General features: G+C 47.8%; 12 protein-coding genes and 4 long non-coding RNA genes across 41 annotated transcripts; 8 read left to right on the top strand and 8 right to left on the bottom strand.

The window, feature by feature from the left end:
* Positions 1-5,061: 5,061 nt before the first annotated feature.
* LOC308180851 lies at positions 5,062-16,355 on the top strand. Its single transcript, XR_013941212.1, has 4 exons — positions 5,062-5,632; positions 7,374-8,318; positions 9,013-12,831; positions 14,389-16,355. It is a non-coding gene; the product is annotated as an uncharacterized lncRNA (long non-coding RNA).
* A 3,144-nt stretch (positions 16,356-19,499) lies between these two features.
* Positions 19,500-288,317, top strand: CUX1 (cut like homeobox 1). Of its 13 annotated transcripts, none has more exons than XM_080563171.1 (25): positions 19,525-19,679; positions 67,918-68,028; positions 125,952-125,999; positions 139,750-139,828; positions 153,092-153,229; positions 156,576-156,699; positions 158,671-158,747; positions 159,569-159,635; positions 191,459-191,507; positions 202,462-202,566; positions 205,671-205,859; positions 211,026-211,084; positions 215,823-215,871; positions 216,904-217,000; positions 218,395-218,760; positions 219,728-219,793; positions 221,174-221,275; positions 223,299-224,125; positions 225,547-225,712; positions 226,350-226,406; positions 243,221-243,523; positions 245,013-245,075; positions 247,946-248,134; positions 252,961-253,225; positions 258,124-269,834. In XM_080563171.1, exons 1-25 carry the CDS (start codon positions 19,617-19,619, stop codon positions 258,839-258,841), a joined length of 4,377 nt encoding a protein of 1,458 aa, XP_080419297.1. In that variant the 5' UTR covers positions 19,525-19,616; the 3' UTR covers positions 258,842-269,834. The 13 variants fall into 13 exon arrangements, with proteins under 13 accessions (XP_080419291.1, XP_080419297.1, XP_080419288.1 ...); XM_080563162.1 differs by having other exon boundaries at positions 218,089-218,760; XM_080563173.1 differs by lacking the exon at positions 245,013-245,075.
* Positions 269,243-277,989, bottom strand: LOC308180852. The gene is made up of 2 exons (XR_013941213.1): positions 274,835-277,989; positions 269,243-274,663 (listed from the first exon to the last, which is right to left on the bottom strand). It is a non-coding gene; the product is annotated as an uncharacterized lncRNA (long non-coding RNA).
* An 8,954-nt stretch (positions 288,318-297,271) lies between the features above and the next one.
* Positions 297,272-319,997, top strand: SH2B2 (SH2B adaptor protein 2). 2 transcript variants are annotated; one of them, XM_080563136.1, is made up of 10 exons: positions 297,272-297,380; positions 298,029-298,154; positions 306,198-307,085; positions 310,116-310,217; positions 313,804-313,895; positions 316,077-316,171; positions 316,353-316,526; positions 316,646-316,839; positions 316,959-317,130; positions 317,541-319,997. In XM_080563136.1, exons 3-10 carry the CDS (start codon positions 306,225-306,227, stop codon positions 317,852-317,854), a joined length of 2,004 nt encoding a protein of 667 aa, XP_080419262.1. In that variant the 5' UTR covers positions 297,272-297,380; positions 298,029-298,154; positions 306,198-306,224; the 3' UTR covers positions 317,855-319,997. The 2 variants fall into 2 exon arrangements, with proteins under 2 accessions (XP_080419262.1, XP_080419263.1); XM_080563137.1 differs by having other exon boundaries at positions 297,309-297,397.
* Positions 319,998-323,201: 3,204 nt separating this feature from the next.
* On the top strand, positions 323,202-331,604 carry PRKRIP1 (PRKR interacting protein 1). Its single transcript, XM_080563159.1, has 6 exons — positions 323,202-323,587; positions 324,201-324,279; positions 325,719-325,819; positions 326,593-326,678; positions 328,498-328,565; positions 330,872-331,604. Exons 1-6 carry the CDS (start codon positions 323,468-323,470, stop codon positions 330,985-330,987), a joined length of 570 nt encoding a protein of 189 aa, XP_080419285.1. The 5' UTR covers positions 323,202-323,467; the 3' UTR covers positions 330,988-331,604.
* A 150-nt stretch (positions 331,605-331,754) lies between these two features.
* Positions 331,755-345,356, top strand: ORAI2 (ORAI calcium release-activated calcium modulator 2). 6 transcript variants are annotated; one of them, XM_080563146.1, is made up of 5 exons: positions 331,755-333,524; positions 334,891-335,044; positions 336,329-336,366; positions 337,235-337,475; positions 342,918-345,356. In XM_080563146.1, exons 4-5 carry the CDS (start codon positions 337,245-337,247, stop codon positions 343,461-343,463), a joined length of 777 nt encoding a protein of 258 aa, XP_080419272.1. In that variant the 5' UTR covers positions 331,755-333,524; positions 334,891-335,044; positions 336,329-336,366; positions 337,235-337,244; the 3' UTR covers positions 343,464-345,356. The 6 variants fall into 6 exon arrangements, with proteins under 6 accessions (XP_080419272.1, XP_080419269.1, XP_080419273.1 ...); XM_080563147.1 differs by lacking the exon at positions 331,755-333,524 and adding an exon at positions 334,101-334,165; XM_080563143.1 differs by lacking the exons at positions 331,755-333,524; positions 336,329-336,366 and adding an exon at positions 334,008-334,165.
* ALKBH4 (alkB homolog 4, lysine demethylase) lies at positions 343,700-352,205 on the bottom strand. 2 transcript variants are annotated; one of them, XM_080563151.1, is made up of 3 exons: positions 352,073-352,205; positions 351,211-351,408; positions 343,700-350,751 (listed from the first exon to the last, which is right to left on the bottom strand). In XM_080563151.1, exons 1-3 carry the CDS (start codon positions 352,202-352,204, stop codon positions 350,110-350,112), a joined length of 972 nt encoding a protein of 323 aa, XP_080419277.1. In that variant the 5' UTR covers position 352,205; the 3' UTR covers positions 343,700-350,109. The 2 variants fall into 2 exon arrangements, with proteins under 2 accessions (XP_080419277.1, XP_080419278.1); XM_080563152.1 differs by lacking the exon at positions 352,073-352,205 and adding an exon at positions 351,476-351,806.
* Positions 352,176-368,853, top strand: LRWD1 (leucine rich repeats and WD repeat domain containing 1). Of its 2 annotated transcripts, none has more exons than XM_080563127.1 (16): positions 352,176-352,309; positions 354,320-354,461; positions 356,633-356,867; positions 357,883-358,002; positions 359,448-359,600; positions 360,822-360,962; positions 361,590-361,931; positions 362,572-362,698; positions 362,945-363,054; positions 363,519-363,726; positions 365,325-365,397; positions 365,485-365,625; positions 366,028-366,125; positions 366,685-366,846; positions 367,458-367,582; positions 368,474-368,853. In XM_080563127.1, the coding sequence occupies exons 2-16, from the start codon at positions 354,382-354,384 to the stop codon at positions 368,612-368,614; spliced, it is 2,256 nt and encodes a 751-aa protein (XP_080419253.1). In that variant the 5' UTR covers positions 352,176-352,309; positions 354,320-354,381; the 3' UTR covers positions 368,615-368,853. The 2 variants fall into 2 exon arrangements, with proteins under 2 accessions (XP_080419253.1, XP_080419254.1); XM_080563128.1 differs by having other exon boundaries at positions 352,181-352,309; positions 354,324-354,461.
* A 127-nt stretch (positions 368,854-368,980) lies between these two features.
* On the bottom strand, positions 368,981-371,354 carry POLR2J (RNA polymerase II subunit J). The gene is made up of 4 exons (XM_080563161.1): positions 371,197-371,354; positions 371,008-371,097; positions 370,497-370,671; positions 368,981-369,256 (listed from the first exon to the last, which is right to left on the bottom strand). Exons 1-4 carry the CDS (start codon positions 371,247-371,249, stop codon positions 369,221-369,223), a joined length of 354 nt encoding a protein of 117 aa, XP_080419287.1. The 5' UTR covers positions 371,250-371,354; the 3' UTR covers positions 368,981-369,220.
* Positions 371,355-373,279: 1,925 nt separating this feature from the next.
* LOC308180831 (ras GTPase-activating protein 4-like) lies at positions 373,280-382,786 on the bottom strand. 2 transcript variants are annotated; one of them, XM_080563075.1, is made up of 20 exons: positions 382,633-382,786; positions 378,538-378,594; positions 378,171-378,284; positions 377,745-377,806; positions 377,523-377,652; positions 377,224-377,305; positions 376,961-377,092; positions 376,780-376,871; positions 376,577-376,700; positions 376,330-376,483; positions 375,927-375,991; positions 375,631-375,743; positions 375,366-375,552; positions 374,793-374,930; positions 374,401-374,712; positions 374,185-374,322; positions 373,973-374,108; positions 373,763-373,883; positions 373,604-373,668; positions 373,280-373,463 (listed from the first exon to the last, which is right to left on the bottom strand). In XM_080563075.1, the coding sequence occupies exons 1-20, from the start codon at positions 382,695-382,697 to the stop codon at positions 373,342-373,344; spliced, it is 2,409 nt and encodes an 802-aa protein (XP_080419201.1). In that variant the 5' UTR covers positions 382,698-382,786; the 3' UTR covers positions 373,280-373,341. The 2 variants fall into 2 exon arrangements, with proteins under 2 accessions (XP_080419201.1, XP_080419202.1); XM_080563076.1 differs by having other exon boundaries at positions 374,793-374,858.
* Positions 382,787-383,975: 1,189 nt separating this feature from the next.
* LOC308180837 (uroplakin-3b-like protein 1) lies at positions 383,976-386,900 on the bottom strand. Its single transcript, XM_080563142.1, has 7 exons — positions 386,825-386,900; positions 385,573-386,235; positions 384,933-385,085; positions 384,627-384,858; positions 384,465-384,541; positions 384,253-384,382; positions 383,976-384,175 (listed from the first exon to the last, which is right to left on the bottom strand). Exons 1-7 carry the CDS (start codon positions 386,883-386,885, stop codon positions 384,073-384,075), a joined length of 1,419 nt encoding a protein of 472 aa, XP_080419268.1. The 5' UTR covers positions 386,886-386,900; the 3' UTR covers positions 383,976-384,072.
* LOC308180846 (uroplakin-3b-like) lies at positions 386,767-389,809 on the bottom strand. Its single transcript, XM_080563160.1, has 2 exons — positions 387,300-389,809; positions 386,767-387,225 (listed from the first exon to the last, which is right to left on the bottom strand). The coding sequence occupies exons 1-2, from the start codon at positions 387,463-387,465 to the stop codon at positions 387,002-387,004; spliced, it is 390 nt and encodes a 129-aa protein (XP_080419286.1). The 5' UTR covers positions 387,466-389,809; the 3' UTR covers positions 386,767-387,001.
* A 440-nt stretch (positions 389,810-390,249) lies between these two features.
* On the bottom strand, positions 390,250-423,978 carry DTX2 (deltex E3 ubiquitin ligase 2). 4 transcript variants are annotated; one of them, XM_080563138.1, is made up of 11 exons: positions 423,845-423,978; positions 418,711-419,083; positions 414,194-414,779; positions 407,014-407,072; positions 399,663-399,794; positions 393,711-393,797; positions 392,626-392,696; positions 391,802-391,960; positions 391,549-391,710; positions 391,144-391,233; positions 390,250-390,613 (listed from the first exon to the last, which is right to left on the bottom strand). In XM_080563138.1, the coding sequence occupies exons 2-11, from the start codon at positions 419,012-419,014 to the stop codon at positions 390,389-390,391; spliced, it is 1,875 nt and encodes a 624-aa protein (XP_080419264.1). In that variant the 5' UTR covers positions 419,015-419,083; positions 423,845-423,978; the 3' UTR covers positions 390,250-390,388. The 4 variants fall into 4 exon arrangements, with proteins under 4 accessions (XP_080419264.1, XP_080419265.1, XP_080419266.1 ...); XM_080563139.1 differs by lacking the exon at positions 393,711-393,797; XM_080563140.1 differs by lacking the exon at positions 399,663-399,794.
* LOC308180848 lies at positions 407,015-410,322 on the top strand. 2 transcript variants are annotated; one of them, XR_013941209.1, is made up of 2 exons: positions 407,015-407,983; positions 408,445-410,322. It is a non-coding gene; the product is annotated as an uncharacterized lncRNA (long non-coding RNA). The 2 variants fall into 2 exon arrangements; XR_013941210.1 differs by having other exon boundaries at positions 408,442-410,322.
* LOC308180849 lies at positions 415,465-418,704 on the bottom strand. Its single transcript, XR_013941211.1, has 2 exons — positions 417,071-418,704; positions 415,465-416,951 (listed from the first exon to the last, which is right to left on the bottom strand). It is a non-coding gene; the product is annotated as an uncharacterized lncRNA (long non-coding RNA).
* Positions 419,197-440,299, top strand: SSC4D (scavenger receptor cysteine rich family member with 4 domains; the record flags this gene model as incomplete). The annotated part of the gene is made up of 12 exons (XM_080563330.1): positions 419,197-419,427; positions 430,446-430,548; positions 432,823-432,855; positions 433,352-433,879; positions 434,086-434,157; positions 434,517-434,868; positions 435,430-435,467; positions 435,709-435,789; positions 436,061-436,138; positions 437,793-438,125; positions 438,651-438,728; positions 438,877-440,299. The coding sequence occupies 12 exons, from the start codon at positions 419,197-419,199 to the stop codon at positions 439,191-439,193; spliced, it is 2,244 nt and encodes a 747-aa protein (XP_080419456.1). The 3' UTR covers positions 439,194-440,299.
* Positions 440,300-448,923: the final 8,624 nt, after the last annotated feature.

The raw sequence follows: 448,923 nt of genomic DNA, 5'->3' as shown, positions 1-448,923 counted from the left end.
ACTTTGGACCTAAGCTAGATACAACTAACATCAGTGGGAGTCTCTCCTTTAGGTTTAAGGGGCTTTGGACTGGATCCTGGATACCTAAAGAGCTGTAGACAAGTCTGTATTGTAGTCAGCCTTCTTCTGTAGATGGTAATGTACATTGCTCATGGTTATTATGAAAATGATTCCAATTAGAGATACCAGATGCCGTGATATGAGGTAAGCTAAAGAAGCTGTCTTTAGCTAAGGAAACACATCCAGACCTATCATTAGCAAAAAAAATGGCTGAAGCTGTTGGTACTTAAGACTGCACATAAATATTAGTCACTAAAAACTGTGCAATATGTTTTCCCTAACATTTTATGACTAAAACCAGCAAGAATCAGAAGATGTAAAAATGGTATTTTCAATATTGTTCTTCCTTCAGCCGAACTGCACATGTTTCATGGCATTTACCTTTTATAGACACATATTAGTTTATTAAGCTACCCATTTAACTAGAAAATCAACAGTAAAAAGGTATGTACTCAGTGCAATGCCACTGAGTTAGCACTGTTCTTGGAACTTTGAAGGTCACTTCCCTGTGGAAATGGACTATAGACATATGCAGGTAGATTACATTTTTATTATCTTTCAGTGACTCCACAGTCATTGTACTCACTGACAAGTGGAAGTCTGGCTAAGGAAGCATTGCGAAGAGGAAGGGTGAAAAGGAAGGGTAAATTTAACCCCAAATAATCAAGGTCCTGTGTATTTCTTTTTCTTCTTATGCCATATCTGCAGGAACAAATGTTTTTTCAGGTTCAAATAGGGCTTGGGTGACATGTATATAGCCTCATCTTCCTGGGTGGCATATCACAAATGTGTTGACACCAATCCTGATAACCACATTTTGTTTTAGTGTTAAGCGTAATGATAATGATGTAACCTTAGATAGCGCTGTATTGTAATTACACAGTTGTGCCAGTTATTACATAGTTGTAACACAGATCAGCTTCTTGATCAGATATGCCCAGGAGCTTCTTTTGCTTTACTCTTAATGTAGGAACAGAAAACTAGATCCCTAATTAACTTTGATTGAACCTTGATTAGATAAGGGAGTGGGGCCAGTAGGCACCAAGCGGGCGGGGAAGTCAGCCCATATGTAGATATGTTAAATGTGTAGGCACCATCCTGACTAGTCATAGGAAAGAGAAAGGAAACTCCCTTTTCAGGAATTGATACCTCCCGACAAGCACAAAGGAATTGGCCCAGACTAGCCCTCAGAAATTCAAGAAACTTCTTACCTTCCCCATCCAGCATTGCCCCCACCCTATTAAGATGAGATTCTCAAGCAATTCACCTTGGGAACAGATAGATTTCTATCAGTCTCTCCTGCCATCACAGAAGGGAATTTCAGAGAGAATTTAGTACAAAACACAATTATTCTTCCTAAGTACTCATTTCTTACTCCTTTTTTTCTGCTAAAAGTGCTGAATTGTTAGTGCTCTACAAACAAAGTCCCTTTGGCCTCTCTGAACAATCTCATTGAATACATGATTTAATAATCGAGTGAATGAAGCCAGACTTGGTTAACTGTCTGGTGGACAGCTGAAACCTAAAAAGCAACAGATGTATCTGAGGAGAACACAGTAATAATTTTGTGTATGAGACAGGAGATGTGCAGATGCCATTTCACTTTTCCAGAGCTGCACTGGCTCGGCAGTAGCCATTTTTTGGATCCAAATGTTGGTATATTTGGTAATGATACTGCCATAAAATGAAACTTCAGTGTAGCAGGATATAGATTATCCCCTTTTCAAGAGTAGAACTGCATGTTAAAACTCCGTATTTTTGCTGACTCTATTCATTTTTCTAGGGATCACTAATATGTAAACTCAACAGGAGCTCTAGGATGCTTAGTGTCCCGTAAAATCTAACTACTACTAATCTAATCTACTTTGAACAAATAAATCAGTACAACTTGAGACACCCTTGATAACCTTTCTTAATCAATCGAGGGTGATTTTTTCCCATGCGTTAAGCTGCCATATTGATTCCTAACCTGTTTTACAGAGTTCTTCTTGCTTAAACTCATTACAGAGTGTGAAGGCTTTTAGGATCCGTGGCCAGAGTATATTAGAAATGTGCAAGGATTAGCTAAGAGTGCTCTCAGATGACATAGCATTTTGTACCACCCTCAACATGGAAGGGAACATAAAACAGTATTTTGCAGAAGCATTAATATCTGAGCCCTACTTAAGCACAGTATATAATTACTGTTAAGTGAATATCATACTGACTTCTGGGGCAATACTAAGCACTGTACTCTTTTGAAAGATTTTAAGTTATCTTTGGCCCAAATTAGCCGTATTGAACTTAGAGAGGAAAAAAAAAAACATCTCAGAGAAAAGGTACTTTAGTAACTGTCCTATAAATTGACAGTACACCATCCTCTGTAGATGTCGCTCAGACTTTTCCAAGGCACTGAAATATTTTGTTCCATTTAGTATCCAACTTTCAGGCATTCAGACTTTAATACTATCCAGACAAGACTTTTTTCCTATAGGGGCTGTGGACATACCCCTCAATGACAAGTATTTACGTACAAAGTATCAGATTTCAAATTTCTTTGATATACGAATTGTGTGTTTGGTGGAGAAAAGCATGACATGGGTGGCTGGGCACTGGAACAGGCACTTCAGGGGGCTGGTCATGGCAGCAAGTCTGTCGGAGTTCAAGAAGTGTTCGGACAATGTTCTCAGACATAGGGTTTGATTTTCAGGTGGTCCTGTGTAGAGCCACAAGTTGGACTCAAAAGTCTTTGTGGGTCCCTTCCAACTCAGGATATTCCATGACTCAATGATTTTATGATTCTGTATTCTATGGCAATGGTTTTCTTCCAAAGTGGGGAAAATGTGCTGATTTCACTTTTGCAGAAATTAGAAATGGCAAGAGTATTCTATTTTACATACATAAGTGTATAAGTAGGAACACACAGATATGGATAGAAAGTGAATATGGACGGCTTGCCTGCAAGAGAGAGCTTTGCAGAAGTGAATATGTGAGCTATACGGAACCTGCCTGCAGGCAGAGCTGTGGACAGTCCTATCAATTTGTTATCATCTAGGTGAGGGAGTCTCAACATTTCCTAAACTCTGGCACCTTTGTTACCTCCTAGCATGCCTTTTCCCTTCCAGCACCTTCTTGATGTACAAGACAGATCATCCAAACCTGAAACTTTATCTCAAGCTTCATTCAAACTTTGAAAGGAACTGAATCAGCAGCTTCGCTGACTGAGCAAAGTACCAAGCACATGCTTAGCTGTGAGCTGGTGAGCAGCCTTCCTGAAGCTGGTAGAAGACCTGTATGTTTAAATTCAGTATATGCTTCCATGTTTTGCTGGATCAGAGGCAGTATCATTAGAATTGGGCCATCTTTGTGATTTTCTTGGTTTCAGAGCAAGGGAGATAATAGTGACGTAGCAGGAAAGGCATCCTGTAGACCACTTAGGACTTTGTAACAGCCACAGAGACTCCAGTGCAAATAAACTATCTGATGATACTGATTTGGTTTCTGCTGAGTAGGACCTTAAGAGTGTGAGGCTGAGATAACCAGCTCAGACCCAACGGAGAGCTTGGCTCTACATTTGTCCCTCTCCAGTCATACTCATTTTGCACAGAAAAAAAACAGCTTAGCAGTTTTGCCTGCTTTACAGCCAGCAACATAGTGACAGAAAGCTGTAATAAATGGGGGAGAGAACGTGGCTGATCTGTGCTTCCAGCATTTGAACCTCTGAAAAAAAATTATGTTTCATTTAGAGCTCTAAGGAAGGGCTGTGGGTGTAAGTACAATGCTGGCTTTTTCTCTTTGCTGTGGCCCGGAACTCTTTTGCCAGGGTTGGCTTCTCTTTCTCCCTTAACAAATCATCACAATTTCGGCAAGCACTTCATTGACTGCCAATGCTGCGCTACCAATAATCTACCAGAATTGAGAAATTGTTCTTTCATTCTGCACAGCTAAATTATCTCCTGCGTGCCTGGATTTGTTCAGTTCTGAATTACGTACCAGAGGCTCAATCCTACCCTGATACTGGGCACTGTCTCTAGGCTTTTAAGAGCATGAGCACTCCCAAGGATTTCAAAGTGAAGATAGTGGTTGGATATTTTGGTTCAACTGGGGACACTCTGCTGTGCATCTTGGAAAGGAATTAGGGACTTGCATGAACGCTGTAAATTAGAAAGCATAAGCACTTTTTCACAGTTTATCATATTTTTAAGGCTTGCGTGCAGTTTTATGATTCCTGATATGTCGGTACCAAAGAGCACCTTCTGCAGGATGCTGCACCAACACAGATTATAAACGGTCCCTTTTTAAGCAGTTGGTAAAGTTAACATAAAACAAGATGTGACAGATGCAGAAAGATGGGTGCAAGAGCACAGAATAAAAATGAGATGGCAGCTGGCCTATGCAGGACTGCAGTGGTGCCTTCTTCTAGGAATCCTTTTGGGGGTGAATTGTATGTACAGTGAGGAGATGTTGCATAAAGCTGAAGTGAAATTTCTCGTATTAGCCTTAGATCTTAAACTCAAAGTTGTATTAACCTGGGAAATAATATGAATGCCATTAAAAAGCCTATTCTTGTAACATTTCTGACCCATTTCAGACTCCTTCTGGTAATCTGGGAAGGGACCTTTGTTCCCATGGCAGCCCATAATTTCCTGACTGAAACAGCTCAGCTGAGCTCTGAATGACACAGTCAGACATTTGGATGCTTATCTTGCTTCCAAGTGTTCTGAGGTTCCTCATTTCTCACTTATTGCACAATGCCCCGATCTCACTGGGAAGGTGAGAACTGGATCAGAAAGAAATATAATTGCTTTTTTTTTATTAGCTTATGATACAGTCCCGCCCTTCTGTGTTGCCAGCTTACCCAGTTATTCACAAATGATGATATACATACAGTGAATTATATAATTATCAGCCTATAATTACAGGTATATAGATATATACATCCCCCTGGAGGAGAGCTGGGCTTGGCACATACCTGCGTGCACCTCTGGGTCTTTAGGGAATTCATGCCCATTTTAAGTAGAAGATTATTTATTTATCAAATGCTTGAGACATTTTATGAAAAATGAACCCAAAAGAATCCTTTGATTCTTTTTAATAATGTTCATAAAGTATGTAACTGAACAAATCCAGGCATGTAGGAGCAAACTCACTTGTGCAGAGTGAAAGCAGAGAAGTTTCTCAATAGTAGTAAATTATTGGTAGCACAGCATTGGCAGTCAATGAAGAGCTTGCAGGAGCCATGCTTATTTGTTGAGGGAAGAGAAGATGCCAGTCTTGGCACAGTGATCAGAAGCCAACATTGAGAAAGAGGAGTCAGTGCAGTATTTCTATAGACACCTTTTTGAAAGCATTAGACAAGAATTAGTTTATCTTATGATGATGCTTTAATTCTGTAACCATAGATAAACCCTATTGCCTTCCCACTACGTTTCAATGCCTCATTTTGTCATTGGGGCAGATAGTGATTCTCAGCTGATATAAATCAGCAAAGCTCCACTGATTTTTAACAAAGCTGTGCCAGCTTCTGCTAGCTGAGGGTCTGCCTAGATATTTCTCTGCTTGTAAAGCAAAGAATCCAGCAGGCAAAGCTGATGTAAGTTGGATATTTTTCTTGGCTTGTTTTCCTTTGTTCTGTCTTTCAAATGCTGCTCTCATTCATAACTGCTTGGGTGCTTTCAAGCCTGTGTATGAGAGTTATGGAGCTTAATCTGGCTCCTACAATGGTGCAAATCTAGGGTAGCTCTATTTAAATCAAAAGCATTACTCAGAGGTATTGCACTGCTGTAAAAGCAGCATACTTGTGCATAGCAACTGATCTGTAAATCTCATAATGTGCCCAGTATCTTTCCAAGAGTTTATTTGCAAACAAACAAACAAAAAGAATCATTGTGGGTGAACAGACCTGATTCCAGCCCATGAAAAATGGACTGAGCCTCTGCCAGAAATAAACCATAGACACTTGCTAATTACAATTTGTGGCCAGCTTACAAAGTTCAGTAAAGGAGAAAACTACCCCATTCAGGTCCTCTTTCCCAGTTTGATGACATCATTCACATCATTATGTTGTGATATGCCAGATGGGAAAATTTGAGGTGGGGATGAAGTGAAAATCCCGGTTACACCTTTTCTCCAGGCTATCTGCCTCTCCATCATTTTACAACATCACAAGGAGACTCAGACAGTTTGACTCTGCCATTCCCAGCTGGTTTGGACCAAAGAGATAAATGCTGAAACATTAGGAATCAATACGTGCTTCCACTGATGTGACAGGTTATGCTGCACATAGCTAACCTTAATTTAATTGGTTTATTTAAGCTCACTCGTATAGTTAAATAGAAAGTGAAGGTAATGGTATAAACTCTGTAATTTCTATTCCTTGGGAGGAAAAAAAAAAAACAACCACCAACAGCCCTGCATCAAATGCTTATTGAAACTGAAACATATGTATTAACATATGGCAGAATTTCACTTACTGTATGTTTTAGTGCAGAGCTGATGAGGAAAGCATCTGTGCCGAGAGCATCTGAATGGAGGCTCCGATAATGAGCAGAGCTCAAAAAATACACTCTGAAAGGTTGGGATGTGTCAAAGTGCCCTGCAGTTGATTTGTGTCAGAGCCAAAAGAATGTACTTAAGCTTCCATGCAGGTACATTGCTGTACTTTGCTTTTGCACTGAGACCGGTTTGAACCTTCGTGTGCTACTTTGGGCACCTGCTTTGGAAGTCCTGGCCAAATTTTAAACCCCTGAGAAAATGGTTTCCCACCAGAAATGCTGACACAAAATCTACTTGGCGCTTAGGCAAGTGCAGTTACAGTATTGCCATTTAACAAAGGAATGATTATTAGAGAAGATCTTAAAATCAAGCCCAAATCTGGATCTAGATTTGAGGTTCCCTTAAGGACAGCAGCTGTGTAGAGCTGAGGTTTTGGGTTTGCACTTTCTGCAGATGTGCAGCCTAGTATAGTTGTACACATAATCTCTGTCCTCAAACAAGAGACACCAAGAAACACCAAGAGCAAGCTTTCTCTGTGGAGATTCTCATCCCAGCCATGCAAACTTGTAAGGCTTATAAAAAGGAAGGTATTCGGGCTCTGAGAGGAACCTCTGATTACCGTGAATATTAACCATTTCTCCTGCCCGCAGTGATGCGGCGTTTCAGTAAGCTCTGTAAAGACTCTCAGAGGCTCGTGCTGCCAAGTACTAATATTACTAATGGGCACTACAAAGCCACATTGTTCTGCACCTATTTACTGGAAGCAAGATATGAGGATACCAGGTGTAATTACTTTACTGCCTTAAGGATAGAAGTCTTTCTTTCTGATTTGACCACAGTTGAACATCTGCATCGCTCAACCACAGTTTACCTCGCTCCTGGGAGATGCTTTCAAAGCACCCAGCTCCTGCCTAGTGACCCAGAAGAAAATTCACCACCTACTCACAAAGCCTCATTTTGAAGTACTGTGCCTCTTGTAAAAGCAAGGAATCTTAACCTTCTTTGGAGCATGGGCCACGTGTTGAATGTGTGAACTGCTTGTGCACCATTGTACAAATCGTGGCTTTTCATATGAAACCGTACTCCCGAGGTATTTCCTACTCCATAAAGAAGTGATTATTGAGACTAAGGAAAAGTATTTAACACATATACATTGCTTCTTATGGAAGTTTGCATGGAAATAAAATAGGTTGGGACTGCTCAAACTGTTTGTTTCCCAGAAGCACCAAAGAGAGTAAAATTGTGTTTATTGAGAAGGTCCAAATCTTTGTGTTTCCCTTATTCCCCTAGGTTCCCCTTGTGTTTCCCTTGTTCCCTTATTCCCCTATGTTTCGCTTATTAGCTGTATTGAGGAGACTTTTGGAGGTCTTGGCATAGTCCTTGTGCCACAGGCTGCACCCACAGAATGGAGTGTGTCCTGCCACGAAAAGATTTCAGTGTGTGGTCTTAGAACACGAATATTTTCCGTATATTTATTGAACTCCACCCAGGTACAAGCTTCTCCTTCACAGGAAGGACAGGTTGTATAATTAGGGGCAAAACAAACTAAATACAAAGGGATGTCTCAGTTCTGCAGGGTAAATGCTGACGTGCAAATGCCCTGGCTGGAAGTACAAGCATGCCGAGCTCCCCTTCGGTTGTCGAAGATGCCATTACTCCTACTCCTCCGCTCAGTCTCTGCGCTGGAGGTTACCTCCCACAGCAGCATTATAGGCAGGAGATGCCTGCCTGCATCTCCACTGCTTTGAGACAAAATCAAGGCAGGTAATTTCAGCTCTTTGAAGGTAGGTTTGTGCTAAGGACCTGGATTTTATGTTGAAGTGGCTGACGCTAATATTATTTGGGGGATAAGGGGTAGCCTTTGGCAGCAGACAGCTGACAGTTCTATCATCTTCAGCCAGCGTAGGAAGATTTTCCAGAGCTTGTCTGTTAGCACCTTGAATAAGTCCCCAACTTAAATCCACCTTGATTGAGAAAAGGGCAAAAGAGATTATGTATGCACACAGGCATATAAAAACATATTTAATTGTCTGTTCAGGTATCCAAATAACACTGTGAACAGAGGCTCGGTGTTTTGCTCTAAGTGAGGCAGGAGCACTTGGCACAGGCCTGGATGCTGAACTTGGATCTCCTGGGTCCCAGCCCACCGTTTCAATCACAAGACTATTAGTCTTTCCGAGTATGGATTTGTCTATCCCCTATGTCTTTTCCATCATCTCTAAACTTGAGTGACTCCTATGACTAATGTGATTGTAAGTCATAAAACATTAAGTTATGACACAATCAAATCAAAGCCAAGAAATTCATAGTTAGGGTGTAGGCTACATTCTTAACTCAAAACCAGAAAAGCAGCATTACAGGGTAAACAAAAGGATGAAGTGTCAGCCCTCATTTTTCATTTTTGGGCTCTTATCAGTTTGTATCAATTTAAGCCTTTTTTAAATATGTAATTTCTTTGACTTATTTTTTTCCCTCTAGGAACTGAAAATTATTCTGCTTTGAGGTCTGGAACCTGCCATACAATAAACACTACTTAATTGGGACATGCTTAATAGGGATGGCCACTTTAATGGGACATCTCCTAGGGAACCTATTTATGCTAATGAGACTGAATGACAATGACTGTTTCTTAAGTGGGGCAACAAAAGGAAAAAAACCTCCACTTAACAGGGATGCGCTCAGCTGTTACTAGTTTAAGTGTTTAATCAGGTGTTAAATAGGTCTAAAATTCGGAGCTTCCATCTTTTAATTCAAAAATGGGAAATTACAATTTACCTCATGATGAAATGTGGTGTTGGTATTTATACAGTGGCATTTAGTACAAGGGAAGGGCTGTTTTCAAGGAAGCCAGACACAGAGGTTCTCTTCTCCAAGCATGGAACTACCTGTAGATTAGATTTGTTCAGAATCATTGCAAGAGCTAGAAATAAAACCCATCCACCCTAATTCTCAGTCCTATATTTTATCCTCTCCCCTCAACTCTTCCCACTTCGCTATTAGGACAGTAACAAAGAAGCAATAAAATACAAATAGGAAAGCTTTTTAAATCCAAGCGATCCTTTCTCAGAGTCTCTAAAACCCCTAAGAAAAGATGCCTGAAGACTTCCAGGAGCTGCCAGAAGCTGTTAAGCCATTTAGAAGGTTATTCTCCTCCAGAAGATCTTTTGTGTTCTGTGGTTTCCTCTGAAAATATGTATGCTTGTCTGAGGGATGAACAGGAGACCACGTTAAGAAGTTGTGTTAAACACAAAAATCCCGTCTTAGATGACAGCTATATAAATGTGGGGACTCTCCCAGGCAAACCAAGACATCTGATTATGCCATTGTATACTGTTTGGCAAAGGAGAGAGTGAAGGAAAGTGATAGACATGAGGGGCAGATGGAGTTTGCCTAATGTGTCTGTTCTTTTCTTCGCTGCCTTTTCAATTTAAGAATGTAGCAAAATAGCAGCTGCTCATAATTTCATGAATCAAGAAGTATGTAAATTTCAGCTACAAAATTTGTTGCATAGTTAAGACACACAAAGAAGGAAAAAAAGAAAAAAAGATCTTGCTTGCATCTACAACTTTCTTAATCTTGCATGCAAATTTAGCTTTTCAGGCCTGGTTCTCCTCTTGTTTCGGTGCAAATCAAGAGCAGTTCAGTCAATTTTGTCATTGTGGTGTAGGGCAAATGCTGTGGGGTTATCCTGCGTTAAGGGTTCAGCTCATCTCTACTCATTGCCTCAATGCTTCAATGGAAGGTGAGCCTAGCGTGAAAGGGTCCTTTCATACCCCCTGAGCCACAGAGGGGCTTTATGCCCTACCTCTACTCCTAGGCTGCAGCTGGAGGTGAGGAGGAAAGGCTCCGTGATGGGAACTTCATGAACAGGAAAGCCGTAGTGGTGAACAGCTACCTGAGGATGGTGACAACCGCTTCACATTGAAATGGAAATCGCACTCCTCGCATTTCAATCCCTAGCCATCTCTGAATTAAAAGATGGAAAAGTGACTTGAAATGTATCATCCAAATGCATGAAACACTGCTCAGAAAGAGCTGGGGATCTGGGCCTCCATACACTATACAGCTGGTTCTAGTTTTCAGACAAGATTTACTAAACACATGTAAACCGTGCATATCTGTTTGAATACTTTTTGTGCAAATAACTTCCTCTGTGGTCAAGCTGTTCCTTTCAGATCCAGGCTACAGATTTGTGCTTTATGCTCACCACTTTTTTACCCTTGGATTTCCACCAGTATCAGTTCACACTCAGAGTATGAAACTGTGAAGAAGGGAGCTGAGTTTGGCAGCAAGAGTCGGGAGAATTTACAATGCAAAACACTGAGCAAACTCATGATAAAGGGCAGAAATCATCCCTGGCGTAGCTCCATCCAAGTCAGTGGGCCAGATCCTGAGCAGCTATAAACAGACACAATACTACATATTTCACAGGAGCTGCCACCGCTTGTATCATTTGGCCCAACAGCCTCCTACACAAAGGCAACGTTTTACTGATTCTGGTGGGATTTCTCCTGATTTATACCCCAGAGTGAGCAAGCAGAGCATTGGTCTGTCTTCACCAATTAAAACTGCCCCACAATTATATCTGCTGAGTGTCATGAGTTCAAACTTTAAACACAAAGCAACAGCTGAAGCTGAATATAAAGGAGCAGGAGGGCAGAGTTTTATGATCAATGTTTTATTCGAATCATATAAAAAAGAAAAGCATTTCACATATTTCACGGAGGCATTTTATGTGCATATTTAATATGAATCCTTTTCTTGTTAAACTCTTACATGATCTATGTACTTCAGTATATAAAACACGGTATAGGACAACTATGAACAAGTTTATTAAAACAGCTTAGGTTCCTGTTGACATCACCAACCACACAAGTGCTTGCTCAGGGTTGGTGTGATCTTATCAGTCTCTCCTTATATTTCAGGTTACCTACTTGTTCGTTTTCCCAATATATCTTTCATTGTTACAAGAATTCAACTCATGGGCAGATCTCTAAGATAAATCTGCTTGTCTGTTTTGGGAATATGGCTCTAGTTCTAATTTTGCAGACTTCGTTCAGGCAATACTCCCTTTGACTTCAGGGATTTTTGCCTGAGTAATCCTTTCAGAATTGGACTCTCCATGATTTTCATTTACTTAACAACTTGGCATTACATCTGTAAAATATTAGCCCAGTAATGTGAAATATCAAATTAGATTTATGCATTAATCTAATCTATATATGAAGCCTGATAGTCAGTTCTCTTACACTGCATTATTGCAATTCCAGGCATTCTGTGTCACTTCAGATTTATACTGATGATGTAAGAGAAATAAAAAGTGGGATTTATAGATCAAATTTGGTAACCCACGTATCATGGAATCACAGAATATCCTGAGTTGGAAGGGATCCACAAAGATCATCGAGTCCCACTCCTGGCTCCCCACAGGACTACCTAAAAATTAAACCATATGTCTGAGAAAGTCCAAAATTTAAAATAAATTCCCATTTTCAGGGAATCCAGGTAAACGTTTCTCTATCAATCACAAGTGAAGGAGTGCACACAAAAAATTAGAAGAAATCAACAAAGCAGTAAGTTATTTAAAAGGAATAAAAGGTCAAAATAAATATCTGAACTGCAATGCACTCCCTAAAAATCCTTGGAAAAGACAAATAAGCAATTATTTCTTTTCTGTGTGACAGTAGCAGTCTGAAAAGTAAAAAAATTACTTTTTCATACATGTTCATAAACTGCATTTATAAACACTTCACATAATGAAATTATATTTGTTTCCTTCAGGTTGGCTGCCCTTGAACATTCTTCTCCTTGCAGTTTTTAATTTTTTTAATATAATTCTTCCGTGAAGACAGGTCTTATGCATATGGCCCTGGATCAGCAGCCAACCCCACACAGCAGGGCATTTAAGAACATGTTAAACTCCAGTTTTGTATGTGCTTTGGTACTATTAAAAACTGGGTACTTGGAGACGACCCACCAATATGGTATTCTTACATCTTAAACCCATTTACCTCTTCTCTTTGTGAATGCTTTCAATTTGTTTTACTCTTTTTGGGCCAAATCCAGATTGTTATTTACAGAAGGAACGCAACAGGATTAATAGGCTATGGTCTGCACTAGTCTACACCCATGGAAATTCATTGTGATCCCATCAATTCCCATATAATTTCTTTGGATTTGTATCAGGTTAAAGCCCCAATCCAGGATAATGCCAAGCAGATGGAAACAAGGGCCAGGGTAGAAATGTGGAGAATCACGACCTGAGTAAGACTGGATCTGTTTATTCCAATGGAGAAGGTAATCTTTAAATATATTAAAAAAAAAAAAAGTGAGAGAATTTTAAGGATTTTTTTCCTATTTGGTAATTTATCACCACCCAAACACCAAATAGGAAGTGAAGCAATGCCAAGGGAAAAAAAAAATCAATTTATTTCCTACACATTACTAAAGAAACCCTAGACTGAAATGCAATCCTGAGCACTTTGGTTCACTTTCAAGTGTGCTGTTTACCCTTATGGATATTCACCTAAACGTGGCCTTCGTACAGTGTACCTGCACAGAGACTCGTGCTGAGCTGGGAATCGTGTTGTGCTTTCCATTCGTTTGGCTCTTTGAGACCTGGCTGAGTGCCGCACAAAAATAGGGCAGCCCACAGGTTATCCACGCTAAAATGCTTCCTGTGGAACGCTGCGTCAATTTGTGCCAGCGTATGGCAGCTGCAGTGAACTTGTGGCTTCCTCGAAGGGTGTCTATTTTCTCCCTTTCTGCATTAATCCAGAATTACTGTTTCTCCTACCCTAGCATTCAGATCCAACAACCCCAAACACAGTTGTGTTTGCAGAAAATCACAGTTGTGCCAAGCAAGTCACAGTTGTGTTTCTAAGAAAAGACGTGCTTCCCAAAATGAAATATCACACGCGTTTTTTGAAGAAAAACCACCTCGAACATCCTCAACATCCCGCGTTACGATAAAGGCAGCTCCCCAGCAGGCGCCGCAGCCCTTGCAGTGTGCAAGGATGTGTTTTACACCGGCGCAGGAGGCGGACAAGTCTGTCTGTGTCGGTATCTCCCCATCTCCGCACACACCTGTCTCTCCGTCCCCGTACACCCGTCTGCCTCTCGTCTCCCGTCCCTGCGTGTTGCAACAGGGCCCAGGCACGGATGCCTCTCCCCTTGGCACCCGCGCACTGGAGCCAGCCGCGCCGACATGGGGCTGAGCTGGCACCTGCAGGGGACCCGGCACGAGGGGTGTGACCACCTGGGACACCCCCGGTGGCGTGGGGACAGCCCAGGACGCGGGGATCACGGAGCCCGGCTGGTGAAGGGGAGCAGAGCGATCTTCCCGTCTTCCCTCCCCAGCGAGGGGGAGCTGCCACACCAAGCCTGGGTGACTGGAAAGTGAAAGAAGAAGCTTTTCTCTCTTTTCCTTTCCAAGATAGCATCAGCTTTACACTCACCTGCTTTACGGGCCTTATCTGGAAGGGAATGAAAGGGAAGCCGGTAGGTGAGGGAGCACCCTCCGAGCTGGCTGACGTGCACGCTTCCCTCCATCTCCTTCCTGCAATCCTGGACCTGTGAGGTGCAAGCACCTCACAGTCACCACAAGATTTTTATCTCCTGGTGACCACAAGCATTTTACAGAAACTGAGTGACGATTCGGTGAATTGTTTCATGTCACGAAGAGACCTGTGACAGCAGCTGAACACAGCTCCCAGCCCCAGTACAGCCACTAAGGCTGCTCTCCTGCCACGGGGGAGCGGCACAAAGCAGGCGGAATACAATCAGCCCAGCTGAGGTTCAGAAAACAGAAAGGAATTTAAACTGATCATGCTGTTTTTGGCTTTTTATTCTTAGGTAATATGTGAAATATTATGACCTGAAGGTTCTGCAGAAACTGGAAGAAACGTCCGGTGGGGGCAGAGGATTCCTGACCGAGCAGGAGGGACCTGGAAGGGCAAGAGCCCAAAGTGAGGAAGGGGCTGTACAGAGTGGGTGAGGAAATTCATGATAGGGATAGCAAGACTTAAATACTGCTGAAAAAAGATGTTCAAAAACTAACAGAAACCAGTAAGAGGTAAAGAATAAGTGAAAGGTTCCAAGTGAGAAAAAAAGGTGGGAATTTTCCCTAGGACCATAACCTACGAAGTTATCTCCCAACCCTTGAAGGACAGAGGCGATAAATGCCCAGGTGAACAGAGCAGCCTAAGGCAGAGGATGGTGCCAGAGGGAGCACGAGCCCTGCCCAGCCACAACGGGCACCTGTGGGCTCACCGCGCCTCCCATCCAGCACAACGCTGCCTCTGGTATCAGCCTGCGCACAGGATGAGGCAGTCAGGCGAGGGCAATGCTGACAAATTGATGCTGGTATGAGCCATTCACTTACGTAGGTTCAGTATGAAACTGTTATTCCCTGCCAGCTTCAGGGAGGGGATAACCTGATGGGTCCTCTTCTTCTCTAATTCTCTTGATTGCCTACGGGTGATGTTATTGGTTACGTTGGCCAAAACATGAATATGCATCTGGATAGAATATACCATGAGAAAAGCAGTTATTTAACAGAACTGGTGCAAACATAGCCAGCCTGGAAAGACTGACTCAACTCACTAGGCAGACTGATGTATTTGTTCTTTTGGGGTCTTCAATAACTCCTTCTGTGCGTGGCAGAGAATACCACTACAATGCCACCACACGCTTTTGTTGGTGTGGGTTAATCCACAAATCCTCAAAGAAGATCTGTTGTGGGTTATGCTGGATACTTATGAATGTCTTCAGAGCTAAAGAGCAAGTAACCACGCTGCCCAAATTTACTTTGCTTTCAATTGTGGCTGTTTTCCCTGCCCTCTGTAAGAATTGCTTTCTTCTCTTCCATCTACCAGTGGGCATCTGTGACTAGGTACTACTCATAGGATGTCATGCTTAGATCATGTTTGCCACAGCGTACGTGATTTGTGCCGACATTTCCAGGAAGTACCAAAGAAGGTGGGAACCACCATGCCACTTCAGAACATGGGTCTGACCAGCTCAGTCTCCTGTCTCTGCCGCTGACTGCAGGTGGACACTGAGGTAAGGGCAGGCAGGTGGCTGTGGGGCTTCTCCCCAGCTCCCAGCCGCTTGGCAGCCCGGGGAGTTCCCCACGCCGATAAACATCACTGTGTCCACACTGTTGTGTTCACATTGCTTGTCAATTTTTCTGCAATTTATGTGCTGCAAACCCCCTGGCTACTACGACAGATATAAATCAGTGTGGAACCAGAGTTACTAACAATGATTGGGGAAAAAAATCTGTGGTGTTAAAGACCTATGAGTTTTGATCTTAATGTGGGCTAAATCTCCCAGCATCATAAATTACCTGTCTGCTTGTCTGTCTCTATTCCTTGTCATGCCTTGGACTGAAGGATTTTGGTATGAGGTCCTCCTTTTCACAGGGAACAGACACGTAGAGTCAGGCAGCTGGGGACAAGAAGCAGCTGAAGAAAATGCAAAGATGAGAGCCAGGAAACTGAAGAGGGAATGGGCTGGAGAAGGAGCGGGAAGGGGTACAGAAAAGGCTCTAGAGGAACTCTGTGATAGGAACTGACATTTGGGAGTTAGTTAAAGTGAAAAAGATGCAAAGAACACAACAGAATCAATGGAGAAGAGACTCACAGTTACAGCCCTGCTGAGCAGTTCGCAGTTCTCAGAGTCCTGGGCAAGGAAATAAGTTAGATTCACTAAGGCAAACAGAAGCCCAAGTCCAGTGATCAGGACTGGACTCATGGTCCAAAATGTCTTAATGAATGCAGACTGCTGCCCAGAGGAGCGGCTGTGACAATGAATTGTTTCTGACAAGTTTGGGGTCCTTGGAATAAAGGTCCCATTTCCTCAATATTCTGGACAACGACACGTGAAGCATAACGAGACCGATTGCCATTGATGGCCCAATGAAAGTGGTAGAGCAACTGTGTTAATTAAACATCTGTATTAGTGACATTTTCTGACATGGTGACATTAATGGGAAACGAATTTTAATTAAGTATTTGTCTGATTCCTAAAATGGTGCCTGTGTGTCTATACCTGGAAGAAAATAAAAAAGAAATCTGTACAACATTCTTTCAAACACTTTGGACGTAGCAAGCATGACTGAAGCACTGTTAGTAATTGCCATCATTTTAGATTTAAACTTCAAATACACTGTACTTACTTTTTCAGTACTCTATTAGTGCATGTTGAAAGAAGTTAGCATTTACACAGATCAAATCTAACCTTAAGAAAGCCTTCCTCAGATGAACACACGGGACTGATTTCTGAAAAACGTAATAATCCAAGAAAACTTTATTCTAACCGGCCTCTTGCCAGGGTGCACCAAATTTTCCAGGATCCTTCTTCCGTCTGACACAGGTACGATTCGGCAGAAACACGAAGCAAATTACCTCTTGCTCCGAGGAGCTCTGTACCCTGCAGGATCTTTGCAGAATCCAGCCCGAAGAAATACAGCACTTTCAGAACACGGAGCTGTCAAGCAAGATTTCCTCGGGCTTGTTGCCACACAAAATGGCAAATAAGGGACCTGATCCTGCACTGAAGGCAACGGGAAGTATAGGTGCTCAGCATTTGTCTGCTGGCAGAGCTAAGGTTTCTTAGTACTTCCTAAAATCAGCCGTGCTGTTTATTCCTATTGAAAATTATACAGCTAAAAAGCTTTGGTATCTAGCCACAGAGCTTTTATTTCAAATTGGCAATAATGTGACAAGATGTAACTCCTGCAAAAAGACTACAATAATGTTAAAAATATCATAAAATATTATTTATATCAGGATACATTTGCTACCCCATATGACAATCATTCATATTTCTTGACAGATATAAACCTCTGCTTAACACATTAGTATCATAAATATTACCAGATATAACACTGTAATTTAATACCTACCAAATGTATTTTAAAATATTACTCAATTTAAAACTTTGGATTTTAACCAGATGTGTTTCCAGAAAATGATTCAGGTCAGATGCTTTTTTCTTTTTCTGTGCGTGTGCGTTCAAAGTGGAACATTACTATGTGATTTATTGTACTATGACTGTATGCCCCAAACCTAAAACAGCACCACGATACTTCATCCTTGAGGCTTACACACCTGCAGTCCAAACTAACAAGAGAAAACATCTACATGGCACGGCAGGAGTCTTTGAAATGTCTCTTTGCAGTTGCCTGGACACAGAACAGACTGGTAGAGCAGGGAGGCAGCGGAGAAAGGGTGAAGACAGGAACTCCAGCCTCTTTCATCTAGAAAGGGGGGACCATGGAGAGATTAGAGGAGAGGATTTTGATTAGATCACTGGAATGTGAAATGATGCTTCCCAGGATTAAAATCCTATTTTAGAGCTACCAAACCGGTTACGTTGTTAGTCAGAATCTGGAGGCTCGCAGGGCTCCATCCCTGCAGACGCCCGCCGCGCCCGACACCCTCTCTCTGCCTGCAGCAGGGGGGCCCCGGCCGAGCCCCCCGGCCTCCCCCCGGCCTCCCATTCGGCAGCCCCCACTGCCAGCCCTGGACACGCTTTCTGGAGGGCGAGGGGCTTCATTCCCCTACCAGCCCCGTGACGGCCGCACGTGCTGCGAGCCCGCAGCGTGCCCGGCCCAGCTGGGCAGGCAGAGGCCCGGCGTTCTCGTACCCTAGTGCCATTAGTTTTATTCCCGGTACGGCCAACCAAAAATGCGAAGGTCTACAGTTGTCGGGTTGATCCTTAGGTGGGACTCGTTAACATAAAACCCGCCGTCGCAATTAGGAGCTTTGTGAGCAGCAGCCTCAGCAAAAAGTGGAAATGGAGGCTGAAGCGATGGTGCTCCTCCAAAGGAGGACGGCGGCAGATTGGGAAATAGTCTGCAGCAGCCGCTCCGCCGCTGTCGGTGCCGTAACTTCTCCAAAGACAGACAGAGCCATTTTCAAGTAGTCAGCCCGCCGACTTGAGCGAGCACTAAATTCACTTGATGATCAAATACTGTTTGACGAAAAATCCACCGTCGCTTACTTTCCCGGAGGAAGATCTATTTATTTGCCTTTCGCCGAGGCAGTGCGAGGCAGCGGCGGCGGCAGCGCTTGGGGAGCGCGATGCAGCGGGCTCAGTCCCGCGGGGCCACCCGCAAGGCACCGGGCACGCTGCGGGGCCACAGCGGGTGCGCGGGCTGCCCACCCAGAGCTTGTGGGGCCGAGCTGCGCCCCAAACCCACCCTACTCATCGGGGTGGGCGCAAGGGGGGGGGGAATAAACCGCGTTTATGGACACGTTATTGTTTAGAACAAAATAAGTTATTTCATCCTTGTGATCTCCGTTTCTATGGCTATGCCGCACGAAGCTATGAGCTGATTTTCCAACCCCGGTGTTAGCCGCCCCCTCCGAGCCGGCGGCCAGCTGCAGTGGCCCCATGGGCGCCTGCCCGCGCCTCCATGAACCCCGCTAACGACGGTGCGGCCGGTGGGGACGTGGGGGTCCCCCTGCTCCCCCCGCCGCCACCAACACACCGGGGATGGGGGCCAAGCTTGGAGGGGGAGGGCTGTGGGCAATGCCCCCCTCCCCAAATCCCCCCCAAATCCTAAATCCCAAATCCTAAATCCTAATTCTCCCCCAAATCCCAAATCACCCCCAAATCCCAACTCCCCCCGCAAAACCAAATACCTCCCCCCAAACCCAAATACCCCCCCCAAATCCCAAATACCCCCCCAGCCGTGCCCAAACCCCCCCCAAGCACGGGGATGGGGGGGGTGACACACACACACACACAGACACACACACACACAGACACACACACTGGGGGGGGGGCTCTCTATGATCGCACCGCCCCCCCCCCCTCCTCTTCCCCCCCCCCCCCCCCCCAGCGCACGGGGCTGACTCCGCGTTCCGGCCGCCGGCGGGCTCCAGGCCGGGATTTGGGCGCTCCCCGCCCGCCTCCCGCCCCCTGCCCCCCCCGCCCCTCCTCCTCCTCCCCCCTCCCTCCCTCTCTCCCTCCCTCCCTCCCTCCCTCCCTCCCCCTCCCTCCCGGCTCCCGAACTCCAGCCCCTCTCTCTCCCTCGATCAGCCGCTCACTCTGTCTCAATATGTCTCAAGATGGCGGCCAATGTGGGATCGATGTTTCAATATTGGAAGCGCTTTGATTTACAGCAGCTGCAGGTCAGGCTCCCCCGCTCGCCGCACCGGCCGGGCCGCGCCGCCGGACCCCCCCCGCCCCCCTTCCCTTCCCCTTCTCCGCCTTCCCTCGGGCCCGGCCTCCCCCCCTCCTTCCTCCTCCTCCTCCTCCTCCTCCTCTTCCTCCTCCTCCCGCAGCCGCCCGCAGGATCCCCCCGCTCCGCCCGGCCGCGCCGCTCCGCTCGCCCCCCCCCCCCCCCCGCCCCCGATCGGCGGCCCCATCGGAAATCGATCCCCTTTGTTCAATTCATCGATCAGCCCAAGATGGCGCCGGAGCCGGCGCTACCGGGGCCGCCGCCGCCGCTCCAGCCCGCTTCGTCCCGGGCTGCCCTCTGCCCGCTTCCCGTGCGCGTCCCCCCCCCGCCGGTACCCCGGGGCCGCCGCTCTGCGGGGCTCCGCTCGGCCCTTCCCCGCCCCGGCTCCCCGCCGCCTCCCTCAGCCCCGGGGGGCGGCCGGGGGAAAGTTTCCCGAGTGCCGGGACTTTGTGTGGGGTGTGCGGGCGGGGGGGGCGCGGGGAGCCGGCCGGGCTCGGCGGTGCAGGCGCGGAGCGGCGGGGGCTGGGGGCGCTGTGGTGCCGGCCCAGGGGTGCCGGTGCCCCCCCCGGTGCTAAACCCTCCAGTGCTTCCCCCCTCGGTCCTCACCCCCGCGGTGTAACCCTTCGCCCGGTACTGCCCCCCCCCTCCCCGGTGTCACTCCCTGAGTGCTTCATCCCTCCCCGGTGCTCCCCCCTCGGTGCTTGTCACCCCCCCGGTTTCACCCCCCTCGCGGTGCTCCCTCCCTGTAGTCACCACCCCCCGGTCCGCACCCCCCCGGTGTAACCCCCCCGGTGCTCTCCCCCCTCAGCCGCCGCCGGGCAGGGGGCTCCGGCCGGCCCCGGGGGGGCAGTGGGGAGCTGAGGGAAGGGAAAGAAGAGAGGGACGGGGGGATCCGGGCTGTTTTTTGGGGGTCACAGGGCTGGGGCAGCGCGCCCCGAGGGGCTGGGGGCGGCCCGGTGAGGCGGGGGGGGGGGGTGGGCAGCGTGACGGGAGGCGGGGGCCGCGCTCTGACGGGAGAGCGGGGGGCGCCCGGCCGGGGGGGGCTCAGGCGGCCGCTTCCGTGCCCCTGTGAGGGGACGAGGCCGGGCGGTGCGGTTTGGGAGCCCCCCCCCGGGCCCGGCCCGAGTGGCATCACGGTGCCTCGGGGCCGGGGGGCAGCGGGGCCGGGCCCCCCCGAGCCTCCCCGGGCAGCGCGGAGCCGCCTGGGGTCGGTGCCGGCCCCGGTCCCTGCCGGCTCTCAGGTGCATCGGGAGGTGGGGTGAGGCGCTGCCTTTCCCTCTCCGTCTGCCCTTTTTTTTTTTTTTTTTAGCTGCTTTCGTGTTTTATTGTTTCTTTTAAAGGCTTTGGATTAAGGTAGACTTGGCTGAACTTTCCTCACTTGAAAGGATTCTTAATAGCGACCCAGAATACCTACAGGAATACAGAAAATGAGGTCCAGATGTAGAATTGTATAAAATAAAATGGATTAAATTAAGATGTATTTAAACAAGGTCTGACATCTTTAATTGTGGACTTTTGCCTCTGTGTATGCGTGGTTGTACTTGCTTAGCATAGAAAAATAAACACTCGGAACGTCACTGCTGCGGCGTTACATTTAACGGCGGGGAACTCTGAATATTTCCTATAAAATAAAGCCCTCAGAAATGCTTATTGATTAAAATATATTACGCTAAAGTATCTATCATGTAAATTAAATTCTAAAATGTAATGAACGCGGCCAAATGGCATTTTGATAGATTGTTCCATTCTGTTTTTAGTTTGAAAAAAAAAACCCCTCACTTTTATTATAATTTAATTTCTGTGCATACTGTAAAACCTGTTGTGGAGTATCGCTCCACAAACCTTAATCTTATTTTTACAGGCTCGATGTGACAGGCTGACTCGAGCAGCTTGTAGGCTCTCCTTTGAAGCACGCCTGTAGTGCCAGCTCTGAGCTGTCTGAGCAGTGTTCGTTACCTGGTCCCGAGGACTCGTGATTATTTGTACGGGTTGCGGATTGGGGCTGCTCACCTCGTGGCGGATTCACCAGGCCGTCCGTACCCAACAAACTTTGTGCTCAGCCTGCCCGCGGAGAGTCCTGGAGTGACCAGAGAGGGAGAGAGGACCTTTCATCCCTAGGCAGAGTAGTTAATTTGTTTCAAATTCGCTTTTTATTTTTTTTTACCCACCCATCTGCATGAAGAGGTAGTGTAATATTTACTCCCACTTGCAGATGAAGCAATATGCTATTAAATCTATCGTTACCGAGTGTGAAGCTCAGTCTTACAGAGCTGTTTGTTCCCCCCATTCATTTATAGTCATGTCTTTTGAGTGTGGAATTACAGACAGTAAAAATTTCCCTTTTCCGTACTTTCTTTACTCTATTCCAGGGCAGAAACGCGAAGGACTTGTGCTTAGCGTAGTTCCTGCCAAGTCCAGCTCTCCCAGCTGTGGGCTCGGTGGCTTCAAAGCCGTCGTTTTGCTGCGCAAGAAAGTTGTGAGGAGCTGAGGATGAGGCTGTGCCCGTGTTCCTGGCAGCGGCGCGACGTGCGTGCTGCCTGCTCACAACTTCCTCTTCTGCCTTCTGTTAGAGGGCATTTAACTGTTGATGAGCTTCGACCTGCCTTGTAATATTAAGCAGCAGGTTTCTCGGGATTGTGTCAATATTAATTAAAAACGGAGCCAAGACCACTGTAGGGTCTGACTCTTTTAATTATTTATTTCCGTTCACTAAATAACCTCTTGTTTGTAGGAGGAGAGATTTCAGGAGTTGGAGGCAGGGTTAAATAATTCAGAACTCGGATTAAAGAACAAAAAGGTCTGTTCACAAACGGAATATGACGCGCAGAAATGGCGGTTTCCTAAAAGTACCAAACACGGCTCTTCACTTGAGACTGTACCTCAAACGCATGCATGCAGACTTTTATTTTACAGCGAAGGTTAGTTGCATTTCCTAAAGAAGTGATGAAATTGGCATGGCATCATTTCTGCGTGAGTCTGCTGCCGAAGGTGGATCCGTGTTTGATAACTCATGGCGAAGGAGTTGTAGAGAAGACAGACCCTCGCAGACGGTGAATGCTGTGGCCGTAAATGCGAGTTAAAGCACTGGGGCAGTGCTGGTGCCCTCGAGATAGAAGCACGTCTCCTCTTGGGAGATGTCGTGCTATCCCAGTCGGCTGGACCTGCGGCAGAGTGAAGCTTGTTACCTGCTGCTGGCCAGGTCCTCGCTCACGGCTCTCGTTTTTGGTGTCTCTTGCCATCACCTCCCCCGTAAAAACACCCCTCTGCCGGCGAGCAGGAAAACGAGCCTGTGGGTGCTGCATGCCGTCCTGTTCCAGGTTCTGGTCGGTGTTTCTGAGCGTGCGTGTGTGCCTCTGTGTGCCCATATCGGCAGACGCAGGCGGCCCAGCCGTACCTCTCCGACCAGCGGTACTGCTCGAGTAAGCCTAGCTTGCCTCTCAGATCTAAGCTGTGTCTGCAGGATGAATGGAAAAAGTTAGTACTGCTCGAAAACCGAACGCGCTGCGTGTTGAAGCGTTCTGCAAATAAGTACGAGTCTCAAAATCTCAAAGCTTTTTAGGGCACGCATGCATGCTAGTGAAAAGTACAGCTTCTTCAGTTTCTTGCTGCTTTTGAGCAGAACGGCAGAACTTGTTACCATCAGGCTACAGAACTAAAATCTAACCCCAAGTCTTGCTTGTGTTTTTTTTTCCTTTGGTAAATCTCATCCCAGTATTGCATCATATATGATTAATATGAGGATAGAGTATTAGTTTTATGTCTGCTGTGACTAATTGTTTAAGGTAACCCATTGATCTTACTATACAATTACAAAATTTGTAACAAAATCTGGAAAAACTAAGTAGTAATGAGTAGCGTTTAAATACTGAAGCTATTGAATTATTTAATTAGAAACAGGTGGAGTTCTTGGCATCTTTTCCTTGGGCCTGATTGTACTGGAGCACGAGCCGATTTGCTGTAAGTGAAGAGTTGCCATGCTTCATCAGAAGTGGAATTAGCATCTTAGCATTAATTTTGTTTACCCATACAGAGCTCTGCAGAATTTGTATCTGTCCTAAAAGTAGTCAATTCTCGGTTATTTGTGACGGTAGCTAAACATGCAGTAAGAGGAGTCTTTAGCTGCTGAAAGTGCATTCCTGTTCCCCCACCCGATCAGATACGGGTGCTGAAAGCAACTTGGCAGTTCTGCGAGAAGGTGCAAGAGAGAGAACCCAGAGGGCTGCGGATACCTGAAAGACAGGACGCCGCTGCCAGTCGACTCTGCCAGCCCTTGTTTGCCTGAAATAGGCAAATTTGGCTTTTTGTGGCGGTCAGAGCAGCATCCCTGGGCACCCAGCATGCATGACGTACTAAGGGCCCACGCTGTACTTCTGGCTTGACAGTTTGGCCTCCCTAGGATTCTTGAATCTGTTCCTCAGAAGGAAATTTCTGAAAGCTTTGCTAGCCCTCTTTCTTGCTCCTCAGATGAAATAATGCCCATCTGAAGCATGGCAGAATCAGGGCAGTTTCAGTCAGACTGCTGGTATGCCAATTTTGTAGTTAATTGGATAATGTATCGAGAAATGCAGTAGTGGGGATTTGGAATATGGCAATGGTTAGGATGTTTTGGAAAGAGAGATTGTTCTGCTTGGCTCTGTGTGACAATACCAAACAAGTAATGGGCGAAACGTTTGTTAAAGAAAAAAATACGTGCAGTCTAAAATTCCAGTGAACAATTATTCTTTATTTGCGAGCTGATTTGTAATGCATGGATGTAGAGAAATGCACAGCCCCAAGTTTCAGTTTGATCACACTGAGGCTGCGAATGAAGGCGGTTTATCTATGGGAAGAGGAGATCCATACGTGCGTGTCTGCTGTTATTTCAGACACCCAGCAGGCAGGGCTCGTTGGCTTGGGGTGTGAGCGGGGTGGTGTGTTCCTGTCTTGGATATCCAGGTTTCTCTTGCCTGTGTTCTTTGCATTTTGCAGTTTGCTTATCTTTTTGCTTGGCTGTTTCCTGTGTACTTCATGGGCAAGGTGGTGAAAATGTGATGTTTTCTGGAGCCAGAATGTGGTGATGATATTCCTACACTGCATGCCTGAAGGAGTGGGGACGAAGATGTGAAGCTGAGCAGGAGAAAGCTGAAAGGGGGTCGTTAGCAGAAGCCAAGAAGTCTGGGGGCAGACATTTGTACAAGAGTCCCCATGCACAGGCTTTCGGTGTAGGGTTGAATTTACCAGGAAAGATGAGAAAAATTAGGCCTCGTGATCAGGATAGCTGTGGTCCTTAAAGTGCTAAAGATGAGTCTTACTCAGGTTGTGGGATGTATGTTTGCAACTTGTTTTTGTTTCCTCTGCTCTGACAAGGCAAATACATCTGTCACTTCTGCTTTTCTTGTTAATTATACTGAAAAAATAGAGCATGTTGCAGTGCTCGGGTTATGAAATAGGTGGAAATCCAAACAGAAAACTGAACGTTAGCAGAGTTAAGTTCTTAAAAAAATGAAATGCGGAGCCTACAGATGTTGGGTGTAGGTTGCTGGATGTAACAGTGGTCTCCCCTGTTGTCAAATAACACTTGGGTTTCTTGGAAAGCAGTAGGCAGCAAAGAATTTGTGCTAGACCCACAGCTCTTGCCTGGTGGCGCTTACGTTGCAGCTCTCGCAAGAGCTCTGCAGCAGTTCAGGCTGCGTTTCTGTGGCTTAGCAGCGTTGGCTGTTTGAGCATGAGTAACTGCGCTGCTGGGTGGGAAGCGTCGAGGCCGGGGGGTGACCCGGTGGCTCCGTGCGGGAGAGCCGCAGCAGACGGAGTCTGAGGCCGGAGTCTTTCAGACGGATGCTGTCTGATGGCTGCTCGCCTTGCTGGCGGCTCGCTCGCTTCCCTGCCTTGCAGTAATTTAGTGCCTTTGTCTGCAGTTGGGGTAATAAGGAAGTCTCTTGCCAGGGCCTGAGGTGTGCTTCTATGGTCGGGTGGAGGGCGCAGAGCTGGGGTGATCAGCTCTGTGGATCATAGGGGGGCTACTCTGGGGAGGTGGAGGTAGAGGCAGCCCTGCCTGGGGAAGCTGGAAGCAGATGCACAGAGATCTAGGAGCTGCCTTCCTTCGAGGCTTTACGTTCCCACGTGTCTGTGCCCTGGCCGTGAGCTTTTTAAGGCCTGTGCGGATGTAAGCTGGGACTGTCTCCAGTGTGTGAGCTTGTGCCTCAGTGCTGAGCGGGCCCTGTTGTACCTTCGGTTTGTGAAATGCGCCTTAAGGAATCTGCAAGCACCTGGAAGTGCTGCTGCGAGGTTTCTGTGAAGAACATGAAAGTTTAGGCAAAAGCATTGATAAACGAGATCTTACGTTTGGAGATCTTGTGTCTGGCTACTGGTCAGCTGAGCCTGGAGCCACACGAGCATGCGGGTGAGACCAGACCGTGGTCTGATTCCTGCTAAAATTGTAAAGCAGTGCTTGAACTATGGAGATGGGGGGGTCCTGCGCTGTGGATCACGGCAGAATTCCTTCCGTGTGTTTTTTTTATGTGTACAGGGAATCCAGATCCCCTCTGCTGCTTTTTGGTTAGTGGTGGCTTCGGTCTGTGGCTCTCCTGTGACGAGCTGAGGTCTGTGACACTGCAGGGACACAGAAACAGAAACGAGTGGGGTGGGGGAAAGGACGCTGCTCACAGAGGGAAGTGGTGAAGGGAGGAAGGAGTTAAGGAGCAAGCCTAAGCCTAGGGCTTGGAAAAGAAACTTTCCTTACAGCACAGCTGGGAGGAGAGGGAGCGTGTTTCAGAACGTGCACAGGTCTGGGGTGGTGCGGCTGGGGAGCACGGAGGGTCTCCCAGCAAGTGCCTGGCTGCCGTGTTGCAGCCAAACCCGGCTCACCTGCGCTCGCCCGTGTTACAAAAGGATAGCCTGGGGTTTACCACCGTGCCGTGCTTGTGGGAACACCCTGGGAAGATCTGCGCCGGAGATACCAGGGCGGTGGTACAGCGCCGGAGCACGCCGACAGATTTTAGTGCTGTCCTGTAACAAATAGGGCTTATGTTCCTGGTAGAGCTAAGCAGTTCCTTAACCACTGAATGGTATTTTTCAGGTATTGTGAGTAACAAAAGTGTTGTCATTGTTCTTACTTCACAAAATTTGAAAGGTGATTTAATAGCTGTTGACTTGCGAGTCTTCGTTTCTAGAAAACAAACAAACAAACCTCCAGATGTATCTCAGGCACAAGAAGATGATTTGTTTTGCATGAGAATGTCCTGGCTTATTTCTCTAGAAACTGAACTGCAGAGCTGAAGTGTAGCGCTGCGGGTGGTGATGTGCAGTGGAAGTTTGGTTACGTCGTGCTCCTGGGTGCTGGAGGCTGCGGGGTGCTGTCGGTCTCTTATTTTAGGGAAAACAAAGGGCTTCCCTTACCAGAGTGGTAACCTTAAGCTGGTGTGTGTCAGTTCATCAGAAGTCTATACACTGTGAGTATGTCGGGGAGCAATGCCCGGGGGCTGATACTGGCTCGTAGTAGGTGAGTGGCCGATAGCAGGTGGCGGTGGTCTGCTGTAAGCTGGGGGTCCCAGCCCTGCTGGTGGCTCGTGGTGCCTGTGCTGTGCTCTGCGATGCGGTTCTCCACCTGGAGAACATGAAGCGTGCAGAGATGGAGGGCTGTCAGCCAGCGCGTGTGGTTCTTCATGGCTTCTGCCAAATTCTGTGCTCAGCATAAAGAAGAGTCACTGGTGCATCTTTCTGCACCTCTGTTTGATTTCTGTTTAAAGAGATGAAACAGAGGACGTACTGCTGTTGGTTTGTGGAGGTTTTTCAGGCTTGTTGCTGGAAGCAATGTCTATAGGAACGAGTGTGGAAGAGGAACTGAGTTGTCAGACGTCCTAAAAGGTCGTTGTTGGTGATTGGTACCAAACCTCTGGGAAAAAACCTTTCCTGCAAAGGGTTATGGAGGTGCAACTCGGAGTTACTCGTACGTACATGCATTCTACCTCACAACACACCAGCAGGTGCTTTGGGTTAGTGTTTGAAGGCAAGACACGCAACTTAGCAACTTTCCCTTCAGATTCTCTGCTCGTTAAAGGCTGCTTAAAATTTACATTATAGGCACCCAGTGGTAGAGATGTCAAATTTAATGCTCAGCAGCCCATGGTTGCATCACTTAGAAGTGAGGTCCTGAGCTTCAGCTGGAGGCAGCGCCGCTCTCGGGTGACCCCAGACCCCTGCCAGCGGGGTCGGGGGGGCGATGCAGTGGTGGGGGCTATTGAAGCCCTTCTGCTAAGGGCTAGGGGTTGTGATTTAATGTCTACGTGTGCCATCAGAAGTACTGATCACCAACTCAGCCCGCATGCCTTCACTTCCCGAGGAGCTGCTGGGCTGGAGGGGCGCGGTGCTGGGTTGCCGAGCCCCTGAGCACCGCTCTGGGTCGCACTCGAACTTTGCAAAGGTGAATAAGCTTTACCCCTATTTAGCACATCACCAAGGCCCTGACCCAGTAAGCATTATCGCATGTGCTTAATTTTTAACACATGCGTAGTCGGAGTCTTCTGAGGTCGTCTGGGAAGGAGTGGCCTTTGCTGCCACGGCCGGTGGCTGAGTTGTGAGCGGAGGAACCTCTCCAGCCTCTCCCCACGGTCTGCTGCAGTGTCCGGGGTCTTCTCTGTCTCTTCCTTTATCTCAGGTTTCTAATCAGCTTGAATCTGTTTCTTGTTTGGTTCGTTGATGTCAAATATAAATGTCGTCGGAATAGCTCAATAAAATTTATACTTGTGCTTTGTCTGTAATTATTTTTCATTTTATTTTTATTGGGCATTTACAGGTTTTATTGCATATGCATGTCAAAGTAAATTTATGTCATGTTATCACTTAAAGATGTTTGCTTCATTTTCAGACGTAAATAAAATGTACCCTTTGTCTGTGATCTGAAATATGATAATGTTAATTTTGTCAGCAAAATACATATCTATTTTTATGTTGCAACTTTTGTGTGCGCGTGTTAATATTGATAGTACTCAAATAACTTGGGTTTGGTATGTCTGGTATGAGCATAGTTGCTTTTCTAATACTAATTGTGGAGATGGGATAATATTAAACATTTAGTAACAAGGAGCCAGTAGTCTTGCAATTGATTTTCTAGGGGGAGACCTCTGTACAGAGCTGCTTGCACAATTGTAACCTTAGTTTCTTTTATGTGAGCACGAGAAGTGTTTGGTGTATTAAAAAAGAAGAAAGGGGTGGGGGGACCTGAGCACAGTGATTTGTCCCTCCCTTCCCTTCTGCCAGCTCTATCCTCTTCCAGGAGCTCTCGTTTTCTTTTGCTTATAGGTTTCTGCACGTTTCCTTTGGCCTGGAGTCTGGCTATCGAAATTCTTAGGATGCTGGAAAAGGGCAGCTTGCTAATATTGTGTCTTCAGCTCATCTGTCCATTGCTGGGCACAACACCCTGCTCGTTTTCTCGAGCAAACGTTCTTCAGGCTCGCAATTACCATGTGAACTCACAATTTCCATCATTTTTTTGTTATCAGAAGTGAGTCGATGCTTGCTGCTTTGCTGGGGTGACCCTGGGAGGCTTCCACACAATGAGAGGGGCAGGAGGGCTTGGTAAGGCAGATGATCGGAGAGCAGGATCACCCCGAGGATTTGGGCACTTGGTAATGAAGGAAGCTTTCCCCTGCGAGCCTGGATCCTGTGGGACTGCGGGTACTGCGCTTCTTAGAGCCTGCAGGTCTGGGCATCGTTCCCCTGGCTACTTCAGACCAGGGTTGAATCAAATGAAATCGTTTTACAACGCCACGCTCCCAATTCTGTGCATAAAACACATTTCCCTATTTTCTGTGCTTATGAGGAGGAGCTGTTTCAGGCTTTTCGTGTATGTTTGGGCAGAGCTTTGGTCAATCTCCTGCTTGGGAAGTTGTGTTGTAAAGCTGTGTTCTTCATGTAACTTCTGATACTCGTTTCTATCAGCCCTTGTAAGTCCTTTGTTGTGCTCCGTGCCATCAACTCTTGCAACTAGAACTGTTTTTTTGTTTTTTTCTTGGGTTGTTATGGTAAGCATAGCACAAACGATTAAAACTGCATAGACACTGTGCTGTGACCAGCTCATTTTAGATAATAAATTAAAATCCATTAGTATCTGAGATGTCCTGGCATATCCCGAGTACAGTTAGTTCTTTAATGTGCCACGTCTTACACCAAGCTAAGTAAAACTTGATTAATGTCACTATCTGGGATTTTCTGTCCTGTAAATAGGACTTGAAGTCTAAAATTGGAACTGTGAAAACCTACTTTAAATAGGATTAGAAGAAGAACTTAGTAGCTCAGGTTGTTTTCACAATCTTAGAAAGTGGTCGCCAAGGCCCCCGAGCTGCTGCACGTGCTGTCTCTGACATTCCCCTGAGTGCAGGGACTGAAAGGCTCCTCCGGTCCCTGCCTGGTGCTGGTGCTGTGCTCAGCGCAGCCTTCCCCTGGGGTGGGTTCACAGCTTCTGGTGCCTGCAGCACCCTGCCCAGAGCTAGGTGCTGGTGGGCGGCGTCGCCTTCTGCAGGCACCTGAGCAAATGTGGAAGCTCCTGGCACCAGGGAGTGAGGGCTGCACGCCTTGCTGCTCATTTTCCAGGTGAACTTGGGTTTGGTACAGGCAGATTACGTGGAAACTGGCAAGTTCGCAGGTGTGCCTGGTTTAAAAAAAGAAAAAAAAACTTTTTTAAGGCATTCACTGCTCTTTATCTTATTTGCTTCTAGATGTGTCACGGCAAAATGAAGTCATATATTGTAGTGCTTTTACGCCCTCTTCATTTGCTATAATAATTTTACCAACAAATTGTGAAGTTAATTTCAGCAGTAAGAAGTTTTCATTCTCTAGCGAGTTTTTAGATGGCTGACGGCTGGCAGCAGCCCCTTTGTACGGTTTCTTGATTGTCAGCTCTTCATTAGAAATTTACTTTCTAAATGCTGACTTAAGGCCTGACACTTTGTTTGTTTAACTGTCAGTTACACTACTTTGGAGACCTAATAAAAGCCTCTCAGATCTTTCTGTTGAATTAGGCCATCCTTTACCACCCTGGCGACTGAAGTAAAACAAGCGTAACGTTATCTTTCTGTATCTACCCGGTTTTTGCTGGATCCCATCTTCGGGTGCCCTCTGATACTTTATCCTCAACGCGACAGTAGTTCAGTTCTCCAGTAAAAGGTCACTGTGATGTTTTAATTGGATTTTTCAGCTGCGAGCAATATAAAAACACAGGTTTATTAATAGAGCGGCTTTGATCTCGAAAGATTCCCAAACATTTGCCGTGTTGCGCACGCAGGAATGGTTCGTGCTTTAGTTTCACTGCTCGGTCGGGGTGATCGGTTCCGCCGGGGAAGCTGGACGTCGCATCCCAGCTGGAGGGGCGAGGAGCACGTCCCTGTGAAACCGGGGAAAATCTTCGAAGGCAGAACTTCGTTTCCTGAACTGGAATTTCCCCAGGATACAGCATTGAACCGCTCTTCCATTGGAGGTGCCAAAAGATCTTTCCCAAATTGTTTTGGTTTTGTTTTCCATCTGAAATCTTTGAAAAAGGTCACGGGCAGTAGACAATTAGAGAAACGCTTAAGTGACCTTGTTAGCATATTTTTGTGGAATTATTGTGCTTTACAGTTATTGCTGCCTTACACAGATGGTTATTGCTGGTTTCCATCTGTTCGTTAAGCAAAAGTAAAGACAGAAAGCGGCATCTTTAACTGGGTTTTTAACCAGAACCTTTAGGTTTTACTTCTTCGACCTGTTGGGTACACAGCGCCGTGGTTTCAAGGAAAAGAGATCAAAGCGGGAGCACGTCTGCGCAACGTGGGTCACGATAGCAGCTTCCTGTGTTTCGGCACCCTTGTCTCGTGCGGCCCGCAGGTACGCAGCATGGCGTCGCCATGGCACGGGGCCAGGCCGAGGGCCAGGCCCTGGCCAGGCCTTACACTGGGCAGGGGGCTTCACGGCCACAGGACCCTTCTGTCACGTTGCTGCTTGCTTGTGGATAGCCTTGGTGTTCTCCCTGTAACTGACCCCAGTGGATTTTTCCCTGGTTTTGCTCAAATCTGCTCCCTCCAACTACTGCGATGGTTAAATCCTGTTGAAGTCTTGCTGGTGTTGGAGCTCCCTGCTGGCTCTGGTGCAGTAGGGCTGGCATCGGTTTTAGCATTTGTGGAGGTCTTCTGTCCCTGAGTTTCTGCAGAACTGTGGGAGAAGGAGCCCCAGAAATACAGAGAGGGATTTGGGTTTTCACCTGGTGAAGAAGATCAAAACAAAACGAAAAACTTAAAAGTCCCATTGTCCTGCTGCTGGCACTCGGGGTTTTCCTTCACCTGCCTGCTCCCTTTGGACTGGTGGATGATTTGGTCTCGCGAGGCTGTTCTCAGTCAGCAGAAATTTCAGGTGGGACAGAAAAGTCGGTCTGTCCCTGGTGGGAGAGCTGCTTCCAGCGGTGCTGAGCAGGGTACAGAACACTTACTGTACGTCTCATGTTCCTTTGCCAGTTGCTAGAGCAAATGTCCTCAGCAGTTTGTGCTATAAGATGTTAAGTAATTAGATCATTCAGATTCTAGTTAAACATAATTAGAGCCCTGTGTAAACTGAGTGAAGCTGACAGGTTTTATAGGTTGGTCATAGCAAAAATATCAGATGATATAGTTCAGCATTAATACAAAAAGATTTAAGCCTCCCTGCCCTCAAATAAAGAGGTGTTTAGTCTCCAGATTTAGTCCTTAATTAGAACTACAGTTTATGGAACTTACTAAAAATGTTTTCAGGATCTTGGAAGTCTCACTCAGAAGTACTCCTGAGCAGTGTTTGCCAGTTACGGTTTCCGTCCATGCTCCCGAATTTGAAACTGAAAACCTATGAAGCACTTGGTGGTGGGTGAAGTGAACAGGAAGGTAACAGAATTTCACCCCAGCTCTTCTTCTTCCTGTCACCTAACCCAGAGGGACAGTCGGCCGCGGTGGTGCGTGTGGATTTGTGAGGAGGCGTTGAGCGAGGAGTCCATCTGTCCCCTGCCTCGCTCATGCCCGGCTTGCCTTCTTGGGTCGTGAGCACTGCGACACGGTGCACGCACCCAGTATGGGGCCTCAGTGGACTTCACTCTCCACCAGCTGTCCCACTGCCACCTGGAGCTGTGGCCATCGTGTCCCTTTGGTGGCCGTTCAGCAGCAGAACTGGGGAGAATCCCTGTGTAATGTGACCACGAGTGCAGGTACCGGGCTGTAAGGGCAGCAAATGCAAGGCTGCGAGCACGGGGCGTGCGCGTTAGCTCTGCGCTCGTGGGTGATCTCAGGCATTTGATTATTGTTATTTTTTTACACCACTTTGAAGCTAATTCCTGGTTATTTCTCTCCCTCATTTTACAGATATGACACATTATTTTGTTGTTTGTTTGCTGGCAGGCGAAACATATTTTCTGAAGGAAAGTGTTAACAGATAGGCTGATAAAATGTCTGTCTTTTAAAAACTGTCTGAAGACAAATTGAGTTTTTGTCTGCATGTGGTGTTCACACTGTTGTTGTGCTAGCTACCGAACAAATTAACAAGATGATTCTTGTCTTTTATGGGATGTAAACTTTCTTTTTAGACGTTGCAGGACTCCCGTATTGTGAACTAGACCCAGGGTGATTGTTCTGCTGAATGCACTGGAAGCCGATTGCTGGTCATTTTGCCACAGCAAATAAAGAAAAATTAGGTACAGAATGTTTACAGAAAAGTGAAAATATGTTGGAAAAGATCAGATTCAAATACTTAAGGCAATTTTGCAGTTAGGCTTAGTTAAAAAAAGGAAAATCAGAAGGAGAAAACAGCAGTTATTTCTTGGTCACCCTAAATGATGAAGTTGTCGTGCTTGGTACAGAAAACAGCTCCTTTGCATGCCCTGCAGAGTTGTTTCATGCAGTAACTTCCCGTGTCCCCTCCAGCCTCTCCCCACCATGCTCAGTTATGTCACTTCTGTGATGCTCCGAGCCTTGCTGTCCTGGCTGGAATCTCGAGACTGTTTCCAAGCTTGTATTTCTCACTTGGCAGCACATGATGCGGCTGGTGGGCAATCTGCCGTATCCCTTTTTTGTCAAACATCAGAGTTGGTGTCTGACACTGAATCCGGGAATAAGAACAGGGAGAGTGAAATGTAGAGTGGAACCGACGATATCTGCTGGGTGTTTTTGTGGGTTTTCTGCTGCTATTGCTTGTGACTGATATTCAATTGTGGTGGTGATAGAATGACAAAGATTTTGGGTTTTTTTTCCCTTTCTAATTTAAGTGATTAGCATGACCTGGTAAGTGGAAGTTTTTCACCTACCTTTCATGTCAGGTACCATGCACTTAGGAGTGAAAAAGCTCAGTTTGAGGAAAATCCCCTGAAGTTATATGGAAGCAAAACAATTTTAAAAAGCTGTCTGTGTGTGTGTGTGTATGTGTATGCATGCATGTATGTGTGTTTGTGTAAACACGCAAGCTCACACAGGCACAATCTCTTTCCTGGATCAGCTCCCACCATGCAAAATACAACCTGAAAGTGCTATAATTGATTATGTGCAATAGGAGACAAACAACCGAGATTTTGGGAGAGGGCAGGGTGTGGTCCAGATCTGGCAAAACATTTAAGAACAGAACATTATTTTTTCAAAGGTAGGGAAACTTTAAAACATCGGTCCAAGAGTTAAGACTGGTTGGGAGAAGGAAAAGAGTACAGTAAACTGAGACGTGTTCTTTGTAGGGGGAGGTGTTGGGGGAGGAATTGGGAAGAAAGAACACGCAAGTTTAGGTTAGTACATGTTCATGTTCTTCTGGTTTTTTAACTTCATTTGTTTCCCTGGCAGATGTCCCATGGCTTTGAGGCCTTTGTCTGTGTGAGAGAGAACATGAAGGAGGGCTTGGCAGAATGCTTTTGGGTTGTGTGGAATAGCTGGTAGTCATATTTATAGTGAGTGTTGTCTCTTGGCATGTGCAATTTTGATAACTGGCAATTGTTCTATAAAGTTACGTGTTACATTGGCAAGTAAGCTTTCCCTGAATTTCCTCCACTAGTTCTGTGTTGGAGATGGATTTCACGTACAAGTTCATCTAAGTCCTGCGTGGGACTTGTCAAAGCACAGTGCAAAGTACTCTACTCGAGGGCTGTGAGCCTGCCCCTTCCAATCTTTCCTCTGTAAGCCATCTTCATATAATCTATTACACTTGACCCTGCTTAAATTGAAAATAATCAGTATTTGTAGTAGTTTAAAACAGATCTAGCAGTCCTTAGGTGATAAGATTTTCCTGAGCTTTGTAGCATGTATGTGTGTGCTGCGTCCTCCTTTGAAAGCTCTTCGTGCACTTGTAATGCTGCTTGTACCTTACTGCTTAACGCGGCGTTCTTCGGACTCGCTAAAATTCGTAGTGGAGTTGGTCCTGTAGGTGCTGCTGTCTGCAGGAGAAGGATACAGGAACAGTATTGGGCTGCCTTGAGGGTTTCAGTCTTCTGGTAGCCTTTTACTTTTTCCATATCCATGATTCTAAATGGATTTATAACAATATAGCTTTATGCCTTTAAAACACCTGCTATAATTGCTTAGAAATATACTCCATGTCAGCCTTTATTGCTTACTGTGATTATGTTTCTGGTAACCATCCTTTTTGGCAGACTCATAAAATAACTTTCTCATAATAGGATTCCTTACAGACTTAAACAATATGCATAGCTTAAAGTGCAAATATGTTTTATAGGGGAAGGGAGATTATTCTGCTGTTCTTCGATACCTTTAATTTGAGACAACAGGAGGTGCTCTGTTAAGTATATGCATAAGTTTAAAAATGCCTTAACTTCTACCCATTTCATCGAGGGGAAGTACGTGGGGGCCTTTTCTTTGCATGGTAGGTTTAGAGTTGAGGAGAACGTGCAGACAAGTTCTTGAACTTCTAGACGTGATTTTTTATCAATTAGCATGGTTTATATATAAGCTGTACAAAAGGGTGAAAAAATGTTGCTTAACATTGCTGATTTAACACCTCGGTGCTGTGTGAATACTGAAAAAAAATCCGGCACCAGAGGTTTGTACCTTCAGTTTAGGAATGACCTCATGCACTCTACTAAAGTAGAGGGTCCTGTGAAGCTTTATGTAGGGTGTGATGGACGAGCTCTTCGTATGTTTGGTCATAGTTATACGTTGTATTTGAGTATTTTACATCCCAGAAACATATCAAGGAGTATCAGACCATGTATTCTCACAGCGAAGGTGCGGAAGATTGCAGACAGCCAAGACTGTTGGACGCCAAGTTGTGCTACCTAGATGGTAGGTGCGTAGCACATCTTGGCAGCGACATCAGCCGGCCACGGGAGGTTGGGAAGTTCCGGCTCAACCCTGCAAATCAAATTAGGATGTTGGTTCCTGTAAACTGTTTCTAGAGATTGCAGGATTGAGGAGGTGTTATTTATCGTCACTTTTAGCTAAAGAGTTCCACCCATGCAAAATTCTTTGCGCTAAGAGAATGAGACTTTTTGGTAGGCGGGTTGTTCTCAAAATCTTGAGTAGAGGAAAAGGTGGTGAATAGTTATTTTGGGGCCCTTTTAAAATATGAAAATAAAATTACTGGGGTTAGTCAATGTTCTTTACATCAGCACCTTTATCCTCAAGGATATTTTGGTATTTTTGCCTTTGAAATTTAGGCTAGACTTCAAAGGGCAGGTGGAATTTCCCGGGAGAAGCAGGGCGCTGTAGGGTGGCAGAGGCAGGGGCTGGAGAAGACGAAGCAAACGCGCGTGGGCCGCTCCTGCTGCGGGCCTGTGAAGGGTCTCCGCAGAGGAAGCCGAGAGGCCTCAGACCAGTCATTGTGCCTCAGTGGCACAAAGTGCTGCAGAGGGTTCGTTTTGTGCCGCAGCTCCCTGTGTCACCCATCTGCTGAGGGGTTTGATGTGCTGGAACGCGGCTGTGTGCTTCTGAACCGGCTGACGTGATGCACCATGGTTGGTGGTGCCATGTGCAGGTGCTTCTGCTGCTCAAAACCTGCTCGAGTGGTTTTAGCCATTTCCTTGTGGGACAGGGATAGTGAGAAGTTTAATCATTTTTTTTATTATTTCTTTAAGCATCGAGGATATCAAGCAAGCATAAAATTAAATCCTGTGGGATGGCAAATACTGTTTTTAAAACTAGTTGGCTTGTTGTAGCTGTGATAATCTGTGTTGATCAACCCTTTTGGTGTTTGCTACAAAATTTATTCTAAAAGGCATGGTGGCTCATTCTCGCTGGTGGCAGTCCAAATCGTCTCGGCTGCCAAACTTGGCACTCGTGCCAGTGGTTTGCTATTGCTGATCTAAGAATATAATACAGATGGTTTGATACGCAGTGCAGATATATACAGATGGTTTGAAACTTTTGCATTTCTTTTTCATTCCATTGTTTCTTCTCGGTATATCAAGTATCTCTGGATATATAATTGCTATTCTTAAAACATTCTGAGCCCTATTGGGTTTAACTTCTGCCTGTTGTTGCCATAAGAATTTGTCAGCAAAAGGCATCTGTTTCATACTAGTTCAAATGTTCTGCGTGTTGGTACAGGTATGCTTATTTAAAAAGCACGAGAACATTTCTGTCAAGCTGTTTGACCACCACACCTGTATATATCCTTCAGTTACACAGGATGAAGAAAGCAGATTCCATAAAATAAGCTTGTAGATCTAAAAATCCAAAGGCTGTGGTCCCTGGCTTTGCTTCAGATTATTGCAGAAGCTGGTAATGACATCTTTGCAGTCGAAACAGTGAAGCTTTAGCCTGGTGTAATAGTTCGAGCAGACATCAGTGAGGTCTGGCTAAGGGCTGGATCATTTGTTTTCAGTGCTCATTACAGCCTGTTGATCTCTTGCCAGCAGAAATTTCTAGGTTGTGAATTTGTTTCTGTTGTATACAGGCATATGACATCAGTAGCCTGCTAGCAGGACAGGGCGTAAATAGTATCATGACAGCGTAACTTCAGTACTCTCTGCATTTCTCCATGCGTACAATATATTGATGTTACAGTAGCTGATGTTGACATAGTTCATTGCCTGGGCAAATGGTAAAAGTAGCCTCTGCTTTGATTTGCTTCTGGTCTGATCGTATATGAGAGGTCCTCATTCTGCTCTTCAGGGATATCGACAGCTCTGTCCAGTGCATGGAGTTTCAGAGGTGCTTATACAGACGTGCTTTCGAGCAGTGATTTACTTAGCTTCCTTCGTAAGGTTGTTAAAGTGCTTAACAATGCAATTAATGTAATTTAAGAACAGTTAAAGGCACTAGTGGTTCTTTTCAACTTAATTTTAAATGCTGAGACAGATTAAGCAGTTTGAACAATGACAAGATTATGTTCCATAGCCATCGAGCGTATAAATAAAATATGCCCTAGCACTCGGTATTTTGAATCCAAAACTTATGGACCACTGCAATGACTGATTATGGATATATTGCGTTGTTCGGGGATCATCAGACATCTGACAAGTTAAGCATGATTAGTGCAAATCAGTATTTGGATGTCAAACCTGTAATGATTATTTCATTGCTGTGGGAAGTACTGCTGGTTACTTCAATACGGTATGTGTCTTGAATTCATTTCAGTTCCACTGTAGATACTGGCATAATGATAATTCCTGGGATGAGACATAAAATAGATCTATGTGTCTCTGAATGCTTTCTGTTCTATTTGCATGGAGGCATTAGCATTTTATCCAAATATTCTCTTAGTTTTTGTGCGTGTAAATGATTTATGGCCTTTTTTCTCCCCATAAGTTTCATTAATGCTTTAAGTTAACACTTCATCCTTTTAATACAATTCGTATTTGTAATACAAAGCAGCTCAGACTGCATTCAAAAGGAAGGAAAGTTCCATAGCATACCCTTACGGCAGTGCTGCCAGACAGATCCATCACAACCAGCCCTCCCTGGCCAATTTGATGGTTGGTTTAGGGTAGGGTATCTCCACCTTTTAATGGGAACAGAGATGTTGACTGTAAGCGTACCAAGAGTTGTGGTAGTTCCTTGGTGGTGAAATAAAAGCCATAAGGGTAGGTGGGAGGTTGTGGAAAAGTGCTTTACAGTGAAAGCAGTCAGACATTCGTGCCTTGGGAATAAACTCAGTGGAGGTATGCGCAGCATGAAGGGAAAAATGAATCTAAGATTGAGCGTGGACTTCATTAAAGCCTCATTTGTACCTTGAAAACAAAGTCACCTAAATCATACCTGGATGTAGGTACTGACTTCAAGTCCAGTCCACTTCAAAACTGGTGTTGCTCCAGAGGTGGTGTGACACTGAAAGCAGGCACATCTTTGGACAGATTGGTTGGGAGCAACATGCGTTGTGAAACCAGCCTCACTGTCTGGGCATTGAAGTGCTTAAGTTGGGTTTGAAAAGATGGCTCGTCTTTGGAAAAAAACGGGTGCTCGTGCTGTTTATTTGAACAGTCCTTTTCTATCGGCTTCAATAACTTCAGTTCTAATTCAGCCTTATTTAAGAAAAAGTAGTTCTTCAAATTTAGCTTCTATCCTTCCTTAGCAAGGATAGAGCTTAACTGGGGTGTTTCCCAGAGAGCTGGTTTAGGAGTGACTGACGGGTAATGATGAGTGACAGAATTAGCATAAATTCAGATTAATGGAGATACGGTCGGCTAGTGCCAACTGCCTACATGGGTATAAAGCTCTGCTCTCGGTAGCGATGACAGAGGCTGATTTTATCCCTCTGCCCCACCGCCTTCCCACCCAGACTGCTGAGCATCCGGCTGGATGTTAAATACTTGAAAATCAACCTCCTGTGCAGGCTGGAGCGGGCTCTGGGGACGGGGATTTAACAGGGAGGGCTTGTTTGGGCTGATTTCTGCCCATGGATGTCTGGGGGCACGCCGCTGCCTGGCATGTTGGAGATGTCCGGGACCCCCGGAGGAGCTGCAGAGCCGTGTCACCGTGGGGGGCAGCGGGGGCCGCTCTCCTTGGCACCCTGAGCGATTCTCCAACAAGCGCTGCTGCCAGTGGCGCCCGGCCAGCTTGTCATGTCGGTGTCGAAAACTCTCCTACGCTCCTCCAAACGTTTTGAACCTGTCTGGATCTGCCTGGTAAACCTCGGTGTCTCCGCAAGCTTCACGTGCAGAGCAGGACCTCTCTGACCAGCGGTGACACTTGGTGGCTTGCCGATGGCCGGGCCAGGCCGTCCCCACGCAGCGTGTTGGCGGCGCGCACGGCCTGGCGTGTGGCGGAGGAGCGAGGAGCTCTACGCGTGGCTGCGCTGCGTGGCCCAGGTGACAGCTGCTGTCTTCGGGGACGGGCTTTAAATTAAAAGAGGGGAGGTTTAGATTAGAGGTTAGGAGGAAATTCTTCACTCAGGGCGGTGAGGCACTGGCAAAGGCTGCCCTGAGAAGCTGTGGGTGCCCCAGCCCTGGAGGTGCTCAAGGCCAGGCTGAGGCCTTAGCCAACCTGACCTGGTGGGTGGCGTCCCTGCCTTGTGGCAGGGGGTTGGAGCTGGGTGATCTTTAAGGTCCCTTCCAACCCGAGCCGTTCTGTGATTCATTGCTATGGCAGGGTGCCAGCATCAGGCCAAGCTGGGCTCAGGGCTTTATCCCAGAGCTGGGCAGGGCAGCGGGTCTCTCTGTGCCTGTCCTGGCCCTGGAGCACTCCCTGGTGCTGCAGCCCTGGCCTGGGAGAAGCGGTGGCACGGCCAGGGAGCGGGTATGGCGGTGGCATGGGGCTCAAGGAAGGGGCTCCCCAGGGGCTGGGCCTTGGCACAGCTGCAACGAGAGGTGACCTGAGGGAGCACCGGCACCTTCTGACTTCTTGGCCCCTTCACGGCACAGTCTGCCAAGTCTTGTTTGTTGTCCGTGGTTTTAAAAATAAAGTAACAAAGAGACGAAATGCAGCACTTGGGCTGTGTGATGCATCGCCAGCAGGGCAGAGATGTCTTCACAGAAATCATCGCTCCGTGTTTTGCTGCCTTGCTGCTTTCGGCATCCACAGTGTTGGACCCTACCTGCTGATGCTCCATGTGTGGCGAAATAGGGTGAAAGCTGGCCAGCCCTCTGCTCGTGCCCGTTGTGGGTCGGCTGGGTCTGGGCAGCGTTTGGTAGCAGGCTCCAAATGCACGCCTGCTAAATGCACGCCCTGGCAGGCAGCGCTGCCTCTTTTCCCCACACGTGCTTAATCAACTGGATAATAGAGTGGCTGCTCAAAGGGGGCTACTAAAAAGCACCTGCAAAATCAGTAGTCACTGCTGAAATCCTAGTCCCTGTATGCTGATTAGGCTCTTGTTTTTAAAAAACTCCTAGTGAATATGCTTAAATTCTGAAATGAAGATATTTTCCCCAATTATTTTCTTTTAAAACACACATTTTAAATCGTTTGTTCTTACACTGAAGAATATGTAATGCTGCTTCCCTCTAGTTACTGGTGTAAATGCAACCCTGGAACATTGTCAGCATTTTCTGATATTATTCAGACAACATTTCCTTTTCCTTTTTTTTTTTGGCTTTGCTGATGAATTCTGTGACTGCTTGTAAGAATGAAAGACTTGGTAGTATTCCTATTACAAAGTATTTTTTTAATTGCTCAGAAATATTATCCTGCTTGCTTAGTGCAACTGTACTGGGTTCTGAAGGTGGATTTTTCATGAAATTTCAGGGGTATCGCTTTGTTTGACTTGCCTATTGCCCCCTCCCCTCGTTACACGTTGGTTTGGGGAGTTTTCTTGCAGTCTGTTACTGCTTTGCTTGTTCGAGTGAGATAAAACTTGTTGAACTACTAAAGTGGACAGAGTTTAAAATTACAGACACATTACTTTCCTTTGCAGCCATAATATGTTTGTTTTGGCAGTCTGTCTCTTCACTGTAACATGGAACAGTTCCTTTTTTGCGATTATTCACCGTTTTCAGTCGCCGTTTTCAGTCGCACCGCACGAAGTATTATTCATGGTCCTGGAAAAAGTTACTTTTCCACAGAACAAAAGCATAGGAAGTATTCTGAGCTACCTCGTTTTCATAACTGATGGGTATTAACAATAGGCGGGCACATTTTGCAGTAACAATATGCTTCAAACGAAGTCATGGCACAGGGCGTTTGAGGCTCTTGAGCCCCAAGAGCCTTCCCCAGGTTGTGAGGAGGTTTGGGTGGTTGCGCAGGACCTGCAGGAGTGATGCTTTGGGGATCCACCACTGTGTTCACCTGGGCTAGTGCTAAGCTTCTCCCACATGGTGGAGCTTTTACCCTCGACTTGACCACAAAAAGACATTTATAAAGTGCAGAGAGCCAGCTTAGGGAAGGAGGACTCTGCTTACCTCCTCTTTGATCCATGAAATTTTTGTATCTCGTCTAATGATGTGTTTGAACTGCACAGGAGTGGACACAATTGCTGTATTAATGTCTGCAAATCGATTAGCGTTAAGTAGAAGATAGGCTTCCTTGATACCTTTACAATCATGTGGCGGTTCCTAAATGGTATATAGCTGTAATGTGCATTGCTACTTCTGCTGAAAAATGAGTGTCTGTTTTTTGGCTAGAACAGGCTAATGGGATTTGCATCACGTTCAACAGGTATCTGGCCTCTTCTCCCACCCAATTTTCCCATTTCCAGCTGCCTTATTTTGAAGCATCTTGCTGTCCTGTTTCTCCGTAATACAGGAATAGTGCTAATTATTAAGATTAATGATCCTTAATAATCTGGAAGTTGGTGTGATTTGAACCATAGGTACAGAAGAAAGTGTGCTAGTGAGAAAAACTGCCTATTTTGCAGAAATGAGCCATTTCTTTCTCCTTGTTTGTAGCATTGTGATGCCATGTGTGGCCTTTTGAAGGTTGAAGTGAAGTGTGATTCACTTTACTCCAGCACATATCTGTTTTCTAATAATACTTAGAACAAGAGCCGACCTTTCTTTCTTTTTTTTTTTTTCCCCAGGGAAAAGGAAAAGAGTAACTTCAGTGTATTTTTTTTTTCTTTTGAGTAAGGAAAATACCACTTCCTCCAGTGGAAATGAGTAATGGTGATGGGGGTCAGTTTAGATTTTTACATTAGCCACTTGTTTACATAAAAATAAACGGTTCTTCCAAAAATGGGTACTCTTCCTGGGAACCGTGCGTTAATTTAAAGCTCACCCTGCTCAGACCGCAGTAGCGTGTTCACCTATCATTTGCACGGGTGGAAATAGGAACCATTTTTCCTGCTGTCCCTCTATCTGCTAGGAAATTGTTTTTACTGCTGAGATCCCTTAATGCCCGTGTGCTGCCCTCTTTGCACGTTGTGCTGCCTGCCCAGCTCCATACGTCTTTGGTCTTGCTCTCTGCTGTCTCTGAAGCAAATCCCTGAAACACTTTTTTCCAGTCTTCCTCTGCCTTTCTCTTTTTAATTTATACAACTAAATCGTAGAGCTGATCTGCTGCCTATCGGCCCAGCTGTTGGTGAAATCTCCTGTTCTGCTGGGAGACAACTGCTAACCCTTGTGCCTGTTCTCACTGCTCCTCTGGCTGCATGCTTAGGTTTTCCTTGCATATAAAAGATTTAGGTAGTTTTATCAAGTGACGAGTGAGTTAAGTTTTGTGTTTTGCAATGCAGGAATAGATGTCTTCAAATGAAAACATCTCGCAGCGAACAAAACGATGCTTCCGATCGATGGATTGGGAGCTGTCAATGTGCTGTGGCAGTGGGAGGCTTGGTTTTGTTAGTTGCTGTTTTCTAGGTGAGAGTAAGTAATGGCTTCTTCCCATAATCTCAGTAATCTTTTAATTTTGGTGATTCAGTCTTTAATATAAGTACAGTAACATGACAGGCTTCATGCTCTTAATTTTTAGGGGTTTTAGTCATCTTTTGAATTAATCCAGGTTTCAGTGGAAGCATCTGTTATTAAAGAAAATACAGAGTCAGGTATTTAATTACTTTATTTTCCTTTTCTGACAGATTTTAAGAACAGCTGCGGATTCTAATGAAGTCAGTGAGACTGAGTCCCTAAAACTGCCTAAATTTTTACAGGCATGTGGGAGGAGGGGAAGGACTGGGGTGGAGGGCAGGGTACTGTGAAGACGCCTGGCATGTATTTTGAGAAGACTTACTGTATTTTTAGCTAACGGGTATGCTTAGAGTGTCATTCATTTCAGAGAGTAAGATGTGTTCGAGGTTGTTTGAATTCCTGGTCCTTCTGTAAACTGCACCAGAGTTTTCTTGTGGGGATGATTTAGAGCTGGATGATTCTCAGCTGTGAAAGGAATACTTAACGTTGATTATCTCTGCCTCACTGTGTTCTTTTAGGTTTTAAGAGGCTGTGCTTCACATCTCAAAATTAGAGGACTCCTTTCAAACTGCTAAATTATACCTACCAGAGGGCTGCAAAGCTAGGTGTGCGTGCCTGTCTGAACTGTAGCTGCTCCCAGCTGCACTGCAAATAAATTATATATGTTAGCAAATTATTTTGAAAGCAGTAGTTTCCAAATTGGGATGGTGCTTCTGTGCCTGTTGATATGTTTTTTACTGTAGCTGGTTAACAGGTGAATTTTCAGATAAGTATAACACAAATAATTCTCCTCTCTGTCCTCTACAAAGAGGAAGGAAGGAAAAAAAAAAGCAACAAATCGATTTCAGTATTTTCTCAGAAGCTTGCTCTTACAAATTTCTCTTTTTCGATGAAACTGTACTTTAAAATCAGCCGAATTTATTGAGGACTACAAGGATATCTAATTCCGCTTTGTAATCAAACATAATGACTAATTATTCACACTAACGAATCTGTCCAGACTTTTCAAAACAGTGGCTTTTTATAAAGTATGTAACAGATGGCTGCTCATAATTTTGAGTCACTTACATATATATTTTTTTATCAACATGGAATTATCAGATGGTTTTGTGTGTTTATGCAGGGGAGTGTACATGCTGGTGGCTTTTAAGGCTCCATCAGTGAGGTTTTTACTTTATGTTCAGCTCTGTACCAACCTAAGAGACAAACAGAAAACCTTTGTTTCACATAACAAACGCAGACATTACCGGGTTTAAGAGCTTTGCCTTCTAGTCAGTTTTTTTGTTCTTTGTGGTCTTGTAATTACGTTTTCTTAAATGCAGTTCTCTTCACTGTTGTGGTGTAGAAGACTTTTAAGGAAGGGAACTGTGCATGTGCAATAGTTCATGTATGGTCGGAGTGTGTAAGCTAAGAAGAGAAAAATGTCTCTTATCTTTTTCCGTTATCTCTGCTTACCTCACTTTTTTTTTTTTGGTTGGTTTCCACCTTAACACATTGCTGCAAAATGAATCTAATGAAAAACGTAGCAATAACGCTTGGGGCTTCGTGGTGATCTGTTTCACTTGCAAGTGAAAATATTTAGCCGTACTCTGAGGTCCTGTTTGGCTCCGAATAAATCAGCATGTAATACCAAGTTAACTTCATTGTTCTTAGAGAGCTTTTTATTATAGGTACTCTGACTTGGGTGTGGTTTTCCAGACTTTGCAGAATTTTGTTAAAATCAGGGAATGTCTTTTGTATACTTAAAATAATCAAAAGCAAGTGTTGACCTCTATTGATACTTGATGAGTGTGGAAGCTGCTGGCTCTGTGCTCAGATACCCTGAGTGCATGTCTAACAAACCGGTACGACACCTGATAATGGGGCTTGCGCTTTCCTCTCCCAGCTGAGCAGCGAGGTGGCTGCCCTCGAGTCATCGCCTGAACGTTGTCCTCTAATCTAAGTGGCGTGCTGAAGTTTTTTGCAGCAGCGTTGAAGGCAGCAGTGCAAACTGATTTGACTGATGGTATTTGTGCTTTATATCGTCATCTGTGGATTATCTGCCGGAGGAGGAGGAGTGTTAGAAACAAGGATGAATAATACACTAAACAATGAAGTGGCTAATGAAAAGGAAAGTAGAATTACAGACAGTAGGATTTAGTTTTATATTGGACACTCTTTTGGTAAGTTATATAAGAAAGACTGGAGAAATCTCATGGCAGGGTGGCAACAAATATTAGGTAATTTATTGAACAATAGGTATTGTCCTGAGCAGGGAGTTGAAATATTTGGTACGGCTGATTAAGTGAGCAGGAGGTGGGTTGTTTGTGACTGAGGGGGAACGTTAACCACAGCTGTTTGTGTCTTGAAGGGGATGGGAAACGTCTGAGCAACGTCACTTTTATCAGCAGCGTCTTTGCTTCAGTGGTTTGCTGGTAGCCAGGGGGAGTAATTAGTGAAGAGCAAAAAAAGTGGGGGCAATTTTGTACCTGTAGTCAAAATCCATCACTGTATTAAAAAACAACCAGCTTAAAAAGTGGTATTACTGAATATCATTTCTGTAAGCTCGAGGCTTTGATTCAAAATAGATATGGCAGCACCAAGTAAAAGCTTCATCTGTATTTTAAAGTATGTTTGGCTGCCAAACATGGCATTTAATTGATGGGAGTGTGAGTCGTTGTCCTTTAGCCCTGTTGTAGGAAGCAGAAGAATCTGAACCAAAAATTAGAAGTCATTCTGATCCAGAAATTATCAGTGGTAGCTACGTTGTTAGCTTGCTCTTCATATCTACTAGCATCCTTGGTGTCTAGAAACAAGAATCTGAATGACTCAGGTATTCTGAATGCATATTTTAGAATGCTTTAGCAGAAGACACGATTCCAAAAGTTGTTTCTTTCTAAACAAAATCAAAAATAATTTTTAAACTTTCATGTGTGCAGTATTTCTAGCTATATTTATCATAGGCCTAAATTATTTAAACTGTAAAGCAGTATCTTGCAAGAAATTCCTATTCCTATGATCTGTTTTAAAAAAAAAATAATCCGTATAAATATTTCAAGTCCATACAAAAGGCAAACCTTGTATAAAAATACTGTATCACCCATGAGTAAGAAAAGCTAATAAAGGTAGGCACAGACTGAGTGGTGAAGTGGGAACGTCAGATTCCTCAGAATAGTCTGTTACTAAGGGATGCTGAATCCAGGATAAAAGAGCTCATTTCTTCTATTTTCCAAGAGTTTTCTCCGACCTATTTAATTATGCCTTGAATATATCCAATCTGATGTTGATGAGGGTAGCTGCTTTGGATAATGATCAGCTGTTGCAGCAAGAGGATTCACTCAGATTTGTCATTTAGGAAGGAGAAAGCTGTTTTTTGATAAAACCTGGTCAGTGAACAACAAAGTATTTCCTAAGGTGACAGAGGAGTCTTGGATGTCACTTTAGTTTTCTGTCTAGTTTCTCAGGAAACAGCTGAGTGCAGTGCCTAGAGATGTACCTTTTTTTTTTTGTCAAAATTACCTTTTTCAGCCCTTACAGTCCCATAGTAATTCACAAACCTGCAAATAGTGTTCTGCTCAGAGCTCAGCCAAAAATGAGCGATTTCCTTTTTTCTTCAGAGTACTCTGGTGCTAGTCTGTAAGATTCTCCCCCAGTGGAAGAATGGGACACACAATGTACTGGAACTGGAGTCCATAAGAGAATCAAATTTAAATTAAACTGATCTAATAAAAGATTGCTTTACTGTTTATGTGCATACACAGAGTAATCTGTGAGCACTTCATGTGCCCAGCTGCCACTTTAACAAGCTTTTAGGTGTGTATTAGCAAGCGTGCCATTACCTTGCATCTGTTCCTCTGTAGGAAACGGGCTGTTATCTTCTGTTTGCTTCCTAAAATCCTTGTGGTTCTCTGTTTGAGGCTGTACCCCATTAAATATGGTATTAAATATGGTGCTGATGGTAGGCAAAGTCAGCTTGTGACTGTTCTGTTTTCCTGCTGTTGCTGCAAACAAACATCAAGAACCCTTCCAAAAAGAAAAATCCTCAAGGATCCTTCATTAGGTATACTCATGGGAATTGGTAATAGATACTTGAATATCATTCATTTTAGGAGCAAGGTTTTGATGCCTATTAAAATCAATGTGCATGCTAAATATTTACTCTGTTTGTTTTGAAATGTGTATTCCTTTGAAAACAGCTTCTTTAGCATCTGCACTGGAAATGCAGAGCTCACCGATCGCTGGGGAATGGTTCCGGGGCTCCCAAGGATATATAGGTGTTTTGGCAAACGAGACCTCAAGACCTCAATTCCCCAGTTCCTGGTAGATGCTGTGCAGGCGTTTGGCTGGCCTTGCACAGAGCAGATGGCACAGCAAGGAGAGTTCGCAAGTTCTGCGGGCCGAGGTTTATAGCAAGCTGGAAAAAAAAAAAAGGAAATGCTAATATGGAAACTTGAAAAATCCCCTGATAAAGAGAAGGGAGAAATGCCAAAGGGAAGAAACAATGGTATTACTCTGAAAGTGGTATTCTCATCCCAAGCATAAAAACTAAAAAGCTATCCTGATCTCACCCGTGCAAGGTCTATAAAATCCAATTACTCTGATATCTGGAATTTAAATAACTAGAAACTTTTTGTCTAGTCTTGTCTTGCTTTTAGCTTTCTTTTCAGTGGGAAAAATTGTCCAAGTCAGTGATAAGGAACCATTTTATTTGGGGAGGAGTTTTAAACAACACCCAAGGATGATGTCATTCCTGACACTGTGCATATCCTGATTCTAAATCTGTGATGGTGAAAGAAAGAAGTATGTATTGGGAATGCTGTGGCGTTATAAACTTGTGAGGCATTGTTTCAGATGTTTTAAAACAAGTCTTGGCATATAGAACAACTTATTGGGTTTATGGAAGACTGATCTACTTTTTAACTGAAAAAAATCATTATTCAGACAACATCTGATAAAGTGCTGGTGCATGGATTTTAGGCTACAGCAGTGTTTTTTTGGTTTTGTTTTTAGCAAATGTGTTAAAAATGGAAAATGCGCTAAGGTTTTTTGCAGGTAAAATATTAAACATGACTTTAAAACATTAAAGGAGAAAAGACTTGGAAGCATCTGAAAAGGAAGTGGATTGTTAAAGTTGCTTGAGAATTTCTTTTGCTGTCTGTTTAGGTAATCATAATTAAAAAATGCCTGAATGATCTTAATAACACATGATTCAACTGACAAGCACTAATTGCTCTCTATCAGGCCAAGAGAAGATGAATGTTGTCAAGAAAACCACAAGTCAGACAAGCTGATTCTCTTCTAGTCTGACACCATGTTCCCATGTACAAACCAGTTTTTACTGGAGTCTTTCCAACATCAAAAGAAAATCCGTGCCTTCCCATTAATTTTCGTTGCTGGCAGGCTTGAGCTGTTTGTGACGAGTTACTTTCGATACTACTGCTGGCCTGCTAATGCACAAGATTGTGCAAAGACAAAAATGTAAACAGGTTTCCCAACTTCTCTTTATCTTCTGTAGCTTAAACTTAATACATTTTTACTTTGGAACATGAAGCATTAGGGGGAAAAAAAATACTCTTTTATAATAGTCACAGCAATCCCAACCCCCACCCCCGGATCGTGCAGCACGCCGGGCCAGGTAGAATAACATGATTTTTTTTCAAAGATTCTCTTTCTTTAAGACAACCTATGCAAATTATGTCATTGCTGTGAAAAATCCCTGTTTTATATAGCAGATGTTATCTGGCAGGATTTCCTGCAAGGTGATGTGTATCTATTGTTTTTTTTGTCTCTCTCTTTTTTTTTTTTTAAAGATACCTTTTCTGCCTGTGTTGCTTCTATTCGAGTTGAAAACCCGTCCTTAGCTGCTTGACTTTACTTTATTCCTCGATTCAAATCCAAGTAGTAAAAGATGCTTTGTGTTCTTTCAGACTTTCCATTTAAGTTTGGGAATCTACTAAGTAGTGTGCGGGGGTATGGGCCACCTGGGCAACAGTATTCCACTATAAATCTGATGACATCTTTCAGTAAACGTATTTTTTTTTAAAGGTGCTGGAGGGACATGTTAAGTTTTAATTTACTCCAACGTTAATGGGATCGTACTGTGTTTCAGTGTAGGTTGTGACTCTTGTATAAAAACAAAAGAAAAAAAAAAGGATCTTTCTGTAAACAAAATATCTCCTTTAACCAGGCATTTTAAATTGGATCTGTTAAACCTCTTCCCAGAGCTCTGTAGAGCCAGTTCATCTTTTAATTAGTTTTTCTGAGGAACAGGAGTATTCAGTGGGTTGTGAATACAGCCGTGCACTCTGCAAGAACTTTAACTCCATCCGATTAATGTTATTATAGAGAAGGCAGAGATCAGCTTTGTAGAACTTTACCATCATTCTCAAACTTTAATTCTTAAACATCATGTCAGTCATCCACCTCACACTATTTCCCTGCCAATTTTAATTACTGTTTTAACTATTCGATGCCCACCTTCCATGGCTGGAGATGGGATGTCTTTGTGTTACTACTTTGTGCAAAATGAAACTTGGAATTCTCTCTCAAGTTGGGCAACTAAAACATCTTGAAGTACAAAACCTCGTGGTTTAGCATGGAGTAGTAATGAACACATTTTCCTTACCAGCTTCTTTTGCTGGGAAAGACGGGTAGAGAACATGGGAAGAGAGGATTTTCAAGATCCTTTCCAAAAAGATGCTGGTCCCTCCGGTGTGCTGGGTCATCACTGCAGGTATCGTTCCCCAGTTTTTGGCTCACAGACAGTAGAAGTAAGTGAATAAATCGGAGTAGATAGGCAAGACCATGAGCTGACAGTGGGTTGATTTGTCATTTCAAATCTCCTGAAAGCCAAAAAGTACCTATGTTTTAATGTCAAAACTATTACCAAATCTATCTGAAATTATAATAATCTGTGACAGTTTAACAACATGCCAGGATATAAAAAGCATAGTGATGAGGTCCTGTTCTCAGTTTTTGCATGTGATGGAGAACAACAAATTCCAGCTCTTCTCGACTGGTGCCCTGGGATGCTGTTTTGTTGTGCTGCTGCTCTGCACCTGAAACGTGAGGGGGCTTGTTAAAATCAGAGGGCAGAGCACCGCCTTGTCAGCTGGAGCCGAGCTCCTTTCGGGGCAGCAGCAGGAGAGGTCTCGTTTGTTCCTACTTCAGAGTTTTCTGTAGAAAATAATGAGAACCCTAGAGTCTGTCCTGAAATTGTAAAATCCTTTGCTTCTGTAGAAAAGTGAACAGATATTAAAAAAAAAAAAAAAAAAAGGCTGGGGGATGGGGTTTGGTGTTTAGACCATGGTAACTGAAAAGCACCAGACGGTCATGGGGTATTCTGAAAATAGCCATTATCAAATCTTGTTTTAGTAATTTGTCAGTGATGTTGATGTGTAATTCTAGCTTGTATTTGAGTAAAAACGTTCAAAAATCTAATCTAGCACCTTCTGCTGTACAGAGCTGTGCTCTAGTATCAGAACTCACTGTTTTTTTTTATTTTAATTGTTTTTTCGTGGTGGTATCTTTTGCAATGCATTACTTAAGGAAATAGATTGGGACTTTATTCACTGGGTTTATAGGGTGAGGCATTTCCATCAAATCCAGATATTTGCAGTTACCAGGTTGATTTTCAGGGGCAGCCCCATGCTGCAGGTCGGGTGGGCTGAAACTCACTTGTCCCCGCTCCTACCCTTGCTTATTCAGACAAGCGAGGGCAGCAGGGTGGTGTGTGAGGACATGGTGCTGTCCCGGGGATGGATTCTGCCACGCTGCCTCGCTTCCCAGGAACCTTGCGGAGGGACAGAGCAGCCTTGGAGGTTCGCTGCCCTCATACGGGGTGGCTGAGGTTTTAATGTATACCTTTGAATGCGTAATTTATGATGGGATGAACGCGTTCCTTGGCGCGGCTCCCCATACGCAGCGTGCCAGTGAGCGATGAGCAGTGCCATCTAGGGTTGAGCCTGGCCTGGGCTTCTCACTGTGTCTCGGCAGCCAGCTGCAGCCCTGCGGTGGAAGGTTTCCGAGGGCAGAGTGTATCCTTAATCTTACAGACATAGGGTTTTCCTCAGATGAGAGCCCATTTTTAAAGTACTGAACTGAATCTTACGAAGAACCTTGAATCCTGCTGTTATATCAAAAATACATACCTGTGCCAGGAAGACTTGTGGGAGGCTTTTGCTGGGCCTGTGATTTTATGGGAAGCACGGGAAGTTCTTGGCTTGTAGGTGATAAAGCGTTGGGATTATTATTGAGAACCGGAGGACATTGCCTTCTGGCTGATTCATGCGGGAGAACTTCAGCTTGAGGAAACATTGCTGCATGTGTTTGAAGGGGCATAATGTAGTTTGATCATATGGTTGAAAAACCTAAGCAAGCCAGACGAGTTGCTCAGAAGTAACTGGGTATCCCATTTGGGTTTTGATGTCACTGCAAACCTTTTTAGGGGGGTGGGTTGAAGAAATAAAATAAATAAAGCACCTTTTCCGTGGGGCAATATGTTTGAAGCCTTGAGTAGCAGTCCCCCTGACAGCACATTTATATATATGGCATATATCTCCATTTATTTAGCTTTGTAGCTGAGGCATCCCTTAGGGGCAACGTCTGAAAAAGTCAATTAACTCTATAACTGACCCATACCCAGAAGCAAAAGATTTTGTTTTACAGATTTATCTGAGGCTTGTGTGTAGCTTTGGGGGAACTCATTAAGCTTGACAGCAAATGCTATGGTCTTGTTAGTACCATCCAGAAAGGCCTTGTGGTTTAGGCTTTGGATTACAGTTTTCCACAAAGAACCACATCGTTTTAGGGTAAGTAATTGCAGAAGGCGCTAATGTTGAAGTTCTGTCCTGTCCTGCAGCCTGTGGCCCACGTTCTGGTGGCGGGACACCTACACAGAGCCGTGACTGAAACTGCGCGGGGCGAAGCTGCCCAGGGCCTGGGCCTGTCACCCCAGCCTCGTCCCGGCGCGCTTGGCCTTGGGGCGAGCTCGGGAGCCAGCTCCCAGCTGCTGCCTGTGGGCAGGCGTGGGTTTGCATTATTCTTCAGTAATATTTAAGTTCAAATGACTATAACTTATAATAGCAAAACCATAATTTAGTAAATGCAACAATTTATTTCCCAAAGTGCTGAGCACTCTATGCCTTCTTCCGTCGCCAAATTATAACAGGATGTACAGTGGTCTGTGGATTATTTTTCCCCGAATTAGATGATTTTCCTAGGCTGGTTTACTACCTCTGAGGAAGGTAACATGGGCTTCTGTGAGCAGAGGGACTGATGGAAGGGAGGCAGGCTTGTCAAGTGCAACTTCTGCTCGGCGCTTCTTTCCAGCTCTGTGGGCTTGAAGGGCAAAGCTGATAGGTCCCTCGACCCATTTCCTAAACCTTTCTTCACCTTTCATTTCTTGTACAAAAGAATTCATTTTCTAAGGAATTTACTTACCTTTTGATTGGATGTGTTAGGCAGGAGATTTGTCTGTAAGCTCAAACTACTTTAAAGGTAGTTATTTTGAAGGTGCCCTACACCCCACCCCGAAGCAGCAAGCATGGTTTGCTTTGACGTTTCAGGTCCTTGCTTCTTCCTGTTTGAATTTCTGTATTTGCTGGTTTCATGGTTGCTGTTTCCTTATTATTATTATTTTTTTTAACCCTTGCTTTTTTTCCTGAAAGTACCAGTGGAAACTTCAACAAATTCTTTCTTGGCTCTCCTGATTGAATGACTAAAGGCTGGGGTGGGAAGAATGTCTGGCCTTCAAGTTTGTGATCTGCTGATTCATAGATAAGTATTCTATAAAATGCATAGTTGGGCTGCTCTGACTTTAGGGCTGAGTATTCTTTGATGATCTGTTTGGGAAAACAGCTGCAACTTGACTCAAACTTTCCAGTTCAGTATGTCCTGGTTCCAGTATTATGAAGTTCATCAGCCTGGCTTAAAGGGAAATCCTGGTTCTTGCTCCTGTGCATTGTACTCCTCTGTGTGCAGAACACTGTCGTGAGCGAGGTGAGGCCGTGCTGATGTCCTCCTAGCAAAGCTGTGTTGCTGATAGCTGTGGGGAAAGAGGGAAAACAGCAGACTGAAGATGAGGAGTGCTGGCACGCAGTGTTATGTAGTCCCTACTTGGTTTTCTGTGGAAAAAATACTCATGTAGCAAAATAAATTATGTACAGGCTGAGAAGCACTTGTTTTCTTTCTTGATCTTGTTAAAGCATTTCTTAACACAACGGCTTTTTTTCTCAAGTATTAGCATTAATTACTGAAAATGTTAATAGGTTTTGTGGATTGAACAAGTGGGAAGACTAGAAACAACCTGGTATTTCAAAAGAAAATAATATTCTGTCCTCTAGATTCAAAGATAATTCAGGAAAGTAATAAAAGCTTGTGAAATCATATGGAAGAAAGCTTTATGTCACTTCGCTCCTTCATCAGATAGAAAGCAAATACTTCATTTCATTGGCCAAAAATCTGTGTCTTGGAAATGACCCTGTAATCTTTTTCTTTTGCAAGTCACTAAGTTTCATACATCTCAACGTGCTTTTTCCTCCCCCTCTCAAATTGTAAGCTTAAACCCTCCAAAGTCTTGGGGCATTCTGGCAGTCAAGCCTGCTGCATATGCTTCCTGGAGTCAGCGTGCACAAATGATCACTCTTTAAATCACATAGTGCAAGATTTCATTAAAAATTTGGAGAACCATCTTATGACTAGGTTGATGATCTCATTTTATCCATACATGGTACTTATTAAGTAAATACCTTTGAAGCATAGGAAGCCGTCTGGGAACCGACTTGTGTTTCTTCCTCTCTTGTGTTATCTTAATTTGATTGGTGGTACAGAAGTCCTGAAAATATTTTGTGAGGGAAATATACGTTGGAAATAATGCAGTGCTATTCTTAGCTCTTCTTGCAAACTTCCTACTTTTTTTTTTTCCTTGGGACATTGCCGTACTTCACGTACTTTAACTTTGCATTTACTCTGAGTTCCCTCAAGGGAAGGATTTGGTGAAGTACTGAGCACCTTTCAGAATTCAGAAGAGAAGACTAAGGCAACAGGACCTTCTCCAAGAACTAATTCTGGCTTTTTCTGTGAGAATCCTTGTCAGCGCATTTTTGCTGTAAAGGAACGGTGAATAAACTGTAGCATTTTTGGTAGCAGTGGTACACCACACGTCTGCAATGCCTGTCCACCGAGAATGCGTGTGCTCTGGAGACTTAGGAATTGCACATCTTGAGCATGTTTCTGCTTTAGTTATGAGGAAGTATTTATGCCGACAGGCCAGGACAGAAGCTTTCATGAGTGATCTCCTATTGTCTCACCGTGGATAATAATCGGCCTCTCACCTTCTGTGGTTATTAACTGTTTAGTTGGAAGCATGAGCCTTTTAAAAATTTGGCCAAGGGTGTCACGTCATAATAAGCTGTCTCGTTTGGAGGCATCCGATACTGGATGCTGGAACTGTTGGTGTCCTTTATAGCTCTGGAGAAGATGGAGAATATGGTCCTGTCCTTGGCTCCCAGCAACTGAGTTGTCAGTTCTGTGTGGTGAAATGGGAGGTACTGTGCGCACAGTTGGTTCTTGTTAGAAAGAAAAATCCTAGCATTGTAGAAACACTGGATGGGAGGGACCTCCGGACTGCCTCCAGTCTGACGTCCTGCCTGACGTGGGACTGTCACCCAAGTCGCAGCTCTGCCGTGGGTTTGTCTCAGCAGGGCATTGGCAGTCTCCAGGGATGCAGACTGCCCTGCACTGAGAAAAAAGTGAAAATGGACACTCTGAACCTCCCAAGGAACAATTTTGGCTGTTTGTCAGTTCAAAATCTCCCACTTAAGACTGGTTTCCTTTTTTTGCTTTAGACGGCTCTTGATTGCAGCATGAAGTGAGCTCCTCTGTTGTTGGGGCTAGGAGCAGGGCTTCTGCGTTAGAAAAGCCAACAAATTCTTTTGAAAGAGGATGTAGCTATTCATCTAAAGCCTTAATTTTCATATGTTAGTGTTGTTATCTGCTACCGTGAACTTCTGTATTTGATAGAGAGCAGTAGTCAGAAAAATCTTGATGAAGAAGAGGAACCACCCAGCATATAGCTGGCATTTCTCTGCATTGTTCTGGACTTTCCAAATTGGATTGAACGTTGTGATTGAAAAGATTGTCAGCACTATGTAAATGAGAAAGAGAAGTGAAAGTGCATCTCATGCAGATAATTTCTATGTAGATAATTTGCCATAAAAATTTATATTGCAGTCCTTAAAACCTTCAGAGATTTATTCTGTCTAGGGAAAGGTGATTTATATGGTATTAAAACACTTTTTATGTTCCAGTCCTTTAGATTTAATGTTTATTGCCTATAAAAATGAAATCTTCCTGTGGATATTTAAAAGTTTTGGTACTGTGTGAAATATATATTCAGCTTGGAATCTGAAATGCTTTAGAGACGCAGTAAATAAGTGACGGAGGGTTACCTCAGGTTCACCGGCCTCGACAGTCCAGACTCACTCCAGGGCTGAATCCATTATGTAGGTACCATTCTGCTTACCGTAGGCAAATCGTAGAGGAGGGTATACAGTGATACAAGTAACGTGTAATTTTGTCCTTCTTGTTTTGGCTAAATATTTATACATATTTATACTTTATACAAAGGTTTTCGAAACTGAACTTGGCCTGCTGTGTATAGTTGGTATTAAAATACACAGGTAGGCTTACTCCTTACCCATAAAGGGCTGGATTAAAGCACAAGGTTAAGGTACTCTGCAGGAGTATCAAAGAAGAAAAGGAATTCTGCATCGCTTCTCCGTGTGGTGGTCGAGTGAACAGGGCAAGGCAGTGCCGGGCTGCTGCGGTCTGCATGGATAGATGGGCAAGGAGGAGTCGGTTCTGGGTGGGTTTCTGGTTCAGCTGGGGGCTGGTTTTGCTACCCCTGCTATTGTTTGGACAGAAACACAGAAGAAACTGTATTTCTTTTAGAGCATAATTTGTAACCCTATGGTGTAGGTCTCTTTCCCAGCCAGTTTCTAGAGCCTAGTCAGCCTGCCTAGAAATGCTTGAAATAGAACACGTGAGAGAGAAGGAAATAAATCAAATGATTTTTTACACAAAAATAAGAAAATGCGTGTAGATGATTGTTTTGCCTTGTAACTTAATGGTGGTGTCCTGAAAAAGTAAATGACATAGCATGTTTTGCTTTTTCCCAAACATTTCTCATAGTTCTAGAGTTCATCCCATAGCAAACACGTAAGTTAAGCTCTAAAGCATGCACCCCCTGAAGATGGAGATCGAGAAAAGCTTAGCAAGTCCTTGTGAGATTTTCTTGTGGAACTGCAAAATCCTCTGTGTTACTGCAGATGAAGCACAAAAACTGAAGGCTGATTCGTAGTCACATAGCCAGCACAACCAGAGACGTTGTGGGAAATAATTCTGGGGGCTTACAGATAATGCTTAATTTGCAGTGGTACATCAAATAGCACCCAGCAATTCCTTTCCAAATCATTTTCTTTTAATAGGAATTTAATGTTACTGCGAGTTCCTGGACTGATTGTACTGGAGCCTGAAGTCCTGCCTGTGGCAACAGCGAGTCGGCAGCAGTGCAGGCTTTCTCACACTGCTCCGCAGCTCTGCCTCCGTCCTGGTGTGGGAAAGGATGCAGTTCGGATGTTGCAACAGCAGACAGCCAAGTGAATGGCACTGGTTCAAGGAGGAATTTTGGTGAGGCTTCCCAGGGTTGTAAGTCTGCACCCTGGCACATGAAAGCCGAGGAAGCAGCCGAGTGTTGTAGCCCTAAGAGGCGAGTCTGCATTGGTAAATGCAGCCTTTGGTGCAGCGTGTTTGGCAAAGGTGGCTTGTGTGCTGTTTGAACAAGGAAGACATCCAGTCATTGAGACAGGGTGGGTAAGGTGGCTTGCAAAATGTGAGGAATAAATAAATAAATAAATAAAATACAAAGCAATATCAGGGTAAAACTAATAATAATAAAAAAGGAACAACAACAAAAAAATACCAACGACAAAACCTTCCATTTTTATTCTGGTCTTTATAAGGGATTTTGGAAAGCCAGGATCATATTCTACATGGCTTTTTCCTGGGTAATGTGAATGAAGTGGAGAGGCAGGAAAGAAGAATAAATGTGCAGTGGGTTTAAGAAGACTTTTGCTTATAAAATTGTAGAAATGTAATTTAGCTAAAGTTAACCAAAAAACAATAGCTGAAAAAATCAGGCTTCAGCTGAAGGGATTTTGTTCTTGGTTCCTTCACTGTTCAGGACAACGTCTCTGGTGTGAGGTGACTGCCATTCTCCAGCCTTTTTCCTCCCCCAGTGCTGTTTGTGTGGCTCCAGAGAATTTTCTGCGAGGTGTTTTCAGTGACCTGCTTTGAATGGCTGTCTTCATAGTGCAAAAATTAAACTCCTGTATTTTTTGTATGTTGAACTCTGAAAAGCATTGAGAGGTTTTAGGCAGTCTGTGATGTTGCTGTTGAAGCTGGTATCTGTAGATGTCTTCGTGTGGAAGAAATATGGTTTTATTTAGTTTATCTTTTCTACTGCTTAGCCAGATACGCTGTCATAAAAACAGCTCTTGTGGTCTGATCATTCCATGATTTTGTGGGGCTTTGTACTTGTCTGCTTGCTTCTACCATAAAAAGCTTACTAGTTAAATGTTCATTTCATATCAGATATGTGCTTTAAATACGTGGATGATCCTTGACCAGAACTTTTTCTCCTAGTCATGTAAAATCTCCCTTTCTTTCTCCCATGATTTAAGGGAGAAAGAAAACCAGTCTCAAAGTGAAATTTGTATCATTTGACACACCACGTAGCACACTTGTCATCTCAGTAGTGGTGTTTTGGATCAAGCTTCCCTATTGTCAGGCCCTGGGCTTTATGGTATTTCATCAGCTTTTTCAACCTAAGTGTTCTCTGACATTTGGAGGAGAGCGTCCAACACTCTCATCTGCATATATGAAAGTTAAAATTTGGTTCTTCTTCAAGAGCGAGATACTGGAGGCAGTGAATCTCCGTGAGCAGATGAGAGGTAAACCAGCTAGTTCTGGTTTGTCTGAAAAGGGATGGGGAAGGGTGATAAAAACCTTTAGCTTGCTGCTATGTATCACATACTTGAATGTTTTTTTTTTGGTTCAAAAATATGATACTGATTAAATACATGATACAACACCCAACAAACAGCAAATTATTCATGAGGACCTGAGTTCGTTTCTAAAGGACTTGGGGTAACTTTGGATGTGCTTTCAGCCACTGCAAAAAAGAGGGAACGTAGTCCCACCGTGTCTGAAAGTGTGGCTGTTTAATTCCGTTGTCTTCCAGGATATATATCTATATGAACTGAAATCACTGTATGACAGAATGCCTTGACAAGATACAAACCGAAATGGTTTCTTGGTAGAGAGATCACGTCTGTGACTTTGCTGGGAAGCAAAAATTAGTGTATTGTAGATAACTGTATTTGTAGAGTTTCTTTCTGTGTGTGGGAAGGGAATGAAGTAATCTGTTCCATCAGCTTGTAAAACTGAACTAATTAACAGACAATCAGCATTGATTGAGACAGCTGCATTCTTTACTGAGGGGTTGTAAACACACAGTCTTCACAGAATTGTTTTTACTGCTCTAAAGTGCAAGAAATTGAAATTGTATTTGATAGCCAAAATTAAGGACTTTTAAGTGACAGTGTATCATAGCAAGGTTGACAGTGCCACTGCAGCTAAATCTGTTGTTTTCATAGCAAACCTCATTTTAGTGAGATTTGTCACAGTGAATAGTGGCGGAATTATAGAAATTATTATTGAAGATTTTTCTTTAAAGTCGAAAAGGTATTTTAGCTGTATTGAATACCTTAGTTGCATGCATGGAGCAAGTAGATGCAAGCTGTCCTTGGTTCAGTGGTCATCCTGGTTGGCCCAGCTTCCACCGAATGCCAGAGGATGCCGGATTTCCAGTATTTAAGTGTGAGTGTTAATGCATGACTTCTAGAAGACCATTATAACAATTCCTTGCATACAGTTTAGGGAGTGCTACCAGAAACACTGATCTTAACAAGGGGGGGTGTCAGTACATGTTAAAAGTACTGCATGAAGAAGAGTACTTCTGGTACTAAATTAGCATGCAATGTTATTAACATCAAGCATGTTATTCTTTATGTGCTGCTACGTGCGCTGTCACCTCCAATCCAGCCTCCTTGTGACTGTACATCAGCTAATTTTACCTCGTGAGTCAATTCTGCTATTTTCCTTTTCATGTCACAGAAAATGAGCTCAACTAAGTACCCCAATATGTTGTTGGAAAACACCTAGCCAGGAAAGGCATTCTGCATTCCTTAGCATCTCCATCCGGATTTGAGTTCGGTGAGATCCTTCACTGTCGTCATGGTCCAGAAAAAAATATTACAAGCTATAAAGAAAAAAATTCTGAAAGGCTTCACAGACCAACATTGTTTAATTGCCCAAAATATGTAATGCTTGCTATCAGTGTTAAATGCCAGACGTTCATTTTAAAATTGTGTTGTTGTCATAGCAAGCTGAGTCTTATTTGGGTTTTAGATATGAAAGAATACTGAGAGGTCTAAATGGGACTTCGGTAATGAAAATCTAAATAAAGAAAACGTTACTTTCTTGTTTCCTATTTATATCTATAATTTTTTAGAAAACATCCACCAATTGCATTCACAGACAACTTCACAAAAATGCTGTATTCTTCCCATCATGGGAAAATGCATAAACCTTGCAGCGTGCCCAGAAAGTCAACAAACTCAGACCAAGGGAGGAAGCGTGTTAGTCAGGAGTCAAGGACCGTTCTCCGAAAACCCTCTGCCAAATACTCTTCCTGCTTAAATTGTTTATCAAACAACAATTTCATTTGCCAGTAATTTTCTTCTGATGTTGTTTTTGTTACTACCGATTTCTTAATACAAGTTCCCCATCCAGCTTCCTCTGTAAAATGCTGCAGTCACCGTCCTGTGCCTGATGTCAGTCTGTCCGTCTGTCAGTGCAGCCGTGTTGTGAACCCAGGTATAGAGCTCCTCTGCGGAGGAAAAGACAGTCTGTGAAGGACCATAGCAGCGTTTAAACGCGTCCTTTGATCAGAAGGGACAGGTGAACTAAAGCCTATTAGAAGGGGGTCACCGGACAATATTTTCAAGATGTATTTTGTAGTTTTTCTCCTATTTCGTAGCACATACCTGCTGCTGAGGTCTTTAGTAACAAGAAATTCCAAGTCTAACCTCATCTTTCTGAACCATATTTGTTTGGAAACCCTCCTACCATACAGATATACTACTAGGATAGTTTATTCTCATGCTGTACCACTTCTGCAGTGCCCCAGCATCAGACGGGAGCGAAGGCTGAGGTGGTAGGTTAGCTCAAGGCCCGCTCCTCAAGGAATTACTCTGTTGAATGTGGTTTAAAAAGTATTTGTAGGCTGTTTCTTCAGTGTGTATTTATTCTTTTGTTGGTAAATATTTTATGTCCAGTATTTATTGTCCATATTTTACGTTAGGAAACAGCTTAAGTAGCTTTCAGATTGGTGATTGCATTTGGAGACTAAAAGATTATTGAGTGGTTGCTGTGATGGACTTCAGGGCAGACAGTTGGTCTGTCTTCAATGGTTAACCATGTTAAAAATCTTCCAAGAATAAAATGTCATCAAAGGAAAAACAATTGCGACGTTTTGTTCTAAATGACAGTGTAGTGAGGATTTGAGTGAAGTTGAAATCCAAGCAATGAGTTAGTTTGCATTTAGGATAGAAAACAAAACAAAAAAAGCTTGAGTTTATTTCTTTGAAATAATAAGTGTCCAGAACTCACGTTGAAACAAGGCTGTGTGTGTATGTATTATTGATTTATTAGTGGCGGCCTTTATAGCAAGTTATAAATCCTGATCTGTGTTACAGTATGTGTCTAGCTTAAAGCATGGTCATGCTTCATTTGCCAGCAAAGCTGAGGCTGAAAAGAGGAGTAACTAAATACTTTAAATGATGTAGCAGAGCTTAGGTAAAGGGCTGAACTTTTTGTTATTTGAACCACTCTTTTAAGGCCACCTTTTGCTTTGATCTGAGGTCAAGAGAATTAGTTAGTGTAACGCACGAATCTGATCTTGCTTGGAAGTAGGACATGAGCTGAAGTTTATGAAGGTGTTTTATTACAAGATGGCAGCATAATCCCTCTTCACCTGAACACGGTGGCTGCTGCAGGAGTTGGCTGAAACAAGAAGAGTGCATTAAGTAGTTTGTAATTAGTCATTAGTTAATTGTTTTTTTCTTGTTGTTTAAGGGCCACAGCCCTTTAAAAAGTCCCAAAGAACTACAGGGACGGCCCTGGGGACCACCTCGTACCCCAGCCTGCTGTGTTCCTGCATCCCGTAGGGCAGTGGGGTGGCTGTGCGCGATGCGCTTCTGGTGGTGCAGTTACCACCTCTCTGCCGGCCCTTGGGGTCCGTGCGGGGCGAGCTCGTGCTGCATCTCGGTCAGTCTGTGCTCATCCAGCAAGGCAGGAGGTCAGGCAGATGTGTATCACTGCGTCTTGCCTGGGGAAAGTCTTTGCAAGCGACACTGGGTTTTCTTTGGTTCCTCGTAATTTATTTTATTTGGCAGAAGGTGATGTCATTTGATTCCCCACCACCGCGTAGTTGCTGTGAAACAGCAAGTATTAAACCGAGGCATTTTGTGCTTCTTGCGGAGTAATTAACCAACGTGGACGTGGTAGGCTAACGAATTCCCTCTCGCAGTGCAGGCTGGGGATGATGCTCCACGGGCCAGCCGGAGCTGTGCTCGCTGCTTCGTGCGTGCTGGCTACCTGGAGGAGCCTGTCCTGGGAGGCCCGACCACAGCCCCGCGCAAATTCATGTTACTTTTTATTTTTGGCCTCTTCTGCTGTAGCTTTTGATGCAACGGGTTTGTACTTCTGCTTTTGAGTGCAGGAGTGTGAAAATTAACGTGTGGCAGGTCGGTGAAGCCCTGAGCAACACTCCAGCAGCATGGGAGCTGGAGCCTGGCAAAGGCAAAAGGGAACCCTCTCCCCAGCAAAAGCTCGTGGTTTCGCTTTAGGAAATTTATGTCATTTGAAACTATAATGAACAGAAATGCAGGACCTAGCAGAATATTAAGTAACTTCTGGAGGTTTGCTGAAAGTTGTTTTTTTTTTTTTTTTTTATTTGGCCAGGATTTGTAACCAAAGGACAAGGTGAAGTAATGGAAGGTGGTGGTTTCACAGCGTTACAGGGACGTCTGTGTGAGGGCCTTCCCACAGCGCCCCAGTGGGGAGCTGGGGGTCGGCCTCTTCTCGCAGGTAGTGATAGGACACGAGGGAATGGCCTCAAGTTGCGCCAGGGGAGGTTCAGGTTGGGAATGAGGAGACATTTCTGCTCAGAAAGAGCGGTCAGGTGTTGGGGCGGGTTGCCCAGGGAGATACCATCCGTGGGGGCGTTCAAGGAAAGGTTGGACGTGGTGCTTGGGGACATGGTTTAGTGGGTGACAGTGGTGGTAGGGGGACGGTTGGACCAGATGGTCTTGGAGGTTTGCTCGCATGGAGAGCGCAGGGCCTCCGTCCCAGCAGCCGTGGTGCAGCCTGGCCTGGTGGCACCTCACCCAGCAGTCGCCTGTGTGAAGGGACTGGGCCCTGCGTGCACGGCGTGCTGAGGGCATAGACAGTGCCACGGGATGAAAACTGCCTTTTGGAACGAAGAGCCGGTGTTTCGTTATCCCTGAGTGGGAGGAAAAGCTCGTTAAATAAAACCTACAGACCTTTGGCATTAAGGTCTCTATAGCTCTGGACCGTCTTTTGTTCTTTGCATTTAAAAACAAAAAACAAAACAAAACAAAAAAACCTTTTGAATTCAAGGTGTAGATGAAAAGACAGGCATAGTCCCGTGCTGGCCGTGGCACTGGCAGTCTGTTCCAGTAATAGTGGTTTTGTTGCTGGCGCAGATATTTATGCAGCTGGGTTATGCTGATAGTAGCTCCTTTTGAAAAGCCAGGACTAGCTTTCCCCTCTTGCAAGACTTTTTGATAGGCTTTCCCTGCATTTGTGGTAGTGCCTGGTGTTAGGGTGAACAAAGCCACTACAAACTTTTTTTTGTGTGACCTTTCTTTCTTTTTTGTAAGAGCTTTTTAGTTAAGCTATCTTATTGATAGATACATTAGCACCTCCGCTTTTGTTCTCTATTTGCTTAATGCGGTGGCCACCGCACACGTTGACTCACTGTCCAAAAGTACTGCAGAGTACAAAACTGGTTCCAGTTAAAGCTTGTTTAAAAGCTTACTTGGAGTCAAATTACTTGAGTATGCGGAAATAAAATGTGTTTATTGAAACTTCCTAATTCTGTGTGTGAAAGGTAGTTGCATCAGTTTGCCAAGTGACAAAAATATTCTTAAGAAACACGTTTATTTTAATGCTTACGGTTCTTGATTCTTTTTTAATTTTTATTTATTTCTAAGGTGGGAGACAAGCGATTCTTGAGATGTTGCACTCTTTGGACTCTGAACTTTCCTTTTTCTTGTGTGAAAAAGGGGCTTCACAGCACAGCAGGCATGAACTCATCTTACAGAGAAGAAGCTTCATCCGTTATTGCATTCTTATAACATGTTCTACCTTTCTGAGCACTGCTAGACTGGAATTGGTGCTTGCTTTTTACAAGCAAGGACTGTGAAAATAAGCGTTTACAAAAAGTACGACTTTCCAAACGTCAGCTCTGTGGTTACTTCCCACGTAACAATCCGCAGCTCTGTCTGTGAGCATGCGTGTTTGTTTTTCCAGAGAAACACATCGAGCTCACAAAACAGCTTATCATTTCTGAAATACTTCTGTAATCAGTACGTAGGCTTCTGAACAGGTGAAGACTTCGTGGTTTTTCAGATTGAGAGATTACATAATATATCAGTTAGGGAAACGTAAAATGTCCCTGAGACAAGTAGGCTGTGGGTACGCAGGGCTGTGCCTGACACTTCTGCCTTGGTGTCTTCGATGCTCTGAGAAATTTTCCTTTAATAGGAAATGAAAAATCACAGAAAGCTGCATTGGGAACTTTGATGGATTTGACGAATGCAATACAGAGAAAGGATGCAAACAGAAATGAGACTACTGAAAACTCCTTTCCGTAGCAGGTTATCATCTAGACCGGGCAACTGATAGAAACGATGATAAAGGGAAGTACCTGAACTACACAGAAACAGGATTTCGGTGGAAATGGTTACCAGTACATTTACTGGTAGAAAATTCCTAATCTGCATGCAGTTGTGATTTGTGTCTATCTTTATTATAAGTAAAATAAGGTTTATGGTGCAAACATGCTGCTAAGATCTGCAGCCGTGCCTGAGGCTTTTGAAGGCGCACCTGTGCTTGGGAGGCATCGCTGCCCTGACTGAGAGGTGTCTGCCAGCAAAAATCCGTCTGCCTTGGCGTTTTGTTCTCTTTCTTGCTCCAGAATAACAGCTTTGCGAGAAATGCAGCAGGGATTAGACACTTCAAAATGGGGGAAGAACAAAATTTTGGGGTATGATTATATCACAGTGCTTGTGGATGATTACCAAACGTTTTTATAACTCATTCTATGATAGAGCTGACGAGTGCAATCCTGAGAAAGGATCGCCGTTGTGCGTGTCCCCTCCTTCCTGCCGGGGTGTCCATGCGGCACAGGATGCTCCTCGTGCCTCTGCCTTTGCTCTTCACCTGAAGTCTCTTGTTGGTCCTGCTTGACCAACTGTCAGGGCATGCATCTGTGGGCTGTTGTTGCAGTGGGTAGCAGACTGACCTCATTTTCAATTCTTTTTTTTATATAGCATGAAATAAACCTTTTAATGTTTGTTTTCTGAGGGTTGCTTTTGATGGCTCCTGCACTTAAGCACCTAAGACTTTCCTGTGTCCTCTCTTCCCACTGCCTCCCTCCCACCCCCAGTAAATTTCTTGAAATGGGTCAAAGTAGTAACCCTGGGGAGGGGGTTCCTCACTCATCTGTGGCTCAAGCAATGAGAGCTGGCTGCCCGAAATTGACGGTACTTTGGGGCAAAAGTTAAGAAGCAAGAAAGATAAGTTTTTTATTTTGTTCGAATAAATGATGCTTGTCGTGTATGTGCTTGAGATCAAGTAAGGAAGAAAAAAATAGCAATTTTTCAAATAGTTTTGATTTGGGGCTTGTTAACTCTGACATAGACTATGAAGACTTAATATCTTTGCAAGGTCCTTGAGCCCTGGTTTCAAACAGCTCGGTGTGGCTGCATGCTGGCATTTTTCCTTGGTGACATCTCTACCTGAGATGTCCCAGAAGGAAACGTCTTGTAGTGAGAAATTACGGTCCCTGTCCCAGAGGGTTTCTGAAAGAAAAGGGAAGGTTCCTGCAGTAAAGGCACCGTGGTACTGGTGTTGATCAGGCAGTGAGGGCGATAAGGGTATTCTTCATTTGCCACCTGACTTTTCATAATAGCACAAAGTAGGATTTATTTATTTTTTGAACCAGTTCTTTTTCTTTCTTGTCTCTTAGCTTGGAAGTATAGGTCTTAAAAAGCTGCTTTTCCATTTGTAAAGTGCCTCGCTAGCCCTCTGTATTGTAAAACAAGCATTTGATTCGTTGGTCTACTGAAATTCCCTCATGCTTCATGATTAGTGTTTTCTTTGCTTTGCTTTAAATGTGTGCTTCCTTTTTAAATATAGTTTTCCAAGTTGCCGGCCGTACCAGATTGTTTATATTTTTTAAAAGCCTTCTGCTTAGCCGTTATATTGCTCTTTATAGTACTGCTTAACCACATTGGTTTCTGTTGCTCTTTTTTCTTGCATAAACTTAGCTGGGATGAATTTCAAATGTGGTTTATCCAACTGTTAAGTATTTCCCACTTTTCTGCAATAGATTTCACATATGTTACAGAATTCCAAACCAAGATCTGGTGGACATATTGCCCTATTTTTTTCTCTCAAAGTCAGAAATGCAGTGTTTTTAAAGCCTTACGGTGACAATATTTAGGTCACTGGCTCCAGTGTGCTGCCTAGCTTCAAATCCATTTGTCATATTTAGCTTATTTCCAAGGATTAAGATAACTGTGGTCCATATACATAGTAGAAATAAAAGACTTAAAGGGGAAACAAGTACTGATTCTCTGGAGTTGGAAACTGCAGAAGGGATTTTTTTCCTTCCAGAGGTCAAACTGTGGAGCCACGTAAAACACATGTCCATCCACTTGGTGAAAGTTACAGGATTCACCCTCAATAAAAATAACAATTTGGGACCTTTTTTTTTCACAGAGTATCTAGAAAAACTGCAGCTGAATTGCCTTTTAAAAAAAAACAAAACAAAAAACTTGTAGTACAAGGGATTTTAGCAGGTGTCCTGTGGATCCTGCTTTCTGTGCCTGCTTTCAACACCTCTGTAGAGTAGTAGAAGCAAATCTTTGGTTTCCCATTTTGTTTCCCTCCTCCGGCTGCCCGGTTCCACTGGCAGGACCCAGTGCATGGTCAGCCTTTCAAACATCTCAAACAAACAGCATCTGCTCTATTTTTACCACGTTTTTTTGGTGTGCGTGGAGATGACCGGGCTGGTGGCTGTCAGGCAGCGGGAAGGGAAGGCAGGCAGAGGTTTTCGGGCAGCTGTGTGCTGCTGGCTGGGCTGGCGGCAAGGGGCTGCGGGGGTCCGGTGGTGGAGGTGGCTGCCAAGAGGACCTTCTTGGTGTCTTGCTCTGGCAGGTTTCTCTCACTTCTCATCTCCTTCTTTCTCACAGCCAAGTTGTTTCTTCATTTCAAATAAATAAGGGGGGGAAGCAGTGCCCAAATTCCTCTTACAGCTTCTTGCTTACAGCTCTGAGTGATTTGGGAATGATGTCCATAGCTGAGTCGAGTTGTTATTTTTTTCCTGCTACGTGGAAATACCTCAGAAAGGGAACAGCCTGACAGGGAAGGCTGTGTTGTTGCTTTCTGTGCTGATAAGTGACCCATTCAATCCATTGTGGTGGCATCTGGAAGCGTGGGCCTGAGCAAAGGAACTCCGGTGGGGATTACACTCCGGGCTGGGCCTGCTCAGCCTGGTAAAAAGCCTCGTTTCTGCTCAGCCGAGAGGAAAGCTGTTGGAAGATACCCCGGCATTCACCAGATGAGGGACTGAAGCATAACCAGTGTAGGCAGAAGCACAGGATTAACCAGTAGCCGAGTCAGTCATAACTTTTTTCACAGAAAAGCTCACAAAGGCAAAATCCAGTATCTGCAGGCATGTGAAAATAAACCTGGCTTGAACGTGTTCAAGCTTTGTCATCTTCACTGGATTTGGGGAAGCATTAGGAGGTGTATACTGCACTCCTCTGTTAGCGTGCGTAATGTTGTGATAAAGGCATGAATGCTTTTCAGGAAAAAAGGTGTTTTGGTTACAAGGTGGAATTAAAAAGGTTGCAGACCTTCGTTCGATGTTAACACAGGAGTCTCTTTTCTGGAAGCTTGGTGCTTTGTTCTGTGCTGCTCTACAGCCCAGCCGCCTCGGTATTCCAGATGATGTGATGGACATACAAGCTTTTATTTTTATTTTGGTGATAATGAGAACTCTAACTGTAGTCCCCTTTTTTTTTGTTGTTTTTCTTGACAGAGAGAACTCGATGCCACAGCAACAATATTGGCTAACCGACAAGATGAAAGTGAGCAGTCTAGGAAAAAACTTATCGAGCAAAGTCGCGAGTTCAAGAAAAACACTCCAGAGGTAAGGAGAAAAGCTATTCCAGTCTTTGGAGCTTCTTGCAGTAGTAGGCATATTTAAGAGTTCTTTTCTTAATGTGTTGTTTCTGTAATTTTCTTAGCTAAGACTTCTTAAATTTGATGGCTTTCTCTTCAGGAAGCTTCTGTATTCTTTAGGCACTGAAATATGAGTTGACTTTTTAGAGGAAGTATGAACATTAGACTTCAAACAGGCTTGCTCTAAATTTTGTAATAATCTAAAACCTGGAGAACTGCAAAAAAAAATTCTTCTTCAGTTAAACCTAACTCTCTTAGCACTTGGATGTAGCAAGTGACATTTTGCTGCCTAAATAAATCTATATCAAGGGCATAACTTCAAAGATGCTCATTTTTCCACCAAAACTCAAATGAAGTTCAGCTGTTAATTTCACTGGAAATGCAACAAGGTCAGTGCTGAGCTCTTTACAAAGCTCCACTCAGAGGATGTACATCGCATGCACCAGGTGGTGTGTAAAAGGTGTCAGAACCAATGCTAGGCAGACCTTGGAAAGGTGAACGTTGCATGGAGGGAGCTGATAGTTTTCAAACTCTTTCACGATTATGATAGCTTGTGCAATGTTTGTCTGCGCCTATGTATGCATAATTGTATAGAAAATGCATATAAACTCATTATCTGTAATGAATGCATAGCAATGTGTAGGGCTTTTTTGTTCTGTGTGTTTCCTTTCTCCCAGTGACTGCCAGCAATTTGTTCATCTAGGAGCGTTCTAGGGTTTCAAAGCCCCTTCCAGATAACTGATACACAAGTATGGGTTCCTTCCAAGAACCGTCTGGGAGAGAAGCAGCAGGCGGCTCTTTTAACCTTTACTGCTGCTTCTCAAGTAGCAAGCAGATGCTGCTTTGCTTCCTCTTGGTACAGAGGGAGAGATGCTGGGGGAGCCTGACCCAGCATGGGGAGAGGGAAAAGGGGGGATTGCTTAACTGGTGCCCTGAGGAGGCTTCGTGGGGCAGAAAGCAGTTCTGCTTCTTTGAAAAAAGAGAAGATTTGGGGACTGCAGCTTTAAAAGAAGAGGAGCAACTTTAAGTAGGTGCAAAAGAATATGAAGAGTAAGTGAAATCTCTGGAAGGGTAAGGAGTTGATTGATTCCCCTTATAGATGGGAAATGATTCCCCCATTCTCTCTAGGGATGGAGAGAAGTAAAAGAATAAAGAAATTGTACAAAATTGAGAAAATAAGTAGATTTCTGGGGCCACATTTTCAAATTATTTGCTAGAAGCTTAAGTTCATTCTTCAAAACTTATTTGAGTTTCCTGCTTCTTTCCTTTTCTTCCTGTAAGGAAAACGACAGATTCTTTAGGCTGGGGCTGCAGCTGCCAGCTCCGAACTGATAGCATGCTTACAGATTTGTCTCAGGATGGTTTCTTTAGGCCAATTTTATTTTTATGGAGCAGACGGTTACTGGCAGGGGAAAAAAAAAATCCAACTCTGCACTTGTAAGAGCATTGAGAGAGGGCCTCGTAGCTCAGTGGGAGTTGATGTGCAGAGGAAAATTATGCACTCTGTATAGTCACTTCAAGAGATATCATGGGGAAAACGGTATGCAATTAGTTCTTTTTGGTTAGCAAGATGGAGTGAATGTCCTCCACCGCTAAATCATTTGATGGTAAAATTAAAAAAAATACTTTTATAAAATATAGTTACGTAGCCTTTCACGTAATATTTTGGAAGGGAGTTGAGTTGTTTTATTCATTCACAGACTAGGTTCAAAACAATGGCTCTGAACATCCCTAACGTTTGGGGAAATTTGGATCTGTGCTAGATTCTACATCTTGATCCTGCATCATGGGATTCCTAGGAAATCAGATTCCTTTATAAGCTTGCATGGATTTTTGGTATTTTCTTCTCTCCTCTCTGCTGTGATGTTTTTTTCTGCAGCCTTGTTTCTGAACAGCAAACACAATCCAACTCCTCTTCTACTTTCTCTGACAGAATTCACGAACAAAAATGGGATCAAAAGAGAGTATCTGAACTGTAGTAACAGCCAGCCCTAACAGGCTGGATATGCTGGCATTGCTCATAGCTCAGCTGAGCTGGGTCTGACAGGGCCTCCCTGTCCCATCCAAGGTGATTGGTGTGGTAGGTACAGGTGCGTAGGAGGCAAAAACTGCAGTACCAGTGGGATAAGTGAGATGGTGTCTAACCGGCCTCACTGGAAAGCTTCACTTCTACACAGACGTTTAACCTTGCGCACTGCAGCATTCATCTTCAGCTGTTTTCTGTCCACCCAAAAAAGAAAGTCTACGGATTGAACTCAAAGCATAGACCATTTTGGAGGACAAGAGAACATTAGGAGGCAAGGTTATAACTCTTTGAGCTGATTTTTTCCAAAATTGCAACTTTGTCTGAAAACTTGATGTGGTGAAAACATCCCTAAGGTTGGTAGGAAACACACAGTCAGCCACTGGCATTTTCAAACTGATCTGTTTATGTTACTAAAACATCAAGCATGCTTTTTTTTTTTTTAAACTAATGAAAGAATTTTGTGATAGAAAACCAGCCTGTTTGCAGAAGTGTTCTTTAGATAAGTAAGTAGCCTAGTATATAGCTTTATTTAAATTTCCAAGATGAAGAAACACATTTCTTGGTATAAAAAATGTGGCTGGAAATGTTAAATGTAATAACCTGTTTCAGAGTCCTACTTTCCATTTTCTTTTTCATTCTGGATGCATCCCTGTTGGTGCAGGAGTGGTTTAGTCTGTTCCAGCATCTCTTTCCCTCAGCCGTAGCCAGTCTCACCATAAATCAGGAAACAAGTGTCAATTGCCTCAAGTTTCCTATCCATTGCTGTCTGAGATGTCCTCTAGACTTTCCATAATGTCTGCTGTAAGCAATCTCCTGAGTAGCAGAAAAGTGAAGTTGAGGATATTTATGCTGCTGTTTCAGAAGACTTCCAGAAAGATGTGACAGATCTGTTTGGATCATTTCTGTCATCTTTGCAAATGATCAAATTGCTGCAAATGAAATATAATAATATTTTATGTTTATAGGAATGACTCTAGGGCTTGGTATTTAAATATATTAAAGCACTATTTCTGACTTGGCATACTGGGACATAAATCTAGGAAGAAGTATTTCATGGTTTGGGGACCTTATGAACAGAAAGTTAGGTGGTGGCTGTTATATGCAGAAACTTTAAGAAAGAGTTTGTAATTCCTGTTATTCCAAAAATACTTTGTACCCGTCACATCTTTTAAGCAGTCGTATCAGACCTGCTTACCACAGATGTTTTGGGGTATTTTCAGGCTCATTTTGTTCCATCTTGAGCAGCTACTGTGGAAGGCTCAGACTCGCCAAGAGATTACTTGAAACATCAATTTTACGTGACTGTTATTTGGAAGGCAGCTCCAAATACGTCATGTGAATTGCCACCCTGCATCAGATTATTTTCTTACAGTGATAATTCCTGAACTGTTGGGAGTAACTGCATTACATTTTGTGTATTTTAACCTCAGTGAAATTCTTGGTCTAATTCATCATGTCCTTGTATGCCGATTCTGGTGTGAATACAGAAGCGTTTGAGTGACAGTCTTTGGCTTTGTTTTAATGTCCCTCTTTCTCTGAAATAATTCTGGTTGCGCAGGTTAGTAGTTTTTGGCACAAAGTGAAGATACTTCCTAACATTGATGATTTTACTTTGGTTTCTACCCCGATTCCTAGTTGAGTAACTACTTTTTGCTTACCTCTTGCTGTTTTAATCATTCAAAAGCTTATGTAATACTTCAGGCAGGGCATACTTTTAACCTTGTCAACAACAATAGTGAAAAATGCCAGAATAAGTAAATAAGTAATTTGTTAAACACTTGTGGGGAGGGAAGACAATAATATTTAAACTTGATTAATCTGTAACTCTCCATGCCTTTTCTTGTGTCCCTCTGTTTCCAAATAGGAACAGGAAAAGAAAATAAATTTTACATCATGGCCAAAAGACTAAACATTTTCAAGTTTTGCTAGTGTATTAACTGTTGATTGCCAGTCCAAAGTCATTATGTAGCTGCACATTTGATTTTGATCTCCAAGGCAAGATGTGTTTCAGTGTGGAGAATGATGCATGGCACTGCCCATTCTTCATTCTTGGAACAGAAAGTTATTTCCACGTGCTTAGGTGTGTCCTACAGCTCGCAGCTTCTCAGTAACCAGGTCTGGGTGTTGGTATGGCCATGTAATACGTGGAAACATTTTAAAGTGGAGCAGGTGATTCCTGTCCAAATTTAGAGCGGGGGAGTGGAAGACTCAGGAGCCCTTGAAGGCTGGGTAAGGATGAACACAGCTCTGCACACAGCCTTACAGGATGAGGTTATGGGGTTTGCTGGCACCATGACTACCTGAGTGCACTTCATTCAAAGAACTTGAAATCAGAAAATTAGTTTTCCCTTTGTTCCGAGTGTCTTGTGAACACCTGAACAAACACTTCTCAGCCTGTTCTTAATATTGATTCCAACCTAAAACATCGCTTATGGTTTAGCCATGTAAACTAGGTAACTGCTGAACTATGTTGATTATTACCAGGCTCACCTGCAACACGGGTGGTTAAGTCGAGTCCAGGAAAAAAGAGCAGCCAGAGAAGTCTGAGCCAGCTGCTCTTGGGAAATGCAAGACAAGGCGAGCTTTCTAATGGGAGAGCGTGAGCTCTGCAGAGCTGGGCAACGTGCCGTGCCCGCAGCCAGCGTCCCCCTCGGCTGGAGGAGCTCACCCTGCAGGCTTCTTGCTTTGGTCACTCTGGTTTTTCCTGATGAGAACTTGTACTGTTGGTTCCTCGCTGTTGTTGCTCTTCAGTATTTCTAGGTTGTGAATGTACTCTATCAGTGAGGTTTAGAAAGCCAAGATTGCCTTTAAATGCTAAAATTGACACTTGTGTTTTGCAAAGCAGATTAAAGATTGGATGAGCAGAGTTATGGAAGGACACGGGGAAACCTATAAGCATAGGCAGCATAAGTGTGTTCTCAAAGCAACTAGCTTTAAAATGCCCTGCAAGATGGAAAATTGGAAGGTGCCAGGAAAAGAAAGAAATGAGCATATGAAAAGCATGTCTTAGCACTGCGTGAAGCGACACAGCTGACCCCCAGCACTGTTGCAAGGATAAGCTCTGCGGTGTGACAGTGATGGTGCTGCTCAGGAGCATCCATGCTGACTGCTGTGTTTTAATCCTGTAAGCGTGGACACGTGTTAGTAGGTGTAAAATGTATTTACAGCACACGTATCATTTTATGTGGTCAGTTCTGTGCTGTCTCGGTCGGTCCGTAAGGAGTGACTTGACCAGTCCATGTAAAACCTGGGCTTTCCTTGCTGCCCTTGTTCCCTGAGCTACCACCACCGACCCCATCCTGCTCTGTGACCTCTTCACTCTGTCTCTGCCACAAAAGGGAGCGAAAGAGGAGCCTGCGTAGTTTAGTCTCCTTGAAATATATTCTTTGAAGTGTTTGTTACCAAAATAGCTGTAGTATAGCAGTTGTAGTAGTTTTATTCATGAGGTTACAAATGAGGGTGATGCATGTTTTGAAGATCTCTCTTTATTATACAAAAATAATATTGTAATTGCAACTCTAACGAAAGGAAATGATCTCAGTTATTAAGCGACGGCCCAATTTTTTAGAATTTAAAATTCTAAAATTCTTAGTCTCCAGTGTTTCTGGATTGTTCTATTGAGTTAGCTAGTCTCTGCAAAAAAAGATAATCAAATTAAACTTAAAAAAAAAAAAAAAGGAATATTAATTCTGCCGGTTGAATAAGTTACTGAAACGAGAGGAGTCTTGTTGTAATTGTTGGTAGTGAAGTGTGGTTGATTCCTAACAACTTTGCACAGTCAGCTTTGGTCTAGAGTGTAACGAAGTGAAAATAATGACATGCCTAGAAAAACTGCTGAAAATACACAGCCTGTCTCAAAATACTTGATGCTCTCAGTTTCTGTGTACATAGGGGTGAATATTGATTTGCTGCCATCTAGAGCTGGGTTGTTCTACTCTTTTTTATTCTTTTCTTTTTTTAACTTTGATTTTCTTTTCCAGCGTGCCTGAGAGTGCGTAGTGTGGGGAAGTTCCCTCCTCTCCTTCCCTAGGGACATATGGGAATCCTGCTAATTTTGGGTCCTGAGTAGGAAAGAACATACATAATGTTTGTGTAAAATTTAGCTACCATAATGCAACTAAATGTACTTAACACAATTTGAAAATAGTAGATGTCTCAGTATATGGCAGGGAATAAAAAATACCACCTTTAAACGTCTTTCTGTACTTAGAGGTTATTGTCGGAGAAGATGAGTAGAAATGCTTCTTAAGTTCTCCCTTTCTTCTCTCTTCTCATGATTTTGAAAAGGAGAGTTTAAGCGATTTTTGTGAAAAAGAAAAGAATTTGCAGTTAAGCAGTTTGTTCAAAAAGAATCTTTTCTATTAATTTGTATGACTCAAATGGAGCTATCAATGTTTTTTCAATTTTGTTATACACTTGTTTTATATTTTTAAGATCCTTCACATATTCAAAATCTTAGAGAAGGTTAAATTTAAGATACTCTCTGTATTAATTTAAAGCATTACCATTTTCTTCTGTAAAAAACCATGATTATAAGAACAGAGACCTATGACTTGCAGGTGGAACTTAGATGAATACCTTACATACAGGCTAATGATATTTAGGTGCAGTGTCCTCCCTTTCAATATTTTTATTGATTATTACCATTTTCTGAAGAATCTGTTTGCAAGGCAAATGACATTCATGGTAATTTTTACTACGTGGCTTGCTATTTCAAAAGCTAAATGAAAAAGTATATTATTATCATGAATCTTCTTGCAGAAAACTAGTGTAATATAGCCCTATGCCTTAAAATAAAGTCTAAAATCTAGTCTGGAGGAGTCAGTAAGGTTAAATCAGATCTAACCTTATCCTGGAGATCTTTATTCTTGAGTTCTCAATAATTTTGTTGTCATTATTTAATACATATTTGACTTCAGAATATTCTAATTGTTAATGGGAAAAACAGCAGTGTTTCTGACTTGTTTTTCTATGTGATTATCTCTCACTGCCTTTTCACTTTATTGGAAGTGAGGGAACAATAAAAGAATTGTAACTCACAGTTGTATTTTTCCAGGATTCTCATAAAACTGACCTCCATTTTTCTGCACGTTGACCATTCTCACCACTAGAATCACAGGACGTTATTAAAATACAAAAGGAAGTCTTTATCACCCCCAGAAAGCTCAGCCAGCATCTCCGCAGACGGTGTTTGCTGCGCACGCATTGCTTATTGCGCACAGTGGTTCTTGACACGTCTCGGTGTGTTGGGCAGCAGCACAGCCCGGCTAGCACCGAGCCTTCGTAACGCCTGCAAGCCTTTAGTCGCTCTATGTAGTATGCCTGCTGAATTCTCCTGTGTTCGGTGCAACTCCAGGACTGGTTTCTTTTCCAAAAGCAAGTGGTTTTGCTTTTCGCAGCAGGGAGAAGATGGCAGCGAAGGCTGCAGGTGGGCAGGCTGCCGAACCTTTAGTTTATTTTGAGGTAACAGGCCTGGAGAAGATGCTTTTGCAGAATGAGTATGTATTTTGGAGGTTGCTGGTGTGTGGGATTTCAGGGATAACTGTGTAACTGTACAACAGCATTTGTGAAAGTCTGAAAGCTGGGAAAGTAATTCCCTTCACCTGCAGAAGTAATGGTCGTGCATTTTATGTTACTAGGCAGAAAAATTAATTTGAAACATTCGTCTGAAAGCATGTTATGTAGGATACTGAGATACCGCCTCTGTCTCCATTTCCTTAATAAATAAATAAATTCTAAAATCAATTTTCTACAACACATTTACCTCAACAGTCTTTCCATAAAGCTGAAAATAAATGGGTGATTACTTTATTCAAGAGCTCCAAAAATACTCAAGAAGGACACACATCTGATTCAACTGGATGTGTTAGCGTGGTTCAAGAAATTAATTATTCTGAAGTCAGTTGCTCTTGGTAATTTAGATTTACACTATTTAAGCATTTTTCTAGTTAAAAGTGCTTGACAGTTGAAGAATGCATTTTTCTTGTAGCAACATCAGCTGCAGGTATCAGATTTCAGTAATGTCAACAGTGCTGTATTTTCCAGTGCAGAGGAGGGGAGAAGGAGATATTTTTGATATTTCTGTAGTTTTTAAGAAAACATACTTGTAAGTAAATAGCTACCGATTAATCTCTGGCTAAACATACCCTGCTACTGTTTTCTGCTGTCACTAAGAATGAAAATGATACAAAGCAAATAATTTGTTTTTCTTGTGTGCTTGCTTTTGCTAGAAGGAGGAAGGGGAAGGTTGAGTGGAGGTTTAAGAGAAGGTTTTCAAGGCCAGAACTTGCAGGTGAAGGAAAAAACTTGATCTTATGGGCCATTTCCTATAGGGCATCATCCTTCCTCCTGAAGAATGGTTGTAGTTTAAAGAAAGGTGCATTAAGAGGAATGACATGATTTACTGAATGCATCACTGGCTGTTCTCAAAGGGCAAATATTTGAATTTATTTAGCTGAAAAAGCCAAGATTTTTCTCATTGTGTTACCGCCAATTAACAGCCATTCTTATGGTCTGTGTTAGGCTGTTTCTAAAGGTAAGTGTGAAACTTAGGTAACCTATATGTGTGTGTATATATATGAATGAAACAAAAATAAGGCTGAATACTTACAGCGGTTCTGAAATTCAGTTCCTAAATTCGCTTTGAGCCATTTGAGCAATAGGTGGACTTATTTTCAAGATGCAGCTTATAAAAATAACAGGCAAGCAAGATGCCTGCTCTTCCTTCCTATGCATATTTACCAGAAGAAGAAATAATTAAACATCTTCAATTAGTACTTTTCCTTTTTACTTTGTGAACAAATATGCTGTAAATCTACTTGAGTTCATCCACTGGACCACCTCAAAGTCATTCAGGTGTAATTAAAGGAACATGTTGTTCTCATTAAAATTATTATGTTGTCATGAATAACTCTTTTAATAATAGTTGCCAGTTACGAGAGATTCTTTTCATTGTTCTGACAGCGGATAAGTGAAAAGTTGGATCTGCTTGAAACAAGAGCAGAAACGATTAATATGTTGAGTGAAAATGCTCACAAACAAAATGACTAGGTTACAGATGACAGTTGTAAGCTCTTCTATTAACAAAACAACAACAAACAACAGACTTTCTGCAGAGAATTGCTCTCTTATGGTCAGTTCTGGATGAAATCTTGAGGCAAATGTTTAGGAGGAGAAATACTTGTAAAATGCTTTTAAAACCTGTTTGCATTCCCATATTTTTAGTATGTTTTGCTTGCTTAAAAAAAAAAAAAAAAGCTTCCTGGTAACCATTTTTAAGTAAATTAAATGACATATGAGAATTAGAGCAGTTGAGAGTCATTTTTATTTTAGAATTCTTTTTGCATTAACACATCTGCAGTGTTGATGAATATATGGAAAAATGAAATTGTGCTTCTATCCTGCCGTGTCTCCAATGTGACAATAAATCAACTTTTTTTCCTTTTAAAATGTCTGGCCTTGTAATTTATGTTTGCATAACCCATTACTAAATTCATAGTAGGTGTTTTAGTTGGCAGGCACAATTCCAGGGATTCAGTGGACCTGTTTTAATACTGAGCTTTTGTTACTGTTCATAATTATGTGTAGAAATATATGTATTTTCTTAATTATAAAAACTAGCTTGCTTTTAGTTTTGGATTTTTTACTTCCTCAACACAAATTGTGCTTTAAGCCTTTGAAAGAATTAGTATCTTCCGGACTTGAAAAGACAAAAAATAGGTTTACCAGGTTGGTTTTTGTTTATTTTGGGGGAAAAATAAAGTCAAACAGTATAAAAAGTAAAGTTATGATGCACCCCTGTTGCTATTTATAATTGTTGAGGATTTTTTAATTTTATAGTCAAGTAGTAAATATTTAGGCCAGCATCAAGACAGTATGCAAATAAAAGCAGTTTTATTAATAACCATTATCTGGACCCTGGTAATAAATATGTATGAGTCACATAGGAGTAAACCCACCCAATAAATATAAAAGCCATACAAAACCATTAAAAAATTTTAATGGACTTGCAGATGGAATAATTTAATGCAACCGTAGTTACTCAGGTTCCAACTCCTGTTACTATTTCTCATCTGCTTGAAAGCTTTCATCTGAAATACATTGCTATCATTCACCATTCCACCTTGTCTCTGTTTAAAACCATAAAATTGCGGTTTCACCATTTGTGAAGCGCTAACGCTAATTTATGGCAACTTTGGTGCCTTTTTTTTTTTTTTTTTTTTTTTTTTTTTTTTTTAAGAATAGGGACGGCTATTTCTCTCTTGAGCACGCACTGACTTTCCAAAATAAAGTTCTGGGAAGCCGCAGCACAGGACCTGTGTTTGCGGCAGACTCCAGGGCAGCACAGGAGCCCTGCGTGCCCCCCGGGTGCTGATAAGTGAGATGCTGCTTGAGAAGGGGGCTTGGAAACGTTCTGCAGTTCTGGAAGCTCATTTTAAGCCACAAAGCTTTTATTTTAGTGCATGACTGTGCCGGGAGCACTTGTTGAAAGTGTCCGAATGAGTTAGGACTCCTTGGTCCTGCATCAGCGGTGGTTTGTGCACCGAGAGCTGGGCTCTTCTGTGTGTGCTTAGGGCATGTCCGTGCCTCCCTGTGACCACTGCTCCCACTGTGGATTTTGGACAGGGTTCCCACGTTTCCCAGCTGCTTCAGGCCCCTGCTGCATCACCGGAGCTTGGAAGGCTGGGTCTGGCAAACAGACCTGTTGCTGATGGTCCCATGTGCCTCTTGACTCCTGGTGGTGAGCAGCTGGAGAAGTGGGGCGAGCAAATGAGACGCGCTGAATCTGTGGGGAATCAAGCTTGGGGCTGCAGTCACTTCTCTGCAGGGACTCAGACGGAGCTGGGGTATCCAAAATGCATGCGTTTTCCTCCGGGACCGTAAATCACTGGGCTGTTTTGAGATGTTCTCCATGGCCAGGTGGGGCTCAGCTTGGAAACTCGTATTGGGTCTGCACCATCCCCATTCTTTGGAGCCCTTGGCTTGCGGGCTGATGGACAGAGGTCTGGGTGATGGGTGGCGTGCGCCGGAAGGCAAACCCTTGGCTCACTCTTCTCAGTGGTACAGGTAGGCAGACAAAAATTTCTTCCGGCTTACAAGGAAGAAGTGGCAACAGTAAAAGTGAGGCCTGAAGATTTCCTTCCTCACCGTTTTGCTCCTGTCATCACAGCATGCCCTTCTGTGGAGCTGGTCCCCGTTCCAGCAGGGCTGAGCTGACAGGGGGGATGCTGGTGTGATACCCCAGTCACCGAGTGCCAAGGTTTGGGCTGTAAGTCAAGGCTTGAATGTGGACACTGGCATGCTGCAGCCGGGCGCAGTCCTGGGGAGTGATGTGCCTTTAAAGCAAGCCGCTTACCGCCAGCGGCACGTCCTGCTGCCTGCAGTGTGCTTGGTTCGTCCATGCAGTTAGAGTACGGGCAGCAATAAAAGAACCGAAGTGATGCTTTGTTAGGAAAGGAAGACATTTTTAGTCCAAAAAAAATGAGGTAACTGGTTGAAGTAGTTCTTCAATTAATGGTTGATAAAGCAATAGGCCTGTTTCAAATGCACTTTCAGTTACAGAAAAAGGAATATATTAAGCTCACCTGTTGAGAGCATTATCTCAGCTAAACGCACACATTTTCCGTGAGACCAAAATAGATCCTTAAAAAATTAATACTGAAATAGGTTTACAGCTGATAGAGAGATTTCTTTCCGACCTGTTTTGTGGTATGCTCATCTGCTTTTTCAGGAATTTTAAGCATTGAAGGAATGAAGTCAAAGCTGCTGCTTGTCTTTGAAATGGATGCCTCTTTGATAAGCCTCTGATCTCTGTACCCGGAGTTGTAGCAGCAGATTCAAACACTGATTGTAAAATTGGGAGACTAAAATGTAGCCACGACAGCTTCAAACGCTCTGTCTCTCTGTCAGATTCAATGCACAGGACATTGCCAGGAGTTAAAACGATGCAAAATTAAAGTAGCCTACTAAATTTACCTGCCATGGAGAATCCACAAAAGAGCTGCCACTTCTAATCCTCAGATTTGTTTCAAATTATTATTTTTTCAAATTGGACTCCCTGATCTCTTCAGCTCAAGCTGTTGTACAGATTTGAAAAGCTGTCTCTTCTTGTCAGATCACTGGTTTAATAATAATAATATCTTACGTTTATATAGTCCTTTTCATCCCACAGCTTCCTAAAGTGCTTTACAAGCTTTATATATACAAAATCGTGCAACCATCTCTTGGGTGGCTGGTGCTAGTCAGCCGCAGGAGTGGCTGGCAGCTCGTTACACTCGCCTTCCTCCTTCACGTGAAAGCCTTGGGGAAGAGTAAGAGACACGACGACGGTCCTGCTTCGTCCCACCGGGATCACGCCATTATCTCCCGCGACAGGGAGCTAGCACCAGTGTCCAGCCCAAAGCTGTGGAATTGGTGAGGAGGGTCCATCAGTGCAGCCTTACAGCCCCGGTCCTATTTTTGGGTCCTAGTTTTGTTCTGTGATTATTCCCCTCCCTACCCTACTGTCAGTCTGAAAAAATACCTTAAGTCTCGCTTTGGAAGTTTGGGGAGCAAGAGGAGTAATTTTGCATGACTCCTTTCAAAACTATACGTGTGAAAAGTGCAGGTAACTTGAATATAAAACAGTTTTATTCATTTCAAAAAAATCCAAGCCTCTATCCAAATACTCTTACTCATCTGTTTCTGGTGGAGACTGCTTGGACGGCCAGTCCTGACCTGTCAATAAATGCATTGTAATGGTTTCTTTGAACCTCCAGAACCTGGGGACGATCGCACAGGATAGATTTTTGTCAAATGAGTGCCAGCTCCTGAGGTCATCATGTCTGGGAGAAAAGAGGTACCGAAGTGGGATGTGCACTGCTCGTTAGTGGAAGAGGCACAAATGACTTAGCCGCTCAGCGTTGGTTTCTGAAGGCAGAAAGGGCACGAACACATTTACGGAGGTTCAGACACCATTTATAGCATGAGACCGGTTTTCTGTGATGATTGATCTGGCTTATTTTTTTCCTGTGTTAGTACTTAATGTTACATTTTTGTTTGGTTTCAAGCTTGCCCTTTTCAAGATTACTGATGCTGAAAGACAACTATTTAAACAATAAAAAAAATCAGGGTCTTTTGTTCTCAAACCGAGCCACTGATGTGTCTGAAGAGCGAGCATACAGCTCCGATGCCTTCCGACAGTTTGGATTGTCTCTGACCTCATAACTCCTTAAAATTATCCTGAGTTTAGTGTACTAGATACCATTAGAGATTGTTTGCTGTGTCCAGATTCACATCAGATAACCTTGCCTTCTTCTTTACCACCATCTGGGGGCACAGGGGTTGCAGAAGGGGAAGGCTCCTCTTCAGCGTGAAGGGAAGGGGTCTGGAGAGCCAGGAAGAGGGAAAGACAGAGAGCCAGACTTGGTCTCAGAGGCCTTAAAAATGTGGAACAAAAGAAAGCGTGCATCCATAGACACTAATGCTAATGGACACTTAGCCTGTCTCTGGCTGTAAATTATTGAGCTCCTGCTTCTCTCTGGTAATGCAGCTTAATAAGAATCAGTTTTTCTGCTTTGACCCCATAGGGAACCATCTGATTCCATGTCTCTGCGTTTTGTCTAGTCACCGTACTGGGAATCTTCATACTGGGCCTCGTGGTGCCACGTGCAGGCGAGGTGCTGCTCGCCTAAGGACGGCGTTTTGGGAGGCAGCAGCTCAGCACCGTGGCTCCTCCTGCAGCCCTTCGGCCGGCATCCAGCACCGCACAGGGCTGTGCCATCCTGCTGCTGGGGAGGACCTGTCCAGTGCCCTTCCACGCCTCCCCCTCCTTGCTGCCTTTTCACAGCATTGAAAGATGACTGAAAAGTGATTTTTTTATATTGTGCATCTCTGTACATAAGAGGCCTGTGGCATCGCACGGTGCCTCCTCGCAGCCTCAGCCTGTGCTTTTTCCCAGTCTCCCCACGGGCTGGGGCAGCTTCGTAGGCAAGAAAACAGTCTGAAAGGCAATCAGCTCTGCCAGCGGCTTTTTCATTTGTGCCCATAAGTTGAAGGTCAGTTGTTGGGACTGTCCAAAGGCAGGAGCGTGGTGCAGCTCTTCGCTCCTGAGGGAGGCTTTCTGTGGCACGAGGCACAGCCATGGGTGGGAGGTACACACTCGAGCCATTGCCTGCCATGAAGACAGGTGGTTAATTTTACACCAGGCCAGCCCGAAGAGGAGAACTCCCTTGCTGTAGTGCAGACCATACCGGGGGTCAAGTCTGAAGGGCTTGCACTGCCCTATCCAGCTGCCCGCTGACCTGAAAGACAAAGCCTGGGTATGGTTCCCTAAATTTGGTGTCAGCAGGAACCAGTGTGCAGCAGCACGTTGGTGGGATACCTGAGAAGACGGGCACTGGATGGGGGATCCTTTACTCTTGCTGACTGCAGGCCGAGCGGGGTTCATGCATTTTTCAGCTCGGTTCCCACTCTCCCTTTATTCTCCTAGCCTAGTCTGCAGGTTTCTTAAAGGGATTACACTCCCAAGCCTGGGACTTAAAGATAGTTTTAATGAGTTTGATGAGGCTGTGTAGCAGACTTCCATAGATGCCCGTCTGTCTAAATAGCATTTTTAATAGCAATTCCCTCTGCTCAGAGATTAGTAAGCTTAATGCTTTGAGGGCTTCTTCCCCACTGGATGGTGGCACAAAAAGGCAAGCTCGCCTGGACGGTAATATCCTTCACCCAAAAAAGAGCGTCTTTAGACCTGAAGTTGTGGTTCGCTAGTGCTAGAGCCTTGCTCTTTGTCAGCAGCAAAGAAGCGTAGAGAGGTGTGTGTGTAAGCTCAGTGTTGTTGGATTCTTCCCTGAAGATCCTCACCACTGCCTTTTGTGGAGAATACTTTTTGCTGATCTCCCATAAGAGGTAATTGGCTCAACCTCCCCCCCAACCCTCACGGTTACTTCCTAAAGGAAGTGATCTGTGAATTCACGTTACTTGCCTAAACTTAGTTGGAATTCTTTTGGTGGAATTTCTCTAACTGAGTTAGAGCAAAGGCTCTCAGATGCTGTGTGTGCATTTGTGTATATCTATTTTATATGTTTACACATATAAAAGTAGTTACAGGTGAAATCAGTAATGTCTTAGGGCAGGAGTGCTACAATACCCCTCCAATGGACATGGTTTTCCAGTAAATTCTGTGTCCTGAGTAGTATCAGCACATCCATAGACAAGTGAATAAATAAAGTCTCAGAAAATAGCTTCTAATAAGGAAATTTTTATGTGAGGTATAACTTGGTAAAATAGATACGTCTAGACTGTATGTTTTAGAGGGTATTTGACTCTTAAAACCTGTTGCTGGTCCAAAATTAAATATTGGTGTGCTGTTTTCCAGGTCAATGTAGTTTTGGAGCAAGGAAAAAGATTTCTGCATTCCTTTTTTTTTTTTTTTTTTTTTTGATAAAAGACGAAAGAGACACAACATGTTTTTGCCTGTGAACTTTTGAAATGTTAGAAGTATTTTGGGGAGATGGCTTAGCTGGCAAAGTTCACGTCGTTGAACTGCTGTTCAGAACCAAAAGTAGCTTTCGGTGGGTATGAGCGTTCTGGTATCTGTTGTTTATCTGATCATATGTTCATTTCTGTGACCTTAAAAAGGGATTGTCTTGTAACAGACCTGTAATGAAAAACTTTGATAACTCCCAAAAGTCGTCATGATGTTGATGATTACAAATTAAGTTCTTAGACATTCAGGTTTCTAAGTGTAGTATATGGTGAAGTAGTTCCATATGATATCTTCATGCTTCAGAATACGATTATGAGAGGATGTCTGTATTTTGGGGGGTTCAGGGTCATTGTTGTCTGTTTTCTGCACTTCCATTTCCAAATCAGATGTTTTTATTTATTTATTTAGAATTTAGCTTTTGCTTTTTTAAATGCACCACTATGTTAAGCCTACAAGTATGATCCCATACAATGGGGGGAGAGGGGGGACACTTGGAAAAATATACACTAAAACGAAGTCAAAAGAATGAATGAACTCACAAGTTCGATCATTCTCTGTGGTAGTTCTTCTCGTTTGTTTTATTTTGTTTTCGTTTCTATAAAAGAGGATGAAGAAGTGTCTTTTCCTTGTCAGTACAAGTGAATGCTAAGTGCTTAGATATAGCATCATCTGCAGCATTTAAGGATAAGCAGACACTTAAGTGCTAATAGCATCTCTAGGTTTCTTTCCTCCTTTAGTAAGCATGGTGATTTGAAGGAAAAGAAGACGGCTTGCAAGTCCTGACTTGCTACTGCCAAATAGGAAGGTCTGTAATTGAAACTTTGGCATTAGTTGCATGCCCCTTTCATGAGTATTTGCGTTTTACCTTGCAGGATTAAAAAATTGGAAGTGAAACACAATCAGGTGTAAATGATGTTATATGAGGTCTTGCTGCCATATCTGTGCTGTTGAGAAATAAAGTATTTTTATTGAAACCAACAATTTAATTTTACCAATGTACTGACTTTTCCTTGCTCTCAGAGGAGGAAAATTGGCAATTAGTATTCCAATGACCCAGTCTTACGGAAAGATTTATCTGTTGTCAGCTAGATTATATTTATAGAACCTAGTGTGTTCCGTGCTCTGATATCCTTCAGTCTGATCTCTTTAAATTTGTGCCAGGAATCAGAATTTAATGTTGGAATTAATTAAAATCCAGAACATAGAACAGCTACATTTGTTGACTGTATAAAATAATAAAGGGATAACTAGTAAACAAATACATTGTGCTTGAAATGTTCTAGGGTTTAATTCGATTATCTAAGACCTTGGACACACTAATATTGAAGGTTTTATTAGTAAAACTTGCACGTTTTCCCTTGTGTTGACAATTACTAAAAGCTAAAAGATTGGTTTCTAAGTGTCAATGAAACATGATGGTTACCAAATGGTAAATAAATGTACTTTTGGCCACTAACCTTGCTGCTTCTCTCCCCCTTCTTCCCGTCTTTGTATTTAGGAGCAAATCCTCTGTTTGTTTCATGGTTTTTATACAATGATACACAATCAGAAGTGGTGCTGACAGCAGAATGATATTAGTGGGATAAAAAATTGAGTGAGAAGATTCTTGATGTTTGGTCTTCAATGCATTCAGCTTATAAGCTTAACATTCTGGAGTCAAAATAGGAGAAAGGTACGTAAATCTATGAGGAAAAGCTATTTCTGGGAATTGTAGCGACTCTTACTAGATAAAAAGGAAATATTAACCATAATATCAGTGGGTGGATAGAAAAATGATGCTTAGCAGCTAAAAATCACAGTGTTTATCTTTTTAAAAACAGGGTCTTGCAGGTTGGGATCTTTGGCTGGAGGCTTTCCAAAGCAGAATGACTAAGTAAGAAAAGACAACTCCCAAAGCTGCTGGGTGGAGTTCCTAGGCTGGTACCAGCAAATTCCCAGAAAGGAAAACAATCGCTCCTTAATGGGAATTCTTTAAACGAAAGATTATTCACTTATCAATACTCTAAAAATACCTTAAATAGTTTTCCAGAAATTTCAAGTACAGTAGTGTTTTTAATCAGGATATGCTCATTCTGCTTGTACAGTCACGGTAGACATGCTGTAGGATGCTTTTAAATATTTCTTTAGTGTATAAGAGCAGAAGGGAATATGACAGTTGAAAGAAAGAAAATTAAACAAGGTGATTCTTGGCCTGTAAGGAAAGACTGCGAAAGGTCAAAATTCTATATCTTTTCCTCAAAAATAAATTTTTAGGGGGAAAGTATACATTTCTAATATTTGCCCTTTTGTATTGCTGGACTGTATAAAGTTTCATTTTTGTGAAGCAGTCAGATAATAGCAACAAAAAACATTTCAGTCTAAGGAACATGATTTTTCTGGATAGCTCTGTGGAGTGCTACATATTCAGCTGAAGCTGTGGTAGGTGTCAGATTTTTGTATACAGTGTGACACAGCAAGTCTGCGTGAAGGTGTAACAGCAGTATAGATTGCTTTAGTATTGATAAAGTGCTTTGTAGATGAACACTTGTCAGAACAGACTGGCAGAAATCTGCATTCTTGTCAGTAAGTGTTCATGCTTTAAAAATTTCAGCTGCACTTTTCTGTCGTATTCCTCACACATGAGCTAATTGGGAGGTAGTTTGTGGTAAGTTAATGAGAGCACCAAAAGTCAAAGATTGTTCTCTACACAAAATCAAAGGAAATTTCCAGAGATCTATCATTTATGGTATTCTGAAGGTGGTGTTTGCTTGCCTTTTTTTTTTTTTAAACTAGTCTTTAAGCTACCTTTTTGTTGACTGCTTGAAGTATAGTGTAGTACTTTCATACAGCTTCTGGGTGTATTGGTTTCTTTTTCCATATTTAAATCCATAAATCATGTGTACTCAATTTGTCAGCAACTGGAATAGGCTAAAGAAACTTACTTTCCCAACACCTACAAAAATAATAGGTGTAGAAATACTTTTAATTATGAAAAATGTCTTAAGAGTTACTTCGAGCAGACTTCCTAGTTGCATGAATTTGTTACCTTGTTGAACAAAATCAGCTGTTCTGTTGCTTGTTTTGTATTTACTGTTAAGTTTATACCTTAAAACTGGCTGCTAGCTTCTTAGCCATTTACGTTGATTTGTTTCAGATCCATCCTGAGCTGTGGTAGTGAAATGCTTTCTGTTCTACTCTCTGGCACCTTCTTTTGGAGGAAGGAATCATTGAATCTGCATCATGAAAGTCGAGGCTGGACTTTCTGGACAGATTCTTCTGCAGGGGCTACTTGATGCCTTGCGAACACTCCATGTTTATTCTGTCTCTTTGGCTGGACCTGCTGATAGGGGAAAGCAAGGCAGGGGCTTCAGGAATTCCAGAAAAAAACTCCCTGGCTGTGAGAGAGCAATGGTTAGCAGGGCGCTGGAGCTCCATGGTGGAGCTGTTGGAGGGGGGGGAAGTAAGGGAGCTGGCTGGGCATGAGGGTTCATAGCCAGAGCTCAAGAAGTGGTGGCAAGCGGTGTTGTATGTCTGTAAAAGGACCTTCTGTGCTTGCTGTTGTATGACCACCGAAACACCTTTTCTTAACATGGAAAAATTGGAGTGCAGTGCGTTACTGATTGCGTGCTGGTGTTGGACAATATATAAAGCAGTGAGATCTTAAAAGGCAGAGATTTCACGTACGAGGAAGTGTAATTTTCTGTAGTTCATGGGACAAGACAGTACTTTCTCTGCTAGGTATCCCACGTGGGTTGAGGGTCTCAGTACCACTGCTGCTCAGAGGCAGGAGTCTCATATGGGTTTCTGTGTTCGTTCTCACCAGAGGTTTCACTGCTTTGACTTTTTTTCTTCTTCTTTGGCAAGATGGATAGGGGTATTTTCTTTCCACAGAGAAGGTTAAAGTTTTAGTGTCATTTTTGTCAGGTTGGCAGCGTGAGTAATTTTGGTGGCTTATTTGTACAAGAAGTTAGTTTCTATACTCTGGTGCTAAGGCTTGTAGTTATTCTTGTTAGTTCTCTTAAATCCATATGAAATAGCAAAGTAGAAATGCAGAGTACAGAAGTAACTGGAAAAAACAAACCTCTGGGGAGGAACCTCTGCTGGTTTAAGCAGGTCCAGCTGCAGAGCTGCTGAAGGAGGTGGTCTCATCCTGCACAGCCCACGTTTTCTTATGCCCTTGCTCATGGATAGTTTTTCCATCAGTGTGATTTTATTTGTCTTTATGCTTAAAAATAAGTCATTCATTTAAAGATGGGCAAACTGCTCAGTAATCCTAACGTGTGGTTATTTGCACACACTCCTGCAACATGTATCTCAAGCCTCAGATCTTGCAGGATAAAATTCCCTATTAAAATTTAACAAAATAAGTAGTGTTCTTGTGCTAGGATAATTTTTCCTCTTACAGCAAGGACATAGTCACTGTCCTCTCCTTCATCTGAGGAGACTGTTACCTCGTGGTTGTGTTGAAAAAATCAAATGACCTCACAGCTTCTCCTTTCCCCTAATTTGACCCCATCTAAAGAAAGTTGCCTGAAGTTCTTGCTTTTCTCATTGACTGAAGCGAGCAGGTCCAAACAGGACTCTTAAATTTCACCAACTGCCTTAATCTGGGTTCGCTCCATCTTATCATGTGTAAGCCTGTTACTGGCCTCAAACTTGGAAGTGCAATATTCCCCCGGTAGAGGTATTTGGGAATGTTTCTCATAAAAGAATTGAATTGCAGTGCCAGTTGATCAAACCAGACTTCTCATGGGAAGATGTTTTGATAAAGTTTTAATGGGAATGGCTGCTCCCAGACAACTCCACCAAGCGGGGAAGGAAGTCATCTGAGAAGAGGTGTGGGTTGGGAATCAGTGTGCCTGAAACAAGGGGGATGCATCCAGGGCCCCTTAGCCTGCCTGACATGGTGGATCTAAGCAGGGGTCGTCCATGCCCTGCACTGGTGATTCAGCACTGACCTACTGAGGCAGTTGCTGTTGTGAAGGCTTTCTCACATACCACGCAAATCGAGGTTGTGGCTTTATGGTGAATGGCTTGTTTCCTGAATATTTGTGTCGTGAGGACTTTTTTGGAAGGAAAGTAGTCCTGAAAACACAAGGATTTGTGATTAAGGCAGTCACTTTTGGTTTGTGACAGTGACAAAGCAGGCACTTGAACACTGGCTTCCTCCTCTTTCCTTGTGCTTTGCTCAGTTCTAGGCCACCAGGGAGAGGGCTGGTTTTTTGCCTTTGTTAATTTTTTCCTCTTTAATACACAAAAGGTCTGCGGGAAGGGAGAACTACCACACATCTCTGCCTCAGAGCATGCAGCAGTGCTCTGGAGCAAAGAGGGGATATCGTGAAGTGGTCCATAATGGCCTCCCGGCCCGCGGGGCCTGGTCGCGGCCGCAAGGCGACGTGCTCGAGGGAGTCCTTGCCCCACGCTTCGGGCGGGACGCGTGGAGCAGGCACCCTGCATGCAGAGTCTTTGAATCAAAGAACAGGAACAAAGATGAAGAAATTCCAGAGCAATTAACTTGTTGTGCAATATTTAAATTATTTTTAATCATAGTTTTACCTCAAATTATAATTTAAGATATATCATGTAATCACTGGTAATACAAAATGAAAATGGAAAGGGCATGTTCTTTCTTCTGAACGTTCTCCATATAATAATCAGCTAATAACGCTGTCTGCTTTAATTCAAAAGTTCCACTTGCTCAGTTTTTAAGTTGGCAGGCTGCTTTTTAATTCTTCTGTTCTAATTTGTTGTAACATGTATGAAATACATGTGTTAATTTGTGTATATACAGTAAAGTTAATCAAAGGAAATGATTACAGAAGGAACGCAAGAGGGTAGCTAGTTATCGCTTAGAAAAGAGTTATGTAGTTCTGCCAAATTAATTAAACTCTACTAGTTAAAGGCAAAGGTTATGATAAGAATCTTGCTGAATTTTGGATGCAGGTGACTTGTTATAATGGATAAAACGATGACCCTTTGGTAGAACAGATTCTTTCTTCTTTCCATGTAAAAGCCTAACAGGTTATTTATTCTCAACGTCCTCTTGCACTGTATCTGCACTTCCACAAGGATTTCCCTTAATGGGATCAGCGGCAGAGTTCTGCCTCCCTCACCCAGTGCTCCGAGGTTGCTTCACTGGAGGCCTGCGTGCTCCTCGGCTCCCTGCGTCACTGCCGAGTGTCCCCACTCTGCTAGGAGAGCTATAATTAACTCGCGAGGCACTAGGCAGAGGATTCGGCAAAGTGCCAGGAAATCAACCCCAATTACTATATTCACGTTGTCAGTAATGCCCACTTCATGGTTTCTACTAATTTGAAATGGCAGGTCCCAACTTCCCATAGCAAAATTACCATTTTTGCACTGTTCTTCTATTTTCTGCTTCTTATTCTGTTATTTTGACTCCATTAAATTACTGTTGTAAAGAGAATTACAAATAATCTCAGAAAATTCTCATCAGGTAATTGCAGTGATACGATATAAATATAGCAGATCCAGAATTACAGACCTTGTGTTTAATACATTTTAACACAGATCCAAAAAAGAAAAAAAGTGTATTACTTACCCTTAACAAAAGATGGTATTTAGGCTTGATCAAAACTGTGTCTGCACTTTGAAAAAACATTCTTGTAGGGGAAGTTGAAACAGTAATGCAATTTAAAATACATTCAGAAACTTGACTTTTTCTTCTTTTACATCACTTTGCATAAAGTTGTGTATACCACCTTTCAGACTGTTGCCTTCAATCTATTGTTGATATCAAGTTTCATATTCAAATGGTTCTTCTCTTTTTTTTGGTTTTTCTTCAGTAGGTTTTCTCAAACATTCCACAAATCAGAATCAAATGCTACAGGCAGATGGGGCAACAAATTCTTAATTTACTGTACTACAAGACAAAATAATGTGTTTAAAACTATTTTTCTGATTTCAGTGTCTGTAATGCAGATGATGCAGGACTAACCATCTGTAACCCCTGGTATTCTGGTCAGTCTGGAAAAAGGAGCCTGTCATTGTTATAGCTGTACCCCGAAACACCTCGAGTGGATGATGGCTCTACCGAGGAGTTATTTCTGTGATCTGTTCTTCTAAGATCCTGCCTGGCTGATCTGATCCAGCTTTTGTCCTTCGATACTCAACAAATGTAATTATCTCATTGTAGGCTTCGTTCACTTCCCTAATGAGCTCCTGATAGTGTCACCTAGTAATAATCTGATATGGAGAACTGAATTAATATGTTTCCTTGTATTTCTCTAAACATTAGCTTAAGGGCTAGGTCATTGGGTAAGAGATATTTTAATTCAGTGGCTTCGTGTTCCTTGGTAGATAGTGGTTTTGACAAGAAGATTGGTTTTGTTGGTAGTTCATTGAAACACATTCACTGATAATTTATTTATTTTCTTACAGTTGTAGCTTTACCTTGAATTCGTATGTAACATCCTTAGGAGTACTGCTTTGGTTTAACTTTAAGAGCAAAAATCAATTTCGCATTTTGATTATAACTTCCATTAACTACTGTTAATGGAACTGTCATAACTGCTGTAACTACCATGCTACCATGTTTTTCACTCGAGTTGATGAATAGAGTGGGCATGAAATGCAAAATTCTCACCCTGGAAAACTTTCCAAAATTAAATCTTTTTGCCTTTTTTTTTTTTTTTTTGATTGGCACCTTAGCAATACCTTATAAGGAAATAATAAAATACATATATTTAAAAAGAAACCACAACCTCTTCCCACCTCCTCATTTTTGCATTTGGCCCATACCGTGGCAGCCAGGACATTTTTCTGGCATGTAGCAGACTACAGTTCAAGCTTTTGCCTTGCTTGACTTGGAGTAACTCCCTGTAAAGCACCGCTTCCTTTCAAGCAAATTTTAGAACGGTGGTGTTAAAGATCTGTTTTTAAAAAGATTACAGTACAGGGGTTGAAGATCTTAGCTTCAGTAAAACTAACTTGTTAGCCCAACTTGGCCATGGCCACTGGTACGTTAATTGGCATTTTCCTTGTTAGCAAAGCACTTTTTTTGAATTAAAAACATTGCAGGGATTATCAGGAGAGTTTGCTTGCAGCTTTGTTCTTAGGTTTTGGCACTTGATTTTGCCTGTATGGAAAATTCTAGATGGAAGTAATGACTATTTCCACACTCTTCTGTCCTTTTTAATGCAGCAAGTACGTGTATTTTGTCCAACAGTTGTTCTCTTTTGCTATTACGATCATTTACCAGTATCTTCATAATTTTGTTTTGTTTTTGTTGATTAGATTAATCTTTTTTGCTGATAACTAACATTGAAGAGGGGCAATATGGAATTTCCAGGAGATAAATACACATACACGCACATCTGTGTTTTAGCCTCCCGAGTTTCACAAGTCTAGGAGGTCCTGAGATGGCCTGTTGAGAAGATGACTTTTTCCAAGCACGGCTTTGCCTGACCAGCTGCTGTTAGGGAAGCCATTTGCTTATTTGGTTTGAAAGCTTCCAACGCCGGTGATTGAGCTCCTGCAGCGGAGCATCGCTGCTCCCCCGCCGTGCGATGTCCTGAGAACAGCAAAGAATGTCGCACGCTCTGTAAAACAGGGTAGCAGTATTTCATACTGAGTGGCTGGTGAAAGGGTCGTGATGGAAAACGTGAAATAAGTTTTAAAGCACGCGTTCTTTCTGCTGTTTTCTTTCTGACCTGTTTTTAACGATGCTTCAGAACGGATGGCTCTTAATGGAAGGGAGAACTCACAGTAGAAATACTGCATATTGTAGAAACAATAGGGATTTTACATAAAAGATTTTTTTTTGTAATAGAAAAGGGTCGTATCTAAGATAGTAATGAGTGATGCAGATGACTAGCATGCCTTTGAATGGGGGCAGGAATGCTTTTTCTTCAATTTCAGCATCTCTTGAGCAGTTTTTGCACACTGACGATTGTGTTCAGTACTTCACACTGTCCTGTCCAAATCCTTTTGAACTCCATCATGGTTGCATCCAGTTGGAAGAACTTACTTATATGCTGGTGGTCAGCCTGGGGTCCTGGTCATAGTTTGGTGACGATTCAGATCAATGCCAGGGCCGCTTTCCCTTCTGTTTTTAACTTGATGTATTTAACAATTGAAGACTCACTCAGACACGAGGTATTTTACATGGTGTTGGATGACTGCAAGGTGTGATGCAGGTCCTCCTTGAACTCTTAAAGCAGCGTTGATAGGTTCCAGGGTGTGCTTTGTTTCTCTGTCCCGTGCCTGGTTTAAGCAAGCCAGTGCTCTGGCCGAGGCTTGGAGCTACTGCTTGAGTTCAGATGAAGAACCATGGCTGAAGAACTCCTCAGAGCTCCCAGGCAGCACGAGGCAGGGCCTGGGGGTGCATATGGGGGGCTGGCGAGCTGTGAGCAGGCAGAATTCAGAAATACAGGGTTGTTACCGACTCCAGCACATAGACCCACTGCTGCATGGGTGTTCAGGGGGTGTGTATGTCGGGACAGATTGGTTTAAAGCTGTTGGGGAAGCGGGGAGTAGGCTGCAGTGGCGTTTGCAATGCGGCACTTGGCTACCACTCGTGTTCTTGAAGGGCTTTGGTGGTGGGAGCCTCAAGTTGTTTTCTCTTCCCTGATTGCAGTTTGTTCAGAGAGTGAGTTTGGGTAGCTGGGATTTATTGTGACTGTCATTAAAATCAGTCTTATTTTTCAGGATCATAAAAAACGTTTACATTGCAGAAGATATTTTGGGTAGCAAGTAACGTAGCTGTCCCCATCTAGGAGCAGGAAGCATTTTACTGTCCACAGCAAATCTTGCTTCAATTTTTTTAAAAAGGAGAGATTTATCTGCAGAGCAGAAGTGCATTTTCCAGAGGCAAAGCTAAGCGGGCAGAACATCACCACCAAGTCTCGCTTAGTACCGGGGCCAGTCCGAGATCAGGTATCAGTCTGTCACATTTATCCAGCTCCTTTAATCCAGGCCTCGAATGATTGCCGGTGTTGCTGACTGAAGACTTAATTTAGCAAGCAGGAGATGAGCAGATACGTGTTGACCGTGGTACATCAAGTGAACCCTGAATGAGGAAACCAGGCTTTTCTCGACAGGGCTGTGGCTGTTGCTGCTCTGACAGGCCTCGGGAGGTGCCACATGCTCCATCCAGAAAGCCGTCACGTCCAGCTAAAGAAAATCGAATGAGAGATGTCCTTGTTTATGGCGAAATTGCCATAGTGTGCAGCATGATGGGAGTGAAGTGTTGCTCTTTCCTCTGAAACCAATTGTGATGAGGGTGGAGTTCCTTGCAGTTAATTTTATTGGTTTTTTTAAAACAAGTCATACTTTTTTTTCCCCTCCCCTGTTCGTTCTTGGTTTTTGGGAGGATTCAGTTTTTGCTACTTAATTAACAGGGAAAATATTCTCCTTTTTAGTCTTGCATCATATGTAAGATCCATGTTCTGACATGGTGGAGCTTGTGGACCCTTTTAAGTATAGCTTCATTATTTACAAGGCACTAATCAGATTAATTTCGTAATAGTTTCCTGCTAATCCTGCCATTGTTCCTTAACTCAGAACTAACGAAAGCACAATTTTAATACTCTTTTAGTTGCTACAACATCCTTTCATTATCAGTTATATTTTTATTAGAGAGTACTGTCAAACAGTTGTTTAAAATCTGCAAATAATCATGCAGCACCTTAAAATTGTAGCCCTAACTAATTTTACTACTGATAAGAGGACAATTTATCACACAAATCCCCTTTTTATTAAACTCATGTTTCTTTGTCAATTAAACTTTGTAGGAGTGTTCCAGCTTTCTGTGTAATCCCAGTCCTTGTGCCAGCTGAATTTGTTCTAGCAGTGGTAGTGAGGCTTACTTAAAAACACGTTTCTTTTGTGGCAAACTGTCCTTTTGGAGATCCTGATATCAGTTACAACTGAAGTACTTCAAATACTGACGTGCAGGTATAAATGCATAAATCTTAATTACTTGTATATTATTTTGTTATCGAAGAAACCTGTGCTCGAACGTCACTTCCTTAACTTCAGTTTGCGAGGGGCCTCATTCGTGAGATCTTTTAATGAGATTAAGTGTTTTTCTTGTATTTTTTCCAGTTCTGTTTTTTTCTCTGTTATCTAATGTTGAAATATGCCATTCAGGATTTTTTGTGATATTACGCAGCTTAGAACAGAAACCCTGTCTAGTGGTAGTCTGAAAAACAAAACAACCCCCCTGAAAGTTAACCAGCCCCCTGCCGAAGTAAGTCTGGTTACCTGCATGCACAACCGCATGGGTATCAGTCTTAACTGCTGTTCATCTCGTCTCCAGTAGCATTTTAAATACTCCAATATAAATGTATATATAATTACAAAAAGGCTATTATAATCAAAATCAAAAGGTCATCAGGCAGATTTCTGAATTGATGTACCTAAGAAGCACATCATTTTTAATTATGATGAAAATGTATTTTTTCTGTGCCAAAATGGATGATGGGGAAATGCTTGCACACAGTCTAAGAACAGATTTTTGCTCAATAGCTTATCATGATAGGGTCATTGAGGTGTCAATTACATATTTTATATTTATAGAGCACTTCTGTTCATGAAAGATTCCAAAGTGTCTCCCAGGCACTAACACATGCATATGAGGAGATTAATATATTATTTTTCATCTTGAAATTGGAGTGGTTCAGAAATAGTAGGTATGCTCTGCTATTAAATGATTACTATTTTCACAAATAGACTGATCAAGATACAAGGGGTTTGTATGAGTTGCCTGGAGTAGTTGTGTGAGGGTTTTTTCTGGATGGTATGTACTGGAATAATTTTCATTTTGAACATGGGCTTCTCTGAGACAGTAACCATGGTTCTTGATTTGACTTATTCCTGTAACTGATTAATGAGAGAATGAAAGTTTAAAAAGCAGTCACAACTCATTTCATTAATAGCTTATCTCTTTTTAGAAATTGTGTCTATGTACTACTTTTGTAGCACCAAATTAAACTCATTTTACAATCCCATCATTTGTCATTCCTAAATTAGAGTGGGTTTAATTGCTTTGAGGGAGCTCCACAGAAATGCATGCAATTCAAATGAAATATTTTTTTCTGATTTTGGGGATAGACTCATTGTATCAGCAGTAGTTACTGATCTATTAGTTTGTTTTATGTGAAAGACCTACAACAGAAGTGCTGATCTCTTGTAGTCACACAAGTTTCCAATGCTTGCTGTGAACAGCAGTTGAATCGATGATGCTAGGGTTGGTTAAGATCTAGATCAAGCCCATCTGTTAGAAAGTGTGTGGTTTTTTGTTTGTGGGTGTTGAGTCTTTGTTCTTTAAAGTCTGACTGTTACAAGTGAACGAGTCTTCAGTGTCCATCCTTTGGAACAAATTCATTATCAAAGAGTTTTTGCATGTTGCATTTTACATGGTCAACCAGCTCAAGTTGCTATGTGCGGATGAACATGATCCCATTAAAGTGTGGTTGTGTTATACTGGCAAGTAAATAATTTCTGTACACATGAAGGAGATGCATATGTATTAATATGTTGTAAAACTTTTTTGTTCTTGAGGATCAAAGCTACCATGTTAGTGAAAACTTGAAATCCATGTCTTTTAACCTGCTGTTCAGTTCGTACGTATGCATTCTTTCTTGCTTAATAGTGGTGAATTATGTGTATCTCTCATTTTAAGATCACATAAGCATCTCGAATCGGTTTCTTAGAAAGAAAAAAACAGTAAATTAGTCTTCTCCACAGCGGTGCTGTCAGCACCACTGGAGGTGCTGTACCAGGCTCCTGGGAATAGAGAAAACCCAGTTAGCAAGAGGTCTTGGGAGAAAGGAAGAAAGCAGGTAGTTATGGGAGACTATAATTAGGGCAGATTTTATAAATATTTTTGTGTTCCTAAAAATGCCATCATGTATTATCTCAGTTAGTCATGACAATAACCAGCAGCATGGGAGAGAGGAAGGGGAAGTGGAGGGAATTAATACACAGCCCTGTAATGTGGCCATTCCTCTTTTTAAGAGGAGATGCTGTACGATGGGCAGCTTAACTAGAGCAGCAATAAATATCCCAACCTCTTCTTTCTTTTTCCTATAAGTGAGAAGGAAGTAGGAAAAGGCACCTTCAGATAGGCAGCCTCCAAAAAGCAGCGTCCTCATATTTTCATGTTAAATCATGCTCAGAATTTTATAGTTCGGAGCAAGTTCTGTGCCAGAAACCTAACTGCTTCGTTGTGAAAGCAGCTTTCACAAAAAAAAGAGAGAAGCGCGGTCCCAGATTCATTATAAGACTGTTGCAAGGAACTGCATTGTTTTTATGGCTTCATATACTTTGGCTCAAAAATGTAGAAATCAAACCAGAGATTCTGCTTCTTATTATACAGGTGCATGAGTCAGCTTCTTGTCTAGTTTTTTAAAGCTTTTTCAATTGTGTAATAAAATCATGTTGAAATGCATTTTAGTACTAAATGTGTTGTTTCTCTGAAAGCTTCACTGAAGTTGTCTCTAGAATTATTCAATCTTCCATCCACATGACGACAATTATCTGCAGTAGGAGCTTATAGCTTGGCACCCAGATTTACCATAGCTCGGCACAAGGCAAACTCTGCCTATGCAGCTTAAGGTCAGATTGTGCTAATGAAAACAGAAGTGACCAAAGGAGACCTTAGTGCAAATATTGCTGTTCCTACTGCTGGTCCCCAGAGATATGAACGCTTACTGGAGAGGTCTAGGTTAGAAGCAAGGGAAAATTAGGTTCTTGCTGTTGGGCTGTCCACAAACTCTATGAGGAAATGCACTACTCACCCTAGAGTTGAAAACTGTATTTTAGTTAGCGTAGGAGATTGGATTTTTCTTTCTTTCTTTTTTTTTTTTAAAGTATACCTTGTATTTTTTAAAATAAAAACAACCACTTTTATTTTTACCCTGAACAGAATATTCTAGAAAGTATGCCTGTCTCTAAATTATGCTGTTAGTCTTGATTTTCTTTTTGTATGACTGAAGCAATTGTTGTTTCACCTTTAATTCAGGTTTATTAAATGTAGAAGATACAGAGCATGAAAGAAAGGTGAAGCTTCCCGTTCCTTAATGATCTTGCTTCCTGCCAAAAGTGCATATTCCTCCGCGGCGTCTTCCCTGTGTGTGACTGCAGGTTCAAGTTCAAATTATCTGGTGCTTAGCTGAGAGCAGATAGGTTCAGAGAGTTTTTCTTGCCAGATTCAAGAACATTAATGCTTTCAAAGCAAATACATTCATTTTTCTTCCAATTAAAGAAGTCGTTCCTATTTGAGGGAGGCATGAGAAATAGCAACCCTAGCATCGTGGCGATGAATTTTAGGACACAGAGCCTTCCACCAAGCAGTGTGATACTCTTTAAAAAGGAGCATTTGGGAGAGAACAAGTGAGCTTCATATTGTACTGGAGGAATTAACTCATTTTAGAGGTGGAAATTGGAAACACCAATATAGGGAGTCAGTAGTAATTAACTAGAGAAAACATGACATGGCTTCATACCTCTAGATATTTAAGCATTGCAGTTTCTGTGGAAAGAGGGAAGTTAGACGTGTACTTCTGTTGCACTTTTCTGCAAAGCCTGTTAGCAAAGTGCATTAAAAGAAAAAGGTCTCTACAATCTGGGGGCTACTTGGTTTTACTGTTAGTACAGAATGATCTGCGATGGGATTTTAAGTGTATACGGAATACATGGCTTTGGTGTGGAGCAAAGAAAAAATCAGCCATACCTGACAGCTGTTTGCTGAACCTCCTCTTAATTCCCGTGTTGGCGGCGGGTCACAGACGGTTGTTTCCAGTGCCTTTTGGTCTTTTCCTTTACAAAACAGCCTGACTGGTGCTGTCCAGTTCTCCATATTCTGCCCACAACGTGGGGAAGGGATTATTACCATTTGCCTCTCTGCAGCAGTATTTTACATTTTGAGAACACCATCTTCCCAGTTTCATCTCTTTCCAAAACCAGGGGTAGGTTCATTTATGAACCAGGCAGGCCTCAGAGCGCTCCCGCTGCTCTCTGCTTTCTCAGATTGAGCTCTGTCAGGTTTGAAATGCAGCATGCAAAGGCAGCAAGGCCTCAGCTGGAGTACTTTGTCCAACAACACTCTCTGGGGCAGAAGGATTATTTCACATCTTGTTGGTTCCACGTATGGGTTTGTGCTTCACAGGTGTGATGCCTTCCTCCTTGGGAACAGCAGGGCACTGGCTGAGTCCTCGCCAGCTTGTGATCCAGCATTATCCCTCCGTTTTCCTTGCTGATTACTCAGTAGTTCTGCTACTAAAGTGTAGTCTTTTTACAGTAAACATATTTCGGTTGAATCTTGGGGTTTGGGCTCCCCCACCCCCCCTCAGTTTGTAAGGTTCACGTTGAATTCTGATCCTGCCCTCTGTCACGGTTTGTGTTCCCCCCAGCTCCCTGTCCTTGCAGACCAAATAAACTTGCCCCCATCCAACAAAAGGTTGTTAGTGACAGCTGGGCAGGACCAAGTCCAGGTCGGACACTGGAGGAACCTCTCTGAGCACCTCGGGTTTAATAGCAGCTGCTGCTGCCTCCCCTCTGGATGCCACTCGGTGGATGGAGCCCCCAGCCCACCTGATGCCTAACCTAGGTAGGTGGGTCCACAGCAGGTTTCCTTAGCTAGCTGGAGTGTGCTAATGAGCATTTGTTGAAAGCCCTCCTCAGTTCAAACTGTGGCATTTCCTGCTGTTTTACTTCCTCAGTCCTTTAAGCTCCTTAGCATCTCCAAGAAGGAAATCAGGTTGCTTTAACAGGGCTGGTTAGTGACAATTTGAGCTAGTTGTTGTTCATCTGTTGGTTTTCTTCTAGGTGCTTCCAAGCAGGTGGTTATCTGTTTTTGTGATTGCTGCTAAGGTGTTCATCCTCCCTGTCGTCTCCTCCTTTTTTCTGCCCCTTTAAAAATGGGCTGTATGTTTTGCCTTTCTAGGTGCTTTTTAAGGTAACAGCTAATTTCTCAGATTATCTGTCAGCACACATAGCAAAAACATTTATGAAGCTAGGCCAGTTTGAAAATACCTAAAGCCTATAATTGACATCTTTGTAATCTGTTCCGAATACAGGTTTTAAACCTCCCTAATGTTAGCCATCTACTGGCAGGTATGAAAGTTGATGAAAAAAAAAAAAAAAAAAAGGCAGTACCTGTTTTTGGCCTCCCTTGTGCTCTTGTTGATGTCCTTTTTCCACTGTGCGGTAAGCCAGCAGCCTCTTTGGTTGTCATTCCACTGTTCCTTTATTTATAAAATGTATTTCTTGCTGCTTATTGGGTCTTTTGCTAGTTTTCTCCTATTCTGTGTTGGAACATTTCTGATTTTATTTCTAAATGTTTATGCTGTACTTTTATACTTGTCTTTGGCAATCTCACCTAAATCCTTTCATCCCTCAGGCTTTTTTCTTTTGAGGTCAGCGAAGAGCTTGCGATAGAGCCGCTGGGGACTTCAGACACTCTTCTTCAGGAGGGCGTTTGGACCTCTGTCCTCAACTGCAGTTATTTGAGATTCTGCCAAGTTCTTTTTAACTCCTTTTTTCCTTAGGTTTGTGTCCATTCTGACTCCTACCAATTACATGAATTTGTAGATCTGTCGCCTTTAATTGTGCCGTGTCTCACAAAACCCTCCCCTGTAGCTAATCTTTAGAGTTGGGAATAGATTCCTACTATAAAATCTACTGTATAGTCTTCTGCTTCGGTCACCAGAAGACTTTTGGCCAGTTTGTCTCTTACAGGTGTCTGAGTCTCGGATCAGATGCATTGAAACCCTAGTATTGGAGACAATCCTTCCTTTTTTTTTTTTTTTTGGCACCTTTACTCCTTCCCTCCCTCCATCTCATTGTGCATTGTGCACCATGCATCCTGTCTGAGCAGAATCCCAGGGGCTCTCTGTTCAGCATTATGCTCGAGTACATGCTCCGAAACCTGAAGGCAGCAGCAGTAACAAGGTGTGACAGAAGTTGATTGCCCTGATTTTTACTCCTTAAAAATGTGCAAAGTCAAGTCTGTGGTGGTACTACTGACACTGTGATTGAATTTACTGAACCACTGATGTAAACACATAGTGACTGTACGTATTGGAGACCTAGTTGGGGGATGTATGTATATTCAGAAGCTCGTTGATAGTAATGGATGAAGACAAGGGGTGGGAGGGCAGAATTGATAACTTTCTGGGGGATGCAAGTAATAGATATTGTAAGGAAATTAAGTGTCTTATTAAACTTGGTTAACTAGATGTCCTGACAAGTGCTGAGATATCGTTTGTTACTGGAAGCTTACAGAAAAGGTGCAGTTAGTTAGGAGGCACCTTCACGAGAAATTTGATCAAGGATATCAGATGTCTCAGAACCAGGAGTAGTTATCTGGGAGAAAATCCCAGCTCCCAAGCAGTGCGTAGCTGTCACTTCTCCCTGTGATAGTACCACAGTTATTTCTTGGATTATCATGCTGTGTTTTAACCCTATGGCTGATGCACGTCGTTAACAGTAATTAGTGAATCCAAGCATAATCGTTACTTTCCCCCAATAGCCCAATTTCTGAACGTTCGGGAATGCAGTAGGGAAAGCAGCTAAAGAGGTTATCACCTTCTGCCACTGGTGCTACACATTTTTTTGGAAGGCAGGTGATGCTGAGGTTGATAGAAAAAGCAAGCTCTGGAGTGAGCCTCATTAGCAGCCACAAACCAGGGCATTAGTGAAAATCCATCCTCATTGGAGCTCAGTCCTGCTACTGGCAGTTTGGGAGCAGTGGAAAACAAGAGGCAGGTATGTGGAAGGCAGCTCTGCACATGGAAGGAAGGCTTAGCTCCTACTTACGGGTTCCCAGGCATCATAAATGGGGACAGACCTTCAGAGTTAGAAACAGGAGAGGGTAGTTAAAACTGAAAGCAGAAAGAGGAGGCAGTAGCCATTTGCAAGACGACAGAAAAATGATGAGATTAGATGGTAACTTCGTAAAGTTTTGGGGGGAGGTGAATGGAGACAATGGAATGTATGTGGAAGTTAGCATCTGCACTAGGGGTTATCTATATCAGCAACCATGAAACCTGTGCTCTTGGAGGTTGCTTTTTACCAGTGAATGTGGAAGCTGCTGGTGAACGTGGATGCTCCTTGTTGTTTTGCTCCAATTTTGACTTTACAGTCCTGGTTCCATCTTCACAAAGGAACTTCAGAAGGAGGAGAAGGATGCTTTCATGTTAACCACAGTGGCAACTGTATTTTAATTATGCTGTTTTTTTCTTAATGTTGCCATGATGTTTTTTATTGTATGTGGAACTGTAAGAAATCATACAGCAATGTTGCATTAAAAAGATGAGCAACCCTATAGAGTCCATGGATTGGATTCACTGCTAAACACTCGCATAATTGTCCATTACTACTCTTTAAGAACAGCTCTTCTGCTCTTAGAACTGCCAGCATGGGGTCCTTAAGAACACCATTTTGGGTGGAGGGAAGCACAATTGTAATCAAAACAATGATTACCATCACAGTCATTTAAATGCAGAAGGAGAAACTAATGTGTGCTCCAAAGGGATGTAAAAAATTCACAAGTAATTCCTGGTTTTGAGGTGAGGTGTCTGATGTCCATGGGGAAAAAGTTAATTTCTTACCTTTCACTTTCAAGTGAATATTTTTGTATTCATTTCTCACTCTGCATTTAAATGAATGTGATAGTAATCATTGTTTTGATTACAGTTGTGCTTCCTTTCCCCTATAATGGTGTTCTTGAGTACCCCATGCTGGTAGTACTAAGAGCAGGGGAGCTATTCTTAAGGAGGAATAATGGACAATTATGTGAACATTAACAGTGAATCTATGGACTTCTTAGGACTCCTCGGCTCTTACAGAACACTTCTTTTGCTCTTCCTCTAAGATGTGGGGAACTCCTGAATAGACTTACCTAATCATAGAAAGTTGAATTTCACAGTTCTCTATCAAGCTCTTGCTAACAGCAAATGGAGATCTGCCTTGATTTGTCAAACAAAAGAATTATGAACAGGTCTTTTCATTCTCTGTCCCGCTCAGTTGGACTTCAGTATTTTTGTGTGTAGTGCTTAAAAATCAAACTGCAGAAATACTCTGTAACTGTCAACATAAATACAGACTTTTTTGCTGTTAGTAATGGGTGATGACATGCTGTAAGAAGAACGCATTTCCCGTCGCTGCCATTCTTCCTTTCTCCTGCTCTCCATCCACCCACCCTCTCTTTTAATATTATTACTACTATTATTATTATTTTTGTAGCAGACATCATATCTGGGAGCAGGAGATTAAAAGAATAATTCCATTTGGCAGCAGGCAAGCAGCATCAGTACTGGAATCCTTTTTGTCCGTTAGCAATATTAATATTGGTAGAATATTATCGGGAGGTAGTTGGGTGACTGGAAACTTGCATATAAATAGAGGGGGGGATAATTTTGTCCATGTTGTTTCTTAAAACATTTAACTATACAGGAGCAGCAACACTGCAAAAATATTCTATACATGTTTTTAAATGCTTTTAATCCTGTTTTTTACTTTTAAACCAAAAGATACTGGAAATATAGTGCATTTTATTTAGAATTATGGTGCTAGTTGGGGTGGCTGTCAGTACAAAGGCTAATGCTATTTATTAAGGTCCTGGTTTTATTTAATAGCCAGATGAATGGAACAGTTAATAAAAGAAATATTGCTTTATTCCCTGACATTTATGTCCTTGGTTTCCAATAAAGAATTGAAATTATGAATAGTTGATGGTTTAAATTGATGTTTTATGTTGAACGCTAGCTATAATTTCCCCTCTGAGGATTGTAATACCGAGAAACAGATGGTTTTTCACAGTAACAAATTGCCGTGTGTACGCCGTACATAGAGCTGGCTTTCAGATGCCTTCACCTCCAGCGCCGTGCAGCCCCTGCGTCGGAGCGCGGCAGCAAGCACGCAAGAGCATGCCGTCACAAACCGCCTTCCTGGCTCCGTGCGAGACAAAGTCGATGCCGTAGGAAACACGAGCTATTTTTTCAGGTGTGAGAGCGATATGAAAGCTGCTGCTGACATGGCTCTATTGAAGCTCAGCCTGAACAACGCGGTGGTATAAACACACAGGTTGCTGGCTGTTCGTCCATCGGGCACATGCCTCGAGCTGCCAACATTTTGGTGCGCTCTGGCAGGCTGGTCCCGCGGTTACGGTGCTGTTGGAGGTGGACTTCTGGGAAAAAAAAGCTGTATAGGTAGGGAATGAACAAAGAAACTTGACGTTAAACAGGCAGCTTGAGTCCCGGCCAGTGGCGGCTCTGTGGTGGCTCTTGTGTCTGAGGACAGTGTGCTCCGCTTCCAGTTTGCCTCTCCTGAGGTTTATTGACATGCGGTCTGAAGTAAATGAGCCCTAAATGCTCTTGTTTATGCATTTTTAAACTGCTCCTCAATGATTGTTACTGTGGGGAAGTAGTGCGAGATGATTAGTGGAAAGTTTGGCAATCCATGGTAAAAATGCACTTTTTATAAGCTAATTACCTAGGGAAATGGCTAGTAATTATCATTTTTCAAATGTTCTGTGCTAAAACGTAAAGCGACCCAATCCAAATATTGCATGTAAGACTTCACTTTAAAGCAGAAAGGGAAAGGAAGCAGTGTGGCGGCGAGCAGGCCGGTGCCCCGTGAGGCCTGTGTGTGCCGCCATGCTGGGCTCCAGCACGGCCCCGCAGCCGGGGGCATCCGGCTCCACAGACACATCCCTGATAAGTCACGGTGTCGGCAGGCATTTGAAACATACGAGTTTCAACTTGAAAACAGCAGCTTTTGAGTAAGGCGTTAATTGTTCAAAGGTGAATTGCACAGATCATATGATAATTTTAGAATAGAATTGAATGGTTCACATGGAAGGGACCTACAGAGATCATCGAGTCCAGCTGGCTGGCCACTTCAGTACCAGTTTTCAAAGATCTCTTGTTCTAAGAGTTGATGAAACTACTTTCCAGATCCTTTCCTGCTCCTCAGCCTGAGATCACTACTTTGTGAATCTCAGCATCCTCAGACTTGTATATTTCCTACAAGATTTGGACCTGAGCATGGCTATTTGTTATACGTTGATTGTAAACCAACCACAAACTACGATTTTTATAAAGCAATTGCAGTTGCTGGAATGAAATGCCATGTTAATAATCAGACTTGGTTAACTAAATGTTACTTACTGTAATTTTTCTGGTTATTCTGCTGATGGCTTGTATTCAAAGTAGTGAAGAAATGCATCAGGAATCCTGGCCTTTACTGTTTTCCCCTTTTGGCTTAATGTCAGGAAATGGCACATTACTGCAATTTGTCTGGCTCTGCGCTGTTGCTAACAGATAAAGCACTAAGAACCCCAGGACTCGAAGGCTGGAACTGAATGTGGCCATTGACAAGGACAGCAAAGGTCGGAAAAGGTTAAGATGGTTGGGAAAGCCGATTTACATCTATCAACTGTGTTGTTTAATAAGTGACCTGGAACCAGTTTCTAGCAGTTTGCATCACAGAGCTTAACCAGGAAAACTCAACAGAAATCCTATCTAAAGTATCCAGAGTGTTGGTTATAATTTAAGAGAGCGCAATATGAAACTTGCTGGGACCAGCTTTTTCAAGCTTCTGTAATGACAAAGTCACAATCAAAATACTTAAAAAGTGATCTTTTGTCCATAGCTTCTAGTTATTGCCAGGTTAAAAAAACACAGGACACGATTGTCATTGATCTTCTAATATGAAAGATTGGCTAGGTGAAGTTTTTTATTTTTACAGCTGCAGAAGGGGGATCAGCCCACAGGTGAGCAAGAGCCTGTAGTGTTTTGAATTCTGTGCTGAGGGATGTCAATACACTTTGCTTACTAGCTCTTACCTTGAGGTATTTTGTCCTAATGCTGCTAAGTTTAAGTTCTGGGTGAGGGGAGAATGGGACAGCAACTTGAGGGAGGATCAGGAGATCTGTACCTGCAGAAAGAACAGAAGTAACCAGCACTCGTGTGCGTGTGGTCTTTAATTTAATTTAATTTAAATGGTCTGGGTTGTTTCCTTGAAATTCATGTAAATTGCATGAAAAAGTTAAAATGATATTTTTAGTAGCATGAAGGGCTAAAATAAGCCTGAATTTCTCCAACAGGGTTGTCGTGTGTCCCCCCCCCCCCTTTTGTTAATTCTCCTTTTTTTTTTTTTTTCCTTCTCCTTCTGGCCTGGAAATGATGTCCGAGCAGAATGGGAGAGCCCTGGCTCTCTGCCCAGGATCTCTGACTGTCTGGTGCCCCGGTCTGAACAGGAAATCCCGGGCAAGGCCGAAGCGCGCAGGCGCTGGTCACCCTGATAGTGCGCGCACCCCGTGCCCGACATGCCCCTCGGTGCCGGAAGCGCTGCGCGCTCTGCGGCATGGTTTGGGCGCGAGCCACGTGCTCCCGGTGGCAGCTGCCCCGAGCATTGTGCATGAATGGCAAGTTTTGAGCAAAAATACAACGTTCCTAGCGATGTTTGCTTTTTTTGATTCGTATAGTTGGGCTGTAGCTCTCTGGATGGGCAGGATCGTTTTGAGCTAGTGCTTGCTTATGACTTGAGCAGTGATGGGCATATCGGAGCTTAAGAATTGTCCGAACGGGGAGTATTGACGAGAGATTTCTTAATCCTCTGTCTTCTGCTTCAAAACCGTTCAATATCTCTTAAAGATAAAATTTTGTCACTTTGATAAGTCAGTTGTGGCATGTCTTGGACGTGAGTAACTGGTTATTTTTATTTAGAAGCATAAGTGTTTATGCCAAATAAATCAGCATTCCCTTTGTTCCAAATAGTTACATCTGGTGATGATTTATTTACTTAGGAAAAAGCCCAACAAGTAACAAGTGAACATGTCTTGGATTTGCAGGTTATCCTTCCCCCAGAGGTCAGAGGTGCAGGGGTCTCCGGCTCTTGCTGAGGAAGCCGCTGTTTGCAGGGCTCCTGTGTGGGGATGCTGAACAAAACGTGCCCTGCCCCACAGTTACACCTAATAAACTGGAGCTGACAGGCAGCCATACATTGTAAGAAAAAAGTGCACTGAATTTCCATCTCCTAATCCACTTGTCTTTTTTAGTACATGTGTGCACAAAATATTATTATAGCCCTTTTTAATAAATGGAATAATAGTAGACTTAGTGTTACATACAGCAGATTATCATCTTCCGTGATTGTGTGTGCACAGCTTGTGTTATCAGAAGATTAAATGAATCTTAAGGAGACTGCTTCACAGCGAGATTTGATTTTCCGCTGCAAGAAGGCTTGTTAAATTATTGAGCCATTGCACTCGCACTGCAAACAGTCTTTGGCAGCCCAGAAGCCAGAAGGAAGAAAGTTTTGAACCAGCTTACCTGCCCTGTCAAATCGCTCACCTTGACTGAGTAGGAAGGGCCCTATCGCTTTTAACATATGGGATGAATTAGGGGCAGATTAAACGCTTCCTCATCGACTCAGCGCAGCGCAGGGGGCGCGCGGCAGGCTGGGTGCCGGTGCCGGCCCCGCGCCTCGCTGCCTGCTCGCGGCAGCCGCAGCCTCTCGCGGTGCTGCTCGCAGCTCCTCGCTGCTTGTTCGTCTCTCCCAGCAACCTTGGCACAAGGGACCATGAAAACTATCACCTTACGTAAATCCTCATAAGCTATTCATGTTACTAGACAACTTCGCTCATGCTATTTGATTCACAATCCTCTGCTCCTTTAGTTCTTTCACATATTAACGAGTTTGATCACTGCTCCATATAAATGAGGCATAATCTGAAGCTGTCAGACCTAAACTGTGTCTTGAACGTACACTAAGTGAATTTATTCAAATTTCTCTTTAAAGCTAGGAATATTTATAATAAAACTTGTCAGAGCTTCAGTTAACAGTTTACAGTGGAAGTATTTTTGGTTGTGAAATACAAAAACAAGTCCAAAAATGACTTTGTGAGCTGATATTATTATATTTGCCTTGCATATGGAAAACTCATGTTGTGATTTCAACAACAAATGAGAAAATTGTCAAAGTTCTATGAAAATTAATTAAGCTCAAACTTCTGTGAAAATTAATTAAGCTTAAACTCCTATGAAAATTAATTAAGCTAAATGAAAATATGTTAAAACACTCCACAAATTTATACTAATGTGACTTGCAACAATTGCAATAAAAGAGCAACAGACTCTGTTAGGAATGCTTTTAATTCTGGTTGTGCTGCTTCTGTCATAGACTGAAACTGGATATATATTGAAGTGAAAACAGCAGACTCTTTTTTTTTATCCTGTGATGTTCCCAGGGAAGTATGCTGCGTAAAAATGTCTCCTGGCTCTCTGAGCCGCAGACTCTCCCTATTTTGTTTGACTGCTATTCGGGTTAGTACCTCTTCCTCAGACTGCATTTGTCTGTTCTCCCGTATCCTGTCTGACACAGGGCTGTGTCCTCACTGGGGCAGAGGCCAGCACAGAGGGAGCTTGAGTCTTGTCTGGGTTTTTCTTTGTGTTCCCCTAATACAAATACGTAAAATTTAGGAATGTGCTTTATATGTTTGAGTGGAGGAAGCACAGAAATAAACAATATATAAAGATGACTTCTGAATTCCGAACTGCCAAGGCTGGCTGCAATAAGGAACTGTCAAAAGGAACAATAGTAGGAGCAAATATGTCTTTTTTTAGCTACTAGGATAATATTTTGGAACGGAATGAAGGCTATAGCTTACAAATCTCATTTCCCTCCTTAGCCATATCAAATGCAGAAGGGGAGTGTATATCCAAACGTGTGTTGCTGTGTGAATGAAGTTTAAACCGAAACGCAGAGTTAGGGAACTCGTACGAGGAGTTTCTGTTCGAAGCCCTCAGGCTGGGCTTGGCCAGACGGCCTGGAGCATCCATGAGCTCCTGCCTGCAGCCTAACGGCAAAGCTGATAGAGTTTAGCCCCCAAATTCAAAACATTATCTTACCCAGTCAAAGCATTATCTTTGTCTAGTTCTGTGTCCAAGGCTAAACAGACCCTGGAAATGTAAGTTGAATCGAATGTGTGGAAGATTTCCTCAGCAGCCTTGATGTGAACAGGAAATTGATCCTCCAGCACAAATGTCCAGAGTGCCAAAAGCTCATTCTTCAGAAAGATAATCAGGCACAAAATGTTGCAAGTTAATCAGTTCTGTTTCAGTTTAGTATTTTCGGTCAGTTCAGTTTTAAATAAGCATTTAATTAGGTCTTAAAGTATATTTGAAAGCCTTCGTGCTGGACCTCATAGATAATGATGCCTGAGATTTTTGGTTTTTTATTGAAAAGTGAAACCAGATGCAGATTCGCCATCCAAGTTTAGATTCTGGCTGGCTGAAAGCTATGGAAGATAGGCTTTTTTTTTTTTAAATCATTTTGGAAGTATTTCATGTACTGCACTAGGACTGGCTGTTGTGTTGTGGAAGGATGTTGATTCCACGCAATGTTTTAAGATATTGGAACAAAATTCAAACATGTAAAGCAGCAGAATCAGATTGTTCTGTTCAAAAATGGAGGAAAAAAAGAGGATTTTTTAGTTAATTTAATATTCACGAAGTTGTCAGTACCATATAACTCTATCAATTTCCATATGCATTGCGCAGTTGTGCTATTTAAGCCTCCTTTCTTTCCTTTGGGACCGAATTCTTGTCCCAAGTGCGAAACCACGGTCCGTTTTTCCAGTGAGAACCATCGTGGGAGTTGAGAAGCGCGCCTTGCCCTGCCGCTGCCGACTCGCCGCAGCGCCCGGTGTTCCCATGCTCGGGGCTCCCCGCGGTGCCCCCGGGCTTCGCCCAGCCTGCCGCTGCCCCATCCCGCAGGGCTGCTGCTCGCCCTTCCTCTTCCTCCGAAGCAGCTCAGGAGAGGAGCTGCCTTTTCCAGCTTCTGCACCCTGCCCTGCAGAAGCCGCACTCGTGCTGTAGTTTTTTGAACATAACATTTTTTTTTCACTTGCTCAAGGTTCGTGCGGTGTTGACAAACGACTACTTGTGACGGCCATGTAAGAAATGCCCGTTTTAGATTTACTTGTTAAAGCAACCCTATCTGCTGTCTTACTGCTTTCGTTTCATGGGACAATCTGTTAAGGATCCTTCCTGAGGGGATGCAGAGGGAAAATCCTACTGTGTTTGTGATGCACTTAATCCACAGCCTGTCGATGGGCTGAAATAAATACAGCGTTCACCTTTCTGTTTGTGGATTCCTTTCAAATACAATTACAGTGTCACCTGTGGCATCCCGATTCATCAAGATCTGCACTAAGCACTTCTGAATCTTATTGACCACTTGTTTTAGAAGATGATAAATCCTTGTTCTCCCAGAGCAAATAGATTTAATAGACCAGATTTTTTTTCTTTGATTTATGTTTGCCATGACCAGAAAGCAGGATTTCAGCATCCAGTCGTCAGTGCTTCACAATTACAGAGTCTGAGGCGGGCAGTGTCTGTTTTGCTGCTGTATGACAAATGGGGTAAGATGGCCCGGTGACAGTACATGATATGTTCATACAGAGCTAGAGCACTCGTTGCAGTGGTTATTTCAAGATTGAACTTTCTTGAAACCTTGCCTTGAATTTAGAGGATGCCTCTATAGATGTAAGCTCTTCAGTTTACTGGTTAGAAATTGAAGAGAAGAAAAAAAAAAAAAAGCCCCATGTGTTAGATTTGAAAACAAAGATGAGATGTTTTTAACCTATGTAGAATCTTTGAAAAAGTGAAGGTAGTGTGTACTGTGCAGGGCTTGGAAGATTACTGTGGACATTTGAAAATTATTTTCACCCCTCATTCTGTAACATAGATAAGGGCATAAAAAGCAATCCTAACTGCATTTCAAAAAAGCCACAGTGCTAGCACACCACAGCCGAAGAAATTAAAGAATGACATGTTAAATTGTGACTATATGATAAAATTAGATAAACAGAACAGAATAACCCAAATGAGATTTTGGCTGATGGAATGCGAATGTGGTTACAAGTCTGTGTTTGTGTGTTGTCACAATAAACAGTCATCTGAGTTGCAAGCATTAGTGATGCCGAGTGGCACTGTGCTTCATGGATCATAAGCTGGAGTGGCTTGTGCAAGATGCTGTCCCCAGCTGCTGCCTACCCCTCTCCTCATCTGCTGTCAATCCATATGATTTGGAAGGGGTGCTATACCCCATGGTATTTATGGGGTACCTGGGCCTATGCCTTATCTAACAATTTCATCATTAGTAGTTGCATCCATGGGATTAAAAGAGCACCAGAAATATTTGTGTTTACTTAATGTTGTCAGTACATTAGAATGGGACTTGTCTAAGTAATGAAATCCTATAATAGCAACGCATCACTTGAAAACCATATGTCAATAGGGCTTTAACATTGCTTGAATATGAAGAGGATGTTACACAAAATAGAAAGATTCTGCCAACCTACAGATAGGAATTGGCATTTTTCAGAACAGATGTCATTGATAATTTATAGATGCCTTTAAAAATTAAACTTTATATAGAAGCTGGCTTCAAAATGGAGCGTTGTCAATGTTCTAAGTGCATTAGGTACATTAAGCGAAAGCGTACACTTCACTCAAAGGTATTTAAATACTTCAGAAGTCAGTTGCAACCATGTCAACCAGGTCTGGTTGTGTTCAATATTAAAGGCTCATAGCAGTCTGCTGGATTACAGATAACGTGGTTGTGCTCCCAGGAAGTGTTTGGAAAATAGTAATTATTAGTTTTATTTCTTAGGTTTCTGATTGAAACTTGAAAATGAAATGCGTGCTTCCTGGCAAAAAAAAAGACACTTTTACATCTAATAAGATTAACTCAGCTTTCTCTTTCAGTAAGCTGTAGAAACATCATATTGATGGCCTCCTCACTTTAAAAATGGCTTCATGGTGCACTCACAAAACAGAAGGCATCTGCTCTCTGCTCGCAGGACAACATCGCAGAGCTAGGAAAATTACTGGAAATCTTTCTTGTGCTTTTGTGGAATTAGGCTTTCCTTTTTTTCTTTTATAAATTCACTTCTTGTTAAATGATCCACCTAAAACTAAACAGGGGTTAATACACTCTTTGCTAAGTAAGAAAAATAACAAAAAGAAAAGTAAAACTGAGGTTCAGCCCAGGAAGATGGGAATTGTGAGATAATATTCAATGTGCCCAAAGGGACAATGCTGTCTCTTGTTGTTGCTGTCTATATTTAGATACCATGCTCATATGCAACTTAAAATACCTAGAATAGCAAGAAGAATTTTTTTTCCTTTCATTTGAAGTGGCACAGGGTAGGGTTGTTAATTTTGGCTTATCACAGCTGACACTTGAGTAGGGGGAAAAAAAACAGTGGTTTGAAGCTTTAACTCTCTCCACATGTGCCCCTTGTGAAAAGCCCTCTTGGCTCCTGTGAAACTTTCTTGGCTGACTTAAATTATATGCCCCTCATTTAGGAGAAGTTCACAGGTCGTTTAGTTGATTTAAAATCCATTGTTGTTTGTGCAGCTGATAAGGAGTAAAATAGCTATTAGTTAACAGTCTGATAGTTCAGAAAAAGATTTTAATAAGTTTAGCTTCCTACTTCCATCAGCTGAAATTCTTCTGATTAGTTAATGGGAGCAGTATGATTTATACTTGAATACTCCAGTTTATATGAAAATGAGCAATTTTTTATTTCTGTTGCAGCATAATTCTTTGTGTTTCAAGATGATTAAGTATTTCTGTATGATGATCTGGTAAATATTTATGTTTTATGAACATATTACATACTTCAGTGTGCTGGTTTTTAATGGGTAACACTCAGGAGTGTCAGTTAGACCTGTCAAAAGTATTGAGCAGAAAAATGGAAGAGAAATCGCTGCTGTCCTTCCCTAAGTTCTGTACTATTAAAAAGCACGTGGAATATAGCTGAAATTAAATCTTTTCCAATAGGAGCTAACAGTTGTTTATGCTTTCATTATCTGATAATAGCAATGAAATATTTCATGGCTTTTATAATTATAACTTCAAGAGCAGTATCAAAAACAGCATGTTGCACGCTGTTGTTTGCTTTGATGAATCCCTTGTACAAGTGAATTATCTCAATCCTCAGATCTGGAGGACTCTGCAAGAGCTGCTCTGTTCCCTCCGTCACTGCCACTGAGGGGGGTCATTTCACCCCAAAAAGCTGCTGGAGGCGGGCTGTGCTCAGGGGGCTCCTGGGGAGGGCTGAACAGGCCTGGCTGGGTGGAAGAGGCAGTCTGTCTTTCAAAAGCACAAAAGCCTGAGGCTGGTTTACATTCTGAAGTTGTATGGAAAGAAATGTCGGTTAGTGGTGGGAGGGGATGTGGGTTTGGGGTTGTTTACCAGCTCACTATACACAAGAATATGAATGCAGTTACAACAGCGTAAAGATGTTTATTTCTTTTCCTATATGGGAATCACTATTTCAACTTGCAATTACATCCAGAGTGATGAAATTTCCTCATTTTAATGGCATTGGAATAAAATAGTACAGCTTTCTAATTAGAAAGTTAGTTGACTGTTTCTAGCCATCTAACTTACATGTGATGTGGTGAAGATATTTTATATACGTATGTTATAAAGGATGTGAGAGAGCAGGGCATACTATAAGCTTTTTATTTACCAAGCTCCTTAAGTGAGGTGAGGTAATTACCAAGGATGACACAGGGACTTTGTGGGCAGTTAAGCATTACAGCTGCGTGCTCACTAAAAAAACACAAAACGGTCATTTTGATTTATGTGAATGTTTTAAGAGCCCAGTTCTTGTACCAGTCACTGCCCAGCAAAAGGGCTGTAGAGTCAGGATTGCCTCTTTAGTCCCTGTATTACAGCCCAAGTCACTGAGGTTTTCACCGTGCAGGTGAGTGTTAGACAAAGGAGAGCTTGGTACTGGGCCTGCCTCCGAGTCTGTGGGACTCTGGCTGCTTTTAAGACTTTTTCACATCAGCTTCTTCAATAGTAGTGTTGAGCTTCAGAGCAGCAGTTCCCACTGCCTTCTTAAAAGCAAACTTCCATGCGCTGGAACTTATTGTGGAGTCCATTTAACTTTTCCTTCTTCTCAGGTATGAATGGCTTACATAAGGCACGATCTCCGTAGCCCCTTGTGTGGGTTATCCGGTGTCAGTCTGTTTTCTAGCACTTAGACCTGCAAATATGCAGCTGTATTAGGTTACTGGAAGTCTTTTTTATTGAATGAAGGAAAACAGATTTAAACATGCATTTTTCTGAAGACTTAATAAGGTGAAAATTCAAAATCAATTTTAAAAATTAACTGTTATATCTTTTTATAAGCATGGACAATCAGGATCCACTAAGTAGAAGTTGTAAAGTCAAATAAGTTGCTGAATGACTATTGATTAAGGTAAAACAAACAAAGGGGAGAGAAAGACAGTCCTCAATGTCTCTTGCCCCATTTGGCTTTTTGTTGTCTGTGGACAGCCTGCAGTGTTAGTTCCGCCTCAGCTGAAGAAAAAGATCACATTTAAAATACCAGCTTTGAACTTCATGGTATTAATAAGCAGCTTGGCAAGATACAATCTCCTCTTTTCCTCTAACTCCCCTTGTCTCTGTGTTTGAAAGGCTGTGACATGGCTGCATGGGGTTTTGGGCCTGCAGCTTGTGGTGACCAGGCCGTCCCCAGCTCCTGGTGACGGGGCTGTGCCCCTGCCGTTCTGCCCTGAGGTTTCAGAACAGCTCATGGTCGTTAGGACAATTAACCGGTGTGTGCTTTTGCACAGGAAGAGGCTGGTTGTGAGTCTTGGCTTTAAATGACATTTAAAAGTGAGCCCCTGTGGCATTTCGAAGCGGCAGGGCTATGTATCAGGACGGTTTCTTACTGATGTTCTTTCAGGCAGCTGTATGCCAGACAGAGGAGAGGTAGAAGTTCAGAACTTGCAGCAAAATGAGTAAGATACTGAAAATATGCAACATGAATATCATGGTGTTGAACAGCTCAGTAGAAATGTTTCAACTTCCCTGTGGAAGCCCAGTGAGCAGCCTTCAATCAGGTGGTGTCACTGGGCCTACAGACACCACCAAAACCCCGAAGCGTTTAAAGTTACCTTTCTTTGTGTTCCTGTGACTCTGAAGGTGAGTGTCAGGGACTCAGCAGATTATTAGGCATTGTAAAATAAAACAATAATACCGTTCTGAATCTCTGAGAGAGAAGGATGTAGTTTTCTAACTGAGGCCCAGATCTTTCCCTGGGAAACATGTTTTGGATTTAGATGCTCTGCAATCTTATCAATAAAAGATGGTTTATATATATGTGTGTATATATATGTATGGAGGTATGTGGGTGTGTATGTGTGTATATATATATTCCTTTCTATATATATAAAGAAATTGAAGCAAGGCTACAGTAAATACAGTTGTGCCTATAAGCTAAACTGTCATTTATGATATTATTTTGTTATGCTTTTCCTGGGAGAGCCCAGGGCTGTGATTACCAGTTCTGTGTTGGTATGAACAGGTCCCCAAAACAGTCAGAGATTGTTGTTCTGTTTCTCATTCAGTTCTCTGATGTTGCACTTTGACAGTGTTATCTATTGGTTTGCTTTTTGGAAGGTTGTCATTCACTTTTTTTCACTGTGTATTTTTTGTGCATGTGTATATTTTTCTGTATAACACTTCAAAGGAAATTGTTTAATAAAGCAGTTTCTAAGTACATGTTTCTCCACATGGCTTCTCACTTGAGCTTGTCTAGATGATACCGTCTCCTCTGTCTGTCATACTCTCATAATATTCCATCCTGCATACAAAACTTAATATTTACTTCCAGTCTTTCAGCCAATATACCCAGGTTTTGCTCCTTGGTTTAAGGAACTGTAGTCTTAGCCATTTTGAGCTCTCAGTGGCACTTAAAGTCCCTTTTGAGGCGTGTTAGGAACATTTACCTTAAAGCCATTTGAACTTGTTGTATCTTTTGTTTACAATGCACAGAGCAACTTTTGGATCCAGCTAAAAGAAGGTTTCAGTACTTTATCACATACTGTTCTTTTTACTTATTAGTTTAACCTTTGTGTAAAATTAACACGTATAAAAGATGGTCATTGCAAGAAGTTAAAATACAATATTTTTCTGGATTTAAGGATTGTTGCAAGCATTGTTGGAATTCCTTTGTAAGTCCCTGTGTACATCAGTCAGTCAGTTTTGACCTCCCCTACGTTTTTTTGAGTGCAAATTTCACTTCATTTACCAGTTTGTGCTAGACTTCTCGTGACACTTGGTGGTAATTGATATTTCAGGTAAGCTGTAATGGAAGACATCTGCTGTCTGGTGAGGTGCATGTCTCCAGTAGTAGTAGTGTAAATGAAAATGTGAACTTCACAGCATCTCATTGTGGTTCACTCATGTATATAGATGTTTTTCTGAGAAGCACAAGTTGTTAACAAAGTTAAGTTTTACTGAAGTGTATCTTAATTCCAGTATTTTTGTACTTAGTTTTTACAGTCTTGTAAAGAGTGGGAAAATGCTTTTGAGAAAAGTATTTGACAGTTTGTCTAATTTAGCAGTATTACAGATCAAGGAAGTTTGCCACTAGGATAGGAATAAGGTAAAAAGTTTGAAGCTTAGGTTAAAATGATTGTAGATAACTCAATCTGCAGTTGCCATATATAGTCATACAAGAAAAAGTCTGCACAAATCCTCCAGACGTTTATGGACTTCTCTGATTCATCTGTCAGAGCCAAACAGCTCCAGCCAAGAGATAGGGAATTTGTTAAACTGCATTAAGTTCCTAAATTGCTGTAGCCCAAAGGAGCAATTCTGCCTTTTTAAGGGGGAAGAGTAGGAGGGAGTAGGCTGGGAGGATAGTGCATTATGAAGTCTACTTTTGGTAAGAGGTTCAAGAAGATGAGTAACATTCTAGAGCTCTTGAGGAAAGAAAAAAAAAAAAGCTACACAAAAAAACTTGAATTAATTTCCGTTGCTATCATCAAAAGCTGTCTTTCTAAATTTAGCAGTCTCCTATAGACGCTCAGCTTATGCTAGCAACAGTGAAACTATTTTTCCTTAAGTGCAATTTGTCACCTCCCCCTTCTAAGTTAGTAGAAGATAAGCTTGTATTAATTCTGTTGATTTATTATTACACAAGTATGTCTCATTTTAATCTGCTATTGAGTTCATTGTGATTCAGCACTAGGCTTGCATGCGTTCAGTAATGGAAAAAAAGTGCACAGGAATGGCAGACTGAGCTTGCTCTGTCTCTGTCTTTCTGACTCTTTTTTTTTTTTTTTTTTAATTTTCTTTCTGGTCTTTTTATCCCCCCAGTATGCTGGAATGGTTCACAGTTCAGCATATGAATTTGGGAATTGGTCCCAGCTGAGACTATATATTATGGTTGTGAGGAGATGCTGTTGTTCCAAAGTGCTTTATGTGTTTTTTTTTTATTTCTTAAGTTCAACTAACAGGCAGTAAACATACTGAATAAGCCTGTAGTGAGATTTTACTTTCTCCCATCTTGATGATTCATTTATATCTACTGTGCACTACCGAAGCATAGGCATTATAGGCAGTGTGTTTCAGCAGGAATTTTGCTGAGAAGCATACTGGTAGCAAAAGTTTGTTTTCTCTGAATTGCTTCGTTTATGGGAGCAACATGAAAAGATCTGTGTTTTTTTTTTTTTTTTGATTTAGGTCAGGAGGATGACAGTTATATTAATTTTGAGGTGTTTGTTCCAGATGTGGTAAATTAGACGTAATAAATACTTTGGGCCCATAGACAGTGCTTTTGAGGTTGTCATTTTTTTTCTTTGAATTTCTCATTTTTGTGGGGCTCTGAAGTTATGACTTCAGCTGTATTTGAAAGTGCTGCCTGCTAAAGGCATGGTAGCCTGTGAGCAGCAGCAGCAGGCAACTGGCCAGTGGCTGCCTGAGTAGAAGAGGTCACAAAGAACACAAAGACAATGAGGATGATGCTTGTGGGAGTTTTAGCAAATATAGGACGTGGATTTGCAGGACAGCTGGCTTTTCACTCTGACCCTCATGAAACAACTTGTTTTCTATAGGAGCAACTGGCTGTTGAATAAAATGGTCAGAATCAAGATTAAGCAAGCAAATCTTATAAACAGATTATTAGGGGATTGCTTAGTATTGGATTTTCTTGCATTGGAATCATAGAAGAAGGCTGACTGTAATGATATAAATCAGTAAATATACCTGTGTTCTTACACGCAGGTATGTCAGAGTACGATTAATAACGCGGTCTGTGCGCAGCTAGGTTTTTAACATGTATTTGAAAGATAAGCAGAGAAAAAGGCTTGCGGTATCTGATGTCCCACAGCCTGCTCCCTAGTTCACATGTAGTCAGTAAGGATCTGTGAGGATAAAATCTGATTCCTTATTTTAATATTTAGCACAGAATTACTCTTCTTTCAAACTTAACCTGGCTCTAAAGCAAGATACTTGTAATTTGGAAATCTTTCCAATCTACCTGGTAGCAGGTTTGGAACATTTTTTTAGTAACCTCACTTTCCCTAAATAGGAAGCACATGTTGAAATGCCTCGTTTCTCAATGGCCCTACCTCTCTTCTCCGTGAGACCGAGGAGAAACCCCAGGCTGGTGAGCGCAGCGCTGCCACGCAGCACCCAGGTCTCTGGTTTCTTGCTGCCAGAAGGCGCGACTGAGCGCTCAGGTAGGGTGCGCACTGATTCAGACACAGCTCTGCTTGTGGTGGAGGGAATAGGGAAAATTGCAGGTGCAATTATGGTTTCACATTAAATATTCGTCTTTTTACATTCACCATGTGAAGCATTAGTCCGTGTTTGAACTGGTGTTGTTAATTGGACCACAGTACTTAGATGCCTTTTCTGCAGACTCATGGCCCATGTCATTAGCTTCTCATTAGACACGTTAATTTTTTAAGACTCATAATAATTACCTTTTTTCAGAAGTTCCCCATTTTACACTGAAGAGAAACCTCTGTTCTGCAGGCTGTAATTCTGAATAATCAGGGCAGCATTGTGAACTCTTCGGCTATAGACTTTCAAAGTGGAAATGAGACTGCTGGAGTGGATGGAGAAGGATTTAATACAGGATGTGCTCTGGGAGGAGCGTTAAGGATGTTTTTTACAGGAAGCCTCAGCTGCAAAGGAAGAGAGCTTGTGGAATGATGTGTAGGTTTGGAGGGACAGAGTGGTTGTGATTAAGATTGGGCAAACGCAGGTGAGGCTTCTTATAGGGATGCACACAAAGTAGTCAGTTGGCTTGCGGTTTTATTAGATAGGCGTACACAGCTAAAAAAAAATAATCTGCAGGCACTTAGCAAAGCTCGGTACCAAGTAATTATCTTCTGCATATGCAGAGATACTGGCCTGAGCCCTAAGAACGGAGGCTCCTGGGTTTCGCTGACACGTGGTTATCCTGCCGGCAGGAGCAGCGCGCTTCAAAGATTCTGAAATATTTATTTGGCTAATCAAATTGTGTTTCATTACGCACAATAAGTAGTTCTGCTGACCTGGGTTGGTAGGGACATGTGGTTATTCCCATGACAAGGGTCTGGCAGGGTATGTTTGGTATTGCCTGCAACCTTCAGCAGGGACTATGGGGCTTAACAAGAAAGCAGGACAAACTGTTAGCAGGAGGAAAATCCTCCTGGGGCTATTAGCCAATATGCAGCTTTCTAACTTCGTAAGTTTGTTAAAAATGGTGGTGGATTTTCTGCACTTATTGGTGACCTATGAAATAAGCCATCCATTTTTTTCTCTACTGTAATTTTAGTGATCAGGCTTTCATTTGCTTAGAATTAGCTCTTTCCAGAGCTCTTCTACCTCAATCATTTTTGTTTGAATGATTTTTTTTTGTTTCCTAGCAACTCCAGTTTTTAAGTTCTGAATTGTTTCTGTTCAATGTCTTTTCTAGCCAATGTTAACTTACTGGTTTATAAATGACGGCAAGGTTTCAACATGATTCTGAAATGCATAGTTCTCTACATTCGTTTGTAAAGTTAGTCTAAAAAATCTTTTTTACATTATATATAGCATATGTGTGTGTATATATACATAGACACATATATATGGGTGCAACAGCTCTTCTTTTGCACAGTTGATTCTTTAAACAGTTGTGAAGGTAACCAGTCTGTTTATACGTTGCTGCATAGGCACAGAGTAAACTTGTTAGCTTTATGTTTATTTTAGCTTGGAAGAAGCCATAAGAAGATTCCATTAAGATTTGCTCAAGTGAGTAGTGCCATTGAAAGCACCGTGCCAGTCCCAGACCAGAGGAAGCGCGGCGAGTAGACACCTTCACAGATGCTTCATTTTTCTCGTGCCTGGGAAGAGCAGGCTTTGACTCCTCGCCAGCGAAAGGGACCACAGGAGCAGCCCCAAAATGCTTGCTCGCCTTGGGTTATTAGGGCCCATGTGGCCTGCAGAGTTTGGTGGGAATGAGGGTATTTCCACAAATAGTCTGAGACTTCTCTGTATGTCAGCTGTCGAGGCTCGCTTCTTTCGGGGATTGTCATGTGGCAGAGGTCTGAGGTGGTTAAATAGCAAAGATTCTCTCTCTTTTCAGGGAGTCTCTTTCAGTTTTAATTCTGCAGACTGGTTATGCCCTGCTTCATAACCTTTCTGAAGTGCGAGCTTCTCCCCCTGAATTACAATGCGTGTGTTTTTGCTTAATTTTCTACTTTCAGCTAGAAGCCTGCTCTCACTAAATCAGCCTTTCGCAAATGGAATATTTTTTCACTTCTTGCTGGGTGGGTCCATACACTGAAAAATAGGTCAAGAACAGTAATCTAAATCTACTGCTAATAAATAATTAAAGCTAATGGAATTTGCACAAGATCTGTGAGCTAAAATATTTCAGAATACTGTGGTGTACATTTGGCTACTGTAAATCAGGATTTTTTATTTATCTCTGTGCTCGGTTGAAACACATCTATAAATGTAACTTCAAATAATTTTTTTTTGTACAGGGAAAATACTGGCATGTTAGTATATTAAAATAACTGAAAAGTCATAGAAAATTGATAACATCGTGATTCATTCTTTAATGATCAGATTTCAAGTAAATACTTTAGCAGCCTTAAGCAATAAGAGGTTTTATATCTCATTAAATCACAGTGTAAATTGAGCAATAAATTGTTTGCTCATATGATTTAATTTGCCTTATATTTTAGGAATTAAGTAAGTCATCTAAGCTACTGCATCATACCTGTTTGGACAACTGTCTGGGTCTTCGGTTTCATACCTTTCAGAGCAAAGCTAAGTGGAGCCTGCTGAAACTAATTACAGATAACAACTTCTGTGTTTCCCTTAGTACACCTCCAAACGTGTGCCCAGGATCTCTGAAGAAGAAATCATAAATTCGGTATTGCTTCATAATTGTGGGTGCAAAGAAATAAATATTTAACCGTGGGTAGGTGAGCATCTGCCTGAACGATCGCAGCTTGTGCACCAGTTTGCCCATAGCAGGGCGAAGCTTATGCACACGTTGGCTCTCTCTAATTAACCAGCAAAACTGATTGCTAGTAATTATAGTTAACTTGCTGATTCCTGTGTTTCACAGTGACAAGTTGTCCTGTAACTATGTTACGACCAAACAGCTCAGAAGTGGATGCCAAGGTTCTTCCCAAATCCTTCCTGCTTGGCGGCTTTTTACCTCTCCCCCTTTCAGCTCCATTTACACAAGAGCGATGCTCAGCGACGTTTCTGAGATGATTGCTGCGTGGACAAAGTGTAGGGAACCCTGCCTGCAAGGGTACCCTGATAAACACCCCCCAGGCTCCAGAAATGAGTATGAGTTGAGCCAGCACGCTGCTCGGTGGAAGAGGGGCTCCAGCCGGCTGGCAGGTTGGGACTTGAGAGCTCCTTGCGGGGCCGTGCCCGTCCTTCTTTACGTGCGGACTGAGCTGACAAATAAATACCTTCCCACACAGCAAATCCGTCCCGGTTCTGTTCTGGGTGCTGGAGATTGTTTCTTTCTCCGCAGGCTCTCACACGAACGCGGAGCCTCGCCAGTCTGAGCGCGGGGCCGCTCGTCAGTTCCTCTGTACGTGTGGGCTAACGAGGGAGGAAACGCGGAAGGGCAGGGTGGCAGGAAAGCCGGAGCATCTCGCCGGTGATAAGGCGGCTCAGAAATAGATAGTGACAGCTGAACTAATGATGTCACCGATGCTGATACAAGTGGGCTGCTTCTCATTATGATTCCTCTGCCAGACACAGTGACATTCGCCAGCCATTGCGTGTCTCAAGTAGACAATATATAGAACAAATCATAGGAAGGGTGGCACAGGAGGGATAGGAAAGAACATTTGCCCATTTTTTTGGTTTGTTTTATTTTACACGAGTGCAATACTTCTGCAGGTGATAAAGGTGTACAGGTCAAGCTTAACTCGCTGGACCACTTTATCAACCCAGGGTTGTAGGTCTCTCGCTGTGACATTTAGAGATAAGCATTTGGGAAGTAAATGAGATCGAGCAGTCGGAGAGGAGATCGGGAGGTGCTGTACAGCTTTAGACCTCAACTGAATTACCAGTACAGCATTGGTAGCCTGACCAGTGATATGTCCTTTGTACTGCACGCAGTGTATTAAGATAGAGATAGATAAATAATGTAATTTACTTGTCAGAAAGATGCATTTGTCGCCCAGCTTTTTACCATGGATTTATTCTTGGCTTATTTTCCATAGAGTTATTTTTAATGTGAATGGAAAGGGAGTTAAAAATTATTTGGATTCAGATTTCATTGTGTAGCCATTTGATCAAAATATAAACTAGTTGTTTATACTCCTGTAAAGAGGAAAATGCTATATTAGCTTTCAGCTATCAGATTTGATTCAGATAATGATACAGCATCCTAATTCATAGTCTCTACTTCAGCTATTGAGTTTGTCTGTGATAGAGCCTTTTTCAGAAAACTGCTCCATTCCGATAAATCATCCACAGAAAGACGGAGCACGTTTAGATGGCATGGAAAAATAGGCTAATAATGTGATTTTATAGGAGTGCTCGAATATTTCAATGCATTTGTGCTGATAAATTGTCATTTGTTTTAATGTTCAATTGCATGTACTCTTTTTAGCTGTTCTGCTTGATCGCAGTGATTTGCTAGCTGTATGCGAGTGCAGGAGTTGGTTGCTTTTCCTGTTTTGATCAAAACCCAGGCAGTAAAGGCCACCACACTTTAAACAGATAATAAATCATATGGTGTCCTTGCTAACCAACGCTACAGATTCCCCCGGGTCCAAACCGAATGTCCTTCTTTCTGTTCAGTTCAGTGCAGAGAAGGTAAAATTCTATTTGATGTTAATACAGGCTTTTGAGACAAAGTCTGATGAGGAATTTTTCCGAACTGCCAAAAATAAATCTCACCGGCAGAGTTTTAGCTGGTGACTTGAGGCTCATGTAATCCTGACTTCTGTGTGTTTATTTTCACTTCCTTTTTGTTGTGAACTGTCGAAAGTTTTGATGCTGGTTAGCCAAGGAAGGAATTAAAGAAGTAGCCTAAAAGCACTTTCGGGGGGGAGGAAGGGGGAGGAGAGGGAGACAGCCAAAACCGGTGTGAGGAAGGGGTGTATTCCTTTTGTTGCGCTGCCTGCCATTTACCCACTTACCTGCATGGCATGTTTGGTTGCATTTAAAACACTGGAGCAAATTCCTTCTGGTTACTTCCCTTAGCCTGTCTGCTCTGGGCAGATAATGGAAAGGGGATGCTCTCTCTGCATTGTTCAGCTGCAGCAGATCTCAAAGTTATGGCTAAGATTTCAAGTTGTCAAAGCATTTTGCGCTGTTAAAGTGTGCTGTACCGATCAGCGTGTCCCACCACTGCCCCGGATTGATTACTGCTGTACAAACGATTGCTTGCCTGTGAGACTGAAACACTTCGAGCTGCCTTCTCCTCTGTCACCAAATATTTTTAAAACAGTTTTACCAACAACAGAAGCTGCTGCCTACATTTTCCATAGCATAAGCCGTTTCCCCATTATGCCTACGTTTCCAAGCATAATGTTTTGCCATTATGGCATGAATTTTGCTCAGTAATGTTTTGATTGCTGGGATGAGCCTTTAGCATCCTGAATTTGCTAAATGAAGGATGTTTGGGAATCAGATTTTGTACTCAATGGCTTTTCCCCCCTTTTATCAGCTTGACCAGCTGTTTCTTTGGCTTTGGGATGCTCCTCATATTTCCCCTCCTTTTCCTGCTCCTCTCTCTCTTCTGTCCTCCATAGCCAACGAACAGCAACATCACTCGTTATCAGAAGTGAATAGGAAGGCAAAGTCCGGACATGGTTTATGATCATGAAATAAAAAGTTCTGCACGTTCAGAAGTTAGTGCACGTCAGATACAAGATACACGGTTCGATAGCAGGCTCTGCTAGGGCTCACCATGCACGCAGAGGAGCAATGCTTACATCTTCCGCCTCCACAACCAGCCGTGGTTTGTTTTCCTGAATGTCACTGCGGCGCTGTGTCGTCTGCAAAAGTATCTTGGGTGATTTCTGGTGCTTAGGCAGTGGGGATAATGTTTGATGCTTACGAGCTGTGCAAGCACGAGGCTTGGGGCTGGTGTTGAATTAGATCTCCTATATTTCTGCTTTCAGCTTTGACATCAGTTTGCTGGCTGGCGCCAAACCAGTCAGTAAATTCAGAGGCGATACCAGGAACCAGGAGCCTTAAAACCCGATGATTTCCTATGAACTGAGATTTTTATTTCATGAAATGTTGCTTTGCTTGAATGGTGTAATTTTCCCTGATTTTATGAAGTTTAAAAGAATGCCAGTGTCCTGATTGTAAGTCTTAGGTCTCAGTTTACAATTTCACTGTGCATTAAAACCTGGCACGCCAGATTTTGGCCCTGAATGTAGGCATTTATTTTGCCATTGATGGTTATTGTTTTTTTCTTCAATGTCATCATCATCGCGTTACGAGGAAAATAAGCTATAAAACATGCAAAGCCTTCTGGGCTCCCAGCGTAGTCAGGAAGTGGGAAAAGCTGCTCAACCTGCCAGCTTGCTTTGGTAGAGGCGTAATTTATTGACAGTCATGGTACACAAGGACAGTATCTACCCTTTTTCTGTCCAAAAATAGACGACAGAAAAGATCAGGAAACGTTTAGTTGACTTGGTCTAAGAAGAGCAGCGTTGTTTGGCTTGGTACGGAAGCATGAGCTTATAAAGCTGTGACATTACCCTCATCGTGGTGGGGATTAGCTGTATGGTATGCAGTAACCATGGAAGAAGTGTAATTTGGCTGATCATTTGTCTTTGATAGCTCCATTGGCATTTGGCCCCCTGAGCCATTTCTCAGGGAGAACTCCCGATTCTCCAACTCCCTCTGTGACCTGTCATTTAAATGACAAAACCCACTTCTCTCAAAAGCCTTCTTTTCCTTCAGCAAAACAGATTAAACCCAGGGCTGAGGGTATTTTGGTGTGTGGTTTAATGCCCAATCTGTTGCGAGACGCGGGACGTAAAAGTACGCGTTACTGCATTAGAAGAGAGAACTTCCCAACTTTCTGTGCTGACCCTCTTTTCTGAAATGCCCAAGGCTTCAATGGGCACTTTTAATACAGAGAGAAAATACTTCAAAGATGTCTTTATGACCCTATTCCATGAGCTTCAGTCTAGCTATGGGACTGTGGGAAGCAAGGAAGGTTTCACGGCCATGTCAGCAGCTCGTGACTGCCCCGGTTGTGTTGCTGGGGCGTCACGGGGCTGGGCTGGAGGCCCCTGCTCTCACCTGGCCCTCAGCAGCTCCTCAGCTCCGGGCAGCTGGGCCTACGAAACCCTCCAAGGCTGGGAAATCCAGCCCCATCTGGGTTTTGTAAGTCCCAGCTGGGAATTAGTAAGTAAATTAGGCCTACGTTGGTTTAAAAGCAGAGCCACTGAGAATTTTATAAAAGATAGATGTATACCATTGTCCTAATTTATCTCGGTTGGTAAGTCAAACTATGCTATGAACTATGAGGGTGGTTCAGTGGACAGTATTTTAATGAATTTTGTAGTGTGAAGTGTGCTGTAATTCTGGAAAAAGAAATTTTGAGTTATACAGAAACCAACAAACAATGCTCCCATCTTCAGTATGGCTATCTCCAGTTCCTCAGTGACTGAAGTCATAGCACTCTTCAGAAAATAAATAATTTTGTCTTTTTACAAAATGACAAAACTCTTAGCTGGACTGATGGTCCAGAGTCATCTTCCTTCAAGCCTGGCTTCCATTTGTGGAAATTTCTTCAGCATAAGTTCAGAGGTGTAGCTGCTGTTTGGGAAGATAGAGGCATTTACTTCTATCGTATTAGCGTTTCAGCTGAATTATGAGCTGAAGGTGTTTAGTGCTTACCTAACATCACTACAGTTTTCGGTTTTGTTAATTAATGCTGTTTGCAACAGGTACAGGTGTACATCAAACTGGAAATTCAGACTTGTTCAAAATGAATTCTGGATTTACATTTACTTTAATCAGAGCTCCCATAAGGTACAACGAAGTCTTACGGAGTACTTAAGATCTGAAAACAGGCTTGGGAAGAACTTGACGACGACACAGCCTTTCACACTTTCTGATGAAATATTTTGCTTCTGTCTTCTAGGACCTTCGCAAACAGGTAGCTCCATTACTGAAGAGTTTCCAAGGAGAGGTAAGAGCTTCTGCTTCTCTTGATGCTTTTGATCTTGCTTCATGTGAGTAGCGTGCCCGCAGTCTCTCAGCGTGGCCGGGTGGGGACCTGTGAGCAGGGAGCATTGATGGGGTTCAGCTTTTCTGCATTTGGCTGTGTGCTGGATGTATTTGTGATACGCTGCGTTTGTGCTGGACAAGCTCAGCTAGTCAAATCACTCTGCATTTGGCATACTTGAGCGTAAACTTTTGCTCTTGTTGTGACTCAGGTGGCACACAATAACTCGGTATGCCTCAGCGACTCGACAGTTCGAATGCTTAATGAATGCAATGTAATGTGTGTATACAAAAATATGAAGGATATTAAAATAGTTCTAGTGTAAACCTTTTCAGCTGTAAAAGACTGTATTTTAGAGGACTTGTTGGAAAGCCTTAAGTTAGCAGGTGTTTTTTGGAAAACCAACAGAAAGAGTTCAAAGCTCTGGTGCTGGCTCTTTATTTGGTTTGTCTTCACACTGCTCCACTGAGAAACATGTGATTAGAGTCATCGCAAGTTTAAAGGCCAACTGTTGTTATTTTTGAAGAAAAAATAACTTCTATAGGAAATGGCAGCTAGGCCAATTGCAGTATTGAGGACAGCACTGAGGGACTCACATCACATGAGCGAGGGCCGGCTGGGAGCTGTTGTACTGCCTCTAGGAAAAAGCCATGGATGAAATTTGCAAATTATTTTTCTCTTTATAAAGATTAGTTCCTGGGGGTAGGGTGGCGGGGTAGGTTTAGGTTTTAGCTTGCACTTTTACATTTCAGAGCCCTACTTTTAAGGTCAGCTGTGTTCCAGCAGCAAAACTTCTTAATTTCTCAGTCTGTAGTAAGTTGTGAGCTGATCCTGTACTGTTACAGTTCCCATCAGAGCACAGGGAAATTCAGGAGCATGTTTTCAGAAGTCTGCCCAGGGAGTTAAGTGCACAACTCCTATTATCTGTAATGAGGGTTGCATTTCTGATTACTTGTACTTCCTGCTAAACACATATCCCAAATAGACAATAATTTTTCATCTTAAAAGCAGTATGGTATTTTTTAGTTTACTATCCAATTTCCCACGTACTGCTAGAAATAAATAAATAAATAGGAGAACTTTGTCCTTGATATATCTAATAGCAATTTATGAGAACAAAGAATGACTTGTGTGAGTCCATTTGCCAATAGAAATTTACACTTTAAAATTGTTCCAAGTGAATTGCAGTGCTCTTAAAACCTTTCCACTTTAGTTTCAAGCTTGCAAAGCACTGACTGAAGTGTATGTATGCTTTCAGTACTGTTCTATAATGAAGGGAATGTCTGAAGATCAAGTAAGAAACATAAATCAAAATTTTGCTTAGTGAAGGAATATTATCCCATTAGATCTTGCCCATTGGAGACAGTTCACTATTACCTTGGTGTGGTTCATGCACACTCCTCTTGTACAGATCTGCTTCACTAATGTAAAAGTGAAGTTTATGTTGGTATAAATTCAATCTCATAAATTACAAGGGTAACATTTGTTGGTAGAAATCCCCTCTTAAGTGAAGCACGAATATGTCACAAGATTGTGCTGCTGAATCTCCTTAGGCAGTGATTCCAGTTTCTGTAGTCTAGACAGGGTTTTAGAAACCTAAAAGAACTGAATTAATTGTGATTGAGCACATAAATGCGGAACAGCTAACTGTCAGTTGTGGTATTTCATTATAGATTTAATTACTGTACCTTGTTTTGGAGACAAATAGGATAGAACAGAGTAGTTCAGTTGGAAGGGACCTTCAAAGTTCACTGAGTCCAACTGCCTGACCTCCTCAGTGCTAATCAAAAGTTAAAGCATATTTTTGAGGGCATTGTCCAAATGTCTTTTGAACTGACAGGCATGGGGCATCAGCCACCTCTCTAGGAAGCCCACTCCAGTGTCTGTCCACCCTCACAGCAAAGAAATGTTTCCTAATGTCTATTCTGAACCTCCCCTGCCTTTCCCATATCAGAATCAAAATACTAAGGGCATCAGTAATAATACTAAGAATGCTAAGAAATCAGAATACTGAGAATATTAGCCTGTTCTGTTGAGTTATAATTTATTGTTCAGTGTATAGATTTGGCCTCTGTTTATTGTTAAGACTGGCTTTCTGAAAGGTCATGAGATGAATGCTCCAGGTAGGTCAACAACAAATTGCCTTCGGTGTATATAGGATTTTCTCCATTCCAAACCCGCTGGAGTTGCCTCGTCTTACTCTCCCAAGATGGCTCTGCAAGCCATGTAGCTGGGGCAGGTCTTGGTGTCACAGCACAAGTGCTCTAGGACATCTGCAGGGAGGAAGAAATTGAAACGGGGAGTGATCTGCTGGTAAGAGGTTCCCTGCTTCTGCTACAGACACTTCACAAGTTGCAGCCCCAGTGAAGCATACAAAAAAACAATGACAACAACAAAACCATAAGTAATTCAGATAAAGAGAGGTGAAAGGAAAAGTAGTGAGAATAGATACCTTCTGCTGGAGAGGAAGTGTCCTGGAGCAGCAGGTAAAGAATATTCTTGGAGTGCTCTGGTTCACGCCCCTGTAGGCGTTGTGGATGTTCCTATTGAACTTCAGGGCACCACCTTCTCATCATCTTTTTCTTGTACAGAAGCTAGGAAAATACGTTCGTGTATGACACAGCTTCTCCATCAACCATGTGGTCTCCACTGCATTTTTGCCCCTCGCTTCTATCTCCACCCTGTACTGCTGTTGTTCCACCCTTTTCTTGCTCCCTACTGACAGAACTAAGTAGGTGTTTTGGCATGTCAGAGCAATATTAAGTTAGCATTCTGCCCCAGAAGGGAAGCAGGCCTGTGCAGATGCCACATGGGATGACTCCTTCCGTGGGCTCAGGGCACTAGGGAAGGCCAGACAAATCACAAGGTGCAGTTCCCTAACGAACAGAGGTATTTAGGTAGCTTTACATGGCTATCGCTGTCTTCCTGCCTACCTCTGTACTGCCTCCCCACCTCCTGCCTTCCCTCCACACTTCTGCTTATATGATCCCACGGAGAGCACAAAGTTTTCTTTTTTCCCCTCTTTTTTGCTGGCTTAGTTTTCTGCCAGGTTGGTCACTGACCCAGCTCGCTGAGGCTCCTGCTGGCCAGGGGAGAGGCCAGAAGAGCAAAGCCAAGGGCAGGAGGAGTGCAGCCGTGCCAGTGTAGGTTGACTTAAACTGTCCTTGAACTGTACCCTCAGCAAGCCCGACGTGACTTGGAGAGCGGTTAACTTAAGCTCGCATATTTAAATATCCTCCCAAGCATGCTTTATGGGACATCTGCTTGTAAACCTGTGGCTAGTTCACTTTTTAAAATAAATACACTGATCACTTTAGCCAGATTTTCTTCTCAGCTTGAACATGGATATTGATACCTCGTGCCCCACTCTGTAGAGTCCCTTTGTATAATATGCTCACAAGTAAAAAACAAAACAAACAAAAACCATAACATTCCATATTCCGTGGATATTTATCTCAATCAAAAGAAATTGCAAATGAAACTGTTCCACTTATCAAATCTGCAGTTTCCATTAGTTGTTGGAAATAACTTTTTTTTTGGTACAGATTGTTGGTGCTTTAAGTAAGTGTGGATTTTTTAGGATGACAGTTAAAGCATTATGAAATGAATTTTAACATGCTACAAATTTAAAAATGCATTCCTAGTGCAATGTGAAACCCTACTAATTTGTCATTGATAATTTCATTATAGTACTTTTTCCTTGTTTAGGATTTTAATGGAAATTGGATGCATTTTTTTTTCTTCTTTTTTAATCAATAGACTGTTGTGTCTGATAGAAAGCCGGTAACATTGTCCTTTTGATTTCTGTGGGTAGCTTTTCTAACTTTCCTGGAAGGTTTAAGGCATAGAGGGTATAAAAAGCTTATTGGGAGCAAGACGGTTAGAACTCACTAACTTGAGGTGTAAAATTCCTAACATTTCTGTCTTGAATCTCATTTTTTGTTTGCTTATCATTAACCCGAGGATGCATCTTATTAATGGTTTGCTCACAGTATGCTGGGCTAAATGCAGGACAGAATCAGAAAGGCTTAAGAGCTTTATCATTCAATCATAAAATCATTATTTATCATTTCCAAGTTGGCAAGCAACCACCTCAGTAAGCTGTGCTCAGACCCACTGGGTCATTGTGCATTACCACGTTTACGTGAGCCGTTGGATATTTGTATGGGAAATCTTAAAAATAAAACTTTATGTTCTTGGGCTATGTTAATTCACAGAGCTGAAGCTGTGGTATGGAAATCTAATGTCTGAATCCGTATTTGTGAAGTCATCAAATAGATATTTTAAGGCTGGGAAAGGATTTCCTGAGGTCATTAGCATTCTTTTCATGTGGCATAGCAGTACTGTCCAACAGTAATGCAGTAATCCCTCATTTGGAGAACCCTTTAAGGCACATACTCCGAAACAACACGCTATGCTTCGTTTCTGTGAAATCCATTTCTCATTTTCTTCTCACAAAGCAAGTACTTTTAAGAGTGCTCCCGTTCTGATGAGACCACTCTGGCTCCCCACTTAGCTGAATTGCTCTTTAAACTATTAATTTGGTCAGCAGAGTAATTTAATAATTTTCCATATGCAGGCAACAGAAGCTGAAAATCTGTTTGGTGTGCTGGAACTACTAATCATGCCTTTGAAGGAGGGCTTTAATAATGCGTGTGTGTGCCTGAAGAACTTTGGACACGCTTTCCTTCTGCATTTTGGAAGGAGTTATTCCTCAGCTGATACCCTGATACCCCCTCTCCCCCCTTTAATTTCCTTATGTTAAATTTACAAACCTAATTAATACAATTTCTTTCCTGTAGGTTCACTCCATGATGGCTCAATTAGAGTAGCAGTAGAACTGTGGTTCAATATTCAGGCCAGCTTCATAATTGAAAACACATTTTCTTCTCAAAAGCTGCAGCTGGTTTGGTTCTGCTCATGCAGAAAAGGATATAACCTTGCATAACATAGGAAATGAACGGTTGAGAGAGAAGCCAAATTCAATTTCAGTCAGATATTTTGAGGATAAGTCCATGATCTATGGAAGCAAGGGAATGAAAAGTGTGTGTATGTGGAAAGCAGCGTATTCAGCACTCTATTAATCACGGCTAGCCTGGGTGCTGTTGTGTGCTGTTGCGTTAGCGCTGATTCGAGTACAGAGGCTGGAGAGCAGCCAAGCACTCCAGAAGTTAACCTCTTAAAGACCCTGAGCTGCTTTCTGTTGAATAAATGTAATTTTGTGGTCAGAAATAAATGCTTGTGATGTAGCAGGAGCTTTGAAAACAACAGCGTGGCAAAGCTATTACAAATTGCTCTGTGTTGTGGAAGTCAACAGCATACATCAAAATTCAGAGCTCGCATCGAGCCGAGCCCGGCCCGGAGCCTCGCCACTCTTCAATGAAAGTCCCATTAAACCACTCCATGTAACAAAATGGAGTAAATCTGGTCTTTTTGGTGGGTAATTGTTATCTTTCAGCATCCACTCTGCAGGGCGGGGGTGGTAGGTAATTTCCTTTGTATAAGGGGAGCACGGGGGCTGTGCCTTCGTGTCAGTACTGTTGGGGAGGGCAGAGGCGTGCCCTCCTTGCTTTTTGGGGTATCAGCAGCTCAGCAGCATTTCATTTCTGTTTACACACGTGTGCAAATACTTATTTATTCTTATTTATTTATATTCGTCTGGCTTGATTGCAGTTTAAACAACAGGAAGGTGATTTAAATATACTTACTTGAGCATCTCAAAGGCAGATGCGCTCTTCCTGGTGAGCATGGAGGGTGCCTGCTGCCACAAGGGTCAGAAATCTCCCCAAGAGAAGAGACGTTTTAACTCCAGAGCAAGGGGCAGAACTGCAGAAACTCTCAAACTGCAGAAATTCAGCTATTGGGATAACAGATGAAGTCCCAAAGCTAAGGAATGCCAGCCAAACACATACCAGCACCAGGCACCTTTCCGAAGCTCTTGCAGGTTCATCTCCATCCTGTCTGGTGTGCAGGCAAGTCGTACAGAAACAGCCATCACTACTGGGGTAACTTTGGGGGGGGATCAACCCAAATCCTCTTATTTTTATGTAAGTGACAACGTGCTGAAATTCCTGTTGGCAGCTGGTGGGCTGTCTATATTAAGGCCCGCTATGCCGCTGCCACGCATTTGGGTGAAATGCTAACAGTGGTGGGAAACTATTTATGCAAAATTCAGATAGGCAGCACTGTTTCAGTTCGCAGTGTCAGAAGTATCTTCTCATCCTTAAAAAAAAAAAAGAAAAAAAGAGTTTGAAGCGTGCTGGAAGGAATGGGGATGGGAGCGCTGTGCAGGGCGCGGTATTCTGCTGAGTGTCATCATAATCCAGTCCCTGCTTCTCCAAATACAGAATTATTCCTGTATTTATTGCAGAATTACTACAAGGCTTAATACAGGCCAGTGTCTGTTTCTGCCTTGCTGTAATAAAGCAGCAGTGATTTGTAAGAGGGCAGCTCAGTATAAAATATGAGCAAAAGATTGCATTTTGGTATTTATGCGCAGGTAGATTTGCACAAAGGCAGTTAATGAGCTCGTGGCTGCAAGGATTCCTCTGCCCTATTTTTAAAAATACATGAAGAAAAGTTTGGATCATTTCGAGGGAGAAAAGCGATTGTGGGGTCCAGGCCACTGCTTATTGTAGAGGCAGGAAGAGAGGCTGATGGGCAGATGAAAGCAGCCAGTCGCTTTCCTGCTGGGAGGCTGGAGGTGAGGGGGGATGGCACAGGCTGTCACCGCTTTCTCTCCTTCCTGCCCTGTCCCCCTTTGCTGTGTCGTGTGCCGAGCTTGCCCGTGTGCTCCTCAGCGGCAGCTGTCCTCCATCCCACCCCGTGCTTGTGCACAACATTGAGAACCAAACACAGCAAGTTCTTCTCGGGTTAGCAGCGTGCAGCGAATAATTTGCTGATCCCTTTGCTAGAAAGGTGTTGTTTTTTTAAGGTGTGCAGGCTGTAAGGAAGCCGAAGTCCCCCGGTTGGAGGTTGTGTGGTGCTGGCGCCCCTTTCCCTCCCATTGCTCCCCAGCTGAGACCCAGACAAGAGCACAGCTCTGGTGCCCTCAGCAGCAGCTCAGTGTCCCCAGGGTGCCCTGGACACAGTTACTGTCCTCGGGGGACACGTCCCCTGGCGCTGCTGACTGCCAGCGCTGAAGGTGCTCGGTGTCCCCGGGGAGTGCAGCACACAGCTGGTAATTACGGCTGCTTTATTGCCTCGCCTTGGAAGAATTGAGCTTCTGTCACATTCACCTGCAAAGTGGCTTTTTTTCCCTCCTTGCTTCCTGACATGTTTGGCTTTTTTTCCAGCACTTTGACCCTCCTTTTGCCACCCACGTTTTGACAGTGTGGTTCCGTGCTGTACCAGCCCATGGCAGCACGGGGCTGCCGTAGGCAAGTGTCCTTGCCCCAGCCCGGGGTGCCCACCTCCTCCTTGTGCTGAGTCTAGCAAACGTACAGGATGAGTCAGTTCAGCTCGCCGACACGGTGGAAAATAAATTCTTTCTCTCCTTCGTTGCTTAGTTTTTCATCGAGTCAGTGAGCTGAATCATGCTACAACACTGTGATCGCTGGATCTGATGCAAGAGGAGCGGGAGCTGGTGGCCCGAGGCAGGAGGAGGGAGCCGGGCTGCTCCATTTGGTGCTTGCCCGAGAGATGGATGAGGAGCAGAGTGAGAGCATAAACTGAGAAACGCTGCTCAGAAACGCCCGGAGAAGTGTGGAGGAAGACATGCAGGTTACAGAAGGATCCAGGAGAGGTTCAGCAGTCGTAGCAGACCCACCACTGCAATGATCTGAAGGCAGGGTGGCAAATAGTAAAAGCTATTTAAACAAAGCTGTCATTCTGCTGTCAATGTCTTGAGGCACATGTTGGGCTGGGCTGTTTTACTGGGAAGGAAGATCAAAGACTGGAATAGCAGCAAGAAGCTGTCTTGTGAGAATGAGGGAGCTGAGCTTTCCTCAGGGGATGGCAGCGTTGTTTGTCTGGGAAAATCAGGATTTATCTGGGCACGAAAGGAAGAAAAGGTTTCAAGGGTTCAAGGTTGCAGCTGTTTCACAGTAGAGGGAAGTAGAATTGAAAAGTTGAAGGATTTCAGTCCCTCTTGAAGCTCTCTTGTTAACTTGAGGTTAAACCAACCAGCTGGCGAGGTGGCGTGCTCTTCCCTTGCTCTTCCCAGGTAGCGTAGCTGCGCGCGGCACCCGCAGCTTCGTTAAACAGATTGGAATTGTAGCCGCTGTAGGGCCTACTTTTGTTAAAGAATTTATAGCACAGCTAAAATACATACCATATGCTTTAAGCAGCTGCACAGGAATCATTTCTTTTTAATTTTGCTTCAAAAATTTTTTAATTGTAGCAGAGAAGAAAAATAAAATCATATTTTTAATTTTTCTTCTGTCAGCTGCAAAAACTCTAACCGGGCTCTATTTTTACTAATTTTCTGTGTAGATACCTGTTGGTATAAAGAAAGGGAAATCAAGCCAACTGCAGATATACACTGCATGCTCCCTAATACGCACGCAGTGTGTTGTAGAGCTGTTACAGTGCACCACCTTAGCAGCTGATGTACTGTTTTATGTGAGAGAGCAGCTAAGCTCTATTGTAATGGCTTAAAAGAAAGAATTATGTCATTGTGTAGCGCTAATAATGCTTGCTATATCCACCACTTGATTCCAAGGCAGCTATTCAAGAATATGGCTTAAAATAATGTTACGTTAATGAGTTGTTATCATGCTTTTCCCTTTGTTTAATATGGTTCTTACAATTCTTAATGGCACTTAGGTAACTCAAAGAAATTGAAGACAAATGAAAAAACTTGGCAATGCAAAACAATACAAGCAAAGATGTGTAGGGGAGCTCTGTGTGCAAAGGGGGCTGCGTGTCTCTCGTTAAGGCATCTATTTAGTTTAAAAATGGAACGGCAATATAAATTCCTGTTTAAATTGTTTATTTCTTCTTGGTAAGTTGGTTCCAGATTGGGTGCAGGACAGTACAAGTTAGTATCTTTCATGTTGAGGTTGTTAATGAGAGTGAGAATTGCAGCTGAAGAGCAATGATGATAAGTAGAAGAGTCAGGACTACAAAATCCATGTTTAGCACAGCTGCGTGAACGCTTGTGTTTGAGACTCGTGCTCTGTGTACAAGTTAATAGTGCTTCAAGGAAATCGCTAATTCTTAGGTAATACCATACCAACACCAAAAGCAACGTGACCCCTTCAGGGAGCAGTTGGCATGCTGAGCAGTCTAAAACCAGAAGAAAACCCCAGCAATGCAGAACGATGCAAATAGAAGGAACTCATCGCGGCCATGTGCTGGTCACCTTGTCTGCAAGCATGTTAAAATGCTGATACCCATCAGTTTGGAGAATCGAAGTGTCTATGCAGAACGCGTTGGCACCTGGCAGCTCCACCTTCCTTGCAGAGTTTGACCTGCCTGCTTCGCCTTCGCTCCGAACGCAACCGCTCAGCCTGCCTGGCTGCGGTGGCGGAGCAGGAACCGTGCAGCTTCTGCAGATCTGCCTGCTGAGTCCAGGTGATCTGTGGTGCAGTAGGCATCAGATTTTAATTAATGTTGAAATTTCTTGGCACACGAAGCATGACAGATTCCAAAATAAAGCCACGGGTTTTGCTTTCATCTTTTTGAATTTGTCTGTACGGAGCTAAAACAGAAGGAGTTAACGTTAATCTGAAACTGCATTTGGCATCTTCCCTGACATACGTGGCCAGATTTACGATGCGTACCTGAATGTGGAGACAAAACTGCTGATTGCATTGATGATGATTAGATTTTAGCCAGGTGTAGTAGACAGGAGACTGACCAAGCCCCCCTGAAATGGGCTGACCGTGCTACCAGAGCAGCATGGCAGCAGTGCTGGGCAGCCTGCTGCTGTTCTGCCAGTGCAAAATGGGAGCAGAGCAAGGAGCTCTTGGCACACCAGCTGGAGAGAGATGGTTTTGGAGGGGAAGGTGTCTTTCAGCCTCAGGGAGCAACCCGGTACTTAGGGCAACAACTCATGAAAGCACTTGACCTGGAAAAATAAGGTGGATGAAGGGAGGGCGGCTCTCAAACGAGCGTCTTGCTGCTCTGGTGAGATTGTGAAGATGAAGGGTGTGCGAAGGAGGGAGGATTCCTCGTGTCTCATTTCTGTTATCTCAGTGTAGCTCCAATGGTATTATCAAGACAAATAGTATGCCAAAACTTAAAAGTGAACATATGTTTATGGGGGTGGTGGGGAATACAGAGGTCACTGTTGTTTCTTTCTGGTAAGAGAAGACATAATGGGGCCTGGTTTAGATAAATTAAGATGTGGAGCTAAGCTCATGTCAAGACTACCCTAGTGTGATTATAAGTTGACTTCTTTCTGGGTCCCTCAAGTTTTTAGAGTCAAATAAAAATGTTCAGCAAGAGTTTTATAATATATTCACTGACTGTTTTAGTGTGATCTGATTGCAGCTGATCCTTGTTGGCTCCCGAACCAATTTTACTTTGAATTGAAAAATTTTCAGTGAACTCCCAAATGCTTATTTCCATGTCATTTCAGCGCTCTGTTTCCTTTGTCTCTGGACTTTATTTATATCTTGCTATTTTGATGACCTTCTCATCCCATATTTCCTTACACAGCTGGAAACTGGCATACTTAATTCTTTTTTATTCTAGTTAAAGTCATCATAGTGCTTTGGTTAAAACTATGTATTTTAAGATACAGAATAGCTGCAGAGCTCATTTTTAATAGAACTTTAAGCCAGGCAGCTTGATTTGATTTTTTTTTTTTTTTTTTTAACTACTTAAAAAAAATCTTTCTGCCTGGTGGGATTGTTTGGGGTTCTGGTTCTGAATTCTGGGAGAAAAAAAAAAGAAAGGTGTGAAAGTTCAGTGATTTACAAACTGCTGCCATCAGAGCATCTCTGATGTCCTTGGAATATGGTGTTTTCAATTCTGTTTTATACTTCAATCACAATATAACTGGCGAGTAGTGAATAAACCATACCTTTTGTAATATTTAGGGAGAACATAAGTACAAATGCCCTTTATTAAAATGTAAGAAGCTGTAATAGGAAAACAAATCCATTCAGTTATTTCACAGAAATAGAAATGCGTTTATTTTAAAAGCCTTGTTTTTCCTAGAAGGGGCAAATGAATTTTTCAAAATACAGTACAGAATGAGTTCTGTGATGCTAATCGTCTTTAATAATAGTAATTTAAATTTGGCTGTACTGTGCTGAGCAGCAGCGAGAGAAAATTGTACGTGGGAACGCTGAAGTCCAGAAGTCTAACATATGGTGTGCTTTGGCCTTCAAAGTCTGTCTTCATGTACCCATGAAATATCTCAACTGCAGAAGCCTTTCTGATGGCTGCCCCCTCCTTTCTCGCCCGCTCGCGAGCGGTGGCTGATACTCTCGAGCATGGTTTGCACTACCCGGTGCTTCTCCGGCTCTGGCAGTTTGTTCCACATTCTAATTTCAAATACTCTTTGTGTGAAAATGTTCCGAGTTACTTATGTTCTCGTTCCCTAATGAGCATCGGTCCATCTGTGATTGCCTGAATTCCGATTAATAAATGGGTTATTCACAACCATCAATCCCTCACTGTCCAGCACGTCGCATCACACGCCCGCCGAGATCCCGGCGCCTTCCCACAGCCTTTCTTGGTGCACTCTGACGGAGAGCACGGCCGGTGTGTTCTGGGACCTCGGGGCTGCTCTCCAGGTCCACATCGTTTTGGCCTATGCTGCTTGCTTGTCACCTCCCCAGTACTTTATTTTTAAATTTATAAGAATAGGTCATGGTTCAGTCATGGTACGCCTCAATTAAGTTGCCTAAATTAATCCAGATTTCGGGTGCTGTAAGTGAAGAAGGAATTTGGTTTGCTTCTCCTACTACAGCCTTGTCTCGTGCTGAAGTAACTCGTCTCTTCACAACCTCTCCCCATCTCTCTCCAGATTTTGGTGGGGCTGCCAAACGCTGTGCAGATGCCTTTGCCGTCCTTATTCTCCTCCTTGACCCCTCTCCTCAAGCCTTTCCTCGGTTTATACGTCGTGTGTTGTGCTTGTGTGTAATTTTACAATTGGCCTCGTACTTTAGCTTTCTGGCCTTGATCCCCTCCATGCCGCTCTCCACAGGCCACTTACGGCCACAAGACGGATCTGAAGCCACATGGAGGTGCTGCACGCTGCTCCTGTGCACTTCTCCGCACCCATCTCCTCGATGATTTTCATCCTCTGTTGCAGGCTTCTCCCCCCGGATCCTTCCCTTCCCAAGGCACTCCGGCAGCAGGCAAACAGCCGCGGCACCGGGCTGACCCAGCAGCGCCCTGCGCTTATCTCTCCTCCTCCCCGCGCCGTTTCCTTTCCCTGGCACCCTGTGCTTCCTGCGCCAGAGCTCCCCGCGAGCCAGTGCGGCAGGTCGGGCTGCAGCCTGCCTTCCAGCCCTGCTGCCCTCCCTCCTGTATAATAAAATATCAGATACTTTCCTGAAATGCAGATACAGTAAACTCTGTCCATTGTTCCTGCCTTATCTACCGAATCAATAAAGTGGTTAAAGAATTCAAGGACGTTTTTCAGACAGGACCTTCCTTTTTTAGTACATGTTGACGTACGCACCTTTAAATGGTTTCATAATATTAACTGCTTTTCAAATACACAGAAGAATTGATATCAGGCCTTTGTATCTGTAGTTCTTCAGATCCTTCCTTGCTTTTTATTAAAACATGGGAACGATAATCTGCATGCTTTTAGTTTCCTGATTTCGGTAAACTGCTGGAGAGCTCTGCCAGACTTTCCTGCTTCCCTTTCTGTCTCTTTCTGCTTTGGCGTAGTAATTCAATGGGCCAAGTCCTGGGTGGGTTTGTGTGGTTTTTGTCAATATTTAGTAATCGTAAATCCTCTGTTTTCCAGTACGTTAGGAAAATACTCTTGCCAAAAAAAAAAAAAAAAAGTTGCAGTGGAATAAGTATTTTATTCTCAGAGCTATAAAGCTGCCTTTCCTTTTAAAATGAAATTTTTAGAGGAAAATACAGATTTAGAGAAAATAATAGCTTGTGGGAGGCAGTATTTTCCCTCACCTGGGCAGGCAGCTTCTCAGATTAGTACTGTATGTATTAATACAAAATAAGAACAGAAACTAGTCAGAGCAGCCTGTCTCCAGCTCAGCAGCGCAAGGCAGCACAGCCTTCATGGTCTGTGCTTTAAGCTTTAGCAGAAAATGCATTTGCATGTAGAAGATTCAGAGATTTAGTATTAAGTATCAGAGGGTACCCAAAAGTACAGCTTTTCATCTTCTCACAGGCTTAGTGGAAATAAGAGGAAAATATGTTTCCTACAATAAAGGCAGAGCGTGATGTCCAAAGTACATGCGGTTCCCATTTGTTGTGTTAGATCTTAGTCAGGGGTAAAAGAAAAGTTTTTGAGAAGAATGCCTGTCTGCCAAGTGCCTGTTTTTTTTTTTTTTTTTTTTTAAGATTTAAAGTAACAAATGATAATAGGCAATAGTGTTCATAAAACTATCGATGCTTCCTGTTGCGCTGAAAAAGGACTTTAAATTACATTAAGTACAGACATACGAGAAATACTCTTATAAGGCTGCTTCTATAGGAGCTGTACACAGGAGGCTCAAGTTCCCTTTTTATGTATTAACTAGTTTTATATGAAATATTTTCATTTATTTTTATAGCTCTGACTACAGGAGTTGTACTGGAACAAATCTAAAGCCTTCTTTTCTCATCACCCCTTTAGATTGACGCATTGGGTAAAAGAAGCAAAGAAGCAGAGGCAGCCTTCTTGAATGTTTATAAGAGATTAATTGATGTTCCAGGTAAGCAAATCATTTATGTATTCCAAGAATCTCGTGGTTTATGTTTGTGTGAATGCTGCTTGGCATTTTTCTACCTTTGCTAAGTTAAATATGAGTAATGTTTTTATTCTGAAACCAATATTCTCTAATATTGTTTCTAATGGAAGAAACTATAACTAAGGCACGCTTCATGACTTCTTAAAACTGTTCATTGACTTTACATTTTAATGTTTGTATGAATCGATTAATATTAATACAGTATTGTGTGATTCTGAGTAATTCATTTATTAGAGAGTCTACTCTTTTTAACAAAATAGATACATCTTGAAACTTCATCAGGGTGAGGTGATGCTTGTACCCTGAAGGACAGAGAAAATTCCTCATACCTTTGAAGCAAAAAAAAAAAAAAAAAAAAGCCTTAACAGTTGCTTGCAAAGGCCAGTTGCTCTGCTCCTATTCATTTGTGAAGAGAAGAAACACTTTGGATACTGAAAAGTAAATCACTACCAAATTTCAATTCTGTTCAGCCTAAGCGTGATCATAAATTTTATGCAAAGGCTTTTCGTGTGTGTATTTTCACCTTTGCTTTATGTTTGTCAGCACAAGTTTCCATATCATTTCTTTTTGCATTCTTTGGGAGTTGATTTTTTTGCTTGTTTGTCTTCCCCAATGTTAGAGACATTGCTGTCTGTCAAAGATGAGAGGGAGTTATGAGTCCAGGTCCTCAGGTCTAAATCCTGCCTGGGCTGAGCTGTTGGCATATGGCAGAGTCTGTGTATGATTCTGTACTTTCATAAAATGTGGACATCATATATCTCTCTTATATGTGTTATATTCAATATACTTACCTCAAAGAGGTTTTGAGGTACAATTAATACATCTAAGGGCTTTTAAGTTCTCATTGCAAAGCACACACTGGTCTTTACCTTTTAAGGAACGTACTTCATGCACACTTCAAACCAGAATGATTTTTTTAATGTTTTGTTTACAGCTTAACTGGTTAAAAGGTCAGTGTTTTTCAGAAGCTAGTCAGCACTAATGTATATATTTTCCATACTTTTGCCCAGTGGCCAGTACCTGCTGTGCTACGTGTGGTGTACATGAAGCGATGCAGAGGCTTATGATGCTTGTCCTAGACCACAGTTGCCCCAGCAATGTTGATTTTTAGGTTATTTGGCTATGGCCTGGAGTTTTCATTGACTTGTTTCCTGCTCATGGTAACCATTCTTAGGTGAAAAGCTCCACTTGCACATCTGCCTGTGCCACAGGAGGTGGCTGACAGCTCAGAGCAGCTCCGGGCATCGGACGGCTCATGCCGAGGTGTGCAGCAGGGCACAGGGTGGGCTCCTACAGCTGTGCTTTATGCAGGAAACTCCTCCATGAAAGCACCCCTAGCAGGCCTGCAGCCTGCAAACCCACCATGCAGTGCTGCAGAGAAGAGCTGTAGCTCCTCCATCTCCATCTAAACCCACCCAGGATGCTTGTGTGTTTCCTGCCATAGCCTGGGAGGCGGGCCAATTTGATGTCTAGTGCTCTGAGAGAGGTAACGTCAAACCAGAACTGCGTGGGACTCTGTGGATGCTCTCATGCAGAGGCTTTTTTTCTGAAGCCTTGCGTCATGACAGGTGCTGGGATTTGAATAGCAGAGTCAAGAGTAAAGCCTGGTGGGGAAAGCAGGACATACATCCCATGTTGTAGGATCTGAGTTGTGAGAGGCGTCTGTAAGAGAATTTTCTCCTTTCCTTCAATTGCAAGAGCAAAATTTGCACCCCTTTGTCCACAGTCACAATCTCTCCCTTGTCCAGCCTTCCCCTGTGTGTGCCTTATGTTAAGTGTCAGAGAAATATTTCTTTGATATTCTGACTCCATGTAAAAATTTCAGCCTTGCTATGTTGTGAGTGCAATGGAGTCTGTGGGATTAGAAATATCTACAGGTCTTAGTCCCGCGTCAGGGCTGCAGGCCTCAGAGGCACACGAAGAGCATGCCAGTGCTGTTAAAAGCAAATTCCAGATTCTCCAGAAGTCCGGCCAGTCTCCCGTAGCTGTATGCAGGGTAGCCAGTACTCGCAGTTTACAACAAGGAACGTAACAGAAAGGAAAATCGCCATTAGGAATGGATCGCGCTGGTGCTCGTCACAGCGTGGCGGGGCTTGGCCATATGCACTCACGGTGCGTGTGGTGGTGGCTTTTTCCTTTCATCATATATAGTCTTCTACATTCGGTGTATCTTCATGGTGGGCTTTCCTTTATAAGAGACACCAGTATTAATTTATCACACGTGCTGTTCTGCCTCTCTGTGGCTTACATATCTTTTGACCTGTCCATTTGGTATTTCAAATATTTAGGTACGCTTTTAGCTCTGAAATCCTGCGATGTTTTCTTTTCAGTGCAAGAAGGGAGCTATGATGTTTTGAGAAAGCTATGACTGGAATGCTGCAGAGTGGTTATTTAGCATTAAGCATCACTGTTACATGACAAGGGTGCAATTTTATCAGACGTTCAATATCCTTTATAGGACCATATAATAATTGCAGCTGAAGTCTAATTCCCAGCAGCCAATTTTATGGTTCTTGAGGAAAGCATGTATTCCTCTCCTCGGTAATAATGTGCACACTTTATATAATTAAAAAGGACTTCTATTTTAATTTTAGTATAAAATGATCTGTATTGAAACTCTGGCTATGGTGCTTTGTGGATTCAGCTAAGCTTAATGATTTTCTTTCCTGACTTGACCAGAGTTTTCACTCAGGCTCTCCAGTGAAGAATTTGTGGGAAGGCTGGTATTTTGTGAATTTTCCTGTGTACATCAAGTGGTTTTCTCTTTAAAAGATAAAATAGACCTTTTCATATCTCTCCCCCGTTTATGTCACTGTTAAAGTAGCGTTATCATCGGCGTGTTCTGCAAAATACATCCTTCTGAAAGGAAAGTACGTATCACAGAAAACACTTTGGTTTATGTGCATTTATACAGTTGTAATTCTCACTCAGATCATTCTGTCTTGCTGGAGACTGAACATTTTTAATTAATGGAATTAATTTTCTCATTTAATTGCCTTATTTTCAGTATGCAGTAGAGAGCTAGAGAAAAGTGAATGCTGCCACATGAATTGCACTAATCAACAAGGTTGTCACAACTTACCTTTAAAAATAATGCGAATGTATTTATTTTGAGGTAAAGGGAGGTTCAGTTTGTATTTTGAGGAGGCTTTCTTCCATCTGTACAAGATTTCTTTCTCTCTAATTTTATAAAATAAGTGCATTATGCTATCACCCTTGGCTTTCAGGGTTCTAGTCTTGCAAACACTTCAAGTGAAATCAGAGCCCTATTTTGTAAGTGTTTGGAGGAGCAGTTGCAGTATATACATAATTGTCTTTTTCTAAAGCTTTAACAGAAAAATATTAAGCATGAACAATATTAAAAATTAAATATTTTTCTCTTAAAAAGGAACAATGTTCAATGCTTGAGAAGTTTAATCTTTTTTTGTTAAACAAAACTTCACTGTGATTTTCAAGTAAAGGTTAAAAGAGAGACCGGAGCGAATGCCAGATGACGGTATCTGCATAAACTGCTTGAACAGAATTTCGCTTTACGCTGTCTCGTTATTACTGTGCGATTACTGCACAATGCCACACTTTCATTTTCTCGGTTTTCAGCATTACTCCTGTTACGAATGGCTGCTGCGTAGGCAAAAAGAAACAACTTCTGTCTTGAAACAGAAAATTTTCAATCTTGCTGTGGCACCGATTAAACCAAATTTGGGTGCCAGCGCTCATTTCCTCTAACAAGGGATGGTACGTATTTTGCAGTACCGCTAAAAACTTGCTAGCAGAGAGGAGTACCTGTCAGTTCGCCTCCTCCTGCGACTCCCTGGACTCGGGGAAAACTCGTGCCGTCGCTCCTGGGCTCGGGTCCCAGCCTGCAGCCTGTGCTCCTCCACCGAGGCTCAGCCCTAAGCTGGGCTCCTTCCTCCCTGCCGCCTTCCTGCCTCCGGCACGGCTGTGCCCTGCACCAACAGAGTAAGAAACTGTGCGGAGGCTTGTCAGCATACACGTTTTGAGAATCAGGGTAGGTTAACAAGAAGTACTTGCTCTCAGTTCGGTGGGGACTGTGCAGCTCTTGTGGGTTGAGTCACAAACGGTTGAGTCTGCTTAATCTGGATCTCAACGAGAAGGAACTGAATGACTCCTACAGTGTGAAAGGGGATGTGCTTGTGTTTTTACTGGAGACTCTTCACAGCTCTGTTGTGGTCAGATATGCCATCGCTTCGGTGCTATTTAATGTGCATGATGTATTTTTTAGTTCAGAGAAGCCCCTGTCTAAGGGAAGCATAAAATAACAGGGAGGGTAAAAAGAAGAAATGCACAATTCTTTTAGTGTGCCCTGTCAAAACAATTAAAAGCAGTAACAATGAAAGATGGCTGAAGTGGAAATTTTGTCTTTCCCTTGTTCCTTACCGTCATAAATTGCGTGCCCGGCCCCAGGGGCTGGACCTTACAGAGGGAGGGGAAGGAGGGACGGGCGCCTTGCGAGAGTTTTCCGCGCACACATCGGACGCGTAGCAGTGGTGCTCGCAGTCACGGTTCTGCCCTGCCCGTTCACACACCCTGCCTTGCACAGGGCTATCTTTTCCAAGGGAAGATTTAGCTGGGGAAACACAAACTTCATTTAAAAGAAGTAATCAATTAAAATAAGTGTTAGGGAATTACTTCTACGGGCAGAAATCTTTTTCTCACCCATAAAGAAAGCTTCATTCCTTTCCCAAGGAGCACAGGCTATCGGCACTGTGAGATGTAGTGCTTACACCGCTCCATTTCCCTGTGATTATTTACAGTTTAGCAACACTCTCCAGACTTGTATTGCTGCCTGGGCTACGAAAAGACTTCCATTTAAAAAGCGGTTAACGCTTGATCAGTGCTCTGTGGTCGAAAGTGACATAAGAGAAAAACGGGTTAGATTTTTTTTCAGAAAAGTTATCTTTTGCTTCTGCTGGAGGTGATAAATGTGTATGAAGTTGTTGTATCCGTGTACATTACGCGACTCGTTTGGGTTGTTCTGCAGAACATAATGTTAAGCAGAAGGCATAAAGGTTAATGCCAGCCGATAGAAGAAAGGCAGTACAGACTGTTATGTACCCAGGTGAGCAGAAAGCTGCATGACGTGCTTAAATCGCGGCACAAGCGCGCACACACGGCACTGGTGCCTGCAGAGGAGAGATGGCTGAGTGCAAAGAGGTGAGAAGGAAAAGAGGCTGCTCTGAGGGATCATGTTCAGCACATCCTGAACTAGAGCACTAAAAACACGGTATAAAAAGTTAATTATCAGAGTACTTTTCGTCGGGCTAATTGGTAATTGTTTTGCAAAACTCTGTCTAGAGAGCATGATCGGGTTGTAATACACTCTGAGTTTGTGGTGTGTTGAGACTGATCAGCACAGGTAAGTTTCTGAGGAATGTTTCCTATTGTTAGGTACAGTGCGAAAAATTTCAAGCAGTTCTGTTTGATAAACGATAATAGGTGTCAAAATAGTCCCCCCTTCTTGAATAAAATATACATAAATCAAACTGGAGATAGAAGCGTAAAATGAAAGGGCTTATATTTCTGCTGTCCCTAACTTTGCAATGGAAATGAATATTCATAACAAGTGCCTTTTCTCAACATTAGAGGGAAAACAAATCAGTATGACAGTGAGTAGTCCTAGGAGGAAAGGAAGCAAAATGAACTTACTCACGGACAACAGAAGCAGTGCATACACCCCCTCAAAGAGAGCAGTAGGGTATCTTTTTAAACACACTTGAAAATCGAATAAAATTAAGCAGAAAATTGAACGTAGTTAATACTTGAAAGAGCGAAAAGCAGTAAACCCATGGGGCTGCAGGTAGTGATTTAGCTTGTGACTGGATCCCATCTGAAGGTACAGTCTTTGAAGCTTCACCAGCACATTCAGGCCAGTTTAAAAAAAAAAAAAGGGACTTGTGTAAACATATTTAAAATGCCCCAATTCTGGCTGGAAGAGAAGTCTATATAATAACAAATTAGGGAACGTAGGCACCGGTGATTTTTCTGCAAACCGTTCTGCACAAAGAAATGCCTGAGGTGGGGTGAAAGGGATGGTTTACATAGCCCAGGCTGCAGAGTGGAGGTCTGGAGCGGCGTTTCGGTGGGGTCAGCCGCTGCTACTGTGAATTTTTCAGAAGGGTCTGGCTCGCCTGGGATGCTGCTCCAGCCTCCGGGCAGCCCAGCACGGAGGAATGTGGAAGTAGCTCGTAATCACTTCAGCCTCCTTCCCTCCGGGGTCTGAATTCTGTGCCGTGCCTCTCGGAAATACAGCATGAAATACAATTTTGGATCTGTGCTGGCTGAGTGCACGCTGGTAGGGCATACTGCTAGCGTTACATAGTTATTTTCAGATGAGGCGCAAAGTCCTGGCCGATGCTAGTCTTTTAGTTCTCATTCACTTTATCCTTATGTTTTGAAATGGATGTCACAATAACTAAAAATAGCTTTGTTACCTGAATATGTGACTTCAAATTGGGCTTGTCTGATCACATTTTTTCTTCCGTTTTTCACGTTGAATTAATAATTGGATAAATTCCTTTGTAAAAGCTGGAATAAATATTCGCAGGAAGAAATATCCCTAAAGCACACACTTTAAAAAATTTATTGTGTGGTTGTCAAGCCCTATTTTAGTTGGTAGGCTGGAGGCACGGAAGGAAGAGGGGAGGTGCAGCTAAGGGGAAGGATGCAGTGAGTAGATGCAGGAAGAATGTGCCGTATAGGCAAGCAGACAGCCCTGCTGCCTCGGGCACGTTCACCTGGAGGTGCCAACTGCAGCACCCTTTTGAAGCTTTCGCTTTAGGGACTGGGGTTAGAGCAACCCGAACCCCAGCGACTGGAGCAGCGTTGCATATTCGGGGAAGAAGAGGCAGTATTTGATTCATGTGGGATGGGATATATTGCACTTCCCTTCGTCAGTTGCAGGAATGTGAACTGGAATTAGAATAAACCCCAGCCTGCTGAGGGTTTAGGGCTAACTACATTCAGCAGTGTTCAGGAGAAAGAAGGGTTGATAGTGGCAGAAATGCTTTCAAATACAGTGGAGGGTTCTCTTTTCTTTTTATAATCTCAAAATAGGAGAAATGAAACTTTTAGCATATGAATGATTTTCTGTAACTGTCCTTTGCTTTGCATTGAGCTCAGTGTGCAAGCAGTAAATTCCACTGTCTTCAGCCATTACTAGAATATTAATGTTCAAATTGGAGCATTTTCAGTTGCTGGGGGTTTCTCCTATAACTCACTAGGTCCTTTTGTAGCTGGCATATTACAGTGCCATAAAATACTGTATCACCTATTATGCATGCCCACTTTAATATTAAAAACTTCTCTGAGGATTAATTTTGGTTACTTCTTTGAAGGTAAAGGGAGCTGCAACACAATTCATGAAGGAATCAATCATCAACATTGCCTTGCTTGATTTTTTGGGGGATACTAGGGTAGAGATGCATCTCATAATGTGGTGCAGAGCCAAGGCAACTTTTCAGCAAGTAGCCAATCTAGAATTGGTAGATAAATAAAGGATGTTTTCACGTAACAACCTACAAGGTGTAAGAGCCACATTCCGGCACAGGGATCCTTGTGATTGTGGTCGAAGTGGCCATATCCCATCTCACATCATTTCACTTAACCCTGTGAGTGTTGCAGGGTGCTGCCACTGACAGCTTATGGTGATTAATGGGGAGCAAAGCCGCCGTTACGCTGCGGCTTCCCGTCCCTGCTCAGAGGCGTCGCTTCAGAATTGCTTTGCTGCTTTAGTGCTTCTGGAGGGCGGCAGAATGTGGCATTCTGCTTTCTTTCTGGTATGGAAGATGGGGGTCCCTCACCCTCTTGTGGGTGCTTTGAATTCCCTGGCACGGCCCTTCCAAAACGTTCCGATGCCAGGAGGGCGAGGCGAACACTTTGAAAAATGGAAAAAATAAAAGGAAGAGAGAGATCCCAGTCCTGTGGGGTGGGGGAGTAAGAAAATGTGTTTAATTCTTGATGGAAGGGAGAACCTTTTCATGTTTTTTATGAAGTGAGGAGTTGGAGAGATGATGAGCTTTGTTTCAAACGGAATTACGGCTATAACTCTTCTGTCCCTGGGCTACCAGAGTCATGGGGGAACGGGAGGAAAGTTATCATTTATTCCATGAAATCTTTGTCTCAGTCTCTCTAGGCTATTTCAATTTACCCCTGAAATTTCTGGGGAATAATTAATGAATTAATTAAGTATGCTGTGAGGTGTTTGAATATTCAAAAGCTACAATGTAATTATTATTTTTTCTAAAACACATTTTCAGGTTATTTTCAGATATGCAGCCTCCCAAGGAGGCACTTAGTGCATCACAAGCTGATGGAGCTGCCTGCGAAGCAGGCGCCGCGTGCCCAGAGAACCGCTCGCTGCACGGCGCAGCCTGGGCCAAAAGCTTCACTTTGCCATGACATGGCAGAGCTGAACTTTTTTCCAAAAAGTTAACAGCTTATGGTAGCGAAGTTGTGCTAAGGAGGGTGGATTTTTTTTTGTTATTATTATTTTTATTTTTAGTTTTTCCCCCTCCCTTATCATTTTGCGTGGGTGTTTCTTGTGAGCGATCGCTAAGCTCGGTTTGCTTACAGCACGGTTTAGGCAACACAAACAGTCTTTTCGAAACAATTGCTGTGCCTTCAGTGCATTATTTTTAGACCCCAACCTTAGGAAACACATTCCCTGTGATATAAAATATTAATTGCCCCTGTAGTCCTGGCACTGTTTCATAACTTGCTTTCCGTGCGTTTCCAGCGCTACGGGCCTGTCATGAAGAGGGAGGAGGGGATTTAGGAGAAGCCCTTTGTTTTGGAAAAGCCTTCTCAGGAGCTCCATTTTAAGACACCGGCCGAAGTATTAGGTGCCCTTTCCCCTTTTGTGAATAAACCGAGCCGAGCCCGCCGGCAGCGCCTCGCACCGCAGCTCGGGAAGCACATTTCCCTCAGAAGCGTGAAAAAAAAAAAAGGCGCCTTTTTTATTTTATTTTTTTTGGTTAGTTTCCTCGGCCCGGCCCGGAGCCTTAACGAGGGCAGCGCTGCGCTTCCCGGCTCCGAGCTCCAGGCCGGGCATTGCCGCTCGCTCCCCGCGGGGCCGGGCCGGGCCGTGAGGTGCCGTGAGGGGCCCGTCCGGGAGGGGCCGCGAGGTGCCCGGTGGCGAGGCCACGCCAGGCCGGGGCTGCGCAGGCCTCTGCCGGCCGAGGGGACCCGGCCCGGCCCCGCGGCTCTCGGGGGGGCTTGAACCGGGTTCTGCCCCCCCCATCCCCGATAAACGAGGGTGGTCCCAGCATACTCCGTATCTAGACAGCTTTTCATCAGTCGCTCATCAGCATGCTAATTGCTGTATGACTAATTATGCCCTGAATTCCAGTTGATTTTCTTAATGAGACAGCTGGGTTAATTATGTAATCGTATGATTACATTAGCCTAGAGTGCCCTGGCGAAAAGCGAGGCAGGCGGGAGCGTGATGTCATTGCGGGAGCAGCGCGCACAAGGGGGTGCATTCATCTCCGCTAATGACAGGGGAGGGCAGCGTACCCACAGTGCTCTTTGTGTAAACACTTAGATTGAATTATTAAGATCTGTGTCTTTTTCCAGCTCACAGAATGAGCGAGGGATTTTTTCCCCCACCCCCCTTTTTTTTTTGTGAAACCCCGTTTGGAAATTCAGCCGGGCATCAGTAGTGGGGTTTTGTCACGGGGTTTGGGTTGTGCCGGGGCTGCAGGTGGTGAGGTGCTGCCTCCAGCGAGTAACATAACGTGCTCTTTGGTCCAGATCTATCTCTAGTTTTCTTTTCAAGCTGTTCTGAAAATGCGTGGTTTACATGCACAGGCGGCAGCAAAAAATTGGTTCTCCTGCGCTGCTGTTCGAAAATAATTTGTCCTTGGGGCATGTATATGGTGCGAGAGTAGCCTGAGAGGTTTACTGCTGCTGCCTTGCACCGGCTTGTTTGATGTGAAGTGTTGCCTACTATATAAATAACGTTACACTTGTAACGCTAGCTAATTCTGTTCACCTCTTCATTTGCTGGGACGTGTTCCTCCAGCCCCTTCATGAGCAGAGGAGCTGTCAGCAAGGGGACTAGTGCGGTGCGTGACAGCTGTGAGCACCGAGCTAGGCACAGGGAGCCCCGCGTGCACTGTCCCTAAAGAGCGATCCCTGGGGAAGTGGCAGCGGGACCGGGCTTTGGGATGCAGGTGTGGAGATGCAGCAGGTTGTTACTTCTGCTGCCGGGTCAGGGCCAGGCCTGGGCATGCATGGCACGCACAGATGAGTGATGCCAGGGGCTTCCTCGGGGACATGGGGGGCTACAAGTGGATAAGGGAAGTAGGACAGAGTGGGGAGAGATGGAAACAAATCTACAGAACTTCATATAAAAATGGACATCTCGGTTTACTCGTGGTTAGTAATGATCTTGCTAAACACTTTTTAAGTTTTGGATGAGCAGATTCCCTTTGTCTCTGTTCTCATTTCTTATTTATCTTGTGCCTAGCAGGGATGCTGAACTTCAAGCTAGAGAAGATTCAAACCAAGGGAATAATTTGCAATGAGTTTTTTACATTGAAGTGTTAATTGAGATTATTTTTCTCTCTTACCGATTACAGAAAAGGCATTTCCTTTTTTGCTGCTGTCTATAAGCTAGTGGCGTTTGATTTTTTTTCAGAATGCGTATGCCTGTTGTTTGTGTAATGAATCGAAAGTTTTGGTCCATTGCTTGTGTAAAAATTCAGTGACCTCCTGTTAAATGACATGAAACATACTTTGTAAGTCTGGTTAATATAAATAGGTATGCTTTTTCATGCATGCATATGTTGGGAAAAGGAGAGTATTCTTATTTATTTTTAAATCCAATCCGTTCAGGTAAGAAAAGAGTTGTGCTGGCTGTATGGTTTGTACGGGTTTCTGATTAATTGATGTTTATAAATGCTCCAGAAATCATGGTCCTCCTTTATTTTTTTTGAGATAAAAGAGCATGTTGGAACTTGCCATGAGAAATTAATTATTTCTGTCTCTGGTCAGAATGTCTCGGTCATCTTATTGTCATGCAGTGATTAGTTTTCTTTAATGCAGTTTATAAAAATTAAGTCTAAGAGGTGCTTCAGCCATGTTTTTTTTTTTAACATGTCCTTAAGCAGTATTTAGTGGCTGCAGGCCATTAGTCCTTCAAATAGGCTCTAGTAAAGTTTGAAGTTTAATGCACAGAGACTGTTTTTACATTTTGTTTGTTCTGCAACTGTTTTGCTACTTGAACATTAACCTTTAATAGAGCTAAATTAAATATACATGTCCTGATGAATAATTATGAGATTGCAAGTATTTTCATTTTGAGCATAAAGCTTCTCAGGGATCGCAAATTTGACTAAAGGCTTAGTCATTATTCACTTTATAATGCCCATGTTATTTTTGTCTCCTAATTCCTTACCAATTTAAATTTAAAAAGCCATGTGTATTTGGAGCAAAATATGTTTTGTGGGTGTCCTGGCTTTTTACAATGGACATTCTAAAAAGAGGGGGGAAAAGTGCACTCACAGTTTTTTAAAGTTCAGTTTCTTTCATCGTGGCATTTTAACACTCTCTTATAGAAATACCATAGCTGAAGCAAAAGATCGTTGTTTGATATATTTTGAGGTGCCTTTAACAACTTAAGACACGGGTGGATTGAGACAATCCAACCTCTTTTTACGTTCGGCAGATGAATGTCCTGGACTAGCTCTGTCAGAGAAATGCTGAGCTGCAGCAGTGTGACAAAGCGGGCAGTCCCGCTAAAGGTCGGCGGACCTACATGGGAGAAGGGTGATGTTGTGACAGCCTGTACCTTAATTGGACCATACATAAATATTGTAGGGACTTTAACTCGTGCTACTGCTGTGACTTAAACTTTGTATTTAATTCTTTACCTGTACCCTGTGTCTCTGCCACAATAACATTTTAAGTTTGATTTATTATAAATATTTTAATATAGATAATAATAACGAAAAGTATTTGGCCTAAAAAGCATAAATGAAAAAGCTATGTAGTCATAAACTATGTATGTACAGAGAACAGATGACAAGCAACCTAGATTTTGTATTATGAACAGGGTAATGCCATAAGCTGTTGAAGAACTGAAGTAACAAAATGCAGCAGACTGCTACTTATAATGTCTCTGAGCTCAACATAACCCAGTACTATTCTTTTATAAACTATGAAACAACGCTGGCATATTGAAAAAACACACAGGCTCATGCTTAATGTGTTAACAGAGGTACAATAGACTTATTATGTGTTTCCAGAGACTGAGGGTGGTCTGAAAAATTAATGACTGTGGTGGCTGAAAATTAAGTGAACTCCCTAATATATACTGTTGTTGATCCACTGAGTTTGGTGTTTAGCATTCCTCAACAGGAGACTAAATCTTTGCAGCCATTTCACAAGAGATGCTGGCGCCCATAACAGAAATGTATTCAATAATCTTTTATAAGTCCATTGGACTCCAGCATTTTCCTATTCTGACTGGGAAGAAATCCCAGAATAAATCAAGCATGTGTACATGTCAGGTGTGTGCTAGGGACTCTCTTCAGTGGAAGGGAACCGACATCGAAGAATTAATTTCTTGAGAACTTACGAACTAATTTCTTATTTTTATTCGATTAGTAGTATGCGAAAAATAGGGAATAAAGGTCACAAAATCCAAGATTCATAGAATTAATTAAATTTACACAATACTTCAGATTGTTATTGATCTGTCGCTCTGAAAAAATACAGCTCAGATCTCTATAATCAAATAAACTTTTAGTGCTCAGCTGTGCAGGAGGACATAATTTTCATCAGAAATTCACTCCTGCAAAAGTGGAGGTATTTAAGGGACACCAGCTGTCAGTGGGTGGTACTTTTTGGATTACTTTTTTCCCCCAAAGTTCTCATTTTAAAAACAAAAATTTGAAACTTCAAGCTGTCACATACCTTCGCATCATGACTGTCTGCACCCTGGGCGAACTGCCCTGCGGATAAAAGCCACAGTGAGGAAGGCACACTTCAGTTTAAAGGGTAGCATAGGTAAAGTTAACCATCCATATTTTTTTAATTATATAGGTTGTGGAGTGATGAACATATGGAAAAAGTAATTTAAACTAGGGCCTTGTCACGTAAACTAGGTATTAATAGAGAAAAAAGGACACTTGAGCTCTGAGCTGTTTAAGTCACAGAAGCGTTACTGTTATCTTACATTTTATTTTACTGTTTCTTTTTTAGATCCAGTTCCAGCCTTGGATTTAGGACAGCAACTTCAGCTCAAGGTTCAACGTATGCACGATATTGAAACAGAGAACCAGAAACTTAGGGAAACTCTAGAGGAATACAACAAAGAATTCGCTGAGGTGAAAAATCAGGGTAGGTTGCAAATGTGTGTTTACCAGCTTTTAATGCATACTGAAATTTGAACACGGGGATGAAATTCAATTTTATTTCATACAGGCAGAGTTGACAGTAGCATTGAAAGTCAGTAAAGAAAGTAAAGGAGTCTATTATTGCCATTTGTGCATATACATATGACTTTGGGTTAGACTCTCTGAATTTCTTTAAAAGTCTTCTGTAGCACCACGTCAGAATGTGAAGCTGTTATTTGGTTGTAGCCTCCAGCGCTGCCTGGAAACGACACCATTGACTGAAGTTATATGTAGACACTATATCACTATATGATAGACCATACTGCTACTGACATCAAGCTGAATGTGCATGTGGGTGCATGTAGTACACAGACACACACACAAAAAAAAACCAGCAGTATTTCATACATGGATACAAACCTGTACAAATGGGACTTTCCCTGTACTCTGATTTTCCCTTACATAAATCTGAAATGTGTTGCTGGAGTACATTCAGCATACATATTTTACATTTACTCCAGGGACTATCCAAAGAACAGTGTAAACACAAGCTAATATTGTTGAATTAAGTAAGTTTTAATGAGACCGAATATTTAAAGCCTGTTGTTCTTAAGACTGTTCAAGTTTTCTTGTACTTCAAAAGAACATGTTTCCTTCACCAGGAAACAAAATTTGCTTAGTTGTACACCTACTTCCCTGTACATGGGACTCAACATTTCCATATTCAATACTAAGTTCTGGCTGGTAGAAAGGTAAATTTTCAAGGAAAATGTGGAAAGATTGAGGTTTTCTTATGCTATGGAACCATTGCACTGAAATGGGTAACATTTGAAAGCAGCTTTAGCGATTAGGTTGGATCTATTATGTCTCATTTTCAGCAGAAGAAACACCTGTGTGCCCACAGATTTGCTGTTAACTTAGAGGGTGTGGGCCATGGGGAGGATAGGTTCCAGCATGCAAAGATACAGGCTGCACTGCACAAGATGAGCTGTAATGCTCTACCCAACAGTCTTTTGCTGGAAATGCACAATAATTGCAGGTTACTGTGCAGTTTTCCTGAGGCTCTGCATCCCATACACTCAGACATGATATAGGGATTCATCCCAGAAAGCAGAAAGATCTCAATTTCCATAGTTCCATGCTGCAACTACATGTAAACTAGTTTTAGTTTTAGTTTTTTTATTACCCCAGTGTGCACTAACTTCCTTTCTGTTTTGCCACTCTAGTGCTTGCGTTGTTTTTGATGCCAGTGCAATAGTTTTACGCTCTATTTCAAACAAGGTTTAATAAGATATCCAGGGAAAAGTGTGTTGTTAGCTAAGGGTGTTTTTATCAGTTAATCTCTTTGTTTGGAGGAGGGCTGTATACAAGCTGTACAATGCCTTTAAGAAACTTCTTCCAAACCTGGTATAAATGGCAGTGGTAACGTGCTGCAGCTGACCTGAACAGTAAAGAAGGCACGCAGTTCTTCCAGCAGTGTAGGGGATTAGATTGTGCCTAAAGGTAAAAACAGATTTGTCACAAAATTCATATTTTTTCCCCATATTTGTGCACTTTTTGCATTAATTTTAGTACTTTTGTTTCCTTTTTAAAATGAAGTGTTCAGAATTGGTAAGGTGCAACTCTGTGCGTTTCCTTGAGGTTGTTAGAATGGAAGCTACTTATTTCGCTCCATGCTTCTTCGTGTGCCTGAATACTTTTGTACAGCTCACATGTGAAAGTACTAGCAGGAAAGGTACCTCTTGCACAAATAGTGCATCCTTCATCTGTATGAATGAACATCCTTTTGCATGTGTGAAGAGCATTCTTTGCTTATTCAGGAGATGATCAAAATTCCTGTTTCCCAGATCTCGGAGAAGAATTTCCCCTTGCTCTTTTTTTTTTTTTAAAGTTATGTCCCTTTCATGGTTTATTAATCTGTAATGAGACTCATCTGATTTTTGCATGGCTAGCAAAATCCCAGTCCTTCATTCAGAAGTAGCTGGTTTGCTGGCAGTCATGTTTTACCACTCTCCCCCCGTTCTTGTGGTCTCTGTGGTCCCGGCTGCCTTTGGTGTAATTCCCAGCCAGCGGACCTTATCACCAGGTATCTGCTGCCTGGTGTGACAGTTCTCTAGTCAAGTCGAAAAGTACAGGCTTTTAAAGGATTATGCTCGGTTTTGTGTGTATTACTGAGATATTTTTTTTAAGTCGTTAGGCTTTACTTTTCATAGCAAAGTTTGTCTTTCTCCCATATTTCTGCCGAATGAGAAACAATTTGTATCCAAAGATATTTTTCCTAAAGCATCGTTAATGGCAGCTGCTAATAAGCTGATGCCTTTAAACCACCCCATCTCTGTGTAAGTACATTGAAGTGTATTGCTAGCTGTGAGTCTTCTGGCAGTCTGACGCTTTTTCCAAATTCCATTATTGTTACAAAGCATACTCTGGTGAATGTCCTGCTTTTCCTCGCATGAGCCCTATAAGGATCTGGTCCTTTCCTGTGGGTGGGATCAGAGGGCTTTCATGTAGGAGCGGATGAGGGCATGCAGCAAGACACTGTCCATCAGAGGCTCCGTGGTGACTCTTCAGGTTTCTGCCTCTTCTCTCATCCGTTACCAGGCACATTTAATGCAAGAAAGCTTCTTTATCTGAGAGCAGGGTTTCTTCAGATTTCCTGGAAGACTGCAAGCACACTCACCGAGCTGTAGCAGTTGATGCTTGTGCATAAAACCCGTTGTGGATGACAAGGCAGTCAGAGCAACGGGAACACGAGGGGCTCCAGAGTGTCTGTTGCATCTGATCTACTGTTAATACAGCAGTTAAATCTTAACTGCCGTATTTGTCGTCAGTTGTGAAGCAGAACATAGCTATATCCCAGATATGTGTTCAATTAGTGTTAGATTGCATCTGTGCATGAACCATAGTAAAACTGCCTCTTTTTACATGATCACAGTTATGTGAATTAACTGTCCTGTGTGTAAATGCATACTTAAACCCGCACTGGGACTTTATTAATCTCCACTCAGCAGCGAGCTAATTTGAGACTAGTCAATAAGGTGATATTATATTTTACAATTGATTTTTTTTCTTTTCTTTTCTTTTCTTTTTTTTTTTTAAAGTCGTGTTAGAGGAACCTTCGCTCTGCTTTCCAGCAAACTCCATTGATTCTTCTCAACCTAAACGCTTAAAGTTCAATTTAACATTTAGGGAGTAAAAGGTCTCCAAAGGGACTCATATCCATTGATTTTGTGTCAGAGTTGAAGAGCTAAAGTTTAAAACACACTGAGCCTACAGGGTAAAGAAAGCTGTGTGTTGTGGAGCCACGTGGAGCCATGTAAACTCATTCTTTCCCTATTGTTTTTCTGTAGAGGTTACAATAAAAGCACTTAAAGAGAAAATCCGAGAATATGAACAGACCCTGAAGAACCAAGCTGAGAATATAGCTCTTGAAAAAGAACAAAAATTACAAAATGATTTCGCGGAGAAGGAGAGGTGAGTGTGCATGTGTGCTCTGTAGGTATTGTAGAGAAGGAGAGATGTATTTTTCCGTTTAATCCTCCCAGCCAGGATCCTTTCTTTGGTGTGCTGAGGCAGCTCATATATTGAGTGATTCTGGTGATTTATGTGTTTGACACAGAATCATTTGATACTCAACTTTGCACAGAAAAACAATCGTGAAAGTGTAGGAGTAAAACAAGGACAGATTGTTGCTTGGCGGTAGTGTTGTGTGGGGGGTGTCATGTTCAGAAGGGTGCAAACCTGCTTTTATTCTTCACTAGCTGCATTGTCCTTTGTGACACTAATCTTTCTCCATTAGCCGACAGTGTAATTCAGTCCACTGTGTCCACTTTGTGTGTCAGAGTATCACTGTACAATCTGTACAACCCTGAGCTATTTCAGATGAAACACTGTACCCAAGAGGTGCATCACCCCTGCCGGTATGGTCATGTTTAAGAAGGGGACTGCGTTCCTGAACTAGAACTTTATCCTCAAAATAGCTTGCACAGTCCTGTGTTAACGAGTATTTTAATTTTTACATTACTGATTTATTTTTTTTCTTGAAGCATCTTGGATGCATTTCTAATCTTTTGCAAATGAGTAAGGAATGTTTGAATCTTGTAAGCTAGTGGGCAAACAAATCTGGCAGAACAAGACCAAGGGTCTTAAAAGGGAGTGCTTTTCAAGTCGAGTTTCCTACCTTGAGAATTTATTTCTCCTGTGGAGCAGTAACACTGAAGCTAACACGTTCAACTTAGTGTGAAAGCCCGTGAGTTTACATGAGCTTTTTAGTTGGCGCATTGGTAGTTTAAATTCATATCTGAGTGGGAAAAAGCTACCTGTGAAAGCCAAGCTTTTTTTATTCATCGATACCTGTGGTTACTCTCTGATAAGTAACATGCAAACAGTGACTTTAAAGCACAGTATAGAAATGTGTAAATATGAAACAAAATGACAGCTCACGGAATGCAAATAACAAAAACAAGCATGTATAAGAGAGATTTTGAGATCTAAAAGCATATAATTTGGTATGAAGGGAACTGACGCATGTTTCTCGGTATAAATAGTTATCAACCTGGTCAGCAGTGTTGGAGAATAAATTTATGTACCCTATAGACTGCACGTAGGATGCTGATAGTTTTATAAGCCATTTCACAATTCAAAAATCTGTAGAATATCTTAAAAGCGGTGTCATAAAAAGCAATGTCTTCTGGAAGATGTCAGACAAGCTCCCTTCCAAAGATGAGTTTTATAATTCCTTTTGTCCACCCTTTTGCAAAGGGTGTAGTGCCTGTATGGCAGGATGATGTTAAAATGTATACTGCTGACACAAACAAGAAAATATTGCCTGTGGACATAAGAAATGTGAGCATACTAGAGGTCTGATCGTGTTATATAGAAAATATCAATGTGAAATTTGTTTTGAAATATGCAGATTTTTTTTAAAAGTAGCTAATAATGTTACTGCATTTGGCATCCATTACAGCTACGATGAAACAGCTGCCACATCTATTCAGTATATCACTTAATGGCAAGAAATTTCTTCATTATGACAGTAAAATGGAAATGTATCATTCTTCTTGTACTAACTTTGTACAACAGAGGGTGCTTGGTGACAATTTTCTTAATGTGTGTGACATTTCCAAAACAAATTATGCTCAAGAAAACCTTCCACCGAAGTTGTCATTTATATAGCAGTCAACTCTTGTATAATGTTCACAGCTTATGTTATGAGGTGGCTACACTGCTAAAATTTTAATAAGTGGGACTGCGAAGTATGAACAGTACTGCAATGTGACATGATTTATGGGTCCCATTGAAGCACCTTGTAGTCTGTGTGGTGTTGTCAGTTGTCTGATTACAGTTGAGACAGTTAATCACTCTATCTTCCAAATTTTCAAAATACAGATAAGTTGTTTAACATGATTACGAGCTCTGTTCTCACCTCTTCTTTTCCCTGTATAGAAAATTGCAGGAGACACAGATGTCGACAGCCTCGAAGCTGGAAGAAGCCGAACACAAAGTTCAAGCTTTGCAAACAGGTTTGGCATCGCTATTCTGACCTATACCAATGCTCAGGCTGGAGGTGAGAGGACAGAGATCGTTAGCTGAGTCAGGACTGTGTGTGATCCAGCTCTTGCAAGTACAGAGAGATCCAACAGAGCTCGAACGTGCTTCGTAAATCAGAGCTTCTTTGGGGCTTCACACCTTAAGTGAACACTTGGGTTGCAGCCAGTCTGTTGGTAAATACAGTGGACAAGGCCAAGCACAAAGCACATACAGCATTAGAACAACACAGCAATTAAAACAAGCTATGGAACTTTGCATCCATGTTGTGTTTTGCTCTGGTTTCACACATTTCTGAACTATGATAAATATTTATAGTGGTCTGAGTTCAGTATGAGCCCAATTTACACTAGTGTTCCTTGCCTGTTCCTGTGACTTGCTTGCCATTAATATTTCTGTTCATCTCTGCAGCCTTATATATTCCAGGTTGGGATACGTTTGTTTTTGTTTCCCTTGAGAACACAAGAAATGTTATTCCCTGAATTACTGCAATAAATATTTCAAATGAATAAGCAATTTAGCCAGTTTAATAAGAAATGAATAATGTCTAGCTTTGTTTAAGTAGAATAGAAATTGGAAGTTTTTGCAATGTAAAAGTAATACCGTAAGAAATTGTGAAAAATCAAGATACGTTTTTGCTAAGTCATAATGGTTTGCCTAGGTAGAAAGATAAAGCAAAGCATTTTTCATCAGGAGGTATACAGCTTTATTTATGGCTCAATAAAAAAAATGGAGTAGTCTTTTTGCTTTTCACTACTGTTACAGTGCTGTAATGCTTCATGTTTATGCCTTTTAGCCTTGGAAAAAACCAGAACAGAACTATTTGATCTGAAAACAAAATATGATGAAGAAACTACTGCAAAGTAAGATTTCACTGTTTTCTTCCTATTTCTTTCTTCAAGGTATCACTGCTTTTTTTTTTTTTTTTTTTAATCCATCTGTTGAAAACAAAAGGGGTGGAAGAGGTTCAGGAGTCCAAATTTTTTTGGAAGGCATTGTCATACTTTGGCCTCCTATAGAAAGGTTAGGAGTCATCTTAGTTTGTTCCACCCAATTCCCTGGTTGTTTCTGGTTGTGGCATGACAGTCATCACTCTCCCAGATACAAACCAAACTACACGGAGTGACATTTTTGGCAGGCTTTTGCCTTTTTTTTTTTTGGTGTGTGTTAGAACATGCAGGTAGTCTCAAAAATGCATATCCTCATCTTCTTTATGGCTACTGTTTTCACTTACCCTCAGTTTAATTAACAGGGCGGGAAACAAAAGAAGTGAGACAGACTTCTGCTGTTTTTCTTTGAACCTTTCATATTTAAGGAAATTTAGTAATGAGAAGGAATTCTCATGACCAGCAATAATCCCAGTACTAAGCCGAAATAGTCAGTAACTTTTGGAAATGGGATGGGAAAGGAAGAGCCCATTTCAGATGGGTGCCCTGGCTTCTGTAAGGGCAAGGGGTGGAAGATGCACCACACATCCCTGTGCCGACCACCCCCATCACGCTGGGAGGAGTGCTGTGGTCTTGTTTTGCTGGTAGGTAAGTGCTTTCTGGTATGGCTCATGGCAGAGTCAGGTTTGTCAAGACCACTCAAATTGGCAGTAAGTTTTAATTTCTTAGTGTATGATTCTGCAAGCACAGAGGATTCAGTTCTTCACTGAGCATCGGGAGAGCTCGGCGATTACAAAATTCAGTCCACAGTGGTTAAGAATCAGTGTCCAGGGTTGAAACACCTTTTACATCATTAAAGGTAAACTTCTAGGTAAATTTTGGGGTCGCTCTATAAGTCCAGTTTCATTTGAGTTCCATGTAAGGTAATTAAAAGTTTTTTTTTCTTCCCCCCCTCGATTTCATCATTCTCTAAGAGACACATACTAATGATGTTTCTGATGGAGCCTTAAATTACTGCAGATTGCCTTTATTTCCTTTTCTGCGCATAGCTAATGCTGGCAGATCTGTCGCTGTTATTTTGTCTTGCTGTCAATTCTGCGGGAACAGTCATAGATCAGGGCTCAGTGGTTGTAGGCACCGAGCCTTGTAACCCCTGACCCTTTTCACTGTTTTTATTTGCAGAGTGTTTGCGTCGTTCGTTTTTTCAATACTGTTTCCCTAAGTACCATAATTTATACTGGGCAAAAGACGTACTCTTAAACTGTTTGTTTGCACTTGTAATGTATTTCATTTTTTCAGAGGGATTCACATTGAGATGTTTTCATATCATCTTGAATATGATTCTTAGCTAATATATAGAGAATTACATCAAATTAGTAGCATCTGCAGCAACAAGAAGTTTACTGTGTTCTGTAGCAGAACGATTATGGAGGCTGGTCTGGGATATAGAGATCATAGAGCTGAATCCTGAAGCAGACATTAAGGATGTACTTTATCTCCCAAACTAATGTACTGTGAAAACAAACTTGTAGAACCTAATAACAGCAGAAATATTTTATCATTGTTTTGGATATTTATGGCAGGAATAGTTCTTGCATAACAGCAGTCGTCTGTGGTGGTTGTAGCCCAAATTTTGCAATATGGAAATCTAGAAAAACATGAAAAGGGAACTGAATATAGACAGTGAAATTGAGTCATTTATTTTAATTGTAAAAGCTGGGAGAAATGTTGAAAAAACACCAATAAAAATGGTGAAAGACAGTTTGATTCTTTTCTAAAAAGAAACCCTCTTTTGATCTAAGTCTAAAAAGCTACTTGTATTGCCAATTTTAACTTTGTGTTTTAAAAACATGTGATTTTTATCTTAGGCCAGAATTGTTAGTTTTACAGACACTTATTTGATGCAGATGAATTGGAATGCCTTTAGGAAAAAAAAGATAATTGTCAATTTTTTTAAGCTAACAGTACTTTTAAGATTTTAAATTTTGGAGTAAATCAGTCTCTTAACTGTTTGTAACTTTGAAAAGCTTTCAAAAAAAAAAAAAAAAGGAAGAAGAAATACACAGTAAGAAGTCTTCAGTATCAGCATTGAGGAGTCTGGATTTTGTCCTAGTGGCCGGTGGTTGTGATCTTGAAGCTGGAAATCACTTTGTCAACTTGTTTATCTTTTGGTGTTTTTTTCAAAATGTCCCAGTTCGAAGCACTGTGTGCAGAACAAGGTATGGAGGTAACTGTCTGAGCCTGATGCTAGCAAGGCATCTTCAGATGAGATCAGTCTCTGGACTTGAAATCTTGGGTCATATTAGCTCCTGTCATCCCATTTTATAAAAATCCCCCTTCCCTTTGCCAGTGGCCAGGTACCCCGTGTGCAGCAGGAGCGGGGATGCTGCGAACGCCCCCTCCTCGTGGCCCCCCATCGCGCAGATACCGTGCTCGCGGGGCGCCGAAGGTGTTAATGACAAAAAGAAGTTTGTTGTGTGCAGTCATCGCAGCCTGTCAGCTGGAATATCAGAAGCTGAATTTGACAAGATGGCAGCAGAAAAGTTTTCCATGTGTAGGCTTGAAGTAAAATGTAATTAGCCTTTATGTGCAGAACAAGGATCCATTGATGAATACAGCTGGTCTTTGTTTTCTTCTGTCATTGAGTGTGGGAGGTAAAAGTGTTCTTCTTCATGTTTATTAATACAAGATTCCTTAGACAAATGGCAAGCACAGTTTAATATTTGTTGGAACACAGAGGGGCTTGCCAAAACAGTTGTTGTGTAAGAGGATTTCAAGGTTTTCAGATTATAATCATCTCTGGGTTAAATAAATGAATGATTACTCTGCCTTTTTCAATTAAAGAGGCACATCCTCTCCCGAGGCCTGATACTGATTTTGTTTGCTGTCCCACACGTTTCTATCAGCAAACCTGGATTTAACCAGCACTAATGAGTTTGATCTGGAGATTCTATCAGAGCTGAAACTGAAAAGCAAACTCAGGCTTGTGTTTCATGAAAATTAAAGATTTTTTTTTCCACTAGTGCAACAAAATTATTTTTCTTCTTCACCCTCTGTAGAAAAGAACAGGACAAAATTCACTTGTGGATTTCCTTAGTTTTCTGGGGACAAACTGTTCTCCTTGCTAACATGCTTTTTCACTGCTGTTTCACTGCAGAGTCCTAGCAAGTGTTTGAGGTTCCCAGCTGAGCTGTTAATGCTCTGAGCCAGAATGGTTGAATTCCAGTTCTAAATAAATTCCAGAGCCACCTCTTTGCTCCTGCCCCTTCTCTCCCAAACGTAAATGATTTCTAATTGGAAAAGGATCTTCGGTTGTAGCACATGCAGTAGGCTTGTTACATTACTGTTAACATGTGGGTTGAGGCTCCCTGCCTTTGATGAAAGAAAATATCGAATTTCACTGAAATGCTGCATTTTCACCAGTAAATGTTAAATAGCCTTTTGAGGGTTTTAGGTACTGCACCCTATTCTGCAATAAAAAACCTTCGTAAATAAGACAGAGCAAAAAAAATGTTTAGGTTTTGGTTGTCAGTCAAAGCAGCTCTGCCCCCATTTTTTGTTCCTGTATGATTTCCTGGAAGATGCTGACTTCTTGATCTTCTAAAAGTAGTGTACGTGTGGAAAATTAAGTGGAGGAAAAAGGTTTTAATATTTACTAAAGGAGTCATCCTAAAACAATTCTTTTTAACAACTTACTGAAAAACTGCTTTCCAGTATATGAAGCAGGGAACCGTTGTCCATTTATAGATCAGACTGATTATTGTTTTTTGGCAATATAGTGAAGGATGGCACAGGATGGCATACTGGTGTAGCGTCACTAAGACTGTACACTAGTGCAGTATTGCAAATTACCTCTGCCACATAGATCCAGCTGACTTGTTTTAATCCTGGACTACATTTTAATGAAAACTAAATCAGGAAATGGCAAGACTGCAGTTGATGAAAATGTGGTCTGTGAGCTGGCAGTCCCTGCTTTGCGATAAGGGAGAGATTTTCTGATGTTTCAGGGCCTGAATCTGTAAACTAGACTCACAAGATTTCAATATCAATATTTAATCTTACTTCTCCTATGGTGGTCACAGACATCAGCCTGTGAGGCTGGGGACACTGGGGTGGGCATCACATTATATCTCTTACAAAGACTGTCTCTGCCCTAAAGAGCTTACAGTATGATATCATGACACCGCACAAGAAGTTAATGAAACAACTAGGTAGACTCTCAGGAGCGGGAGGACAAAGTAATGCCTGTTTTCATCCGCATATCCTGCTTGAAAATAAATCCTCAAGTAATCTGCACAAAGTCAGAGGTGGGTGACAGATGGGGACTGCTGGGAAGGAGGCAGGCAATGCTGTAACACAGGCAGGAGGGCTGCCGGAGAGGTAAACATCCCCTCCTGTTACCTGCACGCGAGTGCAAGGTGCTTGAGTCACCACTCCTGGGGACAGGAAGCATTTTGGGGGGATTAGATGCCAAAATACAGGAACAGAAGGAGACACTTGTGTTTCCTCACTGTTTGGGGTGAAGGGTGCTCCTTCTACTGGTTATTGAGTGGACCTGTTCTTAAGGCATCGATGTAAAATAAAGTTTTAAATATGTGGCTTTCTGCACAAAAGGAGTGCAGGGTTGGGCTCGAAGGCAGAGGAGCAGTAATTTTAGTCATGAGAATTATTTCTGCTTAAAGTTACGTGATGGAATTGGAGTTCAAGTATTCATATGAAATCTTCTGTTACATTGGGGCAAGTCTCAGTTAACTTTGGCTTCAGGGGAATAATTCCCGATATATACCGAGAATTGAATTTGGCCTATGAATTATTTACTTAAATTTTTTTAACAAATCTTTCTTGTTTAAGTACTAGCTCCTACCGATATATCACTTTTCAGATGTTTGTAGTCTTCCATTCTGACAGTGCTCAGGGTCAAACTGAATAAAAAATAAAGTCGTGCTCCCTCCAGCATTACATAATTACTGTGATAGATGTCCTCAAATGCTGCTTCCCCCCATTGAGCATGAAATACTGTAGTTAGGATGGTTGTGTTGAACATGACATGAAATAGCTTCTCTTTGCTGTGCCTTTAAGGTCTTAAAGTTTCCTATTTCCTGTTCTTTTGATGAGTCATTAACTTCTAATGCTCGTCTCTGGAATTATTGCTGTATTTAAAGTGATTTCCCTAAAAACAGGAGATGGAGAACTTCATTGGCCATGTGTCTCACAGCCTTTTCTCTTCTTAAATTTCCTAGTCATACTGCCATCGGTGAAACCCCAGGAGTAGTGATAGTGGGGGGATGAGAAAACAGTGAGGATGTTAAAAAGAACTAATTCTTAAAAAGCAAGAACAAGTGAATGTCTTGAATCTTACAGAAAGCTCTGGGTGCATTTTACAATCTGAGACATTCGTTAAAGGTTTCAGCTGTGCCTTATGCAAAACTTAACAGTCACAGTGTAACGTTAATGTATTTCTTAAAGCTAGAAATAGAGATTAATGAAAATGCTTAATGAGATCTTCATTTCAATTTAAAGCTCTTGTGTGAAGCAGGGCTGGAAGGCTCTAGTGCAAACCAGCTTTCTTTTTTTTTTCTTCCAAATTTTGGGTTCAGCCTCCAGTCAAAACAGAAGAATTGCAAGATAGTTATGACAATAAAACACTCACCTGTGTAAAGTGCTGAGTGCTTGCTTTCCAGCGTTGTCATTAGCCTTTACTTTTGGGTAGGGAAACTGAGGCACGAGGCGCAAGTGTAATGCTCAGAGCCAACAAGTCTGGTCTTGGCTGGAATCTAGAAATATGCAGACATGAAGAACATAAACCACAACTGGCAGGAAGAATTTTCTTGTAATCTTTAAGTGTGCATTTATGAGAACTCCATGGAAATGGAGTATTTAGAGTTTGTAGGAGTTAGTACGGGGCTGTGTTGTCTCTTCTGCTAGGCTTGTAATGCTTGCAAGTAGTTAATGTAACTTTTCGACAGCACAGAAGTGCCCTAGGTCTTTCCAGGGTTTTTATTTGTTTGCTTTTTAACCTCGAGTGAGACTGTTCAGATCCTTTTTCTAGTGTAGCCTAAAAGCTGGTGTTATTTAACAGCCCAAAGTAGAAAAAAATAGCCTGAGGGTATTCCAGCATATTCTAGTCATCACCCTGTTACGTTATCTGTAACCTTGGGTTGACATGAGATCCTAAGCTGCAAATCTTTAAATAAATACAGAATATTGCACCAAAGGGTCTTACCCTACTGTGCTTGCCGTGCTGGTGGTCATCCTGACCACAGCAGCTACCGCAGCTCTGTCCTGGGTGTGAAATCGCAGGGAAGAGGCTGGAGTGTCCTTGGTTCATGCGTCTCCAAGGAGGGAGAAGGGGCAGAATGGGCCCTGTCCTGGCCGTCCTCACGTGCCCTTGCTGGAACCAGGCCTCTTCAGGCTCCTGCAGGCTGCGTCCCTCTGCCGAGCAGCAGAGACCACCAGCGTCTTCCTGCAGCCCCAGCCTGCCACCAGGGACCTGCGTTCCCTGCGAGCCTGACGGGAGGGCAGCCCAGTTATTTGGAGCGGTCTTGTCAGGGCAGCTTATTTTTATCAGGAACAGCTGGACTCTGTGAGGTCCATGTGGGGGCTTTGTGATGAAGAGGAGCAAGGTGCAGGGAAGCAGCCCCCTTTTTGAGATGAAGGCCCATCTGCACCCAAGCATGGACAGGGCTTGGGCCTCCACGTCCAGGTCTGCTGGGCTTGGTTGTCATGCAGCTCTCTCATGGAGGTCTACAAATGATAATACCTATTTTTTTTTAATGCAGAGTACCAAAGCAAGAGAGTAATTTTGGTGTAGTACCACTCGTGAGGTCTTGTCCTTGAGAACAAGGAGGCTGTGTGGTACTGCCCTGGCTCCTCGGTACAGCTGCTGCTAGGCTGAGGCTGCGGGGAAAGCCATCAGGAGAAATCCTTCAGTCATCAGAAGTGAACGGTTCATCTGTTTTTGATAGGGACCTGTCCTGTATGACATGCGGGATGACCTATTTCCAGTCACAAAGCAAAGTTCTCCATCAGGCTCTCAGTTAAGCCGGCAGTTCTTGTGGTAGTCTCCACCTAGCCGTGCATTTAATACGTAGGCTTTCTGTACTGGCATTTACTTGAGCCTCTTCTCCTTGCACTCAGAAAATGGACTCCAGCTGTGTTTCCCACTCCCACGCAACAATAGTGCGGGCGAAAAAATGAGTCACATCGTGTGTGTTGTGCTACCTCATTTAGTGGAAAAAGATGGCCACCCTGAACGACAATGGGTGTTGAGGAAACTTTGCGAAGGCCTGAGCACCAAAAAACACTGGGTCCTAGAAAACGGACTCTTTCTCTTCCCTTTATCTTCTTTCCCTTTGGAAAGCCATGCATTTGCCGTGGGAGCTGGGGGACCCACTCTCCCATGTCCTGCATTGTTCCACACAGGCAGCTCTTGCACTCATCCATTGTTTTCATTTCACTTTTTTGTTTGGCTTTCTAGAATGGGAATATGTTGATAGTCACTGTCAGTGGCTGTATCTGGCCCAACCTTCATTAAAGTATCCATATGCTGTTTCCTCATTAGACAGGTTTTTCAGCATCTCATTAAATGTGTACCTAAATGTGTTTCATCCCTCTCCTGCCTCAAAATGTTACTGCAATGCCACAGCTGTAAGCCACCTTGCTACAGAAACAAGAGTATTATACTCTCCACAGTTGCTTTAAAAACGTATTTCTGTTTTGGTTTTGCCACCTTATCTGTTAGTTCTGTTGATATTGGGAACTTTTAGGTGTTCACATTGCTTGGGGTAAAGTCTGCAGAACAAAATCCTGCAGCTGCATAGCTATGCACGTCATCTCTGCCACCAGTGCTGGCTTTCAAACTTCTGACAAGTTTTTCTCCTGCCCACCTCATGTAAATCTTTGACTTCCATTTTAACCCTTACCCTTAATGCGTGTGGCTGAAGCACAGCTCAGGGAGAAGTATCTGCATTGGACGTCAGGGAAGCATGTCCGATCTGGTTCAGCCTCTTCTAATCATCCTGGAGACATCACTTAATGGGAACTAAGAAATATTGTCTCATTTACATATCCTCTGATCTCAATTAAAAGACAATAACACCATGTGAGATTGCAGTTTTGTATGCCACAGAAAATATCTGATATGATGAAAATGAATCTCATTATCTTGAAATTTTTAAAGAATGTTTTAATGAGTGTGATTTTTAAAATAGTATCTTTGAATAAGAAGCTGAGAATCCCAAACATAAGGAGCTAGGAACCAGGACCGAGCACTAATTCAGGGATTTGGAAGAGAAATGTTGGCCAGCTCGTGGAGCAGAAGGGATAAGGCAGTATGGTGCAGACAGTAAAACCAAGAAAAACAATAGACAGCGTGCAGGCCTGTTAATAACTTCATTAGCATTCATGTAAAGCATTAAACAAACAAATGCATTTACAATCCTGTGAGCCTGATATTATTAACCCTTAATATTTATCTAGTGTGTTTCTGGAGGGGCAGGTCACAGCAAAGGCTAATTAACAGCCTTTCTTCCCTTTTTTTGTAACATGTTGGGAAACTGAGTCACGAGGAGTTTGGTCAGGGATGCAGAGGGCAATCAATATTGCAGCAAGGATCAAAAGTAGGAAATCAAATCACTGGCTGGAAGGACGGGCTGCTTCTTCCCATTTTCACTTAGATACGTCTTGATGCTGATTGAACACTTGCTGATCGGATTTGATGGGTTTTAAATGCTTGTTAGCGAGAAATTTTGAACAAAAAATGAATTTGACTGAAGTACTACCTTAGTGTTACCGGTCTTTTGTAGTCGTCTTTCAGTGGCTCCTAACAGATGGTCTTTGGTTACTTGTGATCACCGACTACACAACCTGCCTTCATTCCTTCCCTCAAAATAATGAACTTACAACTGAATACAGGATCCGTCCCCAGTTAGGTGCTTTGTCCTGCCAGATGACAAACCTGCCCTCCTGCACCTCCTCCTGAATGAACTCCTGGCTGGACCACTCAAACCCAGCATTGCTGGGCTGAAGTCAGCCAGGTTCCCAACTGAGTATACACCTGATTTAGTTGGACACCTGTAACTGTTCCCCTTCAGGTGCATGTGACTGCATTGGCAGTGATACACAAGCCATAGCCTTCAGGACAAAGCAGTATTTATTTGTATTACAGAATAGGAAGCATTCTAACAAAGGATTAAACTTAAGAAAGGCTTGAAAATTTTGTTTCTTAGAGCTTTGCTAGTTCATTGATCCCACCTGTAGTGGTCTTCCTGGGCTCGGTTACTCAAAATCAGTTGATGTTCACATACACACACTTAGCTACGTAGCACCAGGGCAGCTTTTGTCCTTCCTTTTCCTTCATTTGATTCAAACTTCAACACTGGGAAGAGTCGGCAGAGTTGGTGCAGGGGAAGACGGTGAAACAGGTAGCTTTCTTTCCATGGTTTCCTCAAGAAATTGTATTTACTGATGTTTCATTTCCTGTGTATTTCTCCACTTACGATGTCTGGATTATTAACCTGCCTGAATACAGCGGTTACATCAGATAACCTGAGGGGCACATCTGCCTTTCATAAAAATATAACACCCATTTCCATCATAGCGAACCATGTCATCTACCAGCTGGGTTGCCATAAATTGCTGTGAAATGCACGCAGCCTTAACCAGCAGTGAGGAGCACATAACTTAGCCATGGAGTAACTAACCGTCTTAATAAATCTAAATTCACTCTTTGCTGGAGACACTTCAGGGAAAGTGGCAAGGATTTCTACAGCCTGTTATCCCACGTGGTCACAGTAATGGAATGGGTAAGTAGAGTTGTTCTGCGGAGGGATAGCTGGACCCTGCTCCGTGCTTCCCCCTCAATGGCAGGGAACCTTTGTCTTGTGTAAAACAAACAAAAAGCACCGCCAAACAGCCGGTTTTGCAGCCAGAGCGCCCAGCATCCTTGTTCAGGGCCGTCATTAAAAGATTTCATGAAACAGCCTTAAAAATGAAAAGTTTCCTTTCTGAGAGAGAGAGAGATAATTGAACTCATTGATTTGTTTCACGGTTTGTTTGCCCTTTCATTCCCTTCCTGAGGTGCTGTTTGTTGAGGAATGTCTCCAATTGCCAGAAAGACAGTGGGGTGTCTAATATTTCCCCGCCAGCTCTCCTTTCAGCCAGAGCAGAGTACTGTGGCAAGCCTCTGATATGAATTTTTAATGCAGAACTTTATAACATAGCCCTTGCAGCACGGCTGCACTACTCTCTTGAGCTTTCAGATTTAATGCTCTGATGAACAGAGCACAGACTTGGGGCATTCGACAGCAGTCAGAATTAACCCCTACATTTCCGACTGTTGTACCAGTTAATTTCCCTGTAGATTAATACCGATGTGGGTGGAAAAATTCCAGACACGCCTACAGTGGAGAAATATCAGAATAACTTGGAATTTGACTCCAAAAACAATCTATGAAATGTGTTTTTAGCTTTTTCCCTCTTCCTCTAAGAATAGGAATTTTTAAGGCTATTTACTTTTCCTGGGCTCAACAGTAATGCAGTCCTTCTGTATCGGGTGTGCCAACACTGTCCTGCCCCCTGTGATAAAGACCTGTGCTGGTATGCTAGATGTCCAAAAAGGGGAAAAAAATTGAAATAGCTCTGTAATTCATAGTTGTAGATTAATTTATGGTAGGAATGTTCTTCCAGATTGTATTGTTTAGTTGTTTATGCCATGAATCACGATGTTTTATCTGAGGGGATTTTGCTTGTTTTGGAATATGATCTTAACTCGGTGCGGATGTTCCTATTAGCCCATCATCTTATTCAGGTCTTTACTGACTACGAAGTGGAGAAGCCCAGCAGTGTATGTAAGTAGTCTGAATTATTACTGTTCAGGGCATTAGCGCTTGTTTGTCAGTGTTGAAGCTCATCTGTCATAAAGCTGCCCGTTCACCTGGCTTGTTTTAGTCTGGAATTTTTACTCTTCCACAGCCCTTGCAAACCTGAATAATTTTGCTGTACTGCGGTTTGTGCCGCTGTGCCGTTCATCAGCTTTTCTAAATCATCCCTTTACTTATTAAACAATAGCAGGCCTGATGTATTATCTGGAGCAATATTGCTCTCCAAATCCTTTAAAGTCTGTTTGCATAGCCTTTGGGTTTTGTAGCCAGTTCTTTTGGCAGCAGAGCCTGTCACAGCCAGGACTGGCCTTTCAGGGACTTTGGCAGGATTTTGTCAAGAGAAAAATGCCGCATTTGTAGGTTTGACTTTGATAATGGAAAAGGAGTATGATGTGTTTAAATCGTGATAGAACTGGTGTAAGCCAGAGGGAATTAGATGGGATGCAGAACATGCAGAGGTGTTAATGGCATTCGGGAGAAAGACTTAGCGAGGAGTTTGTACTCCGGTGATGTTAAACTCTTTGCCTTAAGCCCTTGCGAATGAGACATGCATGTTGTTCTTAACTGATACCAGAGAAGTACATTTACACTTTTTAATCATAAATCAGCATCTCTGCTTTGGTGAGACATTTGCACATTTACTTCAGATGAAGTCTTTTAAGCAGCTTGTCTTATTGATTATAGACCCAAGATTGTCTTTACTTCCTCCACTGTTATTACTGACTCACGAGATTAAGGTTTTCAAGGCTTGTTGCTAAATGCAGAGAAATCCCATCATTTCATTCAGTAGTTCTAGGCATCTATTAACTTTACTTCTATAAAAAAGCCATGTATTTTGATAGAAAGCTTAAGATTTGTGGAAAGGACACTCCTGTTTTCATGTACTGTACTGGTAATTAGCTCCTACCTCTTATTTTTGTTGTGTCAAGTATGCAACCTAAAACAAGGCTGATGACTCAGTTTTGCCATATGTAAAAAGGGCACACGGGGTAAGGCAAGGCTTTATTAATGTGGATAGTCTTTCAGTCCTTGGATAGAAAAGTGGAAGTGCTCTTCTGACGCTTGCATTGTAGCCTGTAAAAATAAATGTACATAAATAGAAGCACATAAAATGCATTTGCTGACCATTCATTTGAGCACTGCCATCCATTAGATCATGCTGTGATGAATGGAAATATTCTTCTTTCCTGGAGACCACACCAAAGGAGAAGGTGCATATGGCATCTGTCATAATAATAATGCAGCAATACCACTGACTACCCCGTAGCATGGGCATTATAACTCACTGGAACGGGCGACTTCAAGCATTACAGCATTTTTCATTGTTTTACCTATGTGGTGCTTTAATGTGGGAGTCGTCTGCTCTTACTGAGTCAAAGTGGAAATATTTATTTAATGAGTTGTAGCCGATTTTTATACGCATAGCGGCAAAGTTGAGGAACATGACTCATAGGAAGTAAAAAGATCAACAAATTCAGTGCCTTCAACTGTTTTAAGTTCCTTGCCACTGTCCTTCCCATTTGGGGGAAGGGAACAAAGACGGCAGGGGGGCAAGGAGCTGTCTTGCAGCCTGAATTCCAGAGGCGTCTCTGCCTGATGCTCACTCTTGACCTAAATTCTAGCAATAGGCAAACAGGGGTCTTCCAGAGCATCTCAACCTAGGCGCTCTCAGTGCTGCTCAGTTTCTGTGGCTTTGAAGTTTGCCTGGGTGGCCAGAATGATCTTTTCCTGTTCCTGACCCAAGATAAAACTTTGATTTATTTCTTTTAATTGCATGTGATCAGAGAAAAGTAGCCGCTGCAGTAATTCATGCTTTTTAATTAAAGATTTTGAAGTTGAGATATGCAGGATCTGAATCAGAAGATACAGAATCTGTATCTGGACTTCTTACACTGGGGAAGTTAAGGATGTTGGCTTGAACTTGGGGCTCAAAGCCAGAATTTATATAAGTTCTACTTTTAAAAATGCAAGTAAATGACCAGAATGGCTTACATTTTTAGGACAGAGGTTGAAATAATTAAATTGTAGCTGAGTGCATAATATTAGTGTCTTTGAAGATCATAGTAAGGAAGTATTCCTCAGTAATATACAGCAGCACTTTTAATAACTTCACAGTCCTGGGTTGGTTTAGATTTGTGGAGCCAGTAGGGAAATGTGCATTAGCATTGCAACTTGCCATCTGAGTGTGACAACAAACAACTCCTGCTATTCGAATGCTAACAACTGACAAGTCATTTGGTATAGCCATTTGCCAGTTGAATGGCTTAAGCAGCTTAGTTTTAATTAAACAGAAGCTTCTGTGTATGATATCAGAGAAAATAATGTTCTACTTAAAGCTCAGTTGTTTACTGTTGTCCCCAACTTGCTGAAGATACTGAGTTTCTCTGTTGTGGCATTCATCTTGTGCAGTGTCTGCCATTTCATTGCAGAATTAGTAACAAAGGCCCTTTTGGGCTATGGCAGAGCCTTAATCTGGTAGTTAAGTGCTAACTCAGCATTGCCTCGTGGCAGCAGTTGTTGCTTGTGCAGGAAGAGCTCCGTGCACATACCGCAGAAGTGGTTTTCATCCCAGAAACACGCAGCCTGGGGCATCCTGCAGCCCTTCAGGGCAGTAGCCAGAGCGCTGTAACTGATGGGAATAGAAGACTGGGAGCTTATCAATAAATGGGTAGAGGTCGTGCCTCCTCTCAGGAGGTGCACCTAGCAGGAAGGTGAAATGAGTGATAATCTGTGGTAGGAGGAGTATTTTTTTGGTGGTATATCTGAAATTAATTTCATAGGGAGCAAATGACTTTGTCAGGAAAGGGAAGTCATGTCCTTTGCATTTCACTCCCTAGTACCTGGAAACTAGAAACCAATTCTGTTGGAGAGCCGTGCCGGAGGTGATAACCCTGCCATTCTGCCGCTGCCAGAACGAGACAGTTCGGTGGTGAACGGCAGAGAAAGGTCACGTTGCCAGACACAGTTCCTTTTCTTAATCACGCTGCTTTTCAACTGATATCTTTTTAAAATGTCTTTTTTTTTATTTTACAAAGAGTATGTGGCGTGGGATCACTGTATTCTTTGGCTGATATTCCTTTTCTTCTCAAAGAGAATGGTGTAACATGAACTTCTGCACGACAGATGAAGACTTAACACTTAGGCTACTTGAGATTAGACCTGTAACATCATGCATAGACAACTGATTATAAACAGCCTGGATTTCAGAGTTGTTCTTTTTGATTTCTGTTATCTGAAAGTGTCAGCCACGGCACTGGTTTCCCGGTTACCTGATCCTTCTGTGTGCTAAAAGCCATGAGCTCCAAATAAGTCAAATTACTTTGCAGGAATTTTTCCATCCTCTTTCTTTTTTCTTTCAATTTCCTTTCCCTTCCCCTTCAGTCCTTAGATGTTTTGAAAATCTTTGAGTACATGTGGCAGTATATGCAAAATGTGCAACCTGATGTAACACCCATGGTAATAAGGAGATAGCCAGGGTACTTTGGCGCTTAAGAAAGTAACAAAAACCCAGAACGCACGAGGTTTAGTTCAACTTGTGCTTATTGGGGCAAGTATTTCACATCTTGAACTAGAACCTCTTGAGACTGATACAGCCTAGCATTGTCTGATTTATTTAATCACATTTACATGAAATCAGATATATTCATCGACAGAGAACATTGTGAGCAAATTGAATGAAAGCATTACTCAACAGAATTTCCTTCTCTGATAATAGAAAATATCCTTTAAGTTTCAGCTAGTAGAGCTGCTGCTTGTAGCTCAATAGCAGATCATCTACAAAGGAAATGAGGGCCAGAAAGCTACAGCTATCTGTGATTTCTCTGTTAATTCCCTTCTTGATAAATAGGTGTCCAGAGCTCCTGCCGTTGCGCCTTAAGGACGTTGTTCATCAACCCGTACGTAGCACTGGGAAATTCCTAACCGGAGGCAGGAAGGAGTGACCTGCGTTGCTGTTTGTTTAGAGAGATAAGTGATGGTCTCCATTTGGGCATGTTTGGAGAAGGAAACGCTTCGGTGTTCTCATTTGCTCCAGATTGGGGCTGGACGCCGAGCTGTCTTGCAGGCTGGGTCCACCCTTCTGCACTCTGGTCTGCACTGCAACATGCGCAGCTTGAGGCAGAAATGTCCCTTTATAACAAGCGACTTGAACCTGTAACTAGTGGCAACTGAGTTATGTGTACACAAGCTTCTTTTAGTTGAATAAAATCATCATTAAATTAGTATTTATTTACAAGATGTACTTTGGGGTAATGGATTGATTTTCAGGCTCGTATTCCATTAATTCTTTGGGGGAAATGCTGGTTGTTTATTAAATGTAGAAGCAAGGGGGTTTGGATTTAAGTTGTATTTGTGTCTGTCACTGGCAAAAAATGCGCACACAGAATGGCATAAAGTAAATAATCGGCAGAGTTTTGTAAGTTATTCTTGTTTGTGGTCAATTAAATTTATTAGTAATTTTTTCTTGACTTTAAGTATGGCTGTCTTAAATATGCTGAAAGTTAGTGACTTTTTGTGTGGATAGGAAAAAATGTCTCGTTCTTCTAAGAACTGTAAGGATGCAGTGGTTTTGCTCTGATCATGCAGGTATCTGGAGTTCCCAAATTGCACATTATTGGTCTTCTCATCGTCCTGGCAAATCAAGGAGATCTTGCTGCCAGTCACAAAAGAAAGATAATACAAGAGACTTTCTCAATGTCATGTGCTTCAGAGTTTATGTTATAAAACAGTTTATCCTTTTTTTCCAGAGCTATCTACATTTAAGGGCTTTGTTTTGTACGCTGTTGCGAATACATTTGCTGCATGCATTAGTCATTTACAGTACTTAGATCCTGTAACTATTAAATTGTTAACATTTGGAGCCAGCTATAATTATCTTTTATTATTATTATTTTTAATGGGCATAGTGCTTTCTTTCCTCTCTAGCTTTCCTAAACATTGGAGGGATCTTTAAGGTATCTGTTACACTGCAGTAGTGGTGTTTGACTTCTGTTTATCATGCTTGTTTTCTTATCTTTCTAAAATACTGGGACTGCTAAGAATTTTTAGTCTGCATGAAGCGCTTTGTTCTTCTGAATGTCTAAAATGAATATCACAGAGCAAAATATACCGTAAAGACATGGCTATGCAGAATCAGCAGAACTTCCATGAAGTCTTTGCATTTGGTGTCTCTGATGGCTGCTGGGACATGGTGTCCACACTTGGTGAAGCCGCTCTGTAAACCTGACCCAAATACCAGTTGACGTAGGTACTTGTTGCTTTTGATATCAAAAACAGTACAAGAAGTGGATGGTGCCAATGCTGATCACTGGCTATTTTGCTAAACATTGTTTTTTCCATGCTCCACTTATTTCCAGTTAGGAATACACATTTTTCTTTCACTTCTATTTCAAAGCCTGAGTGGCCTATAAATGAGCCCATAGTTTAATAGTTGGTTTTTCTAATTCCTTTTTTGATTTTTCTATATCTGAAACCATTAAATCTGGAAATGCTTGACTTCAGAACTAATTGCACTCTTTCTCTAGTGTTTATTGTTTGATGGGGAAGGACAGACGATAGCACTGATGATGCTGTTCTCATCTTGGGGGTACTGTCCACAGACAGGCAATTCTTTGAGCTTTTAGTTAAGATCCTGGGGGTCTTGGAAGTGATGGAAGACCCTTAGCTATGTCCAGTCAGGCAGCAGTACTGTTAATTGAGCTCTGTGTTGATGGTGTAGATCAGCGATTTTCAGTGTGTTCTGCAAATTCCTGAAATTCCAATGCTTATTGCTAGGAGATCGCAAAAATAGCTGTGAAAGTCAACCAGTCACTATGTGCAAATGTGCTGTACTGATGCTTCATCCTTTAGTGGAAAATGCCAGGTAATCCAAAGATTGGAAAGGCTGGAAATAATCTTGTAGATCCACTGGTGTATAAATTTAGCTGGGACTCTTTCACAATCTCTTGTGATCCTCTGCCCCTGCTGGATAACTGTCCATACAACAGCAGTGACTTTCTTGTCTTTTCTGTATTCATCATACTGTCATAGTTGTTGTTGAAGTTTTATATATACAATATCTCGATGCTGAGTATGTTGGACCAGCTTAACTCAGCAGAAAACCATTTCTGTACAGGGCTTGTAGCCGATAATGGGTGTACTTTCGCCCTCTTCACTGAAAGGCAGCGGCCACTAAATATAGCCGAGTGAGCTATTTTTGATTATGTAACATCTCTATCTGTCTGTACTCTGATTAAATAATCTATTTTCTTGGCAAAGGAGTAGGACTTAATTTTCTATTATTGATCAGAAACATATTTGAGCTGTGATACAGATGACTTATTTGTCTTGCTGCCTGTTGGATTGATTTTTGTCACCACCTTGTCGTCGGTGATGCTGTGGCGCAGTGCTAGCGCAGAGCTGAGCCAGGCAGAAAGCTGGCAGTGGTGAGACGTGCCAGGTCCCTGCCAGCTCTCACCCAGGTCAGTATTAACAGTCTTTCTGTCTGGTGACTGTGAATGTATGGCAGATAAGCCTTGCTCTTTCTCTTACGCTTTTTGTTACCATTTTTTTGGGGCGAATATATTGTCCGATATCTAGACTAACTAAGCTTTTTCATTTAACCTCTTTTTTTCCCCATATTTTTTTTTCTAGTTCGTTCCTGTTCACTCATATCTTCTACCTAAACAATATAGGTGTCACAGTAAGGTTTGCTGTACTGAATACTTTACAACCCTGAAAAAAGCTACATGGCCTGGGCTGTGCGCAGTGCAAGGGGCCGGCAAGTCTGGCCCCATCCTCTCTGTTTGTATAACAAACACTTCAGAAGCAAAGTAAGGTTCCCTGAATTACTGATTTACTACTTAACGCCATAAAAGGAGCTAAGCCTAGGGAAAACAGAGGAAGACTAGATGCACTTTATTTGGAAAGTTTAAAACTCTTTTACACGTACTGTGCAGGAGCTTGCACAAAATGTCCACTTAGGGTAAAAGAAGGGGAAATTCCCCTACTCTGTAGCTGCCCTTGCGTGAGCTCGTGGGACAGAGAAGTACCCAACTGATCCCAGCAAACTGAGGACAGAGAAGCTGCGTCTTTGCAGCTGGTGTGTCTTCCCATGGTGTCCCATCGAGCACGGACCCTGGTGTGTAGGTGCACCCCTAGCTCGCACACAGCCCGTGAGGCCGGCTCAGCAGCTTATGGATCAGGCCAGCTCACCAGGTGAGACCACAGAGCCGGGGAGAGGATGTCACGCCTGCAGAAACGTGGGTGCTGCGGCAGGCGGGGAGGCAGTGGGGCAGAGGTCTGACACCTGGTGGGGCTGTAGGCTTATCTTCACACCTCCTAGGGCAGGTAGCAACCAGGAAGGGTGCTTGGCCAGTGAAGGTCTAAATGGAGTGAACTTACTCATTAACCAAACGCTGGTCGTGTGACTCTGAGACCCAGTGGATAATAGTTAGAACTGCGTTAAAAGATAGGCAAATCCAAAAGGAAGATCTGCGTTATCTTACCTCCTTTCTCTGCTACAGCTGTTTGTTACATTTAGGAAGGATGGTTTTCATCCACTGAAGAGGTTTCTGACATCAGTGTATCTCTGGATGTAGCAGAAATGTTGAGGAACTATCATTAGCAACAGAAGACTTTCCAGTTCAGACTTCCCTTTTCTGTAGAAATACTAAACCTGTTACATTAGCTGTTGAAACAGAATAATCAAATAGTTCCATACCACAGACTACAGTATTAGTCAGGCCTGGAGCTATTTTACTTTAGCTGTATTTTAAAGGCTAACAACTGTTGAAAGGGAAATAGAGAATTGGAAAAGTGCTTCTGCAAATAAAATTGTAAAAGGTTAAATTAGAAAATACTGCACTGTTGTCCTCCAAGGGCTTGCAGTAGTACCTAGTGTTGTTTTTTGCCAAGGATTATTTAAAGTAATTTCTCTAATATGTATCTAGTTCAGATTCTGTGTAGACAGGCAATCTGTCAATCATATCAGTGAGCATCTCGCATAATATGATACAGCTGGAGACTTAGTTAGAAAAGGACTGAGCAGCTTTTATATATTCAGCAAAGATGTAAAAATAATATATGCCAGCTACTCTGCTGGTACCAGCGACTGGAGTGAAGCTGTGCTGATCCATACCCACACAGCCGCTAATTGGGGCCAGCCTACCAGGCAGCAACTCGACCCTGGGAGGCTCCTGAGGGCAACTGGAGGCTGAGTCTGCCTTTCCAGGTGCCCCACTGGGGTATGAGCAGGTCCAGAGGAGGGAAACGAAAGAGAAGGAAGGCAGTTCTGCCATCTGAAGACCGGGACATTGTTCTGTGTCCCAGGTGATGGGTTTCTGTTAAGTAATAATGAACCGGTGCTTGTTGTGCTGATTCAGAGAGTCCCTGCCTTTTCTTCTTCCTCCTGTTCGTTTTCTCAATTCAGTGGGCTCCCTCTGCCTCCTTTGTTTCTTTCTGCCTGTTTTTTGCAGCTTTGTCACTCAGGTCAGCCAGATTCGTGCTACTGATAGCAAAAAAACGAAACTGCAGAATGGTGACATAATTGCAGTTTGACAGAAGCAGTGTTTCCATTCAGAACAAAGCTGGAACAGATTGGGAAGAGAGAAGACCATATTTGTAATTGGATACATTATTATAAAGATAGCAATCATCCTGATTTTTAATCTTCAGCATAGCTCATGGGAAGGGTAAAACCTACTCAAAATGTTCAGTAAAACATGTCCCCCATCATGGCTTATGCTATTTTCAGTCCCTTTATTGAATAGAAGGACATCAGTTGCTTTTGTCAGAGACCATGTAATGCTGTTTTCTTCAATAGCCAGAGGGAAATACTTGTTTCAGTAGCTAGCAGAGAATAGGCTCAATCACCTATATTCATTCCTACAGCCAAAAGCACTAAAGCAATCCCCAAATACATCTTCCACTTGAATGCCGTGTTACTGCAGAGTCAACATCTAGCCTTTCCTTTGCACAGTGTGCATGTCTTTTACATAGATAAAGGAAAAAGATAATAAAAACAAGGTGTTTTTATCTAGATTCTATCACTAAATAATGCTTTTTTGGTTTTGTGCTTAATGGTAAAGCAGTGTCTAGATGCTACAGGTGCAGTTGTCAATGCAGGGAAGCAGGATATTATCATATTTGGGTGGCTACTAGTAAATGTGCTTGCAGGGATACACAAGGAACTTGATAAGAAATACAAAGTTGGAGATTATTTTGCCTACTGGTCATGTTTATCTTGTTTCATGCCAGCAGACCCTTCAAAAAGCCATATAGGATGTTGTCACATACTCCATAGTGCCAGTTACCAAAGTCAGACAGAATAGACAGTCCAGAGGAGGCAGATAATCAAGAGAACTTGAGTTTTTCAGGCAAGATTGAGACAGGTGTGGCTTTCTCTTCTTTAGTCCGTTACATTTACACTAATACATGTTCAGGCCACTGGAAAATTACCGTTTTCCACAAGGCAGGAGCTGATGTTCTGTCGTTGCCGCAGTGGTAAACAGTAATTTTCCCTTGATATATCCCCGTGGAGTGACATGTGTACATAAAATTGCCTCACTGTACTGTTTTATTTTCAAACTGACTTAAATCTGTTTTACCGAATGTAGAATAAAGTAAGTTAAAGAAAAGCTTTTTATAGGTTCTTACAGTGACGGACAAAGATACAGAATAGATAAGGGGAGAAATTAATAGATATCTAGATTTTCCAAATTACTGAGCTGCCCAGCTCAGCTCTTTTTGCAGTTAAGGAAAAGAAGAAATGCTGAGCCTCTCTGGAAAGAAGCTCCTAAAGATGATTCTGGTATGTTGCTATAGTAAAAATTGTGAAAAGTGTCCAATTTTTGAAGTTATTTTTGTTTGAAAGAAAACAAACAGACAGACATATGTGATAGTAGCATTCATGTAAAATGAGAGAAGATTGTTCATTTTGTGATTGCAACTACTCAGAACCTAAAGTCATTTTTCAGGTGTGACATGGTGATTCTTAAAATAAAATAAAAACAAACAATCAAGCAACCATGACCTTGCCAAGATACATATACTCATTTTACATACTGTATCTCCAGTCACATTGTTAAGTAAGTTAAAATATTTGTGTGTATTTTTAGAGAATCTTTAATCAAAGCACAGACAATTCTTCCTGCTGATTCTTCAAGGTTTAAAATACAGCATTCTGTTAAAAAAGAATGACAACTAAGATGCCTCCAATTAAGGTATCTAATTGTGGGTAATTGATGTGCTTTAACTCCATCAGTAAAAATAAGAAAATGTTGCAGGTGCTGTATTTCCAAAATCCCAAAAAGTCCATTATTATTACTGTTATGTGTTTGGAGAAATAATTATAATAAAACAGCTTGTGCAAGGTGTAGAGCAGCAGAGGTAATCAGTTAAGGCTTGGTCTTTAACAGAGTTCTCATTCTATATTTGTTGTGCGTTTTTTTCAAGCCGAAGTGAAAATGACAAGTTCTGCCGCTGTGCAGCCTGTGCGTGTCCGTGGAAGGCATGTGTAGCCAGCAGTCGCGCTGAGTGAGCACAGCTTTCAGCCCAGCTTCTGAAGGAAATGAAGCTGCCATCGGCTTGGGGTCTGTTTTACTGCCAGCCTGCTCGGTGCTCAGTTTGCAGTTTATCAGCTCTCCTCCTAAATTAACTCGTAAGCTGATGATTGACTTCAACAGAAATTAACAGCATTAGAGATCCCCAGGACAGCAAGCTCTGGTGACTCTTGCAGGAATGGGGAGTGGATAGAAAAGGCAACCGAGTAATCCATTTGAGTGGAGGGCTGCAATTTGAGAGCAGCGGTTACCTGTCCACTTGCTGGTTCATCAGCCGTGTACATGTTTCTGGAAGGCATCCATAATCCCTATTTCCATTTGTGGGCTGGGAAGGGAAGAGATGACATTTAGGAGATAAGGGAGTGACCTAGAAATATTGCAGGAGGAAGTAGCAATGGGGGGCAGTTAGAAAGCACAGATGGGACAGCTGATACTATTACAATAGGTACTGTCCAAACAACATTATAGGAACAATCGATAGGAAACAGTGCTTTATTTGTATTCAGGCTTACGGGAGAACGTGTTATTTTAGCCACTGACTCAGCTCTGTGTAGAGCATCGCAGGAAACAGCATGCAAGATTTCAGGGTGTCAAATAAAACTCTGGTCCCACCAAATCAGGTTTTGTAATAGTGCTGACTTGTTACTTTATATTGAGGATTTTGCTCATTGTAAACTCCAAATCGTGAAAAAATACCTAAGAATACACATGACACCCCTTCAGAGGCTGTTGCTTTTCTTCCATCAGCCCAGTGCAGAGCACCTTTTTGGATCAAGCTAGCATTGACCAAGTCTTGTAAAATTTTGTACAAATGATTGCTGCTCTGTTTAATTCTTTAACAAATTAACTGACATTGAGAGCTTTGTGAATAGACTGCAGAAGTGGCTAACTGCTGGCAGCCGAAATAGACAGCCGGAGAGTGGTGAGTGGACCTGGAGCTTTAAAGCTCCCACCAACCCAGCAGGACATGTTCTGGAAGTCAGTGAAGTTCGTGGCAGATGGGAAGGTGTTCAGGTTTCTGAGTTAAGGAGCAAATTGAATCGAGTTACCATTAAGAAAACAATCACTTCTCAAAATGGTTTGCAAAGGATGGTTTAGATCAGGGATTCTCCACATGCAGGCAACAAACCTATTAGTGGAATAAGTGGGCAAGAAAGGGGGTCCTCTGCATTGTCTGGCATGAGAAGCACTCTTCTTCTGCTTCTGTTGGGATCAGACAGAAATGCGAGGGTGGACAAGCTAGGAGACAGGGAGAAACTTGCTTTGTTTATGAGGACAGCAGCTTTTTAATAGAAGGACGTCTAAAGTTCATGTTTAAATCCTTGGGAAACAATGATTTCATCATCAAATCTAACTACAGAGTGTACCCAAAAGAGCCCAAATGAGTACAATGCAAGGACCATAAGGTTTAATAATTATGCAATCTTCATGTGATTAATAAGACTGCTGATTTCCCTCATCTTATCATCTGACTGTAACACTGTTTTGTATATTTGTTATCTCCATTATGTGTTGTAGTATGGGTAGATAAATAGAAATACCATGGAGGCAACAGGAAACAAAACAAAAATAATCAAACATGTTTATCACTAGAGCATTAAAATGGCTGCTGTGGCAGACACCAGATGAATTATGCAATACATAACTTAATTCTCTGGGCCACAGATGTTTCATTTTTCCTGCAAGAAGATGATTGAACCTTGAATGACAGTTTCAGGCAGTCTTTGATTGCTCTGTGGGTCACATGCTTGATATGACCTGCATTTGAGTTGCTTTCTACATGCTGTTGCTTTATAAAACATGTAAAATTGACATCATGTTGGCTGCTCAAGGCCAAGTCAGGAGTAATTCCATGCTTTTGATATGCTTTGTGTGCGAGCGAGGGAGAGGGAAGGGTGCCTGTGTTTAAATTCTGATACGTTATTGAATCAACTGGAGTCAGGAGAGGGGAATTGCAGCAAGCTCTTTCAATTTGTAGTAGGAGGCACCAGGAAATACAGAGTTTGTTGCATCTGTGTCATCTTGTATTGTTAGAAAATCCTCAGAGCTGTAAGTAGCAGATCAGGCAGTGCCTCCTGCTACCCAGGGCACAGCACAGTGCAGATTGGCAATGGCCAGGAGGGCGAGTGGAAATGTTTGTTTGTCTAAATCAGCTCTTCTGAGCATGAATATTCTGCATATTCTGAGCCTGGAGATCGTGTTCCTCACCCTGAGGACTTCATCCTGCAAATTTAGTGGGTTTGTACTGATATTGGTGCAGTGTGTCAATCACAGTGTGTGTGTCTCTGGGCATTAATGCAGGTGGGATTCAGGCATAAATACATCAAAAATTAAATATCCAGAAGTTCTTGTTTTTTACATAGCCTCTAAAGGCGGGTCCAAGTGATTGCAGCAGAACTGAATTGCTGAGATGCCTCGCCTTGCCTGCCGGTATTAGAGCACGCAGGAGGATGAGCCCACACCTCCCACGTGAAGTCCGAGACTTCTTGTCGACTTCCCCAGAAGCTGGTGGGCACCGAGCATAGGTCAGTCCAAGGAGGTCATTTGTTTCTGCAGGTTTCAGGTGCAGAAATGATCTCGTGCTTCAGCAACCTTCTTTGAATTCCTCTGTGACCCAAAGCATTGTCACCAGCAGCCTGCAATGGGAGGGGACCCAGAATGATCCAAATCTGGACATTCCTAATAGCTGATTTTAACATTGCTCATAAAGCTTTGTGGGGTAAAGCAAAAATACATTGTGAAATAAGACAAGTTTGATCATGAGACTTGCAGAAAAGAGAGAGATTGCGTTTCTTTTCTTGTCTGATACTCCTTTCTGTAACAGGCAACGTGATGGCTGGACACAGGTCACAAAAAGACCTGTTCCTGTGGAGGGAAAACCAAAATGGTAGTTGAATAGGGGGGTGTTTAAATGGAGCAATGAGCAGTTTGGGGAGTTCAGGATTCATGTTGGCTGTGGTACAAAATATATCAATATGCAGTACGTAAGAAAATAGTATTGTCATTGAATAAAAAAGATGTGCCATCTATTTATAGATCGGGCTAGTTTTTAATGCAGCCAGGACGCCTTCGCTCTTCTTTATTCCAGCTGCTTACGTTAAGCATTCTTCTCTGGTTTGGGAAGTGTGCCAGGGGCATGTGTGTGTAAAACTATGGGACTTCAGCTCTGGGATTCCATGAGCTGATATTTTCTCTTATATGTAATTCTTTTTTTTTTTTTTTTTTGGTGTGATACTGGGCTAATAACTGGTGTCATTCATAGCAATTTTTCTCTGTAAAAATGATTAATAAAACACTGCTGATCTTTAGAAACTCTGCTCCCTAGTGTATCGCTGAAATAAAGCTGATTTCTATTGTATATAAAACTTTATAATTGTAAACATGATTTTCTTATCCTTGAAAATCCTGACTTAAGCCATGGAAGAGAAAACAAAGTGATGTAGGGGTTTTCTTAGAAAGCAGCTCTTCTACAGACTAACAGAGGTTTTATTCTATACAGGTGCTTTTTTCCTTCTAACAATCAAGATGATTTTTGTATTGTCCAAGATTTGCTCTGTATCTTGAGCTTTATAAGCAGTTTCTTTAACCTCAATCAATATTTGATGATCACTTGACATCTTTCAAGCACCTAGGACATTATTTCTTTGAAGATCATACCTACAGCTGGTGCAACTGCTTGATGCTGCTACTTATGATACTAACCCGGTGTGCTTAATGAGAAATGCTTGCATGAGATTTAGTTTATTTTTCAGTTTGAAAATCTGTATGCAGCGCACTACATCGATACAAGGCTCACAATGAGAGGAAACACAAATTAATTCCACAAAATTTAAAAAAAAAAAAGTTAGCATTGAGTCTCTCTCCTTTTTGCTAGGGGAAGAATTTGATTTAGTATAGGATAACTGCATAGGGGTGTCTGGACAGTGTACGCTGGACATTTAACCATTCCCCAGATTAATCCAGATGACGTATTGTGTAATCGCTGGAGCACCTGAAACCAGCGTTCCTTTGATCTCTCAATTTAAAGCCTTCAGTGTTTCACTGCTTAGCAGAGAGAGGATTTTTTCTTCAATTGAGTTCCTAGGAAAGGAAACACCCAATTCATTACTAAAGTTGGTGGATTTATGAATCCCTGAACAGAGAAATTCTTTTACGAGAGGCCTGGATTTATATGACATTGGAAAAAGGATTATCTGATCTGAAGATCCTTAGAGGGTTGCTGTGAAAGAAAATATTAACCTATAGCTCTTGCAATTTGAAAAGTAGATTTGAGAACTTACTGCTAAAAAGTGTGTGAGTTCTTGCCTTTTGATGTGCTATACAGGTTATGCTGAAATAATTTTTTCTTTCTTTCTTTGTACAACCTTTGTGTCTATGACTTTTAGAGGCCCTGTTAGCGAAAAATGTGGATTTATCTAACATGGTTGTTTGTTGGATTAGAAACATTATGAATTCTAAAAAGGCCTAAACTATGTGTACAGCAATGTTCCTAAGATGCAAGATGAATGGAATTGGTTGTGATTTTCTATTACATCCTGTCAAAAGCTTCTTAAGATCTTACGTGTGTTAAGTTCCTCATAAAGTGCTCCTAGAAATGAAGCGAGCCAGCACTACATGCACCTTTGCATGGTCACTGACGTGCAGCAATTAAATAAGGGAACCTACCAGCAGAGTCTTGAACTTGGGTAGGAAATTCGTTACCATTTTTTGCTTAGAGAAAAAATAAAATTTAATATTCAAATGCTGGAAATGCTCATGTGCCCGGAGTGAATGCTCTTATCATTGGACTTCAGGCAATTCTGATGTTGTTTAGTGATCCGAAATTACCTCCTAGACCCAGAAATTTTTCCTGATAAAAATTTTACTGAAACTCTAAAAAATAATAATAATTTTAAAAGTCCAATACACTGCATTTTTTTGAGTGTTCTGGCCCTTCCTTCTCTTCTTCCCTCCCATATGTCCCAAATAACTTCCCAGTTTGCCTTGTGCTAGCAGTGCTAGATTACACTGCCTCTAATTTTAAGAGGGTAAGATGTTTACTTAATTCTGCCAAATTCTGCTTTGTGCTGACTACCAATGCACGTTAGTAGTAGGATTTTTCTTCCCCCCATCCCTCCTTTTTTTTTTTGTTAAACATAAATGCACATTAGTTGATAATGTATGCTTTTAGTTTGAAATTGACTGCATAAATGTTTTAGTAATTAGAACATTTTAACAAGCCCCACTGGCTCCATATACCGTTTGCTCTGACCAATAAGCTTATACATGTTTTTAAAGAAAACAAATGTGTGGGAAAAAATGCTGTTTGTTTTTTGCCAAACCAAAACATTAATCTGCCCTGCTAGTGAAGTTTCTTGGCCGTGCCGTTGACTGCAATTTCAAAAGTGTCATCTGTGTTTTTCAGTTCTTCCGTGTATTAAGAATCCAACAGCAGTTCCCTTCAAGGTTCAGTAAGTTCAAATGTTTAGGGGGCTGTAGCCACAAGATTTGGCAAACCACTCACTTGTCATGTTGATAAAAAAGGAATTGTTTCTGCCTTTTTAAGCTAGTATCTAAATGAAGGAGTCAGATCAACTGGATTTTAATTATAAAGTCCACATTCTTCTTGCTTGCAAGTGAATAGCTTCATGGTGTTTAGGGTTTTCATCCGATTTATTTAGAAGACGAGATTGAGCTGCTTCCATTTTACCAATACTTGAATTTGCTTGCTTGTGCTGTTCAAACCTAATCGGTTAACTTGATCTTAAAAAGAAAATTGAACCTTTCTGTGTTTTTGACTTCCCATAAGCAATTGAATTGAATAAGTGTTTGTTGTTGTGTGTTTTGTTGTTGTTTTTTTTTTTTTTTGAACTACTTAAGTTGTGGAGTGTTTTTTGTTTGTTTGTTTGTTTTGTAGATGGCAGGTTAGTTTTGAGGGCTCCTTCATAAATGGCAAAAACTTACACCTTGTAAAATCTATACCTTTTAACAAGGTTGTTTTTTTTTACTTCAGATACAGTTACAAAAGAAATAGAATATTTTGTGGTCATGCTGTTTTAACAGTTCAAATTCCTTTTATTTGTTCCCACTTATTTTATAGCTTCAAATGCTTGAACTTAAAATTTGATTTGCTACATTGATTTGTTAAGTTCCTTAGCTTGAAAGTGTTGAAACTTAGAACAAACTATCTTTAATACAGACTGAAACCATCTTGTTTACATGATTACTTTTGCTGTAACAAAGTGAGTATAAGGACCTAGATCAGACTAACGATAATACCATCTGTGGAGTGGGAAAACACAGGATAGGTAATATTCATTCCTGAAAACAGCTTTTACCCATTCTCTTTCTCATTATCTATTTTAATGTTAAGAAAGAACCACCCTTGACAAACGCTGAATACTGTTCGTGTTAATCTTGGCCATTGTGATGTGGAAATCTGTTCTAAAACACCGTAAATATTAGTGTAAAAGATTCTCTCACTTCTAACTACCCTCATTTTCTGTATTCGTGCAGAGAAGGAACTTTGTGGTTTGTTTTTTTTTCCCTTGCCTTCAGCTCTTGGGTTGATGGGGGGTATCTAGGCACTCAACAAGAGGCCAAGTCATCTTTGCTTCAGGAATTTAGAAGGTTAAAAGTAAAATCATCAGATCTGTGACTCTTGTAGGTGAGTGTAATTCACCTGCAATGACTTTGGTCAGAAATTTAAGATTGATATAACCACGTTTGCTGAACTTGGCCGTTGTTTTCTGTAAGGTTCCCATCAGATTTTTAATGAAAACCTGTAGCACATGATGCCATTAGACTTGAGCTGGACGGTGCTTTACCTGTCAAATAGTTCCATTGAAATAAAGAGAAATACTGAAATCAGAAGGTCTGAAAATGAGGAAATGTTATGGATGGTGGATACATCAAAAATGGCCTGTGTGGGCCTAATCCACTGATCCGGAGTGGGATTTCCTCATGCCTTGCAGGTTTGAGTTCGACACAGTGCTTTGTAAACAATAAATCAATGCAAGGTGTTTCTGTGAGTGCATAAAAGGTGTAAGAACTATAATTTATTTTATAATAAATACTTCTGCTCAGCAAACAGCGAATGTAGCTATTAGAGACTTTCTCAAATAAGTGATTTTAGACTGCTGAGTGCCAGCTACCGATGTGGGAGTTGAGCTTTTAAAATGAAAAGACTGAATTCCTTTTGAAGATTCTTCTGAATGCTGTTGACACTTGTGCTCGGAAAGAATACAGAGTAATTTAATTCATTGCTTCACTTAAAGATAACGTTTATAGTTGCAGCATTAACCTTGGTTGGTGTGCAGACTGCTAGGCTGGAGGTGTTCCGCTTGAATTTTTTTGGAGATGTCACATCCTGTCGTTAGGTGTGTGGAGAAAGATTGCGTGGGGAAAAGCTGGATAGAAAAAACGCCTGGGTGAAAGGGAGCTCAGGACCAGGCAGCTGGTTTGTCTGGGTGCAAGGACAAAGGGACAATTTTGCCCTTGGCTACAGTTTGACACTCTACCGGATTCAGTCAGAATTATCTGCGGACGCTGAAGGGCAGAAATGTCATTTTTATGGCGTGCTATATCCTCAGTCGCTTTTTTTTGTAATTGACTGCGTATACCAGTGCTGTAATAGAGCTCTTAAATCCTGACCCCAGCCGAAATGGCATACAAATACCAGTATTAATACTTGTGTCTGTTGTAAATAGAGGACTGTCCCGGGGCCTCACCCGCTCCTCAGGCTCCGGCCTGTGTGCCAGCCTCCTCCCTGCGGCCTCGCACCCCTCGGCTGGCCCTGCTGCTCTGCTGCCCGTCGTTCCCTCTCCCTTGTTCCTCTGACCACAGACATCCCTCTGCTTCTCCTCCTGCCTGCCCAAATCCTCCCCTGGCACGCTTCTCCCACAGGCTGCCAGCAGCGATGGCAGTTCATGCGGGCAGGGCCTTCCCAGGCCAGCTCTGGTTCTCCAGGAGTTGGCACTCAGTTTTCCTCGTTCCCTTGGAGTCTAAGGGCTTATAATTTCCATTTGCAGCTGTATGCCCTAGACATACATTTCTTAAGGTTTAAATGTTGCTATAATGCGTGCAGAATCTTGTGTTTCCCTGCCCTCAGCTTCCTTCACTTGCCTCTGTGACCTTTACAGGTGGCTAAGGGTCCTCTGGTGAGTCCAGACCCCCTCATACACCTCTTTTCTGCGTCAGAGCCTTTTTCTTTTCTCTGCAGCCAAAACTCTCCCTTGGCTGGACTAAAAAATGGCCCATTTGCTACAAAAGCAGAGCACTTTTCTTTTCCTCGCCCAGGAATTTGTGAGTCCTTTGCTCTTCTTGGGCTCTGTAGTTTTTCAGACCTTTGGCTGCTACCTGACACCAGTGTTCCCCTGTTTTGGGGGGAAAGGCAGGGATTTTATTGCTCTTCAGACCCTACAAAGAAGCAAGCGGAAACTGGGTTCACTCGAGCTGCAGCCGGCGTACTGGAGTGGGACGCTCCCAGCTCTGGTCCGGGAGGCGTGTGACACAATCCAGACGTCGTTTACTGGCTCCATATAACCTGAGGCATTCACACATAAATTCAGCCCGAATACATAAGCTTATATAAAGAGGATCCTTAAACTATCCCAGCTAAAAATATTTGTAAAATGCTGGGAAACGTGGTGGGGTTTTTTTTGTGCATTTGGATGCTCTCTTCCCTCTGATCTCTGTTACAGATGCATACTGGGGTCATCTGCATGTTCTTGTGGACGTTTTGTTCATGAGATGTAATTTCCTTATGGGGTTTACAGGATGGACAAGCATTTTGGGTCTGGATTCTAAACAAAAGGCTAAAGAGATCAAAAATACTCATGTAGGCTTATCTGAACCTGTCTGGGTTGGTCTTCTTGTTAGTCCCTCCACACTTTAAGTCCTTACTTGTCCAGAGAGTGATTGTTCAATTCAGTAACTAATGTCTATTATTTATTATTAATTCAAAACATCTTGTGCATGATCTCTTTCCAGTGTGACAACATACTAGCTTCTCCTGCATGAGGAAATACACGTTAATCTGTTTTTCATTATTGTTCAAAAGATTTTTCAAAGGGCAATTCATGTTGCCTCAAAATTAAAGGCTATAATTAATAAATCATTTTCCATTTATTTATATACATACACATTTAGTTATTGTGATCTTTTACTGCATTTCCTTAAGTGTGCATGCAGAAACCTAAAAAGCTGTTGAAGAGTAAGTCAATGTTCAGTGTAATGATCCAGTGTCAAGTGTGCCAGTACTCCTGTGTACTTCAATTAACCATCTTTCCCAGCAAACACCTGCATAGAAAAATGGATTTTCTTTGGGATCAGCCAAAAAAACAAAATCCTGACTTTTCTGCATTGGCAGGGGAAGGGAATTCCAGTATTTCACAGCTTTTACTGACAATGATCTGCTGCAGATTAAAAACAAAAAAACAGACATGATGGTGTTGGCAGATTGCAAAAGGACGTACTGGTTAAAGCTGCTGTTCATAGGAGATGAGGATCGTGTTTATTGCATCCATATGGTCCAGAGATACAAGACCGGCAAGTGTCTGGGGAGAAGTAATATGTCTTAATATATTGATACAGAACATACTTAAAGCTATGTAGGCCCTTTGGCCGGTACCTTTCGCAGGTGGGAGTATCACTGAAATATTTGCCCGTGATTCCGTGTGATGATACAAATGATTGCTTAACCATCAGATCCATTTGTGTGAGCAAAGTCTTAGAAATGCTGAAATTTGTAAAGGGTTGGAACTGGTAGTTGGCATCTAGCACACATATATGATTGATCTATTTTGTTCTTAACTGTATAGTTTTCAACCCTTTGATTTCCTGTTCAACTTTGTAAAGTGCATTAAAAGCCTGAGTCTAAATTTAGTTTCATTAATTTCTGTCAAAAATCTCTCTTCTCTATAATTTAAAATCCTAGGTCTCTTTGACTTCATGATTTTTTCTTCTAAGCAGAATTTAGAGCCAAACTTCTAGGCACGCTGAAACAGAAGAATACATGTTGTGCACATACACAGGTAGTTGACTGAAGAGCTATAGCCTCGGACTTCTCCGTAATAATCCTTTTGAAGCACTTTTATGTCTAGGAAAGGTGACACAGCCCTTCTGCAGAAGGTTTGGGAGTAAGATCTAATAAATATGCTCAAATATCGACATGCCACTTCACTGGTAAAAGCGAACAGGCAAAAAATTTGGAGACTTGCGAACCAGTCCAGAGCTGAAACCCAAGAGGATTTCACCAGTCAAAAGCTTAGCTGCTCAGTCTTCACTGTGTCCTTTAAAAAAAATAAATGTATTGTTTGTATGAATGTTGCAATTGTACAGACATGAACTCATGTAACATTCTTCATGTGATAACAGCACTTCTGCTCTCTTGTTCTCCCAGGGCTGATGAAATCGAGATGATCATGACAGACCTTGAAAGAGCAAATCAGGTAGGATTTAAAAATCAGTTTCTCATAAAATTCTGAATATGACTTTGTTTTTTCCTCTCTTCTTTAGGATTTCATGACAGTTCTTTTATATGCACTTAGCAGTTGTAACTGTAGAATAAGAAAATACTCAAATTTAGAGAAAAATACAGATCTTTGGGGATACTCTTTAAGTATTACATGCACAGAGGATTAGTGTTTGCCATATATTTACCTTCTAATAATTTAAATTTGTTTGCCACTATAGTTTTTCTTGGTTTTAAGTTTCTAATACCATTTCACTTGTCCCTACTGAGATGTAGCAGCTAACTGGTTTACCTAAACCACATCTCAATGATTTGTACACAATTTTTACATATTTGAAGAGTGTGAAGTGGCTTCCACAAGAACTGTGAATTTTCAAATATGTCATTTTATCCAGGTCAGCTTATGTTCAGCTGCTGGTCACCAGCAGATCATCACATTGGAAGCTTTACAGAAGGGATTAAAAGTAACTTTCAGGCCTAAAAGTGTTTGTTGTATGTATTACATTCAAGATGCATTTTACAAGGATTTGTTTCAGAAATACTGAAAAAACATCCTTCGAAAACCAAGATCCCCTAATGGTATTAGTGGGATTTTTTTTTTTTTTGAGCCAGACTCTTGCTACTGTAATCTTTTCTCCTTGCCTGAGCTCCTTCCGTGCACCTCCCATCTCTGATGTGTCCTTTCTATCAAGAACCAGGATAATAGGTGTGATGAGGCTGTGATTATTGATGCAAGGAAACTGAAATTGCAGTGGTGTGAGGGCAGGTTGATCACTGGCTGAGCAGAGAGGGTAGCAACACTTGGGTTATTAGAGGCAACCATTATTTTTGGTTCATCCTGCTGCTTATCTTCTCCTCACCTTTCCTTTGCTAGAGGAGCATCAGCAGTGTCAGGGCAGCCCTGAGCTAGGGAGGCCTGACTCCTGCCACTGCTACAGCTTCTGGAGGCTTCTCTGGACTTCGCTTTTTCCTTTCTTTTCTGACATGTTTTATTGGCATGTTAATTTTTAGCAAGGGTCAGATCAGACTGTGCCATGCAGAATAAAGAAACTCCAATTTGTTCCTGCAGTGCTAATTTGTTGGACTGTGAAATGTCTGCTGCATTCCCTAGCAGTGCACACACTCCTGAGAAAGTGGCACAATTGTATAGAACTATTTTAAAATAAAAATTGGAAAAAAAATAAATTACCAACACACGAGCAAAGTGCCCTTTTGGTCCATTCTATACACTGAGTAACTGTACAAGGTGATGAGGAGAATGCGCATGGACGTGCAGAGTCCCAGGTGGTACATGAAACAGGTGATGGTTTCATAGAGAGAAACCTCAACCAGGCGTTTCTTAGTCAGAGAGCTTCATTAATCCATCTGTCAGGTAAGGTCGGAGATTGCAGATCATAAGTCGCTCAGGTTATGGTTTTATAATCCAATTTAAGCTTACCCAAGAGCAGCTTGCTTCCAGTTGCACAGAGGGAGGGATGTACAGTCATGGGTTGGGGTTAAGTGGAGGATTGTCTCTTTAGATAAGTTAACCAGTCATGAATCTTAGCCTCAGTCCTTTTATTCCAAACCCTGGCCTGCATAATATCTTGTTACGTGTGATTGGATAATCACAGCAAGTATATTATCCTTTACATTAGTTCTGTATAAATTGGAAAAATATGAATGAGGCAGAAGGCAGATTTGTAAGTTGTTGGGTTGATTATACAGTCAGTAAAGGAAAATTGAGTTTTGTACAGTGGGTTTTTAGTTCTGTCAAAGATCTTTTGTAGACAGCATTAAATATTTATGAAAGTGCTAGTAATTATTTGAAAATCCGTAGACTTCTTAGAAATGATGTAGGTGTTAAAAGATGTTTTGGTAGAATTATTTTGTAATTTCTGCAAAGGCAGCACATTTTTCAAAGTTGTAGCAATGATTTACCTAGTAGTTTTTTTCTTTTCTCTGAACAGAAAGATTGTTGTAATTAAAGAACAGGTATTTCTTATTTCCTTGTTGCCATACTAAAATGGAAGATAACCATTTACATAGAAATGCTGAAGATATTTTGCTATCTTACTGGAACAAACCTGTAATGATTGTTTTTTGGTGTGTTTTTTTTTTTAACTTTATTGGGATTTTTTTTTAGCGAGTCAAAATTTGTAACTAACTGCTTATGTGCATAATCCTTATTTCTGTTGTAATTTGGTAAATCCTGGATTTGTACATAAACATCAGTGTGCAATTCATCCAAACTGCTGTAATGCCAGTAGAGGTGATTCTTTCTCCTCTTTGCCCATTTTCCTCTCCTGTCCTTCCCAGTCGGAGCTGCCATTTACCCGTCCCCTCCCTAGCATCACCTTTTGCAACTGGGGACCTTTCACTGAGTCCATTGAGCTCACTGACTGCAAAAGAGCACGAATTTGGGGTGAGAGGGGCAGGTTCTTTTTCTGTGGGATTGGGAAGTTGATGCAACTCACCAAAACCTGGGACAAGCAGCAGCAGCAAGGGGAGGAACACGAGGAGTGTGTAGGAGCAGGGAAGGAAGGGCGAATTCGCTGGTGGGGAGCAGCCGCTGGAGTAGCACAGCTGGTTGCCAGACCATCCTGATAGTCCTTATTTGTGCAATGCTTTACCTTTATACAACACTTCTGTAAATTATAGCTAAGTAATCTTTGCAGCAGCCTCACTTTACAGTTGGAAAAAAAAAATGAAAGAAATTAAATCAAGTGCACAGGCCAAAAAGTGAGTTTGCATCAGACTGAAGTGTTACAATTGCAGAAACAAGTACTTAACATAATTATGCATTTAATAGTTAAATTAACATTTCCTTTTACCATTTCAGTAAGTACTTATTCCCCATTATTAAGGCTACCTTTAAAGAGTAATGCTCAGCATGACTCCTACTCTGAGGCTAAATAGACTGCCTTGCTGATTTTGATGTGATACTTTGCTGTTCTGGAATTAAGACTGACCCAAACTGGACTGGGATTCACAGTAGGAGTTTACAGAACTGCAATATGTTTCTGCTGAAAACATGGAATATGTTTTCTCTAACTTCTTAAATATCAGATACTTTGTGAAAATCCCCTTTTCCTTTATTGCCCCTTTTAAATCCAGGGTTGATGTTCATGAACTTCCTTTGCTTTACATGAGGCCACCCTCCTGACTTAAAGAGGGGTGGGAAATGCTGCTTCCCTCTCCAGTTGTACAGAGATGAGTGGGTGAGTGTACTCATACTCATCCAGGTTTCCATATTCAGGCTGATGGAAGCTGTGGGGAGTGAGTTAATGTGATTCCTACCCTCACGTCCTGTTGGGTAAAGCACAGCAGCTTCATGGACCGTCCTTGGAGTCTTCGGACTCCATCACCTCTCTTCTCCCACTGTTTTTTCTTCATTTAGATCCTCAAATTGTTTCATGCAGGAGCTTTCTGGGCTTGTTTGGGTGCTATCACAACACCGTCACCCCCAGAAGAAATTACTAGCTCCTAGAAATAATTACCTTTGAATACCAGGAAGCTTTGCAATTTGCTGCTTAGAAACAAAAAGGGGTAGTGACCAAAAAATTATATTCCTCTTCATTGAAATTTGGAGTATAAGTTGAATTTTGCCCCAGACTGTACCCCTAACCAAAGAGAAATAAATCCCTGGCTTGAGCAGAGCGAGCTGCCTGCTGGGCAGAGGAGTCTGGAGGCGGGTGCCCTGGTGCTGGAGGTAGCGATGCAGTGGCAGCACGGCTGTTCAGATGACAGACCTTCATCAGCTGCTAATCCAGACACTCGGTACGGGTAATCTAAGAGCTCGAGTGGTGTTCTGCAGCAGGGATAGTCTTGCTCAGGCTGGCAGAGCTCAAAGAGAGGAACTCAAGTACAGCAATTTGCACCAACTGTTAGGGTGAGGCAGGTCCTGGCAAGGATGCGGGTGTCAGCGGTGGTCTGCTTTGAAGTCTGGAGAGGTATAAATCAATACAAAAAGGACAAGACTGGTGCATAAAAGTGGCTTCTTCTCATGTGTCTCCGTCAAGAGGAGCAATTAAGTAGCTCCATAATGAGTAGCTTTAGCAGGGGTGTAAGGTCTGAAGGTGTGCACCCAGCAGCCCCCTCTTGCTCGAGCAGTGAGATGCTGCTGCATCGTCTGCACAAGGGCAGGAGGGCTGAGGGCAGCAGCAGCTGGCTCTGCAGGATCTCTCTGTTTCTCTGTCAGTCCCCAAGGTTGTATGACTTGGGTCTGTGAAGAACCAAAGTCAAAATATAACTACATGCAATAGGCGTTGCTCATTTTCACTTTACTAACCAGCCAGCTCAATAGCGAAAATAACCCTGAGAGCTCACCCTCACGTTTCCATGAAGATTTAATAATCCTCTAGTTTGGGGAAGGGACTCATTTTATAAAGATTTCATTTTGCACAATAAATCACTGCATATTTTCTGATATGCTACGAAGTATAATAATAAATAATTAAAACTAAACTACCCTTACTTGTCAAAATAAATGATTTATCATAGTTTGGGATATAACATCGCTGAATTTTTTATTGTTTGATTCCCAGAATATTACCATTTTCAATCAGTGAAGTTAATGAAGCTCCAGTGTACTTTCCTGCATGTACAACAGTTACAGTTGTGTGAATGTATATTTTGTATAAATATTTATGATTAGCTCTTTTCTGTACCTTTTCAAGTTTATACCTTGCTCATAAGTGTTTATGGCAGTAAGTTGTAATATTTGGGATGACAAATTTATTCAAATGAATTATCCTGTTTCTATATTTTATCTAGCAACTTGGAGTCACCCAGTTGCACATGAGAAACACTGAAATTTCTGCTACAAACAGTCACTGAGGTTTCTGTTAAAAACAATCATTTCCGTGGTGTGAAAACAGAAATACTTGGGAGTGTTTCATTTAAGAAAAAGATGAGTCTCATTTTAATGTTTTAGTATTGAGCCTAAGTTTGTAGTTTCATGTCATTGATGTATCCACATCTGCTGACTTTGTACACTCAGTTCACATTATTTAGAAAAAAAGAGTCTTTGGACTTTGTATTTTTTAATCCTTAGGAGAAAATCGACTTGCAAAAATGTCTCAGATACAGGTATTCTTAGATTTTGAGAGTAATAACAGAAAAAGAACATGAGTTATTTTTTCTGTACACTGCATTGTGGAAGTTATAGAAAAATAATTAATGGTGTTCTTTTTTTTCTTCTGTGTTTGTGCCATGTTATCCCTTTGGAAAAGCAAAATGTTTCCATTGATTTTTCTTTCCATATTCACAGTGCTGATCGTGTTCCCAGATTTCTTCTGCTTATTTTTTGGAGGGAAAAAAAGCAAAATACAGGAACTTCTGTTATCAATAAAACAAGACCAACTGCTCTCTCTAAAATACATAACCATTTTTTAGAGAATCTGGACTGAATCAGTAGCATGTATTCCAAAGAAATAGATTTTCAGTTCTATAGAGGAAAAACTAATGATTTTTAACATTTTTTTAATCAAACTATCATTACAATAAGTAATGAAACTATCATTACGATAAGTTAAACAGCTGTAGAAGAAGAAGCAAAATTGTTGTAGAAGTAGAAACAGTCTTACTAGGTCAGCTTTGCAAGAATCCTGTTCTCAAGGTGTTTTTTTTTTCTCTTTTTCGTTGGTTACGGTGCCTTCCTATCTCTAACAAATCACATTGGAAAATGGTTTGCAAAGATATTCCCGCTAAGTGAGATTGCTATAAAATATGTATGTTTTCAAGCAGCAGATGGAATAAATTCTCCTCTTTCACTTAGCAACACAAATGCAGCAGAATATAGGTGGTGGAAGTACTGCACAGGGGAGTGATGCTCTGAACCACCAGTGGTAGCAAAACCGGTGACAAGGCAGTCCTTTTTGTGTTCCCATGAAGATGGATATTCATCTTGACACGATCCTTCATCTGCACCAAGGCGAACACAGATAGTGCCAAAGTATTTGCTTTTTATTTGTGACTGCCTTTGCAATGAGCTAGAGCTTCTGCTGACGTGGTATGCCACAGCTCTCCTGAATTTGGTGAAGCTATGCCATTTTATAGCAGATGAGGTCATTCACTTAATTCTGTGATTTAATTTCACTGTCTGTAAAATGGGAATAATAACATTTACTTTATAAAGTGCGTGGAGATCCTTGCATGGAAAAGGACTGTATAAAGGCAAAATATGGTTAATATTATTTTCATACAAACACGGGAGTTTCCTGTAAATGCTTGGCTTTCAGTTGGGAATACATTTATCTGGCAGCCTTTCAGTGTGGAAAGAAAAGCAGAATAGCCTGGAGACAAGAATGAAGACAACCCAACTTCTTCTGTTTGTTGGTTGTTGTTTTGTCTTGTGTTTTTTTTTCTTATTTAATTCTCCATTGCTGAAAAAAAATAGGTGCCAGAGCCCTGGAGAGTCTTTCATGTCACAGATTTTCTGATAACCTTCCTGTTGTTTTGTGAAAGCTGGGGAGGTTTAAAGGTTTTGAAATAAATTTGTGTATCTCAAAAGTGAGAAAAAGTTTAAAGCACATTGAAACAGTGTGCCTTAAATGATCTTGTACTCCAAGAAACATGGCTTTTGTGGTGGCTTGCAAGTAAGACGGCATGAACTTGAAGCACTTAAAACTGAGCATGATGATTACTGCCATAACTGGGCTCATTGATTTCAACAGATTTACTTGTGATAATATACACCCCTAGCCCATAGGAAGATTGTGCCACGTACAGCCCTGGATTTAGCATGTAATAAGAAAGCATAGTTTGCCTCATGGAATTTTTAAGGGAAAGATTATACTTTTTGCTTGTAAGTATCTCATTTTCCTATTCACACCACTGGTCTTTGATCAAATTAACATTTTACTGTGAGTAGAAGAGCACTCAGTTCACGCTATTCATTATCTTGTCAAGAAACAATGAGAATAATTTAAACAGAATATATTGTGTAAGGCTTTTTATTTTTTTTTAATTGGAAAGCACACGGCAACGTTATGATCATGACCTACTGGCTTCACTGGGAAGAGTGTAATATTTACATACTATATTAAGGAGAATGAATGTATTTTGAAATATTTTGTTACCAGGGAGGGAACTCTAGGCTTGAAAATGAGCAGTATAGAAATCAGGAGGAATTGCTTGACTGAGGTATCCAGAAAAATGGCATTTTCTAGATAGTGTTGAATTTGAGTGGTCTTTATCAAGGCCAGGACTGTGGCAGTCGTAGACTTCAAGGTTTGTCTAGGCTTATCATAGATTCTGAAGTAAGAAAGAGAGTGTTTTTGCACTGGAAGATGAAACACAACTGTACTATGGAATACATATTTCTCAGCTAAAATAAGATGTTTCACACAAAGAGAAGGTTGTGTGAACTTTCCAGTGGCTCTGAGTTGTGCAAGATTGCTAGGTTTTAGCCATTTTCCATACTGGGCGTCTGTCTCTGGCTGCATACTCTTTTTTTTTATTCAGGAAAAATTGTTCAACCATTTCTAAGGACAAGATTAGGAAAAAAAAAATCTAGTTTTTCCCACATGTTAGGAGTCGTTCTTGCTGTTTTGGTGAGGAGCCTGCTGTGCCCAAATTTAAGAGAAGGGGCTTGGCACTTGATGAGGGAGGGTTTGCCTTTTTCTCAGGGTTGTATCTTCTGTTGCTTCAAGTAGCAAGGAAAAAAAAAAAAAAAGCCCCAATTTTGGCCGGTCTGTAAATGTCTGAAAAAAACAGAGTTCACACAAACTCAACGGAATCTGGTTTGAATTTGTGGGCTTTGATGTCCGTGTCTGTCCCGAGCACACTGCTGCCTATAAGTGCGCCAGCCGGGTGAACATTAACCAGCCAGGTTTCATTTCTTTTCGGTGTAATGAGCCGATGCCATTTTGACGTGGGGCACTGGGCGGGAAGGGGGACAGGAGCAATGTTGGGGTGAGAGCGGGAGGACCACAAGGACCAGGAGGTAGAGAAGAAAGAGGCTGTGCTGGGGAGGTTGGAGTGAGAAGGCGCAGGGAGGAAGGAGAAGGACCAGGACAGGGCTGCTTCGAGGAAAGTTGGAGAAGAACCAGCGAGGGAAAGAGGAAGGAGGAGAGCATCAGGGTAAGACAAATTTTGGAAGTTTGTGTCTGTTTGTTGGGTAGCTCAAGGCACGAGCTTGCTTTGGCCAGCTTGCAGCTAAAGGCACCATTAAGTTCTCAGGAGACCAAAATACCACTTGATTTTAGAAGGGGACAAATGCCAGAAAGACTTTAGAAGGGGACAAAATGACAAGCAGAGAGGGGTGGGAGTCAAAGAAGCAGGATGAGGATTGCAGAACACAGGGTGCGTGTCCTCCTGCCTGGTGGGCAGCAGCAATACTCAGGGGGTGAGAAATGGGGCAAAACTCAGGAGCCGTGCAGCAAGGTCTGGAGGAGCCAACGTCGGCACCGCCACGCCGAGCACCTGGCTGGAAGTACACTGGGGTCTGGGGAACCCATGTAGCTCAAAATGGGGCTTTGTGACAGCACATTCATTAATGTTTCTGAAGCGCTTAGGTCCTGTAGTGGGGAAAAGCAGGGTAAAGCCCAGGAGGAAGCGATTAATTCTGTCTGCAGAGGAGGGTAGGATTAGTTTTCAGTAAATAAGCCACAGAGGTCACACGCTGAATGAGAACAAAACAAAATATTCATTCGCTGAGCAATATACATCCCGAGAGTTGTATGAGGTAGGAGGTCTCGTTGGAAAATAGAAATAGCATCGTAGTGGGGAGTTACCGATGCCTCGCAAAGCTGTGAGCACAGGGGAGGCTGAATATGCAGGCAGTCTCGAGCTGGGCTTTTCAAAACTTCTAAGTGCTCTATTTTGAAACCATACCATTCTTTTAATAGGTTTTTGTGTGTAATTTATAATTTATATTGCAATAGCACCCAAAAGTGCTTTCCAGACGCTGAACACATCTATAATTCTGACTCTAAAGAGCTTAAGTTCTGGGGGGGAAAAAAACACAGAAAAATGGACCAGTATTTCCCAAACAGAATTGCCCAAAGTTTCCGTTGATGCATTTTTAACAATATGTAGTATGAAATCTTGTCTAATATTATTCACAGGATTACAACAGGTGTTCTGAATTGGCTGGGGAGGCTTTGCAGAAAGGGCAGCTGACAGCTTACTGTATATGCAGATGTAACATCTATTAGAAATATCCTCTGTGGTTTGCTTGCATGCAAGCTGAATAGATTCTCAAAACAATGCTGCTGTGAATAGAAGCCATCAGCAGAATTGCTTAAGGCTGCAAAACCCATTACTTATACAACAGTAGATGCAAGAGCCAGTACCACGGTGCAGTAACTTGTCCTGCTTTGCTGTAGTTGCTTAGCCGTTATTCGATCAATATATTCATGTCCATATCTAACGAAATGCAAGAAAATAAATTATCTCAATCCATATTGTTAGCTCAGTTTTTATCCTAATCTTATGCAGTTGCATAAACAGCATAAACTTTCTCTTTTTCTGTCTTTCTTGTTAATTCTGCTACCATTTTATTCATGCCCACAATAGGTTGCATCCCGTGCTCTGATTATTAGAGCCATGTTACTGTTACTTTTTACAATCACATTTTAATTACAGCTGTAGAACCTATGCAAAATCATTTAATATAATGTTGTGAGCAAATAGCGCAGATGATGTACTTAGTCTTTGATTGCTGTTAGTTTACTGATTGATTAAACATGCAGGCAGAGGCTCTGCTTTGACTAGTAAGTCAAAGACCATGCACGTGCAGAAGGGTATGCAGGTTTTTATACTCACTATGTTTAAATGACTTTGGTTTTCAAAAGGATTAGCTGAAAAAGAGAGGAGTCCAGCACACAGAAATACGACAGTTTTGGTGGTTTAAAAATAGAAGTGTGATTTTTTTTTTTCAATTAAGGAAGGGACAGGACCCATCAGTGTAAAGGGCAAAAGCTAGCAAAGAGAAGTTCTGGCCTTGATTGGGGGCGATTAGTGGGTTTGGAAGGTTGATGATATGTCTTGGAAGTGGAGATAACTGTGGGATTTTAGCTGTTTTCTGGTGAATGTGTGGTGTGATTTGCATGCAGCCCAGGTGGAAAGCAATGATTACTCAAGGAGGTAAGCAGAGTGTTTTGAAAAAAGAGTGAAGAGACTGGCCAGAAGGAATATATACTGTAAAAACAACCAGGTGTTGTTCCACTTGTCTTAACAGAAGCTAATATGCAGTTATGGAAAAGACTTTGCTATTTATTGCCTGAAGTTACTGATCCATCTGTCTCTACCCAAACTCTTGTACAGATAATCTTTCCTCATAATTCTGCATTTCTCCTTTCAGTTATTACTCAATATTTGTATGGCAATTTCATCTGGTGGCCAAGTCACAGGCTTATTAGATACCGTGTAAATCCGCAGCAATTCGTAACTGATCTGTGCAAAATTGTCAGTTTAGGGTTAAATATTGTTGAATAAATAGACCTGCTGAAAGAACAGAATCTAACAATTCATGTTTTGGGAAATAATTACTGAAGAAAGACAGCCCACAACATTGTATGTGTGTTAGAGAGAATGGTCAGAATATCTTTTAATTCAGCATTTACCCATGAGAATTATTCCCATGAGGAACCTTGCAATAAAATCTGCTTGGTCTATGAGAATAGAAAGAAATTGAATAAAAAGACTCCATTTCCACTTGTATTTATTCAGTCTGGGAAATTCAGTGGGCCGCAGCATTAGTATCAGCAGGGGATTCCTTGCTCCTAGCGTTAAATTACTGTCATAATCGCTCAATTATTTCTTCCTTGTACTGTTTAAAATAAAAATCCATCACATTCTATGTTTTTTTCTAACATTTATTAGGTTGAGTGTTTAGGAAAATCAATTATATTCAGTCAGGCATGAATTGATGAATGTTCTTGTAATAATTGTCAGTTGTTAAACTGAATGTACTTTCTCTTTTCACCCCTTTTCATTTCCTTCAGAGGGCAGAGGTGGCTCAGAGAGAGGCAGAGACCTTAAGGGAGCAGCTCTCGTCAGCTAACAAATCTCTCCAACTCGCTACGCAGATCCAGAAGGCACCTGATGTGGTGAGAGAAAATATTTACTGACTCTTACAGGTTTCTGACATTCCTGCAGTACAGCTCTTTCAATTTATGCTCGCAGCTATAAAAATATCTGTTTGGAATAATATTTTAACTGAAATGGAATTGTGTTCCTTTGGGATTGCAGTTTTGTTAGACTTCTAAGGGGGTTGGTAGCTGCAAAAGACCATGAAAAGGACAGAAATCGTTCTGCTCCATGGTGACCAGTACGATGATCTGCTGCTGCCAGACCAGACAGATATCACAACTCGTAGAAATTATTTCATGTTTATAGGAGCTTCAGCAGAGGAAGAATGAAGCAGCAATGCTGTACAACAAAGAGTGTCCTGATGGGCCATTAACACATGCGTGCCTTGAGCACAGAGCTTTAGGCCAAGGGGCTTTAACCAGCTTTTTCGAAACGGCATTAGTGGGTCTGGTTGCATGCCCATGTCTGTGTTTTCTTATTCTTAGCATTATAGGCTGCCAGAGAAACTGGAAATGAAAGTCAGTATCACTCGGTTTTTTACTGAATATACCTAAACTGAAAAACACACACAGAAATCCAATAAAAGAAGCTAGGAAATTGAGAATATATCCTTTACTTCTGAAGGCTGGGCTGACCTGGTGGGCACGGAGTGCTGTTACAGGACCAGCAGGGGAGGGACGGGATGGTCCCCCTCTGCTCTGCCCTCCTGAGGGCCCACAGGGAGTGCTGCGTCCAGGTGTGGGGCCCCCAGCACAAGAAGGATGTAAGGCTGTTAGAGCAGGCCCAGAGGAGGCCATGAGGATGGTCAGAGGGCTGGAGCACCTCTCCTGTGAAGGGAGGTTGAGAGAAATGTGGATGTTCAGCCTGGAGAAGAGGAGGCTGCAGGGAGACCTCATTGCGGCCTTTCAGTACTTAAAATTTAAAACTAAAACGGTTTTAAACAGTTTTAAACTAAAAGAGGGGAGATCCAGGCGGGGCGTGAGGAGGCGATCCATCACCTGTGGGTGAGGAGGCCGGAGCGGGCTGCCCTGAGGGGCTGCAGGTGCCCTGGGCCTGGAGGTGCCCGAGCCGGGCCAGGTGGGGCCCTGGACAGCCTGGGCTGGCAGCAGGGGTCGTGCCCATGGCAGGGGGTGGCACTGGGTGGGCTTTAAGGGCACCCCCAACCCAAGCTGTTCCGCAGTTCTGTGACTCCAACTGATCCTGGGTGAACAGGTATCACAGGTGAACAGGTATTCTGATTTTTGTTTGCCAAAGGAGAAATTGGATTTAGATGTAAGGATGTGATTAAATTAAGTTTGGTCTACTTCTAAGCAACAAATTTAACAAACAAATCATGCTCCTTATGTCGGCTTTTTCTTGTGAGCCATATATATGCTTGACACTGGTATCAGAAAAACACGTGGTTGCCTTTAAAATATGTTTGGAGAGAATGAGTAACAAACTGTAAGTCCTCCAGGTATGTTTGGTCACCTATTAATATGACCCAGTATTTCCTTAAGGAAGTCAAAAGATAGAAAAGCAGGCTGCAGAGCAAAAAATAAGAAGCCTGAATATCATTTGTAACTCTGAATTACCTGCCTCTTCCTATCTTGTGTCCTAGTCTTATCATTATTTTAACATTAGGTCTTTCTTGTATTTAATAGTACTTCTGCACTTCATTTATATTTAATATGACAACTACTGCAGGATGAAAATGATCATTATCTATCTTATTGCAGACTCTACGTTCTAGTCTCAATAGGCACAAGCAGCAGATGATTATACAACTTGTGATGTTTCATGCAAGCAAATTAGAGGTTTTTTCAAGTTAAAAGTATAATTCAGTGTAATAGGAGAGCGTTGTTAACTGCTGTTCGTACATGCAGCTTTCTGTGAGGCACAATGGTATGTAGTCACTGAGAATCAAGCTAAGTGTTTAGCAGATATGGAAAAGGTATTTTGTTGTGCCTGTGTTTTCCAGAAAAGAGGGTATGGAGTATATTTCAATCTGCTGCAATGTCATCGTGAATTGTAAGGAAAGTGCCTGGGTGACAGCATTGGTGGGTTGAAGTTTCAGCTCTTTCCCCGTAGGATCTTTGGCATAATGCTTACAATCATTGTTTCTCTCTTGGTAAATGGATTCGTTCCTACCTCACTGGTGTTTTGTGAGGAACAGCCATTAACCTTTCTAAGCTGCATTTTAGGCTTTTTAATGGAACATGCGTTCAGCATTGGGCTGCCTTGTGCTCCCTGGATCTGTACAGGGGTTTCCTTGTGTTCCTCGTGGAAGAGAGGTTCAGAGCTCTCCAATTATAGCTATTGATCTCTTAACACAAAAGGTGACAAAAGAGCTGGAGCAATCAGTCTGTGTTAACTTTTCTGAATAGACCTATCTTCTTTCCTTTTCTGCCCTTTCTTACTTCTTGTCCTACTGGAAGGTCAGTCTAGCGAGGATGTTTCAGGCTTGAGGACAGATTTTGCAGCCATGGGAAACTGGAAGAAGAAAGATTCTGGTTTAGGGAAGAGAATTGTTAGAAATGGAGACCATAGGCAGGATTGCCTTGTCTTACAGGCATCACATGTATCTTCATTCCTGTGGAGAACAGGCTTCAGTTGCTAGCAATAACATAATAGTGAATAATTTTCATGCAAAGAGCAAGTTCATTGGAAATAGGAGTTTGGGGTAATTTTTTGACAATTTCTCTTGAAATGTGTGGCATACATATGAAGAGCCAAAGGCACATGCCTCTGCTGTTCTTGATTAAGAAATTCTGCTCCATTACTTCAGAATATTTTATCTGATTAGTATTTTGGTAGCACAGATTTTCATAGTTGTCAAAGCTCTTGGACTATTAATAATAAATAGATATAAATAGAGTCGTTTGACTTTCACTACTGCATCTTTCCAGTACACTTACGAAATAGGGAGATTTATTTTCTGTATTTTACCAAAGAGCTGTCCCGGGGAGTAGAAGGGTCCATCCTCTGGATTCATGCAGTCACAGGAGTACCAGGTTTAGGAGTTGTTTCTGTCACTCATGCTGTCCCATGCCATGCTTGGTCTTTACCTAACTGGCCTGAATTCAAGCTTGTTGCCTTTATTTATTTATGTGATCTAATTCTATTTTTTTTTTCACATCAGGAGCAGGCCATCGAGGTGCTAACACGGTCCAGCTTGGAAGTAGAATTGGCCGCAAAGGAGCGGGAAATTGCCCAGCTCGTAGAAGATGTCCAGAGACTACAGGGCAGCCTCACCAAGCTGCGGGAGAACTCCAGCAGCCAAATCTCACAGCTGGAGCAGCAGTTAACCGCCAAGAACAGCACGCTTAAAGTAAGGCTCAGTTCTGTGCTCAGCAGCTTTCGAAGGATATGGCTGACATACCGATATTGGGTTTTACTAATGTAAGCTTTCTGTGGTTCTCAGAGGCACCATAAAAGCTATTTACTTCTCAGGATACTGTTGAATTCATGTTTCTGTGATGTTTTATTTTAAGTGATCACAGTTTTGTAGAAATTTAATTTGCCTTTTTCTAGTTCTCATTGTTTTGAAATTTGTTTTTGCAGAACATGGAATTACCAATGGAATTAAAACCACCGCCACAAAAAAAGTTTACCATGGATAGGTAGTGAAATAGCTGAACTGAAAAATTAAAAAGGCACAGAAAATCCTTCTTATGTTTTAAAACTTAACTCCAGTTCCAATGGTTGGTACTGCAGATTTGCCATGGCTGTTTATTGTGCTCTAGCTGGATTTACCTGCTACTCTCTTTGGCTCTCCTCCCATTGGAAAGGGGAAGTGTCATTTAGAGCATGAAAACAAGTGAAATTAGGACACAAAGAGAAGGCTTTTTAGGCTTAATAAGCATTTAAAATTTTTTTCAACTGTTGTTTGCTGCACAGTAATTCCCGTTTATAATTAGCAATCCAGTCCTATGCTCGTTTGCATACCAGTAGCACTGCACTAAAACTAGAAGAGCAGAAACATTTAACAGTTTTGTGAGTGACCTCTTTACCTTTTGCTTCAGCAGCTTTACTTTCTTTGTTGCTCTATCCCACACAATTTTGATCTATCAGTAAGCATGAGAAATGTTTCCTGACATCTGTTATGAATCAGTTTCTTCTAACTCCTGTCTCTTTCATTGTTCTACCATCTCTGAGCTTCAAATTGTAAACAAGATAAATTTATCTATTCCATTAAAGACTTCATAGTTTTGTAGGTTTTATAGTCAGAGTTTTTTGAAAGCAGGAGGCTGATAGTACCCACTTAGCTCTAACTGTGGCGTGGGTAGCTTTCCTCTATCAGAATGATTTAATGCTCAATTGAAACTCTTACAAATTGTTCTAATTCTGACGTTATTTAGAGGTTACTAGTTTTGCTCTGGTGTAGTATAATTTATGTGGAGGGAAATATCTGCTAGGGGTGAAAGTTGAAGTGTTGCATTTAGTACACTTTCTACATCTATTAAGACAGCTTTGCAGAATTTCTGTGAAAATTCAGTAGAGCAAAGGAAGTCTGGGTTCCTGTATCGATGGTATCAGTCTCTGCCCATCTGTCACCATGTAGGCACACTCTTAATGGGGGAGGAAGGAGCTGGTCTGGTACTGAGGGACGGATTTTTCTGGCTACACCCATGTTACGGGACTTTTTTATTTTCTCATAAAGCCTGATAGAAAATATCTTGAGACCTTGCACTTGACAGATTTTCTTGGAATAAAGCATGTTCCTGTTGAGGTCAGTATCAATTTAGCCATTAACTTCAAAGGGAATAGGAACATAGAAATGACAGAGCAAGTCTTTGATTTCCATTTCGGTAATCTCCTTCCATTTTCTCATAGGTTTGCCCAGCTAATGCTCTGTATTTAGGTTCCTGTTGATCGTGTCTGATGCAATGACTATTGATAAAGGTTTAGTCATTTCAACCCTCTTTAACCTTATTTGTTGCACTATAAAAATATTTAAAGCGTACATTTTTTTTTCCCCAAAGCGCTAGGAAAGCCTGTGTCTGAGATGTGTTGTACACAAGAACCAAATCTCAGTGGTGATGTGTTGATCTTATGTTTGATTATAGAGGAATTGCTTCTAAAATAGCGAAGATTGTAATGGTTGCCTCCACAACAAATGAATCACAGTTTCACAAATTGAAGCAATGTTCTCGGACCATATCTTGGGGGAATTCTTTAATACCCTATGACTTAATGAAACAATACAGAAATTCTTCCAAAATTATTGCTTCTTCATCTTCATCTGATCTAATAATCAAAATATGTCCTCTAGTAACAAGACTTTTCTAACTGTAATTATGTTAACCCTTTGCTGCTGGGAGTTAGAGCTTCCCTGCTATCCAGTTAAAATAGAGCAGTGCTAGTTAGCAGAGATGCACCAAATAACTGTGGCTAATTGAATATGGCTGTTTTTGTTTATCACTCCAGACAAGACTAAGACATTAGTCTAATGTTTTTTTAAATGTTTTAAGTCCATTTAGTAGAGTCCATGCTGTTTTACCTAAGATACTTTAGTTGATAATACAGTAATGATTATTTATTTTTTTAAAGTACAGTAAGGGGAGGCCAGTACATGCATGTTCGAACATGGGTTCATTCATACAACAAATGCAAGACAATTCCTTAACAATTCCTAATACTTGCACATTTAGTGTGCAGAAATGCCACCGGTATATTCTTTTTGTCCTCTGGCTCACTGCATTTTGGTGTGTTGGAGGATGTTAGGATATATTTTGTCTGAATTAACCAGGTTGATATTTAGTGCAAGATATTAGTTCCTCCAGATTGTCTCACAGCTTGAACCTTTGTTATCCTATGTTCTATGCATTTTATAAGGTTCTTCAAGACAATTACCATACTAAAACATTTTAGAGCAGGCATTGACTGGGAAAATGCCAAGTGTCTAAATGGACTCCTTACACACAGGCATTGCATTCTTGGGTGTTGGTTTGTATTGTTTAGTGAAAGTATACATTTAGATGCAGATTTTCCATGGTAACAATCTCTGTATTAGGTACTTGGGGAGTGATGGATGTATATGTGGTTTTTATACAATTCAAAGTAAAATATTGCTGGTTGCCATACTGCTGTAACAGCATAAAAGTGGTCTTGCACCCTGCGAGTCCAAAACAGCTTCATTCTATAAATATCTTTTTTTTTTTTTAAGAGGTGTTTTATGCCTAAAATTTCCTGGAAAAATTACTGGATATGACATAGACCTATACAGAAGTATGTTTAATCGAGGTTGCTTTAAAATGGAAATCATCAGTTTTTCTGTATTTCATGTCTGTTTATACAAAAGGCTTTTTTCTTAACATATCCTTGTATAAGTAATTTACTTAATAACTCAGGATATTGTTTGTTTTATATTCACTTGAGTATTTTTTATACTGAGGCTAGCATAAATAGCCAGTTATCCCTGCTGTAGACCCAAAAATGATGTCTTAAGAGTCCAAGATTTAAGAGAGAGACGAATTGTAGAGCATCTTTGCTTTAAACTGTAGAGCAGCAAAAAGCAGTTAGAAGTGGCCAGCGGAGCGACACGGCCAAGGATAGCTGAAAGCTGTTGTGTGGCATTCAGGAGAGTCCTCCCATTGCCTGCATCGAGTCGCAAAGCTGTGAATCGTGGTGCTGAATCACCTCACCTGTACTAAGGGCTCTCTTGCTCACTGGCTCCATTTAAAGGCTCCCTCTCCACTCTCAGTGAGCCTGACCTGGTCCATAAAAATGTCTGTCTGGGTTCCTAGTTATAATAACTGCATTGAGCTGTAGCTTGAGAAGCAGCTTGAACTTGCAGCGTGTTGTAGCTGGCCCTGCAGAAGGCTTGGAACTAACTAAAGTGACATCTTGGGACCTGAAGAAATGACTAAAACTTGCTCTCTGTTTTGCCAGGTGAAGAAATTTGCTTTAGCTCCAGTACAGGTGTTTTTTAAACACGATCAGATTGACTATGCAAGTTACCAATGGCTAAGGATTCTAGGACACAAGACCTCTTAAGGGGCTCTTCATTTCATATGTGTCAGGGTGCAAATTCCACACTTAACAGCTATTTCTCCTGTCCTGCAATGAGCAGTGGTGGTGATTTGTTAGAGCTGCTTTTTGAGCAGCTGCCAGAGCAGCAGCTTCTTGTGTCCGTTAGATAGCTTTGAGATGGGCAGTATTTACACCCTGGGTCACCTGGGAATACAGCGTGGTTAGGGGGATCCCACTTCTCATTGTGCTGTCCCAGCGCTGCTGTTCATGTGCCCACGTCCATGCTGCTGCAGGACTTTGTGGGGCTGCATTTTAAAGGAGCTTGCTAAAAATGCTCCACGTTCACGTTAGCCCCTCCCTGCAGTCCTCCTGCACTCAGACGAGCAGCCCAGGAGCAGCATAGGATCTTCTTGAATTCCCATCTCCAGCCAGCCTCTCCCACTCATAAAGCCCTATTCTTTTTCATGTCATTCATTCCTTTCCTTTTCAAAGCAGATGCTTTTTCACTGAGGGTGGTACATCCTTGTGTTATTTACGAGACTTTTGGGATTCTGTGCCAATTTTACCACCAGAAATTCAGTGAAGCAGAACTTAGCCTGAACTTTTCCATGGAAGTTGCAAGGCAGTGAATTCTGTTCTTTCTTTGCTTAGATCAGGCATGCCTGTACTAAGCTAAGAAATCATTAGTGGGAAATTAGCGTGGCTTCTGCAAGCAACATAACCGGCATCAATTATGTATCACTATGTTTTAGGCCTCCTGAAGCATTTATCCAGTAGTGATGAGCACTGTTGTTGGGAGCAGGGGCTTTGGGGTAAGGTCCAAATGTGTGGCGTTGCGTTCTGGATTGTGTTAGGAGGTTTGTTTCAATGTTTGTGGCATCTTCACACTGATGAGAAGCCATTGAGACCGCCCCAGCTGAGGCAGACCTGAGCAAAAAGACCTGCTGAGTTGGTCTCAATGCTTCATCTCCGGTGTGTAATCATATTAGTTACTGCAATAAGTAATGCTTGTAAAATGACTTGGTACAGCTGTTTTGTTTGGGCATGAGGCATTGTAGAAGTCTTACAAGCCTAAGGCATTCCAGTCTACAGCAGCTTCTTCAGTCTTCTTTTCATGTGGATAAGGTTATCGGGAACTGTCACGTTAAGAATACAGCACGTGCCAAAGCATCCTGCTTGTTTACTCGATTTATCAGTTTTGTAAAAATTTCAACTGCCCCATTTTTAATACCTTCTTCACCGATCCCTTTATTGAATGTATCACGGTGACATTACAAACAGCCAAATTGGGACCTACTGAATTACCTACTGTAATGCTTGGCACTCTGTAAACAAAGGAAGAGTGAGGTATAATTGTGTTTACGTTGAATTGGTTATAGTTTGTTTCCTAATATATGTAAATTAGGTATGAGTCATTAACCCTCACTTGTGCACTGCTGCATATATGGAATAATTTAAAGATGATTTTTGAAAACCTGCAGGAAAAATCTAAATAACTAAATCCGTGTTCTTTCTTTTAAAGCAACTGGAAGAAAAACTGAAAGGACAGGCTGATTATGAAGAGGTTAAGAAAGAATTAAAGTAAGTGTTAAATACTCATATAATTATTTCACAAACTAGTTTAACGATGCTTGTTAAATAAAGCCACAAATCTGTGTTCTTGGAACAATAAAGAATTCAGTCAAAACCACAAAGACAGGGAAATAGGCAATATTGGCTGAAATTGCATCCAGGACCAGTGCAACCGCTGTATCTGAGAGTATTCCTTTTTTGTTGTAGCAGAGTATCACAACACCAAATAATACAAGTGTTCATGAAGAAAAGACTCTGAGATTGTTAGCCATCAAGGGTAAAAAGTTGGAAAATCTCTGGTATTTTAGGTGGACCACTCTTCAAAAATCCCCAACCAACAGTTTAATGTAGTCTGGACCAAGAATTTAATGCAAGGCCTTTGGCCATAATACCTTTTCTCTGCTTCTGCCAGCCAGCGTTCAGCACTTACCATTTTAATGCTGTGCTTATTTCACTGTATATTTTTGCTAATGTACTGTGGTTTTAAACTAAAGCCACAAACAGCCTCTTCCTATTTCAAGGGTATTTTTTAAGAGACTTAAAAGAGCCTCATTTTAAACTATAACAAGATAAGCTGTCAGGTTCAGAAGAGAAGGTTCTTGACTAGAAATATGTTTAGTGTCAAGGTTTAAATAACTGCAAGGAACTCCACCTCTTCTTTCATCACTCCGGCATTTCTGTGTGTATTTTAAGAAGATTGAAAAAATGTTACCTTGTTTAATGATGTATTTCAAATGAGGCTGGAGTCATGTGCTTTTGTTTACACATCCCTGGAGAGTATGGAAAGCAGGTTTGGTTTCGCAACCAAAGTGACTGTCCAGACCCTGGTGCTATTGTATTCAAACCCTGCTGGCTGCACTTCTGGTTCATTGCCAGCTGCAGTACGCGCTGATGTGGGTGTATAGTTTAAGTAAAGTAAAATGAGTTGTCCATTTCTTTGGTCACTGTGACTGGTCTCAAAAAAGCTTCATTTTAGTGATACGCCTAAATATGTCCATGTTCTCTCCTGAGTTAAACAAATGCAGCTTCAGGTTTCAGCCAGTTAATGCACTCTCATATGGATTAGTGAATGTGAGTTAAGCCACAACCTTCAAATTTGGTACATGTTCCTAAATGTGAATGTAGAGAACAGCGAGTATGTCAGACATCTCACCACTTCAGCACTTTTTGGTGCTGTCAAATGCAGCCTTGCATCCAGGAAGAAGAGCAGAATTCATCCCCTGTTCTCTTGGACTTCTGTTTATTACTGGAACTAAAAAAAAATCCTGGATCTATGAAAATTCAGATGCTTTTATTCTACCTTTTATATCCCTTGATTTGTGGGTAACATCTCTTATCTGGGCAGCATGCCTTTGGAGGGACAGCTGGCTGGTTTGTAGGTGGCCTGGGGTTCACACACCATCTTGCTGGATGGGGCTGGAGGTTAAGGCCCTCCACAAGAACCCTGAGGAGGTTTACAGTGCTGTGTTGTCACAGCAACTCATTCATGCCACCTTCCCTGGTCCCATCTGGTCCAAAAGATGTTACAAAACCTAAAAGTACGTCACCTGACGGTCTGATCTGAAATGAAACTACAAAAAGCCTTTAGCTTTAAATCTGTTATCCCATACACTGAATCCTACTGTGCCCTGAAACAGTGGCAAAAATAATCTGTTCATAACACACATGTGCACCCAAAAAAAATAATCTTGTCACTAAGGAAGAAAGAGAATATATTTCTCAGTCTTTTGGGCACTGATTTCTGTTTTTCTTAATCCCCCCAGAGAAGTTAGAGGTATTCTAGAGTGAGGGATCGCAAGCATCAGACAAATTCTAACCTTGGAAGAACTTAACTGGGTCCACATCAAGATCTGGGGTGGAAGAACTCTTTGTGCTCTGCATTGGCTTTTGTGCCAAGTAGCTTTTAAATCTATTTTTGATATCTGAGAGCTCTGTGTGTCCTTTCGGTTCCCTCTTGAGTAACACAAGTGCTAACCCTCCTGCCTTTGCAGTTGAGATCATAAAAACAGAAAGTTGAACTGTCCCAATGCATTTTTTGCTTTAGAGTAAGATCTTTCAAGTTGTCTTAGATGTGCAGATTCAAGTGACAAGATCATTCTTTTAAAAAGCAGATAACTGATCTTGACGAGCAGCAGACTGAGTTGAGATCTCATGGGCAAAGATATTCCCAGAATCCAAAGGGGAAACATTTTGCTTCCTCATATTCCTGAGAAAATATCTTTCATGACACATTCGGAGAATCATTTTTGACATGTTTAAGTTTTACATGATTTGAAAAAATGAACCCGTTGTACTGAATACCCCTCCAAGGGCAATTCAAGATACCATCAACCTGGTTTTTAATATATTTTGGCTTCTGAGAGAAGGAAATTACCTGTGAAATTGCTAGTAAGCTATTTCAGGTAGCAAAGAAGCCACTTCAAACAGGCAGAGGTCACTAAGTTTCCAGCCGAGGTTTGAATACGCATGCCTGGTCCGAGCTCAATGAAGAATGCAGCTGCTGCAAGGTTCAGGATCCTCTCTGGTCCCAGCTGGCAGTGAGCACTGGGAACTGAAATCAACTGGTAGAGCAGCCCGTGCAAGTGGTCGGCCACAACAGGAACAGGGCGTTAAAGCCCACCTGTTGGTGCTGAGAGCCCACTGCACACACTAAATACGTCCAGGCTTACTTTGCACTCCAGACTGGTTCCAGTCTAGTGCAGAGGTCGGAGTGCATCATGCACACTCCTCTGGGAGTGTGCAGCTTCTGGTTTGCTTTCGCCCAGAAGGGAACACAGTTGGTGTGCTCCAGGACTGCTCGGCATGGCCAGCCAAAGCGCGGTAAGTGGGGAGCACTGGGAGACGTGTGGAGCGAGCGTGCTGCTGATGTGGACTGAAATTATAGAAACAACAGCGATTTCCCATGGAAAGTTTGCCACACGACGAATTGCTTCTAGGAATTGATGTATTTTTTAAATTCAGATGGGTCTCCTTATTTGACCCTTGTGAGGACATAACGTTGCTACTTGCTGACCTCTCAGAGGCCACACTCTGCAGAGTCTGTGGGAGGAGGAAAATACTTGCTTACCCGTGCCTGGGGCTTTCCTGGATGGGTCTCCGTATATTTTCTTCCCCAGCTCTGTAGCATCCTGGGTGACAGAACTGTGCCTCTGCAGAGATGTCCCAAGAAACGCTTTCATCAGGGATTAGCAATCTGAGTAAACATGTCTGTAATGTCAATATAATGTCAGGAGCTTTAACAGCTTGAGCCATTAGTGCAATATCTCTCTCCTTGACTGGCATGACTCTCTCAATGGCAGGAAAGAGGCACTTTTGCACATAGGTGAGCTGTTGTGCCCATGTAAAAGCAGAGTCTCAACAGCATTGCTTTCTGTGCATGTGTGTTACATGACGGACGTAACTCTACGGTGATTTTTGCTGGCAAGGGGCATCACCCGATGATGCTGTATCATGAAGCTGATGGCCAGAATTTTGTCATTTTAATAATTATTATATTTGCAAGACTGCCTGTCAGAATTACCGCTGTATTCAGCGAGTAATGCACAGATGCAAAATACGCAAGGTTTCTGTCTCAGACTTTTTCTTTCTCGGATTTGCTGTGAGTTTGCCTGAGTACATCACTGAGACCCCTGATTGCCTGAGTGTCGCTTGATGGGACGTCTCATTCTGGATTAATACACAGACAGATTTATAGCGGTGCTGGACACCACATGGTCAGAGGCTATTAATTAATGAGCGCTGGTGCCTGGCTGACTCCTAGGGGCATCCAGAGCTAGTACACGCTAATACTGGCCTTCTGCTTTGCTTTGACTCAGTTTCCACATTTGTTACATGATTAAACATATTCTCCCTGCCTCACAAAGTTCCCGGTGCTTTATATGTGAAAAATGCTGCATAAACACTATCTGTATCTGTTTATGTATTTTTCTTCGACAAATGAATGTCGTTGTTGTACATTGAGAAGCTGAAGTCATTTATTGCTTCAGTCTGAGGAACTTCACACCCTGCCTGCACCAGGCCTATTTAAAAAAATTTATAAGACAAAGCACAGGAATAAGTTTGTATTCTTGTAAGAGTCTCATTTACAAGGCAACGCTAACAGAAGGACTTTGAAGGGAGATGTCCTTTGACAGCTCAGTATTTATGTAAAATATTGACAATAAGACTATCAGATTCTTCTCTTAATGTACTTATAAATATTTGGATCTTTCATATGTCTTAAGAAATATTGTGCCATTGTGCCTTGCCTTTGCTATAGAGCTAGGAGGTTATTAAAATGAAAAACTGCCTTTTAGCATGTAGTGTCTTGGTTGGGAAGATTATTTGCGCATATTTTCCTTGATATGTGAGCTGGTGTATATTATATAAAGTGCTGTAACTGTGGCGGTGATTCCCTTGTTTTGTTGCTTTGCTGCAACTTTTTCATTCCCTTCAAGCTTCACAGATAAATTAATATTGTTTCTGACAGCTTAAAATGTTATATCCTTATTAACCTTTAAATTTACGCTTTAAACTGGCCTTGTGGGATTGCATGTGGAATGATTTAGATGACGCTTGAGAAAATTTTCTTATCCAATAACTAGTTTGAATAGTTATTCTGTATTCATTATCAGCTTGTGTTCCTGCAAGGAAAGTTGCTACTAGTTGTACTGTTGCTGGAGATTAGGAAATGATAATGTTAATGCTCATTAGTGGAGATGTTATGAAAAGAAGAAATAGAAAATAATTTCTTTTCTGCCTTCCACAGTATATTGAAATCCATGGAGTTTGCACCATCTGAAAGCTCTGGTGCGCAGGTACTGAATCTACTTTTGTTTTCTTAATTATTTCAGCAGTTCAGTTTGTTAACAAAAATTTCTCTTAAAATTCTCTTACAATTTGTTCATGTTAGCGTGGACAGTTTCTTGTTGATGTTGAGACATATGAGTTGATCGTTGCTTTCCTGATCTTTTCTTATGTCAAAAGCTGAAGTGAACATTTTTTGCCTGCTAATTTCCTTTAAGTGGTCAAGAACAAAGAATGATGTTTCAGTTGATGCTGCAGTGGATAGCCATAATGTTGTGAAGTTGAGCCTTTTAAAGATATGAGCTGATATACAGCTAACCTGAAATGTGGACGCGTCTTGTAGTGACCAAGGATTTTAGCATTTTTAAATCTTTGTTAGCTTTGAAAGTAATGTTCACAAAAGAAAACAAGCCTTTGAGTATTGAGAAAGCAGGAAAAACCTCTGCTCATCCAGCAAGTTAATCTTACTTAAGTTTGAAGGTTTTCAATTAAATTCCTGCTTCTGAAATCTGAATTGAATATCAATATACCGGGATTAATTCTCAATATGCTTTTTAATGATCAAGGGTTGGACGTTTAGTGGAAAACAGCTGACAGGTTTCTGTGACTGATTTTATTTCTGAACAAACTGTTGATGCTGAAACATGGCATTTCGAGGAAATGCTTAAGTTGGGTCAGTTGACCTAGAAGAAATAATATCACTTTAACTCCTATTATAATCAGATTAGAAGTCTACAGCTCTTAAATTGTGAAAGCATGCCAGTACCATTTTAAAGTTAAGTAGGATTAAGAAATTGTTCCATTACACATTTCAAAATAATGCAGAATTGATGAGTGATTTACACTGAAAATGAAACAGTGCATCTTTACTATAGCTCATGTAGGAGCACTGAGTGAGTCCTGCAAATATATGCATGGTGAATTCCCTAGCCGTGTACGTAGCAGAGATGAGCACTTGTTTTTCTCTTCTGAAATCCTTTTTAGTGCCTGAGTGAGACTCTTAATTCTTTTAGAAACAAACCTCCCGCTTTGATTTTCTTCAGGATGCATCTAAACCGCTGGAGGTGCTGCTGCTGGAGAAGAACCGCTCCTTGCAGTCTGAGAATGCCACGCTGCGTATCACTAATAGTGACCTGAGTGGTAGGTTGACACGATTTTCGGCTCTTCTGGTTTGTTTGCTGTCTTGTAAAGGGAGGGAGGGGTGAATGAGAGATGAGAGTGTGAGCTAATGCATGGCAGGAAGATTAACAGGAAACAAGAATGCTGAAGAGTGTTTGATTTCTGCAGTTTTATAGGCTGGATAGTAAAACAAAACTTGGAGACCTTGGAGACTCTTTAAAGGTTAGGAAAGAGAGGCATTACAAGATGTACCAAGTGGTAGCGTTTGAGGCTGTCTTCTGTTTTGGGAACAAATTCATCCGTGGCACCAGAAGTCTCTTCCCCCACGCACAATGTTATGCAAAATGTTTGCATGCAGAACACAATAATCTTCCTGTCTGATACACTTAGATATATTACCAGCAGGTCAGCTTGGAAAAACAAAATACTTTCTTTTTAGCGAAGTGTGTTTGCCGTTTAGCTTTCCTAATGTGGGCTTTTTACATTTTGTGTGCACATTTTTTAAATGGCAAGTCATGGAATTTCCAGATACTTGAATGCTTATGGTTTTTGCAGCTGGAAGAAAGTTAAAAGTTGCCACTGGCACTGGGATTACTGAATTCTGAAGCGTTTTATGACTTAAACTGAGTGATCTTGGTGCATCCACCTAATAGTGATTCCTTTATACAAATTGGTTTGTTCCAAAATGTAAATGTTTGCTGCATTTGGGTTCAGTCAGGTCCAATGAGTAATGTCTTGAATGAGAGACATCAGAGGGACTTGCTGTCTGTAACTGCCTTTATTTTAAATGTATAACTGCACTTCATGTAACTGTTCTAGTTTTAATGTTTGTAAGGGGGATTCTCCAGGCTGCAACATACAAGAAAGGTGCAAACATGAAATGCATGTTGTTTGTTTTGGGGGCCTTGTTTGGCTTATTGAAATTTGAATTATGAAAAAAAAAAAAAGAAAACGAACCAAAACCAAAACAAAAACAAAAATCCCACCACCACTTCATTGGCCCTTGTAAATCTGCACTTTTTCCCTTTGCGGGGCAAACTTTGCATTTTTTATCTTGGTTTTTCCCTCTTTAATCCCCCATAATGCATTATGTTTGACCTTCCTTGTAGGGTCAGCCAGGAGAAAAGGGAAAGACCAGCCTGAGAGTCAGCGTCCTGCAACCTTGCCGGCCTCCCCTCCTTCTCAGTTGCTCCGCAACGCGGGGGAGCAGGCTTCCAATACTAATGGTACACACCAGTTCTCACCAACGGGTTTAAGTCAAGACTTTTTCAGCTCATCCCTGGCAAGCCCCAGCTTACCCCTGGCCTCCACAGGAAAATTTGCACTAAACTCTCTCCTCCAGCGACAGCTAATGCAGTCCTTCTACTCCAAGGCAATGCAGGAAGCAGGAAGCACAAGCATGATTTTTTCAACAGGTCCTTACAGCACAAACTCCATCTCTTCCCAAAGTCCATTACAACAAAGTCCGGATGTAAATGGCATGGCCCCGTCTCCCAGCCAGTCAGAAAGTGCTGGGAGCATCTCCGAAGGCGAGGAGATAGACACAGCCGAAATTGCACGTCAGGTGAAAGAGCAGTTGATCAAGCACAATATTGGACAGCGGATATTTGGACATTATGTGTTGGGACTGTCGCAAGGGTCTGTGAGTGAGATACTAGCCCGGCCAAAGCCATGGAATAAACTGACTGTGAGAGGCAAGGAGCCATTTCATAAGATGAAGCAGTTCCTCTCGGACGAGCAGAACATCTTGGCTCTTCGCAGCATCCAGGGTAGACAAAGAGGTAAGCGCTCGCCAGCCGAGGGTCTTGCCACATTTTCCTATTAGTTACAAGCATAAAAAATTGAAAGTTTCCATGTTTGAGGCCGTTTGTGTGTTGATGCTGTTTTCACCTCAATCAGACAAAAAGTGTGGAAAGTACAGCTTTCTAACACTGCTTTTCAGCACTCGTGCAGGTTAGTATCTTTGCTGATGCTGTAGCTAGCCACTGCCTTGTACTTGTCAGCCAAGGAACAGGGACATTTACACCCCTTACTTCAAAACACTGAGTAAAAAGGGTCAGTAGCTGCTATGGGTATCAGCCATCAGAAATACTTGGCGATTTTTATTTGGGGTTGTTTATTGAGACCACATTTTTGTTGTGTCTTGTGTGATTTTTCCCCAAAGTGTTTTGACAAAGTATCGTAGGTGATACATGAGATGACTAATTAAAAACCAGTCCTAATTTAAAGCAGCTTTGCATATTTAGGGTAGTGATTTTTAAAAATAACATATGCATTTCGTTGTGATTCATCTTAAATGAAGACTGAGATTTACATTTAGAGAAACTGAAAAGTAAGTTGTTTACAGTCTAGAAATATTGGAAAGGACAGGCAGGATTTGTCTAGATTTTGTTTAATTGAAAGTGAACACTGTTAGATTTATAATCTGTTCTTCCTTTTGATGATTGTACTTGAGGGGATTATCTGCCCATCTTTAACCTCTTCATTTTTGGTATCTCTAGACATTTATTTATATCTGTCTAATCTCCTTTCCGAACGTAGCTGTAATCTTTATTAACAAATCAGCCAGCCTTGCTTCTTCCAAAGTAGCCAGCTCCTCCAGCGCTCAGACAAAGACTCGAGGGTTTGAGGAACGCTTGAACCCTCGTCTCTAGAGACAGGCTGCTATCTTCTCATGTCACACAGCCCATGATGTCAGAGCAACCATCCCCTGATTGTTTTGTTCTTACCAAACTTGTTTTTCAACAGAGAATCCAGGCCAGAACCTGAACAGACTATTTCAGGAAGTACCGAAACGAAGAAATGGGTCTGAAGGTACGTCACAGGCAGGTGTTTTTCTTTGCAGTCAATACATAGGAAGTGGAGTGTGCTTTAGCTGTGTGTTTCCTTAAAACTGTGCAGTTTGATTCTGGCCTGGAATCTGATAGAAAAACAGACAGTAAGTATAAAACAAACCATGGGTTAGACCAACACTTTGCTTTTTCTAATTCTGCTGCTGCTGTACTAACTTAACCCTGTTTGGATACTTCTTCCACTCCTATCCTCAGTAGATATGCAGATAAAGAGAACTAAGTGATAGAAGTGGCTTTATAAAATCATTGCATCTACGGAAATGCTCTCTTTGCTGTTTCTATGATTTTAGAGCAAGAAAGCTGCACAATTATGTGTAATCCAATATCAGTTGCGTACTGCTTCTGCTCTAGATTTTACTTCTTTCTCCTCATGGGGCTTATGTTGACAAATACACTTTAATAAGCTGTTAAATTAGTGTGATGCTTTCTGCAGTATGGTGTATGGAAAAGACTGAACAAAAAAATAAGGGAACATCAGATCAATAAGTTACCATTAGAGAGGAACTATGAACATCTTAGTTGCAGGATTTTTCTTTTAGCAAAACAAAAACAAAACCAAAAAAAAACCCCAGCTACCCCAAAACTCTGTAGTTACTTTGATTCCAGTCAGAAATTACACAGCTCACTTACAAATGATAATCTCTTAATGAGCAATGCGATAGCTTTCACAGTCACAGGAGTTTTCCCTCCTTTCTCTCCCCTTAGTGGTTAAAACAAAAACCAACCAAAAAACAAAAACAAACAAGTAATAGTTCTTAGCTGGAGAGTACTTCAAATCGTATCAGTCCTTAAATGATTGTTTCTCTTAATGTATAAAACTTCAGAAAGGCAAAAATTATTTTTGACTTCCTGCATCTAGTCATTTTTTAATCTGTTTGGGGCTGAATGTATACTCGTCCTAGTTTGCCTAGTAGCTGATGCAATTTTTAAGGATAATTTCTGGTCTTACATTTTTATCTTTGTTCCTTTCCCCTCCCGTTCTTTTCCCTTCTGTTTCCTCTCCCCCTCCAAAAAAAAGAAAAAAGGAAAAAAGAAAAAAATGTCCTGTGTGTGTTATACTAGAAAAGGAATGTATAAGCATGTAGTTCTTCCTCTGGTGATGTCAGTGCTGTCATCATGCAGCGCAGCTAGTGGACAGGCTTTCATGCAACGAGCATATTTTTCCTTTATTGTGTCATTAAGGATGTTCTTCGTGTTGTAGATGTTGGTAAAGGTTCTATGTAAACTATCATCAGGTTATGCTATCAGCGTACCAGTATATATACTCTGTATGTCTTTCTATTTGCTTGTTTGTTTTTAATACAAGCTTTCCAAGTGTCATTAGTTTTGTTTTCCTCTTCAGGTAATATAACCACACGAATCCGAACCACAGAGACTGGCTCTGATGAAGCCATCAAATCCATTCTTGAACAAGCCAAAAGGGAGCTGCAAGTACAGAAAACAGGTACAGCCTCATTTCGTCTCTTGCTACTTTTACTTCAGAATTTAATTAAAACAATTACCATGAGCTTTCTGGTCAGTTAATTATATTCTTAAAACCTTGAATGTAGGTTTGAAGAGCTTTTTTTTTTTATTATTTATTCAGTAGAGTGGTTTCTGTCTGTAATGCAGCCCAGGATAAGTTAATACACATCACTGCTTGACGGGGTCTTTGTTCAGTGCTCTCCAATTCAGGCCCCAGGGACACAACTGCGTGGGAGAGGGAACTGAGTGTATTTGCCTGAGTGAAGGTCACAATCCAGCCAGCAATTACTAGTACCACAGTACCATCTTACTGTGGACATCGTGTACTAAAATTAGAACATAGGCAAACTCAGACATGACTTTGGTTACAGAATGTAAGGGTATAGGTTTTTTTTCAGGGAATGAGCTGGCTAATCCAAAAAGCATTTCCTTTTCCGACAATTTCATTAATGTATAACATCTTAGCCTGAGATAAGTTTAATTTCTCATTGTATGCTGTCATGTAGTTAACATTTCTGTCTACTCCACAGCCCTCCCAACTTTAAAACAGTTTCCAGTACATCTAGAGGGCTGATATTGAAGTAGAGAGTACTTTGCAATACTTCTGTTTCATTTTTTAAAATAAAAACTGATTTACAGTTTTGGATAGTCATCTTTGAAATGAACACTACGCTAATCTCATGGCAAAATATTAAAGACTAGTTAATATATGATGTAAATAAATAAGTTTATACCAGCGATGATTACATAGAGAAAAATGTGGGCTGTGTGCAGGAAACTGCAAGCACATTGTTCAGTAGCATGTTTTATCTAAGAGTGTCGGACTTCCTTTCAAATACTAACTCAGCCTCAAAACTCCCTATGAAACCAGTAGATAAAACAGAAGAGATGGTCTCACCATCTTTTCCCATTTCTTAGTTTTTCACGTATCTTATAGTGTGTGACAGGAAGGAGTATAGGGAGACAAATCTGGAAATGTATTCAGGTGAGGTGTATCAGTAGAATAATACGCAGAGTGTTTCAAGTCTTACTTCACTTTGAGGTCACTTCTTGCAGTGTATAGGTTCCCTGCCACTCCCTAGTGCTTCGCTTTTCCCAGTCTTTGTAGAGCAGCTTTCAGAGGAACTGGTTTTCAAGCACTGGGGTCCTCAGTGGAAACTAACTTAAATGGAAACACATGCCATTGCAAAAAAACCTTCTTATTCTGCAGAGATAAGTGTACACCCATGTTACTATCTTTGCTCATCTCTTGAATGCTGCAGAACAGCCACATGGGTCCTGGGTTCACCACTGAGATACCTCATTTAGGTGCTGTCTCTCCTGAAATGGGGCAGAGTGTGATGGCCAGGAGTCATCCTGGTTTCTGTAGAGCTGTTTATTTCAGTGATTGGAACCACGGAACAAGAAAACAGGAAGCAGGAGCACATTTGGCTTGTCAAATTAAATAATGAAGCCTTTTACTAAACTTCTTGCTTTGTTGTAATTTGTGCGCTTTATTTTTGGAGTTAAAAGGACTCACCTTATTTATATTGTAAGTGGGTATTAATAGTCTGTCCAGGTGGATACAGCTGTGTTCAGTGTGTGCGTTACGATTCATTTGTGGAGATAAAAGTGAAAGGTTAAATAACTTTGTAAATAGAACTATAAAATGTTATTGACCACTTGGGGGTAAGGGAGGAAGAGTCGAAGGCTTGATTTTCAAAGGCATTTATTTGAAAATTTTTACAATGGTGGAAAACTTGCAAGTAGTAACAGACTTGTGCAGTTGAGTCAGTGTATGCAAATGTCCAGCACTTTGGCAACGATAAAAATTTTCCAGTGAAGAACTTTGGAAATCTTACCTTATTTTGAAAAGTGAGAATCTTTGCTTAGTTGAAAACTCCTCCCTCCCATCCAGAAATGTATTGCAGCCCGTTTTCTTGCAGGGAAATATTTACAGTAGCGCATGTTGAATATAAAGCATATTCCTCTGTTGCATTTAGTCTTTTGGTTGTTTTTCATAGCTGAGCCGGCTCAGCCGCCTTCTGCATCTAGCAGTGGCAATTCTGATGATGCTATTCGATCCATTCTGCAACAAGCCCGACGCGAAATGGAGGCACAGCAGGCTGCCCTTGAACCTGCCTTAAAAACAACACCTTTATCTCAAGCTGACATTTCTATCCTGTCCCCCAAACTAGTATCTACACCTGCAATGTCTTCGGTTTCCAGCTATTCTCCTTTGGCCATATCCCTGAAGAAACATTCATCTGTCACTGATTCCAGTATCTCTGCATTGCAGAACCTCTCTGGGCTCAAAAAGGAGCCTCAGGAGGCGCCTGTTTTAGAGCTTCATGGAATAAGTGATTCTGCCCAGGGTATGTTGAGGCATGTTAAAAATGAGTTGGGACGTGGTGGTGTTTGGAAGGACCATTGGTGGAATACTGTGCAGCATGAGAGAAGAAATGCAGCGCTTCCCGAAGATATAAAAGTTGAGGAAGCCAGTGGTGGAAAAGAAAAGGTCAGCAATCAGACTAGGCCAGATCGTAGCCAGCTCCAAGGACCATCTTCTTCAGAGTATTGGAAAGAGTGGCCAAACGCTGAATCTCCGTACTCGCAGAGTTCTGAATTGAGCATGACTGGGGCGAGTCGCAGTGAGACGCCACAAAATAGCCCCCTCCCTTCATCCCCTATCGTGTCCTTGTCAAAGCCATCCAAACCTTCAGTTCCTCCACTGACACCTGAGCAGTATGAGATTTATATGTACCAGGAAGTGGATACAATAGAACTAACGCGTCAGGTCAAAGAAAAGCTAGCAAAGAATGGCATCTGCCAAAGGATCTTTGGGGAAAAGGTAAAGAATTGGTTCTCTCTTGTTACCCCAGTGTTTTGTATGTGCATTATGCTCCTCGCATCGGTACAGAGCTCAGTTTGACACAGCCATGCATACAGAAGGGGTGTGCCACATGTGTCTTATGAAAAAATGTATTTGCTTAGTATGTTAAGAACTTTAAAAATAAGCTCACAAAGGAAAATATTAGTTTCCTTGTATTTCATGAATTGCATAGATTTTTACATAAAGATTGGCTTCAGTTGCTTACAATTAGAAATGGGGCCCCTGAATTTAGAAACACTGAAAGCTGAAGCAAACATTATTGAGACTCAGTATTTCATGCTTAATGTAATGAATTCATGGAATATTTGAGTAATACCATTGCTGTGACTGGAGAGTCTTAAATTTGTTTTGAGTGAAGATTATGGACATGAGAGCATTTTTCCTTTTTTTTTAATATTTGGAAAAGTGCACAAGGGTATTTAAACAAACACAAAGAAAATCCCCTACCTCTCCTTAGTCTTAAGTCAAGAATTCACAATCCTTTCTTATACCTGGTGCTCGGTATCTCAGTGTGCTTTCAGACCTTTTTAAGCAGTGTTTGATTACAGACACACGATGCGTGATAAGGTCTCGCATTCTGGGCTCTAAACACGTGGGAGCTGGGGGGTCCCCGACCACCAGAAAGCACCTTCCAGGCTGAGAGGAGTGCTGGACATCTGGTTTTTCTTCTTCCCATAAAGAATTGAATCAATCTAATAGCATAATAGGAGCTGGCATCACGCTATTACCTTTTCAGTAAGACGTAAAATGAAAAGCCTGACCTCTCGGGGTCATTAAGGATCCCGTGGCACCTTTCATTAAGTACGAATTTTAACCCCTGCACCTGTGCTGAATTCCAGCAAGTCACTGAGTTCGGCCCATCTGAAATCCCCCTTTGCTGCAGTAAGCTGTGCTCCGAAATATTTACTTACATGGAGCAGCTGCTGCTACAGGTGAAAACACACCTCGTTACAGTTCATACCAAAAACAACCAAATGAAGGCCTAGTCTCAGAAGTCCCAATTATTTTTGTTTGAGAACAAAATACGTGACAATCATGTCCTGTTTTATCTCCTTCTGTGAGCTGGTATGCTGTGTTTTTCCTGTTAGGATCGATGAAACTATTTGACACTAAATATGGAAAGCATGCAAATCTCGAGCCATCCTTTTGCTGTTTGTGCTGCCACTCTGTTTCTGCAGGGAAAAAAAAAAAAAAAAACCAGTCTCCAGAACGAGACTATGGCAGGAGAAAAGCATTTCAATCCCCGTACATGTATCTGTCATTTTGAAGTTTTGCTAATTGACTCGAGCAATGTAGCAGTAAAGGAAGCCGAAGTGACTTAAATTACCCCCTTCCAAACCAAATGTGTTAACGTGCCATTCTTGGTTGCTTCACTTCAGGTATTGGGGCTGTCCCAAGGAAGTGTCAGTGACATGCTCTCCAGGCCAAAGCCATGGAGTAAATTGACACAAAAAGGCCGAGAACCATTTATTCGTATGCAGCTCTGGTTGAATGGTGAGCTGGGACAGTGTGTCCTGCCTGCACAAGGGCAGCAACAAGGACAAGGTAATTAAAATTCCACTATGTTGTTTGAGTTGAGGAGGAGGAGGAGATCTTTTTAAAGTTGCAGTAAGCAGGACTTCCACCCTGCGGCAGCCCAGGCGCTGGTGGAAGGGGAAGCGTCCCGCCTTGCATCCCAGCCGGTTCCTAGGGGGACTGGCTGGGAATGTTTACACAAGAAGCGCTCGTTTATGTGCAATTGATAAGCAGCCGTTATCGAGTTCCTAATGAGGGAGATATTATTTAGGCATGAATATGATAAGTAATTCCAAAAAATTTGGCCGAAAAGCTGGAAAATGTTGTGTGCTGTTTTCTAGGGTTGCATAGGGGATTTTTATATTGTTCCTAGGAGAATGTCGATTGCTTTCTCAGGAGGCGAGCTAGAACTCAGCTGTAAAGGGGGAATGCTGTGTTGCAATTATGCTTTTTATTGTGGCTCTCTCTTATCCTAATATCCATTGATACAGAAAGGCCAGACTAGAGTTTGACCTCGGTTGTACCCTTATAATGCCACTGACTTAAATGAGCAGTGTGCCCTTGCTGAGATCAGCGGTTTGCTATTTGTTGAGCCTGCTTACTGTTTAGTTTGTGGTTTGGCATCTCCTTTTATTGTTCCCTGATTTTCCTCTCCTCTCTTATCTAGTCCTTCACTCTGTGACATCATTACAGGATTCCCTACAGCAGGGATGTGCAAGCTCAGGTAATCAGCTGGTTTCAATGATTTGCTCTGAAATAATTCTCTGTGCTTTTGTTACGTTTCTTTTGCTTTGATGCCGAGAGGTTTCTCTTGTTTTGTTGTATCATACAGGAGACCCTTCAGTTTTTTTTATTAACACAGTTAATTCCTCCTTCTCTCCTTGTTGCTATGGCAGATGTAGGGAGTACACATATTTAGCTGCATATATTAGGTAAAGAGACTCTGTCTGATCTTAGAGATCCTTGGCTCTGTAGGGTTGTTGTTGTTTTTTTTTACCATAGTTCAGCTTATCAACTTGACATGTGACAATGGCTGTAAAACAAGCCTTTCGTTTGTAATGTGATCTACATACTCCAGCTGCCTTATTCACTGGCATATTTTTCCACTTTCATTTGCACAAAATCTGCTTTGTTAATTTGAAGGTGGGGAAAAGACCATGTTATGCGTTTCTGTTTCAAGCTTCGTTAAATATTCCAAGCCGACCTTTTTCCTCCCTCCCCTTTCCATTTGCAAAAAAAGCAGATGCAGCAAAGATGAGTGTCAATGAGAAGTGAATTGCTCAAGGTTTGCTGAAGATGGCCACAGTATAGGAAGGAGCAGAACAGCTGTGTTCCTGCTGTTAGATACCAAACTCTACCCACACAGACTTTTTACCAATGATATGCCTAACTGATGTAAAACACTCAGGCTCTTTTCTACTCTAGAAAAATACTTGTGCCCTGCTCTGTACATGCAGCTAGTATTTGAGAGTGATTGCCTTTCAGGATACAGAGAAGGATGAGATATGTTCTACCTTCCTGCCATTGTGGAACACTCTTCTCAAGTTTGTTAGCTTTATTCTGACTGTGTCAACTGAACTATTTTTCCGCACTGCTGGGAAACTATTTTGCATTCTAAAAGATTTTACTAGAAGAAAATCCGTGATGATATTCAATCCACGTTTTTCTTAAGAAGAACAGTGGGAAATAAATAGATAAAAGCAAAAAATGCCCCTGGTGAAACAAGCCATAAAAACAAAACCAAAATGGGAAAAATTATTTGCAATCATAGAGCTATTGTTACTTATAGGCGAGCATTTAGCAAACATGGAAATTTCCTGTGACATTTTATACGCTGCTGTTCGTTAAGAGTGTGCCATTGACTACTTTTTGTACCATCAATACTATGCAAGTGTAACCGTTGTAGTTATAAATGCCTAAGACAGCATGGAAAATATGAGTAATTAATTATAGCCACTTTAAGAGGAATTTGAAATCAGAGGAGCTGGGAAAAGGCTGCATTGTTATTGCTAATCATCATATTTATGACTAACTGTAATTATAAAAGATTGAAAGACAAGCCCATAGCATTAAAATTCGACCACCTTAGGGATTCCCGTGAGGATCACTGGTAGCTGAAAGTGATTTCCTTCAGGAAGTTGGGTTTTGCTGCCGTGATATTTTGCTCCACTCCCACACTCCCAACCTCGTTTGTCAGCTCCTGCCCTTGAGCTAATATTGTGTGACGCGACATGTTCCTATCAGCTAATAAAATCATATTATTGATGATCGCTGTCCTTCTTTCCTTAAAGCAAACTTACAAATGAGAAAATGGGTTCGTGCCCTTTTCTTCCTCTTTCCTGATGATTAGAAACAAAATTGTTTTACAAGGCATTCTTTTCTCGGCACCTCTCTCTGGATGGAGGAATAAGGAGGGTTGTGACACCACGCAGAACAAAAGAGCAAAACCAAGATATATGAATGAGGAAGGGCAGTTTGGTAATTTTCTTTTATTAGCAGCTGTTCTGTAATTAAAAGCACAGCAAACAGTTTGGAAAAGGGTAAAAATAATTATGCATTTGTGAAAGATCCTCTACTCGAGGGCAGAAAAAAAAAAAAGAAAAAGCTCCCATTTTCTGGTCTTCTGAGACATTTCCCAGGAAAATCAAGGCAGAAAAGGTTGCATACTTGTAGTTTTAAAATAGAAATTAATCAGACCAATTTTAAAATGAGAAAAGGTCTGAAGCCTTTTCCACGTAATATAATTGGCTCAGAACTTGTTGAATGCATGAAGGGAAAGAAGTGAAATTAAACTAATACATTCAGTGGCTCCTGAGTGCTTTGCCAAGAAGGTCTTCAGTGTACGGAGTGTCAACATGCATAGTAACGTCTCAAACTTTTATTAGCCGTGAGTATTTTCATTACTGTTTGGCACTATTATACCAAACTAGCAAGATTTTCTGGATTTCTGACCCAGTTAGTTACGCTTCCAGATCATAAGGTTTTGATTAACACCTCATTCATGAAAATCTGTTCTTTTGTCCAGTAGTTTTCCACTGTCACACGTGGACAGATGGACCCAGCAGCCTTTTATACATAAGGATGAATGGATAAGATGGATAAGCATCATATATATATATATATATATATGTATATGTATATACAATTTATATATATAAATTGGAGATTGCAAAGAGAAGCCAGGCTCATTTTTCTTCTTTGCAAGCAGTATTTATGACTTTTCAAAAAACACAGCCTGTACCAAAATTACAACCAGGTACATATATCTGTATTTTGTGCCTGTGACCTTGGCCAAGGCTCTGGTGATTAGAAGAATTTTGTGCAAGTTCCAGCAAACGTGTTTTACACAAAAATGGTGTCTGTACCCTAGGTGGTCAAAAATAGTATCGCTATGCCTTTTCTAACATTTTTTCTGTGTATTTCTTTCCACCTAAATGCTCTAATGCCCTTGGGTAAATCTGCCTTTTTAATGATTTATGTGTCAAAAGCATGGACCAAATCACATGGAAAAAAAAGTTGAATTAGTGTCACCCAAGTGCATCAGCATTTTTTCATGATGAATTTGGCCCTTATTTAGTTGCATTACTGATGATCAGAGCTGGGTTGGGCTTGGAAAGTAGCCATGTGTCAGGCGAAGGTTTATGTGCTTGGATATTTTTCTAAATACTTGTACTGTATATAGCTCGTATTAGTTTGTTTTATTTTGGGGTCTTATATCTTTAGTGAGCATCTATATGACATTAAGACCAAGTTTCTTTTTCGGTGCTGCTGATTTCATAACTACTCCCAGGAAAGCTGAATTTTTATTCACTTTAGTATTCATCCTCTGTGAAGGACATATACTCTCTATATACTACATTAAAGACTTGCAAATACTCAGTGGGAGAAAGACGTGCCTTTTTGGTGTGTGTTTCTGTAAGGGTCGTCTTATGACCTAATGTGGAAATCTTCATTTGCCGATACAGCTGCGGGTGATCTCAGGGGATTTTGAATTTCCCTTTTGTTTGTCTTCCTTTCTGGGTATCATCCATCATTCCTAACCTCATGCTGCTTAGCAATAGTAACGCTCATGGGAGTTGAAGAAAGGATTATAGCAGCATAAAATGGGGAGCTAATTAGAGCTTGTTTCAAAATCAGAATCTAGCTTGAGATAATTGCATATTATCTGGTGATTTAAAAACCCAAGATCTACTGTATTTAGATCAACTAAAATATGCATAAAAGCTTTATTTTCAAAATAAAACATTTGTAACAACAGGGAGATTACTTCTTATCATCTCTTGGGAAAGAAATCTGAAAAAAAATCAGAATGCAATCTACGCTTGCTGTAGTTAGGATATTAGCAGGCATACTGCGGAATGGTGACAGACCCAGGTATCCCTTATATTTTTATTTATATAATACTCATTCCTGTAATAGCTTTCAGTCCAGGAGCTGCCAAGTGGGCAGGTAGTTGACGGTGTACAGGGTAGATGTCCCTGTTTATCTGATAACAGAAGGCTGCTGTCACATCTACCGCTCCGTGAGAAGTAATGGGGGGAGAGCGTGCCTTTCGGGCTTGCGACTCGTGTTCAGGATTACCACCCTGACAGGCTTACGGAGAGCTCACTGGCCACGGGGTGGCAATGGAGAAGCTCTGACCTCCCCTCCCCATGGTCCGTGATGGTTTCCTTCGTTGCACTGTTTTGTGTTGGGTGAGAAGAGCTGTCTGATGGTGCTCCAGGTGTGCTGGGATCAGCACGTGGAGAACTGTATCCGCAGTACCTGGAGGGCACAGGAAGGCTTGGTCTAGTGATGCTGAAGGATCTTCCCAGATTTTAGTTGTTTTTTACTGGTGAATCAAAAAGAAGAGGGAGATTGTTTTGCAGTCCTTTGGTGGCATTCTGAGTTAACAAAACTGTGCCTGGCATGGAATGGTTCTGGTTAATGTGGCCTGTAGTAGGAAAGAGAAGGGAGAACACGTGGCTTTTTAATGGCTCAGAACTCCTTGTATGCATAGGTTATGTTCAAAGACCAGTTTTTGAGTCTGTGTGTGGTTGAGAAGGTTGTCTCCTTTTGTGCTAGGTACAAATGCGTTTGTAAAGTTCGGAGCTGAACAACAAAGTCAGCCGAGCAGTTATCTCCATAAAACCCTGAAACCCACTGGTGCATACTGGGGAGGTTTCCACATTCTTTCTGTGTGGCTGGAGATTGCAGCGCTGCAGCAGTTGGCCCTGGCTGTCTTGATTTCAAACCATAGGATATCAGTTGGCTTCTCATAAGGGCAGCTGTTGTAGTCTGTCTGTAACGTGTGTGATCATATTCTGTGCCATTTCCCTGACATTTGGACCATGAAAACCTTCCTGGCAGCCTTTATGGTATCAATAAAGCTGGGAGAATCGCTGTCAAGGCACCTTACTGGGACCTGGGAATGCAGCGTGAAGTCAGTGCTTCAACTTCGTTCTTAATATAACATTGGATATCATTGCTAGGCATCATCTGGTCATTTCTGCCTGTTGCCTCGGCCTGTCCTCCATAGGCTGTGCCGGAGGGCTGTAGTCCTTTGTCCATCAGCAACGCATTGTAAGGAGTCGGTATTTGTAGAGAAATTCCTGTCCTAGTTAAATTCTTTTCCTTCCATTGAACCACCCAGTGATTAAACTTGCAGAAGATGACTCCGTCCTCATTGTGGTCATAGCTTTACTATTATAAAAGTGCTAAAATAAAATACATAATCACAGAGTGAACACTATTTTCTAGGCAGATATTCCTTGCGGCTGAATTATAATGACAAAGCACCAACACACTTTTCATATTAATATGGCAAGAGGAGACTCACGCTGTATTCTGAAGACAAATTTAATTCACTCTGAAGCGTGGCTATGAGTTCATAGCGTTTGTTTCGGAGAAGTTCCCCGGTCAGGTGGCAGCACTGCTTTATTTCTGTGGTTAATTTGGGAGTGGGGGTCCTTCACCTTCACCTGCCCTTGGTGTGCGTGGCAGGGACTCCAAGCAAGGAGCTCATGTGCCAAGTGTGCTGCTGCCTGTGTCGCAAAGTCTTCATTTTAAAAAGCAGAGCTCATTAATGAATGTTTGTTTTAAGCTCTATAAAAAAAAAAGAAACTCCCCTGACCATTGTTGCTGCTACGCTTCTCAGGTAATTCGGAAGAGTATCAGTTTGCATAATAGTTGCTAAAAAGTGGATGTAGGTTGTGAATTACTTTCACCGTGACTGTGGTGTCAATCTGAGCACGAGCCTCCTGTGCACTCTTCAGGCATTTTTTAAAAGAAATCATGGTCGTTGAATATGAGAGCTGTGTAAGTTCCACTTTTCATCATCTCCTTGCTTATTACTTCATTTCATTAATTACCAGCGTTCGCTGTCCCTCCGTTGCTCGTTCGGAAAGGAGCGGGCCCCGTTGGGGAGCGGGCCCACGTTGCCTCCTCTGCCTCTTCCCAGGCGCGGGGGGATTCTCCTGCCAGCTGCCAACCGCAGCGGAGCTGCCTGGCAAACGATGAGCCGATACGTTCGAAAGCCAAATACAAAAATAACTGGAGCAGCACTGAAACGCGAGCGAGGCCATCGCAGCCGTGCTGCAGCTTCGGGGAGGGTCAGGAGCTGGGGTGATGGCTGCGCTCTGTCCCCCGTGGGCTGGCAGCTGCAGAAGGGGTCGGGAGGGCTCTTCTCTGAAGGGCTCAAGCAGTTTTCTGTCGGTAATGGGAGGCTCCGGCAGCTGGCAGGAGCTCACGGTGGTGGCTCGTGGGAAGAGGAGGCGCGGGGCCGCGGAGGTGGCTGCGGGGTCCGGCCGCCGGTGGCTGCCACCAGCGGGATGGAGATGGCCATCGCACTGGGTGCCAGCCCCACCGCTGCTCGACGAATTACAAAATGCTCCTCCGGTGGATGAAAATTACCTTGCTTTCAATTCAAAGAACACATAATGGGCTATTTTCCTCCCAAAATACTGAAAAGAAGGTGTGCTAGCACCGAACGTGCAGGTTGTTATTTCCTTTTTATAATAGGGATGGAGCTACGAGGCAGCTGCCTTCTGCTCAAAGTAGCTCTGACACAGGGAAATAAACAGCCTGCTAGACTCTGAATCCTCTTCTGATTATAAAGAGTTATGTATTACTTGAGAGCAAATCATCCCCAAGAAAAAAAATACCAGAAAATTAATATCTTTAAAGGTACCTTCTAGCCTGTCCTTTGCATTAGAGTGCAGCAGAAAAGAGGAAAAAATTATGATTTTGTCTCCCCTAATTTGATGGGTATTGGAGGTTTTTTAATTTGCCAACAGCTGTTCAAAGAAACAGCAAATGAAAGAATCCAGTGATTATTTGAAATCTGTTAAGAACCACAACTTGCACTGAAAACAAAACAAATTTGAAATCAAATGTAAGTAAAAGTGAAAAAAGGAAAATGTCCAATTAATTAGCCTCATGAAAGGAAAAAGTCTAGTGGCAAGAAGAAACAAAAGGTGAGTCTGACCTGTAAATGTCCCACTTTCGTACTTCTCAAAGATTCTGCTAGAAACAACTTACAGATCCTTGTTCCTGGGCTCTACGTATTATGCCCCACAGCGTGCTTGAAAAGGGTGATTGTTCCCCAGAAGAATCTTTTTGATACTACCCATTGGCACAGCCTGAGCTTGCCAAAATACCCTCATTTTGATGTCAGTGCTCCAGATACCTCCAGTGAGCCTGGCCGAGGACAGTGAGGTGCTTTGGAGGAGTCGTTTTGTCCTTGTGAGTTACTCTCAGCAGTCCGGCCTTGCTGCAGAGCCCCAGGCCCTGCTGATTTTTGGGGTGCTCCCCGTTGGGTGCTCCCCTCCTGGGCCTTCTCCTGAGGCCCCCAGCCCCACATTTCTGCCTCCGAAGGGAAGTCAGGATGGGTGCCTGCGGGAGCTGCCCCCGGGTGTTCCCCAAAGAGGCGAGGTGTTAGGTGAGCTGCCTTGTGCCTGCCCTGGTGGTTTGCATTTGTTTCTCTCTTTTACCCCTCTGGAACTTGGCTCCTAAAAATAGTGCAAGTTTGAACTGGCAGATGTTTCATTTGTCCTTTACGAGAGGACCAAAATTAGCCTCTCATTCGGCACCTAAATAAAGCAACTTTAACTGCCTTTATACGAACTTTGCAATTACTGTCTATTGAAGTTGCAACATTTTGTGGGGTTTGGTGGGGAAGGGTATTATGTAAGCAATACCCGTACCTAAAAAGCCACTAGAGCCTGAAAGAGAGGACGAACAGGAGCAAGCCCAACTGTTGTTTGGGGGTGGTTTTTTTTGTTTGTTTGTTCATTTTTTCTTTTTTTTTAAAGGAAAAAATTACTATTTTCTGATCTGTGGCAGATTTATTTTTTTTTTCTAATGAAGGTTTCATTAAAAAAAAGGCAAAAGTAACTTGAAAATGCTCAGAGAGCTGCCTGTTGTAAAGGTAAAAAAAAAAAAATTAATAAAAGGACAGCAATGGTTTCTGTAATTTTCAGAGAAAAATCTGCACAGAATGCCTGAAGCTGGGTTAGCAGTGGGACTCCCCAGGGGCAACAGAAAGATGTTATAATCAATTACCACATCATAACACTGATGTATGATAATTACTGAGTGTTCCTCCTGAGATAGTGCAGCATTTGGCTGGGATGCGGCTCTTTCATGGTCCACTGCCTGATTAATATGCAAATAATAGGCTGATTGCATGATGAATGCAGAAAATGAGTTCGCTGATAACGTGAGCACCGAAGCGGGAAGATGATAAATTACTTTTACTGACTGTCCTACATTAAGTACCCTTTCTCAACAATTTTATCACAAATTAAGTAAAGCAGTATGGAGAGATTATGAGGACGTGTAAAATAATGTACCTTAATAGCTTTTATAATATTGTTGCATACAATGAAAATGTCATTTTGTTTCAGTACTTTTGCCAGCACTCCTCCGGAAGAGGAGAGCATTAGGTATAGCAATGTTCAGGGTCACTCTCCTTCAGCTGCTTTCTCTTAAGATGAAGAACAAGCCCCTGCTGTGGTTGTTAGATGGGACTTTTCTAGCAGGGAAGGAATCCAGTTGTTAGCCTCGGATCCATCCCATAAGTATCTCGCCCATAGCAAATGAATGTCCACATTGTTTAGAGGGGGAAATACATATAAATGCAAAATGGGACGCAATGCACATGCACATTCTGCTTCTTACTCTTGTCTGGAGCAGACAGATGAAAATCTCGAAGGGCGGTGTAGATACACCTTCACGCTTAGGCTTACAACAGAGAAGGACAACAGACAGTCAAAAATACTGTAAGGCTTCAAAGTTAGTGTCTAATCACAAGGTCATCGAGTCAACAGCGACACCATAAATTGCCACAGAGCCTCTCTAAAAGCTCTAAGTCTGTTTTCCAAAAGGTATTGTGCACGGGTTTGTTTTGATTATACTAAAAGTGTAACTGTGTGGGGTTGTGGCATCTTGATTGATTGCTTTCGTGACATATTTGTTTTAATATTCAGAAAAATCCTTAATAAAGCTTGTGCACACAAGCTGTTTTAATAATAAGGTTATTGAAAATATTTTCCAACACTTATTTCTAAATATTGACTTCTGACTAAGTTACGGAAACCCAGAAAAATCTGAATATTAAATAAAGATTAACAAAGCAGAGCAATGTCTTTTAAAGCAGCCATGGTTTTGCCATTAATCATCTAAATTAAAATCTGATTTCATAATATAAATGTTTTTTTAATTGTTTAAGGGTGATACTGAAGAAAAAATAGAAATTTAAAAAAATAATAAAAAAAATCAGCACTTTTCAATGCAAATATCCTACTTAGGAACCTATGTGCAAGCCAGTAGGTATTTGAGGAAATTCTCCCTACGTGCTTGTTGCATTGTTTACCTCTTCCATAGACATCTGATTTTGGCTAGGGAGACTTGGAAAGGATTTTGGGGCTGCTGATCTGACCCAAACGGTGTTCTGATGTTTCTGATTCTGTCTCTTCATCCAACTCAAAAGAATTCTCAAGTTCTTTCTATTTTCCTTCGTTTGATGTAAAACAGCACATAAAATCATGAGATCTGCTTCCCTATGGGCTATTGCAAGCGTCCCTTAATGGTGCGTATCTGAAAGCTGTCTCGGATGGTGCACTTGTGCCAGGGGTTGGTGTGTCCAGCCCAGCACCGGGTAGATCTCAGTGGGGTTTTTCTCTTTAGTTAACTCAAGCTGCATCCTTCTGCACATCTGCATATCCAGACTGCCCCTCGTAGTGATCTGTAGCCCCTGCTCGAGCCCATCCACACCCCAGCGGACAAATCCCAGAGCCCTCCTAATCTGGTGGAAGTTGGATGGTTTGAGTTGGTGCCACCCTACGGTTGTTGAGCTCTCCGAGACGTGGCTTGGCCATTCCTCCTGTGCTTGTAGCTGAGCTTGCCTCCCTGCATCCAGCCGTACCATGGTGCTTATGTTGTACAGGCCAGAACTTTTCAGCTTATGAGGCATTTTGCATCAGCAGGGCACAAAGTACCTCTCTAATGGAGTTTAGGTGCTTGCTGGTGCGGGGTGCATTCAAAGGGCTGCCAGCACTCACCACCCAGGGCAGGGCGCTCAGCAACGAAGGCCAGAGAAAGAGGAGCGAGCCCCACGAGAGAAGCTGCACTGTTAGCATGGTTTGGGGCACAGTAGTGCGATTTCCAAGACTGTCTGTGAGTCATTTGTGAGTGCACCTTCATTGCAAGGAGAATTGGTCACCTAACTTATCTAAGAACTTGTAAATGTTCAGCTGTAAATTTTTCTTCATGAGTCTAATGCCAGTTCTTTTCTGAACTTCATCTTATTTCTCTAGCTCCTCCTGCTTTCTAGAATGGCTAAAAACATATGTTTTTTTAGTATAAGCACAGAGCAAACCATGTAATTATTGAAAATGCAACATAAAGTTGCAGCTACACCCTGTAATTCTCCAACAATACTCAGAAGCCGATAATTTCAGGTACTTTTAACATTTACTCTGATCCTTCAGCTAGATGTATGTGCTTCTGTCTTTGACGTATGTTATTCCTATGCAGAATGGGGACTTTTATTGTTTATTTTCCCCTAGTGATCTCTGAGTTAGCCAGAGCTGGTTTCCTCCCCTTTCAGTGCAGACACACATACATCTGCATGCTGTCCTGAAGGGCATTTTCTTTTGATCCCTTCCCCCCTTCACATAAAATTTCCCTGAGCTGAGACCCAAAATAACGTTTTCCCCAAAGTTAAAACATTTGCAAAACAAACAAACAAAATCCCCCGGGTCATGGTGGAAATCTATAATCATAACTATAGCAAGCACTTGCAATCATGAACGCACGGACCTACCTACTTCATATCATTATATGTGCACACTGGAGGGAGGTTTTTATACTCCCTACAAATAACTGGGGGAGTTTATAACTATAGGGAGGATCATATTTTCATAAGCCACATTAATTTGCACATTGTAAATAGGCAAGATTCATTCACTTAAAGTAAATCCACCAAAAATGCTACCTGCGAGGAAGAGTTCAGCTTTCGCGGGTGTTTTCGTTTAATTAGTCAGAAGAGGGATGTATTGCGGTGCTGTTCAACAAATGCTTACCTGATTTATTACAGAGATCAAACTTGCACTGTACGGCTGTTAACGTGGAGAGCTGTTGGGGTGCGTAAGGAGATCCCGCAAAGGCAGCGCTTCTGGAGTTAAAATGAGGCAGAAGGTTGGGAACGAGAACTCTGCCTGGAAATGTCAGGCCCTGGAAAACAGTAACTGGGTTGTCCTGAGTACGCTGTCGTTGATGAGCTGGGTGAGGAGGGCCTGGCTCTCAGGACAACACACCCTGGGTTTTGGTCTACAAACTGGACAGGGTGGGCAGCCCAGTGACCAGGGGAACACAGAAACCCATCCAGTCCCAGTGTGCGACACGTGGATCTCAGGCAGCCTGCCAGGTCTGTTGTTGTCCATTAACTGATCTGTATGAGGAGGTAAATGCAGGCCCTGAAGTACCAAATGCTCTTTTAAGAGGTTGCAGAGAAATCTCCTGTCCGCATTTGTCTGCTTTTATCTTTCGTACTAATTTGCCATAAAAGCAATGAGCGGAGCACAGGATGCTTGGCTGCCTCCCGCGCTGCCGTGCGCGGAGCATCCTCTTCTTGCTGTCCTGTGGTAAGGAGCTGTGGGTTCCACTGGTCTGCCGTGGACCTGAAGCCCAGGCTTGGGACATCACGAGAAGTGGTACATCAACCCAACCGCCAGATAAATCATGTTTGGGTTCCTGTCGGAATGTCACGGAGCACCCTGTCATTTTGTTTTAGCAACTTGTCCTTCCAAATGCGCAGTTCGCCTTATGGCATGCCAGCAGTAAAAATGTCACTTACAATAATTACTTTTTGGTGAAAATGCTTGCTGACTTCCTACCTTCAAGCTGTTTTTTACACAGTGGGGAGATAATAAGAAATGACTTTATCCTGACTGCTCAAATGAACACTAAATGGAATTTAGGTTATTATTACTGCAGATAGAGGACTCTGTATTGAAATTTAAATAGTGGATCAGATAAACTACAGAGATTTGTCTCTGAAAATTATAGTGGATCTGCTTTTTTCAATCCACTTCTCTGTGAAACTTAAGGCAGCTGTTGTCGGCCTGCTGTCTTTAGAATATAATATTTTTCATAATCCGTTTAGAGGCCCCTGAATACCTTCTGTGTTTTGCATGGTCTTCCCCCAACTTCTCCATGTACCTTGATTCCCCCGAGTCTTTTTGCAGCTTAGTGGCTTGTGCTAGCACACACGGTTGGGCAGTTTGTTCCTCCTGCAGTTCCTGGGCTGCTGAAGTGCAGGATGCTCCTCGGGGAAGCGGAGGGTGCTGGCAGGGGAGGCTCAGCACGCTGAGCTCGTGTCGGATGCTTGTGAGTTCAGGTGCTCTTGTTGCACGCCCTTTAGTTCACAAGAGGACATAAAGGAGCTGAGGCAGGGTCTGAGCAAAAGTGGCAAACCTGCAGCTCTCAAAACGTATGCAAGAAGTACCTGGGGAACCTGCCCGTGCTGGCCGGCAGCAGCGTGATGCTTCTGGACTGGTGAAGCCGTACCCAGGGCTCCGCAGCGTGCTGTTATCTGGATACTGCTGTTGATGGAGTACATTTGAGGCTGGCGTCAGGTCATGTAGATGTCTGTGATTTTCAGGGAGGGGTAGCAGACGTGACCTGGACGTCTTTGCATCTGAGGTGAGCTTCAGTAGGAGGCTCCAGCTGCTGTGTGCTGTGGGTCTGAGCTGGACCGCTGCTTTTTTACCAAGGGATGTGGTGAAGGTGCTTCCTGCAGGTGGAAGAGTTCCTGTACATCAAAACAGTCCCTCGTACGGTGTCCTGCAGTTTTGCAGGCTGTAATGAATTGTCTCACGCTCCTCAGGAGCACAGCGTTGTGCCGGAGGGGAGCCCAGTGCAGCTGGTGGTTGGTTACACCCCACAGGGACTTTGTCACGTCACGGTGGGAGAACATGATGAGTCCTTGTAGAGGGACGTGTCAGGCTGATGCTGTGCTGGGGGAGGTCTTTTCAGGTAATTTGTGGGGCACCAGAGGGATAACCGTAGTCCAAAACCTTCTGCAGCCAGTGTTTAAGGAGTTATGGACCCAGGATCCAGTGCTGGGGGCCTGACCTTAGCACGGGGACAGGATATCTTGCAGTTGGAGAAGAACAAGAGAATTGAATATTAAGTTCAGGAAAACTGCCATACCCAATGAACTAAGGCCAGAACTCTGCTTCAGACTGTCTTGCGTTTTCTGGAACATGATCATGATAGAAACTGAGGAAGGTGTAGAGAGGATGGATGGAACCAAAGCATCATTTGGCTTCATCCATTGCAACAAGGAAAGCAAGACCACGAAAGATTTTCTACATTCATATAATTAAGGCCAGGTCAATTTGTTATAGTTCTCAGCCAGTTTTATGATACACTCAGCCAAACCCTGGTTGTACACACTAAATGGTCTGCAAAGTATGTTGACTTTCTTAACTGTTAGGTACTAAACGGATGGGTGGAATGTGGGTAAGCTGTAATGATCATGTTGGGTTGTGTTGCAGTAGATGGTCATTCAAGCAGTGATTTTACATAGGGAAAATACTATTTAAAAAGAAAATAAAATGAGAAGATATTTGTATAATGTTGAGTTTGTTTCCATTCATTGTTGTACCTTTAAATTAGATTATATGTCCCTCTCTAGGGTTGTGTCTCTATGATGACACTTGTCAATGTCAACCAGTACTTATGTAAAATTTACCCCAGTTTCTTGATCATAGAAAGTCATCATGTTGACCCATATCTTCATCACATACTCGGGTCCTGACACACACCATCTTCCCACCAAGTTAGTTTGGAGGGGTTTTGTTGCAGGTCTTTCTCCCAGCCTCTACAAAGTGCAAGGCATGGCTCACTTCTGTGGCTACCTGAGGCTTCAAAAAATGAATAAAAAATAAGAAATTCGTAGGTGATGCAGAGAGTGTGACACCAGTGATACTCTTGATCTCTCTAGCTCTTTACTTCACCTTATTTTTGAAGCTTTTGGGCTTTTGCTTCAGGTTTTAAACTGTATACAGGCTGCTGGGATGCAAAATGCAGAGTACCCTTGGTATTGCAAAGTTTATCTGAAATTTATTAAAGAGACTTTGTCAATAGTGTGGGATTTGCCACTTGTGCACGATGGGATGCCCAGAGCCTAATATAACACAGTTTTACACCCATCTGGACAAATGACCTCCTCTTCTCTAAATACATGTGTAAATGTTCAGCGAGCATTGCTTACATGCTCACAAGAAATTAGATTGCTCTTAAGTTAGCACTATTTTTCATTTAAGTCTGGGGTTAGAAAAACAGAACGTGTTTTTAAAAAATATGCTTTCACTATTACTTTCATTGGAAATGTTCAATTGCTACTTTTGAAATCTTAATATCTATTTTTCAGATGTCCTGAATTTGTTTCTTTGTCCTGTGAGGAACTTGAGAGAAATGAATGCAGACAAATTATTTCATAAAACATATGAAATGACTGTAGATTGACAGTTTAATTTGTAATAGTGAATACATTCAATTTTCCCCTTTGTTCTGTCAGCAATCACTTGTACTCTAAATGTCTATTTAATTTTTTAAGTAGATTAACGGGAAATGTTTGCGTTATTTGATTATTGAATTGACTTTTCCAAATAATGGATCTTTTCCTCCAATATTTATATCATCTCAGAAATGTTTTTTCCATAAGGGAAAAGTGCTAAGAATGAGTGGGGAGCATATTTGGAGTTATTTGTAGTTGATGCGCATAATGCCTCATCTGAAATCGCTGTACACTTGCTTTCATTGGGAGAAAAAAAGCAGTTTGTCATCTGTACTGCCTTCCAAAATTAGATTCAGATAATCCTACCTTTTTTTGAGTCAATAAGCAGCAGATTGGTCTTAAAAACAAAATTCAAGTAAGCTCTCGATGTGTGATATAAAAAATAAATAAGCTAATATGTGAGCACCGTGGAGCATTTCGGTGATAGATTATAATATAGATTACCTCCGTTGTTTACATAATTAGGCTGGGCAGGGAAGGGAGAGGGAGGAGGAAGCATCACTACATGCTTTTGTTGAGTCCTGCATGGGGGGGGAGGTTGTTTTGGTTTGGTTTGGGATTTTCTGTGGTCTCCGTGTGTGCATGTGGTTTACGGGGCTCGGATGAGGAATTGTATAGGAAATTTGCAGCTGCTCTAGTTACTCGGTAAGATTTCTATAAGCTGGCACAAGGGACAAAATTAGAGGGAACTTGAACGAGTGCCGTGCAGTTTATTAGCCAGGCAGCCATAATTTTGACCTTGCTGTGGGTTAAAGGACACAGACCTGAGAAGAAATCTGTTTATCATGTAGGGAATTCATGCCATCCCTGACAGTGTACAGTGAACAAGATGGATGATCTGCCAAATTGGTCCCTCGCATGGGTGAATCAGGGCAAATTTACAGTACAATTCCTCCGCTGCTCCTGATACAAAAATAACATTTGCTGGGTTTTATATTCAGTTGTATGGTGACCTGGGGTGAACAGAGGAAAGAAATAGGATTTATAATATCCTTCTCGCCTTAAAGATTTATATGCACCTTGCTTTCTTTGTATGTCTGCCTATTTTGCATCTTTCATAAAGCACTGAGAAATAAGTCCAATTGCTTGCTTTGAGAGCAGCTCGGTGTCAGGGAACCTCTCTTAAACTGCAGGATCGAGAGAGCTTCTGTTGCCTTGAACACCACAATTACACCGTGAACCCTGCTCCATTTGAACCCTACTTCTAGTTACGCGGTGTTTTCCTGTAGTGCCAAGGATTTGCCATCCGTGCTGCATGAGCTGTGTGCTCTGTGAGGACTTGCCTGCATTCTGAATAGGGAAAAAGGGGGAAATTTGGGGTTAGCCGTTACCTTGGTAGGGATGGCTGCAGAGCGAGCCGCTGCCCCAGCAGTGTTGCAGATCTCAGGAAAACACAGTTCTGTGCAGAGACTGGGATTTTCATGCAGACTGGCCTCATCCTTGCACGATGGTGAACATTGTAAGCTTCCTCCAGAGATCTCGAGGTGAATCTGCTGATGTATGAATCTGAGATACCTATAATTAACCATGTCAGCTAATGAGATGTAAGACAGCAAGGAGAAAGAAGCAGTCCCACGAAAATGGAACTGTAAATGGAGAAATTGAATGTACTCTTTATCTTTTTAAGGGAATTGTTCTTCTAAAGCACATCGTTTACATGTTGGTGCCCTAAAAAAATGTTTAGACTGTACCCTTAGATGTCTGGATTTTCTGCCTAAGCTCGTTGGTACATTCCATTAGAGATAAATGTGAACTTAGGAGGGGAAAACAACATCTTGTACAGAACCTATTGTTGGCAAATTAACAGATTCAGAAAGCTTTCTTTCAAAGTGTCAAAATAAGAGATTTTGGTGTCTCCTGATCCACTAGCCATCTTTTTGTTGTATTCTCAAACACATTAATTAATACAACATAATTAGAAACTGTATTTTAATCTTGTTAATTCTGGGCAAAGAAAAGTGCAAAAACATGATGCATGTGATAAACAATATGAAATCAATAACAGTCTCAAGATACAAAGTTGTATCAGTTGTAGAAAATCCCTCATTGACAGTAGCACATAGTGGCTAAGTGAGTTTCTTATAGGTCATAGAAAGAGGCTTAAACCAGTCTATAACAGTAGATTTAAGAGCATCCTTACACAAAAATGTTGTAGAAAGCAGAACTATAAGATTTCCTGACCAAGGAAATTCCATGCAACCTTACAAGTGGTTGCACTTCATTTATTCCTGATTTTTATTTGTATATTCTTGTCTTTTTATGAAAGAAAAGATTACTCAAGATAAAATTAGAAAATAATTCTGTTTTTAAAAGGAGGCTTTTCAGTAACCAAGTCATAAGAAGTAGCGTTTTGCATACTTAGGCATTTCTTTAAGTAGGTAGAATATAAATGAGAGGAAAGTTAAATATCCTGCAATCAAAACATTACAATTATGCTAAAGTGGGGACTTTTTTTCTTTTTTTAATTGCAGAAAGCACTCCAAAGACTTCTGCCAGTTGCAGTCCTGCTCCTGAATCTCCTATGAGTTCCAGTGAATCAGTGAAAAGCCTGACTGAATTGGTACAGCAGCCCTGTCCCACTATAGAGACAAGTAAGGATGGCAAATCCCAAGAATCTAGTGAGCCGCCTGCTTCTGAATCCCAGTCCACAACACCTTTGCCGCTGTCAGGCCACTCGGCACTCAGCATTCAAGAACTGGTTGCTATGTCCCCTGAGCTGGATACGTATGGCATTACAAAAAGGGTCAAAGAAGTGCTAACGGACAACAATCTTGGTAAATCGCTTTATTCTCATTGCTTGGCTGAAATAAAATGAAAGTTTTCATGCTTTTATTTCTAAGCTATATTTCAGTAACTGATGATTACAAGAGTACTTGGTTTTGACTCTGGCCTTAGCTTTCACCTTTTAAAAAGATATTTTTAAAGAGTAAAAAAAAAATGCTTTCATATTGTCATACTCTACCAATATATGATGATACCCTTGCTCTCCTTAAGCTCTGATTCTGGCTCACCAGCCAGATACTGCTCCCACCTCCCTAAATGCAGTCCAGCAGGCTGTCAGGATGACCAAAATCCCAAAGCCAGTAAGGTCTCCACTTGAGAAATGCTGATTTCCCCGTGCTTGTAGGTTCAAGGCATCAGCAGTTCAGGCAGAGGTGAAGTAGAGGAGTGCAGCATGATTGGAAAGGGAGATGCATCACAAGGGAAAATGTAGTGTGCCTGCAGAGCTAGGATGGTAAATTCAGACTCAGCTGAGGTTTATATGAACCTGTAGGTAGGCGTATGGGGCCATTCGGTTATATTGCTTAGAGACACGCAAAGCAAAGGCTGCTTTTGCCTGCAGATGAGTTTTTAGGTATCAAATTAAGTGTAATGTTGATATGGCTGACAATATTTGGAATAGTCAAAGGGAATAACCCGATCCGAGTGTGCGAAATCCATGCTTAATGCTGCCACTGTGCCTCTAAATCACTAGTTCTTATCTGTTTAACACTTGCTTTCCTCACAAGGCATTGGGAAACTTTTAGGAATCCTTTGAAATTTCTCGGTAGAAGGCAGGAAGGTTGCACCAGCGTTACCTATACGTACATCTGGTGCTGAGCATGGGATTCATCTCACCTGCATTTAGATGTTCAAAGTAGATGTCTGAGCTGGTGGAGACAAACCACTCTCCAGAGGTGCCAGTTTCTCACTGTTCGCTAGAGATGGGTCCAAAAAGATAAGTTTAGGTTTAGACTGCTGATATGTATGTGGGAAGAATTTCATCCATATCATCTGAATGTTATGACTGTATAAATAAAAACTCCTTTATTTCAGTACATAAGGAAGGCCTTTTTTCAGCTAGACACAGGATAACAGGTGTTACTGTCAGAGATTTTTTTTAAAAGGGGGAAGAATACTGGGGTGGGGGAGGTGGCAAGTTCTCATTTAATGTAATTTGGGGAAAAAAAAGGAAAATGGCCCTGATCCTGGGCATACTCTGCATGAGAGTGTTCCACTGAACCCAGCAGAATTACTTGCTCGTGCCCATTGACATAGGCAAACTGTGGTTGCTAGTTCAGTGGACCTAATGTACAGATAAAGCCACAAGTCACGGGAAGGGTTTACAAGTTCAAGCCCCTAGTTTTTAAGCAAAATACTGTTGAGTGCTGTACCTGCTCTGGTGTTCCAGAGAGGTTTGAAAAAAGTATTTTTGTTTACATTTGCTTTGATGCCATTTTTACTTAGTCTTTTTTATTTCCCATGATTTTTGTTTTCCTACAGTGTGGCTGACAAGCCTAAAAAGCAGCAGAAGAGCCAGGAAATGTGCCCCAAACTCTGCATTAGGTGTGGAACCAGTTTCAATGTCTCCTTTTGCGCCCTCAGTGTGCTAGTGCACCAGGCTGACTTGGTGCACAGGTTTCTCTGTCTTAGGCCACAGGGCCTTGTGAACCTGTCTTAGGCAACTGCTGGTGGCTCCCTTCAAATACCATCGGCCAGTAAAGACCACGATTGTGTGAAACTATTCCAGATGGCTCGGCAAACCAGGCTTGGGTTTGACGGGTCTCTCCTCCCGTGCTTTTAAGCATTCGTTCAGCAGTCACCATTTTAGCAAACGATGCTGGCAGCGTTAACGCTGAGTTGTTGCTAGTGTTCCTACCCCCAAATGTCATATTATCAGTGATTCCCCGTTGAGCAACATATAACCCGGACACAGAGGGAAGCGAATGCAGTGAGCTGTTGAAAGATTGCAGTATTGGGGATTTTGCAGGAAGGGCTGGGACTAACCATGAAAGCAGCATGATTTGCAGGAAGTTTCCTCCATGAGCAGCTACATCAGTGGGAACAGGTGTGAAGAACGTTAGGCAAAAAGATGGGGAGAATTAACAGGAGTTTTAGGAAGCCTGTGCTTAAAAATATTTAAGTTATTAATAACACTGATGAAGACAGAATGCGATACATCTGCTACCCCAAGAATGATTTCTAACACATTCTCCATTGGCTTGGGAGTCTTTCAGGTGTTTTATCCTGCCCTGCTGTATCCTAGGATAATATAAATGACACAAACATCTTTAGCTTCTTCCTTAATACCTAAAGAACGTGATGTTATCTCCTTCCTTGGATGTTTAATTCCTGGGCTGTAATTTGAAGGTCATTTCCTTCAGCAGCCTTGCTAGGACCTGCTCCGGGCTGCTTATTTCCGCCCCCTTTGCACATTAGTGCCAGTATTCCTGTCTGTATGGCTGCACAGTAAGCCAGACCAGCTGGTCTGAGTCGAAACTGCCCATTTTACTGGTGGCGGGTTGGTTTGACCCGGGTCAGGTCCCCGCTCCCATTTACATGGCCGGTTGCAGTGCCTGGCGCTGCACCGTGGCTGTCAGAGCTCTACTCACCCCGCTGCAGCAGAAAGTGGGGGCAACTCTAAAGGAAAGTTATTTACTAAGGCAAATTAAAATAGTTTTGTAGAAGCAGTCCTAGCTCAAAAGTAGCTGGCAGTTTTAAAGGTAAATGGATAAGGTCTTACCCATCTTTTTAAACATAAAGAGAAACAGGGAGGCAGTAGGTTAACAATACAGAGGCTCTGAAGGTGGCCCTCAATGACTTCTTTCTTCTGATTTTCCTGATAGTGAGGGAAGTTGAAAATCACTTATTACTTAGGAACCTAAGTAAATTCTGATTAGGTTTTTGTTCAGTCTGCAAGAACTATTTTCAGGGTTAGTTCCAGTGCTTATTAGCGGACTCGCTTGCTAACCCCGTCCTTGCTTCCCCTCTCCACCTTTCATAATCTCAACTGCTTCCTCCAAAAGCTTTGCAGAGCCACCTGCCCCGCTCATCCGCATGGGATGTTCTGCATGGGTGTCTGCTGTTAACTGAGCCCACCATCCCTCATCTCCCTGTGCAGGCAAAAAAATTATGAGGCCAGAAGTTTTGTGGGGTATTTAAAGAGGAAGAGGAGATTTATGGAGTCTGGCACCTGGGAGAGGGCTACAGAGCAGGTATTTCCCACGTCCCGTTTGTGTCAGGAGCAGATGAGGCTGTGTAGGGAAGAGCTGATGGTGCTTTTACAAGTGACAAGGACAAGCATGTCCTGCACGGCTGCAGGAGGACAAGCCTGCATCTGCACGGACCCCTTGGGATCTGTTTGCTGCCACTGGCTAACGCTGCTGGCACTGCTAGGACGTGAAGGAAAAGCGTTCTGCTTTGTGTTGGGGTGAGGGCATTCAGAAGCCAAGGATCAGACACAAGACCCTGAGGCCTAAACATGGTCGGGATGGGAAGATCTTTGGGTTACCTTGAAAATACATGAGAGCTGCACTGCCGTCAGAAATCACCAGTGGTGACTCAGATGACTTCAGGCTTTGTCGTGTAACAAAAGCTGTTGCATATCAAGGCAGTTTAGCTTAGGAACAAAACTGAAGTAAAGGTTTGTAGGAAAGCAGCTGTATGGTTGGGTTTGAGCTGCAGAGGCGTTTTCCACAGTCCTCAATAACTGAGATCTTAACCATATAAAACTAGTGTTATTAATGCACTTACAAATGCTGTACATTGAAAAGCATTTTTAGTTTTTACCCTGCCAGACAATAGCATTGTGAAAGAAGTAAAATTAATTATTAACTAGAAGTACTGTAGAGGCTATAAAAACTGGAAAAGCTGTTATATTGTAAAATGTGATTATCTGCACTTGCTAAAACACTGTTAGAACACCACATATAGTACAACACAGAAAATATTTACACATGTCTTTGAGGACACTTAAATGACTGTTGCTGAATGGGGGTTGCATTGGTTTTGGTTCGTTGATTGCTTGAAATGTTTGGATTGCCCTGCTGGAACGAAGCTGTTGCAATACCCTCCTGCACAAGAGCTAAGTAGCCTCACTGCTCTTAACTAGTTGCCTGCTTAGCTGCAAGTTTGGTTTATTTTTAATCTCATTAATTTTAACTTTATGCACACTGTTTCCACTGTAAGGTCCTGATCCTTAAAGGTGTTGAGCTCCCCTCTTTGCCACAGTCAGATCCTAAGGATTAAACTAAAGCTCAATATTTACACCTTTAGTGGGTGGGGAGAGCTTTTATTCTTCTAAATGTTTCTTTTGGGTTTTCAAGCAATTTTGAAGTAAGAATAATTGATGAATGATCTCGTAGATGTGTTCTGTCTTTTTAGTTTGCCTTGTCTCTTAGCTGAATGAATTCATGCCATTTTCAATTTCATATTAGGTCAGCGTTTGTTTGGGGAGACAATCCTAGGGCTAACACAAGGCTCTGTCTCAGACCTTCTGGCTCGCCCAAAGCCCTGGCACAAGCTGAGTTTGAAGGGACGAGAACCCTTTGTCCGCATGCAGCTGTGGCTGAACGATCCCAACAACGTGGAGAAGCTGATGGATATGAAACGAATGGAGAAAAAAGGTAACTTGGAGCTGACTGCTGACTCATGTTTTCCATTATTTCAAAGATGACTGTGTCTTTTATAATTCTCCATAAAGAGTATAGAGGCAGCATTGATCCAGTATTATGAAGGTTATTCAAACAGACTTCATAACAGCTTTTTCTTAGTTTTATTTGATGCTAGCTCAAGCAGATACATCTCAAAAAAAAAAATTACACACAAAACCCCTGAATATTCACCAGCTGTCATGAAATCATTGCTATATTCTCCTGTAGATTAATTGCTGAGGCCCTGGTGTATCACTGATAACTTGCCTTACCAAATGAGAAATGTGAGTTTGGGAGCTGGCTTTGGGTTATTAGTTAATGGTGCTGCAGCTGGTCACAGATGTTGGGCTGAAGGAGCTGTGTGTTGATTCCTGAGAGATCTTCTTCCAGTCCTGCATGGATGGTTACTAAGAGGCAAGAAAAATGCAGCATTTATGAAAGGGTGTTTGAGAATAATTCAGTCTATAGCCTTTATAGGGTTGGGGAAGGTGATTTTATTCAGACACACTTGTGTAAAATGGCCGTGTCATGAGCATGCACCTGTGAGAGATTTCAGTTATTTCAGGTATCTTAGGAGGGAGCGTATCCTGATAATCTTAGCCTATTCTCTATATTTTAAATAGATTACTAAAAAACAGTGGTTATTCAGAGCCCTGGTTTTAGTGTGTATGTGTGATTTTACAAGAGGCTCATAGACTGCCATTATCAGCAGTTAACTAATTAATGATATATACATCTCTCAAGCTATCGCTTAATGATATTAGTACAGACAGCACTAATCGTGTGCACTGAAAGCACTGCTGTTGACTGATGTCCTGAAAGCATTAACACATTTGATCAAGAACTTTGTGATTATATTAAAAATTACAGCGAGGGAGCTTCTGGGAAAATTGTGGTCTTGCATGCTTTTAAGAATATAATCAAATCCTTGTTATAGTAACCCATGTAATACCATGCAGTGCGGGATCTTATCTCAGATTGTGTGTGATCTGCCACTGGGAGCACGAGCCACTGGGGTTTCCTACTTACAGTTGTGAACCAAAGGGAGCCATGATGGTGTTTTGCCGTATTAGAAATACAGCAGAAATAAAATTGTCAACTAGCTGGATTTTTATAGCCTCAAAGAGAATATCACCCATAATGCAGGAAAATAAAATAAAAATAATTTAAAAGTAGTACTGACAATATCCTTTCAAAACTGTTTTCTAAACCGGATTCTTATCAAATACTGTGCAATACATATGCTGTGTAGATGGCACCTGAATAGAGATAAGGCTATAAATCATCTGAGTCTCTGTACTGAGCGCCTCAACTGTGTAAGAGCTGTCCTCATGGCAGAGCACTCCAAACTGAATTCAGCCCTGTATTTTCAGCAAAATCCTTTCATGCAGGTAAGGATCCTGTGATGTAACCTTTTAAATTGCACTAGAGCCACATAAAGAATTCAACTTTCCCTTAAGCTAATGGCAATTAGAGGACAATGCAGCTGTATCTGCTACCAGTAAAACATTATTATCAATTATTTCTCTGCCTCTGTTTACTAAGAGAATAGATTGATAATTATGATACAGGTGAGCTGCATATATCTTTTTTTTTTCCCTTTCTGCCAGTCTGAAGTTTATGCTATAAGTGCCCTGTTAAGAGATTCTGAGAATTTGTAATGTTAATTAATGAACCTCTTCGGAGGAAGCCAGGGGTTCCCGCTCAGTAGGCTGAGACACTCTGCACCACTTTTTCTGCCGAGGAGGAGTTCATCCCTCTTCCTTAGAGCCTCCCGGTGTGTGTGCTGCTGGTAACGTCACACTCCTCACTGAACAGTACTGAAGCCTGCTGTCAGGAGAAAATTTAATTCCCTTTATTTCCCCATTATTTCACTTTTTAATAATCTTGTTCAATACTGCATAAGATAAAAATTGTATTAGAAAGGGCTCTGCTTTACCTCAGTGGGCAGCCACTAGTTCTGCAATGGTGTCTGCATCATCTGTAGCTGAGCACATGCTGGGGAGTCTTCCCAGAGGGACACGCTGATGCTGGGCTGGCAACAGCAGGGGGAAGAGAAGAGGTAGCAAGACTGCAGAGAGAGCTGGCCTTGACAAGTTGGTCTCAGACACACATCCAGACCTTTGCCCGCATGACATCAGTGGTGTTTTTTTTTAGGTCTCCTGAGAAGTGGAGACCCATCACACACAAAAATCAAACGTCTCCAAAAATCAAGTGTGTTTGCAACTTGAATTCCGGTTTGAGCCTCGCTGTCACTGAAAATGTGCTGAATGATCTCCTTATGTTGTCTACATGCAGCACATATGTTTAAAATAAGAATTAGAAAGGAAAAGCTTTTATAAAGTTTCCAGAGAGACATATTAAAGCCTGGTGCTTAGGTACTAGTTCAGCACATGGCCACATGCCAGGATTGTGCCTTTGGCCCAGTAGAAATTTGTTCTAATAATACATTATCCTCCAGGAAAACAATTGGTCATGACATAACAGCAGGACTTTATTTTTATGTTAAGGAAATATGTACATTTGTATGGTTTGTTCCATTCACACGAGAGACCCAAATAAGTCCTTGCACCTTTTGTGAGGTTACAAAAGCAGAGGTAGGCATAGGGCTCGAAATTCTTCCCAAGCTATCGCAGCTACGTGCTGTCTTTAGGAGTCTAAAGCAGGGAGCTCTGAGCTGCCAGAAATGCCATCCTTTGGAGGGCAGAGAAAGGAGAGATTCAGAGCATCCCGATGCATGGGTGTCTGGTGTTAACTCAGTCGCCTGACCAAATTCCAGAAACTCCAGTTAGAGATAGCCTAAACACGTTTTACATCTTCCACCCAAGGCTCTGTTTTGTTTCAGGGACTCCTTTAAGTTGCTGCACATTGCTGAAGGGATAGATGTTGTCTTTCAGCTCTCTTGGTTGTTTTGCCAAAATAGACGAGGGAACCTTGCCTATGCCAGCGTATCGATGCAGATTTGAAATAACAGCTAAGAGTCTTTGAATTTAAAGGCCTTATATAAATGTGAGCTTATATCACTGGAACCATTAATTCTGTGGTTGAATTTTGTAACAATTCCTTGAGCGCTGCAAAAATGAAGCCAATAGGTCACCTTGAAATAATTCATTTACCTGTAATCATGTCACAGTTCTACATCTGCTTTGAACAGCTTAAATAGGTGATTTTTAAATGAAGTTTATCTTCTTAAAAATTTAAGGAAGCTAAAACTTTGCTTTTTATAGTTATTTCAAACGCATGCAGGACTGTATCATGGCAGAGTGATGGATCACGAGCAACTTGCGCTCTGTTCCATATCAGTGATCTTACACAGTAGGCAATCCACAGGTAATCTGTCATATTCAGGAAAAACAAAATGTGGGCCATGCAGATACCCCCTAAAGGTTACAGAGCATGTTCAAAATTCAGTTCAACAATAGTAAGATACTGCGTAAAAAGGTCCCACTGGACATAACACGACATAGAGGACAGGATGCTGAAACCCACAGGAGACAGAAGACCTGGCCAGACCTGTAGGGAGCTCTGCCAGAAGAAGTTGGCTTGCATGAGCAAGGCTTTCAGTATTGCAGTTTGTTTGATTGCATTGAATTTTTCTTCTTTGTGCACCCGCAGCCTAAAGGCAGAGCTGTGGAGAGAGAGAAATTTATTTTTTTGAAGAATTCAGTTGCTGGCTGGTGTGACCTGCCCCACATTGCTCCCTGGCTCCAATCAGAGCTCCTGGCTGCTGGAGATTTAGTGCCTGCTTGATTGATGTCAGGCTGGTGTAATCTGGAACATAATAGGCAAGGTTATCAAATTGCAGCTCTTGAATACCTAAACTCTTAAAAATCTAGAAGGTATTTAACAGGCTATTAAATATTTTATTGACAAGATTCATCTATATTTGCTGTTTTCAGCCCCCTCATTAGCAATGCTTGTGCGTGATACTGCCAGGTGCAGTAAATCCCACCTCCCTTCGCACAGTGTAAATCAATCACGTCAGTGACAGCATTTGCTGGGACTCTTTCCTCGCAGAATTTTGCCAGGATAATTCAGTCCCTGCTGGGGAGGAGGGTCAGCGGTGGTATCGCAGGCTGCTGCCGTCAGCCTCCCTGAGCTGCGGTAGTGCAGCGAGAGATGTCTTCAAAGTACAGGCATTTTGGAAGGAGCCTTGTATAGGGGAGGAGGATGTTGTGGGCTGTTTTTCTTTCATAACCTGTCACCTGCTATAGTGAAGATCTGTAAGAAAAAGCAACAAACGCCTGATGGGTTTGTTCAGCCCGGTGCTGGGATGGCCGGGCTCTGGGCGCCATCGTGTGTTAGAGATGGAGCCGTGGCTGCCTTCAACTTCCAGAGGCGTATTTTTAATTCCAAGACCTTAAGTGTCAGGGAGACCTTAGTGTACGCCTAAAGTGTTTAACAAGCAAGACCATTTAAGTCTAAATGAAGGGTAACTGTCCTAATCAGGTGCTTGTGTGGCAGTTCACCACCCTTGAAAGAGTGAATTTAAAATCAGTCCTGCTAACTGAACCCTGTTACTCATGTCCTGTATTCATTGAAAAAGCAGAAAACTCTGACAGTTTTCCAGTTGATTTACCTTCTTTTCCTTCCCTTCTTTCTTCTTTTTTTTGTCTCTTGCATCCTCCCCATGTTTGCTTTGCTCTGATCTCTGATGATGCCCCTTCCCTTCTGTTTTCTCTGAATAGCCCATCCATGCATTTACAGCCTGTCATCTTCACATTTATTCCACAGCTCATATATTCATTGATTTTGCATTTGTATTCAGCTGGGGCTGATCTGATGCACTTCTCTTTCAGCTTACATGAAACGGCGACACAGCTCCGTTAGTGACAGTCAGTCTTGTGAGTCCTCATCCGCTGGCATAGACTACAGCCAGGGGGCCAGCCCGCAGCCACAGCATCAGCTGAAGAAGCCCCGGGTGGTGCTGGCACCAGAAGAGAAGGAAGCTCTGAAACGAGCCTACCAGCAAAAGCCATACCCATCACCAAAAACCATTGAGGAACTGGCTACGCAGCTCAACTTGAAAACCAGCACCGTGATCAACTGGTTCCACAATTACAGGTACGAGATCTCCCAGGAGCCCTACTCATAAAGTATTTATTTTATTTGCTTTGGCAGGGTGCTACTTTCCTTCAGCAGACTGTGTCTGCTTCTGCTAGCACTGAGCAGTTGTACAAAATGAACAGCTTTGACAGCAGGGAGGTTCTAACAGCAATGCTAATGCTCCAGACTAATTTTAAGTCATCCCTGAGGAATAGCAATATTCACATACTGATGTAAGAAGTGCTTTTAAACACAAGTCTTGCTTTTGGGGTGGGCATTGATCTAGAGATGTCCACTGCTGTGTTGAATATTTATAAATCCCATTGCTATAAGCAAGACTGGTCTTTTTTACTTGCATATACAGACACACACAGACACACACTCGTGTATATATATATACATATAGGTGTGTGTTGTGCATCTTATGTCTGGGTCACTTGGCAGAGATTGCTTGAAACTGTCCTCTGCTGGATGGTATCAGAATTGCACTGGTTTTATTGTACATTTTTCCAGCATAAGAGCAAAAAGAGGATTTTTCTTCTAGGTCTTGGGTTACTGAGCTCTGAAAATAGGCATGATGTGTGTGGTATTTCTGGGAAGCTTGCACAGCCATGAAGGACAGAGAACCGATAACCCTGAAGTCAGATGTTGCCACAGATTTATTTTGTTATTATGATTAAATCATTGAGTCCCACTGAAACGAAATAAGATGTTGGTCTGTTTAGTTCCTTTTTCATATTAGAGGGAACCTTCTCAACATTTGAACAGTTGAAGTAGGTTTTGGCCTAGAGACACCAATAAAAAGAAACAATGCTGGAAAGGCATGTGAGACTTAGAAGGATTTGAATAAACATATTTTCAGCTGTGCTTGGGATTGGGAATCTTAATTAGTTCAGCAGACTTTTCTCCAAGAAATTTGTTCTAATGAATATTAAACAGGTACAGTTAAGATACCAGGTTTAAAGCCATTCTGCTCCTTCACTCAGAGCCAGTAATGTTCCTAATTATTCTAACAGCAGCTTGCTAAACTTGTTTGTTTTCAGAAAACTGCTAACATTTAACGGGTATTTTCTGCTTTAGCCCTTCTCAGCTTTTCACAGGGAAGTTGCTGAAGCAGAAGAAGAATAGTTTAATGAGATATCTCAGAAATATTATGTACAATAGTAAAATAATGTTTATAGTAAACAATATAAAATTTAAAAATTATAACCAACGAGTAATCATATTTACAGTGAATTTCATTGACTTGAATTCGCTACAGATGCAGCCTCTTTCACTGCTCAGAGTTCTCCAAACACAGGCCTCTATTCCAATTCCCACTTCTAGGCAATTATACACAAGTTGGAGGAATGCCTATGAAAATATGTTCGCTTGGGCCTGACAGCAAAATGTGCTGTTCTCACTTACGCAGACGAGTGCGGGAGCACTGGTGGCATGTGTCATCTTCCTCATTATCATGAGATCTCCTGCTCAGGCGTGCTGTGAGAAAGCGTGACAAGTCATGATTGATCAGCGTGTTTAGCCACACGAAGCTATACGTTAATGTAGACTAGGTGCTGACAGTTGTATACAAAATAAAAAACGTATAAACAAGGTGCTATAAGCTTTTGGGTAGCACCAGCTTCACAGCACTGAGTGGTCTGGACCTGCTCCCAGATGTGCTTCTGCTGAGTCTCTAGGCCTTTAAAGGGATGGCATAAACCTGTTTGGAGCAGCACTGAAAACCAAACCATATGCCTGTTCTGTTCCTTAGTACAGTAACTTTCTTAACTTTTGTGCATGAAGTACTCTTAAATCATTTGCAGGACATGGCAAAAGAGGTACAAGTTACAAGCTCTGCTAGGGGAACAGGGTCAGACTGCTCTGCAGCTCAGGTGTTGTACGTAATGGGTAGTCTTTCTCCTCTTCATCTTCTTCAGGCCACACGATTTTATTTCTCTCTTTTAAACTCTTCCCTCAACCATTGCTCTTCCAAACTGAAGACTCTTTATACAGAAGCAGTTCCATCCCTCAGACCATGTAGCTGTTCTGTAATGCTAGTTTTTCTTTAAAGAAGCTTTACATGAGGGAGGGACAGATTTGGACATGTTAGTCTCCATTCTCTTGGGAATCCCGTTACAGTGATGCTTTTCTTCTGGGATTCAGCCCAAACCTCACTTTCCAAGGGACGTTGCTACAACACAATCTAGTTTTATATCTACCAGATGGGAAGTCAGCAATAGCATTTATCAGCCACAGTAGAAGAAACTTGAAAAAAGTCCTCAGCAGGCAAAGAAGTAATCCACTTCAGAATATAAATAGGTATAAAGGATTTTGCTGCATTTCCAAACTTGTCCCAGTCTTTTGCTTTGCATCCATAGCAATTGTAGAGCTCTGGAAACAAAAAACATAAGAATATATCTTGAATTAATACTTGCATTAATGAAGCACTTACAGGACACATCAGTCTAATGCTCTGTTATCTAAGGAACTCACTTAGAAGAGCGAGTAGGAAATGGGAATTTCAATCCAACTTCATGTGGTGAAACTGGCACAGAGACTCAGTAAGGTCATGGGGATGATACTACAGAAGCATCAGGAACTGAAATCAACTTTCCTGAATTGTAATCTAGTGCTCTTGGATCCTAAATTTTGTTGCTCTTACTATGGGTATATTTTTCAGTGAACTGTAGCATTGTGCTTGGTTGGATGAGTTCCAGGAGTTGTGTAAAGGCTTGTACAGGGAACTTCAAATCTCTGATATTTTGAGTTACACTGACAAATGCCAACAGGATGTGTTGGTGTCGAGGCCAACACCTTCCACGGATAGGAACACTCTCAAATTTCCTAGCTGCTGTAACCAGTTCTTCTTTACAATAGGGACTTAATATGAAATTAGTCAGGAGCCAGATTAGATTTCAGAAGCAGTGGGTTGGATGTGAATTAGAAGGATTTCCACAGACACTGAACCTGTATTCTCTAGGGCAGTGGTCAGTTATTCAATGAGCGTGTCATCATTCTGTATCTTGCTGGAGTTGAGGTATTTTAAATGCTATGCGGGCATGAAGCTCTTACCCGTTTCCTCTCCTGACTTGGTGAATGTTACAGAAGCAGCATGTTCTGTATCGGCATCCATGCAGGGAGATTGTAGGCATGAACACAGCCTGATAATCCAGGATGCATGCAACTAATGGTAATAGAAAATTCATGCTAGCACCTGTGGTCTGCTGTTAGGTGTATAATATTCTCCTAGGGAAAATTGCAGACCCCCTAAATCCTTCAAAAGTGTAGAGTCAGCAAGTACTGCTGAAATAGTCTGTTGCATTTCAAGCAAGTCAATAATATCATTAGCTTCAAACGCAGTATTCAGATGGTGTTTTGCATTCATCACATTTTTTTCCATTGTGTGCTGTTTTCTGTAGCAAGATCAGGGATAAATGAAAAATTCTTACAAGCCATCTGTGTTGGGACGGTGTTTTACTTGTCATCTGCAAGACCCTTAGCAATTCTCCCTGGTTAAAACCAAAATTGTTGCTTCCAGTCTGACAGATAAAGTTCTGCTAAACTCTCCCTTTGTAGTTTCGTCCTTGATCACAAGTCTTTGAGGCTGCAGACTGGGACCTGAACAGTGTTCGTAAGCTTTTACTGCTGATGGGGTGCTACAGAGAAAGAGTCGACTAGACCCTAAGATGTTTTTTCATAAACTGTTCAGTTGTGCTTGGGAGGATCATGGAAAATCCTAAGCAGAGAAGGAAGAAGGAAGGACCTAAGTTAAATGGCATAGGCAGTGTGTTTATGGGATTATTACATGCTTCCAGAAACAGGAGGCACAAGGTGAAACACCAAGTAGTTTTAGCCACACATGGAGTGTATTAATTTCCTTGAAATGCACTGCTTGCCTTGTCACTATTCATGTTCTGAAATCGATTTTTTAAATAAAAATAAGACAGAAGTCAGAGTAGCTTCTAGACTGACAACCTGCCAGAAGGCTGTGCTTCCCCGGAGGGGTTTCACAACGATGAACTTTCTTTCATCTTGGTTTCTCCTTGGTGGCTGTTTTTTCTCGATTTTTCTTTTCCTTGTTTCTTTTTTGTTTAAACAGATTGTGGTTCATTTTTTAGTAAAGTCTGGATTCTTTTTCATTTATAAGCTATTTTCCACTGGATCTACTAGAAATATATTCATATTTTTTAAAATCATCCCTTCTGGGGTCCAGTGTATTGTAAAGTTTCATGTTCCTGATGTCAGACATCCTGTGGGAATAGGAGACTGCAGAGCCTTTCATCTCTGTCCATGAAACCAAGTCCAGAGCTGTAAAAATTCAGCATAAAATTATGAATGTTACTTCATTTGAAATCATAAAGGAAAAACACTCTCTCGTTGGGTTTTCGCAAATCATATTATTACGAATTGATTATCCACATAACGTTTATGTTTTTGCTTTGTTCCATAATGTCTGCTCTGGTTATTAAAACGGGTAGTCATTACCATAAGTATGCTGGTTAAGGTCAGATGGGTCACTCTCAAAAACTAAGCACTGAACAGGTTACCAGAAACGGTATTCTGCTGAAAGCCCTGGGTTTGACCAACCTTCCGCCCACCGTGTTTCGGAGGAGTCCAAGTTTTGCAGCCTGGGTCCTTCCATGCACAGCAGGCTTAGAAGTGGGTGTGTGGCCAGGGAGAACAAAATTAAGAGCATCTTGACAATATTTCACATTCTTCCGAACGCCTTTTGCGCCAGTCCTTTGAATTGGAGCATGTGAGCTCTTTCACCACCCCAGCTTGTTGCAGCTGTCCTGTAGCCAAGGCAAACTGGCTTCTTAGGGAAGGGCGTTGCAAGTTTTTGGTGTCGGTACCCTGGGAAGGTGCGTGTTACGTGGCAGCGAGCCTTTGCGTGGCCACCAGCAGCCTCACCATCCCTTTCCTCTGTCTCCTAGGTCTCGCATCCGCCGGGAGCTGTTCATCGAGGAGATCCAAGCGGGAAGCCAGAGCCAGGCCGGGTCGAGCGATTCTCCTTCGGCGAGAAGCAGCAGAGCCGCTCACAGCTCGGAGGGAGACAGCTGCGATGGCGTGGACGCGGAAGGCCCACCTGAAGGAAAGCCGAGCGGTCCGGAGGCGGACGAGTACAGCAATGCAACCACAAAGTCTCAGGGAGGGCAAGCGGAGTCGGCTCTGGAAGCGGGGGAAGAGGCACTGCCTGGCGCCAGGCCTTCGGAGAGAGCGGAGCCGTTCCTCTTGGGAGCGGAGAGCCTGGAGGACACCGACGACGAGGGCAGGCTCAAAGCGCCGCGCCAGAGCTCTCCAGCGGGGTCTCAGCGTTCAGGAGAAGCTCTGGAGACACTGCCCAACTCCGCCACGGAAGGGGATGCCTCTACCTCAGCTGCCTCCACCTCAGTCCTTACAGGGGAGAGCTCCTACAAGTCAAAAGAAAGTTCAGAGAAAATCTCCAGCGTGCCAAGTACGAGTTCGACGCCGGCCGCAGGCTCGCAGAAAGCCAACTCTCTCCAGAGCTTGTTCAGCTTCTCCGAGGCCGCGAGCTCCAGGAACACGCGAGACAGCTCCTTGAGGAAAAAGAAAGCAGCAAACTTGAACAACATAATCCACCGCTTGGAGAAGGCCGCGAGTCGAGAAGAGGCTGTCGAGTGGGAGTTTTGAGATTAAAACTCACCCAACTCTGGAGAGCTGGGAAGTGAAACTGGACCTCTACTGGTTTTATTGTGTTGCGCACTTAACCGCCCTGCGGGCCACAGGGCAAAAACGCCATAGGCCAAGGTGCATATAGAAAACAAAAGGAGCGTTAAGCCCAATTTATGTTTGTGTTTTCGAGGAAGAAAACTGAAATGTGTAGTCGAGCTTTTTTGTACCCTGAAGTGTTTTTATTATTGCCCTAAGTGATTTCCACAATTTCTGGAATAACTCATACAGCTTTGCCTTGTGCCCTCCTCTTTGGTGTGGGCTTTAAAAAAAAAGAAAAACGTTTAAAAAAAAAAATCAAACCCACATATTAAAAGGGGGCTTTTTATCTGCCATCTAATGGCTACAGAGCGATAATACACTATTATCTTCTTAAACCAGGAAAAAAGGGGAGATTTTTCAAAAAAAAAAGAAAAAAAAAAAGAAAGTTTTTTGTAGCTGTTCAGTTGCCACTAAGAGATTGCACAGTCAACCGACTCTAAACACACTAGTTTGGATTCCTACATATTTTCAAGAAAAGAAAAGAATCTTGTTGTTTGAAACTTTGAATTAAAAAAAAAAGAAAAAACACATTTACTCCACATATTTTTTAACAAAACAAAAAAAAAGTCACATCAGGAAAATATCTTAATTTGTGGTAGCTGACTTAGTGTTTTCTTGTAAGTGAAATAGAATATTGACACGTAGTGCACATTGTTTCATAGCTTTAACTGATTCTGGTCTTTTGCAGACCAGAATTTGTTTAATACACTCCATTTTAGGCCAAATCAGGACAAAAAAAAATCTGAATCTAGGTATTTTATAATCTGCTTTTTAACCTCTAACCACAGAGCACGCTGATCAGACCTCATATCTAGGAGGTTTAGGAGACAACTTAGAAACAGCATGTACTTGATCATTTCACTTGGTTCGTAGTGTACAGGATTTCCTTTCAGTAAAGTCAGATAGCTCAAAAAAACGTTGGCCAGTAACATTTCAGCCTGCTACTTCGGGGACGTATTCTGTAACCCGAAATGTTCAGCTTACCTGGAACCGATGAAAGCGTAGTTCATGTGTACGACTGCTGTCACACACCACTAAGAGGGGACTGGAGCTGCCTCAGATAGAGAAGTTTTCCTGCTGTAGGTGGCCATTTACTGACTCTCTTCCCACCACAAGCACTGATTTTAAATATGTTTTAGTTGTGGGAAGCTTATTTTTTATGTGGAAAAATAGTACATGGCAATGACCAGACGGGCTCTTACCAGGATGGAAGCAGCCCAAACTCCAAACCAAAACGTTCATGCTCTCGAGTCCCAGTCTAGCCCATTCTGCCCTGCAGAAATACAGCCTTTTGCCATTTTTTTATGCACAGGTTAGGGCTGATCAAAGTACAAATCAAATTCTAACTTGTCTCTAACTCCTCCTGTTGTCTATATGTATATGCGTGAGCATAGAGGTGCGTGGAAGGATGTGTGTGTGTGAGTGTGTGCGTGCAATTTTATACGTCTGTGTATTTTCTTACGTACTTGTGCACACATAGAGTGCATTACTGCCACCTTTTTTCAATAAGCTGTTTTATCAGTTATGGCTTCTACAAGTTTGCTAATTTAGACTCCTTTATTGCCATATCTTTAAAACTAACAATAGATGATTTCGGAATATATATATATATATAAATATATATATATATAATTTTTTTTTGCTTATTTATAGGTGCTGTATTTTATTATCTGATTGTTAGGAAGGGATGAAAGGGGGCAAATATTCTTTAGAGGGATAGACTGCCGGCAGTATTGGGTATAATTTACAAGATGTAGTTGTCATACTGTATATTATTGATTGAAGACTTTTTGACCGTATTGTGTATCATTGAACTTTTGTCTTAGGTCAGCATCTTTTTGATGACACTTTAATGGTGCATTCATTACTTCTTAAGTTTAATTAATATTACTTTTCTGATTTTGGGGGAGGGAGGGATGGGGAGAGGAGTTCCGACTTTAAAGGTATGTTCCCAATATTACACCTCAGTGTGCTTGTATTAATTCATTAGTAGGATTTTTGACTGTAAGATGTGAAACCACATTTCTTGCATGATGTTTTAGAACTTATGTATTTCATTTACAGTCTCTTAACATGCAACAGCAGCACTTAGCGCAAGTTTCACAAATTAAGAATCAGTACACTAAAATCAATCCTTTTCATGATTAAGAAAAGAAGGCTCTAGGAGGCTGAAAGGCAGGGATTTGTTTCCTCTTTTTACTGCTAGCTGTTTCAGGGTACCTCCTTGGGTATTGGGGACTTGTGATGCAAAACTAAAATCGAGGAACAGAGAGAGCAACGGCCCCTTTCTGTGATGAGCTGAGGAGATGGTCTGTAATAGCAAACACCAGTGTGTGACAGCCCGTACTGGAAGCGATTTTGGCTTCTTATCTGGAGTGCAGTTAGTCCACGGGAATGGCCAGCGAGGGAAATAATGTGGTGAAGCAAAGTGTTACCTCTCTGTATCTGTACAATGGTCTGGTTTGACGTAAAAAGCACAGCTCCATCTATAAATGCGCGTCCTGGTAAAAGTACGCCTACCTTAATACAAGTCATAACAAGATGCGTCTTCAGCCATGAAGCAAAACTTCTGACGAGAAGACAGAGATATTTTATGTTCTGAATTTTTGTCTTTATTCTTCGGTTCAGGTTGTGTTGTGGTTGTTTGTTTCTTTAGGTAATTCTAGGCAGTACATTTGCCGGTCTGTTTCTACTGTCCTTGTCTGCTGATTTGAGATCCAGGTGCTTGATGCAGTCAAGTGGTTACTCTCAGCTTTCTCGATAGGGAGGTTTTGTGGTTTTTTTTCTGTTTGATCATTTTTTTAAATTAATATTCCCCAAACTGTTCTTGTGCCTGTGTCGATATAATTGCATTCCATAATGCTTACTGAGAGCTCTTGCTGCATTATCCGACAGCAGAACTGTATTCACAGGTTGAACACAAATGCAGCATTTAAGGTCGATCTCTCTTCTTAATAAGCAATACGTAAGTGCCTTGAAACTTGTATCTTTTTTTTTTTCCTGTTTGTTTTTAGATTGCTTTTCAGGTTTCCACTAGTTCTTTAGGGTTCTTTAGCATCTGCCCAGTTTTTAATGCTATAATGGTTTTTAAAATGCATATCTGTAGCTTGCCCTAGAGGAAATTTTTCTGTTATAACACTAACTGTTAATTCTAAGCTCCATTATTACATTTGAATCATGTAATTTTGCTGGATAAAGACAGCATTCACAAGTCAGAAGTCACTCCATCCTGCCAAGGGTTGTCATTGGCATCTATTATAAAATTAATCAAATCAAATGCTGTCAGTATTTCCTATATTTTTGGCACTTTATTAATGGCTTAGCTCCTTTTGTTGTTTCATATTTAATGATCTGCGTTGAATGTGGATTAGCCTGCTGAGATGCTGTGGGGGCAGCCCGGCCGCCCCGCTGGGCGTCACTCGGGGTCCCTTGGTGAGCGCCTCGTTCAGGGCACGGGCAGACGGACACCCTCAGACCGAGCTCGTAGAGTTGAAGTGATGCTCCCAGCTGTTTGTTCCCGATTTTTAGCCAAGGTCACAGCTGCTTTTCTGTTCCATTGGAAAGCAAAACGGATTAGCTTGAACTACTGCTGAGATTCTCTTGTTGGAGATGAGCTACCTACTGGCTTTCCGAACGGGCAGAGACCTCCCTGGTTCAGAGACTTAACTTCAGCAACACTGAAAGATTTTAGCTGTATTTCTGTTCTTGCGCGGCATTTGAAAGTAACGCTTTTAGGAAAAAATATGTATTGGAGTAACTTTTTTTTTTACGTGATTAACAGAAAAGGGCAAAAAAGTTGCAGGAGAAGAAATGCCAGAGAGTAGCACTGGGGCTTTTTATGTTCTTCGGTCACTGCGCGGGAAGGCGAGCGGTGTTACAGAGGCACAGGGGACCTGGGGCTCGTCCCAAGGCATGGTCATTTTGCAGAGCACGGAGCCTGGGAGCAGAGCACTCACTGATGACATTTCTTCTCCCAATGGATGAAAGCACAGATAGTTTTCAGAAAAGCTGTAATGCCAGAGTCTATTTTGTTCTGATTTGTTTCTCGAGGTTCTTTAAAAATAGTTTTATTTTCTCTTTCTATATCGAGTTCTATCCTCTTCTAAAGCTGTGGATGAAGGGCCCAGGCTATTTTAACAAAAATACCTTTATATTGCAGCAAAAATTGTCGTTTTTTCTTTCTGGATGGTTAGGAAAGGCAAAAGGTGTAATACTTGTTTAGGTAAAAGTAAGGGAAGAGTATCCCTTGGCAGAGGGGTCATCCAGTGTGATTTTCAATGCACTTCCGTATTTGAGGATACAAATTTCAGATGACAGGATTGCACGTTACGATTGGCAGAAATGGTTCTAATTACAGTTGTTGTTGATGCCGTAAAATTCGACCATTTTATTTATTCATCTCTAAAATGTCTCTAAATAGAGCCACGTTTTAAAGGAACCTTTATCAGTGCACTCTGTCTTTATCATGAATTAGTGAATATTCAGTAAAAAACTCTTTGCTGTAATAAGAAAGATCAGTCATATAGTTAAAGAGAAAAATATATATTTACATGTGCCTTTCTCATTAGGTGAAAGATCCTCACATTAGTTTTATCAAACTTGTTCATATGGGAATGGTGTAGAGAAGGGGGTTAATGAATGCGACAATTCTATGCAATATTCTCTATCCAATTACGTAAAAGTTGCTGGTTTTCAGTCCTTTAATGGGAGTAATAGTAAGCTATAGAGGTGCATCGGTCTGGTGGTAACTCAAATTAGAAAGGTGATACATTTACCTAAATTAGGGTTGAGGGAGATCTGACAAAGTAATATACTGAAATAATGGAAAATGGTAACAGTGATTGCAGTCCCCACTAGCACAGTTGCAGTCAGAAGTCTGTCGTTTTCCATCTTAAAATTACTAATTCCAAGTATTCTTAAAACTTATAGGAAACAAAAATTCTTCTGGCAAAAACAGGGCTGGTTAGAAACAGGAAAAAATAATATTTTGACCATGTATAAATTATGAGAGTACATGAAAAAAAAAACGTTGGTTTTGGATACTTCCTTGCACTTAAATCCAAATCAGTTTATTTAAACTTAAATGTTGCAGTAATCTGGACTAGTGCCTTTAGCAAGGTTGCAAAGAGATCAGAAATGTTACTTAGCAATTTGTTGCAAGCTGAAAGAAAAGCAGTTTGTTGCATGCAGATGGAGGGCACTATTTTTGCTTCATTTGTGTCTTTTTAACACGTGAGTTTCTTAAACTCTCTCTTCTTACTTCTTGACTCTGTACATATCCTAGAGTGTTTTCTGTCCTAGAGCCACCCTGTGTGGCTGAGTCCTGTGCTGTGAGTGTTTCTTGAAGACTATCAGAGACACAGAAGAGAAGTTGGTTCTTACGTGGGGGGGGAGGGTGATTTCACATTCACTAAAACCAAATCATGTCTTTCCCGGGAGTGAATTGGGTTTTGACCCTGCTGAGACAATTTGCTCATATCTTCTTACTCCTAAATGTGACTCACGCAGACAAAACAGCTGTAAAGCAGTACTCAGTTCACACATACATTGGCCTGCTGCATTCCCCTTGCACTTTCTGTTGCCCCACTACTTGAACATCAACATTTTCTTCCTTTGTGTTGCATATACAATCAACTTATTAAAAAGAAAAAAGAGAGAATTTAAAAATTCTGTACAAAAAAAATATATATATTATTTTTTTTCCAGCGGTTTAAAATCTTGCTGGATGGTTTTGAATTGCAAGGAGAATCACTGGCTTGGAAAGCACAAGATCTAAGTTTCTTTTCTGGCTTAACCTTCTCAGTTTGAGAAGTGACCTAGTGGTCCCTGTCTCCTTCACGTATGCGTTTGAGCTCTGAAATGTAGAAATATTATTTCACAAATAAGTTCTTTCCTCCCTGTCCCTTTTGTGGGATGTATTGACTATGCCATATGTAAAATATAGTTAATAATGAACTTTAAGGCAAGACAAGCCCTTTATGCTATGCCTAGGGACTAATCCTACATGACCAGGTCATGTACCCTACCCCGTTAATATGCAAGGTTATAAAGTTTCTATGCTCTGAAGGTGAAATTTATCCTTTTGGAGAAGGTTAGCGTTAGGCCTGTGCACTTAAGTTTTTAAAAAAGCCTTAAAATAGGTGTGTGAGTGGTGCCATCTCTCTCCTCAGGGATGATTTTCCCCCCAGTCCAGTGGTACTGTGGCATACGGGATGCAAGTTGTTAGTTGTAAGGTCATTTCCCAGCTGAACAAAGTCATTCATTGAAGTTTCATTAGTGAGAACCTCTGGTACAGCCAACGACCAAGGGCACCCACTTTGCCCACAACCTCTGTGTCAAACCCCAAACCCTTGGCTGTCCAGGGAAGCGTGCATTGCTACAACTAGTTTATGAATGAGAAAAAAATGGTCTGATGCACAGGGTTGGTTTTTCATTACTAGTCACAAACATGTTGAGACACAAAAGTGCTTTAAAAGGGAATGTCCCCTTTTAAAAAATTAATGAGATTATTGTATTTTTCCTTGTCCAGCTGTTCTACAAAGGGCAATTTCTGCCATTGTTCAGGCTTGCTTTACTCGTGTGATGCTAGTAGAAGGGTTTTGCCACAGTTCTGTTATTTCTTATGACCAAAACCGTTGGTTTCGTAGTATCGTTTCTGGTTGTCTGTTGAAACAGACACATGCCAAGAATGATTGAATTCCTGACCATAGCAAAATAACATAGGAAACAGTACAGCTAAAGTAGATGGCTAAAGTCCCCACAGTATCACGTCTTTGACTTTCTGTTTGATTCTTAGAGACACTTGTACAACGTAGTACAATCTTCATCCAAAGATCCATGGAAGTGGAGAGTCAGGCCAGGAGTTCCCTGCTGCTTCGGTGACACACTTGCTTGTGGCATAGTTACTGTGTAATTCTGTGGTAATGTTCATAACAGCACCATCTCTCTGTTGGTAACAGGAATCATGGCATTAAGTCGTGTTACATCTTCTGTCGATGCGGGTAATGAATATGCATTTTTAGGAGTTGTTAAGTGTGTGTATGTACATGATTCCAGTATGGGAAGCCCCCTGTATGTATAGTATTTACATGCTTGGTCTCGGTGGGGCAGTAGAATTGCTACAGCCAGAACCATGAAATCATTTGGGGCATAGGTGAGTGGAGGCTTAAAACTACGCTGTATCTTAATGCATAGCATGCTATTTTCCCATTTGTCAGATCTAAGTTCCGTGTTGTAAATGCAGGATTATCCATCTGAGAGGTCGGATTTCTTGAGATATGCAGGTTCAGCTAACCTGGGGAGGGAGAAGATCATGTTCAGAATACATAAAAATAATTCCGAGGGTCTGAGATGTGCAAAAGCCAGGTAATTTGAAATTAAGGGTCAAACTTTGTCTGTAACATCCCGTAACAGTTGGTGTGAGGGTTTTGCTATGATGTGGCCTAGGAGAAGTTAATATGCTAGATAGCTGCACAAGTAAATTATACTCTGCTGTATTTATGTACAGTGGGAAGATGGAGAGTAAAGAATTTTGCCATGTATTTAAACAATTGCAAAAACCACTGATCGGTAAATTTAGCCAAGTAACAAATACAAGCAAGTGGTTTGTTCTTGCTTTCCCTGAGCTGAATATTCAAGTATTCTTAGGAATGAGATTGAAATTCTCTACTTCACAGTTCCTCTTGGAAGCCAAGTGCTGTGTTTTCAAGAGAAGAACTAAAGCTTGGCACTTGACTTGCTCTGAAGTACAATCCTATCTCCAAGTAACTAAAAAAAAATGTTTTCTACAATCAGTCCTTCAGTCAGACTTCTCTGGCTTTTGTTAGTTTACATTAGACCCTTAGTACTATTTTGATGTATTATTTATGTGAGTAAATTATTACTAGCTTTAAAAGTGTTTCCAAAGTACCTAGTTACCTCTGGATGCTGGTACAGGCTCTGCTGCGAGTGCTTGAGCATCTGGCTCCTAAAGGAGACGTGTGGGGAATAAGCAAGGTCACCTCTGTGTCGTCCTTTTCTTTTTCCTTGAGCAGGGCTTCCATTTCCTTTCACCTCCTTAGGAGGTGGGGATCATGGAAAGGTCTTTTATGGGGGAAAGAGGTTAGTTTAGTTCGAAATGGTTTTATTTTAATTCAACAGGCATGTCATCAAAATCCTGTACGTTACTGCATTTCCCATTAAGTTTTTAGTTCTCGCTACTTTCCTAAAATGTAGTCTTTAACAAACTTTCTGTACTTGGAAAGCTATGTGCCTTATTTTCTAATCTCTTCGTGGAGAATAATCTAAAGCACAGTGATCTAGATCGCAGCATTCACAGCTTTTCACTTGGGTGGGGGGAAAGCAAGCGCCAACCAAGGAGCACTTGCGTGGCCCAGCGTTAGTTGCCCCCTTGCTACTGAGCACTTCAAACACTGTGCGTTAAGTCTTTGTGCAATAGAAATTCTCACTCTGCCTCTGGAGGCCCCGTCCACTGAACCCAGGCGAGCGCAAGCACTGGTTTAGAGAAATCGGGTTCCTGACGAACAGCCCTGCCTGGCTTGGCTCCAGCAGCACGGAGGGTACAGGCTTCGAAAGCCCAGCATTGCCCGGTGGCGTTAACGCTCCCAAGGCCCGTGCTGTGCCCGCAGGTCTGTCCGCATTCAGGAACCGCTCATGGGCTCCAGCCCTCGCTAACTGCTACGTGTCCTTCGTGCCGTTGGGAATCCATGCTGTCTGTCTTGTCTTCAGGGCTGGCTGTGGGGGCCGAGGCACTGTAGGGTCAGTCCCGTCGCGTTGGGTCTGGCGAAGCTCGGGCTTCCTCCCACCTGCATCCTCAGCCCTCAGCAGCACTTCTGTGTCACGCTCCAAGCTTGCTCTCTCTACAGCATCATAAGGTGAAATATATAAAGGCGGTTTGTAATTAGGAAAACAATCTAACATTTCCTATTTATGAGATTAATTTTAACAGTTTCTTTTTTTTTGAGGTTTGTTTTTATTTGATACAAACACAACAGGAGTATACATATCCCGTGAGCAGACACTGGAGAAAGTTGGATGGAGTGGGGTGCTGTCGGCTCGTATCCATATCATTGTGCCCCTGTTGTGTTTCCTAGAGCAATCATTTTTTTAAAAAAAAAAAAGTATTTTATCTAAATGCCTAATAAATAATATTATTTAAATAGTTTTAAAATAATTTAGGACTGAGAATAAGAAGCCTCAGTTGTGAGAGAAGAGACTTAAAATATACAGAGAGAGAAAATACCCTTAGCCTCCTAGAGCCTCTACTGAGAATTTCATGAAGATGCAGTGCCCCTTTGTCAAAGTACATTGTGATTTACTCGCGTGTTAATTTAAAATGAGAGACTGGTTTCCTGTGATGTTCATCTTTGTTGGCATATGTTTGAATTTCTGAATTCAAAGCTGATTTTCTTCTCATTCAAAGTTGGTCAAGATTTAAAACAAAAAAAAAAAATTAAAAAAAAAAATCCAAAAAAAAGGAAAAAAAAGAAAAAAAAAACACCTGGTGCAGCAGCAACTTTTCCTGGTGTGAACTCTGGAAATGCACGTTGTAAATTGATCTTTGTCACGGAGGAGTTGTTTAAGTTTTCTTGCGGTGTGGAAACACGTTCAGACAGGCTGTCCCTGGCTAGGTAACGCGTCACGAGTGAGCGGGAGAAAAGCTGCAGAAGCAAAAATGAAAACCGTTGCGCTAGAAATTCCCCCTGCTTGCGGCGGGGGAGCGCGTGTCTGCACGAGGGACGAGGGACGGGGCAGAGGGCCGCCGGTGAGCACCGAGCTGGCCGGCCCCACGGTAAGACCTTACGGTGGGCAAAGGGGGAAGGTGCTGAGCTAGTTGCAGGGCACATCACCACTTCTGTGGATTTGGAAGCAAATTTGCACTTTGCCTTTCGAGGGTGTCCCACTAAAAACCATCAGATGCATTTCCCACGCGAGGTTTTTTTTTTCCTTTGACGTAGTCTGAAAGAAAAGAAAAAAAGGCCCTATGGTAACGATTGGATAACCTCAGCAAAGAAAAAGCTTGTTCCTGTCAGAATACTCTATGCATTTCTGTGTTGCAAAGCGTTTTCTGCCGTTCCTTTCACAAAAGCGGGCACTGTGCGCCCCACTCGCTGGAAATGCTCCGCGAATGTCAAATGTACGAATTTGGACGTTAATTCCAAAGCAGATGGAGGCTGGCTGGGGTGGGGGGGATTTCTTTTTTTTTTTTTTTTTTTTTAATTGTTTCCCTCATGTCCCTTTTCATTTTTTATTAAAAAAATTAACTCTTTGCATTTGTGCAATAACTACTTGCCATGATAATGGGCAGACCTTTGAAATGCCCCGACTACTAACACAGCACAAGATGAACTCAAACAGAAAGTGGTGTACTTTTTCCTGAGAACTTTTTTTTTTTTAAATAATAAGCTCAGTTTTTACCCCAGTGTATTGTGGTGTCTTACATTTTTAGCAGTATTTTATATTTTTTCTGTAACGCACTAAGTCTTAGATGTTTTTAGAGCTTGTTTGTTATATTCACAATCACAGATTAAAAAAAAAAAGATCCTCACAAAGACCCAATTGACCAAAAAAGTGTCATTTTTTGTACAAGTAGCTTTGAGAAGCCCACATTGTGTTGCTGTGACTCATCTTTTGTAACATTTTATTTCTTGGTATTTGTTTAAACATAAAAAGTAAGAGTTTATATGGCTGGCAGTAGCAGGGAAGCGCTCCCTCCGTCAGCAGAATGGCATTGTTTCTTCTGTCTTTGTTTGGTTAGCCATATAATGTTTGTTCTCAGCACTGTACAACGGTCCCTATATGATATGGAGAAGCAATATCACTGTATGAAACTCACACGATGTATTATTATTATTATTATTCACTAGCACCCTAGGTGTGATAATTGAAGTAAATATCTTTTATACAAACACAATTACGCGTGGGCTGTCTTTATTAAGGTGAGACCTGAGTCCAAGCAGCAAACATTTACATTGGTGTTCTGACTCTGTCAGTAATGTCCAGGGGAATGAAGGGGCTGGATTCGGTGGGGATTTGTGTTTACCGTGGGGACAAAAATGTACATCCCGTGTATCAGTTTCTGAGGGGAGAAGGGAGTTGTTTTCAATACTTTCTTTAAGTGTTGGACTTCCAAAACGTATCCTTTTTCAGTGAAATTCAAGTGTTGTCAGTGAGAGGTGCACACCCAGCTTCACGGGCAGAAAAGATGTGTTTTGAGTCTGAAACTGCAAGGGGGATTGTGCTGAGCGCCAGAACAATATTATTAGCTAATTAAAAAACAGACAAAAAACAGATTAAAGAAATTGAGGTCAGAAGCGCTTGACATTCAAAAATGAAAATGGATACTTGGCTCACTCTTTATTTTTACAGATACTTTATCTAAAGATGAATTCATCTTTTAGTGCCTTGTAAGATGTTGTTCCTTTAAATATACTGAGTCGTTACAGAGAATTTAAAGTTTGGTCTTGGTAAAGAACTGATATTTTAACCCATCAGTTGAATTACATTTTAAAAAAACAGTAGAATAAACCTCTAGCTTGAATACTCTGGTTTTCAGGTAGCGTGTGTGTGTGCGTGCCTGTGTACTGCTCTTTTACCTGGCCTGCTGTGTCTGCTTTTTGAATTGTGTTTTTTGAATTGGAATTTATTTTGAAGGAACTAAGTTTACTTTGTCTCTTCCTTAACTGCATTAGGTATGCACATTTCCTATGTATTTTTTGCACCAGGCTGTAAGCACATTTGCTGTGTCCTAGGCTGTTTCCTACGGAGTAGGACATGCTCAGTGTTGCGGGAGGAGTTTTGGAAGCCCAAGTTGGAAATCTGCTATAGTTTTATCCCAAATGTTAAGCTAGCTATCCTGGAGATCGTGTAGCTGGGGCGGGCTTTCCCCACATGCTCCCTTCCCTCCAGGTACTGCAGGGACCCAGCCAGCTGGTTTCACTCTCAGCCCCGTGGCGCAGCGTCGGGTGCTTGCTTTTGTTCTCCCTCTTTGCCATCTTGAGCTTTGATAAATCCTGCAGGAGTGGGTCACTTTAAAATGGATCGAACGTACTGTATAATGCCTTCATTCCTTTGTAAACGTGTGCTTTCTGTTTTTGAAATGTCTGACAGGTTGTTCCACAGGTTGTAAAGGTCCTGGGCTTAACACTTGTTTTTCCTAGTCCTTAATGACCAGTCACACTGTTGATTGCTATAAATGGCATTGTCTTGTATAATTTTATCCTAATCGCTTTAAGCTTGATGCTGAACACCTACACTTTTATAGTGTTATGACTCAAGTTGGTTAATCTGCATATTTATAAGTCACACTTTTCTTTAGGTATGGCGGTATTGGCACTGACATACTAAAACCATGTTATCATTAAAAGATGCCTTATACTTGTGAAAGCACGGACCTGGTAGTGAAGAAGGTGGAGGGGGTTTGGTGTAGCTCAGAATCATGCACCCAGTATAAAACCAGACTGACCTCTTCAGCTTGCATCTTCAGAAGTTTATTTCTGGAAACTCAGAGGGTAACCAAAACCACAGGGACGCATCTCAGAAGTCAGGAGCAGATACCTGGGGTATTCCATGGAGGTAGCTGGATCTTAAGCCACAGCTTCATTTGGTAGCCCCTCAGAAGGATGTTGAAAAGCCCTTTTCAGAAGGAGAAGCATGCGGTGCATGATCCCACAGGCACTTCATGTCAGCACTGTGGCATGCCTGGGTGTCAATAATGTTTCAGCTGGTCGATAGCTGCTTCTGGAATTAGGTGCTGTAGCAAGGGTGAGATTTTATACTACAAGCATTTGCTGAGTTAATGGGAGAAAGCCTGGTTTGTAGTGTCCTTATGTACGGGACTAAGTTAGCACCAGGGGAGCAGATCGGGGCCACAGGTACTGCCCATGGGCCTGCTCCTGCCCTGCAGCCAGCCAGAGGCGGTCTGGCTTTCCATGACAAGGGGACATCCCAGCAGGTGAGGGCCATGCAAACAGCTGGCGTGGTGCTCTTGGGCCCCACTTATTTCCATTTCAAGCTGCTATCATTTTCTCCTAAGTGTTTCTGTTTTAATGGAAGTGCTGAAGAAATTGTGTGCTTGCCAACAGAGGGCTTCAGAAAACATGATTTGATTATAGTAAAGCATTTTATTTTCTTTTTGCTCCAAGCTATGGGAAACTGATAAGAAAATTCAAACTGTTTTCTTGAACTCTTCCTAGTTACCCATGTAATTATCTTAGTACCCTTGGAAATAAGCCGCTCCTCTATGAAATCTCTCTCCTTACAGGGTGAATTTATTAAGTGGCACTGTGTTTCTTTTCTGGGGGCTGTTTATTTTGGAGTGGCTGGGCCAGGAGGAAGAGAAGGAGAAATCCCTCAACCCTTCCCTTCCCAGCAGGCCCTCAAAATTCCAGAGACATGGTAAAAGGAAAGGGGGAAAAGGAGGGGAGGGAGCAGAAATCGTGCCTGCAACTCCTCCCCCAGCAGCTGGCAGAGAAAGGCCAGGAGCTGGCGAACAGCTCCTTAATGACAGCCCAGGGGCGTCAAAATGATCCATCCCTCAAAGTGTGGGGCCCCTCAGTTTTTCAGGAGCCATTTTTCCCCCAGGCCTTTAGGTTTGTGCCCCTCTGTGTGCAGGGAGAGGTGGGCGTTGTGGCTGGCCAACTCGGGCCAGGCCGCGGAGCAGTGTAGAGGAGGCCGCCTTGTTTTGCTTCGTTACCCAGAAATCAGGCCTTGGGCCATGAGGTGCTGTGAGGCGGGCCCTCATCTCACTCCTCTTGCTCTTCCCCAAAGTTACCTTCACAGTTGTGTCTAAGGGCACTGTTGAAGTCTGCAAGGGAGTCTCCTCCCGTGTAGTGAGCATAGCAGTTCGGGTGAAGGGCCTTTTCCCTGTGCTCCCAACCCTTTGTCACCTGGGCAGAAGAGGTCTCAGCCTTTGTCCTCAGGCTGTTAGGTGTGATCTGCTTCCTACTGTCCCTATTTTTATTGTCTTTTTGACAGTACGTGGACGTAAAAATAAGGCTTGTTCTTCTTGCCTTGGCTAGTGCCAGTCCTGGCCCTTGCCAGCCAGGTCTGCGCACCTTCTGCATGCAGCCCCAGAGGACATCGCTGAAGGTTCTTGATGTCTTCTCCTGCAGCCTCTGCCTCTGAAGAGCAATCATTGCACTTCATCCTTGGAGCTTTCCCAGGGCTGGTAACAGTGGCTAAAGATAAGGTAGATGGTGCCTAGGAGTTTCATGTGGCTTTTAGAGATGTCATCATCCCTTTCTGTCATCTTTTTTCTTTTTTGTTCCTTTTGAGAAAATGTGCAAATCTTGTGGCAGGTACAGAGGTGATAAACGAGGACAGCCTGATTACTTCTGGTAAGCAAAACTGCAGGCCAAGATGATTCCCAGACTAACACGATCTGGGCACGCTGGCTACTACAGGTGCTCTCAGAGTTGACTGAACTTTCTTCCCTCTGGAGATCTCTAGAGAGGTTACTTCAAAATGTCCCAAAAGACCAATCCTTGTGTGACTTCTGTAGTGTTGGGCTTTCTGGAGCACTTGACTTGCATCTCCGCTATCTTTATTCACTCTTAGGAGATTCTTGGAAAATATACACCCTTCGGGTGATGGTGGTGTTCCTTCTTTGCTTTAGGAGGTGAGGTGGACCTCAGGAAACAGCTTGGCTGGGCTCCTCTGCTCCAAGCTGCTCATTAGCATTTACTTCTGAGCAGATTTGCACCACAGAGGACCCACTAGATTTGAGAGGCAGGGCTCTGACGCCTTGCAGTAAAGAAATGTTAAATCATCCCTGCCTTCTTATCCTGTTTCTCGGCCTGCTGACAGCTCACAACAACAGCAGCTCCAAGGAAGAGACTTTGCATAAAGTTAAGACCAAATAAATGGTCCCCATGCAACTGTGGACCATGCAGAAATGTTGTCCCACACTACAGAAAGGCCAAGATGGAACTGGAACTGTTGAGGTGTAAGACATGAAAAGGCCTTCAACAAGACACTATTGTGAGAAGGATTTTGGCTGTGATCTTTTGTTCCTTGGCATCTTCATAGACCAGAAGAGGACACAGAAAATCATCCAGGACAGAATCTGCAACATATGGACACCGCCCTCTCATCCCTTCAGCTACAAAACGCAGGGTCAAGTCATCTCCCTGTGACTCGCCTGGAAGGGGAGCAGGACTTTGGGCAATAATAGTACTGTCTTTTTCAGACTTCCTTAAAAGCCAAATGCCAAGTATTTTAAAAGCCTGAAATTGTGCCTTAATTTATGTATAAACCTGGGAGCTCTGGCATCAGGTAGAAGAGGAGCTGAGACTTTGTTGGCTTAGAAATTTTCATGGGAGACAAATGCCAAAAAGCCTTAGCATCTGTTTCTGCATGGGTAGTAATGACTATTTCAACTTCTGAGTAACTGTCCTCAGCAACCCGGTCATTAACCAGAGCGGCCCAACGCAGGGAAAGGCTGAGCGAGCTGGAAAAATCAAAGGACCCAGCTCCTGCTGCTTTTTTTGGATCTCGCGCCTCGTCCTGGCGCACTCAGACACCAGTGTTTGTGTTGAGCGAGTCTCCGGCTTTGAGCCTGGGTTTCTCAGCCTTAAAGTCAAGGCAGTCCAAGACTTGGTTATCTTACCATCATCTTCCTTCCAGTCAATAAAATAGGCTTAAAACCTTTGAAGTACTGGATTTCAATGCACTACAGTTGACTTCTGAGGGTAGATTTCAAAGAAAGCTTCAAGCATGCCACATCATTTCTCTTCTTGTTTTCTTATATTTTTACAGTTATGTAAATCCAAGGAGGCCAGACAGTAACAGAGGCAGATTAAAAAGTTACCACGAGGCAAATGAGGGTGTGAACGTGCAGAGCATCAGCTAATTTGCAATAACTGCCCATGTGTGTGCTCCTACCCTGCAGATCCCTTCAGCAATATCACTTACCTCTCATTTCCTTCGGGCTAAGAGGATTCACATGAGCAGTTACTGCAGTCTCTTGGATGTGTAGCAAGTTACAGCCTATCTCACCCCAAGGTGATTTATTCATCTGTCTGTATCCTCAGTAATCAAGCCACCATCTTATGGAAAGATTGCCTCTCATTTATTTATGTCTGGCCTTATAACTTCAAACTAAGTTGCTAGTATGTCTTAATTCTCTCCATCTGTGAAAACAGATGCTGTTTATTTTGGATGATTTGCCAAGGGAGTCCGATTGCTGGGGCTTGTTACAGGAGTCAAAGTTGCTGTTGCTCTGTGGCAGCGCTGGGCTCGCTGGCTTCGGGCGCTCCTGAAGAGCCCCTGCATCTGCCGGGCCTGGAGCTGCCCGCAGCGAGCTGCAGAGCCTGGCGCCTCAGGATTTTTCCTCGATATTTGCTACAAGGATTTTCACTTGCAGCTCCTGGAGGCACGCGAGATTGGCCATGTTATCCAAAATGGAAGTGTGAGAGGCATCTAAATCTTTTATTCTCAACTTAGGACCGTTTGTTTTCTCTCTGCTTGAGACGCCGCACGGCCTGTCTGCATGGACACTTTGCGTCTTTCCAGAAGCACGCATCTCTTGGCAGTGTCACCTGTGGCTAAGCTCCTCAGGAGGCTGGACCTACAGGAGATTGCACCAGACAGATATTGTATTTAGAGCATATGGACTCAGACAAGGCTCTTTTTAATCCCTCATTCGGTTTTGGTCAGGATATGATGCATTTCAAGAGCCTTATCAATATTATTCTTCCTTCCACGCAACCATTCTTTTGCAAAGGGCATGGTTCATTGCAGAGGGCCTCATCACCTTCCCCACTGGGGTTAGGTATTTCATCAGGTCAGATGCTGAGTGATGCAGAAAAGAAATCAGAAGTCTCCCTTCACCTATCCTGGGGGAGCTGTGGCATGGCAGAAAGATCTGAAGATCCAGCAGCTGAGAGATGAAGAAGGGAAGGCAATCAGGGTAATCAGGCAGAAAGGGGACCTGGGCTTTCCCATCCTTGCATCATATGTCTTCATGATTTTATTCTAGTGTCTGCTTACTGTAAGCTCTGTTCAGTACCTCTGTTCTGTGCTACTTCATAAGTTTCTTGACAGCAACAGGGACCCTCGCAGCTTCTCCAGGTCAGTTGTGCAGGCTGTGTGGGAGGAGGCCTGTGGCTGACGGTTTGCTGAGAGGTGCTTCTCTTCGAGTCCAGGATTCCCAGGATGGTCCTGCAGGTGTGCCTGCAGGGCTGCGGTGCTCAGGTGGTAGCCTAAGTTCAGCGGCAGGTAACCAGAGGTTCATGGATTTGCTCAGACCCCAAGTTTGTGTCGGCAGAATTTCTGGCAGCATGGTTACAGAGACACCATGAAACTCTTTAATGACCAATGTGTTACTGGCCAGCCAGGCCAGATGAAAGCTCAGGACTTCTGGATCAGCGTCACGGAGGTTTTGGATTAGGAAAACCATGTCCCAGAAGGTTCCAGTTCACCCAGCCAACTGCTGATACCATCGCTAGTGCCCCATGCAAAACCCAGTCCAGCTCCCATGTGCTCAGCCACCTTGCCACGGACCCGAGGAAGGTGTAAGAAGGGTTTCAGCACTACTGCCACCTCGGGTACTTGCTTTCTGGGTATCGGGTGGAGCTGGCAAGGAACAACCAGACCTCCCAGTGCGGCACCAGGCAGGGCTGGTGACTTCTGCCTGCACCGGGCCGTCCAGTTGCTGCATGTCAATGCTTTTATTCGTAAAGCCATGTCAGGGCGAGGCCTGGCACGTTGGAGATGACTTGTCTCTTGCCTGAAAAGTCAGGGACGAAGAATTTTGAGGATAAAGACACAGGGTTTTAAAATGCCGGTTTCCTCAGGTCTGTCACCTGCTTTGTCTCATTATCTTCTGCAGCACCACTCAGTCCTCCACAGCGTTTGAGGTATTTGCACATGTGAAGGGTCAGAGCCAGGAGGAGACAAAGGCAGATGCTCTTTGCTCAGCCTTGAAGCCTGGCGTGACCTGGGGAATGCCTGCTGCTGCTGGAGGGGAGTGCTGGTGGCCTCTGCCCTTCCGAGCAGAGAAAGTTGTGATTTAAAAAGCTGCAAAGAAAGATACTAGGGCAGGGGGGTCAGAGGAGGCTCCATGCACTTCTGTATTAGACGTGGTTCCTGTCTTTTCTGTTTTCATGGCCCATTTGTGGAAGAGTGGCAAAAGCCTTGGAAGTGAACCCTGGGGGAGGAAGGACACAACTTTTCTTTACGAGTGGGAGACGAGTTTCTGTGCTGACCTTTTGCTCTCCTAAGCAAACTGTGAAACTCACCCCATGCACCCCAGAAGCAAAATGACCATTTCAGAGAGAAACCAGGGAGCTGGGCACCAGGGCTGGGTCTTGCAGAGGGGTCTGGGGCAGGGTCCTTGCCCCGCTCGGGCACGGTGCACCCGCAGCACCATCGGCCCCGTGCGTGCCAACTGGGGCTGCCTTCCGCAGCGCTGGGCCCCACTGGGCTCCCAGCTTTGGCTAGGGAGAGCTTCCCAATTACATTTTAATGCAATTTTAAGAGACAGTCAATTAAATAATTAACCGTAGGGGAGAGGTTTTCTTCTTTCCAAATCTTGTTAATGCAAGCATTTCGCATCAGGCCACCCATGCTTTGGGAGCGCGGGGTGTTCCCCATTGCTTGCGGAACACTGACCTCCGGTGGGGCTGCTCGGCTAGTGCAGCTGCCGGGGGGCTGCGCAGGGCTTTTTGCCCGGGCCTCCAAAAAGCAAACATGCAGGGGGAAAAGACGAAAAAAATAAAATAAAATAGTGCGTTGTATCTGAGGCATGTGACCTCTCCCTTTCCCTGAAGACAAGCTCGGTCCCTTATGGATAAAGTAAGAATCGCTTTTTGGAGAAAAAGGGGAAAAAATTGCACTGGCACAGCTTGTGTTTTGCAGGAAAGCAGCGGTTGCTTGGGCATGATTTCATCCGAGCCCCATCGCTGGTACCCTGAGCCCAAATCCACCAGCATCTGCAGGGCATCGACCCAGCCCCTTGCAAGGACCCCGACCTACAGCTGGTTTTGGGGCTGGCAGGATCGGTGGTGGTGCCAGCACGGAGCTGCACGCCTCACACCTTCCCTCTCAAGTCTTGGGTATGGGCAGGCGACCCCCGGGCACAACCCTGCCCTTGCCCCCCAGCACGGCGCTGCCTAGCTGCTGATAAAGGAGGGGTTTTGCCTCCCAGCTGCCTGGAATCCAGGCTGATAATTACAGCAGGAATTATCAGGGAGGGACTGGCACGGCTGGGACCTGAGCTTTCACCCACCTGGAAATCCAGGCACCGAGGGACGTATCCTGTATCCCTGCAGCAGGGAGGCTGCTTAGGGTATGGGTTTTACTTGGGGGAGCAACTGGAAGGATGCTCCTCCATGGAAAATCAGATGGGCAGGGACCTGGGGGCCGTGCAGCCTTCACCTGTGCCATGGGGCAGGGTTGGTCCCCTCTGAGCCCAGCCCCGGAGACACCCCCTGTCCTCATCACACCGAGACAGGCTGGGCGATTGCACTTTGGAGCACACCAGGGATCACTGCCGTGCTCCTGCCACCCCAAGAAACAGGGACAGAGCCCTGAAGGAATCGGGGTCACTGCCCGCAGGCTGGCTTTGGTGCCCCAGGCAGGGATCTCTGCCCCCTTCTGGAGTCCCCTGGGTGCAGCGAGTGGCGTTGGGGCACCCCCGGGTGACGGCCCCGGCTCTGTTTTGCAGTGCGCTGCGCGGAGCTGCAGATCCAGCTGACGGAGGCCGCGGCCACGCTGGCTGGCCAGAAGGAGCTCGTCGCCAAGCTGGAGCACGACCTCAGCACCATCCAGGCCCTCTCCGCCGTGCACCGCCCGGACGCGGAGGTAACCTCGGCTCCATCAGCCCCCAGGGATGGCTCAAGGTGGCCCCGGGGGTTGACCACCGCTGGTGGCGGGCCCAGAGCAGGCATGGGGGTTGTTCCACCTCCTCCTCTTTTTTTTCTTCTTCTCTTTTTTCCCCTTTTCTTTCTTTTTATCTTCCTGCCCCTCGCCCAGCTGCATGGTGCAACGTGCCCGTGCACAGGACAGTGCTGGCATGGGAGGAGGTAGCATTGGGAGACCACCCCGTCCTTCTCCTCCCTGGGGACAGGACAGGTTTGAAGGTTGAACATCACCTCTCCGCACTGTCTCGGGCTTGACCCTTGCTGACAGCCCATCTGGCAGTGACACTCCCCATGGGGCTGCTGGTTCCAGGTGGGAAATGCTGAAGCCTTTCTGCTTGCACCACCCAGGGCGCAGCCGTCCCCAGCCTGGAGAAGATACCGGAGCCCATCAAGGAGGCCACCGCGCTGTTTTACGGTGAGAGGCAGGCACAAACCCACACAGGATGCCAGGGAACCATCCCAGAGGGATGGGCAGGGTGGCAGTCACCTCCAGGGGATGGCAACACGAGGATGCTCAAGGCATCAAGGTGCAGACATGGCCTTCAGCAGGGATGGTGATGGGTTTTCCACGTTCAGCACGGTTTGCTGGTCCTCCTGAGACAGGGCAGCAGGCGCATGCCAAGATGTTGAACCTGGGCTAAAGCACGCACCCCGTGCTTTGGATTTTGCTCTTTCCCCACCAAATCCCTTCTGGAGCCAGTGAGCTAAATGTTTCCTTTACATCAGCTCCTGCACTGAGGTCTGCAGGATAAAATGAATCAAACAAATAACGACGGTTGGCTCTTCTGGAAGAAAACCCCACTTCCTTTCCTCTTTTTTTTTTTTTTTAATTTGTTTTGAAACGTTTTGCAAACCCACGATAAACAGCATCACGGCAGCAGTCCCACCAAGCCAAACGACCTGCAGCCACCCATCCTGCGCTGGGAATAGCTGCTCTGCGCAGCCATGGAGTCACAGCCCTGGGGGACGCAGCTCTCCGCGGCCGCTGGGGCCTCCTGCTGCTGGGAAGGCAGGCGGGGAGGGAGGGGGCGATGGGCACGGCGCCCCCCATGGGGCACCCACAAACTGGGGCACGGCAAGCCGGTGGTGGCTGTGGGCGAGCAAGCCCTGCTGCTGCAGGGCGGGTGGCGGGCGTCCGCCGGGTTGTGTCTGAAGCTGAGCGCTGTCCGCAGGTCTCCCGCCGGTGCCCGGAGCCACATTCCCCGAGGGACAGGTGGACTCGCTCCTCTCCATCATCTCCAGCCAGCGGGAGCGCTTCCGAGCCAGGAACCAGGAGCTGGAGGGGGTACGTGGCGAGGGGATGGTGGCACCTGCGTGCTGGCGCTGGCTGCTTCAGTGGCCTGCAGGGGGTTTATTATCAGCACAATGCCAGCAGCACCGCTGCAGGAACTTTACCCAGCTGAAGCACAGCTCAAAATAACCAGCTGGCAGGCTGGCTCTGCATTGCCCGTTGCCCACCTTGGCTGCCCCAGCAGCTGGGGCCATTTTAATTAAGGAGCAATTTTAATTGAAAGCTGAGGGATTTGAATTACTGGGAGGGGAGAGCGTGGTGATGAACGTGGTGCTGCATCAGGGGTGGCAAAGCCGAGCGTTTACTCCTGGTCCTGCCACATTTTGCTGCATGGTGGCAACAAGTTGTGTCCCAACGCATTTTGTCACCTGCCCTCGTCTCCCCTCCGTGCTGCCAACCTCACGGCTGCCCCTGTACCTCGGGGTGCCCCCCACCTCCCCTCGCCTCCCCACCGCTCTTGTTGCACGGCTTTGTTGAACCAGCAGTGGAGCCGTGCAGCTCTGCTGCTGTGACACTGAGGATGCCCAGCATCTTTAGATCCAGGGACCTCAGTCTGGTAAGGATTGGCCCATGCCAACCTCAGCTGTCCTGGGATTTGGAGATTCAGTGAGCTGCCCGCGTTTGCATGGTGAGGTGACACCGGCCTGGCATGACCGTGAGCATCCGGTCCTTCCTGGGGCTGCACTGAAGCCCCAGCTCAGCTTTGTGGCTCTGCATCCCACATCGGGATGGGGAGCTGGTGGGGCTGTGGGCACTGGGCTGGATCCTGGTGGGTGCACCAGACAGCCCCCATCTCCCTTCTCCTCGACCTCACTGCTAACAGCCCCCTGCTCCCCTCTGCAGGAGAACCGCATGATGCAGCACACGGTGCAGGCGCTGCAGAGCGAGCTGGACAACCTGCGAGCCGACAACATCAAGCTCTACGAGAAGATCAAGTTCCTCCAGAGCTACCCCGGCCGGGTGAGTGGCTGTCCGTCCGTCCGTCCATCCGTCCCGCGGGTGGGTTTGCACAGACAGGCAGACCCCAAGCGCAGACCGTTCCCCACAGTGCACGAGAGCAGGGGGAAGGTGCACATTACCCGTGTGCATCTCGTGTTGGAAAGCTGGGGATAACTGGGGCGAAGAAGGATGCAGAGATGTACCTAGAGGAGCGGGCGCCCAGACCACCTGCTGGGCCAGCAGTGCTGAACTGTGCCGAAGGGTGTCAGATTCTCACGTTTCCTCCCCAAAATAACCCCTACAATGTCTTTGCTGCTCGCTGCCTGCAGCATGATGCTCTGGCAGGCACGCTGTGGATGCTCCTGCCCAGCCAGGCAGCAAGCGGTTAAATCGGGCTCTCCTGCAAGAAATCCCCATAGTTGGAGGCTGAGAAATCATTCCTCCCACAGTGCGGTGAGTCATTGCCCACCGCTGGTGTGCGGGAGGTTGGCTCAGGCCATTCATCTGCCTCTGCAAGCTTTCGGTCGCACAGCTGAGCTCAGAGACCTCGGGGCTGAGCACGGCGCTTCGCTCTCGCCGTGTGCCAGGCGGGGGAATAGCTGCGAGCATCGGCTGCGTGCCTGAGCCAGGGGCTGCTCCGGCGGGGTTTTAGCCCAAATTTCTTGCAGCCAGCAGAGAGCTGCTCTGCTTCTGCCCTTCTGGGCAGCCAGGGCTGTCCCTGAAAGAGCAGGAACCGGCCCCTAACCCTCCCACTTATCCCAGTAACGCCAGGAGGAGATGGGAGTGGGGCCAGGCTTTGCTGCTCACGCCGCACCCCCTGCGGAAATGCTGCCACCCCAACAGCTGCTGCCTCTCCGCGCTGCCTGCGCCGAGCCCGTTTTATTGATGGACATTTTAACAGCGTTTGAGGATGGGAGACTCCCACAGCCGTGCAGGGCCTTATTTGGATCTCGTACTTATGCCTGAGTGAGGCTGGCCCCTCTGACATTTTTGCCAGTGTCTCCCGCGGAAGATCATCCCCGTGTTTATCTGGTGCCACAAGGCAACCCCTGGATGCCATTCGTGTGAGCTAAAGAGCACAAGCCTCCCGCGCGTCGCGTTGCATAATTCACGACCTAATCAGGCATGTGACAAGTTAAAAATAATCATCAAAGATCATTCAATAAGGCCAGGATCTAGTGACTTCATAGCCCCTAAATCGGGATCTCAGCTCATCGGGGTATCGCGTTGCGGCACGTAAGGGCACATTTGCTAAAGGTCTGCTGGCAGCGGGGTTTGCCCGCCTTGAACCCGAGCCACCGGTGGCTGTGCAGGATGAGGGGCAGGACGGGGGCACCCACGGGAAGCCCTCCTGGCATGGCAGCGTTATGGGGGTGCTGCAGCAGGGGAGCCTCCATCCTGCGGGGTTAAAACTGAGCGTCTGAACCCAGCCTCATCTTCCGCTTCTGTTAAGGGGGTTCCTTAATTTTCCTCGCCCTTTGCCCTGCTAATAGTAGGTGTGGGGTTAACAGGGATTTCCTCCTCATAAACCACTGTCCCCATTATGCCTGATCTGGCAGGGATTTGGGGGGTGATGTGCAATAACACCTTGGTCCTGCCGGCCCTGTGGCCAGTTTGGGGCTGCGCTGCTCCATTTGTCGGGATCGTTTCCTCCAAACGAGGCCAGGGAGGGCAGTACAAGTGCCTGGGGGGGGGACATGGGGGCTCCGGCCCTTGCTGCCCATCCATAAATCGGTTACACGGGGATAAGGATGTGCAGCTGTGCCAGCCGAGGTTCTCACCCTGCCTTCACTCCTGCAGGGCAGCAGCAGGGACGACACTGAGCTGCGCTACTCCTCGCAGTACGAAGAGCGCCTGGACCCCTTCTCCTCCTTCAGCAGGAAGGTAGGGGCAGCCCTCGGCACCCTCCCTCCACACCAGCCCCTCCAGCACCAAACCCTCCCTGATTCTCATCCCTCAAATCAGCCCTTCGAGCCCCAAACCCAGCTTCTTGTACTTTGTGCTTGCAGGAGCGCCAGCGCAAGTACCTGAGCCTCAGCCCCTGGGATAAAGCCACGCTGAGCATGGTGAGTGCGCTGCGGGGCGGGGGCAAACCCTTCCCTGCCCCGGGCAGGGGTGCAGAGCGTGCCAGGGCCATGCTGCAGTCCCCAGAATTTTACATCTCTGCTAGGGAGTGCCGGCCAGCAGCAGCTTCTCTGTTTTCCCTCTGCTGAAAGGTTAATTTTTCTGGACGTTTTTCTCAAAACGCTGCCTCCTCCTGGAGCCTGGGCGCAGCTCACAGCAGTTATGGGGTGCTGACCCCATGCTACCTCCTTGCTGGCAGAGGAAGGTGGGCTCTGCATCCTCCCTCATGGCAGTAGCAGGAGGCTGTTACAGCAGAGAGGAGGGGCGAGACTTCGCTTTCCTCACTCGCCCTTTCCTTTCCCCCGCTTCTCCCCAGGGACCTGCTGGGATCGGGTGACCCAGCCCCGATGCCGCAGCCCACTGCGGTGTCATGGCTGGGAGCTCGGGGACAGCTCTGGCGTCCCGCAGGGTCATTGTGAGTCGCTGTCAGCCACCCATGTGCACGCCCATGGCTCTGGAGCCTTTTGCTGCCTTCCCAAACCTCCCCCTGAAATTACTGAGGAGGAGCCCGCAGCTGGCCCCAGCTAACGCTGTACCCCGTCCTTCACATCACGTCTAAGTACCTGCAGCCCCATGGTCACCCCCAGAAACCTCCAGAGATGGGTGCAATAACCTCTTCCCGTGCCCTGAGCCTTCCTGCTCTCTTTTCTTCCAAAAAAACATCGGGGAAAATACTGGGGCATTGTCGGTGTCCACAGCAGCAAAGGCTCCTCATGGCAGGGCTTGGCTGCCATCTCGTAGGAAGGAGTGCTGCTTTCAGAGTTAAAACGGGACGTGGGCATCGAGACAATCTGATTTATACTTGGATTTGTGACATTCAGGGTCGGTGTGGGATGTTAACCCCAGATATCTGGCACAACAGAGGTTAACACGGGAGCGCTGGTCTGCAACAGCCACAGAATACAGAAATATCTCGTAATAAAGGCAAAGTTGTCATTTGCATAAAAACTAAGCAAATGCCAGCATGAATATGGATTGGGTGGCGTGCCAGCACCACGGAGAATTAATGAAAGGCATTTACAAAAAACTGACTTACGGGAGTTACTCCTTGGGAATATTTAAGAACATAATCTTGTTTGTTACAGCAGCCTCCGCCGTGGCTGTGAATAGACAAGACGATTTCAGCATGGGGTTGGTTTGGTGGGAGATCTGTGGGTTTTAATGCCAGCCTCGGAAATCCCGCATGGTGTTTTGGGGAATTTGCTTATGTCCATAATGAATCCCTAGCTTTTACAGCAAGAGTAAAAAGTGGCGATGTAGGAAGGCAGGATGTGTTCTTCACAAGCTGCTTTTCTAGGCTGTGGGTGCTCCTGAGTTTGGCTCTTTTGACGGGATGGGCACACAGATTTTCCCCTTGGGATGTGGTGTCACGGCAATGCCACCAGCTCCAGCCATGAGCCTCCATCCATCCTCAGGCACGCAGCTCCCCTAAAATCGATAGTCTGGTGGTGCCCAGCGTCCTCGGGAGCTTTACGTGTTCTGGGGTGCTCGGACATCGTGCACCCAGGCGCAAAGGGTTTTAATGCAGCCCTCGGAAATACCCGTGGAGCATGTGCCCAGGTGGCTGGCGAAGGGATGCTGCAGCTCACGACTTCCACCAGCTCATGAATTAAAGATGTGCGAGACTTAATTACTGCCGGGGCTCCTCTGCGGCGCGTGCTGAGCTGCAGGCAGGGCTGCGCGGGGCAGAGCCAGGCAGAAAGCTCAGAACGAGCCCTCGGGAGAGTTTTCGGCAGGGGCGGCCCGGCACGAAGCCCCGCGGTTCACGGCCTTGAATTCCCCTTGATTTCGGGCGAATCACCCTGGGCGCTGAGTCCCCTGACCCGTGCTGAAATGGGATTTCTGCTCTCGCTGCAGGGGCGGCTCATCCTGTCCAACAAGACAGCTCGCACCATCGCCTTCTTCTACACGCTGCTCCTGCACTGCCTCGTCTTCCTGGTAAGCGTAAGAGGTTTTAGGAGTAAAACACAGCCACGTGGAGCAGGCCACGTGCTTCCAGGCCCCGTGCAACGCCACCTCCCTGCTTGCTGGGTACAACCCTGGGTGCCAGGTCACCTCTGTGGGCACTGAGTTCTGCATTTCCCCCTTGCCCTGGGGCTCTGCTTCTCTCCAGTTTTTGAATTTCCCCCACTGTACATCAGGGTCAGAAGCAGAGGTTTGGGTTAGGAATAGGGGTGGCCGTGGAGAAGGCTCCCTCCTTGCTGCAGGGGCCAGATCCTGCAGGCTGTATCCACAGCTGCCTTCCCCCAGCCCTTCTGCTTGTTCACTGCCGGTGCTGGGAGTGATGCTGGGGCTGCAGCCCGTGCTGCCAGGACCGTCGTGTTCCTCACGATGCAAGCTCCCGTAGCCTTGCTCAGTTGCTGGGGGTTAGTTAGCTTTTCAAGGAAAAAAAAAATCTAAACATCAATAATTAAACAATGAAACAAGATGAAAGACAAGTCAGAACAATATTTCTATCCTGATCGTCTCAGAATTAATCCAACCTCGTGTTATTTTGGTGAGGAAAGGAGCAAAGAAAATAAAAAGTTAGGCATCATTAAAGTTTAAAGCTCTAACCTAAAAAAAAAATAAATCATAAATATTGCATGGTTGGGATGATCCAGCTTCATCCAGACACAGAAGGGCCTGGAGCCCAAGCCCAGGACTGGGCAATCCTGCAGCCCTGCTGCTACAGAAACGTCTCTGCGGCAAGCCCAGGGAAGGCAAGTGGCTGTCGCCCCTTCCCTGTGCTGCCTTCTGTGGTCTCAATCACGAAGGAAAAAGAAGCCAAACCGAGCCATGACCTCCCCCAAGCCAGTGCCCAAACCACGGCTCCAAAGCCTTCACCGTCCACCGGCAACCTCAGACATCTTGCTCCAAACCGCTGCAGCACGCTTCCCCGGCAAAAATAACGTGCTGCAAAACATCAGCCCGGCCTCCGGGAGGGCAACGCCGCAGCCACACGCTGGGTTTCTGCTCCGGTAATGTGAGGGTGCAGAAATGCTTGTACCCATCCTTTGCCGTGGGGCTCTGATCGACGCGGAGGGGACGGGATGTCGCGGGATGTCGCGGTGGGGGTGGGATGTTGTGATGGGGACAGGATGTCGCGGGGTGTCACGGCAGCGACACGCCAGGCAGAGGCTGGCACGTGAGCCCGCACCTGACTGCATTCCTTATTTTGCAGGTTCTCTACAAAACCGCCTGGAGCGAGAGCGTGGGCAGGGACTGTGCCGCGTTCTGCGCCAAGAAGTGGGTGTGAGCGGGGCCCGATCCTGCGCGGGGTCGGCAGCGGCGGCTGCCCGGGCGGGGGGGTTGCAGCGGGGTGTTTGAGCACCCGTGCTGGAAGAGAGGGTGGGAAACGGGGGTGGGAAAGCAGCTAAAAACTGGTGTGAAGGCGGAGATCAGGATCAGGCCCCTGCCTTGACTTCCCCCGTGTCTGGAAGTGCTAATCATCGAGGCTAGCACCCCGAGGCGAAGCGCCCCACGTTAACCAGCTGTGCCCTTTCCCCAGGTACGCCGACCACGTGCACAAGTTCCACGAGAACGGGGACGCGGGCGACATGTGGCAGTGACGCCGGGCTCAGCCCCGCCGCTCCTCCCGCGGCAGGATCTGGCCCCTCGCGCCCGCCGCCCGCTTCGCTGCAGCTTCGCTTTCTGCCTCGTCGGATGGAGGCAACGCTTCGCCCCCCGGCCCCAGCTCGGAAATCAGCAGCCTCGCTGTGGGAGAGCCGTCTGCAGGACACGGCCCCGATGTCCCCCAGCGCTCAGTCGTCACCGAGCGACGTGGGAAAGGCGAGATAAAAGCTCCTCTCCTCAGCTGCAATAGCTCATTCAATCCTGTTTCAAGTGCAGCGCGACACGGAGCGGACTAAATTTAGCCAGAAAACTGGGGGGGGGGGTACGACTCTTAAGCTTGCGTTTCAATGTATTCTGCTATTTGAGAATTCCCATTTTGCTCCCGTTTATTGAATTATCCGAAAGCAATCGGTCCTGCTGGGCTTTGGCAGAGCGAGCAGATAGCGGCGCTCAGCCGGAAAGCCGAGCCGCTCGGCGCGCTGCCTTGTCCCCGTAGCTCGGCCGTGCGCTGGGTCCGCAGCATTTCTCGGGGCCCTTTCAGACGCGTGCCAGCACCACACCGCTCAGCTCCGGCACACGGTCGCGTTGGAGCAGGGACCTCGGCCTGAAGGCAGCATGGCTGGTGCCAAGTCACCTGGCGTGAAGGGAGGTGCTGCTTTTGGGGCTGAGCCCCACGGGTGCTCGGGGCTCTCCGCCCTGCCCTGCCTTGTGTATTTTGGGCAGTCCCCGCAGCTCTGGGCTCGGGGTCATTCGGTCTGTTCAACCTCTGGCCCCTTAGGAGGCTGAACGAGCCAAACGGGCCTATTGCTGGTGGTGGGCATGATGAATGGGGAGCTGCTGGTGGGAAATTTAGGTTGATTTGGGGAAAAATTGACGGGAGGAGAGGCTGTGATTTGGGGAGCAGGTTCCGGCACCCCTTGTGCCCGCCCAGCTGCCCGGTGCTGGAAGAGACCAACGTTAGCATGGCCTGCAATTAAAATTCTCCTCCTAAGACAGGAGAATCTTGTGGCTTCCAATTAATGTTTCATTGCTGATTCAGATCTGTTCTGCTGGGAAGCTGGGACCTCAAACTGCACGTGCAGGCAGCAGTCGGCTTCACATCTGCTACGGGCAGCAGAGGTTTATTTATAGTAGCCATGGCCCGCGGAAAAAATGCAAAATACTCATAAATGGAAGCGGAGAACAAACACAGAGGGACCAACCCACGCCTGTCCCACTGGGCACGGGGTAAATCAACCCACAGCATCTTGGGGATTTTAGGATGGCTGTGCAAAGGATGGAGCTGGGGCTGTGGGATGCTCAGCACCGACAGCATGCGCCCAAGGGCCAGGGAGATTTAGGGCTGCTTCTCCTACCTCTCCATAAACTAATTGACTTTAGATGTGTGGTAGATGATGTTTTGCTCTCTGACATGGGTAGCTCAGAAACGTGATCCGGGGAAGGGTGCGATGCTTGCTGAGGCTTTGCTGGGAAGGCTAAATTTGCTTTTTTTAGAAGCTATATATGGTGTCTTGGAATTGCAAAACTTCTGCAGCTATTCACACTTGTAGTCTTCATAAATGATTTCAATAGATGTTGAGTTCTGCGGGATGAGTGATGGAATAAACTTAGATACGCATTGACTGGATCACTTTTGTGCTTTTTTTTTCTTTGACTTTTGGTGTTCAACAACTGCGAGGAGACTTCCTGCCCCAGTGCCAGGGCAGAGCGTGCAGCTGATGCTGGAACCCCGTCCCCATGAGTGCTGCTGTGGTGGTGAGGGGGCTGATCATGGTTTCCCCCATCCTCCTCCTCCTTTTTTCTTGCTTTTTCATCCCAGATGTGCTCCAGCAACCTCAGCCTGGCATTTTGGTGATTCCCCTAGCCCCATTTCCATCCCTGGTGCAGCGAGGGGTTGCAGCCCCATGCGCTCGCATCGTCCCCTGCAATTTCGCAGCAGCTGCCGGACGTCCGGGCGGCTCGCAGCGAGGACAACTGCCGCTCCCCGGCGTTCGGCTTTGGCTGCCAAAAACCGTCTGACCGTGGGCAGGGAAAGCCCAAATTCGGGAGGGTTCTTGGGTCTCAGCCTGCCTGCGTCTGGCCGCAGCCTTGGCCAAGTTTTCGGGGCTTCCTCGGCAGCCGCTGCTTTCTAGAGACGCTGGGGAGGCGGAGGGCACGGCGGGGGGGCTGCGGCGAGGCACGGGTGCATCTCCCCAGCACAGCCCCCTGCCCTGTCCCATCCCTCCATCCACGCAGGTGACCCTGGCTCTACCTGCAGGGAGGCTGGGAAGGTGGCTGGGCTTGTTCTTCTTTTTTTTTTTTTTTTTTTTTCCTTTATTTTCAGTCATGTGCATCAGTCACTGAGAGCTCACGCATCCGTGCCAGCCTGCAAGGTCACCAGGACCCCCCCCCCCCTTCAGACGACGTCGTCCTTCGGTAATGTGCGCGTGGGAGGGAGATGGGAGTGGGGTTTTTGCTAATTTGATTTGAAAGCTTCTTTTATCCCTCTGTGGCTTGAACGAAAAGGATTTTGGTGACCCCTCGCTCTCCCTCACTGTTTTAAATTTGATTAGGGGAAGCAATCTTAATTAGTATCGACAGATATTCAAGAAAATAATTAAAGGAAAACCCGTGCTCTTTATATCCGTTTAACCTGCGAAGCGCTCACCCAGCCTCGGAGACCCAGGCTGAATTTCGGGGGGGCTGGAGGTCTGTGTGGCAATAGAAGGGGGAGCCCGGCTGGCGATGAGACAGCAGCCTGCTCGCATCTGGGTCACAAGTTCAGGTTTCGCCCCAGGCAGAGGAGACGGGGAGAGAGAGAGAGAGAGAGAGAGAGACACCGCTGCCAGGACGGAGCAGATCTGTCTGGATCACGGCCGCAGCGCCCCGGCTGCCCCCGGCAGGGAGAGCTTCGGGGGCCTGATCCTGCACTGACCCCACAGACCCCACGCTGCAGGCTCAGGAGGTGCGGGGCGATGCGGCGGCGTTTGCAGGGCGATGCGCTGCAGCAGCCGGTGCTGTGCTATTAAAAATGGGGAAAAAAAAAAAAAAAAAACACAAAGCACGGGTTTTGCAAAGGTCCGCGGCCGGGCGCCTCGCCCCACCGTGCCGCTTCACGAGCGCGATGGGTCTCCATAGCCACGAGCGCGCAGGCTGCAGACGTGTTTGCCCGTGCTCTGCAAATGGAAAAGCAAGATCAATAGCGTTTCAGCAGCGCTGAATGAAGGCCAGGCGCTGCCGGGCGCACAGGATGCGAGCGAGACTCCCACGCAGACAGGAAAGGCACTTCACAAACACAAACACACGCAGAGCCAGCGCCGGGAGCGGCGTGCCTGTTATTCCAGGTTATTTTAAGTTCAGGCTGTACCCGGTGAATGCGGCAGGCTCCCGACGACACCGCGGGGTCGGGGTTTGCGGAGCCCATCGGCGGCGGGGCTGCGCATGGATGCTGCTGGAAAAAGGGGAATCAAGGCACAAAGGGGTTAAACATCCATGTGCAGCCTGGCCACAGGGATCGATTTGTGTTTATTTTTGGAAGAGTGGCTCTAACAATCCGCTGTAACCCGGCGGGGAGCGGGGTGGACCTCCACCACTTGGTGCTCCCCATTCGCGTGCTTTTCTGCAAGGGGTCAGCAGGAGTCCTGGCCAAGGGCGCGCAGCCTTGTGGGGTGAGCACGGTGGCTTCGCGATCCACCAGCCATCGTCCCTCTCATTTCTTCCCAAGTTGCTGGAGCAGCTGGGGCCACAGATGAGCCAGGTACAGCTCGTTTGTCTGAAAAACAACAGCAGAGCTTGAGTGCTCGAAAATCCCTTGTGGCCATCCCTCATTGCGCTCAGCCAGCACCCCAAATGCCCCCCAAACCGTCCCGGCATTTTGCACGCACAGCCCTGATCTAGGAGGGCTCGAACACCATGAGAGCCCCAAAACCCTGCCTGCAAGGGAGCTAACGCCTGGGGTTTGGGGCAAGCGGGGGCGAGCAGAGGCTGGGAGGTGGCAGTCCCGGGTTTATCGCTTCCTGCGGCGTTAGCCATCCGACAGCAAGCCGGGGCCGAAAGCTGGCGCAGCATATGGAGCGGCCCCGGCCCCCCCGCTGCCTTATTGACAGAGTCTCCCTGGAGATGGGCCTGGGCCACGCGGGCTTTTCCAGCACGGAGAGGAAGTGGAAAAATATTTACTTCGCCCCCCCCAAGCCTGCTCGCGTGAAGGCAGGAGGAGGCAAAGCGAGTGAGGCGCAGCAGGCGGGCAGGCGCTGGTGCCGGTGTGGGGACACTGGGGTGGCACGGGGACGTTCAGGGCCCCCACTGTCCCCCCAGGGCTCATGGTGCAAGCGGAGCAGGGGGGTGATTTGCAGGGCAGGGGACTCGCTTAGGCACTGAATTGGGTGTTGGTGGGGGCAATGGGATAGCAGAGGGAAAGGACCGGGGGCAGCAGGGGGCAGCTCCGTGCTTGCCCATATTCTGTGTTCAGCGAGGGGGCAGAGCAAAAGCTATCGGTGGCTGCAAACAAAAATAAGGTGAAACAATGAGGAGGTGGGCAGCGTGGTGCTTTGCGAGGTGGAAAAGCTCAGCCATTGTCTGTGTGCAGGACTGCAGTTGGAGAGGTGCCTGATCCTGCCCCATTTGCTTTCCCCCAGACCTGGTGGGATCTCCCCTACACTGGGAGAGACCCACGTCCCCAGTGGGTCCCGCAGGTGTCACCGCTCTGCTGGACGTGCTGGGGGGTTCAGAGCAACCTCCTGCTCCTGAAAAACAGCACCGGGCTGGCACCGCAGAAACGCCTGCAGTTTGGGGGCAGATCGAGGTCTTCTCCCGTGCCACCAGCCCAACTCAGCGCCCAGCTGCGGTGACACGGGGATGGGCCACAGCTGTACCCGGGCTGCCTGCCCTGAGGTTTTTCCCCAGGAATAAACCCCCCTGAAAGGCGCTTGCACAGGGTTACCCCGGCTCGCTGTAAGCCACTCGGCAAGGCAGAGCATGTGCCAGCTCCTGGCATGGCACCGTGACCACAGGGCGAGGGATTGTGCCGGGGCTAGGACATGGGGCAGGAGGGACACGGGGGACACTTGCTGCTGACGCTCCCACCCTGCCACCTCATCCCTCGGTTTGGCCAAAATGCGCCTGGTTTTGGGGCTGGGCTGAGCCAGGGGTGCCCAAGAAGGGTACCAAGAGGGGCACCCGCTACTGCTGGGGTGTTGGGGGGGCTCGGGCACGGCACCTGCAAGGGGATGGGCAGTACCACATTGCACTGAGCCACTCTTGGCACCTTGTCCCCATTTAATGGAGCTTTGTCCCCATTGCATTAGTGTTTTTTCCTCACCTTGTGGTGCATTGGTGCTTTGCCCCCACTGCACGAAGATTTGTCCCCATTGCGAGGAGTTTTCTCCCTGTTGCATCGGTGCCTTGTCACTATTGCATAAGTGCTTTGTTCCCGTTGCGTGGAGCTTTGTTCTCATCGCACAGGGCTTTGTCCCCACGGCGTGGAGCTTTGTCCCCATTGCACAGATGCCACCGCCGCGAGCTCAGCACCGTAACACGGAGCAGGTGAGAAAACCAAAGCTAACTGCAGCTGCGAGCACAGCTCTGCTCCCCCAAAGGCATCGCTGAGGCATCGCCGCTTCCTCCTGCCCCCGGTAACCCCACTGGTGCCCACAAATAGCTGGGGAACAGCCAAAAATAGCTGGGGAGGGTATGGGGGTGGAGGGGAACCCCCCCCATGGGCCGCAGCAGGGGGTGGCTGCAGCAGCTGGGGGCGTCCCAGCCACGACGGGCACCCGAGGCCAGAGGGGGGGGACGCAGCCGGCAGCAGCACCGTGTGCCCCCTCGGCACGTCGTCCCCTCCCCAAATCCTTGCAGGAACAGCCGGGATCTGGGGCTTTCGGGTGTCTGTCGCTATGGAAACCCCTCCTGATAGTGCTGGGCCATGGCTGAGCCTGCTCAGCGCTGCTGCTGCACACCGGGAGGGCGATGCTGCGGGGTGACGCTGCGGGACGGGAGCCTGAGGGTCCCCAGACATGGGGGGATCGGGGAGGTGCACCCATGGGGGCGTTTTTGGGAAAGAAAGGGAGCAGTGGTGTGGGTTTTAGTACCCTCCTGGTGGTTATATAAGTTCGGGAAAGATGCTGAGCGCAGGAAAGGCTCCAGGATGGACCCGCATGAACCACCGTGGTGCTGATGTCCCCAAAAGGTTTTGCTCATGCCTGAAATTTGGAGGTGTTTGGTGTAAGGCAGGAGGGAAAGCCGTGATAAGTGAGAGCCTGGAGAGCTGGCAGTGCGGCCCTGCAGCACCCAGGGGAGCAGGACAGCAGGATTCAGCCCCAGACAGAGCCTGGCGGGGCTGTGGGCCTCAGGGTGAACATCTCCAACACCCAGGCCTGGAGAATTTGGGTCCTGAGCATCCCTGAGCAGCAATCACCAAACAGATGTAAATGCAGGAGGTAGCTGGGGGCTGATGGAGAGGGGAGGGAGCCCTCCGGGCACATGGAGGGTGTGGGGGAAGCTTTTTGAGGCCTTTTCCTCCGGTGTGCCGGTGGAGGTGCCAGCTTCCTACACCATGACCTGCGCTAGCAAAACGTAGCCTCCGGAAACATCTTTCAAGCGTGGCCAGAACAGAACAACACAAAGAAAATGGCTATTTAGGAGAAACGTGAGGGCAGCTAAGTGCCTCTAACATCACTCCAGCAATGCCCCCGGCCTGGAAGAGGCGTGGAGAGCTCCTGGGAGGGACCCAGGCACCCAGCACAGGCACGGCTCGGCGGGCCGGGAGAGGAGCAGGGCCTTCCAGAGACAGCAGAGCTGGGTGAGAGGAGACAGGAGCGATCACAGTGGGGTCTGAGGGTTTTTTTGCTGTAGTTTCATCTCTGCAGCCCCAGGTGTGGACACACTCTGTCCCCCCGACACGAGCACCGGCGCTGCCGGCTGCCCGCGAGCGCCTGCACGCTTGGCGAGCTCCCCACCTGCTGCTGTCTGTGGCGGGGAAGTTTCAGAGCAGAAAAAGCCTTGCTTTTCATTTGCATCGGCAGGAGGAAGGGCAGAACTGGTGCTGTGCTCCTCTGCAAGCCCCCGCAGCCCCCAGCTCTCTCACGAACCTGCTTAGGGCGCAACGAAGGTGCATCCCTCTCCAGAATCTGCTCGCTAGGGCCCCTGGGCTGCTGCGCACAAAGAGCGCCCTGCTTCTGTGGGGATTTCTCCCTCCTGCAGCCACCAGGATGGGGCAGAATTCAATGATTTAGGATGGGAAGCCCTCAAGCCCTGGATCATCTCCGCTGCCACTGAGGGGGACGCCCCAGCTGTGCCCCCAGCCCCGCTGCCAGCAGTAGGACACAGCACTGGGGCCAGGACCCTTCCCCCCGTGCGCTCGGGGGCCGCTCTCCTCCCCGCCGGCCCACCCGGGCTGTGACTGCCAGCCCCGAGAGGCCACAGGGTGCGATCCTGCACGGGTGCTGGGAGCATAGAAGAGTGGATGTGATGGGAACCGGGGGAAGGAGAAGCTCGGGGATGGGCTTTGTGCTGAAACGAAGGGGCTTTCCTCCCTCCTGAGGAGGAGACGCGAGCCTGCACGTCAAGGACTTCACGTCAAAGCGACCCTGAGAAGAGGCTCCTCCAGCCCCAGGGCCAGGCTGTCACCGGCTGTTCGCCTTCCCTAACACGCCAGAGGACATTTTAAAGTGATTTCTCCTGCACCAACAGCTAGGAAAACAAACAGCTATTTCTCCCGGTTCCTTTCCCCTTCCCCTCCCGTCCCGGTGACACCGTCCTGCAGCGAGCCCCTCGCTGACGTCTCGGCGGGGACCTTTGCTGGCCGACCTGCAGCTGTGACAGCCCGTCACCTTCCTGCAGAGAGGCACGGGGCCGGCAGCTCCCAACCACCGGGGCTTGGGGCCATGCCCAAGCCATGAAACAGCTTCCAGAGCAGCCTGGTGGCAGCTTTTTGGCGATAAAACCCGCTGAGCATCGCGGTGCCCTGCAGAAGCGCATGCTATGGAGGAGCAGCCGGGCTGGGATGCTCCGTGCAGCAGCCACAGCTCCTCGGGGATTGCTGAGAAAAGTCGCGGGCGAGGTTAAACTTTCACCCCGGCAATTCTTTTAAATCTCTTCGGGCAAGGCGCAGACCTAAAATTAGCCCTCCGGTCCTTTGGAGGGTTTGGGTTTTTCACTCGGTTTTTCAAGTGATCGACCAGCAACTCTGCAAAACGTGCATGTCCCCGCTCTGAGGCCTGATTTTCTTTCTGATTGCAGCCCCGCTGGCTCCACAGTGCTGTACCGAAAGCAAGGACAGGTTTCTAGCCTTGTACACGTACTTGTAAATACGGGATCGCACCTGAAATGAAGCTGGACTGGTGGAGGGCATGTACCTGAGCCGGGGGCCGCGCGCCCAGCCGATCGCTGAGCCCGTGGGCTGGCAGAAAGCGCGGTGCTTTCCGCATCCCGCGGCTGTGTGGGGCACAATGGCTTTCCCCCCTCGAGGGCAGGTGGTTTAGGTGTTAAAATAGCGCGTCTGCTCTTGAGCCACGGCTGATAAAAGCGGGGAGGTCGGGCTCTCTGCCTTTCTGGTTGAAGTCCAAGGGGGGGCTAAGAGCAGGGTGCCAGCGGCATGCCCCAGCCTGGGAGCGCACACGGGGGGACACGAGGTGCCCAAACTGGGTGCCAGGAGGAGGCACATGAAGGATGAGGCTCAGGAGAACATCAGCTTTCGAGAAACCGTGATTCTCCATCCCTGGAGATGGAGATGCCCCGGATGGTCCACAGGGCATCAACAGGCTGCATCCGTTGGGGCCGCCGGTCCCATGGCACGCCGCTCGCCGCGCTGCTGGCGATCGATGCCGAGTGCAATGAAACCCTTAATGAAATTTCAGCCTAAGAGACTATTGATTGCGTATTTTCTTTAAAAATGTATATGAATGGGAGAGAGGCTTTTTGGAGAGGCCGGGGAAGGGGGGGGGGGGGGGGGGTGTGAAGGAAACCACGCCGGGCTGCCGGAGATGCAGAGATGGTCATCCCCCCAAGCAGCCTGGGCTGGGGAAGGGCTGCAGGCTCCCATGGGACCCTCACACCACCCGGGGAGGAAAACGCGACTCCCTGAAGCAGAAGGGTGGGCATTCACCCAAAACCATCGCAGAGCCAGCAATGATGAAACCAAGGGGAGAAGTCGCGAGCCCGTGCCCCGGTTGCGCTTTTGCAAATCCCCTTTGCCCCACGTTTCCCGTCACTGCCTGAAACCCAGAGCAGGAGACGCAGCCCCGGCCCTACAGCCGACCTCCCTCTGTGGTTGGCATCCCCCGGGTTCCCAAATCTCACCGGGTTCCCCCTTGCAGGGTAAGGGGACGGCAAGGCGGCGTGATAAAGGCAAACAATAACAATAACAGTAACAAAGCACCCCCTCCCTGCCCCTTACATAACCGGCATTGTCTTAATCCTACAGGTGCTTCGCAGAAGTAAAAGGGATTTGTTCCTCCTGCAAATCCTTTTTATATTTTTTTGGTGAGTCATCCTTATCCGCCCCGCCGGGGAGGCCCGGAGGCCCCCGCCGTAATGTGACCCCTGACTAAATCACTTAAACCTCCCCGGGCTTCGGTCCCCCCGCGGTGAGAGGCGGATTATGACTGTGTCCTGACCCCCTTGGCAGGGCCGGTGCTCGGCGATGGGCCCTATAAATATGTCAGCAGGGCAGCGAAAGCGAACGCCAGGACTTGGCCCGCAAACCTTGACCTGGAGCTGAATCCGGCCGGCACGGCGCCGCCTGGCAAAGCCCAGGGCTGGGCCCGCTGCTGGGGGGCCGGTGTCACCCCAAATCCCTCTCATAAGCAGGGGGAAAAAGAGCTTGGGGTGGCACAGGGGACACGGATGCTGCCCCTTGTTGGCCCATGGAGGTGTCCTCCCAGCGCCTGGGGGGGCTTTGGGGGAGGTTTGGGGGTGCCACAGGGGGTGTGCAGCAGGATGTGGGGTTGGGGTTGTTCTGTGGGATGTGGGGTGCCCTGTGGGATGTGGGGTGCCCTGTGGGATGTGGAGAGTGATGTGGGGTGCCCTGTGGGACATGGGGTGCCCTGAAGGACGTGGGGTGTCATGCAGAATGTAGGGTGCCCTGTGGGATGTGTGGTGCCCTCTGGGATTGGAGGGTGGGATGTAGGGTGCCCTGTGGGACATGGGGTGTCCTCTGGGACATGGGGTACCCTGCAGGATGTGGGGTGCGGTGCGGGACCATCGAATGGCTTGGGTTGGAAGGGACCTCAAAAATCATCTAGTTCCAACCGCCCCTAAGGCGTAGGGTGTCATGCAGGGTGTGGGGTGCCCTGCGGGACGTGGGGTGCCCTGTGGGACGTGGGGAGGGATGTGGGGTGCCCTGTGGGATGTAGGGTGCTGTGTGGGACGTGGGGTGCCCTGCGGAACATGGGGCGCCCTGCGGGACATGGGGTGCCCCCTGTAACATGGGGCACCCTGCCTGATACGGGGTGACCTCTGCGATGTGGGGTGCTGCCCCCCAGACCCCGGACCCCCCCCCCCCCCCCCCGGCAGGCCCCCGCTGTTTGGGGGGGGTTCCCCGTGCGGAGCGGGGCCGGGCGGGGCCCTTTAAAGCGGTGGGAGGAGCGGGGGGGGGGGCGGCGGCGGGGCCGGGCGGGGCGGGGGGGGCCGGGCAGCGCTGGCCCCGCCGGAGCCGAGCCGGGAGCCGGGGCTGCAGCGGGGCTGCGCGGGGAGCCGGGCCGGGCCGGGCCGGGTGAGCGCATCCCTCCGGTACCGGATCCGCGGCTGCGTGGGGCGGCGGGGGGCGGCGCCGCTTTCCTGGTCCCCCCCCTCCCTTCTCCATCACCATTTCGGGGCGCACCCCCCGGAGGGACCCCCCCCCTGCACCCCCCACCCCCTCCCTTCCCCGGGTCCCTTCGGGGTGCGGGGTCCTGCGGCGGGGGGCGCCGGGCTGGGGGCTCCCCGGGAAGGCGAAAGTTGCCGGCTTGGGGGGGCTGCCGGGGGGGGGGGGACGCAGGGTCCTGGGCACGACCCAACGCGCACGACCCCTTAAGGACGGTCTATTTTTATTATTATTATTATTTTTAATGCTTATTATTCCGCCCGAGGTGCGCGTGCTGCCCGGATGGATGCTCTGCGGGCACCTGCGGCCCCCCCCCGGGGCAGCCCCTGCCCAAGGGCACGGCCCCACCGAGCTGCCCCCCCCCCCCGCAGCCCCCCAGGAGCTGCCCAGCACCGTGCTGAGGCCTCGGCTTGGCGAGGGGCTTCCCCTGCAGCCCCCTGCTCCTGCCAAAGCAGCCGCTCGGGCTCGTGTGCAACAGCCCCATGGTTTCGGGGTGACACCCAGGGAGGTGCCGAGCACCCTCTTCGGGGCTTGACTTCTTCCAACTTTGCCTTCCAGGTCCCTCCGGGCTGCTCCGGTCCCTCGCTGCGCCGTGGGAGCTGGGCGCTTTGAGCGATGAGCCTGCACTGGGAGAGCCCCGCTGCTGGCACCTCGGGGAACCCCTGAACTGCACCGGGAGAGGAGGTAAAACCGCTCGGCTCCCCCCAGACCCTGCCCTAAACCCACGGGAAGCCAGCAGCTGCCTGCTGCCCACACCGAGCGGATTGCTCAGACCTCCCCGCCGCGGCGGTTGTTATTATTATTGGGATGATTATTTGCTTCGCCCTGGTGGGAGGGGGGCGGAGGAGGGGCGCCGTTGCAGTGCCGGGCATTTGGGGCCGTGCTCCTAAATCACCCGGGCTGCCCCCAGAGGGTCAAGGCCCTCGGCCACCGCGTTGGCACGGGTGGGTGGCCGCATGGCTGGGAGATGTGCTCGGGTGGGACTGGGAGCGCTCCCAGCTCTGCCCCTTTGCATCCCTTGGTGGTGCCTGGTGGTCCCGTAACGCTGCGGCGCACCCCAGGGTGGCCATTGGAGAGCTCATTTCTGGAAAAAAAAACAAAAAAAAAGTTGCAGAAACCTCACGGGGGTGCTCCAGGCCATTGATGCGTGTTTGAAATCAGGGTGGTTTTGCCCACTGGTGTCTCACCGAGCGCGGGGCAGCTGTGCCATCGGGGTGAATGTGTGCTGGGGGCTGTAGGATGGAACCTGCCCTGCTCCGGGAAAGTCTTTTGGGATTTGGGTGCTGTCTGCCTCAAGCACAGGGTCCTTGGTAGGTGCAGGGGGGCTGCTCGCCTCCTGTTACCCCTTCTGGCTGCTTGTCTTCACCATCGGGGCTGTTCCTTCCTCTCCCGGGCTGGTGGGAATGTGTCTCGTGTGCCCTCGTGGCAGGGTGGCCTTGCCCAATTCTTGTCTCAGCTGTCCCTCTTCCGAGGTAAATCGCCGTCTGTGCGCCCTGAGGATGTTTCTGGTTAGAGCCCTTCCTCCTCCTCTTCTTCCTCTTCCCCAGAGCGGGCTGAGAAACCCGATGATGGTTACGCATCTGCTGCTCTTGCTGAATCAGGCTTTTTGGGGCGCCCTGGGGCAACGCTGCCTCCCCTGCTCTTCTCCAGCCTGAAGCCCCCTGAGCCCCACACAAGGCTGTGGGGCAGGAGTGAGGCTGCAAACGTGCAAACGGGGCCAGGAGCACCAGGAAGGAGGGGAGGCAGAAACATCAGGCACAGGCTAGGTGGGAAACGGCCCCTCTGCAGAGGGAACCCCTCCTGCACGCCTGTGCCCACTGTGCTGGGTACGGAGTGCTGCGTGCCTGGGAACATCCCTGCATAGCAAAGCGGGGGGTAAAAAAGGGATTTTTGGGGCTGAAACCCCAGCCGGAGATCCCAGCTGCAACGTGGTGTCTGGGCACCATGTGGTTGAGGGGCACTTGGAGCCCGCTGGAGCTTGCACGAGGTGTTTTGCCCAACGCACACCCCAGGAGCTCAGCGGTGAGCGCAGCGGCCCCGGTAGCGGGGCAGAGCTGAGTTTCCCCAGCTCAGACACCATCAGGCAGCGTCGAACGCTGCTGGCAGGCGGGTACGAGCCAGGGATGCGTGTGGCGAATTATATCCGCAAAGTAAAAAAGATAATGGGAAAATTTAATACGGGCCTATGTAACTTTATCCTGTGTTTGTTATGAGCCGTAATTGAAAAACAATCTTGGGGTTTTTCCTTCCTGTCCCTGAAGGAAGGGGGGGGGGTCCTGATGTGAGCAGGGCTGCGCCACCTCGGGTGCGCTCTGCTGGGTGCTCTGCACCACGGACCCGTGCAGCTTGTGCACCAAAACCACCCCAGGAGCCCCTTAATGGCACAGTGATCTGTAGGGCAAGAGGGTTTTTTTTTTTTTATTTGGTTGTTTTTTCTGCAAGCAGTTTGCGCTTGTTTGGGGAACTATAGCTGGTTTTGTACAGCAGGGCCTTTCCTTTAAACCCCTTGCATTTTAGGTATGTCAGGGATGTTGAGCGAACCGTGGTGGCCGACCTACCCATCATTTCGTATGTGTGTCCAGCACGGCTCTGCCCTTCGTGCCCCTGGCCCTGCGAGAGCCGCTGCATGGTGGTTAATGTGTAACGCCTGCGTCGCACCCCGCTGCGAGCGCCAGCCCCCGAGGTGGTCGCACGAATTCTCTTTGACCAGGGTGGGAAGGCGAGAAGGGGAAGGTTTTGTTGTGGGCCGAGGGGAGGAAGGAAATCTAGGCTTAGCGAGCGAAATCTGAGCTTGCTTGGTTGGGGACAGGGCTTCTGACGCTCCTCGCAGGAGGCTCTGCTATTGTGGTGGCTAAAAATAGACTTTGGACTAGTTAATTTTCTGCAGAAAGCTCCCAGGTCGGAGCCCTGGCCAGGTGAGGTGGCTCCCATCGAGAGGGAAAGGACGGCGGCTCCTTACCTTCTTCACCAAAAGCTCTATTATTTTAACGAGAAATAGCCCGCCCTTGGTTTGGGGCAACAAAGGGGTGGTTTGGTTGGCTTTCCAAGCCTCTGCCAGGGCAGAGCATCCCATCGCTGTGCCCTGGGGACCCCCAGGTCTCCCACCACGGTGCGCTGAGCGTCACGGGCGATGCTGTGGCCACGCACCTCAGGGACCTGCCTGGAAGCACAGGGAGGAGATCAGCTAAGATCCACTGGATCTTCTCTATTTAACTCATCTTTATTTTCCAGCAGCTGTCAGCACGGGGGTTGCAGTGCACGGCGGGGCAGCATTTAGGAAGCAGAGAAACGACCCTGCAAAGTGAAGTTGGTCAGAGTAGTGGGAAGTGGAGAACGCTGTGGGTTTGGAGACGGCCGTGACCTGCGCTCTTCCCGAGCGGGCTGTACGCAGGGCGTCAGTGTCACATCCTCCTCAACGCGTGCTGGGGAGTTTTGAGGGAAGAAGGGGTCATTTCTGGCCCAAAGTTCGCTTTCTCTTCCGAAGATGTCTCTTTCTGAAGAAGTCCTTCCTCAGGGCTGTGGTGGCTCCCATCCTGCACAGCAGTGGAGCACTTTCCCGTAATCCATTGGGATTTTGTTCCTCTGGACGCTGAGATGAGAAGCCACCTTCCTTTCTACCCTGAGAAATGGTCATCAACATCTGGTTTGTGCACGGGAAGGGGACAACGTGCCCATTCCTTTTGGGGACAGACCAGGCCCATGAGGCTGCCTGGGGTGAGCCACGAGTTTGGCAGCCCCCTAAAGCCCTGGAGCCCGCAAGGTGCGGTGCTTCGTTTGCAGAGGAAAGCTTCGTTAGGGGATGCACAACTGCTTCCCGTGATGGTGTCTCAGGTGGAGCACCCCTGCTTGGTGCAGCAGAAGACCCAGGAAGGCTTTGCACACCGGACGAGCGTCTCCAGCTGGCAGGAGGGCCCTCCGGTGCATCTGGGCAGCGAGTCAAAGCGTGCATTTAATGGGGGAGTGAATCGAGGAGGGTGGCTTGACCATTAGACTTGAGGCCAGAATGCTGTTCAATTAATATTTCAGTGGGATGGACAGTAAATGAGAGGAACAAAGATTGTTTCCATTTCTCTCCAATTCCAACAGCCAGTCTGATTAAAGGGCTGTGGAGTATAAATAGTACATGGAGCCATAAAGAGCGTGGAGAGATGACCTACTCCCATCCTACCGCTATTTTATGTATTTATTTACTTTCCTATGGCTTTCTGTCCCTTAAATCAGCCTCTGCATGTAGTTAGAGCACTGAAGTCTCAGCCTTGAGGGCTGGGACCCTTGTGGTGGCAGAGGAAGCCACCAGGAGGAGGGGGCTTGGTCTCTCCAGCCTTCAGGTGCCAGCTGCAGGTGTGGATCCCCAACTCTGTGCCTGCTGCATCCCCTGTTCTGCTGGGTTTGAATGGTAAATGCAAAGGTGTTGCATTTGTTTTTCCTCCTATCCACGTCCTAAATGTGCTCGAAGCACCCTGCCACCCCCCAGAGCAGCCCCTGCCATGTTTTTTTTGTTGGTTTTTAGCTGCTTTCTGCAGCACGCCGGGGCCATGCAGGCGGGCTCCAGGCTCCCTGCGGGCTGCCAGGCATGTCCTGCCCGCCGTGCCAGGAGCGTCACCTTCTCCGGGGGGGCCCTGCGGGGTGTCACGTTGCTCCAGCACCCGCTCGTGACCCGGGGATCTCCCCTGCCCGAACACGTGGGGACGGCTGAGGTCAGCCTCTCTTCTGGGGCGAGCAGGTGCCCGGGTTTCCTCGCGTCCCGGGGTCTGATTGGCATCGATCTCGCTGGAAGCCGAGCAGCGGGACCCTGCCAGCCCCATCCTTCCCCAGGAGCGTGGACCCAGGACCACCACCACATGCGTGCCTCTCCCTGCAGGATGCTCCATCCTCCCCGTGCTTCCATCAGCCCAGATCTGCGTGCCTGTGCCCCTGGGAGCGCTCCTGTGCAGGCGGAGATGCAGGCATGCGGGCTTTCGTTATTACTATTTTTATTTTTTATTTCCATGCTGGAAACCCCCAGGGAAGTGGAGGACTGCTGGTCGTCCCCTTCATACTGAAAGGTGTTCATCCTTTTAAAAAAAAAAAAAGAGGGGGGGTACAAACCTGCCTCCCGCAAGCTCAGCTGGGCGCAGGTTTTCCTCCCGTGGCCCCAGCCTGGCTGTGCTCCGCGGGGCGGAAGGGAAACATCTCTTTATTAGGGCTGTTTCCTTAAATAAAGCCCTTGGAGCAAGTGCTGGGCTGGCTGCTCCGGCTATCCCATGACCAGTGTTGTGCGTTCGGGTTATTAACACCTCATTAGATGTTAGTTCCTCCCCGCTCCTCTGGTTCAGCAAATCCCGGTGGCTTTGTTGTCACTCCCTGACTCCCACTGCACCGGAGACTTTTTTTTTTTTTTTTTTTTTTCCATGGTCTCTTGCACTTCTGCTGACGGCTGAAATTTCATTTCGTCTCGAGGTCAGGAGCTCACTTCGACTTTCAGATCTTTCGGCTGGTGTGTGCCGACACGCGTCCATGCCGCGCAGGGGCCACCGGCGCAGTTTATCGGGAGGGATTGGCATAGCATCGCTGCCAGCAGCTGGCTCGCGCCTGCGATTGCAACCTGGGCTTCCACTTGGCCAGGCCCCAGAAATCCGTATTTATTTATTTATTTATTCCCCCTCCTTCTAAAACCTTGCATTGTTTTCCCAAGTGGCAGCAGCAGCAGCAGCAGCAGGGCACGGTTCTGCCTGGGGAGGCGTTTGGGGACCAGCCAGTGTTAGGTGTTAGGAGGAGCCCAAGGGTGCTGATGTCTCGGCTGCCTCTCTGTGGCCACGCAGCTTCTCTTTAGGGACAAACCTCCTCATTTCCATATTTCTGTGCCTGTCCTGCTGTGTAACCCAGGCTGTGACCCCTGAGCAGGCAGACACCCCCCACAAAAGGGCTCTGCCTCCTTCTGAGGTGCCCGGCCACACGCTGCAACCCTTGGTGAGCCTGGCTGGGAGCGAATTGCCCCTGCTGGCCAAAAAGCGGTCATGGATTTGCTGCTTATTTTCATCTTGAGCTTATTTTCATCTCGACTTCCACCGCCCTGCCCGGGGATGCTGTCTGTGGCACGAGGAGTTATTTCGAGAAGTGGGGCAGTGCTGTTGGCATAGAGGGGAGCGGAGGCACCGAGATTAAAGGTAAAGCTGCAGAGATAATTGGGAGCCTGCTTCCCGCAGGAATCAGGTGAAGGCGTACGTGCTGGGGAGGGGGGGGATGATGCTGCGGTCCCAGGGGGCCTCCCTGAGCCCCCCCGCTGCTCCCAGCCTCACCAGTGGGGTCCCCATGGGGGGCTCACAGACCCACCGCAGGTGGGGGGCGATGGAGACGCCGCGCAGGGCCGCCAACCTCCCCCCTCTCCTCCTTCAGACCTGCCAGACATCTCTCCTCTAGGCTTCATTTTTATAAATTGGCCTTTTAGAGTCTGTCATCCCCGTGCAGATGAAAGGAAGACGCTGTGATGCCTCTGCGTGCGTGTCTCCCAGCTTGAGGCTTACTGCAGCGGCTGGGTGGCCAGGCTTTTTGTTTGGGGTTTATCTTTTTTAAAGTGTCTTCTTTTCTTTCTGCCGCCCCCCCTCTTTAATCTCTCTGTTGCATCTTGGCTTCCCATCGCTCATTTGTGGGCAGGCTGGTCCTGCTCCATCGTGCCTGTCCCTCCTGCCCCATCCTTCCTGGAGGGGGCAATGGGGGGAAGCATTTTCCCTCCTGTGCATGGTGGGGGAACACCAGCAAAGCCCTGGGGCTTGGCCCACGGGGTAAAACTTAACTGCTCCCTTCTGGCAGGTGTGACAAAATCAGGGCAGGGCCATCACCCATCGGCGTGGGGATTTCTCTTCCCTCCTGAGCCCCTTGCTGCCCTTTGCACCTTTTTTGCCCTTCCGTTGTTCTTGGTGGTGCCAGCTATTCCCGCTTGGGTCAGTAGCAGGAGACCCCCTTCCACCTCCCCGAGCCCGAATATTCCCCCTCCCTTGCTTTGCGCTCGGGGAGCTGCGGCTGTGGATGGTAAAGCTGAAGGGCAGTAGCTGCCGCCGGGAGCCGAGCCTTTAAATTCTCTGCCGGGTGATGGATGGGTAAGTGAGAATTGCATTTGCTGGCCTGGTAACAAACAGCTTTACATTTTCTGCTGCTTTCCCGCTGTCTCTTGGGGAAATTCAGCCTTGTTGTAAACTGCGGGGACGGGGCTTTCCCTGCTCCGGGCTGGGTTGCGGCGAGCAGGGCCGGCTCAGTGCGGGGCAGAGAGGCACCCAGGGAAAGCTGCAAGGCCCTTATGAGACGGCTGGGAAGCCAAGCTCCCCCGGATCTGGCTCTTGCCAGCAGCTTGGGGTTTCCCTTCTCACTGAGGGCTTTTATTGCCCGTGTTTAACGGGGGAATTGGGCCTGTCTGGTTGTGTCGTTCCGGTTGCTCCGCTGCCTGGGCCTCCCTTGGCTGTGTTGGTTTCCTGCGAAAGCCCTTTGGGGAGCTCCAGGTCCAGCCAAGCACTGGGATCCCCTGCTTCAGGACTGGTGAGCCAAAAAGGGATTAAAAATACATATATACACATATATTTTTAACTTTTTATCTTCTGGGGCAGTTTACCTGACCGGTAATGAAGTACTGGCTGTGAAACCTGATGGTTAGTTACTGCGCCTGATTTATTAGCAGCAGAAATCACTCACCAGCAAAAGAGATTTTGTGAGCGGACAGCAGCCGAATGAGGGGGGCTGTCCCGTTTTTCCAGAAGCCCTGGCGTGTCCCCAGGCTGGTGAGTGCTGGGCAGGATGGGCTGCAGAGGGCAGGGGTCCAGAGCAGAGCGTTCCCTTCGTGCTGTTGAGGTGAAACTGCCCTCGAGGGGAAAAGGATGCTTCTCTGGACACATGGGTGGCATGTGGCTGAGCAGTGCCTGAGTAACTCATGGGGCAAGGCTCGCTGTCACCGACAGGCACAAGCAGTCGGTGCTGGAAAATGATAATTTAGATGCGAGCACTGCAGGAACCTCCCCTGTGAGGTCCAAGCCTCGCAAAATTAGGCAGAGGTTTGGGAAATGCATTGCAAGCAAAAAGACAAGAGACGTGTGAGTCCTGCAGAGGCTGGGTGAGGTCAGGTACCTCTCCTGTGGGTGTGAGGTCTGGTCTTCACCTCCCTGCAGCTCCTGGTGGCTCCCGGGTCTGCTGCCTTGGTTTTTTTCCCTTTTACCTCATCAACTCCCTGGTCTCTGGGGTTATCCATTACAGCCATGGGGTCTGACGGGCGGTGGGGAGGGTGCTGGGCTCCTGCTCATCTGCGTCTGACAAGGATGTAACCGAACTGAGGTGCTCAGCAAAACCGATGTGCCAAATTTCTCCTGGGGGTAGAAATGTGGACAGAGCTGGAGCAGCTGCTGGGGACGGTGGCAGCGGATGTGCTGCTGCGGGCCCGCGGTGCCCAGGCCACGCATGTGGCAGCGTCAGTCCTGGAGGCGAATCCCCCCGGGCTGCTCCGGTCGGGGACTCCTTAGTGGTTTTATGAGAAATCGATAACACTTTTGCATGGTCATAATCGTAAAATAAGTACGATTTATGGCTGCTGCCAGGGCCAAGTTTTTTTCCAGCACGGCAGAGGGAGGGGAAACGGCACAAAAATGCTTTCCCGCTGTGTTTCCCTTCGCGTCCCACTTCATGCCAGGGCTGTGGACCCGCTCTGGCAGCGTTGGCGGATGGGATCACTGCCACCGAGCTCACCCTGTCTGTCCCCTTGCCCCGCAGCCCGCCGGCAGGTGGAATGGGGCAGCCATGAACGGCGATGCCCTGTGCCAGGAGCCCTCCTCCCCGCTCCCCGACTGGCGCGAGTTCTGCGAGCTGCACGCCCAGGCGGCCGCCGTCGACTTCGCCCAGAAGTTCTGCCAGTTCCTGAGGGAGAACCCCCACTACGACACCCCCGGCGCCGAGGCCTCCTTCTCCCACCACTTCGCCGCCAACTTCTTGGACATCTTCAGCCTGGAGGTCAGCCGGGTCTTCGTCTCCGACTCGCCCACCAAGTACAACATCGTGCCCTTCGTGGGGCTGCAGAACTGCCACGTGCCCTACGGGCGCGAGGTGGCCCAGCGGAAGGAGGAGACCTCCACCGAGTCCCTGGACAGCATGGAGGCCCCGCTGGGCGCCGGCCGCTACCTCAGCCCGGCGCAGCAGGCCCAGGCGCGCAAGGTGTCCTCCTACGGCCAGTCCCGCAGCTCGGAGGACGTCTCCGTCCACGCCGCCGCCAAGCCCAAGTTCAAGAAGGGCTTCTCCTTGAGGAACATGAGCTTGTGCGTGGTGGACGGCATGAAGGAGATGTGGCACCGCAGGTCTTCTCCGGAGCCGGGTGCCGAGGCCGTGCCGGGCAGCAGGAGGGCTGAGAGGGAGCCGTGGGCGGCCGGGGGCAAGGAGCCCGGCGACCCGCGGGAGAAGTGGACCCACAAACTGCGGCTCTCCAAGGCTCAGTCCTCCAAGGTGGAGCTGGTGGACATCCAGCGGGAGGGGACGCTGCGCTACATGGTCGCCGACGACACGAACTGTGTGGGGAGCTCGCAGTGGCAGAAGTGCCGCCTCCTGCTCCGCAAGGCGGTGAAGGTGGAGGGGGAGAGGTTCCTGCTCGAGTTCTACGTCCCTCCGAAGGTAAGTCCTGGCTCGTCTCCGCTGCCGTCTTGGTGAGCGTTGGGGTGAAATTCGAGCAGCTGGGCTTTGCGTTGTTACTTTTAATTTCCACTGCGGAGCTGGGATGAAATCCAGCCCTGGTCCAGCGGGAGGTTTGGTGCCGGGAGGCTGAGATGTGGGTGTGTGGGGGCAAGGCGGTCGAGTCGCATCCACAAACTGCTCATCAGCGCTCAGCCCGCGGCCCTCGGGTGAGATGCTGAAGGCCCTGCCTGTGCCTCAGCCCCAGATATCGGTGATCGTAGTGCCGAAGCTCATTGCCACACTGAGATGAAGTATGTCCAGGACACCAGGAGATCTTTCTCTTCCGAGCACATTAGAGTGCTCCGTGTGTCACCAAGCGACCCCACGCTTGGTTGCAGCACTCGTTATTTTCAAATTAATAATTCACGTGGAATAATGTTGCACCCAGCACAGCTTTCTGGTGGTGGGGGCAGAAGCCCTGGGGCTGGAGCACCACCGCTGCCCACGGGTTTTGCAGCGCTCCTCACCGACAGCCCCAGCTACTTGCCCTGCTGTGCAGGGGAATGCTGCTTGTTATCAGTACCGATACCCACGCTATCACTTTCCCTTGCCTGTGTCTTCTCTGCATCTGTAACACCCAGGAAAGCTTCAGAAAGAGGAGCTGCTTTTTGTTGTGGCACACCTTTTCTTGCATGCCTCCCCTCTGCACGTGGCACAGGGAAATATTGCCCCTCTTCTCCTGGGGCAGAGAGGGGAGCGGTTTGCTCAAGTAATGCAGAGGGCATGCACAGGGTCCACCTTCAGTCCCTCCTTGCTGCAGGACCCCTGTTCCTCCTGGGAGGAGCAGAAGGTGCGTTGTGCTGACAAACCCGCACTGACTGAGCCTCATCTGCGCCGTGTGCGCTCATCTTTGACAAGCATGGGGCAAATAATAGGCCGTTCCCGGGGGTTTTACTAGTTGCACGGGTTAGAACAGAAATCTCAGGTTCCTTAAATGCTTGGGGAAGAAAAACCTCATTTACTTGATTTTTCTCCAGGATTTTTCCACTTGTGTTTGAGTCCCTTGCAGCGAAGCTGGGCCAGCACAAGCCTTGCACAGGGCTGTAGCTCCCCTGGGAGCTGCTGGGAACCCACTGGTCTTGATCTTTGCACCCCTATTAACTCAGGTATGATCCATACAAGAGTCACAGGGATGGCAGGAGAGTTCATATTTTTAAAAAGCACCCTCTATTTTTCTGAGGACAAAATGAACCATGGCACTGTTGGTGTTGGTCTGTGCCTTCTTTTTTTTTTCTTGCTTTCCTAAGCTTCACACCTCTCCTGATAAAATATAAAATCTGAGTTTGAACTCAAGCGTATCCCTACAGCAAGGCTCTGAGCTGCTGCGCATAGTGCATGTCCTCGGGCTTGGGGACTTCCTCAGCCGAGCGAATTCCCAGAATTTGGGAAGCCCCTGGGAGCGAGGGCTGCAGCACTGCGCCGAGGTGGCCCCAAACTCAGGTTAAAATGGAACAATTGCTGCTCTTAAAATGTTTAGGAGAGTGCTCGGAGGAATTTTTTTAGTGCATCTTCATTTGGCTCTAAAAAAAAATCAATTTCCAAATGATTTCACGACAACTTTCGTGGAAATAGTCTGCTCTTCTGTTGTAATTACACCCCTCTGTCTTTGGTTTGCGTTTCATCTCCCCTCATCCCATCTTGTTTTCCATCTGGCGTGCTCCAGCTGCAAACGTGGCATCAAGCTGGCACAGCTGGAAGAAAACTGCTTTTTGCTTTGGGAGCCCCCAGCTTCAGTTTTGCGTAGGCCCTACAAAAACTATGGTCATGTTTTCAAATCTCCTTAGCGAGCCCTTTCTTCTTAACCGCCGCTTCGACAGGAAGCGATAAGCCGAGTTAGATGTTTGTGCCAGCACGCAGCAGTCGTTTTAGGCATCCTGGGGTTTCGAGGGCAAAATAGATGTAGGGAGATGTCCCCAGAACGTCCCCACGGCCATTAATAACGCTCCCCGTGGGCACCCCGGGCTGCCGCAGGAAGACCCTCCTGGAGCAGACCCTCCTCTGGTTCACTGCTGACTTAACGCTGTTGTTTGGTTTTTTTTCCTAAGGCAGCTGCATCCCCTTTTCTCACCTTCTCCAGTAGAAAAAAAGGTGGAAAACTTCAGCAGGGCTGAGCCCGGTGCAGCCCGGGATGCATGCAGAGGCAGCACAGGGGGCTGGGCTGGTGGAAATGAAACATCCCAGAGGGGAAAGGACAGTTTCTGTTCTCATGCTTGGATTATTATCTTTTTTTTTTCCCCTTAACTTAAAAAAAAAAGTCACTGAACCCATCTATCGGTAACCTGCAGCCTGGTGCACATCACCAGCCTCGTCTGAGTGCTCCAAACCCTGGAGCCACGATTCTAAGCATCCCGGAGGGGACCAGCCCTGGGAGCATCTCCGTGTACTCCTTTGGGCTGGTTCGCTGTAATTTAAGCAAATATCTGGGGAATTTGGTGCTCAGTAGAGACTCTGAGTGGGAGGCAGTGGGTCCTGCCCCCACACAGAGGCTCCGGCGGGTGCCGGGGGAAATTCTTTTTTTTTTTTTTTCCCCTTTATTTTAATGTAATTAAAATTCCCCACACAGCTCTGGCTGCCACACCGTAACGCCTGGGCTGGGTAAACGGGGCGCCCGTCTGCGCTGCTGCGCGGCTCTCAGGAAGGAGAAGGTGTAAAAGGAGAGAAATAAGCGGGCTTGGCAGAGCTGGAACAAGGAAGGTTTGGCAGATAAATGCACTAACCTCCCCATCTTCCACCGGGCCTTGTCTTGGTTTAATTAAAAGAGCTTAGAGTTAGCAGGCACATGAGGGAAATCAATGCTTTTTTTTTTTTTTTTTTCCACCCCCCATAATAACCGTGCGGCTGAGCCGCGATCTTGCCTTGCTGAGAGCCACGCCGCGCTGTCCCCCGGGACAGTTTGATTAGATTGAGCGACTTTTTTTCTTTTTTTTTTTAATTTATTTATCGATTTCTCTTAATTTTCTCTTTTCCTAGGCTTCCAAGCCCAAGGTGAGCATCCCGCTGTCAGCCATCATCGAGGTGCGGACCACCATGCCTCTGGAGATGCCCGACAAGGACAACACCTTCGTCCTGAAGGTGAGGGCAGGGTGGCGGCGGTGCGATCCAGCCCTGCTGCAGGGATGCTGTGACCCTGGGGACGTTGCCTTGGATTTGGAGCTGAAGCACCAGCAGTGCTGATGCTCCCCACGGGGTCCCTGCCTCCCCTTCTCGGTCTGTGCTTCCCTTTGGGGCTCCCAAAATGATGCAACGTCCACCTGATGCCCAGGTATTTGGGGATCGGGCTGGTTGCCTGGCTTTCACCATGGGGTTTTGCTTCTCCTTGTCACCAGCACAAGGTTAAATTAGCGTCTAGAGACAATTTGCAAGGGTTGCAAGCAGAGAGACAAAGTCTATCTCCAGCTAGAGACCTCGGAGAAGCGTTTTCCATACAATCTAATTAATTAAGGTCATGCTCCCAGCAGCCTTTTGTGGCAAATCCTGGGCTCAAGCAGGAGGTTCCTCTGGGGCTGGGTGGCAGCAGGGACCTTCCCGCTGCGTGCTGCAGGCTCTGGCTCGGGGCACGCTGTGCCGATGCCCTGACAACGGTGGTGGTGGTGGTGATGTTCCTCTCTGTCTGATGAGGCTGTGCCTCCCTGCACACGTTAATGGGCTCGCACGCTCCATCAGAGCTGTTGGACGTGCCCGGCTGGGAGGTGATGTGTAACAGCAACGTGTGGAGGGGCTCCGTGTCCCACCCCTGCTAAAGTTCACCTCTCTCCCCGGTGCTTCTCCCTAAAAGCACGTGGCAAAGGCAGAGCGGAGAGGCCAGGCTTCACGGCTGGGTGAGCCTGCTCACCAGCTGAGGGAACTGTGAATGCAGAGGGGGGAAACTGCCGTGATTACAGCTGCTCTTTGTCTTCAGCCTGGCGTTGCGAGAGCCCCCGTGCCTCGCAGCCCGCCCGACCCCAGTGCTCATTCCCGTGGGCTTCTTGCTGTTAACCTCAACCTTGGCTGCGGTCTGTGTCCACCACGGACACAGAGGCTAACTTGGCTGTTGTCTTCTGTACTTGAAAACCAACCTCACACGTCTTTTGCTCTCCGGACTGAGCAACCCATGCTCCTTCCCACGTTCCTTTTGGGCTCCGGAGCGAGCATGTCCCAAAGTGAAGGCAGTGCCGTGGCCAGGAGCGGGTGGGAAGGATTGCTTCTCCTTTCTTCTTCCTCTTTACCCAGCCCAAGTACATCCAGTCGCTGTCTTCATACCCTAGCGATGATGCTGACTCACAGGCAGCTTGTGGGCTGCCGTAACCCCGCTGTGCTTTTTGCAGAACCTCTCCAGAGCTGCAGTTCCTCAGGCGAGGTGCCCGTGGTGTCAGCACGGGCCTGGAGCTCGCCGTGCCCTTGAGGTGGAGCCTGGCCTGGGCGTTTTCTTTCGAAGACTAATTCTCAGCATCGAGAAGTTCATTTGAATTCCTGCCTCATCTTCCAAAATGTTTACAACGTGGTGTCAGCCATGAATTGATCAGGCATCCTCTCCTTGCTTTTGTCCTCACTGCTGAATGGCAGCACGTGCAGGACAGCATCCCTGATGCGAGGGAGCCCAGCATCTCCTCCACATAGACCATTAACCAGCAGCAGCCGCTCTTGCAGTGCAGCTCACCAGCTACTTCTGATCATGGTTTTCTGGTCCCTTTACAAGTCTCATCTCAGCCCCGTTCCCCTGCCCTGCGTGCTGCAGCAGTGCATACGGTAGCACCAGGCGTGCTGCTGAAGCCGAGCACGTGGCACTGATCACTGCTCCCATCCCTCGCTCTGGGGCTGTGGCAGAGCACAACCAGGTCACCGTGGCCCCACTGGGGCTCTGCAGGTCCCCACTGGCAGGGTTTGGGCTGTGGGGGGCTCTAGGTGCTTTGAGGAGGGCTCTGAGGCCGGGTGTGCTGCTCTTCCACCCCACCGCCACGGCTCTGCCCTTGCTTCAGCCTTTTCTGTAGTTACCCCCAGCCTGAAACCGCCGCGTTTACCAGGTACCCTCTAACCTGCTCCTGCCCCGTTCTGGCCTGAGCGCTTACCCTGCCGCGGGGTTAATTGATTGCAATCGATCCCTTTAATGAGGCATGGCACCAAGCGCCGCATTACCCCCGGGGGCTCGCTCAGCGTCATCTGCTGCCCCGCTGCTGCCGCCCTCCCTCTCGCGGCTGTGGACACGGGGAGCTTTTCCCCTGTTCCTGACATCCTCTATTGCTCGTGGCTCACTTTCTGCCCTGGCCCTTCTCACTGGGCCGTGTTCCTGCTGCTCTGTTGTGTTCCTCCCTTGCAGGCTGGATTCACGGAGGGTTGGAGCACCCCTTGCTGGCAGGGTACGGATTAGGTGGGTGGGACGGGGATCTTCTTGCTGAACTGGTGTGGAGCCACATCTCGCCCCTCCCGGGCAATGTGCCGTGCTTTGGGAGGTCACTGTGGGTGGAAAAGCCCCTGCTTTTTGCACAGAGGCCACACTGGAATCAGTTCTGCCAAATCACCCAAAAACTGACAGTCGGCGTGTCCTCGCCACGCATCAGACACCCGGCACACGCATTTTTTCCATTGCACAAGCGGGTGCTTGCAAAATACCCGAGCCCTGCACGTGCTTTGCTCGCTTTCATGCTCTGCGTGAAGGAGCACCCCGGTCTCCCAAGCCAGCTCCATGCCTTCCCCTCAGAAAGCCTGGCTAAATAAAACGGGGGGGGCTCTGCTGCTCCCCTGTACCCGCTGCGTGGCAAGAGAGCCGATCACTGCTCGCCGCGGCACCGGGCACTGCTCCTGTGCTCCCTGTTTATTTTCAGGACAGTGATTCAGTTGTGTGCAATTAATTTAATTTGCTCAAAGGCTGTCTCGGCTGGCAACGCGATACCCTCCCGGAGTCAGGGCTGCCTCAGGGACACGTTGTAGAAGGGGTCTGGGAGGGATGGCACGGGGAAACGGCCGGAGGCAGGCAGCACCATGCCGGGTGCCCTGAGTGTTCTGTCCTCCCCGGCCCCAGAGCAGCCCAGCTCCTTTGGGCTTGCAGGTTTTGCATCATGACCTTTTTTTTTTTCTTCCTGTTAAAGGGCTGTTGGGGGTCTTTTTCTCTCTCTGTGATGCAATCAGGAATTGGAAGCCTCATGGACCAGCAGGCAAAGAAAATGAGGAGAGGTTTAAACTCCTGGTTTTAGGAGTCTGGGAGGATTTCAGGGCAATAAGAGTGCAGCACAGCCTCTGACATGCCACCTGTGCAGAGGTAGTTTTTGGGGGATGCTGTAGGCGAGGGGATGCTGTCTGCCCTTGGTTGTGCTGGCGCACAGTGACACTCAGCCTTGGTGCTGCTGGCCAGGCACTTATACCCAGGTGTGACCACACAGGCTGTAAAAACTTTGTGATGCATTTGCTGAAAAAGGGGTGATTTTTTTCCTCTGGGCCTCAGCTTTGGTCAGGGATCACCCCTGGGCACATCAAAGCATCCCTGGGGGTCACTTCTCAACCCCCCTGTGCTGGGATGGGAACACACAGGTATCCTTCAGCTAGGGCACTGTGTAACAGTGGCAAGTGAACGCGGGGGTCCGGCCGGTGTCCTGACAGATTATGGGTTTTGCTTTGCCTGGCGGGGGGCAGCAGACGGGTGGCAGGACCCTGGACGTGGCCTGACGCTGTCCTGTCTTGCCTCCAGGTGGAGAATGGTGCCGAGTACATCCTGGAGACCATCGACTCCCTGCAGAAGCACTCCTGGGTGGCAGATATCCAGGACTGCATCGACCCCGGGTAAGGCTCATGGGGCATGGTCAGGTTTCCCCTCCAAACCACAGCCTCCATCCTCTCCAGTAGGTCAGGGCGCGACCTGGGCAAGGTTCCTGCACTGCTGCCCGTCACATCTGTGTCCGTCAGGTCCAGGGGTCCCAGTGCATCCAGGAGGTCTCTGCTACAATGTGCTTGTTTAAAGGAAAGTAAAGGAAACTCATCTTGTTCCAGCAAGTGAAAAGCTCCTCTGAGCACCCCGGAGAGGGCAGAGGGCATGCCTTTGGGACTGGTGGTCAGCCCTTGCAGACCACTAGGATGGAAGAGACCCCAGCTGATGCAATTTTCGCTGCTCAGCTTATTGCAGGAAGTCTCTGACTTGTTTTGGCAGAAATCTGGAGGCAAAGTTAGCAGCCGTTGTGTGTCAGAGGTGCAGCCTTGCAGCGTGCCAGCCACTTGCTAACCCCTTCCTGCTCCGCATCGCCTCGACTAGCCAGGGCAGGTGACCCAGGGATGCTCCCAACACCAACTCTCCAAAGCTTTCATATCATCTCAGAGCTACTTCCCATGCTTTTTTTCCAGTCCAGCACCCGCGCTATATTCAATGGTCTGCTGGCACGCCCTCCCGCAGCCCATGGGCACGCCCCACTGCTACCCTTCTTGGCATTATTTCGGCAAAGGGGGGGATGCCCAAGCTCGCAGAGGTGAAAGCCTCGAGCAAAACTGGGACAGGGGCTCCTGGAGGCTCCCTGCTGCCCCCCGTGCCACCTTCCCCCAGGATGACGCTGTCCTCCAGGGCTGCGTCTCGCAGTGAGGACGCACCGTGCGCTCCTTCTGCTGCTTTTTTAATACATAATTGATGAAGCAACACCGAGGCTGGGCTGCTGAAGGAGGTGAGGCAGGGAAGCGTGGCCTGGCAGTTGAGGAAGGGCTGTTTTTACTCAAAATGGGTGTTTCGGTGCCGGTTCTCCAGCTGAGGCCAGGTGCCTGCACCGGCTCCTCGCTCTGCCTCCGGCAGCCTCGTGGCATTTGGTGTTTGCCTAGCACCCAGCACAGCCCCGTGCTGGCCTCTGGACACGACCGTAGAGCAAATAATAATGAACTCTACAGCAAATAATAATGAGCTGCTTAATACACTGACACGCGTGCTCCGTGCCAAGAATGAATTTTCATTCAGCTCCTGCACGCGGTGCTCGGTCCTCCTGCCAAGGATCCGCGCTGAAACCTCTGCGTAAGCGCCCTGGCGACGGGTTTTCTGCAGAGCTCTGTTGGTTTTGGTTTCCTTCCCCCCTTCTTTTTTTTTTCCTTTCTATTTTTTTTTTAAGTGGCTGCAGTTGAATGACTCCCAGTGGCTGATTCACTTACTGGCCACTAAATAATTCAGCAGCTCCCTCGTGAGCCGTTACCGCTAACGCAGCCGCTTCCTGGCTGTCTGCACGCACGTGGCCGCTGTTAAGCAAGAGCACCCGAGTGCCACGAGCGGCTCCGGGCTCTCGCTGGCGGCCAGGCTAAAAATAGGCGGTGAGCAAGCAGGGAGCTTGTGCAAGAAGGATGCTGAAGTGCACGGGCAGGGGGGCAGCTGGGGATGTGGGACGCGGGGGCTGCACTGCAGTGGATGCGCCTCTGGTCTGCAGGACCTCCTGGTTTTTGGGGTGCAGCTCCTGGGGGTCGGTTCGAACAGCCCCTTTCTGAGGGGGGGGTGAAAGCGAAACCGGCTCTGGGTGGAAGTTGGTGATGGGAATGTGTGCGTATGTCTCGCGTGCAAAGCGTGCGAGCAAGAGCTCTGGAAGTCACCGTAAGAGACGTGTCCAAGCCGAAGCGATCGCAGCGCAGCTCTGCAGCTGGTCCCAGCCAGCACGACCCAGGCAGCGAGGGTTTTTCAAGGGCTCGTACCTGCACGCTAGTTTCTCAGCCCAAAAAGCCACCTTGTTTTGATGGCAATGTTTGAGGCAGCCCGTGGTGCGTTGGCTGCTCTCCATGCCTCCTCCCGGCACACTGCGGCTCTGCCGGCTGCTCGGCCTCTGAGTGCTGCGGGCACCTCGCTGCTCCGGGAGGAAGCGGCGAGCATCGGGATGTTCTCTGTGGATTTGGGCCAGAGCTGGGATTTCACCGGGGTGGTGGTGGTTGGATAATAAAGCCCCTGCTGCCTGCAAGGGGTGATGCTGTGCGTGTCTGTGTGTGGTCACCTGCTCTGTGCTCGCCCCCCAGGGACAGCGGGGATGACATCGAGCTGGCCTCCTGCGTGCCTGGAGCCTGCCTGCCGGGCAGGGCGTCCTCCTGCAGCTGCGAATTTCTGGCTGACGGTGAGAAATCCTGCTGCAGAGGGCGGGGGGGGGGATCTCCTGGTGCTGGCTCTGCTTTTGGGGGTCCAGATCCTGCCGGGGACAAAGGCAGGGAGCCTGAAGTGAGCGCTCAGGTCCTCGCACTTGTCCCCGTCGCGGGGAGATGCCCGCCCTCATTGAAGACACCGACGTTGCCTTCCAGATGTGCACAGGCCACCAGACAGATGTGCCCTGCCTGGTGCTCACAACGCCGCCACTGCCACCACCGTGTCCGTGCCCCATGGCCGGGGCAGGGACTCCCTGGGGGAGCTGCTGGCCCACGTCCCATTGGAGAGCTTTCTGCAGACGCTGGAATCGCCCCCCACCACCGGCACAGGTAGGCAGGCAGGGCAGGGTCGCAGGATGCAGCCCCATCGCCTCGCTCTTGGGGTGCACGGGGTTGGGAGAGGGCAAATGTTTGGGTGCTCCCTAAAATCTGGTGGTGCTTGCGGCCAGGGGAGGACAGCGAGGCAGAGGCGGAGGTCAACCTCTCCGACTTCCCCTGGTTCCACGGGACTCTCTCGCGGATCAAGGCGGCTCAGCTGGTGCTGCTCGGCGGTGCCAGGAGCCACGGCTTGTTCGTCATCCGGCAGAGTGAGACGCGGCCCGGGGAGTACGTGCTGACCTTCAACTTCCAGGGGAAAGCGAAGGTGGGTGCCGCCTGCTTCGCGAGCAATCCTCGGCTGGTGGAGGGGCCTCCTCGCGGGGGTGAAGGAGGCTGGGGCTGTCCGATCGCCTCCCGGCTCACCCCCTTCCCCTGCCCTCGCAGCACCTCCGCCTGTCGCTGAACGAGAGCGGGCAGTGCCACGTGCAGCACCTCTGGTTCCAGACCATCTTCGACATGCTGCGCCACTTCCACACGCACCCCATCCCGCTCGAGTCGGGCGGCGCGGCCGACATCACGCTCCGCAGCTACGTGGTGGCCCAGAGCCCGCTGCCCGGTAGGTCCCGGGGCCGTGCCAGGGTTCGGGGCTGCTGGGATGGATTTGGGCTGGGACCTTGCACCAACCCAAAAGGGAGCCGGTCCCTGGGATTTCCCCACTGACAACTTAATGGCGTGCCCGTGTTGGAGGGTTGGTCCCATGCTGGTCTTTTGAGGAAGGGTGCGTGTGGCTCTGGAGATGCACCAGGATGGGCGTTATCCCATTTTGGATGGGGGGAGAGCCACAGCAAGCCATGTCGGGGCGGCCTGTGTGTCCCTTGGTGTGGGGCAGGAGAGGATCGGAGGCTGCGTGGCTCACTGGGGCATGCCGAAGGTGGGCGAGGAGGGTCGGTGGGCACAGGGTGAAGGATAGGGTGGGCATAGGAAGCAGCCAGCCTCCGAGGAGTCAAACTCCCGTCTCCCTTACAGACGCCGGCCCCCCGCCAGCCATCGTGCCGCAGCCACCGGGCTGCCGAGCCGACCTGCCGCCCCCGCACTACTTCTGCAGCACAGCACCCGCTGCCCCACCGGCCCCACCACCCGCCGAGGGGGCGGCCACAGCCCCCGTTGTCCCCGTCCCCGCACCCTACCACCGCCTGGAGGGTGCCCTGGGCCCCCGGAGCCGCAGCGACAGCGCCGAGCGCCGGCCGGAGCCCCCAGCCGCCGGCGCCGAGGACTACCACGATGCCGACGGCGCCCGCAGCCGGACCCGGGCGGTGGAGAACCAATATTCCTTCTACTGAGCCCCCCCGGGGGCAGGATGGCAGGGGGGCACGGGTCACCCACACCTCGCCACCACACCAGCCTCGCTGCCGCCACCGCCACCTCCTGCCACCACCAGCACCGCGGCCAGGACCTCCTTCTTGCTCGCTGCCGCTTTCGGGAGCCGTGTGAGCAGCGAGCGATGTCACGGCCAGTCCCAGCCCCGAGGCTGGGGTGGCGCTGGGGGCTTGGGAGGCTGAAAGCATCAGTGCCATTTCGGAGCTTGCAGCATTTTCCCTTTCCCTCCGGACCAAGAGCTCTCCCGGGACCGAGTCAGCATGGGGCTCGGGCGTTTTGGGATGATTGCGGGGACAGCAGGTGCCCCCCAGGGGCTGCTCTCCCACATGCCCATCCGTGTGCATCCCAGGGGCATGCCTTTCGTTCGCTCTGCCAGGAGAAGGCATTTTTCAAAGCCAAACATCTCATTGGAGGAAGGTTTTTCCTGCTGTCCTGCCACTTCTGTTCCTTTGTCCTTTCTCTTCTTGTAGCTGGAGACTCCCTGAATAACCCCTTTCTTCCTCCCTCTCTTCCTTGGCTTTTGAAACCTTGGCTGCCTGCAAGGGCATCAGCTCAGCCTGCTGCCTCCTTTCTACTGCAGCTAGGCGATCATTTCCAGTGCTCAAGGCAAACCTTGAAAAACACAACAACATCCCCGCTTGGATCGGCTGTCAGTCAGTGGGGATGTGTCGGGGGATTCAGACAGAGGCCAGGGGCTCGTATGCAGAGGTGGAGGCAGTCTCACCTCCACGAGTGCTCACCTGGACTCCCCGGGAGTGAAAACACTACAGACCTTCAGTAGATGCTATTGAAGATTTTTATTTTTATTTTTCTTATAGAAATTGAAATGCCCGGAAAGAATGAAAGGAACGGGGCTGCTGCCAGGTGGGGAAACAAGTGAATCAGAGGGGCCGGGTTAGGCTGACAGCACGGGCAGCCAGCATTTCCCTTGCTGGTGGCTGAAATGCCACCCTGACCCTGCCCGTGTGTGCGGCAGCACGACTGCTGGCAAGGACCGGGCGCTGTCTCTGCCTGTTAGCAGCATTGTGGCTTTTGAGCAGCCCCCAGCGCAGGCACGTGCGTCTCTGGCTGAAACAGCAGCTCCCTCCTACACCTCTGAGACCTGGGAGAGAGCGCAGAGCAGAAAACCACCGGGGCCAGGCTGCTTGGTAGGATTGTGTGCTTTGCGTAGGGTAGGAGCCAAGCCACAACCTAGTTCAGAAACCATTGAATTTGCCTGGAGAGTTGCTTTGGCATCTGGTTTTGGTTTGGGTCAGTTTTGTGGTTTGTTTGTGTTTTTGTTTCTTTTCTTTTCTTTTTTTTTTTTTTTTTTAAGGTGCCTTCTTTCCTGAGCTAGCAAAGCTGTCCCCAGCTCCGGAGTCACTTTCTCCCCCTTCACCAGGGCAGGGGGGTATCTCCGAGGCTCCTTGCCTCCTCCAGCCATGCGGGAGCTGCCTTTCTGGCCGATAGGTGTGTGGGCTGAGAGCTGAGAGACCTTCCTGCGGCCAGCTTCCCCTTCTCCCCAAACTCGTGGCCCTTCAGCCCTGCCACACCAGCAGCCACCTCCAGCAGCTTGGGCAGTGGGAGCTGTTCGGTGTGCTGGGGTATTTCTCCTTCCTCAGCACAGCTAAACACAGCCCAGGCAGGGAGAGGCCAGATGCTCTCGGGTTTAACGTGGACCTGCTTCTTTCACGCACACGGTGAATGAGGGGGAACCTCCAGATGCAGCACAGACATCATTGCTCTTGTTCTTCCCCGAGGTCCGAGGTGGCTGCGGATGGGAGCACTGCCTTAGAGCCCTTCACACGTTGGCTGATTTTTCATCTTCTGTGCCACGGGATCGGAACAGGGTGGGGGGGGAGCGATGATCTGCAAGCAAAAATGTTAATTTGTAAATAGGGAAGAGTCTGGAAGAGTTTACTGTTCTGTAGAATAAATTAATTTTATTTAAAAAAAAAAAAGAAAAAAGACACGGGGACTTGTTAAACAAATGGAGAAGCTGCGTTCTGGTTTTAAAATAAAACCGCTTGCAAAAAGGACAGCACATGGACATGAGCTCGGGGCTTTGCTGGGTGTGCTGTATAAAGAGAGAGGATGCTGTCATGTCGCATGTGTGTAGACCTTGTTGCTGTCTTGAGGCGGCTGTGGCTGGGCTCAGACTGCCCGAACGGAGCTGGTCTAGCACAGCGAGGAGGGAGGAGGGGGGGAATTTTTTATCACGGCTGAGCAGAGGGAGGTGGAGGACGTGTCCAGGCTGCGCAGGGCTGGGTTTCCTCTCCTCCCAGTCTGTCGTTTTCTTTGTCTGGTTTGTCACTGGTGTAAGTCGAACCGCCTCCAGCCCTGGAGCAGAGCAGATAAAAGTGAAGCGAGAGCCCAGGGGAGCGAAGATGTGCCTCCCTCTCCGAAGCCAGCGCTAGCATCTCCTAGCAGCCGAGGTCCCCATAGCATGTTTTTTCCCCCCTCCTTTGCCACCGTCTCTCCCGGGAGGCCGTGCCTCATGCTCTGCCATTGTACATCTTTCTAGTGTGCTCTCTTCTGGTGAGGATCCCCTGGGAAAACCGGTACGTTGTCCCAGACTGCGCTGTCACAGCTAAGCAGCGTGACAGACACGGCTTCCAGACGCAGCGAACACATGGCTTTTGGGGGTGGAGGGAGCTGCTCAGCGCCGTAATCAGGTCACAGTTGCATCGTGACCCATTCACAAAAACATTCCCTCCCCAAATTCTCCGGAGCCTGTTAACCAGCCCTGGGTGGCTCATCCATCAGGACCCGGCCAGCTGGGGAGATGACAGCCCTTCTCCTGCATTGCCTGCAAGGCAGGCAGCGAGGGCTGTGCCTGCAGGACAGCTGCTCCTCCTGCCTCACCATAAGCTGTTCACACCTCAGCATATTAGCAAATTGACTAATTATGGCATTAGTTTTGCTGGAAAACGTGCTTTTCTTCCCTTTCCTTGGGTTGCCCTCTACGTTGAATGGGGAGATCTAGCAGTGAAACAGGAAAGTGGCCGCAGCGCGTGGGCCGGACTGGCTGGTGGCATGCTGCATGCTGGCCGATACTGTGAAGAAGGCAAAAGATGCGAGGGACTTGCAGCAGTGTACCCTCACGTGTTTCTTCGGTGTTTAAACTGTCCGTGGGGGTTCCTGACTGCTTGATGTGCAGGGCTTTTTTTTTTTTTTGTGCAAAGGCTTAGGGTGCTTCCAGAAGGATCCCTTTAGTTAAGAAAACGCCTCAGAACGCCTTTGCTGTGGAACACAAAGGAGCTTCCCTGATACAGATCACGGAGTTCAGGTGGTTGGTTTGCACTGAACTGCTCACATGCAAGTCCCCTGCTCTGCCCAGATCCCAGCCCAGCACTGATTTCATGGGCTATTTTTTAATGACGTGATGAAACGCTTCCCATTTTGCTTTTGACCTGAGTAAAGTAACAGGTGCATAAGACGTCAAGGGTCTGCACTAATTCCCTAGGCGTGTTGTTTGACAGCGAGATGCTCCCAGGTCTCTCTCCCCACACTGTTTGTGTGGGCTCTGTCGGATGACAGGCAGCTGCTTGTCATTCCCCAGGGCTGTGAGTTGCTGCCAGCAGAAGACACCTTGGGCAAGAGAACTGAGCTGCCCAGCTGCTCCCCGCAGCCCTCGGGCTGTAGCAGTGTCCATGGTCATCATCACTGCTCTGCCGCTCTCCAGCGGGGACTGGCACGACAGCACTGTGGCCTGACAGCTCATTGCTCACACCCCCGCGCTCAGAAGCTGTGGTTTGGGAGAGGTGGCCATGGCAGCAAGGAGGAAGAAACAGGGTGACACCTTATGGGCTACTGAGTGAAACTGGCCCATGTTGTGTTCAGGGCTCAGCAGAGGAAACTTAATGGATTGGCAGCAGATCTGCTTCTAAAACACATTCTGCAGTGACTGGGAAGGGACAGAGGCATGTATCTGCCCCAGCCTCTGCGGATAGAACTGCCGTGTCCTGATGGAGGCTGAGCATGGGCTGGTGATGCTTGGTTTCTATCCTGGCACGCCAAGAAGGACCTGTGCTGGGAGAGCTTTGGGAATAGGAGATCACAAGCTGGGAGACAGCATGGGGGAAGCTGTTTGCATTGCTCCAGCCAGGGCAGTGACTGCAGGGATGTCTTACGGGGCCAGCGCGCCAGCCGGGAACTTAGCCAACCCTAAATTCACACCATTCTTTTACAAATCAGGTTGGTAAGACAAACACGAGACATAAACTAGAGCGATTTCCATAGCAACCTCAGTAGAGGTTGAAAAGTCTTTTGTAAACAGAGAGAGGACTGAACCTGAGGAGCAGCTCCAATTTTCTCCATGGAAGAGGGAAAAGCATGGGGGCTTAATAAATTCAGGTCAATACAAATGACCCATAAATCTCAGACAGGGCCATTCCCAACTTTGTGTTCCTTTTTCTGTCCCCCTCTCCACATGCACAGCACGAAGCTGTCTGAAACGCAGAGCCCAGCCTCGCCGCTCCAGCTTATCTCCATAAACTACACAAAGCCTTATGCTCCTGTTCCACTGCAGCTGACCTTTACTAGCTAATTCTCTGACGCACGCACAGCCCGAGCACATGCCATGCCATTTCTGTATGGCCATAGCAGCTCGACAAGCAATTTGGCTTGCAGAGGAAGCTTGTATCACAGCCAGCTCTGGCTCCTCTTCCTCCAGCCCCGTTGGGCAAGCACGGCTCTGGGTGTATGAGTCCTCAGCTGGATGAGGCACTGATCCTGCAAAGCCCAGATGTTGATATAAACGCAGACAGCGCAGCATCCCTCCCCGATACCTGCCCTCCCCACCGCCCCGTGAGTCCGTGCCATGGGGAATCACGCTGCTGCTCGTGGCTGCCAGCAGGCAAGGCCTGTTAATTACCAAAGTGACACGAGCAGATGGTGCCGGCAGCCCTCCAGGGAGGCACCAGGAAGTCCTGTATCGCTTACACTGTCACGGGGCAGGGATTTGGCTGGGGCCAGGGTGCCTGTGTGAAATACTCTGAATTCCCTGCTCCAGGCTCTGCTATTGGGGGCTGAGCCCAGAGCTTGGCATGACAGATTCTGGGGATGCTAACACGTCCCATGGGGTCAGCTTTATAGGGTCAGCCTTAACTCGGCACAGCTGCAGCCTGGAAAGTGCTGGGGGCAGCAGAGGCGATACAAGCCCTGTCAAACACTGCTTTGGGGGAAGCTGGCTTAGAGGTGGGCAGTGGGAAACACAGCAGTGGCTCGGGGAAGCCCCCAACAAGGCTCCACCTGGGCCGGGAGCCGCCGCCTGCGTCCTCCTCACAGCCCTCGCCGTGCCCGGGAGCCCCTGAGGTGTGTGTGGGGGTCCCTCATGTAGCACGGTTTTCCTCCCCAGCAGCGAACAACCGGCTGCCGGGAGGCTGAGGAACGGCTGGGGCAAGCCGTAGCCCTTCCCTCGCCTTTTCCAAGGCCTCAAGGAGACGGGCTAAGCACCACAGACATAGCTGAGGGAGGCAGCAGCGCTCAGCCCCGCCGCCATTTTGCAGGCCGCGCCCGCCATGGCGGCGCCGCAGCCCCGGCGCGGTCGCGCTCGGTGACGGCTGGAGGCGGGCGGGGCGCGGAGGGACGGCAAAATGGCGGCGCCCTCGGCCCCGCGGCCGCCCAGGCCCCGCAAGGAGCCGCAGCCGCTCGTCATCCCGCGCAGCGCCGCCGAGGAGCAGCGCCTCCGCCTCGAGAGGCTCATGAGGAACCCGGTGAGGGGACCCCTGGTCTCCGGGAGGGGGAAGGGGGCTCGGTCACCGCCAGTTTTTGTGGGCGCTGAGGGGGAAACGCGACCCCGGTGCCCGTAGCCGGGGGTCCCTGTCCTGAGGTGAGGCGTTTGGGGAAGGGGTCTCGCCCTCCCTGCCTGGGTGCTGGATGAGGAGACAGCTCCCTGCTCGGAGTTCTTCCACTGACCTTGCGCCCTGGCTTCTCCCTCTCTTGTCCTCTGTAGATCTGTTAGGGAAGCTGCACAAACGCCTGTCAGCTCTTCCCAGGTTCTTAGTAGTGTATTCAGTTCCCACAAGTGTGGAGGTGCTGCCTTTCTTCCTCTACTTTCCACGCTAAAAAGAAGAACAGACGCTCCTAAATCCTCCCAGGGTTTGTTGACCCGCAGGCCTGAATTTGAGGGAAAGAGAGGATACCTTTCGATTCTCATTTTCTGTGTGCTCCCTGTGCACAAAGAGATTTCTACATAAGTGCTGCTTCTGGGGTCTGTCAGCTGGTGGAAGAGGCTGTTGTCGTGCATATACCACCCTTGAACAACGTGTTAAAATTGCAGACTTTGCTCCTAGAAGCTACTGACGACTGGTTGGTTTGTTCTTACAGGAGAAGACCGTACCGATTCCGGAGAAACTGAACGAATGGGCACCACGACCTCCCCCGGAGTTTGTTAGAGATGTGATGGGTAAAGATCCTATTCTTCAGATAACTGTAGGGTCATCCACATTAAGCCTAGAAACTGTTTAACAGAAAAGACTAGAGGTGATTCTTTGTTGTTGCTCGTTTTGCTAGAGAAAAGAAGTATAAAATGTGCTTTTTGAGCTGGTTTTTCAAGTTTTGTTTGGTTCTGGGGTTTTGCTTTACTGCTGGTTGTCAGAACACGAAGTGAACAACACCTGTGGCACTCCAGCACGTGGGCTGTGTGTAAAGAAATAATCCGTTGCTGTACTGATGACAAAGCATAAGTAAATCTGGCTTTCCCACAGATATGAGAGTGCCCTGAAAAATTCTAATTATGAAGTCCGTCTTTTGATTGTCTTGAGTCTGAATCTCAGGCAGTGAGAAATAGACGTGTGCAGTGGATGTGATTGTGTGTGGTCAGGAAGGGAGCTAACAGCTGTGCAAGGAACCCAGCACAAGTTTTCTGCTTATGCTTCACTTTTATCTGGAGGGATTAGGTTTGGTATTTGTGGTGTAAATTCTATCTGCATATGGAAGTTATCCCTTTCTTTGGAACTTTTGTCCTTATTAATGATCCTTTCCAGAGTCTGACTTGTTCTTATTTCAGAATAATTGATCGAAGACTAAAGGTTTTATACACTTTTGAATAAACTGTTGTACTTACTGTAATTCTCTCGTGGCTTTTCAAAATAGCTTTGCTGTATGCTGTTGGACTGTTTTGTTTTTCTGGGAGCACTTGACATGCTGGGATTCTGTTGGTATCAGGAGCACCCCTATTGCAGCCCCAGCTGCCATGTTTTAGTTACTAGGTGTCTTCTTTTGAGCGTGTTTTTGTGTGCTTTGCATTGAGAAATAGCTTGGGAGACAGACAGATAGAATGGAGTGCAATGTTGAAAGCTCCTGTGGGGCTTTTAACGTGCAGATTGGTGCCAAGAAGAGAGAGTTATAAGGATTTTGTTCGTGAAGGAACAGATAAAAACTGTCGGTGGTATCTGTCTTGCAAGGAAAACTGTAATATGATGGGGTTTATCACCTTTCTGTTGACCTTTATTTTTTTTGGTATGAGATGCTGAAAAACAATGAGAAGCAGCGTTGGTAGGATGTTTCAGTTCACCTCTGTCTAGAAGACCACGGCATGTGTGTTTGATCTCTAGTTCTTTTACTGCCTTGGTGTCTAGCTAAGACTGGATTCTCTGTGGGGAAGATAGGATGCTATTTGCCTTGATCAGCAGAAACTGCAGTGAACCGTAAGTATAGGGTTTTGCAGCTCAGTTTGGTTTTTGGTTGTGATTTGATCTTATATAAAATAGAGACACGCTCTGCGTGTAGATTTTCATCTTACGGTGCCCTTTTGTATGTTCTGCCCCTCAGCATCTAGCTGTAGTCATATGTGAACATCTGGTATATTTTATCTTCTAGCAGACTGACCCCTTTTTATCGTAGGTTCCAGTGCTGGAGCTGGCAGCGGGGAGTTTCATGTGTACCGGCATCTTCGTCGCCGAGAGTACCAGAGGCAAGATTTCATGGATGCCATGGCTGAGAAGGTCAGCAAGACACTCTTTGTAATATTCTTCCCATGACTATTTGGTGTTCATTGCATTTTTTTTTTCTTGTAAAATCGTGTGCAAACAGTTAAATTCTAAACCACCATCAGAGCAAAACAGTGCAGGAATATGTGATATGTGGTGTTTTTGTTAGCATTGAAACATTTGGTGTTTCGTGTCAGACTTGTTTCATCTTTCTCTGTTCAGTGGGGGTCCTAGCACACAGTAAAACAGCATATGAATGTTTGTGTTCTCGTGTTGGATTGAAAATGTTTTAAAAGCTGTTAGAAATGTCTCTAAGAATGAAAGGAAATCCCTAATTTCATTGTCTTTGACAGACAGCATCAAAGCAAGTGCATGCACACAGACTCTTTTTAAATCTTGGTCAGGTAGAGGATTGCTTCCTCCAGAGAGATTATACTCTCTATTGGCCAAGATGAGTCCTTTGATTCATATGTTAATGTTTGTGTCTCAAATTATTCTCTTGTTTTTATTGACACATTCTTTAGGGCAGAAGCCCAGTGTTGCTCATCTGTTTTGGTGAGGATTCCTCCCTCTAAAGCCTTCAATAGTTGGCTCAGGCTGCAGGTTAAGAATGCTGTCTGTGCAGAAGTCTGCTTTAGGATTACGGCTTTTGTATAAAGAGCCAGATAAAAGCTGGCAAAGCTCCCTTCTGTATTTTGCGAAAAGACTTCTCCCTAAAAGGACGTGATTTTGAAAAGAAGTATTTTAATTTAGGTTGTGACCGAAGTATAACATGTGATCAATTACAGCAAAGACTAGATGAGGAATTCCAGAAGAAACTGGAGAGGAATAAGATGATTGCAGAAGAACAAACAGCAAAACGCAGAAGGAAGCGGTAAGGGCAGATTGTTCCCAGGAGGCTTGACATGGAAAACCTCATGCCCTGTGCCTCATCTGTAGCTACGTACTTTGGATAAATACTCTCACTCTATTTCTACATCTGTCAGCCAAGAAGTCTAGCTGTGGAAATTAATTTTGTAGATGTCATTGCTTGGTTTCTAAAGGCAGTTGTAAACTTGACAGGCTTTGCTGGCATGGTTTATTTTCAGTGCCACAGCTAGCAGGATAACTTTGACTGGTTGAGCAGCTTTTGCTGACACTTGTGTTGACTGCAACACGCCGTACTGCGTATTTGTTTTAACAATGTCAGAAAAGGTCTGTATGTACATCTGGCTTAAATAAATGTCTGTAACAGCTGACATCAAGCAGCTTAAGCGCAAAAATGGGTGCTGCTTAATGGGTGTGTATGTGGGTTTGGAGTAGCAGAGCGTGATGGGGCATGATGCTGTCCTCTGTACACCGTAAGTGTGACTAGCCCAGTTCAGTCAGTGCATATGGAAACAGCTGTTTATGAGTGCAGCGTTGTTAAAATCAGTAGCTGCTTCTACCTACCTCGGAGATAAGTCTGGCAGGTTAAGTCTACTAAGTTAGGTGGACAAAATAAGAAATATGAAATCCTTCCTTCTCTTAAGTTTTAGACAAAGTAAAACAGTTACAAGATTGGTGCTCTCAATTAATGGCCTGAGAGTTGTTAATGCGGTGATATAAGAATTTAAATTCCACAGTCTGTGCCATCACACCTTTCAGAAATAGCAGGATATCACGGCTTGCCTCTTTCAGAGGGTCTGACCCTGCGCAGCTTCTCTTTTGTCTCTTTGAGCATTTTGCATTGTGTAGCTGAGAGTTGCTGCCAAAAGGCCTGTGCAAAGTGACTCACTGGCATATTAGCACAAATGTTGGCAACACCAGCATTGGTGCCATCTTACTTTAGATGTAGTGTTGTCCAACAGATGGCCAGCAAGTCAGATCTGGCCTGCTGCCTTTTCCCTGGCTGAGAAGGAGAACAACTGTTCAAACAGCAAATGCTGCCTAAACACTTAAACACCTCCTTTCTCCCTTCTTCCGCAGAGTAGTCTAATGGTGTAGGTATCAAGCAACTGTGCCTTGTAGGAGCCCCCTAACTTACCTCACCACCCTTTCTCTTCTGTCCCAAGTTCGCAGATACGGTACCTGGCTCTTTCTAAAGAATCTGCTTACGGCATGAGAGGAGCGTGAATCCAAGATTGCTCTGCCCACTGTCTGCCGTTAGACTGCCTGGTTACCTTGACTAGGCAAACAGAACTGATACTCCATCTTAACCCCCGTGTTAATTCTGGGGCCCAATGTAATGGTTAAGCATAGCCGAAGATGAGGATCAAAGAATATGTTTTTTTGTTTGTTTGTTTATTCAGTTAAAGCATATATTACTGTTGTTTTTATTGTTGAATTCTAGCAGTCTGGGGTTTTGACACCACTTTCTGTGTTTTTGTTAGGTTAGGTAGCTGAAATGTAGGGGCATCTTCATTATTTTCTTCTTTCTTGTGTTCTTGGATGTTATTGTGTGTCATGTAGTTTTGGCTGTAGTGGCATCAGGGAATAGACTTCAAACGAAAATTTCCATAGAACTAAAACCAACATAGAAATGTTTCTGTTGATCTTATGTGTAATTTTGCTCTGACTGAATTTTTAGTTGAGGCCAAAGTTAAACTGAACTTTTCTTCTGAAGTCTTTTTCCAAGATGTCTGTAACAAGTCCTTAATCAGTATGTGATTACAATGTGAAGTAGCTTTACAATACTAAATTTTCATGAGTCTTTTTTTTTCATTGCTTTTCAGCCAGAAGTTGAAAGAGAAGAAACTGCAAGCTAAGAAAAATAAACTTGAACAAAAGAAACAGGAAAAAGGTCAGTAAGAGTTAGTTTTCTTTTCTCAAGACTCGGTTCTGTTCCCTAATCGAACCCTAGAACGGTTTTTTCCACCCCCTGTCCCAAGCATTCTTGATAGATGGGTAGGAAGACTGATCTCAAGCTTGATATTTTTGTTAATATCTCAAAAAGTACTCTTTGAAAACCCTCTAGGTTGAGATTTAATATTACAAATAACGTATCTATTTATGAATATTTTCCCCTTCTTAGGGAAAATTTTGGACAGCAAATGCTGGAGTCTGATTTCATTGATTGTGGATGTTTTACCCCAGCTATTGTGACAAACTGCAAATTTAGAACATGCACTAAAAAAGGCGATATTGTTACGGGCTGTTCTTTTGAAATATTTTTAAATTCATATGGGAAAATGGGGAAAAATGCACAATTTCAACATCAAGAAACTAAGTTATGATTTTGTGTGCAAGAAATTGAGACACTGTGGTGTTATCTGTTCTACACAACTATTTCATTTCACATAGAAATAAACATGAAAAATCAGACTGCTGCTGTTCTGCCGTAGTCTTGGAAATGAACATTCAGCAATGCCAGTATAAATGTTTGTTCAAATTTCTGAATACTCATTGCTTCCTTTCAGTGAGTATATTATATCTTACTTTTTCAAATAGTTGTGCTTTATGGATTAGCACAATGCCTCTGCAGTAAGTCTTGGAGTTAACACAGCTCCCGATAAATTCTGCTAGAACATTAACTTGTCTGACAGATCTACCTTATTTCTGCTTTGCTTTTCAAAGTTGGATGTATTTCAGCTGAACCATTGCCAGCCTTCCATGTAAACATGGGAGGGTAGATTAATCAGCAGGTAAATTATACTTGTGACAGCAAGTGAGTGTAGCAGAGTGCTTTAGTTTTGTTTTTAAAAGCTACTTGGTCATGAACTGTGACTGGGAGGAGAATTTAAGTGTGAGGCTTAGCAGAACAGAATTACCCATCCGTTCAGAGCTTGGCTGGGCGAGAGGGGAGCTGGGCAGGGACTGGCACTGTGGTTTGGGACTGCCGTGTGCAAGTTGTTGGGCTGGAATGTTCTTGTTCGGCACAAACAAGTCATCTGGAAGCCAGGATTGAAACTCCTGTCTTTAGAACAGTTCTTAGCTTTTTGCACTCTTTGTTTCTTTATTTAAAAAATAACAAATAAATAAATAAATAAATCGGTGGAGCTAGAAAGCACTTACAGCTATCTTTAGGCTACTGAGAACAGAGTTGTCTTTTGTGTGTTTTGTTTGCCTTGGGTTGAGATCTGAGAGTTCTTTCTGAAGTAATGGAAATGTGTTTGTTGGGCCTGGTAGGTAAGCGTTTATCTTTTTTTTTTTATTACTTTTTTTAATGAATGGATAAAACTTCCGAGTTGCCATCTTTCATCTTTACTGAGTGAAAATCTTCAGAATAAAGGTTGGCACTAAATTTCATAGTCACCTAATCTAAAATGACAATATCTAACTTCACCACGTGGTGGCATCAGACAACTAATCCTAAATGCTAAGTGTAAATGGTCAGAACCTGAGCTGAGTGTGACTTGGTCTGAGAACCAGTACAAGAGCCACTGGGAGCAGAAGGAAGATTGTTAGATCTAGGTCCCACTTCACACCATTTCCATACCCATTATTTAATTTCTAGTAGCTGTTTTCTCTTCTGGTCTTTTAGCAGGCGTCGTGAGTTTTCTGTGATCCTACTTAATCTGGCACCTACCTTAAAGGATTCCTGTATTTGTTAATAATCTGAACAGTCTGTAAAAGGTCTTGGCACCCTATGGAGTTTCTGTAAAATTGGACAGGCATTGAAATATGCACGGCCTGGCAGGTGGCTTCCTGGTGTTTGCATTCTGTGACAATACTCTGTGATACTTGAAAGTTCATGCCGACGTGCAGAGGTGAGATTGGGAAGGAGATAACCTATCACTTCAGCACTTGGCTACCTCTGATTGAAATAACGTTCAATAGGAGGTGGAGTTGTTTAATGATGTCTTGGCACAGTGGTAATGCAGCTTGAGTGGTGCAGGCGAGGGAATATTTCTCCGAGGGAGAATTTGATATTCAGGGCTCTACATCACTCAGCAGAATTACTAATGCCTAGCACGTTTCCTTAGTATCTGGGACTACTTTGTTGTGAGACATTTAATGTGGAAGGCACACGGGTCATGTTACCCATTCAGACTAATTAGTGTGATCTAATACCTGTTCGCTGAGCACCTGAGACTATTTTATTGTGAGATATTTAACAAGGAAGACACACGGGAATATGTTACCAATTCATACGGTTTCTGTTTTCAGAATCTGATCAATCTCAAGAGCGAGTCAGCAGCGAGGATGATGAAGAGGATAGCAAGGAGGAGGAAGAGAAGGAAGATGATGCCGAAGAGCCAAGTTTTGTGATGGGAAGAGGATGAGGCCTCTCAGGGAGAGCTGGAAACACTGTTCATTGCTTTATATCCAGGAGCATGAAGCCTTTCATCTCGGCCAAGCGGAACCCATTGGCGTACGTTCTATCTGCTTAACGGTGAATGACCTTCACGTCGCAGGCCCAAGAGATACTGATAGAGAAATGCCAAATAAGAGATTTTTTCCTTAATTGCTTGTATAACTGCTGTGCAGTCTGCTCTGTTTGCTCTAAAGAGTCAGCTGTAAGTCTCTGTGACCCTGGAGTTAATTCTGACATGGCCCAGAGTGTTTTTCTGAAAGCTAAAACATATCCATTACTATTTAAGGAAAATATTACTGTGAGGACTACGTAATCTACTTTTGTCAAAGCTGGTAGCAATCGGTTACCTGAATCTAAGGGCAGAGTTTAACCTGAAATAGAAAAGTGGTCTGTAGCCAGACTGTCTTGCACTGTGAGTGTTCTGAATCTGGGGGTTTGTATGGGGTCATCTCTAACCCAAAGAAATCAGTTTATGTTGCTAGACAAGTTGTATAGATTTTTAAGCAGGATCCCTTTTTTATTGCTAAAACTTTCCCTATTACTTTTCTTCCGTGTTTTTTAAATTAATAAAAGGGATGTGTCGGATTGTTCTGTCTTCTTTTATTTGAAGAGGATTTCAGTAAAATGAAGAGGTGCTTGCTGTGTTGCAGGAAGGGACGAAAAGACCTAGTTACGTGGCACATGTGAAAATACAGCAAGAGGTGTTAGCTGCGTTTCATACCCTTTTTGCTTTTTGATTGGAACACATCAAAGTTTTCCAAAAGATTGCATGTAAAGCTTCCAAATCCTGTGGCAGAAAGGCTTGGAATGGAATAGTTGTGCTTGTGCTAAACATCATGTAGTGACGCCTGGCTTTCCCTCTGCCTGAGCTCTCTGCTTTGAACTTCAGGTTCCCTGGTAAGAATCACAATATTCACGTATATATTTACTTGGCGATGCCTAAATGAAAAGCGTATGCAGTGGTGGTTTTATTTGTAATTTAGGTTGTTGTCTTTTCGGTGTATCTTGAGCTAGAAGTGTCTGCCATCTTTCAGATGTGCTCATCCCAGGACCTCAGCATCCAGAATGCGGTGCTACTTCTCGAGCTCTAGTTAATGCCAAATAATATAAAGCAAAAACAATGAAAAGGGAGAATCTCTTGCTGGATTTAGTCTTTGAACAGTGCTGCCAGAAGTCAGACATTTTGTCTGAGCTGGCTTTATGAATTGGCTTCTCGGTGGTGTTACTGGCAGTGGGGAAGCAGATGTGATCGAGTGCAAGTGACGTTTGTGTTTAGGTCCCTTTTACCTCTCCGGGGACTTCAGAGCTGGGTGATCTCCGAGCTGCAAGGTGTATTTCCCCACCAGCACCCTGGGTTGGAGATCTGCATGGAAATGTTGTGTGTTAAATCTCTTTAGAGACACATGCTTCAGAGTAAGCTGTGAATATTTCGTTCTCTGGTGCCTAAGGTACAGAATGGATGTTCTGCAGTTGTCATTTGCTCTGTGGAGAGAGATGAGTTAGGAGAACTGTTTCACTTGAATCCCCCTTCGGGTAGGTAAGCCCTGTTGATACATCTGTGTTGTAGGACGAGCCATAAAAACATTGTGATGTTTCTTGGCTTTTGTGGACGGAGAGGAAGTGAGAGTCTCGCAAATAAACAAAGACTGTTCTGCCTCTGAGCTTGTCAGGCTTTTGAGCTGAACAAATAAGGGCTGTTTTGCATTAAGAAGAGCAGATGTGCTGCGTGAGGACACACTTCTCTCAGCTGGGAAGAAGATGGACTTGAGCTGGTCTTGGTAAATGAAATGAATTCGGGTTGTATGGCCTTATCCCGGCTCCTCAGGATGTCACAGTACCCGTGCTGAATTATTCATCCACTACGTTTATGAGGAGTGCTTAGTTTGTGTGTGAAATCCATAAAAAGCAAAGAATGTGTTGCTGAAGGTGGTAGCTGCCTTACGGTCTTCTCTGCTGGCGTGGCTGTATTTAGCAGTAGGATCTGTATGTGGCGCGTGTTGCTGTGAATTCTGAAAACTGCTGTGCCGTGTTGTGGCTGTTTGTTGGTGTCGTGTCTTCCAGAATACAAAAACGCATCCGACTGAGCGGCTCGAAGGATGTTTCTTCGTTAAGACAACGTGGGAATGCTGTGTGACCTCAGAACGGGGAAAGCATTGTCTGTGGAGCAGAAACAAGGAAGTGTAGTAAAAGGAGGAACAGTTTTACAATTGCTTCTTATCCCAAATACAGCACTGAAAAAGCAGTAATAACGTGAGGGTTTTAAAACAGCCCAGGAGCGTGACCTGCTTCAGTTAAACTCTCGCTCTGGATTCTTTTCTAGAGGAGTCACTCCCCATCAGAGCAGGGAGAGGCATCTCCTGGGGCTGGATTTGCCGCTGTTCCATCTCTGCACGCCTTCGTACAAGCACCAGACCTGCGAGCGGCGTTAGCGCTGTAACCGAGCAGAGATGCTCGTGATGGGAAAGGTGAAGAGTTCGCTCAGGAGAACAAATACTTGTCTCTCGAGTAAGTTTTTAGGAATTGTTTCCCTCTGTCATTTTCCCCTGCCTCTGCAGGCAGGGCTGAGCTCAGGAAGAGGGATCGCTGTGTGATAAAGCTGCCTCCGTGCCGCCTTGGGGCGCGTTATCTCGCTCCCAGGCCAGGAACTCCTTCCTCCTGTCCCACCCGCGCCCCGCGGTGGCTTCGCGCAGGATTTCCTGCTGAGGGCATGGAGGAAGGCGGGCGGATGCCGGCAGCCGGCGGAGCCCAGGGGAGGACGTCCCGTGCAGGGACGCGAGGACGGCTGCGAACACGGCGCAGCGACCGGCGGGGGCCGCGCCCGGCCCTCGGGGCTCGGGGCTCCCTCCCCGGCGGGGCCGCTGCGGGCGGCGCGGGGCCGGACCGGGACCGGGGGGCGGGGCTTCCACGGGAGGGGGCGGGGCTACATCAAAGTGGGCGTGGCTCCCGGCGGGGTGGGCGTGGCTTCCCGCCGGCCCCGCCCCCACCCCACCTCCCCGCCCAATCAGGCGCGGGTCACGTGCGGCGGGCGCGGGGCGCCCTCCCGCCCCCTCCCATTTCCTGCGGGTCACGTGGCGGGGCCCCGGCGTTGCCTTGGCAGCGCGGCGGCGGCGGCGGCGGCGGCTCCGCTCCGCTCCCGGGGCTCCGCGGTGAGCTGGGGCGGGCTGCGGGGGGGGGGGGGTGCGGCCTCACCGGGGGGGCCCGGGGCTGGGCGGGGAGCCGGGGGGTGCAGGGGGGCCCCGTTCTGACTGAGGGGGCACCGGGGGGTTACCGGGGCTCGGTCCGGGCTGCTCGGCTGAGACCTCCCGGGCACCGGGGGGGGGGGGGGGCTCAGCAGTCCCGGGTGCTGATGGTATGGGGGGGGGGGGGTGCCGGTAAAGTGGCCCCAGCCGCCACGGCCGCGAGGTATTTCCGCGATGGCTCTGCCCCCGGTGAGGCAGGGGCACGGTATTTCCCCGGTAACTCACCCCCCGTGCAGGTAACTGGGGCAGGAGCGTGGTATTTCCTGGTAACTGTCCCCCCCCCCGTGCAGGTAACTGGGGCAGGAGTCTGATAACTTGCCCCCCATGCAGCTAAGCGAGGCAGGAGCGCGATATTTCCCCAATAACTCTCCTCCCGTGCAGCTAACTGGGGCGGGAGCGCGATATTTCCCTGATAACCCCCCTCCCCATCCAGTTAACTGAGCCAGGAGCACGATACATCCACGGTAATTCTCCCCCCGTCTAGCTAACTGAGGCAGGAGCGTGATATGTCCCCGATAGCTCTCCCCCCACCCAGCCAACTGAGGCAGGAGCACGATATTTCCCCGATAGCTCTCCCCCCATCCAGCCAACCGAGGCTGGAGCGTGTTTCCTGATAACTCCCCCCCCTGCAGCTAACCGGCTGGGCAGTGCCGCCAGAACAAAAGCCCACGGAGGTGGAGGTGCTGCGAGGAGGTGGAGGTGCTGTGCAGGAGGTGGAGGTGCCGTGCGTGGAGCTGCTCTCCTTGGGTCTCGCCGCCCGGCCCCTCCATGCCCGCGGCCACCGAGGTGAGTCTGCAGCCCCGGTGCTGCCGCCGTGGGCTCCGCTCGCGCTGAGGGGTTTTGTTCCCGAGTTGTTTACTTACTTGGGAACAGCTCTTGAGCTGCTCCAGAGTCAAAAATCATCCTCTTGGTATTTCCAGTTTGTTTTTCTAAGGGAGGACGCGGATGTGATTGGGTGCTCGCGCTCTCCCTCTGTAGCCTCTGGATTTTATTTAATTTTTTCTTTTTCACGGAATTTGTCCCGGGTTGAAGTTTCCAACATACTAAATTCCTGTGCATTTCGTGGAAAATCAGCGTCAGGGTAGAGGCCGTCAGCGTCCCAGCTAGAGGCAAAGCCAACAAACTCGCCCCGCGTTATACGTTGCAGAATTCACACAGGATGTCATCACAGGAAACAGCTTCATACATCTGCTGCTCGCAGGATGTTTCTGCTCGTCCCAGGGGGCTGGGGGAGAGGGGGTTTTCTGCCATAAGTAGGTGATTCTTGTCTTTTCTGGAAAGGGGCCAGGCAGGGAGGTTTCTCTCTGTTAGTATGTTCTGCGAGTTCCTTTGCTTTTTTTCTGTTCTATAATTTGAAAGCTCTTCGCTCCTGAGCTTTTGAAGAGCCATCCAGGACTACTCTGGGGCTGTAATTCTGGCCTTGTCAAAAAGAGCAGTCTTGTGGTTTTGCTGCCACCCTTACGATGTCTGAGGAGCTGAAATCTGAAGGTTCACAGAAATGCAGCTCTCTAGGGGGACGGACAATCGTACGTCTTGCAGTGCTTTGTGTTCTGCTGCAGCCTAATCTTGGTTACTGTGCCTGGGACAGCTTTGTTCCTTTCCAGTCGTGCCATTCAGAGCTGTGGGCCATTGGTGCCCTCTTATCTTTGCTGCTTCCTCAAATCTCGCAGCAAACATTGATTTATTAGCTGTCTCCATATGGCCCTCGTTTGCCAAGAGCTGGGTGGAGCAGGGGGGATGCGGGCAGGGCTGGGGCTCCTCTCAGGCACGCAGCAAGGTGCTTGTGAGCTAGGGGTGTGGTGCTGAGGCTAATTAGTGCCACGCCGTGTGTGATTCTGGGCGCCCATCTCCTCCTTCCAGGAGCCGGTAAGTATTTACAGCCAGCAGGGTCTCACGTGCTGCGACTCGGTGTGGCTATCTGCCACCGTGGTCACGGCAGACCCCAGGGTGTGAGGATTAATCCGAGGATCGGGGTTTCTGTTCTTCAGACGACTGAGTTAGCTGCTTTCAGATGTTTGTCGGAGCTGAGAAGTCCTTGCCCAAAACATAAAGTCTGTTTCGTATCTGCAGATGATGCGGAGATAGTGAGCCAGTCGGCAGCAGCGTGGGTAAGTTGTGGTGCGAGGAGGGGATTGCTGGGACCTGGCGCTTGTTTCTGCCAGCAGCTGTGGCGTTAGCCACCTGAACAGCATTGCTGGCCCTTTACCTATCTCCGTGTAATCTCTGGAATCTGAAGACACTCATACCACTGGGAAGGCAGCCCGCTTTTCTTCCTGGAGTTGTCTTCTCCCCTCCGTACGCTAAGAGCTACCAGTGGAAGTAAGGGAATAGGATTCTCGGCCAGATGTGGATGATAAGCGGGGTGTGAATAGTTTAGGAAATTGAACTTTCCACTGCAGGAGCTTGGGAGAATCAGTTGTTAACCACGCGCAGCGTTCAGGCCTATGCCTGTTTCCTGTCTTGTGCCTGTGTGAACTGAGCAGTGGTTTAACGGGAAAACCTGATTTCCAAAGAAAAAGCAAAAAGTGAGTCCCTGAACAGCTGGAGTTACCTTGGTACTCCAACAAGATTCACTTGGAGATGATGCAGTGGGAAACTAAATTGTCAGATTACAACAAAATGATAAGATGGGGAACCTATTTCCAAAGTGTTACGTAAAACAAATTACCAAGGAGGAATTAAAGGGGAAAGTTGAGATGCCAGCTTATAAAAATAAAAAGTTGGGCGCTGCGCAACCTTGCTGACCCCCTGCTGGAGCAGTTCCCAAGCTTACTTGTGCAGTCTTGCCTGGTTCTCATGGTCACTTTTAGCATACAGATGGCCATTTTCCTGTGTGGCGCATTGTAAGTGCGGTACAGTTTGCTCCATCATATGTCTACTGACCGAGGGTAGCCGTGTTTAAACAGCTTTTGCAGTGGCTGACGCTTGTCCTTTCTCTGCTGCCTCCTTTTGAACGTGACTTTTGTTTCCCCTCAGCACTTCTCTCATGATGAGTTCTGAATTAAACGTTCCGGTGGACCCTTCCACTCCCGCTTGCTGCTCTGAACCTGGCACCAAAGGCATGGATTATCGGGACTGGGTGCGCCGCAGCTACCTGGAGCTGGTGACATCAAACCACCACTCCGTCCAGGCCCTGTCGTGGAGAAAGCTATACCTGAGCCGAGCCAAGCTGAAAGCTTCCAGCAGAACCTCTGCGCTGCTCTCTGGATTCGCGATGGTACGTTTGTTTTGTGGGCACGCTTTCCGGATCATGGAAGTTCTGGTTCTGTAAAATCCCCCGTTAATTGGCGGTGGTTTCTCCCTGCCAAGAAGCAGGACGTACTGTGGCTCTCTGCGGAGCAGGAGGCATCTGCCTGTGGGCTCCTGTTTGGCTGTTGAAAAGTTTGAAGCTGGCTCTCTCGAGGCAGCATGCATACATGGGCTGCCTAATGATCCACCCACGCACTCCCAAACCAGACCTTTAAAAAAAACTGGTCCCCTTCCTGCAGACAATCCTGAGCGTTGCCCCGGTGCCGCTGAGCAGCACGGGAGCTGGGCTCTCCGTTGGCCCCGAGGCCAGGCGCCGTTTCTGCCTTCACGTGAGGTTGCGCCTGGTCTGGTCCTGGAGCTCCTCGGCCCCTGTGGTCCTCAGCGTTATCTTATTTTCTGTATGTGCTTTTTTCAGGTCACGGTGCCTAAAATAAGGTGGAGGTTGGGTCACAGCCTGCCAGGGGGGAATTTGCATAGCGTGAACAGAGAGATCGTGTTGTGAGAGGCCCCGCAGCCTCCGGCGCGGCGTCAGAGGGCTGTGCAGCCTGCAGGGAGCCAAACCCGGTGTATTTTTGTCAGCGCCGTCTATCGGGAATAATCCCCAGTCCTTTCTTTGCTCTGTGCGGCGCTTGGGTGTTATCTGGAAGCTATTTGCATAGGTCAAAACCGTGTCAGGGAGCACACAAATAACACGGAGACGGTCTGGTGTTCGGGACTGAGCCGTGGGATTAGCAGAGCGCTGTCACGCTGTGATGCCAGCAGCCTCTTTACCTCCCCTCGGGTTCTTCCTCAGCAGCAGTGCGGGCTGAAGCCTGCTTTGGGGAGGCTTTCTGCTCAGGAAACGGGCTCGCTGCTGAGGTCTGCGCGCCGAGCGCGCCCACGCGGAGGGCAGCGCGTGGGAGAGCGGGATGTGGAGATGCTACAGCCTGCGGCGTGCGAGCTGCAGGGGGGCAGGCAGGTTTTGGGAACGTTCCAGGTAGCTGGGTTTGTTTGTTTGTTTGCTTTAAGCTGCTCCCACGCCTGCTTTTCCACCCCCGGAGCATTGCAATGGCGAGTTCCCTTTTGGATGACGCAGTCGGTCGCCCAAAGCGAAGCTGGAGGAGCGTGAGCAGGGAGATAAGTGGGGGCAGCCTGCAGGGCAGGGGTGCTCGGTTGCTTTGCGGTCCCTCTCTCCTCGCCGTGTGTATGTGATGCTCGTAAAAGCTTCCCGTGCAGCCTGTGCTGGTTTGTAACCAGGCGTGTGTGCTGAAATGGCAGGAGGTGCCTCCCTGTCCTGAGACAGCCGGGTTCTCCTGTAGGTCTCCTTTCACTGAAGCTTTCTTACTCTAAAAAGCAGTTTGTGTGCTGGCCCCCCGTGCCTCGAGGTTCCTGGAGTAGTGCAGTAGCCGTTCGTGACCGTGCCCTTTAACGCGAGCCCTAAATTGGTGTTTTGTGGCGTCGTGAACCCTGATGCATCGCGGCGGCTCGGCTGCACGAGCAGATGGCTCTGCCTGGATGCCGGTGTCGCCGGGACCCCGCAGGGGCTTGGAGCGCCTCTCCGCAGGGCTGGGCTGTGTCTGAAAACAGAGAGCTGCTGGAAGGGCTCAGCAAACACACACAGTTAACCGTTTGACTTCTATTTATGAGGCACTTAGCTACCTGCTAAGGTTATCTCGTTTACTTCGTGTTCCCAGATCGGTTTTTAGAGGAGTCTCATGCTGTGGTGGGCATGCCAGAGCTGGTGCCCGGGAGTGCTGTCTGCCGGGCACTTAGCAGCTTAAAAGCTAATTATCAAGTAGGCATAAGGATTGCGAATTTGAGACAGCCACTTTTAACAAAAGTAGATCCAAAACTGGTGCTTTTCAGAAAACAAAACATTTTCTGGCAGGAATTCTATTAGCAAGCTTTTCCCTAGCCGACTGCATCGGGCCGTCCAGTGAAAGGTGATGTGTCTATTGCTGCCTCGTTATTTCTCTGCCTGTAATTTGCTAGGCATGTGCTATGTGGATGTTTAGACTCTAATAAGAGCATCTCTTTGGCTATGATGAAAGCAGCGTAGTTATTTAGAGTGGAATAATTTCCTTGAAGCCCTATGTGCACTTAACTATGTAAACAAATGTCATGGAGGCCTTGGCTATTGCTTTATTTACTTCCCTGTCAGCGTGTGTGATTCCAGCCAGTTCCATATTGGCTGGAAATTATTCCAAGCTGATGGGTATTTAATCAACAGGCGGTGGCTTTGATCCAGCTCCTTCTGGACAGGCTGCAGAATAATGCGAGCCTTCCTCGTTAGGCGATGCTATCTGCGGTATTTCTGGCAGGGAAGCGGGCAGGCCAGGAGGACGCGGGAGCCTCCCAGCGCCAGGTCTGGCTTGAGGGGGGCCGTATGGCTGCCGGCATCGTCCCGGGGAGCCTGCAGGTGAAGGAGATTCGGAGGGAGCTTAGGAAATCTCTTTAATCGTTTTCCTGATGGAAATAAGAGCTGTTGCTGCTAGCCGGTCTTCTCAATGCTTGTCCAGTTGCTCCAGGATATGAATTTGATTTAGAAAAGGGGGAAAAAACCCAACAGATTGACCGGAGCGATTGTTTTTACAGGCTGCCAAACCATCTGTGTGAATGTAACGTGTGTTATGTGAAGCCATTTGTCATCCTCTCGCCTGATATTATCTGTGCTGGACCAAATTTCTCAAGATGAGCATCTTCTTTATGGGCAATCTGGACTACGGTGATCTTGAAGGAAAAAACCCACACAATTGCATGTAATTTAACCACCGTCTAACTTAAAAACGTTCCCAGCACATGCTTCTTCAGCGAACCTGCGAGCCTGGAGTTCAGCAGGGCAATCCTCAGGCTCAAAACTAAGCCTGCGCTGAAACAGGCGGCTGCTCGGCGCCTTGCAAAGTCAAGCCCTCGATACCTTGCCCGCTGGGAAGAGGTTAGCATAAAAGGGGCTCTTGTCACAGAAGAGCGTAATTGTATCAAACATGACATATTAATAGTTTTACAGGCGAAGCAGCATACTTAATGATTTTTAAATGGGTTATGTCAGCTTGTCCTCCTTCTCTTATCCCGGTCAGACAATGACATGACAGTCTGTGTGGGGTAAGGTGATAAAGCTCACTCACCTTTCCCGTGCTCGTTCGGGTTAAATGATCTGGTTTTCTGCCTTGCTGCCCTCTCTGGATTGTTGATGTTTTCCTGTGAAATACCTCTTACTGAGCCATCAGTCAGTGTTAAAAATTCATCACGTTGCACAGCTGAAGCTAGCCCTAGGGAATAGGTTAGTCTGGGAGGAAACATCCAATTAGCTGAAAAGTGCTGCTCATGCGAAGGATAACAACTAGAAATTGATATGTTGACATCAGCCAGGCTTTCAGCTTTATATTAAAGCTATAAATTGAACATGCAGGTACGGTTCCTATTCAGCTCGCTGATTGCAGTGTCTCCGGGTATTACAGCACCCAATAACGAACAAAATACCTGCAGCTTTTCCTGGCTGACGCGGGGTGACTGACAAGCGCAGCGCTGTGCAAGTGAATTGTACAGAGCTGTGCAGCAGACGGTAAGTCTGATCCCAAATCAGTGCACAGGGAACTGCAAAGGGGACGTATGCAAGGCAACGTGTACGTTGTATTCAGACGGACCTTGCTTGCAGTAGATGGTGAAGCCAGTTCTGCGTTATTTTCCCCGCTATTTGACAAGATCTACAGACAGGAGTCTTAAAATAAAATACCATGCCCACATTCATCACCAGAACAAACGGCTGGGAATATCCAAGAACTGTCACTATGTTTTTGGTGTCTCTAATACCACATACAGTTGGCGTAGGTATAAAATCCAGACGTGTAGAGGCTGACTGTTTTCTGCCCCAGACACGCGTGTTATTTCTTAGTGCTAACAGAGGTGCTCAGGCTTGACGGTGATCCCCCTCCTTCAGGCTGCTGATGGTTTCAAAGTAAACACAGGTGGGACAGCAGTTGTGCCAATGTGGTGCTGCTTCCACTCTCTTTGATTCTTCTCAGGGCTACCAAAAGTAGGAGTGTGAGTGTACCCTGATCTTAGGGCATAAATAACATTAATAACATCAAATTAACATTAATTAACAAGTAATGCCACAGTGAATGGTGCAGATCATCATACAGAGCCCGAAATGGCTGCTCATACAAAGTGTGGATAAAGTGGTGATGTCTGTTCTGCAAAATCCACCTACCCCCTGGAATCCAGCTGCTTGTGCCAACTTTCCTTCCCCATAGCGGCTCTGAAAGGCAGGCATCCTAAATCAGCTTCTCCTTCCCCTAACGCACACGGTGAGCTGCGGTGTGCTGGAGCAGCAGGCTGCCTGGGATCACCAGAGGTTTTGCAGGCTGCACGAGCATCTGTGCAAGTCACTAAGTGATGCTGGAGAGCTGTCAGAGGGCAATGCTGGGTATTCTCGTCCACTGGCCTGTAGCTTCCCTTGGCAAAAGGTTTCTGCAGCCCTGTCGGGGCTGACACCACACAGCAATACACATGCTGGCTTGCTTCACAGACAGGTGAAGTATTTTAACGAATTCCTGTGCTAAACCAGCTACAGACCCGTAGCAGGACTGCAGTTCTGGTGCCAGAAGGGCGCTGCTCTCCTGCGTTTACTGTTTGTTAAACATCACTCGACTGAAGACGCGGTTGAGGTTCTTTTGAAACGACCAGCTTCAGAGACTTGCTGCGTGTTGTGAGCCTGCTTTCCTGAAACGAGAGCCGAGCTGTTAACATGCCCGTACGCCTGTAGCTGTCCACCTCTGTTGAACGTATCAGTAAGTTATTAGACCCCAAGGGAGAAATTTGGGGATGTGACTCGTATCCAGGCATGTTTGTAATAAAAACGACCGCCGTGTTCTGAGAATAGAAGCAGCTATTTTTACTGTGGAGTAACTTAAACTATAAAGTAGCTTGCGTGCTTCCCTTGGGAGGTGGTGTAACCTTGCTGGCGGCTGGCCAGGCGGGCTGCTTGCTTTTTGCTTTTTACACCCGTGAAGCTGAAACTTCCTGCCCCGCAACCGCTAGCGGTGAGCGGAAGAAGAAAGTGTGGCGGGCGGGCGGGCTAGCAGGCTGTCAGCTGCCTCCGAGCTACGCTTCTGGTCTAATGGGTTCCTTCTGTTGTGTGTTCGGTTTGAGGCAGCTCGTATGGCTCACGGTTGCAAGGAGAGAGCTGTTATTTTGGAAAAGTACAGCACGGAAATGTGTGCGTGAGCCTTGCGACAGGCCAAGCTGCAGACGGTGCGTGCATCATCACGGGGAGCTGGGCTGAGCCATTCAGGCTGCTCTGAAAAGCTCTTGAGTGTGCACTTGACCTTACGTGGTCTTCCTGAATAAAGATGCTTTCCTGGATGAAGGCCTGGAAAAGAGGAAAACCAGCAGCTGTTGACGAGCAGTTTTTTCTTCCTTTTCCCCCCAGGTTGCCATGGTGGAGGTGCAGCTGGAGATGCAGTACAAGTACCCCCAGATGCTGCTGATCGCCTTCAGTGCCTGCACGACGGTGCTCGTGGCAGTCCATCTCTTCGCTCTTCTCATCAGCACCTGCATTCTGCCGAACGTGGAAGCAGTGAGCAACATCCACAACCTGAACTCCATCAGCGAATCCCCCCACGAGCGCATGCATCCCTACATCGAGCTGGCGTGGGGCTTCTCCACGGTTCTGGGAATCCTCCTTTTCCTCGCGGAAGTGGTGCTTCTGTGCTGGATAAAATTTCTGCCTGTGGACTCCATCCTGAAAAATGAAACCACCACCATCCAGAAGCCCAGCGGCCACGCGGGTTGGCAGGCAGCGCTGGTCTCCACCATCATCATGGTCCCCGTGGGGCTGATCTTTGTCGTCTTCACCATTCACTTCTACCGCTCCTTGGTGCGGCACAAAACGGAGCGCCACAACCGGGAGATCGAGGAGCTCCACAAACTGAAAGTGCAGTTAGACGGGCATGACAGAGGCATGCAGGTAGTGTGACAGAGGCTGAGAGCAAAATTCCCGTTCTGCTAGTTGGTGAGACACACCAGCGATGGATTGTTCTGAGGCTTAAATATGTAAATGCTAATTGCCTGCCATATTTAGCTGTGGGTTCTAGTGCTGTTTCAGATGCTGGGGTCTCTGGTCCTACACACTTCTGTACTTAAGTAGACACTGCCGTGGAGTTCGAGGTCAAGTCTTGATCTACATTGGTACAAGTAGCGAAAAATCTGCTCTTTTTCTTTTCTTTTTCATTTTTTTGTTTTTTTTTTAAATGCAACATTCAGTTGTCAAAAGTAAAACTGCATCAGCTGTCCAAAAAGGCTGTGTGTGTGTGGAACCTGTCTTACGTGTCAGAACTCCCTGGCTGTCAGTGCAGCAGCAATTAATTGGCAGTTTATTTCTAGAGCTGTGCTGGTTAACGAGGGTATCTGCTTCCAACCTGAGGACCTCCAGGAAAGCACAATAGAAACCGAGTGTTCGTCACCTCGGTTCTAAAGCAAGCGTTCCATAAGTACATAACCAGGAAGAAACCAGCCTTAGCTTTTATGTTCTGTTCTTGCTATTCCTTACTATATTTTTTTATGTCTGGGGAGGTCGAATCCCTAATTGCAGGGGACTGAGGAGTTCTGTTGTAATTTCTTCAGCAGCATCTGTCACTCTAGGTTGAATGAATGCCAAGATCATGTGAGGGTCTTTTTCCAATAAGAAGCAAGAGTGCCCAGGGAAGGCTTACAGGTGTTTTAGTTTTAACAAGGACATTCTTAAAACAGAACAGTGACGGGGAATTTAATGAGACAAAATTTTGAAGGACTAGAAAAGCAAGTTTCAAGGAGGTAAAGAGTGACAGCAGGCTGTAGAAACCTGTCCCTGTGTTGTCTTCAGTTATGTACTGTTGCAATGTCTTTCTCCTGGCTTGCTGTAGAGAACAAGCCCCAGTCCTGCGTTTTTCATCAGTGTTTGTCAGCAGTACGTTCACCTGTCCAAAAGGAATGCTTCCTTCTCCCTCCACCAAAGCAGGCAGCTCCTCTGGGGGAACCTGGAGCTGCACAGGCGAGTCTGGAGCTGGATGCGGCAGGAGATCTGTGCGCCATTGAAGAGCTATCACGTTTCACTTGAGCTGACTCCTTTTCAGCAGCACAAAAAAAGACACTTGCACGTCTGCTTTGCTTAGCAGGGGAAGCTTGTGAATACTATAGCATCCTTTTGGGGGAAAACTTCTGTAAAACTTGTTTTATGATTTGTGGTAACCTCGTGGAGAGAAGTGCTTTGCAATCATCAGCTCTTTGAAGGGCAAGTAAGGCTTTCTGGTACAGGGCTGCAAGAAGCATAAGCGCATTTTCTTAGCCCTGATCCTATGCCGATTTCCTGCTCTGCACTCAAACATTGCAGTTAGGTTCCCAGGCCGTATAGGTTTCTGAAGTTGTTACGGATGTTTGTATGTTCTATTTATCTATGGTCCCTTATTCCACTGGGATTTGAGAAATCTGATGGCAGCATATTACATGTCAGCTGCCCAGAGTGGAGAGTACACGCAAATCCCAGTGAGACTATCCCTGTATTTCTCTCTGACGAGGGCCTTGGGAACCCAACTCCAATTTCTCTTGTTTACATGCAAGTTTGAGCATTGCTGAACGAGTTGCTTAGCACTGTGTCTGTGCCTTTCATCTGTTGTTCTTGCCGCAGTTGGCGTGTACCATATTGGCTGATGTGCAGCAAAGAAAATAGTTTGTGTGTGTGAAATGACTAGCCTGTACTTATGCACATATGCAAAAAATGAGGAGTGTCCTCCAGGAAGTGGGTGGTCATGAAATTCATACCATCTCCCCAGGAGCCTGCCCTCTCTTCTCCTCTTCTTACCAAAATAAAAAATTAAAGGTTTACGTAACAAAATCAGAGTTGAGTTTTCTGCCAAATATTACACGCGTAGGCTCTTCTACCAACAGAATTTCTATTGTGAGGCCAGAGCCAGGCCAGATAGGATGAATTTCTTATCTGAGCTTTGTGCTTTCCTTTAACGTCAGTAAGAATAGGGCTCTGTGTGCACTGTGGAGCCCACGGGGCTTGAAATTAGTTGTGGAGGAAGGTGTCTTGCCATTTTTCTGTAGTAAAAAGTCATCAAATTTCACAGCATGTACGTGACGCTGTGACAGCAATGTGGCTCGTGGAAACAGCCAAGCCGTCCATTTCTTTGCAAATAAACTTCAGCAAATGGAGAAATGCAGCAGAGACTGTGCTTAGACTTCATAGAACAATTAGAGGCTTTGGTGGGACTAGGTTCAAAGTAGTCTCAAGGCAGTGAGCAGTGACTGGAGAGGGATCGCCTTACTCCAGCAGGGAGTCTGAGAGGGTTTCCCGTGGGTGAATACGCTTAAATCAGCGTAATCGTGTGCTTGGCCAGCTCTGCTCCCAGCTTTGCTTTTTGTATCTCTCATGGGAGTATTTTTGCTCCTTGGTGTCTGGGATCTCTCCAGGTAACCCATCACTTCGTGCTGCAGCTCCTCTCATTCTTCCTTTCCAACAAGAGTGCTTGTCTCTCTTGCTTCTTCCTCTAACATTTGTACACGTTCACTGCTGTTGGGTCCAGACTTGTGATGCAGTAAGTTCACCCGTGGTATCAGCAAGCAACAGAAACTTAATCCACGAAGGAGTGGGGACACCGTACTTGTCCAGACAGGAGTTTCCATGCTTTGGTGCCAGAAATTCCTCCTTGCTTCTGCTGATATCCCTGTGGTTGGCAGCAGGATTCCCAGCAGTTAAGCATGGGGATGCCTTTCTTTTGGCAGCACCATGTCCTGTCTCGTGTCTGCTGCCAGTGCCTGGCCTCGGGCACCTCGACCCTTGTGTCCCTGTGGTTCCTGGGGCATCTGTTGCTTTTGGGGTCTTCCAGCCTTGGATCAGCTCCGTGCCCTGGGAGGGTGATTTTGTTCGGGCAAGGCAGGTGCGGGCTCCTCTCTCCTCTCCTCAGCAGCGGTCAGGACTGGGCACGAGTGCAGGAGGGAGCCGGGGATGCCCGGGGCAGAGCCGGGTTCGCCCTTTGGCTGGGGTTGGTGGCAGCTCCTGCCCCCTGAGCTCCCTGTGTTTCACGCTGCTCCCAGCCTGTCCCTTGTTGCGGTGGGCAGCCGGAGGCCTCGTCACCACAGGGGATGAGGCTGACGTTAGATCTTACCGCCTGGGCATGATCTGCATGACGATGGAGGCGATACCGCACGAGAGGCCTGGGGTGGAGCTCGCCGCGGTAAGCACACAAGTACCTGGAAGTGTTTGTAGAGGGCTGGTGGTGCGGGTGCAGCAGGGGACTGTCCCCGGTGTTCCTGGTGCCAGGATAGCGAGGGCAGCTTGCCGTGGGGCCAGTGGTGGCTGGGGTGTGGACTCTGCCTGGGGATCGGGGTGCCTGGCCAGCTGCGGGACTGGCTGCTCACACTACGTGCTCTCCTCTTGCCTTTCCATGGCTTTACGTGGGATTTCGCCCTGCCCCTCCTCTTCTTTCCCTTCCATAAACAAACAGAAAGCCTTCAGGATTCCCTCCTTTCATAGCTTCGTTATCTTCCAACTCGTGCAGCTTCCTCAATAACCTCCCCCAGAGCTGCAACCTCAAATCCGCATCCCAGCACAAATGGGTCAGCATGCTTATTTTCTGATTATCTTCTCACAGGGTGTTTGAAAGTGGTGCAGAAGAGACCAGAAAATGGCTCCAGTGATTACTTAACTGGCTGAATTTAGAAAAGTTCCCGTGAGCGCCCGTGCGTGTGATTCGGAGCCTTCCTCAACCACGATGAGCGCGATGTTGACTCAGTTAAGTGCTTGGAGAGAGCAAACCTCTTTCTTTTTGTTGGCCTGTTCTTGTTTTATCTCTGCATGAGCGCTATTTAATATAGAACAACGCACATATCTCAGTTATCGGTTGTGAGTGAAACTGGATAACCATACTAAGTTTTACACTACTTGCTGATTTCAGACTGATTTTTTTATTCAAAAGACAGCTGAAGTCCTCCAGCAACCTCTTTGGGTTAATCTGTGCTTTACTTTTTTTTTTTTTTTAAAGCTTGCACAGATATTACCTATCTTCTTTTAAAATACATAAGTAGATATCAAATTGATGCACTTGTTTTTAATGAGGGCCTGGTTCCTGGTACGTGTTTTACAAGTGCTAATCTTGGTTAAGAAGATAAACAGCTGCGATAGCAGTTCCTATAACATGAAGAGTGTTAAAGTTTGTCTTATGTTAATGACACTAGCACAGTGGACAAAATTATTTTTAACGGATGTTTAAGATTAAAACCTCTTCATACTCTTCTCAGACTTCTGTGATACTTGATAATCTAAATCAATCATTAATGTTCTACAACACTGTAGTTCTGGCTTTTTTAGGAGAGAATGTGCATAAGGTTTTAGAAAGTAATACAGAGCCAATGAGATTGTGATTGCTTTATGATCTCTCTGAGATGATGCCCAAGAGACAATTTAACGGGTGAAAAATGTTGAAAGATAGACATAGCAATGACTGAGGAGAGACTACATTAAGTGTTGGGCTTCAGAAACCATCTAGACAAAGCCCTTGGTTTTTGGCTCAGAAGATAATTATGTGCAGGTTTTAAACTTAAGATATCAAGTAGGCAGAGCTGGAACTTTCTAGCAAGAACGGCAGCTTTCTGTGTAGTTTGAACAAGGCAGAAGAACTCAGCTAACAAATGCCGAGCACAAAATGAACTAATGTTGTTTATCTTCTCATTGTGGCACACTGATTCATCAGAAGCTATCATCTGCTTTCATTGCTGGCAGAATGAAACAGCAGGTACGTGTAGACAAAGTATTTTAACAGGCTGGGAGCACAATAGAAATGTGAAAGCGAGCGTTGGAAATGCGAGCCAAACGTTAATGGAAATAGTTGATTGCCGCGTTTTGCCACGAGAAAAGCAGATTGATGTGGAGGCTCGGCACTGAAAGGCGGTAGGGTGGTGGCAGGATGCGGTCTCAAAGCTTGTTCTTCCTACAAAAGTCTGCCCTGGGTTTCCTTGTGGCTTTGTGCCGAGGTCCAGCAGGCTGCCAGCTGTGTCCTCCTGCTTGGCTGAGTGTTCTCTGACCCGATGGCAGTGATGCCCTGAGGCTGGGACACTGCGGCTCTGGCCAGGGGACAGCACGCTGTGAAGCCCATCGGCACAAGCAGCAAAGGACTGATCGCCCCAGCCTGCCACAAAAAGGTTAGGAACCGTGATTTTGAGATTTATTTCTTCTGGTGGAGCTTGGCTGCCTGTTGCACAACTGTCTCCTTGCAGTGACAGCCTTCTGTCAGAGAGGGCATGCTGGAACTGCTGCTGGAGAGCCTAGGTGACGCCGTCAGCAGGTCTGGACGGAGGTTTGTGGCTTAGGGCAGCCCATGGGAGTGGCGCTCACTGATCCCTCCTGCAATTATTCTGTAGCCCTGTCCACAACTGTTTAAATACTGGGCTAAACTGAAACTCTCTCACTGCAGCGGTGAAGCAGCATAGACGTAACTGTTAAAACATCCTGATTCACCAAACTGAATTCTAGTAAAATAGTTCTGTTGGGCTGAAGAGCTGCCTTCTCCGCAACGCCTGCAGCAGAGGGCAGAGTCCACAGTGAGAATACGTTGCTGGTACATTAAGAACCTGTGCGTTGTGCCAAGGAAGTACTTCTAAGACAGGATATGTCTGTACAGGAATGCTGAAATCCCATGTAATAAATCTGTCCCTCTTTTTCTTACCGGACAAAACCAGACAGCATTGCAAAGTGTCATTTTATTGCTGTAGGTGTGACTGTGCTGAACGGTGTCGATGACACAACAGAGTTTGTTAAAGGATCACGCTTCTTCCACAGCACAGCTTCATTTTCAAGAGCACAGAAGTTTGTTCAGAACAGACAGATGGCCTCAAATCAGCTTCTGCTACAAATGACTACTTGAATCTTAGGTACAAGGTATGATTCAAATCTGACTGCTGGAGGTGCCAAGAAAAAAAATTATAGCTGCTGGTGTTGCAGTCTGTTGCCCAGCTTATTCTCAAAATCTGACTCCTGCTACTGAGAGCTGACAGCAGGGTTCAGAGATGACAAACGATCAGAAAATAACACAGTCTGTGCAAGCCTCTGGTCTGAACTCTGTCCAAGCTGTCTCTGCGGAAGAGTCAGCATTGGCCCTCTGCAAATGCAGTCTCTGGTCCCAGAAGATACAGGTCACACACAGTATTTATGGTTTTTCCTCACTGTTAGAGCATGAATCTTCAGCAAAGGATAATTACTTTAATTAGTTCTCAGTGTGTTGTACTGTCTGTGGAGAGACGCTTGCTTACCTGCCCCCCCGGAGAGGTGATCTCTAAAGGAACTATCTGGAGTGGGTGAGAAGATGCCTGTGCCATAGGGATACAGCTAACTCTAAACGCCGAGAGATGTGATGCATGCATTTTGTCTAAGAGCTACCATTGCTCAGGACAGTCTTCACAGAAATAAATGGCCCACCCCTTCCCTGCACCACCTTGTTTGTGTTAAACTGCTATTTGATTGAGCTTATCTCGGTACATACCTGGTTCCTTATGCACACTTCAGAAATAAATCAAATTGTAAAAATACTGTACTTTATTTTTCAAACCAAATTTCCTAACAAGACGCAATTCTAGCCTCCCCTTGCTGATCACACTGGTGTTCCTTGAAACGAAAGAGCTATTTCTAGCAGTTCTTTACCCAGTTCCTCATGCCTTCCTCCAGCGCTGAACTCCGCAGACAGCTCCCTGAACGTGACACAGATTCGCCGGTGCTCTATATGCTTGCGGTAAATCGCGTGTTTCCACTTGTAACGTGCGTCACCGTACAGTACCACCAGAGACCTTCTGGGTAAGTGAATGGCAACGGTCACCTCTTTACTTGGAACACGCCTTGGGGATAAAATGTAGTCGGTTCCCTGTTTGCTTGAACTTTTGCAGGCTGACATCTCTGTAAGAGATCCAGGGGGACTTAATTCCCCGTCTTCTTTACTGAAAGTGGGAAATAATTGGATGCTGTCCTCTGAATCACAAGACATGGAGAGCACGGTTTTTGAGAGCAAGTTTAAGCTAACCAGACGCTCTCCCCAAAGCCACCAGTCATCAAAATGTGGGTCGATGGCAGAACCTCTTTCTGGCCTGTAGTCCAGATTACATTGTTCAACAGGTAAGAAACCACCTAGTACAGAGCAAGCCTTCATTTGTGTCACAATCTTTTTACTAAAACTTGGCAAACCGGTAAAGCTACCAGCTTTCAACCGCTGTTTCTTGAAGTTCACTTTGGGTCCATAGTCCTGTTGGAAAAGAAGAGGGGGAAAAAACAATGTTAAGGAAAGATCTGAGACAAGTCTTTTTGGAGAGGCTGTGATCCTTGCAGGGCTCATGGTCAAAACTTTTCTGTTCTCATCTAATCTGGTGACCTGGTCACCAGTTTGCAAAATGACTCAGTGAAGCTGTATTAATCTATGGAATTAGATTTCTCACCTGTAAAGCAGAAAAAAAACCACAAACTACTTCTCTCACTTAAAGATTGCATGAACTTTGCCTGAACACGCAACATGAAGTACCAATTGTAACTATCCTATACTTCTGCAAGAAGCTGATTTTAATCACAAATAATTCTTAGAATTGATTTCAGAAAAAGCTTCTGAAGAAGAGCTTTTAATGAAATGTGTAAGTGGTTTGGGTTTTGAATGAAATCAACTTTGTTCTTAGATCCCTCTGGAAAAGGAAACATACTTCTAAAGTCAAACCTGTTTCTTTCGGCCAGACTGTGATGGCTTCCATTCATCTCGGTCCATCAGTTCAACCATCTCCGATTCTTCCTCTTCACTAATGAACTCCTCTGTCAAAAACACCCCTGGAAATGGAAATGCCCAGCCAGCAAATTCTGAGTGCTCATTTCCTTTAGCTAAACCTGTTGCTGGACAGTAAGTGAAATTATCTTCTCCCTGTGGAAATAACAATAGAGATGAAAAAATGAGCGGAGGGGGAAACTTATCAAGATAAGGTATTTACCCTGGAACCCATGCTGCTGCACGTGGAACCTGTCTGCACAAGGCTCTTGTAACCACGAGGGACTGCACGGCTGCTTTTTGGGAACAACTCCTGCCTGGGCTGGATGCGCTAACAGCTCCAGCAGTACTACCCTGCTCGAAGCTGCTTTTCTTTCCTGGTAATGTCTTTATCCCGCAAAGACGGGGAAGCACAGATGATCCTCGGTGCCAGGCGTATAAGGAGATTACAAACCCTTTTTTTCTCAGCCCTGCACTGAGGGATAGGGCTCCTCACACCTCTAACCCTCGTCGGAGGAAAGCTGCCCGTAACTGCGAGGCCAGGAGGCCGAGTAACCCACCCCCACCCTGCCTTTTGTTCTCGGGCACGGCTCCACCGGGGCCTGTCCCGGGGGGGGCTCGTCCCGCTCCCGGGGGCTGCTCGGGCCCGGGGGGGGGGCCGCGGCCGGGCCCTGCCTGGGGGCAGCCCCGCGGGGCTCGGGCCTAGCGCGGGGCGACCCGGGGGGAGCAGGGCAGGCCCCCCCCGGCCCTATTGCCCCCCTCCCGGTCCCTCCCGCTCCGCCCCGCCGCCGGCCCCGCCCCGCCGCCCCCTCCCCGGTACCTGCGGGGGCGGAGCGGCCTGCGCGGGCCCCTCGCAGAGCAGGCAGGAGCGGATCCCCTTGCAGCCGCAGCCCGGCCCCGCGCTGCCGCCGCCGGCGGCCGCTTCCTCCCCCTCCATCACCATCATCATCATCACCGTCCCCGCCCGCGGGCTGCGCGTCAGGATACGGCCCCTCGCCGCCCTCCTGCTCTCCTCCTCCGCCCGCTTCTCCCCGCCCGCGGCCCGGCCCGTTTGCAGGTGAGGGGGGCGGCGGGGAGCAGGGGGTCGGAGCCGGAGCCGGGGCCGAGCCGGCGGCGGGGCAGGAGGGCTCGGTGCAGGCCGCGCTGCCGGCCCGGTGGGCTGCTGGAAGCTGGAGAACGGGGGGGGAGCGGACTCGGTTTCCCAGCAGGCCCCGCGGCACCGTGCAGCGCTCCAAGGCTTGGAGGCGCCGCGGGGGCTGCTGGGAGTTGTAGTGCCGTCGCCCATCGCACGCCCCGCGGGGGCGCCTCAGGCCGAGGCCGGCGCCGTTGCCGGCCCTCACGGCGGCCGGGCTCGGGGCGAGCGGGGCGGCGAGGGGACACCGCGAGGCCCGGCCCGCGGCGGGGCCGGCCCCGGCCTCACCTGGGCTCCCAGCCGCCGGCCCGGCCCCGGGCGGTGCCCATCGGGGTCACCTCAGGCCGCCTCTGGATGGAGCCGCGCGGGCAGAGGCGCCCTGCGGGCACCCCCCGTGTCCCCCGTGCCCGTCCCCGGCGGTGGCCGGCGGCGGTGGCCCCCCGGCAGCGGGCCTCGTGCCACGCCGTGGCCCAGGAGCGCGACATGGCGGTGGCGAGGCCGCAGCATGGCAGTGGTGGCGATGCCAGGGTCACCGCTCGTGGCCGGGGCGCAGAGCGAGGGTCCCTCGTCCCCCCGGCACCCGCACGGCTGCAGAGCCAAAGCTAAACTTGTGCTGTTCGCCACATCGTTTGTCCGGCCCGAATTGGCGCTGCCACAGGACCGTGGCCTCGGCGAGGTGCGGCCGTGGGGACGAAGGGCCTGGCACCATGTCACCCTGTGCCCTGCGGCTCCCCCGTGGTGATACGGGAAGCAGATCTGTGCACGATGCCAGCGTAGCCAAGCACAGGGTGATCAGGGCACCCGCAGCCATTGATGCTGAGGTTTTCTTACAGATATTTGAGCTTAGTGGGGTTTGTTGGGTCAGCAGGGAAGGGTTTGGCTTTCACTGACAGCTCTGTTGCTTGAAGGATCAAGCCCTTGAGCAGCTGCTGTTCAAACGCTTCTTTCAGGCTCGATTTTCTTTTTTTTTCCCATATAAAACCATGTAATATTCCATATATAAAGGATTGTCCTTACGGGTTTTAACAAAACATCACCCATGATGGTCCAGGCATTGTAGGCACATTACAGTACTAAAGTCAAGCCTAAGGACTGCTTACGTGTCCCTCATGATTTACCAGACTGGTGTTTAGGCAGAATTGAGACTAACACAAAAAGACAGTAGAGAGCCTGCCTTGGAGCTCTTTTCTCTTTTATTTCCCTCTCTTGAAATCTGTGTCAGAAATAGTGGTGAACCATGAACCAGTAATTTTATGAAGTTGCTTTGGCCTTGTCAGTGTTCCTGTTCTCAATATCTGTATCTGTGTGCACACATAGGACAGAATATATCTGCAACAATGCATGAAAACGTCTGGTAATCACCAATAAGGTACAGAATGCTGCTGTTTCTATTTCCTCAGTGAAGAAACAACGTTACTGAGTGGTGGGTGTTTACATTTCTGGTAATGAATCCAGTGTACCAAAGTTGCAGGGAATCCAGAGGTTGTCAGCCAAGAGTCGGTATCCACCTGGTCAGGCCAGCGAGTGCTCTGTGTCATTTCCTTCAGAGGAAGAAACCCACGACAGGTGTATTTATTCTGACTGTTGCTGTTTGTTTGAAAGCATGTGGGAGTTCTTGGACCAGAGCCTGGTTGCACAGGAAAGGTACACGCTGGGTGAGTGTCCCTGATCCTGAGTGCTGTCACGCTGCAGACAGTTTTCATTTACAGCAAGCCTTTCACTTTATTAGCCAAGGGAGGTAGCACCAATGTTTTGGAGATGGGTTGGGTCAGCGTGTTGGGAGTACGTGCCCAGATTTATAACTATTCCTGGTATTTTCCTTTCAACTGTGAAAAAATGCTACTTCAGAAGCAGCGGCTAACCTCATAACTTTTTTTTTCTCCCTTTTGGAGTCAGTTGCAAAGGACTTGGCCTCATCCCTGTTTGTTTTACCAGGAAGGCTACAAGAAGAGATCCTACAGCTGTGTAGCGATTGCAGCAGCGGGGTGAAGATAAAAATGTCAAAAATTACTACAGAACTTCTTTTGGAAAGAGCGGTTCCAAGATCTACAAGACTACGAAAGATCGAGACACTAAAGTAAGTGCAGACAGGAAAATTCCAGATGAATTCAGCATGGGCAATCCTTTTTCAAGCGTTTTTGCTGAAATAGGAGAGGCCAATTCAAAGTACAGAATTAGAGATGGCATTCTCAATGCAGGGTCAGTGAGCACTGGTGGAACTGCAGCAATTACCACCTCTCTTTACCATACAGGTTTTATCTATGCCACATTCTTTCTGTGAAACTGCTCAGGGCTGGATTCTGATTTCCTAATCCGAAGAAGTGCTCCCTCCCTGCCCCCAAAACAGTTCTGTCCTTGGTAGCAGTTGCTCAGTGTAAATAAGATAATCGCTTCAGGTCTGGACCTAGAGGATTTTCTTAACGTTTCGGCATTATTTTCCTTTTCTTTCCTTTCCCCTCCATCACTTTTTATCTGTTCTACATCCGATTGTATTAGTACCTCAAACATGGCAGAAAGGGAGAATAAACTCTGATACACTTAGAAACCTCTGAAACAGTTTTGTTGGTCAGATCATTAATAGAGGTCATTGAATATAATAAATGTATTTCCAAATGTTTAATACGGTGGAATTTCGCTATTTGCGAACTGGTCACTCCGAGTGACTCAGCTAGCCAATATCTGGCTGGCACCTGCATTGTTTTTGTTGCTGACGTAGGATTTTTGGGTTTCATATGTAGTCTTTAAAGTTATTTCTTTTGTTTTGTCTTGTCATGAAATATTTGTTTTCAGAGAGAAACTCAACAGTATATCCAAAGACTATAGGTCCCAGTAATCTGGGTAACAAAGCGATGGTCAGGTGTTTGAAGTTGTGAGCTTCTACAGGTAGTTTTTTCCATACGGCTTTGTACCATGATTTTGAAGGGTTATATTTCAGAAAGTCCGTTTGGGGAACACTGTGCTTAGTTTCTCCCAGACTTTGTCTGTATCCCAATCCCAACTAATGTTCCTGCTTGAAATCACAGTGACACAACAGTCACACTCAGCTTTTCAGCCAGCTGAATTCTGTTCAGCCTTTCTCATATACTTTGACTGGCTAGTTAGGCTTCTGAGATGGCAAGTGAATGAGATGTGATCTTGCTTTCTAAATTTATTTACCTGTTTTATTAACATTTTGTATATATGTAGAGGGCCTTTTTTTTTTTTAATTAATCATTATAGTTGGATATTCTGTTTGTTAAAGGAACTCAGGCTTACATTCTCAAGAGACCCTGGCCGTCAGTGCTGAAAGTTCCCTTTGGAGTTCAGCTCAATGGTCTAATCAGATCTAAATGATCTTCCTTATGCAGTTTTCTGTTTCTCACAGAGAAGGGATATTTTTTTCTCCCTTCACAAATACTGTATCACTTCCATATCCAAGCACAAAATGCTTTAATTTTGGTTGCAGCATTGTGATTTCTTAGGTAGATTTGCATACTTGCCAGTGGAATTATTTGGAGCAAAACTTGCTGTGAAAGAAATGGAAAAATCACTTTTTTTGGATGAATTTCGTTCTTAAAAACCACCTAAATGATTTGGGAACCTACTCTATGCATGCTCTGAGCTTACTTGTAATGCAGAAAAGTTTTAAGCCAGATGAGCAAACCGATCCGATTTGCCATATGGATGTGAGAGTGCAAGTGTCAACATGAAGGGAGGGGAGCACAGGACCAGCCTTTTTGGGAGCCCTGCAGTCTTGTAGTGCTTACGCTGGTTGTGACACTGTGATTTCTGTAAGGGAGGGAAATAATGAATCTAGAGCATTTTATGGAGAATATAGACCGATGGCCTAGTGAAAAAGTATCTTGTATTGTCACAGCTTGTTTTGTTGAATTTACATTGCAAAGGAATAGAATACCAAAACTGTTAGAGACTTAGTAATTTTTCTATGTACAAGAACATTTTTGGTAATTCACTGCTGATAATCAGCTCTGTTACCCATAGGAAATTGATCTGAATTGCAGGTTAATTGTACCACAAATACTTCAGCAGACTCTGATCATGCCTGTTAGCTCAGACATATCATCTTTTCCATATCGGCATGTCTGCAGTCCAGAATGCTGCAGGCAAGAAAAAGCAGATTTGGTCAGATTTACCCAGTGAGCTGTGCTAGGCTGAGAGGTGCCGCAAGGTATGGCCTTGTGCCTTGTGAAAGTCAGCACTCGTTTTTCCAGTGAAATGCAGGTAGTTCATGTTCTCTTTTTCTTTCAGCCTGTCCAAGCTGCAGTTGAAGACTGGAGACTTAGACCCGCGTCTGTTTTCCCGTCTGAGGCACCTGCAGAAACTAGATCTCTCCGATAATTTATTGGACAAATTTCCCAACAGTCTAACCCTGCCTGATCTGCGTGTCCTAAACTGCAACAACAACCAGCTGGAAGATGTAACTGCTCTGAAACAGTTCCCTCTGCTTGAGGAGCTCACTTATGAGAACAATGTGTACTTGACAGTGAGTTACTTCCCATTCGTACAAGCTGTTAAATAGAGGGGGCAATAAATAGCAATTACGCCTAGTTCTTATATATTATTCTTAGGCAGCAAGTGAGGATATCTTAGAAAGTAATTAGTTCTTCTGCTCATCTTAACCAATTTGTGCCACAATTTCCCAATCTGCAGAAGTGACTTGTCCAATACTACTCAGAGGTGAAAAATCTTGAATCTCCTGATTCTCCAGGCCAGAGTCCCACCTTGATTTGCTTTTCAGACAGGATGTCTTTTGTTCATGCTCGTGTAGAGCTTCAGTGGTGTAAAATTTAGTAACAACTGTGTAGAAATGTACTCCTCCTTATACATTAGTTTTAGTGCACCTGGTGGTGCTGCTTGTCCAGCAGATTTGGTCCTGTGATGAAGAGTTAAACTTGTTCCTGATTTGTCCCAAGAGGCTTTACTGACTGTACGGAGAGCTGAGTCTCTCAGTTTAGGCATCTGAAACTGCAGTTTTCCATGTGCTTTAAACTGGCATCAGCCACCTCTGGTGTCCCCAGGTGTTTGTTTGCTGTTGCATGCTGGCAGAAGTGTACGTGCAGCTGTATGGTGAACAGAACTGGGGGACTGCTCGGGCCTAAAACTCCCCTGACCCGAAGAAATCCTGCTGGTATTTACTTACTTCAGAGGCCTTCCTCTGTATTAGATGTTCAGAGTTAAAGGCTGTGAACAGAACTCCGTGCCTTGCACGCAGGACAGAGCCTAGTTTCACCACCACCACCTTGTGTTGGATGTCCGGTACTGCAGAAGGCGAGGCAGTTTTTTTGTCTGTGTTGCTGAAGATCCCAATTTACAGTAGAACTTACAAGTAAAAGTTGGTATTTGTGTCGGAAATGCTGAGAAGATTTTATGAAATGTCCTTTCCTGAGTAAATACATTCTGCTACTTCTTGGCTGTATTTTAATAAAGAACAGTGGACATACAACTGAAGCAAGTAGCATGTGTACGGTTATTGTGACTCTAATGTCTTCTCCTTCTAGCTCAACGATGATTATAAAGTGATGTTTCTTTTGCAAAATCTTCGGCTACTGAATGGCAAGGATATAACCAAACTGGCTAATCATGTGAGGCGGGTCAATAGTCGTAAGCTCACCAGCAAGGTAAGATGTGTGGTGTTTTCTGCATCTGTGAACACCTGAGAAGTACTTAAATACTTTGCCACAGTATGGGCTGTGTTGTAAATACCTCATTACTGCTTTCTCTGATCACTGCTTGCATTTGCTCTGCTTGTTCTGTGTTGGCAACTTCTGCCTTCAGCTTCAATCAGTGTGAGGCCTTATTCTGGGTTTCTGTAGCACTGCCATGCTGACTCTGTTGGTGCACCAGGGCTGCAAAACCAGCAGGAACTGACAACCAGAGAATTCTTGTTTAGCAAAGAGGATTTGTCAGGAGTGTTACACAGGAGCAGGACTGACACGGTCTGTATATGAGCCATCGGTTTTCTAGGTCACTCAGTTGCTGTTCAGAAAAAAGGGAGAAACCTGGTGCTGATATAACAGCTGCATATACCTCTCCGTCTAACTGATGTTACTGTCCTGGCTCCAGGACTGGGGAGCTGAGAGACAGGCTCAGGATAATCCTGAGTTTTCCAGCATGCACCAGGAACAAGGATTTGTCCTTTGTTTTTCCACTCTGTGTTTGGAGCTGTACTTTCACTTACATGCACCGTAGTTCAGCTCTTGACAGATTCTCCCTGCAAAGCGTGCTGTGATCTGGAGCACACATATTGTTTTATTGAAAAAGGTGTTTTGTTTTGTTTTGTTTTGTTTTGTGCAGTCCAGCTCTTACTATCTGTATTCTAGTTAGCTGATCTTGTTAATTCCTATTTGTGTAGCAGTGGTGGAGAGATCAAATACTGAAGTCTGTGAAGGCTTACTGTGCTAAGTTGTCTGTGTAATGCCTTGCACTCCAAAAGGTCTTGGTGAGGGCTGCTCAGCCTCTCATCCTCCAGGCAACTGGGCATGCTTGGCTGTTGGAATGGTTAGTAATGAGACACCAAATGCTCCCCCGTGCTGTTCATTTTGTGCTGGTAGCTGTGCCCCAGATAGCTTTTCCTGATGTTACAGAATTGTACCTGGCTGCCCAGTTACTGCTGCTGTGTATAAACATAGGCTGCATTTTGTTAAATCTAAATATCTTTATCTATAAGTGGTAATGGTGTGTATACCGGTCATGCTCATGAACTACAGGAAAACTCCCCATTATCCTCTGCCTTTTATAAATAGTTATGTGCCAGGTACTCCCTGTCAGTAGAGCACAGTGTGAGACTTCTTCAGACCACTTGCTGTGGAGCTAGAGGCATGAAATCAGGTGTTGGTTCACATTGACAGTATCTTCTTAGCCACACAAGCTTGGGTCAGAGGGACTGTGTTTCCTGCTAGCTGAAGTTGTGATTTGAACACCGATCAAATTGAAGCAATACCATCATGTAGCTAGCGGAGCCTCAGGGTTGGTAACTTCTTAGGTGTTTTCACAAGTACTGTTTTGCTTTTCTGCTCTGGTTTCCTGTAGTGTTTTGTTGAACAAACCCAGTCTTTCTGCCTAGGTTACCGCTCACTGGAAAAAATTCTTCCGTGACCAGCTTCCTGAGAAGTATACAGCTGAGCAAGTGAAGTCCATCAAGAAGAAGTTCCTGAAGTCAGTACAAACTAATGTAGTATACGGGCCCAGCTCACTCAGTGAATTCACCCGCTGGCGGGTAAGTTCCATTTCACTCAGTCTTGTTTTTCAGGCAAGGACTCTACATTCTGAGCAGATTTGGTTAAAATGCTGTGTGGGTTTGAGTTCAGGGGACTTTTTCCAGAGGCGTGATACCACTTTTTCTGCTTTTCTTTTCTGGTTTGTTAGGCACTTACAGGAGCACTGACACCAAATGTGCACCAAGATGCGATGACTGTCATTAGACATTGTTTTTTTAATTCATAAGCAATGATGATACTTTTACTAATTGACAAGACTGCAGCATCCTTAGTGCTTAATTATTTGCAAACAGCAAATCACTCTAATGGCAGCCTTTAGTCTCGATGGAAGGTGCATGAAAGGAGAAAAATTAATGACAGAAGTGTACATACTCCCAGTGTAGAAAGATACTATTCAGTTTATAAAATTAGATTTAATTGAGTGTATATTGGCTTCCATTCCTCCTTTGTCTTGTGTTATTGCTGAGCTGTTGTTTTCTCAAACACATACCCTAGAAATGCAAGACAAAGTGAAGTTCTTGGATCACATAGCGTAGATCTAGCCAGCAATGCAAGCCACCACTGATGTCATATGTGGCGGTGAAAAGTCCAGTCCAGCAGGCTGTTTTTTTTTTTTTTTTTTTTTTTTTTACCCGACTTGATGCACTACAGGGTGGTGGTTGTCTCCAGGAGTCACTGTAATCACTCATTTCCAGTGCAGATCTGCCCCAGGCCATTTGCAGCGTCCAGGTCTTCTGCACAGTTGATCAGAGAGGCATGGTGCTGGTGCACCAGTCTTCCATGTTTCAGTGTGATCATGATTTCATTGGGTTCCTTTGTGACTGCATGTGCTTTCCTGAAGGGACAGCCTCACCCTTCGCGTTTGTCCCTCTCTCTACGTGGTGGTAACTCTATCTGGCTGCTGTCGATCAGAGCTGAAGTGCTGTGGACTGAGTATGTCTGCACTCCAGCCTCTGAACGACCACCCTTTGAGGTCAGACCGAAGCACACTGTAGAGAGGCAGTGTGAGGAACCTCTTTGCTCTCCCAGATCTGTCTGTAGAGGACTCGGCCTGCCTGGCTGTCAGCTGGCAGTTACCCCATCGCTTGTGAAATTCACGTGGAATAGTGGAAGCAGATACTAAAAATCCAGCAAACCAGCTCTTGTCATTACACATCACAGTTTGACTGCTGCTGCATTTTGTCTTTTTTTTTGTACATATCAACTTATTTGCTTCTAAGGTGAAAATGATTGCAGAAGAGTTTCTGTCTTACTCACTGGGTCTGGAGTTAAACACAGATACTGAAACAGAGGAAAAGATGGATGAAAATGAGGAAGAAAGTGCAGAAGGCCCCAAGGAAGATGCAGAAGATGTGGGTAAGGTAGGTGATCTTCCATTTACATTAACAATTCCTTTTTTTTCCTTTTTTTTTTTTTTTTAACAAACTAAGTAGCACTTGTCAGTTTACATGTATGGTGCTGTGGTAACTGGAGGGGCAGTCTCAGGCTCCAGCCTGTACTCAACAGCTGAGGCTTATTCTTTATGGCCAGACTGAAGCTTTCCCAGCAATGAGAAGGTTGGGTTGCTATCCGAGAGGAGAGAGCTTCTCCATTCATAGGAGACCCAAAACATTTCATGAGTGTAGACCTACCCACTCCACCCATCCTTTTGGGAAGGGATATTTTTAATGAGAGAACTGAGCTGATACATGGCTGGATTGTGATGGTGCTTGCCCTGTTTGAAATGACTTCAGACTAGTCCATGGGCCAGATTTGTTTTTCCATGTCGTATGAAAATCGCAGGTAACTGGGGCAAGGGAAGCAAGTTGAAAATCAGACTGTCATTAGCCTCTAGGAACTCTGCAACTCTGGGCTTTCTTGATTCTTAGAACCTAGTCTGTGACTGTGGGAGGGTACTGGCATTTGAATAAAGAATCTCTCTTACTTGTAATCTGCATGTCTTGGGGAAGGTAGAAATCTTCTGCAGAAACTGACAACATGCCTTACAGGTCGTGGTAACGCCCAGGAAGAGGAAAAGAAATCATTCCAAATCAGGCTCTGGAAACAAGAGATCCAGGTCCCAGGCAAACACTGAGAAGGAGGCTGTACTTAATCCCAAAAAGTCCAGTCAAGTGCAGGATGACCCAGCTCCTGATAAAGCAAGAGCATCGAACCAGCCAGCCAAAGAGGCAATCCCTGATCAGGAAGCTGAAGGGACACAAAAGAATGGAGAGCAGTTTCCCAGGGGGCAAAGCAACAGAAGATCCAGCCAGCTGACAGGGGAACAGAAAAGCCAGGAACAGGACAACGGGGTTGTTAACTTGACCCCAATAAAGAACTCCAAGGGCAAGGTATGTTCACCAGCCTTCTCGGGCCAGGCTTTCAGCCTCTTGGTTTAGTGGGAAGAGCCATATTCAGATTTCAGCAGAGCTCGACAGATCTTGGAGCTCATGATTGGCCAGATATGTTGTGAGTTATAGTTTTGTTCTGTGTTTTTTTTTTTGTTTGTTTGTTTTAAATCTCTCAGAGGTGTCAGGGAAGCACCCCCCCCCCCCTGAAGACAGTGAATTCCCTGCAAGGGATGGATGGACCAGCGCTCTGAGGTGGTGCACTGAAAGCCTGTTCTTAGAAATGGGACTGTCATGACTTGCTCTCAGGTCAAACTGATGGCTGCATGGGGGAAGGTGTTTCCCTCTCAGCTCCAACCAGTGGGGATCTAAAGGGTTTTTCACATTTCTCTGCAGCAGAATATGAAGGTCAATGCTGGGGTCTGATGGGCACATCTTTTCTCCTTGCTGTTTTGGGAGTCTTGAGCACTGGTGGCACCTTAGCCTCTCCTGTTCTCTGTAGCACAGAAGGGCTGAAAATACTTTGGTTTAACTGGAATTACTGTGTTCAGTAGAGGGTTCTGCCAAGGCAATCACAGGCATGCCGTTCAGACAAACCACTGTCAGGGGAATGAATTGTCTAAATGTGGATGGTTTATTGTAGGAGGATGTCAGTGCAGAGCCATTGCATTTTCTCCAGTGTCACAGTAAAGGCAACAGCCGTGAGGATTTTAAAACGCAGCTCTGGTCCTGTGTCTTCGAGCCATTGCTAGACTGTGGAGCCAGGAAAGGTGAGCTCTTAAAGAGGTTTGCAGGATTTCCAGAACCACCTGGCTCTGGAATCCCAGCGGACTCCATGCGTTAGACCCCAGCTTCTTCAAGCTGTAGTCTCCGATGTCAGGATGAGACTTGCGTACACACTTCTTCTTTGACTTTGAAAACAGGAGTCTGGGAGAGCACCAGGCAGTGATAAACTGCAGTCTTCATGTGTTATCCGTGAACCTGGGAACTCCTCACCTATTCTTTTCATCTTTCAGATCCCATTGTGGGCTCCTCCAGAACTGTGGCAACGTGTGGAGGGGAATCTGTCTGTCTGATTGACTGTGAAACAGGGATGGTGCTGAAAAAATATAAGGTGGCTACAGAGGTATGTTGCAAATAGGAACAGTAGAATTAGATGGGAATACCATAATCCATTGTAATTCCATAGGTATATACATGTTATAAACAATTCTGAAAGAGAGTTACAAGCATTAGTGTGGACAGGTCTCAAAAGGCTCAAGATAGATAGTGAACATTTCTTGCTTGTCGTTTTAGCCTTTTTTTCTTTTATTTTTATTAGTTTAAAATATTATTCCGCGTCTTTTCTTCACAAAGGTGTGTGTGTGTGTGTGTATCCAGGCTGCTAAGAAAGCTTGACAACATGGAGTAACAAACATCCTGTTTCAAAAAATTGTGTTCTTCGGAAGGTTTTTTGAGGTACAATGTTCGGGATTGGATAACCATGTAGTTTCACCTGGATTGCTCTGTGACAGTTACCTTTCCTCTGAGCTAAGAGCCATCCTGCCAGCTGTTCTCTTTCATGCTCTTCCTGGTTTCTTTCTGTCCTAGGAGTTTTTCAGTGTTGCGTGGACAACTCTCCCAATGGTAATCAGCGACAGTCGGAAGAAATCTCACAATATCTTGGCAGCTGCAGGGAGGAGAGGGATTGTCAAACTGATTCATGTGGCGGCTGACTTCTGCTACGGAGAAATAAAGGCTCATAAAAAGCCCATTGCTACTGTCTGCTTCAGCCCAACTCGAGAAACTCACCTCTTCAGTAAGTCTCTAGTTCAGAATCTCTTTAGCTTTAGTACCCAATCTAGAAACGGCTGGGCTTCCTGAACAAGGGGAGTTGTCACCAGTGGAGGCAGGTGCGGGTAGGTGAATACAGGGATCACACACACATACACGAAGCATGGCCAGATGTTACACACAGAGTACTGTTAGTCTCGTGTGGCACTAGTCTAGAGAAGTTACGAGTTGTTTCAGCCACAGTCTGACTCTTTAGCTGAGGTGCAGCAGCTCCTGTTTCTCACTCGGTAGCTCCCTGGTACGCCAGCTCTCCGGCTGGCTGTCACGCAGTAACCACAAACCATCCCAGTAGCGGATCCGTTCCGCAGGGACGAGTAAGAAGAATGATAGCCAGAGTGGCGTGCTGGGGGCCAGGCAGCAAATGGTCAGCTAGCAGGGCTCTCTCTCATCAAGCATGGCAACAGGGGCAATGCAGCATGTAACGGCCTGTTAGGTTTCATTTTTTTCCAGTGATCAAAGCTGCATAGTTAATTGCTTTTGAATAAATGAAAGTCTTTTGAGTTCTGTGCCTTATCAGAAATTTCTGTCCAGGTCCTGAGGTGGAAGTGAGCTTTGCCACAGTAGTTCCCGCAGAGGCTTAAGGAGTGGTGGGAAGTGAACCATCATATTACAGGTTGCAGCTGCATTGTTGGGGGTTGTAAAGTAAGCTGCTAGAGTCATTCAGACCACACCTGCACCCCATAGTACATTGTTTTTCTTGCCTACAATTGCTCACATCCTGGACCGGTTAGACTGCTCCATGAGCCATTAAAAGTGAAATTCCTTTAAAGCATGGGCAGCTGTAACGGATGCTTTTCAAGAGTAAGCTCAAGAGTGCAAAAAGCAGAAACCTAAAGGGATCGGGAGGTTGCTACCACATCCACATAATGCTTAGTTGTGAAGGGCTGACTGCCTTGGCAGTGCTGCTCAGGTGTAGACAGCGAGGCTTATTTTATTACATAGAAAAATGTATTGTAATAACCTGAGAATTTTGTATCCCTCTTTGGGGACTGGACACTAACCTGCTTGAGTGATGCCACCTGCTCAGGATCCCAATTACTCTGAGTACTCTGCTAGCCTTGCTACTATTGCGAGTACATCAGCTTGGTGACAAAGGCAGTAAAAGCCTTTTTATTTTACAGTCCCTACCTTACCTAATGGGAGCTGCTGTGGGTGCAAATACACATAAATATGTGGAATACAGTGGAATCTGCCTGAGAGTAGGGACTGGAGCTCACCTTTTCAGTTCAACCAGAACCCATGACCAGAAATGCGACCTTAAATGCGCACTAATTAATGACCTTGTGAAGCCACAACTCAGTAACGGACACCAGGAACCAAACTTCCCTTTAATCTGCTCCTCTTAGCGCACAGGATAAGAATTACTGAATGTGCATGTTTAACAATGTCTGTGAAGTGGTGTTCAGCCAGGAGCTTCTATGACTGCCGCTGTGCTTTAATGAGCTCTCTGATGCCCCAGGCTTAGAGTGTTACAGTCTGTGACACAGGTAGAATTGCCAGCTAGCACAAGAAGAGCCAGATGAGCAGCGGTGTCACTACCTGCTTCTCTTCTGTGTCCCACAGCTGCATCCTATGACAAGCGAATTGCACTCTGGGATATTGGGATTCCAGACTGTGACTACAATTTCAAAGCAAGGTAAAGGTTCAAAAACCAGATGTGGCCAGTCCAGGAGCCTATACCTATCACTTTGCAGCATCACTTAACCGTTCGTTCTCTTTTTAGCCAGCTGCTGGTGCTGGAATCTTTCTCTGTACCATTACGGATTGCCCTGGTCCCCACCTGCCCAGAGCAGTACCTGCTGGCTGGCTGCGAAGAAGGCTGCTTTACCTGGAATATAAAACTGGAAAAGGAACAGAAAAGCAGGTGAGAACCAACAGTTTAGGGGCATATGTTTGCTTTCCATAACGAGAAGAGGTAGTCCTAGCTTTATTTCCAGCTGAGGAGGTCTGAGCAAGGAAAGCAGCATGGCGTACCAAATGTAAAGGAAGCAACATACTCGAACTTCAGGAGTTGGACTTGATGATCCTTATGGGTCCCTTCCAACTCAGGATATTCTATGATTCTATGAAAATAGCAGTCCCTTAAGCAAACAGGCTCCTGCTACATTAAGAAGCCCAGGTAGCCAAAAAACATAAGTTCAAGTGGGAATTCAGCTGCTCTATCAGGCGAGAGACTAACGGATTTCTATCTCTTGGGGTCTGTATCTAAGCAGCCTCCCAGTGCTGCCCTTTCATGACCTGAATCACTTCACCTTTCCTCCCGCAGGCCTTTCGAAGTCATATTCCAGTTTCCTGATGAGGAGGGAGAAATGACGACATCTCACAGGGTTGACGGTTTGGCTTTTCTAAATGATGATGTTGTAGGTGAGTGTAAGCACAATCGCCAGATCCACAAAAACAATCAAGTGCCTCAGTGGGGAATGATGAAGCAGAGGGAGTGAAGGGAGTGCAGCTAACACTTTGTCGATTCTTGAGGGCTACGCTGAATGGCGTTGCCTCTTTCCATAAAATATGGTTGGTCATGTTTGAGCAGAGATGGAAAAAAGACAGACTCATCACAGAGAGAAAACTTTGCTTAGCAGCGCTGAAGTGGAAGGGAAGAGAGCCCCTTTGTGTTTAAGGGCTGGTGGAAGCAGCAGTTCTTTGCAGAGGATTTGGGGTTCCTACATCTCAGAGGCTCCTAAAAGCATGGAGTGGGTCTTTCTGAATAGCCTGTGCTTGTTCCACAGTTTGGGAACCACGTGGAACAGACTCCCTCTGAAGCCTCAAATTATCTAGAAATAAGGTAAAGGAACTGGAAATAGTTGCTGCTGCTATCAGGTCGTGTGTCTTAAAAGCCACCTTCTGGGTGTACCACCTTCCCCAGCTGTTCTGAAGCACTGCACTCCTCAGCAACTGACAGTCTTCCATCTTCCTTCCCTAGCTTCCAAGAGCTCCAAACCAGGGTGCATATACTTATGGAGCTGGAGTCGGTCTTTTGACACAAAGGGGAAAGGATGCCAGCGGACGGTATCTGCAGTTATTCTGGCTGAGCTGGAGTGGTCCACAACAGACTTGTCCTATCTCACGCTCAGCACCTGCCCAGGTAGGCAGCACCCTTCCTCAGCACAAGCGGCGAGGCCGTGCCAGTCGCTTCAGCAGGGGCAGCCACACTGGTCAAGATTTACTTTGCACAGTTGTAAATGCCTCCCCTCCCACCCTGTAGTTGCAGGCAGAGGGCTGGATTTCATTCCCAGGCCAAGAGAGCTCACCTGGCTTGCTGCCTTCGCACGACAAGAGCTCATAGCATGCAGTGCTGCAGCTAGCAGACAGGCACCAGTTGCATATAAACACAAGACTGTTCCCTGGTTGTTAGAGGCAGAGGTGCTCTGCCCTGACACGATATAACATGTCGTAATGCAGCTTAGGACCAACAAGGAGTAAAGAAACTCTGAGCCCCAATTTTCATACCTAAAAATACTAACTAAAGTCAGAAGAAATCACTTATTACTGGCTTTTCTCTACTACATTAAGATAATTTTCTCTTAATAAATTGAGGTTTTCTCCAGAGCTAGGGATCTGAGTTATTGTGTGCCAGGAAGAATTTTGCTGAAGTGACGGGGATGCTACACACCAGCCTGTGTAAAGCCTCACCTTAGAGAAGAGGGGCCTCTCAGCTCCACTCTAGTTTTCCAGCTTCTTCTTTTGGTCTTACAGCAAAAGAGCACGTGTTCTGTGGTGATGAGAAAGGAAGCGTGTGGATATACAACCTCTCAAACTACACCACAGCTTGGAGCTCTGCAAAGGGAAAGCGTTCAGACAAAAGAATCCCTCCCACACAGGTAGGTCTCATTTATCTGCTGCGACTGAGCTGCGCCTCCCTTCGTCCCAGGGGCACCCCTCGAGTTTCTTGAGCACCTTTACACCAGACCAGGCCTAGTATTTTCCCTGCTTTTAATTAGTTGTGAATGTTAGATAACCTCCAGAGCGTGACCAAGGCCACCTCAAATCTCACACAAACAATTGTGGCAGGAATTACGAGCTGTAAAGCAAGTCTGGTCACGCCCGTGTTCTCCAGCTTGACAGCTTCTCATAGCAAAAGGCCTCTCTGGAAAAAAACGGGTGGTTAACCCGTACATCCCAACGCCACGGGCTGTTCCTGCACCCCGTTAACTGGCAGGCAGCTGCTATTTCCCTGCCTGGCTGAGGGGAGGGTAAGTGCAGCAGCTGCTCCCCAGCAAAACTGCACGCAGGAAAGGGCAAGCTCCTTGCATTTGGTCTTGCCCCCCTCTTGCTCCCTGGCCTTTGAAAACAGCCGTGTTTTGGTTGAATGCTGTTCCCTCACAGATAAAACTGAATGGACTATAGCACAAACAGCCAGAGGCTGTGAGTCAAGCATGGTCTTGAGCTGTAACAGTATGTAAGTACGATGTGACGTAGTGCTCTATAAACTTTGCAAACGTACTGCTCAAATCAAAAGTCAGTTCCTCCAGGAGTGAGAGGTAGCCGCTTTCAACTCTTCCATTCTGATTTTAAGTCCTTCTGCATTAAACCCTGGTCCTTTGGGAGGACTAGCATAAAGGTGCACCCTGTGAAAGTGGAAGAACCCTTTTATTCAGCTCCCCCATGTTGGCAGGGACACGAGAGCACTCTGTTCTGGACCATCATCAGTATCATCCAGGTTGCAGAGACAATACCCTTCCTTTTCTACACAAACTCTGTTCTCCTCATAGATTCTCAAGTGGCCAGAGCTTCAATCAAATGGGGACCATCTGAGTGAAATCCTCATAAACAATGTGATAACAGACCCTACTTTCACTTACCTTGTTGCTCTAACTAGTGTGAACATAACAGCAATTTGGAAGAAGTCATAGTTACTTGTACCTGAATTTCATTCCCGTGCTTTGAAATAGTGCAGTATTAGTGACTGTTACCCATGTAATCATAAAGTTTTCTAGACCAGCTATTACATGCAAAAGAAAAAAAGGTAAGAGTTTGTTAAACCCATCAAGTCATTGTAAACATCCAGTTTCTTTTACCGTAAGTTCTCACAATTTGTGCATTTGTTTTATAGAAATTACACTTAATAAAACAAAATGCAGATCTGTTGGCAGTGCGTAGACTTCTTGAAAAGGACAAGCAAAGATCTACTGCAATCATTCAGCAACTCATCATTCTGCAAGTACAGTCAAAATAAACTTACCAACAGCCTAGTACAAATATTTGCATTAAGGCTCCAATTAGAAAAACAAACAGAAATCATTTTAATGAATTATTTATCAAATCAAACACATTGATCCTCTTGGCAAACTGCCTGTCAGGTACAAAACCCCCTCAAAATATCACTGCAGCTGAGAGAAATTAAAAATAAGTGAGGCAAGCAGGGGAACACTTGCCACGAATGAGGTTCAAATAAAGCACTCAACTAACAGACACATCATTCTTCATCAGAAGTACAGTCCACTCTAAACGTGATGATTTCACTCAATTCCTTCCTGTTTGTCTTTGATGGCAACCTGTAAAGTACACAAACAGAAACACACACTAAGACAAGAACTGTCACTGAGCTAAGGAAGCTAGTTTAAACATTGATACCATCAGTCTTCTATCAAACACAAGAACAACTGCAAAACAACAGGCTGAAACATCTGTGGAAATCTCGATGCCATCCAGGCAAATAAAACTCAAATTAAAATCAAAACGTATTTGTAAAATGGCTTCTGGTGCTTTTACCATTTACCAACATATCCAAGAACATTACACCTATGCGAGCTAGTACCCTATTCACAGTTGTCCCCCTTGCCTTTGTCTGAATACCTTTCAGGCAGATAAAGACCCAAAAATCACAGATTGTACAGCTGATCATGATTACAAGTGGTGAAGAAAATGAAAGTGATTAAAAAAAAAAAAAACAGAAGATTAGCAAATTTTTTTCTACCCTACTAAGACTGTGAGCCAGCTATGAAACTATTACAGTACACCCATTTAACTCTTGCAGGGCACGTAAATAACCCTCAGGAGCAGCCAGGTCTCACCATGCTCTGAAAGGAGCTGTCTGAGTAGCCAGACCCAGCATGGCTTAGACAAATTTACTGCCTGTTGTGGTTTAACCCGGCTGGCAGCTAAACACCACACAGCCGTTCACTCACCCTCCCCCCTCCCTCTCTGGGATGGGGGAGAGAAACGGGAAAGTGAAGCCTGTGAGTTGAGACAGTTTATTAAGACAGGAATATAATAATAATAATAATAGTGATAATGATAATAGTATTAATAATAATAATGTGTAAGAAACAAGTGATGCACAATGCAATTGCTCACCACCCGCTGACCGATGCCCAGCCTATCCCCGAGCAGCCGGCCCCCCACCCCGGCCAGCCACCCCTATATATTGTTTAGCATGAGGTCAGATGGTATGGAATACCCCTTTGGCCGGTTTGGGTCAGCTGTCCTGGGTCTGTCCCCTCCCAGCTCCTGCTGCACCCCCAGCCTGCTCGCTGGCAGGACAGAGCGAGAAGCCAAAAAGTCCTTGGCCTGGTGTAAACACTGCTCTGCAACAATTAAAACATCAGCATGTTATCAGCGCTCTTCTCATCCTAATCCAAAACATAGCACCCTACCAGCTACTATGAGGAGAATTAACTCTGTCCTAACTGGAACCAGGACACTGCCATAAAACAATAGCAACTCTAGCAAACACCAACACTCCCTTTGGTTAAAGTGTATGAGCAGGTTACAGTTAAAAAGAAACAAACGTACCCTGAATCTCTCCTCCAGGAGGGACAGCTCACTGATCAGATCCGTGATGGCATTGGTGAAAGCTTCCTGGGGGCTGTAATCAGGAGTGGTTTGGACGCGGATGATGATTTTGTGTTCCAGCGGGTGTGGGACCTTGTACCCTGCAAATAACACCTGAGGGTCTTTCAGTAACTGCCTGAAAGGGAAAAGCAGCAGTGAACAAGCACGTAGCACACAAACAAACATTTTCTATTTAAGAACGAAAAGAAAAACACTTTTCTGTAGGCTTTGATGGCACACTTTCAAACAGGGCAGTATGAACAGCTGAGGCTGCCTGCTCATTTGTATGGGCTTTGATAGTACATTTTTAAACAGGGCTTGGTGAATATTACAAAAATATTAACAGCAGAGCTGCGTTGCCTTCACCTAACATACCACAACGTGCCTTTTCTGAGGTAAATTTAAAAAAAAAAAGAAACAAAAAAAAACACTAAACCCGCCCCAAAATGACCCCAACCCCTCCTCAGCTCACGATTTGATGATGTTCCCCAGCGTGTGGTCCTCCTTGTTGATGGTGAAGAGGCAGGCGTTGGGCACCTTCGTGTCCTTGTTGATGGTGATCCTGCACGTCAGACGGGGCCGTTACCTCAGGGTACCGTACGGGGAGCCCGTCCCCCTCCCCCCCCCCCTTCCCGCGGCCACCAAACCCGGCCCTGCTCACTTCTTCTCGCCCTCGAAGAGGAGGAAGGACTCGAAGGCCGGAGGCGCGTTCATGCTGCCTCCGCCGCCGCCGCCGCCGCCTCCTCTTCCTCCTCCCCCGCCGCCACCATGGCGCCCAGCCCCTCACTTCCGCCCACAGCGGCCCCTGGAGGCCGGGAGGTCCGAGCCCCCCCCTTGAGGGTCCCACAAAATGGCGGCCGGGGAGCGCCGTGGGCAGCCACTTGTGCTGTGCAATCCGCTTCCCCTTCCGCACACACACAACCCCGTGATGTCCCCAGTGCCACCAGAAGGGGCATTAGTGGTGGCACCAGTTTCACAGTGTGCCACCGACAGCACTCATACAGGTAGCATGGTTGGAAAAGACCACCACCATCCTCTGGTCCAACTGTCCCCCCACCACCAATGTCAGTCCCTAAACCAGGTCCTTACTGTGAGAAACACTCTGTAGCCGGTAACACAGGCTCAGGCGAGGAGCTCAGTGAAGCAGCATTTTTATTCGCGATTGCAATGGCGGGCGTCGCACAAGCAGGAGCGCACCTACTAGTTCCATAACACAGTTTATATACTTTTTTCCTCGACAACTGGGACCCTTCCCCTGTTCCCCCAATTGACTGGGTAATCCAGGTTCACAATCTGTCTGGTGCTTCACAGACAATACATGGCTTTCAGTTGCCAGCCTGTTATAAGTCAAATTTATTTTGCCTTTTATACTCTTTGAGGTGGTGATGTTTCTTACACAGTGATTTCCGCCTAATTGCTCTAAGGATTCTGGTTGTCTGCATTTTACAAGGGTGTCTGTTAAGCTTTCTTATCACTACAAGCATATCTCAATACCACATTCCCTCTCCCAGCAGTGGTGGCTGCAGAAGCCAATGCCACCTGGGATGGATGAAGCAATGGCCAGAGCCATGTGCAGGAGGAGAGTCAGGCAGAGCTTCGTCCCGCTCTCACCCAAGGAACAATACCAATATTAGAGGTGGCTGTCACGGTGAGCAGAGCTCCAGGCGTGACCACCAGGACTAACTAGCAGCTGTGGCCCCAATGCATAATGCCGCAAGGCCTTTGGTCATGACAAGGCTGGGGAGGACGCGGAGGGACTGCCTGCCCAGCAGGGCGGTGGGCCTGAGCCCCCCGTGTTTTGGGCCCTGCCCTGAATTTCTCAGTGAGAAGGAGCCGTGGCCAGTGCCACATACAAGCTGGGCAGCCATGGCACGGTTCTCCTCAAAAGTCCCTTGGGGGCAGAGTGGAAGCCCCCATTAAGAGGAAAACCCCCAGTTGGCCGTTGGTTGGACAAAATCATAGAATCATAGAGTTATTAAGGTTGGAAAGGAGCTCCAAGATCGTCTGGTCCAACCATCCCCCTACCACCAATGTCACCCACTAAACTGTGTCCCCAAGCACCACGTCCAACCTTCCCTTGAACACCCCCAGGGACGGTGACTCCACCACCTCCCTGGGCAACCCATCCCAACGCCTGACTGCTCTTTCTGAGAAGAAATGTCTCTTAATTTCCAACCTGAACCTCCCCTGGTGCAACTTGAGGCCATTCCCTCTGCTCCTATCACTGGTTACCTGTGAGAAGAGGCCGACCCCCAGCTCCCCACACCTTCCTTTCAGGGAGTTGTAGAGAGCAATGAGGTCTTCCCCGAGCCTCCTCTTCTCCAGACTAAACAACCCCAGTGCCCTCAGCCGCTCCTCACGGGACTTGTGTTCCAGAACCTTCACCAGGTTCGTAGCCCTTCTCTGGACACACTCCAGGACCTCGATGTCCTTCTTATCCTCAGTGTCCCCACGGCCTCCCTTGTGGCCGCTGCCCCATGCCCCTTGGTACTGAAAGGACACGTTCCTGGACAGATGTTCTTTCTTCATCTGGGAGAAGTGGTCTGCTGCCAGCAGAAATTTTCAGGAGTCCCATGCAGCGGTGGCTGCAAAGGCCAAGGCCACCTGGGAGGAAGGAAGCCATGGCCAGAAGGAACACAGTACTTGAGCGGCACCGCCATGAAACAGCTCCAGCCACTGCTGCCACAGCACTACCAGTGCCTGTCCCTCTGACCAGCAGTGTCCCCAAAGAAGAAGGACAGGGGTGCAGGGAACAAAGTGCCTTTATTGCCACCACCCAAGACAGAGGTCTCCCTGCCCAAACCCCTCACGTCTGCAGCTCCAGCAGGGCAGGGGATGCGGGGGGACTGGGGGACAGCAGGCGGTGGCAGCCCTCCAGGTCTTGCAGCACCTCAAAGAGCTGGCTCAGCCCCGGGGGCACTGGTGCACCTGTGGGGGGGACCAAAGGGCAGTGATACTAGATCTCCCCAAAAACACGCAGGAGCATGCCCCAAACAGAGCATCCCTGATGGGGATGGGGAGCTGGGGGTTCCTCCTTCTGTTTCCCCAAGTGTCCCCCTCATCACTACCTTCACCGCAGACCTGGGGGCTGTTCTGGGGGTCCTCCATCTTCACCAACTCCCAGTACTTTTCCCTGGGGAGAAGGGTACAGGGGAGACAGAGCCTTTGTGGGGCAGGGGACACAGAGGGGGTTGTCCTCCCTGTTGTCCCCACCATGAGGGGCTCACCTGAGGGGCTGCTGGAGGCCGTGGAGGTGCTGGAAGAGGCGCTGTGCCTCTGCGTCGGGATCCAGGGGGTCACTCCAGTCCTGCAGGGTGACACCGTGCCGGGTCCGGTCGCACCCCAGCCCTGTGGGACAGAGGGCTGGCGATGGGTTTTGGGGGGAGGCAGGCACCCCCACCAACACCCCCACACCGCATCCTGGCCGCCCCCCATACCCGTCCTGTCCTTCTGGTGGCAGCAGGTCCACTTGTCCCCCCTGAAGACGCCAGGGTGGTAGGCGCAGAGCATCTGGGGGTTGTTGCCGCACACCTTGCGCAGGGCGGACAGCCACTGGTTCAGCTCGTTGACGCACTGCCGCAGGGGACGGGGTGGAGATGGGGTGTCCCGGGTGGCTGACACCCCCATCCCCATCCCAGTCCCATCCCACCTTGCACTGCAAGTACGCCGTCTCCTGCTGCCCATTCTCATCCACGTAGACAACCTGCATGACGTGGCAGCTCCCGAAGCTCTTCTCCTCCACCTTCTCGGCCGCACGGATGTTGGCCAGGGCGATGGAGCCGATCCTCTGCCAGAGCGGGGGGACACGGTGCTCAGAGCCACCCCAGTCATGGTAGGGTTCCACCTCCTCCTGTGCCCCCCTTACCTCTGCCCCAGGGCTCTTGGCAAAGCTGAGGGCCTCCCCGGTGAGGCAGAAGTGGAGCTTCTTGGCAGCACAGGACAGCAGCGGCCCCTTGCCCCGCGTCTTGTGGACGAAGAGCAGCCCCTCCTTCACCACGGCAGCAGGGGGGCTCCGCAGCCTCCCCTTGCCACCGTCCTCCTCCTCTGTCCCCACCAGCCGGGTGATGAAGGCCTTCATCTGGGTGGCACCGTGCTGCAGGGCGGGCTGCAGTGGGGCCAGCCAGGCCTCCTTGGCCCTTCCCGCTGCCGGATCCATGTTGCCCACCATCTGGATGGCCTGCAGACCACGGGGACGGTGGCATCACCACCACGACATCGCCCCCGGTGCCATCCATCCCCTGCCGTCCCCTGTCCCACCTTGGCCAGGAGCAGCAGTGTGCGGCTGGTGCGCGCGTCGGCGTGCGTTTCCCGGAGGTGGAAGAGCTTGGGGGTCATGATGGCCGGCGAGAAGAAGCGGAGGCAGAGGAAGCTGGTGATGGCCACGAACTTGGCGTGCTGTGGCCACCAAGATGCGTGAGGGCCCATCCCAATGTGGGACATCCCCAGGCACCACATCCATTGATGCTGTGGGGATGTGTGGGCTGGCTACCAGCACAAGGGACAACCCCATATTTATGTGGGACAGGAGTGACCTTGCCAAGATGAGAGCTGGAGGAACCTCACCTTTTCAAGGCTCTGCTCCTCGCCCCAGGGCTGGAGTGCTGCCTGGGGTGCTCTGCTCCCTGGGGACCTCCCCAGGGGCCCTGCTCCACACACAGGAGCAGACCCCAGCAAGCAGACTGGGACAGCCCCAGTGCACCCTGCCTTTTGGCAATGTCCCTTCTTGACCCCCAAAGAGACTTCCACCTTCATGGCACGGTGCGACACCAACCTCCATGGCCCTCCATCCCCACCACAGGCTTTGACCAGGGTCCCTGCGCCAAGCCTGACCTGGTGCTCTGGAAAGCGCTCCCCGACGCGCTGGAAGAGCTGCCGGAAAGCGGCGCGGATGACGGGGGGGCAGGTGGGGGCTGACTTGCTGATGGTGTCCAGCAGCTCCCTGAGGTAGGACTGGAGATGCTGGCGGCCCTGCTCCATCACCTCGCTCTCTGTCTGCACCCGGTGCAGCCCCGAGCACCTGTGGGCACCATCGGAGCCCATCAGCCCCACACCGGGGGCAGCCCCACCCCACCACCACCCCCCCCGTGCCCCTTACCCAACGTCTTTGATCTCCACCTTGCTGGGGTCCAGCTCCACGTACTTCTTCTCCTCGAATACACGGGTGATGATGGGCCCCAGAACCGTATGCAGGTACTGCATCCCTGTCACCTGCCGGGGGACCACAGCTGTGTATTTGGCACCCGACACCCCCATCCTCAGGGCCACCCAGGGGATTTTCTTTAACTCCTGGCCCCAGGGGAAGAAACAGCCCCACCAGAGCTCCCCCTTGGTGACCTGGCATGAGCAGGGTTTGGGCTGAAGCTCCCTGTGGGTTTGGGGACAGTGTGGCACCTTGAGGAAGGACTCCATCGATTTTGAGGCCAAGGAGTTGCTCCGAAACAAAGTGTTGGGCTCGCCTGTGAAAGGGGAGAGGGTCTGTGGGGACAGCCCTGGGACACCCCCCAGGAAGCTGCAGCCATGGGGGTGTTCCCAGGGGCTCTGCCCTCCACCCCCTGCCCGTTCTCACTGCAGTCACAGGGGTTTCCCAACCTCAAACCATCTGTTCCTCCACCAACTACAGCCAACATTGGCCAGCAAGTTCCTCGGGATGGACCCAACAGGTTCCCACCCACAGCACAGCACGACGGCTGAACCTCAGCTGTCCCCCCGAGAATCACCACACAAGGTTCCAGAGATTTTGCAGCCCCAAGAGAAGGCTGGGAGCGCCCAGCACTGCTCCCCACCCCAGCCTTACAGGGCTTGGCCAGCTCCAGCTCAAAGAGCAGGTCCAGGAACTCCTTCACCAGCCCTTGGCCCAGGAAAAGCTTCACCAAGTTGACGGCGACCTCCTGCCGGCACTCGGCCGTGGTGGTTTCATCGAGGAGGGTGACCAGGTGTACCCGGCCGTCCTGGAGGGGAGAGGATGTGGTGGCCCGAGGGAGACGCACACCCAGCCTTGGTGAGGGTCGTGGGCACCCACATCCCCATCCCGGACCCCTCACCTGGCGCCCCGACTTCACCTCCTGGCAGAGGAGCTGGACCAGGGGCTGGTAGCAGTGCGAGGGCAGCACCGTCTCGTCCCGCAGCCTCACCTGCAGCTGCAGCGAGCCCAGGCTGCCTCGGCGCCTGCAGGAACACGGCGTGCACGTCCCCACCACGTCCCCCCTTGCTTGTCCCTCTGGTGCGCCCCGCTGCCGAGACTCACCCGTCCTCCCTCGGCTTGGACCTGTCGGGCTGCAGCCTGAACCAGCCCTCCTCCTGCCCGGCCGCCCGCAGCCCCTGCACGCTGAACACCACCTGGGTGGGAAGCGAAGGTTCGGGAAATGCCCGTGCCTTCCCCCCAGCCGGGGGGACAGGACCCGGTGGCGGTGCCTTTTGGGGCTCACCTTGCCCAAGAAGTCATTCTTGCTGACGAGATCCCAGTCCCACACCTCCACGCACAGCTTCTCCCCGGCGGGCTCGGGCAGCTCGAACTCAAAGGATTCGTTCCAGCGTGGGTAGCAGGATTTCTTCACCACCTGCAAAGGCAACGGCTTCGCCCCTTTGCCACGTGGATTTGATCCCTCTGGGGACACTGAGGGCTCCCAGATGAGGATTTTCCCTGCATCGCCACAGGCTGCGGGATGGGATAAGCTGCAGCTGGACTCACGGTGCTCTCCTGTGTCTTGCCGTTGTAGCGCACACGGACGAAGGGGTCAGAGGCACCGTTCCGGTCCTTCTTGGCCAAATCCCTGCGGAGAAGAGAGGGGACGTTCCAGTTAACCCCCAAAACACCAATGTGCACTCCTGCTCCCCCTGTCTCAGGCACAATGGGGAAACTGAGTCACGGAGCAGCCAGGACTCACCAGACACCAGAGAGCAGCAGGCAAGGAGCTGCCCATCCCAGCCTCCTGCCACCCTGGACGCGGGACGTCCCCGTCCCCGTCCCCATCCCCGTCCCCTCCTCACCTGGCCTCCAGCACGGTGCAGCGCAGCCGCCGGCCACCCTCGCCCTCCAGGAGCTCCACGCGGAGGTGGATTTCCCCCTGCACCTCCTCGTTGGGGTCCACCTCGCTGAGGCTCACCCAGCCGCTGTATCCTGCAGGGACAGCGGGCACTGTCACAGGGGGACCTGGGGACGCGTCTGGGACCGGCTGGCTGCAGGGCTGGGGACAGCCCCCCGTCCCCTACCCTTGGGGTGCTCTGCCAGCATGGCGCGGGTGATGCAGACCTTCCCGATAACGTCGTCGCGGCTGCAAAAAACAAGCAGGGAGGTGTCAGCGGGGGTGGCACGGAGGGACAGGGGATGAGGCGCCCGGGGGTCCCGGGCTGGGGTCCCCGCGGTGCCTCTGTCCCCACGGCGCACCTCAGCCACTGCTCGCTGCCAGCTGGAAAATAACCTCGGGCTCAGGACACCACATCCAGCACCATCCCCGCCCAGCCTGGACGCTTTGCCTGTTTGTGTCCCAAAACCCACACCTGCGTGGCCAGGTGTGGATTCTCTGGTGTCTACTACAGGGTTGAGCGGACTGCCTGTCCCCTACAGGCAGCCATAAGCACTGAGCTCCAGTTTCCCAGCCCAAACCCTGCGTTGTCCCAGGAGCGACCTGCCCATACCTGAGCGCATCCTCATCCATGACATAGATGGAGACGCTGTGAAAGGTGGGCTGCAGGTGCACCTCGTACTCCTCCCCCCAGAACGGAGACAGCGTCTTCCACACCGTGGCAGTCCTGCGGGGCAGATGGCACCAGTGATGGCGGGGACAGAGCCCCACGAGCATTTGGTGACACCTGGCTGGGGTGCAGCACCCACAGCGGGGTGGCTTACGGGGTAAGGGGTTGGCCATGGACTACTGGGCATCGTGGTCCATGTCTTGAGGAGGGGCTCAGCCCAAAGCGGAGAGCGATAAGGAAAAAATCAGCTCGGCTGTTCTGGGGACCCAGGTGGGCACGGGGAGAGGGCAGAGGGGCTGGATCCGCTCACCTGATGATGGCCTCATTGTCGATCTTCACGATGCAGTATGGGTCGCTGCTCCCCGTGCTGGAAGGCAATGGCACGGCCCCGTCAGCGCCGCCGGTCCCGCGGCTGCAGGCACGCGGTGAGCCCGGCTTCACAGCCCTGACCCCGGCGTCCTGCTGGCAGCCGAAGGCAGCTTCTCTTCCAGATAGGAAGGCAAATAATAAACAAATCCCACCCTTTCCCCAAAGCGAGTGTTTGCAGCCCTCTTTGGCACACACCAGGAGCCACAACAGCCTCCTCCAGCCCCGAGATGGACCCAGAGCCCAGACATCCCTGGGGACACCCTGCGGTGACGCAGGGCGTGGGCAGCGCGTGTCACGGCCACCGCAGGGTGTTTGTGGCCACCACGATGCTCTGAGCCCGCATCCTCCCCAAGGAGTCACCGAGTCACCGATCCTGCGTGCCGCTGCCAAAAAATCACCACTTTACAGCCGGGCCGAGTTCCTCAGAAAGGGGGTGACTCATCTGCAGGCACGGATGGGGCCGGAGGCGGAGGAGCCATCAGGACCCGTGTGCTAGCCAAGAAGGTGGAAAGGTTTCTGCTCAGCGTGCGTCTGGGGGCTTCTGTGGGTCCTGGCTGCCCCGAGCGCTTCAAAATGACTGCAGGGGGACCGTGTGGGTCCAGGTGTGAGTCATATCATCAAACACGGCTGCTAGGGGATTAAAAGGGTTTGGGATGCTCCCTGCCCTGCAAAACGCAGCTGCTGGGGGACCGAAGGGGTCCAGGAGGACCCACACGGCCACGTGGCGCTGCCGCCAGCATCAGTGGCCTCACAGCTCGGACACGTGGCCGTCCCCGCGGAACACGGGTTTGCTCTGGAGACCGACAGGCAGCCGGAAAACAAAATAAACAAGCGAGAGCAAACAGCTTCAATCTTCCCTCGCCATCTCCCTTTCAACACCCAGGGGACCTTGCCCCTGCGCTCCGTTTCTGAGGGCTGCACGCCCTGGGCACCGCGCCGGTGTCCCCGTCCCGCGGCGTCCCCTCCCGGGGCACCCCCGATGTCACGCGGGTTGCTAAGAGCCGCGCTCTGCCCGCTCGCAGCTGCAGCCACCCCCTGGACAGGTTTTAAATGAAACCAGGGGATTAAGCACCATTAACCCGAAACTATTGCCGACATTCCCTGCCTTATGCAAACCATTAAGCGGGCAGCGAGTACACAGACGGAGAGCCACCATCTGCCCAGCTGAGCTCTGCCGAACAACACGGAGCGCGTTTTAGGTGCTGGTGGCTGTAGGGACACCGTGCAGAGTTTTCCCGCAAGCCCTGAATTTTGGGGAGCTCCCAGCACGGTCAGCATCAGCGCTGCAACACCCAACCCGCGGCCCCAGAGCAGTGCTGGGGGATTTGAACGTGAGCAAAGCACCAGCCCCGACACGGGGATGCTCTGAGCACCTGTGCTTGCGCATCGCTTGCTCCTGGTTGGTCCCAGCCACCAGCAAAGGGGATTAAAACCCAGGTCTGCCGAAATCTGCTGCTTCAGAGCCCGCGCTTTGCAAGGGCTGGGGATAAATCCCCTGGGCAAAGCCCCCCTGGAGGCCCCGCAGCCCAGGCAGGGTCACGCAGCCGAACACCCCGGCCAGCCCCGGATTATGTCGTCTTTGCAGCATTGCCACCAGCACTCGTGAAATGTCAGGGAAGGCGATTTTGCAGGCTCTCAGCAGGTGCTGGGCATCCTGCTGCCGCCCACGCAGCTGGCTCTGTCCGCCCGGCCCCGCTCACGCAGAGCCCGAGCGTTGTGATGGAGGGGAAGGAGGCGGGAAGGGGCAAGGTCGGGCTTTAGAAGGAGAAAAACAAAAAAATAAGGGGTACGGATTGATAGCACCACACAGCGCTACCTGGCCTCGCACGCGGCGCTGGGGAGGGGGCTGAGACAGCGAGCTCTGCAATTAAAAATTCACAGGCTTTGCCCAGCCCTTGGGGAGGCGGGGGAAAAATCCCATAAAGCAGGCAATTTTCCTTGCTTTCCTGCACTGAAGGTGCAGGGGGGGGATTTTGCAGGGCTCAGTTGGGGGGGCTCAGGAGCCCACCAGAGGTGCCGAGCTGTGCCCCACGCGGTGCAGCTGGCGACGTGCCGGAGGGCAGGAGCTGCAGCAGGCTTCCTGCCTCTTTATGGGCAGCTCCACGGTTTCGTGGCTGCCCGGGGCCCCGCTGCCAAACCACGCTCTGGGCGGGCGCTTGCATGAGGAACAGAAACAAACAGCAGCGTTTCTGCTCTGGGAAGAGGGGGGGAAACCCACAGGAACGGCGACGGGGGAAACTTTGCATCGCAGCGGCGCCGGGCTGGGGTAAAGCCCACCGAAACCCCGCTGCCGCTGTGAGAACGGGGCTGCGGGCTCCTGGGAGCGACAGGGCACCGGGGGGGGGCACCAAGCACAGCAGCATCAGCCAAATCCTGCTGCTGACCACCGTGTCTGCAGTAAGGAAGGATTCCTCCGTCGGATTTAGACAGAGAACCCCGCCGGTGCAGACCTGCCCGCCCTGCCAGACGCAGGTTTTCCCCCGGGAGAGCGCAAGGTGCTTGCAGCACGAGCTCAGAGGCAGTTAATTGCATTGCGCGGGGTTACGGCTGCCAGCAGCACGGCAGAGACCTCGAGGCTTTTGTTTTCACAGCCTCCGGAGTGGTCACGGGCAGAAATGTCAGGGTGCCCGGGGACTCGCTGCGCTGCACCCACGCGGAGGGAAGCCCGGGGGCGTTTGTGAGCGGGCTCTGACCCGCAAACACACCCCGGGGCTGCCGGTGACATCCCAGATTTCCTTAGGAAAATCCCAAAGGCCGAGTGCGACAGGGCAGAGGAACGGGATGCCATAAATCACTGGCAGGAGCAGGGGAGGGGACGGCAGCGGTGAGACGTGGCCAAGGTCAGGCAGCGGCAGGTGAATGTGCCGGGTCTGCGTTCGGGTTTCCCTCCCAGGGCAGCCGCTCCCCCTGCCCCGAGCCTCGTGCCCACGGGTCTGGAAACCTCTGCTCCCGTCTGGAAACCTCTGCTCACGGCAGCGTCATCCCTCCTGCAAAACGTCCTCGTAAAAAGCAGAGCCTCCCCTCGCTGGTTCGAGTTCCCAGCAGGGATTGATGACAAGGGATTTTAAAAAAAATAAAAATCAGGCCTTGACACATGGGGTTTAAAAAAAAAAAAAAGGCAAGAAGAAAAAAAAAAGTCATATTTCTTTCCTTGTTTATCCTCTTTTTCCATGACGGCTGTAGGGCTTTTTTGCTGGTTTTCCAGCAGCCCCCACCCTGCCAGGCTGCAGCGTGCTCCTTGATGGCATCCCGTGGGCTCCATGGCTGGGGTCCCCCCCCCCGTGCTGTCCCCACGTCCTGCCCCATGGCGATGCTGGGACGCGTGGACACCCCTTGGGGAGCTGCCAAGGAGGGAAAACTCGACCCGATGGGGACACCGGCGGAGCCCCCGGACCGGGTGCTGGGAGATGAGCGGGGACAGAGGGACGGGGGCACCTCCTGTTGGGTGACGGCCGTACCGGGGTCCCTGCGAAGGACCCAGCTGCAGGTGGGGGTGTATGGCCGGGGCAGCCCTGCCCCGTGGCAGCACAGGGGGAGTCATCCCCCCCCCAGGTATAGGGGCTGCTTGGGGCACCATAAAGCTCCGTGCTGGGGATGCCCCCAGCGCTGGGTGCTCCTTGGAGGGAACCTCAAAGACATCCCAGGGGTGTCCCAAAAGCAGGGGGGGCACCAAAGCACTAAGAATTGCTGGGGGCACCCCAGAGCCCCCCCCAGAGGGGGTCCCTAAAGCACAGGCACTGCTGGGGGCGTCGCACCAAAGCCACCCTGGGGGAAACCCTAAAGGAAGGAGCACCCCAAAGCCATCCAGGGGGGAACCCCCAAAGCACAGGCACTGCCAGGGCGGTCCCAAAGCCATTCCGGGCGAGCACCCAGACCACGGGGGGCGCCCCCCAGCCACCCGGGACGGATCCCCCAAATCACCGGGGCTCGCTGCGGGCTGCACCCCAAATCCATTACGGGGGCAGAGCAGCACGGCAGCGCCCCGGTGGCACCCCGAAGCCCTCCCGGAGCCACCCCCCGGCCCGGGGGCACTCACATGTCCTTGGCGGGCAGGTCCCTGCCCTCCACGATGCGCACGGACAGCGCGCTGCGCAGCGCCATGCCGAGCGGCGGCACCGCCCGGACCCGGACCCGAACCCGCGGCCCCGGCGCCCCGAGCCCATGTGCGGGCCGGCGCCGCGGGGAGCCAATCAGCGCGCGGGGCGGGGCTAGGGGGCGGGGCCTGGAGGGGTGTGGGCGGGGCCACGGGGTGTGGGCGGGGCCACGGGGTGTGGGCGGGGCCATGTGGCGGGGCGGGGCCATGTGGCGGGGCGGGGCCCGAAGCCCGGGGTTCGCCTGGTTTGGGCGGTTTTCCTTTTTTTTTTTTTTTTTAACCTTTTCCTTGTTTTCTTTCTTTCATTTTTTCCTTCTTTCCCTTTCTTTCCTTTTTCCTTTTTCCCTGTTCCCCTTTTCCCCCTTTTTCCTGTTCCCCTTTTCCCCGTTTTTCTTTGCCCTTTTTTTTCCCTTTTCCCCTTTTTTTCCCTTTTCCCCTTTTTTTCCCTTTTCCCCTTTTTCTTTGCCCCCTTTTTTCCCCCTTTTCCCCCTTTTCCTCCTTTTTCCCCCTTTTTTCCCCTTTTCCTCCCTTTCTGCCTTTTTCCCCCCATTTCTTTTCCCTTTTTCCCTCTTCCCTTCCTTCATTTTTTCCCCTTTTTTCCTTTTCTTTCCCTTTTTTCCCTCGTTTCCTTTTTTTTTATTTATTTTCTTTCCCTTTTTCCCCTTTTTCCCCTTTGTTTTTCCTTTTTTTTTTCTTTTTTTTTCTTTTTTTTTTTTCTTTTTTGGCAGGGTTCGGGCTGTGCTAGTGGTGTCGCAAGGGGGTGGGCTCGGTGCAATGAATACACCTTTAGCAATGTGTAGGGTGCAGCGAAAACCCTCCTGGGGGACCTCTCCTCCGCTAAAGGCCACCGACGGTCCTTGGCATTTGTGCCCAGCTGCTGCTGCGGGGACACCGTGGGGACATTGCAGGGACACCGTGGGGACATTGCAGGGACACCACGGGATTGCGCTGCCCTGTCCTGCAGCTGCACGGGGCGTGGGGGCGGTTTGCAGACCGGGGGCGAGGCGACTACCGCTGCCCTTCCAGAAACCCCAGGACCCGGAGCTCTCCCGACCCCACAGAAGCCCCGGGGGCTCCCAGCACCCTTGGGCTGTTCCTTCCCCAGGCTCCCTGGGGTGAGCCCAGGCGCTGACTCGCACCCGGGGGAGATTTTCCCACCCACGGCCGATGCAGACCAGGCACAGGAACGCTTCCCCCTCCCAAAACCCCCGCCGCATTACGGGGCCAGGACGGGCAGCGAGGCTTCGGTGGGAGCCAGGAGGCCACAGAGGGAGGCAGAGGCCGGGCAGGAGGCAGGCAGAAATCCCATTTATTTTGCTCACTGCTCCCCCTCAACCCAGGGTCACCCCCGGTGTCCCCTGCGGTCCCGGTCGGTGGCGGGGCTCAGAGGCGTGCGGCCGGCTGGTCGTAGACGTGGTGGGTGGTGTAGCGCCGCACCGACGCCACCTCCGGCTTGAAGATGCCGCCACGGCCGCAGGGGTCGGAGCTGGGGGACACGGGCATGGGGTTAGGGACACGGGGTGCAGGCATCACCCTCCCCCTCGTGTGCCCCCCCAGACTCACCCGCAGAAGGCCAGCGTGGCCACCAGGCCGGCCAGCAGGACGGCGAGGAGGATGGAGAGGATGGAGGTGATGGCGATCATGTCGGCGCTGTGCTTGCCGCCTGCACCGGGGCCGCTCGGGGGCTGCCGGGCTGGGGGAGAGAGCGGGGTGTGGGGGGCGGTGCCTCGCTGCGTGCCCACGGCAGTGCCCTGCCTCAGTTTCCCCCCCGGTACCTGTCTTCAGTTCGATGGGCTTCGACCACTTTGTCTCAGCCACGGGCTCGAAGCCGTTCAGGGCGAGGAACTTCACCCTGGCGGAGGAGGGCAGGTTGCAGGATGCGGCCGGCACGCACCAGGACCATGTCCCCCCCACACCCTCCCCAGTACCAGGCTCACTTGTAGGTCCCGGGGCTGGGCAGGGGGCCGTTACAGGTGGGTCTGGACGTTTCTTTGGCACAGCTGGTCTCACTGCCCACGCGCAGCACCGTGATCTCCTTGGGGTCTTTGGGGCAGGGGTAGTTGAGGAGGGTGGCGTTGAGCGTCAGGTAGGCGGAGGTGTTGGCGGGGAAGCTCTGGAAAGCCCACTCGGGCATCCCCAGCTGCACGCTGTTGGTGAAGCTCACGGAGGCTGCGGGGACGAGGGATGGCGGTGAGGGGGGGGGGACGCTGGGACCCCCCCCACGTCCCCACCACCACACCTACCCGCGGCGTCGGCCACCACCAGCCAGATGCTGGTGGTTGGTTGTATCGTGCTGTTGTCAAAGGCGCAGCGGGGCTGCTCCAGCACGAAGGTGCTGCCGGTGATCCGGCCGCCCAGGTCCCCCTGGGCGAGGGTCGGCTCGTACGTGACCTCCTCTGCGATGAGACCGCGATGAGACCGGAGCCCCCGGCCCCGGCCGGAGCAGGGGTTGGTGGCTCAGGGCAGCGCCGGGGGGTTTGGCACAGAGGGAGCTGCCTGGGGGGGATCCCAGCTGTGTGGCCCCCTCACCTCCCAGCTCCGCCCCACCACTCATTTTGGGTTCAAATGCAGCAAGTTTCATGAAAAGACGCAGCAAAGACCCTCAGCGCCACCACCCGTGGAGAGACAGCCCAGGGAGACCCCAGAGGCCCCCGTGCCGTGCTGCAGGACCCAGCTGGGTGACACCGGCGAGGGCCCCAAAGTGGGGATGTCACCCAGAACGGGGGGTGCCCTGCACCTCCCGCAGTACCCGTGCTCTGGGCTGGGTCCCTGTGTCCTCGCAGAGGGGACACCCACGAGCAGGGACATCAACCCCCCCCCCGCCCAGCCAGCCCATTTCATGGGGTGGGCGCGCGGTGAAGCCCCCGCAGGGCGCAGACTCACGCAGGCCGTGGGCCGCGGCCAGCAGCAGGAGGAGCAGCGGGAGCATGGTGCCAGCGCCTGGGTGCCGAGGGCCGAGTGCGGGCGGCGGGTGGGGGACTTGCGGGTTGTCCCCGCGGGACCCGCCTGCGGCCTCCAGCCTCCCACATTCCTGCGCCGGCCACGGCCCCGCGGCAAACAGGTCGGGCCCGTTTCCCCGGGGAGCATTTGCTACGCCTGGGCGCCCGCCGGGAGGCGCGCGGAGAACGGTCACGCTCGTGGCAGGGGTGTGCCGCAGCCCGCACCCCAGGGTGGGACCCGCCTCGACCCCCAGCCGCAGCGTCCCCACCAGGGACCCCCGCTTTCGGGGTCCGGTACCCCCCCCTTCTCCTTCGCGTTGTGGCCGCCTGGTGAACAAAGCGCCAAGCTGGTGCGCGAGCAGCGTGCGCCCCGCGGAAGGCCGGGCGGCGTCCCGGCGAGGAAGGACGAGGAGGGGAGGCCGTGCTATGAGTTTACTCGGCAGCGCACGGACCGCGAGGCCGCGGGGCAGAGCAGCTCTTTGCCGACCTGCAGCACCCGCAGCAGGGGGGCTGGGGCAGGGCGGGAGAGATGTGGTGGGTCCTGTAGGACCGCTGGGTGAAGGCAGTCCCGAAATCCCGGCGGCACAGGAGTCTCCACACCTCGGCGCTGCAGGGAGACAAGCGGAGGCATCAAGCAGGGTCCCCGCAGCTCTGCTGGCCCCCTCCCCGGGCTGACCACCCCTAAGGGACCAAACCCCACAGAAACCATCCCGTTCTCCTTCCCACAATACACTTAAAACCCCAAATTTAATTAAAAAAGAAAAAAAAAGGTCTTTAAATCTTAAAAATCCTCTCTGCTCCCTCTCTTTGCCTTTGGGGCCAAGGAGGGGATGCTCTCCCAGGACCCCACGGACGCATCCCCCCCGAGCACGGCCCCGCTCAGCCCTCGTACCCCATGGCACCGAGCGCTGCCACGGCCAGCCCGGCACCGAGGCTGGCCAGGATGGAGGTGATGACTACCACGTCGCTGCTGCGGCGCACAGGCGTGGGGTCAACGGTGCTCGGGCTGCGGGCTGGATGGGCACGGGGTGAGGGACACAAGGGGAGGATGGGGGGCACCCAGAAATAGGGTGAGCAGGAGAGCTTGGGAACCTCTTCTCCCCTCTGGGGTTTGGGGTGGTGGCACAGAGGCGATGCCGCACCCCAGGGGATGCAGGGGGAAGGCGACGCTGCGCCAGCCCCGCTCCCACCGGTACCTCTCCGCAGGAGGATGGGGTCGGACCACCTCGTCTCCGCTTTGGGGCCGTGGCAGTCCATCACCAGGAACTTCACCCTGTAGGACGGGCACCACCAGCACGGGGACAACACAAGCCCTGGGATACCTGCCGGTCCTTGGGGACGGGGAATTCCCCGTGGGTCCCAACCCACCAGCCTCACCTGTACGGCCCCGGGGAGGGCAGGGGCCCGTTGCAGGCTGCCTGGCCGTGCTGGCCCCCGCACGCTGTGTCCCCACCGACCCGCAGGACGGTCGGGCCGGGTGCCGAGCAGGCGTAGGCAGCTGCTGCTGTCTCCAGCGTCATGTAGGCGTGGGCGGTGGGCAGCCCCTCGTAGAGGGGCACGTCGGCGCGGGACGGGGGGTTTCTGAAGGTGGCCGAGGCTGCGCAACACAGACGGAGGGGTGAGCGGCCACGGCAAGGGTCCCCGACGCCCCCCGCTGCATCGAGTGCTCACCGTTGGCGAAAGCCACCACCAGCCAGACGGCGTCAGAGGTGTTGGCGAGCCGGTCGAAGACGCAGCAGGGTCTCTCCAGGGCGAAGGTGGTGGCCGTCACCTTCCCCAACAGGGCCCCGGGGGGCACGCGGGGCACGTAGGGCAGCAGGGCTGGGGGCACGGCCATGAGCAGCTGCCGGTGGCACGGGGACCCCAGCTCGTGGCTGCACCGGGGTCACCGAGTGCTGGTGCCAGCACAGCAGGGCCCACGGGGGTCACCCCAGTGGGATGACAGCAATATAGAGCCCCCCCCAAAACCACAAACAGCCCCATAACCCCCTCCCCAGCACAAAAACCCATGGGGAAACCACCCCGCGGCCCCCGTGTCCCCCCCGAGGATTCACCCAGGCCAGTGGCTGCACCCATCCCAGCCAGCGCCAGCAGCACCCGCGGCAGCTCCATGGCAGTGTCTGTGCTGTGCCGGCCGTGCTGCCTCGCTCCGTCCCACTGCCGAGGGGGCCGAGCAGCCCCAGGTGCCCCCCCCGAGCCCGGCCCTCCCAGCCCCGCATTCCTGCGATGGCTCCACCAGCACGGCCAGACCCCGGGGGGCAAGAGATGGACAGGGCCCCTCCCAGGTCACCACGGGTCCAAAAAACACCCAGGAGCCATCAAACCCCAGAAACAAGGCGCTAAGGATGCGGGCGCCAGCCTGGGCTGTGAAAAGGGGAAACTGAGGCACAGAGGCAGCACTGGAGGAGCGGTTGAAGGGCAAGCCAAGGGGACTGGGAGGCTTTGGTGGGGCTGCTAGGGAACAAGGGTGAGCGGTCCTGCTCCCCCGCTCACCCCAGCAGTGCCTGGACCCCCCTGGTGCCCTGTGCCCACCTTGGCACCCAGAGCCACGCTGGTTTGGCGCACAGCTGGCCTTGCCCCACAGCTATGGAAGCACCTGGAGCCATCACACCCAAAACTTACCCAAAACCCAAAGCATTCCAGTCCCACCCAGCAGGGAGGGCGGGGAGGCAGCTGAGCTGCCATGTCCCCATCCTCACCCTTCACTCGTGTCAGGGCCGGGCCATCAGCCCCCTTCTCCCCTGGGAATGGGCCCCCCCAGGCTCCCCAGCCCTTGGGACGGGGCCAAGGAGCTGTGCCAAGGCTTCGGGCCCCCACGGGCTGCTCTCCAGGCAGCGGGGCTGAGCACGCTTTGTGCGCTGTTTGCCAAGGGCTGTGGCTGCCGTTCCTGCGTGGGAAAGGATTTCCCCCTCCCTCCCGAAGGGGCTGTGGCTTCTCCTTCAGATTAAGTGGAAATGGGGCATCCGGAGATTACAGGGGCAGGCTGGGGAGGGGGGAACCTGGCACAGCCACGGGCACCCTCCCGGCTCCGCAGCCCCCAACACGTTCCCCGTGCCAGAGCTGGGGAAACTGAGGCACGGCAAAGGCAAGAGCCCCCTCCCCAGGGTGAAACCCCAACCCGGGGGGGGGAGGCCAAGCTCGCACCCTCAGCACGCATCTAGGTGACGCGGCACGGGGACACTGAGTCACAGTTTCAGCTGCCCGTCCCTGCCCCACGGCCATGGGGTCAGCATAGTTGTGGGGTCAAGGCTGAGCTAAGAATAACCAGCGTGGCGCAAAGGAGCCAGGGGCATGGGTAGGGGAGGAACCCACACCACGGGGCTCCAGGGGCCCCTCATCCACCCGGACCCCAGCCCTGGAGCAGCCCAGGGGCAGGGAGGCTGCAGCTGATTCAGGCACAGGAGCATCTGCTGCAGGGAGGGCTCTAGTGTGCCTCCAGCCACACTCAGCAGGAAATTCTCGCTTTGCACAGGGCCAGAGCAATTTTCATTTCAATTCTGTTTTGTTTGCTGGGACAACATGATCCGGGGATAGAAAGCTGAGGTCTGAGCTAGGAACCTCTTGTTTCACAAGCAGGGTTGGAGAAGAACAAACACAACCCATTTCTGTGCAGCTCAGAACAGACACCTACCTGCTGCTTCCGAGGAGCTCCTGTTTTCACAGCATCCCCAACGTGGCTGCATTTGAGAGCTTTCTCCCCAAAGCCTTTAGCAGATGGTGGTGGCTGGTGAGGAGAGGGTTAACCAAGAGGATACATCCACCACCAGACAGCAGGGAGAGCTCTCCACAGCTCCAAGAGCCCTTTCATTTTTATATTGATGTGATGGAAAGAGGGCCCAGCAGGAGGAACATCCCTGCTTGCAGCAGCCAAAGGGCCACGGTGCTCACAGCCCCGCACGCTGGGGAGCAGGGTGGCACAGGGACCTGTCACCACCCCATGGCACCAGCACCCCCCTGCAGCAGCCACCCCCCACAGGGGCTCCCCTGGGCACAAAAACCCCAGCAGGTGGCTGCAGAGCCAAGGAGCAGCCCCCAGACTGCTGCTGCTGCTTCCTCTGGAGGACATGGGGAGCCACGGGGTGACAAGCTGCAAGCCAAACCCGCTGGGATCAGCACCTGGTGTCCTGCCCCTGCAGAGAGCCGCGTTCCTCCAGCAGGGCTGAGCTTTCCCTCCTTTCAGAGCATCCCCAGCTGCAGCGAGCAGGCTGGTCCCTCAGGGAGGGACGCAGACAGGGGAGGCAGCCCAAGCCGTGAGGCAGGGTGAAGGCAAAGCAGCGACTCTCCCTGGAAGTGAGGCATTTATTACAACCAAGCAGAGATACAGGCATCACCTACAGGGGCAGGAGGGAGGGGGCTTCGCTCCAAGAGGTGCAGTGTACAGGAGGCTCTCCTTTCCTTCCCAGGTGGTCTCTTGGAGAGCAAGGTGCTCCCCTGTCCCCCCAGGCATCACCAGGGCTGGGGTCCCTGGGGTCCTACCTTCCCAAGGGGGCCCTGTCGCCTCACCACCACTCCTGCAGCCGGTCCTGGCTTCAGCCACCAACCCTACCTGGAGAGGCAATCGCGTTTTCTACAACAATAGCCTTCCCTCCAGAAAAAGGAGACTGTACAGAGCACACAGGAGTCCTGCGTTACAGTGTTATTGCTTAGTGTGACAGGCAGTCAGACGTAGGAACTTAAGGCAACAGGAATAAGTGCACTGGGTGGGCTCCCAGGCTGGGGGCCCGGAGATGTGCACGGCACAACAGCCCCCCAACCCCAGCTCATTTCCTCAGGCAGTCCTCAGTGACCCCCTGGGCGGCCAGCTCTGCCAGCACATTGTCCAGGTAGTTGGGGTCAGGGTAGCCGTGGCCGCTCAGGTTTGTGTCCATCTCCGTCTTGTGGTGGATCTCATTCCACACCACTGTATTGCTCTCACCGGTGGTGCTGGAGGTGCCCACTGTGAAAATCAGGCGTCGCTTCCAGGCCACCTTCAGGAGCTCCAGGACCTGGATGGGGAAGGAAAAAAAAGGGAAAAAACAAATCAAGACTGTCCTTCAGCAGCTAAAGCCACAAAAGCTGCTTGCCAGAAGCTTAACAGCCTAAATCCCTGTCCCTGATGGGAAGAACGATTCCCTGTACTTTGAAAAAGACTGGCACAAGCTGAGGCGAACAGGTCCACCCACAGGAAGCAGGGATGGGAGGAGCTGGCAGGCAGGCCTTCCACCTTCCCAGCTCAGCAGCTGCAAGTGCAGACCCTTGTAAGAGCAGAGCCCAAGACAGGCCAGGAGGGTTTTCCCAAGTCACAGGGGCTTTTGTTTCATAAAGGGTTGCATTTGGGGAATGTCTTTGCTTCTTCACAACTTTGGCTGCAAAGATCTTTATAGAAAGAGGGGCTACAAACGCACGGGCAGACTCCGAGAACAGGGGGGTTAGCATCACATAAACAGCTCCTAAAGCAAACATCATGCAAATCCACCAACACATGGCCCAAAAGACAACCTGAGAAGAGCCATGTTGTCACAGCACGATACCTTACCTTTCTGCCTTTCTCGTTGTCTGGTAGGTAACAATAGCGAGGAAAGCCTCTTGCTGTGTAAGGCATCCCAGGGTTGGGGTGCTCGGGGCCCTGCAACAGATAAGACATATTTGGCACACTTTCATCTTCATGAATGATCCCTCAGCAGCAGGATTTAGGATAAGCAGGAGGATTTGACATAGGCTCATCTCAGTCCAGCTCTTCCATGTAAAAGAAGAAGGTGCTGCTGATTGTAATTGCCTTGTTCCTACGGGATGTGCCAATATCTGGTGGGCACAACCCCAAACCACACGGTATGATGATGCCCTCGGAAGAACACCTGCACCTTCGGCAGGCTGCTCAGTGCTGGGCTGCCCGCAGGTGCTGCAGTGGCAGGAGCCACTCCGACGAGCACGCTGTGCTCACCTGAATGCCTCTGCTGATGTGGTACACGATCTGGATTGTCCCACAGTCCTTGTGGCCAGGGAGGGACTGGGGGAAAGTGGAGACCTCCATCTTCCCTTTGGGCTGAGTACCGGTTTTCTCTCCGTAGATGGTCTTACAGGAGGGGCACTGCAGGCTGCCGTCCTGCAGGGAGAGAAGCAGGCATCAGAGCTCCACAGCTGCATCGCCTGGACACGGGGCACACAGACCTGGTGGTGCTGGGCCAGCTCAGTACCTTGTTCCCGTTAGAGTACATGGCCAGCACGCAGAGCATGTGGAAGGAGTGCTGGCAGTTCGTCAGGCGTCCGACCGTCTCCGGCTTGATTGTGCTGCTTTCGCACGCGTCGCCGTAGCCTGAGGGGGAGGCCAGCTTCTCCATGCAGATGATGCAGTCCTGGAGCCCAAGACAGCGAGGAGAGAGTCACCGTGTAGTGCGAGCACAGGCCGTCACAGTGACTGACCCACCAAGGAAGCACCCAGGGATGCTTCAGGAAGATGTGCCCTCACCTTCAACCCTTCTCTTTAACATTTAAAGGCACCAACAGGTCTCATCTGGGCAGTACCACCCCACTGCTGCCTCCCAGCCAGCACAGGATGAGAGCCTGCCGGGGGCAAGCAGGAACTGGGTATGGTTTTGTCCTGCTCCTCTACAGAGCAGCTCCAGCACAGGGCTCAGTCTGCAGTTTTGATCTCTAGGAGCACAGAGAGGAGACCGAAGTCCCTGCTCCACCCCACATCCCGCAGCCAGCTCCAAGAGGAGCAGGGAGGCGCTGTCAGGGTTACCTGTTCAACCCACACGGTGCTTCCTTTGTCACAGTCCCCTGATGAGGGCCAGCCACCAGTTACCACGTGTGGGCTTCAGGGAACCCCAAGGCCTCTCCACCGAGTGTCAGTGGCGCCAGTGCAAGCAGCAGCACCCAGCACAGGGGGTGGCCAGGGCGATCCTCAGGCACCACCTTGGTTTTCACAGCACCCCAGGAAAGAGGCCTCTGGGCAAGCCTGACTTTTTTTTATTTTTTATTTTTTTTTTTTTACCATCTCTTCTTCCTCCCCTCTCACCTCATCAGCAGGAGTGCCCTTCAGCTCCTCCAGGTACTTCCTCACCACCACTTCTGGCTCAGTCAGCGTCGCTGCACAGAGGGGGGAGAGAAGACAGCAGAAGTCAGACACCCCACGAGGCACGGGCAGGGTGAGCTAAAAGAAGGGGGAAAAGCAAGTAACTGGCCAGGACGCCAAGGAGAAAGGTACGGGTTAGAGGGGGGGAAAAATAAAAAGGCTGCAACTGATCCACACGAGCCCCACAAAGGCCTCCTCCCTGCCAGCAGTGCCAGGGCTGCGAGCTGCAGATGGGAGATCCCAGCAGGCTGAGCCCCCGCTCGCTCCCAGGATCCCTGCGGGAGGGCAGGAAACACCCCGCAGCCGGGGGTGTTTGTGCCCTGAGCTGCACACCGGGGGGGCAGCTGTAGCTGCTGTGCTCTGGGTGTCCCCAGGTACCCCGGTCGATGCCAGCCAGGTCCCAGCAGGGCTTTGTGCAGCTGTGATCAAGCTCAGAGACATTTCTCGGTGGGAAAGAGCACCACGTCGTGTGGTTAGTGGAGAAGAGATTCCCACCTCACCCAGCTGACACGGGACCTTCTTACACCATGGGTGAGACACAGCCAAACCCTGCAGCTGGCACGTAAGGAAAATCCCGGCAGATCAGGAAAAACCCGGCCATACTCCAAGCATTGGACCTTATTTTGGGTACAGCAGAATGAGCCTTACATCCTTCACACAAGACAGGGGCTTTTCTCCTGAGCTTTCACATACTGAAATCCAGCAAGACACAGCACAAGTCACACCACACACATCAGCTTTATAACAGGTGCCCTACTTGCAGTAAAGGACAAGCACATTTTCACGTTTCCCTAAATACAGCCCCGATCCTGCCCACCCGAGCACAGCCCCATCTCCCAGGGCAGTGTTCTGCTTCTCAGAGCAGGCCCGGCAGATGCCCCATCCCCTCGTTACAGGATTAAGCAAACCCCACGAGCTCCTGAGCTGGGTAGGGCCGAGAGCTCGGCCCTCACCTCAGCTCCCCGCCAGGCTTCGCTGCAGCCCGAGCACCTCGCACGCCTGCACAGCGCCCAGCTGCAGCTCCTTACCCGGCCCCGGGCCCATCACGGCAGCAGCCAGGCTCTTCCACCAGCCTGCAAAGGGAAGCATGTGCACGAGCGAGGCCACGGCTCCACCTGGCAGGAGGCAAGAAGACCTGTCACTCGCCATGGGGGCTGCTCACCCTGCCTGCTCCGCTCCGGACCCGCTGCTGGGGGAGAGCGGGGAGAAGCAGCACGGCGGTGGAGGCGTTGGTGAAGGTCGTTCTCTGTCCCGGGCAGCTCGGGGAGCAAGGTGGATGCTGACAAAGCCTGGCAAGCCCCAAGCAGCAGTGCCCGGTTCCCTGGGGTCATGAGGGAGCTGTACTCCAGCACTTCCCCGGTGATCTCTGCTCTTGAACGCAGCTCCCACTGCCTGTGCTTCAGCACAGAGACGTACTCCCAGCTGCCACGCTCACAGGCAGGCAGCATCAGTGCATCTGGCACAGTATTCGCCTGGCACAGTATTACCACGTGCAACAGCTGGGCACCAGCCCTGTGCATGTACCTGCACACCCACAGCCCACCCCATCAGCCTATTTTTCCCCAAAGACGACAGAGGGATCGCAAACATCGCCTCCGCAGGTGGAAGAGCTGTGTGTGAACAGACAGCCCGACTGGAGCCAGCACCATCTTCCTGAGCTGTTCTGCCACCCCAAAAAATAAAGCAGTCTCCATCACCAGCAGGAAAGGGTGGGTGCTATTCTCCACATAACCACTTTTCACAGTGCCAGCGTGGTGAAGGAAAGGACTGCTCACGTGTCACCGCTGCCGTTAAGCGGGCAGAGACCCGGATGGCCCAGACCCTGCATCAGGCAGGAGCCCTGCGCTCCCCTGACGGCCAGCTCTGTGCTGCTAGCCGCAGAGATGGGTGAGATGCAAGCAAGGAACGCACCTTCTCACTGCAGACCAGCTAGCTGCAGGGCCGCAGAGGAGTGAGGCAGAAAGCTAACGTGGGTGGGAAGTCATTTAGCTAAGGAAGCCTGATAAACAGGGCGCTGGACTCCCTTCAGTGAGCACAGTCATTAAGACGTGCTATTTTCAGAAGGGGATTCCTGGCCATCCTGAAACACTCGGTTTCCGGCAGTGCGAGCAGGACATAGGCATGACCAAGCACACAGAACAAGAAAACAAGCCCACGATGTGAAAGGATGCTCCCCGAGAGCTGGCGCCGGGCAGGAGGTGCGTGATGTCTCAGGGGCTGTGAGATCACTGTCCTGGAGACCCTCAGCCAGGAGGGTGGTAACAGGATACGACAGCCATTAAGCCAATCACGGGAACTTGGAAACAAGGGTTTTCCACCTCAGGGACGTGCCAAGATCCCCTAAAAAAGGATTTCCAAGAACTGCCACAAGAAGAGCAGGAGACAAACAGGAGCCTGGGTAAGCCCCTGTTTTCCAGCGCTCCGGCCAGGAGAGCAGCAGCGCCAGGAACTGCTCCAAGGCCTCCTCAGCAGACCTCCTGGAGAACCCCCTTTGCTCGCCTCACCACTTCTGGAGGTGACAAGTCCCCAAATCCTCTCTGCCAGGACCTTGTTCAGGTGCAGTGGATGAAGAGGTGGCAGCAGGAACAAGCCGCACAGGGATGCCGTGGGTCTGAGCTCAGCTCACTGCCTGCCGCGCCCGCAGCCTCCCAGCCGAGCTCTCTGTGACGTCCCTGCTCCAGGTAACAAACACCCGTGGCACTTGGAGCCAGGCTCTGGTTCCTAAGCGAAAGAAACCTTCACCATCACAGGGCAGACAGAGGCTTCAGCTTCTGCTCTGCTGGGTGTGGAGGAGACCGTGTGAACAGGGCTTGCTGCTACCCGCAACTCCTTCCACTTCCCCAAGCACCGCTCACAGGCACCGTGCCCTCATTCGCACGGATTTCCTGCTGCCCACCAGACCCTCCTCCAGCCGGCCGGTTCCTCGGGTGGCTCTTTTTGAGGCGACCTCCCTTCTCCTCTCCTCCGGCCGCGGGCTGGAGGGCAATGCCAAGAAGATGCGCAGACGAGGCAGTGAAGACAGCAAGGGCAGCGAGCAGGGGGCGTTAAACCAGCAGCAGTGCCCAGCACCTGGCAGAACGCCCCGGTTCACCTGCTCCCACCTGCACGACAGATCTGATCAGCTTTGGGGCGATTCACCTTGGTCAGGAGGGCAGAGGATGCTCCCTCTCTGTAGCCCCGGCCATGCATTGCTCTCCCTGTTGAACTCCCTTCCTCCAGAGCAGCTCAGAGAAACAAACAGGCCACGTTCATCCAAAACAAATCAAAAAAAGGTGACAAATCATGGCACAGAGCTGGGCAGAGTTCCTGCAGTTTGCGGGGTGCAGCAGGGGTTTGGGGCAAAGCAAGTGGCATCAACCCCTCACCAACAGGGATGAGCACAGAACTGGGGCAACCCAACAATCCTCATCATCACCAGATCTATGCCTGATGGGTTTGTGGTGTCACATCCCTGATGAAGGCACAGGAAGCACCCCGCTCCCGTCCCTTGGTTGGGATAACGTTCTGGTGCGCTTCGATCCACCGTGCATCTTAGCGAGGCAGACCTGGGGACACCGGGCGCTCCAGAAAAACCCATCCCCAGCTGCGACCGCTCGAGTGCCCGGCCCTACAGAAGCAGCTCGATGCTGACAACTGCTTTCATCGGGGAGCTCAGCCCACGCAGCCGTGCCCCGAGGAGCAGCGTGCCTGGCCGGCAGCCGCAGCACGAGCAGCACACGTCTGCGCCAGCATCGCTTCCGTGCCAGGCCCTTTGTGCTGCAGGAACGTCCGCCTCCAGCCCTTTGTTCTCGCCATCCCCTGGGACCAAAGCCCCACAGTTTGTAGGATTCAGTAGGGGATTGAAGAGGCGATGCAGAACTGACCGGCGCTGTTTATGGCCAGCTGGCCTCACGCTGCGCCGTGGATCTGTCGGGGATGCGGGGGAATGCCTGCCCTTCCTTCGGTTACAGGGAGAAGAACAACGATTTTCCTTAACGCTTCCCCTTCCTCCCTGTAGATAAGCTGCTCGCTGAAGCAAGGGCTTTCCGCGGGCAGCATTTAACAGATGTGTTTTGAATCCTTGCTCAGCAACCAAACGCCTGCAGCAGGAACGTCTCCTGCTGTACCCCCAGGAGCCATACGGGAGCAGCACAGGGTTTGATTCCCTCTGCGGGCCAAGCAGGTTGTTCCTAGCTAATGCCAAGGACCAGCACCCAACCCTGAGCACATCTGCCCTCTGTCCCCTGGACCGGCAAGGGCTCCACCTACTGGCCTCAACCTCAAAGGCAAGGGGAGATTTGGTGTTAAAAAAGAAAGATTTCCCCCCTTTTAGCAGTTCAGGAGAGCCAAACGGCCAGGCCGCTCTGGCCGTGACATGGAGCAGCCCTGTTATTGCAGCCTGCCTCCCTCCAGGAGGCCCGGCACTGGATGTGCCATCGGTGGCAGCAGGACAAGGACATGTGGGGACCAACGCACCAGCACTGATAGCGTGGGGACAGCGGGTTTCCCACACCCACAGCACACACAGCACCGCGCTCACCCACACCACAGACATCACTGCCGGAGCAGCAACACCGTTATCGAGTCCTGGCTAATTAGCGCCTTTGTTGAGCATAACCCAGGTATTCAGAAAGCTGCCTGCAATTCTATCAACACCGCCTCAGCCCACACGCGGCCAGAGCAGCGTGCAGGCACAGGCTCACTGCGGGGGGTGTTTGGGGTGTTCAGAGCGCCCAGGCCTGCAGGCACCACTGCGGGGCCAAGCCGCAGACCCCCTGCACCAGCCCTGCAGGACTCTGCCACAGCAGGACTGACTTTGAGGTTTGGTATGGTGCCACAGCAAAGGCTGGGCAGGGGGTGTCGGTGGGGTGAAGGCACCCGTGCTCCTGCTACAGCCAAGAGGAAGGGCTGGGGGCAGCCAGAAGGGGCTGGGCAGGGGCTCACTGCACCCACCGCCAGGTATTTTGGTGCCAGACGCTTGTAGTCAGCACATCAACGTGCCTGCACCTGGGTGTGCAGCTCTCGCTTGAGAAGTCTGGAAGTCTGGAAGAGAGGAGATGCAGAAATTCCGGCCACACGATGGGCCCCATCTCTGCCTGTTACAGCTCCAGGGTCTGTAAAGAGACCGAACAGCCCGACCACAAGTCAGGCTCACCACTGGCGCTGCGGCACAGCGCTCCTTAGCCAGGAGGGCACAGACAGAGCTCGCTCCCAGGTGGCACCAAGACCCTGCTTGTGCAGGCATCTCGCACTCAGCACCCTGCAGGGCCACCCTTCCTGCCCACAAGGGCAGTCCTGCTTTCTAGAAGAAGACCTACAAACTAGAACAGGAAAGCTCCCTCTCCTCAGTCCTGGAAGTGGCAGAGCTGGCAACGCACCTCCTCTGCGGCACATCCTGAGCAGGACGGGGGCCAAATCCTGCCGGCTGGAGGGAAGGAGCCACACGGTGCTCCCAGCACCCACACTGCCCCTTCTGCACATGTTCTCCGCTCCCTGGGTTTCTGCTCCTCAGCCCAGAGGTTTCCCAGCCCCAGCAGGTGGCATTGGTGAGCCGCAGCAGGGCGCTGGCACCAGCCCCACGCTGACACAGAGCACAGCTCCTGCTCAGTGAGCCCCATGGCCAAGGCTGGTGCTGGGCTGCACGAACACAGAGCTCAGCAGCCTCTGCCTGAGCCAGTCTGACCTCTGGCCAAGGTGCAGGCACCGTGCAAATGCCCCTGGTGCTGTGCCGAGCACCGAAGAGCCCACATCTCGTGCAGGAAGGTGTGCTGCTGGGCTGGCAGGCCAGCTCCGTGACATCCCCTCTGCTGGCAGGGGGCTTCGGAAGACCAGGACCATGTGTTTGTGGCCTCACCTGGCCATAAATGCAGCCAGCTTTGTGTCACTGACCTCCAGCAGCTCCCTTCCCGTGCGGCTGTCCCTGCTGCACAGCCCTCACCCTGTCACAACACCACCGAAGGTTTTTTTGGTACCCCAGCAGCCTGCCCCCAAGGCACAGTCCCCATGCAGCCCCTCCGCCACCACCTCCGCTCAGTTCTTCTTCAGCTCCCTTCTCCTCGCTGCTTCTCCCACTGCCCTCTTTCTCCTCCCCCCTCACACATCCTACTCCACACTTGCTCTCCCTCCTTCCTGCCGCTTGCATCTCCTCCCCCCAGCTCTGTCCATGATGAATTTCTATGAGATGCCTCCCTCCACATTTAATTTCTGGTTCTCCTCGCCCCCTTCCTACCTCCTGTGGAGGACTTTGCGCCTTGCGTCAAGCCTCCTCCCTGCACTGACTCCAAGGAACACCAAGGAACCGAGACAGCCAGGTGCCTCCTCTCCACCACAAGGCTCCTCCTGTCCAGGAGCAGGGACAAAGGTCCTGCCCTGCAGGTGGCTGCGCCTGGCAGGGAGCTGGGGTGACCTGGTCCCTCCTGCTCCCTTCTGCCCGAGGCAGGCGGGGAAGACAAACCCAGCCCCAAGGCAGCCTCAAGTCCCCTGCGTGACTCAGGGGCTGCTCGCCTGGGAGATCCTCTTCTGCTCACCTCGTGACTCAGCGGTGACGAGCCAGACCTTCTGGCTCACAACGGCCCTTCTCTTGAGACAGCGCATGGATAAATGCTGTCCTCGAGGGTTCCTCGGCTCCCAGACTCATCCCAGCAGTGAGTCAGGGAAAGTCCTGGTACGTGGACAGCCAGGGCTCCCCGGGAGAGCTCAGAGGGACGCCGGGGAGATCACAGAGATCTGACATGCACAGAAAACAGCCAGGCAGCTCTAGTGACTGATGGAAACAAGCAGAGCTTCCAGGGTCTACTTCATCTTATTTTACAGCCTGGCAGAGACCAAACCGGCCAGAGAAACGCCCTGCTTCTTCCCTCTGTGGGATGAACATCCCCAGTCAGTCGGAAGAGCCGAGAGGGTTGAGGGGAGAGACAAGAGGAAAGGAGGGAGGCAGAACAAGTGCAGAGAGATAAAGAGAAGGAGATGGAAGCAAATATCAGAGTTTGAGCAGGAACTACCTTTCTTGGACACTTTCCTCCCCTCCTTAACTGAGCTGTGTTTTTTAGTGGCTTTATGGGTGCTGGCAGCTTGCGGCACACAGGTGAGGTGCACGGGGAGTCCAGCGGCTGACATCAGAATAGCCGTCATGCCTACAGCGGGTACGAGATCAACATGCAGGAAGGAAACAACGGGGAAACACATTAAAAAACTTCAATCTTTCAAATTAAAAAGACAAAAACAAAACAAAACCCAAGCCCTTGATTCAGAGAACATAAGACACCCGAGAGGCAAGGGGGTTGGAGTCACCGCAAGGACAGGATCCGGAGGACTTCAGCAAGGGGAGCTCGGGCAGCAAATTAAGACAGGGAAATGCAGGCGCCCTCTAAGCTGGGGTTTGGACGGGACCTTCCTCTCTGCCTTGGCTTTAGGGCTCCTCGGGCGTTTCATGTCTGTCGTGGTGCAGAGTCCTCCAGCTCACCGAGCCCTGCGGGCAGCACTGCCCTGGGGATCTGCGGTTACCTGTAATCCCTACAGCTCCTGCTCAGCTACTCCCCCGTAAAGCAGAGCATTTCAAGGGCATCGCACCAAACTAATCCCCAGAGAGCAGCTTGAGGGCCTGCGAAGCCTGCAGCTGTCCTGGGCCGGGCACAGGCTGGAGCTGCCCACCTCGGACCCTGCTGAAGGAGCCCCATCCAACTGGGCTCCATTTTCTGCTGGACCCCAGCCGCAGCTCAATTCCGAGACTTCTCTCCCTCCCAGCCGGCACCGAGAAGCGCTGCATTCACTGGATGCAGTTGGTTAAAGCTAATGAATCATTAAAAAGGACAGCCGTTCCCTGCAGGTAGAGCTGGCACGCGGAGAGCCACAGGGCTGGTGATGCTGATCTAGCGCGATGTTTGCCCGTGAAATACAGGCCAGTCACAAGGCATAACACTCGTAGGGTGGCACGCTGCTCTTGAACATACGTTCTGGGGAACACCTGCTTCAGTTTTTCCAGGAAGAGACCTCCCCCTGCCGCAGCTATCAGCGCAGCCAAAAAATAATTCAGAGATGCAGACTGACAGCAGGCAACCTGAAAGCCCAGCTTACCTCTTAGAGCAGCCTGTGCAAAACCACCTCCTAATACTACGGACATTCCCGCCAGCATCCCCAGATGCCTATGCAGCAGCTCATGGCCAAAACCAAAGTCACCAAGGCTTTTCAAGCCTGTATTCTACTGGGTTGGGAAAAGATAGAAAAGCAAATGCATTTATTCAGGACAAAATGAGGAGCCTTGCCCACACATGACTAAAAACGGAGTTATGACAGGAAGCAGCCAGCTTTGTGCGAGTGTTAACTAGTTGCGTGTTTCAGGCAGAAGAGAGCGTTAAGAACCCACACCCTGTAACTAACAATCCTCTGTGCAAAGCCAATGCAAGTGCCCCAGGCAGAGCCACCCCCTGCAGCCCCGACTGCGTCCTGCACCAGCTTCGCGCGCGCTCCGAGCACAAGTCCCACCCCACAAACTGCCCAAGTCCTTTCTTGATCCGAGGGTTGGATGCTTTTAGTACAGCTCTCATTATAAGGCCCAAAGACTTCCAGAGAGACGGAAAGGATTTCACAAGAAGGGGTACGGAGCACAGATGAAGCAGTTCGCCCAGGGTTACCCAAGGACCGTTGGCAGAGCTGGTTTGGCCAGCAGACCGGGTTGCTCCGTGACACATCGCCCAAGCACGCGCCTCCTGGTCTGAGGGAAGCTGCAGGCAGCAAAAAGCCAGTCCTTCACAGCACCGAGAGCTCCTCTCTGAACTGACACCAAGGCAACAGGCATCAGACACACGTAATTGTGCCAGAAATTATGGGGGAAGGAAAGCAGGGCAGGAAAACAACAAGCAGGAGAGTTAAAGATGCACAAGCAGCAGGTGAAGCAGTTGTTTGAGCAATTCCAGCCCCTGCCTGCTGATTGCGAGGTCTGTGATTCAGCACCAAGGAGAAAACACCTCCCTCCAAGAGCTCCTGGCAAGTCTGGCGCCAGAAGATCAGGAACACAAGCTTGGAAGAGTCTCCTCACAGCACATCCACGTACTTCCCAAGGGAAGCAGGTAACACCACGCAGCACCTTTGAGGAGCTAGATTAACGTGCTGCTCCCAGGGAGCACCTTTGGAAGATGCCAACACCGAGCGAGTAACCATCGCCCCAGCAGCACCACACTGCTCTCAGCAGCTCCAGCCGAGGAGAGCCCCCAAAATCAGGGCAAGACAGCATGAGCATCAGGTGAACAGCACGAACGCCAGCTGAACATCAGATCCACGAGATTCACAGTCAAAACAACCTCCTGCAAGTCTCGAACTCCAGACCAGAGGACTGCTGCCTGCTCTCGGCCCCACTAAGCCAGCAGTCCTCCATCGCTTCCAGGAAGCCTGGAGCAACAGCCCAGTGTTCCCATAACAAACGGGAGCGAACAAAGCCGAGTGCCTGAAGCCCAGTGCTCAGCTCCACGCTGCCACCCCCCGCACACCAGGCAGGGACTTTGGTCTTTGGGAGCCTCACCCCAGCAGGGCCATAAAGCGCCGTGCCCCGGCCCGGGGCAGGAGGAAGGGGTGAGGTGAGGCTGCCTCCAGCACCCGCTCCCCAGCGCTGACCACACAGACCGACATCTGCAGAGCAAGCCCAAAGACTGGCAGGGGTTATGGCCACCTACACGCAGCTGGCTGATCCACGAATGCAAAGTGAGAGCTCTCTGCTGAGGAGATCAATACCAGCTTGCTGGTGTAACACGCAGAGCCCATAAAAAACAGATGCAGAGGTTGGAAGACTGACTTCAGACTCCACGTTGGAGGACGAGATGTCTCCTTCAGAAGTTAGGCTGAGGGAAGACGACAAGGCACAGAACCTCGGAGTTCAGTTACCTGCTAACACAGCCCTTCCCATCCCCAAGGAGCTTATCTAAAGTTGCCTGTCAGCACCATGAGTCACTGCAAAGGAAATAAATGTTTATTTCAGGAGCTCTCTCTCACTCCATGAGTTGAAAGCATCTACAACACCGTGCATGCATACAGGCAGGTCAAGCGTGGGACCAGGAGAGCTACCCCCAGCCAAGCATCCTCCTGAAACCAGCAAAAAAAAAAGGTCATTTTCTGCTTTTACCTCCTGCTGCCTTCAGAAACACACAGTGAATCATCTCCTTCTGCAGCTTCAAATCAAGAGAGCATTCAGAAAGGGGCTGTTCCCGTGCTACACCGCTCTTCTGGCTCATCTCACCACGCAGCAGTGATTCCTCCTTCAGAGTGCTAATACAATATTGGAAGTCTCAGCATCTAGCAAGCCTCCCACGAGTCTGGTGACAAGAGTCACCCGCGAGGGATCCCCCCCGCACCCAAGCCTTACAGGGCAGCGCACCGGAGGCACACCACACCTGCCGGCTGATTCTCCACTTCTGACCCACGGACAGTTTTAATTCAGCAGCCACAGACAGTGGATTTGGGTCAGGAACAAGTTTGGCCCTGGCTAAATTCCCACTTGAAGACACAAGGGCCACGCTGCAACAAAATAGGCATCGAAGGCTTGGTCTGGGCAAGCTTTTGTGTTCCAGCAAGAGCTCCTGCTGCTCGCCGGCCGCCCCTGGAGCTCACAAAATATTCATTAATGTGTTCAGACCTTCCACTGACCACTGGTCTCTTCCCTGCCAGCACTGCAGAGGCAGAGAGGAGAGGCGAAGAGCCTTGCAAAGCATGCTTTGGCACCTCATCTGTTCCTGCCCATGTGCAATAGGCACACACACACACCCCTGCCTCTTCTCTCTTCCTCAAAGCATTTCTTTGGCTGCAAGTGCAGTGTCAGCAAGGAGTCAGTAGGACTCCTTGGGGTGGAATTATTTCTGCTGCAGCTATGACAACATCCGCCGGCTTTTCTTAGCCTCCCATGAAGTCAGGCGCTTTTGTAATATCCTGTACCGAAGCTGAGCACAGGGAAAGCACCCTTACATAACGCCGTGAGCCTCAACCAGGCTCTTACTCACACATCCAGCCCTACGTGCCCCTGCAGTCACCATTCTGGCTGCTGAGCTGTGTTTACAGACCTCAGACTCGTGTGTGCTTTGTTCCAGCTCGAGATTTAAGCAGGTGGAAGGAAGGGCAGAGCTTGCCTTCAAATAACCTGATGTCTCAGAGAGAAGCACTGAGAATTTGCACAATTATACCCATCAAAGTTTCTACGGTGAGTATATCCCCAAACATCCCAGCTCTAGGAACCATGTTAATGAGAAACCGTGTTAATAAGAAACTTAAGAAACGCTCAGCTTAATTTAACACAAAGCTCACTTCCAGCCTTTTGTCTCCCAATCCTAGAAGGGGCTCCATACGAGCACCCAGTCCCCCAGGCAGCCACGAGGCACACCCGAACTAGGTTGTTCCCCCCAGATTTAGCCCAGCTGAGCCTTAAACACCAACACCATGGTTTAGCAGTTTGCTGAGACCTCTCCTCTGGCATTTCTCTGTACTAGCACAATTTGGGGGGTGGGGGAGACAAGTTTCCACACGCACCTTGAAGCAAGAAGGTAACAAAGTCAGGACAAAGCCTGATTTTATATGGAAGTTTAAGCCAGCTTCACGATTTCTGGGCTCTGGAGCTGTGCTGCTGGAAGGTGTGGGGCTGCAGAGTTACGAATTCCTCACCCAAATCCCCAGGCACCCATCACACACAGCCCGCTTCCTTCAGACCACCAGGACTCCCCAGCTCCTGGTTATCCAGAGCCGCCTCCTGCACTCATACACATCTGGAGCATTTCTGGAGAGCGTCAGCACAGTTTAGGGGGTTTGCTTCTCCTGCTTCAACCAAGAACCAATGCTGCTGAGAAGCACCTCAGGATGGAGACCGAAGGCTGTAAGACATGCAGAATAAAACCCTTCTCGGGTCACACCTGGGACCTCCCTCTCCCCATGTCACCGGAGCCTGCCCTGCATCACCACTGGTGCTGAAGAACACAGCCGTGCAGCAGGACTGGGGGAAGAAGGGGGGCCCAGCCTGCACATCACAGAATAACCCCAAGAATAAGCATTGCCAAGACCACCCCCCAGATTTGAAATATGAACAAGACAGCACTTCCCAGAAGAGGTCCTAGAAGCAGAGAGCAGAGCACAGAGGGGGAGGAGATGTGCCTGAAGACCCAGCCAACAAAAATCCCAGTAAAATTTGGCCTTGTTACCACAACCTCACTGCTTGCTTTTCACCATAATCATTCCCAGACATGTATTTTCCTTTCACTCGCTAATTAACTCATCCAGATCTTCCCTCTGCTTCTACTCCATTTTAAATGGAGACAAATTCAGATTTTTCTCCTCCCTTGCAGCTCCAACATCTGTTACACCTGGCAGGGAGCAACCCAGGGCTGACCAGAGCCATGCCCAACAGGCTCAGACCCGAAGGAGATGCTGTCCCTGGGGGCAGGTGATGCACTGAGCCCTCAGCCCAGCCTGTAGCAGCCCCTCTGCAACTCAGCACACCTCATGGGGGGCTTCAGATCCGAGGAAGAACCGTTCTCGTCCTTTGCATCCCCAGCCTCCCACAAGAGCAGAGCCGATTACCAGCTTCGCCTTCTCATTCTGGTTTAAATGGTGCCAAGTGGGTGATTCCACCGAGCTCTTTGGCAGCCTTTTAGGTCTAAACATAGCACTACACAAGGACTGTGCATGTTCACCTCTTCCAAGAGAAGAGAAAGACTTGCACATCCAGAACGAGGTCACGGTTAACAGTACTAACGCAGCTGGGATTCAGCAGGGCTCTCCGGTTCTTTGCTGTATTTACCTTTATGCGATTAAGGAACTAATTACACAGCCAGTGCTAATAGCCGGGGGATGAAAGCGAGCTTTCATAAGCAAGGTGAGCCCTGCTCAGGTCATCCATCTAGGCAAGGTCTGAGCTCGGCCCTACACCTCATTACCACAAAGACTGACCTGCCGACAGGGAGATGGCCTGCGTGCTGCCTGCTTGGTGTTAGGGACCTGCGAGGCGCGGTCTCCACCGTGGTTTTAGCACTGGATGACCAGAAACAGCAGTCCCAGGGGATTGTTTCAAGGCAGGGCAGAGCCTGGCACCTAGAAGGGCACCGGCCGCCACCACCTTGGCTAGCAAGAGGTGGTGGCCACTTTGTCCGAGGGAGAGCCCAACTGCCTCCATGTGCTCAGGAGCAGAGCTCAGCACCCAGGGAGCTACTAACCTGAGCAGATCATGCATGGGCAGAGGAGAGAGAGAGGGTTAATAGATACTCCGTTGTGTCCGAAATGGGTACAGCAGCCCCCAGAAAATGCCACACGCCAGGTCTCTCCCACTCACCTACCCCAGGTTACTGGGTTAGGACAGTTTCAAGTGCACAGGTGATCTTTGTATGGGGGAGACACCAGCTCCCAGCAGAACACCCGGCCCCTCAGGCACCGAGTCCCACTGCTCGCAGCCAGCACACAGCAAACACACCGAGAGGCTTTGGCCCCCCCAGCTGGAAGCACCACCACTAAAAGCTGTGAGCACCAGTTGCTGTTTTCAAGGCACCACCATTTCACCTTTAACAGGCAAATCCACTCTGAAGAGTGGCACGTTGAGAACTGGCACTCCTATCCCTCCCAGACACGCTTCTCAGGGATGTTTAGGATCACATTCACAGGTTTGGATGGTTATAAGCAAGCCTGCGTTGTGCTGCCACAGCAGACAATGCCTGGTTCAATGTCTGTCTCTTCCTTTCCCCAAGGCAATGCATCACAATCATTTTTCAGGCTAATGACCACCTGAGCCTCTGCAATAAAATCACACAAAACAACCCCATGCACCATCCTGCACTGCAATTTTCTTTCTCAAAGGGGAAAAAAAAAAAACAGGAAACACCAGCTAGCACACAGCCTGGCCCACGTGCTCCCCTACACTATGAAAACAAGTACCCGAGCCCCAAATACAGCCCCAAAAGCCAGCTTGTGATGGTCTATTTATAAACTACAGGGGCAGAAAGTGCTTCAGAGACTCACCCACGAAGCTCCATCTGCCCCTCTCTCCTGCAGAGACCAACAGCACACCAGATACATCCTGCTCTTGCATTAGGAAGGTGCTGAGCTACAGCCTCAGGTGCTGAGCAGCATCAAGACCTCACCTCAGCTGGGATGGGAGCACAAAGCCTCAGGACTAGCACCAGTAAGAAAGCCAGTTACTGTGGCCTGACCTTCCCATCCTCTCTCGAGCTTGTCTTTTCTACCTTTTGGTCTTTAGGCCTAAAACTTTTCCACTGCCAAAGGCATCTCAGAGATGCTGGAAACTAAAAAATAAAAAAAACACACACTATGGGAAAGTAGAGCACTTGCTCACATAACCCTAAGGAGAAAGCAGATAAAGCAGAAGAGAACTGTTACCTGCCAAAGCCTGGTTCACTTTGCTGGGTTTGGACATCTTGACCGGCAGGCTCAGGGCGCTGGAGAGAGAGCAGAAAGACAGAGACATCAACCAGCACAGCTCAACCACTGCACACACCAGCACCAATTCAATGCCCCCCAGGCCCTGGGTATATCAATGGGCTCTAATCGCCCAGATGAGCCTCATCTGGGACCCCCCACCCACACATCCTTCACCCACTGGTCCGGCTGCTGTATTTAAGGAGCCCCCCCAGCCAGAGCTATGGAGGTTTATTTCCCTGCAGCCTTGTCCTGAGCATGATGAGTCTGTGCTATGTGCAGGTCCCTGGCGTGAGCGTGCAGCCAGGAGCTACCAGAACAGAGCAAATAACCTTAAACCTTCCTGGTGACTTGCTCTGTCAGCCTGTTATGATGGCCAGAAGAAAAAACACTCCCCAAAGCTCAAGCCCTGATGCTATGTGAGATGCTGCAGCTGTGGGGACTGGAGGAAGTGAGCTGCACCACCCAACAGCTCTGCACGTGGGGAAACCGAGGCAGAGAAAGCTCAAGCCAAGCACTTGAGCACGTGCAGCTGGTCCTTGAGCAGAACCAAGTCCTGACTCTCACTGCCTGTCCACGGGGTTACTGCAAGATGTAGGAAGGAGGGAGGAAGGGCTGAAAGAGATTTGGAAGAGTTTGGTACCCTTCTTTCCTTGAAAATCAGTGCAGATGCTGTAACATCCCTTTCAGGTTCCTAACTTGCTCTGATGGTGTTTCCCAGAGCTGGCAGCTCAGGCCCACCAGCTGCAGTTACTTCCCAGTGCCTTCAGATGACCACCTCCAGACTCCCCACGCCAGCCCCAGTTACGCCAACCCCGGCCAGCTTCGTAGGACAGCAGGTCGCCAAGCTGCCAAACGCCACCCGCTGTCTCTGGGAACCTAGCCCTCTCCAGAAGCTGCCACCGTGCCCAAAACAGCCCCAAGGACAGAGGTAGGTCCCTCTCCTCGGCCTCCCGAGGTTCAGCAGCGACACATCCCCACCTCCCCTACCTGCCGCCGCTCGGAGCAGGTCCCTGCGCAGGTGCCGAGCTCCTGAAGAAGGCAGCACCCCGGGCTTGGCGCTGCTCTGACAGCCTGGCCGCACGGGACTGGGGCCTCCAGACCTTTAAGAGGTCCTCCGGGCTGCGGAGGTTTCCCTTCCCTCTCTCAAAGGCTGTGGTTTCCCCTCGCTTGCCCCTCATTTTGCAACGTTTTCAAATGATGCAACGGGCTGCTCTCACCGCAGCCCGGCTCGAACCCTGCTGGCAAATCCTCCCCTCGCTTTTGGGGGGCTTTGAAGCAGGCGCCGTGTCCCCTCTTTGCGACCTTTTTCTTCATTCAGCTTTTCATCGCTCTTTCTCACGGATTTTTTTCTCCCCTCCGTTTTCCCTCCTGCTGTGCTCCCCCCAGCAGAAGCACCGCGGGGTCTGGGCACCCCCAGCCCAGACACCGAAGGATTTGTGCTTTGCTGTCACCCCCCCAAGTTGCAGCAGCCACCGGGGGTGCCTTCGTTTCCCCTTCCCCACGGAAAAGCAAGCAAAGAAAACACAGCAGGGCACGGACAGGGCTGAATCCTCAGTGGGGGTTCACCCAGGGGCGCACAGAAGGGCCGGAGCGCAGGGATTTACGACGCAGGACCCAAATCCTTTTTATTTCACGTGGCTCAGCAGCAGCTCAGCGAGCGAGGCCGCAGGACGTGCCAACCCATGCGGGAACGCGCCGGCCGGGCTGCCACGTGCTGCCGTTTCTCTTACAGCCGCGGAAATCCCTGGTGAAACCGAGGGAAACTCACGCTGCTCCGCGGTGCCTCGGCCGCCTCGCTGCCCCGGCAGGTTCGAAGCCGCGGCGCGTGGGAGGAAGAAGCACCGCCACGCCGCAGAAGGGGCAGAAATGCTCCTCCAGGCCTGAAGAGGGTTTTTTTGGAGGAAGGGGAAGAGGTAACAAAGGGTATTGCCACGGCAGTCTCACACGTGCGGTGCCTTGCACCTGAGCAGCCTCGCCAGCAGCACGAGCTGCCTGCGAGTAGTCCATCAGCTTAGACCCGAGGCGCTCCGGCACCGCCACGGCTTTTTGGGAGCGGTGCCGCCGATTTGTAGGCTCGGCTACGGGGGCAGCGGCCCCGGCAGGCTGGGGAGGGCTCTGGTAGGGGAGGTTGGGAGAGCAGCACTGCCAGAACAAGTACTGCCACGCAGAGAGGGGCTGGGTGTCCGCCACCGCATCAGCTCCCACCACCTCTGCTGCCCACAGATGGAATTCCACCTGGCGGTACCCGTGACACCAAGCCAAATGTTCCAGCTGTGCTTGTAGCACCTGGAAGTCAGCGCCTGAAATCTCGGATTTTTCTGCCGGTACCGACTCCTCCCCGGGCTGATTTCGTCCCGCCATGCCCTGCGGGCCCTGCTCGCCCCCTTGCTCAGTGCCGTCGGTACCGGGGGGTCGTAGGCTGTGGGGAAAGGGGCGCACAGCAAGACACCGTCCTCACAGATCCAGTGAGAAATTCCTGGCGAAGTCAGGTTGCCGTCAGTGGATCCCGTAAGCAAAGCATGGCAACTTGTTGCTTTCCCAGACGCTCAGGTGCTGCAGCACCGGTGAGGCAATGAGCTGCAAGACCGGAGAAGTGGCACTCGGTGGCCAGATCCGAGCTGAACAGCCCCATACGTGATTTCCTCACGGGGCAGGAATGGAAAAGTCCCTATCAACTCTCCCCCTTCCCAACAGAGCCCATTCTTCCTTCTCTCCCCTCCAAAAGCCGCATTTTCCTGTGCCCCGGTGCCTTTGTACCCTCTGAACAAGCAGCCAACGCTTCCCCCAGGTCCTGCCCTGCCTCAGATTCACACACGTGTGCCCAGGGGTCTAACCCCTTCCATGGAAAACCTCCTGGGAGGCTAACAGTGGCCACACAAGAGCTTCTCCCTTCCCTTCGTTTTGAAGAAGACATCAGGACCTAGACCAAGGCCCCACGCCCCAGGGACCTTTTCTTGCGCTGCACGCAGCCGCGTCGATCCATGGGGCTCGCTCCCAGCACCAGGATGAGGAGCGACAAAGGGCTGGGGACGAGTCACAATGGGCCTGCCGAGGGCCGGGGGTGGCAGAGACCCCCACGGTCTGCTGGAGCCGAGCAGCCCGCTGTTCTGCTGGTGGGCAAGAGCTGAAGGGTGAGGAGGAGGAGGAAACACCCTGCCTGGGGTCTGGTCCCTGGGGTGCATCTGATCTGACAGCGTGCTGAGCACACGGGAGACGTGGGGCTGTGGCACTTCCAAAGAGCACCCTAACACTACAAAGCTTCCCTCCCCAGCCCCAAGACACCCCTCCCAATGCTTTTCAATAAAATTTCCCCAACCCGAGCCCCCTGCCTTATCTGCAGGCGGAGCTGGACGGGCACCCACGGCCACGCGCGCCCAGACCAGCCAAGAGAGCTACTGCAGGGACTCTCCTGGCTGGGGCACGAATTTATTCCCCCCAAACCGCCTCCTGCAGCTTTCCTTGCCCTCGTGCCAAGCAGGACACCCCTCAGCAGTGCCCTTCTCTGCAAGGAGCCCCCCCGGGGGGGTGGGGAGCTGAGCAGCACCCAGAGGTGGCCGGAGCGCGGGGAGCCGCACGCAGCGGGGTGCTGCTCGCTGCTGCAGGCACGGCCCCCCCTGCGGCACGCTCCGTCTGCGGCTCTCAGCGCGGCCCGTGGAGGTGGCCGGGTTCATTATCGGCCTTTAACACACGGGAGGAAACCAAGGCACCAAGAGGCAAAACAACCTGCCCACATTTACTTAACATTCTTGGCTCCGCTGCTAACGTATTAACGTCTGCTTGGGCCTCGGCTCGCTCCAGGCGACGCTCCTCGCTGGGTTTCGCAGACTTTGACCCCCCTGAGAGCAGGGGGAATTGAAGCCGCAGCTTGCAGTGCCCCAGCTCCACCCTCTCTCACCCCTGCACCCGTGCCCCAGCCCGAAGCAAGCGGGAAACGCTTCCTGGCGCTGCCGCGGCTCAGACATGCCCGTGCCGCCTGCCCCGGGGGCTATGCCCGCCTGCACCTTGGGAATAACTGTCACAGCCACCCAGGGAGGCAGGCAGCTTTCCAGGAGGAACTACACCTCTTTCCGAGGCCTGCAGGAGAGAGGTTTTCTTCTGTGCTGCCATTTTCTGCCGTGCTTCCTCCTGAACTGGGTGTATTTAACCAGGTGTGTATAACCTGGGGTGTATAACTGCCCTGTCTTTCCGTTTCCAGTAGCATTTGAGCCGCCAGGAACAGCTCAGCTCCAGCGAGGCAGGGGCTGGGGCAGCCCTGCGATGACGAGCGGTTCTGTAACAGCCAGCAGCCTGCCAGGGGTGCTGCGGGGCACGCACAGCGCAACCTCTATTAGACACTGGAGAATCCCCATCCAACCCCGCTGCTCCCTTCCCCGCAGCCCAGGCCTTGCTCTGCCGATGAACGCTTGTGCGAGCTGCGGCGAGGGCCAAGGAGCAGCGGCAGCAGCTCAGTGCCACGAGGCTCCTGTGCAGGCGTCCTTCCAGACCACAAGTCCCCCTTCTCTTCTCGGAGCCCCGGGGCTGGAAGGGGGCTAGCTGCCATTTCGCTGCCATTCCCAGGCAGCCGGAGGTGCTGGCAGCCAGACAGCCGCTTCCAGGGCCAGCCCACGCAGCCCCGAGGCCCCGGGACAAGGTTTTGGCCCCGCGCGGGGCTCACGCCGCTGGGATGTGGCCCCGCTGCCAGCTCTGCGCCCGAGCACCGGCCGCAGGGCCTGCGCGTCCCAGCCAGGAGGAACCCCAGCAAAGCTGCACGCTGGACACAGATGCAAACCCTCCCTGGAGTAATTAGCGCAGGATAATTAGCGCCTCGCCTCCATAGCCACAAAGCTCCCCATGCAGCGAGGAGCAATGGGAGAGGAACGAGGCAGCCCAAGGAGCGCAGCCGAGGGGGAAAGGCAGAGAACCCAGTGGATACAATAACTCCGGAATGTTCCGGGCTTCGGAATTAAATGAAACACATTGTTAGAGCGTGCTACTCAGGTTTCCCCTAATTCACAGAAATGAGGGTATTTTCTGCTGGAACACGGCTCCACGAGCCTGGGAAAGTAACCCCAGCCAAGAGCAATCACACCGGCCCCGCAGTATTTCCAGCTCACGGCATGGAAAGAAAGGGGAAGAGCCATCTCGAGCTGGCGCCGAGTCCCCTCCACGTACCGGAACGGCACTGGAAGACTGAGATCGTCCCCCCACATGCATTTGTCTGGCAGGGCAAAGGACAGAGCCCGTGGGAAGGTAACGCTGCAGGACTCCAGCTCCCCGCTCAGCACCCAGCAGGGCACCACAGCGTCTTATCGGCTCCAGCCAGAGCCTTGCAGGGCAACCACAGCAGCATTTTGCTCTCGTTTTGGCCAGCTCTTCCCACCCCAAGAGTCACTCTGCAAGCCACACGGGTGTTTATGCTCTGGGGACAGACGCCGGCCCCAGGCAGGGTGACAGCACCGCGCACCAACCCTGCAAGAAGCGGGGTTTGGCAGCTGCTGCGGGAGGCAGCAAGAGCCCTGCTCGGTGCTGAGCTCCGGTTCTGCGCCCCGTCCAAGGGTGAGGGGAGCAGAGAAACACCGCGGATGCACGAGATGCCGTGCACAGTCACCAGGTGCAAAGGGAGCACCGTGAGAAAGAAGAACGAGGTGTGGGAAGTCGCTGTATTCAGATCACCCCCGAGAGGGAAAGGCCTGTCGTGCTGAGAAAACCACCTGAAGATCAGACAGAGAGGTACAGCGTGGCCGGGAGCTCTGCAGGCCATCTGGTCCAACGCCCTGGCCAAGCACGGCCACCGGGAGCTTCTTGCACAGGTCCTGTCCTCGGCTTTTGAAGATCTCCAAGGAGAGAGACTCATCAAGGGAGCTTCCTTGCTCAAGATACAAACGAGGTTCAAAATAAACTTGTGCCGCATGCAATTAGCGGAATGAGCTTCCACCGCCCTTCTGATCTCTTATCTGCGCATCTCCTTGGGCTGGCTTGGACAGGTAAATCAACCCTGACAAGTTTGCCTCGAGTTTCTCAGATGCTCAGCGTTGCAGCGCCTGACTTATTTCTAGCAAAGCGTGCGCACCGCTCTACACCCTGACGGTGGTTTACAACCAGAGAGCCCTCAGTGCGGCCTCAGGTTGACGTTACTGTAGCTGAGAGATGCCCAGCACATGCGTTATCACCAGCTCTTGGGAATAAGACAGACCCCAAAAGCCTTGAGCTAGAAAAAGCCCTGCGTGCAGAAAGAGTTAAGACTGAAAGCCTCTTAGTGAATATCCTGCTTGGTTTGGGTTACAGAGGCTGCCCCTACGAGGTGGAGGGAAGGGCCACTCTGCAAGGGAGACGCTGACAGCGCCGGCTGGAGCTGCTGCCCCCGGGGTAACACGCAGCAGCCCCCCCAAGCAGCCCACACAGAGGAGAGGAGCGGGGCCGCAGGGTGAGCCCAGGAGATGTCGCTTTTCTTTTAGCTCGCAGCACCCAAAGGCCCGGGGAGAACCAAAGCCCTGCCTCCCACAGCAGCACGGTGCAGACACAGCCCTCCTTCGGCTCCAGCCGCTTGCCAGCAGGAGCTAAAATCCTGTGCTGCGAGATGCGTGCGTGCTTCAGGGCCTCTAGCGTGGCAGTGAAGCCCCACAGCACCCTTGTCCCCTCTTTGTTCTCATTAGAGATGTCAAATGTGGACTTCCTAATTGTGTCAGAGAACGTGGGAGGTCTCGGCCACATGCAGCGAGTCCTGCAGGAACTCCTTGAGGGGGAAGAGCTTTGAACGGGGCAGTTTTCCACTCCACATTTGCCGTGCGTTTTGAATTAAATAGGAATGTTCACAAATCCCCTTTTCATTTGCTCGGTCTCCCCTCAAAATTGCTTTCAGACGGACAGAAGCGCTACCAACCACCTGCATTTCCTCTAGCCTCTAGTATCTCCACCTGACTACTTCCCCCAGCGGCTCGGGGGACTTTCACAGCTGACAGGGAATAATTTTGAGTGGGAGAAGAGAGAAAGCAGAGGGGAAGCTTCCTCATCCATCGGACACAAAGGCACGAAGATCTCCCTCGTAGGGAGAAGACCCTTGTGCGGTCCCCTGGGACAGAGAGGCTCCTAAACGAAGACCTGAGCACAGCGGGGCTCTCGGGCACGCACGCAGCATTTAAAGGCGAACTGGGGGCTGTACCTGACTCCATTCGGCGCAGACAGTCCCGTGCTGGGGCCCCCAGCTTGAGGCAAAGCCCAGGTGCTCTGCGCGTTGAGTCTCGGCGTCGACCTCGCCGCCGACAAAGTCGGTTTGTTGTAGGGCACAAAGCCCACGCCGGCAGAAGTCGCGGACGTCGTCCTGCCGGAAACCTGGTGCGTGGCGGAGGAGTTGGGGAAGTTTGTCACGGAGTGCCGGGACCGCGTGGTGATGGGGCCAGTCCCCCCGTTGAGCCAGCACTGCTGGCACGAGCAACCCAGCCCCGCGTGGCCGGGGGCCGAGGCGGACGTCACCGGGTATGGGGAGTCCAAGCGCCGCTGCACGCTGCGGCGGAACCTCGTGGTCTTGTTGGTCTGGACCTGGGCCACCAGGTCGACGTCGTAGTTGTAGCCGAAGGGCGCGAGATCGACCCGCTGGTGGTTGGTGGCACGGGCCTGCTCCAGGACCTCGCAGACGCTCATCTCGTAGGGGGACCAGCCGCCTTCGTCGTTCTGCCACTCCCAGACGATGCCCTGCCCCGCCGCCGAGCTCCCGGGGAAGAGGTGCCTGCGGACCGCCCGCATCGTCCCTGGGGGGAGAGGGGAAAGTCAGCGTGAGCGGAGAAGTCGGGGGGGGGTCTCCTTCCGTGACTCGTTCCTACACCGGGCTGCGGTGGCTAACTGGAGGCACGAATGGACTTTCTCATCCCGGCACGGGATGAGCTCAGAGAAACGCAACGCCTCCGAGCCCTCTGTCCCTCGGCCAGATCTGATTGCGGGCTGGCAGCGGGTTCAAACGCTGCGGGGAGGAAGGGAGGGAAGGGGAGAGGATCCGGACCCCGACACACCCAAGCACAACGGCGCAGCGATCACAGATGCTTCGCTGACGTTAAAAAAAAAATAAAATCAGGCTGAGGCTCAGATCTGGTAAAAAAACCTCCCACAGCCTTGACAACAGAGTAACTATAGAGACGTGACACCGTCAGAGCGCGCTCTGCAGAAACACTTGAGGGGCTGAACGCCTACCTGCCGCTGCTGTGCGAGGGTCTGGGGAGTGGGTGAAGTCCCACAAGGGCAAGACAAGGACGTCAGAGAGGGGAAGGACAGGGCCAGCTTCTCCAGGCTCCTGCCTGCCGGGCAGCAGAGCAGGAGCAGGGAGGAAAAGCCAGCAAAGTGATCTGGAAGCTGCAGAGAGCAGCTGTTCGCACAAAGGACGAGGAATGAAAGCAGACACGCTGCTGTTGCGAGGCTGCTCTACAGCAGCAGCACGAGCTCGAAACCCCCTGGAAGCCCGGCTCTCCGGGGTGACTTCACGCTCGGCTGCTCTATAAAAGCAGGAGGCAGCAGGAGGAGGAGGTGAGCCGCCCAACAGGACAGAAGCCCTCACCTCTGCAAAACCAGGTTCCTGCAGCAGGGGCAAAACTGCTCCTGCTGGGAAAATCCTCGGCAGCCCTCTGCACGGAGAGGAGCGGGGACACCACGGGGCAAGGCTGGGGACGCAGGAACGCAGGGAGTCTTCAGGACAAAGGAGGAGCTCGGAGAAGAAGAGCGCCAAGAGGGGGAAAAACAAAAACAAAGCCCCTGAAGCTGTCATGAGGGCTATGACCCTGAACTCCAGGCATGGAGGTGACAGAGGGCACACCTACAAACGAGTACCTGCACCGTGACCCCGCAGAGAGCGGCCCCGGGACGCTGCCCGCGGCCCTGTGGGCACCTCACCTCACCTGCAGGCTGAAGGCTGAGAGCTCAGCCCCAGGGCCCAGAGACTCGCGTGGGACGAGACCTCGCTCCGGCAGAAGTCGGGGTGGAAGGTGCCAGCGGGGTGGAAGGCGCCAGCAGACCCGAGCCGACCTTCCCCAGGCAGCAACCAGCGCTTTGCAGGGGAAAGCAGAGAGCACGGCCAAGGGCAAACTCGAGCAACAACTGCTCCGAGCCAGCAACCGAGCCCTGCCAAGTGCTGGAGACGCACTAACCACCGGGTGCCCGGGTCTGCGGCCTCACCAGGCACAGCATGCCCGGGGGAGACCTGAGCAGGGGGAAGTCTGGGGGTGATGGGGGCTGGAAGCGGGACAGTGAGAACAGCGCTGCGTTTAGAGGCGAGTGCTGGGAACGCGCTCCCAGCGGAGAGGAGAGCACCACGGGCAAAGCAAGGTGCCAGAAAGCCCAGCAGGACTCACGGATCGGCCAGGCAGTCCCGGCCCCGCTGGCCGGTCAGAAGCTGGGAGCAGCACGGGGAGGACGCCAGGTGCTCGCGGGGCACCTGTAACTTTTAAGACCTCCAAACAGCAGCGGGAAGAGGAGCCGCGAGGAGTCCACAACGAGAGCGGAGGCATGTGCTTCTTGGGAAACGTCCCCCTTCCCCCGGGGCTGGCAGGGAAGCTGGCATTCCTCTCCCGGGCGGGCAAACAGCTGTGGCGAGGGGACAGCTCCTGCTGCCGCCTCACCTCGCTCCCAGCTCATCTGCCCAGAGCAGCAGCTGAAGGCTAATCCTGCCCCCGAGACCCCCCTGCACAGCTGTCGCTCCCCGTCGGTGGGACGTGGCCCCGTTAACACTGCCTTCCTGTTATTCTCCCTGGCTTCCTTTGAAGAGCCCGTTTGTCTGTCTAGCAGCTAATGAGCAGAATACAACAGCCTATTTTTTTTTTTTTTGCTCTGTTTAAAGATTTTTCATGGGGATGTTTCCTGCAGGGATTCTTTTCTCCAGCACATGACAAAGGTCAGCTGGCTGCTCGCTCGGGAAGGCTCGTGTTTAAGGCAGGGCCCTGCAGAGAGAAAAGGCTTTGCTTAGAACTGGGCCATAAAACGGGGATATCAGAGCATTTTCAACAGTCGCGCCGAAGAGCGCGTCGGAACAGTTATGCACGGAGGGGAGCTCACAGACCTGGCCGCTCTGCTCAGCACCCCTCCAAATCGGTGGGGAACCCTGCGGGGGAGCTGGGCAGCACAATCGGCCCGTTTGGTATTGAAGCCTGCCGCAGATCTCGTCCAAGGAAAGAGGAGGTCACGTCATCCAGCATCATTTCCAAATCCACGCCGTGCCGCTCCCCAGACTAAATCCAAACCATCCCCCAGCGGCCAGCGCTGCTAGGTGTTTTGAGATCTTTCTCAAGGGACTGAAAAGATGCGGGACATCCGTAGAGGGACAGCTGCAGCCATGAGGAAGGACAAGGATGTCCCTTTCACACCGGGACACCTCTTCCAGCCCCCCAAGGCTGAGATCTCAACCTCACCAAGCCGGGCTGTGGCCTGGAGGATCGCTGCCCAGGTGCTGGATGGAGCACCAGCCGCAAGGTTCCTTCACCAGGCTGGCATTAAGAACGCAAGGAACAGCCGCTGGTGTCAGTTCTCGTGACCCATGCTATATTCCTGGAAGCCCCAGCCCTAGCAGGGCTTCCAGGCCATGCCGAGCCAGAGCTGTGAGCACACTCACCTAAGAGAGCTCCTCACCCGGCACTGTCCTAGGAAAAACTAACCTCGAGGTCACCGGTAAGCACTGAAGCTCCAACAAAAACACGGATGCAGCTGCGATGAGCGCTCGCCACTCCAACCACTTCCCTTTCCTGCAGGCACTGTCCGATCCCGCAGTTGATTCAAGGCACTGCTCGCTTCTTGCCTCAGTTGGCGAGAAGCCCGCGCGCTGCCAACCTCTGAAGCTTGGCGGGAGGTTTGGGCAGCGCGGTAAAAAGCTGCCTGCGTCCTAGGGTGATGGGAGAGGAGCTGGCAAAAGGGGGAAAAACTGATGCACGGAGAATTTTCTGTTGGTCTGGGGTGCGTAACGCAGAATCTTCCTGGATTTTCAGGAGAGGAGAGCATGCACCCTGTCCCTGCTTCCTAAGCTACAGCTGCTCGGCACAGCTGGAGCAAGAGAGGACAGGAGTCACCTCGGCACATTCTCAGCCTCAGTGACCTCAGGAGAGTCAAGACGAAAGTGAAAATTAGGCCTTAGAGCTGCAATTAGGACCAACCCACCCCCGCCTCCCCGGGAGGAAGCGAGCAAGCCTGGGACCGCAGCGGGGGTGGGGGGGGAAATATTCTGCGGCAGCATCGCGGCGGCGTGCGGGGGCTGCAGGCTTTCGCGGAGCAGCTTGCGCAGGGCGGCGTGCCAAGGTAAAGCAGCTGGCACTCCCACCGCACGGGGAACAAGGGACGCAGGCGGGAGGGTCGGAGTCGCAGAAAGGCCTTTTTGTGCCGGTGGTCTTCGACGGGTGCGGGTGGGGGGGGGGGCGGGAAGAAAGTTGCCAGCTCTGAGGGCTCTGCCTCCCGAGTCTGAGCTCCAAAGGTCTTGGCGACGAGGCTCCTCGGGAAGTCACCTCCGCCTGCCCGGCACAGCCCCGCGGATTCCCAACGCCGATTCGCTCACGTGCTGGGTGGCAGGCAGCGCCGGGAGAGCAGCAGACGTGCCAGCCAGCAAATAACCACCTGCAGCAGCAGCAGAGCTTCGCAGGGCTCTCCTGCCCCACCTCTCCCCGAGCACACGAGCAGCCCTGCCGAAATCCCGGCGCGGGAGGGGAGCTCCCTTACCTGTGTCCTGTCGGAACTGCGTCAGGCTTGGGATGTCGATGACGTAGGGGGCCAAGACGGCATCCGCGTGTCCCAACGGGATGCTGCTGACGAGGCCCGACCCCGATCGCCGGCCCTTCTGCTGAGAGGCCTGGAAAACCTGCTCGATGTAGCTGCACACGTTGCCTCGGTACGGCCTCCACCGGCCGAATTCGTCCTGCCATTCCCACACCGCCACTGCCGGAGTGCTGCTGTGCCCCGGGACGGAGGCGGGGGCTCCGGACGGCCCGGCCACGCTGCTTCCTGCTCCCTGAGCCGCTGCCATGATCCTTCCTCAGGTCTGGGCACACAGCAGCTGCGCTGGCTGGCTTCACACCATCTTCTTCTGGGGGATCTGCAGCAAGAAAGAGCACAGGGAGCTGAGAATGATGCCCCAAATCCACCCCGCCCTGAACCCAAGCTACACAAGCCGTTTACGAGGGAAGCGAGCTCAGCCTTTCACGGAAGATGCTTACTGTGCATTTAGGAGAGCACAGAGGAGTGGATCAGCCTCAAAACCCTCTGGCCGAGGGCAAACGAGGTACCACCACCTACACCATGCCAGTGCTAGCAACTTCTTTTGCCAATCTGAAGCGAGAGCTCTTTGGAAAGACTCTGCTTCCGACCCCAGACACCAGAGCTGCTGCAGACCTGCCTAAAGCCAGCCCAAGGCTGCTGCTGATCCGTATCGATGTAGCTGTAAGCCCTGACCCGAGTTCGGATGCTCAGTAGCCAGGAGCCAAGGCGAGAGGCTGCCCTGCACCGCTGCCTGCCCGTGCTCGGAGCCTATCCTGGCAGCCGCACGCTCCGAGCCCCGCCAGGAGCCCAGCGCTCGTGCACGGCCGTGCCTCGGTTACGCAAGCAGCTCCAGAAACTCTCTGTGCTGATCTGAACTCTGGGAACACAACGCCAGCTCCATCCCCGCTTCTGATGGGTTTTCATCCAGGATCAGTCCCTTGGTTCCTCCTGTGCAGCACCACAGGTGCGCACAAAGCCAGGAGCCGCTCCTTTATGCAGAGCCCGAGAGCCTGCAAGGCACAGAAAGACAAACGTTAAGCTCCATCTGGGACAGGAGCAGACATGGAAGCACCGGGAGGAACAAAAGGCACAAGGAACAGCCTGCGCCACCGAGGGCGGTGATTCAGCAGGTCACCGAGACTGCAGCACACCTACCCGCAGCTTCTGGGGGCGGAAAACCAGGGTCAGCCCGCTCAACCCATTAAGAGATGATTTGAGGAAGAACAGAGGGAGGGGTGGGAGCCTTGAGACGTCCAGATAGAGACGCAGAGGACAGAGACTAAACCCTAACTAACGACTAACTAAACCCTAACGGCTAACCCTAACTCAGAGCAGGCACAGGATGCAGACACCAAAGACCACCACCGCTCTTAGCCCCGGGGGATATAAAAAAGCAGCCCCAAAGCCATCGCACGGTGTCACCCACCGCCACGGGGACACGCGGGTTGTTCGGGGACGCTGGGCAGAACGGGGACACGCCTGTCCCGGTGCCTGGACACCAGGCAGACCACTTGGAGCCCCCTGCGGTGGTGCTCGCGAGCGGCTGGGCACGAGAGGAGGAGCGTGAATGAAGGAAACTCATCCCGCTGTAAAAACCAAGTCACCTTCTCCCCCCTAAGGTCTCGCGCTGTTGACTGCTCGCTTCGGTCCTGCCAGCCGACGGGGAGCTACCAGCTTCCTTCCCGTCGCGTGGAGAAGCTGAGGTCCCCCGAGAGGCGGCTGGGCAGTGGGCGGCTTCCACTGGAGGAAGCCATCCGCACGGGGAACGACGGCCCTGCCGGATGGGGGAAGATCCCACGCTCCGCAGGAGCATCCCATCCATCACGCTCGCGGGGCTCGCTGGCTTAAAAAAAGAAATAGGATAAAGAGAGCAAAGAACAGAGACGCCCACACGTCTGCATTTGTTGGAGGAAAGCAACGCTTTCCCCAGGAATTCGCTGCCGATTCGTCGGAGCCGCTCTGAGGTTTTCGCACCACACCCCCGGCTCGGCCGGGGCTGGGGACAAATGGCTCGGGGTCACCGCACGAGTCCCCGCGCGCTGTGACCCATCCTTTTTTTTATTTACTTTTTTGCTGTCGGGCTTTCTCCCCCCTCCTCCTCCCGGCACATGCAGAGGGTTATCTCGCCGCTCAGAGCGACGAATTTAAACTCGAGGTGTCAAAGCCGACACCTGCCTCCGCCCGTGCGGTCGATGGCGGGTTTCACACCGGCACATCCACGCGCCACCTGGAGCGGCGTGCGTCAGAGCGGGGCTCAGGGCTGCCTGTCCCGCCCGCCGCCCCGCGCCCCCAGGAGCTCCCTATTTACGAGGGGAGAAGTTCGCCAACGCCACTTTCCCCCGAAGTTGTTGCCAAATGCTCATCTGCGGAGCCCACAGCCGCGAGCGGAGCGAGGTTTATTTTTTTTTTTAGGGAGTCGGCAGCTTGTTTTCCTTCCTTCCTGAGGCACGGCAGCAGGAAATGGAGAAGAGAGGACAGCCACCGCGCAGAAGGGCACCGAAAGCCACCTCCCTCACGCCCCACCTTGTGCAGAGGAGGGGGCAGGTGCCACAAGTCCCTTCTCCTCCCCCGGGCGACGCTCTGAATCCGGGGCCACACAGGCAAACCCAACCCAAGCGAAGGCACCCGCCCGGCCGCGCGTGAGCCCTGACAGCCGCTTCTGAGCGCGCCGGGCTCCGACGCCCACTTCCCCGTCAGAAGGGCCAAATATTTCCTGCGCCGGGGCTGCTGGCGCGCGGGAGGAGCCAGGGACACGTCCCCGGGTGCCGCACGAGCTGCAGCTGCCCACAGCCACCGGGAAGGGGGGGGGGACACGGACACGAGTCCTTCAGCTGGGGCAAACACCAGCGAGAAGAGGCCTCGAGGTGCATTTCCTTCCCCGCAACGCCAACTCGGCAAGACACAAGAATACTAAAAGCAGAGTCGCTGTACTTTTTTCTGTGCCCCCCCCGCCCCCCGGGGGGGGCTGCACTAAGGCAGAGGGGGCTCGGGGCGCTGTGCTAACGCAGCCCGGAGGCGGCTGGCAGGGCTGGGGCCGCGGCACGCAGCTGGCTTGCCTGGTGCCACATTTGGGGCGCTCGCAGCGGCCACCGCGTCCCCCTGACCCCGCTTGCCTGCTGCCCCAGCTCCTTCCTGGCTCGGTCCCGGGGGCACCAGCAGCCCTGGGGGCACCGCGTGCACGCACCGAGCCCCTCGGAGCGACACCTCCCGCGGGAAGGCAGAAGCCGCGGCGACTGCTAAGGGCGACGCCTGCTCAGCGAGCGCTCCCGGCTCCAGTTATAAATCCCACGGGATTTCTATTTAAGCCCCCAAACGAAACCAAAATCCGATAGCCGAAGACTTGAATAGCCCCGCCGACCGCCCCCTGCTTAGGAGGCGATTTGTACCCGGGCTCTGTTCGTTTTGAGCTGTAGCTCCGGCACAAACGCTGCAGCGCTTGCCCCTGAGGCTTCAGCTGGGGACTTCTCACCCAAGAGCGGGGTGCCTTTCAGCATTCCCCACGGCCGAATTCGCTCCCTGTTCCTCGAGCCCCAGCCAAACACACTGAGAAAGGCAGGGGAGGAGCAGGTGGGGGCGAGGGGGATTAAAGCATCCGGGAGACAACTGTAATTCTCAATCCTCCGTCCTCAAACGGAAATTTATTTTGCTTTAAATGCAGGAGCTTAAAACTCACGAGCCTCAAACGATTTCTGAAAACCCCGAGTCCACTTGTAAGCTTCTGAACCGGAATTGCCAACGCTGCTAGAAACCGAAGCGATACGTGAGCGCGTGCCACAGTTGGAAAAAAGCCCTCAAGCTGGGCTGCGGTTGCAAAACGCATTTTAAAAGTCACCAGATTGGTAAAACCGACTTCACACGGGGAGGCAGCGGGGCTGAACGAGCCCGGGACCCCACAGTCCTGTGCCACCGTAACCCCAAAAGGAGCCGGGGCAGCACCCCTGTGCCCCCCCCCCCACACGCACACCCCCAGCACCAACACGACAGCCGGCAGCAACCCGGGAGGGAGAGGGGAGGTCGCTGCCAAGACCCCGGCCACGCAGACGGACCCGACGGATGACCCCGCGGATAACCGCGGTGCCTGGGTTAACAGCCGAACGCAGGGGAGAAGTGAAACCCGACCGCCCAGACCTGGACTCCGTCCGTCCAAAACAAGCTCCAGGAAAACCCCCTGAGCGAGGAACCACACTCGGCTCGCCCCTCGCTCGCTCCAGCGTCCTCCTGGGGTGCAGGGCAGGGGATCACGGATCACAGCGAGACTTTACTTGGGGTGGGGACACGATCCTGAGCTTCAGCCAGCACCCAGCACGCTCACCCACCGGTCTCACGGGCCGAAAGCCTGCCCGGTGCCTCCGCAGGGGGACGCCCCGGCGGCACAGCGCCCGCAGCACCCCGAGGCCGCCAGCTTCTCTCCGGCCCCGGTCGTGCCCCGGCAGGACGAGCACCACGCACCCGCCGGCGGGGCCTGGGCTGGCCTGGAGGGCTCCGGCTGGACACGGCAGGGCACGAAGGCAGCGGCGACCACCGGGACGGCTCAGGGCGCTTCCCCGGGCACCCAGCACCCTCCTGGGGGGGCGCCCAGCACCCCCCCGGGGGGCACCCAGCACCCCCCCGGGGCACCGAGAGCCAAGGCAGCTGCCCCTCGCTGGGGCTCCCTCTCAGCCCCCCCGCCCCCAAACCAACCGGGCAAGCGGCGGGGGAAGCAGAAATGCGAATTAAATGGTCATTTTTGAAAAAAAATATATATATATATTTTTTTTTTTTTAAAGGGACACGGCGCCAGGGCGGCTGTGGGGGAGCTGCTCCCCGCAGCCAACGAGGCGCTGCCCGGCCCGGCCCACCAAGGCCCCAGGGACACACGAGCGGCCTGGGCCCGGTCCCCCCGACCCCAAAGCCGGTGCCCAGCCCCCAGCCCCGGTCCCCCCGGCCCCAAACCCGGTCCCGGGCCGCACCGGGGGCTCGGGCCCAGCAACGGCGGGGCCCAGGGGAGCCGTCAGCCGGCCGGGCAGGGCTGGAGCCCCCCGCCCGCCTCCTGCCGCCGGCCCCGAGCCCGCTGAGGCCAGGGCCGGGACCGGGCCCGCCGCCCCCCCGCGCCCCTCACCGTGGCTCCCGGCGGCTCCCGGCGCTGCCGCTTCCCGGCCGGCGGCCCTGGCACTGCGCGTGCGCGGCGCGGGGCCCGCTGGGAGATGTAGTGCGGGGGCGGGGCGGGAGGCGGGGAGGGGAGGGGCCGTGGGGGAGGGGGGGAGAAAGGGGGGGTGATGGGGGGGCGATAACGGGGGGCGATAACGGGGGGCGATAACGGGGGGCGATAACAGGGGGGCGGGGAAATGGATAAGGGATTGATGCGAGGCGTGTGTGACATGGTGTGAGTGTGATGGGTGTGTAAAATAGCGTTGGTATGGGGCAAGTGTGTAAAAGTGTGTGTGATACGGGGGGGTGTAAAATAGCGTGTGCTATGGGGGTGTAAAATAGCGTGTGCTATAGGGGTGTAAAATAACGTGTGCTATGGGGGTGTGTAAATTGGTGTGTGATATGGGGTGATGTAAAATAGTTTGTTCTATGGGGGGGTGTTAAACGGTGTGTGCTGTGGGGGGATGTAAATAAAATACTGTGCGTGATATGGGGGGGTGTGGTACAGGGCGAGTGTGTGTGTAAAATAGCATGGGACATGGTGTGTGTGTGTGTAAAATAGCGTGTGGTGTGAGCGTGGCGCAGTGTGAGCGTGTGAAATAGTGTGTGGTGCAGGGTGTGCATGATACCGTGTGGTGGGGTGTGCATGTGGTACAGGGCGAGTGTGCAAAATAGGGGGTGATGTGGGGGGTGATACGGTGTGCGTGTGTAAAATAGGGTGTGATGTGGTGTGAGTGTGTAAAATAGCCTGTGATGGGGGGGCGTGCATGTGTAAAATTGTGATGCATGTGTAAAATTGTGATGTGGTGTGAGTGTGGTACAGGGTGAGAGTGATGAGTGTGAGTTTTTAAACCTGTGTGATACAGTGTGCGTGTGTGCTATGGTGTGTGTGTAAAATAGTGTGTGGTGTGTGTGTGTGATACAGTGTGTGCACGGTACGGGGTGAGAGGGTAAAGTAGTGTGTGACAACGGTGTGTGTGTGTGAGGTGGTGCGCGTAAAACAGCGTGTGACGTGTGTGTATAAAATAGTGTGTGATATGTGGGGTGTGCGGTACAGAATGGGTGCGTAAAATGGTGTGTGATGCGGTGTTGGGGGGGCTGATTGCAGATTAACTTCCCCACAGGACGAGCCCGAAGTGAGGGGAGTCGGGGAGAAATTCCAGCCGTGTCGGCCTGCTGCGGCCTGCCGAGGAGCGGGGCCCTTCCCAAACCCTGCAGGCGCTGTGAGCGCTTCTCACTGCCACCTAGTGCTGCATGGCCCCCCTCAGCACCCCCGTCCCCTCAGCACCCCCGTCCCCTCAGCACCCCCGTCCCCTCAGCACCAGTGTCCCCCCAGCACCGGGATGCTGGTGCAGGCCTGAGGCAGGCGGCACGCAGGCCATCCTGTGCCATTTCTGTGCCCCATGGGTTCGTGCACCAGGGGAGGCAGCACCCACCACCGCCTGCCTTCCCCGCACCCTATTTTAGGGCTCCGCTCCTGAATCCCCAACGCCGAACGGTCTGAGCTGTGCAGCCTGCGGGTGGAGTGCCGCGAGCTGTGACTGCCCAGCGCTACACCAGGAGCAGGCCGCTGTGCTCCGTGGGCTGGTGGATGCAGGTGGGAAGTCACTCGGCCCCCACGGCCACAGAGATAAGAGGTTGATATAGAAATGTGGAAAAGATCCTTTAAGATCATCAAGTCCAACCATCGATGCTGGACCCTGTCCCTCAGTGCCCCGTCCACATGTCCCTTCAGTACCTCCTGGCATGGGGATGCCATTGCTTCCCCGCGCAGCGTGACCGCCTTCTCCAGGAAGAAATTCTTCCTAATATCCAATCTAAACCTCCCCTGGTGCAACTTGAGGCCGTCTGGGACTAGATTCACATAGGGTCCTGCTGCCAGGGGCCCGATATCCTACCCAGAGAGGTAACCTCATGAGAGGGGACGCAGAACAGCGAGGGACTCATGTCTACTCCCACAGGCTGTAGCATGGACACCGGGATCACCCATGGGTGCTCCAGGGCACCTTTGTGGGTCTTGCCCTGCACTGTGCAGGGAAAAGAGAAGAAGCTCTCGCCCTCGCTGCTGTCACCAGCGGAAACACATCCAGCGGTGTTTGGGCACCCCGATGGCACAGCAAAATGCTCGGATAGACAGCGGCCCAGCAGCCGCCCGCATTGAGCACCTTGCTGTGACCGCCCAGAAGGGACCCAGCTCCCCGTCTGCCACCCCTGAGGCCATCGGAGCCTGTCAGCGGGGCGTCCTTGGGCTGCTCCTTGTCTCCGAAGCGGGTTCCCCGGGCGAACAAAGGCCGTTTTGTGCAGGGCTGGGTTCCGCTCCCTCAGCTCCACCTCGCTGCAGCCCTGCGCCAGTGCCGAGGCTCCCCGGGGGCTGCAGCCTCCCTTCCTTCTGCTCTCCACAAATGTGTTAAAATTAAACACAACCATCAGCTGGTGCACGGGCTGGCCAGAGATGCTCTCGTACTGGTTTCGCCTTCCTCCACGAAAGCGGGTGGAAGGGCTGCTTTCCTCTGGGGACAGCGAAGGGCTGCGGGGAGAGGGAGCAGGAGCAGCGGTGGATGGATTCCTACACCTCACAGAGCTCCTGGGTCACTGGGACCAACGGGGTTTGGCTTCCCGCTCCCTAGGGAGCCCCCATCCCTGGCGGTGCCAGCAGCCCCCTATCCTGTGCAGGGAGACGGAGGGAGGCAGCAGGAGGAGAGGCAGCAGCAGGGCAGGGTGGGCAGGAGGGGTGCCGCGTCCCCTCTTCTTGAGCACCAGCAGGTCTCGCAGCCATCAGCCAGCTCGTGCTGTCCCTTCCTTCCCCATCCTGCTGGCGGCAAAGCCTCCTCCCAGCTGAATTGTCCCCAAAATGCAGATGACAGCAGGAAGCAAGCTCCTGAAAGCCGGCTGGTGCAGCTCAGCAAGCAGCAGGGGAAGCCTGCAGCTCATCAGCACCCAGCCCGTGGCTCACACCTCCCCGAGGAACAGATCGGCCCCAACCTTTTCTCCCCTCAGCCAAAATACACCTGGGGTTTGGCCAGCTCACTGCCAAGGGAAGCCTTTTTTCTCCCCGTACCCCTGCAGATTTGTGAAAATCATGGACAGGGAGGGGAGCATCTTCAGGCTGCCCGAACGGAGGCTTTGCTTCATGGTTCCCCCCGGGCTGGATGCGGATCGCTTGTGACAGCGACCATCCATAGCCCGGGGCTCTGGCAGGCAGCCGGGGTGGCTGAAAGTTTTTCAAAGTTTGGGCGAAACAGACCAAAAAGGCACCTTTGAAACGAGCATTTATGAGCAGACTAATTATAACTTTGCCGCTGCTGGGGAATAAAAAGTCAATGCCTACTTGCTAATTACTGCAACACCAGAAGGAATATCGGCAGGTGGGTAATGGCGCAGTCACCGGCGGTTGTCACTGCTTTGTACCGAGGTGAAGCACAAACGTTTTGGGGCACGGGCTTCCTCCAGACCCACAAAGAAGGGCAGAGAGGCACCCGCTGCCTGCACTGAAAGCCGGGGCAGAAATCCTGCTGGTTGTGGCTTCAGCTTGTCCAAAGCCAAAGGCAGACCAGGGTCCCCAAATCACTGGGGGGGTTAAGAATCCGCAAGAAAACCCAGCACGTTTTTGCGGTCCTTTTCAGTTACCTTCAAGAGTGTTGAGACTTTCGATGGGCTTTTTCTTGCAGCAGCGATGGTTGAACGAGCTTCCATTTAAAATAACGCGGGATGCCCCCGTGGCCATCAGCTCCATCGGTCTCCAAGAGGAGCTGGGACCCACGGGTGCGCAGCGCTGTGAGGCTGGCCCTGGCTGGAAGCTCAGACATGAAGCACCTGAGGGGGGGGGGAAAGGTTTCCCCTGGATGGGAGACAGGGTAACGCCACCAACCCAAATCTGGTGATTTTTGGAGAGCCCGGAAAAACCTTCCTTGACTTCGCCCTTGGGAATGAGGAGCACAGGTGCCACCGAGGTCTTGTGCGGCGAGCACAGGCTGGGGGCCAGCAGGGGACCTGCTGGGGATGCCCAGGGACACACGGGGAGCGCTGCGGGTTTGGGACCTGTGTCTTGCCCGCACAAACTGGCCCGATCCAGGCATTGCGGGGTGCCAGCAGGATTGGGACTGTGTCCTTGCTGCCTTCCCCGTGGTGGCATGAAGGCCTTGCTGCCTTCTCCAAAATGGGGCAGGAAAGCGGGGAGGGGGAAGCGGCGAGCCCAGATGCCTTCCGCCCGCTCCCGGAGGCGCTCAGCTGGCTCCCAGCGCCAGCCTGAAACCCGAGCCAGTCCCACCCCATCCCGCCTCGCTCATCGTCCCCTCTTCCTCTCCTCTCTCTGCTTTTTCTCATCCTCCTCTTCCTCTCCTCCCTCCTCATCCTCCCTCCCCGGGCCGTCTCCCCCAGGAGGGGATGGGCAGCCCCACAATGGGACGACGTGGGCACCTTCCGACCCCACAACCGTGAGCCTTCCTCTGCCAGCAGCAGCATCCGACCCCAGGGTGGCACGGGATGACAGGCTGGAGCTGCTCTGTCGATGGACGAGATTCTTTTTCTCTTCCTTCCTTTTATTTTTTCGTCATTTTCTAAAAAAATTTGCACCTGCCCCCGCGCTGAAAGAAAAGCTTCCTGCCTTATCCCCGCTGCCTCCTGCCTGGGATAAGAGGCAACATTCATCTCATCAATTATTTTTTATTTTTGTTAACTAACCAGCCAGCAATTTTCTTGACTTCAGAAGAGAATCTTTATTTCTGGGATTTAATATATCCCTTTTTATACTGCAAAGAAAATATCAAACAGGTATGTGGATTGATGACACTACTTTTGGAAGAGGGTTGGTCCAGCAGCAAATGTGTCTCATCTGGTCCGAAGGAAGGAGTTTTTGTGGTTTATTTGCTGGGATCTGCAGGGAAAGTGGGGATTTACCTTGATGGGGACAGCTGGGGCTGCGGCTCGCATTTCGGTGGTTAATGCCTGCCAGGGCACGGGGGTAGCTGGAGCAGGAGGAAGGCTGGATATGGGATGGATGCGGGGTGGATACGAAGTGGATGCAGGATGCGTGCGGGATGGATGTGGGATGGGTTCAAGGTGGATGCAGGATGGATGAGGGATGGATGTGGGATGGGATGCAGGATGCATGCGGGATGGATGTGGGATGGGTATGGGGTGGATGCGGGGTGGATGTGGGGTGGATGCGGGGTGGATGTGGGGTGGGTATGGGGTGGATGCTTGCCCACAGCAGGGCTGGTGCAGGCGGCATGCCGAGGGGCTGCTGGCCCACGGCAGCATGCCGGCCGTCTTTCAGCCCCTCTCTGCCGCAGAGCAGGGAGGGCCGGCAGGACAAAAGGCGACATTCTTCAGAGCGGCATAAGCATGAATGGAGTATTGAGAAATGCGACGTTAGGGCCTAGATTGATTTCCGTGCCCCGTAACTGAGCCGTTGGCGTGCTGGCGGGTCTCCTCCGAGCGCTGGGTCGGCAGCAGCCCCACGGCAGGAGCAGGGGTGTGTATGGGGCTGCACCCTACGTGGAAGGTCCATCCTGCACCCGTGGGAAGGTGTTGAGTCCCCATTTTTGGCCATCAGCAGAAGTGGCAGTAGCAGCACCCATCGCTCCAAGAAGCCCCGTCCAAGCTGCAGAGTCTAATTTTAGGCCTCCAGCTATCCAAGATTTACAGCCTGGCTTTACAGCCATCGTGAAATAGTGTCCTCAGGATGGCACCCCTCCGCCAGGCCCCGGCAGTGCTGTCCCTGTCCCCGTCCCCATGGTGAGAGCCTGGTGCTGGGGACGTGCTGGGTGCGGGGTGTCCCTGCCAGTGCGCACCCAACAGAGCTAACGTTCACCTTTTCTACAGCAGCTTTTGAACCGAGCAGCAAATGGAGGGGGAATTGTGTCTCTTTAATAAGAGGAGAGCACCGAGGGAGGGAGAGGAGCTGCGCGATGGAGAGGGCTGAGCATGGATGTAGCCAGCCCAATAATTCGGGGAGGGTTTCTCACCAACTGCACGGTGGGAGCCTGGCGCAGCCTTGGAGGCTTTTTGCTGGGTTTCCTGCTCTTGTGAATTCTTCAGCCCCGGAGGAGCAATGCCAGGAGCCTCCCCAAAAGAGGGCTGTGACTTGCTGGGGTGGCATGAAGCACCTTCACTTCCCAGAAGGGGGCTGCGTGGCGTGCTGGAGTGCCACGTCGATGCGGTGGTTTAGGAATTACCCATGCGGATGGGGAGCCTGTTTCCACCTCTTCCAGCGCTTAATTTAATGTGTGCCTCATGCGGCAGGCTGTATGCGGTGGGTGTGTGCTGCGGAGTCTGCCTGTAACCTCCTGCAGAGGACAGAGAAGGACGAACTCCACGGGGGTGCACAGAGGGTGCACCTGGGGCGGTGGCACCGCGGCACAGCCCGGCGGGCAGCATTGTGGCCCGCTGCACGGCGCCGGGGCAGCAGCCCTCAGGGTCCTGAGCTTTGGTTTTGAGGATACAAGGTGCCCCTGAAGCCACACAGGAGAACACCTTGTTCTCAGCAAAAGCCAGCCCGAGCCCTGATTTTGATGCGATTGCTGCCCCAGCCACCCCCCGCCACCGCTAACGCTGGTGTCTGCGTGTCCCAGGGGCAGCAGGAACCTCGAGTGGAGATGAGCCCTGGCCCGTGCCCGGTGTGTGGGGCGCTGCCTGCCTCCCTGCTCCTCCTCCTCCTCCTCCTCGGCCCCACAGGTGAGCTCTGGCTGGGCACGGTGGGACTGGGGGGCTCGGGCACCGAGGTCTTCCTCCTGGCTTGCCGCGGCAGGCAGATCGTCTTCGTGCGGACAGTGCCACCATGTCCCTGGTGGCACTGAAGGAGGGAGCGAGCTTGGCTTTTATCTCCCACCACGGATTAGGTGTGATAGCAAGCCCAAGACCGTCCGGTGGCTGGAGCAGGACGCTGCCAGCATCCCCGGGACATCCCCACGGAGGTGTTGGGGGCTGAGCACGCAGCCCAGGGCACAGGCTGGGCTCCTGGCGGGTGCTCACAGCAGGGGTATTGCTGCTTTCGCTCTCCTTCGTGCTGATGGGAAGCATTTCAGTCGAAACTGGTGAAAGCGATTCCTGCTCCTGGATGAGCAGGCCCACACCAGAGCTTCAGCAACACAATTATTCCAGTTTGACAAAAAGCCAAACCACGCCAGTGCCGTGCTGGTGCGGTGGCACCGTGCTCTGTGACACCAACCCCTCCACGCTGCCCTGCTCCTCTTCATGAGTGGGCGCAGCAAAGTCACTAACGAAGGGCGATGTGTCCTCCTGGTTGGTGGTTTTGTTTAGAAATGTGCCCTGAGAGGAGCTGTGTTTACACAGCTCCTTCTTCTTTCTTTTATTTTTTATTTTTTATTTTTTATTTTTTACTTTTTTTGGCTCTGCGAGGCTGCATCAGAGAGAGCTGGAAGCTGCGTCTGCTCCCCAGGAACACCGGTTTCCTCATTAGTGTGGACACACCGCGCGCATTTTTTCAGGCCTCCCTTGACTTTGCTGGAGGATGCTCTTAAATGTATGCTTCAGAGCTTTGATCCCGATGGATGGGAGATGAACATGGAATATTTAACAAAGCCATTCTCACCCGCTGCTTGGAATAGGTGGCGAAAACCCACCCGAGCCAGGATCAATCACTCCTAAAATCCCCGGCACCTCCACCCACCCTTTGGCATCTCCCCCCCAGCCTTTCCTCCCAGGTGCCGAGACACTGCCGCAGCGCCTTGCTGTCATCTGGGGGGCCTCCAGCTCCCCGCTTGGCACCCCTCCTGTGCAGCACCCACACAGGGGGGCACCCATGGGACACGGCAAGCGCCCGGTGCTGGGTGCAGGCAGGCCAGCATCAAGCACCCCCAAAGCAGGCTCCTGGCCAGAAAACGGTGAGAGAAATGTGCTAAATGCTGCTGCAGCGACCCAAAAGAAAGCCCTAGGTACCGTGTGGTGCTGCCCACGTTCCAGAAAAGCATTTCTGTTTAATTGGGCAGACAAACGAAGGGTCCCCCCGCTCCATCCCCAGCCTGGCAGAGCTCCTTGCAGGCTGGGGGGGGGGCGTTGGTGAGGCAGTCCCTTGCTGGAGGCCTGGCAGCATCCCCCCGGGCTCCTGTCTCCTGAAGGGATCGGTTACCAGCAGGCGAGCCCCTGCTGTGTGCTCCTCCCTGCCCACCCCATCAAACGTGCCCCATCTCCTGCCCTGGCACCCGCCAAGGGTCCTAAGGGTCCCTGTATTTTGGGGCCGCATCCTGAGTTTTCCCTGGTGGGGGTGCTGCAGCAGGTGGGGGTTTCCCAGGTGCCTGCACCACTGCGAGGTGGAAGACGTGGTTGCAAGAGGCAGATCCGCATGGACCTGCCGTGCCCTGCAGCAGCAGCACCCTGCAGCTCGCCCGGCTTCGGGGCCACCCTTGGCGTGGCTTCATCCCATCAGCTGTGTCGGTACACGCACAGAGACACACAGCTTGCAAAATGCTGACTGCATTGTGAAAAAAAAAAAATAATAGATTACAATGCATAGAGAGCTGCCCAGCGCAGCGTTTTCCATCAGGAAATCACCAGCAGGCTCCCCGTGGCGGCAGGCAGGACCATTTCCCCGGGGGCTGCTGCCGTCGCTCGCCGTGCCCATAAAGCAAAGCTGCTGGCAGCGAGACAACGCGGGGAGCGGGGAGGAGAGGCAGCAGTGAAAGGCTCCTTCTGTCTGGAAGCTAGCAGCTCCCGGGCGCGCGCCAGGAGAGCAGCTTGGTTTCATTAGGCTGCTAACAGCCACCCTTGGCACCTCTCTGCCGAGCTCCATCCAAGGGTTTCGGGGAGCTGCGGGGACCCAGGGGAGCCGAGAGCGAGGGCGGTGGCGGGCGAGACGCAGGGGGCTGGAGCTGCCAGCTCCTCTGGAGCAGAGCCGAAATAATTCCCAGCACGTGCAGCTGGTCCCAGCCCTGCTCCCTCCATCCCCGTGCGTTTATCCAGGGAGTCCTGATCCTGCCTTCTCTGTTTCAGGCACCTCCGAGCCTGCTCCGCTGCCGTTCCCAGGTGAGGTCCTTCTCTGCGAGCCGCTTTTCTCCAGGTTTTGCAGCTGAAAAAAAAAAATATATGTGGTTTTGTTACAAATGGGGCTGCAGATAGGAGGCATGTTGGTTTGGAACAAAGAGCGGCAGCAGAAAGCCAAACTTCTTTTACGGAGAGGAAATAGGGATCCTTTATTAGCCCCGCGCTGCTTGTTATCAGGCGAGGAAATCCTGCCAGCCCCTGCCGGCTGCCCGTCCCCGTGTCACTCCCCGTGCCCCCGTCAATAAGTCCCTCGAGGGCAGCTCACACACGTGCTCCCCGCTGCCAGCAGCGCGGGGAAGCGTTTCCCTGCCGCCAGTTCCCACTGGGGACCGACTGCGGCCGCGTTCGCCGAGACGAGCAGCGACCTGCTAATTGCGCCTCGTCACCCGAGCCGCGCGGTGGCACACGGCTGGGTTGTTCCCGGGCTGCCAGCAGCCAGGAGGACGGGTGATATTGCACCTCGTGTGATCAAAAAAAGGTGCAGGGGTGCCCGTGTCCCCGCCACCGAGCTCGGTAGGTGTTAGTAATGGGGTTGGCACGCTAGCGGCTGGCCCACGCTGTAGCCAAGAGTCACCCATTCGATCCAAGGAGCGGCGATTCGGGGCAGAATGGGCCCAAAACCTCCGTAACGGAGACATTTCTGGGTGTCTGCTGCCTCCTGGCCAGCCCGCTGAGCACCTCGCTGTGCCCGTCCTCGCAGAGCTGCGCCTGGCCAACGGGCCCGGCCGCTGCCAGGGCCGCCTGGAGATCCTCCACAACGGCTCGTGGGGCACGGTGTGCGACGACGACTGGGACATCGTGGACGCCAACGTGGTGTGTCGCCAGCTGGGCTGCGGCCACGCCATCGCCCTGCCGGCGCCCATGACCTTCGGGCAGGGCAGCGGGCCCATCTTCTTGGACAACGTGGACTGCAAGGGCCGGGAGGCGGCGCTGAGCGAGTGCTGGAGCCACGGCTGGGGCATCCACAACTGCTACCACTACGAGGACGTGGGCGTCGTGTGTAACGGTAACGGGGCTCGGTTCCTCCGGGGCGAGGGGTGCGCGGGGGGCTTGTGGCTCCACGGACCTCCCAAAGGAGCCCCGGGGTCGTGTCTCAGAACTTGTTTCTCCGAGGTTGGGTCAACAGAGCCTCTGCATCCTTCCTGCGACCCTTTTCTTGGCCCCGGTCACCTCCCTGGCAGGAACTGAGGCCGTCTCTCATTCCCTCTCCAGAGCTCTTGCCCACGCCAGCAAGCGAAGGACCGACCAGCAGGACTGCCACGGCCTCGGGGCGCAGTGGGGAAGGTGAGGGGCTGGGAGCCCGTGACGGCTGGGGGCTCTCTGAGGGGCGAGCGGAGCAGCAGCACCACCACCCACCACCACCCACCACCACCCACCATCACCCACCACCACCACAGCCCAGCCCTTCCCCTCCACGCAGCCACCCCGCTGGGTTGCCCAAGAGGAGCAGACCCCCAGCAGCTCCGCCTTTGGGGCCAAATCCTGTTCCAGCACTTCGCGCAGGATCCCATCAGTCGCGCTGCCCCAAAGCAGAGCCCCTGCCGCCCGCTCAGGTGGTTTCTTCCCCACCAGAGCCCAGCTCTGTGGGTCGGTGGCCTCGAGGGGACAGTGAGACGCTTGTCCCCCGTGCTGTCACCCTCCAGGCGACGGCAGCATCCGGCTGGTGAGCGGGGCGGACGCCTGCCAGGGCCGGGTGGAGATCTTCTACGGCGGGAGCTGGGGCACGGTGTGCGACGACGACTGGGGCCTGAGCGACGCCGGCGTGGTCTGCAAGCAGCTGGGCTGCGGCCGAGCCCTGGAGTCCAAGAGCAACGCCTATTTCGGCTACGGCACGGGGCGCATCCTGCTGGACAACGTCAACTGCGAGGGCAGCGAGCCCGTCCTCTCCGCCTGCTACAGCCTCGGCTGGGGCATCCACAACTGCGGCCACCACGAGGATGCCGGGGTCATCTGCGCGGGTAATCGGGGGAGAGTTGGGCATCTGCGGGGGGAATAGCCCCGATGCGCCCACGGGGCTGCTGGAGCATCCTTCTCCTCTCCTGGGGCTCGGGATGGGGCCCGAACCCAGCTCCGGGATGGGACAGCAGAAATCATCTCCCTGCCCTCGCTGCGGGGCCAGGAGGGGAGGGAAGGAGCGGTGCCAGCGCCGGGAGCGCTGCCAGGCTCGCCCCCCGCCTCTCTCCCATCGCCCAGCCCCACCATTATCTGCTGATTGCCATTCATAACATTAATAAGCCCCTTGAATTCCCTCGTTATCGTGGCTAATGACTGGAGCAGGAAGCGCCGCCGCTTTCCTGCTATTAGCCGACAATGGGGCTGATGGGGGGAAAGGGGAAATTTTCTCAGGGTGTCCCTTTGCCCCTCAAACACGGGCCACGTGGGGGCCAGGTGGCAGCGCTCGGAGCCCGTCAGGTGGGGCAGGACCTCGAAGAACCCGGCTTTGGAGCTGGCGGTGGGGCTGGCTGCACGCTGCCTGCCCCCGCCGCGCTCCCCGCTGCTCCTTACTCTGCTCATATTTGAATATTTTGTGTGTCGAGGCTCGGAAATGTCCTGCAGCACTTCTACGGGGCTTGGAGAAGCTCCATCTCCAGCATGTGGGAAGTGGGGACGGAAGAAGTCTATCTCCAACTCCATTTCCATCTCCTTCTTCATCTGTCATCTCCATCATCTCCATCTCCATCATTTCCATCTCCATCACCTCCATCATCTCCACCTCCACCATCTCCTTCCATCCTTTCCATCCTCACACCCTTGCACCACTCTGCTCTGCGTCCCAGGCCAGCTGCCCTGCAGCTTCTCCCCGCTTGTCCCCTCTGTCCCTCTGTGTCCCTGCAGGGCTGGACACGTCCACCATCACGTCCTTCACCACCTCGGTGGCCCTGGACTACCAGGAGACGCTCACTGCCACAGCCACAGGTATGGGGTCAGCAGCCACCAGTGCCATGGCGGGGTGGGGGGCTCCAGGGGCTGGTGGCTCCCTGGGCTGTCCCTGCCCAGGGGACAGGGGACCCAGGCGCATCTTGGTGAGCTTTTGGGGCTCTCCTGGGTGACCTTCCCCAAGGCACGTCCCCGGGAACCTCTTGCCGGCCCCTCAAGTGACTTTGCCATGGGGTCACTGTGGTGCTGGGGGGCAGCGGGAGCTGGGGCCGGACCCCCCGGTGTCCCCATGTCCCGGTCCTTGTCTCAGCGGTGACAGACGGCCGTGAGCAGCCCACGCCGGTGACCGAGGTGGCCACGACCGCGCTCCTCACCTCCCAGATGGAAAGTAAGCGTGCGGCCGCCGCCGGTGCCGCACGGGGTCTGGTGCGGCCCCCACCCCGAGGTGCCCCTGCCCCAGCCCTGGGAACACGACCCCGTAACCCCAGGGCTCGACCCATACGCCAGGGGCACCCCAGGGCTCACTCCGTGCTGCCGGGGGCTGCCCCATGTCCCCAGGGGTTCACGCCCCTGCCCCCCCCAGATTCATCCCATGTCCCCAGGGGTTACCCGATGATCGCAGTGTGCACCCGTGCCACCAGGGCGTCACCCCATCTCCCCAGGGGGCTCCCCTAATGTCCTCAGGGCCCCCCCCCATCCTTCCATGGTGATCACCCCATACCCACAGAGCTACCTCCTACACCCCTGGGGGCTCCCCCCACCTCCCCAAGTCTCCCCCCATCTCCCCATGCCCCCGACATCCTTCCATGGTGTTCACCCCATATCCACAGGGCTCTCCCCATGGCCCCCCCCCCCACATCCTCCCATGCTGTTCCCCCCATCTCCCTCTGCACTTACCATTTCCCCATGCCCCCCCCCATCCTCCCATGCCGTTCCCCCCATCTCCCCAGGGGCTCCCCCCATCTCCCTGTGCACCCCCCCTCTCCCCAAGGTTCCCCCCATCTCCCCAGGGGCTCCCCCACTTCCCTAAGCCCCCCCTCCTCCCAATCCTCCCATGCCGTTCTCCCCATCTCCCCATGCCCCCCCCATCCTCCCATACTGTCCCCCCCATCTCCCCACGCCCCCCCATCTCCCCACGCCCCCCATCTCCCCATGCCCCCCCCATCTCCCCATGCCCCCCCCATCCTCCCATGCTGTCCCCCCCCATCTCCCCATGGCCCCCCAATCTCCCCACGCCCCCCCCATCTCCCCACGCCCCCCCATCCTCCCATACTTTCCCCCCCATCTCCCCACGCCCCCCCCATCCTCCCATACTGCCCCCCCCCAATCTCCCCATGCCCCCCCCCATCCTCCCATGCCGTTCCCCCCACCTCCCCAGGGGCTCCCCCCATCTCCCTGTGCACCCCCCCTCTCCCCAAGGTTCCCCCCATCTCCCCAGGGGCTCCCCCACTTCCCTAAGCCCCCCCCCCAATCCTCCCATGCCGTTCTCCCCATCTCCCCAGGGGCTCCCCCCATCCTCCCATACTGTTCCCCCCCATCTCCCCACGGCCCCCCCAATCTCCCCACGCCCCCCACCTCCCCACGCCCCCCCATCCTCCCATACTGTCCCCCCCCATCTCCCCATGCCCCCCCCATCCTCCCATACTGTCCCCCCCCATCTCCCCACGGCCCCCCCATCTCCCCACGCCCCCCCATCCTCCCATACTGTCCCCCCCATCTCCCCACGCCCCCCCCATCCTCCCATACTGTCCCCCCCATCTCCCCACCCCCCCATCTCCCCACACCCCCCCATCTCCCGACGCCCCCCCATCCTCCCATACTGTCCCCCCCATCTCCCCACCCCCCCATCTCCCCACGCCCCCCCATCTCCCGACGCCCCCCCATCCTCCCATACTGTCCCCCCCATCTCCCCACCCCCCCATCTCCCCACACCCCCCCATCTCCCGACGCCCCCCCATCCTCCCATACTGTCCCCCCCATCTCCCCACGCCCCCCCCATCTCCCCACGCCCCCCCCATCTCCCCCCGCCCCCCCCCCGTGGCTGTGCCGGCGCCCACCCGCAGGTGGCGGCGTGCGGCTGGCGAACGGCAACGGGAGCTGCCGCGGGCGGGTGGAGGTGCGGCACGGCGGCACCTGGGGCACCGTCTGCGACGACGACTGGGACTTCCCCGACGCGCAGGTGGTGTGCCGGCAGCTGGGCTGCGGCCACGCCATCTCCGCCACCGTCCTCGGCTTCTTCGGCTTCGGCAGCGGGCCCGTGCTGCTGGACAACGTGGGGTGCGCCGGCGGCGAGGCGCGGCTGGCCGACTGCTTCCACCTGGGCTGGGGGCAGCACAACTGCGGGCACCACGAGGACGCCGGCGTCGTCTGTCGAGGCGGGTGGCGAGCGGGCGTCGGACGGGGCGGCGGTGGGAGAGGCCGCGGCGAGGGCAGGGATGCTCGTTCGGGCGGGGGGAGACGGGGTTCGGGGTACCCCGGTCGGGCACCGGCACGCCGAGGTCCCCAGGGAGGTGGTCGCGGCACCCAGGCTGCGGGTTTGGGGGTGTTTGGACGACGGTCTCAGACACGCGGTGCGGTTTTTGGGAGGCCCGGCGCTGAGCCGGGTGATGGACTTGACCCCGGTGGGTCCCTGCCGATTTGGGATGTCCTGCGGTCCCATGGTTCGGGGAGGACGGCAGCAGCGGGATGCTGGCAGGGGGCGGCCAAAGCGTGGGTGCCACCTCTGCTCCCGTGGGTGCTCCCTGGTCCTGCGGCTACAAGCACAGGGACCACATTTCCATGCTACGTCACCTGTCCCCAGCTCCTGTCCCCTGCCAGCCGCTCACACGGGGACTCTGAGCTGGCCCCAAAAAGTCCGGACATCCCCTGAACTGCCCTTCACACCCCTTCCCCTGCTCCAGGTGCTGACGACTCAGGAGACCATTCCCAAGAAGCCACCGTTGCAGCCACCACGCCAGCCCCGACCCACCCGGAGGACGGTAGGTGCCCTGTGGTCCCCGGGGGGATGGATGCCATCCTCCGGAGGTCCTTGGGACGGAGGCTGGGAGAATCAAGGCTTGTTTTGGGGACGAGCCCCATCTCCCCCACCCAACGGGGAGCCACCCCACCCCGACGTCCTCCCCGCAGGCTCCCTGCGCCTGGTGAACGGCAGCCACCGGTGCGAGGGGCGCGTGGAGATGTTCCACCTGTCCCAGTGGGGCACGGTGTGCGACGACGCCTGGGACCTGCGGGACGCCGAGGTGGTGTGCCGGCAGCTGGGCTGCGGGCGCGCCGTGGCGGCGCTGGGGGAAGCTCCCTACGGCCGGGGCGCCGGCTACATCTTCCTCGACAACCTCAAGTGCAAGGGCAGCGAGCCCTCGCTGCTGCGCTGCTCCCACATCCGCTGGGACGTCCACAACTGCGACCACTCGGAGGACGCCGGCGCCGTCTGCAGCCTCCTATGACCGGCCGCCCGCGGGGACCCTCGCGCGGGTACGGCGGGGAGGGGGCTCGGGGTTCAGGAGCTGGGGAGGGATGGGGGGCTCCGTGGGGATTTTTAATGCAGCGGGGTGTAAATCAGGCGGGCGGGAGCTGATGCCAAGCACGCTCAAACGAGACACGAGGTGTGTTTCGAGCCCAGTTTCCCAGGGAAATGAGGTTGGGCAATCACGCTGGCTGCGCGTGGACGTGTGCCTCGCCGGCTCGTGAACCCGCTGGCTGGCTTCACCCGAGCTGGGCAGAAGGGGAGAGGTCTCCAAGGTGATGCGTTCCCATTTAATTCTTTAAAACAGACAGCGGGGGGAGGGAGAGGCCTCTACAGGGGGGGAAACCTAACCAGCTCAACACCATATGAGCCATCAGAGAATCCACCAGCAAGCACTGCTGGACGCCAGCCTTTGAGAGCAGAATTTGTGCCCCGGCACTACCTGCTAGCATGCGTGGGGCCAGGCAGCGGTGGCTCCTGGTGGCCGGTGTCCCCAGCTTGGACACAGCCACCTCCCTGCCTCCACGTCCCCTCTCGTCCCTCGGGGCGCTGCCTGGGGCGCCCTCGGGCGTTTGGGGTCAGCGCTGGGTTTCCTTGGCTCCTAAAGTCTTGGCTGAAGCTTCTCCCCCCCCCCAAAACTGCCCATTGGAAAGCAAAACGAAACACAAAAGCAAATAAAAAAAAATCGGTTTTGGTGTGAAATCTGGTTGGTTTCAGCCATTTTGTTTAAGAGATGAGGGGAGCAAAATGGATTTTCTGCTGTGAAATTGGCTCGGGATTGTACCTGGGAAACGTAACCCAGGGCTGAACTCCATCCAGAACATTCCAGCTGCTCTGCAGCGAGGTGCTGCCGTTCTTCCCTTTGCTTTGCAGCCCCCCGTTAACCCACAGACGAGGTTTCTCTCCCCGTGCCGCCAGGAGAAATACCAAGAAACCTCCCAAATTCTCACACAGGGCCACATCCCGCGGCTGCCCCCTAACTTCCCCCACTGCCCACGTCGTCTCCTCTCCTCCTGCTCCTCTCCCGAGCGCAACCACAAAAAGCTGGGGAGCAGGGCGAGACGGGGCTCCCTGCAGCCTCCCTGTGTCCCCATGTCCCCATGTCCCCATGTCCCCATGTCCCCGTGCCCGCTGCCACCCAGACCCCCTGCACGGCGGTGGCGCCCAGCAGCACAGCCCCTTTGTCCCTGCAGAGCACGGGGACGCACCGGGCACCATTTCCACCAGAAAGCAGAGAAAATCTACTCGTCAGGTCTGTGTAGGGCATGCGAAGGTGTTTATGGGGTGCCACGACTGCTGCGTAACGCAGGGGGTGCCGGGGTCCCCCTCCTCCCCACTCAGTCCCGTGTTTGTACAATTCTTTTGTTAATAATAGATTGCGCACATTCCCATTTTTTTCCACTTTTCTTACGTGTTTTTTTTGGGGGGTTGTTCTGTGAATAAATAAAATCCCTTTTCGAGTGAGTGCTTGCCTCTCTGCAACCCCTCCGAGACTCGGCGAAAGCGAACGGGCTCGGGGCAGGCGATGCCCCCGCGCCACGCGAGGGGGGCTCGGGTTTGGCCGTGTGAGGTCGGCACAAACCCCACCCGTGCGCACAGCACCTCACACCGAGCTGGGAACCAAGCTCGGACCGTCCTGGGCTCAGGGGAGGGATTTGGGGTCTGGCTCTGCTCCCGGCTGGCTTTGGCAGCCCCGGAGGCTGCGGGGTTGCTGCTGAAGCGGGCGGGTTGCTGCTGTGCAGCTGGACGGGCTCCGCAGTGCTGACGGCAGTAAATCGGTGCTGCGCGCTGACGCCGGGGGAGCAGCCGGGCAGAGCGGCCGTGCCGGGAGCTGCTGGGGCCGCAGGCTTCTGCAGGGGGCTGGGGGCGGGCAGGGGGGGGCTCTGGGCTCAGGCTCCAGCCCCCAGCCCAATTTTGCAGGGTTTTCTGCACCCAGCCCACCAGCGTGGCCCCAGCCGTGACACGGCCGCTGGATCTCCGCTGCCATCAGTCCCAAAACTGCTCCCAGCCTCCTGCAGGTGCCCTCGGGTGCCTCTCGTCCCCTCCCCGGCACGCTGCTCTGGGTCCAGGGGGGAAACTGAGGTGCGGAAGCGACCCCCAGCAAAGCCATCGCGGCACAGCCGGGCGCGGGCTCTGGGTGCCCTGACCCTGGCAGGACGCAGGAGCAGGGTGCGCAAAACCCTTCCCGTGTCCCCGCTGCCCACCCCGCTCCATCCCCTCTCCTCCCGCGTCCCTTCCCTGCTGTCACCCGCTCCCAGGACAGGCGGGGAGGAGGCTGGAGGCCAGGAGGCCACGGGGACCGCGGGGTGCCGAGGGCTCTCCTCTTTTCGCACTGCATCGGCTGCTTCCCCCGCCTCGGCCGGAGCAGCTGCGGCCCCGCACGGGTCGATGCCATCGATTAGTTCCTGCCTCCGTCCCCAGAGAGGGGATGGCGCGGAGGCCGGGGAGAGAATGAATATTTCACAAGGTCCCGGCAAAAGCCGGGGTTATTTTGGGGCCTGGATTTATGGCCTATTAGGAATAAGGAATGAGTCTGTACTGGGGAGAGGAGACCCATTAATCCAGGCGGAGGGAGCACAAATGAGCAAGGGGAAATGGAGGAGGCTGTAATTATTTCACCGTGTTCCAGAACAATAACTCGGTCCGGCCGGCCCGGGAGCGCTGGGAACTGGGGCACGGGCACCCCGAGAGCCCTGTGAGCCCCAGGGGGGGAAGCTGCCCCAGCAGGGACCCGGGCTCGCTATGTGCTGTGGGGCAGGGGTGCCGAGCTGGGATTTTATCCCCATCATCAGTCCGGGGCACTCGGGGTGGACGGGGGTCCCATTTGGGGACCAGCACGAGACCATTTCTCCTGGCGGGGTGGAGGATGTGCTGCCGGCGGGGTCACCTCACCGCGATTTGGGCTAGGTGCGTGGTGCAAGGCTGCTACCCCCCAATAGCCCCCGTGCCCCTTTAGGGCAATCCCACACGTCCCTATAACCACAGGAGCCGGGCACGGCCAGGGGCGAGTCCCTGCAGGGCCCCCACCGTGCTCAGCACCACCTGGGTGACCTTGGGCTCTGCTGCCAGCCCTCCGCGCCTCCGCCCCGCAGCCTTCCCGCCTGCCTCAGTTTCCCCAGGATCATCCGTGCCCACCCCGTCCCCTGCTGCGGGGGGCCCCTGAGGACAAGGGGACCCGGGCAGGGGGGGGCTGCAGGATGCGGCCGCCGCCACCGCTGTGCTGCTGGCCGGGTCTCCCGCCCGCGCTGCGTCCTCCTTCCCCGCGCCTCCCGTGTCTCACGGTGACGTCAGCCCGGCGGAGCCAGCAGCTATTTCGGGATCTGCAAAGTCACTGGTGCAATTAGTCCGCTGGCCAAGGCACACAGCGCTGGGGGGGCCGCAGGGCCGGCTGCCCCCACTGCGCCGGGGGGTGGTCTGCACGGCCGCAGCCCTTGTGTGCCCGGAGGTCGGAGCCTCTCCTCGTCCCTGCAGGCCCAAGGGCTCCCTGCCGCGGCTGCAGATCCTCCCATCTATCATCTCCTCTCCCGTGGGTTGTGGGATTTATTTTTTTTTTTCCTTTCCCCCCCACTCCCTTCCCACCCGTTCCCCTGGCGGGAGCCACCCCACGTGGGCTGCCGAGCGCTGGCGACATCCAGCCCGCGGCCGCCCCGCAGCCTGCGCCGGCATCGCCTTCCTCCGGGGAGAGGCACGGGAGCAGTGAGCTGGTGGCAATGTGGGGACGTGTCCTCCCCAGGACGATGTCCTGGCACAGCCTGAGGGCAGGGGGCTGCGGCTGGGAGGGCACCGGGGGGGGTCTGGGCTCTGCCTCCAGCTGCGGTGGGGTTTGGGGGCTGGCACTGGCCCCAAATTCCCCCTCCCGGTGCTCCCCGTGTGTTGCAGGGGTCCTGTGCCTTGTTTCAGCTGATTTAGGGTGGTGGAGTGATTTAGTGGGGGGGGGGCTGATTTAGGGTGGGGGGATGATTTAGGACAGGGGGCTGATTTAGGGTGGTGGGCACCCCCCTCCCGCGCAGGATCGGCCCCTTCGGAGCTCCATCTCCCCCGCTACCGCGGCTCCAAGGGGCTGTCCTTGTCCCCAGTGGGCTGTCCCCTTTTGTCACCTTCATTAGGGACACCCGCAAGGCTCCCTGCGGGTGACAGCTGCTGTCAGGGTCAGGCCGGGCGCTCGCCTCTGCCTTGTGCTTTGTCCTGGGGACGTGCCACGTGCTGCTGTCACGGCGGAGGGACGCCCGTCCCCGGCACACAGCACAATGAGTGAGCAGCTCCTGCCCTGCGAGGGGCTCCGTGCTTGGGGACACGGGGACATTTGGGGTGCTCGGCCCTTCTCCACGGGGCTGGGTGCTTTTTCCAGCCGCCCCCCTGCCGGGTGACAGCGAGAGGGGGCACGCACATTGGTGCCGTGAGAAGCTGAGCCTGGGGGGCTCCATCCTCCCCGAAAGCAGGGCTCCAAAATCACCAAATTGCTTTAAAAACCCCAAGGCTTTCCCATGTGACCCCGGCATCCTTCAGTCCCATCCCCCATGGAAAATAAATAAATAAATAAATAAAATTAAAAAATAAAAAATAAAAATCCTTTCTCCTCAACCCTGCAAGATGCTGGGGAGCTGCAGCGAGGGGAGCCGCGCAGCTCCCAGCGGGAGGGACACGGGCGGGGGGGGTGACTCCGGGCGTGGGGCAGGTGCCAGGGGAGGGTGGCAGCGATGTGGGGTGCGCCTGCCCCACATTGTGTGGGGGCACGGGGCTGGGGGGGCTGGGGGGGGGCCGGGCGCCGGGCGAGGCTGTGCTGAGTCACGCTGCAGAGCCGCGCAGCAAGACTGCAGCAAGCGGCTCGCCCGCCGCCACCGCTGCCTCTGCCGGGGATGGATGTGACAGCCCCGTCCTTCCCAGTGGTCCTCGCCCCGCCGGCAGTGCGGAGGGGCTGGGGGGGGGTGGGGTGTCGAGGATGGGGGGATGCCTGTGGGGGGTGATGCCACGGGGGGCTAGGGGAGGATGGGGTCCTGCTGCGCACCGGGTGCTGGCTGTCCCCGTGCTCCTCCGTGCAGCTCTGTGCCCCTCTCCTCTCCAGCAGGGATGGGGTGGCTCTGGGACCCCCGTGGGACCCCCACCCCGCTGCGTGGGGACACCCGGAGTGGTGCAGGAGAGGTGTCCCCGGGTGTCTGTGACCGGGGGGACAGCACTAACAGGAACCCCGCAGCAGCAGGGATCCAGCTTTCCACCTGGCACTGCAATTTTGGGGTGCAGAGACCCCCTCTCAGCTCCCTCCCCAGTGCTGACCCCCCCCCCCCAGGGACACGGGGCCAGCCCTGCTTTGGGTCCCCGACCCTGCTGCCACGGCACAGGACAAAGGGACACGCTGCAGAGGGAAACTGAGGCGCGGGTGGGCACGGTGGGGATGTCACCCAGGTGCTGTCACCTCTCACACAGCGCCCTGAGCCCGAAGGACACCCTGCCCCGCGCTGCCCACCGGCCCTGCAGGGCTCCAGGGTGCTTCTGGAGGGACCGAGACAGCCAGGGTGGGTTTTTTTTTAAGGCCCCATCAGCGCTGTCTGGGCGGTATTTATATCGGCTCCTTAAATAAGAGCTGCCATCCCAGCCTGCTGCGCCTGCTTAATTATTAATGCCCCGTGGGGAGGCGGTGTGCCGGCTGGTCCCCGTGTCCCCATGGGGTTGGGGGCCGGGTTCTGCACCCCGGTCCCCCCAAGTACACACCAGGGTTGGTGTCCCAGCGGGAGCCGAGGCCACCCCAGCTAAAATCGGGAACATCCCCGTGCGAACATCCTCCTTGGGGCCACGGGAAAGGCTCGCGGGGGGGTATTTTCCGAGAGGAGAGCATCATGGTGCAGCCACCGCTGCATTTCTGGGTGCTGCAGGGCTCCTGCTAGCACCGGGGATAAAAAGAGGGTGGGAGGCGCGGCGTGGCTTGGGGCAGCCACAGGCACCGGGACCCCCGAGCTCCTGGGGCTGCTGCAGGGCTCACCCCTGGGTCGCTGCTCGTGCTGCAGGGTGCACCGCGCCGCCAAGGGCTGGGACTGAGAGCCAGCCCCGCTTGTCCCCGTGCCAGCGCCGGTGGCGCGTCAGCTGGCAGGGCCCCGGCCCCCTCCCCGCCTCGGCTGGTGACTCAAGTCCCAGCGTGCTGCTAACGAGCAGATGCAGGCAGACGTGGGGCGAGGGGAGGGTCCCGGCTGCCCCCTTCCCCATCCTCCATCCTCCATCCTCCATCCCCATCCTCCATCCTCCATCCCCATCCTCCATCCTCCACCCTCCATCCTCCATCCCCAGCCTCCCCAGCTCTTGCTGCTGCCCCTCCCAGCTCCCTGGCCCCGTGCCCTGCCTCTGAGCTCCTTTTCTGCCTCCACCCCGCGTCCATTCCTGCCCTGCCAACTGCTCTCAGCAAGCAGCAGAAAACCCCTGCCCCGAGCACCCCTGGCGGGGAGCAGGATGGTCCCCAGGGATGTGGGGTGAGGGCTCCGGGCAGGGTTTAGCCCCGGTTCCTCACGGCGAGCTTGGTGCAGGCAGGCGGCAGGGCCGGCGCTGAGCAGTGCAGGAGGGCAGCTGCTGCAGCAGAATTAATTTGGGCTTGGGAAGCGCTGAGAAAGCCTCGGATGAAAGCCTGGGGCTGAGCACAAAGCGCTGCAGCTCCGCAGACGAGGGGGAAGGATGTTCTCCCCACGGCTTCCTCCGGAGTGTTGGGACCCCCAGGTTCAGCGTGTGACAGAACAGAGGGAGAAGGCTGCGGGGCTGGAGGATCTGCCTCCCCCGGGCAGGCAGCGAGGCTGGAGGCTGCCTGCAAGCACCGGGAGCAGTGTGGGAGACCCCGACCCCAGCTCTGCACATCGGCCCTGGGTAGTGCCACCGCCCTGTCCCCCTGCCCTGTTATTCCCCCGGGGGTTTCACCGTGGTGATGTTCAAGCCTACCTCCAGGGCACTCTGGCTGGAGCCAGGGATGTGTCCCCGAGGAGGTGTTGTAACACTGAGGGAATGAGGATGGCATAAATCCTTCATAGGACCGCAGCTGCAGGGTCAGACAGGGCTCCTGCCGGTGGGGACAGCCCCTGAGCATCCTCGCTCATGCTCACCGCTTCCCTGCCACCGCCACGGAGGACATACAGGTCCCCAGGCACCAGGGTGCTGGGGACACCGCTCAGGGTCGGAGGCAGCTGCTGTGGCCCTGCCCCTGTACCCACTGCTGCCACCCTCACCCAGATGCAGCCCCCAGCAAGCTGGGGTAAGGATTTCTGGACAAATTCTTGGAGTAGCTGGCAGCTAAAGCAAGCGAGCCTCCAAGTGTAAGACCATTTGCTGTCTTCCCTTGCAGTGTCACAAGGCATTTACAGCACGTAGGAAGGCAGGAAAATGCGAGGAGAAGGACTTGTCTTCCAGGCCACGGGAATGAACAAAGTGGCACATCTGAATGCTCCCGAGTTATTTTAATACTGCAGGTGGAATAAGGGTTATCAGGTTTTTCAGGGACATCTGCAGAACAGACCCACATCCTCTGGGTCTTTGTAATTTCCCAAACCCGCAGCCTTCTGGGATCGTGCTCGGGTGTGTATACACGTCCCAGGCAGAGGTGGAAAGGAGAAGGGTTTTTATTGATGGGCAAACAGATCGCACACACCAGAAGCACCAAGCTCAGCACCACGTAACCCTCCCCACACCGCCTCCTGGTCTGTAAAACAGAATAACGGAGCGGTGTGAGGAGGGCTGATTTATGCGTCAGAGCAAAAAGGGGACTGGATACGTAACAGATAAATATTATGGCCTGATGACTATTCTGAAGAATTTACAGCATTATGAATATTGCATTCTGACCTGTGACGGGGAAGAAAATTGTCTGCTTTGTGAGATGTATTTATTGCTGTGGTGCTTCGACAGGAATAAATCAGTATTTGCTCGGTCTGGGGCATATACGGAGTCACCATAAATAGGAGAGCTGCAATGATTTGGACTAGCTGAGAACCCACCATATTCATGCAAATTATTAGATAAGCGTCATAAGGTTTGCATGGAGAGGCAATATTTTTTATTAGGCCAGCTGATATATTTGGAAAAACAGACAGGCTTCCAGGCACACAACGCTTCTTCAGGCCCAGGCTTGTGTTACATCTTACCTGTGAGAATCCAGGGCTGGTACCCAAGGGCTAATACTATTTTTTTTTGCAGGTTAGAGGAACGATATATTCGATCCACATGTGGAAACATCACTCAGAAAGCCTTAAAGCCCGAGTGTCCAGGAAGAGCACACAGCTCCGGGCTGGTCCGTACATGGAGACCTGACTTCGTTGTGGCAGATCATCCTGTTTGGCTTGGGTAGGTGCCCTGTGGCTGTAGCAACACCTGAAAAACCACAGAGGATGCTTGAGACCCACAAAGTTCTTTAATATTCTCCTACGTTTTCCACTTTTTTTTGCTCAAATTTTATCCCCAAAGCTGGTGTCATACCGAAAACAACACAAAAACCGTTACTGAGCTCTCTAGAGGCTGCCACCCTTGCTGGAAGAATGAAGGCGCCATTATCATAAAAGAGGAATAAACTGCTGTTGTGTACGGGCGCTGTCCTGGGGCAGCCGCCGTGGTAAACAAAAGCGGGGCACAATGGCTGCTTTCACAGCCAAGCACCGCGTGTGCCGCGGGGTGTGAGGCCAGAGACGCAGGGGAGGCGGGCGAGGGGATGGGAGAGCACTTGAGTGCCGATGGAGCACGTTTGTGGCAATTGACTCGAGAGTCCTGAGCTGTGCTTGGCTTCACCAGGCTTGCACGAGAGGAAAAATTCTACTTTGTAAAGGCAAGAACCTGTGTGGGCTCACCAAAACACCGAGCTGGTGCTGAGGTTGGCAAGAGAAAACGCCTTCAAGGGGAGAAAGGCACAGCATGGCGCATCGCCGTGGGATTTCCATCCACTGATTACGAATGCTTGGATCTCGGCCTGGTGAATGTGAACCTTCAAGGAGCCTTGAACAGCCTGAGCTGAAAAGCCGCAGGGTGTGGGGAAGGTTTAACGTCGGTTTCGTTAGAAACCTGTCCGACCTCACCCGCGAGCTACGACGTGAGTCGGTCAGCTGTTGAGCAAGATGGCCAAAGGACGGAGGGTGGAGGGGAAGGAATGCGATAGACAGTGGTTTATTTCAGGAAGGAAACGGAGAGGATCTGCACGTATTTCTAGTTTTAAGGAACTATTTGTCAGAAGAGGTGATCTCTTGTTTCAGAACCTCTATACAGAGAAGTAATTTGTGTGAGTGAAACAAATCCACTCAATAAAATTTTTGTTACTTGTGAAGCAGTGCTAAAAACACAACAAAGATGGAGAACTTAGCAAAATTTGTGCTGCTCACCATCGTAAAGCACTATCAGCATCTCCAAAACAATTTGTCTCCTCCTGGGTGAGGCCATCTCCACAGGTTTGGGGCAGGCACAGTCACCTGTGGCTGGTATCACCCCAGGAAAACCAGCACACTGCATGCCCCAGCGCCACAAGGGTTTCCTGAGGTATTTCAGAAGAAAAACCACTAAAACAGGGGACCGGCAGGTGATTTGGATGAGTCGCCAGGTCCAACTTCAGGTCCCAACGCCAGGTCCCTCCAGCTTCAGCCATGAAGGTGATGAGATCTCCACGGACGGTGGCACCGGGAAGGGTTGGGGATGAGCAGAGCTGCTGTGGCAGAGGTAAGATGGCACTTGCCAGCACCAAAACGCATCAGGGATGAAGCGCTTCC

Source organism: Anser brachyrhynchus, assembly GCF_964034855.1.
Source record: "Anser brachyrhynchus genome assembly, chromosome: 20".
In the NCBI taxonomy this organism is placed as follows: domain Eukaryota; kingdom Metazoa; phylum Chordata; class Aves; order Anseriformes; family Anatidae; genus Anser; species Anser brachyrhynchus.
The sequence above is the reverse complement of the archived record's forward strand: the minus strand, read 5'-3'. Positions and strand labels throughout refer to the sequence as shown.

Bases quoted from the DNA above. Each gene is read 5' to 3' on its own strand.
- CUX1 (XM_080563162.1), top strand. From the start codon at position 19,617: ATGGCGGCCAATGTGGGATCGATGTTTCAATATTGGAAGCGCTTTGAT. The intron at 139,829-153,091 runs GTAAGCAAATCA...TTTCTTTTTTAG, and splicing joins GAGATTAATTGATGTTCCAG to ATCCAGTTCCAGCCTTGGAT. The intron at 153,230-156,575 runs GTAGGTTGCAAA...GTTTTTCTGTAG, and splicing joins CGCTGAGGTGAAAAATCAGG to AGGTTACAATAAAAGCACTT.
- SH2B2 (XM_080563136.1), top strand. From the start codon at position 306,225: ATGAACGGCGATGCCCTGTGCCAGGAGCCCTCCTCCCCGCTCCCCGAC. The intron at 307,086-310,115 runs GTAAGTCCTGGC...CTCTTTTCCTAG, and splicing joins AGTTCTACGTCCCTCCGAAG to GCTTCCAAGCCCAAGGTGAG. The intron at 310,218-313,803 runs GTGAGGGCAGGG...TCTTGCCTCCAG, and splicing joins ACAACACCTTCGTCCTGAAG to GTGGAGAATGGTGCCGAGTA.
- PRKRIP1 (XM_080563159.1), top strand. From the start codon at position 323,468: ATGGCGGCGCCCTCGGCCCCGCGGCCGCCCAGGCCCCGCAAGGAGCCG. The intron at 323,588-324,200 runs GTGAGGGGACCC...TTGTTCTTACAG, and splicing joins AGAGGCTCATGAGGAACCCG to GAGAAGACCGTACCGATTCC. The intron at 324,280-325,718 runs GTAAAGATCCTA...TTTTTATCGTAG, and splicing joins GTTTGTTAGAGATGTGATGG to GTTCCAGTGCTGGAGCTGGC.
- ORAI2 (XM_080563146.1), top strand. From the start codon at position 337,245: ATGATGAGTTCTGAATTAAACGTTCCGGTGGACCCTTCCACTCCCGCT. The intron at 337,476-342,917 runs GTACGTTTGTTT...TTTTCCCCCCAG, and splicing joins TGCTCTCTGGATTCGCGATG to GTTGCCATGGTGGAGGTGCA.
- ALKBH4 (XM_080563151.1), bottom strand. From the start codon at position 352,204: ATGATGATGATGGTGATGGAGGGGGAGGAAGCGGCCGCCGGCGGCGGC. The intron at 351,409-352,072 runs GTACCGGGGAGG...TTATTTCCACAG, and splicing joins AGGCCGCTCCGCCCCCGCAG to GGAGAAGATAATTTCACTTA. The intron at 350,752-351,210 runs GTTTGACTTTAG...CTTTTCCAACAG, and splicing joins AGTCTGGCCGAAAGAAACAG to GACTATGGACCCAAAGTGAA.
- LRWD1 (XM_080563127.1), top strand. From the start codon at position 354,382: ATGTCAAAAATTACTACAGAACTTCTTTTGGAAAGAGCGGTTCCAAGA. The intron at 354,462-356,632 runs GTAAGTGCAGAC...TTTTTCTTTCAG, and splicing joins CGAAAGATCGAGACACTAAA to CCTGTCCAAGCTGCAGTTGA. The intron at 363,055-363,518 runs GTATGTTGCAAA...TTTCTGTCCTAG, and splicing joins AATATAAGGTGGCTACAGAG to GAGTTTTTCAGTGTTGCGTG.
- POLR2J (XM_080563161.1), bottom strand. From the start codon at position 371,249: ATGAACGCGCCTCCGGCCTTCGAGTCCTTCCTCCTCTTCGAGGGCGAG. The intron at 370,672-371,007 runs GTGAGCTGAGGA...TTTCCCTTTCAG, and splicing joins CTGGGGAACATCATCAAATC to GCAGTTACTGAAAGACCCTC. The intron at 369,257-370,496 runs GTACGTTTGTTT...TGTACTTTACAG, and splicing joins TCCTGGAGGAGAGATTCAGG to GTTGCCATCAAAGACAAACA.
- LOC308180831 (XM_080563075.1), bottom strand. From the start codon at position 382,697: ATGGCGCTGCGCAGCGCGCTGTCCGTGCGCATCGTGGAGGGCAGGGAC. The intron at 374,931-375,365 runs GTCAGGCTTGGC...TGGTGGCCACAG, and splicing joins AGCGCTTTCCAGAGCACCAG to CACGCCAAGTTCGTGGCCAT. The intron at 373,884-373,972 runs GTATGGGGGGCG...TCTGTCCCACAG, and splicing joins CCACCAGAAGGACAGGACGG to GGCTGGGGTGCGACCGGACC.
- LOC308180837 (XM_080563142.1), bottom strand. From the start codon at position 386,885: ATGGACTGCCACGGCCCCAAAGCGGAGACGAGGTGGTCCGACCCCATC. The intron at 385,086-385,572 runs GTGAGTCTGCGC...GTCTCATCGCAG, and splicing joins GGCCGCGGCCCACGGCCTGC to AGGAGGTCACGTACGAGCCG. The intron at 384,176-384,252 runs GTGAGTCTGGGG...CGTGTCCCCCAG, and splicing joins GCCACGCTGGCCTTCTGCGG to CTCCGACCCCTGCGGCCGTG.
- LOC308180846 (XM_080563160.1), bottom strand. From the start codon at position 387,465: ATGGCCGTGCCCCCAGCCCTGCTGCCCTACGTGCCCCGCGTGCCCCCC. The intron at 387,226-387,299 runs GTGAGCACTCGA...TGTGTTGCGCAG, and splicing joins GGTGGTGGCTTTCGCCAACG to CCTCGGCCACCTTCAGAAAC.
- DTX2 (XM_080563138.1), bottom strand. From the start codon at position 419,014: ATGGCAGCGGCTCAGGGAGCAGGAAGCAGCGTGGCCGGGCCGTCCGGA. The intron at 391,711-391,801 runs GTACTGAGCTGG...CTCTCCCTGCAG, and splicing joins TGTACTCTAACGGGAACAAG to GACGGCAGCCTGCAGTGCCC. The intron at 391,234-391,548 runs GTGAGCACAGCG...TATCTGTTGCAG, and splicing joins ACATCAGCAGAGGCATTCAG to GGCCCCGAGCACCCCAACCC.